General features: G+C 49.1%; 31 protein-coding genes, 2 long non-coding RNA genes and 2 other non-coding genes across 82 annotated transcripts; 7 read left to right on the top strand and 28 right to left on the bottom strand.

The window, feature by feature from the left end:
• Window positions 1-2,273: 2,273 nt before the first annotated feature.
• Window positions 2,274-5,997, bottom strand: LOC146758191 (uncharacterized). Its single transcript, XM_085517272.1, has 3 exons — window positions 3,236-5,997; window positions 2,709-2,862; window positions 2,274-2,515 (listed from the first exon to the last, which is right to left on the bottom strand). The coding sequence occupies exons 1-3, from the start codon at window positions 3,257-3,259 to the stop codon at window positions 2,274-2,276; spliced, it is 420 nt and encodes a 139-aa protein (XP_085373398.1). The 5' UTR covers window positions 3,260-5,997.
• A 107-nt stretch (window positions 5,998-6,104) lies between these two features.
• LOC146758190 (uncharacterized) lies at window positions 6,105-11,649 on the bottom strand. Its single transcript, XM_085517271.1, has 4 exons — window positions 11,451-11,649; window positions 10,534-10,571; window positions 9,636-10,080; window positions 6,105-8,621 (listed from the first exon to the last, which is right to left on the bottom strand). Exons 1-3 carry the CDS (start codon window positions 11,647-11,649, stop codon window positions 9,637-9,639), a joined length of 681 nt encoding a protein of 226 aa, XP_085373397.1. The 3' UTR covers window positions 6,105-8,621; window position 9,636.
• A 154-nt stretch (window positions 11,650-11,803) lies between these two features.
• Window positions 11,804-15,917, bottom strand: LOC146758189 (uncharacterized). The gene is made up of 8 exons (XM_085517386.1): window positions 15,770-15,917; window positions 15,552-15,613; window positions 15,096-15,249; window positions 14,646-14,902; window positions 14,360-14,445; window positions 13,741-13,865; window positions 13,167-13,278; window positions 11,804-12,966 (listed from the first exon to the last, which is right to left on the bottom strand). Exons 1-8 carry the CDS (start codon window positions 15,870-15,872, stop codon window positions 12,231-12,233), a joined length of 1,635 nt encoding a protein of 544 aa, XP_085373512.1. The 5' UTR covers window positions 15,873-15,917; the 3' UTR covers window positions 11,804-12,230.
• Window positions 15,918-19,354: 3,437 nt separating this feature from the next.
• On the bottom strand, window positions 19,355-24,756 carry LOC146758188 (uncharacterized). Of its 2 annotated transcripts, XM_085517385.1 has the most exons (8): window positions 24,498-24,756; window positions 23,971-24,124; window positions 23,743-23,777; window positions 22,197-22,418; window positions 21,911-21,996; window positions 21,292-21,416; window positions 20,718-20,829; window positions 19,355-20,517 (listed from the first exon to the last, which is right to left on the bottom strand). In XM_085517385.1, exons 1-8 carry the CDS (start codon window positions 24,519-24,521, stop codon window positions 19,782-19,784), a joined length of 1,494 nt encoding a protein of 497 aa, XP_085373511.1. In that variant the 5' UTR covers window positions 24,522-24,756; the 3' UTR covers window positions 19,355-19,781. The 2 variants fall into 2 exon arrangements, with proteins under 2 accessions (XP_085373511.1, XP_085373510.1); XM_085517384.1 differs by lacking the exons at window positions 23,743-23,777; window positions 23,971-24,124; window positions 24,498-24,756 and adding an exon at window positions 23,103-23,153 and having other exon boundaries at window positions 22,197-22,800.
• A 3,458-nt stretch (window positions 24,757-28,214) lies between these two features.
• LOC146758187 (uncharacterized) lies at window positions 28,215-32,392 on the bottom strand. The gene is made up of 2 exons (XM_085517383.1): window positions 30,898-32,392; window positions 28,215-29,883 (listed from the first exon to the last, which is right to left on the bottom strand). The coding sequence occupies exon 1, from the start codon at window positions 31,397-31,399 to the stop codon at window positions 30,983-30,985; it is 417 nt and encodes a 138-aa protein (XP_085373509.1). The 5' UTR covers window positions 31,400-32,392; the 3' UTR covers window positions 28,215-29,883; window positions 30,898-30,982.
• A 205-nt stretch (window positions 32,393-32,597) lies between these two features.
• On the bottom strand, window positions 32,598-36,711 carry LOC146758186 (uncharacterized). The gene is made up of 8 exons (XM_085517382.1): window positions 36,564-36,711; window positions 36,346-36,407; window positions 35,890-36,043; window positions 35,440-35,696; window positions 35,154-35,239; window positions 34,535-34,659; window positions 33,961-34,072; window positions 32,598-33,760 (listed from the first exon to the last, which is right to left on the bottom strand). Exons 1-8 carry the CDS (start codon window positions 36,664-36,666, stop codon window positions 33,025-33,027), a joined length of 1,635 nt encoding a protein of 544 aa, XP_085373508.1. The 5' UTR covers window positions 36,667-36,711; the 3' UTR covers window positions 32,598-33,024.
• A 4,944-nt stretch (window positions 36,712-41,655) lies between these two features.
• LOC146758185 (uncharacterized) lies at window positions 41,656-50,439 on the bottom strand. 4 transcript variants are annotated; one of them, XM_085517381.1, is made up of 4 exons: window positions 48,838-50,439; window positions 47,686-47,823; window positions 41,923-44,306; window positions 41,656-41,729 (listed from the first exon to the last, which is right to left on the bottom strand). In XM_085517381.1, the coding sequence occupies exon 1, from the start codon at window positions 49,336-49,338 to the stop codon at window positions 48,922-48,924; it is 417 nt and encodes a 138-aa protein (XP_085373507.1). In that variant the 5' UTR covers window positions 49,339-50,439; the 3' UTR covers window positions 41,656-41,729; window positions 41,923-44,306; window positions 47,686-47,823; window positions 48,838-48,921. The 4 variants fall into 4 exon arrangements, 2 of the variants coding, with proteins under 2 accessions (XP_085373507.1, XP_085373506.1); XR_014934936.1 differs by lacking the exon at window positions 48,838-50,439 and having other exon boundaries at window positions 41,923-42,568; window positions 44,123-48,051; XR_014934937.1 differs by lacking the exon at window positions 48,838-50,439 and having other exon boundaries at window positions 41,923-42,076; window positions 44,123-48,047.
• Window positions 50,440-51,005: 566 nt separating this feature from the next.
• Window positions 51,006-55,119, bottom strand: LOC146758184 (uncharacterized). Its single transcript, XM_085517379.1, has 8 exons — window positions 54,972-55,119; window positions 54,754-54,815; window positions 54,298-54,451; window positions 53,848-54,104; window positions 53,562-53,647; window positions 52,943-53,067; window positions 52,369-52,480; window positions 51,006-52,168 (listed from the first exon to the last, which is right to left on the bottom strand). The coding sequence occupies exons 1-8, from the start codon at window positions 55,072-55,074 to the stop codon at window positions 51,433-51,435; spliced, it is 1,635 nt and encodes a 544-aa protein (XP_085373505.1). The 5' UTR covers window positions 55,075-55,119; the 3' UTR covers window positions 51,006-51,432.
• Window positions 55,120-59,592: 4,473 nt separating this feature from the next.
• On the bottom strand, window positions 59,593-67,631 carry LOC146758183 (uncharacterized). Its single transcript, XM_085517378.1, has 6 exons — window positions 67,258-67,631; window positions 62,531-66,243; window positions 60,858-60,976; window positions 60,331-60,484; window positions 59,920-60,137; window positions 59,593-59,719 (listed from the first exon to the last, which is right to left on the bottom strand). The coding sequence occupies exons 3-6, from the start codon at window positions 60,879-60,881 to the stop codon at window positions 59,690-59,692; spliced, it is 426 nt and encodes a 141-aa protein (XP_085373504.1). The 5' UTR covers window positions 60,882-60,976; window positions 62,531-66,243; window positions 67,258-67,631; the 3' UTR covers window positions 59,593-59,689.
• Window positions 67,632-69,430: 1,799 nt separating this feature from the next.
• Window positions 69,431-78,464, bottom strand: LOC146758182 (coiled-coil domain-containing protein 81-like). Of its 3 annotated transcripts, XM_085517376.1 has the most exons (6): window positions 76,995-78,464; window positions 73,420-73,603; window positions 71,747-71,865; window positions 71,220-71,373; window positions 70,809-71,026; window positions 69,431-70,608 (listed from the first exon to the last, which is right to left on the bottom strand). In XM_085517376.1, exons 3-6 carry the CDS (start codon window positions 71,768-71,770, stop codon window positions 70,579-70,581), a joined length of 426 nt encoding a protein of 141 aa, XP_085373502.1. In that variant the 5' UTR covers window positions 71,771-71,865; window positions 73,420-73,603; window positions 76,995-78,464; the 3' UTR covers window positions 69,431-70,578. The 3 variants fall into 3 exon arrangements, 2 of the variants coding, with proteins under 2 accessions (XP_085373502.1, XP_085373501.1); XM_085517375.1 differs by lacking the exon at window positions 76,995-78,464 and having other exon boundaries at window positions 73,420-74,766; XR_014934935.1 differs by lacking the exons at window positions 69,431-70,608; window positions 70,809-71,026; window positions 71,747-71,865; window positions 76,995-78,464 and having other exon boundaries at window positions 71,288-71,373; window positions 73,420-74,766.
• A 1,797-nt stretch (window positions 78,465-80,261) lies between these two features.
• On the bottom strand, window positions 80,262-84,375 carry LOC146758181 (uncharacterized). The gene is made up of 8 exons (XM_085517377.1): window positions 84,228-84,375; window positions 84,010-84,071; window positions 83,554-83,707; window positions 83,104-83,360; window positions 82,818-82,903; window positions 82,199-82,323; window positions 81,625-81,736; window positions 80,262-81,424 (listed from the first exon to the last, which is right to left on the bottom strand). Exons 1-8 carry the CDS (start codon window positions 84,328-84,330, stop codon window positions 80,689-80,691), a joined length of 1,635 nt encoding a protein of 544 aa, XP_085373503.1. The 5' UTR covers window positions 84,331-84,375; the 3' UTR covers window positions 80,262-80,688.
• Window positions 84,376-84,749: 374 nt separating this feature from the next.
• LOC146758180 (uncharacterized) lies at window positions 84,750-91,704 on the bottom strand. The gene is made up of 9 exons (XM_085517270.1): window positions 91,560-91,704; window positions 90,654-91,257; window positions 90,368-90,453; window positions 89,749-89,873; window positions 89,175-89,286; window positions 88,425-88,974; window positions 86,497-86,570; window positions 85,890-86,172; window positions 84,750-84,974 (listed from the first exon to the last, which is right to left on the bottom strand). The coding sequence occupies exons 2-9, from the start codon at window positions 90,981-90,983 to the stop codon at window positions 84,750-84,752; spliced, it is 1,785 nt and encodes a 594-aa protein (XP_085373396.1). The 5' UTR covers window positions 90,984-91,257; window positions 91,560-91,704.
• A 3,779-nt stretch (window positions 91,705-95,483) lies between these two features.
• LOC146758179 (uncharacterized) lies at window positions 95,484-103,488 on the bottom strand. The gene is made up of 5 exons (XM_085517374.1): window positions 103,115-103,488; window positions 96,718-102,100; window positions 96,191-96,344; window positions 95,780-95,997; window positions 95,484-95,579 (listed from the first exon to the last, which is right to left on the bottom strand). Exons 2-5 carry the CDS (start codon window positions 96,739-96,741, stop codon window positions 95,550-95,552), a joined length of 426 nt encoding a protein of 141 aa, XP_085373500.1. The 5' UTR covers window positions 96,742-102,100; window positions 103,115-103,488; the 3' UTR covers window positions 95,484-95,549.
• Window positions 103,489-109,314: 5,826 nt separating this feature from the next.
• LOC146758178 (uncharacterized) lies at window positions 109,315-113,289 on the bottom strand. Its single transcript, XM_085517373.1, has 8 exons — window positions 113,142-113,289; window positions 112,924-112,985; window positions 112,468-112,621; window positions 112,018-112,274; window positions 111,732-111,817; window positions 111,113-111,237; window positions 110,539-110,650; window positions 109,315-110,338 (listed from the first exon to the last, which is right to left on the bottom strand). The coding sequence occupies exons 1-8, from the start codon at window positions 113,242-113,244 to the stop codon at window positions 109,603-109,605; spliced, it is 1,635 nt and encodes a 544-aa protein (XP_085373499.1). The 5' UTR covers window positions 113,245-113,289; the 3' UTR covers window positions 109,315-109,602.
• A 3,558-nt stretch (window positions 113,290-116,847) lies between these two features.
• Window positions 116,848-124,467, bottom strand: LOC146758177 (uncharacterized). 3 transcript variants are annotated; one of them, XM_085517371.1, is made up of 5 exons: window positions 123,329-124,443; window positions 118,082-119,938; window positions 117,555-117,708; window positions 117,144-117,361; window positions 116,848-116,943 (listed from the first exon to the last, which is right to left on the bottom strand). In XM_085517371.1, the coding sequence occupies exons 2-5, from the start codon at window positions 118,103-118,105 to the stop codon at window positions 116,914-116,916; spliced, it is 426 nt and encodes a 141-aa protein (XP_085373497.1). In that variant the 5' UTR covers window positions 118,106-119,938; window positions 123,329-124,443; the 3' UTR covers window positions 116,848-116,913. The 3 variants fall into 3 exon arrangements, 1 of the variants encoding a protein (XP_085373497.1); XR_014934933.1 differs by lacking the exons at window positions 116,848-116,943; window positions 117,144-117,361 and having other exon boundaries at window positions 117,602-118,200; window positions 119,755-124,467; XR_014934934.1 differs by lacking the exons at window positions 116,848-116,943; window positions 117,144-117,361 and having other exon boundaries at window positions 117,623-117,708; window positions 119,755-124,467.
• A 2,186-nt stretch (window positions 124,468-126,653) lies between these two features.
• On the bottom strand, window positions 126,654-130,634 carry LOC146758176 (coiled-coil domain-containing protein 81-like). Its single transcript, XM_085517372.1, has 4 exons — window positions 128,982-130,634; window positions 128,455-128,608; window positions 128,044-128,261; window positions 126,654-127,843 (listed from the first exon to the last, which is right to left on the bottom strand). The coding sequence occupies exons 1-4, from the start codon at window positions 129,003-129,005 to the stop codon at window positions 127,814-127,816; spliced, it is 426 nt and encodes a 141-aa protein (XP_085373498.1). The 5' UTR covers window positions 129,006-130,634; the 3' UTR covers window positions 126,654-127,813.
• A 4,786-nt stretch (window positions 130,635-135,420) lies between these two features.
• LOC146758175 (uncharacterized) lies at window positions 135,421-141,606 on the bottom strand. Its single transcript, XM_085517268.1, has 10 exons — window positions 141,459-141,606; window positions 141,241-141,302; window positions 140,785-140,938; window positions 140,335-140,591; window positions 140,049-140,134; window positions 139,430-139,554; window positions 138,856-138,967; window positions 138,106-138,655; window positions 136,178-136,251; window positions 135,421-135,853 (listed from the first exon to the last, which is right to left on the bottom strand). Exons 1-10 carry the CDS (start codon window positions 141,559-141,561, stop codon window positions 135,421-135,423), a joined length of 1,956 nt encoding a protein of 651 aa, XP_085373394.1. The 5' UTR covers window positions 141,562-141,606.
• Window positions 141,607-158,859: 17,253 nt separating this feature from the next.
• Window positions 158,860-162,973, bottom strand: LOC146758174 (uncharacterized). The gene is made up of 8 exons (XM_085517370.1): window positions 162,826-162,973; window positions 162,608-162,669; window positions 162,152-162,305; window positions 161,702-161,958; window positions 161,416-161,501; window positions 160,797-160,921; window positions 160,223-160,334; window positions 158,860-160,022 (listed from the first exon to the last, which is right to left on the bottom strand). Exons 1-8 carry the CDS (start codon window positions 162,926-162,928, stop codon window positions 159,287-159,289), a joined length of 1,635 nt encoding a protein of 544 aa, XP_085373496.1. The 5' UTR covers window positions 162,929-162,973; the 3' UTR covers window positions 158,860-159,286.
• Window positions 162,974-165,464: 2,491 nt separating this feature from the next.
• On the bottom strand, window positions 165,465-170,799 carry LOC146758173 (coiled-coil domain-containing protein 81-like). Its single transcript, XM_085517369.1, has 5 exons — window positions 169,439-170,799; window positions 167,766-167,884; window positions 167,239-167,392; window positions 166,828-167,045; window positions 165,465-166,627 (listed from the first exon to the last, which is right to left on the bottom strand). Exons 2-5 carry the CDS (start codon window positions 167,787-167,789, stop codon window positions 166,598-166,600), a joined length of 426 nt encoding a protein of 141 aa, XP_085373495.1. The 5' UTR covers window positions 167,790-167,884; window positions 169,439-170,799; the 3' UTR covers window positions 165,465-166,597.
• Window positions 170,800-177,335: 6,536 nt separating this feature from the next.
• On the bottom strand, window positions 177,336-186,442 carry LOC146758172 (uncharacterized). Its single transcript, XM_085517942.1, has 5 exons — window positions 186,302-186,442; window positions 185,397-185,473; window positions 178,051-178,204; window positions 177,641-177,857; window positions 177,336-177,440 (listed from the first exon to the last, which is right to left on the bottom strand). Exons 2-4 carry the CDS (start codon window positions 185,436-185,438, stop codon window positions 177,712-177,714), a joined length of 342 nt encoding a protein of 113 aa, XP_085374068.1. The 5' UTR covers window positions 185,439-185,473; window positions 186,302-186,442; the 3' UTR covers window positions 177,336-177,440; window positions 177,641-177,711.
• A 7,100-nt stretch (window positions 186,443-193,542) lies between these two features.
• TIPE1 (TNF alpha induced protein 8 like 1) lies at window positions 193,543-199,824 on the top strand. Its single transcript, XM_015886763.3, has 2 exons — window positions 193,543-193,680; window positions 198,430-199,824. The coding sequence occupies exon 2, from the start codon at window positions 198,432-198,434 to the stop codon at window positions 198,990-198,992; it is 561 nt and encodes a 186-aa protein (XP_015742249.1). The 5' UTR covers window positions 193,543-193,680; window positions 198,430-198,431; the 3' UTR covers window positions 198,993-199,824.
• Window positions 199,825-201,588: 1,764 nt separating this feature from the next.
• Window positions 201,589-205,652, bottom strand: MYDGF (myeloid derived growth factor). Of its 3 annotated transcripts, none has more exons than XM_015886555.3 (6): window positions 205,471-205,652; window positions 204,745-204,795; window positions 203,926-203,987; window positions 203,400-203,481; window positions 202,792-202,864; window positions 201,589-202,450 (listed from the first exon to the last, which is right to left on the bottom strand). In XM_015886555.3, the coding sequence occupies exons 1-6, from the start codon at window positions 205,624-205,626 to the stop codon at window positions 202,371-202,373; spliced, it is 504 nt and encodes a 167-aa protein (XP_015742041.1). In that variant the 5' UTR covers window positions 205,627-205,652; the 3' UTR covers window positions 201,589-202,370. The 3 variants fall into 3 exon arrangements, with proteins under 3 accessions (XP_015742041.1, XP_085374065.1, XP_085374067.1); XM_085517939.1 differs by lacking the exon at window positions 205,471-205,652 and adding an exon at window positions 204,878-205,381; XM_085517941.1 differs by lacking the exon at window positions 205,471-205,652 and adding an exon at window positions 204,882-205,113.
• A 622-nt stretch (window positions 205,653-206,274) lies between these two features.
• On the bottom strand, window positions 206,275-211,448 carry LOC107325555 (procathepsin L-like). Of its 9 annotated transcripts, none has more exons than XM_015886553.3 (8): window positions 211,311-211,448; window positions 208,708-208,833; window positions 208,427-208,549; window positions 208,141-208,290; window positions 207,664-207,888; window positions 207,409-207,577; window positions 207,104-207,218; window positions 206,275-206,519 (listed from the first exon to the last, which is right to left on the bottom strand). In XM_015886553.3, the coding sequence occupies exons 1-8, from the start codon at window positions 211,311-211,313 to the stop codon at window positions 206,420-206,422; spliced, it is 1,011 nt and encodes a 336-aa protein (XP_015742039.1). In that variant the 5' UTR covers window positions 211,314-211,448; the 3' UTR covers window positions 206,275-206,419. The 9 variants fall into 9 exon arrangements, with proteins under 9 accessions (XP_015742039.1, XP_015742038.1, XP_085374059.1 ...); XM_015886552.3 differs by having other exon boundaries at window positions 208,708-209,127; window positions 211,311-211,435; XM_085517933.1 differs by having other exon boundaries at window positions 207,104-207,189; window positions 208,708-209,127; window positions 211,311-211,435.
• A 743-nt stretch (window positions 211,449-212,191) lies between these two features.
• On the bottom strand, window positions 212,192-233,608 carry DPP9 (dipeptidyl peptidase 9). Of its 3 annotated transcripts, XM_015886548.3 has the most exons (21): window positions 233,398-233,608; window positions 231,720-231,807; window positions 228,812-229,062; window positions 225,615-225,727; window positions 224,432-224,605; window positions 224,065-224,233; window positions 223,788-223,901; window positions 223,356-223,484; window positions 222,802-222,863; window positions 222,187-222,287; window positions 220,745-220,922; window positions 219,809-219,974; window positions 219,631-219,710; window positions 216,829-216,981; window positions 216,492-216,627; window positions 215,984-216,129; window positions 215,553-215,699; window positions 215,247-215,399; window positions 214,520-214,662; window positions 214,063-214,174; window positions 212,192-213,577 (listed from the first exon to the last, which is right to left on the bottom strand). In XM_015886548.3, exons 2-21 carry the CDS (start codon window positions 231,773-231,775, stop codon window positions 213,485-213,487), a joined length of 2,676 nt encoding a protein of 891 aa, XP_015742034.1. In that variant the 5' UTR covers window positions 231,776-231,807; window positions 233,398-233,608; the 3' UTR covers window positions 212,192-213,484. The 3 variants fall into 3 exon arrangements, with proteins under 3 accessions (XP_015742034.1, XP_032296840.1, XP_085374051.1); XM_032440949.2 differs by lacking the exons at window positions 231,720-231,807; window positions 233,398-233,608 and adding an exon at window positions 229,452-229,557; XM_085517925.1 differs by lacking the exons at window positions 222,187-222,287; window positions 222,802-222,863; window positions 223,356-223,484; ... (5 more) ...; window positions 231,720-231,807; window positions 233,398-233,608 and adding an exon at window positions 221,338-221,477.
• Window positions 233,609-233,918: 310 nt separating this feature from the next.
• On the top strand, window positions 233,919-233,990 carry TRNAG-UCC (transfer RNA glycine (anticodon UCC)). Its single transcript has one exon. It is a non-coding gene; the product is annotated as a tRNA-Gly (tRNA).
• A 309-nt stretch (window positions 233,991-234,299) lies between these two features.
• Window positions 234,300-234,372, bottom strand: TRNAV-CAC (transfer RNA valine (anticodon CAC)). Its single transcript has one exon. It is a non-coding gene; the product is annotated as a tRNA-Val (tRNA).
• Window positions 234,373-239,227: 4,855 nt separating this feature from the next.
• LOC146758171 (uncharacterized) lies at window positions 239,228-269,711 on the bottom strand. 2 transcript variants are annotated; one of them, XR_014935105.1, is made up of 3 exons: window positions 269,576-269,711; window positions 265,699-265,767; window positions 239,228-239,997 (listed from the first exon to the last, which is right to left on the bottom strand). It is a non-coding gene; the product is annotated as an uncharacterized LOC146758171 (long non-coding RNA). The 2 variants fall into 2 exon arrangements; XR_014935106.1 differs by lacking the exon at window positions 239,228-239,997 and adding an exon at window positions 261,422-261,554.
• Window positions 269,581-291,769, top strand: LOC107325403 (uncharacterized). Of its 2 annotated transcripts, none has more exons than XM_085517938.1 (3): window positions 269,581-270,108; window positions 273,007-273,060; window positions 291,523-291,769. In XM_085517938.1, exons 1-3 carry the CDS (start codon window positions 269,713-269,715, stop codon window positions 291,652-291,654), a joined length of 582 nt encoding a protein of 193 aa, XP_085374064.1. In that variant the 5' UTR covers window positions 269,581-269,712; the 3' UTR covers window positions 291,655-291,769. The 2 variants fall into 2 exon arrangements, with proteins under 2 accessions (XP_085374064.1, XP_085374063.1); XM_085517937.1 differs by lacking the exon at window positions 291,523-291,769 and adding an exon at window positions 273,618-274,156 and having other exon boundaries at window positions 269,698-270,108.
• FEM1A (fem-1 homolog A) lies at window positions 270,108-272,793 on the top strand. The gene has a single exon (XM_015886220.3). The coding sequence runs from the start codon at window positions 270,269-270,271 to the stop codon at window positions 272,315-272,317; it is 2,049 nt and encodes a 682-aa protein (XP_015741706.1). The 5' UTR covers window positions 270,108-270,268; the 3' UTR covers window positions 272,318-272,793.
• On the bottom strand, window positions 276,844-280,577 carry TICAM1 (TIR domain containing adaptor molecule 1). 2 transcript variants are annotated; one of them, XM_015886216.3, is made up of 2 exons: window positions 280,440-280,577; window positions 276,844-279,498 (listed from the first exon to the last, which is right to left on the bottom strand). In XM_015886216.3, exon 2 carries the CDS (start codon window positions 279,289-279,291, stop codon window positions 277,117-277,119), a length of 2,175 nt encoding a protein of 724 aa, XP_015741702.2. In that variant the 5' UTR covers window positions 279,292-279,498; window positions 280,440-280,577; the 3' UTR covers window positions 276,844-277,116. The 2 variants fall into 2 exon arrangements, with proteins under 2 accessions (XP_015741702.2, XP_015741701.2); XM_015886215.3 differs by lacking the exon at window positions 280,440-280,577 and adding an exon at window positions 280,302-280,439.
• Window positions 280,753-311,023, top strand: UHRF1 (ubiquitin like with PHD and ring finger domains 1). Of its 5 annotated transcripts, XM_085517926.1 has the most exons (18): window positions 280,759-280,884; window positions 291,862-291,889; window positions 298,873-299,035; window positions 300,816-301,079; window positions 301,814-301,977; window positions 302,373-302,588; window positions 303,400-303,506; window positions 303,669-303,855; window positions 304,821-304,944; window positions 305,021-305,128; window positions 305,898-306,002; window positions 306,813-306,919; window positions 307,390-307,552; window positions 307,654-307,791; window positions 308,159-308,264; window positions 308,383-308,540; window positions 308,870-308,968; window positions 309,537-311,023. In XM_085517926.1, the coding sequence occupies exons 3-18, from the start codon at window positions 298,883-298,885 to the stop codon at window positions 309,681-309,683; spliced, it is 2,346 nt and encodes a 781-aa protein (XP_085374052.1). In that variant the 5' UTR covers window positions 280,759-280,884; window positions 291,862-291,889; window positions 298,873-298,882; the 3' UTR covers window positions 309,684-311,023. The 5 variants fall into 5 exon arrangements, 4 of the variants coding, with proteins under 4 accessions (XP_085374053.1, XP_085374052.1, XP_015741697.2 ...); XM_085517927.1 differs by lacking the exon at window positions 298,873-299,035 and having other exon boundaries at window positions 280,753-280,884; XM_015886211.2 differs by lacking the exons at window positions 280,759-280,884; window positions 291,862-291,889 and adding an exon at window positions 297,988-298,068.
• LOC107325400 (perilipin-3-like) lies at window positions 281,063-286,375 on the bottom strand. The gene is made up of 7 exons (XM_015886219.3): window positions 286,178-286,375; window positions 285,515-285,710; window positions 284,730-284,812; window positions 283,503-284,433; window positions 282,876-283,075; window positions 282,574-282,702; window positions 281,063-282,485 (listed from the first exon to the last, which is right to left on the bottom strand). Exons 1-7 carry the CDS (start codon window positions 286,316-286,318, stop codon window positions 281,934-281,936), a joined length of 2,232 nt encoding a protein of 743 aa, XP_015741705.2. The 5' UTR covers window positions 286,319-286,375; the 3' UTR covers window positions 281,063-281,933.
• A 2,199-nt stretch (window positions 311,024-313,222) lies between the features above and the next one.
• On the top strand, window positions 313,223-398,286 carry KDM4B (lysine demethylase 4B). Of its 8 annotated transcripts, none has more exons than XM_032441009.2 (23): window positions 313,223-313,353; window positions 324,313-324,475; window positions 326,162-326,337; window positions 327,562-327,676; window positions 329,069-329,262; window positions 345,276-345,325; window positions 348,058-348,161; window positions 352,123-352,260; window positions 366,217-366,413; window positions 366,911-366,943; window positions 370,936-371,099; window positions 375,190-375,686; window positions 376,856-376,973; window positions 379,864-380,042; window positions 381,184-381,406; window positions 383,947-384,023; window positions 384,193-384,248; window positions 384,736-384,844; window positions 389,943-390,128; window positions 390,226-390,390; window positions 391,031-391,150; window positions 394,230-394,322; window positions 396,029-398,286. In XM_032441009.2, exons 2-23 carry the CDS (start codon window positions 324,335-324,337, stop codon window positions 396,212-396,214), a joined length of 3,321 nt encoding a protein of 1,106 aa, XP_032296900.1. In that variant the 5' UTR covers window positions 313,223-313,353; window positions 324,313-324,334; the 3' UTR covers window positions 396,215-398,286. The 8 variants fall into 8 exon arrangements, with proteins under 8 accessions (XP_032296900.1, XP_032296899.1, XP_085374049.1 ...); XM_032441008.2 differs by having other exon boundaries at window positions 375,190-375,701; XM_085517920.1 differs by lacking the exon at window positions 313,223-313,353 and adding an exon at window positions 319,829-319,954.
• A 7,431-nt stretch (window positions 398,287-405,717) lies between these two features.
• On the top strand, window positions 405,718-416,101 carry LOC107325509 (uncharacterized). The gene is made up of 5 exons (XR_001559697.3): window positions 405,718-405,864; window positions 406,394-406,517; window positions 412,993-413,070; window positions 414,029-414,099; window positions 415,258-416,101. It is a non-coding gene; the product is annotated as an uncharacterized LOC107325509 (long non-coding RNA).
• PTPRS (protein tyrosine phosphatase receptor type S) lies at window positions 415,782-522,081 on the bottom strand. Of its 14 annotated transcripts, XM_085517354.1 has the most exons (35): window positions 522,019-522,081; window positions 502,984-503,147; window positions 488,877-489,022; window positions 487,790-487,931; window positions 481,362-481,550; window positions 472,425-472,535; window positions 459,994-460,263; window positions 457,351-457,932; window positions 456,649-456,782; window positions 456,335-456,479; window positions 450,365-450,670; window positions 448,991-449,184; window positions 448,527-448,553; window positions 446,641-446,758; window positions 442,647-443,237; window positions 441,858-441,955; window positions 441,131-441,384; window positions 440,644-440,737; window positions 440,203-440,418; window positions 438,672-438,829; window positions 438,001-438,012; window positions 436,153-436,265; window positions 433,804-433,851; window positions 429,902-429,999; window positions 427,411-427,534; window positions 424,706-424,881; window positions 424,029-424,148; window positions 423,748-423,902; window positions 421,940-422,225; window positions 421,327-421,505; window positions 421,004-421,130; window positions 420,796-420,921; window positions 419,522-419,676; window positions 418,641-418,776; window positions 415,782-418,128 (listed from the first exon to the last, which is right to left on the bottom strand). In XM_085517354.1, exons 2-35 carry the CDS (start codon window positions 503,069-503,071, stop codon window positions 418,060-418,062), a joined length of 5,787 nt encoding a protein of 1,928 aa, XP_085373480.1. In that variant the 5' UTR covers window positions 503,072-503,147; window positions 522,019-522,081; the 3' UTR covers window positions 415,782-418,059. The 14 variants fall into 14 exon arrangements, with proteins under 14 accessions (XP_085373480.1, XP_085373484.1, XP_085373481.1 ...); XM_085517358.1 differs by lacking the exons at window positions 433,804-433,851; window positions 522,019-522,081 and having other exon boundaries at window positions 502,984-503,134; XM_085517355.1 differs by lacking the exons at window positions 438,001-438,012; window positions 522,019-522,081 and having other exon boundaries at window positions 502,984-503,134.
• Between the last annotated feature and the right edge of the window lie 29,161 nt (window positions 522,082-551,242).

Raw genomic sequence — 551,242 nt, 5'->3', positions numbered from 1 at the left:
GCTGTTTCTGATACAAGCCAGGATGCTGTTGGCCTTCTTGGCCTGCTGGGCACACCAATGGCTCAAGTTCAGCCAAGCATCGATCACTGCCCCCCGGTCCAGGTCCTCTACGCAGCCTTCCAGCCACTCTGCCCCACACCTGAAGATTTGCCTGGGGATGATGTGGTCAAAGCGCAGGATCCGGCTCTTGGTCTTGTTGAACCTCATCCCAATGGGTTCAGCCCAGCCATCCAGCCTGTCCAGATCATTATGTGCTTACCATGGTGGAGGCAACCGCTGGGCGGCTTGAAACATATGCAGTATCCCATCATGCAGTACTGTCCTCTAAACACCATATTAGGTCTCAAGAAAAAATTCTTGTGGCTACGTGGCACCCCAGAAAGAACTGAGTCAGATAATGGGGCTCTGATGACCAGTGCTGCCCTCTGGTGCCCAGTGAAGAAATATCTAGATCACTTATCAGGATGGCAATTGATTGGCAATTGCAACGGCAACGGCAGGTCCCCTTCAAGCAGGAGAGCATGCAGAAAGCAGCGTTGCAACTTTTAGGCCCAGTTACTCCAAGCTGATCACTTTCTCCCCCAGTTCCTCATTGGCTGAGTACTTCAGGTTCACAATCTCCCCGACTCTGCACTAAACATACTGGATCCCCTTCCCTTCCCTTCCCCATAGCACATTGCAAAGGAAGACCTCCAAGGCCAAAATCCAGCCTGCCAGGTGCCCTGCCAGGCCAAAAAGCAGTGTGCCAATCCAGGGGCTTGGAAAGCAGAACAAGGGAGAAGTTAGGAATAGCGTAGGCGTAGGCTTGGGGTTGGGCTTGGGCTTAGGCGGGATGTTCGATGTGTACCGTAAGGGAATTTGATTCTAGGGCAGTGCAGTCAGTAACTCTGGCTATATATATGTATACAGACACACGTGCATATTGTGTTTTGATTATTGTTTATTTGTATTTAGATGTTTATATTAGCTATGATGTAGTGCTGTAGAATAGAAAGAGAATACAACATTATATAGTTAATATAGATATATAATAGATATAGATATAGATAGATATAATAGATACAGATATATAGATTTATAATAATATAGGTATAGCAATAATGTTGCTATAGAATAGCAATATTACTAAGCCATGCCATTCTTTACCCCTTGCCTCGAACACTTCCAGCTATAGGGTTTTGCTCCTAAAGAGGCAAGAGGTCTTGGAAGAGTCCACACTCAGTCTCCTTGTTCCTTTGATTTTCTTCAAGGAGGTGGCATGCAGGAATGACACAAATGGGTCTCAATGGAATAAGTGGGACTCAGCAGCTGTTTTGCAGCCTCTAGTGGAGCTCTGACTGTCCTGGGCACAACACACCCACATCAGCGTGGGAATGTGTGCCCTTCCTGCGGAGTGGGGCTGTGGTATTTGGAGTCTGACTCCTGGGAGACCCTGTTTCTTTCCTTATGGGTGGCAGAAATGTGCATGTGATGGCAGGGGACTCATGGCTGGTCTCGCCATGAGAAGCCGCTCCTGCCATCTCTTCAGCGGGAGACCCCGCTCCTTCCTTAATGGGTGGCAGCAACCCAGATCTGACAACAGAGGGCTCCTTGGGCAGGCTGGGATCTACGTGAGATGTTTCTGCTGCCACCTTTTCAGTGGGAGACCCTGTTTTTTCCGTTATGGGTGGCAGCAATCTAGATCTGCTGTGGGAGGACTGCTCGGGCAGGCAGGTCTCACCACAAGATGTTGCTGCTGCCATTTACTTTGGTTGCTCCTGCGCTTCGCTGATCTTCTTAGCCCTCTGCCTGAGAAGTTTCACTGACTCGAATGCACAAAGCGCCAGCATGGATGGTTTGCCTGGGATCTCCGTGGATAGGCTGGACGTGGACCCAGAGGACGATGCTGGCTCTTGGCTGCATGAGGCCTTGGCTTCCTGCAGCTCGGGCAGCGCACCCTCACGCTGGGCTTCCTCTGCTCCTCCTTCTTCATCGAGGAACTTGATGCATCTTGTTCGGCCCAGCTCTTCTCGGCTCTCTGTTCCCTCCAGGCCCTGCAGCTGGCAGCTCATTGGCTGCTCTGGGGCTTCAGGCACTGCCCGGATGGGTGGCAGAACACTGAAAGGACAGAGCAGGAGAGGTCCACCTGAGTGGCTGAGATGTGGAGAGGGGCCAGCCCTGTGAACTGGGGGGATCCTGCCGTCCCCATCCCAGCACTCTCAGATGCCCACAAACAAGCAGCGACACTTTAGCATTAGGGAATGGGCTCTCGTTCGGTCACCCCCACGCACATCTCAGCCCACAGCCTCCAGCCTCACCTGTTGGCAATGCTGTGAATAGAACTTCATTTGGAACGTCAGCCCGTCAATGAGGAGCACTCTGACGTCCTTCAGGACCATGGCCACGTTCTCCCCATTTTGCAGGCGGCCGGAGAGCAGCAACACCGTGCTTTGGATGCACAACTGCGCTGTCTGCCAGCTCACAAAAGCAGCTGTAGCTACCTGGCTGTACTTCAGGTGCTCCACCTTCCTGGGGGCTGAGAAAATACCAGATACAGGGTTGATGATACGGTTGCTGTTCCACCTAGAACTGCTTCTAAGGGACATCATCCAGAACGGCCCCGCGTTTGGACAGGCTCCCCAGAAGGGGAGGTCTGCTTCTGAGAAGGGAGGCGGTGGCCCTGTTTGCCCTGTCCACGAAGCCAGCAGAGATTTAATCCCCCCTCCTACCTGGCAGGGACCCCCTGCGGGCCTTGAGGTGGTGCATAGCTATGAGGTTGCTGGCCAGGTGAAACACGGGCCAGCACAGAGTCACTGTCCTGTCCTCAGTACCGATGTCCTTGGAGATGGTGTCAAAGGAGCCAAAGGTGGGAATCCAGACCCCCTGCGAGTGGAAGAGAAAGGAAAGGCGGAAGCATTACGGGCTGGGATGAAGGCTCATCATCTTCCTCACTAAGCCTTGTCATCTTCCTTGCTGTAAACTTTCAACCCTGCAGGAGGGGCACCCTCCAAAATGGTTCCAGCTGCCCTGTGGACATCTAATCACTCCACTGTTCTCGGGCTGTTCCACCCTTATCTTTATGGCCTTCATCCCCCTTGTTTTTCCACACTCACTGTCTGCACTCCCCATTCTTCTAACAACTTTGACAGAAACCATCTTTCCACTCCCCTGTCCCAGTTTCTGTGACACTTTCTTTCTCTCCCTCACTGTGGGGCCCTTCTATCACCCTTCAGTTCCCCCCTTTTCTTTCACCTACCAGGACTTCCACCTGCTGGATCATTTGATTCTTTCTTGATGTGTTCTGAAATAAGCCCCGCTCTCCACCTTTTCTCTTAGCTCACGCCTCTCCCATACCTCGTATTCCCTTATGGCATCCTGGCACAGACACAAAGAGCACCACCTTCCCACACAAGTCGAACACAAGAGTAGCAAGGTGATGCAAACTAAGAAAAGCTGTTTGAACCATCCTAAAATTGGCAACTAGTAATTTATCCCATAGTCCAGAGAAAGCCATTCCCCAATCAGTGTTATGCCTGCCTACTTCACGTTGCAATACAACTTTGGATAAAGGGGATACCTCCTCTTGGACTGCCCACAGGGCACCTGCATTCTCAGGCATTTCTCAAGCTGCAGAGACGCTCACTATAGCCCTTCACAGCGGTGCTACTTTTAAGACCAGGATAAGAGCTCTCACAAAGCTATGGCATCCCGTATTACACCTTACCAATGGCTTATTCACCCTTCTTAGCCCACCTTGCATTTTTATACTGGCTCCACATAGTCCTCACTATGCCAGGTGGGAGTTTGAGCTCTCCCATCTCCCCACAGCCACCCAAAGCCTTTACCCGAACAACACTTGCTCATTCTATTACTTCCGTTTTGATACTCATGCCCATTAATCAGAGTCTTATTACTTCCCTTCATAGCGGCCACTGTTTAATATGGCACCTGCCCCTCAGTAAATGGACTCCCTTTGACCGCTTTTATATCTGTACTGAGCAGATGAATTTAGTCACAGGGTCCCAGATCACGGTGCTTCCGTCCCTGCCTTTGGTAATCGTGTACAGACCCAGCAATCAAGGAAGTATTATGTTTTTGGAAAGCTACTAATTACACTGCAAAGCAAATTAGTGACCGACTCGTCATTTCTTTATGTTTAACTTTCCATGGAGCACTTTCCTTGACAGACCAAGTAGTTCCTCAGCATCTTGGAATCATCTCCTGTCAAAATACTTTAATGACTGCACGTGCCTGAACAGTTCTACAAGGGAAGCCTCCGGCCACTAAAAAAGGTACCAACATACAGCGATACCCCCCTTTTCTTGGTAGCTCTGAGAACTCAATTTGCCACTGTTGCCCTGGAAGGTACCCTTTCCCATTAGGCCCACTTGTGCCCTGTTCCTGGCACTGGGATCGTACTTTGTAGAGTCCATTTGCCCAGTGTATCCCCTTACCTTCCCTTATAACCAGTGTCCATAAAATACTAAGGGGCAGAAGAATGCGACCATCTGGGCATGCACCCACCTTTCAGCTTGCTCTCTTCCCTTTTAAATCATTAATTGCACTCCTGTCCTCTTTAGAATATTTTACAGGTTTTGACTCAGGTTCAGAGATTTTAAGTTTACCGTCTGGAACTGAAACCTTCTTCAACTGCCTGTTCTGCCACCTGACCCATCATCTTATTCCCTATTTCCTGTACAGTGTTGCCTTTCTGATGTCCTTTACAGCGTATAATAACCATTGGTAGATTTACATCATACTGTTTTCCTTGTGTGTGAGCAATCCTTGCCATTTTCAGATGGCACTATGAGCGTGTGGCACCCCAAAGACATAATTAGCATCGGTCGATATAATTAAGGCTCTTGTCAAGGCAGTTATTCCAGCCTTCTGAGGGGAAGTCCCCACAGCTGATGGTAGTGCTTCCATTACCTGCTCAGTAACAGTTACTGCATATCCTGCCTTGCAGCCTCCTTGTCTCACAAAACTGCAGCTGTCGGGAAACCAGGAACTTCTGCATCTTCTAAGGGTTCATCCTTCAGGTCCGACGGACCGGCAGCAACGTGCAGCTTCAGTTGTTTCAAAGCAGTCACGTAATACTGATTCTCCATGAGGTCTGCTAAGGAAAGATACTGGGTTGACAATATTAGGAACAATTATTTCTTTGGGGTGAGAGCCAATGTCCCGCTTTGCCTCCAATACAGTCAACAATGTAGGAGATATTAAAACCGGGATCCTTTGGCCCAGTGTAGATTTATGGGCTTTTTGAATATCGAGCATCAGAGCAGCCACCGCCCTCAGGCACCATGGCCATCCCGTACTCATTTCATCAGGCTGTCTGGAGTCCGTAGCCGTGTATCCATAGTCAGCACCCTCCTGCCATTCCTGGGAACGTATGGAGTTCCTTGGCAGTCTGTGGCGCAGAGGTTTGGCAAATGGTTTCTTTCCTGGCAGTCCTTACTGTGGGAACACAAGAAGGACTGCACGGAGCAGCAGCTGCGGAGCAAGATAAACAGCACAAGAACCAAGGACACCTCGAGGAGAAGAAAGAATGGATGGCGGCTCTGGTTGGATAAGAGCCCACATGAATGGTTGCAGAATGTTGGTGCAATGTTCCGTTGGCGTGTAGGGGTGAATGAGAAAGCCAGAAAAAGAAAACTTGTGAAGGTACAGAAGTGATGTGAGGGGGATCTGCTGGGATGGGGGGAAGCCACACGGGGTGGTGGGGCAGTGAAAGGATGCCTACGGGAAGGCTAAGGGGCACTCTGGGGAAGCTGTGGGGCAGAGCCACACCTAGGAGCTGCCTTTACCCAACACAGTGCTGGTGCTGGAACTGCTGCTGGCCACGGGCCGTGGGCAGTGATGGGGCTGTTCCAGGGCTGCACTAGGATGGCTCTGGGGGCTGCTGTGGGGCAGCAGGTGATGAATCTGTCCTGCACACGGGACTCCCCCATAGCCCCTTAGACTTCCATCTTGCCCCCAGGATGTGGGCGAGATGAGGGTCTAGGGCATATAGAGAGTGCTGTTCTACAGCAACCCCAGAGCCACTCTACAGTACCCCCTGAATGACCCAGGAACAGACCCAGCACTGTCCACAGCCTCATCTGGGCTTATGGGGTTATGGGTCATGTGGAGCCTTGGGGTCACGTGGAGTTATATGGGGTTATGGGGTCATGTGTGGTGATAGATCAGGGCTCCACCTTTGGGCCACAGGGAACCCCAATTTCCTCTCAGGAAGAACTCAATACATGCACTCCAACACTGACCCACATCCCCCATTCTCACCCCAAACCACTCTCTACATGCCCCCGGGCCCCCTACGCCACATCTGTGCCCTACACCTTTTCCAGCACTGCATTCCCCTCCTGCAGCAGCCCCTCCTGTCCCAGCACCGTGCTGCTGGATGGGATCTGGAAGGATACGGGGGTGAAGAGGGGCCCCAGCAGGGCTCTGGGAGTCCTTGAATGGTGATGGGGGTCCTGTCAGGCTAGCAATGGGGAAGGCGTACTGGGTCTGAGGAAGTCCTGGAAGGGTTCTGGGGCTCTGTGGGGGTTGCGGGGTGGCTACAGGTTCTTGGATGGGAAATACTGACGGGTATTGGGGCATTCAGGGAATTATGGGCGGGCTGTCGTGGGAAAGAAAGGGCAACCTTCTGGAAAGCAAGGGGCAGCCACGGGGATGGAAGGAACACCTACTGCAATGCAATGGTAATCTGGGCCGAGGCCAGGGGATAGCCAGGGGAAGAACAGGAAACATAGCTGAGTTCTTCTTCTTTCAAATCACAGAGTCAGAGAACCACAGAATGACCCAGGTTGGAAGGGGCGTCAAAGATCATGAAGCTCCAACCCCCCTGCCTGGCAGGGCCACCAAACTTCCATGTTTACTAGATCAGGTTACCCAGGGCCCCATCCAGTCTGGCCTTGGACACCTCCAGGGATGGGGCATCCACAATGTCCCTGGGCAGCCTGTTCCAAGACCTCACCACTCTCCTAGTAAAGAAATCCCTATCTTCTACTTAACAGCTTTGCTGCAAAACTGCCAGAGGAGCTGTAGTCCCACCACCCGTCTCCTGCCTGTGTCAGAAAGAGCTGCACATCAGCCGGGTGCAATTGCCATTCAAAAGCCAGCTCCATCATTGCACTCACATCACCATCCCCTTCAGCATCTGGAACAGACACAGACAGCCAGGCCCTTGTACAGGAACCATTCCTACACAGCCAGGGAAGTCCTTCGCTGTCTTAAGATGCGAGCATCAGAGGAAGAGCTTAAAAGCCTTCAAAACAGGCTACCATGGCACCAACTGTGGAAGCTCAACACACCTTCTTAAGAAGCAGCAAGAGGAACAAATGCACCTGGCTGCTGGAGAGGGCTGTGCTGCATCTCCTGCTGCCACCCTTGGCTTGTCATCGTGCTGCCCAAACTCAGCACGCTCTGAAGGGCCGCAGACTTGCAGGAAAGAACAGAGAGCAAAGAGCTCTGCCTGCATTCCCTGTCAGCACCCAGAGATGAGCCGTACAGCCCTTGCTCTCAGCACACACACCTCCTCTCTCTTACCAGCTGCTTGCATTCCTGCACAGCGCTGCTCAAAGCCCTCCTCCAGTTCTCCCTTCACAACACAATACGCAGCCTCTCCCCAGCCACGAGCTCTGGGCTGTTTGATGCCTGTGCCATCAGCGGGACCTGCAGAACAAACCTTGGGCTTCAGAGCTTGGAGGAGACAAGCGCTCTGTCTAGGAACATCCACCATCCAAAGCACTTTAAAGAAGCAGCTTCTTGAAAGCCCTGGATCTCTGTGACACATCAGGAGATGCTGAACTCAACCCGCAGCCCTCTCCACAACGGAAGGGCTCTTCACAACCAGCTGGAGGGGGAGCAAAGACCGTCTCAAGATCTCCAGTCCAACTTCAAGGCCATCAGCCTTCTTGGGCTGTAGCTGTCCAGACCCTGAGGTTGGAGGGCACTTGACCTCCAGTTCCTCTTGGCCTCTGCTCATCTAGACTCCCTCTTTCTTGGCCTCCATGCCTCAGTTTGGCCTCAGGACTACTAAGCTGCAAGGCCTCTTGGCCAGGCTCTTAGCCTCTCTCCAGGCTATTTTACCTGAAGGCCTCTAAGCCTCCTGGGCAACCTCTAGGCCTTCAGGCCTCCCTCTATGCTTCCAGAGCAGCTTGCAGGCATCTGTGCCTCCAGACGTGTTCTCCATCACCCCTCTAAGCCTTCCTTTGTGCCTTAAATACTCATGGACTCGTGGTCTCTTTATTGGCCTCCCTCTGTGCATCAGGCCCCCAAAACCTCAGTGCTTCCAGTCCAGCCCATTGGTACCTCGGCTCAGCTGGTGCTGCTGCAGGCAGTGCTTCCCGTGCCTGCCCAGCCTGCAGCCAGCACACAACCTTAGCGGCCGCCTGCTGCTCACATACAAGCACAAGTGCTGCTGGAGAATCAGAGCAAAGCACAGCCTGAATCACTGCTACCTTGCACTATGGAATGGCTGAGATGCACCACGGCCTCACCTGCTGCCTTCTTGGAAGGGGAGGTTCAGCAGCAGCTCCACTCGTCAGCAAGTCCTCCAGAAACCTCCTTCTTTCTTCCTGAGCAGGAGACTGGACGCTGAAACCTTCTCCAAAGCCATTATTAAACAGTACCTGGACCTGAAGCCCCAGAAGAAAACACAGTTCAGATCCAAGACCACAAAACTGTCATATTCTAGTCCAATACAATTCCAATTCTGATTCAAACTTCAGAGCTAGCATTTCACCCACTCTGCTATGGAAGGGGGAAGGGAGGGGCAAAGGGAATGGGGAAGCGAGGGAGAGCCTTCTTGACCCCACATGCCCCTACAACCCACCCTATAGCCCCATACATCCCCTATAGCCCTGTATCCCACTAGAATCTTCTTACTGCCCACCCACAGCCCCCTAGAGACACGTATCCTCCATAATCCTCCTATAGCCTACCCAGAGCACCCTACAGGACCCACTTAGAACCTTAGAGCTCCCCCACAGCCCTACAGAGCACCCCAGCCCCCCAGCTCCCTACAGCCCCATGATCCCCTGTAGCCCCCCAAAGCACAGAATCAGCCCTGGACCCCCTCCACAGTCCCCTATATCCTCCCCAGAGCCCCCGCTGTCCCATAGCCTCCTATACCACTTCATTAGTTCCACACAACTTTCTAGAACCCCATAGCCCCCCTGTGGCCACTAGGAAGCTCCCCATAGTCCCATATACACCTACATCTACCCCTGAAGCCCCCCTAGCACCCTACAGCCCCAGATCCTCCTCTATAAGCCCCGCACAGCCCTATATCCCTCTTCAGCATCCTCAGTGCTCCCTATAGCCCCAGATCTCTCCTGACAGCCCCCTCACACCTTTCTATATTCCCACAACAGCTACCTACATCCCCATATCCCCCTACAGCCACCGGCAGACCACACATTCCCCTCACACCTACCCATTTCCTCATATCCCTTGGTATCCCCACACAGCCCACTACAACCCCATATCCCCCACTATTCACCTATATATCCATCCCACTGCCCCCCACAGCCCCACATTACCCTACACTCTCCCTACAGCCCCATATTACCCCATAGTCCTCCCACAGCCTCCTAAACTCCCCCAGTGCCCCCACTCCTCCCTCACTGCCCCCTACACCCACAGCCCACCTCAGCCCCGGGGGGCACCGGGAGCAGCGCTGGACGCCTCGGGGGGGGGGCACCGCCCGGATGCGGGCAGCAGCGCTGCGGCCGTTAAGGCCCCGAGTCCTTCAACCGCTCCAAATCCCCGCATCCCACGCCGGAGGGGAGGGCAGGGCAGGGCGGGCCGCTTCGGGCCGCGCACGGTTCCTCGCCCTGGCCCGGACCCGACCTCCCGCACACCTCCGGCGCCGCCGTCCTCAGCACCGCTCCCGTCGTGCCGCGGTTCCGTCTCGGTGCTGCCCGGACAGCTCCGGCGCGCAGCGGCTGCAGCGGCGCTGCCGTGAAGGGCGGCCCTGGCTGCGGCAGCGGCTTCAGCCGAATGAAGTAACAGCCAGGCGGCCCCGAGCCACAAGATGACGGCTGCTCCCGCGCGCGGAGCCTCAGCCACTCTGCCCCACACCTGAAGATTTGCCTGGGGATGATGTGGTCAAAGCACAGGATCCGGCTCTTGGTCTTGTTGAACCTCATCCCAATGGGTTCAGCCCAGCCATCCAGCCTGTCCAGATCATTATGTGCTTACCACGGTGGAGGCAACCGCTGGGCGGCTTGAAACATATGCAGTATCCCATCATGCAGTACTGTCCTCTAAACACCATATTAGGTCTCAAGAAAAAATTCTTGTGGCTACATGGCACCCCAGAAAGAACTGAGTCAGATAATGGGGCTCTGATGACCAGTGCTGCCCTCTGGTGCCCAGTGAAGAAATATCTAGATCACTTATCAGGATGGCAATTGATTGGCAATTGCAACGGCAACGGCAGGTCCCCTTCAAGCAGGAGAGCATGCAGAAAGCAGCGTTGCAACTTTTAGGCCCAGTTACTCCAAGCTGATCACTTTCTCCCCCAGTTCCTCATTGGCTGAGTACTTCAGGATCACAATCTCCCCGAAAAAGACCTAGGGGTCCTGATAGATGAGAAACTTAACATGAGCCAGCAGTGCACTCTGGCAGCCCGAAAAGCAAATGGGATCCTGGGCTCCATCAGGAGAGGGGTGGTCAGCAGGGATAGGGAGGTGATCGTCCCTCTCTACTCTGCTCTTGTGAGGCCCCATCTGGAGTACTGTGTCCAGGTGTGGAGCCCTCAGTACAAAAAAGATATGGAGATTTTGGAAAGGGTCCAGAGGAGGGCCACAAAGATGATCAGGGGGCTGGAGCACCTCCCCTATGAGGACAGGCTGAGGGAGTTGGGTTTGTTCAGCCTGGAGAAGAGAAGGTTGCGGGGTGACCTCATTGCAGCCTTTCAGTACCTGAAGGGAACTTACTCCCAGGAGGGGAGTAAACTCTTCGAAAGGGCTGATGATAGCAGGACTAGGGGAAATGGTTTTAAGTTGAAGGAGGGAAGATTTAGGTTGGATGTTAGGGGAAAGTTCTTTACTAGAAGGGTGGTTAGGTCCTGGAACAGGCTGCCCAGTGAGGTTGTGGATGCCCCGTCCTTGGAGGTGTTCAAGACCAGGTTGGACAGGGCCCTGGGCAACCTGATCTAGTAAATGTGTATGTTTGGTGGCCCTGCTAGGCAGGGGGGTTGGAACTACATGATCCTTGAGGTCCCTTCCAACCCGGGTGATTCTGTGATTCTGTGATCATGGAATGCATTTGGATCAGTGATGCGTTTGGAATCATGGAATCCTAAAATTGCTCAGGTTGGGGAAGAGCTTCGAGGTCCTGCAGTCCAACTGCAGCCCAACCACGGAACCAATGCAGTCTCTCCAGCTGCATCTGCAGCACCTTTCTCCTCTCCAGCAGATCAGCACTCCCTCCCAGCTCGGTGCTGTCTGTGAACTTACTGAGGGCGCACTCAATGCCCTGGCCGAGATCCCTGATCAAGGCGTTCATTAGGAGCGTCCCCAGTGCCGAGCCCTGGGGACACCACTTGTGACCGGCTGCCAGATGTAAAGGCTGCTCTGGGTGTAGAGGCTTGGCTGAGTGCCTGTCTGAAAACAAACCTGCCAGGAACCAAACAAGGCAGAGGAGCCACGATGCCATGTGAGGTATCTGTATGCCTGCCTATGTATCTGCACAGCAGGCCCGGCTGCCCCTGCTTCCCCGCTTTGTGGGAGCTGGGGGGCTGTGACACGGCACAAATGGCAGTGCAGTCGGTAACTCGGGCTATATATATGTATACAGACACATGTGCATATTGTGTTTTGATTGTTTATTTGTATTTAGATGTTTATATTAAGTATGATGTGATGTAGAATAACAAGAGAATACAATATTATAAAGATATATAATTGATATAGATAGATAGATATAATAGATATAGATATATAGAGAGATTTATAATAATATAGGTATAGCAACAATGTTGCTATAGAATAGCAATATTACTAAGCCATGCCATTCTTTACCCCTTGCCTCGAACACTTCCAGCTATAGGGTTTTGCTCCTAAAGAGGCAAGGGGTCTTGGAAGAGTCCACACTCAGTCTCCTTGTTCCTTTGATTTTCTTCAAGGAGGTGGCATGCAGGAATGACACAAATGGGTCTCAATGGCACAAGTGGGACTCAGCAGCTGTTTTGCAGCCTCTAGTGGAGCTCTGACTGTCCTGGGCACAACACACCCACATCAGCGTGGGTAGGGTGTGCCCTTCCTGCGGAGTGGGGCTTTGGTATTTGGAGACTGACTCCTGGGAGACCCTGTTTCTTTCCTTATGGGTGGCAGAAATGCGGATGTGATGGCGGGGGACTCATGGCTGGTCTCGCCATGAGAAGCCGCTCCTGCCATCTCTTCAGCGGGAGACCCCGCTCCTTCCTTAATGGGTGGCAGCAACCCAGATCTGACAACAGAGGGCTCCTTGGGCAGGCTGGGATCTACGTGAGATGTTTCCGCTGCCACCTTTTCAGTGGGAGACCCTGTTTTTTCCGTTATGGGTGGCAGCAATCTAGATCTGCTGTGGGAGGACTGCTCGGGCAGGCAGGTCTCACCACAAGATGTTGCTGCTGCCATTTCCTTTGGTTGCTCCTGCGCTTTGCTGATCTTCTTAGCCCTTTTCCTGAGAAGTTTCACCGAGTCGCATGCCCGAAGCGCCAGCGTGGATGGTTTGCCTGGGGTCTCTGAGGATAGGCTGGACGCGGACCCAGAGGACGATGCTGGCTCTTGGCTGCACGAGGCCTTGGCTTCCTGCAGCTTGGGCAGCGCACCCTCACGCTGGGCTTCCTCTGCTCCTCCTTCTTCATCGAGGAACTTGATGCGTCTTGTTCGGCCCAGCCCTTCTCGGCTCTCTGTTCCCTCCAGGCCCTGCAGCTGGCAGCTCATTGGCTGCTCTGGGGCTTCAGGCACTGCCCGGATGGGTGGCAGAACACTGAAAGGACAGAGCGGGAGAGGTCCGCCTGAGTGGCTGAGATGTGGAGAGGGGCCAGCCCTGTGAACTGGGGGGATCCTGGCGTCCCCATCCCAGCACTCTCGGGCGCCCACAAACAAGCAGCGACCCTTTGGCGTTAGGGAATGGGCTCTCGTTGGGTCACCCCCACGCACATCCCAGCCCACAGCCTCCAGCCTCACCTGTTGGCAATGCTCTCCCTCCGCAGTCTGTTCTTTATCCTTCGCAACTGCTCTCCATCAACAGTTGCAGTGCTCAGGCGTCTAATATATGTTGGAGTGTTGTCAAATCTCACTGCAGTTGGGAAGGAAGAGGAGATTCACCGTCAAGCCTTTGGCTCGCTCACAAGCAGCACTCAGGCCTGTTCCCAGAACCCGCCCTGAAACCATCTCTGTCTCTACTCCCCCTCTCTGCAGTTCAGCTCTGTTTTGGGCTGCAGGAGGGACGCTGGCTTTGGGAAAGAGGAGCTGGCTGGTGACAAGAAGGTGGCAGGGTGACTTTTGAGGTCCCTGTCCTTCCACTGCGGGAGGGCAGGGCCTGAGATCCCCACATCCTCCTGCCATAGCCAGGGATGGGGGTACGTCACACACAGCACCTTCCTTTTGGACAGGCCAACCACAACCTAAGGGGAAAAGGCCGTGCTGAGCCAGCAGGAAGGTTTGATGCAAGTGAGAGCCCTGGGATGAAGGTCAGCAAGGGTCTGCCCACCACCAGTTGATTGCCCGTGCTGTGGAAAAGAGCTGGAAGCCACTTCACCTTTCTTGGCCCCAGTAAGAGGTGGCAAAGTCTCTTCTTTTGTTGACTTCTGTGACCCAGACAAGCTCCCAGAGGACTTGCGCTGTATCAGGGGCGGCAGTTTGGGGACCAACTCCATTTGGAACCTGTAAGCGAGGAGAAGGCAGTGAGCGGTGTGACGCAGTGCAACAGCAATCCTTGCTGCTCTCTCTGCTTGTCTGCTCACAGGCACATTTTCATGCCGCATGAAGGCTTTCTAAAGCCGCTAGCACGGTCACTTGGGATAGGAGGAGGGGAAACAGTTTCAGGCAGAAAGAGGGAAGACTGGCTGGGATGGGAGGAAGAAGGTTTTAGCTGGAGGGTGGCGAGGCACTGGGATGTCTTGCCCAGAGAGGTGCTGGGTGCCTGGATAGGCATTCAAGGCCTGGCTGGACCAGCCTCAGAGCAACCTCATTTGGAGGCAGGTGTCCCTGTTGTCCGCAGGGCAGTGGGACCGGGTGCCCTTTTCGGGTTCCTTCCTGCTCCAATCGTTCTGTGATTCTCTGGCACATCCTCCTGGGCAGGACACTGACGGACACGAGGCACAAGCGCTACAGAATGAGAGCTGAGCAGCTGCATCAAGCAGCAGAAAAATACTCACTTGGGTAAGACGACAAGGCATTTTGAGAACACCAGGGAAGCCACTGGTTTCACACGGGACACCCCCATGTCCATCAGCGAGGGGGCCTGCAAGGGAGGAACAGGGAGGTTGTGGGATGTCCTGGTCATGGCTGAGGCACTGGGGACACGAGGAGCCCGAGGCAGGGAGAGCTGACAGCACCGCCACACCTGCACAGCTCGAGCAGCTGCCCAGGTCCTGGTGAGCCGTGTGCGGGCTGAGTGAGGCTGATGGTACTGCCCAGGCTATGGAGAAACCTACGGCTCACCTTGCGAACGGCTCCCCTGAAGTTCTCTTTCCCCAACAGCTTCTCCAGGAAGTCATAATAGAACTTCATTTGGAAAGTCAGCCCGTCAATAAGGAGCACTCCGACATCCTTCAGGACCATGGCCACGTTCTCCCCATTCTGCAGGCAACTGGAGAGCAGCGACACCGTGCTTTGGATGCACGACTTCACTGTCTGCCAGCTCACAGAGGCGGCTGCAGCCACCTGGCTGCAGTGCAGGGGCTCCACCTTCCTTTCGACTGAGAAAATACCAGATACAGGGTTGATGATACGGTTGCTGTTCCACCTAGAACTGCTTCTAAGGGACATCATCCAGATTGGCCCCGCGTTTGGACAGGCTCCCCAGAAGGGGAGGTCTGCTTCTGAGAAGGGAGGCGGTGGCCCTGTTTGCCCTGTCCACGAAGCCAGCAAGGGTTTAATCCCCCCTCCTACCTGGCAGGGACCCCCTGCGGGCCTTGAGGTGGTGCATAGCTATGAGGTTGCTGGCCAGGTGAAACACGGGCCAGCACAGGGTCACAGTCCCGTCCTCCATCCTGATCTCCCTGGAGATGATGTCAAAGGTGCCGAAGGTGGGAATCCAGACCCCCTGCGAGTGGAGGAGGAAGAGAGGGAGGACGCGTTACGGGCTGGCTGGAGGAAGAGCTGGAGGTGGTCCTTTGCGGGGACAGATCTCAGGAGCCCCCTCCTGCTGTTCAGAGGCACAAGCCAGGGCAGCGGGGACGGCTTTGGGGCTGCACAGCCCTCTCCTTCCCCTCGCCCTCCCTCCCAAATGCAGCTCAGCAGGGAAACACGGGGTAAGCTTCCTGCTGTGTGTGCAGGGGAAGACTCAGAGGAAGTCCAGGCTGAGCCGGACAGGGCGAGGAGGAACCCGGCAGCCAACAAACGCACCTTGTGCACCAGGAGACTCTCGTGTACCAAGGCGGCCACCGCATCCCAGACGGCAACTCGCTCTGCAGATCAAAGGAAAAGCAGGTCACACTCTGCACCTGCCGCTTCCCGGCACCCCTCCCACTGCTGGGCAGGAGGGAGGTGGCACATGTAAAGTGCCATCTCCATCCCAAGACTGGCTGCAGCACCGCTCCCGTGGTGGCTGCGGGCCCGTGTACCTTTGGTATTAGCGCATGTTTGTCCAGAGGCAAGGCCCGCCCTGGGGCCGTTCTCACTCATCCCGGGTTGCTCCTTCTCGGCACCGGCCATGCTGGAGCTCATCCTTCAGATGCGTCTGCTCTGTACCAGATGCTCCTTCAGGATGCAGGACCCTCCTCCGTGCTCTGCCTTCACCCCCCTCCAGGGTGGCCGTGTCACAAACGTCACCACGGCAACGTGGTGACATCATGGCCAGCTGCCCATTATGATGCTGGCACTGCTGCCTGCCCCGCCTGACAGTGCTGACCCATCTCTGCTTTCTCCCTCTCCTGGAGCTGTGAGTTGAGGGGTGACCCTGGGGCGAGGACGGGGCTGGGATGTGTGGCTGTTCTCTCAGTTCCATGGGCCTTGGGGACACCGCGGGGGCTGCTGTTGGGCTCCCTCCTGATATTGGTGGGCAATGGGCAGGGGAAGGAGGCAATGGGGGGCAGTTGGGGCTGAGCAGGCTACAGGACCGTGACTTGGCCACGTTGTTCTAGCGCTCACAATGGGCCCCTGCACCACAGGGCACTTGGGGGACGCTGGGTGTCTCCGCAGCCCTGAGGACCGGGCATCAGGGGCTGGGAATTAATTGATGGCATAGTCATGATGGCATTAATTGATGACTGTCTGTGGCCTGTTCCAGGGGACCTGGGCACTGTCACCTCCAGCCCTTCCCTTGCACTCCATGAAGCTGTGCAGAGGAACGGATCTGGAGGGGGCAGGCCCTATGGATGGCCCAGATTCATCATTAAGGTGGGACAGGGGCTGTGGCTTCTGTCCCCAGGGGACTCAACGTCCTGCCCTGGGTCTCTTGGCTGCTGCCAGACCTTCTCCTGCCCTGAGTCCCTGGGGACAAACCCTGCAGGGACAAGGCTCCTCCTTGCCAGTGCTGCCCTCTGACATCCTCTGGTGCCCAGTGAAGACCCTGATAATCAGTGACATCCCATGATGATCAATAAATCCCTCAGCAAAGCTACACGCTGCGTGTCTGTGTCCTTGTTCTCATGCTCAGCAGGGACAGCTGGGATCTCTCCTTGCCTGGCTGTGGCCACCTCAAAGTGCCGGGAGCCTTCCCCAGCTCCATGCCATGCACACCATGTCCTGCACCCCTGTGGCCTTCCCCACCCTGTCGCATCACCTGCTCCAAAGTCCTAAAGGATGGAGCTCCTCATGCTGCCAAGCAGCCCCAATAACCTCCCTCTGCTCTCTCTCAGCGCCTCCATACAGTTCCTCCCAAACCTGTTACACTTTGATCCACCTCTGCATGGACACAGTGTGACCACGTCACCCTCCTTTTAGCCGCTCTCTTATTGCAGACACTTGGCCCTCCTTTGGGTCTGCTTTATGCCTCTTGTGTCAGAGCCCCAACCCCATTACCCAAAGTCCGCATATCCCCTCCCACAGACACCTCCAATCTCCCGATGACCAACGAAGCACTCTGATGACCAGTGACACCCCTTCTCGATCACTGAAGCCTTCTGATGGTCAATGAACATCTCTGACAACCAGTGGAGCCCTCCGACAACCAACAAAGCCTTCAGATGACCACAGTCATTTCCTCTGGACACGCTCCAAGGTTGTGATGTCTTCCTTGCAGTGAGGGGCCCAAAAGTGGACACAGCACGGGAGGTGCGGCCTCACCAGAGATGAGTATAAGGGGACAATCACTGCCCCGCTCCTGCTGCCAATGCTGTTTCTGATACAAGCCAGGATGCTGTTGGCCTTCTTGGCCTGCTGGGCACACCAATGGCTCAAGTTCAGCCAAGCATCGATCACTGCCCCCAGGTCCAGGTCCTCTACGCAGCCTTCCAGCCACTCTGCCCCACACCTGAAGATTTGCCTGGGGATGATGTGGTCAAAGCGCAGGATCCGGCTCTTGGTCTTGTTGAACCTCATCCCAATGGGTTCAGCCCAGCCATCCAGCCTGTCCAGATCATTATGTGCTTACCACGGTGGAGGCAACCGCTGGGCGGCTTGAAACATATGCAGTATCCCATCATGCAGTACTGTCCTCTAAACACCATATTAGGTCTCAAGAAAAAATTCTTGTGGCTACGTGGCACCCCAGAAAGAACTGAGTCAGATAATGGGGCTCTGATGACCAGTGCTGCCCTCTGGTGCCCAGTGAAGAAATATCTAGATCACTTATCAGGATGGCAATTGATTGGCAATTGCAACGGCAACGGCAGGTCCCCTTCAAGCAGGAGAGCATGCAGAAAGCAGCGTTGCAACTTTTAGGCCCAGTTACTCCAAGCTGATCACTTTCTCCCCCAGTTCCTCATTGGCTGAGTACTTCAGGATCACAATCTCCCCGAAAAAGACCAAGGGGTCCTGATAGATGAGAAACTTAACATGAGCCAGCAGTGCGCTCTGGCAGCCCGAAAAGCAAATGGGATCCTGGGCTCCATCAGGAGAGGGGTGGTCAGCAGGGATAGGGAGGTGATCGTCCCTCTCTACTCTGCTCTTGTGAGGCCCCATCTGGAGTACTGTGTCCAGGTGTGGAGCCCTCAGTACAAAAAAGATATGGAGATTTTGGAAAGGGTCCAGAGGAGGGCCACAAAGATGATCAGGGGGCTGGAGCACCTCCCCTATGAGGACAGGCTGAGGGAGTTGGGTTTGTTCAGCCTGGAGAAGAGAAGGTTGCGGGGTGACCTCATTGCAGCCTTTCAGTACCTGAAGGGAACTTACTCCCAGGAGGGGAGTAAACTCTTCGAAAGGGCTGATGATAGCAGGACTAGGGGAAATGGTTTTAAGTTGAAGGAGGGAAGATTTAGGTTGGATGTTAGGGGAAAGTTCTTTACTAGAAGGGTGGTTAGGTCCTGGAACAGGCTGCCCAGTGAGGTTGTGGATGCCCCGTCCTTGGAGGTGTTCAAGACCAGGTTGGACAGGGCCCTGGGCAACCTGATCTAGTAAATGTGTATGTTTGGTGGCCCTGCTAGGCAGGGGGGTTGGAACTACATGATCCTTGAGGTCCCTTCCAACCCGGGTGATTCTGTGATTCTGTGATCATGGAATGCATTTGGATCAGTGATGCGTTTGGAATCATGGAATCCTAAAATTGCTCAGGTTGGGGAAGAGCTTCGAGGTCCTGCAGTCCAACTGCAGCCCAACCACGGAACCAATGCAGTCTCTCCAGCTGCATCTGCAGCACCTTTCTCCTCTCCAGCAGATCAGCACTCCCTCCCAGCTCGGTGCTGTCTGTGAACTTACTGAGGGCGCACTCAATGCCCTGGCCGAGATCCCTGATCAAGGCGTTCATTAGGAGCGTCCCCAGTGCCGAGCCCTGGGGACACCACTTGTGACCGGCTGCCAGATGTAAAGGCTGCTCTGGGTGTAGAGGCTTGGCTGAGTGCCTGTCTGAAAACAAACCTGCCAGGAACCAAACAAGGCAGAGGAGCCACGATGCCATGTGAGGTATCTGTATGCCTGCCTATGTATCTGCACAGCAGGCCCGGCTGCCCCTGCTTCCCCGCTTTGTGGGAGCTGGGGGGCTGTGACACGGCACAAATGGCAGTGCAGTCGGTAACTCGGGCTATATATATGTATACAGACACATGTGCATATTGTGTTTTGATTGTTTATTTGTATTTAGATGTTTATATTAAGTATGATGTGATGTAGAATAACAAGAGAATACAATATTATAAAGATATATAATTGATATAGATAGATAGATATAATAGATATAGATATATAGAGAGATTTATAATAATATAGGTATAGCAACAATGTTGCTATAGAATAGCAATATTACTAAGCCATGCCATTCTTTACCCCTTGCCTCGAACACTTCCAGCTATAGGGTTTTGCTCCTAAAGAGGCAAGGGGTCTTGGAAGAGTCCACACTCAGTCTCCTTGTTCCTTTGATTTTCTTCAAGGAGGTGGCATGCAGGAATGACACAAATGGGTCTCAATGGCACAAGTGGGACTCAGCAGCTGTTTTGCAGCCTCTAGTGGAGCTCTGACTGTCCTGGGCACAACACACCCACATCAGCGTGGGTAGGGTGTGCCCTTCCTGCGGAGTGGGGCTTTGGTATTTGGAGACTGACTCCTGGGAGACCCTGTTTCTTTCCTTATGGGTGGCAGAAATGCGGATGTGATGGCGGGGGACTCATGGCTGGTCTCGCCATGAGAAGCCGCTCCTGCCATCTCTTCAGCGGGAGACCCCGCTCCTTCCTTAATGGGTGGCAGCAACCCAGATCTGACAACAGAGGGCTCCTTGGGCAGGCTGGGATCTACGTGAGATGTTTCCGCTGCCACCTTTTCAGTGGGAGACCCTGTTTTTTCCGTTATGGGTGGCAGCAATCTAGATCTGCTGTGGGAGGACTGCTCGGGCAGGCAGGTCTCACCACAAGATGTTGCTGCTGCCATTTCCTTTGGTTGCTCCTGCGCTTCGCTGATCTTCTTAGCCCTTTTCCTGAGAAGTTTCACCGAGTCGCATGCCCGAAGCGCCAGCGTGGATGGTTTGCCTGGGGTCTCTGAGGATAGGCTGGACGCGGACCCAGAGGACGATGCTGGCTCTTGGCTGCACGAGGCCTTGGCTTCCTGCAGCTTGGGCAGCGCACCCTCACGCTGGGCTTCCTCTGCTCCTCCTTCTTCATCGAGGAACTTGATGCGTCTTGTTCGGCCCAGCCCTTCTCGGCTCTCTGTTCCCTCCAGGCCCTGCAGCTGGCAGCTCATTGGCTGCTCTGGGGCTTCAGGCACTGCCCGGATGGGTGGCAGAACACTGAAAGGACAGAGCGGGAGAGGTCCGCCTGAGTGGCTGAGATGTGGAGAGGGGCCAGCCCTGTGAACTGGGGGGATCCTGGCGTCCCCATCCCAGCACTCTCGGGCGCCCACAAACAAGCAGCGACCCTTTGGCGTTAGGGAATGGGCTCTCGTTGGGTCACCCCCACGCACATCCCAGCCCACAGCCTCCAGCCTCACCTGTTGGCAATGCTCTCCCTCCGCAGTCTGTTCTTTATCCTTCGCAACTGCTCTCCATCAACAGTTGCAGTGCTCAGGCGTCTAATATATGTTGGAGTGTTGTCAAATCTCACTGCAGTTGGGAAGGAAGAGGAGATTCACCGTCAAGCCTTTGGCTCGCTCACAAGCAGCACTCAGGCCTGTTCCCAGAACCCGCCCTGAAACCATCTCTGTCTCTACTCCCCCTCTCTGCAGTTCAGCTCTGTTTTGGGCTGCAGGAGGGACGCTGGCTTTGGGAAAGAGGAGCTGGCTGGTGACAAGAAGGTGGCAGGGTGACTTTTGAGGTCCCTGTCCTTCCACTGCGGGAGGGCAGGGCCTGAGATCCCCACATCCTCCTGCCATAGCCAGGGATGGGGGTACGTCACACACAGCACCTTCCTTTTGGACAGGCCAACCACAACCTAAGGGGAAAAGGCCGTGCTGAGCCAGCAGGAAGGTTTGATGCAAGTGAGAGCCCTGGGATGAAGGTCAGCAAGGGTCTGCCCACCACCAGTTGATTGCCCGTGCTGTGGAAAAGAGCTGGAAGCCACTTCACCTTTCTTGGCCCCAGTAAGAGGTGGCAAAGTCTCTTCTTTTGTTGACTTCTGTGACCCAGACAAGCTCCCAGAGGACTTGCGCTGTATCAGGGGCGGCAGTTTGGGGACCAACTCCATTTGGAACCTGTAAGCGAGGAGAAGGCAGTGAGCGGTGTGACGCAGTGCAACAGCAATCCTTGCTGCTCTCTCTGCTTGTCTGCTCACAGGCACATTTTCATGCCGCATGAAGGCTTTCTAAAGCCGCTAGCACGGTCACTTGGGATAGGAGGAGGGGAAACAGTTTCAGGCAGAAAGAGGGAAGACTGGCTGGGATGGGAGGAAGAAGGTTTTAGCTGGAGGGTGGCGAGGCACTGGGATGTCTTGCCCAGAGAGGTGCTGGGTGCCTGGATAGGCATTCAAGGCCTGGCTGGACCAGCCTCAGAGCAACCTCATTTGGAGGCAGGTGTCCCTGTTGTCCGCAGGGCAGTGGGACCGGGTGCCCTTTTCGGGTTCCTTCCTGCTCCAATCGTTCTGTGATTCTCTGGCACATCCTCCTGGGCAGGACACTGACGGACACGAGGCACAAGCGCTACAGAATGAGAGCTGAGCAGCTGCATCAAGCAGCAGAAAAATACTCACTTGGGTAAGACGACAAGGCATTTTGAGAACACCAGGGAAGCCACTGGTTTCACACGGGACACCCCCATGTCCATCAGCGAGGGGGCCTGCAAGGGAGGAACAGGGAGGTTGTGGGATGTCCTGGTCATGGCTGAGGCACTGGGGACACGAGGAGCCCGAGGCAGGGAGAGCTGACAGCACCGCCACACCTGCACAGCTCGAGCAGCTGCCCAGGTCCTGGTGAGCCGTGTGCGGGCTGAGTGAGGCTGATGGTACTGCCCAGGCTATGGAGAAACCTACGGCTCACCTTGCGAACGGCTCCCCTGAAGTTCTCTTTCCCCAACAGCTTCTCCAGGAAGTCATAATAGAACTTCATTTGGAAAGTCAGCCCGTCAATAAGGAGCACTCCGACATCCTTCAGGACCATGGCCACGTTCTCCCCATTCTGCAGGCAACTGGAGAGCAGCGACACCGTGCTTTGGATGCACGACTTCACTGTCTGCCAGCTCACAGAGGCGGCTGCAGCCACCTGGCTGCAGTGCAGGGGCTCCACCTTCCTTTCGACTGAGAAAATACCAGATACAGGGTTGATGATACGGTTGCTGTTCCACCTAGAACTGCTTCTAAGGGACATCATCCAGATTGGCCCCGCGTTTGGACAGGCTCCCCAGAAGGGGAGGTCTGCTTCTGAGAAGGGAGGCGGTGGCCCTGTTTGCCCTGTCCACGAAGCCAGCAAGGGTTTAATCCCCCCTCCTACCTGGCAGGGACCCCCTGCGGGCCTTGAGGTGGTGCATAGCTATGAGGTTGCTGGCCAGGTGAAACACGGGCCAGCACAGGGTCACAGTCCCGTCCTCCATCCTGATCTCCCTGGAGATGATGTCAAAGGTGCCGAAGGTGGGAATCCAGACCCCCTGCGAGTGGAGGAGGAAGAGAGGGAGGACGCGTTACGGGCTGGCTGGAGGAAGAGCTGGAGGTGGTCCTTTGCGGGGACAGATCTCAGGAGCCCCCTCCTGCTGTTCAGAGGCACAAGCCAGGGCAGCGGGGACGGCTTTGGGGCTGCACAGCCCTCTCCTTCCCCTCGCCCTCCCTCCCAAATGCAGCTCAGCAGGGAAACACGGGGTAAGCTTCCTGCTGTGTGTGCAGGGGAAGACTCAGAGGAAGTCCAGGCTGAGCCGGACAGGGCGAGGAGGAACCCGGCAGCCAACAAACGCACCTTGTGCACCAGGAGACTCTCGTGTACCAAGGCGGCCACCGCATCCCAGACCGCAACTCGCTCTGCAGATCAAAGGAAAAGCAGGTCACACTCTGCACCTGCCGCTTCCCGGCACCCCTCCCACTGCTGGGCAGGAGGGAGGTGGCACATGTAAAGTGCCATCTCCATCCCAAGACTGGCTGCAGCACCGCTCCCGTGGTGGCTGCGGGCCCGTGTACCTTTGGTATTAGCGCATGTTTGTCCAGAGGCAAGGCCCGCCCTGGGGCCGTTCTCACTCATCCCGGGTTGCTCCTTCTCGGCACCGGCCATGCTGGAGCTCATCCTTCAGATGCGTCTGCTCTGTACCAGATGCTCCTTCAGGATGCAGGACCCTCCTCCGTGCTCTGCCTTCACCCCCCTCCAGGGTGGCCGTGTCACAAACGTCACCACGGCAACGTGGTGACATCATGGCCAGCTGCCCATTATGATGCTGTGAATAGAACTTCATTTGGAACGTCAGCCCGTCAATGAGGAGCACTCCGACGTCCTTCAGGACCATGGCCACGTTCTCCCCATTTTGCAGGCGGCCGGAGAGCAGCAACACCATGCTTTGGATGCACGACTGCGCTGTCTGCCAGCTCACAAAAGCAGCTGTAGCTACCTGGCTGTACTTCAGGTGCTCCACCTTCCTGGGGGCTGAGAAAATACCAGATACAGGGTTGATGATACGGTTGCTGTTCCACCTAGAACTGCTTCTAAGGGACATCATCCAGAACGGCCCCGCGTTTGGACAGGCTCCCCAGAAGGGGAGGTCTGCTTCTGAGAAGGGAGGCGGTGGCCCTGTTTGCCCTGTCCACGAAGCCAGCAGAGATTTAATCCCCCCTCCTACCTGGCAGGGACCCCCTGCGGGCCTTGAGGTGGTGCATAGCTATGAGGTTGCTGGCCAGGTGAAACACGGGCCAGCACAGAGTCACTGTCCTGTCCTCAGTACCAATGTCCTTGGAGATGGTGTCAAAGGAGCCAAAGGTGGGAATCCAGACCCCCTGCGAGTGGAAGAGAAAGGAAAGGCGGAAGCATTACGGGCTGGGATGAAGGCTCATCATCTTCCTCACTAAGCCTTGTCATCTTCCTTGCTGTAAACTTTCAACCCTGCAGGAGGGGCACCCTCCAAACTGGTTCCAGCTGCCCTGTGGACATCTAATCACTCCACTGTTCTCGGGCTGTTCCACCCTTATCTTTATGGCCTTCATCCCCCTTGGTTTTCCACACTCACTGTCTGCACTCCCCATTCTTCTAACAACTTTGACAGAAACCATCTTTCCACTCCCCTGTCCCAGTTTCTGTGACACTTTCTTTCTCTCCCTCACTGTGGGGCCCTTCTATCACCCTTCAGTTCCCCCCTTTTCTTTCACCTACCAGGACTTCCACCTGCTGGATCATTTGATTCTTTCTTGATGTGTTCTGAAATAAGCCCCGCTCTCCACCTTTTCTCTTAGCTCACGCCTCTCCCATACCTCGTATTCCCTTATGGCATCCTGGCACAGACACAAAGAGCACCACCTTCCCACACAAGTCGAACACAAGAGTAGCAAGGTGATGCAAACTAAGAAAAGCTGTTTGAACCATCCTAAAATTGGCAACTAGTAATTTATCCCATAGTCCAGAGAAAGCCATTCCCCAATCAGTCTTATGCCTGCCTACTTCACGTTGCAATACAACTTTGGATAAAGGGGATATCTCCTCTTGGACTGCCCACAGGGCACCTGCATTCTCAGGCATTTCTCAAGCTGCAGAGACGCTCACTATAGCCCTTCACAGCGGTGCTACTTTTAAGACCAGGATAAGAGCTCTCACAAAGCTATGGCATCCCGTATTACACCTTACCAATGGCTTATTCACCCTTCTTAGCCCACCTTGCATTTTTATACTGGCTCCACATAGTCCTCACTATGCCAGGTGGGAGTTTGAGCTCTCCCATCTCCCCACAGCCACCCAAAGCCTTTACCCGAACAACACTTGCTCATTCTATTACTTCCGTTTTGATACTCATGCCCATTAATCAGAGTCTTATTACTTCCCTTCATAGCGGCCACTGTTTAATATGGCACCTGCCCCTCAGTAAATGGACTCCCTTTGACCGCTTTTATATCTGTACTGAGCAGATGAATTTAGTCACAGGATCCCAGATCACGGTGCTTCCGTCCCTGCCTTTGGTAATCGTGTACAGACCCAGCAATCAAGGAAGTATTATGTTTTTGGAAAGCTACTAATTACACTGCAAAGCAAATTAGTGACCGACTCGTCATTTCTTTATGTTTAACTTTCCATGGAGCACTTTCCTTGACAGACCAAGTAGTTCCTCAGCATCTTGGAATCATCTCCTGTCAAAATACTTTAATGACTGCACGTGCCTGAACAGTTCTACAAGGGAAGCCTCCGGCCACTAAAAAAGGTACCAACATACAGCGATACCCCCCTTTTCTTGGTAGCTCTGAGAACTCAATTTGCCACTGTTGCCCTGGAAGGTACCCTTTCCCATTAGGCCCACTTGTGCCCTGTTCCTGGCACTGGGATCGTACTTTGTAGAGTCCATTTGCCCAGTGTATCCCCTTACCTTCCCTTATAACCAGTGTCCATAAAATACTAAGGGGCAGAAGAATGCGACCATCTGGGCATGCACCCACCTTTCAGCTTGCTCTCTTCCCTTTTAAATCATTAATTGCACTCCTGTCCTCTTTAGAATATTTTACAGGTTTTGACTCAGGTTCAGAGATTTTAAGTTTACCGTCTGGAACTGAAACCTTCTTCAACTGCCTGTTCTGCCACCTGACCCATCATCTTATTCCCTATTTCCTGTACAGTGTTGCCTTTCTGATGTCCTTTACAGCGTATAATAACCATTGGTAGATTTACATCATACTGTTTTCCTTGTGTGTGAGCAATCCTTGCCATTTTCAGATGGCACTATGAGCGTGTGGCACCCCAAAGACATAATTAGCATCGGTCGATATAATTAAGGCTCTTGTCAAGGCAGTTATTCCAGCCTTCTGAGGGGAAGTCCCCACAGCTGATGGTAGTGCTTCCATTACCTGCTCAGTAACAGTTACTGCATATCCTGCCTTGCAGCCTCCTTGTCTCACAAAACTGCAGCTGTCGGGAAACCAGGAACTTCTGCATCTTCTAAGGGTTCATCCTTCAGGTCCGACGGATCGGCAGCAACGTGCAGCTTCAGTTGTTTCAAAGCAGTCACGTAATACTGATTCTCCATGAGGTCTGCTAAGGAAAGATACTGGGTTGACAATATTAGGAACAATTATTTCTTTGGGGTGAGAGCCAATGTCCCGCTTTGCCTCCAATACAGTCAACAATGTAGGAGATATTAAAACCGGGATCCTTTGGCCCAGTGTAGATTTATGGGCTTTTTGAATATCGAGCATCAGAGCAGCCACCGCCCTCAGGCACCATGGCCATCCCGTACTCATTTCATCAGGCTGTCTGGAGTCCGTAGCCGTGTATCCATAGTCAGCACCCTCCTGCCATTCCTGGGAACGTATGGAGTTCCTTGGCAGTCTGTGGCGCAGAGGTTTGGCAAATGGTTTCTTTCCTGGCAGTCCTTACTGTGGGAACACAAGAAGGACTGCACGGAGCAGCAGCTGCGGAGCAAGATAAACAGCACAAGAACCAAGGACACCTCGAGGAGAAGAAAGAATGGATGGCGGCTCTGGTTGGATAAGAGCCCACATGAATGGTTGCAGAATGTTGGTGCAATGTTCCGTTGGCGTGTAGGGGTGAATGAGAAAGCCAGAAAAAGAAAACTTGTGAAGGTACAGAAGTGATGTGAGGGGGATCTGCTGGGATGGGGGGAAGCCACACGGGGTGGTGGGGCAGTGAAAGGATGCCTACGGGAAGGCTAAGGGGCACTCTGGGGAAGCTGTGGGGCAGAGCCACACCTAGGAGCTGCCTTTACCCAACACAGTGCTGGTGCTGGAACTGCTGCTGGCCACGGGCCGTGGGCAGTGATGGGGCTGTTCCAGGGCTGCACTAGGATGGCTCTGGGGGCTGCTGTGGGGCAGCAGGTGATGAATCTGTCCTGCACACGGGACTCCCCCATAGCCCCTTAGACTTCCATCTTGCCCCCAGGATGTGGGCGAGATGAGGGTCTAGGGCATATAGAGAGTGCTGTTCTACAGCAACCCCAGAGCCACTCTACAGTACCCCCTGAATGACCCAGGAACAGACCCAGCACTGTCCACAGCCTCATCTGGGCTTATGGGGTTATGGGTCATGTGGAGCCTTGGGGTCACGTGGAGTTATATGGGGTTATGGGGTCATGTGTGGTGATAGATCAGGGCTCCACCTTTGGGCCACAGGGAACCCCAATTTCCTCTCAGGAAGAACTCAATACATGCACTCCAACACTGACCCACATCCCCCATTCTCACCCCAAACCACTCTCTACATGCCCCCGGGCCCCCTACGCCACATCTGTGCCCTACACCTTTTCCAGCACTGCATTCCCCTCCTGCAGCAGCCCCTCCTGTCCCAGCACCGTGCTGCTGGATGGGATCTGGAAGGATACGGGGGTGAAGAGGGGCCCCAGCAGGGCTCTGGGAGTCCTTGAATGGTGATGGGGGTCCTGTCAGGCTAGCAATGGGGAAGGCGTACTGGGTCTGAGGAAGTCCTGGAAGGGTTCTGGGGCTCTGTGGGGGTTGCGGGGTGGCTACAGGTTCTTGGATGGGAAATACTGACGGGTATTGGGGCATTCAGGGAATTATGGGCGGGCTGTCGTGGGAAAGAAAGGGCAACCTTCTGGAAAGCAAGGGGCAGCCACGGGGATGGAAGGAACACCTACTGCAATGCAATGGTAATCTGGGCCGAGGCCAGGGGATAGCCAGGGGAAGAACAGGAAACATAGCTGAGTTCTTCTTCTTTCAAATCACAGAGTCAGAGAACCACAGAATGACCCAGGTTGGAAGGGGCATCAAAGATCATGAAGCTCCAACCCCCCTGCCTGGCAGGGCCACCAAACTTCCATGTTTACTAGATCAGGTTACCCAGGGCCCCATCCAGTCTGGCCTTGGACACCTCCAGGGATGGGGCATCCACAATGTCCCTGGGCAGCTTGTTCCAAGACCTCACCACTCTCCTAGTAAAGAAATCCCTATCTTCTACTTAACAGCTTTGCTGCAAAACTGCCAGAGGAGCTGTAGTCCCACCACCCGTCTCCTGCCTGTGTCAGAAAGAGCTGCACATCAGCCGGGTGCAATTGCCATTCAAAAGCCAGCTCCATCATTGCACTCACATCACCATCCCCTTCAGCATCTGGAACAGACACAGACAGCCAGGCCCTTGTACAGGAACCATTCCTACACAGCCAGGGAAGTCCTTCGCTGTCTTAAGATGCGAGCATCAGAGGAAGAGCTTAAAAGCCTTCAAAACAGGCTACCATGGCACCAACTGTGGAAGCTCAACACACCTTCTTAAGAAGCAGCAAGAGGAACAAATGCACCTGGCTGCTGGAGAGGGCTGTGCTGCATCTCCTGCTGCCACCCTTGGCTTGTCATCGTGCTGCCCAAACTCAGCACGCTCTGAAGGGCCGCAGACTTGCAGGAAAGAACAGAGAGCAAAGAGCTCTGCCTGCATTCCCTGTCAGCACCCAGAGATGAGCCGTACAGCCCTTGCTCTCAGCACACACACCTCCTCTCTCTTACCAGCTGCTTGCATTCCTGCACAGCGCTGCTCAAAGCCCTCCTCCAGTTCTCCCTTCACAACACAATACGCAGCCTCTCCCCAGCCACGAGCTCTGGGCTGTTTGATGCCTGTGCCATCAGCGGGACCTGCAGAACAAACCTTGGGCTTCAGAGCTTGGAGGAGACAAGCGCTCTGTCTAGGAACATCCACCATCCAAAGCACTTTAAAGAAGCAGCTTCTTGAAAGCCCTGGATCTCTGTGACACATCAGGAGATGCTGAACTCAACCCGCAGCCCTCTCCACAACGGAAGGGCTCTTCACAACCAGCTGGAGGGGGAGCAAAGACCGTCTCAAGATCTCCAGTCCAACTTCAAGGCCATCAGCCTTCTTGGGCTGTAGCTGTCCAGACCCTGAGGTTGGAGGGCACTTGACCTCCAGTTCCTCTTGGCCTCTGCTCATCTAGACTCCCTCTTTCTTGGCCTCCATGCCTCAGTTTGGCCTCAGGACTACTAAGCTGCAAGGCCTCTTGGCCAGGCTCTTAGCCTCTCTCCAGGCTATTTTACCTGAAGGCCTCTAAGCCTCCTGGGCAACCTCTAGGCCTTCAGGCCTCCCTCTATGCTTCCAGAGCAGCTTGCAGGCATCTGTGCCTCCAGACGTGTTCTCCATCACCCCTCTAAGCCTTCCTTTGTGCCTTAAATACTCATGGACTCGTGGTCTCTTTATTGGCCTCCCTCTGTGCATCAGGCCCCCAAAACCTCAGTGCTTCCAGTCCAGCCCATTGGTACCTCGGCTCAGCTGGTGCTGCTGCAGGCAGTGCTTCCCGTGCCTGCCCAGCCTGCAGCCAGCACACAACCTTAGCGGCCGCCTGCTGCTCACATACAAGCACAAGTGCTGCTGGAGAATCAGAGCAAAGCACAGCCTGAATCACTGCTACCTTGCACTATGGAATGGCTGAGATGCACCACGGCCTCACCTGCTGCCTTCTTGGAAGGGGAGGTTCAGCAGCAGCTCCACTCGTCAGCAAGTCCTCCAGAAACCTCCTTCTTTCTTCCTGAGCAGGAGACTGGACGCTGAAACCTTCTCCAAAGCCATTATTAAACAGTACCTGGACCTGAAGCCCCAGAAGAAAACACAGTTCAGATCCAAGACCACAAAACTGTCATATTCTAGTCCAATACAATTCCAATTCTGATTCAAACTTCAGAGCTAGCATTTCACCCACTCTGCTATGGAAGGGGGAAGGGAGGGGCAAAGGGAATGGGGAAGCGAGGGAGAGCCTTCTTGACCCCACATGCCCCTACAACCCACCCTATAGCCCCATACATCCCCTATAGCCCTGTATCCCACTAGAATCTTCTTACTGCCCACCCACAGCCCCCTAGAGACACGTATCCCCCATAATCCTCCTATAGCCTACCCAGAGCACCCTACAGGACCCACTTAGAACCTTAGAGCTCCCCCACAGCCCTACAGAGCACCCCAGCCCCCCAGCTCCCTACAGCCCCATGATCCCCTGTAGCCCCCCAAAGCACAGAATCAGCCCTGGACCCCCTCCACAGTCCCCTATATCCTCCCCAGAGCCCCCGCTGTCCCATAGCCTCCTATACCACTTCATTAGTTCCACACAACTTTCTAGAACCCCATAGCCCCCCTGTGGCCACTAGGAAGCTCCCCATAGTCCCATATACACCTACATCTACCCCTGAAGCCCCCCTAGCACCCTACAGCCCCAGATCCTCCTCTATAAGCCCCGCACAGCCCTATATCCCTCTTCAGCATCCTCAGTGCTCCCTATAGCCCCAGATCTCTCCTGACAGCCCCCTCACACCTTTCTATATTCCCACAACAGCTACCTACATCCCCATATCCCCCTACAGCCACCGGCAGACCACACATTCCCCTCACACCTACCCATTTCCTCATATCCCTTTGTATCCCCACACAGCCCACTACAACCCCATATCCCCCACTATTCACCTATATATCCATCCCACTGCCCCCCACAGCCCCACATTACCCTACACTCTCCCTACAGCCCCATATTACCCCATAGTCCTCCCACAGCCTCCTAAACTCCCCCAGTGCCCCCACTCCTCCCTCACTGCCCCCTACACCCACAGCCCACCTCAGCCCCGGGGGGCACCGGGAGCAGCGCTGGACGCCTCGGGGGGGGGGGCACCGCCCGGATGCGGGCAGCAGCGCTGCGGCCGTTAAGGCCCCGAGTCCTTCAACCGCTCCAAATCCCCGCATCCCACGCCGGAGGGGAGGGCAGGGCAGGGCGGGCCGCTTCGGGCCGCGCACGGTTCCTCGCCCTGGCCCGGACCCGACCTCCCGCACACCTCCGGCGCCGCCGTCCTCAGCACCGCTCCCGTCGTGCCGCGGTTCCGTCTCGGTGCTGCCCGGACAGCTCCGGCGCGCAGCGGCTGCAGCGGCGCTGCCGTGAAGGGCGGCCCTGGCTGCGGCAGCGGCTTCAGCCGAATGAAGTAACAGCCAGGCGGCCCCGAGCCACAAGATGACGGCTGCTCCCGCGCGCGGAGCCTCAGCCACTCTGCCCCACACCTGAAGATTTGCCTGGGGATGATGTGGTCAAAGCGCAGGATCCGGCTCTTGGTCTTGTTGAACCTCATCCCAATGGGTTCAGCCCAGCCATCCAGCCTGTCCCGATCATTATGTGCTTACCACGGTGGAGGCAACCGCTGGGCGGCTTGAAACATATGCAGTATCCCATCATGCAGTACTGTCCTCTAAACACCATATTAGGTCTCAAGAAAAAATTCTTGTGGCTACATGGCACCCCAGAAAGAACTGAGTCAGATAATGGGGCTCTGATGACCAGTGCTGCCCTCTGGTGCCCAGTGAAGAAATATCTAGATCACTTATCAGGATGGCAATTGATTGGCAATTGCAACGGCAACGGCAGGTCCCCTTCAAGCAGGAGAGCATGCAGAAAGCAGCGTTGCAACTTTTAGGCCCAGTTACTCCAAGCTGATCACTTTCTCCCCCAGTTCCTCATTGGCTGAGTACTTCAGGATCACAATCTCCCCGAAAAAGACCTAGGGGTCCTGATAGATGAGAAACTTAACATGAGCCAGCAGTGCACTCTGGCAGCCCGAAAAGCAAATGGGATCCTGGGCTCCATCAGGAGAGGGGTGGTCAGCAGGGATAGGGAGGTGATCGTCCCTCTCTACTCTGCTCTTGTGAGGCCCCATCTGGAGTACTGTGTCCAGGTGTGGAGCCCTCAGTACAAAAAAGATATGGAGATTTTGGAAAGGGTCCAGAGGAGGGCCACAAAGATGATCAGGGGGCTGGAGCACCTCCCCTATGAGGACAGGCTGAGGGAGTTGGGTTTGTTCAGCCTGGAGAAGAGAAGGTTGCGGGGTGACCTCATTGCAGCCTTTCAGTACCTGAAGGGAACTTACTCCCAGGAGGGGAGTAAACTCTTCGAAAGGGCTGATAATAGCAGGACTAGGGGAAATGGTTTTAAGTTGAAGGAGGGAAGATTTAGGTTGGATGTTAGGGGAAAGTTCTTTACTAGAAGGGTGGTTAGGTCCTGGAACAGGCTGCCCAGTGAGGTTGTGGATGCCCCGTCCTTGGAGGTGTTCAAGACCAGGTTGGACAGGGCCCTGGGCCCTGTAAATGTGTATGTTTTATGTGTATGTGTACGATGCCATGTGAGGTATCTGTATGCCTGCCTATGTATCTGCACAGCAGGCCCGGCTGCCCCTGCTTCCCCGCTTTGTGGGAGCTGGGGGGCTGTGACACGGCACAAATGGCAGTGCAGTCGGTAACTCGGGCTATATATATGTATACAGACACATGTGCATATTGTGTTTTGATTGTTTATTTGTATTTAGATGTTTATATTAAGTATGATGTGATGTAGAATAACAAGAGAATACAATATTATAAAGATATATAATTGATATAGATAGATAGATATAATAGATATAGATATATAGAGAGATTTATAATAATATAGGTATAGCAACAATGTTGCTATAGAATAGCAATATTACTAAGCCATGCCATTCTTTACCCCTTGCCTCGAACACTTCCAGCTATAGGGTTTTGCTCCTAAAGAGGCAAGGGGTCTTGGAAGAGTCCACACTCAGTCTCCTTGTTCCTTTGATTTTCTTCAAGGAGGTGGCATGCAGGAATGACACAAATGGGTCTCAATGGCACAAGTGGGACTCAGCAGCTGTTTTGCAGCCTCTAGTGGAGCTCTGACTGTCCTGGGCACAACACACCCACATCAGCGTGGGTAGGGTGTGCCCTTCCTGCGGAGTGGGGCTTTGGTATTTGGAGACTGACTCCTGGGAGACCCTGTTTCTTTCCTTATGGGTGGCAGAAATGCGGATGTGATGGCGGGGGACTCATGGCTGGTCTCGCCATGAGAAGCCGCTCCTGCCATCTCTTCAGCGGGAGACCCCGCTCCTTCCTTAATGGGTGGCAGCAACCCAGATCTGACAACAGAGGGCTCCTTGGGCAGGCTGGGATCTACGTGAGATGTTTCCGCTGCCACCTTTTCAGTGGGAGACCCTGTTTTTTCCGTTATGGGTGGCAGCAATCTAGATCTGCTGTGGGAGGACTGCTCGGGCAGGCAGGTCTCACCACAAGATGTTGCTGCTGCCATTTCCTTTGGTTGCTCCTGCGCTTTGCTGATCTTCTTAGCCCTTTTCCTGAGAAGTTTCACCGAGTCGCATGCCCGAAGCGCCAGCGTGGATGGTTTGCCTGGGGTCTCTGAGGATAGGCTGGACGCGGACCCAGAGGACGATGCTGGCTCTTGGCTGCACGAGGCCTTGGCTTCCTGCAGCTTGGGCAGCGCACCCTCACGCTGGGCTTCCTCTGCTCCTCCTTCTTCATCGAGGAACTTGATGCGTCTTGTTCGGCCCAGCCCTTCTCGGCTCTCTGTTCCCTCCAGGCCCTGCAGCTGGCAGCTCATTGGCTGCTCTGGGGCTTCAGGCACTGCCCGGATGGGTGGCAGAACACTGAAAGGACAGAGCGGGAGAGGTCCGCCTGAGTGGCTGAGATGTGGAGAGGGGCCAGCCCTGTGAACTGGGGGGATCCTGGCGTCCCCATCCCAGCACTCTCGGGCGCCCACAAACAAGCAGCGACCCTTTGGCGTTAGGGAATGGGCTCTCGTTGGGTCACCCCCACGCACATCCCAGCCCACAGCCTCCAGCCTCACCTGTTGGCAATGCTCTCCCTCCGCAGTCTGTTCTTTATCCTTCGCAACTGCTCTCCATCAACAGTTGCAGTGCTCAGGCGTCTAATATATGTTGGAGTGTTGTCAAATCTCACTGCAGTTGGGAAGGAAGAGGAGATTCACCGTCAAGCCTTTGGCTCGCTCACAAGCAGCACTCAGGCCTGTTCCCAGAACCCGCCCTGAAACCATCTCTGTCTCTACTCCCCCTCTCTGCAGTTCAGCTCTGTTTTGGGCTGCAGGAGGGACGCTGGCTTTGGGAAAGAGGAGCTGGCTGGTGACAAGAAGGTGGCAGGGTGACTTTTGAGGTCCCTGTCCTTCCACTGCGGGAGGGCAGGGCCTGAGATCCCCACATCCTCCTGCCATAGCCAGGGATGGGGGTACGTCACACACAGCACCTTCCTTTTGGACAGGCCAACCACAACCTAAGGGGAAAAGGCCGTGCTGAGCCAGCAGGAAGGTTTGATGCAAGTGAGAGCCCTGGGATGAAGGTCAGCAAGGGTCTGCCCACCACCAGTTGATTGCCCGTGCTGTGGAAAAGAGCTGGAAGCCACTTCACCTTTCTTGGCCCCAGTAAGAGGTGGCAAAGTCTCTTCTTTTGTTGACTTCTGTGACCCAGACAAGCTCCCAGAGGACTTGCGCTGTATCAGGGGCGGCAGTTTGGGGACCAACTCCATTTGGAACCTGTAAGCGAGGAGAAGGCAGTGAGTGGTGTGACGCAGTGCAACAGCAATCCTTGCTGCTCTCTCTGCTTGTCTGCTCACAGGCACATTTTCATGCCGCATGAAGGCTTTCTAAAGCCGCTAGCACGGTCACTTGGGATAGGAGGAGGGGAAACAGTTTCAGGCAGAAAGAGGGAAGACTGGCTGGGATGGGAGGAAGAAGGTTTTAGCTGGAGGGTGGCGAGGCACTGGGATGTCTTGCCCAGAGAGGTGCTGGGTGCCTGGATAGGCATTCAAGGCCTGGCTGGACCAGCCTCAGAGCAACCTCATTTGGAGGCAGGTGTCCCTGTTGTCCGCAGGGCAGTGGGACCGGGTGCCCTTTTCGGGTTCCTTCCTGCTCCAATCGTTCTGTGATTCTCTGGCACATCCTCCTGGGCAGGACACTGACGGACACGAGGCACAAGCGCTACAGAATGAGAGCTGAGCAGCTGCATCAAGCAGCAGAAAAATACTCACTTGGGTAAGACGACAAGGCATTTTGAGAACACCAGGGAAGCCACTGGTTTCACACGGGACACCCCCATGTCCATCAGCGAGGGGGCCTGCAAGGGAGGAACAGGGAGGTTGTGGGATGTCCTGGTCATGGCTGAGGCACTGGGGACACGAGGAGCCCGAGGCAGGGAGAGCTGACAGCACCGCCGCACCTGCACAGCTCGAGCAGCTGCCCAGGTCCTGGTGAGCCGTGTGCGGGCTGAGTGAGGCTGATGGTACTGCCCAGGCTATGGAGAAACCTACGGCTCACCTTGCGAACGGCTCCCCTGAAGTTCTCTTTCCCCAACAGCTTCTCCAGGAAGTCATAATAGAACTTCATTTGGAAAGTCAGCCCGTCAATAAGGAGCACTCCGACATCCTTCAGGACCATGGCCACGTTCTCCCCATTCTGCAGGCAACTGGAGAGCAGCGACACCGTGCTTTGGATGCACGACTTCACTGTCTGCCAGCTCACAGAGGCGGCTGCAGCCACCTGGCTGCAGTGCAGGGGCTCCACCTTCCTTTCGACTGAGAAAATACCAGATACAGGGTTGATGATACGGTTGCTGTTCCACCTAGAACTGCTTCTAAGGGACATCATCCAGATTGGCCCCGCGTTTGGACAGGCTCCCCAGAAGGGGAGGTCTGCTTCTGAGAAGGGAGGCGGTGGCCCTGTTTGCCCTGTCCACGAAGCCAGCAAGGGTTTAATCCCCCCTCCTACCTGGCAGGGACCCCCTGCGGGCCTTGAGGTGGTGCATAGCTATGAGGTTGCTGGCCAGGTGAAACACGGGCCAGCACAGGGTCACAGTCCCGTCCTCCATCCTGATCTCCCTGGAGATGATGTCAAAGGTGCCGAAGGTGGGAATCCAGACCCCCTGCGAGTGGAGGAGGAAGAGAGGGAGGACGCGTTACGGGCTGGCTGGAGGAAGAGCTGGAGGTGGTCCTTTGCGGGGACAGATCTCAGGAGCCCCCTCCTGCTGTTCAGAGGCACAAGCCAGGGCAGCGGGGACGGCTTTGGGGCTGCACAGCCCTCTCCTTCCCCTCGCCCTCCCTCCCAAATGCAGCTCAGCAGGGAAACACGGGGTAAGCTTCCTGCTGTGTGTGCAGGGGAAGACTCAGAGGAAGTCCAGGCTGAGCCGGACAGGGCGAGGAGGAACCCGGCAGCCAACAAACGCACCTTGTGCACCAGGAGACTCTCGTGTACCAAGGCGGCCACCGCATCCCAGACGGCAACTCGCTCTGCAGATCAAAGGAAAAGCAGGTCACACTCTGCACCTGCCGCTTCCCGGCACCCCTCCCACTGCTGGGCAGGAGGGAGGTGGCAGATGTAAAGTGCCATCTCCATCCCAAGACTGGCTGCAGCACCGCTCCCGTGGTGGCTGCGGGCCCGTGTACCTTTGGTATTAGCGCATGTTTGTCCAGAGGCAAGGCCCGCCCTGGGGCCGTTCTCACTCATCCCGGGTTGCTCCTTCTCGGCACCGGCCATGCTGGAGCTCATCCTTCAGATGCGTCTGCTCTGTACCAGATGCTCCTTCAGGATGCAGGACCCTCCTCCGTGCTCTGCCTTCACCCCCCTCCAGGGTGGCCGTGTCACAAACGTCACCACGGCAACGTGGTGACATCATGGCCAGCTGCCCATTATGATGCTGGCACTGCTGCCTGCCCCGCCTGACAGTGCTGACCCATCTCTGCTTTCTCCCTCTCCTGGAGCTGTGAGTTGAGGGGTGACCCTGGGGCGAGGACGGGGCTGGGATGTGTGGCTGTTCTCTCAGTTCCATGGGCCTTGGGGACACCGCGGGGGCTGCTGTTGGGCTCCCTCCTGATATTGGTGGGCAATGGGCAGGGGAAGGAGGCAATGGGGGGCAGTTGGGGCTGAGCAGGCTACAGGACCGTGACTTGGCCACGTTGTTCTAGCGCTCACAATGGGCCCCTGCACCACAGGGCACTTGGGGGACGCTGGGTGTCTCCGCAGCCCTGAGGACCGGGCATCAGGGGCTGGGAATTAATTGATGGCATAGTCATGATGGCATTAATTGATGACTGTCTGTGGCCTGTTCCAGGGGACCTGGGCACTGTCACCTCCAGCCCTTCCCTTGCACTCCATGAAGCTGTGCAGAGGAACGGATCTGGAGGGGGCAGGCCCTATGGATGGCCCAGATTCATCATTAAGGTGGGACAGGGGCTGTGGCTTCTGTCCCCAGGGGACTCAACGTCCTGCCCTGGGTCTCTTGGCTGCTGCCAGACCTTCTCCTGCCCTGAGTCCCTGGGGACAAACCCTGCAGGGACAAGGCTCCTCCTTGCCAGTGCTGCCCTCTGACATCCTCTGGTGCCCAGTGAAGACCCTGATAATCAGTGACATCCCATGATGATCAATAAATCCCTCAGCAAAGCTACACGCTGCGTGTCTGTGTCCTTGTTCTCATGCTCAGCAGGGACAGCTGGGATCTCTCCTTGCCTGGCTGTGGCCACCTCAAAGTGCCGGGAGCCTTCCCCAGCTCCATGCCATGCACACCATGTCCTGCACCCCTGTGGCCTTCCCCACCCTGTCGCATCACCTGCTCCAAAGTCCTAAAGGATGGAGCTCCTCATGCTGCCAAGCAGCCCCAATAACCTCCCTCTGCTCTCTCTCAGCGCCTCCATACAGTTCCTCCCAAACCTGTTACACTTTGATCCACCTCTGCATGGACACAGTGTGACCACGTCACCCTCCTTTTAGCCGCTCTCTTATTGCAGACACTTGGCCCTCCTTTGGGTCTGCTTTATGCCTCTTGTGTCAGAGCCCCAACCCCATTACCCAAAGTCCGCATATCCCCTCCCACAGACACCTCCAATCTCCCGATGACCAACGAAGCCCTCTGATGACCAGTGACACCCCTTCTCGATCACTGAAGCCTTCTGATGGTCAATGAACATCTCTGACAACCAGTGGAGCCCTCCGACAACCAACAAAGCCTTCAGATGACCACAGTCATTTCCTCTGGACACGCTCCAAGGTTGTGATGTCTTCCTTGCAGTGAGGGGCCCAAAAGTGGACACAGCACGGGAGGTGCGGCCTCACCAGAGATGAGTATAAGGGGACAATCACTGCCCCGCTCCTGCTGCCAATGCTGTTTCTGATACAAGCCAGGATGCTGTTGGCCTTCTTGGCCTGCTGGGCACACCAATGGCTCAAGTTCAGCCAAGCATCGATCACTGCCCCCAGGTCCAGGTCCTCTACGCAGCCTTCCAGCCACTCTGCCCCACACCTGAAGATTTGCCTGGGGATGATGTGGTCAAAGCGCAGGATCCGGCTCTTGGTCTTGTTGAACCTCATCCCAATGGGTTCAGCCCAGCCATCCAGCCTGTCCAGATCATTATGTGCTTACCACGGTGGAGGCAACCGCTGGGCGGCTTGAAACATATGCAGTATCCCATCATGCAGTACTGTCCTCTAAACACCATATTAGGTCTCAAGAAAAAATTCTTGTGGCTACGTGGCACCCCAGAAAGAACTGAGTCAGATAATGGGGCTCTGATGACCAGTGCTGCCCTCTGGTGCCCAGTGAAGAAATATCTAGATCACTTATCAGGATGGCAATTGATTGGCAATTGCAACGGCAACGGCAGGTCCCCTTCAAGCAGGAGAGCATGCAGAAAGCAGCGTTGCAACTTTTAGGCCCAGTTACTCCAAGCTGATCACTTTCTCCCCCAGTTCCTCATTGGCTGAGTACTTCAGGATCACAATCTCCCCGAAAAAGACCTAGGGGTCCTGATAGATGAGAAACTTAACATGAGCCAGCAGTGCGCTCTGGCAGCCCGAAAAGCAAATGGGATCCTGGGCTCCATCAGGAGAGGGGTGGTCAGCAGGGATAGGGAGGTGATCGTCCCTCTCTACTCTGCTCTTGTGAGGCCCCATCTGGAGTACTGTGTCCAGGTGTGGAGCCCTCAGTACAAAAAAGATATGGAGATTTTGGAAAGGGTCCAGAGGAGGGCCACAAAGATGATCAGGGGGCTGGAGCACCTCCCCTATGAGGACAGGCTGAGGGAGTTGGGTTTGTTCAGCCTGGAGAAGAGAAGGTTGCGGGGTGACCTCATTGCAGCCTTTCAGTACCTGAAGGGAACTTACTCCCAGGAGGGGAGTAAACTCTTCGAAAGGGCTGATGATAGCAGGACTAGGGGAAATGGTTTTAAGTTGAAGGAGGGAAGATTTAGGTTGGATGTTAGGGGAAAGTTCTTTACTAGAAGGGTGGTTAGGTCCTGGAACAGGCTGCCCAGTGAGGTTGTGGATGCCCCGTCCTTGGAGGTGTTCAAGACCAGGTTGGACAGGGCCCTGGGCAACCTGATCTAGTAAATGTGTATGTTTGGTGGCCCTGCTAGGCAGGGGGGTTGGAACTACATGATCCTTGAGGTCCCTTCCAACCCGGGTGATTCTGTGATTCTGTGATCATGGAATGCATTTGGATCAGTGATGCGTTTGGAATCATGGAATCCTAAAATTGCTCAGGTTGGGGAAGAGCTTCGAGGTCCTGCAGTCCAACTGCAGCCCAACCACGGAACCAATGCAGTCTCTCCAGCTGCATCTGCAGCACCTTTCTCCTCTCCAGCAGATCAGCACTCCCTCCCAGCTCGGTGCTGTCTGTGAACTTACTGAGGGCGCACTCAATGCCCTGGCCGAGATCCCTGATCAAGGCGTTCATTAGGAGCGTCCCCAGTGCCGAGCCCTGGGGACACCACTTGTGACCGGCTGCCAGATGTAAAGGCTGCTCTGGGTGTAGAGGCTTGGCTGAGTGCCTGTCTGAAAACAAACCTGCCAGGAACCAAACAAGGCAGAGGAGCCACGATGCCATGTGAGGTATCTGTATGCCTGCCTATGTATCTGCACAGCAGGCCCGGCTGCCCCTGCTTCCCCGCTTTGTGGGAGCTGGGGGGCTGTGACACGGCACAAATGGCAGTGCAGTCGGTAACTCGGGCTATATATATGTATACAGACACATGTGCATATTGTGTTTTGATTGTTTATTTGTATTTAGATGTTTATATTAAGTATGATGTGATGTAGAATAACAAGAGAATACAATATTATAAAGATATATAATTGATATAGATAGATAGATATAATAGATATAGATATATAGAGAGATTTATAATAATATAGGTATAGCAACAATGTTGCTATAGAATAGCAATATTACTAAGCCATGCCATTCTTTACCCCTTGCCTCGAACACTTCCAGCTATAGGGTTTTGCTCCTAAAGAGGCAAGGGGTCTTGGAAGAGTCCACACTCAGTCTCCTTGTTCCTTTGATTTTCTTCAAGGAGGTGGCATGCAGGAATGACACAAATGGGTCTCAATGGCACAAGTGGGACTCAGCAGCTGTTTTGCAGCCTCTAGTGGAGCTCTGACTGTCCTGGGCACAACACACCCACATCAGCGTGGGTAGGGTGTGCCCTTCCTGCGGAGTGGGGCTTTGGTATTTGGAGACTGACTCCTGGGAGACCCTGTTTCTTTCCTTATGGGTGGCAGAAATGCGGATGTGATGGCGGGGGACTCATGGCTGGTCTCGCCATGAGAAGCCGCTCCTGCCATCTCTTCAGCGGGAGACCCCGCTCCTTCCTTAATGGGTGGCAGCAACCCAGATCTGACAACAGAGGGCTCCTTGGGCAGGCTGGGATCTACGTGAGATGTTTCCGCTGCCACCTTTTCAGTGGGAGACCCTGTTTTTTCCGTTATGGGTGGCAGCAATCTAGATCGGCTGTGGGAGGACTGCTCGGGCAGGCAGGTCTCACCACAAGATGTTGCTGCTGCCATTTCCTTTGGTTGCTCCTGCGCTTCGCTGATCTTCTTAGCCCTTTTCCTGAGAAGTTTCACCGAGTCGCATGCCCGAAGCGCCAGCATGGATGGTTTGCCTGGGGTCTCTGAGGATAGGCTGGACGCGGACCCAGAGGACGATGCTGGCTCTTGGCTGCACGAGGCCTTGGCTTCCTGCAGCTCGGGCAGCGCACCCTCACGCTGGGCTTCCTCTGGTCCTCCTTCTTCATCGAGGAACTTGATGCATCTTGTTCGGCCCAGCTCTTCTCGGCTCTCTGTTCCCTCCAGGCCCTGCAGCTGGCAGCTCATTGGCTGCTCTGGGGCTTCAGGCACTGCCCGGATGGGTGGCAGAACACTGAAAGGACAGAGCAGGAGAGGTCCACCTGAGTGGCTGAGATGTGGAGAGGGGCCAGCCCTGTGAACTGGGGGGATCCTGCCGTCCCCATCCCAGCACTCTCAGATGCCCACAAACAAGCAGCGACACTTTAGCGTTAGGGAATGGGCTCTCGTTCGGTCACCCCCACGCACATCTCAGCCCACAGCCTCCAGCCTCACCTGTTGGCAATGCTGTGAATAGAACTTCATTTGGAACGTCAGCCCGTCAATGAGGAGCACTCTGACGTCCTTCAGGACCATGGCCACGTTCTCCCCATTTTGCAGGCGGCCGGAGAGCAGCAACACCGTGCTTTGGATGCACAACTGCGCTGTCTGCCAGCTCACAAAAGCAGCTGTAGCTACCTGGCTGTACTTCAGGTGCTCCACCTTCCTGGGGGCTGAGAAAATACCAGATACAGGGTTGATGATACGGTTGCTGTTCCACCTAGAACTGCTTCTAAGGGACATCATCCAGAACGGCCCCGCGTTTGGACAGGCTCCCCAGAAGGGGAGGTCTGCTTCTGAGAAGGGAGGCGGTGGCCCTGTTTGCCCTGTCCACGAAGCCAGCAGAGATTTAATCCCCCCTCCTACCTGGCAGGGACCCCCTGCGGGCCTTGAGGTGGTGCATAGCTATGAGGTTGCTGGCCAGGTGAAACACGGGCCAGCACAGAGTCACTGTCCTGTCCTCAGTACCGATGTCCTTGGAGATGGTGTCAAAGGAGCCAAAGGTGGGAATCCAGACCCCCTGCGAGTGGAAGAGAAAGGAAAGGCGGAAGCATTACGGGCTGGGATGAAGGCTCATCATCTTCCTCACTAAGCCTTGTCATCTTCCTTGCTGTAAACTTTCAACCCTGCAGGAGGGGCACCCTCCAAAATGGTTCCAGCTGCCCTGTGGACATCTAATCACTCCACTGTTCTCGGGCTGTTCCACCCTTATCTTTATGGCCTTCATCCCCCTTGTTTTTCCACACTCACTGTCTGCACTCCCCATTCTTCTAACAACTTTGACAGAAACCATCTTTCCACTCCCCTGTCCCAGTTTCTGTGACACTTTCTTTCTCTCCCTCACTGTGGGGCCCTTCTATCACCCTTCAGTTCCCCCCTTTTCTTTCACCTACCAGGACTTCCACCTGCTGGATCATTTGATTCTTTCTTGATGTGTTCTGAAATAAGCCCCGCTCTCCACCTTTTCTCTTAGCTCACGCCTCTCCCATACCTCGTATTCCCTTATGGCATCCTGGCACAGACACAAAGAGCACCACCTTCCCACACAAGTCGAACACAAGAGTAGCAAGGTGATGCAAACTAAGAAAAGCTGTTTGAACCATCCTAAAATTGGCAACTAGTAATTTATCCCATAGTCCAGAGAAAGCCATTCCCCAATCAGTGTTATGCCTGCCTACTTCACGTTGCAATACAACTTTGGATAAAGGGGATACCTCCTCTTGGACTGCCCACAGGGCACCTGCATTCTCAGGCATTTCTCAAGCTGCAGAGACGCTCACTATAGCCCTTCACAGCGGTGCTACTTTTAAGACCAGGATAAGAGCTCTCACAAAGCTATGGCATCCCGTATTACACCTTACCAATGGCTTATTCACCCTTCTTAGCCCACCTTGCATTTTTATACTGGCTCCACATAGTCCTCACTATGCCAGGTGGGAGTTTGAGCTCTCCCATCTCCCCACAGCCACCCAAAGCCTTTACCCGAACAACACTTGCTCATTCTATTACTTCCGTTTTGATACTCATGCCCATTAATCAGAGTCTTATTACTTCCCTTCATAGCGGCCACTGTTTAATATGGCACCTGCCCCTCAGTAAATGGACTCCCTTTGACCGCTTTTATATCTGTACTGAGCAGATGAATTTAGTCACAGGGTCCCAGATCACGGTGCTTCCGTCCCTGCCTTTGGTAATCGTGTACAGACCCAGCAATCAAGGAAGTATTATGTTTTTGGAAAGCTACTAATTACACTGCAAAGCAAATTAGTGACCGACTCGTCATTTCTTTATGTTTAACTTTCCATGGAGCACTTTCCTTGACAGACCAAGTAGTTCCTCAGCATCTTGGAATCATCTCCTGTCAAAATACTTTAATGACTGCACGTGCCTGAACAGTTCTACAAGGGAAGCCTCCGGCCACTAAAAAAGGTACCAACATACAGCGATACCCCCCTTTTCTTGGTAGCTCTGAGAACTCAATTTGCCACTGTTGCCCTGGAAGGTACCCTTTCCCATTAGGCCCACTTGTGCCCTGTTCCTGGCACTGGGATCGTACTTTGTAGAGTCCATTTGCCCAGTGTATCCCCTTACCTTCCCTTATAACCAGTGTCCATAAAATACTAAGGGGCAGAAGAATGCGACCATCTGGGCATGCACCCACCTTTCAGCTTGCTCTCTTCCCTTTTAAATCATTAATTGCACTCCTGTCCTCTTTAGAATATTTTACAGGTTTTGACTCAGGTTCAGAGATTTTAAGTTTACCGTCTGGAACTGAAACCTTCTTCAACTGCCTGTTCTGCCACCTGACCCATCATCTTATTCCCTATTTCCTGTACAGTGTTGCCTTTCTGATGTCCTTTACAGCGTATAATAACCATTGGTAGATTTACATCATACTGTTTTCCTTGTGTGTGAGCAATCCTTGCCATTTTCAGATGGCACTATGAGCGTGTGGCACCCCAAAGACATAATTAGCATCGGTCGATATAATTAAGGCTCTTGTCAAGGCAGTTATTCCAGCCTTCTGAGGGGAAGTCCCCACAGCTGATGGTAGTGCTTCCATTACCTGCTCAGTAACAGTTACTGCATATCCTGCCTTGCAGCCTCCTTGTCTCACAAAACTGCAGCTGTCGGGAAACCAGGAACTTCTGCATCTTCTAAGGGTTCATCCTTCAGGTCCGACGGACCGGCAGCAACGTGCAGCTTCAGTTGTTTCAAAGCAGTCACGTAATACTGATTCTCCATGAGGTCTGCTAAGGAAAGATACTGGGTTGACAATATTAGGAACAATTATTTCTTTGGGGTGAGAGCCAATGTCCCGCTTTGCCTCCAATACAGTCAACAATGTAGGAGATATTAAAACCGGGATCCTTTGGCCCAGTGTAGATTTATGGGCTTTTTGAATATCGAGCATCAGAGCAGCCACCGCCCTCAGGCACCATGGCCATCCCGTACTCATTTCATCAGGCTGTCTGGAGTCCGTAGCCGTGTATCCATAGTCAGCACCCTCCTGCCATTCCTGGGAACGTATGGAGTTCCTTGGCAGTCTGTGGCGCAGAGGTTTGGCAAATGGTTTCTTTCCTGGCAGTCCTTACTGTGGGAACACAAGAAGGACTGCACGGAGCAGCAGCTGCGGAGCAAGATAAACAGCACAAGAACCAAGGACACCTCGAGGAGAAGAAAGAATGGATGGCGGCTCTGGTTGGATAAGAGCCCACATGAATGGTTGCAGAATGTTGGTGCAATGTTCCGTTGGCGTGTAGGGGTGAATGAGAAAGCCAGAAAAAGAAAACTTGTGAAGGTACAGAAGTGATGTGAGGGGGATCTGCTGGGATGGGGGGAAGCCACACGGGGTGGTGGGGCAGTGAAAGGATGCCTACGGGAAGGCTAAGGGGCACTCTGGGGAAGCTGTGGGGCAGAGCCACACCTAGGAGCTGCCTTTACCCAACACAGTGCTGGTGCTGGAACTGCTGCTGGCCACGGGCCGTGGGCAGTGATGGGGCTGTTCCAGGGCTGCACTAGGATGGCTCTGGGGGCTGCTGTGGGGCAGCAGGTGATGAATCTGTCCTGCACACGGGACTCCCCCATAGCCCCTTAGACTTCCATCTTGCCCCCAGGATGTGGGCGAGATGAGGGTCTAGGGCATATAGAGAGTGCTGTTCTACAGCAACCCCAGAGCCACTCTACAGTACCCCCTGAATGACCCAGGAACAGACCCAGCACTGTCCACAGCCTCATCTGGGCTTATGGGGTTATGGGTCATGTGGAGCCTTGGGGTCACGTGGAGTTATATGGGGTTATGGGGTCATGTGTGGTGATAGATCAGGGCTCCACCTTTGGGCCACAGGGAACCCCAATTTCCTCTCAGGAAGAACTCAATACATGCACTCCAACACTGACCCACATCCCCCATTCTCACCCCAAACCACTCTCTACATGCCCCCGGGCCCCCTACGCCACATCTGTGCCCTACACCTTTTCCAGCACTGCATTCCCCTCCTGCAGCAGCCCCTCCTGTCCCAGCACCGTGCTGCTGGATGGGATCTGGAAGGATACGGGGGTGAAGAGGGGCCCCAGCAGGGCTCTGGGAGTCCTTGAATGGTGATGGGGGTCCTGTCAGGCTAGCAATGGGGAAGGCGTACTGGGTCTGAGGAAGTCCTGGAAGGGTTCTGGGGCTCTGTGGGGGTTGCGGGGTGGCTACAGGTTCTTGGATGGGAAATACTGACGGGTATTGGGGCATTCAGGGAATTATGGGCGGGCTGTCGTGGGAAAGAAAGGGCAACCTTCTGGAAAGCAAGGGGCAGCCACGGGGATGGAAGGAACACCTACTGCAATGCAATGGTAATCTGGGCCGAGGCCAGGGGATAGCCAGGGGAAGAACAGGAAACATAGCTGAGTTCTTCTTCTTTCAAATCACAGAGTCAGAGAACCACAGAATGACCCAGGTTGGAAGGGGCATCAAAGATCATGAAGCTCCAACCCCCCTGCCTGGCAGGGCCACCAAACTTCCATGTTTACTAGATCAGGTTACCCAGGGCCCCATCCAGTCTGGCCTTGGACACCTCCAGGGATGGGGCATCCACAATGTCCCTGGGCAGCCTGTTCCAAGACCTCACCACTCTCCTAGTAAAGAAATCCCTATCTTCTACTTAACAGCTTTGCTGCAAAACTGCCAGAGGAGCTGTAGTCCCACCACCCGTCTCCTGCCTGTGTCAGAAAGAGCTGCACATCAGCCGGGTGCAATTGCCATTCAAAAGCCAGCTCCATCATTGCACTCACATCACCATCCCCTTCAGCATCTGGAACAGACACAGACAGCCAGGCCCTTGTACAGGAACCATTCCTACACAGCCAGGGAAGTCCTTCGCTGTCTTAAGATGCGAGCATCAGAGGAAGAGCTTAAAAGCCTTCAAAACAGGCTACCATGGCACCAACTGTGGAAGCTCAACACACCTTCTTAAGAAGCAGCAAGAGGAACAAATGCACCTGGCTGCTGGAGAGGGCTGTGCTGCATCTCCTGCTGCCACCCTTGGCTTGTCATCGTGCTGCCCAAACTCAGCACGCTCTGAAGGGCCGCAGACTTGCAGGAAAGAACAGAGAGCAAAGAGCTCTGCCTGCATTCCCTGTCAGCACCCAGAGATGAGCCGTACAGCCCTTGCTCTCAGCACACACACCTCCTCTCTCTTACCAGCTGCTTGCATTCCTGCACAGCGCTGCTCAAAGCCCTCCTCCAGTTCTCCCTTCACAACACAATACGCAGCCTCTCCCCAGCCACGAGCTCTGGGCTGTTTGATGCCTGTGCCATCAGCGGGACCTGCAGAACAAACCTTGGGCTTCAGAGCTTGGAGGAGACAAGCGCTCTGTCTAGGAACATCCACCATCCAAAGCACTTTAAAGAAGCAGCTTCTTGAAAGCCCTGGATCTCTGTGACACATCAGGAGATGCTGAACTCAACCCGCAGCCCTCTCCACAACGGAAGGGCTCTTCACAACCAGCTGGAGGGGGAGCAAAGACCGTCTCAAGATCTCCAGTCCAACTTCAAGGCCATCAGCCTTCTTGGGCTGTAGCTGTCCAGACCCTGAGGTTGGAGGGCACTTGACCTCCAGTTCCTCTTGGCCTCTGCTCATCTAGACTCCCTCTTTCTTGGCCTCCATGCCTCAGTTTGGCCTCAGGACTACTAAGCTGCAAGGACTCTTAGCCTCTCTCCAGGCTATTTTACCTGAAGGCCTCTAAGCCTCCTGGGCAACCTCTAGGCCTTCAGGCCTCCCTCTATGCTTCCAGAGCAGCTTGCAGGCATCTGTGCCTCCAGACGTGTTCTCCATCACCCCTCTAAGCCTTCCTTTGTGCCTTAAATACTCATGGACTCGTGGTCTCTTTATTGGCCTCCCTCTGTGCATCAGGCCCCCAAAACCTCAGTGCTTCCAGTCCAGCCCATTGGTACCTCGGCTCAGCTGGTGCTGCTGCAGGCAGTGCTTCCCGTGCCTGCCCAGCCTGCAGCCAGCACACAACCTTAGCGGCCGCCTGCTGCTCACATACAAGCACAAGTGCTGCTGGAGAATCAGAGCAAAGCACAGCCTGAATCACTGCTACCTTGCACTATGGAATGGCTGAGATGCACCACGGCCTCACCTGCTGCCTTCTTGGAAGGGGAGGTTCAGCAGCAGCTCCACTCGTCAGCAAGTCCTCCAGAAACCTCCTTCTTTCTTCCTGAGCAGGAGACTGGACGCTGAAACCTTCTCCAAAGCCATTATTAAACAGTACCTGGACCTGAAGCCCCAGAAGAAAACACAGTTCAGATCCAAGACCACAAAACTGTCATATTCTAGTCCAATACAATTCCAATTCTGATTCAAACTTCAGAGCTAGCATTTCACCCACTCTGCTATGGAAGGGGGAAGGGAGGGGCAAAGGGAATGGGGAAGCGAGGGAGAGCCTTCTTGACCCCACATGCCCCTACAACCCACCCTATAGCCCCATACATCCCCTATAGCCCTGTATCCCACTAGAATCTTCTTACTGCCCACCCACAGCCCCCTAGAGACACGTATCCTCCATAATCCTCCTATAGCCTACCCAGAGCACCCTACAGGACCCACTTAGAACCTTAGAGCTCCCCCACAGCCCTACAGAGCACCCCAGCCCCCCAGCTCCCTACAGCCCCATGATCCCCTGTAGCCCCCCAAAGCACAGAATCAGCCCTGGACCCCCTCCACAGTCCCCTATATCCTCCCCAGAGCCCCCGCTGTCCCATAGCCTCCTATACCACTTCATTAGTTCCACACAACTTTCTAGAACCCCATAGCCCCCCTGTGGCCACTAGGAAGCTCCCCATAGTCCCATATACACCTACATCTACCCCTGAAGCCCCCCTAGCACCCTACAGCCCCAGATCCTCCTCTATAAGCCCCGCACAGCCCTATATCCCTCTTCAGCATCCTCAGTGCTCCCTATAGCCCCAGATCTCTCCTGACAGCCCCCTCACACCTTTCTATATTCCCACAACAGCTACCTACATCCCCATATCCCCCTACAGCCACCGGCAGACCACACATTCCCCTCACACCTACCCATTTCCTCATATCCCTTGGTATCCCCACACAGCCCACTACAACCCCATATCCCCCACTATTCACCTATATATCCATCCCACTGCCCCCCACAGCCCCACATTACCCTACACTCTCCCTACAGCCCCATATTACCCCATAGTCCTCCCACAGCCTCCTAAACTCCCCCAGTGCCCCCACTCCTCCCTCACTGCCCCCTACACCCACAGCCCACCTCAGCCCCGGGGGGCACCGGGAGCAGCGCTGGACGCCTCGGGGGGGGGGCACCGCCCGGATGCGGGCAGCAGCGCTGCGGCCGTTAAGGCCCCGAGTCCTTCAACCGCTCCAAATCCCCGCATCCCACGCCGGAGGGGAGGGCAGGGCAGGGCGGGCCGCTTCGGGCCGCGCACGGTTCCTCGCCCTGGCCCGGACCCGACCTCCCGCACACCTCCGGCGCCGCCGTCCTCAGCACCGCTCCCGTCGTGCCGCGGTTCCGTCTCGGTGCTGCCCGGACAGCTCCGGCGCGCAGCGGCTGCAGCGGCGCTGCCGTGAAGGGCGGCCCTGGCTGCGGCAGCGGCTTCAGCCGAATGAAGTAACAGCCAGGCGGCCCCGAGCCACAAGATGACGGCTGCTCCCGCGCGCGGAGCCTCAGCCACTCTGCCCCACACCTGAAGATTTGCCTGGGGATGATGTGGTCAAAGCGCAGGATCCGGCTCTTGGTCTTGTTGAACCTCATCCCAATGGGTTCAGCCCAGCCATCCAGCCTGTCCCGATCATTATGTGCTTACCACGGTGGAGGCAACCGCTGGGCGGCTTGAAACATATGCAGTATCCCATCATGCAGTACTGTCCTCTAAACACCATATTAGGTCTCAAGAAAAAATTCTTGTGGCTACATGGCACCCCAGAAAGAACTGAGTCAGATAATGGGGCTCTGATGACCAGTGCTGCCCTCTGGTGCCCAGTGAAGAAATATCTAGATCACTTATCAGGATGGCAATTGATTGGCAATTGCAACGGCAACGGCAGGTCCCCTTCAAGCAGGAGAGCATGCAGAAAGCAGCGTTGCAACTTTTAGGCCCAGTTACTCCAAGCTGATCACTTTCTCCCCCAGTTCCTCATTGGCTGAGTACTTCAGGATCACAATCTCCCCGAAAAAGACCTAGGGGTCCTGATAGATGAGAAACTTAACATGAGCCAGCAGTGCGCTCTGGCAGCCCGAAAAGCAAATGGGATCCTGGGCTCCATCAGGAGAGGGGTGGTCAGCAGGGATAGGGAGGTGATCGTCCCTCTCTACTCTGCTCTTGTGAGGCCCCATCTGGAGTACTGTGTCCAGGTGTGGAGCCCTCAGTACAAAAAAGATATGGAGATTTTGGAAAGGGTCCAGAGGAGGGCCACAAAGATGATCAGGGGGCTGGAGCACCTCCCCTATGAGGACAGGCTGAGGGAGTTGGGTTTGTTCAGCCTGGAGAAGAGAAGGTTGCGGGGTGACCTCATTGCAGCCTTTCAGTACCTGAAGGGAACTTACTCCCAGGAGGGGAGTAAACTCTTCGAAAGGGCTGATAATAGCAGGACTAGGGGAAATGGTTTTAAGTTGAAGGAGGGAAGATTTAGGTTGGATGTTAGGGGAAAGTTCTTTACTAGAAGGGTGGTTAGGTCCTGGAACAGGCTGCCCAGTGAGGTTGTGGATGCCCCGTCCTTGGAGGTGTTCAAGACCAGGTTGGACAGGGCCCTGGGCAACCTGATCTAGTAAATGTGTATGTTTGGTGGCCCTGCTAGGCAGGGGGGTTGGAACTACATGATCCTTGAGGTCCCTTCCAACCCGGGTGATTCTGTGATTCTGTGATCATGGAATGCATTTGGATCAGTGATGCGTTTGGAATCATGGAATCCTAAAATTGCTCAGGTTGGGGAAGAGCTTCGAGGTCCTGCAGTCCAACTGCAGCCCAACCACGGAACCAATGCAGTCTCTCCAGCTGCATCTGCAGCACCTTTCTCCTCTCCAGCAGATCAGCACTCCCTCCCAGCTCGGTGCTGTCTGTGAACTTATTGAGGGCGCACTCAATGCCCTGGCCGAGATCCCTGATCAAGGCGTTCATTAGGAGCGTCCCCAGTGCCGAGCCCTGGGGACACCACTTGTGACCGGCTGCCAGATGTAAAGGCTGCTCTGGGTGTAGAGGCTTGGCTGAGTGCCTGTCTGAAAACAAACCTGCCAGGAACCAAACAAGGCAGAGGAGCCACGATGCCATGTGAGGTATCTGTATGCCTGCCTATGTATCTGCACAGCAGGCCCGGCTGCCCCTGCTTCCCCGCTTTGTGGGAGCTGGGGGGCTGTGACACGGCACAAATGGCAGTGCAGTCGGTAACTCGGGCTATATATATGTATACAGACACATGTGCATATTGTGTTTTGATTGTTTATTTGTATTTAGATGTTTATATTAAGTATGATGTGATGTAGAATAACAAGAGAATACAATATTATAAAGATATATAATTGATATAGATAGATAGATATAATAGATATAGATATATAGAGAGATTTATAATAATATAGGTATAGCAACAATGTTGCTATAGAATAGCAATATTACTAAGCCATGCCATTCTTTACCCCTTGCCTCGAACACTTCCAGCTATAGGGTTTTGCTCCTAAAGAGGCAAGGGGTCTTGGAAGAGTCCACACTCAGTCTCCTTGTTCCTTTGATTTTCTTCAAGGAGGTGGCATGCAGGAATGACACAAATGGGTCTCAATGGCACAAGTGGGACTCAGCAGCTGTTTTGCAGCCTCTAGTGGAGCTCTGACTGTCCTGGGCACAACACACCCACATCAGCGTGGGTAGGGTGTGCCCTTCCTGCGGAGTGGGGCTTTGGTATTTGGAGACTGACTCCTGGGAGACCCTGTTTCTTTCCTTATGGGTGGCAGAAATGCGGATGTGATGGCGGGGGACTCATGGCTGGTCTCGCCATGAGAAGCCGCTCCTGCCATCTCTTCAGCGGGAGACCCCGCTCCTTCCTTAATGGGTGGCAGCAACCCAGATCTGACAACAGAGGGCTCCTTGGGCAGGCTGGGATCTACGTGAGATGTTTCCGCTGCCACCTTTTCAGTGGGAGACCCTGTTTTTTCCGTTATGGGTGGCAGCAATCTAGATCTGCTGTGGGAGGACTGCTCGGGCAGGCAGGTCTCACCACAAGATGTTGCTGCTGCCATTTCCTTTGGTTGCTCCTGCGCTTTGCTGATCTTCTTAGCCCTTTTCCTGAGAAGTTTCACCGAGTCGCATGCCCGAAGCGCCAGCGTGGATGGTTTGCCTGGGGTCTCTGAGGATAGGCTGGACGCGGACCCAGAGGACGATGCTGGCTCTTGGCTGCACGAGGCCTTGGCTTCCTGCAGCTTGGGCAGCGCACCCTCACGCTGGGCTTCCTCTGCTCCTCCTTCTTCATCGAGGAACTTGATGCGTCTTGTTCGGCCCAGCCCTTCTCGGCTCTCTGTTCCCTCCAGGCCCTGCAGCTGGCAGCTCATTGGCTGCTCTGGGGCTTCAGGCACTGCCCGGATGGGTGGCAGAACACTGAAAGGACAGAGCGGGAGAGGTCCGCCTGAGTGGCTGAGATGTGGAGAGGGGCCAGCCCTGTGAACTGGGGGGATCCTGGCGTCCCCATCCCAGCACTCTCGGGCGCCCACAAACAAGCAGCGACCCTTTGGCGTTAGGGAATGGGCTCTCGTTGGGTCACCCCCACGCACATCCCAGCCCACAGCCTCCAGCCTCACCTGTTGGCAATGCTCTCCCTCCGCAGTCTGTTCTTTATCCTTCGCAACTGCTCTCCATCAACAGTTGCAGTGCTCAGGCGTCTAATATATGTTGGAGTGTTGTCAAATCTCACTGCAGTTGGGAAGGAAGAGGAGATTCACCGTCAAGCCTTTGGCTCGCTCACAAGCAGCACTCAGGCCTGTTCCCAGAACCCGCCCTGAAACCATCTCTGTCTCTACTCCCCCTCTCTGCAGTTCAGCTCTGTTTTGGGCTGCAGGAGGGACGCTGGCTTTGGGAAAGAGGAGCTGGCTGGTGACAAGAAGGTGGCAGGGTGACTTTTGAGGTCCCTGTCCTTCCACTGCGGGAGGGCAGGGCCTGAGATCCCCACATCCTCCTGCCATAGCCAGGGATGGGGGTACGTCACACACAGCACCTTCCTTTTGGACAGGCCAACCACAACCTAAGGGGAAAAGGCCGTGCTGAGCCAGCAGGAAGGTTTGATGCAAGTGAGAGCCCTGGGATGAAGGTCAGCAAGGGTCTGCCCACCACCAGTTGATTGCCCGTGCTGTGGAAAAGAGCTGGAAGCCACTTCACCTTTCTTGGCCCCAGTAAGAGGTGGCAAAGTCTCTTCTTTTGTTGACTTCTGTGACCCAGACAAGCTCCCAGAGGACTTGCGCTGTATCAGGGGCGGCAGTTTGGGGACCAACTCCATTTGGAACCTGTAAGCGAGGAGAAGGCAGTGAGCGGTGTGACGCAGTGCAACAGCAATCCTTGCTGCTCTCTCTGCTTGTCTGCTCACAGGCACATTTTCATGCCGCATGAAGGCTTTCTAAAGCCGCTAGCACGGTCACTTGGGATAGGAGGAGGGGAAACAGTTTCAGGCAGAAAGAGGGAAGACTGGCTGGGATGGGAGGAAGAAGGTTTTAGCTGGAGGGTGGCGAGGCACTGGGATGTCTTGCCCAGAGAGGTGCTGGGTGCCTGGATAGGCATTCAAGGCCTGGCTGGACCAGCCTCAGAGCAACCTCATTTGGAGGCAGGTGTCCCTGTTGTCCGCAGGGCAGTGGGACCGGGTGCCCTTTTCGGGTTCCTTCCTGCTCCAATCGTTCTGTGATTCTCTGGCACATCCTCCTGGGCAGGACACTGACGGACACGAGGCACAAGCGCTACAGAATGAGAGCTGAGCAGCTGCATCAAGCAGCAGAAAAATACTCACTTGGGTAAGACGACAAGGCATTTTGAGAACACCAGGGAAGCCACTGGTTTCACACGGGACACCCCCATGTCCATCAGCGAGGGGGCCTGCAAGGGAGGAACAGGGAGGTTGTGGGATGTCCTGGTCATGGCTGAGGCACTGGGGACACGAGGAGCCCGAGGCAGGGAGAGCTGACAGCACCGCCGCACCTGCACAGCTCGAGCAGCTGCCCAGGTCCTGGTGAGCCGTGTGCGGGCTGAGTGAGGCTGATGGTACTGCCCAGGCTATGGAGAAACCTACGGCTCACCTTGCGAACGGCTCCCCTGAAGTTCTCTTTCCCCAACAGCTTCTCCAGGAAGTCATAATAGAACTTCATTTGGAAAGTCAGCCCGTCAATAAGGAGCACTCCGACATCCTTCAGGACCATGGCCACGTTCTCCCCATTCTGCAGGCAACTGGAGAGCAGCGACACCGTGCTTTGGATGCACGACTTCACTGTCTGCCAGCTCACAGAGGCGGCTGCAGCCACCTGGCTGCAGTGCAGGGGCTCCACCTTCCTTTCGACTGAGAAAATACCAGATACAGGGTTGATGATACGGTTGCTGTTCCACCTAGAACTGCTTCTAAGGGACATCATCCAGATTGGCCCCGCGTTTGGACAGGCTCCCCAGAAGGGGAGGTCTGCTTCTGAGAAGGGAGGCGGTGGCCCTGTTTGCCCTGTCCACGAAGCCAGCAAGGGTTTAATCCCCCCTCCTACCTGGCAGGGACCCCCTGCGGGCCTTGAGGTGGTGCATAGCTATGAGGTTGCTGGCCAGGTGAAACACGGGCCAGCACAGGGTCACAGTCCCGTCCTCCATCCTGATCTCCCTGGAGATGATGTCAAAGGTGCCGAAGGTGGGAATCCAGACCCCCTGCGAGTGGAGGAGGAAGAGAGGGAGGACGCGTTACGGGCTGGCTGGAGGAAGAGCTGGAGGTGGTCCTTTGCGGGGACAGATCTCAGGAGCCCCCTCCTGCTGTTCAGAGGCACAAGCCAGGGCAGCGGGGACGGCTTTGGGGCTGCACAGCCCTCTCCTTCCCCTCGCCCTCCCTCCCAAATGCAGCTCAGCAGGGAAACACGGGGTAAGCTTCCTGCTGTGTGTGCAGGGGAAGACTCAGAGGAAGTCCAGGCTGAGCCGGACAGGGCGAGGAGGAACCCGGCAGCCAACAAACGCACCTTGTGCACCAGGAGACTCTCGTGTACCAAGGCGGCCACCGCATCCCAGACGGCAACTCGCTCTGCAGATCAAAGGAAAAGCAGGTCACACTCTGCACCTGCCGCTTCCCGGCACCCCTCCCACTGCTGGGCAGGAGGGAGGTGGCAGATGTAAAGTGCCATCTCCATCCCAAGACTGGCTGCAGCACCGCTCCCGTGGTGGCTGCGGGCCCGTGTACCTTTGGTATTAGCGCATGTTTGTCCAGAGGCAAGGCCCGCCCTGGGGCCGTTCTCACTCATCCCGGGTTGCTCCTTCTCGGCACCGGCCATGCTGGAGCTCATCCTTCAGATGCGTCTGCTCTGTACCAGATGCTCCTTCAGGATGCAGGACCCTCCTCCGTGCTCTGCCTTCACCCCCCTCCAGGGTGGCCGTGTCACAAACGTCACCACGGCAACGTGGTGACATCATGGCCAGCTGCCCATTATGATGCTGGCACTGCTGCCTGCCCCGCCTGACAGTGCTGACCCATCTCTGCTTTCTCCCTCTCCTGGAGCTGTGAGTTGAGGGGTGACCCTGGGGCGAGGACGGGGCTGGGATGTGTGGCTGTTCTCTCAGTTCCATGGGCCTTGGGGACACCGCGGGGGCTGTTGTTGGGCTCCCTCCTGATATTGGTGGGCAATGGGCAGGGGAAGGAGGCAATGGGGGGCAGTTGGGGCTGAGCAGGCTACAGGACCGTGACTTGGCCACGTTGTTCTAGCGCTCACAATGGGCCCCTGCACCACAGGGCACTTGGGGGACGCTGGGTGTCTCCGCAGCCCTGAGGACCGGGCATCAGGGGCTGGGAATTAATTGATGGCATAGTCATGATGGCATTAATTGATGACTGTCTGTGGCCTGTTCCAGGGGACCTGGGCACTGTCACCTCCAGCCCTTCCCTTGCACTCCATGAAGCTGTGCAGAGGAACGGATCTGGAGGGGGCAGGCCCTATGGATGGCCCAGATTCATCATTAAGGTGGGACAGGGGCTGTGGCTTCTGTCCCCAGGGGACTCAACGTCCTGCCCTGGGTCTCTTGGCTGCTGCCAGACCTTCTCCTGCCCTGAGTCCCTGGGGACAAACCCTGCAGGGACAAGGCTCCTCCTTGCCAGTGCTGCCCTCTGACATCCTCTGGTGCCCAGTGAAGACCCTGATAATCAGTGACATCCCATGATGATCAATAAATCCCTCAGCAAAGCTACACGCTGCGTGTCTGTGTCCTTGTTCTCATGCTCAGCAGGGACAGCTGGGATCTCTCCTTGCCTGGCTGTGGCCACCTCAAAGTGCCGGGAGCCTTCCCCAGCTCCATGCCATGCACACCATGTCCTGCACCCCTGTGGCCTTCCCCACCCTGTCGCATCACCTGCTCCAAAGTCCTAAAGGATGGAGCTCCTCATGCTGCCAAGCAGCCCCAATAACCTCCCTCTGCTCTCTCTCAGCGCCTCCATACAGTTCCTCCCAAACCTGTTACACTTTGATCCACCTCTGCATGGACACAGTGTGACCACGTCACCCTCCTTTTAGCCGCTCTCTTATTGCAGACACTTGGCCCTCCTTTGGGTCTGCTTTATGCCTCTTGTGTCAGAGCCCCAACCCCATTACCCAAAGTCCGCATATCCCCTCCCACAGACACCTCCAATCTCCCGATGACCAACGAAGCACTCTGATGACCAGTGACACCCCTTCTCGATCACTGAAGCCTTCTGATGGTCAATGAACATCTCTGACAACCAGTGGAGCCCTCCGACAACCAACAAAGCCTTCAGATGACCACAGTCATTTCCTCTGGACACGCTCCAAGGTTGTGATGTCTTCCTTGCAGTGAGGGGCCCAAAAGTGGACACAGCACGGGAGGTGCGGCCTCACCAGAGATGAGTATAAGGGGACAATCACTGCCCCGCTCCTGCTGCCAATGCTGTTTCTGATACAAGCCAGGATGCTGTTGGCCTTCTTGGCCTGCTGGGCACACCAATGGCTCAAGTTCAGCCAAGCATCGATCACTGCCCCCAGGTCCAGGTCCTCTACGCAGCCTTCCAGCCACTCTGCCCCACACCTGAAGATTTGCCTGGGGATGATGTGGTCAAAGCGCAGGATCCGGCTCTTGGTCTTGTTGAACCTCATCCCAATGGGTTCAGCCCAGCCATCCAGCCTGTCCAGATCATTATGTGCTTACCACGGTGGAGGCAACCGCTGGGCGGCTTGAAACATATGCAGTATCCCATCATGCAGTACTGTCCTCTAAACACCATATTAGGTCTCAAGAAAAAATTCTTGTGGCTACGTGGCACCCCAGAAAGAACTGAGTCAGATAATGGGGCTCTGATGACCAGTGCTGCCCTCTGGTGCCCAGTGAAGAAATATCTAGATCACTTATCAGGATGGCAATTGATTGGCAATTGCAACGGCAACGGCAGGTCCCCTTCAAGCAGGAGAGCATGCAGAAAGCAGCGTTGCAACTTTTAGGCCCAGTTACTCCAAGCTGATCACTTTCTCCCCCAGTTCCTCATTGGCTGAGTACTTCAGGATCACAATCTCCCCGAAAAAGACCAAGGGGTCCTGATAGATGAGAAACTTAACATGAGCCAGCAGTGCGCTCTGGCAGCCCGAAAAGCAAATGGGATCCTGGGCTCCATCAGGAGAGGGGTGGTCAGCAGGGATAGGGAGGTGATCGTCCCTCTCTACTCTGCTCTTGTGAGGCCCCATCTGGAGTACTGTGTCCAGGTGTGGAGCCCTCAGTACAAAAAAGATATGGAGATTTTGGAAAGGGTCCAGAGGAGGGCCACAAAGATGATCAGGGGGCTGGAGCACCTCCCCTATGAGGACAGGCTGAGGGAGTTGGGTTTGTTCAGCCTGGAGAAGAGAAGGTTGCGGGGTGACCTCATTGCAGCCTTTCAGTACCTGAAGGGAACTTACTCCCAGGAGGGGAGTAAACTCTTCGAAAGGGCTGATGATAGCAGGACTAGGGGAAATGGTTTTAAGTTGAAGGAGGGAAGATTTAGGTTGGATGTTAGGGGAAAGTTCTTTACTAGAAGGGTGGTTAGGTCCTGGAACAGGCTGCCCAGTGAGGTTGTGGATGCCCCGTCCTTGGAGGTGTTCAAGACCAGGTTGGACAGGGCCCTGGGCAACCTGATCTAGTAAATGTGTATGTTTGGTGGCCCTGCTAGGCAGGGGGGTTGGAACTACATGATCCTTGAGGTCCCTTCCAACCCGGGTGATTCTGTGATTCTGTGATCATGGAATGCATTTGGATCAGTGATGCGTTTGGAATCATGGAATCCTAAAATTGCTCAGGTTGGGGAAGAGCTTCGAGGTCCTGCAGTCCAACTGCAGCCCAACCACGGAACCAATGCAGTCTCTCCAGCTGCATCTGCAGCACCTTTCTCCTCTCCAGCAGATCAGCACTCCCTCCCAGCTCGGTGCTGTCTGTGAACTTACTGAGGGCGCACTCAATGCCCTGGCCGAGATCCCTGATCAAGGCGTTCATTAGGAGCGTCCCCAGTGCCGAGCCCTGGGGACACCACTTGTGACCGGCTGCCAGATGTAAAGGCTGCTCTGGGTGTAGAGGCTTGGCTGAGTGCCTGTCTGAAAACAAACCTGCCAGGAACCAAACAAGGCAGAGGAGCCACGATGCCATGTGAGGTATCTGTATGCCTGCCTATGTATCTGCACAGCAGGCCCGGCTGCCCCTGCTTCCCCGCTTTGTGGGAGCTGGGGGGCTGTGACACGGCACAAATGGCAGTGCAGTCGGTAACTCGGGCTATATATATGTATACAGACACATGTGCATATTGTGTTTTGATTGTTTATTTGTATTTAGATGTTTATATTAAGTATGATGTGATGTAGAATAACAAGAGAATACAATATTATAAAGATATATAATTGATATAGATAGATAGATATAATAGATATAGATATATAGAGAGATTTATAATAATATAGGTATAGCAACAATGTTGCTATAGAATAGCAATATTACTAAGCCATGCCATTCTTTACCCCTTGCCTCGAACACTTCCAGCTATAGGGTTTTGCTCCTAAAGAGGCAAGGGGTCTTGGAAGAGTCCACACTCAGTCTCCTTGTTCCTTTGATTTTCTTCAAGGAGGTGGCATGCAGGAATGACACAAATGGGTCTCAATGGCACAAGTGGGACTCAGCAGCTGTTTTGCAGCCTCTAGTGGAGCTCTGACTGTCCTGGGCACAACACACCCACATCAGCGTGGGTAGGGTGTGCCCTTCCTGCGGAGTGGGGCTTTGGTATTTGGAGACTGACTCCTGGGAGACCCTGTTTCTTTCCTTATGGGTGGCAGAAATGCGGATGTGATGGCGGGGGACTCATGGCTGGTCTCGCCATGAGAAGCCGCTCTTGCCATCTCTTCAGCGGGAGACCCCGCTCCTTCCTTAATGGGTGGCAGCAACCCAGATCTGACAACAGAGGGCTCCTTGGGCAGGCTGGGATCTACGTGAGATGTTTCCGCTGCCACCTTTTCAGTGGGAGACCCTGTTTTTTCCGTTATGGGTGGCAGCAATCTAGATCTGCTGTGGGAGGACTGCTCGGGCAGGCAGGTCTCACCACAAGATGTTGCTGCTGCCATTTCCTTTGGTTGCTCCTGCGCTTCGCTGATCTTCTTAGCCCTTTTCCTGAGAAGTTTCACCGAGTCGCATGCCCGAAGCGCCAGCATGGCTGGTTTGCCTGGGGTCTCTGAGGATAGGCTGGACGCGGACCCAGAGGAAGATGCTGGCTCTTGGCTGCATGAGGCCTTGGCTTCCTGCAGCTCGGGCAGCGCACCCTCACGCTGGGCTTCCTCTGGACCAACTTCTTCATCGAGGAACTTGATGCATCTTGTTCGGCCCAGCTCTTCTCGGCTCTCTGTTCCCTCCAGGCCCTGCAGCTGGCAGCTCATTGGCTGCTCTGGGGCTTCAGGCACTGCCCGGATGGGTGGCAGAACACTGAAAGGACAGAGCAGGAGAGGTCCACCTGAGTGGCTGAGATGTGGAGAGGGGCCAGCCCTGTGAACTGGGGGGATCCTGCCGTCCCCATCCCAGCACTCTCAGATGCCCACAAACAAGCAGCGACACTTTAGCGTTAGGGAATGGGCTCTCGTTTGGTCACCCCCACGCACATCTCAGCCCACAGCCTCCAGCCTCACCTGTTGGCAATGCTGTGAATAGAACTTCATTTGGAACGTCAGCCCGTCAATGAGGAGCACTCCGACGTCCTTCAGGACCATGGCCACGTTCTCCCCATTTTGCAGGCGGCCGGAGAGCAGCAACACCGTGCTTTGGATGCACGACTGCGCTGTCTGCCAGCTCACAAAAGCAGCTGTAGCTACCTGGCTGTACTTCAGGTGCTCCACCTTCCTGGGGGCTGAGAAAATACCAGATACAGGGTTGATGATACGGTTGCTGTTCCACCTAGAACTGCTTCTAAGGGACATCATCCAGAACGGCCCCGCGTTTGGACAGGCTCCCCAGAAGGGGAGGTCTGCTTCTGAGAAGGGAGGCGGTGGCCCTGTTTGCCCTGTCCACGAAGCCAGCAGAGATTTAATCCCCCCTCCTACCTGGCAGGGACCCCCTGCGGGCCTTGAGGTGGTGCATAGCTATGAGGTTGCTGGCCAGGTGAAACACGGGCCAGCACAGAGTCACTGTCCTGTCCTCAGTACCGATGTCCTTGGAGATGGTGTCAAAGGAGCCAAAGGTGGGAATCCAGACCCCCTGCGAGTGGAAGAGAAAGGAAAGGCGGAAGCATTACGGGCTGGGATGAAGGCTCATCATCTTCCTCACTAAGCCTTGTCATCTTCCTTGCTGTAAACTTTCAACCCTGCAGGAGGGGCACCCTCCAAACTGGTTCCAGCTGCCCTGTGGACATCTAATCACTCCACTGTTCTCGGGCTGTTCCACCCTTATCTTTATGGCCTTCATCCCCCTTGTTTTTCCACACTCACTGTCTGCACTCCCCATTCTTCTAACAACTTTGACAGAAACCATCTTTCCACTCCCCTGTCCCAGTTTCTGTGACACTTTCTTTCTCTCCCTCACTGTGGGGCCCTTCTATCACCCTTCAGTTCCCCCCTTTTCTTTCACCTACCAGGACTTCCACCTGCTGGATCATTTGATTCTTTCTTGATGTGTTCTGAAATAAGCCCCGCTCTCCACCTTTTCTCTTAGCTCACGCCTCTCCCATACCTCGTATTCCCTTATGGCATCCTGGCACAGACACAAAGAGCACCACCTTCCCACACAAGTCGAACACAAGAGTAGCAAGGTGATGCAAACTAAGAAAAGCTGTTTGAACCATCCTAAAATTGGCAACTAGTAATTTATCCCATAGTCCAGAGAAAGCCATTCCCCAATCAGTGTTATGCCTGCCTACTTCACGTTGCAATACAACTTTGGATAAAGGGGATATCTCCTCTTGGACTGCCCACAGGGCACCTGCATTCTCAGGCATTTCTCAAGCTGCAGAGACGCTCACTATAGCCCTTCACAGCGGTGCTACTTTTAAGACCAGGATAAGAGCTCTCACAAAGCTATGGCATCCCGTATTACACCTTACCAATGGCTTATTCACCCTTCTTAGCCCACCTTGCATTTTTATACTGGCTCCACATAGTCCTCACTATGCCAGGTGGGAGTTTGAGCTCTCCCATCTCCCCACAGCCACCCAAAGCCTTTACCCGAACAACACTTGCTCATTCTATTACTTCCGTTTTGATACTCATGCCCATTAATCAGAGTCTTATTACTTCCCTTCATAGCGGCCACTGTTTAATATGGCACCTGCCCCTCAGTAAATGGACTCCCTTTGACCGCTTTTATATCTGTACTGAGCAGATGAATTTAGTCACAGGATTCCAGATCACGGTGCTTCCGTCCCTGCCTTTGGTAATCGTGTACAGACCCAGCAATCAAGGAAGTATTATGTTTTTGGAAAGCTACTAATTACACTGCAAAGCAAATTAGTGACCGACTCGTCATTTCTTTATGTTTAACTTTCCATGGAGCACTTTCCTTGACAGACCAAGTAGTTCCTCAGCATCTTGGAATCATCTCCTGTCAAAATACTTTAATGACTGCACGTGCCTGAACAGTTCTACAAGGGAAGCCTCCGGCCACTAAAAAAGGTACCAACATACAGCGATACCCCCCTTTTCTTGGTAGCTCTGAGAACTCAATTTGCCACTGTTGCCCTGGAAGGTACCCTTTCCCATTAGGCCCACTTGTGCCCTGTTCCTGGCACTGGGATCGTACTTTGTAGAGTCCATTTGCCCAGTGTATCCCCTTACCTTCCCTTATAACCAGTGTCCATAAAATACTAAGGGGCAGAAGAATGCGACCATCTGGGCATGCACCCACCTTTCAGCTTGCTCTCTTCCCTTTTAAATCATTAATTGCACTCCTGTCCTCTTTAGAATATTTTACAGGTTTTGACTCAGGTTCAGAGATTTTAAGTTTACCGTCTGGAACTGAAACCTTCTTCAACTGCCTGTTCTGCCACCTGACCCATCATCTTATTCCCTATTTCCTGTACAGTGTTGCCTTTCTGATGTCCTTTACAGCGTATAATAACCATTGGTAGATTTACATCATACTGTTTTCCTTGTGTGTGAGCAATCCTTGCCATTTTCAGATGGCACTATGAGCGTGTGGCACCCCAAAGACATAATTAGCATCGGTCGATATAATTAAGGCTCTTGTCAAGGCAGTTATTCCAGCCTTCTGAGGGGAAGTCCCCACAGCTGATGGTAGTGCTTCCATTACCTGCTCAGTAACAGTTACTGCATATCCTGCCTTGCAGCCTCCTTGTCTCACAAAACTGCAGCTGTCGGGAAACCAGGAACTTCTGCATCTTCTAAGGGTTCATCCTTCAGGTCCGACGGATCGGCAGCAACGTGCAGCTTCAGTTGTTTCAAAGCAGTCACGTAATACTGATTCTCCATGAGGTCTGCTAAGGAAAGATACTGGGTTGACAATATTAGGAACAATTATTTCTTTGGGGTGAGAGCCAATGTCCCGCTTTGCCTCCAATACAGTCAACAATGTAGGAGATATTAAAACCGGGATCCTTTGGCCCAGTGTAGATTTATGGGCTTTTTGAATATCGAGCATCAGAGCAGCCACCGCCCTCAGGCACCATGGCCATCCCGTACTCATTTCATCAGGCTGTCTGGAGTCCGTAGCCGTGTATCCATAGTCAGCACCCTCCTGCCATTCCTGGGAACGTATGGAGTTCCTTGGCAGTCTGTGGTGCAGAGGTTTGGCAAATGGTTTCTTTCCTGGCAGTCCTTACTGTGGGAACACAAGAAGGACTGCACGGAGCAGCAGCTGCGGAGCAAGATAAACAGCACAAGAACCAAGGACACCTCGAGGAGAAGAAAGAATGGATGGCGGCTCTGGTTGGATAAGAGCCCACATGAATGGTTGCAGAATGTTGGTGCAATGTTCCGTTGGCGTGTAGGGGTGAATGAGAAAGCCAGAAAAAGAAAACTTGTGAAGGTACAGAAGTGATGTGAGGGGGATCTGCTGGGATGGGGGGAAGCCACACGGGGTGGTGGGGCAGTGAAAGGATGCCTACGGGAAGGCTAAGGGGCACTCTGGGGAAGCTGTGGGGCAGAGCCACACCTAGGAGCTGCCTTTACCCAACACAGTGCTGGTGCTGGAACTGCTGCTGGCCACGGGCCGTGGGCAGTGATGGGGCTGTTCCAGGGCTGCACTAGGATGGCTCTGGGGGCTGCTGTGGGGCAGCAGGTGATGAATCTGTCCTGCACACGGGACTCCCCCATAGCCCCTTAGACTTCCATCTTGCCCCCAGGATGTGGGCGAGATGAGGGTCTAGGGCATATAGAGAGTGCTGTTCTACAGCAACCCCAGAGCCACTCTACAGTACCCCCTGAATGACCCAGGAACAGACCCAGCACTGTCCACAGCCTCATCTGGGCTTATGGGGTTATGGGTCATGTGGAGCCTTGGGGTCACGTGGAGTTATATGGGGTTATGGGGTCATGTGTGGTGATAGATCAGGGCTCCACCTTTGGGCCACAGGGAACCCCAATTTCCTCTCAGGAAGAACTCAATACATGCACTCCAACACTGACCCACATCCCCCATTCTCACCCCAAACCACTCTCTACATGCCCCCGGGCCCCCTACGCCACATCTGTGCCCTACACCTTTTCCAGCACTGCATTCCCCTCCTGCAGCAGCCCCTCCTGTCCCAGCACCGTGCTGCTGGATGGGATCTGGAAGGATACGGGGGTGAAGAGGGGCCCCAGCAGGGCTCTAGGAGTCCTTGAATGGTGATGGGGGTCCTGTCAGGCTAGCAATGGGGAAGGCGTACTGGGTCTGAGGAAGTCCTGGAAGGGTTCTGGGGCTCTGTGGGGGTTGCGGGGTGGCTACAGGTTCTTGGATGGGAAATACTGACGGGTATTGGGGCATTCAGGGAATTATGGGCGGGCTGTCGTGGGAAAGAAAGGGCAACCTTCTGGAAAGCAAGGGGCAGCCACGGGGATGGAAGGAACACCTACTGCAATGCAATGGTAATCTGGGCCGAGGCCAGGGGATAGCCAGGGGAAGAACAGGAAACATAGCTGAGTTCTTCTTCTTTCAAATCACAGAGTCAGAGAACCACAGAATGACCCAGGTTGGAAGGGGCATCAAAGATCATGAAGCTCCAACCCCCCTGCCTGGCAGGGCCACCAAACTTCCATGTTTACTAGATCAGGTTACCCAGGGCCCCATCCAGTCTGGCCTTGGACACCTCCAGGGATGGGGCATCCACAATGTCCCTGGGCAGCCTGTTCCAAGACCTCACCACTCTCCTAGTAAAGAAATCCCTATCTTCTACTTAACAGCTTTGCTGCAAAACTGCCAGAGGAGCTGTAGTCCCACCACCCGTCTCCTGCCTGTGTCAGAAAGAGCTGCACATCAGCCGGGTGCAATTGCCATTCAAAAGCCAGCTCCATCATTGCACTCACATCACCATCCCCTTCAGCATCTGGAACAGACACAGACAGCCAGGCCCTTGTACAGGAACCATTCCTACACAGCCAGGGAAGTCCTTCGCTGTCTTAAGATGCGAGCATCAGAGGAAGAGCTTAAAAGCCTTCAAAACAGGCTACCATGGCACCAACTGTGGAAGCTCAACACACCTTCTTAAGAAGCAGCAAGAGGAACAAATGCACCTGGCTGCTGGAGAGGGCTGTGCTGCATCTCCTGCTGCCACCCTTGGCTTGTCATCGTGCTGCCCAAACTCAGCACGCTCTGAAGGGCCGCAGACTTGCAGGAAAGAACAGAGAGCAAAGAGCTCTGCCTGCATTCCCTGTCAGCACCCAGAGATGAGCCGTACAGCCCTTGCTCTCAGCACACACACCTCCTCTCTCTTACCAGCTGCTTGCATTCCTGCACAGCGCTGCTCAAAGCCCTCCTCCAGTTCTCCCTTCACAACACAATACGCAGCCTCTCCCCAGCCACGAGCTCTGGGCTGTTTGATGCCTGTGCCATCAGCGGGACCTGCAGAACAAACCTTGGGCTTCAGAGCTTGGAGGAGACAAGCGCTCTGTCTAGGAACATCCACCATCCAAAGCACTTTAAAGAAGCAGCTTCTTGAAAGCCCTGGATCTCTGTGACACATCAGGAGATGCTGAACTCAACCCGCAGCCCTCTCCACAACGGAAGGGCTCTTCACAACCAGCTGGAGGGGGAGCAAAGACCGTCTCAAGATCTCCAGTCCAACTTCAAGGCCATCAGCCTTCTTGGGCTGTAGCTGTCCAGACCCTGAGGTTGGAGGGCACTTGACCTCCAGTTCCTCTTGGCCTCTGCTCATCTAGACTCCCTCTTTCTTGGCCTCCATGCCTCAGTTTGGCCTCAGGACTACTAAGCTGCAAGGCCTCTTGGCCAGGCTCTTAGCCTCTCTCCAGGCTATTTTACCTGAAGGCCTCTAAGCCTCCTGGGCAACCTCTAGGCCTTCAGGCCTCCCTCTATGCTTCCAGAGCAGCTTGCAGGCATCTGTGCCTCCAGACGTGTTCTCCATCACCCCTCTAAGCCTTCCTTTGTGCCTTAAATACTCATGGACTCGTGGTCTCTTTATTGGCCTCCCTCTGTGCATCAGGCCCCCAAAACCTCAGTGCTTCCAGTCCAGCCCATTGGTACCTCGGCTCAGCTGGTGCTGCTGCAGGCAGTGCTTCCCGTGCCTGCCCAGCCTGCAGCCAGCACACAACCTTAGCGGCCGCCTGCTGCTCACATACAAGCACAAGTGCTGCTGGAGAATCAGAGCAAAGCACAGCCTGAATCACTGCTACCTTGCACTATGGAATGGCTGAGATGCACCACGGCCTCACCTGCTGCCTTCTTGGAAGGGGAGGTTCAGCAGCAGCTCCACTCGTCAGCAAGTCCTCCAGAAACCTCCTTCTTTCTTCCTGAGCAGGAGACTGGACGCTGAAACCTTCTCCAAAGCCATTATTAAACAGTACCTGGACCTGAAGCCCCAGAAGAAAACACAGTTCAGATCCAAGACCACAAAACTGTCATATTCTAGTCCAATACAATTCCAATTCTGATTCAAACTTCAGAGCTAGCATTTCACCCACTCTGCTATGGAAGGGGGAAGGGAGGGGCAAAGGGAATGGGGAAGCGAGGGAGAGCCTTCTTGACCCCACATGCCCCTACAACCCACCCTATAGCCCCATACATCCCCTATAGCCCTGTATCCCACTAGAATCTTCTTACTGCCCACCCACAGCCCCCTAGAGACACGTATCCCCCATAATCCTCCTATAGCCTACCCAGAGCACCCTACAGGACCCACTTAGAACCTTAGAGCTCCCCCACAGCCCTACAGAGCACCCCAGCCCCCCAGCTCCCTACAGCCCCATGATCCCCTGTAGCCCCCCAAAGCACAGAATCAGCCCTGGACCCCCTCCACAGTCCCCTATATCCTCCCCAGAGCCCCCGCTGTCCCATAGCCTCCTATACCACTTCATTAGTTCCACACAACTTTCTAGAACCCCATAGCCCCCCTGTGGCCACTAGGAAGCTCCCCATAGTCCCATATACACCTACATCTACCCCTGAAGCCCCCCTAGCACCCTACAGCCCCAGATCCTCCTCTATAAGCCCCGCACAGCCCTATATCCCTCTTCAGCATCCTCAGTGCTCCCTATAGCCCCAGATCTCTCCTGACAGCCCCCTCACACCTTTCTATATTCCCACAACAGCTACCTACATCCCCATATCCCCCTACAGCCACCGGCAGACCACACATTCCCCTCACACCTACCCATTTCCTCATATCCCTTGGTATCCCCACACAGCCCACTACAACCCCATATCCCCCACTATTCACCTATATATCCATCCCACTGCCCCCCACAGCCCCACATTACCCTACACTCTCCCTACAGCCCCATATTACCCCATAGTCCTCCCACAGCCTCCTAAACTCCCCCAGTGCCCCCACTCCTCCCTCACTGCCCCCTACACCCACAGCCCACCTCAGCCCCGGGGGGCACCGGGAGCAGCGCTGGACGCCTCGGGGGGGGGGCACCGCCCGGATGCGGGCAGCAGCGCTGCGGCCGTTAAGGCCCCGAGTCCTTCAACCGCTCCAAATCCCCGCATCCCACGCCGGAGGGGAGGGCAGGGCAGGGCAGGGCGGGCCGCTTCGGGCCGCGCACGGTTCCTCGCCCTGGCCCGGACCCGACCTCCCGCACACCTCCGGCGCCGCCGTCCTCAGCACCGCTCCCGTCGTGCCGCGGTTCCGTCTCGGTGCTGCCCGGACAGCTCCGGCGCGCAGCGGCTGCAGCGGCGCTGCCGTGAAGGGCGGCCCTGGCTGCGGCAGCGGCTTCAGCCGAATGAAGTAACAGCCAGGCGGCCCCGAGCCACAAGATGACGGCTGCTCCCGCGCGCGGAGCCTCAGCCAATCTGCCCCACACCTGAAGATTTCCCTGGGGATGATGTGGTCAAAGCGCAGGATCCGGCTCTTGGTCTTGTTGAACCTCATCCCAATGGGTTCAGCCCAGCCATCCAGCCTGTCCAGATCATTATGTGCTTACCACGGTGGAGGCAACCGCTGGGCGGCTTGAAACATATGCAGTATCCCATCATGCAGTACTGTCCTCTAAACACCATATTAGGTCTCAAGAAAAAATTCTTGTGGCTACGTGGCACCCCAGAAAGAACTGAGTCAGATAATGGGGCTCTGATGACCAGTGCTGCCCTCTGGTGCCCAGTGAAGAAATATCTAGATCACTTATCAGGATGGCAATTGATTGGCAATTGCAACGGCAACGGCAGGTCCCCTTCAAGCAGGAGAGCATGCAGAAAGCAGCGTTGCAACTTTTAGGCCCAGTTACTCCAAGCTGATCACTTTCTCCCCCAGTTCCTCATTGGCTGAGTACTTCAGGATCACAATCTCCCCGAAAAAGACCTAGGGGTCCTGATAGATGAGAAACTTAACATGAGCCAGCAGTGCGCTCTGGCAGCCCGAAAAGCAAATGGGATCCTGGGCTCCATCAGGAGAGGGGTGGTCAGCAGGGATAGGGAGGTGATCGTCCCTCTCTACTCTGCTCTTGTGAGGCCCCATCTGGAGTACTGTGTCCAGGTGTGGAGCCCTCAGTACAAAAAAGATATGGAGATTTTGGAAAGGGTCCAGAGGAGGGCCACAAAGATGATCAGGGGGCTGGAGCACCTCCCCTATGAGGACAGGCTGAGGGAGTTGGGTTTGTTCAGCCTGGAGAAGAGAAGGTTGCGGGGTGACCTCATTGCAGCCTTTCAGTACCTGAAGGGAACTTACTCCCAGGAGGGGAGTAAACTCTTCGAAAGGGCTGATAATAGCAGGACTAGGGGAAATGGTTTTAAGTTGAAGGAGGGAAGATTTAGGTTGGATGTTAGGGGAAAGTTCTTTACTAGAAGGGTGGTTAGGTCCTGGAACAGGCTGCCCAGTGAGGTTGTGGATGCCCCGTCCTTGGAGGTGTTCAAGACCAGGTTGGACAGGGCCCTGGGCAACCTGATCTAGTAAATGTGTATGTTTGGTGGCCCTGCTAGGCAGGGGGGTTGGAACTACATGATCCTTGAGGTCCCTTCCAACCCGGGTGATTCTGTGATTCTGTGATCATGGAATGCATTTGGATCAGTGATGCGTTTGGAATCATGGAATCCTAAAATTGCTCAGGTTGGGGAAGAGCTTCGAGGTCCTGCAGTCCAACTGCAGCCCAACCACGGAACCAATGCAGTCTCTCCAGCTGCATCTGCAGCACCTTTCTCCTCTCCAGCAGATCAGCACTCCCTCCCAGCTCGGTGCTGTCTGTGAACTTACTGAGGGCGCACTCAATGCCCTGGCCGAGATCCCTGATCAAGGCGTTCATTAGGAGCGTCCCCAGTGCCGAGCCCTGGGGACACCACTTGTGACCGGCTGCCAGATGTAAAGGCTGCTCTGGGTGTAGAGGCTTGGCTGAGTGCCTGTCTGAAAACAAACCTGCCAGGAACCAAACAAGGCAGAGGAGCCACGATGCCATGTGAGGTATCTGTATGCCTGCCTATGTATCTGCACAGCAGGCCCGGCTGCCCCTGCTTCCCCGCTTTGTGGGAGCTGGGGGGCTGTGACACGGCACAAATGGCAGTGCAGTCGGTAACTCGGGCTATATATATGTATACAGACACATGTGCATATTGTGTTTTGATTGTTTATTTGTATTTAGATGTTTATATTAAGTATGATGTGATGTAGAATAACAAGAGAATACAATATTATAAAGATATATAATTGATATAGATAGATAGATATAATAGATATAGATATATAGAGAGATTTATAATAATATAGGTATAGCAACAATGTTGCTATAGAATAGCAATATTACTAAGCCATGCCATTCTTTACCCCTTGCCTCGAACACTTCCAGCTATAGGGTTTTGCTCCTAAAGAGGCAAGGGGTCTTGGAAGAGTCCACACTCAGTCTCCTTGTTCCTTTGATTTTCTTCAAGGAGGTGGCATGCAGGAATGACACAAATGGGTCTCAATGGCACAAGTGGGACTCAGCAGCTGTTTTGCAGCCTCTAGTGGAGCTCTGACTGTCCTGGGCACAACACACCCACATCAGCGTGGGTAGGGTGTGCCCTTCCTGCGGAGTGGGGCTTTGGTATTTGGAGACTGACTCCTGGGAGACCGACTCCTGGGAGACCCTGTTTCTTTCCTTATGGGTGGCAGAAATGCGGATGTGATGGCGGGGGACTCATGGCTGGTCTCGCCATGAGAAGCCGCTCCTGCCATCTCTTCAGCGGGAGACCCCGCTCCTTCCTTAATGGGTGGCAGCAACCCAGATCTGTCAACAGAGGGCTCCTTGGGCAGGCTGGGATCTACGTGAGATGTTTCCGCTGCCACCTTTTCAGTGGGAGACCCTGTTTTTTCCGTTATGGGTGGCAGCAATCTAGATCTGCTGTGGGAGGACTGCTCGGGCAGGCAGGTCTCACCACAAGATGTTGCTGCTGCCATTTCCTTTGGTTGCTCCTGCGCTTCGCTGATCTTCTTAGCCCTCTGCCTGAGAAGTTTCACTGACTCGAATGCCCAAAGCGCCAGCATGGATGGTTTGCCTGGGATCTCCGTGGATAGGCTAGACGTGGACCCAGAGGACGATGCTGGCTCTTGGCTGCATGAGGCCTTGGCTTCCTGCAGCTCGGGCAGCGCACCCTCACGCTGGGCTTCCTCTGCTCCTCCTTCTTCATCGAGGAACTTGATGCATCTTGTTCGGCCCAGCTCTTCTCGGCTCTCTGTTCCCTCCAGGCCCTGCAGCTGGCAGCTCATTGGCTGCTCTGGGGCTTCAGGCACTGCCCGGATGGGTGGCAGAACACTGAAAGGACAGAGCAGGAGAGGTCCACCTGAGTGGCTGAGATGTGGAGAGGGGCCAGCCCTGTGAACTGGGGGGATCCTGCCGTCCCCATCCCAGCACTCTCAGATGCCCACAAACAAGCAGCGACACTTTAGCGTTAGGGAATGGGCTCTCGTTTGGTCACCCCCACGCACATCTCAGCCCACAGCCTCCAGCCTCACCTGTTGGCAATGCTGTGAATAGAACTTCATTTGGAACGTCAGCCCGTCAATGAGGAGCACTCCGACGTCCTTCAGGACCATGGCCACGTTCTCCCCATTTTGCAGGCGGCCGGAGAGCAGCAACACCGTGCTTTGGATGCACGACTGCGCTGTCTGCCTGTTCTCAAAAGCAGCTGTAGCTACCTGGCTGTACTTCAGGTGCTCCACCTTCCTGGGGGCTGAGAAAATACCAGATACAGGGTTGATGATACGGTTGCTGTTCCACCTAGAACTGCTTCTAAGGGACATCATCCAGAACGGCCCCACGTTTGGACAGGCTCCCCAGAAGGGGAGGTCTGCTTCTGAGAAGGGAGGCGGTGGCCCTGTTTGCCCTGTCCACGAAGCCAGCAGAGATTTAATCCCCCCTCCTACCTGGCAGCGACTCCCTGCGGGCCTTGAGGTGGTGCATAGCTATGAGGTTGCTGGCCAGGTGAAACACGGGCCAGCACAGAGTCACTGTCCTGTCCTCAGTACCGATGTCCTTGGAGATGGTGTCAAAGGAGCCAAAGGTGGGAATCCAGACCCCCTGCGAGTGGAAGAGAAAGGAAAGGCGGAAGCATTACGGGCTGGGATGAAGGCTCATCATCTTCCTCACTAAGCCTTGTCATCTTCCTTGCTGTAAACTTTCAACCCTGCAGGAGGGGCACCCTCCAAACTGGTTCCAGCTGCCCTGTGGACATCTAATCACCCCACTGTTCTCGGGCTGTTCCACCCTTATCTTTATGGCCTTCATCCCCCTTGTTTTTCCACACTCACTGTCTGCACTCCCCATTCTTCTAACAACTTTGACAGAAACCATCTTTCCACTCCCCTGTCCCAGTTTCTGTGACACTTTCTTTCTCTCCCTCACTGTGGGGCCCTTCTATCACCCTTCAGTTCCCCCCTTTTCTTTCACCTACCAGGACTTCCACCTGCTGGATCATTTGATTCTTTCTTGATGTGTTCTGAAATAAGCCCCGCTCTCCACCTTTTCTCTTAGCTCACGCCTCTCCCATACCTCGTATTCCCTTATGGCATCCTGGCACAGACACAAAGAGCACCACCTTCCCACACAAGTCGAACACAAGAGTAGCAAGGTGATGCAAACTAAGAAAAGCTGTTTGAACCATCCTAAAATTGGCAACTAGTAATTTATCCCATAGTCCAGAGAAAGCCATTCCCCAATCAGTGTTATGCCTGCCTACTTCACGTTGCAATACAACTTTGGATAAAGGGGATACCTCCTCTTGGACTGCCCACAGGGCACCTGCATTCTCAGGCATTTCTCAAGCTGCAGAGACGCTCACTATAGCCCTTCACAGCGGTGCTACTTTTAAGACCACGATAAGAGCTCTCACAAAGCTATGGCATCCCATATTACACCTTACCAATGGCTTATTCACCCTTCTTAGCCCACCTTGCATTTTTATACTGGCTCCACATAGTCCTCACTATGCCAGGTGGGAGTTTGAGCTCTCCCATCTCCCCACAGCCACCCAAAGCCTTTACCCGAACAACACTTGCTCATTCTATTACTTCCGTTTTGATACTCATGCCCATTAATCAGAGTCTTATTATTTCCCTTCATAGCGGCCACTGTTTAATATGGCACCTGCCCCTCAGTAAATGGACTCCCTTTGACCGCTTTTATATCTGTACTGAGCAGATGAATTTAGTCACAGGATCCCAGATCACGGTGCTTCCGTCCCTGCCTTTGGTAATCGTGTACAGACCCAGCAATCAAGGAAGTATTATGTTTTTGGAAAGCTACTAATTACACTGCAAAGCAAATTAGTGACCGACTCGTCATTTCTTTATGTTTAACTTTCCATGGAGCACTTTCCTTGACAGACCAAGTAGTTCCTCAGCATCTTGGAATCATCTCCTGTCAAAATACTTTAATGACTGCACGTGCCTGAACAGTTCTACAAGGGAAGCCTCCGGCCACTAAAAAAGGTACCAACATACAGCGATACCCCCCTTTTCTTGGTAGCTCTGAGAACTCAATTTGCCACTGTTGCCCTGGAAGGTACCCTTTCCCATTAGGCCCACTTGTGCCCTGTTCCTGGCACTGGGATCGTACTTTGTAGAGTCCATTTGCCCAGTGTATCCCCTTACCTTCCCTTATAACCAGTGTCCATAAAATACTAAGGGGCAGAAGAATGCGACCATCTGGGCATGCACCCACCTTTCAGCTTGCTCTCTTCCCTTTTAAATCATTAATTGCACTCCTGTCCTCTTTAGAATATTTTACAGGTTTTGACTCAGGTTCAGAGATTTTAAGTTTACCGTCTGGAACTGAAACCTTCTTCAACTGCCTGTTCTGCCACCTGACCCATCATCTTATTCCCTATTTCCTGTACAGTGTTGCCTTTCTGATGTCCTTTACAGCGTATAATAACCATTGGTAGATTTACATCATACTGTTTTCCTTGTGTGTGAGCAATCCTTGCCATTTTCAGATGGCACTATGAGCGTGTGGCACCCCAAAGACATAATTAGCATCGGTCGATATAATTAAGGCTCTTGTCAAGGCAGTTATTCCAGCCTTCTGAGGGGAAGTCCCCACAGCTAATGGTAGTGCTTCCATTACCTGCTCAGTAACAGTTACTGCATATCCTGCCTTGCAGCCTCCTTGTCTCACAAAACTGCAGCTGTCGGGAAACCAGGAACTTCTGCATCTTCTAAGGGTTCATCCTTCAGGTCCGACGGACCGGCAGCAACGTGCAGCTTCAGTTGTTTCAAAGCAGTCACGTAATACTGATTCTCCATGAGGTCTGCTAAGGAAAGATACTGGGTTGACAATATTAGGAACAATTATTTCTTTGGGGTGAGAGCCAATGTCCCGCTTTGCCTCCAATACAGTCAACAATGTAGGAGATATTAAAACCGGGATCCTTTGGCCCAGTGTAGATTTATGGGCTTTTTGAATATCGAGCATCAGAGCAGCCACCGCCCTCAGGCACCATGGCCATCCCGTACTCATTTCATCAGGCTGTCTGGAGTCCGTAGCCGTGTATCCATAGTCAGCACCCTCCTGCCATTACTGGGAACGTATGGAGTTCCTTGGCAGTCTGTGGCGCAGAGGTTTGGCAAATGGTTTCTTTCCTGGCAGTCCTTACTGTGGGAACACAAGAAGGACTGCACGGAGCAGCAGCTGCGGAGCAAGATAAACAGCACAAGAACCAAGGACACCTCGAGGAGAAGAAAGAATGGATGGCGGCTCTGGTTGGATAAGAGCCCACATGAATGGTTGCAGAATGTTGGTGCAATGTTCCGTTGGCGTGTAGGGGTGAACGAGAAAGCCAGAAAAAGAAAACTTGTGAAGGTACAGAAGTGATGTGAGGGGGATCTGCTGGGATGGGGGGAAGCCACACGGGGTGGTGGGGCAGTGAAAGGATGCCTACGGGAAGGCTAAGGGGCACTCTGGGGAAGCTGTGGGGCAGAGCCACACCTAGGAGCTGCCTTTACCCAACACAGTGCTGGTGCTGGAACTGCTGCTGGCCACGGGCCGTGGGCAGTGATGGGGCTGTTCCAGGGCTGCACTAGGATGGCTCTGGGGGCTGCTGTGGGGCAGCAGGTGATGAATCTGTCCTGCACACGGGACTCCCCCATAGCCCCTTAGACTTCCATCTTGCCCCCAGGATGTGGGCGAGATGAGGGTCTAGGGCATATAGAGAGTGCTGTTCTACAGCAACCCCAGAGCCACTCTACAGTACCCCCTGAATGACCCAGGAACAGACCCAGCACTGTCCACAGCCTCATCTGGGCTTATGGGGTTATGGGTCATGTGGAGCCTTGGGGTCACGTGGAGTTATATGGGGTTATGGGGTCATGTGTGGTGATAGATCAGGGCTCCACCTTTGGGCCACAGGGAACCCCAATTTCCTCTCAGGAAGAACTCAATACATGCACTCCAACACTGACCCACATCCCCCATTCTCACCCACAACCACTCTCTACATGCCCCCGGGCCCCCTACGCCACATCTGTGCCCTACACCTTTTCCAGCACTGCATTCCCCTCCTGCAGCAGCCCCTCCTGTCCCAGCACCGTGCTGCTGGATGGGATCTGGAAGGATACGGGGGTGAAGAGGGGCCCCAGCAGGGCTCTGGGAGTCCTTGAATGGTGATGGGGGTCCTGTCAGGCTAGCAATGGGGAAGGCGTACTGGGTCTGAGGAAGTCCTGGAAGGGTTCTGGGGCTCTGTGGGGGTTGCGGGGTGGCTACAGGTTCTTGGATGGGAAATACTGACGGGTATTGGGGCATTCAGGGAATTATGGGCGGGCTGTCGTGGGAAAGAAAGGGTAACCTTCTGGAAAGCAAGGGGCAGCCACGGGGATGGAAGGAACACCTACTGCAATGCAATGGTAATCTGGGCCGAGGCCAGGGGATAGCCAGGGGAAGAACAGGAAACATAGCTGAGTTCTTCTTCTTTCAAATCACAGAGTCAGAGAACCACAGAATGACCCAGGTTGGAAGGGGCATCAAAGATCATGAAGCTCCAACCCCCCTGCCTGGCAGGGCCACCAAACTTCCATGTTTACTAGATCAGGTTACCCAGGGCCCCATCCAGTCTGGCCTTGGACACCTCCAGGGATGGAGCATCCACAATGTCCCTGGGCAGCCTGTTCCAAGACCTCACCACTCTCCTAGTAAAGAAATCCCTATCTTCTACTTAACAGCTTTGCTGCAAAACTGCCAGAGGAGCTGTAGTCCCACCACCCGTCTCCTGCCTGTGTCAGAAAGAGCTGCACATCAGCCGGGTGCAATTGCCATTCAAAAGCCAGCTCCATCATTGCACTCACATCACCATCCCCTTCAGCATCTGGAACAGACACAGACAGCCAGGCCCTTGTACAGGAACCATTCCTACACAGCCAGGGAAGTCCTTCGCTGTCTTAAGATGCGAGCATCAGAGGAAGAGCTTAAAAGCCTTCAAAACAGGCTACCATGGCACCAACTGTGGAAGCTCAACACACCTTCTTAAGAAGCAGCAAGAGGAACAAATGCACCTGGCTGCTGGAGAGGGCTGTGCTGCATCTCCTGCTGCCACCCTTGGCTTGTCATCGTGCTGCCCAAACTCAGCACGCTCTGAAGGGCCGCAGACTTGCAGGAAAGAACAGAGAGCAAAGAGCTCTGCCTGCATTCCCTGTCAGCACCCAGAGATGAGCCGTACAGCCCTTGCTCTCAGCACACACACCTCCTCTCTCTTACCAGCTGCTTGCATTCCTGCACAGCGCTGCTCAAAGCCCTCCTCCAGTTCTCCCTTCACAACACAATACGCAGCCTCTCCCCAGCCACGAGCTCTGGGCTGTTTGATGCCTGTGCCATCAGCGGGACCTGCAGAACAAACCTTGGGCTTCAGAGCTTGGAGGAGACAAGCGCTCTGTCTAGGAACATCCACCATCCAAAGCACTTTAAAGAAGCAGCTTCTTGAAAGCCCTGGATCTCTGTGACACATCAGGAGATGCTGAACTCAACCCGCAGCCCTCTCCACAACGGAAGGGCTCTTCACAACCAGCTGGAGGGGGAGCAAAGACCGTCTCAAGATCTCCAGTCCAACTTCAAGGCCATCAGCCTTCTTGGGCTGTAGCTGTCCAGACCCTGAGGTTGGAGGGCACTTGACCTCCAGTTCCTCTTGGCCTCTGCTCATCTAGACTCCCTCTTTCTTGGCCTCCATGCCTCAGTTTGGCCTCAGGACTACTAAGCTGCAAGGCCTCTTGGCCAGGCTCTTAGCCTCTCTCCAGGCTATTTTACCTGAAGGCCTCTAAGCCTCCTGGGCAACCTCTAGGCCTTCAGGCCTCCCTCTATGCTTCCAGAGCAGCTTGCAGGCATCTGTGCCTCCAGACGTGTTCTCCATCACCCCTCTAAGCCTTCCTTTGTGCCTTAAATACTCATGGACTCGTGGTCTCTTTATTGGCCTCCCTCTGTGCATCAGGCCCCCAAAACCTCAGTGCTTCCAGTCCAGCCCATTGGTACCTCGGCTCAGCTGGTGCTGCTGCAGGCAGTGCTTCCCGTGCCTGCCCAGCCTGCAGCCAGCACACAACCTTAGCGGCCGCCTGCTGCTCACATACAAGCACAAGTGCTGCTGGAGAATCAGAGCAAAGCACAGCCTGAATCACTGCTACCTTGCACTATGGAATGGCTGAGATGCACCACGGCCTCACCTGCTGCCTTCTTGGAAGGGGAGGTTCAGCAGCAGCTCCACTCGTCAGCAAGTCCTCCAGAAACCTCCTTCTTTCTTCCTGAGCAGGAGACTGGATGCTGAAACCTTCTCCAAAGCCATTATTAAACAGTACCTGGACCTGAAGCCCCAGAAGAAAACACAGTTCAGATCCAAGACCACAAAACTGTCATATTCTAGTCCAATACAATTCCAATTCTGATTCAAACTTCAGAGCTAGCATTTCACCCACTCTGCTATGGAAGGGGGAAGGGAGGGGCAAAGGGAATGGGGAAGCGAGGGAGAGCCTTCTTGACCCCACATGCCCCTACAACCCACCCTATAGCCCCATACATCCCCTATAGCCCTGTATCCCACTAGAATCTTCTTACTGCCCACCCACAGCCCCCTAGAAACACGTATCCCCCATAATCCTCCTATAACCTACCCAGAGCACCCTACAGGCCCCACTTAGAACCTTAGAGCTCCCCCACAGCCCTACAGAGCACCCCAGCCCCCCAGCTCCCTACAGTCCCCTATATCCTCCCCAGAGCCCCCGCTGTCCCATAGCCTCCTATACCACTTCATTAGTTCCACACAACTTTCTAGAACCCCATAGCCCCCCTGTGGCCACTAGGAAGCTCCCCATAGTCCCATATACACCTACATCTACCCCTGAAGCCCCCCTAGCACCCTACAGCCCCAGATCCTCCTCTATAAGCCCCGCACAGCCCTATATCCCTCTTCAGCATCCTCAGTGCTCCCTATAGCCCCAGATCTCTCCTGACAGCCCCCTCACACCTTTCTATATTCCCACAACAGCTACCTACATCCCCATATCCCCCTACAGCCACCGGCAGACCACACATTCCCCTCACACCTACCCATTTCCTCATATCCCTTGGTATCCCCACACAGCCCACTACAACCCCATATCCCCCACTATTCACCTATATATCCATCCCACTGCCCCCCACAGCCCCACATTACCCTACACTCTCCCTACAGCCCCATATTACCCCATAGTCCTCCCACAGCCTCCTAAACTCCCCCAGTGCCCCCACTCCTCCCTCACTGCCCCCTACACCCACAGCCCACCTCAGCCCCGGGGGGCACCGGGAGCAGCGCTGGACGCCTCGGGGGGGGGGCACCGCCCGGATGCGGGCAGCAGCGCTGCGGCCGTTAAGGCCCCGAGTCCTTCAACCGCTCCAAATCCCCGCATCCCACGCCGGAGGGGAGGGCAGGGCAGGGCAGGGCGGGCCGCTTCGGGCCGCGCACGGTTCCTCGCCCTGGCCCGGACCCGACCTCCCGCACACCTCCGGCGCCGCCGTCCTCAGCACCGCTCCCGTCGTGCCGCGGTTCCGTCTCGGTGCTGCCCGGACAGCTCCGGCGCGCAGCGGCTGCAGCGGCGCTGCCGTGAAGGGCGGCCCTGGCTGCGGCAGCGGCTTCAGCCGAATGAAGTAACAGCCAGGCGGCCCCGAGCCACAAGATGACGGCTGCTCCCGCGCGCGGAGCCTCAGCCAATCTGCCCCACACCTGAAGATTTGCCTGGGGATGATGTGGTCAAAGCGCAGGATCCGGCTCTTGGTCTTGTTGAACCTCATCCCAATGGGTTCAGCCCAGCCATCCAGCCTGTCCAGATCATTATGTGCTTACCACGGTGGAGGCAACCGCTGGGCGGCTTGAAACATATGCAGTATCCCATCATGCAGTACTGTCCTCTAAACACCATATTAGGTCTCAAGAAAAAATTCTTGTGGCTACATGGCACCCCAGAAAGAACTGAGTCAGATAATGGGGCTCTGATGACCAGTGCTGCCCTCTGGTGCCCAGTGAAGAAATATCTAGATCACTTATCAGGATGGCAATTGATTGGCAATTGCAACGGCAACGGCAGGTCCCCTTCAAGCAGGAGAGCATGCAGAAAGCAGCGTTGCAACTTTTAGGCCCAGTTACTCCAAGCTGATCACTTTCTCCCCCAGTTCCTCATTGGCTGAGTACTTCAGGATCACAATCTCCCCGAAAAAGACCTAGGGGTCCTGATAGATGAGAAACTTAACATGAGCCAGCAGTGCGCTCTGGCAGCCCGAAAAGCAAATGGGATCCTGGGCTCCATCAGGAGAGGGGTGGTCAGCAGGGATAGGGAGGTGATCGTCCCTCTCTACTCTGCTCTTGTGAGGCCCCATCTGGAGTACTGTGTCCAGGTGTGGAGCCCTCAGTACAAAAAAGATATGGAGATTTTGGAAAGGGTCCAGAGGAGGGCCACAAAGATGATCAGGGGGCTGGAGCACCTCCCCTATGAGGACAGGCTGAGGGAGTTGGGTTTGTTCAGCCTGGAGAAGAGAAGGTTGCGGGGTGACCTCATTGCAGCCTTTCAGTACCTGAAGGGAACTTACTCCCAGGAGGGGAGTAAACTCTTCGAAAGGGCTGATAATAGCAGGACTAGGGGAAATGGTTTTAAGTTGAAGGAGGGAAGATTTAGGTTGGATGTTAGGGGAAAGTTCTTTACTAGAAGGGTGGTTAGGTCCTGGAACAGGCTGCCCAGTGAGGTTGTGGATGCCCCGTCCTTGGAGGTGTTCAAGACCAGGTTGGACAGGGCCCTGGGCAACCTGATCTAGTAAATGTGTATGTTTGGTGGCCCTGCTAGGCAGGGGGGTTGGAACTACATGATCCTTGAGGTCCCTTCCAACCCGGGTGATTCTGTGATTCTGTGATCATGGAATGCATTTGGATCAGTGATGCGTTTGGAATCATGGAATCCTAAAATTGCTCAGGTTGGGGAAGAGCTTCGAGGTCCTGCAGTCCAACTGCAGCCCAACCACGGAACCAATGCAGTCTCTCCAGCTGCATCTGCAGCACCTTTCTCCTCTCCAGCAGATCAGCACTCCCTCCCAGCTCGGTGCTGTCTGTGAACTTACTGAGGGCGCACTCAATGCCCTGGCCGAGATCCCTGATCAAGGCGTTCATTAGGAGCGTCCCCAGTGCCGAGCCCTGGGGACACCACTTGTGACCGGCTGCCAGATGTAAAGGCTGCTCTGGGTGTAGAGGCTTGGCTGAGTGCCTGTCTGAAAACAAACCTGCCAGGAACCAAACAAGGCAGAGGAGCCACGATGCCATGTGAGGTATCTGTATGCCTGCCTATGTATCTGCACAGCAGGCCCGGCTGCCCCTGCTTCCCCGCTTTGTGGGAGCTGGGGGGCTGTGACACGGCACAAATGGCAGTGCAGTCGGTAACTCGGGCTATATATATGTATACAGACACATGTGCATATTGTGTTTTGATTGTTTATTTGTATTTAGATGTTTATATTAAGTATGATGTGATGTAGAATAACAAGAGAATACAATATTATAAAGATATATAATTGATATAGATAGATAGATATAATAGATATAGATATATAGAGAGATTTATAATAATATAGGTATAGCAACAATGTTGCTATAGAATAGCAATATTACTAAGCCATGCCATTCTTTACCCCTTGCCTCGAACACTTCCAGCTATAGGGTTTTGCTCCTAAAGAGGCAAGGGGTCTTGGAAGAGTCCACACTCAGTCTCCTTGTTCCTTTGATTTTCTTCAAGGAGGTGGCATGCAGGAATGACACAAATGGGTCTCAATGGCACAAGTGGGACTCAGCAGCTGTTTTGCAGCCTCTAGTGGAGCTCTGACTGTCCTGGGCACAACACACCCACATCAGCGTGGGTAGGGTGTGCCCTTCCTGCGGAGTGGGGCTTTGGTATTTGGAGACTGACTCCTGGGAGACCCTGTTTCTTTCCTTATGGGTGGCAGAAATGCGGATGTGATGGCGGGGGACTCATGGCTGGTCTCGCCATGAGAAGCCGCTCCTGCCATCTCTTCAGCGGGAGACCCCGCTCCTTCCTTAATGGGTGGCAGCAACCCAGATCTGACAACAGAGGGCTCCTTGGGCAGGCTGGGATCTACGTGAGATGTTTCCGCTGCCACCTTTTCAGTGGGAGACCCTGTTTTTTCCGTTATGGGTGGCAGCAATCTAGATCTGCTGTGGGAGGACTGCTCGGGCAGGCAGGTCTCACCACAAGATGTTGCTGCTGCCATTTCCTTTGGTTGCTCCTGCGCTTTGCTGATCTTCTTAGCCCTTTTCCTGAGAAGTTTCACCGAGTCGCATGCCCGAAGCGCCAGCGTGGATGGTTTGCCTGGGGTCTCTGAGGATAGGCTGGACGCGGACCCAGAGGACGATGCTGGCTCTTGGCTGCACGAGGCCTTGGCTTCCTGCAGCTTGGGCAGCGCACCCTCACGCTGGGCTTCCTCTGCTCCTCCTTCTTCATCGAGGAACTTGATGCGTCTTGTTCGGCCCAGCCCTTCTCGGCTCTCTGTTCCCTCCAGGCCCTGCAGCTGGCAGCTCATTGGCTGCTCTGGGGCTTCAGGCACTGCCCGGATGGGTGGCAGAACACTGAAAGGACAGAGCGGGAGAGGTCCGCCTGAGTGGCTGAGATGTGGAGAGGGGCCAGCCCTGTGAACTGGGGGGATCCTGGCGTCCCCATCCCAGCACTCTCGGGCGCCCACAAACAAGCAGCGACCCTTTGGCGTTAGGGAATGGGCTCTCGTTGGGTCACCCCCACGCACATCCCAGCCCACAGCCTCCAGCCTCACCTGTTGGCAATGCTCTCCCTCCGCAGTCTGTTCTTTATCCTTCGCAACTGCTCTCCATCAACAGTTGCAGTGCTCAGGCGTCTAATATATGTTGGAGTGTTGTCAAATCTCACTGCAGTTGGGAAGGAAGAGGAGATTCACCGTCAAGCCTTTGGCTCGCTCACAAGCAGCACTCAGGCCTGTTCCCAGAACCCGCCCTGAAACCATCTCTGTCTCTACTCCCCCTCTCTGCAGTTCAGCTCTGTTTTGGGCTGCAGGAGGGACGCTGGCTTTGGGAAAGAGGAGCTGGCTGGTGACAAGAAGGTGGCAGGGTGACTTTTGAGGTCCCTGTCCTTCCACTGCGGGAGGGCAGGGCCTGAGATCCCCACATCCTCCTGCCATAGCCAGGGATGGGGGTACGTCACACACAGCACCTTCCTTTTGGACAGGCCAACCACAACCTAAGGGGAAAAGGCCGTGCTGAGCCAGCAGGAAGGTTTGATGCAAGTGAGAGCCCTGGGATGAAGGTCAGCAAGGGTCTGCCCACCACCAGTTGATTGCCCGTGCTGTGGAAAAGAGCTGGAAGCCACTTCACCTTTCTTGGCCCCAGTAAGAGGTGGCAAAGTCTCTTCTTTTGTTGACTTCTGTGACCCAGACAAGCTCCCGGAGGACTTGCGCTGTATCAGGGGCGGCAGTTTGGGGACCAACTCCATTTGGAACCTGTAAGCGAGGAGAAGGCAGTGAGCGGTGTGACGCAGTGCAACAGCAATCCTTGCTGCTCTCTCTGCTTGTCTGCTCACAGGCACGTTTTCATGCCGCATGAAGGCTTTCTAAAGCCGCTAGCACGGTCACTTGGGATAGGAGGAGGGGAAACAGTTTCAGGCAGAAAGAGGGAAGACTGGCTGGGATGGGAGGAAGAAGGTTTTAGCTGGAGGGTGGCGAGGCACTGGGATGTCTTGCCCAGAGAGGTGCTGGGTGCCTGGATAGGCATTCAAGGCCTGGCTGGACCAGCCTCAGAGCAACCTCATTTGGAGGCAGGTGTCCCTGTTGTCCGCAGGGCAGTGGGACCGGGTGCCCTTTTCGGGTTCCTTCCTGCTCCAATCGTTCTGTGATTCTCTGGCACATCCTCCTGGGCAGGACACTGACGGACACGAGGCACAAGCGCTACAGAATGAGAGCTGAGCAGCTGCATCAAGCAGCAGAAAAATACTCACTTGGGTAAGACGACAAGGCATTTTGAGAACACCAGGGAAGCCACTGGTTTCACACGGGACACCCCCATGTCCATCAGCGAGGGGGCCTGCAAGGGAGGAACAGGGAGGTTGTGGGATGTCCTGGTCATGGCTGAGGCACTGGGGACACGAGGAGCCCGAGGCAGGGAGAGCTGACAGCACCGCCGCACCTGCACAGCTCGAGCAGCTGCCCAGGTCCTGGTGAGCCGTGTGCGGGCTGAGTGAGGCTGATGGTACTGCCCAGGCTATGGAGAAACCTACGGCTCACCTTGCGAACGGCTCCCCTGAAGTTCTCTTTCCCCAACAGCTTCTCCAGGAAGTCATAATAGAACTTCATTTGGAAAGTCAGCCCGTCAATAAGGAGCACTCCGACATCCTTCAGGACCATGGCCACGTTCTCCCCATTCTGCAGGCAACTGGAGAGCAGCGACACCGTGCTTTGGATGCACGACTTCACTGTCTGCCAGCTCACAGAGGCGGCTGCAGCCACCTGGCTGCAGTGCAGGGGCTCCACCTTCCTTTCGACTGAGAAAATACCAGATACAGGGTTGATGATACGGTTGCTGTTCCACCTAGAACTGCTTCTAAGGGACATCATCCAGATTGGCCCCGCGTTTGGACAGGCTCCCCAGAAGGGGAGGTCTGCTTCTGAGAAGGGAGGCGGTGGCCCTGTTTGCCCTGTCCACGAAGCCAGCAAGGGTTTAATCCCCCCTCCTACCTGGCAGGGACCCCCTGCGGGCCTTGAGGTGGTGCATAGCTATGAGGTTGCTGGCCAGGTGAAACACGGGCCAGCACAGGGTCACAGTCCCGTCCTCCATCCTGATCTCCCTGGAGATGATGTCAAAGGTGCCGAAGGTGGGAATCCAGACCCCCTGCGAGTGGAGGAGGAAGAGAGGGAGGACGCGTTACGGGCTGGCTGGAGGAAGAGCTGGAGGTGGTCCTTTGCGGGGACAGATCTCAGGAGCCCCCTCCTGCTGTTCAGAGGCACAAGCCAGGGCAGCGGGGACGGCTTTGGGGCTGCACAGCCCTCTCCTTCCCCTCGCCCTCCCTCCCAAATGCAGCTCAGCAGGGAAACACGGGGTAAGCTTCCTGCTGTGTGTGCAGGGGAAGACTCAGAGGAAGTCCAGGCTGAGCCGGACAGGGTGAGGAGGAACCCGGCAGCCAACAAACGCACCTTGTGCACCAGGAGACTCTCGTGTACCAAGGCGGCCACCGCATCCCAGACGGCAACTCGCTCTGCAGATCAAAGGAAAAGCAGGTCACACTCTGCACCTGCCGCTTCCCGGCACCCCTCCCACTGCTGGGCAGGAGGGAGGTGGCAGATGTAAAGTGCCATCTCCATCCCAAGACTGGCTGCAGCACCGCTCCCGTGGTGGCTGCGGGCCCGTGTACCTTTGGTATTAGCGCATGTTTGTCCAGAGGCAAGGCCCGCCCTGGGGCCGTTCTCACTCATCCCGGGTTGCTCCTTCTCGGCACCGGCCATGCTGGAGCTCATCCTTCAGATGCGTCTGCTCTGTACCAGATGCTCCTTCAGGATGCAGGACCCTCCTCCGTGCTCTGCCTTCACCCCCCTCCAGGGTGGCCGTGTCACAAACGTCACCACGGCAACGTGGTGACATCATGGCCAGCTGCCCATTATGATGCTGGCACTGCTGCCTGCCCCGCCTGACAGTGCTGACCCATCTCTGCTTTCTCCCTCTCCTGGAGCTGTGAGTTGAGGGGTGACCCTGGGGCGAGGACGGGGCTGGGATGTGTGGCTGTTCTCTCAGTTCCATGGGCCTTGGGGACACCGCGGGGGCTGCTGTTGGGCTCCCTCCTGATATTGGTGGGCAATGGGCAGGGGAAGGAGGCAATGGGGGGCAGTTGGGGCTGAGCAGGCTACAGGACCGTGACTTGGCCACGTTGTTCTAGCGCTCACAATGGGCCCCTGCACCACAGGGCACTTGGGGGACGCTGGGTGTCTCCGCAGCCCTGAGGACCGGGCATCAGGGGCTGGGAATTAATTGATGGCATAGTCATGATGGCATTAATTGATGACTGTCTGTGGCCTGTTCCAGGGGACCTGGGCACTGTCACCTCCAGCCCTTCCCTTGCACTCCATGAAGCTGTGCAGAGGAACGGATCTGGAGGGGGCAGGCCCTATGGATGGCCCAGATTCATCATTAAGGTGGGACAGGGGCTGTGGCTTCTGTCCCCAGGGGACTCAACGTCCTGCCCTGGGTCTCTTGGCTGCTGCCAGACCTTCTCCTGCCCTGAGTCCCTGGGGACAAACCCTGCAGGGACAAGGCTCCTCCTTGCCAGTGCTGCCCTCTGACATCCTCTGGTGCCCAGTGAAGACCCTGATAATCAGTGACATCCCATGATGATCAATAAATCCCTCAGCAAAGCTACACGCTGCGTGTCTGTGTCCTTGTTCTCATGCTCAGCAGGGACAGCTGGGATCTGTCCTTGCCTGGCTGTGGCCACCTCAAAGTGCCGGGAGCCTTCCCCAGCTCCATGCCATGCACACCATGTCCTGCACCCCTGTGGCCTTCCCCACCCTGTCGCATCACCTGCTCCAAAGTCCTAAAGGATGGAGCTCCTCATGCTGCCAAGCAGCCCCAATAACCTCCCTCTGCTCTCTCTCAGCGCCTCCATACAGTTCCCCCAAACCTGTTACACTTTGATCCACCTCTGCATGGACACAGTGTGACCACGTCACCCTCCTTTTAGCCGCTCTCTTATTGCAGACACTTGGCCCTCCTTTGGGTCTGCTTTATGCCTCTTGTGTCAGAGCCCCAACCCCATTACCCAAAGTCCGCATATCCCCTCCCACAGACACCTCCAATCTCCCGATGACCAACGAAGCCCTCTGATGACCAGTGACACCCCTTCTCGATCACTGAAGCCTTCTGATGGTCAATGAACATCTCTGACAACCAGTGGAGCCCTCCGACAACCAACAAAGCCTTCAGATGACCACAGTCATTTCCTCTGGACACGCTCCAAGGTTGTGATGTCTTCCTTGCAGTGAGGGGCCCAAAAGTGGACACAGCACGGGAGGTGCGGCCTCACCAGAGATGAGTATAAGGGGACAATCACTGCCCCGCTCCTGCTGCCAATGCTGTTTCTGATACAAGCCAGGATGCTGTTGGCCTTCTTGGCCTGCTGGGCACACCAATGGCTCAAGTTCAGCCAAGCATCGATCACTGCCCCCAGGTCCAGGTCCTCTACGCAGCCTTCCAGCCACTCTGCCCCACACCTGAAGATTTGCCTGGGGATGATGTGGTCAAAGCGCAGGATCCGGCTCTTGGTCTTGTTGAACCTCATCCCAATGGGTTCAGCCCAGCCATCCAGCCTGTCCAGATCATTATGTGCTTACCACGGTGGAGGCAACCGCTGGGCGGCTTGAAACATATGCAGTATCCCATCATGCAGTACTGTCCTCTAAACACCATATTAGGTCTCAAGAAAAAATTCTTGTGGCTACGTGGCACCCCAGAAAGAACTGAGTCAGATAATGGGGCTCTGATGACCAGTGCTGCCCTCTGGTGCCCAGTGAAGAAATATCTAGATCACTTATCAGGATGGCAATTGATTGGCAATTGCAACGGCAACGGCAGGTCCCCTTCAAGCAGGAGAGCATGCAGAAAGCAGCGTTGCAACTTTTAGGCCCAGTTACTCCAAGCTGATCACTTTCTCCCCCAGTTCCTCATTGGCTGAGTACTTCAGGATCACAATCTCCCCGAAAAAGACCTAGGGGTCCTGATAGATGAGAAACTTAACATGAGCCAGCAGTGCGCTCTGGCAGCCCGAAAAGCAAATGGGATCCTGGGCTCCATCAGGAGAGGGGTGGTCAGCAGGGATAGGGAGGTGATCGTCCCTCTCTACTCTGCTCTTGTGAGGCCCCATCTGGAGTACTGTGTCCAGGTGTGGAGCCCTCAGTACAAAAAAGATATGGAGATTTTGGAAAGGGTCCAGAGGAGGGCCACAAAGATGATCAGGGGGCTGGAGCACCTCCCCTATGAGGACAGGCTGAGGGAGTTGGGTTTGTTCAGCCTGGAGAAGAGAAGGTTGCGGGGTGACCTCATTGCAGCCTTTCAGTACCTGAAGGGAACTTACTCCCAGGAGGGGAGTAAACTCTTCGAAAGGGCTGATAATAGCAGGACTAGGGGAAATGGTTTTAAGTTGAAGGAGGGAAGATTTAGGTTGGATGTTAGGGGAAAGTTCTTTACTAGAAGGGTGGTTAGGTCCTGGAACAGGCTGCCCAGTGAGGTTGTGGATGCCCCGTCCTTGGAGGTGTTCAAGACCAGGTTGGACAGGGCCCTGGGCAACCTGATCTAGTAAATGTGTATGTTTGGTGGCCCTGCTAGGCAGGGGGGTTGGAACTACATGATCCTTGAGGTCCCTTCCAACCCGGGTGATTCTGTGATTCTGTGATCATGGAATGCATTTGGATCAGTGATGCGTTTGGAATCATGGAATCCTAAAATTGCTCAGGTTGGGGAAGAGCTTCGAGGTCCTGCAGTCCAACTGCAGCCCAACCACGGAACCAATGCAGTCTCTCCAGCTGCATCTGCAGCACCTTTCTCCTCTCCAGCAGATCAGCACTCCCTCCCAGCTCGGTGCTGTCTGTGAACTTACTGAGGGCGCACTCAATGCCCTGGCCGAGATCCCTGATCAAGGCGTTCATTAGGAGCGTCCCCAGTGCCGAGCCCTGGGGACACCACTTGTGACCGGCTGCCAGATGTAAAGGCTGCTCTGGGTGTAGAGGCTTGGCTGAGTGCCTGTCTGAAAACAAACCTGCCAGGAACCAAACAAGGCAGAGGAGCCACGATGCCATGTGAGGTATCTGTATGCCTGCCTATGTATCTGCACAGCAGGCCCGGCTGCCCCTGCTTCCCCGCTTTGTGGGAGCTGGGGGGCTGTGACACGGCACAAATGGCAGTGCAGTCGGTAACTCGGGCTATATATATGTATACAGACACATGTGCATATTGTGTTTTGATTGTTTATTTGTATTTAGATGTTTATATTAAGTATGATGTGATGTAGAATAACAAGAGAATACAATATTATAAAGATATATAATTGATATAGATAGATAGATATAATAGATATAGATATATAGAGAGATTTATAATAATATAGGTATAGCAACAATGTTGCTATAGAATAGCAATATTACTAAGCCATGCCATTCTTTACCCCTTGCCTCGAACACTTCCAGCTATAGGGTTTTGCTCCTAAAGAGGCAAGGGGTCTTGGAAGAGTCCACACTCAGTCTCCTTGTTCCTTTGATTTTCTTCAAGGAGGTGGCATGCAGGAATGACACAAATGGGTCTCAATGGCACAAGTGGGACTCAGCAGCTGTTTTGCAGCCTCTAGTGGAGCTCTGACTGTCCTGGGCACAACACACCCACATCAGCGTGGGTAGGGTGTGCCCTTCCTGCGGAGTGGGGCTTTGGTATTTGGAGACTGACTCCTGGGAGACCCTGTTTCTTTCCTTATGGGTGGCAGAAATGCGGATGTGATGGCGGGGGACTCATGGCTGGTCTCGCCATGAGAAGCCGCTCCTGCCATCTCTTCAGCGGGAGACCCCGCTCCTGCCTTAATGGGTGGCAGCAACCCAGATCTGACAACAGAGGGCTCCTTGGGCAGGCTGGGATCTACGTGAGATGTTTCCGCTGCCACCTTTTCAGTGGGAGACCCTGTTTTTTCCGTTATGGGTGGCAGCAATCTAGGTCTGCTGTGGGAGGACTGCTCGGGCAGGCAGGTCTCACCACAAGATGTTGCTGCTGCCATTTCCTTTGGTTGCTCCTGCGCTTTGCTGATCTTCTTAGCCCTTTTCCTGAGAAGTTTCACCGAGTCGCATGCCCGAAGCGCCAGCGTGGATGGTTTGCCTGGGGTCTCTGAGGATAGGCTGGACGCGGACCCAGAGGACGATGCTGGCTCTTGGCTGCACGAGGCCTTGGCTTCCTGCAGCTTGGGCAGCGCACCCTCACGCTGGGCTTCCTCTGCTCCTCCTTCTTCATCGAGGAACTTGATGCGTCTTGTTCGGCCCAGCCCTTCTCGGCTCTCTGTTCCCTCCAGGCCCTGCAGCTGGCAGCTCATTGGCTGCTCTGGGGCTTCAGGCACTGCCCGGATGGGTGGCAGAACACTGAAAGGACAGAGCGGGAGAGGTCCGCCTGAGTGGCTGAGATGTGGAGAGGGGCCAGCCCTGTGAACTGGGGGGATCCTGGCGTCCCCATCCCAGCACTCTCGGGCGCCCACAAACAAGCAGCGACCCTTTGGCGTTAGGGAATGGGCTCTCGTTGGGTCACCCCCACGCACATCCCAGCCCACAGCCTCCAGCCTCACCTGTTGGCAATGCTCTCCCTCCGCAGTCTGTTCTTTATCCTTCGCAACTGCTCTCCATCAACAGTTGCAGTGCTCAGGCGTCTAATATATGTTGGAGTGTTGTCAAATCTCACTGCAGTTGGGAAGGAAGAGGAGATTCACCGTCAAGCCTTTGGCTCGCTCACATGCAGCACTCAGGCCTGTTCCCAGAACCCGCCCTGAAACCATCTCTGTCTCTACTCCCCCTCTCTGCAGTTCAGCTCTGTTTTGGGCTGCAGGAGGGACGCTGGCTTTGGGAAAGAGGAGCTGGCTGGTGACAAGAAGGTGGCAGGGTGACTTTTGAGGTCCCTGTCCTTCCACTGCGGGAGGGCAGGGCCTGAGATCCCCACATCCTCCTGCCATAGCCAGGGATGGGGGTACGTCACACCCAGCACCTTCCTTTTGGACAGGCCAACCACAACCTAAGGGGAAAAGGCCGTGCTGAGCCAGCAGGAAGGTTTGATGCAAGTGAGAGCCCTGGGATGAAGGTCAGCAAGGGTCTGCCCACCACCAGTTGATTGCCCGTGCTGTGGAAAGGAGCTGGAAGCCACTTCACCTTTCTTGGCCCCAGTAAGAGGTGGCAAAGTCTCTTCTTTTGTTGACTTCTGTGACCCAGACAAGCTCCCGGAGGACTTGCGCTGTATCAGGGGCGGCAGTTTGGGGACCAACTCCATTTGGAACCTGTAAGCGAGGAGAAGGCAGTGAGCGGTGTGACGCAGTGCAACAGCAATCCTTGCTGCTCTCTCTGCTTGTCTGCTCACAGGCACGTTTTCATGCCGCATGAAGGCTTTCTAAAGCCGCTAGCACGGTCACTTGGGATAGGAGGAGGGGAAACAGTTTCAGGCAGAAAGAGGGAAGACTGGCTGGGATGGGAGGAAGAAGGTTTTAGCTGGAGGGTGGCGAGGCACTGGGATGTCTTGCCCAGAGAGGTGCTGGGTGCCTGGATAGGCATTCAAGGCCTGGCTGGACCAGCCTCAGAGCAACCTCATTTGGAGGCAGGTGTCCCTGTTGTCCGCAGGGCAGTGGGACCGGGTGCCCTTTTCGGGTTCCTTCCTGCTCCAATCGTTCTGTGATTCTCTGGCACATCCTCCTGGGCAGGACACTGACGGACACGAGGCACAAGCGCTACAGAATGAGAGCTGAGCAGCTGCATCAAGCAGCAGAAAAATACTCACTTGGGTAAGACGACAAGGCATTTTGAGAACACCAGGGAAGCCACTGGTTTCACACGGGACACCCCCATGTCCATCAGCGAGGGGGCCTGCAAGGGAGGAACAGGGAGGTTGTGGGATGTCCTGGTCATGGCTGAGGCACTGGGGACACGAGGAGCCCGAGGCAGGGAGAGCTGACAGCACCGCCACACCTGCACAGCTCGAGCAGCTGCCCAGGTCCTGGTGAGCCGTGTGCGGGCTGAGTGAGGCTGATGGTACTGCCCAGGCTATGGAGAAACCTACGGCTCACCTTGCGAACGGCTCCCCTGAAGTTCTCTTTCCCCAACAGCTTCTCCAGGAAGTCATAATAGAACTTCATTTGGAAAGTCAGCCCGTCAATAAGGAGCACTCCGACATCCTTCAGGACCATGGCCACGTTCTCCCCATTCTGCAGGCAACTGGAGAGCAGCGACACCGTGCTTTGGATGCACGACTTCACTGTCTGCCAGCTCACAGAGGCGGCTGCAGCCACCTGGCTGCAGTGCAGGGGCTCCACCTTCCTTTCGACTGAGAAAATACCAGATACAGGGTTGATGATACGGTTGCTGTTCCACCTAGAACTGCTTCTAAGGGACATCATCCAGATTGGCCCCGCGTTTGGACAGGCTCCCCAGAAGGGGAGGTCTGCTTCTGAGAAGGGAGGCGGTGGCCCTGTTTGCCCTGTCCACGAAGCCAGCAAGGGTTTAATCCCCCCTCCTACCTGGCAGGGACCCCCTGCGGGCCTTGAGGTGGTGCATAGCTATGAGGTTGCTGGCCAGGTGAAACACGGGCCAGCACAGGGTCACAGTCCCGTCCTCCATCCTGATCTCCCTGGAGATGATGTCAAAGGTGCCGAAGGTGGGAATCCAGACCCCCTGCGAGTGGAGGAGGAAGAGAGGGAGGACACGTTACGGGCTGGCTGGAGGAAGAGCTGGAGGTGGTCCTTTGCGGGGACAGATCTCAGGAGCCCCCTCCTGCTGTTCAGAGGCACAAGCCAGGGCAGCGGGGACGGCTTTGGGGCTGCACAGCCCTCTCCTTCCCCTCGCCCTCCCTCCCAAATGCAGCTCAGCAGGGAAACACGGGGTAAGCTTCCTGCTGTGTGTGCAGGGGAAGACTCAGAGGAAGTCCAGGCTGAGCCGGACAGGGCGAGGAGGAACCCGGCAGCCAACAAACGCACCTTGTGCACCAGGAGACTCTCGTGTACCAAGGCGGCCACCGCATCCCAGACGGCAACTCGCTCTGCAGATCAAAGGAAAAGCAGGTCACACTCTGCACCTGCCGCTTCCCGGCACCCCTCCCACTGCTGGGCAGGAGGGAGGTGGCAGATGTAAAGTGCCATCTCCATCCCAAGACTGGCTGCAGCACCGCTCCCGTGGTGGCTGCGGGCCCGTGTACCTTTGGTATTAGCGCATGTTTGTCCAGAGGCAAGGCCCACCCTGGGGCCGTTCTCACTCATCCCGGGTTGCTCCTTCTCGGCACCGGCCATGCTGGAGCTCATCCTTCAGATGCGTCTGCTCTGTACCAGATGCTCCTTCAGGATGCAGGACCCTCCTCCGTGCTCTGCCTTCACCCCCCTCCAGGGTGGCCGTGTCACAAACGTCACCACGGCAACGTGGTGACATCATGGCCAGCTGCCCATTATGATGCTGGCACTGCTGCCTGCCCCGCCTGACAGTGCTGACCCATCTCTGCTTTCTCCCTCTCCTGGAGCTGTGAGTTGAGGGGTGACCCTGGGGCGAGGACGGGGCTGGGATGTGTGGCTGTTCTCTCAGTTCCATGGGCCTTGGGGACACCGCGGGGGCTGCTGTTGGGCTCCCTCCTGATATTGGTGGGCAATGGGCAGGGGAAGGAGGCAATGGGGGGCAGTTGGGGCTGAGCAGGCTACAGGACCGTGACTTGGCCACGTTGTTCTAGCGCTCACAATGGGCCCCTGCACCACAGGGCACTTGGGGGACGCTGGGTGTCTCCGCAGCCCTGAGGACCGGGCATCAGGGGCTGGGAATTAATTGATGGCATAGTCATGATGGCATTAATTGATGACTGTCTGTGGCCTGTTCCAGGGGACCTGGGCACTGTCACCTCCAGCCCTTCCCTTGCACTCCATGAAGCTGTGCAGAGGAACGGATCTGGAGGGGGCAGGCCCTATGGATGGCCCAGATTCATCATTAAGGTGGGACAGGGGCTGTGGCTTCTGTCCCCAGGGGACTCAACGTCCTGCCCTGGGTCTCTTGGCTGCTGCCAGTCCTTCTCCTGCCCTGAGTCCCTGGGGACAAACCCTGCAGGGACAAGGCTCCTCCTTGCCAGTGCTGCCCTCTGACATCCTCTGGTGCCCAGTGAAGACCCTGATAATCAGTGACATCCCATGATGATCAATAAATCCCTCAGCAAAGCTACACGCTGCGTGTCTGTGTCCTTGTTCTCATGCTCAGCAGGGACAGCTGGGATCTGTCCTTGCCTGGCTGTGGCCACCTCAAAGTGCCGGGAGCCTTCCCCAGCTCCATGCCATGCACACCATGTCCTGCACCCCTGTGGCCTTCCCCACCCTGTCGCATCACCTGCTCCAAAGTCCTAAAGGATGGAGCTCCTCATGCTGCCAAGCAGCCCCAATAACCTCCCTCTGCTCTCTCTCAGCGCCTCCATACAGTTCCTCCCAAACCTGTTACACTTTGATCCACTTCTGCATGGACACAGTGTGACCACGTCACCCTCCTTTTAGCCGCTCTCTTATTGCAGACACTTGGCCCTCCTTTGGGTCTGCTTTATGCCTCTTGTGTCAGAGCCCCAACCCCATTACCCAAAGTCCGCATATCCCCTCCCACAGACACCTCCAATCTCCCGATGACCAACGAAGCCCTCTGATGACCAGTGACACCCCTTCTCGATTACTGAAGCCTTCTGATGGTCAATGAACATCTCTGACAACCAGTGGAGCCCTCTGACAACCAACAAAGCCTTCAGATGACCACAGTCATTTCCTCTGGACACGCTCCAAGGTTGTGATGTCTTCCTTGCAGTGAGGGGCCCAAAAGTGGACACAGCACGGGAGGTGCGGCCTCATCAGAGATGAGTATAAGGGGACAATCACTGCCCCGCTCCTGCTGCCAATGCTGTTTCTGATACAAGCCAGGATGCTGTTGGCCTTCTTGGCCTGCTGGGCACACCAATGGCTCAAGTTCAGCCAAGCATCGATCACTGCCCCCAGGTCCAGGTCCTCTACGCAGCCTTCCAGCCACTCTGCCCCACACCTGAAGATTTGCCTGGGGATGATGTGGTCAAAGCGCAGGATCCGGCTCTTGGTCTTGTTGAACCTCATCCCAATGGGTTCAGCCCAGCCATCCAGCCTGTCCCGATCATTATGTGCTTACCACGGTGGAGGCAACCGCTGGGCGGCTTGAAACATATGCAGTATCCCATCATGCAGTACTGTCCTCTAAACACCATATTAGGTCTCAAGAAAAAATTCTTGTGGCTACGTGGCACCCCAGAAAGAACTGAGTCAGATAATGGGGCTCTGATGACCAGTGCTGCCCTCTGGTGCCCAGTGAAGAAATATCTAGATCACTTATCAGGATGGCAATTGATTGGCAATTGCAACGGCAGGTCCCCTTCAAGCAGGAGAGCATGCAGAAAGCAGCGTTGCAACTTTTAGGCCCAGTTACTCCAAGCTGATCACTTTCTCCCCCAGTTCCTCATTGGCTGAGTACTTCAGGTTCACAATCTCCCCGACTCTGCACTAAACATACTGGATCCCCTTCCCTTCCCTTCCCCATAGCACATTGCAAAGGAAGACCTCCAAGGCCAAAATCCAGCCTGCCAGGTGCCCTGCCAGGCCAAAAAGCAGTGTGCCAATCCAGGGGCTTGGAAAGCAGAACAAGGGAGAAGTTAGGAATAGCGTAGGCGTAGGCTTGGGGTTGGGCTTGGGCTTAGGCGGGATGTTCGATGTGTACCGTAAGGGAATTTGATTCTAGGGCAGTGCAGTCAGTAACTCTGGCTATATATATGTATACAGACACACGTGCATATTGTGTTTTGATTATTGTTTATTTGTATTTAGATGTTTATATTAGCTATGATGTAGTGCTGTAGAATAGAAAGAGAATACAACATTATATAGTTAATATAGATATATAATAGATATAGATATAGATAGATATAATAGATACAGATATATAGATTTATAATAATATAGGTATAGCAATAATGTTGCTATAGAATAGCAATATTACTAAGCCATGCCATTCTTTACCCCTTGCCTCGAACACTTCCAGCTATAGGGTTTTGCTCCTAAAGAGGCAAGAGGTCTTGGAAGAGTCCACACTCAGTCTCCTTGTTCCTTTGATTTTCTTCAAGGAGGTGGCATGCAGGAATGACACAAATGGGTCTCAATGGAATAAGTGGGACTCAGCAGCTGTTTTGCAGCCTCTAGTGGAGCTCTGACTGTCCTGGGCACAACACACCCACATCAGCGTGGGAATGTGTGCCCTTCCTGCGGAGTGGGGCTGTGGTATTTGGAGTCTGACTCCTGGGAGACCCTGTTTCTTTCCTTATGGGTGGCAGAAATGCGGATGTGATGGCGGGGGACTCATGGCTGGTCTCGCCATGAGAAGCCGCTCCTGCCATCTCTTCAGCGGGAGACCCCGCTCCTTCCTTAATGGGTGGCAGCAACCCAGATCTGACAACAGAGGGCTCCTTGGGCAGGCTGGGATCTACGTGAGATGTTTCTGCTGCCGCCTTTTCAGTGGGAGACCCTGTTTTTTCCGTTATGGGTGGCAGCAATCTAGATCTGCTGTGGGAGGACTGCTCGGGCAGGCAGGTCTCACCACAAGATGTTGCTGCTGCCATTTCCTTTGGTTGCTCCTGCGCTTCGCTGATCTTCTTAGCCCTCTGCCTGAGAAGTTTCACTGACTCGAATGCCCAAAGCGCCAGCATGGATGGTTTGCCTGGGATCTCCGTGGATAGGCTGGACGTGGACCCAGAGGACGATGCTGGCTCTTGGCTGCATGAGGCCTTGGCTTCCTGCAGCTCGGGCAGCGCACCCTCACGCTGGGCTTCCTCTGGTCCTCCTTCTTCATCGAGGAACTTGATGCATCTTGTTCGGCCCAGCTCTTCTCGGCTCTCTGTTCCCTCCAGGCCCTGCAGCTGGCAGCTCATTGGCTGCTCTGGGGCTTCAGGCACTGCCCGGATGGGTGGCAGAACACTGAAAGGACAGAGCAGGAGAGGTCCACCTGAGTGGCTGAGATGTGGAGAGGGGCCAGCCCTGTGAACTGGGGGGATCCTGCCGTCCCCATCCCAGCACTCTCAGATGCCCACAAACAAGCAGCGACACTTTAGCGTTAGGGAATGGGCTCTCGTTCGGTCACCCCCACGCACATCTCAGCCCACAGCCTCCAGCCTCACCTGTTGGCAATGCTGTGAATAGAACTTCATTTGGAACGTCAGCCCGTCAATGAGGAGCACTCCGACGTCCTTCAGGACCATGGCCACGTTCTCCCCATTTTGCAGGCGGCCGGAGAGCAGCAACACCGTGCTTTGGATGCACGACTGCGCTGTCTGCCAGCTCACAAAAGCAGCTGTAGCTACCTGGCTGTACTTCAGGTGCTCCACCTTCCTGGGGGCTGAGAAAATACCAGATACAGGGTTGATGATACGGTTGCTGTTCCACCTAGAACTGCTTCTAAGGGACATCATCCAGAACGGCCCCGCGTTTGGACAGGCTCCCCAGAAGGGGAGGTCTGCTTCTGAGAAGGGAGGCGGTGGCCCTGTTTGCCCTGTCCACGAAGCCAGCAGAGATTTAATCCCCCCTCCTACCTGGCAGGGACCCCCTGCGGGCCTTGAGGTGGTGCATAGCTATGAGGTTGCTGGCCAGGTGAAACACGGGCCAGCACAGAGTCACTGTCCTGTCCTCAGTACCGATGTCCTTGGAGATGGTGTCAAAGGAGCCAAAGGTGGGAATCCAGACCCCCTGCGAGTGGAAGAGAAAGGAAAGGCGGAAGCATTACGGGCTGGGATGAAGGCTCATCATCTTCCTCACTAAGCCTTGTCATCTTCCTTGCTGTAAACTTTCAACCCTGCAGGAGGGGCACCCTCCAAAATGGTTCCAGCTGCCCTGTGGACATCTAATCACTCCACTGTTCTCGGGCTTTTCCACCCTTATCTTTATGGCCTTCATCCCCCTTGTTTTTCCACACTCACTGTCTGCACTCCCCATTCTTCTAACAACTTTGACAGAAACCATCTTTCCACTCCCCTGTCCCAGTTTCTGTGACACTTTCTTTCTCTCCCTCACTGTGGGGCCCTTCTATCACCCTTCAGTTCCCCCCTTTTCTTTCACCTACCAGGACTTCCACCTGCTGGATCATTTGATTCTTTCTTGATGTGTTCTGAAATAAGCCCCGCTCTCCACCTTTTCTCTTAGCTCACGCCTCTCCCATACCTCGTATTCCCTTATGGCATCCTGGCACAGACACAAAGAGCACCACCTTCCCACACAAGTCGAACACAAGAGTAGCAAGGTGATGCAAACTAAGAAAAGCTGTTTGAACCATCCTAAAATTGGCAACTAGTAATTTATCCCATAGTCCAGAGAAAGCCATTCCCCAATCAGTGTTATGCCTGCCTACTTCACGTTGCAATACAACTTTGGATAAAGGGGATACCTCCTCTTGGACTGCCCACAGGGCACCTGCATTCTCAGGCATTTCTCAAGCTGCAGAGACGCTCACTATAGCCCTTCACAGCGGTGCTACTTTTAAGACCACGATAAGAGCTCTCACAAAGCTATGGCATCCCATATTACACCTTACCAATGGCTTATTCACCCTTCTTAGCCCACCTTGCATTTTTATACTGGCTCCACATAGTCCTCACTATGCCAGGTGGGAGTTTGAGCTCTCCCATCTCCCCACAGCCACCCAAAGCCTTTACCCGAACAACACTTGCTCATTCTATTACTTCCGTTTTGATACTCATGCCCATTAATCAGAGTCTTATTACTTCCCTTCATAGCGGCCACTGTTTAATATGGCACCTGCCCCTCAGTAAATGGACTCCCTTTGACCGCTTTTATATCTGTACTGAGCAGATGAATTTAGTCACAGGATCCCAGATCACGGTGCTTCCGTCCCTGCCTTTGGTAATCGTGTACAGACCCAGCAATCAAGGAAGTATTATGTTTTTGGAAAGCTACTAATTACACTGCAAAGCAAATTAGTGACCGACTCGTCATTTCTTTATGTTTAACTTTCCATGGAGCACTTTCCTTGACAGACCAAGTAGTTCCTCAGCATCTTGGAATCATCTCCTGTCAAAATACTTTAATGACTGCACGTGCCTGAACAGTTCTACAAGGGAAGCCTCCGGCCACTAAAAAAGGTACCAACATACAGCGATACCCCCCTTTTCTTGGTAGCTCTGAGAACTCAATTTGCCACTGTTGCCCTGGAAGGTACCCTTTCCCATTAGGCCCACTTGTGCCCTGTTCCTGGCACTGGGATCGTACTTTGTAGAGTCCATTTGCCCAGTGTATCCCCTTACCTTCCCTTATAACCAGTGTCCATAAAATACTAAGGGGCAGAAGAATGCGACCATCTGGGCATGCACCCACCTTTCAGCTTGCTCTCTTCCCTTTTAAATCATTAATTGCACTCCTGTCCTCTTTAGAATATTTTACAGGTTTTGACTCAGGTTCAGAGATTTTAAGTTTACCGTCTGGAACTGAAACCTTCTTCAACTGCCTGTTCTGCCACCTGACCCATCATCTTATTCCCTATTTCCTGTACAGTGTTGCCTTTCTGATGTCCTTTACAGCGTATAATAACCATTGGTAGATTTACATCATACTGTTTTCCTTGTGTGTGAGCAATCCTTGCCATTTTCAGATGGCACTATGAGCGTGTGGCACCCCAAAGACATAATTAGCATCGGTCGATATAATTAAGGCTCTTGTCAAGGCAGTTATTCCAGCCTTCTGAGGGGAAGTCCCCACAGCTGATGGTAGTGCTTCCATTACCTGCTCAGTAACAGTTACTGCATATCCTGCCTTGCAGCCTCCTTGTCTCACAAAACTGCAGCTGTCGGGAAACCAGGAACTTCTGCATCTTCTAAGGGTTCATCCTTCAGGTCCGACGGACCGGCAGCAACGTGCAGCTTCAGTTGTTTCAAAGCAGTCACGTAATACTGATTCTCCATGAGGTCTGCTAAGGAAAGATACTGGGTTGACAATATTAGGAACAATTATTTCTTTGGGGTGAGAGCCAATGTCCCGCTTTGCCTCCAATACAGTCAACAATGTAGGAGATATTAAAACCGGGATCCTTTGGCCCAGTGTAGATTTATGGGCTTTTTGAATATCGAGCATCAGAGCAGCCACCGCCCTCAGGCACCATGGCCATCCCGTACTCATTTCATCAGGCTGTCTGGAGTCCGTAGCCGTGTATCCATAGTCAGCACCCTCCTGCCATTCCTGGGAACGTATGGAGTTCCTTGGCAGTCTGTGGCGCAGAGGTTTGGCAAATGGTTTCTTTCCTGGCAGTCCTTACTGTGGGAACACAAGAAGGACTGCACGGAGCAGCAGCTGCGGAGCAAGATAAACAGCACAAGAACCAAGGACACCTCGAGGAGAAGAAAGAATGGATGGCGGCTCTGGTTGGATAAGAGCCCACATGAATGGTTGCAGAATGTTGGTGCAATGTTCCGTTGGCGTGTAGGGGTGAATGAGAAAGCCAGAAAAAGAAAACTTGTGAAGGTACAGAAGTGATGTGAGGGGGATCTGCTGGGATGGGGGGAAGCCACACGGGGTGGTGGGGCAGTGAAAGGATGCCTACGGGAAGGCTAAGGGGCACTCTGGGGAAGCTGTGGGGCAGAGCCACACCTAGGAGCTGCCTTTACCCAACACAGTGCTGGTGCTGGAACTGCTGCTGGCCACGGGCCGTGGGCAGTGATGGGGCTGTTCCAGGGCTGCACTAGGATGGCTCTGGGGGCTGCTGTGGGGCAGCAGGTGATGAATCTGTCCTGCACACGGGACTCCCCCATAGCCCCTTAGACTTCCATCTTGCCCCCAGGATGTGGGCGAGATGAGGGTCTAGGGCATATAGAGAGTGCTGTTCTACAGCAACCCCAGAGCCACTCTACAGTACCCCCTGAATGACCCAGGAACAGACCCAGCACTGTCCACAGCCTCATCTGGGCTTATGGGGTTATGGGTCATGTGGAGCCTTGGGGTCACGTGGAGTTATATGGGGTTATGGGGTCATGTGTGGTGATAGATCAGGGCTCCACCTTTGGGCCACAGGGAACCCCAATTTCCTCTCAGGAAGAACTCAATACATGCACTCCAACACTGACCCACATCCCCCATTCTCACCCCAAACCACTCTCTACATGCCCCCGGGCCCCCTACGCCACATCTGTGCCCTACACCTTTTCCAGCACTGCATTCCCCTCCTGCAGCAGCCCCTCCTGTCCCAGCACCGTGCTGCTGGATGGGATCTGGAAGGATACGGGGGTGAAGAGGGGCCCCAGCAGGGCTCTGGGAGTCCTTGAATGGTGATGGGGGTCCTGTCAGGCTAGCAATGGGGAAGGCGTACTGGGTCTGAGGAAGTCCTGGAAGGGTTCTGGGGCTCTGTGGGGGTTGCGGGGTGGCTACAGGTTCTTGGATGGGAAATACTGACGGGTATTGGGGCATTCAGGGAATTATGGGCGGGCTGTCGTGGGAAAGAAAGGGCAACCTTCTGGAAAGCAAGGGGCAGCCACGGGGATGGAAGGAACACCTACTGCAATGCAATGGTAATCTGGGCCGAGGCCAGGGGATAGCCAGCGGAAGAACAGGAAACATAGCTGAGTTCTTCTTCTTTCAAATCACAGAGTCAGAGAACCACAGAATGACCCAGGTTGGAAGGGGCATCAAAGATCATGAAGCTCCAACCCCCCTGCCTGGCAGGGCCACCAAACTTCCATGTTTACTAGACCAGGTTACCCAGGGCCCCATCCAGTCTGGCCTTGGACACCTCCAGGGATGGGGCATCCACAATGTCCCTGGGCAGCCTGTTCCAAGACCTCACCACTCTCCTAGTAAAGAAATCCCTATCTTCTACTTAACAGCTTTGCTGCAAAACTGCCAGAGGAGCTGTAGTCCCACCACCCGTCTCCTGCCTGTGTCAGAAAGAGCTGCACATCAGCCGGGTGCAATTGCCATTCAAAAGCCAGCTCCATCATTGCACTCACATCACCATCCCCTTCAGCATCTGGAACAGACACAGACAGCCAGGCCCTTGTACAGGAACCATTCCTACACAGCCAGGGAAGTCCTTCGCTGTCTTAAGATGCGAGCATCAGAGGAAGAGCTTAAAAGCCTTCAAAACAGGCTACCATGGCACCAACTGTGGAAGCTCAACACACCTTCTTAAGAAGCAGCAAGAGGAACAAATGCACCTGGCTGCTGGAGAGGGCTGTGCTGCATCTCCTGCTGCCACCCTTGGCTTGTCATCGTGCTGCCCAAACTCAGCACGCTCTGAAGGGCCGCAGACTTGCAGGAAAGAACAGAGAGCAAAGAGCTCTGCCTGCATTCCCTGTCAGCACCCAGAGATGAGCCGTACAGCCCTTGCTCTCAGCACACACACCTCCTCTCTCTTACCAGCTGCTTGCATTCCTGCACAGCGCTGCTCAAAGCCCTCCTCCAGTTCTCCCTTCACAACACAATACGCAGCCTCTCCCCAGCCACGAGCTCTGGGCTGTTTGATGCCTGTGCCATCAGCGGGACCTGCAGAACAAACCTTGGGCTTCAGAGCTTGGAGGAGACAAGCGCTCTGTCTAGGAACATCCACCATCCAAAGCACTTTAAAGAAGCAGCTTCTTGAAAGCCCTGGATCTCTGTGACACATCAGGAGATGCTGAACTCAACCCGCAGCCCTCTCCACAACGGAAGGGCTCTTCACAACCAGCTGGAGGGGGAGCAAAGACCGTCTCAAGATCTCCAGTCCAACTTCAAGGCCATCAGCCTTCTTGGGCTGTAGCTGTCCAGACCCTGAGGTTGGAGGGCACTTGACCTCCAGTTCCTCTTGGCCTCTGCTCATCTAGACTCCCTCTTTCTTGGCCTCCATGCCTCAGTTTGGCCTCAGGACTACTAAGCTGCAAGGCCTCTTGGCCAGGCTCTTAGCCTCTCTCCAGGCTATTTTACCTGAAGGCCTCTAAGCCTCCTGGGCAACCTCTAGGCCTTCAGGCCTCCCTCTATGCTTCCAGAGCAGCTTGCAGGCATCTGTGCCTCCAGACGTGTTCTCCATCACCCCTCTAAGCCTTCCTTTGTGCCTTAAATACTCATGGACTCGTGGTCTCTTTATTGGCCTCCCTCTGTGCATCAGGCCCCCAAAACCTCAGTGCTTCCAGTCCAGCCCATTGGTACCTCGGCTCAGCTGGTGCTGCTGCAGGCAGTGCTTCCCGTGCCTGCCCAGCCTGCAGCCAGCACACAACCTTAGCGGCCGCCTGCTGCTCACATACAAGCACAAGTGCTGCTGGAGAATCAGAGCAAAGCACAGCCTGAATCACTGCTACCTTGCACTATGGAATGGCTGAGATGCACCACGGCCTCACCTGCTGCCTTCTTGGAAGGGGAGGTTCAGCAGCTCCACTCGTCAGCAAGTCCTCCAGAAACCTCCTTCTTTCTTCCTGAGCAGGAGACTGGACGCTGAAACCTTCTCCAAAGCCATTATTAAACAGTACCTGGACCTGAAGCCCCAGAAGAAAACACAGTTCAGATCCAAGACCACAAAACTGTCATATTCTAATCCAATACAATTCCAATTCTGATTCAAACTTCAGAGCTAGCATTTCACCCACTCTGCTATGGAAGGGGGAAGGGAGGGGCAAAGGGAATGGGGAAGCGAGGGAGAGCCTTCTTGACCCCACATGCCCCTACAACCCACCCTATAGCCCCATACATCCCCTATAGCCCTGTATCCCACTAGAATCTTCTTACTGCCCACCCACAGCCCCCTAGAGACACGTATCCCCCATAATCCTCCTATAGCCTACCCAGAGCACCCTACAGGCCCCACTTAGAACCTTAGAGCTCCCCCACAGCCCTACAGAGCACCCCAGCCCCCCAGCTCCCTACAGCCCCATGATCCCCTGTAGCCCCCCAAAGCACAGAATCAGCCCTGGACCCCCTCCACAGTCCCCTATATCCTCCCCAGAGCCCCCGCTGTCCCATAGCCTCCTATACCACTTCATTAGTTCCACACAACTTTCTAGAACCCCATAGCCCCCCTGTGGCCACTAGGAAGCTCCCCATAGTCCCATATACACCTACATCTACCCCTGAAGCCCCCCTAGCACCCTACAGCCCCAGATCCTCCTCTATAAGCCCCGCACAGCCCTATATCCCTCTTCAGCATCCTCAGTGCTCCCTATAGCCCCAGATCTCTCCTGACAGCCCCCTCACACCTTTCTATATTCCCACAACAGCTACCTACATCCCCATATCCCCCTACAGCCACCGGCAGACCACACATTCCCCTCACACCTACCCATTTCCTCATATCCCTTGGTATCCCCACACAGCCCACTACAACCCCATATCCCCCACTATTCACCTATATATCCATCCCACTGCCCCCCACAGCCCCACATTACCCTACACTCTCCCTACAGCCCCATATTACCCCATAGTCCTCCCACAGCCTCCTAAACTCCCCCAGTGCCCCCACTCCTCCCTCACTGCCCCCTACACCCACAGCCCACCTCAGCCCCGGGGGGCACCGGGAGCAGCGCTGGACGCCTCGGGGGGGGGGCACCGCCCGGATGCGGGCAGCAGCGCTGCGGCCGTTAAGGCCCCGAGTCCTTCAACCGCTCCAAATCCCCGCATCCCACGCCGGAGGGGAGGGCAGGGCAGGGCAGGGCGGGCCGCTTCGGGCCGCGCACGGTTCCTCGCCCTGGCCCGGACCCGACCTCCCGCACACCTCCGGCGCCGCCGTCCTCAGCACCGCTCCCGTCGTGCCGCGGTTCCGTCTCGGTGCTGCCCGGACAGCTCCGGCGCGCAGCGGCTGCAGCGGCGCTGCCGTGAAGGGCGGCCCTGGCTGCGGCAGCGGCTTCAGCCGAATGAAGTAACAGCCAGGCGGCCCCGAGCCACAAGATGACGGCTGCTCCCGCGCGCGGAGCCTCAGCCAATCGGAGCCGGCGGCACTGCCGCTGACCAATGAGACAGCGATACTCGTCGGCGCTGCCGCTGACCAATGAGAAGGTGGGGGCGGAACGGAGCTGACGCTGGCCAATGGGAGGCCGGGGGCGGGTCGGAGTTGCCGCTGACCAATGAGAGGCCGGGGGCAGGTCGAAACTGCCGCTGGCCAATCAGAGACCGGCGGCGGGGTGGGGCGGGGGCGGGGCTTGGGATGCGTTCTGTTTTTACCGTGGACGGGATGTGGGATTGGGATCGGGATAAGGAATGAGGGATTGGGATGGACAGGTGGGAGATGGATTAGAGATGAGGGACTTGGAATTGGGATTGGGGCATTGGAAGTGGGATTTGGCTGTGAGGTTTGGGATTGGGATGTGGGCTGTGGGGATATGGATGTGCGATGGATACGGGATGGGATATCGGAAATGGAATATATATGGGCTGGGCTGTAGATATGGGATGGACTTGGGCTGCTCTTCAAGGATGCCCTCCTGGAAGCACAAGAGGTCTCCATTCCCCTGAATAAGAAAGTGGGCAGGCAAGGTGGGAAACCGCCATGGCTCAGCAAGAATCTGCTGAGAGAACTGAGGGCGAAGAAAGGGGTGTACAAGCTCTGGAAACAAGGCTGTGTCACCTGGGAAGAATACAGGGATGCCGTCCGAACTTGCAGACGTGGGATCAGGAAAGCCAAGGCGCAGGCAGAACTGAACTTGGCAAGGGACGTGAAAAACAATAAGAAAACCTCCTTCAGGTACATTGGCCATAAGAGACAGGCCAAAACGGGCGTACCTACTTTGGTAAGTTTAAAAGGAGAACTGGCTTCAACAGATGAAGAGAAGGCTGAGGTGCTGAATGAGTTCTTCACCTCGGTCTTCACTGGTGGCCAGGATTCTAGTCTTTTTCACGTCCCTAAGCCCTGCATCCCCAAACCTCTATGTGGGGACCAAGGAGGTAAATCCCTCCCCACTGTAAGGGTAGAGCAAGTCCGAGAGTGCCTCCTTAGACTGAATGAGTACAAGTCTATGGGGCCAGATGGCGTGCATCCCAGGGTCCTGAAGGAGCTGGCTGAGGTTGTTGCCGAGCCGCTCTCCATCATATTTGAGAAGTCGTGGCTGTCAGGTGAGGTCCCAGACGATTGGAGGAAGGGTCACATCACTCCCATATACAAGAAGGGGAGCAGGGAGGACCCGGGGAACTACAGGCCAGTGAGTCTCACCTCCATGCCTGGGAAGATGATGAAACAGATCCTCCTGAACAACATGCTCGATCACATAAAGAATGAGCATGTGATCTGAGACAGCCAGCATGGCTTCACCAGGGGAAGGTCATGCTTAACTAATCTTGTGGCCTTCTATGATGGAGTGACAGCGTTGGTGGACCAAGGGAAGGCGACCGATGTCATTTACCTGGACCTGAGCAAGGCCTTTGACATGGTCCCCCACCACATCCTCATCTCCAAATTGGAGGGAAGTGGGTTTGATGGGTGGACAACTCGATGGATAAGCAATTGGTTGAAAGGCCGCAGACAGAGAGTGGTGGTCAATGGCTCTATGTCCAGGTGGAGGCCGGTAACAAGCGGTGTCCCTCAAGGGTTTGTCTTGGGACCGGTGCTCTTTAACATCTTTATTAATGACATCGATGAGGGAATGGAGTGCACCCTCAGCAAGTTTGCTGACGACACCAAGCTGAGTGGTGCGGTCGATACGGTGGAAGGAAGGGATGCCATTCAGAGGGACCTCAACAGGCTGGAAAGCTGGGCTCAGGTCAACCTAATGAGGTTCAACACAGCAAAGTGCAAGGTTTTGCACTTGGGCTGGAAGAACCCCAGGCACCTGTACAGGCTGGGAGGAGTGGTCCTTGAGAGCAGCTCGGCAGAGAAGGACCTGGGGGTCCTGATGGACGAAAGACTCAACATGAGCCAACAGTGCACTCTGGCAGCTCGAAAATCAAATGGGATCCTGGGCTCTGTCAGGAGAGGGGTGGTCAGCAGGGATAGGGAGGTGATTGTCCCTCTCTACTCTGCTCTTGTGAGGCCCCATCTGGAGTACTGTGTCCAGGTGTGGAGCCCTCAGTACAAGAAAGACATGGAGATTTTGGAAAGGGTCCAGAGGAAGGCCAGGAAGATGATCAGGGGGCTGGAGCACCTCCCCTATGAGGACAGGCTGAGGGAGTTGGGCTTGTTCAGCCTGGAGGAGAGAAGGCTGCGGGGTGACCTCATTGCAGCCTTTCAATACCTGATGGGAACTTACTCGCAGGAGGGGACTAAACTCTTCAAAAGGGCTGACAACAGCAGGACTAGGGGAAATGGTTTTAAGTTAAAAGAGGGAAGATTTACGTTGGATGTTAGGGGGAAGTTCTTCACTAGGAGAGTGGTTAGGCCCTGGAACAGGCTGCCCAGGGAGGCTGTTGATGCCCCGTCCTTGGAGGTGTTCAAGACCAGGTTGGACAGGGCCCTGGGCAACCTGATCTAGTAAATGTGTATGTTTGGTGGCCCTGCTAGGCAATGGGGGGCAGTTGGGGCTGAGCAGGCTACAGGACCGTGACTTGGCCACGTTGTTCTAGCGCTCACAATGGGCCCCTGCACCACAGGGCACTTGGGGGACGCTGGGTGTCTCCGCAGCCCTGAGGACCGGGCATCAGGGGCTGGGAATTAATTGATGGCATAGTCATGATGGCATTAATTGATGACTGTCTGTGGCCTGTTCCAGGGGACCTGGGCACTGTCACCTCCAGCCCTTCCCTTGCACTCCATGAAGCTGTGCAGAGGAACGGATCTGGAGGGGGCAGGCCCTATGGATGGCCCAGATTCATCATTAAGGTGGGACAGGGGCTGTGGCTTCTGTCCCCAGGGGACTCAACGTCCTGCCCTGGGTCTCTTGGCTGCTGCCAGTCCTTCTCCTGCCCTGAGTCCCTGGGGACAAACCCTGCAGGGACAAGGCTCCTCCTTGCCAGTGCTGCCCTCTGACATCCTCTGGTGCCCAGTGAAGACCCTGATAATCAGTGACATCCCATGATGATCAATAAATCCCTCAGCAAAGCTACACGCTGCGTGTCTGTGTCCTTGTTCTCATGCTCAGCAGGGACAGCTGGGATCTGTCCTTGCCTGGCTGTGGCCACCTCAAAGTGCCGGGAGCCTTCCCCAGCTCCATGCCATGCACACCATGTCCTGCACCCCTGTGGCCTTCCCCACCCTGTCGCATCACCTGCTCCAAAGTCCTAAAGGATGGAGCTCCTCATGCTGCCAAGCAGCCCCAATAACCTCCCTCTGCTCTCTCTCAGCGCCTCCATACAGTTCCTCCCAAACCTGTTACACTTTGATCCACTTCTGCATGGACACAGTGTGACCACGTCACCCTCCTTTTAGCCGCTCTCTTATTGCAGACACTTGGCCCTCCTTTGGGTCTGCTTTATGCCTCTTGTGTCAGAGCCCCAACCCCATTACCCAAAGTCCGCATATCCCCTCCCACAGACACCTCCAATCTCCCGATGACCAACGAAGCCCTCTGATGACCAGTGACACCCCTTCTCGATCACTGAAGCCTTCTGATGGTCAATGAACATCTCTGACAACCAGTGGAGCCCTCTGACAACCAACAAAGCCTTCAGATGACCACAGTCATTTCCTCTGGACACGCTCCAAGGTTGTGATGTCTTCCTTGCAGTGAGGGGCCCAAAAGTGGACACAGCACGGGAGGTGCGGCCTCATCAGAGATGAGTATAAGGGGACAATCACTGCCCTGCTCCTGCTGCCAATGCTGTTTCTGATACAAGCCAGGATGCTGTTGGCCTTCTTGGCCTGCTGGGCACACCAATGGCTCAAGTTCAGCCAAGCATCGATCACTGCCCCCAGGTCCAGGTCCTCTACGCAGCCTTCCAGCCACTCTGCCCCACACCTGAAGATTTGCCTGGGGATGATGTGGTCAAAGCGCAGGATCCGGCTCTTGGTCTTGTTGAACCTCATCCCAATGGGTTCAGCCCAGCCATCCAGCCTGTCCCGATCATTATGTGCTTACCACGGTGGAGGCAACCGCTGGGCGGCTTGAAACATATGCAGTATCCCATCATGCAGTACTGTCCTCTAAACACCATATTAGGTCTCAAGAAAAAATTCTTGTGGCTACATGGCACCCCAGAAAGAACTGAGTCAGATAATGGGGCTCTGATGACCAGTGCTGCCCTCTGGTGCCCAGTGAAGAAATATCTAGATCACTTATCAGGATGGCAATTGATTGGCAATTGCAACGGCAACGGCAGGTCCCCTTCAAGCAGGAGAGCATGCAGAAAGCAGCGTTGCAACTTTTAGGCCCAGTTACTCCAAGCTGATCACTTTCTCCCCCAGTTCCTCATTGGCTGAGTACTTCAGGATCACAATCTCCCCGAAAAAGACCTAGGGGTCCTGATAGATGAGAAACTTAACATGAGCCAGCAGTGCGCTCTGGCAGCCCGAAAAGCAAATGGGATCCTGGGCTCCATCAGGAGAGGGGTGGTCAGCAGGAATAGGGAGGTGATCGTCCCTCTCTACTCTGCTCTTGTGAGGCCCCATCTGGAGTACTGTGTCCAGGTGTGGAGCCCTCAGTACAAAAAAGATATGGAGATTTTGGAAAGGGTCCAGAGGAGGGCCACAAAGATGATCAGGGGGCTGGAGCACCTCCCCTATGAGGACAGGCTGAGGGAGTTGGGTTTGTTCAGCCTGGAGAAGAGAAGGTTGCGGGGTGACCTCATTGCAGCCTTTCAGTACCTGAAGGGAACTTACTCCCAGGAGGGGAGTAAACTCTTCGAAAGGGCTGATGATAGCAGGACTAGGGGAAATGGTTTTAAGTTGAAGGAGGGAAGATTTAGGTTGGATGTTAGGGGAAAGTTCTTTACTAGAAGGGTGGTTAGGTCCTGGAACAGGCTGCCCAGTGAGGTTGTGGATGCCCCGTCCTTGGAGGTGTTCAAGACCAGGTTGGACAGGGCCCTGGGCAACCTGATCTAGTAAATGTGTATGTTTGGTGGCCCTGCTAGGCAGGGGGGTTGGAACTACATGATCCTTGAGGTCCCTTCCAACCCGGGTGATTCTGTGATTCTGTGATCATGGAATGCATTTGGATCAGTGATGCGTTTGGAATCATGGAATCCTAAAATTGCTCAGGTTGGGGAAGAGCTTCGAGGTCCTGCAGTCCAACTGCAGCCCAACCACGGAACCAATGCAGTCTCTCCAGCTGCATCTGCAGCACCTTTCTCCTCTCCAGCAGATCAGCACTCCCTCCCAGCTCGGTGCTGTCTGTGAACTTACTGAGGGCGCACTCAATGCCCTGGCCGAGATCCCTGATCAAGGCGTTCATTAGGAGCGTCCCCAGTGCCGAGCCCTGGGGACACCACTTGTGACCGGCTGCCAGATGTAAAGGCTGCTCTGGGTGTAGAGGCTTGGCTGAGTGCCTGTCTGAAAACAAACCTGCCAGGAACCAAACAAGGCAGAGGAGCCACGATGCCATGTGAGGTATCTGTATGCCTGCCTATGTATCTGCACAGCAGGCCCGGCTGCCCCTGCTTCCCCGCTTTGTGGGAGCTGGGGGGCTGTGACACGGCACAAATGGCAGTGCAGTCGGTAACTCGGGCTATATATATGTATACAGACACATGTGCATATTGTGTTTTGATTGTTTATTTGTATTTAGATGTTTATATTAAGTATGATGTGATGTAGAATAACAGGAGAATACAATATTATAAAGATATATAATTGATATAGATAGATAGATATAATAGATATAGATATAGAGAGAGATTTATAATAATATAGGTATAGCAACAATGTTGCTATAGAATAGCAATATTACTAAGCCATGCCATTCTTTACCCCTTGCCTCGAACACTTCCAGCTATAGGGTTTTGCTCCTAAAGAGGCAAGGGGTCTTGGAAGAGTCCACACTCAGTCTCCTTGTTCCTTTGATTTTCTTCAAGGAGGTGGCATGCAGGAATGACACAAATGGGTCTCAATGGCACAAGTGGGACTCAGCAGCTGTTTTGCAGCCTCTAGTGGAGCTCTGACTGTCCTGGGCACAACACACCCACATCAGCGTGGGTAGGGTGTGCCCTTCCTGCGGAGTGGGGCTTTGGTATTTGGAGACTGACTCCTGGGAGACCCTGTTTCTTTCCTTATGGGTGGCAGAAATGCGGATGTGATGGCGGGGGACTCATGGCTGGTCTCGCCATGAGAAGCCGCTCCTGCCATCTCTTCAGCGGGAGACCCCGCTCCTTCCTTAATGGGTGGCAGCAACCCAGATCTGACAACAGAGGGCTCCTTGGGCAGGCTGGGATCTACGTGAGATGTTTCCGCTGCCACCTTTTCAGTGGGAGACCCTGTTTTTTCCGTTATGGGTGGCAGCAATCTAGATCTGCTGTGGGAGGACTGCTCGGGCAGGCAGGTCTCACCACAAGATGTTGCTGCTGCCATTTCCTTTGGTTGCTCCTGCGCTTTGCTGATCTTCTTAGCCCTTTTCCTGAGAAGTTTCACCGAGTCGCATGCCCGAAGCGCCAGCGTGGATGGTTTGCCTGGGGTCTCTGAGGATAGGCTGGACGCGGACCCAGAGGACGATGCTGGCTCTTGGCTGCACGAGGCCTTGGCTTCCTGCAGCTTGGGCAGCGCACCCTCACGCTGGGCTTCCTCTGCTCCTCCTTCTTCATCGAGGAACTTGATGCGTCTTGTTCGGCCCAGCCCTTCTCGGCTCTCTGTTCCCTCCAGGCCCTGCAGCTGGCAGCTCATTGGCTGCTCTGGGGCTTCAGGCACTGCCCGGATGGGTGGCAGAACACTGAAAGGACAGAGCGGGAGAGGTCCGCCTGAGTGGCTGAGATGTGGAGAGGGGCCAGCCCTGTGAACTGGGGGGATCCTGGCGTCCCCATCCCAGCACTCTCGGGCGCCCACAAACAAGCAGCGACCCTTTGGCGTTAGGGAATGGGCTCTCGTTGGGTCACCCCCACGCACATCCCAGCCCACAGCCTCCAGCCTCACCTGTTGGCAATGCTCTCCCTCCGCAGTCTGTTCTTTATCCTTCGCAACTGCTCTCCATCAACAGTTGCAGTGCTCAGGCGTCTAATATATGTTGGAGTGTTGTCAAATCTCACTGCAGTTGGGAAGGAAGAGGAGATTCACCGTCAAGCCTTTGGCTCGCTCACATGCAGCACTCAGGCCTGTTCCCAGAACCCGCCCTGAAACCATCTCTGTCTCTACTCCCCCTCTCTGCAGTTCAGCTCTGTTTTGGGCTGCAGGAGGGACGCTGGCTTTGGGAAAGAGGAGCTGGCTGGTGACAAGAAGGTGGCAGGGTGACTTTTGAGGTCCCTGTCCTTCCACTGCGGGAGGGCAGGGCCTGAGATCCCCACATCCTCCTGCCATAGCCAGGGATGGGGGTACGTCACACCCAGCACCTTCCTTTTGGACAGGCCAACCACAACCTAAGGGGAAAAGGCCGTGCTGAGCCAGCAGGAAGGTTTGATGCAAGTGAGAGCCCTGGGATGAAGGTCAGCAAGGGTCTGCCCACCACCAGTTGATTGCCCGTGCTGTGGAAAGGAGCTGGAAGCCACTTCACCTTTCTTGGCCCCAGTAAGAGGTGGCAAAGTCTCTTCTTTTGTTGACTTCTGTGACCCAGACAAGCTCCCGGAGGACTTGCGCTGTATCAGGGGCGGCAGTTTGGGGACCAACTCCATTTGGAACCTGTAAGCGAGGAGAAGGCAGTGAGCGGTGTGACGCAGTGCAACAGCAATCCTTGCTGCTCTCTCTGCTTGTCTGCTCACAGGCACGTTTTCATGCCGCATGAAGGCTTTCTAAAGCCGCTAGCACGGTCACTTGGGATAGGAGGAGGGGAAACAGTTTCAGGCAGAAAGAGGGAAGACTGGCTGGGATGGGAGGAAGAAGGTTTTAGCTGGAGGGTGGCGAGGCACTGGGATGTCTTGCCCAGAGAGGTGCTGGGTGCCTGGATAGGCATTCAAGGCCTGGCTGGACCAGCCTCAGAGCAACCTCATTTGGAGGCAGGTGTCCCTGTTGTCCGCAGGGCAGTGGGACCGGGTGCCCTTTTCGGGTTCCTTCCTGCTCCAATCGTTCTGTGATTCTCTGGCACATCCTCCTGGGCAGGACACTGACGGACACGAGGCACAAGCGCTACAGAATGAGAGCTGAGCAGCTGCATCAAGCAGCAGAAAAATACTCACTTGGGTAAGACGACAAGGCATTTTGAGAACACCAGGGAAGCCACTGGTTTCACACGGGACACCCCCATGTCCATCAGCGAGGGGGCCTGCAAGGGAGGAACAGGGAGGTTGTGGGATGTCCTGGTCATGGCTGAGGCACTGGGGACACGAGGAGCCCGAGGCAGGGAGAGCTGACAGCACCGCCGCACCTGCACAGCTCGAGCAGCTGCCCAGGTCCTGGTGAGCCGTGTGCGGGCTGAGTGAGGCTGATGGTACTGCCCAGGCTATGGAGAAACCTACGGCTCACCTTGCGAACGGCTCCCCTGAAGTTCTCTTTCCCCAACAGCTTCTCCAGGAAGTCATAATAGAACTTCATTTGGAAAGTCAGCCCGTCAATAAGGAGCACTCCGACATCCTTCAGGACCATGGCCACGTTCTCCCCATTCTGCAGGCAACTGGAGAGCAGCGACACCGTGCTTTGGATGCACGACTTCACTGTCTGCCAGCTCACAGAGGCGGCTGCAGCCACCTGGCTGCAGTGCAGGGGCTCCACCTTCCTTTCGACTGAGAAAATACCAGATACAGGGTTGATGATACGGTTGCTGTTCCACCTAGAACTGCTTCTAAGGGACATCATCCAGATTGGCCCCGCGTTTGGACAGGCTCCCCAGAAGGGGAGGTCTGCTTCTGAGAAGGGAGGCGGTGGCCCTGTTTGCCCTGTCCACGAAGCCAGCAAGGGTTTAATCCCCCCTCCTACCTGGCAGGGACCCCCTGCGGGCCTTGAGGTGGTGCATAGCTATGAGGTTGCTGGCCAGGTGAAACACGGGCCAGCACAGGGTCACAGTCCCGTCCTCCATCCTGATCTCCCTGGAGATGATGTCAAAGGTGCCGAAGGTGGGAATCCAGACCCCCTGCGAGTGGAGGAGGAAGAGAGGGAGGACGCGTTACGGGCTGGCTGGAGGAAGAGCTGGAGGTGGTCCTTTGCGGGGACAGATCTCAGGAGCCCCCTCCTGCTGTTCAGAGGCACAAGCCAGGGCAGCGGGGACGGCTTTGGGGCTGCACAGCCCTCTCCTTCCCCTCGCCCTCCCTCCCAAATGCAGCTCAGCAGGGAAACACGGGGTAAGCTTCCTGCTGTGTGTGCAGGGGAAGACTCAGAGGAAGTCCAGGCTGAGCCGGACAGGGCGAGGAGGAACCCGGCAGCCAACAAACGCACCTTGTGCACCAGGAGACTCTCGTGTACCAAGGCGGCCACCGCATCCCAGACGGCAACTCGCTCTGCAGATCAAAGGAAAAGCAGGTCACACTCTGCACCTGCCGCTTCCCGGCACCCCTCCCACTGCTGGGCAGGAGGGAGGTGGCAGATGTAAAGTGCCATCTCCATCCCAAGACTGGCTGCAGCACCGCTCCCGTGGTGGCTGCGGGCCCGTGTACCTTTGGTATTAGCGCATGTTTGTCCAGAGGCAAGGCCCGCCCTGGGGCCGTTCTCACTCATCCCGGGTTGCTCCTTCTCGGCACCGGCCATGCTGGAGCTCATCCTTCAGATGCGTCTGCTCTGTACCAGATGCTCCTTCAGGATGCAGGACCCTCCTCCGTGCTCTGCCTTCACCCCCCTCCAGGGTGGCCGTGTCACAAACGTCACCACGGCAACGTGGTGACATCATGGCCAGCTGCCCATTATGATGCTGGCACTGCTGCCTGCCCCGCCTGACAGTGCTGACCCATCTCTGCTTTCTCCCTCTCCTGGAGCTGTGAGTTGAGGGGTGACCCTGGGGCGAGGACGGGGCTGGGATGTGTGGCTGTTCTCTCAGTTCCATGGGCCTTGGGGACACCGCGGGGGCTGCTGTTGGGCTCCCTCCTGATATTGGTGGGCAATGGGCAGGGGAAGGAGGCAATGGGGGGCAGTTGGGGCTGAGCAGGCTACAGGACCGTGACTTGGCCACGTTGTTCTAGTGCTCACAATGGGCCCCTGCACCACAGGGCACTTGGGGGACGCTGGGTGTCTCCGCAGCCCTGAGGACCGGGCATCAGGGGCTGGGAATTAATTGATGGCATAGTCATGATGGCATTAATTGATGACTGTCTGTGGCCTGTTCCAGGGGACCTGGGCACTGTCACCTCCAGCCCTTCCCTTGCACTCCATGAAGCTGTGCAGAGGAACGGATCTGGAGGGGGCAGGCCCTATGGATGGCCCAGATTCATCATTAAGGTGGGACAGGGGCTGTGGCTTCTGTCCCCAGGGGACTCAACGTCCTGCCCTGGGTCTCTTGGCTGCTGCCAGTCCTTCTCCTGCCCTGAGTCCCTGGGGACAAACCCTGCAGGGACAAGGCTCCTCCTTGCCAGTGCTGCCCTCTGACATCCTCTGGTGCCCAGTGAAGACCCTGATAATCAGTGACATCCCATGATGATCAATAAATCCCTCAGCAAAGCTACACGCTGCGTGTCTGTGTCCTTGTTCTCATGCTCAGCAGGGACAGCTGGGATCTGTCCTTGCCTGGCTGTGGCCACCTCAAAGTGCCGGGAGCCTTCCCCAGCTCCATGCCATGCACACCATGTCCTGCACCCCTGTGGCCTTCCCCACCCTGTCGCATCACCTGCTCCAAAGTCCTAAAGGATGGAGCTCCTCATGCTGCCAAGCAGCCCCAATAACCTCCCTCTGCTCTCTCTCAGCGCCTCCATACAGTTCCTCCCAAACCTGTTACACTTTGATCCACTTCTGCATGGACACAGTGTGACCACGTCACCCTCCTTTTAGCCGCTCTCTTATTGCAGACACTTGGCCCTCCTTTGGGTCTGCTTTATGCCTCTTGTGTCAGAGCCCCAACCCCATTACCCAAAGTCCGCATATCCCCTCCCACAGACACCTCCAATCTCCCGATGACCAACGAAGCCCTCTGATGACCAGTGACACCCCTTCTCGATCACTGAAGCCTTCTGATGGTCAATGAACATCTCTGACAACCAGTGGAGCCCTCTGACAACCAACAAAGCCTTCAGATGACCACAGTCATTTCCTCTGGACACGCTCCAAGGTTGTGATGTCTTCCTTGCAGTGAGGGGCCCAAAAGTGGACACAGCATGGGAGGTGCGGCCTCATCAGAGATGAGTATAAGGGGACAATCACTGCCCCGCTCCTGCTGCCAATGCTGTTTCTGATACAAGCCAGGATGCTGTTGGCCTTCTTGGCCTGCTGGGCACACCAATGGCTCAAGTTCAGCCAAGCATCGATCACTGCCCCCAGGTCCAGGTCCTCTACGCAGCCTTCCAGCCACTCTGCCCCACACCTGAAGATTTGCCTGGGGATGATGTGGTCAAAGCGCAGGATCCGGCTCTTGGTCTTGTTGAACCTCATCCCAATGGGTTCAGCCCAGCCATCCAGCCTGTCCCGATCATTATGTGCTTACCACGGTGGAGGCAACCGCTGGGCGGCTTGAAACATATGCAGTATCCCATCATGCAGTACTGTCCTCTAAACACCATATTAGGTCTCAAGAAAAAATTCTTGTGGCTACGTGGCACCCCAGAAAGAACTGAGTCAGATAATGGGGCTCTGATGACCAGTGCTGCCCTCTGGTGCCCAGTGAAGAAATATCTAGATCACTTATCAGGATGGCAATTGATTGGCAATTGCAACGGCAGGTCCCCTTCAAGCAGGAGAGCATGCAGAAAGCAGCGTTGCAACTTTTAGGCCCAGTTACTCCAAGCTGATCACTTTCTCCCCCAGTTCCTCATTGGCTGAGTACTTCAGGTTCACAATCTCCCCGACTCTGCACTAAACATACTGGATCCCCTTCCCTTCCCTTCCCCATAGCACATTGCAAAGGAAGACCTCCAAGGCCAAAATCCAGCCTGCCAGGTGCCCTGCCAGGCCAAAAAGCAGTGTGCCAATCCAGGGGCTTGGAAAGCAGAACAAGGGAGAAGTTAGGAATAGCGTAGGCGTAGGCTTGGGGTTGGGCTTGGGCTTAGGCGGGATGTTCGATGTGTACCGTAAGGGAATTTGATTCTAGGGCAGTGCAGTCAGTAACTCTGGCTATATATATGTATACAGACACACGTGCATATTGTGTTTTGATTATTGTTTATTTGTATTTAGATGTTTATATTAGCTATGATGTAGTGCTGTAGAATAGAAAGAGAATACAACATTATATAGTTAATATAGATATATAATAGATATAGATATAGATAGATATAATAGATACAGATATATAGATTTATAATAATATAGGTATAGCAATAATGTTGCTATAGAATAGCAATATTACTAAGCCATGCCATTCTTTACCCCTTGCCTCGAACACTTCCAGCTATAGGGTTTTGCTCCTAAAGAGGCAAGAGGTCTTGGAAGAGTCCACACTCAGTCTCCTTGTTCCTTTGATTTTCTTCAAGGAGGTGGCATGCAGGAATGACACAAATGGGTCTCAATGGAATAAGTGGGACTCAGCAGCTGTTTTGCAGCCTCTAGTGGAGCTCTGACTGTCCTGGGCACAACACACCCACATCAGCGTGGGAATGTGTGCCCTTCCTGCGGAGTGGGGCTGTGGTATTTGGAGTCTGACTCCTGGGAGACCCTGTTTCTTTCCTTATGGGTGGCAGAAATGCGGATGTGATGGCGGGGGACTCATGGCTGGTCTCGCCATGAGAAGCCGCTCCTGCCATCTCTTCAGCGGGAGACCCCGCTCCTTCCTTAATGGGTGGCAGCAACCCAGATCTGACAACAGAGGGCTCCTTGGGCAGGCTGGGATCTACGTGAGATGTTTCTGCTGCCGCCTTTTCAGTGGGAGACCCTGTTTTTTCCGTTATGGGTGGCAGCAATCTAGATCTGCTGTGGGAGGACTGCTCGGGCAGGCAGGTCTCACCACAAGATGTTGCTGCTGCCATTTCCTTTGGTTGCTCCTGCGCTTCGCTGATCTTCTTAGCCCTCTGCCTGAGAAGTTTCACTGACTCGAATGCCCAAAGCGCCAGCATGGATGGTTTGCCTGGGATCTCCGTGGATAGGCTGGACGTGGACCCAGAGGACGATGCTGGCTCTTGGCTGCATGAGGCCTTGGCTTCCTGCAGCTCGGGCAGCGCACCCTCACGCTGGGCTTCCTCTGGTCCTCCTTCTTCATCGAGGAACTTGATGCATCTTGTTCGGCCCAGCTCTTCTCGGCTCTCTGTTCCCTCCAGGCCCTGCAGCTGGCAGCTCATTGGCTGCTCTGGGGCTTCAGGCACTGCCCGGATGGGTGGCAGAACACTGAAAGGACAGAGCAGGAGAGGTCCACCTGAGTGGCTGAGATGTGGAGAGGGGCCAGCCCTGTGAACTGGGGGGATCCTGCCGTCCCCATCCCAGCACTCTCAGATGCCCACAAACAAGCAGCGACACTTTAGCGTTAGGGAATGGGCTCTCGTTCGGTCACCCCCACGCACATCTCAGCCCACAGCCTCCAGCCTCACCTGTTGGCAATGCTGTGAATAGAACTTCATTTGGAACGTCAGCCCGTCAATGAGGAGCACTCCGACGTCCTTCAGGACCATGGCCACGTTCTCCCCATTTTGCAGGCGGCCGGAGAGCAGCAACACCGTGCTTTGGATGCACGACTGCGCTGTCTGCCAGCTCACAAAAGCAGCTGTAGCTACCTGGCTGTACTTCAGGTGCTCCACCTTCCTGGGGGCTGAGAAAATACCAGATACAGGGTTGATGATACGGTTGCTGTTCCACCTAGAACTGCTTCTAAGGGACATCATCCAGAACGGCCCCGCGTTTGGACAGGCTCCCCAGAAGGGGAGGTCTGCTTCTGAGAAGGGAGGCGGTGGCCCTGTTTGCCCTGTCCACGAAGCCAGCAGAGATTTAATCCCCCCTCCTACCTGGCAGGGACCCCCTGCGGGCCTTGAGGTGGTGCATAGCTATGAGGTTGCTGGCCAGGTGAAACACGGGCCAGCACAGAGTCACTGTCCTGTCCTCAGTACCGATGTCCTTGGAGATGGTGTCAAAGGAGCCAAAGGTGGGAATCCAGACCCCCTGCGAGTGGAAGAGAAAGGAAAGGCGGAAGCATTACGGGCTGGGATGAAGGCTCATCATCTTCCTCACTAAGCCTTGTCATCTTCCTTGCTGTAAACTTTCAACCCTGCAGGAGGGGCACCCTCCAAAATGGTTCCAGCTGCCCTGTGGACATCTAATCACTCCACTGTTCTCGGGCTGTTCCACCCTTATCTTTATGGCCTTCATCCCCCTTGTTTTTCCACACTCACTGTCTGCACTCCCCATTCTTCTAACAACTTTGACAGAAACCATCTTTCCACTCCCCTGTCCCAGTTTCTGTGACACTTTCTTTCTCTCCCTCACTGTGGGGCCCTTCTATCACCCTTCAGTTCCCCCCTTTTCTTTCACCTACCAGGACTTCCACCTGCTGGATCATTTGATTCTTTCTTGATGTGTTCTGAAATAAGCCCCGCTCTCCACCTTTTCTCTTAGCTCACGCCTCTCCCATACCTCGTATTCCCTTATGGCATCCTGGCACAGACACAAAGAGCACCACCTTCCCACACAAGTCGAACACAAGAGTAGCAAGGTGATGCAAACTAAGAAAAGCTGTTTGAACCATCCTAAAATTGGCAACTAGTAATTTATCCCATAGTCCAGAGAAAGCCATTCCCCAATCAGTGTTATGCCTGCCTACTTCACGTTGCAATACAACTTTGGATAAAGGGGATACCTCCTCTTGGACTGCCCACAGGGCACCTGCATTCTCAGGCATTTCTCAAGCTGCAGAGACGCTCACTATAGCCCTTCACAGCGGTGCTACTTTTAAGACCACGATAAGAGCTCTCACAAAGCTATGGCATCCCATATTACACCTTACCAATGGCTTATTCACCCTTCTTAGCCCACCTTGCATTTTTATACTGGCTCCACATAGTCCTCACTATGCCAGGTGGGAGTTTGAGCTCTCCCATCTCCCCACAGCCACCCAAAGCCTTTACCCGAACAACACTTGCTCATTCTATTACTTCCGTTTTGATACTCATGCCCATTAATCAGAGTCTTATTACTTCCCTTCATAGCGGCCACTGTTTAATATGGCACCTGCCCCTCAGTAAATGGACTCCCTTTGACCGCTTTTATATCTGTACTGAGCAGATGAATTTAGTCACAGGGTCCCAGATCACGGTGCTTCCGTCCCTGCCTTTGGTAATCGTGTACAGACCCAGCAATCAAGGAAGTATTATGTTTTTGGAAAGCTACTAATTACACTGCAAAGCAAATTAGTGACCGACTCGTCATTTCTTTATGTTTAACTTTCCATGGAGCACTTTCCTTGACAGACCAAGTAGTTCCTCAGCATCTTGGAATCATCTCCTGTCAAAATACTTTAATGACTGCACGTGCCTGAACAGTTCTACAAGGGAAGCCTCCGGCCACTAAAAAAGGTACCAACATACAGCGATACCCCCCTTTTCTTGGTAGCTCTGAGAACTCAATTTGCCACTGTTGCCCTGGAAGGTACCCTTTCCCATTAGGCCCACTTGTGCCCTGTTCCTGGCACTGGGATCGTACTTTGTAGAGTCCATTTGCCCAGTGTATCCCCTTACCTTCCCTTATAACCAGTGTCCATAAAATACTAAGGGGCAGAAGAATGCGACCATCTGGGCATGCACCCACCTTTCAGCTTGCTCTCTTCCCTTTTAAATCATTAATTGCACTCCTGTCCTCTTTAGAATATTTTACAGGTTTTGACTCAGGTTCAGAGATTTTAAGTTTACCGTCTGGAACTGAAACCTTCTTCAACTGCCTGTTCTGCCACCTGACCCATCATCTTATTCCCTATTTCCTGTACAGTGTTGCCTTTCTGATGTCCTTTACAGCGTATAATAACCATTGGTAGATTTACATCATACTGTTTTCCTTGTGTGTGAGCAATCCTTGCCATTTTCAGATGGCACTATGAGCGTGTGGCACCCCAAAGACATAATTAGCATCGGTCGATATAATTAAGGCTCTTGTCAAGGCAGTTATTCCAGCCTTCTGAGGGGAAGTCCCCACAGCTGATGGTAGTGCTTCCATTACCTGCTCAGTAACAGTTACTGCATATCCTGCCTTGCAGCCTCCTTGTCTCACAAAACTGCAGCTGTCGGGAAACCAGGAACTTCTGCATCTTCTAAGGGTTCATCCTTCAGGTCCGACGGACCGGCAGCAACGTGCAGCTTCAGTTGTTTCAAAGCAGTCACGTAATACTGATTCTCCATGAGGTCTGCTAAGGAAAGATACTGGGTTGACAATATTAGGAACAATTATTTCTTTGGGGTGAGAGCCAATGTCCCGCTTTGCCTCCAATACAGTCAACAATGTAGGAGATATTAAAACCGGGATCCTTTGGCCCAGTGTAGATTTATGGGCTTTTTGAATATCGAGCATCAGAGCAGCCACCGCCCTCAGGCACCATGGCCATCACGTACTCATTTCATCAGGCTGTCTGGAGTCCGTAGCCGTGTATCCATAGTCAGCACCCTCCTGCCATTACTGGGAACGTATGGAGTTCCTTGGCAGTCTGTGACGCAGAGGTTTGGCAAATGGTTTCTTTCCTGGCAGTCCTTACTGTGGGAACACAAGAAGGACTGCACGGAGCAGCAGCTGCGGAGCAAGATAAACAGCACAAGAACCAAGAACACCTCGAGGAGAAGAAAGAATGGATGGCGGCTCTGGTTGGATAAGAGCCCACATGAATGGTTGCAGAATGTTGGTGCAATGTTCCGTTGGCGTGTAGGGTGAACGAGAAAGCCAGAAAAAGAAAACTTGTGAAGGTACAGAAGTGATGTGAGGGGGATCTGCTGGGATGGGGGGAAGCCACACGGGGTGGTGGGGCAGTGAAAGGATGCCTACGGGAAGGCTAAGGGGCACTCTGGGGAAGCTGTGGGGCAGAGCCACACCTAGGAGCTGCCTTTACCCAACACAGTGCTGGTGCTGGAACTGCTGCTGGCCACGGGCCGTGGGCAGTGATGGGGCTGTTCCAGGGCTGCACTAGGATGGCTCTGGGGGCTGCTGTGGGGCAGCAGGTGATGAATCTGTCCTGCACACGGGACTCCCCCATAGCCCCTTAGACTTCCATCTTGCCCCCAGGATGTGGGCGAGATGAGGGTCTAGGGCATATAGAGAGTGCTGTTCTACAGCAACCCCAGAGCCACTCTACAGTACCCCCTGAATGACCCAGGAACAGACCCAGCACTGTCCACAGCCTCATCTGGGCTTATGGGGTTATGGGTCATGTGGAGCCTTGGGGTCACGTGGAGTTATATGGGGTTATGGGGTCATGTGTGGTGATAGATCAGGGCTCCACCTTTGGGCCACAGGGAACCCCAATTTCCTCTCAGGAAGAACTCAATACATGCACTCCAACACTGACCCACATCCCCCATTCTCACCCCAAACCACTCTCTACATGCCCCCGGGCCCCCTACGCCACATCTGTGCCCTACACCTTTTCCAGCACTGCATTCCCCTCCTGCAGCAGCCCCTCCTGTCCCAGCACCGTGCTGCTGGATGGGATCTGGAAGGATACGGGGGTGAAGAGGGGCCCCAGCAGGGCTCTGGGAGTCCTTGAATGGTGATGGGGGTCCTGTCAGGCTAGCAATGGGGAAGGCGTACTGGGTCTGAGGAAGTCCTGGAAGGGTTCTGGGGCTCTGTGGGGGTTGCGGGGTGGCTACAGGTTCTTGGATGGGAAATACTGACGGGTATTGGGGCATTCAGGGAATTATGGGCGGGCTGTCGTGGGAAAGAAAGGGCAACCTTCTGGAAAGCAAGGGGCAGCCACGGGGATGGAAGGAACACCTACTGCAATGCAATGGTAATCTGGGCCGAGGCCAGGGGATAGCCAGGGGAAGAACAGGAAACATAGCTGAGTTCTTCTTCTTTCAAATCACAGAGTCAGAGAACCACAGAATGACCCAGGTTGGAAGGGGCATCAAAGATCATGAAGCTCCAACCCCCCTGCCTGGCAGGGCCACCAAACTTCCATGTTTACTAGATCAGGTTACCCAGGGCCCCATCCAGTCTGGCCTTGGACACCTCCAGGGATGGGGCATCCACAATGTCCCTGGGCAGCCTGTTCCAAGACCTCACCACTCTCCTAGTAAAGAAATCCCTATCTTCTACTTAACAGCTTTGCTGCAAAACTGCCAGAGGAGCTGTAGTCCCACCACCCGTCTCCTGCCTGTGTCAGAAAGAGCTGCACATCAGCCGGGTGCAATTGCCATTCAAAAGCCAGCTCCATCATTGCACTCACATCACCATCCCCTTCAGCATCTGGAACAGACACAGACAGCCAGGCCCTTGTACAGGAACCATTCCTACACAGCCAGGGAAGTCCTTCGCTGTCTTAAGATGCGAGCATCAGAGGAAGAGCTTAAAAGCCTTCAAAACAGGCTACCATGGCACCAACTGTGGAAGCTCAACACACCTTCTTAAGAAGCAGCAAGAGGAACAAATGCACCTGGCTGCTGGAGAGGGCTGTGCTGCATCTCCTGCTGCCACCCTTGGCTTGTCATCGTGCTGCCCAAACTCAGCACGCTCTGAAGGGCCGCAGACTTGCAGGAAAGAACAGAGAGCAAAGAGCTCTGCCTGCATTCCCTGTCAGCACCCAGAGATGAGCCGTACAGCCCTTGCTCTCAGCACACACACCTCCTCTCTCTTACCAGCTGCTTGCATTCCTGCACAGCGCTGCTCAAAGCCCTCCTCCAGTTCTCCCTTCACAACACAATACGCAGCCTCTCCCCAGCCACGAGCTCTGGGCTGTTTGATGCCTGTGCCATCAGCGGGACCTGCAGAACAAACCTTGGGCTTCAGAGCTTGGAGGAGACAAGCGCTCTGTCTAGGAACATCCACCATCCAAAGCACTTTAAAGAAGCAGCTTCTTGAAAGCCCTGGATCTCTGTGACACATCAGGAGATGCTGAACTCAACCCGCAGCCCTCTCCACAACGGAAGGGCTCTTCACAACCAGCTGGAGGGGGAGCAAAGACCGTCTCAAGATCTCCAGTCCAACTTCAAGGCCATCAGCCTTCTTGGGCTGTAGCTGTCCAGACCCTGAGGTTGGAGGGCACTTGACCTCCAGTTCCTCTTGGCCTCTGCTCATCTAGACTCCCTCTTTCTTGGCCTCCATGCCTCAGTTTGGCCTCAGGACTACTAAGCTGCAAGGCCTCTTGGCCAGGCTCTTAGCCTCTCTCCAGGCTATTTTACCTGAAGGCCTCTAAGCCTCCTGGGCAACCTCTAGGCCTTCAGGCCTCCCTCTATGCTTCCAGAGCAGCTTGCAGGCATCTGTGCCTCCAGACGTGTTCTCCATCACCCCTCTAAGCCTTCCTTTGTGCCTTAAATACTCATGGACTCGTGGTCTCTTTATTGGCCTCCCTCTGTGCATCAGGCCCCCAAAACCTCAGTGCTTCCAGTCCAGCCCATTGGTACCTCGGCTCAGCTGGTGCTGCTGCAGGCAGTGCTTCCCGTGCCTGCCCAGCCTGCAGCCAGCACACAACCTTAGCGGCCGCCTGCTGCTCACATACAAGCACAAGTGCTGCTGGAGAATCAGAGCAAAGCACAGCCTGAATCACTGCTACCTTGCACTATGGAATGGCTGAGATGCACCACGGCCTCACCTGCTGCCTTCTTGGAAGGGGAGGTTCAGCAGCAGCTCCACTCGTCAGCAAGTCCTCCAGAAACCTCCTTCTTTCTTCCTGAGCAGGAGACTGGACGCTGAAACCTTCTCCAAAGCCATTATTAAACAGTACCTGGACCTGAAGCCCCAGAAGAAAACACAGTTCAGATCCAAGACCACAAAACTGTCATATTCTAGTCCAATACAATTCCAATTCTGATTCAAACTTCAGAGCTAGCATTTCACCCACTCTGCTATGGAAGGGGGAAGGGAGGGGCAAAGGGAATGGGGAAGCGAGGGAGAGCCTTCTTGACCCCACATGCCCCTACAACCCACCCTATAGCCCCATACATCCCCTATAGCCCTGTATCCCACTAGAATCTTCTTACTGCCCACCCACAGCCCCCTAGAGACACGTATCCCCCATAATCCTCCTATAGCCTACCCAGAGCACCCTACAGGCCCCACTTAGAACCTTAGAGCTCCCCCACAGCCCTACAGAGCACCCCAGCCCCCCAGCTCCCTACAGCCCCATGATCCCCTGTAGCCCCCCAAAGCACAGAATCAGCCCTGGACCCCCTCCACAGTCCCCTATATCCTCCCCAGAGCCCCCGCTGTCCCATAGCCTCCTATACCACTTCATTAGTTCCACACAACTTTCTAGAACCCCATAGCCCCCCTGTGGCCACTAGGAAGCTCCCCATAGTCCCATATACACCTACATCTACCCCTGAAGCCCCCCTAGCACCCTACAGCCCCAGATCCTCCTCTATAAGCCCCGCACAGCCCTATATCCCTCTTCAGCATCCTCAGTGCTCCCTATAGCCCCAGATCTCTCCTGACAGCCCCCTCACACCTTTCTATATTCCCACAACAGCTACCTACATCCCCATATCCCCCTACAGCCACCGGCAGACCACACATTCCCCTCACACCTACCCATTTCCTCATATCCCTTGGTATCCCCACACAGCCCACTACAACCCCATATCCCCCACTATTCACCTATATATCCATCCCACTGCCCCCCACAGCCCCACATTACCCTACACTCTCCCTACAGCCCCATATTACCCCATAGTCCTCCCACAGCCTCCTAAACTCCCCCAGTGCCCCCACTCCTCCCTCACTGCCCCCTACACCCACAGCCCACCTCAGCCCCGGGGGGCACCGGGAGCAGCGCTGGACGCCTCGGGGGGGGGGCACCGCCCGGATGCGGGCAGCAGCGCTGCGGCCGTTAAGGCCCCGAGTCCTTCAACCGCTCCAAATCCCCGCATCCCACGCCGGAGGGGAGGGCAGGGCAGGGCAGGGCGGGCCGCTTCGGGCCGCGCACGGTTCCTCGCCCTGGCCCGGACCCGACCTCCCGCACACCTCCGGCGCCGCCGTCCTCAGCACCGCTCCCGTCGTGCCGCGGTTCCGTCTCGGTGCTGCCCGGACAGCTCCGGCGCGCAGCGGCTGCAGCGGCGCTGCCGTGAAGGGCGGCCCTGGCTGCGGCAGCGGCTTCAGCCGAATGAAGTAACAGCCAGGCGGCCCCGAGCCACAAGATGACGGCTGCTCCCGCGCGCGGAGCCTCAGCCAATCTGCCCCACACCTGAAGATTTGCCTGGGGATGATGTGGTCAAAGCGCAGGATCCGGCTCTTGGTCTTGTTGAACCTCATCCCAATGGGTTCAGCCCAGCCATCCAGCCTGTCCAGATCATTATGTGCTTACCACGGTGGAGGCAACCGCTGGGCGGCTTGAAACATATGCAGTATCCCATCATGCAGTACTGTCCTCTAAACACCATATTAGGTCTCAAGAAAAAATTCTTGTGGCTACATGGCACCCCAGAAAGAACTGAGTCAGATAATGGGGCTCTGATGACCAGTGCTGCCCTCTGGTGCCCAGTGAAGAAATATCTAGATCACTTATCAGGATGGCAATTGATTGGCAATTGCAACGGCAACGGCAGGTCCCCTTCAAGCAGGAGAGCATGCAGAAAGCAGCGTTGCAACTTTTAGGCCCAGTTACTCCAAGCTGATCACTTTCTCCCCCAGTTCCTCATTGGCTGAGTACTTCAGGATCACAATCTCCCCGAAAAAGACCTAGGGGTCCTGATAGATGAGAAACTTAACATGAGCCAGCAGTGCGCTCTGGCAGCCCGAAAAGCAAATGGGATCCTGGGCTCCATCAGGAGAGGGGTGGTCAGCAGGAATAGGGAGGTGATCGTCCCTCTCTACTCTGCTCTTGTGAGGCCCCATCTGGAGTACTGTGTCCAGGTGTGGAGCCCTCAGTACAAAAAAGATATGGAGATTTTGGAAAGGGTCCAGAGGAGGGCCACAAAGATGATCAGGGGGCTGGAGCACCTCCCCTATGAGGACAGGCTGAGGGAGTTGGGTTTGTTCAGCCTGGAGAAGAGAAGGTTGCGGGGTGACCTCATTGCAGCCTTTCAGTACCTGAAGGGAACTTACTCCCAGGAGGGGAGTAAACTCTTCGAAAGGGCTGATAATAGCAGGACTAGGGGAAATGGTTTTAAGTTGAAGGAGGGAAGATTTAGGTTGGATGTTAGGGGGAAGTTCTTTACTAGAAGGGTGGTTAGGTCCTGGAACAGGCTGCCCAGTGAGGTTGTGGATGCCCCGTCCTTGGAGGTGTTCAAGACCAGGTTGGACAGGGCCCTGGGCAACCTGATCTAGTAAATGTGTATGTTTGGTGGCCCTGCTAGGCAGGGGGGTTGGAACTACATGATCATTGAGGTCCCTTCCAACCCGGGTGATTCTGTGATTCTGTGATCATGGAATGCATTTGGATCAGTGATGCGTTTGGAATCATGGAATCCTAAAATTGCTCAGGTTGGGGAAGAGCTTCGAGGTCCTGCAGTCCAACTGCAGCCCAACCACGGAACCAATGCAGTCTCTCCAGCTGCATCTGCAGCACCTTTCTCCTCTCCAGCAGATCAGCACTCCCTCCCAGCTCGGTGCTGTCTGTGAACTTACTGAGGGCGCACTCAATGCCCTGGCCGAGATCCCTGATCAAGGCGTTCATTAGGAGCGTCCCCAGTGCCGAGCCCTGGGGACACCACTTGTGACCGGCTGCCAGATGTAAAGGCTGCTCTGGGTGTAGAGGCTTGGCTGAGTGCCTGTCTGAAAACAAACCTGCCAGGAACCAAACAAGGCAGAGGAGCCACGATGCCATGTGAGGTATCTGTATGCCTGCCTATGTATCTGCACAGCAGGCCCGGCTGCCCCTGCTTCCCCGCTTTGTGGGAGCTGGGGGGCTGTGACACGGCACAAATGGCAGTGCAGTCGGTAACTCGGGCTATATATATGTATACAGACACATGTGCATATTGTGTTTTGATTGTTTATTTGTATTTAGATGTTTATATTAAGTATGATGTGATGTAGAATAACAAGAGAATACAATATTATAAAGATATATAATTGATATAGATAGATAGATAGATAGATAGATATAATAGATATAGATATATAGAGAGATTTATAATAATATAGGTATAGCAATAATGTTGCTATAGAATAGCAATATTACTAAGCCATGCCATTCTTTACCCCTTGCCTCGAACACTTCCAGCTATAGGGTTTTGCTCCTAAAGAGGCAAGGGGTCTTGGAAGAGTCCACACTCAGTCTCCTTGTTCCTTTGATTTTCTTCAAGGAGGTGGCATGCAGGAATGACACAAATGGGTCTCAATGGCACAAGTGGGACTCAGCAGCTGTTTTGCAGCCTCTAGTGGAGCTCTGACTGTCCTGGGCACAACACACCCACATCAGCGTGGGTAGGGTGTGCCCTTCCTGCGGAGTGGGGCTTTGGTATTTGGAGACTGACTCCTGGGAGACCGACTCCTGGGAGACCCTGTTTCTTTCCTTATGGGTGGCAGAAATGCGGATGTGATGGCGGGGGACTCATGGCTGGTCTCGCCATGAGAAGCCGCTCCTGCCATCTCTTCAGCGGGAGACCCCGCTCCTTCCTTAATGGGTGGCAGCAACCCAGATCTGTCAACAGAGGGCTCCTTGGGCAGGCTGGGATCTACGTGAGATGTTTCCGCTGCCACCTTTTCAGTGGGAGACCCTGTTTTTTCCGTTATGGGTGGCAGCAATCTAGATCTGCTGTGGGAGGACTGCTCGGGCAGGCAGGTCTCACCACAAGATGTTGCTGCTGCCATTTCCTTTGGTTGCTCCTGCGCTTCGCTGATCTTCTTAGCCCTCTGCCTGAGAAGTTTCACTGACTCGAATGCCCAAAGCGCCAGCATGGATGGTTTGCCTGGGATCTCCGTGGATAGGCTAGACGTGGACCCAGAGGACGATGCTGGCTCTTGGCTGCATGAGGCCTTGGCTTCCTGCAGCTCGGGCAGCGCACCCTCACGCTGGGCTTCCTCTGCTCCTCCTTCTTCATCGAGGAACTTGATGCATCTTGTTCGGCCCAGCTCTTCTCGGCTCTCTGTTCCCTCCAGGCCCTGCAGCTGGCAGCTCATTGGCTGCTCTGGGGCTTCAGGCACTGCCCGGATGGGTGGCAGAACACTGAAAGGACAGAGCAGGAGAGGTCCACCTGAGTGGCTGAGATGTGGAGAGGGGCCAGCCCTGTGAACTGGGGGGATCCTGCCGTCCCCATCCCAGCACTCTCAGATGCCCACAAACAAGCAGCGACACTTTAGCGTTAGGGAATGGGCTCTCGTTTGGTCACCCCCACGCACATCTCAGCCCACAGCCTCCAGCCTCACCTGTTGGCAATGCTGTGAATAGAACTTCATTTGGAACGTCAGCCCGTCAATGAGGAGCACTCCGACGTCCTTCAGGACCATGGCCACGTTCTCCCCATTTTGCAGGCGGCCGGAGAGCAGCAACACCGTGCTTTGGATGCACGACTGCGCTGTCTGCCTGTTCTCAAAAGCAGCTGTAGCTACCTGGCTGTACTTCAGGTGCTCCACCTTCCTGGGGGCTGAGAAAATACCAGATACAGGGTTGATGATACGGTTGCTGTTCCACCTAGAACTGCTTCTAAGGGACATCATCCAGAACGGCCCCACGTTTGGACAGGCTCCCCAGAAGGGGAGGTCTGCTTCTGAGAAGGGAGGCGGTGGCCCTGTTTGCCCTGTCCACGAAGCCAGCAGAGATTTAATCCCCCCTCCTACCTGGCAGCGACTCCCTGCGGGCCTTGAGGTGGTGCATAGCTATGAGGTTGCTGGCCAGGTGAAACACGGGCCAGCACAGAGTCACTGTCCTGTCCTCAGTACCGATGTCCTTGGAGATGGTGTCAAAGGAGCCAAAGGTGGGAATCCAGACCCCCTGCGAGTGGAAGAGAAAGGAAAGGCGGAAGCATTACGGGCTGGGATGAAGGCTCATCATCTTCCTCACTAAGCCTTGTCATCTTCCTTGCTGTAAACTTTCAACCCTGCAGGAGGGGCACCCTCCAAACTGGTTCCAGCTGCCCTGTGGACATCTAATCACCCCACTGTTCTCGGGCTGTTCCACCCTTATCTTTATGGCCTTCATCCCCCTTGTTTTTCCACACTCACTGTCTGCACTCCCCATTCTTCTAACAACTTTGACAGAAACCATCTTTCCACTCCCCTGTCCCAGTTTCTGTGACACTTTCTTTCTCTCCCTCACTGTGGGGCCCTTCTATCACCCTTCAGTTCCCCCCTTTTCTTTCACCTACCAGGACTTCCACCTGCTGGATCATTTGATTCTTTCTTGATGTGTTCTGAAATAAGCCCCGCTCTCCACCTTTTCTCTTAGCTCACGCCTCTCCCATACCTCGTATTCCCTTATGGCATCCTGGCACAGACACAAAGAGCACCACCTTCCCACACAAGTCGAACACAAGAGTAGCAAGGTGATGCAAACTAAGAAAAGCTGTTTGAACCATCCTAAAATTGGCAACTAGTAATTTATCCCATAGTCCAGAGAAAGCCATTCCCCAATCAGTGTTATGCCTGCCTACTTCACGTTGCAATACAACTTTGGATAAAGGGGATACCTCCTCTTGGACTGCCCACAGGGCACCTGCATTCTCAGGCATTTCTCAAGCTGCAGAGACGCTCACTATAGCCCTTCACAGCGGTGCTACTTTTAAGACCACGATAAGAGCTCTCACAAAGCTATGGCATCCCATATTACACCTTACCAATGGCTTATTCACCCTTCTTAGCCCACCTTGCATTTTTATACTGGCTCCACATAGTCCTCACTATGCCAGGTGGGAGTTTGAGCTCTCCCATCTCCCCACAGCCACCCAAAGCCTTTACCCGAACAACACTTGCTCATTCTATTACTTCCGTTTTGATACTCATGCCCATTAATCAGAGTCTTATTATTTCCCTTCATAGCGGCCACTGTTTAATATGGCACCTGCCCCTCAGTAAATGGACTCCCTTTGACCGCTTTTATATCTGTACTGAGCAGATGAATTTAGTCACAGGATCCCAGATCACGGTGCTTCCGTCCCTGCCTTTGGTAATCGTGTACAGACCCAGCAATCAAGGAAGTATTATGTTTTTGGAAAGCTACTAATTACACTGCAAAGCAAATTAGTGACCGACTCGTCATTTCTTTATGTTTAACTTTCCATGGAGCACTTTCCTTGACAGACCAAGTAGTTCCTCAGCATCTTGGAATCATCTCCCGTCAAAATACTTTAATGACTGCACGTGCCTGAACAGTTCTACAAGGGAAGCCTCCGGCCACTAAAAAAGGTACCAACATACAGCGATACCCCCCTTTTCTTGGTAGCTCTGAGAACTCAATTTGCCACTGTTGCCCTGGAAGGTACCCTTTCCCATTAGGCCCACTTGTGCCCTGTTCCTGGCACTGGGATCGTACTTTGTAGAGTCCATTTGCCCAGTGTATCCCCTTACCTTCCCTTATAACCAGTGTCCATAAAATACTAAGGGGCAGAAGAATGCGACCATCTGGGCATGCACCCACCTTTCAGCTTGCTCTCTTCCCTTTTAAATCATTAATTGCACTCCTGTCCTCTTTAGAATATTTTACAGGTTTTGACTCAGGTTCAGAGATTTTAAGTTTACCGTCTGGAACTGAAACCTTCTTCAACTGCCTGTTCTGCCACCTGACCCATCATCTTATTCCCTATTTCCTGTACAGTGTTGCCTTTCTGATGTCCTTTACAGCGTATAATAACCATTGGTAGATTTACATCATACTGTTTTCCTTGTGTGTGAGCAATCCTTGCCATTTTCAGATGGCACTATGAGCGTGTGGCACCCCAAAGACATAATTAGCATCGGTCGATATAATTAAGGCTCTTGTCAAGGCAGTTATTCCAGCCTTCTGAGGGGAAGTCCCCACAGCTAATGGTAGTGCTTCCATTACCTGCTCAGTAACAGTTACTGCATATCCTGCCTTGCAGCCTCCTTGTCTCACAAAACTGCAGCTGTCAGGAAACCAGGAACTTCTGCATCTTCTAAGGGTTCATCCTTCAGGTCCGACGGACCGGCAGCAACGTGCAGCTTCAGTTGTTTCAAAGCAGTCACGTAATACTGATTCTCCATGAGGTCTGCTAAGGAAAGATACTGGGTTGACAATATTAGGAACAATTATTTCTTTGGGGTGAGAGCCAATGTCCCGCTTTGCCTCCAATACAGTCAACAATGTAGGAGATATTAAAACCGGGATCCTTTGGCCCAGTGTAGATTTATGGGCTTTTTGAATATCGAGCATCAGAGCAGCCACCGCCCTCAGGCACCATGGCCATCCCGTACTCATTTCATCAGGCTGTCTGGAGTCCGTAGCCGTGTATCCATAGTCAGCACCCTCCTGCCATTACTGGGAACGTATGGAGTTCCTTGGCAGTCTGTGGTGCAGAGGTTTGGCAAATGGTTTCTTTCCTGGCAGTCCTTACTGTGGGAACACAAGAAGGACTGCACGGAGCAGCAGCTGCGGAGCAAGATAAACAGCACAAGAACCAAGGACACCTCGAGGAGAAGAAAGAATGGATGGCGGCTCTGGTTGGATAAGAGCCCACATGAATGGTTGCAGAATGTTGGTGCAATGTTCCGTTGGCGTGTAGGGTGAACGAGAAAGCCAGAAAAAGAAAACTTGTGAAGGTACAGAAGTGATGTGAGGGGGATCTGCTGGGATGGGGGGAAGCCACACGGGGTGGTGGGGCAGTGAAAGGATGCCTACGGGAAGGCTAAGGGGCACTCTGGGGAAGCTGTGGGGCAGAGCCACACCTAGGAGCTGCCTTTACCCAACACAGTGCTGGTGCTGGAACTGCTGCTGGCCACGGGCCGTGGGCAGTGATGGGGCTGTTCCAGGGCTGCACTAGGATGGCTCTGGGGGCTGCTGTGGGGCAGCAGGTGATGAATCTGTCCTGCACACGGGACTCCCCCATAGCCCCTTAGACTTCCATCTTGCCCCCAGGATGTGGGCGAGATGAGGGTCTAGGGCATATAGAGAGTGCTGTTCTACAGCAACCCCAGAGCCACTCTACAGTACCCCCTGAATGACCCAGGAACAGACCCAGCACTGTCCACAGCCTCATCTGGGCTTATGGGGTTATGGGTCATGTGGAGCCTTGGGGTCACGTGGAGTTATATGGGGTTATGGGGTCATGTGTGGTGATAGATCAGGGCTCCACCTTTGGGCCACAGGGAACCCCAATTTCCTCTCAGGAAGAACTCAATACATGCACTCCAACACTGACCCACATCCCCCATTCTCACCCCAAACCACTCTCTACATGCCCCCGGGCCCCCTACGCCACATCTGTGCCCTACACCTTTTCCAGCACTGCATTCCCCTCCTGCAGCAGCCCCTCCTGTCCCAGCACCGTGCTGCTGGATGGGATCTGGAAGGATACGGGGGTGAAGAGGGGCCCCAGCAGGGCTCTGGGAGTCCTTGAATGGTGATGGGGGTCCTGTCAGGCTAGCAATGGGGAAGGCGTACTGGGTCTGAGGAAGTCCTGGAAGGGTTCTGGGGCTCTGTGGGGGTTGCGGGGTGGCTACAGGTTCTTGGATGGGAAATACTGACGGGTATTGGGGCATTCAGGGAATTATGGGCGGGCTGTCGTGGGAAAGAAAGGGTAACCTTCTGGAAAGCAAGGGGCAGCCACGGGGATGGAAGGAACACCTACTGCAATGCAATGGTAATCTGGGCCGAGGCCAGGGGATAGCCAGGGGAAGAACAGGAAACATAGCTGAGTTCTTCTTCTTTCAAATCACAGAGTCAGAGAACCACAGAATGACCCAGGTTGGAAGGGGCATCAAAGATCATGAAGCTCCAACCCCCCTGCCTGGCAGGGCCACCAAACTTCCATGTTTACTAGATCAGGTTACCCAGGGCCCCATCCAGTCTGGCCTTGGACACCTCCAGGGATGGAGCATCCACAATGTCCCTGGGCAGCCTGTTCCAAGACCTCACCACTCTCCTAGTAAAGAAATCCCTATCTTCTACTTAACAGCTTTGCTGCAAAACTGCCAGAGGAGCTGTAGTCCCACCACCCGTCTCCTGCCTGTGTCAGAAAGAGCTGCACATCAGCCGGGTGCAATTGCCATTCAAAAGCCAGCTCCATCATTGCACTCACATCACCATCCCCTTCAGCATCTGGAACAGACACAGACAGCCAGGCCCTTGTACAGGAACCATTCCTACACAGCCAGGGAAGTCCTTCGCTGTCTTAAGATGCGAGCATCAGAGGAAGAGCTTAAAAGCCTTCAAAACAGGCTACCATGGCACCAACTGTGGAAGCTCAACACACCTTCTTAAGAAGCAGCAAGAGGAACAAATGCACCTGGCTGCTGGAGAGGGCTGTGCTGCATCTCCTGCTGCCACCCTTGGCTTGTCATCGTGCTGCCCAAACTCAGCACGCTCTGAAGGGCCGCAGACTTGCAGGAAAGAACAGAGAGCAAAGAGCTCTGCCTGCATTCCCTGTCAGCACCCAGAGATGAGCCGTACAGCCCTTGCTCTCAGCACACACACCTCCTCTCTCTTACCAGCTGCTTGCATTCCTGCACAGCGCTGCTCAAAGCCCTCCTCCAGTTCTCCCTTCACAACACAATACGCAGCCTCTCCCCAGCCACGAGCTCTGGGCTGTTTGATGCCTGTGCCATCAGCGGGACCTGCAGAACAAACCTTGGGCTTCAGAGCTTGGAGGAGACAAGCGCTCTGTCTAGGAACATCCACCATCCAAAGCACTTTAAAGAAGCAGCTTCTTGAAAGCCCTGGATCTCTGTGACACATCAGGAGATGCTGAACTCAACCCGCAGCCCTCTCCACAACGGAAGGGCTCTTCACAACCAGCTGGAGGGGGAGCAAAGACCGTCTCAAGATCTCCAGTCCAACTTCAAGGCCATCAGCCTTCTTGGGCTGTAGCTGTCCAGACCCTGAGGTTGGAGGGCACTTGACCTCCAGTTCCTCTTGGCCTCTGCTCATCTAGACTCCCTCTTTCTTGGCCTCCATGCCTCAGTTTGGCCTCAGGACTACTAAGCTGCAAGGCCTCTTGGCCAGGCTCTTAGCCTCTCTCCAGGCTATTTTACCTGAAGGCCTCTAAGCCTCCTGGGCAACCTCTAGGCCTTCAGGCCTCCCTCTATGCTTCCAGAGCAGCTTGCAGGCATCTGTGCCTCCAGACGTGTTCTCCATCACCCCTCTAAGCCTTCCTTTGTGCCTTAAATACTCATGGACTCGTGGTCTCTTTATTGGCCTCCCTCTGTGCATCAGGCCCCCAAAACCTCAGTGCTTCCAGTCCAGCCCATTGGTACCTCGGCTCAGCTGGTGCTGCTGCAGGCAGTGCTTCCCGTGCCTGCCCAGCCTGCAGCCAGCACACAACCTTAGCGGCCGCCTGCTGCTCACATACAAGCACAAGTGCTGCTGGAGAATCAGAGCAAAGCACAGCCTGAATCACTGCTACCTTGCACTATGGAATGGCTGAGATGCACCACGGCCTCACCTGCTGCCTTCTTGGAAGGGGAGGTTCAGCAGCTCCACTCGTCAGCAAGTCCTCCAGAAACCTCCTTCTTTCTTCCTGAGCAGGAGACTGGACGCTGAAACCTTCTCCAAAGCCATTATTAAACAGTACCTGGACCTGAAGCCCCAGAAGAAAACACAGTTCAGATCCAAGACCACAAAACTGTCATATTCTAATCCAATACAATTCCAATTCTGATTCAAACTTCAGAGCTAGCATTTCACCCACTCTGCTATGGAAGGGGGAAGGGAGGGGCAAAGGGAATGGGGAAGCGAGGGAGAGCCTTCTTGACCCCACATGCCCCTACAACCCACCCTATAGCCCCATACATCCCCTATAGCCCTGTATCCCACTAGAATCTTCTTACTGCCCACCCACAGCCCCCTAGAAACACGTATCCCCCATAATCCTCCTATAACCTACCCAGAGCACCCTACAGGCCCCACTTAGAACCTTAGAGCTCCCCCACAGCCCTACAGAGCACCCCAGCCCCCCAGCTCCCTACAGTCCCCTATATCCTCCCCAGAGCCCCCGCTGTCCCATAGCCTCCTATACCACTTCATTAGTTCCACACAACTTTCTAGAACCCCATAGCCCCCCTGTGGCCACTAGGAAGCTCCCCATAGTCCCATATACACCTACATCTACCCCTGAAGCCCCCCTAGCACCCTACAGCCCCAGATCCTCCTCTATAAGCCCCGCACAGCCCTATATCCCTCTTCAGCATCCTCAGTGCTCCCTATAGCCCCAGATCTCTCCTGACAGCCCCCTCACACCTTTCTATATTCCCACAACAGCTACCTACATCCCCATATCCCCCTACAGCCACCGGCAGACCACACATTCCCCTCACACCTACCCATTTCCTCATATCCCTTGGTATCCCCACACAGCCCACTACAACCCCATATCCCCCACTATTCACCTATATATCCATCCCACTGCCCCCCACAGCCCCACATTACCCTACACTCTCCCTACAGCCCCATATTACCCCATAGTCCTCCCACAGCCTCCTAAACTCCCCCAGTGCCCCCACTCCTCCCTCACTGCCCCCTACACCCACAGCCCACCTCAGCCCCGGGGGGCACCGGGAGCAGCGCTGGACGCCTCGGGGGGGGGGCACCGCCCGGATGCGGGCAGCAGCGCTGCGGCCGTTAAGGCCCCGAGTCCTTCAACCGCTCCAAATCCCCGCATCCCACGCCGGAGGGGAGGGCAGGGCAGGGCAGGGCGGGCCGCTTCGGGCCGCGCACGGTTCCTCGCCCTGGCCCGGACCCGACCTCCCGCACACCTCCGGCGCCGCCGTCCTCAGCACCGCTCCCGTCGTGCCGCGGTTCCGTCTCGGTGCTGCCCGGACAGCTCCGGCGCGCAGCGGCTGCAGCGGCGCTGCCGTGAAGGGCGGCCCTGGCTGCGGCAGCGGCTTCAGCCGAATGAAGTAACAGCCAGGCGGCCCCGAGCCACAAGATGACGGCTGCTCCCGCGCGCGGAGCCTCAGCCAATCTGCCCCACACCTGAAGATTTGCCTGGGGATGATGTGGTCAAAGCGCAGGATCCGGCTCTTGGTCTTGTTGAACCTCATCCCAATGGGTTCAGCCCAGCCATCCAGCCTGTCCAGATCATTATGTGCTTACCACGGTGGAGGCAACCGCTGGGCGGCTTGAAACATATGCAGTATCCCATCATGCAGTACTGTCCTCTAAACACCATATTAGGTCTCAAGAAAAAATTCTTGTGGCTACATGGCACCCCAGAAAGAACTGAGTCAGATAATGGGGCTCTGATGACCAGTGCTGCCCTCTGGTGCCCAGTGAAGAAATATCTAGATCACTTATCAGGATGGCAATTGATTGGCAATTGCAACGGCAACGGCAGGTCCCCTTCAAGCAGGAGAGCATGCAGAAAGCAGCGTTGCAACTTTTAGGCCCAGTTACTCCAAGCTGATCACTTTCTCCCCCAGTTCCTCATTGGCTGAGTACTTCAGGATCACAATCTCCCCGAAAAAGACCTAGGGGTCCTGATAGATGAGAAACTTAACATGAGCCAGCAGTGCGCTCTGGCAGCCCGAAAAGCAAATGGGATCCTGGGCTCCATCAGGAGAGGGGTGGTCAGCAGGGATAGGGAGGTGATCGTCCCTCTCTACTCTGCTCTTGTGAGGCCCCATCTGGAGTACTGTGTCCAGGTGTGGAGCCCTCAGTACAAAAAAGATATGGAGATTTTGGAAAGGGTCCAGAGGAGGGCCACAAAGATGATCAGGGGGCTGGAGCACCTCCCCTATGAGGACAGGCTGAGGGAGTTGGGTTTGTTCAGCCTGGAGAAGAGAAGGTTGCGGGGTGACCTCATTGCAGCCTTTCAGTACCTGAAGGGAACTTACTCCCAGGAGGGGAGTAAACTCTTCGAAAGGGCTGATGATAGCAGGACTAGGGGAAATGGTTTTAAGTTGAAGGAGGGAAGATTTAGGTTGGATGTTAGGGGAAAGTTCTTTACTAGAAGGGTGGTTAGGTCCTGGAACAGGCTGCCCAGTGAGGTTGTGGATGCCCCGTCCTTGGAGGTGTTCAAGACCAGGTTGGACAGGGCCCTGGGCAACCTGATCTAGTAAATGTGTATGTTTGGTGGCCCTGCTAGGCAGGGGGGTTGGAACTACATGATCCTTGAGGTCCCTTCCAACCCGGGTGATTCTGTGATTCTGTGATCATGGAATGCATTTGGATCAGTGATGCGTTTGGAATCATGGAATCCTAAAATTGCTCAGGTTGGGGAAGAGCTTCGAGGTCCTGCAGTCCAACTGCAGCCCAACCACGGAACCAATGCAGTCTCTCCAGCTGCATCTGCAGCACCTTTCTCCTCTCCAGCAGATCAGCACTCCCTCCCAGCTCGGTGCTGTCTGTGAACTTACTGAGGGCGCACTCAATGCCCTGGCCGAGATCCCTGATCAAGGCGTTCATTAGGAGCGTCCCCAGTGCCGAGCCCTGGGGACACCACTTGTGACCGGCTGCCAGATGTAAAGGCTGCTCTGGGTGTAGAGGCTTGGCTGAGTGCCTGTCTGAAAACAAACCTGCCAGGAACCAAACAAGGCAGAGGAGCCACGATGCCATGTGAGGTATCTGTATGCCTGCCTATGTATCTGCACAGCAGGCCCGGCTGCCCCTGCTTCCCCGCTTTGTGGGAGCTGGGGGGCTGTGACACGGCACAAATGGCAGTGCAGTCGGTAACTCGGGCTATATATATGTATACAGACACATGTGCATATTGAGTTTTGATTGTTTATTTGTATTTAGATGTTTATATTAAGTATGATGTGATGTAGAATAACAAGAGAATACAATATTATAAAGATATATAATTGATATAGATAGATAGATATAATAGATATAGATATATAGAGAGATTTATAATAATATAGGTATAGCAACAATGTTGCTATAGAATAGCAATATTACTAAGCCATGCCATTCTTTACCCCTTGCCTCGAACACTTCCAGCTATAGGGTTTTGCTCCTAAAGAGGCAAGGGGTCTTGGAAGAGTCCACACTCAGTCTCCTTGTTCCTTTGATTTTCTTCAAGGAGGTGGCATGCAGGAATGACACAAATGGGTCTCAATGGCACAAGTGGGACTCAGCAGCTGTTTTGCAGCCTCTAGTGGAGCTCTGACTGTCCTGGGCACAACACACCCACATCAGCGTGGGTAGGGTGTGCCCTTCCTGCGGAGTGGGGCTTTGGTATTTGGAGACTGACTCCTGGGAGACCCTGTTTCTTTCCTTATGGGTGGCAGAAATGCGGATGTGATGGCGGGGGACTCATGGCTGGTCTCGCCATGAGAAGCCGCTCCTGCCATCTCTTCAGCGGGAGACCCCGCTCCTGCCTTAATGGGTGGCAGCAACCCAGATCTGACAACAGAGGGCTCCTTGGGCAGGCTGGGATCTACGTGAGATGTTTCCGCTGCCACCTTTTCAGTGGGAGACCCTGTTTTTTCCGTTATGGGTGGCAGCAATCTAGATCTGCTGTGGGAGGACTGCTCGGGCAGGCAGGTCTCACCACAAGATGTTGCTGCTGCCATTTCCTTTGGTTGCTCCTGCGCTTTGCTGATCTTCTTAGCCCTTTTCCTGAGAAGTTTCACCGAGTCGCATGCCCGAAGCGCCAGCGTGGATGGTTTGCCTGGGGTCTCTGAGGATAGGCTGGACGCGGACCCAGAGGACGATGCTGGCTCTTGGCTGCACGAGGCCTTGGCTTCCTGCAGCTTGGGCAGCGCACCCTCACGCTGGGCTTCCTCTGCTCCTCCTTCTTCATCGAGGAACTTGATGCGTCTTGTTCGGCCCAGCCCTTCTCGGCTCTCTGTTCCCTCCAGGCCCTGCAGCTGGCAGCTCATTGGCTGCTCTGGGGCTTCAGGCACTGCCCGGATGGGTGGCAGAACACTGAAAGGACAGAGTGGGAGAGGTCCGCCTGAGTGGCTGAGATGTGGAGAGGGGCCAGCCCTGTGAACTGGGGGGATCCTGGCGTCCCCATCCCAGCACTCTCGGGCGCCCACAAACAAGCAGCGACCCTTTGGCGTTAGGGAATGGGCTCTCGTTGGGTCACCCCCACGCACATCCCAGCCCACAGCCTCCAGCCTCACCTGTTGGCAATGCTCTCCCTCCGCAGTCTGTTCTTTATCCTTCGCAACTGCTCTCCATCAACAGTTGCAGTGCTCAGGCGTCTAATATATGTTGGAGTGTTGTCAAATCTCACTGCAGTTGGGAAGGAAGAGGAGATTCACCGTCAAGCCTTTGGCTCGCTCACATGCAGCACTCAGGCCTGTTCCCAGAACCCGCCCTGAAACCATCTCTGTCTCTACTCCCCCTCTCTGCAGTTCAGCTCTGTTTTGGGCTGCAGGAGGGACGCTGGCTTTGGGAAAGAGGAGCTGGCTGGTGACAAGAAGGTGGCAGGGTGACTTTTGAGGTCCCTGTCCTTCCACTGTGGGAGGGCAGGGCCTGAGATCCCCACATCCTCCTGCCATAGCCAGGGATGGGGGTACGTCACACCCAGCACCTTCCTTTTGGACAGGCCAACCACAACCTAAGGGGAAAAGGCCGTGCTGAGCCAGCAGGAAGGTTTGATGCAAGTGAGAGCCCTGGGATGAAGGTCAGCAAGGGTCTGCCCACCACCAGTTGATTGCCCGTGCTGTGGAAAGGAGCTGGAAGCCACTTCACCTTTCTTGGCCCCAGTAAGAGGTGGCAAAGTCTCTTCTTTTGTTGACTTCTGTGACCCAGACAAGCTCCCGGAGGACTTGCGCTGTATCAGGGGCGGCAGTTTGGGGACCAACTCCATTTGGAACCTGTAAGCGAGGAGAAGGCAGTGAGCGGTGTGACGCAGTGCAACAGCAATCCTTGCTGCTCTCTCTGCTTGTCTGCTCACAGGCACGTTTTCATGCCGCATGAAGGCTTTCTAAAGCCACTAGCACGGTCACTTGGGATAGGAGGAGGGGAAACAGTTTCAGGCAGAAAGAGGGAAGACTGGCTGGGATGGGAGGAAGAAGGTTTTAGCTGGAGGGTGGCGAGGCACTGGGATGTCTTGCCCAGAGAGGTGCTGGGTGCCTGGATAGGCATTCAAGGCCTGGCTGGACCAGCCTCAGAGCAACCTCATTTGGAGGCAGGTGTCCCTGTTGTCCGCAGGGCAGTGGGACCGGGTGCCCTTTTCGGGTTCCTTCCTGCTCCAATCGTTCTGTGATTCTCTGGCACATCCTCCTGGGCAGGACACTGACGGACACGAGGCACAAGCGCTACAGAATGAGAGCTGAGCAGCTGCATCAAGCAGCAGAAAAATACTCACTTGGGTAAGACGACAAGGCATTTTGAGAACACCAGGGAAGCCACTGGTTTCACACGGGACACCCCCATGTCCATCAGCGAGGGGGCCTGCAAGGGAGGAACAGGGAGGTTGTGGGATGTCCTGGTCATGGCTGAGGCACTGGGGACACGAGGAGCCCGAGGCAGGGAGAGCTGACAGCACCGCCACACCTGCACAGCTCGAGCAGCTGCCCAGGTCCTGGTGAGCCGTGTGCGGGCTGAGTGAGGCTGATGGTACTGCCCAGGCTATGGAGAAACCTACGGCTCACCTTGCGAACGGCTCCCCTGAAGTTCTCTTTCCCCAACAGCTTCTCCAGGAAGTCATAATAGAACTTCATTTGGAAAGTCAGCCCGTCAATAAGGAGCACTCCGACATCCTTCAGGACCATGGCCACGTTCTCCCCATTCTGCAGGCAACTGGAGAGCAGCGACACCGTGCTTTGGATGCACGACTTCACTGTCTGCCAGCTCACAGAGGCGGCTGCAGCCACCTGGCTGCAGTGCAGGGGCTCCACCTTCCTTTCGACTGAGAAAATACCAGATACAGGGTTGATGATACGGTTGCTGTTCCACCTAGAACTGCTTCTAAGGGACATCATCCAGATTGGCCCCGCGTTTGGACAGGCTCCCCAGAAGGGGAGGTCTGCTTCTGAGAAGGGAGGCGGTGGCCCTGTTTGCCCTGTCCACGAAGCCAGCAAGGGTTTAATCCCCCCTCCTACCTGGCAGGGACCCCCTGCGGGCCTTGAGGTGGTGCATAGCTATGAGGTTGCTGGCCAGGTGAAACACGGGCCAGCACAGGGTCACAGTCCCGTCCTCCATCCTGATCTCCCTGGAGATGATGTCAAAGGTGCCGAAGGTGGGAATCCAGACCCCCTGCGAGTGGAGGAGGAAGAGAGGGAGGACACGTTACGGGCTGGCTGGAGGAAGAGCTGGAGGTGGTCCTTTGCGGGGACAGATCTCAGGAGCCCCCTCCTGCTGTTCAGAGGCACAAGCCAGGGCAGCGGGGACGGCTTTGGGGCTGCACAGCCCTCTCCTTCCCCTCGCCCTCCCTCCCAAATGCAGCTCAGCAGGGAAACACGGGGTAAGCTTCCTGCTGTGTGTGCAGGGGAAGACTCAGAGGAAGTCCAGGCTGAGCCGGACAGGGCGAGGAGGAACCCGGCAGCCAACAAACGCACCTTGTGCACCAGGAGACTCTCGTGTACCAAGGCGGCCACCGCATCCCAGACGGCAACTCGCTCTGCAGATCAAAGGAAAAGCAGGTCACACTCTGCACCTGCCGCTTCCCGGCACCCCTCCCACTGCTGGGCAGGAGGGAGGTGGCAGATGTAAAGTGCCATCTCCATCCCAAGACTGGCTGCAGCACCGCTCCCGTGGTGGCTGCGGGCCCGTGTACCTTTGGTATTAGCGCATGTTTGTCCAGAGGCAAGGCCCGCCCTGGGGCCGTTCTCACTCATCCCGGGTTGCTCCTTCTCGGCACCGGCCATGCTGGAGCTCATCCTTCAGATGCGTCTGCTCTGTACCAGATGCTCCTTCAGGATGCAGGACCCTCCTCCGTGCTCTGCCTTCACCCCCCTCCAGGGTGGCCGTGTCACAAACGTCACCACGGCAACGTGGTGACATCATGGCCAGCTGCCCATTATGATGCTGGCACTGCTGCCTGCCCCGCCTGACAGTGCTGACCCATCTCTGCTTTCTCCCTCTCCTGGAGCTGTGAGTTGAGGGGTGACCCTGGGGCGAGGACGGGGCTGGGATGTGTGGCTGTTCTCTCAGTTCCATGGGCCTTGGGGACACCGCGGGGGCTGCTGTTGGGCTCCCTCCTGATATTGGTGGGCAATGGGCAGGGGAAGGAGGCAATGGGGGGCAGTTGGGGCTGAGCAGGCTACAGGACCGTGACTTGGCCACGTTGTTCTAGCGCTCACAATGGGCCCCTGCACCACAGGGCACTTGGGGGACGCTGGGTGTCTCCGCAGCCCTGAGGACCGGGCATCAGGGGCTGGGAATTAATTGATGGCATAGTCATGATGGCATTAATTGATGACTGTCTGTGGCCTGTTCCAGGGGACCTGGGCACTGTCACCTCCAGCCCTTCCCTTGCACTCCATGAAGCTGTGCAGAGGAACGGATCTGGAGGGGGCAGGCCCTATGGATGGCCCAGATTCATCATTAAGGTGGGACAGGGGCTGTGGCTTCTGTCCCCAGGGGACTCAACGTCCTGCCCTGGGTCTCTTGGCTGCTGCCAGTCCTTCTCCTGCCCTGAGTCCCTGGGGACAAACCCTGCAGGGACAAGGCTCCTCCTTGCCAGTGCTGCCCTCTGACATCCTCTGGTGCCCAGTGAAGACCCTGATAATCAGTGACATCCCATGATGATCAATAAATCCCTCAGCAAAGCTACACGCTGCGTGTCTGTGTCCTTGTTCTCATGCTCAGCAGGGACAGCTGGGATCTGTCCTTGCCTGGCTGTGGCCACCTCAAAGTGCCGGGAGCCTTCCCCAGCTCCATGCCATGCACACCATGTCCTGCACCCCTGTGGCCTTCCCCACCCTGTCGCATCACCTGCTCCAAAGTCCTAAAGGATGGAGCTCCTCATGCTGCCAAGCAGCCCCAATAACCTCCCTCTGCTCTCTCTCAGCGCCTCCATACAGTTCCTCCCAAACCTGTTACACTTTGATCCACTTCTGCATGGACACAGTGTGACCACGTCACCCTCCTTTTAGCCGCTCTCTTATTGCAGACACTTGGCCCTCCTTTGGGTCTGCTTTATGCCTCTTGTGTCAGAGCCCCAACCCCATTACCCAAAGTCCGCATATCCCCTCCCACAGACACCTCCAATCTCCCGATGACCAACGAAGCCCTCTGATGACCAGTGACACCCCTTCTCGATCACTGAAGCCTTCTGATGGTCAATGAACATCTCTGACAACCAGTGGAGCCCTCTGACAACCAACAAAGCCTTCAGATGACCACATTCATTTCCTCTGGACACGCTCCAAGGTTGTGATGTCTTCCTTGCAGTGAGGGGCCCAAAAGTGGACACAGCACGGGAGGTGCGGCCTCATCAGAGATGAGTATAAGGGGACAATCACTGCCCCGCTCCTGCTGCCAATGCTGTTTCTGATACAAGCCAGGATGCTGTTGGCCTTCTTGGCCTGCTGGGCACACCAATGGCTCAAGTTCAGCCAAGCATCGATCACTGCCCCCAGGTCCAGGTCCTCTACGCAGCCTTCCAGCCACTCTGCCCCACACCTGAAGATTTGCCTGGGGATGATGTGGTCAAAGCGCAGGATCCGGCTCTTGGTCTTGTTGAACCTCATCCCAATGGGTTCAGCCCAGCCATCCAGCCTGTCCCGATCATTATGTGCTTACCACGGTGGAGGCAACCGCTGGGCGGCTTGAAACATATGCAGTATCCCATCATGCAGTACTGTCCTCTAAACACCATATTAGGTCTCAAGAAAAAATTCTTGTGGCTACGTGGCACCCCAGAAAGAACTGAGTCAGATAATGGGGCTCTGATGACCAGTGCTGCCCTCTGGTGCCCAGTGAAGAAATATCTAGATCACTTATCAGGATGGCAATTGATTGGCAATTGCAACGGCAGGTCCCCTTCAAGCAGGAGAGCATGCAGAAAGCAGCGTTGCAACTTTTAGGCCCAGTTACTCCAAGCTGATCACTTTCTCCCCCAGTTCCTCATTGGCTGAGTACTTCAGGTTCACAATCTCCCCGACTCTGCACTAAACATACTGGATCCCCTTCCCTTCCCTTCCCCATAGCACATTGCAAAGGAAGACCTCCAAGGCCAAAATCCAGCCTGCCAGGTGCCCTGCCAGGCCAAAAAGCAGTGTGCCAATCCAGGGGCTTGGAAAGCAGAACAAGGGAGAAGTTAGGAATAGCGTAGGCGTAGGCTTGGGGTTGGGCTTGGGCTTAGGCGGGATGTTCGATGTGTACCGTAAGGGAATTTGATTCTAGGGCAGTGCAGTCAGTAACTCTGGCTATATATATGTATACAGACACACGTGCATATTGTGTTTTGATTATTGTTTATTTGTATTTAGATGTTTATATTAGCTATGATGTAGTGCTGTAGAATAGAAAGAGAATACAACATTATATAGTTAATATAGATATATAATAGATATAGATATAGATAGATATAATAGATACAGATATATAGATTTATAATAATATAGGTATAGCAATAATGTTGCTATAGAATAGCAATAATACTAAGCCATGCCATTCTTTACCCCTTGCCTCGAACACTTCCAGCTATAGGGTTTTGCTCCTAAAGAGGCAAGAGGTCTTGGAAGAGTCCACACTCAGTCTCCTTGTTCCTTTGATTTTCTTCAAGGAGGTGGCATGCAGGAATGACACAAATGGGTCTCAATGGAATAAGTGGGACTCAGCAGCTGTTTTGCAGCCTCTAGTGGAGCTCTGACTGTCCTGGGCACAACACACCCACATCAGCGTGGGAATGTGTGCCCTTCCTGCGGAGTGGGGCTGTGGTATTTGGAGTCTGACTCCTGGGAGACCCTGTTTCTTTCCTTATGGGTGGCAGAAATGTGCATGTGATGGCGGGGGACTCATGGCTGGTCTCGCCATGAGAAGCCGCTCCTGCCATCTCTTCAGCGGGAGACCCCGCTCCTTCCTTAATGGGTGGCAGCAACCCAGATCTGACAACAGAGGGCTCCTTGGGCAGGCTGGGATCTACGTGAGATGTTTCTGCTGCCGCCTTTTCAGTGGGAGACCCTGTTTTTTCCGTTATGGGTGGCAGCAATCTAGATCTGCTGTGGGAGGACTGCTCGGGCAGGCAGGTCTCACCACAAGATGTTGCTGCTGCCATTTACTTTGGTTGCTCCTGCGCTTCGCTGATCTTCTTAGCCCTCTGCCTGAGAAGTTTCACTGACTCGAATGCCCAAAGCGCCAGCATGGATGGTTTGCCTGGGATCTCCGTGGATAGGCTGGACGTGGACCCAGAGGACGATGCTGGCTCTTGGCTGCATGAGGCCTTGGCTTCCTGCAGCTCGGGCAGCGCACCCTCACGCTGGGCTTCCTCTGGTCCTCCTTCTTCATCGAGGAACTTGATGCATCTTGTTCGGCCCAGCTCTTCTCGGCTCTCTGTTCCCTCCAGGCCCTGCAGCTGGCAGCTCATTGGCTGCTCTGGGGCTTCAGGCACTGCCCGGATGGGTGGCAGAACACTGAAAGGACAGAGCAGGAGAGGTCCACCTGAGTGGCTGAGATGTGGAGAGGGGCCAGCCCTGTGAACTGGGGGGATCCTGCCGTCCCCATCCCAGCACTCTCAGATGCCCACAAACAAGCAGCGACACTTTAGCGTTAGGGAATGGGCTCTCGTTCGGTCACCCCCACGCACATCTCAGCCCACAGCCTCCAGCCTCACCTGTTGGCAATGCTGTGAATAGAACTTCATTTGGAACGTCAGCCCGTCAATGAGGAGCACTCCGACGTCCTTCAGGACCATGGCCACGTTCTCCCCATTTTGCAGGCGGCCGGAGAGCAGCAACACCGTGCTTTGGATGCACGACTGCGCTGTCTGCCAGCTCACAAAAGCAGCTGTAGCTACCTGGCTGTACTTCAGGTGCTCCACCTTCCTGGGGGCTGAGAAAATACCAGATACAGGGTTGATGATACGGTTGCTGTTCCACCTAGAACTGCTTCTAAGGGACATCATCCAGAACGGCCCCGCGTTTGGACAGGCTCCCCAGAAGGGGAGGTCTGCTTCTGAGAAGGGAGGCGGTGGCCCTGTTTGCCCTGTCCACGAAGCCAGCAGAGATTTAATCCCCCCTCCTACCTGGCAGGGACCCCCTGCGGGCCTTGAGGTGGTGCATAGCTATGAGGTTGCTGGCCAGGTGAAACACGGGCCAGCACAGAGTCACTGTCCTGTCCTCAGTACCGATGTCCTTGGAGATGGTGTCAAAGGAGCCAAAGGTGGGAATCCAGACCCCCTGCGAGTGGAAGAGAAAGGAAAGGCGGAAGCATTACGGGCTGGGATGAAGGCTCATCATCTTCCTCACTAAGCCTTGTCATCTTCCTTGCTGTAAACTTTCAACCCTGCAGGAGGGGCACCCTCCAAAATGGTTCCAGCTGCCCTGTGGACATCTAATCACTCCACTGTTCTCGGGCTGTTCCACCCTTATCTTTATGGCCTTCATCCCCCTTGTTTTTCCACACTCACTGTCTGCACTCCCCATTCTTCTAACAACTTTGACAGAAACCATCTTTCCACTCCCCTGTCCCAGTTTCTGTGACACTTTCTTTCTCTCCCTCACTGTGGGGCCCTTCTATCACCCTTCAGTTCCCCCCTTTTCTTTCACCTACCAGGACTTCCACCTGCTGGATCATTTGATTCTTTCTTGATGTGTTCTGAAATAAGCCCCGCTCTCCACCTTTTCTCTTAGCTCACGCCTCTCCCATACCTCGTATTCCCTTATGGCATCCTGGCACAGACACAAAGAGCACCACCTTCCCACACAAGTCGAACACAAGAGTAGCAAGGTGATGCAAACTAAGAAAAGCTGTTTGAACCATCCTAAAATTGGCAACTAGTAATTTATCCCATAGTCCAGAGAAAGCCATTCCCCAATCAGTGTTATGCCTGCCTACTTCACGTTGCAATACAACTTTGGATAAAGGGGATACCTCCTCTTGGACTGCCCACAGGGCACCTGCATTCTCAGGCATTTCTCAAGCTGCAGAGACGCTCACTATAGCCCTTCACAGCGGTGCTACTTTTAAGACCACGATAAGAGCTCTCACAAAGCTATGGCATCCCATATTACACCTTACCAATGGCTTATTCACCCTTCTTAGCCCACCTTGCATTTTTATACTGGCTCCACATAGTCCTCACTATGCCAGGTGGGAGTTTGAGCTCTCCCATCTCCCCACAGCCACCCAAAGCCTTTACCCGAACAACACTTGCTCATTCTATTACTTCCGTTTTGATACTCATGCCCATTAATCAGAGTCTTATTACTTCCCTTCATAGCGGCCACTGTTTAATATGGCACCTGCCCCTCAGTAAATGGACTCCCTTTGACCGCTTTTATATCTGTACTGAGCAGATGAATTTAGTCACAGGATCCCAGATCACGGTGCTTCCGTCCCTGCCTTTGGTAATCGTGTACAGACCCAGCAATCAAGGAAGTATTATGTTTTTGGAAAGCTACTAATTACACTGCAAAGCAAATTAGTGACCGACTCGTCATTTCTTTATGTTTAACTTTCCATGGAGCACTTTCCTTGACAGACCAAGTCGTTCCTCAGCATCTTGGAATCATCTCCTGTCAAAATACTTTAATGACTGCACGTGCCTGAACAGTTCTACAAGGGAAGCCTCCGGCCACTAAAAAAGGTACCAACATACAGCGATACCCCCCTTTTCTTGGTAGCTCTGAGAACTCAATTTGCCACTGTTGCCCTGGAAGGTACCCTTTCCCATTAGGCCCACTTGTGCCCTGTTCCTGGCACTGGGATCGTACTTTGTAGAGTCCATTTGCCCAGTGTATCCCCTTACCTTCCCTTATAACCAGTGTCCATAAAATACTAAGGGGCAGAAGAATGCGACCATCTGGGCATGCACCCACCTTTCAGCTTGCTCTCTTCCCTTTTAAATCATTAATTGCACTCCTGTCCTCTTTAGAATATTTTACAGGTTTTGACTCAGGTTCAGAGATTTTAAGTTTACCGTCTGGAACTGAAACCTTCTTCAACTGCCTGTTCTGCCACCTGACCCATCATCTTATTCCCTATTTCCTGTACAGTGTTGCCTTTCTGATGTCCTTTACAGCGTATAATAACCATTGGTAGATTTACATCATACTGTTTTCCTTGTGTGTGAGCAATCCTTGCCATTTTCAGATGGCACTATGAGCGTGTGGCACCCCAAAGACATAATTAGCATCGGTCGATATAATTAAGGCTCTTGTCAAGGCAGTTATTCCAGCCTTCTGAGGGGAAGTCCCCACAGCTGATGGTAGTGCTTCCATTACCTGCTCAGTAACAGTTACTGCATATCCTGCCTTGCAGCCTCCTTGTCTCACAAAACTGCAGCTGTCGGGAAACCAGGAACTTCTGCATCTTCTAAGGGTTCATCCTTCAGGTCCGACGGACCGGCAGCAACGTGCAGCTTCAGTTGTTTCAAAGCAGTCACGTAATACTGATTCTCCATGAGGTCTGCTAAGGAAAGATACTGGGTTGACAATATTAGGAACAATTATTTCTTTGGGGTGAGAGCCAATGTCCCGCTTTGCCTCCAATACAGTCAACAATGTAGGAGATATTAAAACCGGGATCCTTTGGCCCAGTGTAGATTTATGGGCTTTTTGAATATCGAGCATCAGAGCAGCCACCGCCCTCAGGCACCATGGCCATCACGTACTCATTTCATCAGGCTGTCTGGAGTCCGTAGCCGTGTATCCATAGTCAGCACCCTCCTGCCATTCCTGGGAACGTATGGAGTTCCTTGGCAGTCTGTGGCGCAGAGGTTTGGCAAATGGTTTCTTTCCTGGCAGTCCTTACTGTGGGAACACAAGAAGGACTGCACGGAGCAGCAGCTGCGGAGCAAGATAAACAGCACAAGAACCAAGGACACCTCGAGGAGAAGAAAGAATGGATGGCGGCTCTGGTTGGATAAGAGCCCACATGAATGGTTGCAGAATGTTGGTGCAATGTTCCGTTGGCGTGTAGGGGTGAATGAGAAAGCCAGAAAAAGAAAACTTGTGAAGGTACAGAAGTGATGTGAGGGGGATCTGCTGGGATGGGGGGAAGCCACACGGGGTGGTGGGGCAGTGAAAGGATGCCTACGGGAAGGCTAAGGGGCACTCTGGGGAAGCTGTGGGGCAGAGCCACACCTAGGAGCTGCCTTTACCCAACACAGTGCTGGTGCTGGAACTGCTGCTGGCCACGGGCCGTGGGCAGTGATGGGGCTGTTCCAGGGCTGCACTAGGATGGCTCTGGGGGCTGCTGTGGGGCAGCAGGTGATGAATCTGTCCTGCACACGGGACTCCCCCATAGCCCCTTAGACTTCCATCTTGCCCCCAGGATGTGGGCGAGATGAGGGTCTAGGGCATATAGAGAGTGCTGTTCTACAGCAACCCCAGAGCCACTCTACAGTACCCCCTGAATGACCCAGGAACAGACCCAGCACTGTCCACAGCCTCATCTGGGCTTATGGGGTTATGGGTCATGTGGAGCCTTGGGGTCACGTGGAGTTATATGGGGTTATGGGGTCATGTGTGGTGATAGATCAGGGCTCCACCTTTGGGCCACAGGGAACCCCAATTTCCTCTCAGGAAGAACTCAATACATGCACTCCAACACTGACCCACATCCCCCATTCTCACCCCAAACCACTCTCTACATGCCCCCGGGCCCCCTACGCCACATCTGTGCCCTACACCTTTTCCAGCACTGCATTCCCCTCCTGCAGCAGCCCCTCCTGTCCCAGCACCGTGCTGCTGGATGGGATCTGGAAGGATACGGGGGTGAAGAGGGGCCCCAGCAGGGCTCTGGGAGTCCTTGAATGGTGATGGGGGTCCTGTCAGGCTAGCAATGGGGAAGGCGTACTGGGTCTGAGGAAGTCCTGGAAGGGTTCTGGGGCTCTGTGGGGGTTGCGGGGTGGCTACAGGTTCTTGGATGGGAAATACTGACGGGTATTGGGGCATTCAGGGAATTATGGGCGGGCTGTCGTGGGAAAGAAAGGGCAACCTTCTGGAAAGCAAGGGGCAGCCACGGGGATGGAAGGAACACCTACTGCAATGCAATGGTAATCTGGGCCGAGGCCAGGGGATAGCCAGGGGAAGAACAGGAAACATAGCTGAGTTCTTCTTCTTTCAAATCACAGAGTCAGAGAACCACAGAATGACCCAGGTTGGAAGGGGCATCAAAGATCATGAAGCTCCAACCCCCCTGCCTGGCAGGGCCACCAAACTTCCATGTTTACTAGATCAGGTTACCCAGGGCCCCATCCAGTCTGGCCTTGGACACCTCCAGGGATGGGGCATCCACAATGTCCCTGGGCAGCCTGTTCCAAGACCTCACCACTCTCCTAGTAAAGAAATCCCTATCTTCTACTTAACAGCTTTGCTGCAAAACTGCCAGAGGAGCTGTAGTCCCACCACCCGTCTCCTGCCTGTGTCAGAAAGAGCTGCACATCAGCCGGGTGCAATTGCCATTCAAAAGCCAGCTCCATCATTGCACTCACATCACCATCCCCTTCAGCATCTGGAACAGACACAGACAGCCAGGCCCTTGTACAGGAACCATTCCTACACAGCCAGGGAAGTCCTTCGCTGTCTTAAGATGCGAGCATCAGAGGAAGAGCTTAAAAGCCTTCAAAACAGGCTACCATGGCACCAACTGTGGAAGCTCAACACACCTTCTTAAGAAGCAGCAAGAGGAACAAATGCACCTGGCTGCTGGAGAGGGCTGTGCTGCATCTCCTGCTGCCACCCTTGGCTTGTCATCGTGCTGCCCAAACTCAGCACGCTCTGAAGGGCCGCAGACTTGCAGGAAAGAACAGAGAGCAAAGAGCTCTGCCTGCATTCCCTGTCAGCACCCAGAGATGAGCCGTACAGCCCTTGCTCTCAGCACACACACCTCCTCTCTCTTACCAGCTGCTTGCATTCCTGCACAGCGCTGCTCAAAGCCCTCCTCCAGTTCTCCCTTCACAACACAATACGCAGCCTCTCCCCAGCCACGAGCTCTGGGCTGTTTGATGCCTGTGCCATCAGCGGGACCTGCAGAACAAACCTTGGGCTTCAGAGCTTGGAGGAGACAAGCGCTCTGTCTAGGAACATCCACCATCCAAAGCACTTTAAAGAAGCAGCTTCTTGAAAGCCCTGGATCTCTGTGACACATCAGGAGATGCTGAACTCAACCCGCAGCCCTCTCCACAACGGAAGGGCTCTTCACAACCAGCTGGAGGGGGAGCAAAGACCGTCTCAAGATCTCCAGTCCAACTTCAAGGCCATCAGCCTTCTTGGGCTGTAGCTGTCCAGACCCTGAGGTTGGAGGGCACTTGACCTCCAGTTCCTCTTGGCCTCTGCTCATCTAGACTCCCTCTTTCTTGGCCTCCATGCCTCAGTTTGGCCTCAGGACTACTAAGCTGCAAGGCCTCTTGGCCAGGCTCTTAGCCTCTCTCCAGGCTATTTTACCTGAAGGCCTCTAAGCCTCCTGGGCAACCTCTAGGCCTTCAGGCCTCCCTCTATGCTTCCAGAGCAGCTTGCAGGCATCTGTGCCTCCAGACGTGTTCTCCATCACCCCTCTAAGCCTTCCTTTGTGCCTTAAATACTCATGGACTCGTGGTCTCTTTATTGGCCTCCCTCTGTGCATCAGGCCCCCAAAACCTCAGTGCTTCCAGTCCAGCCCATTGGTACCTCGGCTCAGCTGGTGCTGCTGCAGGCAGTGCTTCCCGTGCCTGCCCAGCCTGCAGCCAGCACACAACCTTAGCGGCCGCCTGCTGCTCACATACAAGCACAAGTGCTGCTGGAGAATCAGAGCAAAGCACAGCCTGAATCACTGCTACCTTGCACTATGGAATGGCTGAGATGCACCACGGCCTCACCTGCTGCCTTCTTGGAAGGGGAGGTTCAGCAGCAGCTCCACTCGTCAGCAAGTCCTCCAGAAACCTCCTTCTTTCTTCCTGAGCAGGAGACTGGACGCTGAAACCTTCTCCAAAGCCATTATTAAACAGTACCTGGACCTGAAGCCCCAGAAGAAAACACAGTTCAGATCCAAGACCACAAAACTGTCATATTCTAATCCAATACAATTCCAATTCTGATTCAAACTTCAGAGCTAGCATTTCACCCACTCTGCTATGGAAGGGGGAAGGGAGGGGCAAAGGGAATGGGGAAGCGAGGGAGAGCCTTCTTGACCCCACATGCCCCTACAACCCACCCTATAGCCCCATACATCCCCTATAGCCCTGTATCCCACTAGAATCTTCTTACTGCCCACCCACAGCCCCCTAGAGACACGTATCCCCCATAATCCTCCTATAGCCTACCCAGAGCACCCTACAGGCCCCACTTAGAACCTTAGAGCTCCCCCACAGCCCTACAGAGCACCCCAGCCCCCCAGCTCCCTACAGCCCCATGATCCCCTGTAGCCCCCCAAAGCACAGAATCAGCCCTGGACCCCCTCCACAGTCCCCTATATCCTCCCCAGAGCCCCCGCTGTCCCATAGCCTCCTATACCACTTCATTAGTTCCACACAACTTTCTAGAACCCCATAGCCCCCCTGTGGCCACTAGGAAGCTCCCCATAGTCCCATATACACCTACATCTACCCCTGAAGCCCCCCTAGCACCCTACAGCCCCAGATCCTCCTCTATAAGCCCCGCACAGCCCTATATCCCTCTTCAGCATCCTCAGTGCTCCCTATAGCCCCAGATCTCTCCTGACAGCCCCCTCACACCTTTCTATATTCCCACAACAGCTACCTACATCCCCATATCCCCCTACAGCCACCGGCAGACCACACATTCCCCTCACACCTACCCATTTCCTCATATCCCTTGGTATCCCCACACAGCCCACTACAACCCCATATCCCCCACTATTCACCTATATATCCATCCCACTGCCCCCCACAGCCCCACATTACCCTACACTCTCCCTACAGCCCCATATTACCCCATAGTCCTCCCACAGCCTCCTAAACTCCCCCAGTGCCCCCACTCCTCCCTCACTGCCCCCTACACCCACAGCCCACCTCAGCCCCGGGGGGCACCGGGAGCAGCGCTGGACGCCTCGGGGGGGGGGCACCGCCCGGATGCGGGCAGCAGCGCTGCGGCCGTTAAGGCCCCGAGTCCTTCAACCGCTCCAAATCCCCGCATCCCACGCCGGAGGGGAGGGCAGGGCAGGGCAGGGCGGGCCGCTTCGGGCCGCGCACGGTTCCTCGCCCTGGCCCGGACCCGACCTCCCGCACACCTCCGGCGCCGCCGTCCTCAGCACCGCTCCCGTCGTGCCGCGGTTCCGTCTCGGTGCTGCCCGGACAGCTCCGGCGCGCAGCGGCTGCAGCGGCGCTGCCGTGAAGGGCGGCCCTGGCTGCGGCAGCGGCTTCAGCCGAATGAAGTAACAGCCAGGCGGCCCCGAGCCACAAGATGACGGCTGCTCCCGCGCGCGGAGCCTCAGCCAATCGGAGCCGGCGGCACTGCCGCTGACCAATGAGACAGCGATACTCGTCGGCGCTGCCGCTGACCAATGAGAAGGTGGGGGCGGAACGGAGCTGACGCTGGCCAATGGGAGGCCGGGGGCGGGTCGGAGCTGCCGCTGACCAATGAGAGGCCGGGGGCAGGTCGAAACTGCCGCTGGCCAATCAGAGACCGGCGGCGGGGTGGGGCGGGGGCGGGGCTTGGGATGCGTTCTGTTTTTACCGTGGACGGGATGTGGGATTGGGATCGGGATAAGGAATGAGGGATTGGGATGGACAGGTGGGAGATGGATTAGAGATGAGGGACTTGGAATTGGGATTGGGGCATTGGAAGTGGGATTTGGCTGTGAGGTTTGGGATTGGGATGTGGGCTGTGGGGATATGGATGTGCGATGGATACGGGATGGGATATCGGAAATGGAATATATATGGGCTGGGCTGTAGATATGGGATGGACTTGGGCTGCTCTTCAAGGATGCCCTCCTGGAAGCACAAGAGGTCTCCATTCCCCTGAATAAGAAAGTGGGCAGGCAAGGTGGGAAACCGCCATGGCTCAGCAAGGATCTGCTGAGAGAACTGAGGGCGAAGAAAGGGGTGTACAAGCTCTGGAAACAAGGCTGTGTCACCTGGGAAGAATACAGGGATGCCGTCCGAACTTGCAGACGTGGGATCAGGAAAGCCAAGGCGCAGGCAGAACTGAACTTGGCAAGGGACGTGAAAAACAATAAGAAAACCTCCTTCAGGTACATTGGCCATAAGAGACAGGCCAAAACGGGCGTACCTACTTTGGTAAGTTTAAAAGGAGAACTGGCTTCAACAGATGAAGAGAAGGCTGAGGTGCTGAATGAGTTCTTCACCTCGGTCTTCACTGGTGGCCAGGATTCTAGTCTTTTTCACGTCCCTAAGCCCTGCATCCCCAAACCTCTATGTGGGGACCAAGGAGGTAAATCCCTCCCCACTGTAAGGGTAGAGCAAGTCCGAGAGTGCCTCCTTAGACTGAATGAGTACAAGTCTATGGGGCCAGATGGCGTGCATCCCAGGGTCCTGAAGGAGCTGGCTGAGGTTGTTGCCGAGCCGCTCTCCATCATATTTGAGAAGTCGTGGCTGTCAGGTGAGGTCCCAGACGATTGGAGGAAGGGTCACATCACTCCCATATACAAGAAGGGGAGCAGGGAGGACCCGGGGAACTACAGGCCAGTGAGTCTCACCTCCATGCCTGGGAAGATGATGAAACAGATCCTCCTGAACAACATGCTCGATCACATAAAGAATGAGCATGTGATCTGAGACAGCCAGCATGGCTTCACCAGGGGAAGGTCATGCTTAACTAATCTTGTGGCCTTCTATGATGGAGTGACAGCGTTGGTGGACCAAGGGAAGGCGACCGATGTCATTTACCTGGACCTGAGCAAGGCCTTTGACATGGTCCCCCACCACATCCTCATCTCCAAATTGGAGGGAAGTGGGTTTGATGGGTGGACAACTCGATGGATAAGCAATTGGTTGAAAGGCCGCAGACAGAGAGTGGTGGTCAATGGCTCTATGTCCAGGTGGAGGCCGGTAACAAGCGGTGTCCCTCAAGGGTTTGTCTTGGGACCGGTGCTCTTTAACATCTTTATTAATGACATCGATGAGGGAATGGAGTGCACCCTCAGCAAGTTTGCTGACGACACCAAGCTGAGTGGTGCGGTCGATACGGTGGAAGGAAGGGATGCCATTCAGAGGGACCTCAACAGGCTGGAAAGCTGGGCTCAGGTCAACCTAATGAGGTTCAACACAGCAAAGTGCAAGGTTTTGCACTTGGGCTGGAAGAACCCCAGGCACCTGTACAGGCTGGGAGGAGTGGTCCTTGAGAGCAGCTCGGCAGAGAAGGACCTGGGGGTCCTGATGGACGAAAGACTCAACATGAGCCAACAGTGCACTCTGGCAGCTCGAAAAGCAAATGGGATCCTGGGCTCTGTCAGGAGAGGGGTGGTCAGCAGGGATAGGGAGGTGATTGTCCCTCTCTACTCTGCTCTTGTGAGGCCCCATCTGGAGTACTGTGTCCAGGTGTGGAGCCCTCAGTACAAGAAAGACATGGAGATTTTGGAAAGGGTCCAGAGGAAGGCCAGGAAGATGATCAGGGGGCTGGAGCACCTCCCCTATGAGGACAGGCTGAGGGAGTTGGGCTTGTTCAGCCTGGAGGAGAGAAGGCTGCGGGGTGACCTCATTGCAGCCTTTCAATACCTGATGGGAACTTACTCGCAGGAGGGGACTAAACTCTTCAAAAGGGCTGACAACAGCAGGACTAGGGGAAATGGTTTTAAGTTAAAAGAGGGAAGATTTACGTTGGATGTTAGGGGGAAGTTCTTCACTAGGAGAGTGGTTAGGCCCTGGAACAGGCTGCCCAGGGAGGCTGTTGATGCCCCGTCCTTGGAGGTGTTCAAGACCAGGTTGGACAGGGCCCTGGGCAACCTGATCTAGTAAATGTGTATGTTTGGTGGCCCTGCTAGGCAATGGGGGGCAGTTGGGGCTGAGCAGGCTACAGGACCGTGACTTGGCCACGTTGTTCTAGCGCTCACAATGGGCCCCTGCACCACAGGGCACTTGGGGGACGCTGGGTGTCTCCGCAGCCCTGAGGACCGGGCATCAGGGGCTGGGAATTAATTGATGGCATAGTCATGATGGCATTAATTGATGACTGTCTGTGGCCTGTTCCAGGGGACCTGGGCACTGTCACCTCCAGCCCTTCCCTTGCACTCCATGAAGCTGTGCAGAGGAACGGATCTGGAGGGGGCAGGCCCTATGGATGGCCCAGATTCATCATTAAGGTGGGACAGGGGCTGTGGCTTCTGTCCCCAGGGGACTCAACGTCCTGCCCTGGGTCTCTTGGCTGCTGCCAGTCCTTCTCCTGCCCTGAGTCCCTGGGGACAAACCCTGCAGGGACAAGGCTCCTCCTTGCCAGTGCTGACCTCTGACATCCTCTGGTGCCCAGTGAAGACCCTGATAATCAGTGACATCCCATGATGATCAATAAATCCCTCAGCAAAGCTACACGCTGCGTGTCTGTGTCCTTGTTCTCATGCTCAGCAGGGACAGCTGGGATCTGTCCTTGCCTGGCTGTGGCCACCTCAAAGTGCCGGGAGCCTTCCCCAGCTCCATGCCATGCACACCATGTCCTGCACCCCTGTGGCCTTCCCCACCCTGTCGCATCACCTGCTCCAAAGTCCTAAAGGATGGAGCTCCTCATGCTGCCAAGCAGCCCCAATAACCTCCCTCTGCTCTCTCTCAGCGCCTCCATACAGTTCCTCCCAAACCTGTTACACTTTGATCCACTTCTGCATGGACACAGTGTGACCACGTCACCCTCCTTTTAGCCGCTCTCTTATTGCAGACACTTGGCCCTCCTTTGGGTCTGCTTTATGCCTCTTGTGTCAGAGCCCCAACCCCATTACCCAAAGTCCGCATATCCCCTCCCACAGACACCTCCAATCTCCCGATGACCAACGAAGCCCTCTGATGACCAGTGACACCCCTTCTCAATCACTGAAGCCTTCTGATGGTCAATGAACATCTCTGACAACCAGTGGAGCCCTCTGACAACCAACAAAGCCTTCAGATGACCACATTCATTTCCTCTGGACACGCTCCAAGGTTGTGATGTCTTCCTTGCAGTGAGGGGCCCAAAAGTGGACACAGCACGGGAGGTGCGGCCTCATCAGAGATGAGTATAAGGGGACAATCACTGCCCTGCTCCTGCTGCCAATGCTGTTTCTGATACAAGCCAGGATGCTGTTGGCCTTCTTGGCCTGCTGGGCACACCAATGGCTCAAGTTCAGCCAAGCATCGATCACTGCCCCCAGGTCCAGGTCCTCTACGCAGCCTTCCAGCCACTCTGCCCCACACCTGAAGATTTGCCTGGGGATGATGTGGTCAAAGCGCAGGATCCGGCTCTTGGTCTTGTTGAACCTCATCCCAATGGGTTCAGCCCAGCCATCCAGCCTGTCCCGATCATTATGTGCTTACCACGGTGGAGGCAACCGCTGGGCGGCTTGAAACATATGCAGTATCCCATCATGCAGTACTGTCCTCTAAACACCATATTAGGTCTCAAGAAAAAATTCTTGTGGCTACATGGCACCCCAGAAAGAACTGAGTCAGATAATGGGGCTCTGATGACCAGTGCTGCCCTCTGGTGCCCAGTGAAGAAATATCTAGATCACTTATCAGGATGGCAATTGATTGGCAATTGCAACGGCAACGGCAGGTCCCCTTCAAGCAGGAGAGCATGCAGAAAGCAGCGTTGCAACTTTTAGGCCCAGTTACTCCAAGCTGATCACTTTCTCCCCCAGTTCCTCATTGGCTGAGTACTTCAGGATCACAATCTCCCCGAAAAAGACCTAGGGGTCCTGATAGATGAGAAACTTAACATGAGCCAGCAGTACGCTCTGGCAGCCCGAAAAGCAAATGGGATCCTGGGCTCCATCAGGAGAGGGGTGGTCAGCAGGGATAGGGAGGTGATCGTCCCTCTCTACTCTGCTCTTGTGAGGCCCCATCTGGAGTACTGTGTCCAGGTGTGGAGCCCTCAGTACAAAAAAGATATGGAGATTTTGGAAAGGGTCCAGAGGAGGGCCACAAAGATGATCAGGGGGCTGGAGCACCTCCCCTATGAGGACAGGCTGAGGGAGTTGGGTTTGTTCAGCCTGGAGAAGAGAAGGTTGCGGGGTGACCTCATTGCAGCCTTTCAGTACCTGAAGGGAACTTACTCCCAGGAGGGGAGTAAACTCTTCGAAAGGGCTGATAATAGCAGGACTAGGGGAAATGGTTTTAAGTTGAAGGAGGGAAGATTTAGGTTGGATGTTAGGGGAAAGTTCTTTACTAGAAGGGTGGTTAGGTCCTGGAACAGGCTGCCCAGTGAGGTTGTGGATGCCCCGTCCTTGGAGGTGTTCAAGACCAGGTTGGACAGGGCCCTGGGCAACCTGATCTAGTAAATGTGTATGTTTGGTGGCCCTGCTAGGCAGGGGGGTTGGAACTACATGATCCTTGAGGTCCCTTCCAACCCGGGTGATTCTGTGATTCTGTGATCATGGAATGCATTTGGATCAGTGATGCGTTTGGAATCATGGAATCCTAAAATTGCTCAGGTTGGGGAAGAGCTTCGAGGTCCTGCAGTCCAACTGCAGCCCAACCACGGAACCAATGCAGTCTCTCCAGCTGCATCTGCAGCACCTTTCTCCTCTCCAGCAGATCAGCACTCCCTCCCAGCTCGGTGCTGTCTGTGAACTTACTGAGGGCGCACTCAATGCCCTGGCCGAGATCCCTGATCAAGGCGTTCATTAGGAGCGTCCCCAGTGCCGAGCCCTGGGGACACCACTTGTGACCGGCTGCCAGATGTAAAGGCTGCTCTGGGTGTAGAGGCTTGGCTGAGTGCCTGTCTGAAAACAAACCTGCCAGGAACCAAACAAGGCAGAGGAGCCACGATGCCATGTGAGGTATCTGTATGCCTGCCTATGTATCTGCACAGCAGGCCCGGCTGCCCCTGCTTCCCCGCTTTGTGGGAGCTGGGGGGCTGTGACACGGCACAAATGGCAGTGCAGTCGGTAACTCGGGCTATATATATGTATACAGACACATGTGCATATTGTGTTTTGATTGTTTATTTGTATTTAGATGTTTATATTAAGTATGATGTGATGTAGAATAACAAGAGAATACAATATTATAAAGATATATAATTGATATAGATAGATAGATATAATAGATATAGATATATAGAGAGATTTATAATAATATAGGTATAGCAACAATGTTGCTATAGAATAGCAATATTACTAAGCCATGCCATTCTTTACCCCTTGCCTCGAACACTTCCAGCTATAGGGTTTTGCTCCTAAAGAGGCAAGGGGTCTTGGAAGAGTCCACACTCAGTCTCCTTGTTCCTTTGATTTTCTTCAAGGAGGTGGCATGCAGGAATGACACAAATGGGTCTCAATGGCACAAGTGGGACTCAGCAGCTGTTTTGCAGCCTCTAGTGGAGCTCTGACTGTCCTGGGCACAACACACCCACATCAGCGTGGGTAGGGTGTGCCCTTCCTGCGGAGTGGGGCTTTGGTATTTGGAGACTGACTCCTGGGAGACCCTGTTTCTTTCCTTATGGGTGGCAGAAATGCGGATGTGATGGCGGGGGACTCATGGCTGGTCTCGCCATGAGAAGCCGCTCCTGCCATCTCTTCAGCGGGAGACCCCGCTCCTTCCTTAATGGGTGGCAGCAACCCAGATCTGACAACAGAGGGCTCCTTGGGCAGGCTGGGATCTACGTGAGATGTTTCCGCTGCCACCTTTTCAGTGGGAGACCCTGTTTTTTCCGTTATGGGTGGCAGCAATCTAGATCTGCTGTGGGAGGACTGCTCGGGCAGGCAGGTCTCACCACAAGATGTTGCTGCTGCCATTTCCTTTGGTTGCTCCTGCGCTTTGCTGATCTTCTTAGCCCTTTTCCTGAGAAGTTTCACCGAGTCGCATGCCCGAAGCGCCAGCGTGGATGGTTTGCCTGGGGTCTCTGAGGATAGGCTGGACGCGGACCCAGAGGACGATGCTGGCTCTTGGCTGCACGAGGCCTTGGCTTCCTGCAGCTTGGGCAGCGCACCCTCACGCTGGGCTTCCTCTGCTCCTCCTTCTTCATCGAGGAACTTGATGCGTCTTGTTCGGCCCAGCCCTTCTCGGCTCTCTGTTCCCTCCAGGCCCTGCAGCTGGCAGCTCATTGGCTGCTCTGGGGCTTCAGGCACTGCCCGGATGGGTGGCAGAACACTGAAAGGACAGAGTGGGAGAGGTCCGCCTGAGTGGCTGAGATGTGGAGAGGGGCCAGCCCTGTGAACTGGGGGGATCCTGGCGTCCCCATCCCAGCACTCTCGGGCGCCCACAAACAAGCAGCGACCCTTTGGCGTTAGGGAATGGGCTCTCGTTGGGTCACCCCCACGCACATCCCAGCCCACAGCCTCCAGCCTCACCTGTTGGCAATGCTCTCCCTCCGCAGTCTGTTCTTTATCCTTCGCAACTGCTCTCCATCAACAGTTGCAGTGCTCAGGCGTCTAATATATGTTGGAGTGTTGTCAAATCTCACTGCAGTTGGGAAGGAAGAGGAGATTCACCGTCAAGCCTTTGGCTCGCTCACATGCAGCACTCAGGCCTGTTCCCAGAACCCGCCCTGAAACCATCTCTGTCTCTACTCCCCCTCTCTGCAGTTCAGCTCTGTTTTGGGCTGCAGGAGGGACGCTGGCTTTGGGAAAGAGGAGCTGGCTGGTGACAAGAAGGTGGCAGGGTGACTTTTGAGGTCCCTGTCCTTCCACTGCGGGAGGGCAGGGCCTGAGATCCCCACATCCTCCTGCCATAGCCAGGGATGGGGGTACGTCACACCCAGCACCTTCCTTTTGGACAGGCCAACCACAACCTAAGGGGAAAAGGCCGTGCTGAGCCAGCAGGAAGGTTTGATGCAAGTGAGAGCCCTGGGATGAAGGTCAGCAAGGGTCTGCCCACCACCAGTTGATTGCCCGTGCTGTGGAAAGGAGCTGGAAGCCACTTCACCTTTCTTGGCCCCAGTAAGAGGTGGCAAAGTCTCTTCTTTTGTTGACTTCTGTGACCCAGACAAGCTCCCGGAGGACTTGCGCTGTATCAGGGGCGGCAGTTTGGGGACCAACTCCATTTGGAACCTGTAAGCGAGGAGAAGGCAGTGAGCGGTGTGACGCAGTGCAACAGCAATCCTTGCTGCTCTCTCTGCTTGTCTGCTCACAGGCACGTTTTCATGCCGCATGAAGGCTTTCTAAAGCCGCTAGCACGGTCACTTGGGATAGGAGGAGGGGAAACAGTTTCAGGCAGAAAGAGGGAAGACTGGCTGGGATGGGAGGAAGAAGGTTTTAGCTGGAGGGTGGCGAGGCACTGGGATGTCTTGCCCAGAGAGGTGCTGGGTGCCTGGATAGGCATTCAAGGCCTGGCTGGACCAGCCTCAGAGCAACCTCATTTGGAGGCAGGTGTCCCTGTTGTCCGCAGGGCAGTGGGACCGGGTGCCCTTTTCGGGTTCCTTCCTGCTCCAATCGTTCTGTGATTCTCTGGCACATCCTCCTGGGCAGGACACTGACGGACACGAGGCACAAGCGCTACAGAATGAGAGCTGAGCAGCTGCATCAAGCAGCAGAAAAATACTCACTTGGGTAAGACGACAAGGCATTTTGAGAACACCAGGGAAGCCACTGGTTTCACACGGGACACCCCCATGTCCATCAGCGAGGGGGCCTGCAAGGGAGGAACAGGGAGGTTGTGGGATGTCCTGGTCATGGCTGAGGCACTGGGGACACGAGGAGCCCGAGGCAGGGAGAGCTGACAGCACCGCCACACCTGCACAGCTCGAGCAGCTGCCCAGGTCCTGGTGAGCCGTGTGCGGGCTGAGTGAGGCTGATGGTACTGCCCAGGCTATGGAGAAACCTACGGCTCACCTTGCGAACGGCTCCCCTGAAGTTCTCTTTCCCCAACAGCTTCTCCAGGAAGTCATAATAGAACTTCATTTGGAAAGTCAGCCCGTCAATAAGGAGCACTCCGACATCCTTCAGGACCATGGCCACGTTCTCCCCATTCTGCAGGCAACTGGAGAGCAGCGACACCGTGCTTTGGATGCACGACTTCACTGTCTGCCAGCTCACAGAGGCGGCTGCAGCCACCTGGCTGCAGTGCAGGGGCTCCACCTTCCTTTCGACTGAGAAAATACCAGATACAGGGTTGATGATACGGTTGCTGTTCCACCTAGAACTGCTTCTAAGGGACATCATCCAGATTGGCCCCGCGTTTGGACAGGCTCCCCAGAAGGGGAGGTCTGCTTCTGAGAAGGGAGGCGGTGGCCCTGTTTGCCCTGTCCACGAAGCCAGCAAGGGTTTAATCCCCCCTCCTACCTGGCAGGGACCCCCTGCGGGCCTTGAGGTGGTGCATAGCTATGAGGTTGCTGGCCAGGTGAAACACGGGCCAGCACAGGGTCACAGTCCCGTCCTCCATCCTGATCTCCCTGGAGATGATGTCAAAGGTGCCGAAGGTGGGAATCCAGACCCCCTGCGAGTGGAGGAGGAAGAGAGGGAGGACGCGTTACGGGCTGGCTGGAGGAAGAGCTGGAGGTGGTCCTTTGCGGGGACAGATCTCAGGAGCCCCCTCCTGCTGTTCAGAGGCACAAGCCAGGGCAGCGGGGACGGCTTTGGGGCTGCACAGCCCTCTCCTTCCCCTCGCCCTCCCTCCCAAATGCAGCTCAGCAGGGAAACACGGGGTAAGCTTCCTGCTGTGTGTGCAGGGGAAGACTCAGAGGAAGTCCAGGCTGAGCCGGACAGGGCGAGGAGGAACCCAGCAGCCAACAAACGCACCTTGTGCACCAGGAGACTCTCGTGTACCAAGGCGGCCACCGCATCCCAGACGGCAACTCGCTCTGCAGATCAAAGGAAAAGCAGGTCACACTCTGCACCTGCCGCTTCCCGGCACCCCTCCCACTGCTGGGCAGGAGGGAGGTGGCAGATGTAAAGTGCCATCTCCATCCCAAGACTGGCTGCAGCACCGCTCCCGTGGTGGCTGCGGGCCCGTGTACCTTTGGTATTAGCGCATGTTTGTCCAGAGGCAAGGCCCGCCCTGGGGCCGTTCTCACTCATCCCGGGTTGCTCCTTCTCGGCACCGGCCATGCTGGAGCTCATCCTTCAGATGCGTCTGCTCTGTACCAGATGCTCCTTCAGGATGCAGGACCCTCCTCCGTGCTCTGCCTTCACCCCCCTCCAGGGTGGCCGTGTCACAAACGTCACCACGGCAACGTGGTGACATCATGGCCAGCTGCCCATTATGATGCTGGCACTGCTGCCTGCCCCGCCTGACAGTGCTGACCCATCTCTGCTTTCTCCCTCTCCTGGAGCTGTGAGTTGAGGGGTGACCCTGGGGCGAGGACGGGGCTGGGATGTGTGGCTGTTCTCTCAGTTCCATGGGCCTTGGGGACACCGCGGGGGCTGCTGTTGGGCTCCCTCCTGATATTGGTGGGCAATGGGCAGGGGAAGGAGGCAATGGGGGGCAGTTGGGGCTGAGCAGGCTACAGGACCGTGACTTGGCCACGTTGTTCTAGCGCTCACAATGGGCCCCTGCACCACAGGGCACTTGGGGGACGCTGGGTGTCTCCGCAGCCCTGAGGACCGGGCATCAGGGGCTGGGAATTAATTGATGGCATAGTCATGATGGCATTAATTGATGACTGTCTGTGGCCTGTTCCAGGGGACCTGGGCACTGTCACCTCCAGCCCTTCCCTTGCACTCCATGAAGCTGTGCAGAGGAACGGATCTGGAGGGGGCAGGCCCTATGGATGGCCCAGATTCATCATTAAGGTGGGACAGGGGCTGTGGCTTCTGTCCCCAGGGGACTCAACGTCCTGCCCTGGGTCTCTTGGCTGCTGCCAGTCCTTCTCCTGCCCTGAGTCCCTGGGGACAAACCCTGCAGGGACAAGGCTCCTCCTTGCCAGTGCTGCCCTCTGACATCCTCTGGTGCCCAGTGAAGACCCTGATAATCAGTGACATCCCATGATGATCAATAAATCCCTCAGCAAAGCTACACGCTGCGTGTCTGTGTCCTTGTTCTCATGCTCAGCAGGGACAGCTGGGATCTGTCCTTGCCTGGCTGTGGCCACCTCAAAGTGCCGGGAGCCTTCCCCAGCTCCATGCCATGCACACCATGTCCTGCACCCCTGTGGCCTTCCCCACCCTGTCGCATCACCTGCTCCAAAGTCCTAAAGGATGGAGCTCCTCATGCTGCCAAGCAGCCCCAATAACCTCCCTCTGCTCTCTCTCAGCGCCTCCATACAGTTCCTCCCAAACCTGTTACACTTTGATCCACTTCTGCATGGACACAGTGTGACCACGTCACCCTCCTTTTAGCCGCTCTCTTATTGCAGACACTTGGCCCTCCTTTGGGTCTGCTTTATGCCTCTTGTGTCAGAGCCCCAACCCCATTACCCAAAGTCCGCATATCCCCTCCCACAGACACCTCCAATCTCCCGATGACCAACGAAGCCCTCTGATGACCAGTGACACCCCTTCTCGATCACTGAAGCCTTCTGATGGTCAATGAACATCTCTGACAACCAGTGGAGCCCTCTGACAACCAACAAAGCCTTCAGATGACCACAGTCATTTCCTCTGGACACGCTCCAAGGTTGTGATGTCTTCCTTGCAGTGAGGGGCCCAAAAGTGGACACAGCACGGGAGGTGCGGCCTCATCAGAGATGAGTATAAGGGGACAATCACTGCCCCGCTCCTGCTGCCAATGCTGTTTCTGATACAAGCCAGGATGCTGTTGGCCTTCTTGGCCTGCTGGGCACACCAATGGCTCAAGTTCAGCCAAGCATCGATCACTGCCCCCAGGTCCAGGTCCTCTACGCAGCCTTCCAGCCACTCTGCCCCACACCTGAAGATTTGCCTGGGGATGATGTGGTCAAAGCGCAGGATCCGGCTCTTGGTCTTGTTGAACCTCATCCCAATGGGTTCAGCCCAGCCATCCAGCCTGTCCCGATCATTATGTGCTTACCACGGTGGAGGCAACCGCTGGGCGGCTTGAAACATATGCAGTATCCCATCATGCAGTACTGTCCTCTAAACACCATATTAGGTCTCAAGAAAAAATTCTTGTGGCTACGTGGCACCCCAGAAAGAACTGAGTCAGATAATGGGGCTCTGATGACCAGTGCTGCCCTCTGGTGCCCAGTGAAGAAATATCTAGATCACTTATCAGGATGGCAATTGATTGGCAATTGCAACGGCAGGTCCCCTTCAAGCAGGAGAGCATGCAGAAAGCAGCGTTGCAACTTTTAGGCCCAGTTACTCCAAGCTGATCACTTTCTCCCCCAGTTCCTCATTGGCTGAGTACTTCAGGTTCACAATCTCCCCGACTCTGCACTAAACATACTGGATCCCCTTCCCTTCCCTTCCCCATAGCACATTGCAAAGGAAGACCTCCAAGGCCAAAATCCAGCCTGCCAGGTGCCCTGCCAGGCCAAAAAGCAGTGTGCCAATCCAGGGGCTTGGAAAGCAGAACAAGGGAGAAGTTAGGAATAGCGTAGGCGTAGGCTTGGGGTTGGGCTTGGGCTTAGGCGGGATGTTCGATGTGTACCGTAAGGGAATTTGATTCTAGGGCAGTGCAGTCAGTAACTCTGGCTATATATATGTATACAGACACACGTGCATATTGTGTTTTGATTATTGTTTATTTGTATTTAGATGTTTATATTAGCTATGATGTAGTGCTGTAGAATAGAAAGAGAATACAACATTATATAGTTAATATAGATATATAATAGATATAGATATAGATAGATATAATAGATACAGATATATAGATTTATAATAATATAGGTATAGCAATAATGTTGCTATAGAATAGCAATATTACTAAGCCATGCCATTCTTTACCCCTTGCCTCGAACACTTCCAGCTATAGGGTTTTGCTCCTAAAGAGGCAAGAGGTCTTGGAAGAGTCCACACTCAGTCTCCTTGTTCCTTTGATTTTCTTCAAGGAGGTGGCATGCAGGAATGACACAAATGGGTCTCAATGGAATAAGTGGGACTCAGCAGCTGTTTTGCAGCCTCTAGTGGAGCTCTGACTGTCCTGGGCACAACACACCCACATCAGCGTGGGAATGTGTGCCCTTCCTGCGGAGTGGGGCTGTGGTATTTGGAGTCTGACTCCTGGGAGACCCTGTTTCTTTCCTTATGGGTGGCAGAAATGCGGATGTGATGGCGGGGGACTCATGGCTGGTCTCGCCATGAGAAGCCGCTCCTGCCATCTCTTCAGCGGGAGACCCCGCTCCTTCCTTAATGGGTGGCAGCAACCCAGATCTGACAACAGAGGGCTCCTTGGGCAGGCTGGGATCTACGTGAGATGTTTCCGCTGCCACCTTTTCAGTGGGAGACCCTGTTTTTTCCGTTATGGGTGGCAGCAATCTAGATCTGCTGTGGGAGGACTGCTCGGGCAGGCAGGTCTCACCACAAGATGTTGCTGCTGCCATTTCCTTTGGTTGCTCCTGCGCTTCGCTGATCTTCTTAGCCCTCTGCCTGAGAAGTTTCACTGACTCGAATGCCCAAAGCGCCAGCATGGATGGTTTGCCTGGGATCTCCGTGGATAGGCTAGACGTGGACCCAGAAGACGATGCTGGCTCTTGGCTGCATGAGGCCTTGGCTTCCTGCAGCTTGGGCAGCGCACCCTCACGCTGGGCTTCCTCTGCTCCTCCTTCTTCATCGAGGAACTTGATGCATCTTGTTCGGCCCAGCTCTTCTCGGCTCTCTGTTCCCTCCAGGCCCTGCAGCTGGCAGCTCATTGGCTGCTCTGGGGCTTCAGGCACTGCCCGGATGGGTGGCAGAACACTGAAAGGACAGAGCAGGAGAGGTCCACCTGAGTGGCTGAGATGTGGAGAGGGGCCAGCCCTGTGAACTGGGGGGATCCTGCCGTCCCCATCCCAGCACTCTCAGATGCCCACAAACAAGCAGCGACACTTTAGCGTTAGGGAATGGGCTCTCGTTTGGTCACCCCCACGCACATCTCAGCCCACAGCCTCCAGCCTCACCTGTTGGCAATGCTGTGAATAGAACTTCATTTGGAACGTCAGCCCGTCAATGAGGAGCACTCCGACGTCCTTCAGGACCATGGCCACGTTCTCCCCATTTTGCAGGCGGCCGGAGAGCAGGAACACCGTGCTTTGGATGCACGACTGCGCTGTCTGCCTGTTCTCAAAAGCAGCTGTAGCTACCTGGCTGTACTTCAGGTGCTCCACCTTCCTGGGGGCTGAGAAAATACCAGATACAGGGTTGATGATACGGTTGCTGTTCCACCTAGAACTGCTTCTAAGGGACATCATCCAGAACGGCCCCACGTTTGGACAGGCTCCCCTGAAGGGGAGGTCTGCTTCTGAGAAGGGAGGCGGTGGCCCTGTTTGCCCTGTCCACGAAGCCAGCAGAGATTTAATCCCCCCTCCTACCTGGCAGCGACTCCCTGCGGGCCTTGAGGTGGTGCATAGCTATGAGGTTGCTGGCCAGGTGAAACACGGGCCAACACAGAGTCACTGTCCTGTCCTCAGTACCGATGTCCTTGGAGATGGTGTCAAAGGAGCCAAAGGTGGGAATCCAGACCCCCTGCGAGTGGAAGAGAAAGGAAAGGCGGAAGCATTACGGGCTGGGATGAAGGCTCATCATCTTCCTCACTAAGCCTTGTCATCTTCCTTGCTGTAAACTTTCAACCCTGCAGGAGGGGCACCCTCCAAAATGGTTCCAGCTGCCCTGTGGACATCTAATCACCCCACTGTTCTCGGGCTGTTCCACCCTTATCTTTATGGCCTTCATCCCCCTTGTTTTTCCACACTCACTGTCTGCACTCCCCATTCTTCTAACAACTTTGACAGAAACCATCTTTCCACTCCCCTGTCCCAGTTTCTGTGACACTTTCTTTCTCTCCCTCACTGTGGGGCCCTTCTATCACCCTTCAGTTCCCCCCTTTTCTTTCACCTACCAGGACTTCCACCTGCTGGATCATTTGATTCTTTCTTGATGTGTTCTGAAATAAGCCCCGCTCTCCACCTTTTCTCTTAGCTCACGCCTCTCCCATACCTCGTATTCCCTTATGGCATCCTGGCACAGACACAAAGAGCACCACCTTCCCACACAAGTCGAACACAAGAGTAGCAAGGTGATGCAAACTAAGAAAAGCTGTTTGAACCATCCTAAAATTGGCAACTAGTAATTTATCCCATAGTCCAGAGAAAGCCATTCCCCAATCAGTGTTATGCCTGCCTACTTCACGTTGCAATACAACTTTGGATAAAGGGGATACCTCCTCTTGGACTGCCCACAGGGCACCTGCATTCTCAGGCATTTCTCAAGCTGCAGAGACGCTCACTATAGCCCTTCACAGCGGTGCTACTTTTAAGACCACGATAAGAGCTCTCACAAAGCTATGGCATCCCATATTACACCTTACCAATGGCTTATTCACCCTTCTTAGCCCACCTTGCATTTTTATACTGGCTCCACATAGTCCTCACTATGCCAGGTGGGAGTTTGAGCTCTCCCATCTCCCCACAGCCACCCAAAGCCTTTACCCGAACAACACTTGCTCATTCTATTACTTCCGTTTTGATACTCATGCCCATTAATCAGAGTCTTATTATTTCCCTTCATAGCGGCCACTGTTTAATATGGCACCTGCCCCTCAGTAAATGGACTCCCTTTGACCGCTTTTATATCTGTACTGAGCAGATGAATTTAGTCACAGGATCCCAGATCACGGTGCTTCCGTCCCTGCCTTTGGTAATCGTGTACAGACCCAGCAATCAAGGAAGTATTATGTTTTTGGAAAGCTACTAATTACACTGCAAAGCAAATTAGTGACCGACTCGTCATTTCTTTATGTTTAACTTTCCATGGAGCACTTTCCTTGACAGACCAAGTAGTTCCTCAGCATCTTGGAATCATCTCCTGTCAAAATACTTTAATGACTGCACGTGCCTGAACAGTTCTACAAGGGAAGCCTCCGGCCACTAAAAAAGGTACCAACATACAGCGATACCCCCCTTTTCTTGGTAGCTCTGAGAACTCAATTTGCCACTGTTGCCCTGGAAGGTACCCTTTCCCATTAGGCCCACTTGTGCCCTGTTCCTGGCACTGGGATCGTACTTTGTAGAGTCCATTTGCCCAGTGTATCCCCTTACCTTCCCTTATAACCAGTGTCCATAAAATACTAAGGGGCAGAAGAATGCGACCATCTGGGCATGCACCCACCTTTCAGCTTGCTCTCTTCCCTTTTAAATCATTAATTGCACTCCTGTCCTCTTTAGAATATTTTACAGGTTTTGACTCAGGTTCAGAGATTTTAAGTTTACCGTCTGGAACTGAAACCTTCTTCAACTGCCTGTTCTGCCACCTGACCCATCATCTTATTCCCTATTTCCTGTACAGTGTTGCCTTTCTGATGTCCTTTACAGCGTATAATAACCATTGGTAGATTTACATCATACTGTTTTCCTTGTGTGTGAGCAATCCTTGCCATTTTCAGATGGCACTATGAGCGTGTGGCACCCCAAAGACATAATTAGCATCGGTCGATATAATTAAGGCTCTTGTCAAGGCAGTTATTCCAGCCTTCTGAGGGGAAGTCCCCACAGCTAATGGTAGTGCTTCCATTACCTGCTCAGTAACAGTTACTGCATATCCTGCCTTGCAGCCTCCTTGTCTCACAAAACTGCAGCTGTCAGGAAACCAGGAACTTCTGCATCTTCTAAGGGTTCATCCTTCAGGTCCGACGGACCGGCAGCAACGTGCAGCTTCAGTTGTTTCAAAGCAGTCACGTAATACTGATTCTCCATGAGGTCTGCTAAGGAAAGATACTGGGTTGACAATATTAGGAACAATTATTTCTTTGGGGTGAGAGCCAATGTCCCGCTTTGCCTCCAATACAGTCAACAATGTAGGAGATATTAAAACCGGGATCCTTTGGCCCAGTGTAGATTTATGGGCTTTTTGAATATCGAGCATCAGAGCAGCCACCGCCCTCAGGCACCATGGCCATCCCGTACTCATTTCATCAGGCTGTCTGGAGTCCGTAGCCGTGTATCCATAGTCAGCACCCTCCTGCCATTACTGGGAACGTATGGAGTTCCTTGGCAGTCTGTGGCGCAGAGGTTTGGCAAATGGTTTCTTTCCTGGCAGTCCTTACTGTGGGAACACAAGAAGGACTGCACGGAGCAGCAGCTGCGGAGCAAGATAAACAGCACAAGAACCAAGGACACCTCGAGGAGAAGAAAGAATGGATGGCGGCTCTGGTTGGATAAGAGCCCACATGAATGGTTGCAGAATGTTGGTGCAATGTTCCGTTGGCGTGTAGGGGTGAACGAGAAAGCCAGAAAAAGAAAACTTGTGAAGGTACAGAAGTGATGTGAGGGGGATCTGCTGGGATGGGGGGAAGCCACACGGGGTGGTGGGGCAGTGAAAGGATGCCTACGGGAAGGCTAAGGGGCACTCTGGGGAAGCTGTGGGGCAGAGCCACACCTAGGAGCTGCCTTTACCCAACACAGTGCTGGTGCTGGAACTGCTGCTGGCCACGGGCCGTGGGCAGTGATGGGGCTGTTCCAGGGCTGCACTAGGATGGCTCTGGGGGCTGCTGTGGGGCAGCAGGTGATGAATCTGTCCTGCACACGGGACTCCCCCATAGCCCCTTAGACTTCCATCTTGCCCCCAGGATGTGGGCGAGATGAGGGTCTAGGGCATATAGAGAGTGCTGTTCTACAGCAACCCCAGAGCCACTCTACAGTACCCCCTGAATGACCCAGGAACAGACCCAGCACTGTCCACAGCCTCATCTGGGCTTATGGGGTTATGGGTCATGTGGAGCCTTGGGGTCACGTGGAGTTATATGGGGTTATGGGGTCATGTGTGGTGATAGATCAGGGCTCCACCTTTGGGCCACAGGGAACCCCAATTTCCTCTCAGGAAGAACTCAATACATGCACTCCAACACTGACCCACATCCCCCATTCTCACCCCAAACCACTCTCTACCTGCCCCCGGGCCCCCTACGCCACATCTGTGCCCTACACCTTTTCCAGCACTGCATTCCCCTCCTGCAGCAGCCCCTCCTGTCCCAGCACCGTGCTGCTGGATGGGATCTGGAAGGATACGGGGGTGAAGAGGGGCCCCAGCAGGGCTCTGGGAGTCCTTGAATGGTGATGGGGGTCCTGTCAGGCTAGCAATGGGGAAGGCGTACTGGGTCTGAGGAAGTCCTGGAAGGGTTCTGGGGCTCTGTGGGGGTTGCGGGGTGGCTACAGGTTCTTGGATGGGAAATACTGACGGGTATTGGGGCATTCAGGGAATTATGGGCGGGCTGTCGTGGGAAAGAAAGGGTAACCTTCTGGAAAGCAAGGGGCAGCCACGGGGATGGAAGGAACACCTACTGCAATGCAATGGTAATCTGGGCCGAGGCCAGGGGATAGCCAGGGGAAGAACAGGAAACATAGCTGAGTTCTTCTTCTTTCAAATCACAGAGTCAGAGAACCACAGAATGACCCAGGTTGGAAGGGGCATCAAAGATCATGAAGCTCCAACCCCCCTGCCTGGCAGGGCCACCAAACTTCCATGTTTACTAGATCAGGTTACCCAGGGCCCCATCCAGTCTGGCCTTGGACACCTCCAGGGATGGAGCATCCACAATGTCCCTGGGCAGCCTGTTCCAAGACCTCACCACTCTCCTAGTAAAGAAATCCCTATCTTCTACTTAACAGCTTTGCTGCAAAACTGCCAGAGGAGCTGTAGTCCCACCACCCGTCTCCTGCCTGTGTCAGAAAGAGCTGCACATCAGCCGGGTGCAATTGCCATTCAAAAGCCAGCTCCATCATTGCACTCACATCACCATCCCCTTCAGCATCTGGAACAGACACAGACAGCCAGGCCCTTGTACAGGAACCATTCCTACACAGCCAGGGAAGTCCTTCGCTGTCTTAAGATGCGAGCATCAGAGGAAGAGCTTAAAAGCCTTCAAAACAGGCTACCATGGCACCAACTGTGGAAGCTCAACACACCTTCTTAAGAAGCAGCAAGAGGAACAAATGCACCTGGCTGCTGGAGAGGGCTGTGCTGCATCTCCTGCTGCCACCCTTGGCTTGTCATCGTGCTGCCCAAACTCAGCACGCTCTGAAGGGCCGCAGACTTGCAGGAAAGAACAGAGAGCAAAGAGCTCTGCCTGCATTCCCTGTCAGCACCCAGAGATGAGCCGTACAGCCCTTGCTCTCAGCACACACACCTCCTCTCTCTTACCAGCTGCTTGCATTCCTGCACAGCGCTGCTCAAAGCCCTCCTCCAGTTCTCCCTTCACAACACAATACGCAGCCTCTCCCCAGCCACGAGCTCTGGGCTGTTTGATGCCTGTGCCATCAGCGGGACCTGCAGAACAAACCTTGGGCTTCAGAGCTTGGAGGAGACAAGCGCTCTGTCTAGGAACATCCACCATCCAAAGCACTTTAAAGAAGCAGCTTCTTGAAAGCCCTGGATCTCTGTGACACATCAGGAGATGCTGAACTCAACCCGCAGCCCTCTCCACAACGGAAGGGCTCTTCACAACCAGCTGGAGGGGGAGCAAAGACCGTCTCAAGATCTCCAGTCCAACTTCAAGGCCATCAGCCTTCTTGGGCTGTAGCTGTCCAGACCCTGAGGTTGGAGGGCACTTGACCTCCAGTTCCTCTTGGCCTCTGCTCATCTAGACTCCCTCTTTCTTGGCCTCCATGCCTCAGTTTGGCCTCAGGACTACTAAGCTGCAAGGCCTCTTGGCCAGGCTCTTAGCCTCTCTCCAGGCTATTTTACCTGAAGGCCTCTAAGCCTCCTGGGCAACCTCTAGGCCTTCAGGCCTCCCTCTATGCTTCCAGAGCAGCTTGCAGGCATCTGTGCCTCCAGACGTGTTCTCCATCACCCCTCTAAGCCTTCCTTTGTGCCTTAAATACTCATGGACTCGTGGTCTCTTTATTGGCCTCCCTCTGTGCATCAGGCCCCCAAAACCTCAGTGCTTCCAGTCCAGCCCATTGGTACCTCGGCTCAGCTGGTGCTGCTGCAGGCAGTGCTTCCCGTGCCTGCCCAGCCTGCAGCCAGCACACAACCTTAGCGGCCGCCTGCTGCTCACATACAAGCACAAGTGCTGCTGGAGAATCAGAGCAAAGCACAGCCTGAATCACTGCTACCTTGCACTATGGAATGGCTGAGATGCACCACGGCCTCACCTGCTGCCTTCTTGGAAGGGGAGGTTCAGCAGCTCCACTCGTCAGCAAGTCCTCCAGAAACCTCCTTCTTTCTTCCTGAGCAGGAGACTGGACGCTGAAACCTTCTCCAAAGCCATTATTAAACAGTACCTGGACCTGAAGCCCCAGAAGAAAACACAGTTCAGATCCAAGACCACAAAACTGTCATATTCTAATCCAATACAATTCCAATTCTGATTCAAACTTCAGAGCTAGCATTTCACCCACTCTGCTATGGAAGGGGGAAGGGAGGGGCAAAGGGAATGGGGAAGCGAGGGAGAGCCTTCTTGACCCCACATGCCCCTACAACCCACCCTATAGCCCCATACATCCCCTATAGCCCTGTATCCCACTAGAATCTTCTTACTGCCCACCCACAGCCCCCTAGAAACACGTATCCCCCATAATCCTCCTATAACCTACCCAGAGCACCCTACAGGCCCCACTTAGAACCTTAGAGCTCCCCCACAGCCCTACAGAGCACCCCAGCCCCCCAGCTCCCTACAGTCCCCTATATCCTCCCCAGAGCCCCCGCTGTCCCATAGCCTCCTATACCACTTCATTAGTTCCACACAACTTTCTAGAACCCCATAGCCCCCCTGTGGCCACTAGGAAGCTCCCCATAGTCCCATATACACCTACATCTACCCCTGAAGCCCCCCTAGCACCCTACAGCCCCAGATCCTCCTCTATAAGCCCCGCACAGCCCTATATCCCTCTTCAGCATCCTCAGTGCTCCCTATAGCCCCAGATCTCTCCTGACAGCCCCCTCACACCTTTCTATATTCCCACAACAGCTACCTACATCCCCATATCCCCCTACAGCCACCGGCAGACCACACATTCCCCTCACACCTACCCATTTCCTCATATCCCTTGGTATCCCCACACAGCCCACTACAACCCCATATCCCCCACTATTCACCTATATATCCATCCCACTGCCCCCCACAGCCCCACATTACCCTACACTCTCCCTACAGCCCCATATTACCCCATAGTCCTCCCACAGCCTCCTAAACTCCCCCAGTGCCCCCACTCCTCCCTCACTGCCCCCTACACCCACAGCCCACCTCAGCCCCGGGGGGCACCGGGAGCAGCGCTGGACGCCTCGGGGGGGGGGCACCGCCCGGATGCGGGCAGCAGCGCTGCGGCCGTTAAGGCCCCGAGTCCTTCAACCGCTCCAAATCCCCGCATCCCACGCCGGAGGGGAGGGCAGGGCAGGGCAGGGCGGGCCGCTTCGGGCCGCGCACGGTTCCTCGCCCTGGCCCGGACCCGACCTCCCGCACACCTCCGGCGCCGCCGTCCTCAGCACCGCTCCCGTCGTGCCGCGGTTCCGTCTCGGTGCTGCCCGGACAGCTCCGGCGCGCAGCGGCTGCAGCGGCGCTGCCGTGAAGGGCGGCCCTGGCTGCGGCAGCGGCTTCAGCCGAATGAAGTAACAGCCAGGCGGCCCCGAGCCACAAGATGACGGCTGCTCCCGCGCGCGGAGCCTCAGCCAATCTGCCCCACACCTGAAGATTTGCCTGGGGATGATGTGGTCAAAGCGCAGGATCCGGCTCTTGGTCTTGTTGAACCTCATCCCAATGGGTTCAGCCCAGCCATCCAGCCTGTCCAGATCATTATGTGCTTACCACGGTGGAGGCAACCGCTGGGCGGCTTGAAACATATGCAGTATCCCATCATGCAGTACTGTCCTCTAAACACCATATTAGGTCTCAAGAAAAAATTCTTGTGGCTACATGGCACCCCAGAAAGAACTGAGTCAGATAATGGGGCTCTGATGACCAGTGCTGCCCTCTGGTGCCCAGTGAAGAAATATCTAGATCACTTATCAGGATGGCAATTGATTGGCAATTGCAACGGCAACGGCAGGTCCCCTTCAAGCAGGAGAGCATGCAGAAAGCAGCGTTGCAACTTTTAGGCCCAGTTACTCCAAGCTGATCACTTTCTCCCCCAGTTCCTCATTGGCTGAGTACTTCAGGATCACAATCTCCCCGAAAAAGACCTAGGGGTCCTGATAGATGAGAAACTTAACATGAGCCAGCAGTGCGCTCTGGCAGCCCGAAAAGCAAATGGGATCCTGGGCTCCATCAGGAGAGGGGTGGTCAGCAGGGATAGGGAGGTGATCGTCCCTCTCTACTCTGCTCTTGTGAGGCCCCATCTGGAGTACTGTGTCCAGGTGTGGAGCCCTCAGTACAAAAAAGATATGGAGATTTTGGAAAGGGTCCAGAGGAGGGCCACAAAGATGATCAGGGGGCTGGAGCACCTCCCCTATGAGGACAGGCTGAGGGAGTTGGGTTTGTTCAGCCTGGAGAAGAGAAGGTTGCGGGGTGACCTCATTGCAGCCTTTCAGTACCTGAAGGGAACTTACTCCCAGGAGGGGAGTAAACTCTTCGAAAGGGCTGATAATAGCAGGACTAGGGGAAATGGTTTTAAGTTGAAGGAGGGAAGATTTAGGTTGGATGTTAGGGGAAAGTTCTTTACTAGAAGGGTGGTTAGGTCCTGGAACAGGCTGCCCAGTGAGGTTGTGGATGCCCCGTCCTTGGAGGTGTTCAAGACCAGGTTGGACAGGGCCCTGGGCAACCTGATCTAGTAAATGTGTATGTTTGGTGGCCCTGCTAGGCAGGGGGGTTGGAACTACATGATCCTTGAGGTCCCTTCCAACCCGGGTGATTCTGTGATTCTGTGATCATGGAATGCATTTGGATCAGTGATGCGTTTGGAATCATGGAATCCTAAAATTGCTCAGGTTGGGGAAGAGCTTCGAGGTCCTGCAGTCCAACTGCAGCCCAACCACGGAACCAATGCAGTCTCTCCAGCTGCATCTGCAGCACCTTTCTCCTCTCCAGCAGATCAGCACTCCCTCCCAGCTCGGTGCTGTCTGTGAACTTACTGAGGGCGCACTCAATGCCCTGGCCGAGATCCCTGATCAAGGCATTCATTAGGAGCGTCCCCAGTGCCGAGCCCTGGGGACACCACTTGTGACCGGCTGCCAGATGTAAAGGCTGCTCTGGGTGTAGAGGCTTGGCTGAGTGCCTGTCTGAAAACAAACCTGCCAGGAACCAAACAAGGCAGAGGAGCCACGATGCCATGTGAGGTATCTGTATGCCTGCCTATGTATCTGCACAGCAGGCCCGGCTGCCCCTGCTTCCCCGCTTTGTGGGAGCTGGGGGGCTGTGACACGGCACAAATGGCAGTGCAGTCGGTAACTCGGGCTATATATATGTATACAGACACATGTGCATATTGTGTTTTGATTGTTTATTTGTATTTAGATGTTTATATTAAGTATGATGTGATGTAGAATAACAAGAGAATACAATATTATAAAGATATATAATTGATATAGATAGATAGATATAATAGATATAGATATATAGAGAGATTTATAATAATATAGGTATAGCAATAATGTTGCTATAGAATAGCAATATTACTAAGCCATGCCATTCTTTACCCCTTGCCTCGAACACTTCCAGCTATAGGGTTTTGCTCCTAAAGAGGCAAGGGGTCTTGGAAGAGTCCACACTCAGTCTCCTTGTTCCTTTGATTTTCTTCAAGGAGGTGGCATGCAGGAATGACACAAATGGGTCTCAATGGCACAAGTGGGACTCAGCAGCTGTTTTGCAGCCTCTAGTGGAGCTCTGACTGTCCTGGGCACAACACACCCACATCAGCGTGGGTAGGGTGTGCCCTTCCTGCGGAGTGGGGCTTTGGTATTTGGAGACTGACTCCTGGGAGACCCTGTTTCTTTCCTTATGGGTGGCAGAAATGCGGATGTGATGGCGGGGGACTCATGGCTGGTCTCGCCATGAGAAGCCGCTCCTGCCATCTCTTCAGCGGGAGACCCCGCTCCTTCCTTAATGGGTGGCAGCAACCCAGATCTGACAACAGAGGGCTCCTTGGGCAGGCTGGGATCTACGTGAGATGTTTCCGCTGCCACCTTTTCAGTGGGAGACCCTGTTTTTTCCGTTATGGGTGGCAGCAATCTAGATCTGCTGTGGGAGGACTGCTCGGGCAGGCAGGTCTCACCACAAGATGTTGCTGCTGCCATTTCCTTTGGTTGCTCCTGCGCTTCGCTGATCTTCTTAGCCCTTTTCCTGAGAAGTTTCACTGAGTCGCATGCCCGAAGCGCCAGCATGGATGGTTTGCCTGGGGTCTCTGAGGATAGGCTGGACGCGGACCCAGAGGACGATGCTGGCTCTTGGCTGCACGAGGCCTTGGCTTCCTGCAGCTTGGGCAGCGCACCCTCACGCTGGGCTTCCTCTGCTCCTCCTTCTTCATCGAGGAACTTGATGCGTCTTGTTCGGCCCAGCCCTTCTCGGCTCTCTGTTCCCTCCAGGCCCTGCAGCTGGCAGCTCATTGGCTGCTCTGGGGCTTCAGGCACTGCCCGGATGGGTGGCAGAACACTGAAAGGACAGAGCAGGAGAGGTCCACCTGAGTGGCTGAGATGTGGAGAGGGGCCAGCCCTGTGAACTGGGGGGATCCTGGCGTCCCCATCCCAGCACTCTCGGGCGCCCACAAACAAGCAGCGACCCTTTGGCGTTAGGGAATGGGCTCTCGTTGGGTCACCCCCACGCACATCCCAGCCCACAGCCTCCAGCCTCACCTGTTGGCAATGCTGTGAATAGAACTTCATTTGGAACGTCAGCCCATCAATGAGGAGCACTCCGACGTCCTTCAGGACCACGGCCACATTTTCCCCTTCTGCAGGCAGCCGGAGAGCAGCAACACCGTGCTTTGGATGCACGACTGCGCTGTCTGCCTGTTCTCAAAAGCAGCTGTAGCTACCTGGCTGTACTTCAGGTGCTCCACCTTCCTGGGGGCTGAGAAAATACCAGATACAGGGTTGATGATACGGTTGCTGTTCCACCTAGAACTGCTTCTAAGGGACATCATCCAGAACGGCCCCACGTTTGGACAGGCTCCCCAGAAGGGGAGGTCTGCTTCTGAGAAGGGAGGCGGTGGCCCTGTTTGCCCTGTCCACGAAGCCAGCAGAGATTTAATCCCCCCTCCTACCTGGCAGCGACTCCCTGCGGGCCTTGAGGTGGTGCATAGCTATGAGGTTGCTGGCCAGGTGAAACACGGGCCAGCACAGAGTCACTGTCCTGTCCTCAGTACCGATGTCCTTGGAGATGGTGTCAAAGGAGCTGAAGGTGGGAATCCAGACCCCCTGCGAGTGGAAGAGAAAGGAAAGGCGGAAGCATTACGGGCTGGGATGAAGGCTCATCATCTTCCTCACTAAGCCTTGTCATCTTCCTTGCTGTAAACTTTCAACCCTGCAGGAGGGGCACCCTCCAAACTGGTTCCAGCTGCCCTGTGGACATCTAATCACCCCACTGTTCTCGGGCTGTTCCACCCTTATCTTTATGGCCTTCATCCCCCTTGTTTTTCCACACTCACTGTCTGCACTCCCCATTCTTCTAACAACTTTGACAGAAACCATCTTTCCACTCCCCTGTCCCAGTTTCTGTGACACTTTCTTTCTCTCCCTCACTGTGGGGCCCTTCTATCACCCTTCGGTTCCCCCCTTTTCTTTCACCTACCAGGACTTCCACCTGCTGGATCATTTGATTCTTTCTTGATGTGTTCTGAAATAAGCCCCGCTCTCCACCTTTTCTCTTAGCTCACGCCTCTCCCATACCTCGTATTCCCTTATGGCATCCTGGCACAGACACAAAGAGCACCACCTTCCCACACAAGTCGAACACAAGAGTAGCAAGGTGATGCAAACTAAGAAAAGCTGTTTGAAGCATCCTAAAATTGGCAACTAGTAATTTATCCCATAGTCCAGAGAAAGCCATTCCCCAATCAGTGTTATGCCTGCCTACTTCACGTTGCAATACAACTTTGGATAAAGGGGATACCTCCTCTTGGACTGCCCACAGGGCACCTGCATTCTCAGGCATTTCTCAAGCTGCAGAGACGCTCACTATAGCCCTTCACAGCGGTGCTACTTTTAAGACCACGATAAGAGCTCTCACAAAGCTATGGCATCCCGTATTACACCTTACCAATGGCTTATTCACCCTTCTTAGCCCACCTTGCATTTTTATACTGGCTCCACATAGTCCTCACTATGCCAGGTGGGAGTTTGAGCTCTCCCATCTCCCCACAGCCACCCAAAGCCTTTACCCGAACAACACTTGCTCATTCTATTACTTCCGTTTTGATACTCATGCCCATTAATCAGAGTCTTATTACTTCCCTTCATAGCGGCCACTGTTTAATATGGCACCTGCCCCTCAGTAAATGGACTCCCTTTGACCGCTTTTATATCTGTACTGAGCAGATGAATTTAGTCACAGGATCCCAGATCACGGTGCTTCCGTCCCTGCCTTTGGTAATCGTGTACAGACCCAGCAATCAAGGAACGACAAGTTGCAGAGGCCACAGAAGGAAGAGGAGAATCGAGTCAATTTGCGGAGGTAAAGGCTGTCCAGCTGGCCCTAGACATTGTTGAGCGGGAGAAATGGCCGGTGCTTTACCTCTATACTGACTCATGGATGGTGGCCAATGCCTTATGGGGGTGGTTGCAGCAATGGGAGCAAAACAACTGGCAGCGGAAAGGTAAACCTGTTTGGGCCGCTGAACTATGGAAGAACATTGCTGCCCGAATAAAGAACATGGTCCTAAAGGTGCGTCATGTAGATGCCCACGTGCCCAAGAGTCGAGCGACAGAGGAGCAACAAAATAACCACCAGGTAGATTGAGCTGTCAGAATTGAGGTGGCCCAGATAGATCTAGACTGGCAGAATAAGGGAGAGTTATTCCTAGCTCGGTGGGCCCATGAGACCTCAGGCCATCAAGGCAGAGATGGAACACGTAAGTGGGCTAGAGACCAAGGGGTGGACATAACTATGGACGCTATTGCGCAGATCATCCATGATTGTGACACCTGTGCCATGATCAAACAGGCCAAGAGGATGAGACCTCTCTGGGGGGAAGGGCGATGGGAAAAGTATAAATATGGGGAGGCATGGCAGATCGATTACATCACCCTGCCAAGGACTTGTAATGGTATGCATTATGTACTCACCATGGTGGAGGTAACCACCGGGTGGCTTGAGACATATGCAGTGCCCCATGCCACTGCCAGAAACACCATATTAGGCCTAGAGACACAAATCCTGTGGCAACATGGCACCCCAGAGAGGATCGAATCAGACAATGGGACTCATTTCAAAAATTCACTGGTGAGCACTTGGGCCAAAGAACATGGCATCGAGTGGATCTATCACATCCCCTATCACGCACCAGCCGCTGGTAAGATCGAGCACCACAACGGTTTGCTAAAAACCACGCTGAAAGCGATGGGTGGTGGAACATTTAAGAACTGGGAGAAACATCTAGCAGAAGCCACCTGGCTGGTAAACACCCGAGGATCAGCCAACCGAGACGGAGCTACACAGTCCAACTCCCTGCGTACCGTGGAGGGAGACAAGGTTCCTGTGGTGCATTTGAAGAATATGCTGGGAAAAGCAGTTTGGGTCCTCCCAGCCTCTGGAAAGGGGAGGCCCCTCCGCGAAACTGTTTTTGCACAGGGACCTGGGTGCACCTGGTGGGTGATGCAGAAGGATGGGGATGTTCAGTGTGTGCCACAGGGAAATTTGATGCTGGGAGAGTGCAGCCTGTGATTCCATGTGTGTATATATATACATATATATATTTCTGTATGTACATATGTAATGCATGTTAACTACTGTTCTGTTTATATGTTGATAAAAGTTAGGCATGATGTGGTGATGTGTAATAAGGGGTGGAATGTTATGGTTTTTCAATTTGGTTGGTGTTGGTATTCCACATCAGAACACCATGCCTAATAATGGGAGTATAGGGGACAAGTTTTTTTTTTTTCTGTGGACTGCCTTAAATGGGCATGTGGGGATGGGCACCGGAAGGGAAGTGGGGAAGGGGACGGGGTTGCTGGCCCGGCTCCCTGCGAGGAGACAACGTGGTTGGAGCTTCCCGCCTTCCACAGCTCCATCAGTGAGATTGGGGACTTGGTATTCTCTTTGTTGAAACTCTCTTGTTGTTGTTTAGCGTTATTAGGTTATTAAACTGCCATTAATTCTCAGATCACCTTTTTTTTTTTCTCCTTCATTTTTTGTTAGACCTAATCGCAATCTCCCTTCCCTTCCCCTCTCCCTAAACGCACGTGGCCAGGCTGGGCCGTGCCGTACAGTGCCGCTAGAGAAAAGGGGGGGGACTTTTGTTCCTGCTCTCCCAGGTTTGTTCCCACTGTCCTGGAGTGAGCTCTAGAGAGAACTCCGTGACACACAGCCACCCAGAGCCTTTACCCAAACAACACTTGCTCATTCTATTACTTCCATTTTGATACTCATGCCCATTAATGCTGGGGAGCCTTCCCCAGCTCCATGCCATGCACACCATGTCCTGCACCCCTGATGATGATGCCTGTTGATCAAGAGATGACAACTCCTTTAATCAGGGGGCTTCCAGAATCTCTGAAACCCGTAGGCATACAAATCCAAGGGAAGATACAGGCTGTGTCCCAGGGAGAAAGAACCTGGGCAGTGTTAGAAGGAACTGTAACATCCAACCATCTGCAGTCAGGATACAAAGTATGGACATGGGGGGAGGTTGCCCAAGAGTTAATTAACTGTGGATGAAAATATGGGCTGGTGATTTCTTCCACCAGTAAATGTGAGCCAGGGGGAGTGAGGCTTGCAGCAGTCAAGCAGTGGCCCTTGCTCCTGGACCACTAAGCCCAAAGCTCAATGGGGCTGGAAGGGTCTCATCGGCAGTAAGAACAGGTAGGTGAAATATTGATCACAAACGTAATTGTCTCTGGACACTGGGCTGGCAAAAGGGTGTTTCATGAGATCTGATGGATGGATTACCCACAGTCAGATTAGAGAAATCAGTCAACTGGTGTCCAGAACAAAAGCTCAAAAAGCTCAAGGAAAGCTGATGCCTTCGTCGCCATCCAGCCCAAGTTGGGCAGGAGGTGGGGGAGGGCAGTGAAGGGTGGATGTATCAGAAAGCTTACAACAAAAAGAGGAGATCCTTGATTTAATGCCTTCTGTCCCAAGGCCTCACCCACCACCCTTGCCATTTGCCCCTGTGAGTCACCATCCAGTTACTGATAAGCCAGGGAAACACTTCTCTCCCTGGCCAGCCTGCGTGGATTGATCCAGCCAACCTGAGGCCAGCTTCCCTAACCTTAATGAAATCCCTTAACAAATACCCTTGGAAGGCTAAGGACAACCCCATAAAGGAATTTAAAATTAACACTTGCTTGATTATTCCCTCATTTTAACCATATTAACTAAGCCCCCAAAGGGAAAGTTGCGGTCTTGTTTTATTTCACAGAAGATCCCCGTGGGACCTTGACTGAACACAGAATGGCTAAGAGCTGCCTTTACCCATTCGTGTTTTGTGACAGAAAAACCGAAGATGTCACCACGCCGGAATACTGAATATACCTCTGTGTTACATGCCCTGGTTGTAATAGTATTTTGTCTTGGTTTGTTGTGGTTGTGATTGATATCAGTCCTTGGATCTGCTCAACTCCACAATTGGGCTCAGGGTGTTTTCAGCTCATCCTGGCTTTCTGGTGCTCCCTGCAGAGTGGCACCATCCCTTCTGAGCCCTTCTGTCATCCCTTTTGGTCAAACTGGTGATGATTTGCATGGAACTCCTCCACGGTGCTTCCAAATTCCTAACACACTGGGAAATGAGCCAAGGGACCCATCTGGTATCTGTTAGATGAGCTCACAAAAGAAATCCTTTGTAGAGCCCTTTGCACTGACGCTGTTCTGTGTCACATCTGTCCAGGAGCTGCATCCAAAAGGTGGCTGTTGGAAATGGTCTGAGTGTTGCTAAGAGATGTGTGTGTTTGTGGGATTACCCCACTGATGGTTCTTACTGTGGGGTATTCTACACACTGCCCTGTGAGTAGTTCAGCAGACCATCACAGTTCTTCAGCTTCCAAACCAGCATTTCTATCTCTCAGCATTAGAACTGCTTTGGAAATGCTCTAATGGAAAGTTCTCGAGATACTGAATCACCTTTGAGAACACCGCAGGGCAAGTCCACATAGTGCCCAATGGGACCAGATGTGCTTCTGCTGCATGAACTGCGTTGTAACGTTGTGTGGCTGTTCATAAACACCACAACCTGCACTGGAGAATTCTCACCTGGATCCTGGCTTACATTGGGAGTTTCTGGGTGCAGAAAGCAGCTGACACAAATACCCATATTGGTTGGACTGGGTTATTTATTGCTATTACTTGTTGTCAGATGTACAGTGATTACTTCTCACTTTCCTCCTCTTATTGGTTGTACCCTCCATGTACTTCAGAACCACTGCAAATGGTGACGGACCAGGCCAACAGATCAGGGCAACATTTGTAACCAAGCCCAAAACTCCTTTGTACAGTTGTGTTCCACTGGACTCCCTCTTCCCATCCCAAGTGAGAATGAGCTGCACAATCAGCCAGGATTGGCCCTGCTGTGTCTGCAGCCTATCATGTGAGGACCTGCAGTGCCCAGGCGAGATGATGTGCCCAGCAGTGCGAAGCTGGCCCACATATGTGCAGATGGCAAGGAGCATGCCTGCAGCATCATGCAGGCCTCTGCCTGAGAAGTTCCACAGAGCTGCAGGCCAGAAGTGGTGGCCTGGATGTTCTGCCTGGGGTCTCCATGGACAGGCTGAACGCAGGCCTCAAGGACGATAATGGCTCATCAGTGAAAGATGTTGGCTGCTCCGAGACCACCTGGTGGCGTGAGGCCTTGGCTTCCTGCGGCTTTGGCACGACACCCTCACACTGGGCTTCCTCTGCTCCTCCTTCTTAATTGAGGAACTTGACGTGTCTCATTCGGCCCAGCTCTTCTTGGTTATCTGTTCCCTCCTCCACCATTTCAGTGGGAGACCCTGTTTTTTCCATTATGGGTGGCAGCAATACAGATCTGTTCACGGAGGACTCCTCGGGCAGGCTGGTCTCACCACAAGATGTTGCTGCTGCCATTTCCTTTGGTTGCTCCTGCACTTCCCTGATTTTCTTCCAACTCCCTCTGTATATCACTCAGTTATTTTTGAAGACAAACACAATCCTGCTGGTGAACTTGGCTCATTACATTCTCATTAGAAAACCAAGAACAACTCCATCCCAAAAGTTATCCACTTCCTTGGTGCTACCACCACACATGTAGCACATACTCTGCAGTTTTCAGCCTAGGCTTTAAAAACCAAAGGTAGAAAACTCCATGCCACTCAGTACAATGGTATGCAATGATGAGAGTCACTCAAGCTTTGCCTGAAGGGTGGAAAGTAATCTAAAAGCAGCTGGAGACAGCAGGGAAGATGAGGGAAGGTACCACTGCAGGGAAGTCAGGAGAACACCTCTGCTTTCTGGGATCAGGCAGCCAGTGGAGCCTCTCTTCCCCCAACCTGCAGGGTGATAGGCACATGTTCACTTATGCTCAGTGCAGCCCCAAGAAACTCAGGCAGCTCTATAGAGCTATTCTCCAACTCAGAACACCTGTGCTCAGGCCATGCTTCTTGCAGCTTTTTGCACATGCTTTGCAGACTGTGCCTTTACGGTCAGTGCAAAAGACTGGTGCATCTGCTGCTGAAAGGTGAAAATAATTCAAAGATGGTAATAATACAAGAAGGATGGTGATAAATATCCAAAAGCTTATCTATAGGAAAAACTCACCAATATGGATGCCTTCAGTCTGGCTGGAAAATGCTGAGGCTGGAAAATGCTGAGCCTAGCTATCCAATCTCCACAGAAGAGCAATCTCCAAGAGATACTGTCTTAGTGGTGGTCAGCCCTTAAATGAAGTCTAGGAGAGGCGGAGTCAAGCTTCACCCCTTCCAGGAGCACAGCTGAATTACCCTCACCTGTGCTCCCACAGCTGACCCCACACTTGCCTCAGCTGATTAATCAGAGGTTCAGGCTGTGATTACCAGTTTCCCATACAGCTGCTATGATAAACTGGATCATTCCCTGATGGAGTGGTGGGAGTTCTGATGGAACGCCATGAGCAGAATAACGGGAGAGTCGTGCAGCAGATCACTGAGTGCCGCCGGACAAATCAGACTGTGCGCTCAGGGTGAATACAAAACTCGTTTCTTGATGGGCTGCAACCAGACTTGGAGCACCAAGTGGGCTGCTGCCACAAAGCTGCCGCCTTCTGATACTCCTCCTCTCAGTCCTTCAGTTGCAGCTTCTCCATCATCTCCACAAGGCTGTTCATTGCAGAGGAGTGGAAAGAAACAAAGCAAGTGGAACAAGAGGACAAAGCTTCCCTCAGCATTCTACAGTCCTCTTCATGTCTGGCAGACGGAGGCCCTGAGAACAACAAGAGCACGTCTGTGCTCACCGAGGACTCACCTCTGCACGGGCAGTGGCAGCTCTCAGAGCAGCCTTCTTCATTTCTGCTCTCCTCTCTTTCTGTTGTTGTTGTCTGGCTGTAGAGCAAGGAAAGAGAAATTCATTTTGTCAACAGCAAAACCACAGAAACATGGGCACCATGAAAACAGGCCAGGAAACCTCTCAGGGAAGGGTATTTCCAGTGGGACATGCAAAAGACCATTATGGAGTTAATGGAAAAAGAGGTGGTTATGCAGTCTGGCATGTCCTTGCCTTTGGACTTGGACGCCTTCAACTCTTTCCCCTCCTCTGTCCAGAGAAGGAAAAAGCAAAGCAAACCCTAAGCAAACTTCTTGCACTTGTGTTATGGTTTTGCAATTTGGTTGGTGTTGGTATTCCACATCAGAACACCATGCCTAATAATGGGAGTAAAGGGGACAAGTTTTTTTTTCTGTGGACTGCCTTAATGGGCATGCGGGGAGTGGCACCAGAGGGGAAGTGGGGAAGGGGACGGGGTTGCTGGCCCGGCTCCCTGTGAGGAGACAACGTGGTCGGAGCTTCCCGCCTTCCACAGCTCCATCGGTGAGATTGGGGACTTGGTATTCTCTTTGTTGAAACTCTCTTGTTGTTGTTTAGCGTTATTAGGTTATTAAACTGCCGTTCGTTCTCAGATCACCTTTTTTTTTTTCTCCTTCATTTTTTGCTAGGCCCAATCGCAATCTCCCTTCCCTTCCCCTCTCCCAAAACGCACGTGGCCGGGCCGCGCCGCGCCATGCCATACAGTGCCACTAGAGAGAAGGGGGGAACTGTTGTTCCTGCTCCCCCGGGTTTGTTCCCACTGTCCCGGAATGAGCTCTAGAGAGAACTCCGTGACAACTTGATAAGGGAAGCACCTCACCAAGGCAACTACAACAGCATCTTCTTACCTTTTCACTTTGAGGCTCAGTCAGTGCTGGGGCAGGCCCAGGGTGTGCTGCTGGAGCTGGCACACCGTCTCTGCACTGGGCCTTTGCCACACTGCACTCCACCTTCACCTGTTTCTTGGCAGGCCACGGGTCTGTTTTTGCTCCTCTTCATCCACTCCCTTGCGCTTTCTCACAGCCACAGTCTTGGAGAAGGAGCGGTTGTCAACTGCAGGGGAAGGTCTTCCCCCTGTTCTGGGACCTGCTGTTCCAGGATGCCCTCCAGCCTGGAGAGCAGCTTTCACATAGATCTTGCCATTTGGCTCAGCACCTCTCCCTGTTAGAACCAAGAAAGGGGAAGGAGCAAGATTGAATGAGTCCAGCACTACCTTCAGGCTGCAATCTGGCACAGAATCACAGGGGTTGGAAGGGACCTCCAGAGATATTGAGACCAACCCCAATCATTGAGACCAAACCCCCCACTGGGCCACGATACTAGGAAATCTCATCTCAAGTGTTCACTGCAATGGATCATAGGATCTCAGGTGAACTGTGGGCTCACATTTCCAATTCGGGACAGGAAAGGTAACTGTAAACCCCTCCAACTGCAAGACCTCAAGCAACATGCAATGAAACCAGTCCCAGGAAAGGACAGACAGAAAGCCTAACTATAAAGACAGGGCACACAACCCAGATGCCTGCTGCATGTCTGTACCTCTCCTCGGTGCTGGGCCACTCTCCACGCCAGTCCCCTGCCTTCCTGCAAGGTCACGCTTCACTGCAAGCCAGCTTGCATCAGCTTCTGACAGAAAGGAAACAAGAAAGACATGAAGAGCATCTCTTTGGAGGAAGATCTGAGCACAGCCAACCACAAACTTCTGCTCCTCAAGCATACTTTCTTCCATTTGCCTTTCTACTGTGACAGCGGTGTGCCATTTCTGCAATCAGCACACATCTGCAGCGTCCTTCCTTCTCTCCTCCAGCACACACACCGCTTCATGCAGACCTATATAGAGGCAGCTACCCAGACCAAAGCTCACAACAGCTTCTTACCTGGGGAGGCTTTCCGTTTCCCCCCTTGCTTAGCACCATCCTATGGACGCACACGCTCCATCCCTAAAACAACAAATCGTGTGTTGATTTCACAGACACCAGGAGCCATATTGTCCTGTTAGCCCATGTCCACCCCCAAAAAAACAAAAGACACTGTTCTATGGCCAAAACAGAAACCCATGTTTCAACTGCCATGCTCTTAGACAAAGCATTACTGCTCTCATTCCTGTTCAGATGGCAGCAAAGGAGCCCTGCTCTCCCTGACAGCTCTGCCTTCTGCAGAGCAAAGGTGCATCAGCAAGGAAAACGCTACCAGGTGCAAAAGTTGAGAAACATCTCTCTGTTGGTTGTTCATGCTCTCAATGGAACGCACTCAGCTCTGAGCACCAGCACTGATACACACACTTCTGTCTCACTGCTGCCATCAGCTGTCTCTTTCAGCCTCTCTAATGCTTCCCCTACAACACTGCACCCGCTCAGAAGTAATACTTCAACTGCATTCTTCCACCCTTCGTGAAAGAGGACTGAAGAGACTCACTTTGGCCTAGTGCTAAGGATGGTCCATTCCCATCATGTCCTGCTGTGCGCTGCAAGGCCCAGCTGGCATTCTGGCAGCCTGCTGGCTGCTGCTCCCTGGCGCAGGGAACCGCACTGTTCTTCTGAGGAGAGAAAGAAAGGAACGTCCATGGAAATGGTTACCCCAAGTTTGCAAAGAGATGCAGCGTGCCAGATCGTGCCAGGGATCGGATAGCAGAGTGCTGAGACATTACTTATCACTCAAGGAAACATTTGGGAGCATATTTACAACATGGGCACAAGCTGCAGTTTCTGTGCACATTCAGCTTTCTTATTGTTCCAGTGGAGAAGACAGGCGCTCTCAGACATCAGTTCAGGGGGTTAAACCAACACAGCTGCAAGATGCCATAATTATTCCAAGGGAAACAGTGACTTCAGATGTCACAGCTCAGTCCATGCAAAACCACTAAGCAGAGCCTTAGCTCTTGACCACCGTTTATTCCCCACCTTTTACTACTGCAAGCAGCTGGAACAAACTTCTCAGGAGAAACTCAGGGCAGCAGGGCCCTAGCAAACCATAACCAGGCGCAGCTGGCAGGAGGGCAGTGCCCACTCTTTGCTCCCAGCCTGCCCCAGCAGCTCAAGGAGCCTGGCAATGCTGTCCTGTTGCAGCACACGCACAACCCAACTGCTTACTGAGGTAATAAAGGACCAGGAGGGCTTCCCCTGCTCCACCCCTTCCCCTTCAAACCAGAGAGAGGAAGAAAAGCCAAGCTAGGGAACCCCAGCCATACCTTCCCACGCACAAAGCAGGAACGGAAACTGCGTCTGTCTCCCTGCTGAGACATGGTGGAGAATGTCTCAGAAGAAGCTGGATTGCTCTCCACAGGGACGTCCTCTGTTGGAAAGAGCTGGCTTCACTCCTCCTTCAGCTGCCTCGATCCCTAAAATCTCCTCTGGGAAAGGAACCCTAAGGAAAGAAGCTGCAAGTGAAAAATAGTGAGGAAGAAGCATTTCCCCAGCTTTCTTCTATTAAGCACTTCAGACTCTCCAGCAGGGCAATGTCTCCAAACCAGCCAGTTACAAGAACCATCCCAAAAATACATCTCCAAAAGACAGCTGCCACCATTTCTGACAGCGAGTGTTCTTCTGCATCCCCTCAACAGCCATACACCTTGAAGCTCATGGCTGCTGTTGCTGTCATGAAGCAAACTCCCTTTGTCTCACTGCCAGTTTGTACGAGGGCAGATGCAGCATGCCATCCCAGCCCAGATTTTCTGCTGAGACATCTCCCAGCAACCACCCAGCACCAAACCTGGCTCACCTCTTCGGCCTGCTTAGCCCAAGCTGTGCCCAGCTCACACACACGCCGCAGCGTTGCTTCTGATGGGCTCTCACAGAGTGATCTTTCTCAAGGATGGCTCACAGCTCAGCCTCTGCATGCAGCACACTCACCAGAGCACCAGCTCTGCTTGCCAGCTGTGGGACAAATGCACCCACCCCAGTGATGATTGTGATCTCAGCCTGTGCCCGCATCACTATGGGGCTTTCATCATAGGTAAAAAGAGCAGTCACCTCCTAGAACCAAATTCTAAGAAACCAACAGCAGGGTCACTGTATGGGAAATCACAGCTTGAACCACTGATTAATTAGCTGAGGCAAGTGTTGGGTCAGCTGTGGGAGCACAAGTGAGAGTAATGGAGCTGTGCTCCTGGGAGGGATGGATTTCAACTCCACCCTCTCTGAGACCTCATTTAAGGGCTGACCACCACTGAGGCAGCATCTCTTGGAGACTGCTCCCCAGTGGAGACTGCCCCAGCTATCTGGTCCAGGAATTGACATTGTTGAGTTTTCTTTACTCATAACCTTTGACTATTTACCACCATCCTCTGTTGTCACCTTTACAATCACCTAATGGGCTTACTTGAAGTAAAATAAGATAGAAATTAAGATGACTCTTGTGCAGCCAGCACTTGCTTGGCTACTGCACCATTGGACCAAGGAGGCATTGCTCTCAGGCTGCCTCCAGCTTGGAGGCCAGAAAGATTTGAGCTCCCAAGCAACCAGCAAGCAAGGTCCTGCCAGCTCCCTATGTACTGTCAAGAGAGAGAAAGTCCCTGTAGTACATGTAAAGAACATGTTGGGAAAAGCAGTTTGGGTCTTTCCAGCTTTTGGAAAGGGTAAGCCTCTTCATTGAACTGTTTTTGTTCAGGTGCCCAAGTGCACTTGGTGAGTGATGCAGAAAAATGGGGATGTTCAGTGTGTACCACAAGGGAATTTGATGTTGGGGGAGTGAAGTCAGTAATTGCGTGTGTGTGTGTATATATATATATATATATATATATATATATGACTCTCAGTGTGTGTTTAATCCTTGTTAATTATGGTTTGTTTGTATACATTAAGCATGATGTAGTGATGTAGAATAAGGGGTGGAATGTCATGGTTTTATGATTTTTGGTTTACTGGTATTCCACATCATAACATCATGCAATGCACTGGGAGTTAAAGTGTCAGTGCTTCAGTTCTGAGTACCTGAAGAATTGCATTCTGCAGGAGGCTTTGCAGTCAGAGAGGAGATATAACTCCTGGCAAGTTCACTTGATTGGGCTTTTGCTTTTTTGTCTTGGCGCTCTTCTCCTTCACCTCTCCTGGCTGCTGCCCGTCCCAATTGCGTGCATCACTTCAGCATTATTGTAAGGCCTACAGCTTTCAGATACTCTCTCATTATATTTGATTTATTAGCTTCAGTTCTAATTATATTGTAGTATAGTGTGTTGTCTTGCATTCCAATACCATATTTAGTAAATTAGTTTGTATCTCTTCAGATCGTTGCCACTGTTTTTAATTATTTTGGGGTGCCCCATTTCCCTTTTCTGGAGGCACAGACTTTGCAAAATCCCTCTACTGAACTGGGCATGGAACCAGGCTGAACCAGACCATAAATTGTTGACACAGGGCCACAAGGACACAGGAAAAGATCTAAGATGCAAACAGGCTGCAGTGTGCACACTGAGTCTTTCTTTCTCATCATGTGGTTATGGAATGTTGTCTCTTCATTAGATATTGAGAAGGGCAGTTAGTTAGAAATACAGTTGCTGAATTATGTAGTTAATTCTTCCCTGCAGATCTGCAATAGTTTTTAAATGTTTTGAGCAGTATGGGCATAGTATTATGGACTAGAAAAAAAAAATTGTAAGGCTGTTCTGTTAGGATAGGAGACTCCCAGCAAAACAAAAACAGATTTAACAGACAGCAAAGAAGCCAGGGCCTCCACAAAAGGCCAGACTATCTCACTCTGTGAGAAGATTGAGATGCAACAGGCAGGCATCAAGATGCACCCCTGTCATCCTTCTGAGGTTATCCCTATGCAAGGACAAGCAGGAGTCCAGAAAGAATGACTAAGTGTTGAGTGAGCAAGTGTTAGAATAACTTATCAGCTAGCAAAAATGTATGCTTATCCAGTATCTGTATGTGTAGTGCAGCCTCAAGGAGATTGTGAACCTAAAGTACTCACCCAATGAAGAACGGGGGGAGAAAGAGATCAGTGTTGGCTAACAGGGCATAAAAGATGTAATGCTGTTTTCTGTATGCTCTCCTGCTTGTAGGAGACCTGCCTTTGCAATTGCAAATGAAATCTGCTTAATCAGAGATACCATCCTGATCAATTATTTGGGTATTTCCAACAATCAGAAGTACAGCGGCAACAAGAAGAGCAGCCCTGCAGTTTGTCCTTTCCTGGACATGAATAACTCCCAGCAAAGTGTAAAGAAAAAACATTGCTCTAAGCAGTGTTCTCAGTATGAAGAACCACCATGCAACTGAATGCAGCATCGCACATGGCTGTCAGTATAGAAATCACTGTGTTTGCCATTATCCCTTATGGCTGAGGGAACACAAAGTAGTCTTTGGAGTCTGTGTAGTTTTTTTGGCAGTGTATTGTATAAAATGAATACAAGTTAGAGAAACAGGAAGAGGTCGAAAGTGATGTCCCAGAATATCCAGCATGCCACAGATACATGCAGCAAAGGCTTTTCAGTTTTAGGTGTCCAGGAGCATAACCTTGGAAGACTGGCTGTGCAGGCCTGGACACAGGGAAGCCTCTCAGGTGGCTTGGGGCAAACAGGCAATCCTGGAACACAGGCTTAGGTGCAAGGCACTAGGGCCTGGGCTGGCACACCAAGCACCCAGGGAAGCCTCTTAAGTGCCCTGTGCCACTGGGAATGGCTCAGCACACTGCCATACTGTGAGCATGTCAGCATGGGGTGAGCCAACACTGGGGATCCAGTATGGGGCAGCAATGGGGACAAAAGAGCTGTCCCTGCACCCTTATCTTTCATGTGCTGCTCCCAGTGAACAGTTTGTGCCTGCTCCCTGTGAGTGGACAAGAGGATCAGATGAGCTCAGGAGATAGGTTGACGCCAGGCAGCTTGGGGCTGCAACTGCTCAGGAGAGCAGCAACAGATGGTGGGGCTGAGAGCAGCTCCTGGGGTGCATGGGCAGAGGGAGGGCATCATGGGGTGGGGTGCGCTGTACCCTTGGCTCGGTTTGTTCAGCTCCAGCCTGGGTTGGAGGGTGGAGGAGTTCCACAGTCATGGGCAGTGGGTGAAGGAGGGGATGTTCCCCTTCTGCACTGCGAAACCTTATCTGGAGCACTGCCTCCTGATGTGGAGTCCTCAGCTCAGGAGGGACTCAGACTTGTTGGAGTATTACCAGAGGAGGGTCACGAAAAGGTTCCCAGGGGAACACCTCCTTATGAGGACAGGCTGAGAGCTGGGGCTGTGCAGCATGGAGAAGAGAAAGCTCTGGGAATGAGCAGATTATCAGGACCTGAAGGAGCTGTAAGAGAGGAGACAGACTCTAGCAGAGGACAAGGGGAAATGGTTTCAGACTAAATGAGGGGAGATTTAGAGTGGATATAACTTCCCTGGAGGGCCCCCCGTAGAAGACAAAGTCTGTTGGAGCACTCCCATGGAGCAGGAGCTGCAGAGGAAGGAAGGAACTGTTTAACTTCCCAGCTGCTGCATGAAACTATCGGCAAATTCAAGTCTGTTTAATCCAGACTTTAATTTGCTCTAAATCCTGCCTTTAGTGCTTTTAATGCCACCTTTCAGAATTAGGATCCTGCGCAGCGGCTGCTTCGAGGGGTCGGAAGGGATGAAGGGGCCGGGATGGGATAGAAGGCAGCGGTGGAATGATGGGGGGCAGGATGGAGGGGAACAGCAGGATGGAGGGGAACAGCGGGATGGAGGAGAGGGGACGGGACGGGAGCGGAGCGCAGACTGACCCCTTCTGGCGGGCGGCACCACCGAGCGGCGGCAGAGGCACTCCACCCCCAAACCCGCTCAGTCGGAGCGCGGCCACAGAGTGCGGGATTTCCCGGGGGCGGTTTCGCTCGGCGCTATCGGGCGGGAGCTCAGCGGCACCGGAACGACAGCAGCGGACGGCGCCGCCCTCGGGTACCCGCCTGCCGGGCTCCAGCCGGGGCGGGGCAGCCCTGCAGCGCACCGGGGAGGGGTCGCCCGTCCCGTGCTCGGCGCCGGTGACCCCGGGGCGAGAGGAAAGCGCCCGGCGCCCGCCCCCTCGGTACTCCCCCGCCCCTCTCCTATTGGCAGCTTCGTAGCAAGCCCCGCATCACCATTGGCCAGCACCGCCGGTGGGCACCGCCTCCACCGCAGCCGCGCTCGGCCCCGCTCGGTCCGGAGCAGCCCGGAGCACCGGGCACGGCGGCTTTACCGAGCACCGGTACAGCGCCGCTGTGTCCGGGCACGAAGAAGCCCCGGGGAAAATCAACACCCCGTCCCACCGGAGGAGCCCTTGTGGCCCCGGTGCAGGTAAGGGCTGCAGGCGCGGGGCTCGCTGTCCCTGTTTTCGGCCCCGCGGGAGAGGTTCTACCCTGACCGCGGCTCTGTGCTCTCCGGCCGGGAGCGGCGGGACCGGCAGCAGCTCCAGCAGCTCCCCCTGCGCCTCTGAGCGCGGTGGGGGTGGAAGGAGGATGGAGCTCTGCGCCTGAGAGCGGAACGGCTCCGAGCTGCCCCGGAGCTGCGTGCTGGCAAAGTGCGGGAAGCGGGGGGTCCGGGAGGGGTCCTGGGGAACGAGTGTGGGTCTGGGGGCCGCGGTTTGGTGGGACGTGTTGATGGGGCGGCTGGGTCTTGTGTGGGGCTGTGCCTCAGCTTCCCCTCTGGGTAAAATGTGGGAGAACGGCAATGGAGAGGGCTTCCCTGTCGCTGCTGAAGGAGTGTGCTTTGGAGCCCATCCTCCTGCAGGGCGTTAGGGTTTGTGAACCAGGGGCTGCAAAGGGGAGAAGCGGCTCCAGGAAGGATGTGATATGCTGTTCTGTGCTGCGCAAGTGGGGCCGTGCTGCCCTATATGGCATCCACTCTGCAGCAGCCCCAATCTGCACGTGTGGGGTGCCTGTGGGGCACCACAGCTCCCAGGGGCTTAGAGCCCCCACAGCACCATAGGTGGATCTCTGAGGCTGGGAGGATCCCACCCTAGTGTGAGGTGCAATCTCCCTGACTGCTGCAGAACACACCAAGAGGTTTTTAGGGTTCTGCAAACATTGTGTTGTGACCCGAAGCACAGTGTCGCTAGAGGAAGGCTGCAGCAATGGCCCCGTTACAGGACTGCCTCCATCAGGATAAAGTCTATCTGCAAAACTTCACTTCGCTTTGCCCCTGCTGCAGCCTCCCAAGGGCAGGAAGTGTGTGCTGTGCTGTGCAGCCTCGGCACTGCTGCTTCCCCCTCTGCTTTGCACTTCCCCATCTCTCTCCTGAGCCTCTGTCTGCTACGGGTGAGGAAGAAAGGAAGTTGCCACAGGAGAGAGCAGTCGTTGGCTGCCTGATAAGGGAAGGAGGAAATAGAAGGTGAGATGGATGAACCAAAATAACCCCTTCCTCCTCCTCCTGCTGCTGCAGCTGCTAGGCCCCTGGGCGTGATGGCACCACTCAGTCCCCAAGCATGGCATAGGGGTGCTTTCCCCAAGGGCCCCTTCCAGGTGCCAGCAGCTGTTCCCATGCGGCACCTGTGGCCATGTCCCCAGGGAAGGGAGCACTATGGGAGCCCTTTCCCCACCTATGTGTGAGGCTGGGGCTGGTAGTGGGAGTCCTTCACCCAGTTCCGTGCATGGGCACATTTGGGCTGCTGGACACACGAGGGTTCCCAGGTGCCCATTCATATTTGGGACCAAGTCAGGTGTTTCCCAGCCCTGCAGGCTGCTTGGGGATGCTGGGCTTGTTGCAGAGGAGCCAACTCCTCCAGGTAGTTCCTGGCTTCTATCCTATTGGGTGTCAGGGGGCACCAGGATGAGCAGTGCTGGGTGCAGGCAGGGTGCTGCAATGACTCTGTCTGCAGTCTAGCTCGCTCCATCCCTCAGGCCTTCTGTGCTGCCTTTGGCCCCTTGGTACCAAGGTGACTGCGTCCTGTGTGTACCACTATGCTGTGCTGCAGGGATGGACAAGACACTTTCTCCTGGGCAGACTTCAGGTTATAAAAGTTTGAAAACCCCCAAAGGCATTTTGTCATCTTGGGTCGTCTCTTCCCTTTTTTTTTTTTTTTTTTTTTTTTGCTGCTGAGGAACTGGGCTTGTGCTCCTGACCCCAGCACAGCCACCAGCAGGATGGCATGGGGCCGTGAGCAGTGCTGGAGCAGCCCTGTGCACTGCTGTGTTGCTGCTGCATTGCTCAGGGAAAGGGGGTCATGGCCCAGAACTCAACAGTGGGTCCCAAAACAGCAGAGCAGGGCCATGCAGCAACCAAGTGAGGCACTGCATAAGGCTCAGGGTTTACCCCCACAGTGTTCTTTGTTCCCTGCCCTCACAGTGCTCCTGCTCACCCTGTTGGGTCATAAGGTTTTCCCCGTGCTGTGAGGTAATTCCCCTCTGGCCTCACCCTGCACTGCACCTGCAGGGCTACATGCTCCTATGGCAACACACACACACACACCAGTGACAGCCAAAGGTGCCAGCTCCCTTCTGTGCCACCCAGCATGTGGCTGGGGGGGCTGAGCACTGTGGGGTCAGGCTCCAGTTACACCCCAGTGGCTCTGGCCCTTCTCCCGCGATCTGGTGCAGCAGCGAAGTTTAATTAATTAATGTTGGTTGGGCACTTGATGGTTGGCAAGGGAAAGTGATAGGGCAGAGCAGAGCAGCAGTGCGGCGCAGTGTGTGCATCTCCCTGAGTGGCAGTGGGAGGGTATGGGACACACAATGCGGGGACCAGGGAGATGGTGACCCTGAAACATTGACTTTTAGCATTGGCCCTAATAGGAGATGGTGGTGCTGCCCTTAGGACAGTGTTGGAGGGAATGGAAGTTGGCTGTGAGGTGGAGGAGCTCTTAGCTCAAGCCCTCCTTTCTGCATGCTTGCTCCACACTGCCTCATGCATTATTGAAGTGTGTTTTGCATTCCCGCATCAAATATTCATCCTGCTGCCATGGGAGCTGCTGTGGGGCTGCCAGGAGTGCAGCAGGGCCACGTTGTGAAGTGCTGTAGACACCTGGTGATTGGCACCCAGATGGACACCAGCATAGGGTGGTGAGTGTCAGGTGTGAGACTGGGACCCCCCTGGCCCCCTTAATGGGGTTTTTATTCCCTCTGTGGATGAGATTTTCATCCCTACTCACAGACAGTTTTCTCCTTCCTCCACCCCATTCCTGCACCTCCTGCTCCTGTATCTCCAGGTCTTTTTCTGCTACTGCAGTTGAGCAGTTTTCAGTGCTCAACTGAAGCCCTGAGATGAAACAGGAACCTGCCTAGCCTTGCAGTGCTTTGGGGATCATTGGAGAATCACGTTGGCAGCTCCCACAGGATGTCCAGGCATAGAACACTGTGTAGATGTTGCAGCCTTCAGCTGAGCCCCATGGTGTGGCCATGCCTTCAAGTCCCACTGGGATCTGCAGAGCTCCCAGGGAGCTCTGCTTTTCTCAGTTGGGTTCAGATTCCTGCAAAATGGGTGGAAAAAAGCCCAAAGAAATTACAGTGTCTGTGTGCAAAGTCATCATTCATTGCCAGGGCCACACTGCACCATGCCCTTACAGAGCAAGGCTCAGTATGCAGCAGTGCTGCTCTTTCAGTGGAAGACCCTGTTTCAAGGGCGTTTTCACTAAAAAGTAGAAGGAAAAAAACAAGCCCAGCGTAGGGCTGCAGACTTGAGCGACAGGAAGGAAATCTGGTGGTTTATTTCAGTCTGCAGACTGCTCCGTGGGGCAAAGCAGACTCTTCCGTGCACTGATAGTGGCAACAGCCCCTCTGCCAACAATGGAACCAGAGGTCAGCAGGACTCTTCCAGCAGGAAAAAGCCCCATTCCATAACATCTCCCACTGGGAGCTGATTGCATCCTTATTTCCCCCCAAGACCAATGCTGAAGCAAAGCCTGTGACTGTAGTTGAGTATTTTGGAGGAGTGTGTGCTTCCTCTTTTTTTTTTTTTTCCATGGCTCTATAGGTGGAGTTTGCTTTTGCTCATTGCCTGTGGCTGCCCAACAAAGAGCTCAGGCGTGGGAATTTCTATTTATACAGGCAGTGCTCCTGCTCCGCATACATCAGCACTGGGTGCATTCAGGGCACAAAGCCCAGTGCCAGCAGAGGGGCTCACAGCCTGGGACAGTGGCTGGGGCTGTGTGTTGAGCCCAGGACATGGGCTCAGCTCTGGCAGTACTGTGTGCGGGACCATTGGCACTCAGTGAGTTCTGTGAAAGCAGCATCTGTTCTTTGTCACTTCTGTCTCAGTCTGAAGCTCATGCTGGCAAAAATCAATGGTTTTGCATTGAAAGAAATACCTACAAAGCACCACATTTTTCCTTAGGGCTGTACATAGACCACATGTGGCATCTGACTCCAGTACTGCTTGCTCATTTCATGTGCTTCCAGTCCCAGTTGTGTGCAGGGGAAGAGAGGTGACAGGAGCTCAGCTCAGCCCAGGGGGTGATCACCACAAGCTTTGAGCAGAAACCATTCTCTCCTCTCCATATCTGATTTATTCTCATTCTGGCAGTGTCCTTTAGCTTCAGTATTTCTTTTCCCTCCACGATGAAGAGGACCAGCGGTGAGGTATTTATGGAGCGATCCCTTCCCTGCTCTCCTTTTACCATTCTGACTGTGCTGCGTGCAGATAATTGCATAAGAAACGTGCATCCCCCACCCATCCTCACACTGGAGCAGCTGTCACCACACAGTGCTGCACGTGGCTACAATGGGTGACTCAGCCACACCTGTCTCAACCTACAGGAAGTGAGTCAGGTTGTAAGGAAGCAGTTAAGTGATGGGGCAGGAGCCCTTCCTGCGGAGTGAGCAGTGCAGTGGCAACCTTGGGAGGTAGAAGAAGGCTGAAGGTTTCATGGGCGGTACTCAAGTGGGGATTGTGCTGCAGTTTTATCCTGGCAACTAGGGGAAGAGAGCCAGAAACACCCCATAAGTCATCCCCAAACCAAAGCTGGGGTGTGAGCTCCTCTCCTCTGGCACCCAGATCCTCCTGAGGAGGAGCTGCACCTAGTTTCACCTTTAGTGTGAGGTGTGCTGGGAGGAGAGGATGTAGAGGCCGTTCCCAGACATGGGCTGAACCATATGTACCTCTTTTTCCCTGCAGAGATGGACACCTTCAGCACCAAGAGCTTGGCCCTGCAGGCCCAGAAGAAGCTCTTGAGCAAAATGGCTTCCAAGACTGTGGCCAATGTCTTCATTGATGACACAAGCAGCGAGATCTTGGACGAGCTTTACCGAGCCACAAAGGAGTACACCCACAATCGCAAAGAGGCCCAGAAGATCATCAAAAACCTCATCAAGATTGTGATGAAGCTGGGTGTGCTGTACCGCAATGGGCAGTTCAGCCCTGAGGAGCTGCTGGTGATGGAGCGCTTCCGCAAGAAGGTGCATACCTTGGCCATGACAGCAGTCAGCTTCCACCAGATAGACTTTACCTTTGACCGCAGGGTCATGTCAAGTGTGCTGACAGAGTGCCGGGACCTCCTGCACCAGGCTGTCAGCAGCCACCTGACGGCTAAGTCACACTCCCGCATCAACCACGTCTTCAACCACTTTGCAGATTATGAGTTCCTCTCGGCCCTCTATGGGCCAGCTGAGCCCTACCGCACCCACCTGAAGAGGATCTGCGAAGGTGTCAACAAGATGCTGGAGGAGGACAACATATGAAGCCATTGGTGGCAACGTAACTCTGCATCCTGTTACCTGTGAGCCTGAGGACAGGACATGCGGCCATTCTGGTGATGGCAGGGCTTTGTCCTCTGTGATGCTAACTCTCTCATTTTCTCCTCTTTATATAAAAGACTGAACCTCCTGAGTTTGTCTGTCCCTTGCCCAGGATCTGCAAACTTTGCTCCTGGCTGAATCCTTTGCAGGTCCTCCAGGGCTTCTGGCTCACAGGGCTCCTGCTGTACATTCTTTTTCCTTTGTCCATAAAGTGCTCTTTACTCCAAGGAACTGGCCGCAACTGGATTCCCCACTTAGAACTTGATTGTAATCCTCCTATAAAAGACAAACGAAAGACTGGCAGTGTGCAGCACCAATCCAAGCAGATGGGCAGCCGCTTGGTGAGAGGTGTGATACCATTATCATGGCTCTATTTTGGCAAGGTTCCAGAAGCCCCATGACACAGTGGGAGCCAGCCATGCTCCAGGCTTACACTGCCCAGCTTAGGAGGGTACTTCTGTGCCCTGCTGGCTCGAAGGGGTTTTGGCCTCCCAAAGACAAGTGCCGGCAACCAGAAAGATCCCCAAATGCATGGGTGAGCAGCAGTCCCTCAGGGCTGGAAGCACCCTTGTGGCCTCATGTTCTTCTTCATCCTGGGCTCAGCTGGGATTCCCCAACAGCCTCCTGTGGACTTTATCACTGTGATCACTCAGATGCCTTCCTTTGTCCCGAGTATTTCACACATTTGACGTGTCCCGGAGTGAGTTCTAATTGTTATTTTTTACAAAACTCTGTAGCCCCGATGAGTTATTTAATTAAACTCAACTGGTTTGGCTTTGTGCTCCCTGTGGTTCATACAAAGCTGGTGATGGTCACCAAACAAGTGTAATGGGCTCTAGCTTGCTAGGTTTATCCTTTGCATGAGGATTTCTCACTGTGCCTGAGGCTTCTGCTCTCACTTTCTCTGGCATGACAACAAAGATCCTCCCCCTCAAACCGCTGCTCCCTGGCACAACAGTGTTTCACAGCCAACACTGAGGTGGTGGGAAAAAATATGGTGCAAAACCTGCACCAAAGGTGTGGGGTCCTGTACATGCATCAGTCCCTGTGCTGCACAGCAGGAGCTAAAAAAGCACAACCCCAATAGCAAAAGGGAAAGGGCAGCCTTACAGTGCGTTGTGCTCTCAGTGCAGGTGCACCAGCCTTGGTCTATTTCAAACACTGATCTTTGCTTTGAACATAGAAAATCTCCCTGTTAGCAGACAAGTCACTGCACAATATCAGCTGGCCTTATCTTGGTGACTTTCCTATTCCTTGTGCTATGTGGAACGTCTCCAGTGTTCACAGGTACAGCACAGCCACTCACACCCACTGCTCTCTTCCTTCAGCCAGCTCAAGGCAGTGTTGTTTCAGCCTTTAATATTAAAAAAAGATGTAAAGCCTATACCTGTCATTTCATAGGCGTGGCTCTAAATATCACAGCTAATTTAATTGTGCAAAGCATGCTCGGGATGCGGAGTAAGGCACATATTCAAGCATGCACGTAATAGAATGCAGCCAAGAGTCAAAGAGTTGTTGGTCCCTTGGAGAAGGCAAGAGAGGTTGGCTTTGGTGTGCAACGTTTGAGAACAGACGTTCCTGTCTCCATTGGGCAGAAAGCAACTGTCAGGTATGTGTCGAAGAGTAGCCGAGGCTGCTAACAGCTCAGCAGTGCTTGGTGGTTGGCAGATGCAGAGAACACAAAGCAGAATGGAGCTGGTGGATTTTGCTGTGCTGGCAGCCAAAAATGCTTCACTGTTCCATTCTTGAGGTGCACATCAGCATCAGCTGCATCATGTTCCTTAACTGTATGAAGCATTCCTGCTCAGAGTACTCCCTACTGAATCACAGCTGTCTTCTTTGTCCCCCAGGGGTTCTTTCTCATGTGAGAGATAGGACCAAACTGAATTCACAAAGTGTATGGTACCAGCTTTCTCTCACTTACAGATCTCTAATCTGAATGTTCTTCCATGCTTTCCACAGCAAACACCCACCTCAAACCCAGTTTCCCATCCTGGTGAAGCCCTCTGCAGAGCTCACCCTCTGCTAGCAGAGCTATCTCACAACCTAGATTTCTAGTCCCAAAACTGGCAATCTGAATCCAGGAAATGAGTGCCTTTGACTCTGTTTTGCTCTGACTCCCTCCAAGCAGCTGGTTTAACAGGGGAAGAGATCACTCCTGGGACCTGCAGGTCAGCTGCAGTTCCTGGAGCCACTCAATGAAGAAAGAAGCATCCAGGAACAGTCTGGAAAACAAAGCCTGTAAAATTCCCAGTGCAAAGCACTCTCAAAGACAAGGAAACTCCCCCAGAACAGAAAAGGTAGCTAACAATGACCACAGCTGACTCCAGGCATCACCTCTGGGCAAAGCACCTGTCATGACAGCACTGGGTCACAGGTTCTTGTGAGCTGCTGTGATATTTCTTGGATGAGCAGAACCCCCATAAACCTCCTGCAGCCTCCTGTAGGACAAACTCCTGGCTAAGCAAGTGCTGAAGATTGTACCCATTGCTAGACATCCAGTAAGAGGACAGGAATCACAGACCAAAGCAAAACCAGGTGAGAGCATGATGCTTTATTTGTGCATTTACACAGGATAGGAATTCCACATTCCCTCACTGTTAATATTTTAGATAAGAAAAAAAAAAAATCATTCTGTCCATAGAAAATAGTCCTGCACTGGTACTGAGACTTGGAAGTGTCGCTTGGATTGATTCCTGCATTGTGTCAGAATAAGCAGCTCTGTATTCCCCATGCCAATTTATCCCAATCTGCACTAGAGCACAAACAGAACATCCTCTCCAATTAAGCCAGTGATGGTTTTCCACAGTGGCACTCAAGAAGTCAGGTGGCTTTGGCCAACCCTATCCTTCCCTTCCCCTTCCTACCCAATTTAAATTTGTTTCCTCTGTAATACTTCCAGAGAAAGAAACCCTGCTGCCACCTTCCAGAGACTCCAGGGTTAACAACTTTCATTTAGGAGATCTTACTTAAATGCAGCTGCTGCACTGCTCCTCCTAGCAAGGAAGATACAGTACCCCTTTAGAGGGGAGCTTTACCATACTCAGCAGATCACTGAAGCAGAAAGCAGGCAGCAGAATGGCTGGCTGCAGATCAGGGCTTTCAGAGGATGTTTCCAGCTGCAGAGCACACCGTTACTTTGACACAAGACAGAATGGATTTTTCTCAACACCCTGACATCCCACTTGTCTTGGACCCTAGCACATCTCAATATAGAAAACATGAAAGGTTTGGCCAACTGAAATAACTGCTGATAACAAGTAATCTCCATTGTCTGCCATGGTCTCCTGGCCAAACAAGTGCCCAGCAGCATCTTCAGAGTCACAGCTCATCATGGGAAGTTTTTGCTACAATCACAAGTTTTGACAGTTCAAAACGGAACTTGCCTTCCCTGTGAGATACTAGAAAGAGAGAGAACAAGTATGAGATAAACAGATGGTGAGGTATAAATAAAAAAGCCCTGCTGGTTCCCTTCCAGGATGATAAAAAGCCACAATACAAGCACATTGCAATAAACCTATTCTTCCCCTACACCAATTAACACTTACACTGGAAGAGGACCTTCAAAATCTTTCTGCCAGCTATGGATCATGAACACTACATGGCTGACTCCATAATCTGCAGTGTCTGCCTCTACGCTGTCACCCATTGGCTTTAAGCTTAACTGCTCATCTCCTGGTAAACAACCAGGCTCATCTCCCACACCAGGCCCTTTTTCCACATAGTTTTCTCAGCCACAGACCTGTTGTTTCAGTGATTTCAAATTCTTCCTGTTTTAAGGGGACGTCACTCTGTGCACCCGCTGCAGCTTGAGACTGAAACAGGAAGGGAAAAAAAGCTTAAGCAATTGAGGTAATCCAAGTAGCTAGTGCACTTAAAACAAATGAACAGCACATTTTGAAAAAGAACAAACTTGTCTTTTAATAACGTGGACTGAAAGAATTACATTTGCAAAGGAAATCTGATGGAAAATTCCTGGCTATGTTTCCATTTCCTTTTAAACCACAAACTTGCAACCTTCAAGTGACTGAAATGCAGGGGAATGGAAAAATCAATTTGCTGAGACAAATCAAGGTGTTCCTTATCCTGTGCACCCTGGCAGGATGGTGTCTTTTTGAGCCACTGACATCAGCAAAGCCAGCAGCCAACTCACAGCATACACAGAGCAGAAATAAAACAGTGCAGGAGGATCTTACTGCAGACACTCAGTCCTGACTGCCACCACTCTCTAATTAAGGGCATGGTGAAGTACATTTTACTGGACAAACATCTCATGAATGTTTTCAATGTCCCACCCATGTTTTACAGCATCCTCCCATGTCTATATCCTAGACATCAGCTTAGACTTACATAAGCCGTGGCGTATTCTATCTTGGCTCCTTTCACTTCTGCTTTAAACTGGGTGAAGAAGAGGTAAGACTTCCCTTGGGGCCTAAAATGAGAACACAACCTTTGGCATCTAAAGCAGAGAATGGTTACAAGGGAGGTGAGACCACAGGGAAGGGTCAGGCACAGGGGCTAACTCTGGTTCTTGGCTCTCTAGGCCACAAGCATTAGAGACCATCCTGCTCTGACTTTCCAGCGAAGGAGCAAGTCACACAGCTTCTTCTGATCCCTGCTGTTGGTAGAGAGGATGGAGGTGTAGAGGAGTGGCAGGATACATGACTCCCTCCCTCCACAACCACCTCTAGCTCTCTTGTAGCTCCAACTAGTACAGTGAGGAGATCAGGGAAGAACCACCACCTGGCTTGAAATACCTCCCAAACTCACAGCATCTCCTGGAAGAGGAAAGTCAGGAAGCACCTGCTGCCACAGGGAGTATCCCTGGCCAAGCCCCCACCTGGCTTGTTATTGCTTTTCAGGTTAAACCACACACCTCCAAACAGAGCAGGAGAAGAGCAGGTTGTCTTCACTCACTCCAATGTTCATCTGCCATTGCTGCAGAGGGGAAAGACCCCAACAGTTAATCTTGGGAAACATCTCCCATTTTCCAACTCATCCCCACCTCAGAGCTGCAGGAACACTACTGTGAAATTTCAAAACATAATTACAGAACAGCTGTTGATTGCCCCTTCTACTTTGTTAGCATAAAGCAGGAGGCCTGGTCACCCTTTCTCTTTTCCTCCACAACTTCATCAATGCAGTTACAGAAAAGTTAAAGTCTCATTTCCTCTAACAATAAAATAAAAGGACCTGGTTCTTTGCAGAGTTTCCCACAAACAAGGAGTTTCTCCTCCAAGGCCCTTCCTATCAACAGGGGCATTAAATGGTAGTTCCATTCTCCGCTGAAAACATTCAGCCCCAAGATTCATTAAAACTTACAAATGTTATGGCCCTGTGTGCTGCAGCACACAGAGGATGCTTCCATTAAAGAAGAAAATCCAACAAAGTTATTTTTGCAAACAAATGGTGCTGGAAATGGTGCCACCACCCTCCCTCAGCTCCCTGGCCCTGGAATCAGCTGATCACAAAGGAAACCACTTCCTCCTTGTAGAAAAAGGAGTTTCTTGTCCTGGCCACAACTAAGCCTAAGGGTAGAAATAATGACTGAGAAACCAAGGCAGAACAGCAGTCATTTATCTCTGAGGCACATCACTCCTTCCCAGTTACTACTACTGTCAGCACTGACATCCACAACAGAATCCTGTTCTGTGCCGCCAGAGAGCAAAGGAAGTATCCAAATTGCCCAACTCACCTCGTTTGTTCCTCCCTGAGCAGAGTATGTGAAAGTGCAGGTGTAATCTCCCTGGAAAAAGAGAAGAATAGCAGCCTGGCCACGGTGTGACAATCTATGCGAATCTACTTGCCAAGAATCGGAAACTTCTCACCAACTGTCTCCTAGGCCGTGGAGACTGTGGGCACAGAGCATCCGCCAGTGCTCTGACCCTAAGGAGAGCCCCAGTAACGGCGAGGGCTCCAAGGCCTCATCCTGGGGGTGCCCTGGAGGCCTCAAAAGAACCCTGAGGATCTGGACCAGGCAGTGCGCAGGAACCCGCAGCTCCCGCCGCGCCGGGTCCCGTCCCCTGGCACAGCTCCCTGCCCACAGGCTCCTCCTGCCCTTGGCGCATCTCCTTCCGCCGGACTCCCCCTCTGACCCGGCCTAGGGCAGCTCTCGGCCATGGGGATCGTCCCACCTCGGTGCTGACACGTTTCCTTCAGCTGGTAACCCCTCTTTGGCGCCCCCCACCCCGCCTCCTTTGCACCCCACCCCGGCAGGAGGTTCCCCGTCTCCCGGAGCTGCCATTTCTTCGCAGACCCCCCATCCCCTCCCGCAGCAAACGGCCGACATCCCCGCCCGCCCCGGCCCTCTACCACTCGTCCCGCCTTCCCTCGCTGTCAGCCAATCCCCGTGCCATGAGCGAAGAACGGCGTGCGTCCCCACCAATCAGCGAGAGGCGCGTACACTCTCCTCGTCCCTTACCAGGCTCCGGGAGAAGGAGTGAACCTCCCCGCCGGGCCTCACGTCGAACTCAGCCGTGCTCGCCTCCTCCGCGGCTCGGGCCGCTAAGCACAGCACGGCGGCCGGCACCACCGCGGCCCACAGCCACCGACCGCTCCGACTGCAGGGCGCCGCCATCTTGGAAAGGAAGCCCGCGCTACGGCGAGCGGGAGGGATCAACGCGAGCGGCGGGCGGTCAGCGGGCGCCAGGACGGCGCCAGGACGGCCATCTTGAGTGCGGGCAGGGAACCTGGGCAGGGACTGCGGGGCCTGTTCCCCGCCGGGACAAACGGACCAGGAGCCGTTGGGACGTGGAATGAAGGGACAGCGTCTGACCGGACAGTGCTCCTGGGGCAGCGTCCTGGCCCTAAGGTGGCCATTTCAGGGCTGTGTTCCCCCTTAGTATGGCCTTGTGTTTGCCCTCATAGGGAACGAATCCCCACAGCATCTGATGGACGCAGAAATAAGCAGCAGGCGGTGAAGGAAGCTCAGGGTTGTTTGTTGTTTGTTTGTTTGTTTTTGCCTTGTCCTGCTGGTTTGCTTTGGTAAGGAGCTGCTTTGTAAAGAGCTGGCCTAGGAGGGATAATGCTCTGGTTAGAGCTGATCGGGCTGTAGGGATCCGTGTTCATTGCAGAAAGCAGGACAAGATGGCCGCCAGAGGTCCCCTTCAACACAAACAGTTCTGTAATTTTATGGAAGGGACAAAGAAAGCTCCTCTCACCAACCGCTGTGCAGAGGGACCTTTGCCCGGCAAGGAAAGAAAAGAACCTGCTACATCAGCCGCCCTTTGCAGGCACAGAGTAATTAGCTATACCATCTTTTATTGTTTCTCACCACACGCAGACAAAAGCCCCTTCCAGAAGGAAGCATCCCTGTCCTCACAGCAAAGCAGGGGAGCAATCCCAGTGAGTTTTCCTCCCAGTGCAGGAGCTCACAGCAGAGGGAAGCTGGCCTGGCTGGCCACCCCGCAGTGGTTGTTGGCCCCCTTCAGCAGGCGGATGTAGCCCTGCTCACCCCACACCTCTGACCAGCTGCAGGAAGAGATGGAGAATGAGCACATCTGCATTCCCATTGTGATAAAATGTTTGCTCATTAAGACCGGGATGTGGTAGCATTGTGGTGGAGTGCTTGTTCATTAGGACCGGGATGTGATGGTGGAATATGGAGGCCACAAGGGTTGCAGAGCACTCTAATTTTATGGGTAGATTGTGTACTCTGCATAGTTACAGGCAAAGCGCGCCCCGATGGATACAAAGTTTCACAGAAGGACCAACCAAGGAATGACACACCAAGTGGCACGATCACGACCGACCAATTAAAGGACAATACACTCGGGATGGACCTTACAAAAGAAGTTGCAAGGGACGGGAAGGTGCGGCAGTTGGAGGAACGAGGATTCCCCTGTCGCCCAGCGCTGAATTGCCTTTTTGTTTTACCCGCTACAATTAATAAAAGTTTCTAATTGGAACATTATCGGCTCATTGCTTGTAAATTGATGACACCATGGCACAGGGAGACACAGCCCATGGGATAGGGATACCCCTGCTGCATCTTTGATCTCACAGAGGAGCAGTGGACAGGCTGAAAGTGGTGGCAGATCTGAAGCCATGTCTACCTATTCTTTAAGATCCAGTAGCTCGTGTTCTTCCCGCCCTCCTGGCTGGTGCCATAGCCCACAGCCAACATCCCATGGTTCACCTTCTGGCTACAAAACATACTACTGAAGATGCCTGGAAAGAACAGAACTGGGCTTGCTCAGGCTCCGACCCTAATTAAATTAATCTCCTAGCAAAAGGAGGGTGGCTGGTCCTATTCTCCTGGGCTGGGTGCCCTGTGGGCTCTGCAAGGGCTTGGCTGCACAGCAAGGCACCCCTGCCTCAATTTACTTAATTGCACCTCTCCAGGTGCAGGAGTTGATACCTGATTTGTAGAAGTGGAAGAAGAAACTGCTGGCATCCACTGCCACAGACACAGGGCCCACAGCTGCCACTGCCTGCTCCAGTGCTGCCTCACTGCCCGGGGCCACCAGCCAGACTGTGGAGCAGTTGGCTGCCCTGTCCCCAGGGTTGTATCGGCAGCTGGAGGTGTCCTGAGAGCAGAGAGAAAGCAGCACCAGGGCTGGGACTCAGGAGCATGGTTATATCCCTGCTTGTCCACCTTCCCGCTGCCCCTTACTTTGGCCTGGTAGGGGTAGACACGCTCTGAGTTCATGCCACCATTGTCATGCACGTACTGGAAGGCACGGGTCATGTAGCCGCCTTGGCAACCGTTGTTGCCCAGCTTCCAGGAGCAGTCAATGAGGTTCTGCTCACTCAGCACTGCCAGCTTCCCCGTCCGATTGAAGACAAGTCCCTCCAAGGCCCCTGTGGCACTGAATGCCCAGCATGACCCACAGTGCCCCTGGGTGAGAGAGAAGTGATGGAGGGGATCACAACATTCCTCCAGTACTTGATGGAAATGGGGATGCTGTGCCCCCACTGTGTTGGCTTTCCAGCTCCTCATCTGCAAAACTACAAGAAACTGCAACAGCCAAAACTATAGGAGCTGCTTCTCTGGGTTTCACAGAATTCTGGCACTTAGGAGGATGCAGCCTCCTGCTTCTGCTACTGGCACCCATCCTGCTGCCCTGCACAGAGCCCCCCATGTACCCACCTGGTTCTTCACAGGTGTCACATAGCCTTTCACCCTCCAGTCTACTTCTGCTGGGGTCTTCTGAGCTGCCAGTGCCTGGAAGGTCAGCGCTGGTTCCTCATGCTGCACTGGGGTGAAGCCATTCAGCAGCTGGTTGAACTCCTCATCCATCTGTAGGTACATGTGTGTGTGTGTGCAGGGCCACTTGCCCTGCTGCTCCCCATGGGATGGTTGCACTCCAAGCAGAGTAGGCTGGGTGCATCCATCCCTCAGATCAAGTGCTCAAAGGAGGTGCACCAGCAAGTACCAGGTCCCCATAATGGTTCATGCTCAAGCGGAACGTATGCTGCCCCTGCGACTCCTCCCAGTTGTGCTGCTCAATGCGCCGCAGGTTCTTCTCCCAGACCTCCCTGCGGATGATCTCAGCCTCCTGTCAAGAGGCAGAGCAGCCTTGGGGTCAGGAAGAGCTCCCCAGGAGCACCAGGGGGGGACTTGCCAGGTATGGACCCTTTTGAAACTGATCCCAGGCTGTCAGGCCCGAGGGGAGCTGAGCATGGCCAGCTTCTTGTGCAGCTGGTGCAGACCTACCCCAGGGTACTCCTTAGCATAAAGGCTCTTCCATCCTTCCCAGGCCTCCTCCAATACAGGGTCCAGTGCCATGGTGCAGCCCAACAGGGCCAGCAGCAGCCCCTGAGGCACAGCCATGGCTCTGATCTGAGGGGAAAAGCAAAAGGAGGGATGAGGTAGGCCTGGGTAAAGCCCCATGGTTACTCCATGGCCACTGGATTGGGCAGGATAAGTCCTTCCAAGCCTAGATTAAAGATGAGGGGAAGGCAGAGAAAGGCAAGAGGCACATTTATTCCTTCAACTGGATCATGTATAGACATGCTGCTGTTTTGACAGGAGCTTTAGAAGGTCTTAGCTGTCTGTCCTTTTGGTGGTATTTAACTGTCCTTTTTAGGAGAGGAATGAGTGGCTTCACAAGAAACTGGAGTCCCATCCTGTTCCCTGAATTGCAGAACAAAGCAAACACAGACAAAAGGGCAGTGAGAGAAGGAAGTACAGTAGTACCCAGTGCTGCTCTGGGGCCAGGCTGGACACATCCTGTCTGCCACCATGCAGCAAAACCCCCTTCACCCATCTGCAAACCTGCTCCCTGACCACACTACACTACAGTGTTTGTCCCCTACTTGTGCCTGGTTAGCAGCTCAACTGTCATGTCGCTCAGCATGAGGCACCCAGGAGGTTTGCAGGTCGCAGATGGTGGAAGCTGCTGGCTGCAGACACACCATCCCCACTCCTGTCTGTCAGCTTACGTGGCTCTGGGACACCCTGGTTTGTCTGCCCTTCCTGCTTTTCTACGCTCCCTACATTCTCTCCACAATTTTTATTTGCAAAATCCCTCTTACTCAAGGCTGCTGCATTTCTCTGCTATCACACTGCACTATGCTTTCCACCCCCTTCCTACCACAGTGGCCACTTCACACATGCCTGTTGACTGCACCACTGACACAGGGACTGCATGTTGGCATCTCCAGAGCAAGGTTTGCCTTGGTGGCCTGAGAGCTACAGCCAGCCCTGAGTGCAACACCAGAAGGGATAAAGATATCTACAATGCTTATTGTGGAGGGGAAAAAAAAAAAAAAAAAAAAAAAAAAAAGTGGGGGGGGGAGAGGGGGGAGCACAGAGACCTTTCCCCAGGTTGTGGCTTTTGTTGGCTCTACACAACCCTGTCTGAAGCACAGATGCACAAGGTAAGGTCAGAGGGGAAGAAAAAGGACTGGCATGAGGCTGAGGGGGAATGTCTATGGCTCAGCCTCTGTGCCCCTGCCCAGAGCAGCTTTGGGACTTGAGGCAAGCAAAATGCAGAACCCAGCACAAAAGAGCCACAGCTGCTGTACAACTCCCCTGTACAGGGACCATCCTAGGGTCTCTGCCTCCACTCACTGGGCTAGGACAACACTGTTCTCACTTGAAAGCCACGGGAAAGCTGCACGAGCCTCTGAACAAGGAGCTCAAGCTAAAATCAGAGATAAGTTTGTCTCTACACAGCAGGAGGACAGCGCTGCAATGAGGATTCCATGGGCTTTGGAGCACAGCACTGCATCAACCCTGGCTCAGAGGCAGTGTGCTGGAGGTGGGTGTGTGCATGTTTCTCCAGAAGGCCCCAGTAAGAAAGTTCCAAGATCAGTTTAAACTTTGCATTTCGCAGCCAGACACATGTAACCCTCCCCAGCCCCACACCGTTGCATCCATTTCTCTTCCTCACATTGCTGCTGCACAGCCCACGCCTCCTTTGATGGAATTTGATTAAAAGTATTTTGCAGCAACCTCAGCCATCCCACAGGCATTGTTCTGCAAAACAGCAACAGAGAGAGATCAGCACCCAGGACTCTGCCCTGAGCATGGCTCCCACTGCTGCAGCTTTGAGAGAGTGAGACCTATCACCATACCTTTATTCCCCATGCTTTAAGAATGGAAATGCTGGGAAGTTTTCTACTTGACCATCTTTCAGAGCAACAGCAGATTTCTGAGCTAATTCTGTAGCTCAAGGAGTGGTTCAAAATGACTTATTTTTGAAACAAAACATCTGTTCTCCTCCACATCCTATACCTAAAAATAAAGCTTCACATATTGGAGTATCATGGGAGAAGTGCCTCCCAATAAACTCTCAGGCTTAGTGCTGAGGAAGAGCACCTTCTACCCGGCCTCCCCAGCATCTATCACAATGCCCTCCACTTCCTGTGGCCGTTACCACTCAGCCTCACAGGAAATTAATTCAACATTATACCGCAGCTGCAAATTCTCTATCCGAAAGAGCTACTTTGCTGCTCCATACTCCAATTCCCTGTCTCTCAGGACAGTTAGGTGGAAGCCTCCTATGCCATTTGTATTTCAATCTTGTTACATATGGAAAAGTTTGGGTTTGTGGTAGGTGATTTTCCAAGTTAATGCCTCTCAAGATCTCAATATCCAGGAGAAGAAAACTTTTTTTTTCATGGCACCAAATAATCCTACAGCTTCAGAAGCAAGCTTGAAGGATCAAAGAAACTGGCAGATAAACTTCTTATCTAGGAGAGTTTAAGAGTGCATTGCAGACATTTTAAGAATGCCTGCTCTTTTGGTACAGGAAGAAAACACTTGAGATTAAGACTTAAAATAAGCAAATCCTGAAAAATAAAGCTTCTTACCATATACTGGCAACCACCCAGCTCTGAAGGGAGCGACTTTTCTCTCTGTGAGGGAAAGCACACTCTTCTCTCAAGGAAGCTTCAGAGATGTGCAACTTCCTCCATTACCTCCCCTTCCGCTGCCCCTCAAACCTCAAAGCTACTCAGCAGGGTGCATGACAGAGGCTAAAGCCAGACCAAAAGAACCAGGCAAATTCCTGGGCAAGAAGTACGTTCACAGCTATATTGAGAAAACAAAATCCTCCAGCTGCAAGATGCTTTGCACTTAAAATGAAAGTCTCTAGCTTACATCCTCAGGGCATTTAATAGCAGTTTCATTAATGCTCAACTCTCATACAGAAAGAAAAGCAGCAAAGCCAGGTTTTGTAGGCTTTAAGTGCAACAGAAAGCAAGCTTGGGCGAGCCCCAGTACTTGCAAAAAGCAGGTCTGTGCCCAGCCCCCACGTGTCCTCCCAGCGTGGGATCAGAGCCACCAGAGCTTGAAGTCAAATCAGGCTGCTGCCTGTGCTGCAGAGCAGCTGCATCCCCAAGAAGTCAGAGGGAACTGGGATGCTGGGTGAGCTTCTTACTTCCACAGCCGATGCTATTTGCAAGCACAGGGAGCCTCGCTCAAGGTCATGCTGTGCCTGAAAGGCAGAGCCAAGAACAGTCCAGGATTCCCAGCTCTCCACCCTGCAGCATCTTCAGTTGCTTCCTTTGAGGAACATCAGGGCTTTAACATTCTCTCCACTGGCTGACACAGAAATCAAATGAGGCACTTTGCTTTTACCACAGATGCAGCTTTGGCCATTGGGAGCCAGATGGTGCTTCCTCCCAAGCCTTCTCCCATACTCCAAAAAAAAAAACAAAAAAACAACACCAAAACCATGCCAACCAGTGCATCTCTTTCCAATATTTTAATGAGTTGCTACATTTTACACTCATAATTATAAAAGAATAAGAATCCATAAAAATATTTTCTTTTCATAATACGCACTTAAAATACTCCAGGGCAAGTCAATGTGGTTCATTTGGGTGTTGGATTTTTCTTCTCTTTTAGTCCCTGGCAGAACCCTTGGCTTGAGGGGGGGTACGTGCTCCCCTGAGGTGCAATTACTCAATCCCCCCTCCCCAGAACTGCAGTTCCTGTTGACCAGGAAAATAAGAACCAAAAGAAAGCATACGCTGAGTAGATGGGCAAGGGAAACAGTCACTGACCTGCAGAGAACTGAAGCACAGCCAATTTCAGTGCACATCTGAAAGCTCAAGGTTTCAGGGAAGGAGTAGTGGGATCAGGAAGCAGCATAAAGAATGAAGGGAGGAAGGATTTGCATAAATAGTATCCATCTCGTGTTGCCAAAAAAAAAAAAAAAAACCAAAAAAAAACAACAAAAAAAAAGCTGCTGTTATCTCCAGAGATGATCAGATGATCTCTGAGTGTAGCCAGCCGCCTCAGCTGCCGTGCTACCTTTTGGCACAACTCTGGCTGTGAGCGGCCATTAGAGAAAGGCATGAGAGGGCACTGTTACCAACCCCAGCCACTTCCTCCATCTGCTCTGCAAAATAAAACTGAGAAATAGAAACGACTAGTGTTGCATGCTTCTGTAGAGCTCTTCACATCCCAGGGCTCCACACTGCTGCAGCGGGGCCAGGACACAGCACCAGCAATGAGTTTCCCTGGGGCTTTAAACAATACGTTTTTCCCTCTTCCCTTCCACTCCTGGCTTAAGGCAGCTTGCTTATTCAGCTCTTTTATTTCCAACATAAGCACCGAGTTCTTGCAGGTAAGAATACAGGAACTGCAGAGGTGCAGCAGAAGGGAAAAGGATGGGTGACAGAGAGAGATGGATGCAAACCTCAGCCTTTGGAGATAGACCACTGTCTGTCAATCCCCAGGATAGAGGGAGTAGCAGCAAAAAAAAAAAAAAAAAAAAAAAAAATTATCAGGCTGGAAGAAAGAATTAGGATGAGCAGCTAAGCAGAGGCAGACCTCCAGCTTGGAAAGTGAAAGAAGGTGGCACTGTCCAAAGGGAAAGTACCTTCCACCCTCCTCCCTTACTCAGGGCAAGATACCCTGACATGGGCACCCAGCCATTTGTGCTCTGGGTTAGATGGCTGTCAAGGGAGGTGGTAGCGGCTGGGCACAGGAGGGGCGAAGTGAGCTGTCAGCGTCCAGTTTGCAGAGGCATGTGCTCTCAGAGGTATTCTTGTAGAAAGTGCAGCAGCGTGATTTCATAGTGCTCTCCTGACTCAGGGCACCGAATACTGTGTCTCTCGTTGGGGTAGATCTGTGCAGAATCAGAAATGAGACAATCAGGAGGAGCTGCTCGTTCAACGTGGACACGTCTCCCTCACCTTATGCCCAGTCTCCATCAGGACAAAGGAGTGCCAGGAGGGTGTAGAGCACCCAGCACTTTCACTTCACAGCAGTGATTTGCACTGCCGCTCTGCTCAGCAAGGCAGCCACCTCTGCTGCCATCAGCCATGTGAGACAGCAGTGGTGCCAGGGGAGAAGGAAAGTTCCAGACTTGAGGGCAAGAGCCGTATTTACAAACACTTTTAGACACAGGGCACATCAGCTAGCAATGAAGCAGTCACAGTGCCACCTCCCGGCCACCCCTTGGAATCAACTGAGGCATTTACTGTCAACTGTGTTACAAGAGCAGCAACCCGTGGAAGTATTTGCATCTACTGTTTCCCACACTCAAGGCAGGGAGCAGAAAACTATCTTTCTAGATTTAATTAACCTTCCAACTTCACCTGTTCCCCCTACCTGAAGCTGGTAAGGTTTTCCAGCCCGGATTAACTGTGATACCAGGAAGTTTGTGTGAAAAAAGTGCACATTTTCATCCAAAAAGCCATGGAGAATCAGCAATCGATTCGGCCTGAAGATGAGATGAGAGAGAATATGAGAATCCAAACAAAAAGCTCTCAAGCGAGTCTGAGCCAAGAGCTGCCATCTGGCAAACTAAAAAACTGATCAATGAGCAGGCAGCAGTCAAAGTAAGTTAATGCCACAGACATGATCTTCAACCTCTCCACCACTAGCAAAGGAGGCTGGAGATACGATGCCCCAGCCTGCCACAGAAAGCAGCAACCAGGCTCATGAGTTAAAGTAAAACCACCTCAGAATTCATCCGTTCTTTTGATATTCAGCAGAGGTGCAGCTGATGGCACAACTCAGCATCTGGGAGCAGATTTTTAGCAGACAACAGCCCCTCAGTACTCACTCATTGGGAAGCTTTTCTACATGTAATGCCACAGAGCCAGCCTCATAACCTTGCTGGTTGTTTTCTGGGATATCCATGTACCGCTCAGTATACCCGGTGTCATATGCCATCCAGACTGTGACAGGAGCACCTGCTATAGCAATCTGTCAAACAAATAGGTGGCAGGAGACAACTTCAGTTATCAAGTGCTAAAGAGCTCAAGTATTCTTTGTTTCCCTGAAGAGGGAGAGGAAAAAGAAAAAAGCTTTGGACAATTCTGTCACTCAGACCAGGATTCTTCCACAACAAACCCACATAAAACCCAGATTCCAACTCATGCTGTTTCTCTTGTAACCAAAATCAGGCAGATTCCACCCTAACAGCACTAAAGGCTTCCATCTTTCAAGGAAGACGAGTGGAACAGATGCAGAAACCTGCTGTAGACTTGGGAAAGGCATTAGGAATAGTGTATCAATCATCTCATTGGACAGTACGCCAAGTCCTCCACCAGTAGGCTCTGCGGTGTGACTCCATCCCAGAAACCCCATCCTCTTTTATGTCTCAGAAAGTACAATCTGCAAGCAGGATGCAGGGCTGTATGCAAGAGCTACAGGCAGGCAGGACTGAGAGACACTTTCACCTGGCTTTTTTGCTTGATGCTTCTGATGGACAACTCCAGATACTGAGAGCTACAAAAGCTGAGAAAGCTAATAGTCCCGAGATAATGCTCCACCACATCTGGACTTACCTTGAAGACATTGGGTTTACAGATGAGACCCATGAGGGAGAGAAAACCCCCATACGACCAGCCATGTATGGCTACTCGACTTAAGTCGATAAACCCGTATTTTTCTGCTACATAATGTAAACCTTCCACCTGGTCCTCTATCTCCACCTGACCCTAAAGAGCAACAACAACAAAAAATGAAGTTAGTGGCTTTATAAGCCTAAAAACTTAAGGAACCAATATGGCACAAGTAACACTCATGCAGGCATACGCTCAGTCACGTAGCCTTTGAAAAAGGAACAGAGATTAATCAAAAAAGTACATTACCATTTGGTTTTTCAGGGCCCCTTCAAATCTGAGTCCTCGCTGGCATGAACCCCTTCCATCTATCACTACCACAGCATAACCTAGAGATGCTAGTGTGTTTAGACGTAAGTATTTGATCCCTTTAAAGGAATTATTCACCAGCTGCACCTGCAGAAGGTAGAGAAGTTTCAGAACCAAGAAGCTGCCTTCTACTATCTTCCTCTGTCTGTCTCACTACACAGGATGGTGAGCAGGACAGCAGCCACTAAACAAGCTACCAGAGACAGATAAATCAGTCTAAATGCTTAAAAAAAAAAAGTCATCTGAGGTTTGAGGTTAAGGTCAGAACAGAGGTCCGGTTTAAGTCCTGACACATGACTGAGCTACACAGAACTCCGCTCTGGACAGCAATCCCATGGTCATCACCAGCAGTCAACTGTCTGGACTGTTACCTGAGGGCCTCCATACACAAATAGCACGGTGGGATGCTTCTTCCCAGGCTGGACATCATGTGGTTTGTAGACCATTCCGTAGAGTTCAACATCTGACTGAGTACGGAAGTGAAAGATCTCAGGTGGGATGTAATCTGGGGGACAACCTGCAGAAGAAAGTTCACATAATAGTAATGCAATAACTAACAGCATGCCATGCCCTGTCTCCTACCCAGCCTGAAAAATCTCATCCTGCTCAAACCTGACTCTTAGCCAGGGCTATTTCAATACCCAAACCATAACAAGACTAATCATTGCCTTTCAGAGAAACCTCCCACTCAGAAACAACCAACCTCTACCTGCCTACATAGGGCAGAAGGACATATGTACAGAGAATGGATCACCCATGAACACATATTCAACTGAGAATCTTCTAATAAGGCATTCTGTGCTGTAACTGTAAGACATGACAGGTTAAGAACAGATATGGGTCAAATAACCCAGCAGTGACAAACTGTGCAGGACTTACTGGCTGCCTCCATCATGCTAGCCCAAAACTTGGGTTGCTTATGTAGTGGATCATCATCGGAGCCACTGAGCTTGTAGACATGCACACAAGGTGGAGTGCTCACGCTGCTGTAGTGGCTGATGAACATGTCAAAATTCTACAGGCGGAAGAGGAAGAGTTAAGGGATCAAGGTCTTTCACTTCTCACAACCAGCCTCCTCTATGCTGCTCTTAGATGAGAGCTCCCACATCTCAACCAAGACAAAAGCCTCAGTAATCATTACATGACTCACTACCATTCCCTGTCAGACAGCAGACAAGTGCATCTTACGTCCAAACAAGATACAAAAACAACAAACCTGGCTCATAGAACAGCTGTGGGAGAAGCCTGGTATGGTAAGTCGCACAATTTCTCCAGGAGACTCATAGCTGACTACATAGAGATGGTGCTCCAATGGGGTGTCCTTCGTGCCTTGGAAATATACCAGCTTCGTAGCCTCATTGACCCAGATCTACATGAAGAAGAGCGGGCTTGTTGACAGAAGGATAACATCTACTGCTCCTTTTTTCATTCAGGCTGTCCCAAGGCTTAACACCAACAGACTGTGACAGACTACTTACATCACTGGTAACATACACAACATCCATTTATATGATAGGCTAGAGTACACACACGTAGCACTTATGGATAACTGTTTGTAATCCAATCACAGAATCACAGAATTATCAAGGTTGGAAAAGACCTAGAAGATCATCTAGTCTAACCATTGCCAATACTTCCTAGCTAAATCATATTCATCAATACCACATCCAAACGTTTCTTGAACACTCCCATGGTCGGTGACTCCACCACCTCCCTGGGCAGTGCATTCCAATGCCTGACTACTCTTTCCGAAAAGTAATACTTCCTAATGTCCAGCCTGAATCTCCCCTGATGCAGCTTAAAACCATTCCCTCTAGTTCTATCACTGATTACACGAGAGAAAAGGCCAATCCCCAGTTCACTAGAACCCCCCTTCAGAAAGTTATAGAGAGCTATAACGTCTCCTCTGAGCCTTCTCTTCTCCAGGCTGAACAATCCCAGCTCCCTCAGCCGCTCCTTGTAAGGCCTGTGCTCCAGACCCCTCACCAGCTTTGTAGCCCTCCTCTGAACGCGTTCCAGGGCCTCAATGTCTTTCTTGCAGTGAGGGGCCCAAAACTGAACACAGTACTCGAGGTGCGGCTGCACCAATGCCGAGTACAGGGGGACAATTACCATCCTGTTGCTGCTAGTAACACTGTTTCTGATGCAGGCCAGGATGCCGTTGGCCTTCTTGGCCACCCGGGCACACTGTCGGCTCATGTTCAGCCGAGCATCAATCAGTACCCCCAGATCCATTTCCTCAACACAGTCCTCTAGCTACTCCACCCCAAGCCTATAGCACCGCCTGGGGTTGTTGTGGCCAAAGTGCAGGACCCGGTATTTGGTCTTGTTGAACCTCATCCCGTTGGCTTCGGCCCAGCTTTCCAGCCTGTCCAGATCCCTCTGCAGGGCCTCTCTACCCTCAGGCAGATTGACACTCCCTGCCAATTTGGTGTCATCCGCGAACTTACTGAGGGTGCACTCAATGCCCTCATCCAAGTCATCAAGAAAGATGTTGAAGCAGACAGGCCCCAGCACTGACCTCTGGGGAACACCACTCATGACTGGTCTCCAACTGGATTTAACTCCATTTACCACCACTCTCTGGGCCCGGCCAGACACCTCAGTCGAGAGTGTATCCATCCAAGCTACAGGCTGCCAGCTTTTGTAGGAGAACAGCATGGGAGACAGTGTCAAAGGCTTTGCTGAAGTGGTGATAGGTTTTTTTTGTTTGGTTTGGTTTTGGTTTTTTTTTTTTCTTTTTGGGGGGTTAGTTTTGTTGGTTTTTTTTTTTTGTTTTTTGAGCATTTGCTTATTAAGTAGCTTAATAAAACTGAACTCTTTTTGCTATTTAAACTAAAAGATTCTGTGCTTAACTATGGTGTCCTCCCACAGCATGTCTGGCATTTTAGGGGTATACATGTATCGTTCCCATCAATTGTGATAATGAACTCCCATCTGTGGAAGGAACAGTTTAATAGCCTTAGCAATACCAAACTTCATGTCACATTAAAATAACTTCTCAATGTCCACACACATCAGTTTCTAAAATCCACCTGAGTCAGCCAGGAATAGAGGTGACAGCTTTTAAATACCGCACTGATCCAGCAACAGAAACTGAACTATCTGTACCTTACAGTTTCCAAATGCTGAAGCTCAAGTGCTCTTTCTAGCTAACATAGTTTGAAGAGAACTGCAGACAGTACAACAGGGAAGCAATATCCAACCCAACTAACCAGGAAAACAGGTAGGACCCTGTGGAGCAACAAATGCATCAAAATAATAGCTACTAACACAATTTTAGACATAGCACATGCAGGAAAAAGCTGTGGACAAAATCAACAGCATGTACAGTGAGAATCCACATGGGGAGGGACAGCAGGTTAATTGCAGATTGAAAAAAAAAGCTGCAGAAACCAATTGCACAAAGCTGTAGGCTTTTTTGAAAGTGTGAAGTGAAAATCTAGATTAATTGGGAATGAACAGACATGGCCTTCATTTTGACAGAAATCACCTGGGAGCATTAAAGATCAGATTCAGAGTTAATTCCTAAAGCAAAATAGAACAAGGCTATACAACATAAAACAGATACACAATTCCTTCATATTCTAAATTGCTTTATATTCCCCAGCTGCGTTCTTCCTGAAGGGATTAGCTGGAGACCATTTTAAGCACTAGAACATACTCCCAGTTCACAAGTACTCACTGAGGTTAAAGGCTTCAGCAAAGACAGTAAAGCCCAAGCTTCTCCACAAAAAGTTCTTTGTTAATGCCAAACATCACAATTGTGTCCATTTTTATGGCTTGCCTCACTCATGGGATTGACTTAAAGAGCAATCTGAAGTCTGATTAAAAACATAATCAATTCAATGTGCACTGTACTACAACACTTCTGGGGAAAGCACAGGCAGCAATGAAATTTAAAAAGAAAAATAAAAACACAGAATTAAGTAGTTCCAGTTGATTCCAGGTGTAACAGCCTAGACTGTGGACACATAAGGCAGAACTGGGTCACACTACAACAGAAACTAACCATTACCTTTGATCCATGCCTTGCCAGCACCTCCCATTCTCCAGCAGTCAGGGCAACCTCCTCTTTGATAGGACATTTGAAATCGTCTAGAAGAAAAGATGTGAAAGTAAATAATCTTCCCCAAAGGACAAAACAAGCAAAGTGAGCCCATAAAGCTGATTCACTGTCAATGTACAGATCTTACCCTCACTGTGGACGTATGGTTGTACCCAGTCATAGCTGCCTTGCTTTAGGACCACTGTGACTCTGTACAGGTGACAAAAACCTGTTTTGCATTCGTTGGCTCGGATAAAGCAGAGTTCTTCTTCCTCTCCTTCAGGTTGGATGAAAGGATAGAAGATATCATGAACCTGTCACATGAGACAAGAGATTCCTGAGTGATTTCTTTTGACAGAACAATGCACAGCCAGCCAATGGATAGGGTAATAAATTACTGTGCTATCAAACAGAAGGAGCTGGGCAGGGTCAAATACCTCAGACGAGCTGCCAGTAATAAAAAGCAATTCTATACTTTCCTATTATCACAAAATGTTGTGCCTGTGCAAAATAATGTGTACTCTGAGCTCTTTGTGACTATCAGCAAAGCAGCATCCACCAGTCATGCCTCTGAGTAATACAACTCAGCTAAGTGTGTCCCATTCTGACACCTTGCGAATGCCAGTTTGAACTTCAGGTCCCTTTGCCACTTCAGCACCAATGTTAAAAGCTCAAATTTATTTCATCACCTACCTAAATATGTTTAAATTCCACAGATTAGGGTTGCTTTTATCCCAAGAAGCTATTTATCTTCTAATCACCCCTAAGAGAACTGCAGGGTTACACACAGAAAGGCTGGTGTCCTAAATGCCTGCCTTCACTGAGAATGCCAGCAAGGATTAGATGAATAGCTTCATCTGCAAGATGGTGGTAGGATTCTCTTATGTTTCAACGTTGAGTGCATGGCAGTCCTTCTCAGAGCTTTATCAGACCTCCTGAACTAACACCAAATCTGACAACACTGACTAGCAAAGCAGTCTGCTGGAGCATGGGCTAAGCTGGACGCACAGCCAACACATAAACAGTTAACTGTAGGGAAGAAAGGGACAAGCCTGTACTCTCCTCCCAGCCCCAAGCTGCTTACATTTATCCACACATCAGTGATTTCTTCATAGATAACAAAAGGTTGAACATTTTCTGGCACAGTTTTGGCAAATTCAGCACGCTGCTCCTCATTTTCTGGGACTGGAATAAAGAGTGCTGGAGGCAAAAGGACAAGTTGCAGCCGCTGCTGAGGTCTGTCTAGGAACATAGCCCAAGCACTGGGGAAAGAAGTTGGAAGTAAAGGTCAGTATCACAAAATAGATGTCACTTTCTAACACTCCGAACATGCTTTCCTTTTTCTCCCACTGGCAGAAGGGAGTGAGACATCTGAATGCAAAGCTTTTCTTATCACAGCTTCTTTCTAATCACCTGGAAGCTTTGCCAACAAGTATGTTTTGCCAGACATCTCTGGTGTTTCACAGGGGTATCATTCAGATGACATGTCTGACACATTGGGCAGAGTGTCTGTCCCAAGAGACCTGGTAGGGTCTCCAGAATGCAACATTTCCTTGGTCAGCCCTTCCACCAAGAAGCACTGTTTATTTTCTAGTGAGCTTCCGAGATCAAGAGAAGCTAAAGTTATTCATTTGTAGGTCTCTGTTGTACACTGCACTAGCAGGGAAAGGCACAGACCTAAGACAACTGCCAAGTGAAGGAGTCGCTTCAGTCTCAGCCTTGTTCCTCTCCAAGGAGAGTCATTTGAAGTGGTGCTGCACTGCAGGCCTCTCAACATGGCAGATGGCAAGCCACTGCTGCACAGTGCGGCTACCCCAAGGTCTGGAAGTGCATCAAGGGAAGTTTCATCATCATCACAGACTTTCAGAAGAGCCAGTTACCCCCTGCACAGTGACTGCAGATTTCATGAACTGATATATTCAGCACATTTTTCTAAACTCTGGTGCAGAACACAGGAGTCACTGATGAAATTACCTTCTGTAAAACTGTATGAATTCAGTTTCCAAAGCAGATAGTTATTAATTACAAATTACAGTGGTCACAGAGCAACTCTTCGCACGTATGTGCTGCACAACATGGAAACTGCCCACGTTCCTGTGACATATTTGCATTGATCACAAACAGGACCAATGGACAACAATAAAACTGCTTACTGTACATCCTCATTTTCAACAAGAACTATGTAGTATGGGTGCTGTACATCTTCTACCCAAAATAATTCACTAGGACTGCATACTTGGGCTGTCATTTAACTTTGTGGTTGTAGCTCTGCCTTAAAACCCACAGTCTGTCATCTGGGTCTACATCTGATTATCTTCTATCAGTTGGGTGTTAAAACACTGAAGAAACTCAATAGCCTTACACCATCTGTGACACAGCTTTAAGAGCTGGTGAAGATAACATTATAAACCTGGCTTCAACATAACACTATCTATTGTATGGCTACAACACCACACAGTCCTGAAGGCCTGTGAGAGTTTACTATGGAAGCCCTTGCCAGCATTATTTGGAAAAAAACTTATGTACTATTTGCCATCTCGAGTCCATCCAGCACGGGCAATGTACTCCACAGTCGGGAATAATGCAGCAAATGGTTGCACCAGCTCCTTGTCTTGAGCACACACGATCTGCAGCAAAAGAAAGGTCCAATATCAAATCACACCGTTACCAGGCCTTCTACTATGGAAGCTCAGAAACAGGAGAATAAGGAAGTTGTAACTATGGCAGGCTTCAGCAAGGGGAAGCAAACCTTAGCAAGGGGAAGCAAACCTTTCTACAAACTGGCAAGAACAGAAGAAGAAACAAGTTTCAAAGCACCATGATTTTGGCACCCAGCCACAGAAAAGGATACAACTGTGGAACTAAGCCCACCATTAGATCCAATTTTAACCCTGCAAGTTCCACCACTGATGCTATGGTAAGTCAGGTTTCTCACCTCCCTCCCCTCTGCCAGCTGCCTCTTAAGCAGCCTAATACTTTTTAGCCTATCAAAAGTTTCTTTTTCTAGTTACCCACATTCAAGAATTGGATGCTACAAGAGGAAGAAAAGCTAATGCTCACTGATTCTTAAGTGGCCTCTTAATTCTAAACAACTCCAGAAGCAGTCAACCTTCCAGAGCAATAATAAACTCTGTGACTTACCTTACCCTTGCTATCTGTTTTAAATTCTGCCAGTTTTAACGTAATCTTGGGGTTTTTGCTGCCTGCAAAAGAGTGACAGAACATCAAGATGACAAGCCTGAACACTCCAAGATTACACTTGCTACAGCTTCTAGACAGGTACCAACTATGGTCCTGCTAAAATGGCTGGAAGTCAACATAAAAATATGAAATTATGAATGCAAACACTACTGTGTTCAAAAGAGGCATTTTGGGTGTTTGAGAAATTTGTTTTGGCTCTTCCTGGGTAGATGCACACATTCTCAAGAAGTGATTAAAAATATATTCCAGAACATGCCATCAGAAATATTTCATTTTCTCAGCAATACTTTCATTTAAGATGAACTTCAAATCCCACTCCCTTCTGTAGAAAGGGAGTGGGCTCGGAGACTCAATTAGGCCTCAACATTTACAACCAGCTTCTACATCCCAGTAAGAACCTAGATTAATCATGTGATGTTTATAGCACAAATTCCACTGCTTTAGCCATCAGGAGCCAAAAACTGCATTAGCAGCCCCCACGGTACTTCACTTACCTGTCCTGGGGTACCGGTAGGAATCTGTTTTTCTCTCCTCCAGAGCAGGTGAAGGAACATGAATTATCTCCACTTCTGACTCATCTACTTCCTCATACAAGATTCGCAGTGTTTTTAAATTTTCTGAACCTAGGAACAGATAGTAGGCATGCATGCTACAGTGCTTTCCAATTGTTTCCAGCTTGCCCATAGCACTACAGAAGTCCACTCTGATGCAAAAGTTTTCTTTATCTCCCATATAATTACAGCTTCAAGTAACCATGAGCAAATACTCCTCTGAGCATAATTATACCCCCTCAGTGTTATGTTCCTTCCGGCAGCCTCCCCAGAAAAAGATCAAACCCAGCCAAAGGAAAACCATGCTCAAAACTTAATTTACAGCAGCGGCCAGCAGTAGTAATAGTGTCAGAATTTGATATGCAGAACACTGACCTTCTATGGAAGATGTGGGACACCACCAATAGCCTGTGAACCGATCAAATTCCTCCTGAATGACAAAAGTGGCTACACCAGCAGACTTAGGGTCATCAAGAACATTGGATAAGCCTGGAAAGGAGTAAAGAAGGAGGGCACTTACACTTCCTTGAAAACAAACAACTGATCCAGAAGAAAAGTGCATTTATGAGAAGTAAGCCATAAAGATATTAGCCCTTTCATCCACAGTTTTTATCAAAACTTCTTTTTGAATACAGTAAAAAGCACCAGTTACCTTTATGACAATATGTCATTCGCTTCTCCTCTCCTGTCTCTATATTTGCTACCCACAGATCATTGTTGTTAATGAATGAAAAGAAGGCAGGGTCTGCAGGGCAAATCTTGGGATCCATTCGTGGCCCTGTACACTGAGTCTTGATCTCCAGAGGCTTCATTGGAGACACCTACAGCAACAGAAACACAAACAGTTGTGTACCAAATCAACAACCAGTTTCACACTTAAAGACCTACTGCCCACAAAACGAGGGCACAGTCCTAACAGGACACAAGAGAAATGACCATAACCAAACAAATAAACATGTGCAGCTGCTACCAACCAAAACCACTTCAGATGTCATTCACAGCTTTATTAGCAAACTCACCATGAAACCATTCTTGCCCCCATCTCGGCAATGAAAGAGGCTGTTGCTGGCCTGGAAGAGGAACAGGCCACTTTCACTGTGGAAATCATAAGATGTTATACCAAAGACACCAAGTCTCTTGCGCTCTCTTAAGAGTTCTTCTTCTCTAGAATACATCCCATGATGAGGGGTTGCCTAGTATTGAAATAAAAGAAAATTTTTAAAAAATTGAAAGGAGAGAAACTTCCACAGAGCAGAAAGGCTTTTGAACTGCCATCAGGTAGTCTCTAAATGCTCCAAAATACAATTCACCAGCCCCAGTCAGTAGTCTTACCATAAGGGTCCTTCCACAAAACTGTATTCTAGACTACAAGTGTGCCCCAGTAGGACTAAACTAACTGCAAGCCCCAAAGTTCTCTTTACATAAGAGACAAATTGCCAGCCTACCATTTCTGCGGTTGGCACTTCAGTATTAACTGAGGATAGCTGCACTTGCTCTGCTTATGCAAATCAGATGTAACCACTTAACTTAACAACACTATCTACAGCCCTTCACAAACAGTTTCCATGTCAGATACTGCACACAAAACCTCCTCCCGGGATCTTGAATTACCCTGAAGGGGACTAGCAATCCAAATAGGGTCAAGACTGCTGAATTCTTTTCCAACAGGAAGCTTTCCAGAAAGGAAGACAGACCAATGCCCTGCACCCCCTTGCTCCTTAATGCTTATCAACAAAAGACACAATGATAGAAGAAAAGGGGGATTTCACCCCCTTACCAGTTCTCTTGCAACAGAGCATAGGACAGAAGCAGCTGTTTAATAGTTTTCCCAGCCTCCTTAAAAGCAGAAAAGGCGGGAGGAATTACAACAAGCCTGTTAACAAGCATCTGAAGAGACCAGACAAGGCACAGAGGAAAGGTGCGCTGTAGTAATAGCTTGTGGTTTGCAGTGGATCACCTGCTAGTTTACAGGGGCTTCTTTACTAAGTTACCCCTTTGCTTGCCACATCACCTGCTGTTTCATACTCACTAGCAGGAGCACACACAGGTGCCTATCTCATATTATGAAATAAAGCAATCATCAATACAACATCCCTACCACTACCATTCCACGCTGCATAGCATGGTAGCACCATGCCAACCCCATATAATCAACCAATTTTCCCAGAACTATCAACTCAGGGTCTTCACACTTCTGCTTACCTGAAAGTGATCCAGCATCTGTTTCCATGACAAGAGCAATAAGGCCTCCTTCCGTACCTTTTTGGGAATCTCTGAGTAAAGAAGGGAATTTTCCCTGCTACCATATGGCATTCCTATTAAGAGGACAAAAACATCATCCCGTTTAAGATTAGTTACTGGACAAAGATGACTCAGATCAGACTGAAACAAAGCCTTTATTAAGATAACTTTATTGCAGCCTCCCAGTACCTAAGGGGGACCTACAGGAAAGACCAGTTGGGACTCTATCAGAGACTGTGGTGACAGGACAAGGGGTAATAGTTTAGAACTAGAAGATGGCATGTTTAGATTACATATTAGGAAGAAATTCTTCACTTTGAGGGTGGAGAGGTACAGAAATATTTTCCAGAGAAACTGTGGATGCCTCATCCCTGGAAGTATTCAAGGTCAGGCTGGATGCTTTGGGCAGTCTGGTCCAGAAAAGGTATCCCTGTTCATGGCTGGGAGGCTGGGCTAAATCTTCCGTTGAATAGTTTCAACTGGAAGGGACCATTACTCTGTAACAGAGAGGTTAGGTGCGTCCAGTGGCTTGCACCAGCTGTAGTTCCCAAACAGTTCTCAACCCAAATACAAAATACTCTCTAACTTCATTAGCTTTAAAATGATATTTCCCTAGTCAAGATTTAACACTAACCAACCAACTTCAGAGTTGGTTACTTCAAACTTTCCTCTCTCTAGATTATTCAAGCCACACCCTAAGTCCGCTCTAAAAGAGCCACAGCCTGAGTGAGAGACAACATTATTCTCCACATTTCTCAGCCAAAAATTCACTGTGGGACCTAGTTCAGATCAATGCATTAGCCAACAAGAGGGACAGAAAAAAACTGAAAGCTCTAGAGAGCCCATTACAATGTGAAACTGCATATTACATAGTCAAGACATCTTGCAATCTTACATAAGCTTTTGATTATGGCCAAATCATATAAAGCTATTGGCCTTCGTCCAATTTCCAAATCAACGAAGAAAACGTAGAATATTCTGACACAGAGTTTGGCAGTTTCAGCAGAATCAAAGGCCATAAACTTGCCCTCTACATTGGCTTAAGTGATGCCCTGGGTAAGAATTTAGTACAGCAAATGTGCCCCAATACTGCTTACTCTGTAGGTATTCAGGGAGAACAAAAATGTCTGAGCCTGTTAACCTAGCTGTATAGTTACTTAAAACTGAGACAGTAGTAAGTGCTCAGGAAGCAAAGCAATATGTGAGCATATAATCCTCAGAAATACAGAGACACCAAAGATCTGAGTATGTGGTGTTTAATGTAAGCAGCATCTGCCATGATTCAACACAGAAGTGTACGGGGACAGCTCAGGAATAATTTAAGATGCCCAAACAGAACGAAGTGCAGATCGGAACTAATTACTATATACAGATATTTCACTCTTACATGACTGTGACCTGGACTTCATTTCTCCTTATTACATTAGTACTTCCTACAACAACCTCAAGTCTACAATCAATAAGCACTTACAAGAAAGATATTGCCTTCAACCTCAAGGACATTATACTGTGCTCCCAAGTGAAGAACAGCATTCAACCCCTACATTAAAACTCTTCAAATCCTACTCCTTGGCATATGATCACTAACAGTATTCACATAAAATTTTGGAAGTGCTACTCAGCACTGAGACAGTAATAGAAGGACAATGTTAAACATGAACTACTGAAATGGGTTCCAAGTATTTAACACACTGTACACAGCATGCAACTTAAAGGTGCTTATTATGGCAATAAAAAGAATAATCATTTCCACTTCATAAGAAATGGCTGAGAAGAGATAACTCATCATTACCCACCAGGTAACAATCTTAAGTTATGAGTCAATCTGCTCTATGCACAGTACTTTTGCAGGAAACACTGAAAGGACATTGGTACATCTTCATTTCTAGTTCTGGCTCGTGTTGAGTTACACCTGTGCAGAAAACCTACCACCACTAGCTGCTCTGGCTGCCATAACATACAACAGAAAATAAACAAAAAATACTGCAAATTAGCCACACAGAATTTTAATTCTTTAGTCATCCAAACTGTACCAAAGTCAACTTGGCTTTGAAAAACATTCTGTTTTAAATTAAGTCTCACTATTCAAACTCAACAAGAAAAGCATGCTAACTCAAGAAACTGCCCGCTATAGTAGCACTTATATAATAAGAATGTATAAGGGGCTGTAACAAATCCTCACTGACATACAGAAGCTGCTCAATCAAATCCTCAAATCCAGCATCCTACATTGACCCAGACTCAATTCAAGAAAAAAAAAGGAACAAAAAAAAAAAGTCAGAGTAACTTTCGGAAAGCAGCCAGCTATACAGAGTTGCACACTGGGAAATTTCTTTACTGGTCCAGTAAAGACCCGCTTATGCCCCAGAGCATAACAAACCCTTTACAGTCTATAAAGCTTCCCATGTTACTAACCACAAAATTATCCAAAATAGTTATATCCAAATATACGTGGTATCCAAAATACCACAAAAGTTACTAAAATCCAGCTCTCTGCCACTAATTACATGATAGTTCCAACTACAAGCATCCTGTTCAACACACTATTCTGCTGTCCTTCAATCTGACTGTATGGAAGGAGATTTCCCCATAAATATCAACAACAGTTAATTCCTCTTGACTCTTTTTCCATTCCCGACTCTCCAAAGCATCCTACCTATGTGCTGCTTAATAAAGCAGGGAGAAAATAAGCTGCTCTTGTGTGCACCTCCAAAACAGAACTTTTAACATATAGTTAGTAATTACTGACAGTGACTCGGAAAGCCTGGTTAATCCCACTCCTAACTCCAGAAACACAGGACAGTCCTGAGTTCAAAAAGCATCTCTTCTCTTACCCCATCCCCTGTACTGACCTGAGCTACCAAGTGAAAACTGCAGTCATACCTCTGTCACTAAACAGATCTCACTAGATAGCACTTTTTTCTTTTTTTTTGGCTAAGTATCCTGACTCTATGAAAGCCTGCGCTTACCTGAGACTGGAGAGGTCCCTGCTCAGTTCCAATTGCTACAAATTTGAGTGTGCATTCTTCTTGAGCACTGTTACCCAACCTCAGTTCCCTTATCTCAAACAGAAATATTTTCCATCCTTTTCCTCGTCTGTTTAAATTGGAAGCTCTCCCATAACATTTTCACACCCATTGTTTGGCATGTTAGCTTACCCAGGTAATAAAGACGATGAGAGTGAGGGCTGGACTCTTCGGTTTTCCGGACAAACTGGAAATCATGGGGAGCTTTGTTCACTATCATTCCTGAATACTTCCTGCTGCTGTGAATAATGTCACGCAGCCCATCCCAAGAATGCTTTTGCACCTGGAATTCAGAAGGCACATCCTCCATCTCGACCACTTCAGAATTGTCTGATAGCGTGTCCACTGCAGTCATTGTCTCTTCTCCAGAACTAGACAAAAAACTGAAGGAAGAGTTGAGGGGAAGAATTAAGCCTTAAAATCAAGCAGCCCATCTCCCATTCCATATCGAGTCCTATAAGCAAAGATACTAAGCCCAGAAGATTTATTACCAGGACTAGCTCTTGAAGTAGGCTGTTAAACACAATCCAAGTGGTAGATTCTCACACACACACACAAACAAAAAAAAATAATAAAATTAAAAAATCAGCATGACTCAAAGGAAAACAACCCAAGGAATTTGGACAGAAACTCATCAAGGCTATGACCTATGGTAAAGGCATATAAACTTCAGCCCTGGAACACCACATGAGTGAAGTCCCCTGCCTGCCCTGAAGGAAAGCTGGCACAACACTTTACGACCATTTAGGTTTAAATGCAGCAGCTCACTTACCTGAATAGCTACTCCAGCCAGGAACGATGACAAAACAGGAAGAAACAGTGCAATTGACTTTGTTGACCAGAAAGAAGACAGCAGTAAGAGACCCTTGTCATATCCTGCAAAATGTGGTACACACATTTCCAATCTAGCAGTTATTCAATGAGAGTCTACAAAAAGTACCTCCATGAGCAACTACAGTAAAACTGATTTGAGGAGATGTGGACTGACTTGCCCACAGCCAATGATGTAACATACTACAAAGCAGGAATGAGCCTAGGACTAGGAAAACCAGTTTACATCACCTCAGTAGAGGAGCTAGATTCCCCTGCACAAGGATATTTTAGTAGTTTTGGCCTGACCAGCCTATATCAGGGTGCATTTGGAAGAACATTACAGATAATTTCAGAATAACTTTGATTTACCAAAAAAAAAAATAAATAAATAAAAATAAAGAGCTAGGGCTAGAGAAGCTTGCTCCATGGAGACAGAATTGCTACCTTTGACTCAGCATCAAGATGGCAAACCAGCGACTAAGGATTAAACCAGAAAAGGCCTTGCTCTCTGCAACCCCAAGATGTACATTTTCAAATCAGGTATTTCTCAAATGCCACTTGTCACTGGGGATGGTCACTTGCATTCTGAGCAGAGAACTGCTTTTGAGATGCAGCTGTCATACCTATGTACTAAGCAGGAATTAAACAAAATCTTGAAGACTTCAGCCTCAAGAAGATGCACAGAGAGCTCTTTCCCAGTGAACAGAACCAAGGGAAAGGAAAATGGTTATAAATATCGGCACAAGAAAAATTTCACTCCTGTCCATTTTCTACCTTATTTTTGAGGAGACCCTTAAGCGTTCCTAGAGAATTCTCCATCATTCTCATCTCCAAACAACCAGCACCTAAATCCACAGCCTGCACATGAATAAGGAATATTTTCTAATATAAGCCAGGCTTAAAGTCCAAGGCCACAAGAGAAAACATGACAGGATATTCTAAGACAACAAGAGTGCCTTATGGCCTCAAGTCTATCTATCAACTATATTCAGGGTCTCCACTACAGCAACTAAAAATCACATCTTAAGGGGAAGGCATTGCCTATCAAAAACACATAATAGAAACACCATTCCGAACTGTTAGCTGAGTTCAATTCTCTCAACTCAGTCATACTGCAGGTCAAGGCAGTCGACCAAAACAATCTGGCTTTGGCTCAAGATACGTGACCCCTAGGCCACTTTCTCCTGGCCAGTGACACCTTCTCAGTCACTTTACTCACAAGGGAAAGTTACACTTTTAAGGACTCAAAATGGTCCACTCACCCTCACTACACAAATATAGTACTGATAACTGCCCCAAACTGAACAGGGCTCCCTTCCAAACTACATTTTCATGAATTTAAGATTCACCAGGTAAGCGAAAGGCACAACTTTTAGCTTGGTATTATTATAACCTTGGTGACTTTGACACTAGAACAGAGTAGTGGGAAAAGATAAATATCCATCCTCACCCTTAATCTGTAGCCAAAATTACATTAGTGTTGGAAAACGATAGCTAAAATGTTACGGAGTCTCATATAACTTAGGTTCTGACAATACCCAGGAGAAGGAAGATCCATTCATTTTGTCTATCACTACAGTCAGAACAAAACAGAACAAGAACTTGGCAGTACCACAAATGCAATAGAACTGGTTAGTATAAGGAGTAACTTGACTAATTGAAGTCAGAGTGAATTTTGGGATGAAATTGTTCAAAGAGGATTTCTGACCAAGATATCAATTTTAACAACCTTATTCTTAAACACTCCCAAAGCTTCCACATCAATAAATCTTGTATATGCTATAAAACTTACTAGAGACAGACTCTCCTTCGCAGACGTCACACTGAGGCACTGATTTAGATCACTTCCCAAAGCACTCAGCTATCCCTTGAGTGTCTCCAAAATCACTCAGGGTGCTTATTCCACCCAGCCAGGTTAGATACATCAGATATATATCTATCAAGATCTTTTTCAGAAGGAACAGATCAGTCTGAAGGCAACAAGCAAGTATAGGAAGACAGCAAGGGACAGTATGGGAAAAAATTGTAAAGCTTGGAATTGGAAACCAGTGAAATAAATCAACCTCCTGAGTCACTTCCTGGCCCACAGATCCTGACACAGAGCTCCCCAGGCAGAAAGACAAGCTTGGGATTTTTCAGAAACCTCATTCACTTGAAGAGGTGTTTATTGCTGTGTCCCACAGCACGTGGGGTGAATAAAGGCCCTGGAAGTACTTGGGAAACGTACCTTCTCCAACTTCCTGCAGTCTCGTTTTCCAGACGAACCCTCTTTATCTTCTGCATTAACTACTCAACAAGCTGGGCAGGACAGGAAACTAGGAAGGAAGAGGAAAAAAGCAAATTTCAAATAGCTGCAGCTTCCCCTGGCACCTTCCATAGGTCACATAAGCAGCTGAGTGCAGAGGCACAACTAAAACCCTTGTTTTGTGCTCTGCAATCCAAATCTGTTCTACCAACACGTTTCGGATACTAACAACCCAATCAAAACATGGAATTTTTTTCCCCGAACAGTGGAAATCCATGGCCTCTCTTCTTACAAAAGTTCTTAAAATCTGAGCTCTTTCTTTCATTCCCAAATCCCAAAATTTAGCATTTAGAAAAGAGAAAACACAAGTCTGATCAACACACTCACAAGAGTCAAACAAAGGACACTATAAGGTTCCAGACAGAGGATCAGCAGCCCCGCTACTGACAATATCATGGGCCCACACAGGACATCAAAAACAGATTTGTCTTCCAAGCCAGTGTGTTTCCCTCTGTCTGCATCAGCCTGATGCCACGGAACAAGCCTGACTCGCTACACAAACCTATGTTCTAAGAGCATTTGAAGGCACAATGTTCACTACCTCTCACAAAGATCTTTGTTTCCCCTTCTGGCTCTTAACAACAGACGCACCCCAGTCACTATCTGCTGCTGAGGCTGCTGGTCTACCCAGACACCCATTCGTCTATCTCAACCACACTCACAGAAGATTCAGAGAAACAAAGTGTCACGGAGAAGCCCCGAGCAGGGAAGTTACTGAATTGCAGAGGAGAACAAAGAGAGACTAGGAAGCAGCATCCAGTAATTTAAGGGCAATCTTCAATGCAAGCACAAAGGGCAACAAGAGCAGCGCTCAGGAATGCTGAGTAACCTGGTCTGATCTCATAGCTGGCCTGGCTGCAAGCAGAGCTTTGACTAGGGACTTCCTAAGGTCCCTTTTAATCTCAATTATTCTGTAATTTTTATGATTCAGAAACACAAGTCAACCCCACCCCCTCCCCCAAGAACGACGATGTCCTCCAATGCAAAACCCACAGAAAAGAGATGGAACCAAACAGACACAAGGGTTCAAAAAACTGAGGGGCCCGCAGGTGCCTTTGGGAAGAGCCATAGCACCACAGCCACCCCTCAGACACTATAAACGTGTCCGTGTCACAGACAAAAGGAAGCTTGAGTAGCTTCTTCAAAAAATAAAAGCAAGTGAGAGTGGAATAAAGCAGTGGGGACTTCCATGAAGAAAACTGAGCTTTGCTAAAGGCTGCAAGCGGTCACAGCCAGGCCCGGGGCAGGCGGCCCATTACACGGCTGCCCTTGCTGGAGGGAAGGCTGCACAGTAAACCCTAAAGCCCGGCAGATCCTCGTTCTCCCACCCCCAACCCTCCCGGGTTCAGCACACGCCCGACGGGGGAAGTGCTACCCACCGTTTTATGCAGCTCCCCAGCCCTGAGGGCTGCACTCCCCACCCTCCCCTCAGAGGGACCTTCCCCACTTCGCTTCTGGGGGACGAGGGAAGGGGCGGCGGCCTCCGGAATCTGTGGGGGTGAACGAGTTACGGGGGACCGGCAAAGGCCGCCCCGCCTCCCAGCCCCCCCCCGCCCTGGGGTCGCCCCTCACCCAGACCCCGGCCGCTCTCCTCACTCACCCCGGGACTCGGCGACCTCCCCCCCTCAGCGGGCGGACGGGGGGACGGCGGCGGCTCTTCTGCGGGGCGGGGAGGGGGGGAAAGGCGGCACGTCCGTCACTCCCACTCCATGCCGCGGGCAGCCCCGGAAGCGGGGTATGGAGCAGGGAGGGGGCGAGACGGGAGGGGGCCGCGGCCTGCCCTGCGCGCCCTTTCACCCGGCGCCGGAAGTGGAGCGCGCGCGCGTGCGGAGTGGGCTGCCAGGAGCGCGCGAGGGGCCGTACCAAGATGGCAGCGGGTGTGGGGCGGAGCCGCAGAGTGGGAGGGGAAGTTACTAGAGAGGGATACAGGGGGAACTAAGGGTGAAAACACAGAGCGAGCGTTTTTCTCTTCCCGAGATAAACCCTGAATGCATCTTCTTGCCCTCGTGGGGCAGCATTGCTGGGTACTGCAGCTCGATTCTCAGCCCCGTCGTGGGAATGGAGTGGTTGGGTTCACGTGGTGATGCTTAGTAGAGAAAGTGGGAGGACATTGAGCGTGGGGCGTTGGTGGTATAGTGGTTAGCATAGCTGCCTTCCAAGCAGTTGACCCGGGTTCGATTCCCGGCCAACGCAGCAGAATTTTTTTTTGTGTCTCTTTTTTCTTCCTTTCTGCTTCGCTCGTTATTTCGAAACTCACCCAAATCGTGTCTCGTCGCGCAGTTTTCCCCAACCGGGCGCTGGTGGTCACCAGCACTGCCAGTGGGATCTGTGCGCTGCCCTGCTGTGAGAGCGCGGTGCGGTATTTTCGACCCCAACTCTTACCAAGAGGAGCTGCGGGGCGTCGAAGAGCTGGGAGGAGATAAATAAAGCCGTATGAGGGATAAGGAAAAGAATGAAGAGAAGTAATGTGTTGAAAATATGACAATGAGAAAGGAAAACGAGTGTTTCCGCCCGGGATCGAACCGGGGACCTTTCGCGTGTGAGGCGAACGTGATAACCGCTACACTACGGAAACCTCAGGTACCCAAAACGTCCCGTCAGTGGGTGCTGTTCACACCACGCGGGTCGGTGGTGCTGGCGGTGCAGCCTCAACTCGGCAGCGGCACGTCGCTAAGAAACCAACACCAGCGAACCGCGTGTGAGGTTCTGAACGACTGGCCTTAATGAGTATCTTCATTATTGCCTCTTGAGGCCCTGCTGCCTGAGGAAGAGGCGGGTGCTCCCCACAGCTGTGTTTGAGGGCACTCTGGTGTGTGCGTTTCAGAAAGGTGAACAGCTCAGCGAGGAGCAGCAGGTGTGTTCCTCACACACGGCACGATGCCCGCAGCACAGCGAGGCCTCGTGTCCGGCTCCTCGTGGCTCTGCTGGAGGCTCCAGGCCTTCCCGGCAGCCTGCACCCCTCAGCGATGCGGCTCAGGCTGAAGCCACGTGTGCAGGCTGAATGCGGGCTGAATGAATGCAGGCTGAGTGCAGGCCATGAGGACAAGATGCTGCGCTTTGGGTGAAGAAGCAGCAGCTCCTCTTCCAGAGGCAGCTGCCACCAGATGTCGGTAGAACAGTGACAGCGGGGAGCGGGGCTCCCTGCAGAGCTGCTCGCAGTGAATCTGGCCTCAGGACAGGAGCTGGTGGATGACTGGTGATATCGAGCATTTGGCGCTGCTTCTCCATTCCTTTTCTGCACGTAAACCTTCCCTCATGCAAAATATGCTCACTGCCTGTGTCTCTGCAAGGCAGCGTGATAAGTATGACACCAGCAATTGCCATGTAGTGAGTCTCCATCACTGAAACTGTGGGTAAAGTCCCTGGTCCCATCTCTGTGTGGTGCTAGTAATACGCCGTACTCTTATCATTATCTTAGTACAGTGTTAGCAACTCATATGTTCCTATAGCACTACTTCTTTTTTTTTTTTTTTTTTTTTTTTTTTTCCATAAATCTTCAGCCCTTGGAATAAGGTAGTAATACGAAAATTCATTTTCCTGATTTTATTTTGATATTTGAAGTGTGTTTTATGCTCTGCTGGCTGCAGAGAAAAATTTAGATGAGATACATGAACCATAAACCCATAAGAAAGAAAAGAAAAACCTGGTGGTTACAATTAATTTTATGTTCTTGTGGCAATCTCTTGATTTGGAGCCAAAAAGAGTAGAGAGAAGGTTGTCACGTGCCTTTAAACTCTGACTTGCTGGTGCTTTTCTCTAATTTGACTGGCAGTAAGGATTATAATATTACATTAAAATCTATAACAAATCTGGACCCTTGGGACTTGTTTGCTTCACACCACTGTTTAACATCCTGGTGTTACCCTCTTTGTGCCTGCAGCTGGTGGTGCCTGCAGGAGGTGACTCAGGGGCAACCTTTGCACTGTGTTGTTACCTGAGTGTGGTGGGGGAAAACCTTATCAGTATGTGAGGGCGAAGTCCTCTCTCTAGTGCGGAAGAAACTGACCACATAGTGAACCAAGACCATCAATGAAAAGACTCAAATGCTTCATGTTTTTTCTTCAGCAGGTCTATCTTCCAGTCAAGCAATCAGTGGCAGAAGCAGAAGAACAGACCAAACAGCCCCAGAGAGAAAGTTCTTGGAAGGTACTTATGGGAGGCAGAAATCAGGGGAAAAAAAGAAAAAAAGAACAAAAAAAAAAAAAGAAGAAGAAAAAAAGAGAGAGATTGTGTGTCTGGTATTAACTCCCAAACCTACTCAAAGAATACTGCAGTCATCCCTCCTTCAGTCAGTGGTGGACTCTGGGACGCAGTGTAAATAGGTCCTTGGACCTGTCACTTGCTGGAATAGCTCCTAGGGACGTTGATCGCTTTGCTTACAAAGGTCGGCTGGTGATGGCTGCCCAAAGTTTGCTCAGGAGGATGAAGAGCCTGCAACATTTCAGTCTGCCCTCTAGCTCCTGACCCATTCTCTGCTCCAAATATTTACAAACCCTGTGGCACAGCTCACATATGAAAGCCGCCAATGCCTCACTTCCCCAAGGGCAGTCTCCAGAGTCTGAGTAAAGACTGCCACATAAATACACAAGAAAAAGAAAGCAGGGGGGTTGTTTGGAGGTGAAGGATGGATATTCTTTACTATTATCACCAGCACCTGCCCTTTCTGAAGAAGGGAACCCTCCCCCAGCTTGCCTTTTCACCAGAGTGCTGAACGTGGCTGTGCTGCGCTTTGTTTGTCTGACATGCTGCAGTGACTGCAGAGTTCCTTTCTCCCCTTTTTCTCTCTCTGCTCTCAAAACAGCCTGCATGGCTGCTAAAAGAGAGGAGAGCTTGGAGCACCATCGAACAGGAGAGCTGACAATCAGGGCTTGGAGACAACACCACCTGCACAATACCCCCCCCCAATTAGCCATTCATTTGTGCTACCTCTGAAATGGGGAGCACAACCCTTGTGCTGGGAGATAAAACAAGAACAGCTTGAATAGCACTGATTTAAATTAGGTCAGGCTAGCTTTTGTGTGGCAGGGACCACACAATAGTAGTCACACGACTGTGGAGGGGAGCAGCATAAAGGAAAAGAGGCCAAGTAAGTGGCACAGATGCTGGGAGTTGGTGGATACTGGGAGATGAGAGGTGGATGTATGTGCGTGATAGCAAAGGGGGAGACACTACAACCAGCGCATGATGTTAATATATAAAAGGACTACGTGGTCAGCAGGGAAGAGAGAGGTCAAATACTGGCTCTGCAAAAAGAAAATATTAGCTATGTCTGCCAGAGTTTGTGAGTACAATCATACATGTCCTTTGAAAATCAGTCTTTCATTGTAACTGGTTATAGGGCATAGCAGTGACAATGATGTTCAAACTCAGCATCCTCTCTGAGCACCAGTGCAAGCCCTGTCCATCAAACAGGATGTAAGGGGGACACAGGTCTTCTCCAGTGCCTTTTTTTCTGAGACACATACTTCTTATACCTCAGGCCCAGAGATACTGCTCTTCCTCTTGTCAAAAATACAGTGAGATGGTAATTTTTCTGAAGCATGCAGCAAGTCAGAGGTATAGGTACAATGAAGCTTCAGAGTCCTGGGCTGCCATCCACAGCAATTTATTTCTCTTAGAAGTTCATTAGAAGTCCACACCCAACTGGAAACCTTGTATGCTATGAAAACCTACACTCAGTTTTTTAACAGTTGGTGGGGTTGGGGAAAAATCAGCAGCTGCTTTGAGATTATTTTTAACCCAGGTTCTCAAAAACATCTGAGAGTGATTCTGAAGATGGTTAATCAGGAGAATTTAAGCACTGGAGACTAGACCTAGATCTCACCCCCGCCCCAGTATCATGAATATTAGCATTGCTTTTATTACAGTAGTTACACAGATATTCGTGTTTATTTGGCAGTGGGAAAAGATGAAAGCAGCATGCTTTCTGCAGCGATAACAGTGTCCTCAGAGCTATCAGTAAGAGCCTGATCTTTTCAGGCCAGTCTGAGCAAACTGTTGTCATGATCTAAATGAGTTTAACCATGTAGGTCCATATCAAAAGAAGTTCAGGTAAGTTTTAGAGCAAGAGTGAGCTCTCAAGCCCTGTGAGTATCCCAAGACAGAAACCTCACTTGCTGATTTGTCTGCTGTGACCCAGGTTAGACTTGCACACTTCGCTATGCTTGGCCAAGGAAATGCTGATAGAAGAAAATATTTGAGTGGAAAAATTGAAAAACATAATCAGCCATTTAATATGGCATTCTTTGGCCTTTTTGAAACAAAAGACAGTATTTCTTAGAAGAAAATGTTGTAAACAAAGGCAAAATTTATGTAAGCAAAACATATATTTTATTACAAAGTCATAATTTTCTTGATGGAATTATAAGCATTTTAATTTCAGCTACTAATAATAAAAAAGAGCCAGAGGACAGGCTATGTCTGCCTCTCAGCGAAAAATAGGGTTACATTTTGAATTAGCAGTTATTCCTATTGTTTATTCACATATTAATGACTTATTTTTAAAAAACAGGAAAATAGATTTGTTATGTGAGCCAACCTCTGGCCCTTAATATCTCATGCAGTTAACAGGTTGATTTAAGTGTACAGCTCCCTGCATACACAGACAGAAGCTAACACTGGAAAGACAGGCTGAAAATAAGCTGTCCTTTTTCAGCTTTAAGTGTAATTAAGCTTTGAAATAGTGCCTGTTGCAGGGAGGTGGCCCTGGAGGCATCAAGCCAAAATGAGACATGTTGCTGAAAGGTACATTCACATTCAGCCAAATGGTCAGAGCTTGATGCGTGAAGCACCAAGTGAAATTATCTATCCAGTGCATGTAGGAAGCCAGTCTGGAGCAACTGTAATAGCCCTAATTTCTCTCGGTACATAAATATATGGGTGTTAGTTTTCAGTGCTTTACTGCTATGCTATTTGGCATATTTTTAGCCTTTTGGTCATGAGAACTTATCAAAGTCCCACTTTGTTTTTCATTTTGTGTTACTTTAGAAATCCTGTCTACACTGAGTGAAGGTGCCCAGATACAAAAGCACCAAAATCTCTATTAGCTGACTAATTCTGCTATCTTACTCTGCCACTTTGCTTGCTACCTTTCCATGTGCATAATGAAATACAGATACAGAAGAATCTCTTATGGAAAATTTAAAGATCCCTGCAGATTTCAAACAAGAGTCCATAAAAATGTAAAAAATAGTGTGCTATATACTCATTGTAGCAGTATGCACATCCATACATGTAAATAACTCAGATCTATGCTTTCAGGTATGCATAGCTAGAGACCATTATTCTCAAGCAATTGGCATGATCTATCATGTTTGTGAGTTGTGATTTTATAACTCCTGGCATTACTGAGATGGATTCTGTAACATGAAATCTTCATTTGAGTCATTCAACTCACCAACAACCCAAAAGCCACTGCAGAAACAAATAAATATATTTTATGAAAGATTCATTTATTCCCTGAGTATTTATTTGCTGTTTTGGGTTGGGGCATTAAAAAAAATAAAAAAATAAAAAAACAAAAAATGTTCTGTTTATTTCTTCTCCTTTTATCAGTTCCAGCTGAGACAGAAGAGGGTGGGAGGAGGGTTTTGTTCTTCTGTAGATAACAGGACGCAGTGTCTGTGCAGCCACGGTGATGAGATCCAGGGTGCTTTCTGGTTTCCAGGCAATTTGCTCCCCACCCCTGGCTCCCAAGTAGAAGTGGGGCACAGAGAGAGAGGGGAGCTTTTGTTTCTCAAGTACTTCAGCTATTGCTACTAATTAAGCAAATAGCTCTAGCATCTTTCACCTCCCAAGCTTAAGGAGCTGGGGTGAGAGGAGAGTCAAGAGTTGCTGCTGCTGCTGCTCACCCTGCTCTTGCTATATGGCTTTTTTATCCTTGCTCTGCCTTATTGGATGACCTACCTCCAACCCTATGACTAAGATTCCCTGGCTGTAGCAGGGAAGAGGTGAGAGAGACCAAGCTCAGCACTAGGCCAGATGGAAACTATCATCCTGCTGTTCAAGGTGTTATCAATTTAATGTTTCCAGCTTCTCAGACATACTGACTAGCAGCAGATTGTTCTTTCCTTCTTCAGACTTCCTGGATGTTATTCTCCTCTCTGTCTGAGATGCCAACAGCTTCTCCAAGTTCTAACAGCATTACCAAAACCTTCCCAGTGTTCCTTTCCACGATGGTCTCCAGTGTTGGCAGGATGTGCTGCAGGAACCAAATGAACAATCAAAAATGAAGTATCAAGCAAATGGTCTTTGTATGGGGTAGTTGCACTTTTTTGGATAAGGTGAACAGGATGCGTAAGGGCAGTTGGTGGCAGATATGAGAGCTGCAAGAAAGTTACACAGCCTCTGTCCAGTTCCATGACAGGGAGCACATGCAGGGAACACACTGCATACATGCAAGATGGATTGCCAATATGAAAAGATGTGGAGAGAGAAAGAAAAAATCAGTTTGGAGAATAGGAGATATCCAGTGGCTCATAGAATTGAGGACCTAGCCATGACTTGTTTCTGCAAGATGCCCAGTCATCAAGGACTGAAGTAGCAGTCGAGGTCATGGCTGCACCCTGGTGCACCCTTATTCCATTGAACATACTTGGGTATCTTCAGCCCAGGATCTCTCAGGGAGGAATTTAAGCCCTCACTCAGGAACAGATGGTTTCCCTCCTGGGCCCCATCTGCCAGGCAACATTTGAGCAGTTGTTCTCTGCAGTGCTGTGCAGAATCTTGTTTACTTTCCCCTTGTGTCAGCAAAGTGAGATGTAGAAAAACTGAGCCCATCTGCTGCAGGCCCAGAAGCAGCCAGGATCTCCAAGGTACAAGAACGTAACCCAAGAGACATCTTGGTGTGGGCCAGGAAATGCGGTGTCAACCAGACCTGATCTAAGGTGGAGTTCAGGTAAGAATGGGGCTGTAGTTGCAAGAGGCCTCAGTATTTCTGGCCAGGCAGAAGGCTAGTAGTTGCTCCAGGAAAGTTCAGTCTTGATGCTCAGGTAACTCTTGTAGATACTCTTGTTGGAAGGAAAGTCAGCACCTGAACTGGAGCTTGCGCTGGACTCTTCTCTCAACTACTTTCAAAGACAAGGTTGGGTAAGCAGAAGAGTTCAGAATAATGGACCATTTGTCCTAGGGCAAAAACAGGATCCATCCACCAGGGCTGTGGAGATGTGTCTCTAGACAGTATTAAGCATAACAAATATAGCAAGAATGACCAGCAGTACCAGCCAAGACTGTTACCGATGAAGGGATTTTGCTCATTCTGATATTGAAGCCCAGAATCAAGGACTGCTGAGAATGTCATGCTTCTATGCACTAGCATGTGTTTCCCAGAGACCCTGGCCCCTGAAGTCAGGCTGGTCAAGTCCTGCTCTCTTAGATAGTCAGGTTAAGCAGTCAGTACTCTAACAGTGCTTGATGAGCAGAGGGTAGGAGCACCGCTTTATCCTTGCCCCTGAGGGTTCCCATCCAAAGAGGCTCCAGCACAGGATGCTGCCTTTGTCAGCTCTGCAGCAATCAACCCGAAGGTAGGAAGTGGAAATTTTTTGGTTGCAGCCACTTAGTTTCATTAGAAGCATCAAAAAAGAAAACAGGCCTCAAGTGAGGCTGTAAGAGGCAGAGATATGCAAGAGGTGAGGGAGAGGAGATTTGCCACTCTGCTTTACTTGTTAGTAAGCAGGTAAGCCTCAGCTAAGGTTTGGAGAAAAGAGGCAGGAAAGAGGGGCAGAGGCAGCCTGAATCTAAGAGTTGTTCACCAGCAACGTTCCAAGTGCCGGCAGGAGATCATACAGCTCTGTAAAACCTGATCTAAATGTTTGTTGTTGTTATTTTTTTTAAGAAGAACAGAAAACAGGCTGAGCAGACATCCCATCCTGCTGCCCAAAGGCTCTTCTTCCTGGCCCTACATCTACATCTACTCTTGAAGAGTTTTGTTTTAATTTCCTTTCATAAACCTTGTGCATTGGAAATGCACAAGTGCTCTGTCCCAGTACTTGAGTATCTGTATCACAGAAAGGAATTTCCTTCAGTCTGAGTCTCCCTTGTTCAACACAGACATGATGCTGTTCAGTAGTAGAATATTAAGGGTTGGAGTCACTACCATAATAATGTATTGATTTCAGAGCAGTGAAGCTCAGTGTAGAGTAGTTAATCCAGCCTTGCTCCATCTCCCTTGTGCCCTAAGAGAATGTGCTGTGTCAGGATAAATGCCTCTGTAGGTACTTCTCACTACTTCTCAAACAAAACAGGAGGCTTTGTTTGCTGGAGTTGGAGATTTGGCAGAAATAGTCATGTTTGGACCACACCTTCGTTCTCCAATGAGCTCTGCTCAAAGCAGAGAAGTTGGACAGGGAGCTCAGTCAGCCAGGAGGTGGAGCAGCTTCCCTCCTCAGCACGGAGCTGAGAAGGGAGAGGAAGCCTGGGCTGCTGGCAGGGCTCTTCTGTTTTATAAAGCAGTTGTAGATTGATTGATTGATTGATTTTTAATGCTATGACCACCGTGGGTTTGAGAGGAAGTGAACAGATCCATAGATCTGTGTTTCAGGAGTGGGGCTGGGAAACTTTGAGAGCTCTCCAGAAACATCTCATTGTAGCTGGTCGGAGTAAATTCTGCCAGTTCCCAGCGATTGCAGGCTGGAGTTCAGAGATGCCTTCCATTTCCTTTCTTCTGCATGGGAAAACTGATGTTCTGGGGTGGAACTCCAGCCAGGCCTGAGCTCACATCACCAGCTGGAAACTGATTCCGATGCAGGTTACACTGGCTTTACTTGGATCCTCCAGGAAACAGACACTCCAAGTATCCCTGCAGCAGCTGCTGACTGGCAGATTTGCTTCTTCCCCAGCATACAGCCCTGTCCCCCGGCCCCCTCTTTTCTCCATCAGCAGAAAGTACTGTTCTGTGCAGAGTTACATTGGAGCTGCGGGCACAAAAAATCTGTTTTGTTTTTGGCTGAACTCTCAGCATCTGTGCCCTGGTGTGGTTGAAGCCTTTTATTTTATTTTATTTTATTTTATTTTATTTTATTTTATTTTATTTTATTTTATTTTATTTTATTTTATTTATTTTATTTTATTTATTTTATTTTATTTTGTTTCAAGAATGGAAACAGTGGATTAATGGACTGCTTGTGGGTAATGTGCAGGGTTTCTCAGAACCAGTGCTATTAGAGCCCGATATCATGTAGGACGTAAATGACAGCACGTGGTGAATAAAGCAGTGGTATAATAGGTTTAAGTAGTCCATTTCCCTTTGGAGTGTTACGGATAACATGCCCAAATGCATACAAGATCATTACCTTAATGAATAAGACTGCTCTCCAGCAGAGCACATACTGCAGCTCAACACAAGGGGTTTATTTTCCATCATTTTCCTCTAAAAAAAGCTTTGGGTGTTTGGGTTGGAATGACGTGCAGGGACAGTAGGATAGAGACAGAGAAGAAGGAAAAAGCAGAAGAGAAGAGATGTGGATGAGAGTAAAGAGAAAGAGAAGTGAAGAAGGGACATGAATAATAAATGCACAGAAAGCATGTTATGATTTGGACCAGTGTGAAGGAAGCACCATAAGAGAAACTCATACATGCACACACGAACAATGCTGAGACTTTGCTTGATTTTGTTTATTGGAAGGGACACATCTTTCTCCGGAAGCATTATTGTCCTCTGCAAGAAGTGAAATACTACAAAACAAACAGAGTTGATGGACCGGTACTCACTGTTCTGTCTCAGATATGCAATGGCCAACGATTGCCGTTTGCCTCTGGCATGTGCAGTCAGTTCAAAATTAGTATCAATTTGTGATAATTCCACCCATGTCTGTGGACTTCTTAGGATTTAGCCTCTGTGGTCAGCACATCCTACTTCTCACTAATTGCCAGCAAATTGTTTTCTGAATTTGCTTCCAGTCAATATAGTGGGATCTGAATTAGACTGCCTTGCTACATGGTAATGTGCACTTTTGACCGAGTTGAAGCCTAATTTTCTCTTCCTTCTGGAATTTCTCTGCAAAAGAGACACTGTGTTCAAATTTGGTATCAAATGATGCTAAATTGACTGCTTGGAATTCACCATATGAGGTGAGTTTCACAGAGGTGTAATTCTGTGAGAGCCTATGTGACAACAGCATGTAATATGAAGCAGAATAAATGAGGAGAATCCTGAAGGACCAGGCTTCCAAAATAATTTACTATTAAGAAAAGCCTAAAATAACATCTGGCAGTAAGTACCGGGAGATGTGTAGGGCAGTGCACAAAGAAAGAACAAGGCTTCTCCAAGCTGTAGTTTTATAGCTTCCAGCAATCTGTGAGAACTGCATGGACATTGCATCCAGACGATTAAGTTTAATTGCCATTGTTAGACCGAACCTCTGTAAACTTGTCTAATACCTTTTGGACATATTTATACTTTCAGTCTACATAATATCTTGTGGCAAATTAGCTTTAAAATTTAATTACATCCTGTGTGAAAAAGCACTTCTTTTTGTCCATTTTAAGGATCCCAGATTTTATCCAAAGATCATGTGATTTTGACTTCTAACTTCTAAAACCACTTCTGGAAAGAGAACATAGGTTCTACTTTTAATGCTTATGAATATATTGCCTTCAGTGTTCTTGTTTGCTATTCAGGTTGTTTTTACTTACTTTATTTTTTCTCTTAACCTAGGCTTACAAGCTGTTCTGGCTCCTGATAGATCCAGTTCTCAAGCTTCTTGTTTACTCAGCTAGCACAAACTTTATTTTTACAATATAATCCTTGCTTCAGCAGCCCAGAGTCTGTTGCTTGAGACATGAACACAAACTCTAGCAAGGACAGGCAAGTTTGTCTGAATGACCTCTTTCTCTTCATTATCTTTGCCGTGGTCTCAGTGTCACAAGTTCAAGTACATGTGCTTGGGGTTTAATACAACATAAAGGCAGAGAGACAGAGACTTCTACATTCTCCCCTGCAGCATGAACGTACTCTGCTGCTGCTGCTTGATTGTGCCTTTTGCAGATACCTCATTAAGGGTACCTTCATTACACATAATCATACCTTTCACATGGTCACACATCTGATTTGAACACAGTGGAGAGATGTCTTATTCCTTGAATAATGAATGCATGCACCAACAATCACAAAATCATAGAATCACCAATGTTGGAAAAGACCTAAAAGATCATCCAGTCCAACCGTTCACCTATTACCAATAGCTCCCACTAAACCATGCCTCTCAACACAACATCCAGTCATTCCTTGAACACCCCCAGGGTCGGTGACTCCACCACCCCCCTGTGCGGTCCATTCCAGTGCTTGACCACCCTTTCTGAGAAGTGATACTTCCCAATGACCAGCTTGAATCTCCCCTGCCACAACTTGAAACCATTCCCTCTGATCCTATCACTAATTACACAAGAGAAGAGGCCGACCCCCAGTTCACTACAACCTCCCTTCAGGAAGTTATAGAGAGCAATGACGTCTCCCCTGAGCCTCCTCTTCTCCAGGCTGAACATTCCCAGCTCCTTCAGCCTCTTTTCATACGGCCTGTGCTCCAGACCCCTCACCAGCTTTGTTGCCCTCCTTAGAACACACTCCAGGGCCTCAATGTCTTTCTTGCTGTGAGGGGCCCAAAACCGGACACAGTGCTCGAGTTGCAGCCTCACCAGCGCCCAGCACAGGGGAACAATCACTTCTCTGCTCTTGCTGGCAACACTGTTTCTGATGCAAGCCAGGATGCCTTTGGCCTTAGCCACCTGCGCACACTGTTGGCTCTTCCAGGCAATTTTCATTCATAGCCTTTTCTACCCTAAGTGGAATTGTATCTTCCAGCTTCTGTTATCTTACACTGTCTCATGTGCAGTTCTGAAAATGCCCCCTCTTGCTTAAGACTTTGAGTTCAGTCTAAATAACATTTCTTCTCTGTCTGATACTCCTGATACCATCAAATGATGGTATCAACCATTACAATGTGGTGTGAAGCTGAGTTCAGAAACAGAAGAACCAGGTCCCTTGAATCTTTCTCTTCCCATCATGTAAATACAGTTTGCTACAGAAAGCCATTTGCAGCTTGTGTTCCTGCAGGTACACGTTCAAGTCTGGAAGATTAAAGATACTGTTTAAGAGTCTCCTGAAAGCAGTTTGGTTTGGAGAGTTAGCAAGGATGCACTCATTATCTTCCTGGGAAAGAAGAGAAAAGCTTTGCATGTTTAAGACATGTTTCTCTCAGTGCTCATGTCCTTCAGCAATGCAAACCATTGTAGAGTGGGGATAAATCAGTGTAGTTCTACAAAAATCAACTGAAAGAAGCTTTCTGCTGCTAAGGATCAGATGTTGAAAGGAAGGTCTCCTGGCACAGTGTTAACAGTTTCTGGAGTCTTGTTGCTGCTAATGCTTACCCCATGGCTACCAAAACTGAAGCAGCATTAACAGCTTTGGGAAGTTACTGTTAGAGCACACAGTGCAGATGTGCACACCCTTCTGATCTTCCTTCGCCATGGTGAAAGGGAGAAGGGAGAAAAAGACTGCTGTAAGATTTCCTGATGTATCTGAAAGACCAGTGTGTAAAACAAGTGTGAGTGTGCATGCATATGCATGGGGCATATCTTCATCTGTTCAGACAAGCAGGAACACTGATAAATAAGCACGTGAAGGTAAGGCTGCAGAAGAGTGTGTGGAGATGCCTGCAAGCAGGCAGTGCAGTGTGTTTATACATGTGCAAGGATGTGCTGAGGGAACTGTGTATGTGGAAGCTGCCAGGCTTGTGTGTAGGCAGCACTCCAGCAGTGTGTAGGGAGAGGGCCTGGGGAGGGAGGGGAGATGGGGCTGCAAAGGAGCTCTGTAGGGCAGGCAGGTCAGCTCCACGCACAGCTTGCTAGGGGATGGGATCTCTGTCCAGAAAGGTCTTTATCATACAATCCACCTTGGGAAAGGGGTGTTAATTGTGTTGCTGAATATGCTTCCATTCGGGGCAGGTGCTCCTTGCACCTTGGGGTGCTCCTTACACCTGGCTGCTCCCCAGTGCTGCTGGCTGGGTGTTGGGCACTCAGGGCTGCAGATCTCCCAGAGCAGCTCTGGCAGGAGCAAGAGTGGTTCCCTTGGAAACCTCTGGATGCCCAGCAACAAGTCTCTGTGGCCGCCATGTGACCAGGTGCATTAATCAGATGAGTTGTACCAAGCAGGTCAGCTGGGGCCAAAGTCCAGATCGCTCCCCCTTCACTTCATTGCTAATTACTGAGCCCTGAGGGCTGCTGTGAGTAGGGGGTGGAAAACAACTCCAAATAATTAAATAAAATGGTGGCCTTTCCCACTGTGTCTTCTAAGTTCATCCCAGACTTTCTCTAAGAGAAAAATCCTTCCAACCCTTTCTCCTACTGAAACAAACCTGACATGCAAATGTCAGGTTGCAGAGTTGAAGAGTCTCACAAGATGGAAAAGACCAGAGAGAATGAATCTCTCAGACACAGTGAGCTTCCAGGTCTCTTTTTGAAATAAAGCCTACATTTCAAGTATATTGTTTGGAAGAGGAACATCTCAGGCTGAAGATAGCTTTAGCCTGATTCAGTAACACCTCATGTTCACATCTCAGATCTCTTTGAAAATCAAGTTTCTGAAGTCACAGCTGGGCTGAAATTGCTGCTGAAATTACTGGTGGGGCAGCACAGCAAGGACTTCAGTCCTGTCCTATAAGGGAAGAGGCTGCTGCTCTCAGGAAAACAGGCAGTGTCTGGACACTTTTTGGCCCCTGTGAGCTCACCACAGCAGCGCAACAGTTGCTGTTCACAGATGAGCACCTGGGAGGTTTGTTCTTCATCATTCCTAGTGGCCCATTTCTTTACCACCCATACTCCGTTTTACACAGACTCAAAGGCAAAAGCTGGAGGAAAATGAAAGATGTTTTTATAGCTGCAGGTTGGGGCCAGGGGATGGCAGCAGTTGGCACACTAAGACTGAACAGAAGTACTTCGATGAGTCCAGATGAGCAAAGGAGGAAATGGAACAAAAAATAAGGGTAGACTGAGGATATACAGCAAGGGTAGTAACAGCTATAAGCACCGCTCTCAGTCCCTTATAATGGTTTTCCTGACCAGTAGAACCTTGAAGGGGAATTAAAGTAGCTATGTTTCAGTATCCTTTTGATATATCTTTTGGAATGATTTAGGCAGGCCTCAGAATTGTTCATAAAATGCCATTCCCAATTTCTGCTCCCATCCTTTTCATTTTCACCAGAATTCTGTTTTCTTTGCCTGGGTAAAGCCAGACCAGAGACTTCCAGGTCTGGTCTTTGAATGTCAGTCTTTCACAGATCCATATTCAAGGCTGTAATGTCTTCTTTTACCCGTATGCCAGTCTACATTCTTCATTTTGTGACTAATGCATAGCAAGGTCATTGGGTACTGCTCAGTCTCCATCTCTTGCTTCAAGGGATCTGCATTTCAGTCTGCCAGTGTATTTACTGATTCACTCAGTATATTCTGCTCAAAGCCATCTTTTACCTTAGGCAACAACAAAAATGTCACAGTGGCTGGTCAGATCCTCGGCTGTAGGCCAGCCAAAGGAGTTGGCCCACAATTCACTAAAGGCTAGGAAAAAAAAAAAAAAACAAAGAAAAAGAAAGAAAGAAAAAAAATTGGAAACAGTGAAGTTGGCTGCATTCTAGCCATACTGTAATTTGAATAGTAATAAATACTATTTAAAAATGGCTCCCTTTCTGTCATCTGCTTTTCCATCTAGAACTTAAGACCCCAGTATTTGCCCACAGAAGACTTTTTCCATCACTTCATAGCAGGCAGCAATTTCTCAACTTCAGATATGAATGTGCCTCTTAAGCGTAACATAGACCAAGCCTTTATACTTGGACTATTTTGATTTCTAGCTAATAAATGTTTTAATCAATGATTTTTTTTTTCTTTTGTCATAATGTGATAATGTATCATGTGTACAGGATATACCAGGAGGCAAAGCTTTACCTCAGTGAACTGACTATTTAGGACAATCTAGGGCAACCAATTAATGCCTGCAACCTGTGTGGTTGCAATCTAAGAAGCACAACACAAATCCATGTCAGATGACACCCTCCAGTCAGCGTCAGACATGTCTGCTCTTGGTATAAGGGCTAGGGAATACATTTCTTGTCACTGCTGAGTCATTTGTCCTTTGGTCCACTCAAGGAAATGACTGTCAGACTGCCTTGCAATAGGAACATGGTTGAATCAAATGGATTCTAGATACTCAGATCTGAGTTTGCAATTGAGCTCTGTGTCTCAGGGAAGAAATGGAGGACTGGTTATTAGTGTAAGCTCAGAAAACAGGATGGTAAAGGCAGACAGGCTAAGGGTGAAACCTGGCTAGTCCATCGGGCTGGAAAATCAGAGGGTACTTGCAACACAAGCTGAGGGACACTATGGTGAGTTGGAAAGATCAGAGCTATGTTGAGATTGGTCCTGGACAATACTGAGCAATTTATGTTCACAGCACAAACTGTATAGGTCAGATTGAAGCATAAGAGAACACTCATTGGCTCTCCTGGCAGGTTCTGCCTGTGCATATGCAAAGCACATCTTGCACGGGGATAGCTTGTTAACACACCTTCCTGCCACTGCCCTGTTTCCAAGGAGTCCAGGCATCTCTGCCCTACTGGGCAGACCTGTTGCTGTCTGCCATCACTTCTCTGGCCGTCCTTTACACGAGGAAGAGACTTTTACACTGAAGTGCAGGCAGCTCTCCATGATGTAATCTGTGCAATCTGTGCATTTGCAAGGAAAAGCAGCCTCCCGTTGGCCAAAGCGAAGAGTCCCCGCCTGGGCGCTCCTCCCGCCGCCCAGCCCTCCCCCTCCGGTGGCTCATAAAATCCCCGAGGTAGAGGCAGGTCAGCTTTCCCAGCCCCCGAGCTCGCAAAGGCGACCCAGGGACAGGTGAACTCCGGCAGGGGCACGGAGAAAGGCTCGGCCGAGGGCGGAGGAGGCTGAGCTAAACCGGGGGTGCTACAGATGCTGGGAGAAGGTGAGGGGCACTCCGGCCACCTGTGGAGCCGGACCAAACTCTGCCAGCGAGCCGGACAGCTCCGCCAGAGGCCGGTTTGGCACCGGGATCTCGGCTAGCGCTTTGGGGACTACAGAGGGATGAATACTCAGGAGAAGGGCAGTCGTGGGGTTGGGCTCCCCCGGTCCTTGCCCTGGGGGCAGCTGGGGAACACTAGCGGGTGGAGCAGGGCTGGGCTGCTTGGCGGGGCCGCGCATCAGCACCACGGACAGGGCCTGCGCTGCGGGCACCGCCTGGCCCGGCTGCTCAGGGCCGAACGGCGCGTGGGGAAGTGCACCGCGCGGTACGGAGCGCCGCCGGGACGGGGTGAGTGCGGTCCAGCAGGGGACAACAGCAAAGGGGGTCGTACGGGACAAGCGAGGCGAGCTGAGAGCGACCCCGTCAGCACTTGTCCCAGGCAGGGGGGGTGTGCCCGTTCCCGGACTAGGTGCCATCTGGGCGGCACACAAATGCTCGACGCCCGCCCAAGTGCACAGAGAAAGGGTCATGTGGGATGCAGGCTACGATCTGCAAAGTTGGGATCTATCTGAGAACCGAGGGCTGTATGCGGAGGAAAGGAGATTGGAATGGGTCAGGATGCGATTTACTGAGTAGCCCTTCCAGGTAAGACACATAAACAGCTTCAGGTTTGGGGCTGGGCAGGGGCTGAAATAATTCAGGAAGCTGAGAATAGCCCTAAGGATATAAATGTAACCTCCACTTTACATTACAGCTGATGTTTTTCATAAAGTATTTAACTTACTCACCTCCCCCTCAAAACAAAATGAAACAAAAGTGGGATCGAATTAAGGAAAGTTTTTCTTTTTAAATTTTGACAGAATTTAGATTAGCTTTTAAATTGTTAATATATGGAACTCTGACTTGGCGCAGAAATTGGAACAAAGCTGAAAGGAAGTATTTTTTCTTGATTAGTTTTACAAAACCACAGGTATCATTTAGAAGGTAAAGATAAAAATGTTAGAAATAAAGTGCTTGAGCAATTTGGAAACAAAGCATTGCATAACATGATGGTCAAATGAAGCGCTTCTTTTATCTCTGTTTTTGGAAACAGAGACTATTCACTAAATGAGTTCCCTCTCAAAATACACTGTTCTCATAAAGAAATTTAAATATTTTGCTAAACAGTCTCAGTAACACAAAATAATCCAGACTCAGACTGTTCCCACTCCTATTTTATACCTGTATTTTTCATAAGTTTCTGAGAGGAAAAGTAAACCAGCTGTCCTCCATTTTAAGGAAATTTCTATTTACTGCTTCTGAAATAGTTTGGGGGGGGGGGGGGGGGGGGAAAGCAAGGAAAAACATCTGAAAAGAGTTGATAATTCATTTAAGGCCTTGAGTATGCACACAGCCTTCAGACATACGCATCGTATGTTTTGAGCAAACCAGTGGAGTAAATGCCTATGAAATGAGAATGGAGAAATATTTTTCTGTTATCTCTCTCTCTCAATTTTTTAGCATCTCCTATCATCTTTGTGTCTGCAAAGTGACTCAATTTGTGATGTTTCTTTGATGCAACATAATGCCAAGGTTGGGTTTTTGTCATGTCCTATCTCTGTTACGGTGTCCATAGAACATCTTTTTCCTTTAAAGTCCAGCTGTAAAATAATGGCAAGAAATAATTTCCTTTATCTCGTACATCAACAGAAGCATGCAAAAAAAACTTGAGTGTAAACCAGAAAATTATATTGCACCAAATACAATTATTGCTTTTTGTGTTTATCTCTGAAACTCTAGAAAAATGCCTGATCAGTTCCAATATTAAGAAAATGCTAGGATAGATGGTATCATATAGATAGAAACCTGTCTCTTCTTGGAGAGATCCAATCACACAGCAGTCACTGAAGAACAAGGAATTCAGGGTGAAATCTGAACTTCGTTTTAATTTGTTAAAATATTTAGCAAAATTTGGAATGAGGAAATCAATCTGCTATGAGATTCTGCCACTGCCTGCTAGAAAGGAAATATTTCACTATAAACTAACACTGTGCAGTTGCTTTCAGATTATTATATTTTTTAATTTAGTTTTGCTACAGGCAATGTCCTCCTTCCTCTTTCCTCCTGCCATCAAAAAAGACCGTATGTCCCAGTCTGTATGCATTCCACAAATATTTGTCTGTGTGTCGCCTGCCACTCCAGTAATGAGCTGCTTTTTCACTGCAGTCATAGCATCTGGTAGGGTTTCAAGCTGTGTGGAGCTGGGAGACTGGGAGGTGCTTGGGAATCTCAGTAGGAAAAAGATCTGCAACAGCTTTTGTGCTTGGATAAACATTTCTAGGAGCTTCTCTCTTTGGCAGAGATGGCAGGCAGACCTGGGCACTCTGCCTGCTCCAGACACCTGCATTTACATGCAATTTTACATTCACTCTTTTTCAACCACTCACAGTCATGCGTAGTAGGTGTGTGTGTGCTAGTGTGCACCAGGGTCCACCACTGCACTGCAACACAAGCATGATTCTAACTAAGCTCATGCTCTCCAGTGAGCAATGTGAGACAGAGCTTGGCTCAACCAAGCATTCAAGCACACACTTCTCTTAAGCACCCACATCCACTCCAGTTCAGCAAACTCTTCAGCAGGACTGACGTATTCCACTGAGCCAAGACTGAATGAGAGCTTAAGGCACAACCCTAAGCACAGAATTTGGCTTTTCCACACACTGAAATCAACTGTGAGATTTGTCTGTTAAGACATTAAATTCAGAACCCCCCCAAGAGCAATCCATTACTAGGGAAGCAGATTAAATACACCACGTAAAGCACTCTAAGATCATAATAAGAACCCAAAGTGCAAAAGGGATGAGAAGCAGGTGACAGAATTGATGTCTGTGTTTTTACAGGCAGGTCTTCCCTCAAAGAGTGCTGTGATCGTTGTGTGTCTTCTAAGTGTTTGTTCAGCTCCTCTTTAAAAGTGAATTCATTTAGAGCCAACTAAGTCCTGTTGGGATTTGTAAAATAAGTTTGGCAAAATCCTTGCTTGAAAATAAGCAGGAGCGGGATTCCAAATTCATTGGGAAATTCTAAGAAGCTCGTCTGTCTTTAGATACTAAAGTATTTTACTATATCTTGTCCTTAGTAAAACAGATGCTGGGATTTTTGTTTATAAAATTACTTAAATTTAAGCATGGCGACAATATAAAGATGGGGAAAAATGCTAGGCAATAGTTAATATGATGTTCAATACTGATATTTGCGTTTGAATACCCTAAGGCTGCTATGGATAACTGGAGCCTTCAGCATTCACTGAGATTAAAAGCAGCTGCCCTCTGAGCAGCTTTGAACCTCCTGGCCACAACTCAGTACTGACAAATCAGGACTGGGCACATGTTATCCTGGCCGCTGTATGATCAGAGAGAATCCAGGCCATGGACTAAAAAAAGCCCAGTTATAGGTTTAAACTTGCAAAAGGAAAAACAAAAAACAAACAAACAAAAAACCCTTGCTACCACACCTTCTTTCAGCAGAGCCTGAAGCGCTCTGATAGTTTGTTACACTACCATGCCATTCACATTTTACAATCATCACACACTCACACCCTGACTCCAGTAGCCCTTGTCTGCAGAGGCCACATGGTTCCTGAGTTTTGACTGTGAGATGTGGCCCCTTCCTGGTGTATGATGAATACAGAGATTTTATGTTTACCCTGTTTATAAACAGCTGTCTGCAGCAGCAGTGAAACAAAGGGTCAGTAACAGGATTTCAGCTCCAGACACCTCTGAGCTTGTAGTGGAGGTCCTAACAAGTGTAGCCATGCAAGGTTTGTTAAATCTGTTGCTGATTAACAAGGGGAGAGGCTGGGTGGGGTTTATTTGCATGGTGGCAGCCGTGTGGACTTTTTAATTCAAGCCTTACAGGTACATTGCCATAGTGAACTGAATGGCTCCATGAGACTATCATCTTTTTGAGGTATGAACGCTTTGTACCATGCTTTTTCAGCACATGTCATGGTCTTTGTGCTCTGGGTTGCTTACAAGTGCAAAGAATGGGTATTTTGTGGTACAGTCTGTGGCTCTGCATATGAACATACAAACAAGCAATGCTTTGCATGTTCCATGTAGCGTCATGCTTCAGGACACGGGAGAATTTTGCCTTTTATTTTAATTTGGAGACTGATTCAGGAATTCTCATAACATAAACCTACAGTAACTTTCACAGTATTGGGCCCCACTTCAGGAAAATACAAACACACTTGCAGAAACTTCAGGACATAACTCCTATGGGAACCAAATAAATGCCTAAAGTTATGTGCCTGACTGACCGAAGTATTCAAAGATATTCCAGTTATATATGCAGAGATCTTTTTATTCTGTGCAGCCTTCCCAAGCCATGTTCAAAACAGAACACCACCTTATGATTTTCAAAAGCATTTAATATTTTCAGGTGCCCAGCATGACATATCCTAATCAGTGTTGCTAAGCACCTGCCTCTCAGACAATTGGTCCCCTTTCAAGGTGTCTCAAGTACAAATAAAAGGAATCCAGAATTGAGAACTTCTTTTGAAAATCTACAGCCATGATGAGCAGCCCAACCACAATAATCCAGGACAGATGGAAACTGCATGGATTTGAGACCCCCGGATGAGAAGCAACAGTCAGTAGCTGACAAGCTGTAAGATGACAATATGCTCCGCCATTAAAGCAGAAAGTAGAGCTTCTCATAAGAAGAAGAAAATTGAAGTTTCTAGGGAGAGCAGTGGCAAATATTTTCAGTAAAACTCATGAAATTATTAATATTGTAGTCTACAGTTCAGTCTAAACAAATCTGCTGTAGCTCTGCATTGCTGGTACAATGTAATGGAGAAAGCAATGGCACAGAGTGATAGAAAACTTCACATAGGTCCTCCCCACTCAGTTAAAACATTGCCATCTGGAAAACAAAGGAGGAGAAAACAAGAAAACAAAGGGTTCCAAAAAAGGCTTTGCATGTTGCATTCAGATCTTGCATGGAATCTAACATAGGCAGTGGGATTTTCTCCTGAGCAAAAAGAGAAAAGGACAGTTCTGACAAAGCTCTGAATTCAGGGTATGCTGTCAGCACACTGAATGTCTAAAGAACTTATCAGTTGTTCATACAAGTTGTTCAGATTTGCTTGGAAATAAGAACTAACTCAATAAAAGGAGTTTGGCTGGTTTTTTGCAAAGCTAATTTTAAACTGATTCATAAAGTAAAATACACTTCCTCCTTCATCTGTAAAAATGAACATTGTGACACTCATTTCACAGGTGTACCCAAAGGCCAAATTAAGTGACATCCATAGAGCTCTGGAGATTCAGGAGCAAATGGAACTAGAAAAAAAGGGAAAGGTTATTATCTTGTCAGGTTCTGAGAGGAACATTATCCATATGTCTTTCCAGACTTAGTTATTGTCTTATTTTCTCCTAGTTTATCTTTTATCATCTTTCTAATCTGCTCTGTCTAATCCAGCCAACATTTTATTTTAGCACAGCTCTTATTACTGCTGATGAGGCTGTGTTGGGTGAGAGGGGTATCTGTATCTTTTACATAACCTGATAAAGCAGAGCACAGGTAGGTAGAACAGTGGATAACAATTAATGAATGCTTAAAATATATATATATTTTTTTTTTAGGAAGTAGATGGTATATTCTTCTGTTGGTCTGGGAATGGGTTTGACAGAGCTGCCTTCCCTGAATTTTGAGAGAACAGACTGAATAGACTCCATTCTGCATAAAATGCACTGATCTAAATAGTCCATGTATGTTCTATTTACTGTGATGTGGATTTGAGAAATATATATATATATATTTAAGTGGATGTAGTATGTGAAATAAGTTTCTATAATGGGAAGTACTTCATCGTTTCAGTCATGAAGGATTCAATGATAAATTCTAGGTGGACTATGGTTTTCAATTGTTGCTTATGATTTGGCTGCACTGACTCAGAGAAAACAATAGAGTTCAGGGGCTTCCAGTCCCTTACAGGGTTCAAAAAGCAAATCACAGCATGCTGAAATGCTTCTGAATACCAAAGCCCTTGCATTTTCCCTTTTCATCTATAATCAAGCAGCACTTCTCCTCCCTTGATGCTAGTGAATACATTAGGGTATAAACTTTATAATCTCTAGAGCTGTTCCCTAGAATAGATGCAAGCAGAGTGCTTGGTTAGGGACAACCAGAGGCTGGGAGAGATGATTACCTTCAGGCAGTCTCAGTAGAACTTCCCAGGGCTTCTACAGATGCAGCCTAATTCAGGACTTACAATGCTGAACAGACTTCCATTATGGGGGCTGGCAATGTTGATGCACATCTACACTCAGACAGCTCCTAGTTAAAATGCACACCAGTGGCTCCAGCAGCAGCTCAGTTGGAGTTCATTAACAGCAAAATCATTCCAAAGGACATTGTCTCCAAGTGGAAATAATTCCATTTTTTTTCAGGGTTGATTTATAGTTGCATATAGCCTGGAGATTTTGCTAAGGATTGTGTTGAAAGTGGAGTTAGAGATTGGGCCTTGGTTGTACAGCCATGTTGTAGGCATCAGTAAGATTAACTCCAGGTATGCGTGTGGCCATCTACCACGGTGAGACTCCAGTTGAAACAGGGTGTGTTAAAATGAATTTATTTTAAAGAGGTGTCTTCAAAGCATGTGTGTGCTTTGGGAATCCAGTGCTGACCATACGTCATAGACTCTGCACTGCTAATGGAGGATCTCTACCCACAACAGTAATGGGGGAGCAAATGCTCCAGACCAGTATGGCTTTTAATACAGTGAGGGGTTGCTGTGGTGGGAAATCTTAGTCCATTTTAATCAGCAGGTATTAAATAAACAAAGGAATGACCGCTAATAGATACAAATGGATTGCCACACAGCTTGAGTTTCAACTTTCTCTTACTTGTTTGCCAGAGACTGTGTATTGGAATATACAAGACAACAACTAATGATTTAGTAATATGCTGCAAATAAGCACCTAATTGCCAGGTCTAAGAAGGGAAGGAATAAAAAGCAACTAGGGAGGCTATTGGTCATCTTAGCTTTGATTCATTATCAAATCATTTCTTATCTTGCAAGAAACATGCTGGTAATGCTCATCTTACATGTATGTCACTGTTACTCAAGAATAAGTCTGGTGCCTGTTCAATGAAAGCTCAGCTCTATTTTTAAAATCTACTCACTCTGAAAGGACAATCTTTATAAACAACAAAAAGACAACAAAAAATTGTATGGCAAAAGGGACAAAATTGCTCCTCAACAAAGGCTCCTATCAGCAGCCTGTAAATAATGTGCCAAAGGCCAGAACCTGCCTTTCAAAGAGGCTCTGCAGCCTCAGTGTGTACTTTGAGAGCAATTAAGGGACATGAGCAACATGATAATTATCTCATGGGTGACATTTTCATTGGCTCTTTGGGAAAAAGGAGAGATGAGTTTGAGATGGTGGTGATCAATGTTCATTCTAACATCACATAAGTGGCATGGTAACATGTGGGAAATAGTCCTGGAAAGCAAAATGAACAAGGAAAGAAGGTGGGGAGGGGAGAGATGGTGAAGACTGAAGGATTTTAAATCCTTAAAGCTGAAAGGCTGAGCTACAGTAGGAAGCAGAAGGACATAACTTGATATAATCAGAGCAAACTGGGAATTGGAACAGGCATCAGAAGGTCTGGCAGAGCCAAGTAGTGCAGGAACAGGAGTCAGAAGGACTGCAGGATTACTGATGGAGAAGAAGGCAATGGATCCCCCATGAGGTGAGAAGGAAGTCTCTAAGAGATGGTATTCACATGTACTTGCACAGGGAAACTTCCCCTGTAAGTACATCAACATTAATTCCTCTTCCTTTTACCGTTACCAACCATCTACAATGGGCAGCATTGTCCCAGAATTAGTCCATTGTGTCACGGCTTTCTTAGGTCACAGTGGTACTCAGAGCATAAGGAAGGAGGAACAAGAGCTCTACCAGACAGAGAATAAGCTGTTCACATGATGTGCAAACAATTTCAAGCAGACCTGATAGACAAAAGTGTCTGCTCTGCATTCTCCTGCATTGTCTGGTAAAAGAGATCTCAATGGCAGAAATAATGTGTTTGGGTTTTTTTGTTTGTTTGTTTGTTTTGGTTTGTTTTTGGTTTGTTTTTTTTTCTAGATAAACATTCGTAATAATTCTCCAACTGTGCTGAAGTCAGAAATCAACAGGCATATTCAGTCTGGAGGAATCTCCCAGGGTACCAGTAGAATGCATTAACAGTGTATTTCTCCAGCAAGAAGTGATGGGAAGAGCACAGAGCAAAAACAAGGTAAGGCAGTTAAAAACAACCTATACTTTTAGACCCAAGGCTTCCACAGAAACCTCTGGAGATAATGTTTTAGAAGTCCAACTTGGACTCCTGTTACTTAAAACTGTCCACAATATTTTTCTCTGGACCAATTTGCTGTCCTGATTATTAATGTAGCTAATGACTGCTGCCTTTTCCTTTATCAGCAGGTTTGTTGTGTTTTTGTTGGTGTTTTTTTGTTTGTTTGTTTTGTTTTCTTTGTTAATACAAGCAGAGAGAAGCAGAGAGAAGATGAAGAAATAATCTCTCGAAGGATGCAGTAATACTACTAAACCTAACTAAAAAGAACTCAGCCATACACATAATCCTCAGGAAAATTCATCTCCACCCTCCCAGCAGACTCTGGTGAGAGCCCTTGAAGCGGTAATTAAAGTCTATTGAGTGGCAACTGCACCTGTTTAGAAAGGCGAGTGTGGGTAAGAGGTACACAAAGGGAGATGAGCAGCAGAGAGGGAGTGTGAGAGGAGCAGCTGGAGGTGGAGAAGAAGGGAAGTGGAAAGAGGAGAAAATGTATTTGTTGGAGAAGTCAATCCAATGAGATGTGCATTTTCCATTCTTCCCTTTATTAGCTTTCTGTCTGCCCTTCTGTACCCCTTCACACATGCAGCTGGCTTCTACCCACTCTCACACCCACTGATGAAAACTGCAGGGGAGATTTCCCCAGTTAGCTGGAGCACTGGACCAGCTGCTCCTCTAGTGTAAATCAACAGAGTCCCACTGAAGTCCTTGTGGATTTACAATCAGCTCATGCTCATTTACACCAGCTGAAGATCTGTGCCAGTGACACTCATTAACAGTCACTGGGCTACTCAGGCTAGCAGCTGGGACATGCTAGTTCTTGTCTGCTGGGCTCTCTTTCTCTCTAGAATAGAGCTTGTCCTTTTGTGTTAGCTTTGTTACCCAAGTGTAAATCCTGTAGCATCTGGGATGAATAAATCAGTGATGTATCTAGATTTCAGCAGATATGGCTGAGAGCAAGAGTCTAGGCAGAAAATGACTGAAATGGAGGAAACCAGTGCAGTGCTTATGGGCAAGACAATGTGCATATAACATTGCTATTTTTGCACATGTAGCTCCCAGATGTTCTGTATCACATTCAGATGGTCCTAGATTGTATCTGTGAAGCCATGCAAAATGAACTTACTCTTAAATACAGCTGGTAATAGTAGAGTTTTTCATGACCTTGCAGACTACTACTGATCCAAGGACCACTGGTGTGGAACCTCTGTTTTGCCCAGAGAATTTACACTTCATACCATGCTTGCAGGCCAAAATCTGTGATGTGTAGTGATGTAATGTGGAAGTTCTGGCAGTTTATTGAAAGTGGTGCACAGAGCAGTGCTGACTTGTCTCACCAGATAACTTAATACTGGCTTGCTAATGGCAGAAATCAGCAGGTTATGTAATAAAACAATGGAGAAAAGATGAACACAAAAAGTGGCAGAGAAGTCATCCAATGTTTGAGAAGAACAGTAAGAAAAAGAGGTCATTCTTTAGTACAGAAATCTGGACTGCCCTAGCAATCAAGGAGACAAAGACTAGAGTTGTATAGTGACATACATGCATGGTCCAAGAGATTTGCTATCCTGAAACCCGTGGATTGATAACAAATCCTAGTTCCTTTGCCATAATCTCAACTTCATCTTTGATGTCATTAAACAGGGTTTCATCTTGTTTGCCCTAGAGGGCATTTCAGATGAAGCTAGAAAGACATAGCACATCGCCTCTGTATAATTAATCAAAGGCTCTGACAACAGAATTATTTCTTACACTCAACCTATGCACACACACTATTGAAGCCTACTCATTTAATTCCCTTTATCCAACCTAAAGAAGGCTTTCTGTGTTACTATGCATTTGCAATGGGCTACATTAATAAGAACTATCCCTTTTCACCGTAATTCTGTATGTGCCCCAGCAATAAACTGCACTAAACTAGAATTTCCAGGATGAGAGCAACCTGTTGTTGAGCCGAGAAAAATGATTCAGGCAGAATAATTTGACTGGTGTTTGCAAAATTTTCTCTCTTGCTGGACTTGGTGGTAGACAGTCCCTTGTGAATCCCTTCATTCTGTTCAGGCTGGCTCGGATGATTGAAATAAGCCACAGGACTTTCTTCCTGATCCCCAGTTTTCAGAGCACATACACATCAATGCTGGTGCAAAGTTGTTGCACCCACTTTCTGCAAGTGTTAGCGATGTCTCTTTAGCATGTAGTCCTGGAGGCTGTACCAAGAACTGCGTCCTTGTGAATGAAATGAGCATTCAGCAAAAGCCAATTCCTCTGTCTGTTAAGGGTGAGATTTACAATTAATTGGAAGTATGGTCCATCCAACTCGCTGAAGCTCAGCTACAGCTGAGACAGACAGATATGTCTGAACAAGAAAGCAGCCTACCAAGCATTGTCTTAGGGTGAGATTGATTTTTGCACTGGCTGCAAAGGAAACCTATGTAACTCACTCAACACCAAATGCCTAACTAATAAGTTACAGTCACGTGAGAAGAATCATACCCCATATACCTCTCCTAAATTCTAGTCTTCTACAAAATCATCAGATAGGTAAACATCATGTGATATACTGCCTTATTTCTATATTTTTGCTCTTGAATACTCTTCTCTCTCTCTTTTTTCCTTCTAGCCCTCCTGTTCCTCAGCCTTTTTCCTTTTCTGCCTTCCCTCTCGTTACTGAGTAACCTTTTGACTTTTCCATCAATAAGTCTAAAGAGCATTTGAACCATTCTGTTCCCCCCCATCTCTCCTCCCTCCAGTTCCAAGTCAGGCAAACACATCGATCAGAAGAGGTCAGGAAATATCTGGTGTTTTGTTGTCAGGATGATAATAACATTGCAGTTGTGAATGGGCTGCTGCAGGTCTGATCATGGACACCTGCAGGGTTTGTTTAATTGCATTTAATGACAAATCCTATACAGAGGAGCATTGCCAGAGAGATTTATTATCCACCAAAGAGGCAAAGCACAACAGCTCAAAATATAATTTGCACTCAGCATTTTTCCCCCTGCCTCTCTTTAAACCATTGTAATAAAAAACAAATCGGGTAAAGCGGGAAACACTAGTCTGAGAAGGCGGCAAGGGGCAGAGGACAGAGACTGAAACCAAAGGAAATAACAGTAATAACGGCACACTGTTCTTTCTACCATCCCTGTGGTCTGGTATATAGAAAACACTGTTTGTTTAATTTACGGCCTGGAAGTGCAGCTGGGGATCTCTCTGTGATAAACCAGCCTCTTCTCAGATAGCTGGAGGCTAAGCTCTTGAGTCCCTGTTCTTTCTAATCAGGCTTTTTTTCACCATGTTTGGTAGCTAAGTTTAGACCTTCTCTATGTAAACAATTACAAAGAAACTACAGAAGCTTCTCAGCACTATGGCTTTCACCTACCGCAATTACAAGAAGGCATAAGTTTCCATATTGTTGAAATCTCTGGAAGAAACTACACGTGGCAGATCCCATCCTGAAAAAATATCACATTGAGAAATATAGCCCTACAGAGGCAGCTTCTCTATCAGAAGTCTAGACAAAAGTCTTACACACCTCTGAGTCTGGACAGAATTTATGTGTTCTACTAAATACCAAGCTCCTAAGAAGGAATATGTACCTGTAAAACCAACAGAGGACCTCATTCCTTGAGAGGACCTCAAGCCGATTACTTCTCTTGCTTATTATGTGACTACCTAGTAAAAACTTGTGGCTAATCCCTTTGACAACCTGGTATATCGCTGCTAGGCAGAGCTTAGTTCCAGAACAATCGTACAGAGTTGTTACTTGAAATGGTGCAGTTGCACTAGATGACCTTTGAAGGTTCCTTCCAACCAAGCTATTATAGCCTAGCCCAGTCTACTCTACTCTAATTACAATCCAAGTTGGCACTTTCCAAAACCATTTTCTCTCTCATGAGTTCATAAGTGATCTTTATGATTCTTACTCTCTCTTCCAATTACTCTTGGCAGAATACTGAATTCTCCTGGCCAGCTTATTTCTAAAAATTGCCTTGCCCCACTGAAGTGTTTTTTCTTTTCTTTTCTTTTCTTTTCTTTTCTTTTCTTTTCTTTTCTTTTCTTTTCTTTTCTTTTCTTTTCTTTTCTTTTCTTTTCTTTTCTTTTCTTTTCTTTTCTTTTCTTTTCTTTTCTTTCCTTTTCTTTTCCTTTTCTTTTCCTTTTCTTTTCCTTTTCTTTTCCTTTTCTTTTCCTTTCTTTTCTTTTCTTTTCTTTTCTTTTCTTTTCTTTTCTTTTCTTTTCTTTTCTTTTCTTTTCTTTTCTTTTCTTTTCTTTTCTTTTCTTTTCTTTTCTTTTCTTTTCTTTTCTTTTCCCTTCCCTTCCCTTCCCTTCCCTTCCCTTCCCTTCCCTTCCCTTCCCTTCCCTTCCCTTTTCGGCGGGTATGGGGGGGGTGCAGGGGTACGCTCTGTAGCATGGCAGAGGAGAAGATATGCTGCCCTTTAGAGAAAATGCCTTAATTGCTGCCCTTTAGAGAAAATGCCTTAATTTAGGAAATTCAAGTACAGGCCAAAAGAGGCATGTAAAGTTGATTCAGAATAAGCAAAGGGTGCATGTTCACTTACATTCTACTTCATATTCAGATTAAATTTTGCACTTTAAATGATGTGCACCAGGAAGTTTGAGGATAATGGCAATCTTGTTTCAAAAAAATATCAGCCGGGAGTGTCCCTTCTGCAGTGTTTAGTGTCTATTTTAATAGAGGTAGAAATTGGCAGTTTGTAGTCATTACACAAACATGGTGTAGGGTAACACCTGGACTTCAGTTTTATCTGATTTCCTGGACAATGGCAGTATCGCTAATACCCCCTGTTAAATAAGACCACCTGGACATCTCCTGGTATCAGCTCAAGCTATTACAAACATGCTTACTACCTAGGCTAGCACAATGGATTGTTATCTCCTGAGCAGCACAAATCCCCAGATTGAAACAAGCCATCTGGAATCTGATTAAAGTGTCCATAGAAAGTACATATGTTTAAAATGGAGAGAAAGGGAGAGTGGAAAGGCTGGACCGTGCTCAGTGGGGTACAATCTCTGCCAGAGCCAGCAAACTTCGTTCACTGAAAATTCCTTCTCCTTCTGTGAAAGAAGCCTTTCACCAAAGCAGCTCTACAGAGGTGAGTGAGGCTGCTGGAGGATATTTTAATTCGTTTTAATTTTTTAAAGCTGTTGACAAAAGTATGTTTAAGAGTCTTAGTTTGACAACAGGAAGGATACCATCCCTTGTCCAATTCCGCTGCCTGAGAGAAGTATGCCCCAATCAGACAATGGCGGTCAAAAGGAATAAAGCAAAATCATTTCCTTGGGTGTGAGCCAGCATTGTCCTTTCATGCATTATTCATGAAAGATGCAAGGTATCAACGGCAAAAGCTGGGGAGTGGGAGCAAAGCTAAACCCGGGGTGAAATGAATTTCTCTTCAACAAATTCAGAGAAAAGGAAACAGAAAAAGATTTTGTTTTTCTTGCTTAAATCAGTCTCTCAGTAGGATTCCAGGAAACTTGGTGCTATCGTTTTCTTATCTTTTTCTTTGCTGCTTGATTCATTTTCTCTAGCATTCCCAAGTAGGTATTGAATTTACTTATTTTAGTCAGACTAAACTACAACAGAAGGATAGGCAAGCTGACAGAGCACTCCAGGAGAAGTTTATCACAGGGTATGGAAAAAAGAGATCCTGCTGAGTTCTGATATCCCTGGAAAACAAAAACATGACCCAAACTTTTATAGATATACACAGTCTTCTGAGTGAGAAAATGGAGCAAAAAGTCATAGATCCAGTCACCAAATTGGATAGAAGATTATAGTGACATTTGACATGGTCTTACAGAGAACTCTGTGATTTTTTGTTTGTTTTTGCACTGCCTAACATGTCTGGCAGCCATCTCTGAAATGAAATGCAAGTATTGAATGAATGAGAACAAGTGAGGAAGGGTAACAGAAGAAGAAATGAAGAAGGATATCCCTGACAAGGAGGTGCTACTTTCTGTGGTCTGGCTCTGTGTGGAAGACTAGTGATTTTGTTGTTCTGATTTATAAAGGTGACAACAAATCATAGCCTGCCATACAGCACAGATCTTCACTCTTGCTGGTAGGAAGAGATTGCTGACAGGACAGGGTTGGGCTCTGAGTGAAGCTACTGAGGAGTGTCAATGAAGAAGCAGGCTGTGGAGCTCATCCTGAAGCCTTGAGTATCTCTAAGCACAGCAATCTACTACTTTAACTTCAAAGCAATTTCACATCAAGATCAACTATCATCTTCATACTGCAGATTGAGGAATCTTAAGTGTCTAACTTAATAGAACATGTAATATTTCTGTGGCAGAGTTGGGGTTTGAACCTCAGCTGCTGAGGTCTGCTGGTCACTCAGAGCTCCTGCTTGTTTTGAAGTTCCAACTTCTTGCTTCCAACAGGGTTTTAAAAACCGAAAAAAGTAAGCTTTCATTACCAGCCAGAGGCTCTATTCTCAGAGATATTTAGGTGTGAAAATGAAATTCCTGAATCCTGCTGAGGCCAGAGGGGAAGGTAAGTACTGAAATGTCTCTAATAATTTGGGTTGGTGGAGCTGTATTTTCTTTGTCTGCTCAGCATTGCACACTTGTCATTGTTATTACCTGAAGGGAGGGTGAGAGAGAACTGAGCCATGCTCTTTTCAGTGGTCTCAAGATAAGAGGCAGAGGGGGAAAAATGAAATGCAGAAGGTTCTGTCTGAAGGCATCAGGAAACATTTCTGTGCTGTGAGAGTGACCAAGCCCTAGAACAGGTTGCTCAGAGAAGTCGTAGAGCCCTCCTCCATTCTTGAAAGTACTCAAAAGCCACTGCAAGATGAAGATAGCCACTGACATTCAAATCAATCTGTTTTAAAGTTTACGAACTTATTTTACAGCCCTCATCGTCAGATTCCTTGCGGGCCCTCATCTTTTGTTTCCTGATGATACTGAACAGCTCCTAGGCTCTGTTTCCTAAATGTTTGTTTATCTGCTGCAATTTCTTATGCCAGTGTCTGCCTTATTTGGTACCTTGTTAAAGGAAATAGCTATTCTCACTTCTTAGGAAGATGGCTAAGAGTTCTTTGTCTGTCTGGAAGACTGCATGCTCGTCGTGGCTTTTGTCCTCCCAGGGAGCCATGTGTTGCAAAGGAGAATGAAGAGATAACTTGCTGAACTACTCTCAAGGAAACTGATGGTACAATAAAAGCAAATTGAACCTAATTCTTAAGTGCAAATCTGATGCTCTTGCTACCTTGCGATTTGCCTCAAAGCTAGTTTTTTCTCCTTTAAATTTGGAAGAGAAATGGTTCAAATTCCAAGATGCTGTTATTATCATGCCAGATAATCTGTGAAGTAGGAGCAGAGCAATTTTTTTCCCAGGAAATTTACTGCTAAAGGAATTTAACAACTGTACAAATTGCTGCCTATTGATGATGCATGAAAGAAAAGATCATGTTTCATAAGATGAACTACATACTCTCCCTTTCTTCCATCCTTCCACTGATATATTAAAATTACAAAAAATCAGAGGGCAGTAGTGCAACCACTAATGCTGAAATTGCCAGGCTGGTGTCTCATGTAAACGGAACTTTGATGATTTACTGTTACCCAACATACCTCTCCGCTTTGTTCATTTTATGCAGACTGATAAAAATCCTTCCTTCCAGGTAGCAATGGCCTCATGCCCTGTATAAGCACAGAAAATAATGTCATCGCAAGCCTTAATGATGAAGGTAGTTATAGGACAAAGGCCCCTGCAGCAAGTTGGGTATTGGGTCATTGTTCCAGCTAATGTCATGGTGCCATTTCTCACTATTTCTAGAATTGTTCTCTTTGTACAGCAAATTTCTCATGTAGTTACTTACAAATACAGAAGATCTTGTCTTCTATGGACTTAGTAGCAAAAGATTGTCTTCCTCTGACGTCTGCAAATTAGACAATCCCCTAAAAGCTGCAGAGATTGATAAAAACTTAAATTTAAAACCTAAATTTGAGCTTAGAAAAAATAAGGATCTCAACCCAGTCTGCTGTTAGCCCTCAGTATAATGACAGACTAAGCACAAAGACGTTAACAGAAAATTTTGCAGGAATCCAAGTTATCCATTCACAGTTCCGGAAGTAATTAGGGATTCAGTAAATCAGCACAAACCTAACTCCTGAAGTGCTTATGAGTGCAGATCCAAATTTATCCACATTTTGAGGAAAGAGATGTGAAATAGTAGATGAGGAACATTCCATCCTTTCATGCTAAAACTGTGTTCCATGTCATGTAGCCAAGCTCTTTTATTATTATCTACTTAGTATATTATGGTTGCTGCAAATACCTTATAAAGAATTGAAACTCTGATTTTGGTTGCTCTATAAGCAGAGAAGATGCAACCTGTAAACTCAGAGTTTAAGGATTTAGAAAGCAAGATAGATAGATTCCCTTGTTACAGGCAGGGAAATAAGACATTGGAAGATTAAATGACCAGCCTGTGATCAGAAAAAGAGTTTCTAGCGAAGGTGGGGTCTCAGCCTATATTTCCAAAGTTTCTGCCCAACACTTTAGTGATCCATTCATTTGCTTTTTTTTAAAGACAAGTACCATGTCATTATTTCTCTGGGGAAAAAAAAAATATGCTACTCCTTCAGCAGCCAGTACTATATAATTCAGCTTGTCTGAAAGGGAATATGAAATGGCAGTTTCAAAATAAATAAATAAATAAAAATAAATAACCTCCTGCCACACAGTCTGGCAGCCCCATCAAAATGTCTCATGTCATCTTCTTTTCCTCTGATGGGTATTTAAGTTCCCTCTATACTCTTAGATCAGTGGCTGGGGCTTTATCTGCACTACCCTACAAAGCCAAAATCATGGAGTCTCCAGTGCCACGTGGAGGACATACTCTGTAGATGAGGAATGCGATACCTTCCAGTCCTTCAGTTCAATGCTAGGTGGTCAGTCCCAAATGGCTTTAGGAGCCTGTGAAGGTTTCCTGGCAGATTCTGTGATAAGGAGTAGTGACTGTTCCTCATGAGGATTCAGGAACCACCCCATGTGACAGACCTGCTCACCCATATGCACAACTAGCTCACAGTGCTAGATGGGATGTTACATGCTGGCAGATCTCTTCTATTCCTGTGTTGTATCAGTGGGAGCTGCTCATCTGACGGCAGTCTAATGCAGGAGACAGTATCCATCTATGGGTGATGTCTTCAGGCATCCTGGGAGTGACCTGGTTTGACATTGTTTTGGTGGTGACTTCTATAAAAGAAGTCAAACAAAACAGGAGAACCAATGTGACAAGGGAAATTGATCAGAATGCCTCAGTTTCTGCCTCTCATCCAGCCCAAATCCTGCCCCACTACAGCACATCAGTGCAAGACAAGTTGATGTAACACGGCCACCAACATGTTCTGTGACCTCTCAGACCAGATAATCCACTCACAGCTAGATCAAGGGTGTACATGGCTCATCTATTTCATACCCGTGCTTCCAATCTTTACTAAGCATTTTCTTTATTGATGGGAAAAAAAATCCAAAACATTTTAATCAGCTGTACTTCTGTCTTGTGATGCTTCTGACAGCTACCCGGGAACTGAAGGAAGGCTCCAGTAAGCTTTTTAGCTTACGTAGTGTTACAGTGAATTCCACATGCATTGTAAGGAGGGAAAATGAATAGGAAGCTTTATTTAATAGATACCTCAGATAAGTGTGAGTGCATCTGATCACCATAGCAACACAAAGAGATTGCAGGGAGAGGAAGTGTCACACCGCCTGTGTCTGTGCCTTGACCTGCTGCACAAACAGCAGCTTTCACACACAGATGCTCAGCAGCAGGGATACAGACCTGTGTACACATCGCAGCCAAGCACGTACATGTTCTGTTCACATTTTCAGCTGTGCAATTGAAGGGGAGGGAGCGTAGGTCTGCCAGAGGGGAGAAAGGCACTACAGAGGGACCCAGACTGAATCAATGGGCCACATTAAACTGTATGAGTTTCAGCAGGGCAGTGTTGGGTTCTGCTTTTTGGTCACAACTGCAGGCAACCCTACTGGCTTGGGGAGAAGTGGCTGGAAAGCTGCCTGATGGAAATGGACCTTGGTGTACTGGCTAACAGTTGGCTGAATGTGAGCCAGGAGAGTGCCCAGGTGTACAAGAAGGCCAACGGCATCCTGGCTTAGATCAGGAATGATGTGCTGAGCAGGACTAGGGAAGTCATCCTGTCCCGGTACTCAGCACTGGTGAGGCTTCACCTTGAGTACTGTGTTCAGTTTTAGGCACCTCAGTGCAGAAAGGACAGCAGGTCCAAAGAAGAGTACAAGGCTTGTGAAGGGCTTGAAGAATATGGCCAATGAAGAGAGACTGAAGGAACTGGGTTTGCGTAGTTTGGGGAAAAAGAGGCTGAGGGGAGACCTTATTGCTCTCTTCCAGTATCTGAAAGGTGATTGCAGTGAGAGTGAGGCTGGTTTCTTCTCACTGGTGACAGGTGACAGGACAAGGGGAAATGGCCTCAAGTTGCACCAGGGGAGGTTTAGGTTGAATATCAGGAAAAACTTTTTTACAGAAGGGGTTGTTAAGCACTGGAACAGACTCCCCAAGGAGGTGGTTGAGTCACCATCCCTGGATGTGTATAAAAACTGTTTGGATGTGGTGCTCAGGGACACGATTTAGTAGAGGGTTGTTAGAGTTAGGGTAGTATGGTTAGGTTGTGGGTGGACTTTACGATTTTTAAGGTCTTTTCCTACCTGAGCAGTTCTGTGGTTCTCTAGTCAGCTGGTGCATGCAGCCACACACATGAAGCCTCTCATGAATATTAAAATGCACCACTTGTGTCCAAATTCATTGCTGACTACTATTTACACAGGTGAACACAATTTTTAGCTTGTGAACACAAGTGTGGATTTGCAGAGGCAACATGAGAATAGTCAAACAGCAAATATTCCAGTGCACATAGCCACTTCTCCTGTCCTCGTGCAGCACTTGCACACCCAACAACCTTTGCTTGTTTTCTTTTCACTTTGAAGCTGCTCTGTCCCCAAGCACATTGCTTGCACAGAGGACGCACACGCATGCAGCCCAACTTTGTGAGGGAATTCTGTCATAGACACTTTGGCTCCGGCTGTCAGGAGCACTGAGCACCTGCTGCTCCCATTGACTTTAACAGCTGCTGAAGTGAAAATTAGGCCCACGCTGTCTGTTATGCAAAAGCAGTTTCTAAGCAACAAAAAACGATGTTCTGTGTGAAGGCAACATGCATTAGCAGGATAATCCTAGGTAATTCCAGACAAGAGCTAAATGGGTGGAAGGATGGATGGACTGAATAACAACGATAGACCAAGTAACAGTAATAGAAATAACGAGGCTAATCTTATTTCCCTGGAAAGGAAAACGCTATAAATAAAACACAACAGGAGAAACCTGGTGCCAATTCCCCATATAAAGACTTGAGCAACTTAAATTTGGCTTATGCCCTAAAAATAGGCCCCGGTAACCCAAGCTTTACTAACCTAAACCAGGGTGTTTATGGCCTTAAATATTTGTGCCTCACTCTGCGTCGCCGTTTGGGCACAGATCAAGCTGTACACCGTGTCCTGTGCTGGGGGCAGAGCGGAGCAGCTCGGCGATTCTGACAGACACCACAACGATGACCTCAGCCGCCTCCCAGCAGCCCCCGCAGCCCCGCACCACCAACCTCTCCCTCCCCCCAGAATCCCCTGCGCTGATGTGGCGCGGGGTTCTCTGGGTAACGCGGCCTCGGCGCTGCCGGAATCCTCAGGAGGGGCCGCGCTCCGTCCGCAGCTGGAATCATTTCACACAGCGCCCGCACGGAGTCTCGGCGCAGGCGGTGGCGGCTCCGTTCCCCCTGGACGCCGGGAAACAGTCCCTACGGAGCAGCTCTCGCGTTGCCGGCCGGGCGCGGGACTACGTTTCCCATCAGCCCTCTCCAGCCCCGTCCCCGGAGCCGTTCGGCCGCCATTTTGTTTCGCGTTCCAACCTAAGATGGCAACTGTGCGAAGAGAGTGAAGGTTGCCGCCGCCGGGTAAGGGTTGTCTCGCCGAATGTCTCCGCTCCCGTAGGGTTCCTCCCCACCGGGGGCCGCCCTCACCCGTCCCCCGCCCCGGGGCCGATCTAGGTCCGTGGGGGCGGAACCGGTCCATGGCCAGGAGGCTGCCGACGCGTTCACCTCGGCCTCCGTCGCCATGGACCTGCGCACGGCTGTGTATAACGCGGCCCGCGATGGGAAGCTAAAGCTGCTACAGAAACTGCTGGGCAGCCGCAGCAGGGAGGAGCTGGAGGCGCTGACAGCAGGGCCTGGTGGAGGTGACGGCCCCGGGGGTGGGAGCACTCCGCTGCTGATCGCTGCCCGCCACGGACACCTGGAAGTGGTGGAGTACCTCCTGGATCACTGTGGGGCCCGTGTGGAAGAGGGTGGATCTGTCAACTTCGATGGAGAAACCATCGAGGGGGCCCCGCCGCTGTGGGCTGCATCTGCTGCTGGGCACCTGGGGGTGGTGCGCAGCCTCTTGGATCACGGTGCCTCAGTGAACCAGACCACGCTGACCAACTCCACGCCGCTGAGGGCTGCCTGCTTTGATGGGCACCTGGAGATCGTGCGCTACTTGGTTGGAGAGCGAGGGGCTGACTTGGAGGTAGCAAACCGGCATGGACACACTTGTTTGATGATTTCTTGCTACAAAGGGCACCGGGAGATTGCACGTTACTTGCTGGAGAAAGGGGCTGATGTCAACCGCCGGAGTGTGAAGGGGAACACAGCCCTGCATGACTGTGCAGAGTCAGGCAGCCTGGAGATCCTGCAGCTTCTGCTCCGCTCCAAAGCCCGCATGGAGAAAGATGGCTATGGCATGACTCCTCTGCTGGCTGCCAGCGTCACCGGGCACACCAATATTGTAGAGTATCTCATCCAGGGAGGACTGCAGCAGGAGGAAGAGGATGTTGCAGGGAACCAAAATGATACCTTTGCTTTGGGTGGAAGCCATCAGAGGTGCTGCAGTGCTGGTCAGAAAACTTGTGAGGGCTGTAACAAAGAGCAGCATGAGAGATGTTCTGCCTCAGCTTCCACTCAGGATGACCAGCAGGTTCCTAATGTGTTCTGCACTCGAGAAGCTGCTGTGGAAGCACTGGAGTTGCTAGGTGCCACATTTGTGGATAAGAAACGTGACCTTTTGGGGGCCCACAAGTATTGGCGAAGGGCAATGGAGCTTCGATATGAGGGTGGGCAGTACCTGCCTAAACCCGAACCACGGCAGCTGGTGCTGGCATACGACTATTCACGAGAAGTAAGTTCACTGGAAGAGCTAGAAGCCTTGATCACTGATCCAGATGAGATGCGCATGCAGGCACTGCTCATTAGGGAGCGCATCTTGGGTCCTTCACACCCAGACACCTCCTATTACATCCGCTATCGAGGAGCCGTCTATGCTGACTCAGGCAATTTTGAACGCTGTATTAACCTCTGGAAGTATGCTCTTGACATGCAGCAAGGCAACCTGGAGCCTCTCAGCCCTATGACTGCCAGTAGTTTCCTTTCCTTTGCTGAGCTTTTCTCTTATGTGCTTCAGGACCGCTCCAAAGGCACTTTAGCTACTCATCTGGGCTTCTCTGATCTTATGGGAGTACTGAGCAAAGGTGTCCGGGAGGTAGAGAGAGCACTTATGCATGGCAAGGATCCTGTAGTTGACTCAGCACAGTTCACCAAGACACTGGCCATTATTCTCCACCTGGTCTTCCTGCTGGAGAAGGTGGAGTGCACCCCAGAGCAGGAGCACCAGAAGCGCCAAACTATCTACCGCCTGCTGAAGTGCAACCCTCGAGCCAAGAATGGCTTTACTCCTTTGCATATGGCTGTGGACAAAGATACCACAACAGTGGGACGCTACCCAGTGGGCAAGTTCCCATCACTCCATGTTGTTAACTTGCTTCTGGAGTGTGGGGCTGACCCAGACAGCCGTGACTATGACAACAATACCCCGCTGCATGTTGCTGCTCGCAATAACTGCCCACTGATCATGAGTGCCCTGATGGAGGCTGGAGCCCATATGGATGCCACCAATGCCTTCAAGCAGACCGCTTATGAGCTATTGGATGAGAAGCTGCTCACCAAGAGCATGATGCAGCCTTTCAATTACATCACCCTCCAGTGCCTTGCTGCTCGTGCTCTGGACAAGCACAAGATTCCCTACAAGGGCTTCATCCCTGAGGAGCTGGAAGCCTTCATTGAACTACACTAGAGTGGGAGAGCTGAACTCCCAAGCCTTTCCTGGCACTTATTTTGCCCCCAGGAGGTAGCGCAGCCTGAAATCTCAGGCCATCTTTGTCTAGGTGTCAAAGGCTGTTGTGCTGAGATGGGCTGCAAGCTTTATCCTTACCTGTCATGGTCAAGCTGGCGTGTGTGGGGGTATGGGAAGAGAAGGCTCAAAAGCTCATGGCTGTCTTTCATTGCCACCTTCAGGTAGTAGTTATCTCTGTAGAGCACTGTATCCAGAGAAGGCTGCAACCCCTGCCCTTTCACATACAAACCATCTTTTCCTGAGGAGGAAGGAAAATGGAGATCCCTGGGAACTGCTGCCTTTCCCATTAGTGCTGAATTAACACAGCATTAAGCTTTGGAGCAGCTACATGTCACATATGCACTCTAGCTTTTTCCATCCCAAATACTGAACAGTTAGGAATGCAAGAGGGGAATAAATTATTTTCCAGCCAGTTATTTCCCTGCCCCCCTCCTCAGACTTGATACAGTACTGGTCTAATGGCAAAGTGGCTTATTCTCTGCTGAGGTAGTTGCTTTGCATGACAGTAGGGCTGGGTATGCTGATTTTTTTTGTTGTTGTTTTTCTTTAGTTGGCCGTGTAGGAAGTGATGTTAAAGGCCTGAGATTTCAATGATTGTGCATAAACATGGGTTATTTTTTCTCTTTTAGAGCCAGGCCCTATCTATGCTGCAAGACTACTTCAATCCAGTAAGATATAGTAAGGTCAGTTCTGGTTACAGTTTCATTAGTAGATATTGATATGAATGGAGAAGAAAACCTCTAACCTCAGAAACAGAATGCTAATGTGAAGTTCAAGCTTTTGCCTTGCCCATTCTGCACATATTAACTCCCTTCCCCAAATGGGGTCCTTCAGCTCCAGAGCTCAGCAGGTGTTCACATTGAGCTGTCTCTGAAGATGCATTCTGGCAAACCCTTTTAGGATGGGAAGTACTTACAGTGTGGGTGGTGCACAGGGTTTTTAAATTTAGCCAGTGAGTGTGGCATGTTTGTATGAAAGAAGAAGGAAGAAGAAAGAGATGTAAGTTAAAGGTGCCTTCTGAGATTATTGGTATCAACCCAAGGGGATCTGTAAGTGTCCCATTTTGAAGACATACATGAAATAGATTTGGCTTCTGATTCTTTCTGTTTATTCATTGAGGATGGTGCTACATCGATAATAGAATTTGAAATCTCATCTGGCTACTGTTAGGCAAGCTGATTTCTCTAATTAGAATCTGCATGCAACTTTTTTTTTTTTTTTTTCCTCTCTGAATTTGTAGACTTGGGGTATGTGTTTGCCTCCATTCGCAGAACCTTTCTTGGTAAACATGATGCTGTTCCAGCAGATGATCTTCTTGCAGGAGGAGGGCCTGGACTTTGGCACCCTCTGGCTCTTTTTTCGGCCTGGGCAGAATGGAAAGCACAGTTGAGGGTGAAGCGGCTGCCTCAGCTTTGAGAAATGTCAAGACTGGGAGTACAGAACCCTGGTAGACAGTCATGCACTATATGCTTCTGAAGCTTCTCTATGTGTATTTATCAGCCAGCATATCCATAAACCTCAATAATCCAATGCTCTCTGCCCCTTAAAGATACTAGAGATCTGCCGTTACATTGTTGCAGTGTTAACTATAACTTCTATTTATAGAGAAAGGAGTTCTAACTTTTACTGAGATGTAAAGTTCAGATGTAGTTTTGCTGCATTTTTTTTCCCTCATTTTGGCTGAAAATTGATCTAGACTGCAGGAATGGAATTTGTTAATTTGTGAGCTGACGAGTGCTCTTAACTTTAAATAATAAAACAAAAAAATGGCTGCTAGAATGTAAGTGCCTTGGACTTTTTGCTGGTAAGCCTCTGTTTTCAACTCTTGCTTGTTTCCTAGCAATGATACACTTGTGAATATGGTTATTCTGTTTCATTTCATCTGAATTTACTTGTGGGAAGAGTTAATCTGCACTACAGATGCAAACATTTCCCCTGAGAAAGAGCAATGCTGATACTTGAATGACATACCTTTATATACTTTGCTTTGTCTTTTGATTTAAATGAAGTGGGAAAGGATGCTACTCTCTTGATTCAGATATTACCTGCCTTATACGCAGTCAGGACAAGGAAGAGGGGTGCAGTGCAGCTCTTTTACGCCCCAGAGCTTATCAGTGGGAGGTGAAAAGCAAGACAGAAGAATTAAAGTTACTGGAGTTAGTTTCACAAGAAGGATTTGGATTTCAAAAATGCCTAGCTTTCCCTGGGCAGGACAGGAAAAGATGGATAAAATATTTGAAAGTTTTTCCCTTCGCTGATGGTTCCTCAAAAATAATTCTCAGTAGCTTGAGCATTTCTCAGCTTCACTGAGAAACTGGGGAAAAATCAGAGTCACAAGCACATGTACATTCTCTTGGTGAAAGAGAAAGCTTTGGTGACAAACTTCCTTTCCATGGTGAGCAAGGCAAAGACAGCCCTAAAGATGTGGGCTGAGTGAACCTGGTGCTGCAGTTGGAATAGGGCTTTGCCTGTTACATGGCAGTCACACTTTTTGAGTCGCTTGGTAGTTAGTGCACAGTAAGCTTAAAAACACCCGGCAGAGTATTGTACTGCCTGCTGCTGTGACTTTCTGTTCCTCTACTGCAAGCAAACTTGTGACTGTTAAGGTTGTTTACAAACTAGAGCAGCTTCCAACTGACCAGTTTTGCAGAGTGTTTTTTTACAGAAAGCGTAATAAATGGAGTAAAAGTGATGCATATGCTTTCTCCAGAGAGGAGGGGCTGCCCTGGTGGCTGCACAACTGCAGTGTGACAGTAATGCAGTAATGCAACACCTATTCTAACAAAGGTGATGTAGAGAAGAGGACCTTCTTTAGGAAGAATGCAATCACCAAGAGATTTCCAACAGGCTCTGTAAAGCATAAATGACTTAATCCATTATTATTGGGTCAGTGTGAGAAATAAAAGCCAAAGTGTTTCAAAGCTGGAAGCCAGCTGATGGCAGCTCTTAAGCAGGACACAGAGGGCTTTTATTTGTCCAAGTCCCTTTGTCTTGCACTAGGTCTTAGCCAGGGAAGCCCAGGAGGAGCTAAGCCTCCCTTGAGGTCAAGGGAGGGAGGCAGAGAGGCATTCTATGAATGGACTCATGAGGAAAGGACCTATGACCCTTTGGGCACAATGCTTGAATAGTACATGGTCAGGATGGCCTGTAGTAGTCCTGCTTGTTGGCTTCCAGACAGTGCTGGCTTCTCTTGATTTGAAATATACCAGGGCAAGTATTCAGAGTGACATGAGCACAGAAATATCAGCAGAAATACCAGGAATGGGAGTCACCTCCCCTGTATCACTGGCCCTGATAGCTGTCTTTAATGAGTACTTGGGAGCTCTCTGGTTCTTCCAAGGGTGAGGAGTAGGGTGAGCTGCCCTACAGCTTGCAAACCCTGGAGCAGTGCCAGTAGGTTTTAGAGTTTGCTGCTGTTGCTTTGGCTCCGCTTGGCAGAGGGAGCAGTTTCTAGATGCCTGGTGGCTTTGGTCTGACCCCTGCTGACGGAACAGGCATATGGCCATGACAACACTCATCAGGCTGAGCAAGCATGTTGGCATTTTGCTTCAGGTGCCATCCTTGTGCTAAAAGCCTAGTAAAGGTCTGCCTCATAGAGCCACTGTAGAACATATCCCACATCACTGGCCTTTCTCCATACTCTTGTAATGCTCTGCTCCACACTTCTGGTTTTGAGTCAAACTTTTCCCTCAAAGGTGGTAACACACATAGAATAATCTCAGTAAAGCATATTTCTCTGTATAACAGCCAGTATAGCAGGGCCTAATCCTATCTTTTAAAATACTTTTAAAAACATATAAGAGAGAACCCACAGCTTCTGCTTTCTTAAGACTTTCTCAAAGATTTCCCCCTTTGCATCCTTCCTTTGTTTTTTTGTTTTTGTTTTCCCCAAAGCTCAGCTTTACCATAAAGTTCTTGTTTAGCCTCATACCAGATGTATAATCTTGGTCCTTTAACAGTTTTCTTAAAAACAAAAGTGTTTTCCTTAAACCATGACTCTATGGGCACACAGGAATTCTGTTTCACAAACACAAGGCTTGTCTCTGCATTTTCAGTGGAGAACTGAGAGGCTGCAGGCCTCTAGGAAGTTTTTGAAGCAAGTTTCATGAATTTTCACAGGTGTGATGTGAGGCTGAGGGAAATGGTGCTGCACAGCAGCAAGGGGAGCGTGCCATACATACAAATAGGCACTAGTATGAACACGCCACATTACAAACATAAGCAAAGAGGGCAGCCAGAAGAAGAATGTGTGACCTTGTAGTGCAGAGCACCTTCACAGCAGGCCACAGTGATTCCTCAAAGAGTCCTCTGAAGATTTTCCCTCAAATGACTGGGCAGCATACTATGAAACATAATCCAGATGTGCCATCTCCCAGCCCCGTCCACTTAAGAGGCGCAGACATACAGAGATATCCCCAGCTGTCCCTTTTCTGATTTTACAGGAAACAACTGGAGAAATGCAAATATAAATTAATTAACATTTATTTATAAAACCTTTCAGTTAATCCTCAGAAAATCAAGAAAACTCTTTTCTCAGTTGAAGGAAAAATAGAAAATGGATAGCAGTCTTGGGAAATGACAGCCTCTTTGTAAAAGAAGGCAGTTTTCTCATGTGCTCCAAGAAACAGAGGCTATTAGGCCCCGGTGAAATCAGAATAGACCCATTTCCAGCAGAATCTCTATAATCTAGGGTTTGAAATGAAGAGTGAGTTTCTCTGTCTGACTTTCTGCATCTCTGATTAAACATTCTCCCTGGATTCTTCCTTACTGTCCTGTGAACCTGATGCAGCAGTTTCCACATGCATTGTGTTATAGTTCCCAATCTGAACCATTTGAGCATGTTGAATGATGATGGAACGAGCACCTCCTGGATCTGTAGTTGTGTAGTTCTGCCCTGATGGGAGATTAAGTGGTTGGGAAGGAGAGGGACCCAGTGGAGCAGATGTGGGATGACCAGCCTGGGGAAGTGGGTGTGTGGCAGCAGAGACAGACACTGGGGGATGGCACTGTTGGGATGACTGGAGAGGCTGCCACTGTTTTAGCAGTTGCTCTAGGCTTAACTGACTCAGCTGCATTGCTGATGGAGATGTGTGGGGGAAAGAGCCAAGGGCCCCTAAATTCTGCAGTGTTTGGTAGTGATCCTGAAATAGTTCTAGTTTCCTTTTCTGCTCTTGGACTTGCTGAATTTGGCACCACATGGCCTTCCTTTCATTGATCTTCTCAGGGGTAAAGGTGTTCTGCACTGTCCTGGCAAAAACAGGAGAGTTCTCATCCAAGGCCACCAGCACACTGAGCATGCTGGGAATCTGACTCCGCTTCAGTGGATTCTCCTTAGGTACAAAAGGAATGACAGAGTTGTGCTTGGAAGGTCGCTGGATGGACTCCATCAGAGCTGAGTTTGTTTGGAACATACACTGGTTACACAGGAAGTTCTTGGTCAGCAGAAGGATGAGGAAAGCAGAGTTTTCCATAGCATCCTGAAAGCAAGTCAGCTGGTTGTGTCCTGCAACGAGGAAGTCCTCGCAGAATGTGGCACCGTTGGGAACCCCCATGTTCTCCAGCAGGTCCTTGATGCGACAGGCAATACGCTCATCTTCCGAAGCATGTAGAATAACAAAAGTGAAGAACTTTTTCCCTTCACCATTGGGCTTTGGTGCCAATGCTGCTTCCACAGTTTTTAAAGAATGAGGGCCAGTTGAAGAGGGAGGGGAGGGGAATGGTATGTTGTAAGGAACACTCGGAGGAGCAGGGGTAATGGTTGAAGTGAAATAGGTTTGAGGAGGAAAGGGAAAAACTGAAGTGGAAGCAGGTACAGAGTTGGAAATGCCTGCTGGAATGTAGGAGTCTTCTATGGGTATGCAGGCAGGACCAATATTTATTGTCGTTCTTGAATAGGGAAGATCTGTAGATAATTTTTCCTTTTGTTCTCTGCTTGCTTTTGGTACCTGAGGTTCTGCTATCACTGTGCTGGAAATATCATTACTCTCAACAGGTTGACCCACAGCACCCAGTGTGGGCAGCTGTGTTTCAACAATAGGGAGAGATGGACAACAGGAGTTGACCTGCAGTGCCTTCCCCAGATGGGGGACTTGGGGATTTGTATCCTGCCTGGAACGGCTGCTGGCTCTGCCTGCTTCCTGCAGGCTGTGGCTCTGTTTCTCTCCATCAGGGTGTCCAGCATCGCTGGTGCTCTCTTCACACAGCCGACTGGACTCACAGGAAGGAGCTGGCATGTGAAAAATAGCTGTTGGTGATTGACTGATCAGGAGACTAGTGAAAGAATCTGAGATCCTTGAGGAGCGCAAGGTCTGTGGGCCTGAAGGGTCTGAGGTGTTTCTAATCTTCATTGGGGAACTTTTCACCATGGTATTTGGGCTGGTCTTACCGAGAAATCCTGTGCTCACATCAGATCTCAGTGTCCGAAACTCACTATCTGAATCCACAGTGCTGATACATCTTTCCTGATCTCCAACTGCAATGCTATTGAGAGTGTCCCTCTGAGCATCCCTGCTGGCACTGTTAGCAGCCTGTTTAGCTTTGCCCACAGCTTTGTGGCTGCACAGCTTTTCACCTGCCAGCAGCAAGTAGATCTCTGCCAGAAGTTCCATGGCACCTGCATCTAGCTGGGGGTGCTGAGAATTACCACTGCCTTTCTGCACTCCTGCGGTGCCTAGTTTGGTCTGATGGATGATGTACAGGGCTGCCCGGTTATCTCCCAGAGCATTCAGACAAATTTGTGCATCTGCTTCTTGTCCCAGAGTAAGCAGGACCATGGCCTGCAGTAATTTACTGCTGGGCCCAGACATCAAATACTTCAGTTTCTGTTCGAGACTAAGGAGTTTTTCTGCTGGGACCTGGGACAGAATATTAAAAATATCCTCAAAGCTTGGCTGGACCTCAGCATTCTGTGCCATCTCATCAGCTGGTGGCCAAGATGATGGATTGGAGCAGCATGAAGGGAAAGAGCATATTACAGCATTTGGGTTCAAGGTTTATTTCCCTGCAGTGCTCTGTGGTGTCCCAGTTGTAATTCCTTTACCATGCAAGCAGAAGCTTTTTGCAGCTCAGGGTCTCGTCTCAGAAGCAAGATATCTCTGTCTTGAAGAACGGAGCAAATGAACCTATGAGAAAAACATGGGACAACACACTGAGACACAATGAGGCAGAGCTCCCTGGCTCTCAGTACTCTGATTTTTTTTCTTCCCCACATTTACTGCTTACAGATATGCCAGTGCATGTGACACGCTACACACATAATTACAGCTCTGTTACTAAGCAAAGAGTAAGTTCTTCACATTTATTTCACATTATAGACAACTGTTTTGAAGTCACTGCTAAATTAATCATGTATTTGGGTAAAGCCAGGCACTCATCTCCTCCAAGGCCCCTCCAGCCGCTCTTCTGCTCTTTGCAGCGGGCAGCTGGGAAATAAAGCCCTTTCAAATCTCCAGGGAGGCCAGGAACACCCACACATCTTCTCTTGGGCTGTCTCATGTCACTGCGAACATTGGTGTGATCTCCTTCCATATTTAATCCCTGGTCTCTCCTAAGCCGCAGCACTCAATGCTGGCTGAGCTGGGTTAGCCTGAATAGCAGACCTGCAGCTCCACACACAGCCTGGTGGAACAGCGTTCTGCATATAAAGGAAACTGGGGTGTGTACAAATAGCTCTCAACTTGGTAAAGTATTGTTTCTTGCACTCAGAAAAAAATCTCTAATTGCATAATGAATGAGCTCAAGATGAACCCGAGAAAGTTAGTGGCTCTTTCAAAGAAAAACCGATTCAGCGAAACAGTCGGGAAGGCAGGAAAGTAAGGCCGGACATCGAAAGAGCAGAGGGAGACCTTTGAAACTCGTTGATACCCTTCCGCCTTGTGACTCAGCGAAACGCCCCAGATATCCCCAAGCCCCTCGCGGCTCTCACCGTGCCCCTCCGGCTGCCGCTCTCTGCCCCGATGTGGGGCCGCGATGCGCAGCGCTCACGCAGTCACACCACGAGCACCGCTGCCCCGTCACAGCCCCGGCTTCTCACCGCCGCGGTACCCCGGGTGTGCGGTCCTACCTGCGCTGCTCCCGCGCCAGCCGCCCCGCGGAGCCGCTCGGGGTCAGGCCCGAGGCCGCGGACGGGGTCTGCAGTGGAACGCTCCGGGCTTTCCCGGGCCCGGGGTCGTTGCTGACCGGCGGGGCCGCCTGTCACACGAGGAAGCGGAGGAACTCGACACTACGGGGCGGAGCGGAGCGGGGATCGGCCGCAGGGCTGGGGCGGAGCGGGCTCAGCGGAGCCCGGACGGGAGCGGAGCCGGGGCAGGAAGCAGCGCCCCTCCCGCTCCCCGTCGGGCTGCCCCCGGCAGAGGATGAGCCACAGATCGCACCGTGTGCCGTCACCCTCTGTAACAGCTCCTGGAGGTATTTAACGCAAGCTGGCAAGAGCACACCCACCAGAAGAACTACATTTTCTTATTGCGAGAGGGTTTTGGCATCACTCCTCCGAGCGTCAGGAGCCAGAGGTACGATGGGTGTGTGATGTGTACGTAGCGTGGGGCTGGAGCACTGTCAGGGCAGCCAACGGCACGCAGCAGTATCCTGTGGCGCGATACAGCCACGTTCCTCCTGCTGCAGCTATCCACTGAAAGCATTTATTAGGAGAAGCGATTTGACCAACACAAGCTTACAACCTGCTCTGGCTAAAGGAAAGAACACCAATTTTATTCTGAAGTTTTTGCCATTACCCCAGTCCTTATCAGTGGTGCCATACCAGTACAAAATAAACAACATCAAGAATAGCTACAAAGCCTTGTTTGCTTGGGAAAAGTGAACAGTACCTATCTCCCTATTTTGTTTACAGCATACTCCTATAAACACAGCAGAGTAACTCCTGGCAAAAGCCACAAAATATTTCACTCGTGGTGTTAATTTAGACACAATCAGATAATCCCTGAAGTCCTTTTCACTATCAGGAAAGACAGTCCCACTGCAGATTGACATGCTTACAAGAAAATCCCTCTACAAAACAGCAGGTGTTTGGCTGATAAAAAAAGAGGCACTTCTCAGAAGGAGCCCCCAGCTGTTCCTGGTCTGCTGCAGGGTTCAGCCTCTCAGGGAAGCTGAAGTCAGAAGGGAAGTAGTATCTGTAACATGTAGTTCTAAAACTTCTGGAGGAAAACACGATCAAAGGCTGAGTGCATAACTTTTAGGATCTCTGCAGCTTGGATGAAGTCATAAACATAATTCAACATTAAAAATAACTTGAGACTTCTCACTCACAGCTTGTCTCAGCATCAACTGCCAATCACATACAGCCGTGCTGACTTAATTAAAAGAGATGAAGTATAGGCCCTCTACCTTCCTTTTTCGGACTAACATGCTTTAAGAAAAAAATACATCAAGATCTGGAATCACCCCACCTTGGTCATCGAGCCTCCTTGCAAACTATGTCTTACTGTAAAATCCTCGGATAGTGAAAGCAGGAGGAACACCCAGCGTGACTGACAGTTGGGCGCATGATTAGAAGACTAAGGGACGTTCTACTCAAGGGGCCTCAGCTCAGCTGTACTTCTCAGGGATCTTCCTTCAGTGCATTCGTTATTATCTCCTTCCCAGCCAATGCCTCTTCCACACCTATCTTCTCTTCTAGCTTCTCTAGCATTCTACATGCTTCCCCCGGAATCATTTTTGCTCCTTTTGGTTCTTCAGGCATCTTAGTCACCTTTGATGAAGCAGCCTCTTCTAAGGCAAATGATTTTATATTACTCTTATCTTTCTTCCCCTTTCTGCTATCCTGTGACACTTTTGCCTTTGCTATTGCCTTGAAGGGACCCACAAGCCAGTTTAGAGGGGTGTTCTGAGTTACATACTCAAAAAGCACATCCAGAGACCTTTGGGCTTCAGCCACACGGTTCTGGCTCTTGGTCAGAGTTTTGCTGGAGAGATCCTGAAAAGAATTAGCACTGGCAAAAGAAGTATGGAGCTTCTTGATATTTCGAGTTGCCTGATGCACAGCTTCTTGGATGTTCCTGGGGAGGCCATGGATGCTGACTTTCAGATTCTCATAAATAGGTTGTAGCTGCTGAGTGATGATATGTAGCATAGCTAGAGTCCGTGATTCTATCTGCTGGGAAAGAAATATAGCTCAGCTACTGTAGCAGATGAGATGCATGCCATTCACAAGAGGTCTGATTACATACACCCACATATACCTCCACTTTGGAAGCTGTTTTAACTTGGTGTCCCTTGGGTTGAGTCAGACACCAGCTCACCCACAGCTGATGGAGTTTCTCTTGCCCATCCAGAAGCTTCTGGCCAACCTCCTTTTTCACAGATTCAATCTGATAGGAAAAATGAGAGGCATAGTTGCATTGCACACACATACGATTAGCTAAGCAAAAGTGATTCTGTCAGCACTTCAGACAGGCAGGGGCACAGATGGAAAACCACCTACAACTGATCCCTAGGGCTAAAATTTTACAGATGGAAGGGGGGGGGGGGTGAAAGGTTGTACCAGATTTATTGCCAGCTGTAGTTGTGAGAGTGTTTTCTGAGTGCTTTGTTTAATATGCTGCAGCTTGTTCAGGGAGAGCTGGTAGGCTCGGTGGCGGACTTTTTTAGAGAGGGAACCCAGTCGAACGAAGTAACTCTGCTGCTGTTTCTGCTCCTCCACAGAAGCCATACCAGATCCCTCAATAGCAGTGGCAAGTTCACCTGGAGGAAACAAGAACAGAGATGTTGCTGTGCTCTATTCTGCTAGCTGTAAGGAATGGCAGGGAGTAGTAATATCCCACACTGGAAAAGTGGAAGACTGAAGTTGCTGTATAAGCAGTAGATGTTTGCAGATGCTCAGGTATTAAAGGTGGGCTAGTCCCCAAAGTGTTCCGTGCAGATAAGCAGGCTTGACAGACAGGTTGAAGCAGGCACCCATGTGTTTGTCTTGAGGCTGTAGGACAAGGAGTAGCTAGCAAATTCTTGAACTCTGTCCCATAGCAAGCAGCAAAGCAGTGTTGATACAAAGCCACCCTGGTGCTAAATTCAGAGCTACCTGTCTATATAGATGACTCTTTCAGCATCAGGTGCTCTCTAGCCATGTGAGAAAGGCTTTGCATTTACAACCGCCAGCTCAGCATTTTCTCACCTAGTTCCTCTTCAGTCATGGGAAGGTAGTGATCCACCAGATCTTCTGATATACCCAGGACAGATTCGACACCACCTGCCACTGCTTGTCCCACTGCCTTGGCTTTGCTCACACTGCTGGTCACCACTGAATTAGTTATCTCCACACTCTCCTGGATGGCCTCTCTGCTCTGCTCAAGGGCTGTATTTATTTTGCTAGCTATGGTGCTGTATGCAGAATCCAGAGCTGTACTGACTGTCGAAGTAACCACTGATTTGGTCTTCTCAACACTATCCTGAACAGCTACTTTTGTTAGATCTACTGCCTCTATCACCTTGTTAGTCACAAGGTCCTTGGCACCCTGGGCAACCTCCACAGCATTGACAATAGTATTCGCAACTGCAGACTTGGTCAGTCCCACGCTGTCCTCCACAACGTGTTTACTGAGGCCCACAGCCTCTGTCACCTTGTTACTCACAAGGTCTTTAGTACTCTGGGCAGCCTCCACAGCACTGGCAATAGTGGAAGTAACCGCAGACTTGGTCAGTCCCACGCTGTCCTCCACAATGTGTTTAGTGAGGTCTACTGCTTCAGTCACTTTGTTAGTGACAAGGTCCCTGGCACCCTGAGCAGCCTCCACAGCATTGACAATAGTATTGGCAACTGCAGACTTGGTCATTCCAATGCTGTCCTCCACAATGTGCTTAGTGAGGTCTACTGCTTCTGTCACTTTATTAGTTACAAGGTCCTTTGCACCCTGAGCAGCCTCCACAGCGTTGTTAACACTGGAAGTGACCATTGACCTGGTCATCTTGACACCATCCCCAACAGCATTTTTAGTAAGATCCATAGCTTCAGTCACTTTATCAGCCATTGCTTCTTTTGCCTCACAGGCAGCATCCATAGCAGATGTCACTTTGGTGGAAACCAGCTGTTTGGTGTCTGAGAATACCTACAACAGGAAGGGGACAAAGATTTTTTTTTTTCCTGAAATAGGTTTTCCTTCCCCAAAGTAGCTTTTCCACTTAGATAATTGTTTGCACCCCGGTGGTAGACCAGGGAAAGATGTTTGTTTCCACATGCTAAAGGCATATCCCCAGCTTCATCAGTTAGCTATGAGTTCTCTAGCCCAGGGACTAACCTGACAAAGTACTGTCGCCAAATTTTATTTCTCCAAGTTCCTCTGCACCCATAACAACTCCACCAACCAAGAGATCAAGCCGTGACTCCACCAGAAAAAGCTTTTACCTTATCTGCTGGCTGTTGAAGAAAAGGCAAGTTCTCCTCCAGCTGATCCAGTCCTTTACAGGCATATTCATTTACAAGTGCAACTAGACAGAAAAAAAAAAAAGACACTACCAGTTTAGTCTTCAGTTTGCAGACGGGTTTTGACTCTTCAACGGCCAATGCAGAGTTCTCACAAAAGCAAACAAACTAAAAAATGTTGTTCTGGGATGAGATGCATGTGGGGGATGTAGCAGAAATGCTGTCATGGCTTGAAGCAGTGATTGAGCACCTGGTGGGAAGGTGGGTCAACCCAGAGGAGCTCAGGTGCATGAGTGTCCCTGAGTGACTGGAAGGGGTGGAGCCAGGATCCACCCTTGCCTAGACCTCATTTAAGGGTTAACAATGGAGACAAGGGGCTCTTGCTGGAGATTCACTGTGTTCCTGAGGCCTTCCAAAGGTAAGCTAATTTTCTTCCTTCATCTCTGTGCCCACAGCTACTACATTTGGGCTTATCCTCATTTACTACAGCTAAAGAGTTTAACACCCTACTATTATTGCTGTGCTTTCCACCCCATTATAACATTATGGGGGAGTCTAGAGGCCAGACTTCACATACTGTAGTCATAGTATCATACCTAGCAAATTCAGTGAAATTACTGAGCTGCTGAAAACAAAGGAGCAGGGGACTAAGCATAGTTATTAACTAGAACATACTATAGAAAATGGATGTCACTGAGCAGGTCCATGAAACTTCCCTCCCTCTCTACTCCGTCCATATAGGAAAGGTCTCTGGCCCCCTTGCTTACTTTGTGAGTCCAGCTGGTTCAATATGGGCTGTGCCCCACCAACCACACTGCCCACTGCAACTGCAGCTACAGTCTCAGCCACATTGCAGACACCACTGAGGCAAGGATGCATTTCCTTGGTAGAACTGTAGGCAGATGAGACCAGGTTGAACGCAGAGTTAAGCAAGGGCAGGTTGGTAATCCGGTTGACAGCACTCTAAAACCAGAGAGAAATGAGTGAAGTCAGAGACCCAGCCTCAACCTGATGTGTGTATACAAGCCATTAAAGATTCTAAAGCATTCAGTCTATCTCATCGTCCTTTTAGGCTCAGAGTTGAAGAGACTTGTCCAAAGACAAGTCTTTGTCAGTAGCAAGCCATGAGCTGGAGCTCCAGGCTTGTCACTGCTGACTCGGACTTGGTTTTAGCACCATCAAGATCAAATGTAGAAGTAGGAACTAGAACAGCTAATGTTTCAGAATTATTTGCATTACCTGAGCCAGCCATGGAATATTTCCTTGAGCAAGCTGATTTCTGTATGAGTTAAGTGTACATTTAGGCACAGCTTCATTTGGTCATTCTGCTAGCCCCAGCCTGTTTTTGAGATGCTGGCAGAAGTTGCTAACCACTATGAACAGGTAGTTTAACTGCCATGTGATTAAGTACCAGCCTTCATGGTACCTACCTCTTGTGGCTGTTCCTCAGCCTCCTGATCTTTCTTTGGAATCTGCTTTGATGCCATAGTGAAGTCAACTGCAGCTGAAAGGTTAAAAAAAAAGGGTGCACAGATGTACAGTTTAAGATTCCACCAGTGAACCATAATCATTGTAATACTTGTGAGAAGCAGAAGGCAACAAAGTTGGGATCCAGAGCAGCCCAGGAACTTTACAGAATCACTAATCCTTCTTGCAGGAATATGAAGGTATTTGAGAAGCTGTGTGATTTATGGTGTACGAGTATATGTATAGAACAAGAGACTGTACTCCATCTCCCTCAATCCCCAAACAGACAAATACTTTACACAAAGCAACCCTTATTTTATTGCTAGTAGCATTTGACTGACTTCAAAGAAGAAAGTTAGAAGTGGGTGAGAACTACTCTTTAATCTCAGTTGTGCATTTTCTCTGTGAGATATGCACTCCTGGTTCAGCTTCCCACTACCTGAAGACTTGCATGAAAGGAAGCTGTGCCCTGCAGAAGCAGGGCTAGTGGTGTGAATCACAGGCAGGTGTTACTGCTGTACTAAGAAGCCCAGCTGAAATGTAACTACCCTAAGTTACATAATTGCTCATTAACCCTCAATTTAATATTATCGTTCTACTATACCTCTTTATCATGTGGAAACCTTTAGCATTGCTACCAACTTCAGTAATACTGTAAGTCTCGCAGCTCTGGGAAGAATATCAAGATGTTCCAGAGCTTACTGACAACAGCAGGCTGTTTTGCTTCTGTAGCTTCTGATTATCTACTTAAAAACTTGTTCCCATCCTACTGGACAGCAAAATTCACCTCATCATACTAAGTCTCAGAAGTGTTCTTACTTTGTAATGGGATTTAAGAAGTTCAAGTATAAAAGTGATACAATAGCTTGAATGTGTATTGGTCTCTCTAACCTAGATCTAGGTTTGCATCTGGATGCACCAGAGTGATGACAGATCTAAGACTGCATCTTGCCTCAGTCAGGCATAGCAAAGATTTCAACATACTTGTTCTTCCTTGCAGTATCTATCTGCTTCCCTGCCTTGCCAGCTAGTCCCTCTCTTTAAAATTCCCACAGCATTTTTCCAGTGGGAAACCCTCAAACCAGAATTCCTCACAAACAGGATTCCCAAGGCAAGAACCTGGCAGACTATCCAAAATGCTGCTGTTTGATAAGCAACAGAGACTGCTGTCTCTTTTCTTGTCAACACTGACTCATTTAATGCTTATATTTTGCTGTGGAAACAGGAACAGAAAGTTAGGACATAAAGAGTGAAACAGGCATTTGTTTGCTCAGAACTGATGATGGTCAGAGCTTGGGGAGACTTCTCAGTAATCAGTGCCACAGTGTTTGACAGCCTGGCAAGTTATGTGTGCAATTAATTAGCATTGTGGTGAGAGAAAGACAGTCAGGGATGCCTATAGCAGGAGTTGTCACAAATTGGGATGCTCTCCCCTCCCCTCCTTCTGGAAGGCCAGCTGACGTAACACCACATCAAAGATATAGCAGCCTGGGAAAGCTTCTAGAAAATTGCTCCAAGTAAAAGCAAGGCTTGAATGCAAGTCTCAGGCCCATATGGTTTGTGCAGTCAGTAGTTACTCCTCTCATACTACTTAGGAACAAGTTTGTTTGTTGAAGCTGAGAAGCACAGCTATTTAAACACCATTCCAAACAACTCCTTTGCTGAGTTGCTTCACTTCTCAACAGGTGAGAAACACTCATCCTATCATGTCTCACTGGCTGGCGTCAGGGTCAGCACACAGCACAAAGTGCAGACAGAAGAAGTGCTCTAGCTGCAAGTCTAAGTCAGGAGTAATTCCTTGGCTGATTTAAAACAAAAAACAAAACAAACAAACAAAAAAAACAACAAAAAACACACAACAAACCAAAAAAAAGAAAAAAAAACACAAAAAAACAAATAGAAGGTTAGAAACAACCTCTGAAGTACTAAGAGCTCTCCTGAATTATGGAGGCGTTAGTGACAATCCTTGCAGCATGGTCATGTTAGAACATAGTTTGCTGTCCTCCAGAGGAGAAGTCAGGGTGTGTTGCAATTCCAGTCCTTGTAGCATGGATGTGTCTTTGTGAGTCACACAGACAGTGTAGTTTTGTTTTCTCTTTCTATACTCTCCCCTACAGGGGTGGGGGAAGCAGATCTTCTGTGGTTCCAGATCACAGGGAAGCACTGTACTGAGCACCTCTGCATCAGTTGTTCTGTGCTCTGGAGAGAGACATGACTCCAAACAGGGAAGCAAGCAGAAATCCCAAAGTCCCATCTACCAGCAGGCATCCTCTCAGGGAGGAAAGCAAAAGCAGCATCACTGCTTGCTCTAATTGCAGGAAGCAAACCAATTCTCCCTTAGCAGGGCAGCTTTGCCTTGCAGATAACTTCATATTTCTACAGCAGAGATATTATATAGGTCACTGCTGGAGAACATTCTCAGAATAGTTTCAAAAAAATGAAACTCCTCGTAGACTCTCTCTAGCATGGCATCATCACATGCTGTTGGTCACTGCCAAATGCAGCACCACTTGGAATTTAGCAAAACAAAGGGCAAAGGCCCCAGAGTTCCAGAGCTGCTGCCTGCTTATTTTCTCCACCTCAGCCTATCACACCCGTTGCAACAGGGCAGCCTGGCACAGAAGTGCTTTTCTGCTGGGGTAAGCAGCTTCCCTTATTTCTGTCTCTGACAACAAACACTTTAAGCAAACAAAAACCAGAAAAATAGTTTTAAGCTTGCACAGGGCTTTCCTTCTTCTCTGAAAACAAGCTCAGCCCTGGAAAGCTGTTACATCATCTTGTGGATGGAGAGGTAGGATCTCATTCAGAAATCCTTTCTCCCCTCTGTGTTTTATCTATGAAAGACTGATTGAGTCACATCTAATATGCCTAGTGCAGTAGCTTACCTGGCAGTTCTTTAATTAATGTTAACAAATGAAGATATATTTCTCAGTTTAGATATGAGCAGGGATATGAGCAGGGAGGACTGTCCAGGTATTAATTTGTTTGAAGCATTTATTTGCATTCTTTTCCAGATTTGCTATTGATAACCTAGTTGCAATAAATGTGATCAAAAGAATTTCTGCTGCAGGGGGGAATGGCAGCGCTCACAACCAATAGCAGCGTTTGCAGACACTCAGGGTAGAGCAGGAAGGGGGATTAGATGATTTGGACCTTGGAACAGCAACTCTGTATGTGCTGGCAGAAGTACACATCTGCCGCTTCTCTAGAAAGGCTACCAGTTTTAGGGAGCCTCAAAGGCTAAACCAACTTCTGCAGTGGGAGTCAAGGATCGCTCCCTCCCAAAATCACAAGGGAAAAACAAACACCGCAGCTGGTGGCCATTATTAAGTACTTCCTTGGGACAGGAAGTGTACGAGCTACCTGAGCTCCTAGAATTTGGAGATAATTAAAACTGCTCCTTCTACTCTGAAGTATGACAGCTTCTGGGCTTTCCAGTATTTTCTGTTCACTGATTAAAACACAAGCACAGAACTCCCAGGGCTCTGGACTGCACCTGGAACTTGCAAAGCAAGGAACATGCTTTGCTGACTACTAAACAGGCATTTCAATCTGTTAGGTTTCAGATGAACCAGCTTTGGTAATGAAGTTTCAGGTAGTCACAATCACATGCAGAATCCCATCAGTCTTGAGAAACACTGCACTGGTTTGCCAAGTGCTCTTTCAAGCAGGCAGGCAAGGCTGTAACACATAGCTGCTGCCTCCATCTGCCCACGAGCAAGAAGTTACCTTGTCACCAACCCCTTTGTTAACACTATTATCGTGCCTCCACCAAGTGATCATCACAGGGAAATAGCTATAGGCAGGAGTGTCAACAGGAAGGGCATGCCCACCTGATCACAGGTCAGCAGACACATCATGCACAGCCATGTCCTGCAGGCCCCTGCCACGGTACCTTGAGCCAGGAAAGAGCTTTGAGACCTGCAGCTGCCCAAGCACAGCTCAGATTTACAGGGCTGTGAAGAACTTATTGGAGGCTTCTTCCTAGCCCTGTGATCTTTTTTTCCTGTGACATACCAGGTACAGCACTGCCACCAATATGTTTCTCTAGTAGCCCACCCCAAGACATCTTTTGTGCCCAGAGACAGAGGAAAGCAGCAAGCAACAGAGGGACTGCAGCTGCTCCTGGGGAAGTCGATAGGGAGGAACACAACCCAAGTAAGGGGACTGTAGCCTTGGTGCTCCCCAGGAGCAAGAGCCAGCTTGAAGCCCAACCTCTGTCCTCCATCCCTGGAAGAGCTGCAAAGCAAGAGCCAGCCTCGGGAGCCCCACAGTACGGGAACAAGCCAGATGCCCAAGCCACGATGTCCATCCCACCAGCCTTGACTCACCTATCTCACCTGTGCCTTCCGCTCCAACAGCAGTAATAGGGAGCCAGCCTCGCCTCGCTTAAATACCCCGCGGGCCTGATGAGCAGCCGAGATAGCCAATGGAGGCACGGCAAGCGCTGTCCTGGCCAATGGGAAGAGAGAGGCGGGAGGTGTGTGGGGGCTCCTCCGAGGGGTCCGGGCTGAGCTACTGGGTGCCCCCCGGAATAGAGACATAACAGCTGGAGCCTCCTACGGGAGTACGTCGGAGGGAATCCGTTCCTGCTGTGCCCCCTGGCCCGGCCGGGAGCAGTGCAATAGGACCAGGGGCTGGAGGTGCTGCCATGGGGCCCACCCAGGGCTTTGGTACCTGTAGGTGCCACTCCATGGCAGAGATCACAGAATGTTAGGGATTGGAAGGGACCTCGAAACACCATCTAGTCCAGTCTCCCTCCCAGAGCTCTCACAGAGATCACAGGATCACAGAGCTGTAGAGGCTGGAAGGGATCTTTAGAGATGATCGAGTCCAATGCCCCTACATAGCTGCTCCCCTACAGCAGGCTACGCAGGTAGAGATGGGTGATGGACTTGTGCCAAACAGGCTGCCTTGTGTCTGGCAGCTCAGGGGTGTCCAGCCAGAGACTGAGAGCTATTTCTGTAAAGCTTTCAGCAGAGAATTGCTGCAGTTGTCTGTGCTTTTGGGGAGTCATGTCTGGACCTTGCACACCACCCACAGTGTAGATGTGAACGTAATTGCAGCTCACACTCAGCTGCAGTTTGGGAGCAGGAGCTCAGCCCATTTCCCAGGTCAGGGCTCAGCCTTTGCCAGCAGGCAGCTTGTGCTTGGCTTTTGCCAAAGCGGTGTTAGCAGCCAACAAACGTGGTTGGCAAGTGCTTGGGTTGAGCAGCTCAGCACGCTTTGCCTGGCACCAGGCATTGCCCAGAAATCCCTGAAGAGCAGGCAGAGGGTCTGTGGTTCAGCCATGGTGTTTCCTTTGCAGATCTCCCCTGCAGTGCGAGTGCTGGAAGTGCCAAAGACAGCGTGCGCTCTTGCCCCAACCTGTGCCTGGGCACAGCAAACACATGATGAGGAAAGTGCTGCTTCCTTGGTTTGCTGCGATTTTCAAGGTTGAAGTTGTCTGTCATTTTTATACTTGCAGAGTGCCCAGCAATACAGGACTCTGAACCTGGCTGGAAGAGATATGGGCTCTTTAATAGATACAATAAATAACAAACATTTTAAAGTTAGTGTTTTGTTTTTCTGTTTGTGTTGTTTCATGTTCAGATCTCAAAAGCTAGTTTGAAACTATTAATTAAGCTTCCTGTTGTCTGTTTTCCAGATCTGAGGGGGAGGAAACTGGGGCACAGGTAAGAATTATCTGAAGTCTTCTAAAGCTATTCAGCTGATTGAGTCACTTTGTTTTTGGCCCACGCATGCAGGGAACCTCCGGTCTCATTTCTGTACTGCCTATGGTAAGCCATGGAGGAGATGGGGAGCATCAGTGTGTTTTGAAAACATGTTGTTAAGCTAACAAAAATGTTGACAATTATCACTTTGCAGCTTTGAGGCTAAAAAGACTTACCTGAGTCAGACTTATCACCAACTTGTTGCCTGAAGAATTCTGGAGATCTGATAGTCCACCTTGCGTGGTGGTTTTATATGTTTTATACGATGTGCACAGGGTAGAAGATGGATGTTCTTGTCTGTCCTTGAAGATCTGAAGAAACATTTTTTCTTTCAAGAACCCAGGAATCAAGAAATTAGTTCTGTGTCTTTGTAAATGTTTGGGCTGTACATGGAGAATGGGCTTTGTGCTCGAGTAAGCTGGCCCGGGGGTGTGAAGGGCCTGAGAAGACTAGGTCTGGTGATGACGGTGAAAGTCACAGAATCACAGAATGAATCATAGAATCACAGAATGACCTGGGTTGGAAGGGACCTCAAGGATCATGAAGCTCCAACCCTCCTGCCTAGCAGGGCCACCAACTTTCCACATTTACTAGATCAGGTTGCCCAGGGCCCTGTCCAACCTGGCCTTGAACACCTCCAAGGACGGGGCATCCACAACCTCACTGGGCAGCCTGTTCCAGGACCTCACCACTCTCCTAGTAAAGAACTTGCCCCTAACATCCAACCTAAATCTTCCCTCTTTCAACTTAAAACCATTTCCCCTTGTCCTACTATTATTGGCCCTTTCAAAGAGTTTACACCCCTCCTGATTATAGGTACCCTTCAGGTACTGAAAGGCTGCAATGAGGTCACCCTGCAGCCTTCTTTTCTCCAGGCTGAAAGTCCCATAAAGCAGCCGAAGTTTCATTGTTTAAATGGGTAAAACAGCGCTTGCAATCTGCACGACACATCTTCATGTGACTTGTAGCGCAGAGGAATGTGTGTAGAAGTGAGAATTCCCACGTTCCTTTGTAAGTGGCAGGTGATTTGTATGAGTTAACACCAGAAATTATAATTAATGAGAAAATGTTTGATATCTAAAGTGTAAATTTGGTGACCCAGGATAAAAATACTAATGCTTGGAGCTCTTACTCAGCGATAGAGCTGCCAGTACTGTAAAAACCTGGAAATTTTGGAGATTGTATGAGCAAAGGTTTGTGTGCTCATTTCTGTGATTCTTGTTACTGTATATACAGCATATAACTCAAACAAAGATAAAATCAGTTCAGAAGTTTGGAGGGTGTGGGAAAGATGTAGGAGGAAGCAGAGAAACATGCTTGGAGAAGAGAAAGATAGTCGTGCTGGTTGGAGCAAACAAACCCAGTGGCACCAGACAGAGTTATTCTGCAGCCTTTGTACACGTGCTGCAACATTAAGACAAAGAAGTGTGGAGGATTTGAAGGATCAGGCTATTATGATGCTTTTCTTGTGTTAGTCCCCGTTCCTCTCCCTTCTCCATAGTGTGTCACAGCTTAGCATCATCTCTTTGGGGACCAGAGGCTATGCATGACACCCCATCTGCCAGTGCACATCTGCTGCAGTTGGAACAGCCTTGTTCATCTTCATTAATGGCCTTTATTTCATTAGTAATCTGACAAGATGCTGTGGTCACCTTCCCATGATAGACTCTGGTATGAGGAGATGATTCATGGGTGAGGCATGTGTTGCTTTGATTTCTGTTCCTTGTTTAAGTCAAGCAAAGCCCTCAGGCTTCCACCAAACTCTACAGGCTCTGCTTAGCTCAGGTGTCCCTCTTTTTGGAGCTGCAGCATGGAGTTGTCTGGAGGGCACCGAAGGGGCAAGTCAGCCTCTGATCTTTACCATTTGTTTCTCTGCAAGGTCCACAAGATGGTGTGCTGATAGCCCCATGTACCTCCACTGCCTGGAACCTCTGCTCTCATGTTCCTGTCTTCATATCCTCCACCACTTCCTTTTGATGGGAGTGAGTGGTCCTTTGGGTAGCAGTTCAGAAATAGTTTCAGCTGGTAATGTCAACACAAAGCACTTAACCCTTTGTGCTGCAACTTCCTGTCTGCTGCAGCAGCAGTTGTTGCTCCTAACAGCAGGCTTGTCCGAGACCGCAGTGTGCACAAACATTGTTCTTGTGCTAGTCCTCCAGTTCTGGCTGTTTGTATCTAGAGCCGAGTGACGGAAGCAGGGCTGTGCCAAGAGACTCCTTGCTGGACCTTGTCTTGTTCCACCCCACTGTTAGTATTACTCATTGGTCTTGATGATCTCTAAAGGCAATGGCTTTCAAAGTGCTATGGCCTGAAAATAATTTGCTAGTGAAGTATAAAAAGCTTCAGCCTAACTTTTACCTTCCCAACCTGTTCTCCCTGAACCTTTGAAGTGTTGTCCTTGACCAAGGCATGCTGCAGCTCTCTACTGCCCTCGCCCTGTATCAGCTGAAACAGTACTTCCATGTCTCCTGCAGCCTGGCTGCCCGTGACCCTTTGAAAGTTTCCCACTCTCGTCTTCCCTTCCAGCAGCTCACCCCAGCACAGGGGCAGGCAGCAGCAGCTCAGGCAGGTCCCTGCCCAGAACCGTCTTTGCTTTTACTGTAGGGAACATCCTGGATGCTTCTTGGCTGCTCTTCCCGTCTTCCAGTTCACCTTTGTGCTGGTTTTCAGACTCAGGCTGGTTTTTCACGTGCCTGGTCTGCTCCTCCCTCTACTCCTGCACTCTTGCTTCAAATATTGAGGTACAAGTGGGATGGGGATTAACATAATACTCGTTGCTTTTTGATCAAATGAGAATCTGGCCCTGCTCAGTGTGTCTTTTCCATCTCAAGCTGTTGCTGAGACCTCTACTCTTGCTTCCCCAGTAATCAGAGATACAGATTCCCTTTCTGTTATTCCCCAGGTCTCGGGGTTTGGCTACCTCTGCCCCAGTTATTTTGGAACTCAGCAAATCTCTGGTGAAAGCAGACATGATTGATTTTGCACCACTCAGTTTGCCAGGTCTTGGCACAAGCACGGAAAGGATTCTCTGGCAGTGAGGCTCTTCCATGTTGTTGTCACGTGTCATGCAGACTCATGGTGCTCTTCTTCTCAGAAGCACCCTCAGGTGTGGCCGTTAAGACAGTGGGAATCCTGCCCACCATGATGCGTGTCAGCAGTTCAAACCAGCTCTGTGTTCTGCAAGCTATGAAACACGCTGTTACCATGAGGCTCTTAAGCTCTTAGAGTGTTTAGATCTCTTGTGAGTGTCTTGTAGTTTTCTAGGATGAGATGACCTGCTATTTCTCCCCAAATTTCTCATGTCTTCAGATACAAAACAGGAAGTGCTGTAAAGGCACTGTACGGCATAGACTATAGATGATAATAGCTGTGATGGGTGCATTGTCCTGCCTACATGAGGGTGAATCTCGGAGCTGGTATAACCAGCTATCAATTCTTCTTTATCTAACACTTTAAAAATCACGTTGATCAGCTGGTATTCCTTATGTGCATGCCTGGACTTTCATTTCTCTTAAAACATTCAGCCATAACTTCATGTGGAATGATATCATCAAGGCATACGAGACTCTCAGAAAGTTTTGTCTTGCCAGCTGCCTCTTCTTACAAGTGAATTCAGCAGTGCTTTAAATTTTCATGAGCTGGGCTGGATATCCCTGCTGGCAGAGGAGTCAAGATATTGTTTCCTTGCGGTATGGAGGATTTAACAGTGAAGAAAAGTGTTTTCAACGAGGATTCTAAAAGGAATGTCTAAAATAATCTGAAAGGGAGGAAACTAAAATTCATCAGTTTCTTCAGTACTCATGCATGAAGAGTTTGTGTTTCTTCATGCTCCTGTTATGATTATTATCATTATTATTTCTTTATTTTTCCTGACAGTCTATAGAAACCTGATGCTTCCAGGGCTTTATCTCACATCAGATTCTCTATGAGTTACTCTAGCAGCGTACTTATTTTAACAGAGGACAGGACCTTCAAATGAGAGCAGACATAATTTAACATCTAATGAAATCAGTGTTCTACTACCAGAATAATTCAGAATTGAGCCTTACTGTGAGTGATTTGTTGACCCAACTGAACAGTGTGTAGAACGCAGCACAGATTTTGCAGCATGAGGATTCACTGAATGAGTAGAAGTGCTTTTAGAGATGGGGCTTCTCGTTTCCCGACTGATTCAATCTCTAGGGGTGCTATTGCTAATACACAGCAACTGTCCTGAGCTTCGAACAGCTGTGTCTTAAAGTAAGACAGTGCTCCCTGTAGTGTGATGGCAGCTGTCAAGGGGAAAGGACAGATGTCTGTGGCCCACCTGGATGTGGGTAAGAGAGTCCTTACATGGATATGACATGGGCAAGGTGCTATCAGAAACATAGCATCTGAGCATCAAAAACTTAGCACCAATAGCTAAGTGCTCAAATATGTATTCCTTGTTCATTGGGTTAATGTGACACGGTATTCAAGGAAAGGGTCATCTCTGGATCTTAAAGTCTTTTCTGAACTTCTTATCGTGCTTTTATAGAGGTGCAAGGAATGCTGGAAAAACTCTGAAAGAGGGTAGTAAGTGTCTGTTGTTAAAACTGTCTGGACGTTGTGCGTGTTCGCCACTCTTCTAAAAATGGGACATGGCTGACAACACATGGATCCAGGTACACTATTAAGCAACACAAGTTACTTGAGACTTCAGCTCTGAAGGCCCAAACAGGAGATGCTTTAGATGTGCGAACTGTCCTTATAAGTGTGAAAAATGTTATCCCAATGCATAGCCTTTCTTCCTGCTCCCTGCCAGCTCTGAAATATCTGATAACCCCTGCAGAAAGAAGCTGCTGCTGCAGTGGGTCAAGGTTAAGACTCCAGTTCATCTCCAGGGGGAAAAACAGCTTTCTTGTGAGGCACAGCCTTCAGATCTGGGAGGAAATGAAGCCTGACTGCTGCAGGTCGCAGGTCACATCCACGGCTCTTATGCACTGACACATGCCCAACCTTTGGTACTAACCTAATCTAGGCCAGTTCCTTTCAACCTGTGATCTGCGGCTTAGCTGTGGGATCCCCAGCAGATCCTAAGGATGAGAGCAGGGGGGTAAAGGAGGGACGCACACTGCTCTGGCTGTATGCATTCACTACAGCAGTCTGCACACTGGGGGTGTGTGGTGGGTGCTCCATCCCACAGAGTTTGTGTTTCTTAACACACACGTGAGAGGTCAGCTCTGCGTCGGTGGATGTGGGGGGCACAGCAAGGCAAGTTCTGCTCTGCGTTGAGCTCTGGAGCCTCGTGCTCTTTGTCTGGAGGGGCCGGATAGTGGCTCTGCCAGGCCTGGGCAGGTTGCAGAGCTGCTGAAGCTGCTTCTGTCAGAGTCACCCCCTGCAGTGCCCACGCTCCCAGCCGAGCACCTCTTCCCCACCTTTGCCCGTTTTCATCCTTTTCTACCTCTTTCCAAGCCGCCTTGCTTTCTCAGAAACCTCTCGGTAATCCCCAGCTTACGGCTTGCTCCACCCGATAACCAGACTCAGCAAAGTTTATCCTTTTTTAATTTCCTTCCTTGTTGGAGGAACTCTCCAGAGCAGCCCCGCTCTCGGCACACAGGGCCGTGTTCCTGAAGTGCCCCACGTGCAGCGCTGTTGCCCACCCCAGGGTGCTCCGCAGCTCAGAGCTGAGGGGTTTGGTGCCGGGGGTCCCCAGAGGCCTCTCCCCACCACGGTGGTCCCTCAAGCTGCCCGGAAGCGCGCGCTGCATAGCGGACACCGGATGGTGTTGGCGGGCTTGGAGTTATGGCGGCCAGAGGGGAACGAAGGGACGAGACTTTGGCTTTGTGGACCCGTCAGTAGGACGGTCGCGCTCCCGGTTTTACTTTACGGGACGATTAGCGCTGCCCGCCGTGCGCTTCTCCCGACTCGGCCCCGCCGCCCCTTCGCCCCCCAGCAGCGCCACTTTCCCGCCGGAGCCCCCCGCGGCTCCGGGCTCCCGGGCGGCGATGGCGGCCCCACCCCTCTCGCTCCTTCCCGCCAGCGGCGACCAATGGGCGGCCGCCCGCCGCGCACGGGGCTTTTCCGCGCCAAACTCCAAAGCCCGGGGAGGGACGGAGAGCGCGGGCGGCGGCCGCGGGGCGCAGCGCAGCAGCGGCCTTCAGCACCGCGGAGCTACGGCGGTGAGTCCCGCTGCCCCAGACCCGCCGATGGGGCTGCGGCCGCACTGGGAAGGGGGTGGCGGCGGCGGCGAGGATTCGCTCTCGCGCTGTGTCCGCTGCGAGCGGCGGCTCGCGCGTTGGTGACAGCTCCGAGAGCTCGTGGGGACTGGGGCTGGGGCACGGCTCTGCTCGCGGGCGCCGTGCGTAGCGCGGAGCTGTGGGGCTGCGCTCCGTGCCCTCGGAACGGGGCTGTGCGGCGGGGCGTTGTCGGCTGTCGGGGCTGACGGCTGCCGTGTGTCGGGGCGGTGGGGGCCGCTCAGCGCTCCCTTTTTTTGTGTTTAATTTATTTTTTCCTGGGGCAGCGCTGCCCGCGGCGCCTTCCGGGCTCGGCCGTGGGATGGACGCGGCCGCGGTACCGCGCGGTTGGGCCGCGGCGGCCGCTTTAAGAACTTACGGCTCCGCTCTGCCCCGGGCCCTGATTCGCTCTTATTTGCATAGTCTCGCGAGGTTTGCGGGGGAGGCTCTCGCGAGAACTGAGAGAGCGTTTCAATTGTGGCGCGAGATACAGTTGGCGCGCGGCGGCCGCCCGCAAAAGGCGCGGTGGGGCCCGGCCGGGAGCTGGGCCGTTAGGCGCGGCGGGGGAGGGGGCGGGACGAAGGCACCGGCAGCCAATCCGCGCCGGGACCGGCCGGGCCGGCGGCCAATGGCGCGGGGGCAGCAGGAGGGCGGGCCGGCCGGGGCCGGGCTGGCGGCGGGTTGAGCGCGGCCTCAGCGGTCGGGGGGGGGCTGCCGGGCCGAGCTGTGACCCCGCGCTGCTCCCGTAAGGGCCGGCAACATGTGGATCCAGGTGCGAACCATGGACGGGAGGGAGACCCACCGTGTGGACTCGCTCTCCAAGCTCACCAAGGTGGAGGGGCTGCGCCTGCGGATCCATGAGGTGTTCGGCATCGAGCCCCACCGGCAGCGCCTCTTCTACCGCGGCAAACAGGTACGGGCCGGGGGGTGGAGCGCGGCCGCGGGCGGTGACACCGTGCGGAGCCGACCGGCACAGGACGGGCGGGATGCCCGGGAGCGGTACGAGGTGGGGGTGGGGGTGGAGCCGGGGCAGCATTGGGCGGCAATGGGCAGCATTGGGCAGCGTTGGGCTTTGCCGGCCATTCCCCCCTCCTCCCCTGTTCCCTCCGTCCAGTTCGGGCTGTGAGGAGCCCGTGCTGACCGCAGTCGCGGTGCTGGCAGCCCCTGGGCGCGCCGGGCGCGCAGCGGTCGCTCCCCGTGAGGCTGCGGGACGCTGACAGCGCGGTGCTGCTCCGCGGTGCCGGATCGACGCCGATCGCTCGGAGTCCACCCTGTGCTGCTCCACGAAGTTCCGCTGTGCGCCATCCTGCAGCCTTCGTTCTGCGCACGTTGTTGTTTGCGGACAGAACCATTGACAGTGCGTGGTCCCACCGCCTTCAGTCTTCCTTCTCCGCTTCGCCCATCAGTGCTTTGTCTGATTTTGGGATCGTTAGAAATGGTCGTGTTTCAGGAAGTCAGGAAAACACGCGTTAGTTTAAAAAGGTGCCCCCGATGCTGAGGTGTGCGCCGCCTCCACCAGAAGCACTTCGACCCGCTGTGGTTCGGCACGGCGGTGCTGCTCGGTGCTGCTCCGTGTTCTGCACCTGCTGCCTCGTGGCTGTGAGCAGCGCCACGCTGTTGGTTTTTAGAAGAAACGGCGCGCTTTTGGTTCATTCGTATGCCTGGCAGTGAGGCTTTGTCTCTACCAGATCCTGCCCAGAGCTCTCACTTCCTGCGCGCTCCGATTTCCAGGGATTGTCTTGTAACCATCCAGTGCCATAAATCAGAATTGAGTTATCATAGCGATTCCTGTAAAGTGTGAATATTTGTGGCTTTGCTCTGTTTCCCGCTGATAGAGAACAAAGCTCTTGAATCGCAGCTTCTGGTGGTTTGGGTTGGAGGGGATGATCATTTCCTGTATAATTTCTTAGTCAGACCTTAACTATGCGGCGAAGCTTTTGTTTCAGCTTCTGACTGTGCCGTAGCCCCAAGTGCAGTGTTTAAATGGCAGAGAGAGCCCCACCTGCCCTCTGTGCCTCTCTTTTTCTAAGAGCGGAATATTTATTTGACTCCATACAATGCCACGCTTGCAAAATATACCCTTAAAATTATAGAGGGTGTGAAACCAAGACGTGCCCTGCTATGCTTAGAAGTGGATGGACAGTTCCAAGTTGAAGCGAATCCTCTGGAAGAAAGCACGTTCCTTGGTCTGTACTTAAAGCTGCACTTCAGAGAGAGGTTCTAGCAATAATCTGGAGTGTACACAATCAGAATGTAAAGACTACTTTGTATTAATATTTGTACTATGGGATGTGGCTGAATTAAGGAATTCATGTCGGAGTTCCCAGATAATGTAGAATAATCTTTACGTTTTGATAGGAAACAGTGAATCTGTGCTTCTATTGAGTTCTTTTCTGTTATGTTTCTAAGGAATGTAGTAGTCACTTTTCCAGGTTCTATAGAACACAGAGGTTTAATCTGGGCAGAAGCCTATCGCAGTGTGGAAGCCTTGCCTTTGGTTCTGTTGGAGAATGGAGAAAACAGAGTAACAATCTGTTACCATTGTGCTGCTGAAGAACTGCCAGGTCCCCAGTTGTTAAATGGTCTTTGAGAAACTTTGACTCATGGAGACAGTTGCAACTCCATGGATAGTTTTGAATTGGAAAATCTCCATTGAATTCAATAACCAGATGATATTGATGCTTTCCCTGCAGATGGAGGATGGTCACTCCCTTTTTGATTATAACGTTGGACTGAATGATATTGTTCAGCTCTTGGTCAGACAAAGCCCAGCAGTGCTTCCTGCTGTGAGTAAGGAGAAGGATTCGGAGCTTTCTGACACCGACTCTGGCTGTGGCTCGGGTCAAAGTGAATCCGACAAAAGCTCTCACAATGGAGAAGGTGCCATGGACCTGGAGGGGCAGCCCAGCACAGCGGCACAGTCTGACTGGGCTGACCCAGGATTTGGCCTCTATAAGGTGAGTCAGTGAAGAACGAGCGTTGTTAGAGCTGTGCTTTGGGAGGGGAAGAGTTTTGCTGTACTTGAGAGCTTTGGGAAATCTTTCATGATACAATTGTTTTTAACTTTGCAACAAAAAATACCAATCAACCCACCAACTAATTAAAAGCAACGTGTTTTGGGTTAAAATAATTATTTTTCATTATCCTTTTAATTAAAATTACAATATGTGTTTAAGAAAAAAAAAGCAACTCATTGCAAGTGCTTGTTCTAATTTTTTTTTCCCAGTAGTTTTTTTTTTGTTTTGTTTTGTTTTTTTTTGCTTGCAGTTGTTGCATTTGTCAAAGCTGAAACTACCCCGAATGAACAAAAGGAAATCTTGACCAGCTGTTCAGAATCATTTTACTTCTGTTTCACTGGCTTTTATTGCAGATCTAGTTTTCTCTTTGTCAGATTTTAAGCTAGGCAATTCTGAAAGCCTGTTGTAGGTTAATTAGTAATGGTTTGTATTGGATCACGAGGCTATTTATACACGTGCTGGTGTACAATGGATTTTTAGCCTTACAGGTTCAATCTGAGGAGACTGTAGGGGGATGCATGTTGGGAACAGGAAGGTAAAGAAGATCTTTAGTTTTATTGGTTAAATATTGTGACTGTAGTTAGCTACAGATGGTTAAATCTTCAAGTAGAGTGGAAAATCAATGCTTACTTTGGAAATGCATTTTGGTGAGCTGTATACTTTGCTTTATGTAGATCAATGACTTGGTTGATGCTCGTGATATGAATATGGGAGCATGGTTTGAAGCCCAGGTTGTAAATGTAACCAGAAGAAAAGCTGCAAATGGGAGTTGTGCAGTTGCTGATCAGCAGGCAACCATTCCTGAAGAAGATGTAATATATCATGTGAAATATGAAGAGTGAGTTTTGTTGATTTCTTGGCTAGTAAATTCATTTGGATTGTGATGTCAGTGTGGAATTTGATTGTAGAGATCCCCAATGTAGAACAGAACTGGGCTAACATAGTAATCATATGATTTATCCACATTAACCGTAAGACAAAATGTATGGACTGGAATCATGTTTTTAGAGATAGGGAATGCTATTACCCAAGTTTTGAATAGGTTGCAATACTAATTAAGTTAGGCTGCTGTTTCTAGCTATGACTGTGTGGGAGGAGATTTTGTTCTTCCCAGTTTGTTATGTAGCATCAATTCTTAAATCAGCTCATCTAGATAAAATATATTGCAAATAAATTGTGATGGTGAATCTCACTTTCCTTTGATGTCCTTCCATGTCTGCCTTCTGCCTCAAGTTATCCAGAGAATGGAGTTGTGGAACTGAGTTCAAATGATGTGCGGTCTCGTGCGCGGACTATCTTGAAGTGGCATCAGCTGGAAGTAGGACAGGTGGTGATGGTCAACTACAATCCTGATGAGCCGACAGAGAGAGGTTTTTGGTATGATGCGGAGATCCTGCAGAAAAGGGAAACAAAACTGATCAGGGAGATAAATGCAAAGATACTACTTGGGTAAGTGATTCAGAATAGAAATGTGGGATAAATGGAACTCTCCAGTTCTACTTAAGCTTCCATGAGGTCTGAGTGACTGCAAAAAAAAAAAAAAAAAAAAGCAAACAAATCCTGGAGAAAACAAACAAACAAACAAAAAATTAGCAACAGAAGTGCTGAGGAGAGATGGGAAGCTGAACTGTCTTTTGGGATGATTGAGTTAAGCTGGAGGAATTGAGCTCTGCAGGGAATTGCAGGACATACTGATCTGTGGATTCACATACTGTTGGGAGAAAAAGCCCCACATTTGCTAGGAGTTAACAGTTAACATTAACGGTTATGGTTTAACAGAAACTTCAGGGTAATGTTTTGTGCTACATATGAAAATGTAGCATAAGCCTTCACTTTATAAGGAGAATAACCTTCAATTCCTTTCCAACACGTACATATAAAGGACTCTCAACTTATGTGTCATATGGTAAAAGCAGATTTTCACAGGGTTGCCTGAACATTCCTTCTTCCTCTCAGCATAGTTATTTTGACTTTATAAACGAGTAGAGGAATTACTCTGGTTGTTCTCAATGAAAAATATTTCAATGATAGTTTGAACTCTATGGGTACCTAAATTTTCAATGAAGTAAAAAGGAGCACACTTCAGTTACGTGGAAGGTGTTCAGTGGTGATGCTATCATACTGCTGTCCATGATGCTACAGCAGGTATCTCGAGATGCAGGACTAATATCAGATCAGTTTACATTACCAATGCATGTGCAGCTGTGAATTCATGCTGTAGGATACTTTCTGATCTTTGACTTTTATCAACTTCTTGCAGGGAGGCTGGTGATTCTTTGAATGACTGCAGAATTATATTTGTGGATGACATTTATAAAATTGAAGAACCAGGCAGTGTTTGTCCAATTAGTGCCAGACCAATAAAACGTGAGTGTTGCATTTTTCTTGCATGTACTGTTGTCTTAACTTGTGATGTTCTCTTAATAATCTTTGAGCATCAGAATCTTAAAACACTTGAAGCTGTGACTCCTCTGACCATTCATAACGTATCTTTACACTTCCTGGAGTGTTGTTTCTTTTTGCTAACAGGACAAAGTGGACCCGTGTGTAAAGCTTGTAAGGACAACCCAGACAAAACCTGCAGGATCTGCGCTTGCCATATCTGCGGGGGTAAACAAGATCCTGATAAACAGCTCATGTGTGATGAGTGTGATATGGCTTTCCACATCTACTGCCTCAACCCTCCCCTTAGTGCAATACCAGATGATGAGGACTGGTAAGTTTTAATGATGCTGTGTGGTATCGTGGTTGCCATCCAGACTGAGTAGTGAGGACTTGGGCTTCATGTTAGGTGGCCATACTGTGACTGTGAGAGCTGAAGAGGTGTGCTGCTGTTATGGGTGTTCTGTGTGTGCTGGGCTCTTTATTTTTATTTTGTTAGGAAATTTCATGGCTTCTCTTGAAAATCAGTTCGGTGAGTGTTTTTTTTTTTAGGACAGTAAGCCAGTGGCTTTCAGACTTCTTTTTGCTAGCTTTGGGACATACATTTCCTCAAAGAAAAATAGAAATACCTCATAAAGTAATTCCTCCTATTTATTTCCATGGAAGCTACGACAACTACTAAAAGCACAGTAACACTATTTGGTAGAGCAAGTTCTAGGCCACAAAAAACTGTTCCTAAACCCAGTCACCTCCATTAGCTGTGCATTTTTGTACATTTAGCAAGCACTGATGATTATCAATGGATGCAGTTCTCTGTACACAGTGAAACTGAGTTCCACCCCTTTTCTTTGCACTTCCATGTCAGACACCATTTTGTCATGCTGCTCCTCTGCTGCCATCTGTCGCATGGCAACAAAATGTAAGGGGATATTGGTGGGAAGAAGGTTCCACCTCTCTTGCCATCCCACCGCCACCCGCCCAGTTGTGGGCCAACATCATAAGACAGGAGGCATTACTTTGGAGCAGCCCTCATATGGGAAAGTATATGGTTTTATTTCATGTCTAATACGCTGAAACAAGATGCAATGATTTCTATGGTACTGATGATTTCTTGACAGGTGCAATGTTTTAGAAGATGGTACAAGTCCAGTAGTTAATGCAGATCTAATTTGTGTCTGGGGAGTTACTTCAGTGTCCTATCTGTGTTCATATGGGGAAACTGTAACATTAGAACTATTTTTGAGAACATTCTCTTTTAAGCTCTGCTGCCTGTTAATTTTCTTTGGTTTGTGACTTCAGGTATTGCCCTGAATGTCGAAATGATGCAAGTGAAGTGGTTCTGGCAGGAGAGAAATTAAAAGAAAGTAAAAAGAAGCAAAAGATGGCATCTGCTAACTCATCATCACAGAGAGACTGGGGCAAGGTCAGCTTTTATTTTTGAAGAATAATGTTGGTGTGTTTCTTGTAATCCTTGGCTAACTGGTCTCCCTTCTGAATAGGGTATGGCATGTGTTGGTCGCACAAAGGAATGTACCATTGTACCCTCTAACCACTATGGACCAATTCCTGGTATCCCAGTTGGCACCATGTGGAAGTTCAGAGTTCAGGTATGAAGCTGAATCCTGGTCTCTTCCACTGTAGAGAAAACTGGGGATGATCCATCTCTTACATGTGAAACCTGAAATGGTTAATATTAAAAGTGTATGTCACTGGATATGCAAGTGCACAACGGATTTGTGGATTTGTATCAAGTGTTCTACAGCTAATGTTGCATTGTCCAGGCTGTGGGTCTTTTTTTGATGACTTAAAATCCGAACCAAATGTGTTTATTTCCAGATTTTTGCCTTGGAGGTGTGTATTATCTCCCCCTTCTTCTGCTGTTAAGTCTCTCTTAAGAATCTGGATATATTCAGCAGCTTTATTGTCCTGTTAAAAAGGGTAGAAAGAAAGCTGTGAGCTATTCAGACTTTGTTTTTCAAATGGAATGTGAATGCTGCCATTGCAAATCTTTAAAGACCATTACCCTTATCTGTTTTAGTACCTACCTCACTATAAGATTCCTGGACTTTTCAGTAATCAATCTAGGTTGAAAAAAACATTTCTAAATTCAGATTGTGAAAAATATCTTCATGCTCAATTACTGGAATACACCATTGCTCTGTTTCTAAAAACATTTTTCTTGGTTTTATCTGGACATTTTTGGGAGGGTGGTGGTGAAGACGTTGTCTGGAATATAAGCAAAACAAATGTGAAGTAATACTACATTTTAGTTCCAAGACCAATGTGTGATCGTGTTGCTTGTGGTTTGTTGATAGCAGTTGCCTATCACACTTATGGATTGTGGGTTTTTTTGTTTTATTTAATTTCGTTTTCCAGGTGAGCGAATCTGGTGTTCACAGGCCCCATGTGGCTGGGATACACGGCAGAAGTAATGATGGTGCTTATTCCTTAGTTCTGGCAGGAGGCTATGAAGATGATGTAGTAAGTGAATCTTCATTACTTATGTCTGAGAATCAAACTAACTGGCAACTGTGGCCATAATTACATCATACATTCTCTCTCAGATGTTTCTCCATCCTGATGATATTTAAGTTATTTAGAGTAAAACAGGTGAAGGAATGCTCCAATCCAGGAAGATCACCTGAATTAAGTTTAACATCCATATGTCAGCTTTTAATTCAAGAGTCCTTAGCTGCATTTTCTGGGTCTCATCAGATTCTGTATGTATCGCAAGATCTAGAACAAAATCAGGGACAGAAATGCTACTGCTGAATGTATCTGCTTGTTCAGCTAGCCAAATGTAATCCTTATCAGGCTTCGCCAGCCTGTACTGCATATCAACATATCTTACAGTTCATCAGTATAGTACTACCCCCTGAATCCTTCCCCTGAATGCCCATCTAAACCTCGTGCAAAACACCTTTGAATGCAGAATGCTTCTCATTTGTTGTTTTGAGTCTTAATTCATGTAGCAGTGTGAGTACCAATACACAAATTAAACAAGCTTTTATCTAGAACATGCCATGCACTTCCACTCAGGTTCTGTGCAAGTGCTGTGCTGCTCTCTTGGCAGAGGCCTCTTTGGACTTTTAAGGTGTGTGATGAGACAGCAGTTCCAACCCTGATTTTTCTTCCGCTTTTCTCAAGAGGGAACCACACTTAAATGCAGGAATTATCTTTCCTTTTTTTTCTTTCCAGAATGCACTGTTATAGCTACCTGTTTAAAAGACTTTTTCTTCTTATATTGAATTACTCTTGTGAATATGTTGAAACAATCCATATGCATTTCAGGATCACGGGAATTCCTTCACATATACAGGGAGCGGAGGTCGTGATCTTTCTGGAAACAAACGTACAGCAGAACAGTCTTGTGATCAAAAACTCACCAATATGAACAGGTTGGCAACATTTGCATTTAATTTCTAATCTAGAAGCTAGCAAACTGTCAACTTGAGTGTTTGTTTATAATATTTGTAATCAAATGAAACTGGCTAAGTGCAAAAACCACTTCTGTAGGCTGCAGATCAGCTGTACAAGGGAAATGTTTTTTAGAGTATACTGTAAATGAAATACAGTTATAAATGATAGTTGTCTCACGTTCAATATTGGCTCAAATGTAACGAACAGAATAGTAAAATAGCATAAATGTCTTTTTGGTAAGCCAAGCTAAGGTTCAGCACAGTGACATACTGCTCCTCTTTGGAGTAATGGCACCTGACTATATCAATGCAGTACTGAGTAAATCTCTTGAACTCTTCTTAGTAGTAGTTCAATTACATGAAAGTTCTGCTTTGCTTTATCCTTCCTCTTTGACTCTGAAGAGTTCTTTCTGGTAAATACCCTAACTTGAATGGACTTTCTCTTACAGAGCTTTGGCCCTAAACTGCAGTGCTCCCATCAATGACAAGAATGGAGCTGAAGCTAAGGACTGGAGAGCCGGAAAGCCAGTCCGAGTGGTGAGGAATGTAAAAGGAGGCAAACACAGCAAATATGCTCCTGAAGAAGGGAACAGATATGATGGCATATATAAGGTAAGTAGGATTTCAATCTACTGATTTAAGAAAAGAGAATTTGCTTGTGGCAAATAAGTTTTTATAATGTCAGGTAGATTTGAATGTGGCTTTTTTTTAAGGTTGTGAAATACTGGCCTGAGACAGGGAAATCTGGATTCCTAGTATGGCGTTACTTGCTTAGGAGAGATGATGAAGAACCTGCTCCTTGGACCAAAGAAGGAAAGGACAGGATGAAGAAGCTTGGCCTAACAATGCAGGTATGCTTCTGGAACTTCACTGTGGTTCCCTTGGACAATGAACTTGAAGAATAGCAGGTCTTTTCCTATTACATGTTGAGGATAATCTAAGAAGAATGTAAAAATCTTAAGAATCAAGAGAGCCCATTTTAGACTGAGGGGAATAGAGGTGCTTTCAGTCCTGTGGGTTGTTTTCCTTCTTAACTTCAGGAGGTTAAATGGACAAAACTAAATTTCTTTTACTGAATTTTTACAGCCTAGCACTTTGGGAGAACAATGATCCGTTATTGTGAGAGCTGCTCCAGGGCTTACCTTTCCAACCTGTGATAGTCTGTAAGTCTATGAATTGGCATATTTACATTGGATGCTTTTTGGTTTTGTTTTACAGTATCCTGAAGGGTATTTGGAATCCGTTGCAAACAAAGATAAAGAAAATAATGGAGATGATGAGTTTGATACTCCAGGGAAAGGAAAGAGGAAAAGGAAATCAGCAGGTTTGTGAAGTAGGCAAGTGAATGTAGAAAGCCCTGTAGGTCTTTGTGCATTTTACTTAATCTTTTTTGTTTAATTTCTTTGGGCTTTTTTGTTTTAAGTCATTCTGTTTTCTTTCAGGTGCAGAGGAAAAAGTCATTAACTCTCCTGCAGGGACTCCGAAAAAAACAAAAGTTGAGCCATACAAATTAACATCTCAGCAAAAATCTCTTATAAGAAGTGATGAAGCCAATGAAAAACTGTGGAATGAAGTACTGGATGCTCTCAAAGATGGACCGGTAAATCATGCTTGTCATTCCTGAAATAAAGTGACAATTAACTTATCCCTAGATATAAATTTCTTGGCTTTGCACAGAAATAGCCTCAGATTGTTAGTATTTGTTTTTTATTGTGGGCATCCACAGCATACCTGTGAAGCACTGCTTCTTACTGGTATTTGAGACCAGTAGGAGGGATAGGAACTTGCTAATCTGATTTCTTTTCTGTATTGAGCTTTATAGAAAAATTATCTATGTTTAAAGTAATGTTCTGCATTTCATTTTTTTTTTTTTTCCTTTTGGTTTTATCTTTTATAATACAATAAATTGATCAGATGTTTTCTTTACAGAAATTTCTAAATAAAGTTGAAGAGGCTTTCTTGTGTATTTGCTGCCAAGAGGTTGTGTTTCGGCCAGTCACAACTGTATGCCAACATAATGTGTGCAAGGTGAGCAGTTGATGAAACTCTCTTGTTAAGTAGCCAACAAACCTTGAACTGACTAGTTTTGTGGTCAGGTTTTGTTATGACTCAATATTTTAGCGGGATTCAGGTATATGTGTGAAAACTTGATTTGATAATAGTTCTTTGGCACAGAAGAGTTTATGCTTTAAGGAAAGCTCCACTGCTGCATTGCTACCATACTGTGGATTCAGTAATGCTGCTAGGTGGCACTGGACAAAACGGTGTTACAAGGCATATGGGTTTTTAGTCTGTTTTTCCTTTGAGGGGTGACGTGAGCTGTTCTTATGGAAGCTACAGTGGTCTTTAATGCCTCTACCATGCACTTAACCAATGCATCCACGACAAATGCGCTCTGAAGAACATGTACTATTGGTTGTAATGAAGGAAGTTTTCTTTCCTATAACCAGCCTGGCAGCACTTTGGGCCTTTCTCAGCTCTTGTCAAATACCTAAGTGGACTAGGATGTAGAAGGAACCTCAGCTTCCAAGGGGGGCTGTGTAGAATAAGCTGATCTTTCTATTCTTAACCAATTTATTTATTCATCCTTCACCAGGATTGTTTGGATAGATCCTTCAAAGCTGATGTGTACAGCTGTCCAGCCTGCCGCTACGATCTTGGCAAAAACTATAGCATGCGAGTGAATGAAACACTGCAGACCATTCTAACTCAGCTCTTCCCTGGATATGGCAATGGACGGTGATTTTGTAAAGCACTTCTAATTTTCTTTTGTTCAAACTTATTAATGGATTTTACCTGGGCTTAACTTAAGAAAAGGAAAAAAGAAAAGTAGTTGGTGTTCTCCAAGACCCTTAAAAAACAACAAAAAACACAACCTATTTCTTAAAAAAAAAACCACAAAAAAACCCAACAGAAAAAGCGATCTTCCCGTATGCTGATGGCTTTTGTTCTAAATATTGAACATTGTACAATTTTTCCCCTCTCAAAACTGCCATCCACCAGCACAGTTTACTATACATTTTTTGAATGGGGATTTACAAAGTGCTTCCGGTAAGGCTGCTGACAATTGTGAAAGTTTCTCTGCTTTCTCTGTCCCTTCTCCCCACCTTTTTGTTTTTGTTTTATTCCAAACAATGGCTTGGTTGCTAGAACAATCTTCAACATTTGGAATTTGGCCATAAAAGTAGATTTGTGTATCACTTCAGCAGCATCTTGGTGCTCAGTTTGTATAAGATGGTTCCTGGCTTACAACTTCTGTTTTTCTAACACAAGTGGGTGTTTGTTATTTCTTCAATAACTGCTTTTATACCTTTGACAAACTTATCAAAACCATTTCCTGCTAACTTTGTATGTCCAAACAAACAAACAAACTGCTGGCTTTATAGTCAAGTAGTTAGAGCAATATGAAGTACTACCTCAGCTGGACTTCTTATTAGGGAGCTATTTGTTCAGCCAGGTGCTGTCTTCTGTCCTGAAATGCCATTATGGAATATAGTAAAGCCATTCTTAAGTGCCTTTTTTTCTTTTTTTGGAAAGACTGGGCCCTGAATCTTGTTTTCATAAGCACTGAATTGTTTAAACCTGCCGACCGGATTTTGTTCTTTGAGTAAAATATAACGCTGTTACTGTATATGATTAGCATGGATTTGCAAACTGTCAGGTTTCCTCCTAATGCTAGGTGTGTGATGGTAACGTGAATTTATATACATATATATATATATATATTATTTTTTCCCCACTGCATTTTTACCTAGAAATGGAGAATAATTAATTTTGACTTTTGGAAACATTTTGGTTATTGTATATGACACCAAGAAGGCTTTTGTGAATGGATTGTCTTTTTCTAACATAACCGAAGTTTGCAGTTTAATACCTCAACAGGACAGAGATGTTTTTAATCACATTTGACTGCAGACAGACTGGAACAAACGTGCCTGGTTTTGTTTTTCTTAACTCTTACTCTTTTAAAATTATAATGTTATTATGGTAGAGAAAAATGTTTTATAGGTTTTTTGCTGAATTTGTTAATTTTTGTACAATGTGCAAATTTAAGTCCTCAAAATAAATATCTTTTCAGATGAAGGTATTGGCTTTTCTCCTTTAACACCCTGAAGCAGGTTTCCAGGCCTAATTGCTTGCGCAGGACTTATGTATTCTTCTTTCATCACTCCTAAGCCTATTTTAATTATTACATTTTTAATGCCTACTGTTTTTCACTATAAAAAAATTATGGAAAACTCCTTTGATATTTTTATACTCAAAGTATTTTATAGTCGGCACTGGAGAAAGGCAGTATGGCCTATTCAACTAAAACAGCATCTCTTCAGCTTTTAGGGGGTTCAGTTTTGTTAGACTAAAACCCAAATGGGAAAAATAACACAAGCTGTCTTTTACTACTTAAATGCAGCTAAAATAAATGGGAAAAAAAGAGGCATTTAAGATGTTGCATAACTTCACAGCTTTGGCTTTCAAATGTTTTTTAGTTGCCCTATTTAAGTTTATTTTAAGGTTAGTGTTAAGATTTCAATTGCAGGTCTTTAGTTTCTAATGAAAATGTTCTACTTTTTAGTCTATATCATGTTGAAGAATTGGGTGGGAAAATTCAGGAAGTGGAATCTATTTGAGTCCCTTTACATATTGTTTCTTGTGATTATTTGGATTTTAGAAAACAGATTGTTCTTCTGCATAGGTTTCAGTTGTACTTGAGTTTTTGTTTATTTAGCATCAATTAGGATAATTCTGCAAATTAGATGCTTTGTAATTTAGGCTTGCAGATCTCAAAACAGAGCTCCAGTAGGAAGATGGCTCGGCTATAAGATAAGATGGTGTGTGGCTCTGGATGAGACTTGCTTTGTGTTCTTTTGGAGTGTTTGTTAGCAGGATGATGCTTCATTTCCTGTACAAACTTGTGTATATTGGTGTTCTGAAATCCTAGAGTAAAAATCTAGTGTGTGATTTGGTAAAGTAACTGTTTTACAGATAAAGAAATAGGATGCAAGAAAAGCCGTGCTGAAAGAACAGCATCAGGACCTTTGGTTTAGTGGATTCCCACCCCTTCCCAGTAGTGGTACAGAGTCTGTGGTCTGCATGGTTTAATTGACCATGAATTAAAATCTGCCCAATGCTTCATCCTGCTGCCGGTTGGAGAAGAGCTCTGTGTGCAGGTGGTTGCAGGAGGTGCTCGGTGTTGTGCAGGTGCACACTGCAGGGACTCACCCCAGCCTGTAGCACCTGCAGCAGATGGACAGAAGAGCAGTTTAGCTGCTGGTTGGAGCCCGTCTGAACTGCACTGGTGGATGCCTGGGAAATTGGAAGTGTTGTTAATGCCCAAGGAAAGGAACTAACTAACTGGGAAGAGGTACAGCGTGAGTAGTAATGGTTAAATGCTTGCTACAGGTCTAGCTTATGTGGGATGGGGAACCTAAAACCTGTCAGGGGCTCCAGCTGAGGAGCTGATCTCACTGTGTCCTTTCCCTTCCCCATGTTTGAGCCCTCGGGTTCTGCTGTTCAGCTTCAGTGAGCACGTGGAGCACAGCCACGGCTCTTCCCAAGCACCTCCTTTGTGGCCCAACAGGTGCGTGCAGGTGAGTGCCCAGAGCCTCCACCTCTGCTGCCATCTGTGCAGCTGGGACTACCTCGAAACGCAACGTTTGCTGTTTCTAACACCTCAGCACTACAGAGGCGTTACTCCTGACTATTGCCTGACAGCAGCTCCAGGGAGGAGCTTGAACGGAGACTGCAGCAGGTCCTGAGCTCACGGCGAACCCACCTCGCCGGCAGAGCGCTGGGGGCAGCACCTCCTGGGGCAGCACAGGCCGCGGGGGGGGGGGGCGGTCCCTCCCCGTCCTCCGCCCCATTGGCGCAGGGCGACCGCAGCGCCCCCCCACCCCGCGCTGCTGTGCGGCTCCTCACGTACTCGCCGCCCCTCGCCCCCGCCGGAGCGCAGGCCCGCGGCGTGCTGACCGGCAGCCCCTTCCGCCTATTGGCGGCCGCCTTTGCCCTCTTTCACCCAATGGCAGCTGGGGGTGGGACACCGTCTTCCCGTTGCCGCTTTTTATTGGCGGGAAGCCTCTGAGCGACGGGAAAGCCGCGGGCCGATCATCCCGTTGGTGGGCGGGCCGTCCGTCGGAGCTCTCCGCCAATCGCCGCTCGCGCTGCCCTTGTTGTTCGCTGCCCGGCAACTCCACGGGCCGTCGGAGCCGTCGCTCAGCGACGCCTCGCCCAGTCGGTGCGAAGGTGGCGCCGGCTTCGCCCAATGCGCGTGGCGAGGAGGCGGGCGGCAGGTGCTGGCCCGGAGCGAGGCGCTCTCTTGCCGCCCCCCTTCCGCTCTGCCCGTCGCCGGGCCGCTCGGGCGCTGTGCTGACGGCAGCTGGGGGCCGCCGCCGCCTCCGAGGGGACAGCCCGCGGCTCAGGTACCGCCGCCCGCCGCGCGGGGCCTTCCTCTGCCGCCTCCGGCTCCGCCCCCGGGCCCGCGGCGCTCGGAGCCCCCCGCGCCTCAGCGCTGCCACTCGGGGCGCCGCACTCCGGCCCTCGGCCCTTCCCCTCCGTTCCCGGCCCTTTCGCCGCTCCCGGCCCCTCCCCTGCTCGTCGCGGGCCCGGCTCTGCCTTTCGCTTCCGGACGGCGCCGCGCCTCCTCCTTCTCCTCCTCCTCCTCCTCCTCCTCCTTTCGGCCCGGCCCCGCGGGATGCGGCCTTGTGCCCGGCCCGGCCCGCGCCTCCCGGCCCCGCTGCTTTGTCCCCGCGGGGCTCAGGCCGCAGCCCGGCGCTGCCGATGGCTGCGTGCTGTGATGGCGGGGCGGTGTGCGGAGCCCGGCGGAGAGCTGCGGCGTTACGCCGCTTGTTTTATCTTTATAATAATTAATTGAACTTCTAGAGACTGTCCGATTCTGTGGCCAAAAAGCCGCCTTTCTCCCCTCTCGATATAAATACACCCGTGTTCGTGTGCGGCCATCCCTCCCAGCATCAGTGCGCTCGGGTCCCTCCTCCCTCTCGCGATGGGCCGCTCTGCTGCTGTCACACGCTGGTGACCTCCACCGGCCCTTTGCTGCATGGCTGCCGTATATTTAATTTTCCCTTTAAGAAATGGGTTGAACGTGTGCGAGGTTCTGTTCTTTTGCGATGTACGCAGTGAAAGGTGAAACTATTGAAATCATCTGAAGGTGGCACTGAGTCTTTCCTTTGGCTCTGGTCCCTTAAGATTGGCAGCTGTGTTGGAACTGGATATATTGTAGCAAAACTCCTTTACACCAATTTGTTTTGCAGGGTTAAAACCCCTGATCAGATCCAATTTTATGTATGCTCTTTATACTTCTTAAGGGAAGCTGCGAAGAGGTGGGTGCTGCTCAGGGACACCAAATGCTGAGGCCAGGAGTGGTGGGTTTTGGTGTGTGACCAGGTGATCTTTTTGACTGGGCAACATAAATAACTCTTTGTGTTACAGCAAGTTAGACATTCCCAGCATTACTTTCCTCTAACCAAAAGAAGCAAATTGTCAGAAACTCTGTCCATTGGAAACCTGACAGTGTTTTCTTTTTTTTTCTCTCTCTCTTCATATACAGTAAATCACTTCTTTCTTAGGGGTGTCTCTGTTTTTGAGGTTTATGCTTGTTTCCTCTACTGTTCTGTTAGCAGCACTGTAATCATTGGGGCTCTTAGGATTACAGTTTAAAACATACAGTTATCTTTTAGCAATTACATCAAATGACAGCTGGAGTGTAAGTGGGGAATTGGTCCTGTGACAGTGAGATCCTGGTTCTCCACTTCCCCTGTAATAAATAGAGAAAATTGAGACAGGAATGCTGATTTTTGCAGAGCCCGAAGGAATCTGCTCATTCCATCTTAGAAGCGGTGGGAGTTGCTCCTGTGCGCAGTGTCTGTAGGTGGTACACTTGGCTTTTTGCTGCAGAGCAACTGTTTGTGGATGATACACTGAAACTTCCATCGGCAGGAATGTCTCGTCCAATTCTCAGTAATGTGTTGTTAATTCTCATTTTTAGTTCCCTGAAAGGAGATAATTCCCCCGACCGACCTAGTGAGAGCAGCATGGCCATGGTCCTGTATGCCAGGAGTTAGTTGTAGCAGGAGATTAGAACATGTGGGTGAAGGAGCAGAGTTTTTGTGCAGATCTGCTGTTCTGAGTTTGGCATGCATTGAAGTGTTGAGTATATTAAGTATTTAAGTCGTATATTTTTATACTTGAGACTTCACACGGGTAAGAAGTTTCATCAGCTTTTGGTGAGAAGTTGATAAAAAAAGGCTCTTTCAGGGAGAATCGCATCTATTTGCTTGCTGTAGATGGTGCTGACTGTTGGTGTCAGACCGTCACCCCAGACTGCTCCTGGGTGTTTGGAACTTGGCTGCTGTTAGAGCAAAATGTGCTGGAAACTGTTTCCAGTGATCCAATGGGCTGTGCCATTTAACAGATAAAGCAGAAGGGTTTGTTTTAGAGATCTGCAGACAGCGAGCTTTGTAAATTCTCAAGCATGTGGGCAATTTCAGAGAACTTGCAGTTTTTATGGAACAGGAATCAAGACATTTCCTATGGGTTGGGAAAACCAGTTAGTCCGGCCCCACTGGGTGAGCCCGTTGGCCATATATTTCTTTGTATGCTTATCAAGTGATGCATTTTTGTTTCGATGAATAGGAAAGTTCACACTTAAAAGTAACAGCACCAACTTGCTGCAGGTTTACTTGGGCATCGCACTACGTGGTGTGAAGACCTCTCTGCAGTTAGACAAATTAAAAACTTCTATTATCTTTTAATTTATTCCTGGCAACATAGAGAGCTACATACTGAGATTTTTCATTTCTTTTGACACTTTATGGTGTTCTGTGCTGTTCAAATGGATGTGTAGGACCCGTCACTGTCCATTCATTGTGCCATACGCAGTGTTACTTGTAATATAGCATCTGTTAACTTCAAAGATGGATGACAGCGGAATATATCACTGCCAGCAAAGGATTTGCGTTGTGGATTTGGATGCCATCAGCTGCTCTGTGGCTGTGCAAGGCGCTGCCTGAAATGATTGTTTGTCATCTGTGTAGGAATCAAAGGTTGGTCTGTGGCTGACGGCACACTGAAACCTCTGGCTGTTGCAGAATATCGGTAGCAGTGCTGTCATTGTGTGGAGGCCTGGTGATGTTAACGTTGTGGTGGTGTTTTCTGTATGAAGTCATTGTGGAATGAAGGTTTTTTTTTCCTTTTTCCATGTTTTTCACTAAATTGATCACTACTTAGCAAGATTTTTAGCTTTCTTTGGACCGAGTACATCCTTGTCACACTTTGTGGGTATAGTCCTTTATTACCATGGCTTAGTTGTTAAGGTAGTTCTGTTTTCATTGAGCAAACTGCTTTGTTTTATACCCTAAAACCTACATTAGACTCTCACTGAGTGGCTGCTGATGCAGGAAGATGCACTTGTGTCTCCTTGTGCTACTTGTGTGCTACTTTCTGCTATTTTGTGTAAGATCTTCAGTCTTTGTATGCCTCAGCCGGGGCAGAGATGGCTTGCAGTCTTCATTTTTTATTTTTTTTTTTATCTTTAGCTTCCTTTCTGTTTCAGAAGAATTTCTTGAAACACAGAGGGTTGTTCTGTTGTTTCCTCAGCTATTTGGCAAAAACACTGTATTTGAAATAGAGCCTGAGGAGATGACGTTGGAGGTTGGTGGGATGTTCAAGTATTTTCCTGAGGAGTTCCGATGTTCCTTTACAGTTTCTGATGCGGGTTCAGAGCAGTGGGGAAGGTTTTGGTGGATCTCTGTGGTTTGCTGTTGTGGATGAGCAGTTTATGTGAATGAAGTTTGCCACATTTGTTCCCAGTTCTGTGTTGGCAAAACAAGCAATGCTGCTTTGGTTACAGTGCGAGTTAAGGTTTGGGCCTGCAGCTTCCAGAGGGGAGAACTGCACTAGGGCCAATTAAAGTTGTCGAACAGTGCCTTAAAGTACCTTTCTTTTTTCCCAGCTCTGCTCAAATTTAGGTTCTAAACTTTCACTCCTTTGAGTCACAGTTTTAAAATGGATCTGAAGTGTGTGCTTGGAGTCTGTTTCTTGCTTTCCTTTCTCTGTGTGAAAATGACCATGTAAAGTTACTTACAGTGCAGCTGAGGATGGGTGTTCTTGACGAGGTGCTGCTGTGCAGTGCTGCTTTCTCTTGCTGCCTTCTGCTCCATCTCCTCCTGGAGATCAGTCCCCGGTGGTGCAGCTGCTCCTAAGCTCAGAATCTGGGTCAGTGTGTCACAGCCGCTCTATGCTGAACCTATGAGCACCTTGTGCCAAAAAAAAAAACAACACAAAGGCAACCAAGGTTTTGATTTTATGTTGGTGAAATAGAAACATTAATCAGAGTGGTATTCTAAACAGCTCATTGGTTGAAATTTAGCTTTACCCAAAGAAGACATTGAGCAAGCTGCTGAGACATTGCTGTGGGCCCAGAGTAACGTCAGGTGTGTGGAAGGAGGGGAATTAGTCCTTATTAAGGTATTAGTCTGAGACAGCAATTACCTTGTACAGAGTGGTGCAGCAGTCACATTCTGATGCTCTTAGGCTTTCTGATAGGAATTACTGGCTACAAGTAACTTTACAATATTTTAAGGTTTACAGCACTTCTGTCTTGGACTTGTGTTTTGGGTTGAGACTGAAAACAGGAATATATGCAGAAAAGAGGTTACCCTCAGTTATTCAGCTGGAAAGGGGTTTGTGCTTGCGGTATGCTCTCGAGGTTTGGAAGGCTGAGGCTCTGCCTGTAGTTTGGGATGTTCAGACACAGAGAGCTGCAGGCAGTGAGCAGAGCTCCGGAGTTAGTGCTCCCGCATGGGAGCGTCCCTGGCTGGCAGCAGTCCCTAAGCGTGGCTGTCTCAGAACACGGCCCTCAGCAACCTGCATCTCCATGTGCTGTGTTCTTGGGTCTGATTTTGGAAGGAGTTCAGTCTATTTCAACTCAGAGGACATTCCTCTTGTATCCCTGGAATTGCAACAAATCTGAATCTCAAAAGGACCGATCCAGATGAAGTATTGGCTTTTTGGTTTTTTTTTGTTTGTTTGTTTTTCCATATAGCCTTGTACTAAAGATTACAACGATAGTAAAAGTCAGTAAGGATAACTGTTAAGCTGTGATCTGAACTGGAATTTGTAAGACCACTGGTACCAGATCAGCCATGTGCCAGCACTGAAGCTGACGGCTTGTTGGTGTTAGTGTTGTTTATCTGCCCTGCCAGTGTGACAGTGAATTTGGGGAGCAGTGGTTGTGTAATGACTGTGAATTTAGTCATGGGGAGGCACTGCAGTAAGCTGTTGACTGTGCTGACTGAGGCAATTTAATTTGCCTGTTTTAATTTCTTATGGATTTATTGATCTTAAATCGAAACATGTTTTCTGATTTTTAATGCTGTTTGTGACGGGGAAATTTAATGTTACTTAGTGAGTTCTATATGCTTGACTTTGGGAGAGCCTGGGATTCTGGGAAGCGTAGAATATAGTAGAATATATTGGAAGAAGCTCTGGTTTGCTGTATCCCAAGGAGCTGGTGCTTGGCACTGGGTGCTCACTGTGCTGAGGCCTTACAGAGCCATCTAAAGCTCAGAGCAATTCAGAGTCTAAAACTGAGATTTATTTTTTAACTATTATTTTTAATGTGGTATGGAAGAGGTGTTGGCTTTGAATTCTTGTTCCGATCTCACAGAATGGTCCCTCCAAATCAGGCATTGTAAATCACTACAGCTGTAATGGAAAATGGGAGATGACAAAGGTCCTACAATTTTGTTTTATGGATTTAAAGTGCTTGAGGTATGGTATTCCTTTATAATGGTATGGTATGGCATCCCTTTATATATCCTAAGGTATTTAAAGTGAATTGCTTGCTTGATAGCAGCTTTCTCCACTCACATGTAGAAGGTACTTAAAATTTCTTCCCTGAAGTATAAAATTCTTTGTTTTCAGCATTGGAATTATTTATTTGCTTTATATGAATGGCTTTTTTTTAATGCTGAAAAAGACACATCATTCATATCCTTCAGTTGTCTAAGTAATTTAGACATACTTCAGGTAGATATATGCATATATTTTATATATATCTAACTACAATAATAGCCATATAATAATATCTAATCTATAATATATACCTATCTATAATATATATCTATAAATTATTATCTACCTATATTTTTATTCCCCCCCACCCCCAATATCCGGGACTTTTTCTGCCTTATTTTGGAGTGCTTATCCTTAGATGGTTTCCTACAAGGCTGTATAATTCCCTGCTCTTGCATAGTGTAATGAGCTGAAGAACTTGATTTCTCAGCTGGTAACAGCAGTTTTACTTGTACTACAAGTGTAGCAGTGTTTGTTGTCTGCACTGTTTAGGTTAAGAGTCAGTATGTTAGCATAAATGGGCAATTTGGCTGCAGAGCACCAGTAACCCTGGGTTCATTCTAGGGCATGCACAAACTCCAGCCTATACAGGTGATAACAGCTCTCCTGTTTGGGAACAGGGGCTGTGTTCTAGGAGGGGAACTTGTTGTAATGGTGCCTTCTGGACCAGTTGTATCACTTAGGGGTTTTTTTTGTTTGTTTGTTTTTTCTGTAACTGGTTCAGAGGATTGAAATGCTCTTTTTGTCTTGTGTGGTTCATTGAGATGGTGGCTGTGCATTGCTGCTCTAGGAGTCCTACCCTTGTAACTGTGCTGTGTAACCAGCCTCAGCTCCCCTCTCATTGCCTTCTGTGACACCGCAGTATTGGCACAGGAGAGGAACAAATGGCCATCGATGGGGGCTTGGTTGCTATCCAGGTTGGTACTGCTGCAAAACTTCCTTTCTCTTCAAACTGTGGCCAGCCACCTTGTTTGTTCAGTGTAATTCTGATGGTTGTGGTTCTTTTTTCCTTCAGCAGGATGTGATGCTGCTGCAATAGCACTGCCCGCTGCAGAGCATGTTTTGTGCTCTCTGTTGGTACTGGGTTACAGAGTGCTCTTGGGAGGGTATTTCCTGTATTCAGAAGACACCTTTTCAGCCCCATTTTAGGTAAAATCTTATGGAGTTTCTGTGGATGTTGTGATGTTGTTGTTTTTTTCTCCACAAAGTTATTTTTGTATCCATTATTTTCCTGTGTTCGTTTTCCTTAGCAGATTTGAATGCCTGCTTTCTGCTCTTTTCTTTTTTTCCTACAGGTATATATTTCAAAGGATCTTTTCTGTTATCTCTTCAGATGTGGGTTGTGGGCCTTCATAGCCTGCAACAAAAAGCCAATAGGAGACTGTTGGTTGGTGAATGGGGAACTGCACCTCTGGAGAGGCAGCAAAAATGGGCTTGCCCATTGTGTGCATTAATGCATGTGGCAGCAGTGCATAATGTGTGTAGTCAAGTTCTGCTGTTAAACAGAGATCCTGTGCCTTCATTAAAAGGCTCAGAGAAGTATATTGAGTTTGTATAGCAAAATTAAAGATGGCCTCCTAGTGCTGCTGTTTAAACAATATGTGTCCTATGTCACAAATTAAAAACTCATCTCTCTCTGTCCACTGAGATCATTTCTGGGCAGAAGTGCTTCCTTACTGCTGCTGCAAATTAGAAGGTAATATATTTCAGGTTGTTCCTCACTCTTGTAAAGAAATGGAATGCACCCAGCTGAGAAAAGTACTCTAGTACTTCTTGTGAACTAATAGGTGGCTTAGGCTCTCTGCCAAATCATCCCTTTCAGCATTACCAGCAAAGAGGGAAGAGGTTGTTCATGTTGTTCCCACCCATGCTGCTGTGTGGCAGAGCCTTGAATGCAACATGACTGTGGCCTTCTTAGAGCAGTTGCCTTCTGCTGTGCCGCCTCTATCAGCTCATTAAGTGAGCTCATTACTGTGCTGTTGGATTGAGGTGGTCCCAGTTCCTTTAGGCAGCCCAGGTTTCGCCCTCCTGCTGTGGCCCCATAGCATCTGGAGGAGTGGGAGCTGAGGGGTTAGCAGGGAATGCTGCTGCTTTGCAAATGAAGTGAGAAAGAAAACATTTCTCCCAAAGATTTCTCTGTGTTTTGGGTGTCTGAGGTTGAGGGGGATGTGGCTGGACGTGGCCTCCTACACAGAGCTGCTTCTGCTCCAGGAGAGCCCCACTGTAGTGACCAACATACATTGCAGCATATGTTATCCAGGGCTGGTTAAAACCTTCCTTAGCATGAAGAAATGGGATTAAATGTGAAAAAACCTAGTGTGCTTTACTGGAGATGTTCTTTGCAGCTGCAGAGCACTGAGCGGTGCTGTTTGTGTGCAGGCAAGCAAACCAGAGCAGTAAATGCTAAAACTGTGCAGGGAGTTCCTGATTTTCTTCCCCTGCCTCTTGTTTAATTTTGTTTTTTAACTGCTCCCAGTTTTCAGAAGAAGATGGGATCAACAGGCTTGGAACACTACTCCTTCCTTCCTCTCCTTCCTCTCCTTCCTCTCCTTCCTCTCCTTCCTCTCCTTCCTCTCCTTCCTCTCCTTCCTCTCCTTCCTCTCCTTCCTCTCCCTCCTCTCCCTCCTCTCCCTCCTCTCCCTCCTCTCCCTCCTCTCCCTCCTCTCCCTCCTCTCCCTCCTCTCCCTCCTCTCCCTCCTCTCCCTCCTCTCCCTCCTCTCCCTCCTCTCCCTCCTCTCCCTCCTCTCCCTCCTCTCCCTCCTCTCCCTCCTCTCCCTCCTCTCCCTCCTCTCCCTCCTCTCCCTCCTCTCCCTCCTCTCCCTCCTCTCCCTCCTCTCCCTCCTCTCCCTCCTCTCCCTCCTCTCCCTCCTCTCCCTCCTCTCCCTCCTCTCCCTCCTCTCCCTCCTCTCCCTCCTCTCCCTCCTCTCCCTCCTCTCCCTCCTCTCCCTCCTCTCCCTCCTCTCCCTCCTCTCCCTCCTCTCCCTCCTTTTTTTTCTTCTTTCCGTTCCTGACTGCATGTAAAACTGAGAGGCATCCATGAAGCAGATGGCATTGGTGTGGGTTCTGCTTAGGAAGGAGCTTGGGTTTCTGTGCCTGGGCCAGACACACCGGCCTGGCTGCATCAGTGCTTGTGGCATTTCTGCTGTAAAAACAGCAGAAGCATTCTCAGTGCAACTGCATTTGAACACAGATTTGGGATGGCATCTCTACATGTCGCACTTCTCCAGTGCTCACTTTTCTTCTGTTTCCTTCTGGATGGCGCTTTCTTCAATAGCCTACAATTAATTATGGCCACCCTGAGCTGGGTGCCAGTCAGCCCAGAAGCCGTCAGGGGTAGGAGGGGCTGGTTCCTACTTTTGTGTTTCTGTGAAACGTTTGTGTGGTAAATTGCTTGTGCACACTTGCATCAGATGTTTCTTAAAATACGGACCACAAAGTGTATCAAATCCTTTCTGTGTATCAGGATTGTGAATCTCTTCAAGCCCCTCCAGCTCTAAGGATTCTATGATTCAGGGGAACAGAGGGCTGTGGTTTCTGGTAGAAACATGGTTGTTCCAGGCACCTGAGGTGAGGAGTGAAGGGTTTAGCCTAGGAAGATTTTGGTTCCAACCCCTACAGAACTGTGGTGGTCAGGAAGGGGACTCTGGACCTCACCCCTCCTCCCCCAAAGCCATTCCCTGCAGCAGCTGCACAGGAAGACACCCAGGGGGATCAGAATATCTCCAGGGAAGGAGACCCCACCTCTCTGGGCAGCCTGTGCCAGGGCTCTGCCAACCTCACAGCACAGAAGTTCTTCCTCATTTCCATATGGAACTCCCTGCCCTCATCCTGACACTGAGCACCATTGAACAGAGCCGGGCCCCATCCTCCTGATCCCCGCCCTTCAGGTATTGATCAGCACTGATCAGATCCCTCCCAGCCTTCCCTTCCCCAGGTGAACACCTGCAGGGCTTTCAGCCTGGCCCCATCAGGAGGTGCTCCAGGCTCCCACCATCTCTGCAGCCCTCTGCAGGGCTCTCTCCAGCCGTTCCCTGTCTGCCTGGAACTGGGCAGCCCAGCACTGGGTGCAGTGCTCCAGCTGTGCCTCCCCAGAGCAGAGGGGAGGAGAACCTGCTGGCTCTGCTTTGTGCAGTGTGCTCCCGGGAACCATTGGCCTTCTTGGCCATAGGGCACACTACTGGCTCATGGTCACCCTATTGCCCACCAAGCCAAATGGGTTCATTTGGCTCTGAAAGGAAAATTGTTTTACTCTGTTATAATAGTAAAGGAAACCTCAGTGTCTCTGGAGTGTCTCTGGGTGCCCAGGCTGTGCTGTTTTTGGCAATTGCAGTATATGCTCTGGAGAAATAGAAGATGTGTGCCGTGCTCACTGATTAGAGCCATGCTATGGCAGCCTGACTCTCTTTATGCTAACACAGAGTACTTTTAGTAGGGTCTGCAATACTTTTTCATTACGTCGAAATCAATTTGAATTCAACCCCACTTGTGACGTTTGCAGTTGATTTTGAATGTGGCTGCTCTTGGAGGAAGCCCTGCGGTGCCCTCTGCTGACAGCACCGTCGCGGAGCTGCTTCAACTGAACTGCCATTAAAATTTGTTTGCGTTCCAAGTTTCTAGGATAGCCTTATGAAAGTCTGTTTTCAAAATGGTGATTTCATCCTGGTTTACTTTGGATTCTTTTTCCCTGCCAATTTTGAAGTAATTGAACAATTTGGCTTTTCATATTGAAAGGCACTTTGAAGTTACGCTCTTTTTTTAATGAATTGCCTGGCACTTAATTATCTTTGCGTAAATGCAAACAATGCGTAATGACACTACATTAAAAAAAATGCTGTTGTAATGTTTTATGTAGCCTAGCATGGGAAAAAAAAAAAACCAAAAACAGAGGAAATAGTGGCCAATACATTTCTCAGGGCTGCTGAGATATTATTTTTATTTTCATTGAAGCTAAATATAAAAGCATTCAAATGGGAAGCTTTGAGGGACAGCTGGTTCCATGTGTGCATGAGTTTTTGTTCTTGACTGCCATTCTGGTGAGGCACAATTTCTGATGATGAATGGAAGGGGCCATTGTTAAGTCTATGAGATATATTTAGGCAGTAGTTGAACTCTCAAGTGATACTGATATTCCTGTTGTATTCCTAATGCATTTATTTCCTCTGGTCTGCTCAAGTGTAGGTTTGGTTACACAGTTATTATATATACTCGCATTAGTGTGGCATTCTCCCATATGGAAGTGAGAAGTCAGCAGTGTGATGGCAGCTGTGGAGTTTGCCGATACTTCGCTCTTCTTAGAGCCTTACTAACAAATAGACTAATTGAATTTTTGATCAGAAATCCTTCATATTCATGTTAGAGTTTTCTGCTTATAAATACTTCCTTGGAGAGTGGGAGGGGAGAGAAATCCCAAATATTTCTACCTTTCTATGCAATTCATTAAAGTGTGTAGAAAGAAAATAATGATTAATTACTGTTTTCTTTTCTCCTGTTTTGTTTTTACTGTTTAGGTGCTGCCACCCTCCTGGAAATATGGGGTCTGAAAACCCGAGCCCGCAGAACCCTGGCTGTAAGATTATGACCTTTCGTCCCACTCTCGAGGAGTTTCGGGACTTTGGGAAATATGTTGCTTACATTGAATCACAAGGAGCTCACCGAGCAGGGCTTGCCAAGGTGAGTTCACCCAGTTCTGGGAGTTGAAAGCTTTCTGAAGAACGCCTTCCTGAGGCTCTTTTGCCAAGGTACCCGTGCATTGGTACCACTCAGATGTTGTGTTCTTTTGTGTAGTCAAGTTTTTTTAAATTGTGTTTGCAATCTCTGCATTTTGGTTTAGCTGTAAAATAGAGGCAAAGATGCTACGGGCCTTTCACAAGAGTAAAATGGTGTTTAGTTAGAGTGTATATTTTTGTGGTCCCTGGTGGGGAAACAAAATCATTCTCAGCCCTTACAGAGATGGGTGAAGGGTACTGCCATGTTCCGAGTTTAGTGCTGAAAATACAGATGATGGTAGCCAAGGGTCCTCAAGGAGCTGTGAAGTTTTCAGTTTCCTCAGATTGTCAGGTAAAGGATCAAGTTTTTCAGGTCTGCTTAAGGTTGTATAGGGAAGGGGGTCTGAAGTTACATCTCTGTGAAAGGGTGCAGACTTCTTACTCTTAGCTTTTGTGTGCCCTGAGTGACTTCCTTGTGCTGACTTGAATCTGGACCTTTAAATGTGTTGTGTAGGTGTGTGCTCCCCAAAAGCTCCCAGAAGCCCTGGAGCAAGCTCTGAAACCTCTTCCCAGCTTTCCTTCCCATTTATGTCTTTACATGGAAACCAATGAAACATTATGAGAACTCTTCACGTGACACAATTCCAGTACTTGACATGTGAAGCATATGACATGCTGCTTGGGAAAGAAAAACATTTAACTGTCTAGAAGGATTGTTTCTGTGGCAGTGTCATGTTGTTCTTCAGCTGAGAGAACATTTGTTCTGACAAAGTAGTTGTTAAATGTGGTATTTAGCAGAAAGTAATATAGCACAGCAGAGAAGCAAAGCTTTTAGGCATGAAATAATAGTGATTTCTTTTAAAATAGGTCAATTACTGTTCTTTTTTCAGTTGTAAGTAGGGCAAGATATTGATAAATGGCTGTCTGTGAAACGTTTCCTTGTCCACTCAAATGTACTGGCAATTATGTTTCGTGTGTCCACTGAGGTAGGTTATTTTAATGAAGGTTGTTGGTGAATTGCAGATGTTATAGAGAAATGACTTCCTGTAGGACTAAATCTCAGCATTTCAAGTTAATTTCTCTGTTTAATTTATTGCAGCTACTATTAAGAGCTGTGTGATAGCAGTATAGCTCACCATATCCTAAGGGAACCATGGCTACAAAAATCATTAACTTGTCTTCATATTCCCATAACTTTTATTTTTGGTAAATTCTTCTATCAAATTAGATTCTCTCTCTATATATATATTTCATTCTGCTTGTTCACTGGATGTTCACAGATGTGTCCCTGTAATGCAGAAACACCCACAGGAATAATGGAAGAGGATCTAGTGTAAGGTATCCCTGCACATGACAGGCTTTGGGGGTAGTTGGTCTTTAAGGTCCCTTCCAATCCAAAGCTTGCCGCGGTTCTGTGACATCATTTGTGATTGTGAGCCTTCCTAGTTTAAAAAAACAAACAAAGCAAAAACAACATCCTCCCCCTTTAGTGTTCCTGATCTTCTAGATGGAATAGTAATGTAGACTGCTTTGAAAGGATTTGATGGTTATTTGAGATGCTGATGTCATCAGATAACTTATAGTAGTGGGATGAAATACCTTCTGTTTAAACTTGTTTAACTCAGTAGAAATTGTTTGGGTTTATTTCCAGGTGATTCCTCCCAAGGAGTGGAAGCCCCGAAAAACCTACAATGACATAGATGATATGGTTATCCCAGCTCCCATTCAGCAGGTGGTTACTGGCCAGTCGGGATTATTCACCCAGTACAATATACAGAAGAAACCCATGACTGTGGGAGAGTACCGGCGTTTGGCTAATAGTGAGAAGTACGTCAGTGTTAAGTACACTTACACTGTGAATGGGAGAGCAGTGCAGTATGTCTTTCTTTCTGACAACAAGCTGGAAAGAAAATACAGCTAGCCATGTTAAATAGGAAACATTTTGGAGGAAACAACTTTTTCTTGATAACTGACCTCCAGAATCTTAAACCAGTAGATAACTTCATGGCTTTTGTTGCATCTTTGATCTTTTTCTCGGAGTTGGTATAGAAAGACTCTTTCTATACCATCTGACTAAGACCATGCCTAAAAACAATGGCTTGAGGCTCCAAGGAGAGCTCTCAGTCTGTTAATTGTTATTCTGGAAAATATGTTTAATTGCTCAGGTACAGCCGTGAGTACATTTGAGTGTCTGAGTGTCTTCTGAAGAGCCTGGAATTTTGTAAAACACTTCAGTTAGCTGGGACAAGCTAACCAATATGAGCTGCAGTTGTATCATTCTTCTACAGTCATTTTCCCAGAGCTCTGGAATACTTCAAGTTTTAACTCAAGCGTTACTGACAGCATGCATTCAACTTTGAAATATTGCTAGCAGCCTATAAGAGTGCTTTACTTGCGTTCAGCAACCTGTAATAACTTCATCTCATGCATTGCTAGGATGAGGATTTGATGCTTCGCGTAAGTGCTCATCCTGTTTGTCAATATGCACTAAGAGGTTTTGTAGAAAGATTTAAAAGGCAGTAAATATTATGAATCTGAATAGCATTAAAAATGGGATACATCTTCAGCAGCCTCTTGAGAGTGTCTGCTTTGAATGTTAACTTATTTTTATAGGCACTAGGAAGAAGAGGTTTAAAAGCATAGGTTGCAGGACTAGAAACAAAAACACTTGTTTTGTGCTTTGCTGTATCCATGCATTGTAACGTAATTTTAATCCAATTTATTTTTTCTTTGCCTACTTTCTCTTTATTATTGAATTTCTTATGCTTTCATATAATATAGTTTGTTATATAATAACAAATTTAGATAATTTTCTTATTATTTATACATTGCGTTGAGATAATGAAATGGAAGATACAATAAATGTATGTCCAATTTTACTGTGTGTATATAATCTGCTGCCTAAACTATAGTCTTTCTCTGATGCTGACTAGTAGAAGTGTTAGCAGGTGTTCACAGTGCTGAGAAATGCACTCTTCTTGTCAGTCATTTGTCTTCAATGAGAGTGCCGTAGGGCTTCTTGCATCCTTACCTCTTCTGTGTTCTCCTCAGGTATTGTACGCCACGCCATCAAGATTTTGAAGACTTGGAGCGCAAGTACTGGAAGAATCTCACTTTTGTCTCGCCAATTTATGGGGCTGATATCAGTGGCTCTCTATATGATGCAGTAAGTGAGACTCCTCATTAATGTGCTCTTACTGTTCCTATTAGGGAACAGTGATTTAGAATTTGCTTGATTTAGTTTTGGCAATTAACTTAAAGCTGCACTTCTCTTCTGTAGTTATCTTTTGAGTAGAATGTGGCCTGTTGTCTGGAGCGTTGTCTGACTGCCCACAGTATGAACTCTTGGTATAAAAGTGTCTTTCTATTATTAGTTTGGTTTAGTATGAGTTTAATCGGAAGCAACTTAGATTTTGAAGTCTTCACAACCATAGACTTCAAAGCTACCCAGTATTCGGTGCTGTGATAAGAGTATCTTGTACAAGTTTTTGGATAAGCAGTTTCTTTATGTACTGAATGTATAGCTTCCTTCAGTTAACTTCAGGTTCCTCTGAACAGAAATTAAATAATTGAAGAACATTTTCTGTTGTCCGATTACTGATACCGCTGCAAACATTAAGTTGTTGGAATAATGAAAGTCTGCACTTCTTTTCATCTCCACTTACAGCTGCTTCCTTTCTTCAGTCCTTTCTCTCCTGCCTGTTTGGTTGGTTTTTTGTTTATTTTTTTAGTTTGATATTGAAAATTTAAAGATCAAGCACTTAGAGTTTCACTGTCTAGCAGCTACTCCTGGAAGCAGCGTGGAGCTGGGATTGCTTGCATATGTATTAGCTACTTACCTGGAGGTTAAGTGCACCAGAGAAGGGATATGAAAGGAGATGGTTTCCCTTTGGAGATAGTAATACTCTCTTGACAATTGTAAGGTTAAATATTTTTATCAGCTTTTTTCTATTCTTTAATGAAGTAGAGAAAACCAATAGCCAAGTTTAGAACACTTTCTTTTTTTTAAAAAAAAAAACAACTGTTTTTTTAAATACTGTTTAAATACTGATAATAACTAAACCATCTTCCCTATTCTTTATCTGAAGCACTGAGCTCATGTAGAGGCCTCTGCCCCATAGGTCACATTTCAGTCCAGTGGTTCTGATCTGCTTATACATACTCATTGGGTGAAGAACATCAGGATGGAATGTCACTGAGAGAAGCATATTTTACCCTTAGTTTATCTCGCCTTTATTAGTGGATCAGTTAATGAATGGAAGAGTATCACAGAGTGAAAGTTCCTCTTCAGAGAACACAGTTAGTGAGAAGCAAGTATTTGGGTAATTTTAAACCCTTTGACAAAAGTAATGGTAATGCATCCTTTTCATGATTATTGATGAAAGTTAGAAGTAACCCTTCTGGAAAATGGTAGAATTAAATTAATGCAAAGAAACGAACTTTCAGAATAACACAAGGATATCCACATGTTAAGTCACCAAAAGGAACCTGTAGGCTGTTGCTGTGCTGTACCAAGTCCTGATGTGCTCTAGTACAAAATATTTATTCTGAATTATAGGATGTGGAAGAATGGAATATTGGCAATCTGAACACCCTGTTAGACATGGTGGAACATGAGTGTGGTATTATTATAGAAGGTGTAAACACTCCCTACCTCTACTTTGGGATGTGGAAGACAACGTTTGCTTGGCATACAGAGGACATGGATCTCTACAGTATCAACTACTTGCATTTTGGGGAGCCAAAATCCTGGTAAGTGGTATCCTGATAGGTAGTAGCTATGTACTGTTGCGTTGTTGTACTTAGAGACTTACTGTAAAGTCCTTTTTATTTCACACCTAATTCTACCAGGCCTACCTAATCTCTCACTTCCTACCTTTCCCTCCCACACCCTTTCTCTATATTTGAAATTATTTTTTCTTTGTTTCTGGCTAACTTGCTTGGCTACCTAACAGCGGAATTAGGAAAGCTTGTTGACATTATAATTAAAAACAGATTTTAACACTTTATGTGTTCTTGAAAACTAATGCGCAGTAGAGCAAATGATGATAGGAATGTATGGATGCTTGTGAAGTAATTCAGAGGCGTTGTTCTTGAATTGGTTTGTAGGTAGGGGATTTCTGTTACTTTAAAAGTTCCATTTTTTAAAGTCTATAAAAATACTTTCAACTCCAGGGGCAGGGTAGGTCAAAATATTTCATGGTCAATTCTTAGAATGATGTTAAGCATTTTTCAACACTGTTGATGCATAAACTGGTTGGAAATAACTCTCCACAGAAGTAATTAATAGGCAAGGATGAAATTAAGAAGCTGGGTGATCTGGAGTGAGGTAGCAAGAACCAGTGTTTTTTTTGTTTTGTTTTGTTTTTTGTTTTTTTCAAGCCTACTATTTAAAAATTTAACCAAAGAGACTTAGCTAACCCAGCAGAGCTTTGCTGAAGATCTTGATGTGACTAATAAATATTGACATTTGTCTGCAAATTGGAGTTTAAATGTCACTGTGAAACTGCTGTCATTATGCCCTGGCACTGGCAGACAAGATCCTCCCAGCTCTCTGCAATATGAGTCCCCAGTGTCACCGCATACCTCCAGGCTGTTAGTGCCTGCAGGCATATAAAAGCTACCAACAGTGAAGATCTGGTGATAAATGGATAAAGTGTTCTACAGTCTTGAAAAAGGGTGGAAAGAGAGGCTGGACTTGAAACATTCAGCTATAAATGTCCTTTAAAAATCTTTTCCAACATGTCAGAAAATTTGTTTTGCCAGCATTTGCAATTCACATTCTCCTTTGTTCAGGCAGATAGATGTACAGGGATTTTGCAGAATCACTTATGCTACCTCTGTTAAACAAGGTGAATGTCAAGAAACTTGGGTTTTGAATGAAATGGAGCATGCTTTCATTTTAGATTTTGTTTTTTTTAATACATCTTCAGAAGCAGTTAGATCAAAATTTGAAAATCATCTCCATTAGGTGGTGCTGTGAGCGCACAAGAACCACTTTTCTTTGCCTAGACAGCGCAGTGACCATCAGCAAGGCCTACTACTTTGAAGTGTCTGTTTCAGCACACGAGTCAACTGCTCTAAGAGTTGTACAAGCAGCTAGCCTGAGGTTTGCATTAGTATTCTGTGGTCACATCTGCCTCTGACTACTCCTTCCATGCCTGCTTGTTATGAGATTCGTGTGGCCTGTGTTCTCACTTTTTGTTCTGATCCTGTTGCCAAAGGTTGTCTTTTTCAAGAAGCAGAAATGAGAACAGGTTACTTTGAAAAGAAAAGCTCGCTCCAAAATGAAACTAATGCCTTTCCAGCTGAGGCACAAACAAACTCTCACACTGTGAGCAAAATTTAAAGAGCAGGTGCTAAATGAAATATACACTGAGTATTTGTGGCCTGAACCAAACCTGTATATAACTTAGAAACTTCTTGTCATATAATTGAGTTGCTCAGATTGGAAGAGATCTTAAAGATCATCAAGTCCAACCACAACCTAACCATACTACCCCAACTCTTAACAGCCCTCGGCTAAATCATGTTCCCGAGCACCACTTCCAAGTGGTTTTTAAACACATTTGGGGATGGTGACTCAACCACCTCCCTGGGGAGTCTGTTCCGGTGCTTAACAGCCCTTTCTGTGTTCTATGTCATTATCATTGGTGTTGTTTGTTTTGAGTAATGTAGATAACAGTATTTTGGTGCCAACATATTGTGTCTATCATAAGGATGATAAACTCATTGCATGAAGCTGTTCTAAACAGTGGCTTTTCCTTATGTTCTTATATATGTTTATTTTCTTTCTTGTGGAAAATACAGATTGCATGATAGAAAAACAAAGAAACCCTTCAAAAAGGAAATCCCCAAACACCTGTGTGTAGCATGTATATATTGAGAGGGTAAGAATAAGAAAGATCTAAAAATTGTAGGTGGAAAATCGTATCTGACAAATTCCAGGTCTTAGAAGGTCTCAGTAGCTTTTATTTCTGTCTAATCTGTTAAGGATGCTAGTGGAACACCTGATTGTTCCCCTAAAAAGAGTTTCAGATGTTGAAGAATTCAGCTACTAGTACTTAGAAATGGAGAAGACAGATCATACAGTCTACTTGAAAGGAGCTCAGGTCTTTCTGGTTAGAAGTCAAAGCACAAATATGCTCTGGACCTGGTTTAGGAGAAGGAAAAAAAAAAAAAAAGAAAAAAGGTATTTCTACCATGCTTAAAAGGGAACGAAGGGGACCTATTCAGCTGTTCTGTAGTTGTATAGGTCTTTTTCTGGTAACTAGCTATGTAAACCTTACACAGTAGGAGAAAAATGAGGATTTTGAGGTTAGACTGTAAAGCAAAAATAGGTGTATTTTGACAGGATGCCATTGCTGGTTTGGAAGGCCTTTGTCTTGTTCCCTTAAGAATATGCTGCTTGCCCAAGTAATTTCTTTCTTTTTCTTCATCCTGACTACTTCTGCTAACAAGTTCTTAAGCTCTTCTTTGAAGAAGTGTTGGTTTCTGAGGGGTAAATCTGAATACCTCTTTGGGCAGACCCATAACTGCATCCATGTGAGCAATTGCTAATCTTCTGGATATGATTGCAGTGATCCCAAAGGTCAGGTGGGGGAGCTCTTGGACTTCAGTGATTAAATACCAGTGGTGCAGCCTGGCTTATCTCAAGGATGGCTGAAATGTCCGTTGTTCTTTTTTTCTTCTGGCACTACCTCTGTAGAAATTTCCTAGCTTCTCTCATCCTTTTTATAGACTCTTTGATTCTGACAGTGATCATCTTAGAAACACCTCAGGGAATAGTAGAAGTGTAGAGAATTATGGAGTCTACCATTTTGGGATTTAGTTCTACAATAAGAGACAGAGTTATTGTTTGGCTGTCAAAGATTTTTGCATATTGGTAGTATTTTGCCCCCACATTGTCTGTTAAAAGCATAACTTTTCCTTCATGTCTCTCATACATTATCTTAGGGTATTTTAATTCGGAACATGTAACCAAAACCCTACTTTGCAGGATAGTAGGAATGGTGAGAGGCCACCAGTGCTATTTTGTCATAAAGGCAAGGTGTGAAAGGATTTGGGCTATTTTAAGTTCCTTCCCAGACCTCATTTGAGCAAGTTTGGCAAGAAATGGTCATGTTTATTTTCTGTGGAAGAGGTGAAGTGACTTTTCAGGGAGGTCTGGGTGTGGTCAAATCACGAGAAGCCATCCTGGTGGACAAAGATAAGCTGAAAGAGGAATCTCTCTTCTGTAGATCTGGGAAGATAGGTATTGAAGTGTTATTTTGCATAGATATCTTATTTCTACCTTTTGAATTCTAGATTTTACCTCTTGCAAAACAGGAGCTTTTGAGACTGGAATTAGAATTAAGATAAATGTTGGTGTTTCAGCAACAGAAGATGGCTTCTTTGCACAAACCAAGAAGCAGCTGCATAGCCGTACAGTTCCTTGATTAATATGTTTTTTTCACTGCAGAGAAATCCTGCTGCCAGCACTTTCTTGCACTGTTCCTTTGCCATAAATGGAGTGGAACAGACAGTAGCAAAATAAGATCTCTACCCAGTGTTGTGTCACTGGGGATGCAGGTTAAAATGCTGTTCAGTACTAAGTGAAGTGCTTGAGTAATGAAGGGTCATTTAGTGATGGGGAAAAGCTGAGGGGGTAATGGGAGAAAGCTTTTTTTCTTCTTCCAGTCCCGTGAAATGATTCTGTGTCTGTAGTCTGCATTGCATTTATTTCTTAAATTTTGTCTCCTGATAAGAGGAACGAGCACTGTTGTTATTAACCAGTGTAACTGCTGCTGCAATGATACCTATCCTGCCTCATTAGGGTTATGCTTGCCTCTTCTTGAAGTTAATCGTCTTCTTTGTTTCAGTGTTTCAAGGGTATGCACATCTGGTCTGCAGCGTGGTCAGGCTTCTTTTGATTTAACTAGAAAATAAGTCAGATTAGATTAAAGAGGTAATCTGAAAGTTGTCAGCACTGTCCATCAAATGTACCACAAATTTGTAGTGTAACTTCATTTTGAGCTTCTCATGCAGGGAGCTGCCAGACCAAGTCTGTTGCTTGCTTGTTCCTCACATTATAAAGAAAAGTTCCTCTCATATTAGTAACTCAATTACAACCTTTTCATAGTCTGTTTTCTTCTGGTTTTGTTTGTTTTTTTTTTTTCCCCAAAAGTTTGAATGTATCTCATTTTGCAGCCCTATATTAAACCTCTTGTGGAAGGAGTTTTTACTGTATCAATTATACATATTATATATAATTACGTTATACGTTCATATGCTGAGATCTGAAATTGAGCATATTGTCAGGCAATGCTAACAGAAGACTGATTTTTTTTATAGTGACAAAAGCAACAAAACTGAATGCCAAGTCTTAATACTTCATGTTTATTACAGCATTTTACTGAGGATTGTATGCATCTCAGTCCTTGCAATTTCCAAAGCATATTTTTAAACACTGAAGTACTCTGCCATCATTTCATTTCATCTCAGTAAAATAATGAATGCACATACATGCTGTCTCCTGGTATAAATTATGGTCTTGCATATCATTTATGTGGGTTCTCTTCCTGTGTTATATACAGGTTATTGTTTTACACTCCTGAATTGCTGTAGCAGTAATAATGGTGTTTGAGAGAACAAAATGGGCCCTGTGATCTGGTGTCCCTGCTAATTTTACAGGGTGGTGAACATTGCATTTCTCAGATAATTTGTGACTAATCTTGCCATATAACGGCAGTGTTAGATATATTTTTGTAAGTATTAATGGGATGTTCCTCTGTATTATTTCTTAGGAACTGCAGATGTTAAATCAGAGTGACACTGAGAATAGTAACTGATTTTTATAAAATGTCTCTCTTTCCTTACTGTGATGGATGCTTAATTCCCCTTTAATTGAAAGAGGGAGCTGGGCTCAGCTTTGAAGTTGTATGGTCTTCTCTCCAAACACTCCCGTGTTGAAAACAGGTCTTGCCTAATCTGTTTGCTATCAGATGTCAGACTTTTGCCAGATCAACAGTTTATGAAGAATTAAGGACAAATTACCAGAGGAATGTAAAATAATGTAACTAGTTGAAAGAAATGATCATGTTCAATTATGTTTTAAGGACTACTTTTAGAGTTCTGTCTTATAGAAGGCTCAACACCATTTGCTTGACAATCTGTAGAGTTACCTAAAAACTTTATTGATTAAATAATTGGTACTTTCTTTCCTCTGTTTCTGAGGAGGGCTGCCTGTGCTGGGTAGGTTTTTTTGTATGAGCTGAGGAAAACAAGTTCATAGGAGGACTTGCTTATAACATCTACGCTTTTGTAAATTTGGATTATGTTACTGATGCCACTGTCAGGAGGGAAATATCACATTTTCTGAGAGTGATATAATGGGGAGATTTAAAGCAAAACATGTTTGTTCCCTTGAGAGTGGATTTTGAGAGGGACCTTGTTTTTTCTTGGCTAACAGCATATCCTAAAGCAGCTGCAAATACACAAGTGCTGAGGATCTTACTGCTGATTTTATTTTTCATTATTGTCTTAGGAAGCACTGCAGCTGTCTTAGTCAGAAATCTTGTCCTATCCTCCCCCAGGATAGAAAATGTTGATCCCTGGAAAAGTGTCTTGGGGAAATAAAATGACCCAATACAGTCACAGAGCTTAACTCTTCAGGTTCTATCATTCCTCATTTTCAGTGCAGGATACTGGGTCCTTGTCCCCGTTTCCCCTGTGTGGTATTCTGCACGATCTCTCTGCTTTAACAGACTCTCACATATGTTGCAGTTTGTCATGAACTCGATGTAATCTCATTTAGAGCAGCTGGATTGATACTGAGTTGTATAGCAGCAGGGGGGAAGGGCATTTGTCCCTTGCATCATTTATTGCCTTCTAACTGTTACATTCCCTCAGGGAGCCATTGCACAAGGCAGCTGAATCACTGAATTGATAAGATGTGATTAGAAGTCTTGATTATTAGGATCTCAGTAACCCTTGCACCCTGGAGATCCTTGAGTTTCTTAAAGGTTGATTAGCTGGAATCACATGGGGACTTTGCCCTTGAGGGAACTCTGCATTTGTTATGCTATGACTTTTTAGTTTGCTCCATACAGAGGATAGATGTAGCTCGCTCTCTCTATATATAGATATCTGATTTTTATTTTTTTAAATTTTACATACCCTTCTCCCCCATCCCCTTGGTCCTCAAGTTCTGCATTAGCCTGCCATGGGAAGTGTGTGAGGCTGCCTTTTTCTGAAGTGCGTGTACTTTTGCTGTTTGTGTGTTTCACTCTTGACAGTGGAGATTAATAGGCTTGTTGGGGTGGAGTAGAGGAGAAAGGAAAAGCAGGGGAAGGCCATTTGGCAGTGATGGGTTCCTTGCAGCTCACAAATTTTCTTCCAGCCTATGCTATCCCATGTAATCTGTTTTACAGCTTTGCAGTTTTGGAGTGAAAAAGAGCAGAATTTATGGTGATGGTTGATTTATAGATTAACAACACCACCATTTACTCTCAGGCAGATTTGGCAATGCAAGACCCTTTTCTACTGGAAAAAAAGAAGAAGAAGAAAAAAAGGGGGAATAAAGAACAGGGATATTCATTAAAAGAAATGAAAGCGAGATAAAGTATGACCAGGCAGAGCAGCTTTTCACTCTGCTACCTGTTCTACAACCGTGAGGTGGAAGCTGCTTTGGAACTGGATTTCTAGAATGTGAATCTGTGTGCACGTTGATTTGCTCTGAGATTTGTGAAAAGAGTGATGTATTGAGATGCAGAGTTACATCCCCCTGTAATTCACTGATAAATGAGAGCAATGCCATGGCAAGTTATTAATACAGCCTTTCAAGTTTTGTATACCGCAGTCATTAGTTAATCAATACAAGCCACACTCTGCTGATGATTCTCAAACGAGGCTTCCTCCGGGCTTGAGAGTACTGTCTGTCCTGAAGGTGGTGCTGTGGCTGAAGGATGATGTAAATATCAGTAAAGCGGGAATGGTGCACATTGATAATCTGCTATAAAATTCCAGGAGATTGGTGTATTGTAGGGATTGGATTGGTTTTAATGTAGTTAAGTCATCAAAACAAACTATATGAAGAATCATGAGCTCTGGCTTGTATTAAGGTGATTATCCTCCAAATCAGATGCTTGCAGTTGGAGTAGTGGAAATTTTTCTTTTTAATAGACTTGGATTTTTGTTGTCTTGCAGATTATTAAAAGGTAATTTTTCCTGATACAGAGGCGGCACGCTATTCTGGGGAGGTTGGACTTGCATGTTGCCTTTCTTCACTCGCTCTTACCTAACTTTGAGAGAAAATGCCATGAAGGTCAAGCCAGACTATTGTGGAAACTGTCTGAAGAGAGACTGTTGCCCTGTAAGAATGAGTGCATTGACTTCAGCCTCCGGCTGTGTGTATGCATCTGGTATTCCTCCTTCCACTCAGCTCTGCTATATTTGTGCTTTTTTTTTTTCCCTTCTCCCTCCATCTGAAGCCCTTTGCTCTTTCCATTTGTCATCCTTACCCCTGCCTAAATCTACAGCAGAAGACACGTGTTAGTATGTAACACTGCCATTTTGTTTTTCAGTCTGTGCATTTTGTATCTATTTCCTTTGAGTGTGTTCAGTTTGTTTCTTGAAATTAAAAACTCTTAGAGATCAGGGCAGTCCATCTGACAGTGGTTGTAGTGAACGAGTGAACGTAGCAAAGTGGAGATCCTTCTGATCTGTGGTTCATCTTTATAACCTTCCATAATTATCTTGAAAGGTGATAATGCAGATTTGTGATCTCATTCCTATCTTTGTAGCCGTGTCTTCAAGTGGGCTCCTGCTCCTCTGATGCAGCATTCAATGTGTGTGGCTGGTTTTGCCATCACTACTAATTCACCGCAGCTCAGTAGACCCAGTCTGGGTTGAAAGAAGTGTGCCTTTGATCCAAGAAGGCTTTCACCGAAAGTCATTCTTGTGTTTTGAAAGAGTCTGCTCAAAGCTCGGGCCTGATTTCAAATGAAGATCTGTGGAAGTCTGACAGGATCACAGATTGGTTTTAATAACAGAGCTGTTTGAACAGTGCACTCTGCTGCTGAGACTAGATGGGAGGAAGATGTGTTTCCATGCTTCATGTAACTCTTTCAGCCTGATCTGACTTGGGCCCTGCGGGAGAGTGAACTTGCAAATTCTGGCTTGGCACAGCCCTGAAAATGGGTTGGTTGGGTGAGAAGGAACCAACCGTGTTGCAGAGCTTTGTCTTTATTCACGTTTTGTTAACACGCTGACAGACATCACCAGGGTTGTTTTTTTTTTTTTTTTCCCTTTGCACAGCAGAGAAAATTGATGATGGCTGATGCCAAATACAGTATAAGTATAGTCTAAAAGAACAGAAGCCTATCGAAGTGACAGCACTTAAATAGCACTCTGCATTGTTGAGGTGCTGTGTGGCTGGTAACTAGTTAATACTCTAATATCTCTGCTGAGGTTCTGGCCACTTCTTTTGAAAGAGGGCAGTCAACGTACCATGGGGGATCTGGGAGAATGTTTTTCCCAAAACACTTCTAAGAAAAAGCACCTGCTTCCCACTACCCATTCACCACACATAGCAGCAAACTATGGGTTTATTTTGTATGTGTGGGAGGAGATTCACTCCACTGTGGTTTGTAAACTTGTGCTCGGTGCCTGCATTTGTTGCTGTGAAGCTCACTGGCCTGTTACATCAGCAGTCTTCCCAAGACCAGATGGCTGTTAATATGTTATCTCCTCATTTAAAGTAAAGCTTAAGAATTGCATTTTAGTTGTGGAAAAAAAAATCATGCATTTATTGACTTCTAAGTGAAAAAAGTGAAATTAGTTAAAATTCTGTAATTTTAGGAAAAAGTAGGAAAAAAATCTGTAGGTGAAGCGCGGCTCCTAAAAATTTGCTTGGTTTTAAAATCAGAATTTTAAAAAGCTGCTGCCCTGTGTGTTTCTTGAAAATCTGTCTCTAGCTCATGGTAGCCTTATGTGAAGGGAGCTGGCTGTTCCAGCAGTTGATCCATAAGGGTTCAGTCCGAAGCCCAGAAAGACTAGCAGTATTCTGCCTAATGTTACCAGGCATCACATTTGAGAGCAGTTACACAAATTTCAGTTTGTTAAGGGAAGGAGGAGGTTTCCCATTTGATCTGTTAGGAGCAAACCTACTTGTCATTTTTCTGTATTGTGCTTGGCAGCAGAGTTGCTAATTAGACTGTGATGTGATGGAAAAGGGATCTTATCATGGGAAATACACTACACAGACCCTTTCTGAGCAGGTTTTGTCCTGATTTTCTTCCTGTGTTGGTTCCCAAAGGGTTGCTCTTGAGCAGCTGTCTGCAGAGCTCATTCCTCTCTGAGCTTTAGAAGATGGGCTGATTTGGTGTGCTTGTGTGGTTGTAATCTTGTTCTGTCATTACTTGTTTACTCCTTATTACGGCTGTTCGAGCAGTTACTTGGAAGCCTCTGTGTTTATCTTTCTTCCTATGTGTATTTCAATAAAAATGTCATTATTTGGAATCATTGACACTGCTGGTTAAAGATACTGGATTCTAGCATCTATTCTCCTGTAAAATGATCCATTAAAGATAAAACTGCAGACACTCAATAAAGGCTTTTTCCTAGGAACAAGAAGCTCTCTGATCAGTACGAGATCTTATCTCCAGAGCATGTGTTTACATTCTTGATGCGAAGGAACCACAAGAAAAGGGGATGGATGAGGGAGGCCAGAGATTTTTTTTTTCTTTCTGAATGGCGATTTCAAGAAGTCAAACTGCATGCTTAAAGCAAATTCACTGCTGGATAACCTCACATACTGATGAGAAGAAAGGGAGTTGATTGCTATGTTTCAGCAAACTGGGAGGGAGAAAGGATAACTGCAGAGGGTTGGGAGCTGACACTGCTGTCCTCTAAGAAACAGTCCGTTCTTGTTTTAAATGCCTTATTTTTAGACAGGTTTCAAAACCCACTTAAAGAATAGGGCAGAACAACTTCTGGAACTTTAGTTTGATACTGCTTGGAGATGTCACACTGTAATTGTTGAAACATTAAGTCTTAGAACCAGTATATGGACTGCAGATGAGGGACTCCCCAGCGTGTAGTACTGGCTCTTAATGGCTTCTATTGGGTGGTAAGCATACTTGACAGACTGAGGGATTTTTAATTTATTACTTGGCTTTGGTAGCACAGTTGCAGTCACGGGAGCTAAAGATTTTGAGGGTTAGAGTTCAGATTATGCATTTATTGCCAATGTTGTCTTACAGAGATTGCAGTAATAGCTCTTTATTCTGCTCATCACCACTGGGAGTGGGTTGGCATTTGTGTCTTCAAAGGGTCAGTATTTTTGGCACAACTAAATCTGCTTTGAAGACAGATAACTAACCCCCTGTATGACACATGTTCTTAGATATTTAAGATGTGCTGCTCAGTTTTTCTTTCTTTCTTTCCCTTATTCCAGTAATTATAGCATGTTAAACTGTGTGGGCCCTGTTTGCCCAGACCTTGTGCAGGCACTGTGAAATTAACTTTCATAACTTCTAATGTGAATCAGAGTGAAATGACATTTCTGAAGCCTTGCAGCTGAACCTCCTGCTCATGGTGCCCAAGTTCTGCTAGAAATTAGATGCATGAGGCTTAGTAATCTAGTAGTTGCTTAATTGTTCTGTTTTGGTGGAGGAGATGCTGGGTATGACGCGCAAGGTGGGAAAGCAAGGCATTGTAACTAACAAAATCCATGTGTGTGTCACAACTGTAGCAGTTAAAGGTCTCAGAAGCTTTGAGAGACTCTTGACCTAAGGGCTGGGATGCTCTGGTGCTCTGCCAAAGCTAATGACAGCTCCAGGTAGGAACAGTGCCTCCTAAAGGGGGGGTGGAGGTGGGGGGAAATGTTGGGGAGTGTGTGAGTGGGTTGAGGACTGCCTGAGGCAGGAGTATGTTATAGATGAAATTTTTAATAGCTTTGAAGACAAAATTGAACATACTCACCCTCCTGCTTTGATGAAGCAGCCCTGAGGTCAGGATCTGAGCTAGTCAGAAGGTCCCTGAAGAAGATCTGATGCTGTAAATGGTGTTATTGCAGTAGTGAATTTCTCATTGTGTCATCTTTTAATGGCTTCTAAACTAATCCTTGCATCCTGGGATGGTCAGTGTGCTCTCTTTATTTACTGACACGTTCATTTGATTTTTAACTCACAAGACATTTGCTTATTTATTTTCATTGTTCCTAATAATAATTCTAAGCCATTAGAGGGGAAAATTGTATTCAAAAATGCTGTTTCACAGTTTATTTGTTTGATGATTTAGAGCGATAGAAAATGGCACGTTTGCTGGCTTTTATAGTCTGATAATTATCCGCATCCATCAAACCATTCCAGGGGAATAAACAAAACACCATGAAAATTACACTATTAATGACATCCTTTATGGTAAATAGGAAAGATCCTTTGTATTAAGGGTGAAAAGGGCACTGTCCAGTTAAACTTGCTGCTTGTTAACAAAAGCAAACTACCACTGTTTGGAAATCATAGAAACAGAATAGTTTAGGTTGGAAGGAACCTTTAATAACGTCTATGATTATGGTTGTTGGACTCGATGATTTCTAGAGGTCCCTTCCAACCCCTACAATTCTGTGCTTCTGTGATTCTGATTGTCTTACATGTTTGTAGCTTTGGGAAATGCATCTTCTAGACCTGTGATCTCAACGTGTGGTAACTACAAGCAGAATGAGGTTTGAGGGATCCTCAAGAACTCAGAATATTATATGGAAGTAGAGATCAGTTATGCTAGAATTTAAGTTTTGTGAAACAAGTTTGGAAGCTGAGAATTCTTCATTTAGAGCAGCAAAGTTCCATTTTTGTAGAAGCGATATTTATCTATTTCAGGGACATGCTCTTGTTTTAGTAGAAAGTGTAGGAAAAGGTAATTTAGAAGAATCAGTATATTACTTTCAGATTGTTGACTTCAGGGTAAGGTGATATTTGAGTCATACAGCTATAACCATTTTTTGAGACTTTTCTGTTCTGTAAATCTTGTGTTCCCTGGCAAAGCAGCAAGACGTTATTCATCTTGTAATCCCACAGACTGCAGCATGGCAGTTTTCAGGTTTGGCTCTTTCTTGGTTTGTTTGCAAGCTCAGTTTCTTGCAAGTTTGGTATGCCTTAGGACAGTGGCTGCTTTAGCACTGTTTACATAGACATAGCTTTATGGGGGACCTTGCTGAACCAGAAGGGACAAACACTACGCTTGAAGCATTGGCTCAAGGTCAGCGTTTTTGGCGCTTGTATATTTTGGAGGCAGTTTAGGCAGTTGCAGATGTTTTCTCTGAAGCAGAAGTAATCTACAAAAAGAGAGTTATTAATAAAAGCTGTTAAAATATTTATGCTGCCACTATCAATTCCCTTTAATTTTATGAGTGGGACAACAGAAAATCCTTGCTTCATCTTTGCTGTGGTTATAAAGAAGTGTCTACTGGAGGCTGAAGCAAAGGTAGGTCTGTAGTACTCTTAGTTCAGTTATACCTGGGCAGTTGGATGTCAGAAAATGCTTCTGTCAACTGTGATGAAGAATCAGGTTCTTGTTAGTCTGATATGTTCAAGTTGAGATTTTTTACAAGGTATTACAGTCTTATTTTTGACCAACTGATGCAGAAGTGAAATTTTTCTTGTATTTCTGTGCTTTTCCTACTCTTTCCATAACTTTGTGGAGCACCCTTATTGTACGATCTTAATGGGATAGAGAAGGGAAGCAATTTTACATGTGTTTCTTCTTTTTCCTTCAAGTTTTTGATGGAGTGGCTTTTGGTTTTGGTGTTTATCCAGAGGAAACTTCTCTTAGTATGGGTATGGAGTACTAAAGGAAAAAGAATGCTCCTATTTGCTGAAAAAATCTTGCAGTTTCCTGAGTGATGCCTATAGAAAAGGAAGTCATTGGATGTAGTGAAGCATAGTCTTCTCAGCTTTCTCTGGAATTGAAGTGCTTTACTGATATAAGCCCCAGCCTGTAGGTGCGAGAGGGTCAGTAACAAAGGGTACTGAATGTCATTGCTTTGTCAGTTCCTTCTGTGTCCCTGATAAGTGTCTGGGCACATTTTGCAGTGAGAGCACAGGGTGCTACCATAAGATCGTACACAAAAGCCACCCCTTCATGAGTGCTTGCATGCTCAATTACAGTGCTCCTTTGATTGCAGCAATTTCCGATCCTTCCATGTCACCTCCATTGTTATTTTACCTTGTAATCAATCACTTTGTCTGATCCCATAAAGCTGGCTCGCTCGATCTGTTCAGTGCTTGCAGAAGGCTTCTGTTTCTATTCCTGGTTTTAAGTAGCAGCCCGAATTCTCTCTTTATTGCTTATCTTTGTGTAAATCAGTCAGATCTGTGAGTGTACCTTAAAATAGAATTTGACTTACTCCTAATTCTCTTCTGCAGTTAACTTTGTGAATTCCTAAGAATAAATTTACAAGAAAGCGTAGACTCTGCTTCCTAAAAGACTTGGTCCAAACAAAAAAAAGTTAATTTATAAATGTGGAGTCAGCTGTTCCCAAGAGGCTGTTCTGTGGTAGGGTGTTCTGATCTGCATACTATTACATAGACTTCATTTTTAAAAGCTGGAAATTCCTCCTCTCTCACTGGTTCCTATCCAAGCAAGTCCTTTTTCTCTGTCTCTCCATGGACTATTCTCCAAAGCTCAGCTTGGCTTTTTGCAGTCTGCAGTTGGAGATAACACAGTAACCATGTTCCAATATATTAGACTTTTAACATCCTCAAGATTCAATTAATCTTATCTTTACAACTCCCAATTACAGACACTAATTAAGTGAAGGTTGCATTGTAGACTGGGGATATTACATTAATCATCAGCAGCCTTGTAGCCATAAATTAGTTCTTTCCCAATCCTTCAGCGTTTTTCCCACAAGGACTGGAATGTCTCATTTCCCTGTTTTAAGGGACATTAATCCCACAAAGGAGCTTTGGATCAGGATTAGTTTTATCACGTTTATGTAAGTGATAAATTGTCTTTGTAAAATGAAAGCTCCTAGCTTTGTCCTAGACAAATGAAATTGAATTGTTTGATAATTATACAATTTAAGGCACTGTCAGGATGGTCAGAGTATGCTGGGAGCCTGTTGCTGTGTTTATTATTTTATAAGATTAGGTGCTACATCGTATTTTCCCTTAGATTTTTTTAAGCCATCAGTTTAAATCGGCTTAATGTCTAAATCTTAGGGCATCCTATGTAGGATTTCTTTCCTTTGTTATCCTTTCTAACCTGCAAGGATCAGATAAGGTAAATTTTTGTAACGAAAAGCCATCTGGGATATGACTTCTATTTGTTTTTCCTCACGTTGTAGATAAACTTTTGACTTGAAAAATGAGAAGCTGAACAAGAAGACTGGCAGACAGTCCTCTAAACTTGTTTTTTGAAGAACAACAGTACTCTTCAAGTGTTGTTGAGATCATGTGGTTGCTTGCTTACAATGTCCCATTTTCAGCTTGTCATAATGAGACGTGATAGTTCTGACAATTTTATTGAAGATAACAAAAATAACTCATTTTTATATTATTATTCACATTGTGCAAAAGTTACAGACGGTAATAAATATATATTTTCAAAACTCTCTCTTCTTTTTATGAAAAAAGGTAGGACAGCCATATTTAATTTGATGCAGCATGTAAACAACGATTTACAAAATTCCACTGGCATTATTATTTGTGCCATCCCAGATGTTTATATGTTTATATGATGTTTATATGTTTATACCCAGATGTTTTGCTATATTGTGGTGGTCAGTCACATCATGACCTGAGTGTGTAAAGTCTTAAGCACTTGATTTTTCCTTCTGTGAATACTGAGGCAGTGTAACTTGAAACGAGTGAGCTTACTAAGATCTTCTGGGGGGAGATCACAGGGGAATATCTCAGTTAGTATTGTGTGACTTTAGGCAGTTGATGGTTTTTCCTCAGTTACATTCAGTACTTTGCACCAGCACAAAACAAACGAAGAAACCTCCTCTCTTCTCACTGATGTTCTTTTGTACACTTTTTACTCCTGATCACAGAAAACTGTATTTAAAAAAAATGTAGAAACAGGTCCCTGTGTTCTTTAATGTGTTTTTTCTCTGAAGACCCCACTTTTCCCATTCACCTCTTCAAGAAAATTACCTAACAGTTTAATTCTGTTTCAAGTCAGTCAACACAATCCCACTCCAATTGGCTGCTTTGGCTGTTATGAAAAGTGTTTACTTTTTGAAGAAACCCAAAGAAGATTTGCACACTTGTCTTCAAAAAATGTTTATCCTCACTCCCTGTAGATGTCAGTGCACCGAGATCCTCCTTCACACCTTCTCAGCCCATCTGAGATTTCTTATGTCTTTGTCTTTAGCACAGCCTCGTGAGTTTCTTTTGCACATATCCTTCCTGCAGAAAACAAGAGTGCTGTTCCCCAAGCTGAGTGATTTCTGTTGCACTGTCATTTTGTCACCTCAGCTCTCCTTATGCCTTATGCAGCTTAAGATGGTGTTTCTTAAAAAGTGTCAGGAAAACCTCACATGTTGTGTAACATGTTTAAGGGCTTTACTGAGATACTGGCTTTCCTCCTCCTTTTGTACCAACATGTTACTGATACCTTCCAGACTTCTAAATTTTTGCTTCCTTTTCAAGACGTTAATCTAAGAGTGCTGTGCTAGAAGTTATTACTATCATCATTTTTAGTGTTTTTTTTTTTTTTCCCCACTGTTTTTAAGTTGTGGCGTGATTATTTTTTTTTGTTCTCTGTTAACTTTGTCCTAGGTATGCCATACCTCCAGAACATGGCAAGAGATTGGAACGTTTGGCAAAAGGTAAGCTTGGCTTCTTCCTGCGTTAGTGCTGTAGATGGATGTGTTCTGTGGTTCCAGAAGAGGAACCAACCCTTAATTTTAAAATGGATTTGTAAAGAATTTTAAGATTTATAAAGTATTGATTTTGAACTGACTGCTATAATTTACTCTTGAATGAGCTGCTTGATGAACCTACATTGGTATAATAGCATCAGAGTCAGAAACCTTGTCATGTCAGAAGTGCTGTGCACAATTCTTCATAGTGGAGCTGTTTTCTTAAAACCTGTCTCTTGACACACCATGGCCCTATCTGAAATTGGAGGAAAAAGCTTGATTTTTCAAAGCATTGAGACCATGCATGGGAAATGGAGTTCATCATGTATCTCTGTAGGAGGTTTGTGGAAGTGTGGTAAGAACTCTGTTGCTCCAGTTCTGTGGTGTGCAGTCTGAAGTACTGGTGATGATTCCATCCCATACACACACTCTGCTGGGAAAAGGTGTGCTAAAAAACATTTCTTTCTGTGCTATGTGTTATGTACATAGTATTGGCAGATCACTTTAAATCTCGTTTAAGCAAAATCCACAGCAGCACTCATGCAGAACAGCTAGTGGAGTTCTTGCCTTCCTCTATGACAACATACAGTGGTGTTTGTGGCATTCCTTTCCAGCCTAATCCTCTACCATCTTTTCAATACAATACAGTCCATCTCAAAGAGCAGAGCTAGCTTGGGCTGTACTAAGTTTTGACCTCAGCTGTTCAAAGCTGTGTGTGCAGTTCTTGCTTAAATGCCTGCCAAGGTCATCCTGTGAGCAGCAAGCATGGACATCAGCATTCTGCTTTTGACACTTCTGGTTTCCAATTGGTAATGGTGGCAGTATCAGGAACGATGATGGACTGCAGAAATATATATGTCTTTATTTGTTGATGTTTTATTTGTGCTTTTTTGCTGTTTCTGTATATTTGCAAATGCTCTAAGCACCGCCCAGCCAAAAAAAAGCCATTGTCTTGGCACAATTAACTCAAAATCTACATATTCCATCCCCATTGAGGTGTACTCTAATGATTTAAATCTGTTGAAATTAATGCAGCAAAAGCACTGCCGTGGTAAGAGAGGCAGGAAGAATTGGAAGGCTGTATTCTGATGCAGAGGAGTAATAATAATAATAATTAAGTAGGTTTTCATAGTAACGGCATTTCTTGCTGGCAGTCTGACATTCTGGTGACTGTTTCATGCTTGCAGAAAAAAGAATAAAATATTGAAGCACAGCAGTGGCTGACAGTGTGTAAACCAGACACATTATCTGTGATCTCATCTTTATTTTGAGCTGGTTGTTTTATTTTGCTTAGTACCTTTTGGAAGTTGGGATGAATAATGTCTAAAAACTACAATGAAACAGTGTTACTGCTTGGGCATCCTCCCCATCCTATACATCAGTGGACTATACTATGAAGATGTCCTCTCTGGAAAGATGAGTGTGCAGTTAATACAGAAAATGAATAGCTGAGCTCTAAATGGGCTTGCAGAGAGAGTTGTGGAGTCCATGGAGAGAATGCTAATGTGTTGCCATGTTATTCGTGCTAATCACTTAAAATGTGCTTCTTTATTAGTAGCTTTAATGAGAGCCACATAAACTGTGCATTAAAAAGAGGAACTGCAGAGAAGAATGACAAACTAGGCAGGAGACAGTCATCATTTTAATGTAAATGCTTTTAGTACAAAAATATAGGAAAATCTGGAATCTGGCAATTCTTTTCAGTTTCCGAAACCCCTTCCATTATGTCCCATCAATTAGTTTTGTATTCTGAGCTTGGTTGCTTTTTAAATTTTTTTTCTTTCTGTAAATAATGTTGATTTTTAATACCATAAACACCATTTGTTAATTGAATCACCTGCCTGGAGTGAAGCGCATGGTCTTGAACGCCACGTTTTTACAGTCTAGTTTATGCTTTTGGGAAGGAAGTGTTGACATAAAGAGGTTTGGTTTGACACCAATGTTAATATTTTTAATTCTTGGTGGTTTGTTTTGACACAGTGTGAATCTTGCAGCTATGGTCAAACTTGTACTTTGTACTGCTGAGATGCTGAATTAAATCATAGTGTCTCTGCCTCTGACCTCTGTGACCAATAAATGAGTGTCCCTCCTTCCACTACACAGTAGTGGTTATGTTTTGTTTTGTTTCTTTCTTTTTGACTGAATATTAACATCTGCATGCTTATTTCTTTCTTTTCTTTAGGCTGGTATGTAGGGCAGATCATTCTGGAATCGTACGATAACAGTTGTGTTACTTTCCCAGGAATAATATAGCTGTCCATCAGAGAATGCATAAAAAGGACATCTCAGTATGGAGTAGATGGTGCATGCTTGTCAATTTTTCCTTGTCCATACTAAGAAAATGGTTTGTTCAGACTTTAGCCAAAACTGGAGACAGCCAGGTTCAGTTTCTTAATTTGTTAGGGATTTACTGAGATTTTGGCCAAGTTGTGTATGCTCAGATACGTAAGATTAGATGTTGACTCTCATTGTGAGTGGAATTAACACGTATGTGCCTCAACATTCAGATCTTTTTCACAAAATTTATGTGGTATTTGAAACAATGAGGAATGTGCTAATTTTTGACATCTTTAGTAGTATGCCCATTGCTTTGATCTACGTAAAATATTTACGCAGGTTTTCATTTTGTCACCTTGTCACTGATTAAATAATGACTTAATATTCCTAAAGTGATAGTCCTCTCTGCAATGTCTCTACAGGATTTTTTCCTGGAAGTTCTCAGGGATGTGATGCTTTCCTCCGTCACAAGATGACCCTCATTTCACCTTCAATCTTGAAGAAGTACGGCATTCCTTTTGACCGGGTATGTACAGAAGGGGCTTTGAGGATGCTGGCAAGTTGCTGAGATGCACAAACTGTGACAACCCTCTTTTAAGGCAGCAGTTCTCTGCAGCTGGTCTGGAGCAGTTTGATCCATGTCCTATGGCTTTTCAATAGGCAGCATAACTCTCAGGTAGCTCTTCAACGCAATCTTAAGTTGTTTTTTTCTGGATCCCTTGTGAACCAAAATCAGGAGTTATATATGCAGATTCTCATTTGTAAAAGCATTCTATCTACACAGAGCCAGAAAGGATCTGTCTGTTTCTTAAGTCCTTTTATTTGAAATGAGGGGCCATGTTTATTTGGTATGATCATCTTAATGTGCTTATTCTCAAAGGCTTTGGGCAAGAAGTAAATCTCCTCAGTCAAGCATGGATTTTGTGCAGATTCAATCAAGCGGTTACTGCTTCTGTGTGTTGCCAGCATACAAAGCTCTTGTCCTGCCAGAATGTTTAAGGACAGTGTTTGTGGGCATGATACTGCCTGGGTGCAGAAAAGGGAACTGAGTTGGAAGCACTGCAGCTCTAACTCCAGTGGAAGTGTCAAAGAGTGCCCGATTTAAAATGATTTCATCCTTCCTCACTTCTCTTGCATCATCAGCTCTAGATACTGTGGCCTTTTTTCGAAGGAAGAACTCTTGAGTTCTGATCATTTTTTAAGCATGGTTTTGCTAGAGTTAGTCCACCGGAGATGAAGTATAGCACCTATTTGATGATCCCAGTGATTCTTTGAGATAGAAGTAAAAGTTCTGTGCTCTTTTATAGCATAAAAACTATGAATTCATTCAATTTACTGCTCCAGAGACTATTTCATTTTTCCTAGTGGAAGGCTGTGATGAATGAAATTTGCACTGTGATTGTCTGGTTTTGTCAGATGAGCTTACTGTGCAGCAGAGACTTGCAGAAAGCAATGTTCAATATCGGTGGCTGTATTTGGCCTAGTTTGCACATGGTGGTCGATATTAAATTGTTCTTAGGGATCAACAAACCATTTTTTCTTGTAATTCTATCTGTTAAACCTAAAGCTCAAATGTGAAAACACACTTATCTGCTACACATGGTTGAAAATAATAATGAAAATATCTGACTTTGGGATCTGATGGTTCTTGGATTTTTTTTGTTAAAAATTTTATCTTTACAAATTTCAGGAAATTGATTTCAGGAATATGGGTAGCATCTCAGTGTAATGCACAGATGCCCCTGTGAGAAAGGAGTTGATAGAGAGGGCCAAGCAGATCCTAAGAAGGGATCACTGCTTGCTTACGTATAGATCACTGCTTATCTAAAGATACTGAAAATAATAATAAAAAATTCCTGTTGATGCTCACTAGACATTTTAAGTTAAGTTTGTTGTGCAGTTCCCTGTTGGTATCCCATCCTCCTATAGAATGGAAGAGAATAGGAAATGGGGATTAGTTTCTGCCACTTACTGCCCAAATGTGCTGATTGAATGTTTGTGGGAAGTCAGAATGTGAAGGAAATTCATGCGAGTCTTCAAATATTTGAATGCTGTAGGCGGGCATATTTTTCTCTGGAGCAACACTTTGTGTTTGCATTTCCATTGTACCTGGAAAGTGGCATTGATTAGTAATTATATATACCAAGTAATTTCTGATCAACAGCCAAGCAAGAGGAGCAAAAGAGTTTGTAAGAGGGGAAAGCTTTTCTATCAAGCTTATCCCAAATCATCTTTACTGAGCTGTTTGGTGGTGGGCATGGGATATGAAGTACTTTGATACAGAGGGAATTTCTAATTTGTTGCCTGGTAAAAAGTCTTCTCATAGTTAGTGAGGCTTCTCATTGTGAATCTTGTGATTTGGGGAGGGAAAGAGTTTTGTAGGTTCACCTCTGCTGCCTCCTTCATACTCAGTATTAAAATGTGTGCTACCTTACTGATAAGAACCTTATTTTTGTGTACAGATTTTTGTTTGTTTCCTTTGTATGTGTTTGGCTTCTGTGTGTGTGTGGTGCTGTTTTTGGTTTCTTTTCCCCAAAAATAGAGGCCAATGAACAGAAAGAGAAACTATTACTGTCAAAACCAAACCTTCTATTTATTTATTTATTTATTATTATTTTTTTTTTAAAGAAGGGGTATTGTTAGCATCTCACTTAAAGACATATAATTCCTAATCCTGTTTTACAGAATGTAGGGCACAAATGTGTTTTTTTGTGTGTGTCTGTGTGTTTATATATTCTCTATTTTCCATGGCAGTCACTAGGAAGGTCTTTCTAAATGTGAAGAGGAGGAGGAGATCTCTTTAGTCAGAGCAGTCCATATCTCAATAACCCCTATCCTGAAATAGTAGGTTTTGAAGGAGGATTGCTATTATTCAGGAACAGGGAACGTGTCCACTTTTCTGTAGAGATAGAGATAGGATCTCTTCATCTACATTTCTGGCAGATTTCAATGAAGTGAAAAAGCACGCATTTATAAATCTCTATAATGGTATTTACTTCTGGAAAGAAAGAAAGAAGCAGATCAATAGTAGGGCTCTTTAATAATTAAAAATGTGTATTTCTATAATCTCCTATTGATTTCTCCATTTATTCTGTAAAAGCTTGCAGAAGTCAGTAAATTTAGGCCTTTCTCCGTGAGTGGCAGTTTGTGCGGGCTTTTCTTCAATAGTTATTACTTTTCTGCATGGCCTATCCATCATCTCGAGTGCTTTCTAATTTATTGTAGGGATAATGTTGACAGCAGTGACATGGAGGACAAACGCTGTGGGCTTGAAATGAAGACACCACTAGGATGTAGATGTTGTGACAGAAACATAATCTTTCCCTTTTCTGAAGTTAGCAATCTGCTGCTGTGCATTGATGTGTGGAGGGGTGGGAGGGGACGCACTGTATGGCTGCAGGCGGTGCTTCAGCACCCCTCATCTGGAAGCTTTTGTTCTATCAAATCTTGAATTTTTTTTCCCTTTTATTTTCTTGCTGATGTCCATAGTGTGACCAAGTTTGGGCTCAGTCTAGTGGGCCAGTGGTTTGGTTTCTGATAACATTTTCTGTTTGGTCATGTCCCTGAGTTTATATGTGGAAGTTCTTTGAATGCTCTATAGGCTCTGGACTGCTGTGTTGTGGTTTAGTGCCAGTGGGAAATAACCCAGATGTGGTATGAAAGCTTTGTCAGCACTTCTGGTTTAGAAAGATGGGAAGGTCAAATTTTGCCTTATTTCTGATCTGTCAAAGGCAGGAGATGCTACCCCATGCTTTGGGAAGCTAGCAGGATGACCTGGTTATGCTGCTGCCAGTTGTTCCTGCATTGCTTAACAAGTACGTTCCTTCCCCAACATTTTCTCTTTGTAGGTGTTTAAAAGGTGATTTTCTAGAAGTACTGGGAATCGTTCAGCCTCTGATTATAGCTGTAAGCTGCAGTTTTCAATCCTTTTTGTTTATTTTCATCTTTATTTTGATCAGGTAAACAAATGGCAGGCTCAGATTTTTTTAGTTTGTTTGACTTAGGAGTGAACAAATGATAATGAGAGTGACAAACATAAATGGGCAAATAAATGCAGGGAAAGGTATGATGTATTTCAGTAAGACACTGTAGCAGAGACTGTGTGTGTAGGGGATGAACGCAGCCTGTTTGGCCGCACTGGTATGGTGTGGGAGTGTAGGTACAAACTTAACAAGGGATGAAGCGACAGCAAACGAAAGATTTGTGGATCTTTTGGAATGTTGCAGCTTGGGACCCTTTTAGTAACTGGGGCCTTTGTCTCAAGAGTTAAGATCTTGCTGCAGCTTCTGTCCTTTGTACTGTTTTCACCAGTAGAACTACTTCAGTATTTTTGCAGTTAAGGAGAAATTACTATAGGTACAGCCAAGAGCTGGCAGTGATTGTTCTGCCTTCTTGCTGAGAGATTTAACAAAGAGGATTTAACTCTGTATTTAAAGTGCTGTTTCTGCTCATCTGATATAGGTTGTCCTTTTATTTCTGTTTTTCAGATCACCCAGGAAGCTGGAGAGTTTATGATTACATTTCCTTATGGTTACCATGCTGGCTTCAATCATGGTTTCAACTGTGCTGAGTCAACCAACTTTGCCACATTGCGTTGGATTGACTATGGAAAAATGGCAACCCAAGTAGGTATCTGTTTGGATGAGGGGTTACTTAAAACCACGAGCTCATAAACTAATGATTGGGCAGGGGACTTGTCCTTTTGAACAAACTGAAAATGTCCTTGTTTTGAGAATATACTCTTTCATTGATCCATGTTATTGTTTTATTCCTGTTGATAATTCATGTCATTTTGAGGGCACACTAATGTCTTTCTTGAATGCTGAATGTGCATACACCTTGTGGAGAGGTGGTTTTGAAACTAGAAGGTTTGGATTAGTTCTTCATCCAAACTGCATTTCAGAGTGGGTGAGGTGACGGATGTAACTGAATACAGTTCCTTGGGTATACACGTTGAAGGAAAAAGGATAAATTAGAGACATCATAAACTTTCATAGGAGTATACTAATAATCTGTATGTTTTTTAATTTCTCTAACAAATGCATAGTACAGAAGGTCTCAGTCATGTCTGAAGAGGAGAATCATGGTGGAATGACTCTGTGGCTATTTCATCAGGGCAAATTTCTTGTATGCTTGTGTTACTGAATCTGAAGTGGTAGCAGCTATGGGCCTATATTTCAAACGGATTAATGTGGGGTATTATTATTATTATTAAGTATGCTTTAATGGGTTTGTTTTAATGTATTGATGTTTTTGATTCATTGGATGTGGTGCAGTGAGGTATAACTGCTTCATGTTTTTTTAAACTGGGGATCAGTTTTGCATAATCTTTGGGAAATGATAACCATGGGGTAGGAGCTTAAAATCACCACAGATGCTCCTTTCCAGAAAGGCAGACTTAGTTTTCATTCTACAATAACATTTATATCATCTTCTGCACTTAGTTTTCTTCCAACTCAGTTTGACTCTACAACTTTTATAATGCATCCTTATGCTTTGTTCTGGGCAAAGACAACTTTGCTGAAGATGCACTGCAGGTGCTTCTGTGCCTCAGTCTGTGAAACAATATAATGCTGCCCTGATTGCCCTTACCAGGCTTTATATTCTAAAAAAGGTAGATGATTACTAGATGTAGTGGTCTTTGCTTTGGGATCCTAGGGTTGTTGACTCTGCTTTCTTGAAACCTCCATCTTTCTGTAATGTCTTCAGGCATGTTTGACCTGAGCTGAAACTATCTGTGCAGAATTATATTTAGAAGTGATGAATGGTGTGTGTTAATCAGTGTGAGTGGTTGCTTTGTGACTAATGCCAGTCACCGCTTTCAGCTTCTAGAGGCTAATGCTGTTTCTGGCACTGCAGACAGTGAGGAGTCTTCTAGAATCACAGGGGGGAAAACCAGTGCTGCTTCTTCCTCGTTTTCCTTTTTTGTAAGCAAGCATAATTAACCCAGCTAGGAAAGGAAGATGGTTGTTACCCCAGTAGGAGCCTTTTTTGAAGCTTTTCCCCTTCTTGTATTTATGTCCTGCCTCAGCAACTGCAGTCCTTGAGTATAAAATGTCACAGCACTCAGTATCTGAGAAGCTCATCACACAGAAAGTAACTTCAGCCGTTTTGGTTACTGAAAGGTGAACTGGCTGTCTTGTTTCTTTTTAGTAATGTTCACCCCATGGTTTCATGGAGTTAACAAAGAAATGCAGTGTCTGAATTCCCTCCTTTTCTAAAATAAACACGTAGATTTTATTTCGTTTCTGAAACTACGGTGGTGTAAAAGCATATTCTATTCTGCATGCTATTGTTTGTACTGTGAAGTATAAAATACACATACTGTGCCAGACCGATAAAACCTCTAAATTGCTAGCAATGGCTGCTGAGACGATTCTCATAACAGAAAAATCCTCGTTCTGAGAAGTCATACATTTGTCCTCTCTGTCCCTTGCATGTGTTCAAAAATGTGACTCCAGAGCTGGTGTTTGTTATCTTTCTGTATTCCATCAATTCCTGGTAGACCAGGTCCTGGGCAGTAGCTGTAGACTGTAAGGCCATGTCGAGTGTGAAGAGGGAGTCATACATTTGAATTTGTTGTGGAGCTACACAGTTAGTAAGAAAAACCTAGACCTGTAAGAGGCCTCAAATCGTTGTCAAGTGTCTTACACTCAGAAATGACTAAGCAAACCTGGTCTGGGGAGGAAGTTTGCTGTGGCCTTGTATAGCAGGTTTGTCTGTAGCAAATTGTCATGGTTATACACCCCTGAAAATGGGGTTTATCATGGAAATTCTGACAGACCTTTAACTACAGTATTGCCAGCAGGCACCACTCTAATATCGAAAGCAATTTTGGGTTCAGCCATGTGTTTGCAAACAAGTGACATTTGGGAAGTGCGGTTTTAGATTGAGCCTCCATGCTTACATTGTTAAGCAACGTAGCGTGAAATTACTGAACAAGCAGCATAGAGAGCTCTGAGCAAATCTGGAGAGAGAAAGTTGAAGTGTGAAAGGAGATGCCCAATTTATTTCCATTGCACTTGCTGACACTTGTCTTTTCAAAGATTTCCATTTCATATTACCTAAACCACACATTGCATATGTGTTAATTAACCCTTTGATACCTTACTGTTGGGCTGCAGATGAGGTATGAATACTTTTACACTGAAAGGGCTAAAGGTTTGTTTAAATCCCATTTTAAGTTAAACAGGGACTTTAATGAAACATCAGCTGATTCTGTGCACCTGATCTGCCTGCACATTTACAGGGAGGGAATTAGTGGAGAGAGACATCCTGGAGTGTGTGATTTTTTTTGTTTAACTATTGCAGGTTTCCTACATTTTGAAAATGACTGTATTGATGTCTGTGCTGTCAGGCTCAAATAGGTTACATTTGCATACATCCAAACAGGTGTTTCTCATCTCATCTGCTTATTTTTTAAGTTCTTGGAAACTCTTGACTTGGCAGTACTCTATGTAGAGTTACTGCACTGAAACCAGTTGGATGTAAAATGATTCTTCTTTTTTCCTTGTCCTGACAGAACTCATGAGATTGGTGACAAGGTAAGGTTCAAAATTATCCAGTTGTAATGTTCTCCTGGACTTTATCCTCGGGTTTAAATTTGAATTCTGTTGTTCTCAGAGTTGTGAGTTGAATGATATATATGTCATAGTGCAATGGCATAGAGCAAAAGAAAACTCATGTAGGAAAGTAAGAGCTGACGTTTGAGAAACATAGGCAGAACCATGCTAATTGCCTGCCAGGTAGTTGAAATGTTCTGCTAACTGCAGTGGAACCTGGACTGGCTGAAAAAATATATGATAATTAGCCAAGTTTAAAGATCAGCTGCTTTGGCACTGGTTCTGCTCACAGGCATCAACATTAGCCAAAAAAAAAAAAAGCAAGGGCTGTGAAGTTGTGTAGAAAATTGAGAGTGGATAAGTGTACTTGTATTTGTGTAAATTGGAACCAAGATGAACGGATGCTTAAAAGTTGAATTGGTAATGGACTTGTTGGACCCCCAGGTATCTGGTTCAGAGTGTTCTGAGAACCTAGCGGAGGGGTTTTGGAGACCCTTTCTGAACTGCATAGCAGAAGCTGATAAAAAGGAACTCATAGGCTATGAGTCTGTGTGTAATGGGAACTGGGATGTACTATTGACTGTACAGCACGTACTTGACTCTGAAGCCTGCTTTACTGATCTGGGTTTGGTAAGAGCTTCTCTAGACTAAATGCTGGTGTGCGATGGACAAAATTTGTGTTCTTCACAAATGTCAATCTCTTTAGGTTCAGAGAAAGGTTGTAGCATTCTCCTTCACCTCATGTCTGATTATATGGTAGCGTACCACTTGGAAATAGATGTCTTGCCTACAGCTGGACGTTGTGCTCAGAAGAATTAATAACTCTAACCACTGTCCCTTTTATTGCCAATGTAAATGTCTCCCATTAGTTCTTTAGGAACCATGTGTTGCAGCTTTCTAGTCGAGGTGACCTTAAGACCTGTCAGTTTACCTATTTCATTTAATCTGTGTGGCTGAATAGCACATCATCAGCTTCTTGTCTATGGGTGGGAGAGAGATCTTCAGTTAATCTTGTGGCTCCCATAGGTCATTCTGGAGTGTAGTCAGTGGATCTTTCCAGGTGTTTAATGGTAATTCATTTCAGCATTCTTTGCTATGTTAAATGAGGAGATTAAACTCTGGCAGGAAATGATCTTTAGCAGCTAAATATCAGGAGTTAACTCTAATTTGCACACACTGCATTAGACCTTAACATTACTAATTAAATAATACTGTTGAGTAGGGATGGTTTTGTGTGCTGTTAATGCTTACCTGCGTAAGCAGAGACTAAAAAGTTACTGAGAAATGCTTTCCTTCGTACTCCATAGTTGGAGCTCTTCTCTCATTTGTCTTCTGTTAATTTTTGTGATTTTTCCTGTTTAATTGTTGAGAAAAGCCTGATGATGAAAGCATGTGACTAATAGTTTCTGTTTCCTAATGTCAGGTTATTTTATTTTTGTTTTGCTCTTTAAGCTGGCAGTTGCTTTCTGCGTTACTGTTTTGGTTCTTTTTGTTTCTCTTGGAGGGTGGTCTTAGCTGCGTATTGAGTAAATGAGCCTTTCAATGCTGAGTTGTTTAGTAAAGTGTCTTTCTTGAAGTTGAGGTGGCCTGTAAGTCATTGGTCTTTATATTCAAGAAGATGCTTTCAGGATGTAGAATTTTAGAAGAAATTCAAGTATATTTTGCAGGTCAACTTTTCTGTTTCCGTTGCAAACTGGACTAAAAGTAAGTGGATGGGAAGGGAACCATTTATTGCACTTCCCTTGATATTGACAGCAGACACTCCTGGATGATAGTGTTTGTGTTGGTATAAGTTGACATTTTCATACCTTCATTTTATCTCTTGTTTACTACAGAGATAGTGCCAGAATTATCTCTCTCAATATAAAAGGGGATCAAGTTGCCCTTCCTTCCCAAATCCTACATTTTGAGCCCTGAAGTAAGTAGCCTTCATCTCATCTTTGCACAGTATTCCAATAAAGGCTTCAGCTGAAGAGCAGCTCCATATTGTTCTGCTGCTTAGTTACTTCTCTGAGGAGGTGTAAATAAGTAAGACTCTTCTGTTTGGACTTCACTGATATAAAAATGCATCTTTAAGAGAAGTTCCTTTTGGATTTCAGACTATGATGTTTTGCACAGATTATTGTTTCTATCTGCTGCAATGTTTTTTTTTTGGTTTTTTTTTTTTTTTTTTTTTGGTTGTTGTTCATTTGTTTGGGGATTTTTCTTTTTACATCATATTGGAATATCAGATGCAAATTTTCTTTCATAGCGTTTATAATTTGAAGTCGTCTGGCATATAATTTCTGTTGTAAAACTGCAGCTCACGTTTCCTTAATGTTCATATTCTCCTAGGTTTTCTGTTCGAAGATGTCCTTATTTCTCAAGAAAGAAAATTTTTGAGATTTTTGCACAAGCTGCTTGGCCTATAAAGTAGGAGAAATAAGGACTGTTTTTTTGCATAACTGTGTAGTGATGCGTGGAAATCAAACTCTGTAAGCACAAAGTAGTTATAAAGCAGGTATGTTTAGTGAGCACTGTGCACCTGTGGGATGCAGGGAGGATATTCCCACCTAGCCTGCATTCCGGAGGGCAAGAAAGGCACATACTTCAAGAGCAAGCTGCTTACATGTGCATTAGATGTCCAAGAAAAGGCTGGGTTCTTACAATGAGCCCCCAAAGTTAGGATGTTTGGCTGGCTCTGGTCATCTCATCAGCCACAACTCCTTCCATCAATTCGTTGCTTCTTCGCTAATTTGTGGTTTTACAGTCCGAGGCTTCTACCTTGCATTCCAGAGATGGTGGAGCTAATGATGTTATTTGACAAAAAGAAACAAACAGAAGACCCACTGTCTGCACTGATCGTCTCAGTCTGTAGAAGAGATATATTACCGGCAGTGAGAACCTGGCTTAGCAAGGTCAAATCTGCACTGTTGATTCAACACCTCATGGAGGCACATAACTTTTAACCTAATTTGCTTTCCTTAATTCAGCATGTATACCTCCAGTGAGTCCAAGTGAACCTTTTAAAAGACTGAAAAAAACCAAACATTTTATTATGGAATGGGATTTCCATTGTTTATTCTTGTAAAACAGATTCAGAAGATGCTCTTGTATTGAATATTTCTTGGGTATTTTTGTGCTTTTTTTTCTCATATTGTTTGTAAATATTTGTAAAGCTCCACTGATTCTTTGTCACGAAGAGCAACTTTTGCAATTCATTTTGTGCTAAGGTGGAAAGATGACAATTACTTTCCTGCTGTTCTTGGAGCTTCATTTTATCAGCTCTTTTCTGAGATCTTCTGCAGTACTGACTGGGAGGCTGATTGTCATCACTTTTTTTAATGAAGCAAGAATGCCATCAGAAAATGCACACTTTGGCGGTGGTCAGTATCCCAGTCCTCAGGGATGTCTGTTCCAGTTCCTGCCCCATCTGGGTGCACTGCCAATGGAAATGGTGCACGTGAGCCACTGTGGTACTCATTCTGTGAGGTAATGATGAACTCTTCAGGACCTGATTCACAACATGGAGAATATTTTATACCTTGGGCCAGTAGGTGGGAACAGAAAGGACTACAGGCAGCTCTCTGCTTGATGTTTGTTCTCACCCTTGTAGAGGTACTGGCAAGGATTTGCTGTAAGAGACTAAGCCTATTTGTGCTACTCAGCCTGATTTACACTTAGCTTAATTACTGTACAGTATAAAGCATGCTGCTCTTGACTTTCTGAATGCTGCTTGGTAATGACTTCTCTGGCTCAGGGTGACTCTTCAGGACTCTTATAGAAGCTGCCCTGAGCCCGTGGGTACTGATGCCACTGGACTGACACAGGCTCCCATCCTCTCTGCCTCACTAACACTGTGATTTATAGTGCAGAGGTGATTGTGTGCTTTGTGGCTGTGAGTAAACAACTCTGTGAAGAATGGGCTTCCTGCAGCTCATTTGCTCAGCTTCCCTGCTACATGGGAGGCCCTGGTAAAGTCTACAAGCCCCAGTCATTCATGTGTCAGAGCTGAGCTTTTGGGATCATCTGGCTTTGGGGATAGTAGTATTGCAATGTCATCAAAAATCCCTTTTAAAAGCTGCCTTAGCATAGTGCTTTCCTGCGTAGCTCCACTGGAATTGCTTCATGAGGGCCACAGAAGGCCTTAGATAGGAGCAGTATTATGTTCCACCTAAGAATAAATGACTCGATAGCATGTTCTGTTCAAGAGTTGCAGAAATTATGATACTAAAGCTCTGAAAGGTCGTGTGAAAGTGTAAAGTAGCCGTGAGTTCATATCGCATATACTCATCAGGTACCTCTTCATTGTCCTCCTCAGTAATTCCTTCACTGTACTGAAAGGCAGATGTGGTTAATGTTCTTGTCTCTTTGTTTTGTACAGGAAAAACATTTTAAACATGAAACCCCACTTCTTATTATCATGTGCTTAGAGCTCTGAACAGTTTCTCTCCTTTATTTTTTTTAAAACTTCTTTTTGCTCAATTATTTGTCTTTCTTGATAGCTGTGCTTCTCCTAATTTTCTTGCAGCTTGGTTTCCTGCTGGTAGTCAGCAGGTTCTGCTGCTGGGTTGGCTCATAGCTGGGTGTGTTCTAATTTCAGTCATCAGGATTCAGATCTTGCATCTGCTCTGTAACTCACCACTCCCCAACTGCTTCGGAAACACTTACAGGTGGATCTGGATTATTACTGAAAAGAGATAAAAGTGTTTCATTTGGTGTGGTTTTAAGAGAGGTCTTGATTGCTGTTTCTTTTAGAACAGATAGACAGCCTCTCTGCTCCTTTATTTGTCAACCTTCCCTTGATTCTAATTTGTGTCATTTGAAGATGCAACAAATAAATTCCAGCCTCTTATCCTTTTGAAAAATCTTACAGAGGAATACTTGTCGTTACAAGGGAAAATGATTTCAGTGTGCTGGAAGCAGATCGTGTGTTGTCACATGAAATAACACTTCATATTCCACCAAACAAAATTATTCATGTTTTTGTAAACTGCCTGGAGATTTCCCTCGTCATGGTGTACAAAATGGTGGATTTTACTGCTTCATCTGTTGGTTTACAGGCATGTGCTGTATCACAGCACTGGACTTTCTTTATAAAGGAAGTGACTGGAAAACCAGTGATCATGCGGGAAGATAACAGGATAACAGTACTCACTTAGCAATAGTTATCTTGTTCATCTGTCACTTCAGAGCTGTAGAGCTGTACTCAGCCGTGCCAGTTCATGGTAGCTGCTTCCTTAATGCATGAACAGAGTGCTGACCTGCTGGGGTGATATGCTTTCTGCCAGTGAAAGCAGTCAGTTGTAGACTTTCACCATCTGTAAGACTTACGGTGTGGAAGAAATAATAGCTTGAGATAACCTCAAAATGATATTCACTGGAGACTTTCACCCAGTGGTTATGATTTAGCCTTAATTTGTTCATCCCTTGTACTGGAATGAGTGTCAAAACGGGGGAGCTGGTATTTCACTGAGTGCTTCTTTTTTAGCGTTACTGAGAGCACTGAACTTTTCAGCCTTATCCAAGGTGTGACATATCTATTTCTTGAACTAGAATCCTCTTTATTTTGAGTATATTAGTGGAGTGGGGTAAATCTAACTCCCTGGCTAATGTCACTTGCCATTCACTCAACTCTTCCTCCCACAACATCTGCATGGAACATTCTAGCAGCGAATTAAGGAGGCAAACAAGGAAAAAGCATGCCTTGCAGCCAGGGACCAAGGGGAGTCCTTGGAAATCTTTGCCTAATTGTTTTGTTTATGAAACTCTGTGGAAGATTTCCAGTGGGTTTCCTAATGAACTGGTTTGTTGTTGAGACTTAAAGCTATGCTTGTAATTACAGTAGAAGCGGGGGGTCAGGGCTTGTCTTCCTTCCCACAAGCTCTCAAATTCCAACTATTAAGCACACAAACTGTGAATTTTAAGTTTTTTCTGCTTCTTTGCAGTTTAACTCCTTACTGACTTGTGGAATATCCGTCACCCATCGTCCAGGTACTAACCTGCAATTCTGTGTTCCTTTGTCACTTCTGAAAACATGGGTATCTATGAGAGCATTGCTGTACAAGGTCTGAGTGGAAAAGTGAGTTTGGGTTGAAAGATAGGAAAGTAAACTGCAGCCCAGACTAGTTTCTGCATTGCACTGGTTGAGCATGAGCTAGACATCGAGAAATGGCTGTAATTGGATAGTGAACCAGATAGCTGTTTTAGAGTATTATACTGGGAGGACTTTGTGTTTCTCCCAAAAGCTTTCTATCTTCTTGTGGCAACTTATAGAGACAAGTTAAGAAGTGTTCTCTATATGAGCAATATGTATTCCTGTAGTACACCATAAGAATTTTCCTAACTACCTTTTGGACATAAACTACTTCTTTCCCCTACTCCCCCATTCCCAAGTAACTTGCTTTTAAACTACATTGTTATGGAGTAACAGATATTGAAACTTGAACGCAGGACCAAAATATGTAACGATGGCTGAAGAACTTTGGATATATTGGGTTTTCTTCTGTTTAAATTTCATTAAGGCAAAGTGGGAGCCTAGCTGTATCTTAAACAACTGCACTTGCAACTAAATTAATTTAAGTGTGAGATGTTTTTTGTTTCTTTTCCCCATGTGAACCACGTGTGCTTATTTAAGTAGATGGTTTTTGTGACTTTCAGCGTAAGGAGAAAAGGGTTATTTTACGTTAACTTTTTGTATGTTATGGAGCAGGTAGGGTTCAATTTAGTGTTAATAACTGGGAAGTGAGGGAAGGAATCCTTACAAAAATGCAGCTAAAGACTGAGGTTGAATGAAGTTACATTTTTTCCATAGATCATTTCATTTTATTACTTGAAGGAGACAGTCTTTTTATTTGAGTGTTACCTTATATGGATTTGTTAGTGTTTTCATTAATTAAAAAAAAAAAGGGGGGGGGGGGGGAAAGGGAAAAAAAAAATCCTAAAACCAGATCATGGTTACACATTACATAGTCACAAATTTCCTACCATCACTGTGAATTATGTTTGATGAAACAAAGTTCTTGGAGAGGTCAGATATATCTCCACAGTCTCCAACTTTGAGTCATGGCTAATAAAATAATAGATACGGGAAGAATGTTGTTTTTCCTGTGTTTGAATAGAGTTTTGCATTCCTATTTCCTGACCATATTTTTGTATGTTCTTTTTAGTTGCAAGCTGCTTTTGTACGTTCTTATCCCATATGAGCAGCAAAGTCAGTAGCTTAGAGGAAAAGAGAGCTGGGGCTAGCAAAAGTCTTCAGCAGATGGAACAAATGGGTTCCTGTAAGTGTGGGGAATGTGGCAGCTCCTCAGTTCTTGTTGCTCTCTTGGGTCTTGGATACCCTGTAACTGAAGACAAAGGACCAAAGTAAACCTGTATTGGTGTGTAAGTGTGCTCTGTTGTTTAGTCTATCCCTCTGACAGCCCTGGCAATCTGGCTGCCAGGTGGAGAAAGGCAGAGCAGAAATGCTCTCAGCTGTCAACTGGGCAGAACAAACATATCCTTCATGTTGCCATTTAGTCATGGTCTGTGCTTTGGGTGACCATATCACTCCTAAATCTTTCACAGGTCTAAAACTAGTTGTATTCTACTGACAAAGGAAGGAAGGTAAGCTTTGGTGGGAATTTCTGGAGTACACAAATCAGGGCTTCGTGGTTCAGTCTTTGCTCACAATAAGAAAATGAGATTTCTTTTCCCTCCTTAGCAGTTGTGTAAGTGTAGTTATGTTCATTTTATATTGTTGCTTCTACAAACATTAATAATACTGGATATTAAGGTGTTAGAATTTGAGGGTAGAAAATGGAATAGGGAAGATATATTCTGCAGAAAGCCAGATAGAGGGGGAGAGAGTGTGGAGAGGAGTGAAGGTATTGTACATCATAGGAAACATGAATGGTTATGGCCACAACTGCATAATCAGAATATTTGGAAGAAATATGGCTACATATATGAAGAAAGAAGGACAATATGTGGAAATGGTTATCACTGAAAGGGAAATACCAGCTTGCTCTTTTTGCCCTATTCTGTTAGAACAGAGCAGGTAATTAATAGCAAAGCAATCTTCTTGCTCCTCTCTCCCCACAGTCTCCTTCTCTATCTTCTCCCTGTCCCACCTCTAACATGTGTGCACATTCCCTTTGGCAGTTTTATTGCAAGTGTCTGCTGTATTAGCAGGATCGTGTTGTATCTGATGACAGGGTCTGAAAAAACATGCTGTCCGTTGTGGGAGCATGAATGTGACAGAAGTGCAGCAGCTGACGAAATATAACTGCACAGCCCAAAAGAAGCCCCAGAAGAAAGAGGCTTTCTAAATTATGCATGTTTGCTACTGTGAAAGCAATAAAATTAAATTAAAATAGAAATATAAACATACATCATCTTAGACTTGTGTATGAAGAAAGGAATTTGGCTACAGCAGGCTTCTGGTGTTGCAGTGCACTGGAGATTGCACCCACAGTGTCTCTTCTCTGGACATCTCTGTGAGTAGCATGCAGACCATTCACTATGTGGAGCCTGGATAATCTGCCTATACTTTACATTGTTCTGAGACTATTAACTAGTGGTACTGGGTTGTTGGCAGCTGTACTTGAGACCTTTAGACCTGTCGGACTCAGCATTTGCTTCACTTGATTTGAAGGAGTTGACATATGTGTATTACAGCATCTTGCTTCCAGGTTAGGATCAGAAGGTGGTCTGTTCCTCTTTTGAGCCATTTTTCATACTTAGCAAAGGCAGAAGAGGTCAATCACCATACCTCACTGATGCTGTGTGCTGTGGGGTGATTTTCTGAATGCCTCTTCTTGGCAGTATAGAGGTGCTTTTAAAACATCTTAAGGAAAAGTGATTGAGAATGTGCTCAATACAAACCTTATACCCGCACTGATGGAGGTGCTGGTGAAAAGCTTCTGCTGGGGCAGGAATTTGGAACGTGTGTTCCATCTGTGTGCCTGCCATTCTTTGGCCAAATTGCATTTCCAGCTTTTTTCTCGTGTGCTGTTTTTCATTAAATGAATTGATTTTTCCTGAAAGTGCCTGCCCATAAATACTCCTTCCCACACAACGCACTCGGGTTATTACTGTTCTCCAATTCGTAGCAGAGCAGAAGGGAACCAAAATGAAAAATAGGAGCTGGGATGGAGCTGAGACTGTACAGAAGGAATCTTTCTTCTCTCTTAGTGGCTTTTCAGCTACAGCCATAAGTTTCTTAATAATGGAAGTGTAAAGTGAAAGAAGAGAGAGGAGCTTAATTTCATGCATTTTTGCTAAGAAAAAAGGACAGAATAGTTCTGAAAAGATGTGGAGGAAAAATGAAAGAGCTTTAAGGAAAAAAAAAGAAAGTCCTATGGAGTTCCTATAATTACCTCATCCTCACCTCAAAGTTGAAAGGCAGTTTAGTGCAAGTGCCTACCAAGCAATGCTTTGAACCTTAGTGCAGAACTAGAAAGGGATCTGACTCTCTTCCCATACAACAGCAAAGCAGTAGTTGCGGCACCCAAGCAGCTACTGATGTATTGCCGCGTCCTTGTTGACCATGTGCCTTCTTTGCAGTTAGAAGTTGGTAAAGAGCAGGTGCTCAGTCTGGTACTGTGTCCTGGGTGAGAATCTCCTTGTATGAAGGACTCTGTTTATTCTGCGCTTCTCCATGGCAATCAGATATCCAGGTAAAAATGCTTGTATCTAGTCTCTGTGTGGACACGCAGTGGCAAGAGCGTAATTCCAGAGGCTGAATTCAATGACTGTATGTATGCTAGTTGAACTGGAACTTCCATGTTTTCTTTAGCTTAGGTGTATTCAGACTAGATGCAAAATGTTGTTATTTTAGCCGGTTTTATTTCTCTGCCTATGCTTTGGCCTTCATCCTGGAGTGCAAGAGTAGGGGAAATCCCCTGAGGCTGGGGGCTTTCTCTGTTAATTGTTGGAGGTATTCTACAAGCAGTGCTAGAATGTTGCCTTGATATTCCTTTGCTCTTAACTTTTTCATGGCACAGGGGAATCAGATTGTGCAATTTTTTACTTATAAATCAACACAGTTTCTCATACCATTTGTAAAAGTCTGCTCAGTGTGCAAATAGCTTTCCTTAGTCGCAGGGTTAGCAAGGCAGTGATGGAGAGCAGCCAAAGTTCCACTGCAGTGTGGCCACCTGCTTGCTTTCCATGCTGCACATCTGCATTTTTATTCTTCATTTTGTGTGGGTTCAGCTTCCCAACTAACAATATTGCCAAGCAATTCTTGGCTGTTTCCTGCATCCAGTGATATCAATATGTTTTGCTTCTGATTCCTTTCCCAGTGTCCACCAACTCCCGCACCCCCAACCCCCATCTCCCTTCTCCTTCTAAAGAAACTGTAGTTTGCTAAGTAGCCAGGTAACTTTTGGTAGCTGGACACACACAGCTGGGCAGACCTTGTCCTTATGATCAGTTTTGCATTGTAGGCAGCAAAAATTTCTTAATTTTTGGCTTTGTAATTTACAGTCATGTGAAGGATTTATGTGCCACATCTTGAAGTACAGTTATGAAGTTTAACTGCCTTAGACATTAGGTTATGCTTTTGCTCCTTAAAGGCTTTTTCAGTGATTAAGTTGTACTACTAATATCTTTTCAGCCTGAGAAAGACTCCAGGTGAGACTGGCAAAGAAGGGAATGATCAAACAGACCTCTAGTCTGTATCAACCATAGTTATTACTTCCTAAGGACTGGAACACAGTAGATGAATAATACACTGTGTATCTGCTACCAGAAAGTTCTAACTTGGTTGGTGGTCTTAGAGAAGAAAATTTTGGAGAACTGAATCTTCAGCTGCCCTTGGGAGAGTTCAATTTCTTGTACTGTCTGTTTTTGCCAAGGGCAGATGGAGGCAGTTGGTGTCACTGAGTCAAAATACCCACTTATACCTTGATGCAGTTCCCAGTTAACCTACTGTAGGCCTTACAGACAAAATCTGCAGCTGGTTGGCTTCTGGAGAAAGGCAAACTCAGCTGATTAGGAAAGAAAATGTTCCTCTGGTCTCACATGGTGTTGATGTCTGGAAATCTCTTGCAGTGTACGTGCCGCAAAGACATGGTGAAGATTTCCATGGACGTCTTTGTGAGGGTTCTGCAGCCAGAACGTTACGATTTATGGAAACAAGGAAAAGACATTGCTGTCCTGGACCATATGAAACCCACAGCTCTGACTAGCCCCGAACTAGATGCCTGGAATGAGACGAAGGCAGACTTGAAGGCCAAATTGCTTCGCAGGTAAAAGCAAATAAAAAAAACCAACACACCCACACAACAAAAACAGCGACAAAAAGTTGTCTGGATACTGTATTTTAATTGCTAAGCCTTTAAACTCTGTAATTCTCAGTTTGGAGTAGTTCAAACTCATCTTTTTACACTTGCTCTTGTGACTTGTCTTGGATGATGCAGTCCCTCATTGTTCTGTTTCTTCTGCATATTACAGAACCCCTTTATTTTATTTTATTTTTTGAAAGTAGGACACTGTGCCCTGTCACATCCCATCTTTTATCCTGGAAGACAAAAAAAATCTATAGTAAGCATTTATAGCTTCACTTATCAGAAAGCAAGAGGAAAAAATTGTCAATCGCAAAAGGGATTTTATGCATGCCTTTTTCTGGTTCCTTTGATCTTTGTATTAATTTTCTGCAAGTTCATCATGTTTTTCATGTATTACAGCATGCTTGAATTGAAAATTTGGCATGCTAACCTTTTACTGTTGGAATCTTGCTTTATAGGATAGGAGATGAGGAAGAGGACAACAAACACCGGTATGTGACTTCCCTCATCAACTTCAGTGATTATAGTTTTTCTTCCTGTCATGTTTCTTAAAACAGTAACTCCTAAAGTATTTTTCTGGTTTAATTACTTGTTTCATGTCTGCTTCCTTGAAACTGCACAGAAAATCTTCAGGTATTAAGGTTTGTCAGACTTCATCTTGTGCTTGTGTAGATTTCGGAGATCTTTATCTCTTTTGCCCCATTGGAGAACCTCAGCTGCCTGTTCTTGTGTTCCATTCTTGTGTACTCAGCTGATGTCCCGAGTAAACCAAAGCTAGTGATGTGATATATTTACTGTGATTAATGGTTTATAGATAAAGCTACTAGTCGCCAAAGTAAGTGGTTATTAAAAAGTTGCTGCTGCCTTGGAAAGTGGAATTGAACTTGAGTGTGTTAGGAATGAGTTTCCAGAGGGAGAACTTCCTTGTTGTGCTTCCCTGAAGAGCGCTATTTTACAGGGAACTGAATTATCAGAGGGCTTTAATGTACTCAGGTGTAAAGTGGGTGCTCCTCCATATGTTCCTTTACACTTCTTTTTTTTCTTTTTTAAACACTGTTCTGTCTGCTACCCAAAATACTTCCTCTGTATTTCTGCTCTCATGTACTGTTTGTTGAATTTCTGATGCGAGAGTTGAAAATTTCTGGAAATTAACTGCTTCATCTCAAGGTAATATTCTGCTCAAAATTTTCATTCAGATATAATTTCCTAGAAATCCAGAAATGAAAGCTTTAATTAGTCTTTAGATTTCTGGGGCCGTGTCTGACAGGGACTTTGAGTGTCACTGAGTTTTAAAATTACAGGCCTAATAAATTTGATTATACTGAATGCATTTGAATTGCATGTTAAAGATGGCAATAAGAGTGTCCCTCTTTCTCCAGTGTTGGTCTTTGTTGTCCTCTGGTTATGCTTTGCACTGGTGATCTGTGCCTTGCCTTTTCTACATGGAATGATTGGTCCCTTATTTCGTGAATGCTGAAAAGGAAAAACACATTGTCCATTAAAGACGTGCTCATGAAAATATAGTCAGTGGATATTTTGGCAGATAACTGACCTCAGCAGCAGTACTTCACTTCAAAGGTTATTTTCCTGAAATGTTTTCATTTCTTTTTTCTGTAGTGAGTTTCAGGAAGAGCAGGGTGATCTGAGACTCGGCAGGTGTGATTTGTGCTCTTTTGGCTATGTCTCTCTGAACTCCAATGTGCCCCTTAATCCTTTTCTTGACCGTCTGGAAACGTGGAGCCTGTGGGAATACTTGCAATGGATTTTCAGGGTATTTTAGATTTATTTCCAGTTTGCACAAGTAACACCAACATTTATTTTCCCTGTTGAAAACTACTGCTTAGCAGTGAAGCCCCTCTGTTTCAGCCTGAGCTACTGTAAAACATCCAGCCACTTTTTAAAATCTATTAATTGTCCCTAGATTATTTTTTTTAGTATTATACTGGAGCAGGTTTCAAGCTGATGAATCCTTCTTAGTAGAAGTTTCTCTCCTGTGCTTATGTCTTGGAAAGACATCATTTGACTTGAAGACTGACTTTTCTCTGCAGGATGGACTTTGCTGGCAGAATGGGATTCACGTTATCCCCAGCATCTTCACAGTTGTACCTACTTAATTTAAGTCACTCTGTGGTCAGTACTTCAAAGAGTACATAGCCTGCTTTTTTTCTCTCTCTCCTGGAAACTAAAGCTTTTAAACTCTACAAAGACTTAAGCTATTTTTTCTCTGAGGTCATTCATATTTAGTTACCTTGAAAATCTCTACTGTGTTTACTTTATGGCTTCAGCAAGAGAGTGTTTTATTCTGGTCCACAAAGAGCCTCTTTCTGGTATGCAAATTATTTCAGTTACAGAATATTTTCACTGGAAATGCACAGCCTTCAGCTTGTAGTCCTGGATGCAGTTTCTTTAAATGGATGAGTTCTTTTCTTTGTTCTTTTTTCCACAACTTCAGAGCCAGAAGAGCACTTTAAAAACATCCTTTTTATCTACTGTGAATATAAAGCTTTGTAACTCAAATTTTGCCTTGTGTTCCAACACAATGGCAATAAACCCATACACATTTACTTAAAAGAGCATTTGACGCTGGATTCTACTCCAGTGCTTTTCTTATCAACTATGGAAAGTTCCAGCTGTTAAGGTAAAGTCGTAGGGGTCTGTCTTCTCCTCTTACTTTGACTTCCTTCCTCTGTAGAAGGTGGTGTGTACTTTGAATGCTGGTGAGAAGTTGATCCTTCTGGGTTCAGTTGTGTGTTCCTGCTGATGAATGTCTTGCAGGTGCAAAGTTAACATCTACACTTGGAGTGCTACCATATGGTTAGAGCCTAGCAATTATAAATTACTGTGCATATGGATCAACTTTCTTTTCTATTAATCATTCATCTTCGGTTGCATTTTTTCTTCTTTCTTTGTTGGTTGCTTGATTAAGGACTCTTAACTTTGCAGCACTCCAAATCTAATTAGCCACTGACTTTCTGGGGATGTGAAACAATTTCATCTTTTCTATATACTTAAGCTGGTGGATAAGAATGAAGCATGAGTGTGTTTTAGTTTGTTACATGGTAATAGATGCAAAGGCCTAGGAATGGGGAAACCATATGGAAGATCCAGTTTTAAGGAAAAATGCTAAAAATGCTGTAAAATTGTAGGTTTCTGAATTAGTCTTCTGAAAAAGAAAGCTTGGTAGGTTTACACCCAACTCTGAAGGAGCTATTTGGTACATACTTTGCTCACTCTTCACTGGCTGATATGGAGTTAACTCTCATGTGAGACTGTGATTTTGGAACTGCAGCTTAAACAGTGCTGATAGCAATGATGTTTTGTTTGCTGCTGAGCAATATTAGCACAGTGTCTGGGCCTTTTCCTCTGTATCTTTGGTCAGCGAACAGACTGGAGAGGGCAAGAGGCTGAGACTGGGACAATGGCCTATGCAGGCCAGATATTCCATGCCACCCTATCTCACGCCCAGCAGTAAAAGCTGGGGAGGGGGAACAACACGTGGGTTGGGTTTCTGTAGTGGTGCTGTTCAAGAGGCTGTCTGGGCACCAGTCTGTCAGTGGGAGGCAGTAACTGATTTCCTTTGCTTTGCTTTCCTCTTCATGTTTTTTATTTTTTCATCTTTCTTTCACCTATTAAACTGACTTTGTGTGGACCTGCAAGGCTTCTTGCTTTTGTTCTTCTTATTTTGTCCCCCTGTCCTGCTGGGGAAAAAGAAAGTGGCCATGTGGGTGCTTGGCTTCTGGCATGGCTCCTAACCAAAAGATATTATCCTGCCTTCTGACTTTGCATTTGCCTTTGCAGTGTGACTATTGCAGGCTTTTTGTTCTAGTGACATTGATTGTCACTGATTGGGCACTGTTACAATTAGCTTGTTAGTATTAATCTGATCTCATTACTATGCATTTTTTTTTTTTTAGACTTCTTTGTAGACCTTGAACCTTGACTTGTACTGTTGAAAAGTCTCAGTCTGTTGGTTATGTGATAAGACCTCATTAAATGATGTTTTGAGAAAGTGTCAGTGGTGCCGTAGTGTTTGAGAGCTGGAAGATGCTCGTGGACTTCCAGCAGTTTTCCAAAGAAAAGCATTTCAGAATGAAAAAATAAATAAAAAATGATGGAATGGAGATAGAACATTAAAGACAGTTTTCTAACAAGTTCTCATCTCTGTTTCAAAGTACAAGCAAAATAGATTTGAAGTGAAAACCATTCTAACTACAGCTCACGAGTTCATATTAGCAGTGGTGGAAAAAGGTCTTTAAGAAACCAGAACCATTATTGGCTTCTGTGAATGGATCTTAAATGTGTTCTGCAAGGTTTGTCTGTTTCCTTTCAGATACCTGTTTTGCCCTGCAGCTATTGTTAGCTACCTTGTGTTTTCTCTCCAAAGAAGATCCTTTGGTTTTGTATTCAGTTTTTTTAGTTGGTGATCATTTTTTTCATATTGAAGGCTGTTCTTTTATGTCGGATTGCTCTTCTCTACTCCTAGGTCTCACAGAAAGAGAAGTCAACCCAGAAGACATAAAACAGAGGATCAGAAGTCACTGGGGGATGTCATGGCTATTGAAACTGCCTTGGAAGATGTGAAAGAGGAACTGAAAAGAGGGCCAGACGTAGAGGAGGAAGAGAGAAGCAAAGTGAATGAGGGAGAAGGTAAGGGCCCTGCTCACTGATGGCAGATCACCTCAGCAAAGAACTGCTGGGGGCATGCTATCTCTCTACAACATGTCTGTAAATAACTTGTCTACTGTTGTTTATTTCTGTTGAAATTTCAGTGAAGGCTTACCCAGAATTAAATCTATGCTTGCTGAAACACGCTCTCATTTACAGCAGCAATTGATTTTTCCCTCTCTTTAAGGATTCAGACCAAATAGATTTCTTGGCAGGGCTTAGAAGTTCTGCCAAAACTACTACAGTGTTGTAAAAATATATTGTAGGGTGGAATATTTTAAAGTATTCCATGAAGTGGCAAATAAATGCATTTTGTGTCCTCCTTTGAAAAGTAAAAATTGGTTTGTTTTCTTCTGCATTTAATCTTTTTGCCATTTACACCCTTCTTCCCACTTCTTACAGACTGTGTGTAAGGTCAACCTTAGGTTGTATAGGATCCACAGCCGCTGTGTGCTACACCTTAGAGCCATCCATGACATCTCCCAGTCCTTTTGGACTTCTTGCGTGTAAAATCACAGGTTTCACGTTGCTGGGGAGAAGGCAAAGAGAAATAGAAGCTGATGCAATGACAGGGCTGTTTTCCATGAATCCATGGCCATGTTTTTGTGCAACATTTGGTAAGGCTGCATTGGTCTTTCCCTGCACATTCAATTATCTGTTGATTGATTGCACATATTTCTTAATATTACAGTCCTCCTTTAGGAAGCAATGTCTCTAAGATTCTTGGAGTCTATTTGCTAGAATACACCATGACTTCTGTCACTTGGGGAAAGAATGACTGAAGGTCTGTTGCAAAAGCAGAACTATCTTGTCTTGTTTGTAACATGTTCCTTGTGTATGTTTAGTCCAAAAGCCTGACCTTAAAGGATCTGTGGAAGCTGTGGGTAGAGAACTGAGATGGTCTTTCAGTTCTGTGGTCTCTTATCTAGACGGTGTATTTTCTCAGCAGATGAGGAGTCTGAAAATTATTCTCATGTGCAGCAGAAGTAGCACAGTGTGAATTGTTAATTTGTGGTGCTCTAGCTTAGAAGTGGCAGCAGGGTGTTAAATTGTGTGCCCTTAGCTCTTATGCAGGTTTAATAGTTAATGCTTATAATAAATGGCCTGAAAATGCTGATATCCCTCGAGAGACAAGATTAGTGACAAGGACAGATCTGAGATCCTTAGAGTAACAGAGAAACAATAAAAGCTCTGTTCTAGTTGAATGGGTTCTAAATCATTCACTTAGGCTACATGTTAAGATCTCCTTAACTGTTAGCAAAGGAGGGACAAATTTATTTTCAGGACCATTGCAGAAAGTGCTGCTGTAAGTAGACTTTGCAGTGCAGTTTCTGAGAGGTGGAGTGTTTGATGTGGCTGTTAGCAAATATACACATTTCTTAATGCAAGATAGCAATTAAATACCACTCAGTTCTCTAATTTCCTACATCCTGCAGTCTCCATGATGTCTTACAATTTCATATTGAGAAGAGATTTTTTTTTTGATGGCTCTACTCCTGGCAGTTTAGCTTTTTCCTCTCCATCACTTCCTTTTTCTTATGGTTTGCCTTGAAATTGGTTCGATTTCCCACTTATATCAGAAGAGATGACCTTGAGAAGGAAGAAAGATGAGATTTAGAAGTAGGTCTTAACACTTTATGTTGGTTATTTGGACTTGCTGAGTATTAATAAACTTCAAGATTTCTCACCCTGATACCTTAAAGTGTTTTCTTTTTGTCTTTATGACTCAGCTTTATATTCATAATTAATTACAGAGCTATTATTGCATTTAGAATTCTTGGCAGGTTGTGTTGGGACTTGAAATTAAAAAGGAGAGTTTTTGAGCTCTGCTTATCTCTGGGTGTGCTAAGCAGTATGAATACAGTCTGTGAGTCAGCAGGTGTTATCAGCTGTGCTGTATGAATTTATAGTCCTGCAGATTTGAGTTACAAACACATATATCTTAAGAGGACATCTTTTTTTCCAAATTTGTTTGAAAAGAAACAAAGAGATGCTACCTGTAACATAGCTGCGCGTTATTTTCTGGTATGTTTCATTAAATGACATTCCCATTTTAATGTTTTATATTCTCGTTGCACCAAGGTACGGTGTAACCTCTGGTGTAAGTGGTTTGATTTCCCCATCAACTACCCTTTCTCTCAGAGGTATTGGATATCTGCAGCTTCAGTGAACTCAGTGTAGTTATTTCAGGCATTCTGCAGACAAGCAGGATTTTCCACCATGAGAAAACTTCATCCTGCTCTTTTTTCCCCACATGTATTAGCTCTGCTATTTGCATCTTCCTCCTTCAGCGGAAGGCCAGCTGATGGGGACTCCTCTCCTACTGCTTCTCCATATTGATTTGTCCGTAGAGATCACTTTACTTTCTAGAAGTATTAATGATAGCCAGAAACGGCCTTGGAATTTTGCTTCACTTTGTTGGTCTGCTGATTTTATAGATTCACTTGCAAATTAGTTTGTTCATCTTAGTGCAAAAACTCTTAAACAAAGTTCTGCATGACAGCTGCTGTGCAATTACTCATTTAGAAGTCAATAAAGCTGGTGAATGGCATTAGTTTTGTTGTTGAGTAGAGAGTTTGCTGAGTGTATAGGGAGTAAATATGATCTGGTTTTGTACAACTGGGGAAAAATCCAATTTGACTTTCATTGAATATGTTTGTTTCTCTAAGGAAATTCAATATTCCTTTTTTCTGTGATGGAACAAAGCAGTTTATCTGAGAGGCTGCCTGCACAAGTACAACAATAACTATTTGGGCTGGACTTGTTTATCTTTTTTTTTTTTTCCCAGTAGTAAAAAATAGTATAAATAAAGTTGTCAGATCAGATTCTGGGAAATATCCAAATTCTGGCATCCACTGGCAGATTTCAGCAGGAATTTGGTGCTTCATCTTACTGTGGAATTATTCACCTTCCACTTTCAAACCCTTCCTCTTGCAAATAGTACATTGTTGCATGATGGCTCATCTGTCTACCAGGTTTGGTTGGTTGGCTTTGCGTTATTCCATAATGGAGGAGTCTGAGTAGATTTGGATCGGTAAAGCTTTGTTATCAGGATGAATAGGCTTTCTCTGTCTTTTCTTGTCATCAGCCTTCATCCTATTAGTGGGAAAATGACCTTTTGCAGTAGAGTTGTCTAGTCATAACATCTGCAAACTCTTATGAAACAAACTGAGCACTTGCATCTGCCTGTGGAGCATCTATTCACTCTCCTTTCAGTGAACTGATAACATTTATTTGTGAAGTGGGGAAGGAGTTGGGTAAGGGGAACATAGGTCATTGTAAAAGGATGAAGGTAAGCTCTGAAGGCATCTCCTGTCCTAACCTAGAGGTACTCACTCAGGAGCCACTAGGAATTTTAATTACTGCTGTAAAATTAGGCTGTGTGGATCAAAATTAAACTGTAAAGTAAAACTGTTGAGACTTCCGTATGTTGAAAAAGGGGGGTTGTTGTCACAGCCATGTGGGTTGTCATCCCTGGAGACTTTCATGAGTCTCTTGGTCATGGGCCTGGGTACCCTGCTCTGTGCAGTCTTACTTGAATGCCCAGTCTTACACATTTGTTGCTGCACAAATATGTACATAATAAACCATACATTAAAGTAGAAATTTAAAAAAGGGAAAAAAAAAAAAAAAAGAATAACAAGTACTATCTTAAACATAGGTTTTATTTTATTTATGGTACCAAATTAATTTCTTCCTATGCCCCAGTGGTAGGTTTTGCATACCTTCATACCTCATTTTGGGATCACTGATACTGAAATGCTGAAATAAAAAGGGCTAATGTAATATATTGTATGTTTTTTAGCACTCTGTCCAGTTTCTAGGGACCTCTGGACAACCTTTCTGGTCAAGTCAAAATTATTTATTTATATTTATTTATATTTATTTTATTTCCAAAGTGGGCTTCTCCAAATCAGTGATGTGGTAACGCTGACTGGACCTTCAGACTGCTTCCTTGAAGGGAAGAATAATGCTGTAATGTAATATATTAGCCCAGCATGAAAGGGAAAAAAAACTAAATGCCCAGACATCTTGACATATGAAGCTAAATGTTGCCTATTTCTTAAAACAGGTGACAGTAAAGTGAAGGCTCGTCCTCCAAAAGTAAAAGGTGAGAGGAAGAGGAAGCATCTTTTCCATCAGCACCAGCACCACCTGCAAACATCTCAGCCCCTGCAGCAGCAGCAGCAACAGCCACCACTGCCACCAGCAGCGCAGCAGCAGCAGGCAGAGGAGGCAGCAGCAGCGCGGCCGCCAGTGCCCACAGCAGCACCTGCAGCATCCGCAGCAGACAAGAGCTTGCTGACCACCCCCCTCAATGTTGTCCAGCCCTCGGAGACACCAGTTGAGGAAGATGACTTTAAGCCTCGGCCTATCATTCCCATGCTTTATGTTGTTCCACGGACCAAAAAAGTGGTGTTTGACAAAGAGCACATGTCCTGCCAGCAGGCATTTGAGCAGTTTGCAACTCAGAAGAGTCCTGGTTGGCGGGAACAGACAGTCCCTTTGGAAATCCCTGTTAAAGATGAGGAGAGTGCAGAAGCAGAAAATAGAGAGATTACTACCGAGGTCAGTGATTTACAGGTATATGTGAACAAGGAGGTGGATTTGCTGGTTTTAAGCAACAAGTTGAGAGTCAGACTTGGAGTGACAAGAATCCTGAATTGTGCCTGAGTAGAATAGTGTCGCAAAGTATACAATTCATGGCCTATGATCTATTACAGGCATCTCTTTCCCCTGATTTCTTAGCTGGAAACAATTTTCAAAAGAGGAGGGAGGAAAATATTTGGGAATTAGCAGCAGGCCAGAGAAATACTGCATAGCTTTCCTTTTCTGCGTGATGGTGCTGAGAGAGCCAAGGGAATGGCAAAGCACTATTAGAAACTGGGAGAGGGAGGAGGGGGGACAAGGGCAAGAAATAAGCCTTTCTGATGTGACAATTCACAATGAGAATTTTTACATATAAGCGTTTCTAAGACATAATGGATGCAGACTAGAGAGGAAAAGCATTGTTTTAAGATGCTGTAGCTGTGATGGGCTGCCATACCTTCATCTCCATTCTCTCCCATGTAGCATAAAATTTACTTGGATTTCATTTTTAATCCTTCAGCACTGCTGCTCGTCTTCATGTCTGTGATTAAAAACAAAAACAAAACAAAACAGAAAAAAAACAACAACAAAAAACCATGTGGCGCTGTCTGTTTGTGGTACAAAGTAGCTTACATGTGATGTGTTTAGTACCTTTCACCAAAGAGGGCTGTGAGCTGCTATGATCAGCATACATGCAGTATTTGCAATGCTGGGTGGTGCATAGGACATTAGATACGGTACAATATAAACATATTTGTCATAAAATGCACTGTAATGTTTTAGTAAAGTATTTAGTAAAGTATTTCTGGTCCTATGTGCCCTGTGCATGATTTTAGTAATAGATTTTCCAACTGCTTTTGGGAATGACCAGACTTCTTGTGAGCCAATGGATCTGGCAGATTTGAAGCTTTTCTGAGCTGTTCTTAAGAAAATGCTGCCTGACATCTTAAGAAGATAGCATTGGCTTTACCTACTGCAATAATTGGCGTGGAAAGCTCTGTTGATTCCATCCAAAAGACAATGAAAAGCCAGAAAGACTGTAAATTCAATAACCCTTTATGACAATAATTCTGCCTGTTGTCCCAATCTCTCCTTTGCTTTCCAAGACATTTTGGGGTTCCCATCTAACTTGTTCTGATTTGTTATAGACTGCTGCTTTTTCAAAAATGAAGATGGAGATAAAGAAAAGTCGTCGTCACCCATTAGGCAAACCACCAACCCGCTCCCCGTTGTCAGTGGTTAAACAGGAGACCTCGAGTGATGAGGGTGAGTGCAGTGGCACAAAGAATGCTTGTATGTCCTGTCTAATGTGAAAAATTGCTGCAGCCTGTAAACAAAGCTGGATGGCCTGAAAATTTTTGTGTTATGCTGAACTGGTAGGAAATATAGCATGTTCCCATTTATTCCCATAACCCCCCATTATTGCCATAATCCAGCCAGAGACAAAATATATCTGTGGGAGATGTCCCTTCTCACCTCCCATCCTTTATTCTATCAAGAAAAATATTTTCCTGGATAGGTAATGAGGTAACGTTTGGAGAAAAGGAAGTAAGTGTTCACAGAAAATAACCACATGAAAGCTGCCTCTTTGCTGCATTGCAGTGAGTTCTCTGCACCTCAGATGGAGGTGGAGATTGAGGTTAGACCCACTGTGATGTATATAGGAAAGGTTAATTCTAACTTTTTGCTGGGCTTTTTGAGTCATACAAATGTTGTGGTCCAACTTTTTGTACTCTTGCTTCTGTTGTAGCTTCAGTAATTTGTCGCTTCTGGGTCCTATAAAGTACTCAAGATATAGAAGACTCCATAATAAACTGTTTCACACTTGCAGGTACATGAAGGTGTAGCTGCCAGACCCAGCTTTCAAGAAAATAAAAACTTTACATTCAAAAGGAAATAACAGAATATATTTCCTGTTCACTCCCCTTTTTTGGAAAGGATACTTGTTGATTTTAGAGGAGTTTTCTGTTTGGCAATGGAAGGTGTTGCACAAGCATCTGTCTACATCCTTTCTAGGGATGATGCATTTGATAGCCTGCATATGTGTAATGTCAAGTGAAATGAAAAAACGTTTGAGACTAATTATCTTGTTTTGGTGTGAAGACCTTGCAACAAACTTTTATGCTGGAGGATCCTCATTAGATGGATTCTTTTCACTGTTTTCACTTGTTGGATAGTGTATGGGGACTTTCCTGGCTGACTCAGGAGCAGCTTTCTTTGAAGGCTGGCGTTTCTTGGGGACTGATTTACAGCACTACTGGGCAAAAGATGATCAAACGGATTCTTCCCTGCCAGGGAGTAGCAGCTCTCTGTGCGCCTTGCTTTTTCAGGGCTAATATATAAGGGTGATCTGGAGGCTGCAGCAAGGAAAAGTGAACATATAAATTAAAGGAACACAGTATTCTGCTCTAGGATTCATTTGAGACAAATTGCTAGTCTTTTCTCTGTGTGTGTAACTTCTTTTTGAGGCATAGGAGGCATCATGAATTTTGAGTCTCACCTAGACTCAATACTAGGATGAGCAAAGGCAATGATCACATACAACAGTAATGACTGTTCTTTTTTCTCTGGCTCTGTCAGTATGGGTTTTGTTGCTGGTTTCCAGTCAGCTTTCATTGATTTAACTGGTAACATAAATCCTTTCTTGTCTCCTTATGTGCTTTGATTAAAATTTGGAGAACATATGCTTTGGTTTTGGCTTGTGTCTCAAAAATTCCTTGAAGGTACTTGATTTTTTTTAAGTGGTGAGTGTTGAGCTGTGCTTTGAAAGTAAGACACTGAGAATATCAATCTGCATACCCAAGGTCACCGATCGTTTTAATTCCTGCTGCATCCTACACAAGATGTGGACTAAGTGTGTTTAGCTGAAGTTACCACTGCATGACACATCCTTGTATATCTGTAAGGTCCAAAACAGAAATAAAATGTTTCAAGAAAGCAAGGATGTTTTAGAAAATTATTTTTGTTGAAGTGTGACAAAGCTAAAACTGTTCATAATCTCAGAAGAAGATTGATTGAGCACAATCCCACATTGTCTGACAAATAACTTTCAGGTTTGTTCGAGGGAACATTCAGAACCTTGACTGTGAACATGTCTGTGTTTTCCTGACAGTTCCTCTTATCTTTTCCAATTGGGTAAAAGTTTGAAAGTGTTAAAAGGGATGTAGAAGTGGAGAGGAAAGCATTAAATACCTCTTTCCAGTAATTAATGGTGAAGCAGTGAACAATGTGGTTTCAGTCACTGAGTTCTGAAGATAAAGCTCCACTGAGATGTTTTTGAGTCCTTCTGATCAAAGGTGTTCTTTGGGTGCTTTGCAGATTGATGCTGTGAGCAGTTTACATTTAGTCTTGCACTGAACATTTCTTAAATGCTTATCGTGACTCAGAACTCCTTAGTAATGAGTGGTAAGAAACTTGGATCCTCAGACTGGCACGAATGGATTCTGTGGTGGTTTAATTGTAAAATGCCAAGGGTTTTTTAAAAACAAAGAATTAGCAAACTAATTAGCATGAGTGGTGCCTATTGGAGCTCTGGCAGAAGAAAGTGTGGTGATGAATGTAAATTGAAGGCTCAGTGATGCGCACTTGATGGAAGTAGCTGTCAAGTAGTTGCAGAAAGGTAAAATGAAAATTTGAACTGTGTGCATCTCATGGTCAGCACTTGTGTTTGTAGAAACAGGTACAGGATGCACTTTGTGAAGGTTGAAATGGACTTGCTGCTGACAGCTGGGAATTGGGAGTTAGCCTAACCAAGCCAGCATGCACTGTATGCACAGCTATCTGAACACAGCTCCCAGTTGGAGAAAGTAAAGGGAGATTTCCCTGCACTTGCATTATGTATTTTGAATTGGGCTTCATTAAAGGATGCTGTTGGTTTCCAGGGTTAGAACAGTGGAGAGAGCAATAGATATTGATTGCTGCTGCTTCTTCCTCATGGATGATATTATCAGGTCATCATTCTCTGCTCTATCTGTCCAACCCATACAGTGGAAATTATATCAATTTAAGGAAGAATTTAAGACATACATGAAGAAGCATGAATGAGTTAAATGTTCCCATTTATTCAACTTGTGTTTTTTGAAATATTAACTTTTTACTGTGCTATGGTTTGCCTCTACTAAAGACTGTTCATTATTTTGGAACTTTTTCTTTCTAGAAACATTTCCATTTTCTGGGGAGGAAGATATGAGTGACCCAGAGGCTTTGAAATCTTTACTTTCCCTCCAATGGAAGAATAAAGCACCTAATTTCCCAGCTGAAAGAAAATTCAATGCAGCTGCTGCCCTGAGTGAGCCATACTGTGCTGTCTGTACCCTCTTTTACCCATATAACCAGGTAATTCCTGAAACTGCTCCAATGGATGTGCTGGTGCTGAGTGCTGAATGGTGACTGTGCAAGTAGAGTGCAGATCTTCATAAGCAAGTGGCAAGTCTCATACAAGTGCGTGCCTCAGAGAAGTGTCTGGATTTGGCTGAGGCATTGGATCAGGCCTTGCCCATTATATCTGCTGGATTCTCTAGTTATCTTAGCTTTCATTATTTAAATGGCACATACAGAGCTTTGCACTGCAAACACAATTTCATGCAGAGAACCAGTGCCATGTTGGGCCTGTGTATTGCTCTTGTGTAGATGTGTGCCTGGATTTTTGAATATATGCAAATAAGCAGCAAAATAAAGATTTACTCAGTATGTGTATGGATCATTTTTTGGAAACTACCAATATGCTTTGAGATGTATTATAGCAGAAAGGCAGAATTTGTCAGGTGAATTTGTTTTTTGCCTAGTTGTGTATTGATTTATTCTTGTATGCTTATAGACTAAATCTGGCTATATATATCCAATAGGAATGGGTGCATCAGGGGGAAGAGGGGGGCGTGAAGGAAAGGGGAAGCTTTTTCTGAGAAAAGCAGAACCCTCCTCAGCCTGCAATCGAATACTGAGTATAAAGTATCATTCAGAATTGCCAAATGTTATTGTATGAAGGTTGTAAGGAAAGCAGGTACAGCTAGAATATTTTAATCCATTGTTTTTTAACTCTGGTCTGCTACCAGAAAGCTTGAAATGTTCTTCTGGAGAAAATCTTGCAGGAAAAAAGGGAAAGAAGAGTGCCAAAAGGACAGAGGGCATCATGGGGAGTCGCGGGAGGTCTTGTTTTCAGTAATTTTTATTTTCTCCTTGTTGTGCCCACCTGCAGTTTACAAACTTAGATTTTTACTGAAGGAGAAGGGGAAGGCTTCCCATTATTCTAATGTTTCTTTGAGTTTTTAAATAAATTGCAAATCCCAGTAGAGGTCTAAGGATGAGAGAAGAGCAGAAGATGGAAGTGTGCATGAGAAGATACAGCTTCAGGTTCCTTATCTGTGCTGTGTGATGTCAGGTGCCAGATGATGGGAGATGACCTTTTTATGAGGGTATTGCTTTGACTTTTAGGTTAAAACTGTGACTAGAGAAGAGTGATGTGATTTTTCTCTTCAAGTCCTTACAGGTGGATAAAGAAACTGTTCCAGTCTCTGCTGGGGAGACCACCTCTTTTGTCCACCTTTCTAAGTGCGGACAGAAGACGAAGCCTCTGATCCCAGAGATGTGCTTTACCTCAAGTGGAGAAAACACAGAGCCCCTTCCTTCAAATTCATATATTGGAGAAGATGGAACCAGTTCCTTGATATCCTGTGCCAAATGCTGCTTGCAGGTTCATGCTAGTGAGTGTTTCCTTTGTTACCAAAGTATATTCAGAAACTCTCAAATTTCTTTTTATGTTGACTGTATTTGAAATCCTTGTAGACATGCTTGCTGTTCCTGTCACTCCCACTTCTTCATTTTCTCATACTAGTATCTGTGTGTATTTGAGTCCTTCTTGACAATAACTATTCATAAAATATAAACAAATAGCTGAGTCTTTTATGGTTCGCATAAAAGAGCCTTCATTTTGTTATCTTTGTTTTGTTATTATTTTTTATTTTTTTACAATAATGCCAAAATCACACAGCTTATTGTACTGTTTTTGTTTGTTCAAAAAGCAGTCTAAGGTAAGGAAAGGTTGGTTTGGTTCTGCTGTTTTGAATGCACTGTATGGAGGAGCTTCTGAGGTATATTTTTATTAGTGTCTGAGTTACTATTTGTAGGAATGGCACTTGATTACGAAAAAGAACATATGTCTGTTTGTTTTGCTGGTAGTTCTGTCTAAAAGAAGAACTGATTAATCCTCGTTGAGTGTACCTTCGCTGTAGATTGTATGATATCCAGTTAACATTTGCACTTGTACTAGATGTGACAAATTACTGTTCAGCTGTTTGATCTTGACAGATGGGAAATCCTATTTGACTTGCATAGTTGGAATTGCTTCTGTTGTTCCAGTTTTATCTTCTGCAGGTCACTGTGCAGCTTAGTATGGCTGTCTCTTCTGGAGATCTAAAGCACAACTACTTCCACATGGCAGCTGTGATTATGGTCACTCACTTGTGGTTCATAAGAGCAAACGATAGAGTGTGACTATTTTGGTTTTTTTCCTCACAAACTGTGGTCTCTGTAGTGATCAGACCAGAGATGCTGGAACTTGTGCATCCATATGTCTTCAATAGACTAGTCAAAGTGTTTTCAGTGTCCAAACTGATTTAGTTAGAGTTATGTGGGCAAAGTGTTGTTAATCTGCAGTCTCAGACACTATGTAGAGAAATTGAGCTTTCTGTTTTATCTGTGCCTTGCCCTTGGGAATAGGGCTCAACTTCTGTGCTCTAGTCTGATGTGTTTTCAAGTGTCTGCTTTGTTTCCTTGTCACTGTTTGTACTGCAGAACTGTGATATGCCTTTGACTTTGCTGCAGAGAATCCATTTGCTTTTATTACAGGATTGCAGCATTCAGTTGCAGTTCGGTTTATCTGACAGCATGCTGTAAAACTAGTTGGCAGTCTGCTTGCCTATTGAGAAGTGCCCTTACCCAACTGCGATAGGTTATGACAACGGCAAGGACACAGTGAAGAAAGCTTTTGCAGAGGTTTCTGGGCTTTTGTTGTTGACAAATCCATGAAAAGGGCATATGTTCTTGTTCCATCGTTGTTAAGGGAGGATCTGGGATTTAGTAAGCCTTGACTATTCTCCCCTCAGATCTGTAGCCTTGACTTGAAGCAAGAAATCAGTGCTATTCTACACCCTGTTGAGCTCCAACAATGTTTCAGTTAAGGGTGTCAGTTTCTCCTGTAGCTCAGTTTCCAGGTTAGCTTATTAAGATTCATCCCCCATGCCTGTTTTCCAGGATTGAGTTTAATGTGCTTTCTTGGTTTGCCATGTGATAAAGGGACACTTAATGTATGGGAGACAGCTGTGGATCTATATTATTGACTTTTTTGACAAACTGTCTGGTTAAATGGATAATTTTTATAAATCCAGTTATTGGGGCAATCTCAGTGCTTTCTGAATAACTTCTCTTAGGCTTTATTTAGTAATTTGAGACTGTCCAGCTGATATTTTATGTTCATTTCTGTTAGGAGAGGGCCACTGGTTGAGCTTTGTGTTAGCTAGGATGCTGGCCAGCAATTCATAAATATGTTGAATTTTCTGCTACAGAATAGCCTTTCTTTACAAGCATGGTAGGATCACATAGATGCACTTTTTAAAAAAGCATTTGTGTCTTTTGCCATTGTTCAGTAGCAAACCTCAGCACCTTTGTGGAGTGTAAGGGCTTTAGTATCTTTAGTGTATTCATTATAGGCCTAATGTCACTTTCCACTTTTGGTGCTGCTGAGAAGTACATTGTTGCTTATATAGTACGGTAATAAGTGCCCTGTAAAATCAGTTGTTTCTAGTATTCCGCATAACCAGAAATTAGAAGTAGTTTCAATGCTGTTAAATGTGAAATGCACATGTTTAATTTTGTTGCAATATTACCGTTTCTTCTTGCTTAGAATACTTAAGTAAAAATGTTGTTGCTGAATTCAGTGGTTTGTTTTGATGTGCAAGTGAAGTCCAGCAGTAGTAGTATTACTTTAACTCCAGTCCTTGCTTAAAGGATCAAAGTATTCAGGGTTTTCTCCATGTGTTTTTTTGTTTTTTTTTTTTTTTTTGGTTCAGTGTTTTGTTCTCAGAACTCTTGCTCCAAATTCTGTCCACTCCCTGAGAATGACTTCCCTTGGAGTTATTCAAATACTGCACCTAATTTCCAAAATGCTTGTGAACTGAATGGCCTACAAGTTAGTACTACAAAAATAGTAGCAGAACTCTGATGTGTGTAACTTCATTTCTTTCAGGCTGTTATGGGATACGTCCAGATTTGGTGAATGAAAGCTGGTCTTGCGCACGATGCTCAGCCAATGCATGGGCAGCGGTAAGCGTCCAGTCTTCTGGAGACAGAGTTGATGAGATACTTCCACAGTGATGGGTGGTGGGGAGGGGATTTATTGCCTTTGCATTCCAGGCATAGTTGTTTGTTCTTCTTTTCTGAATGGTCTGGCAGACCTTTCCAGTCCTGCTCTGAAGTAGTTTTGTTACTACAGGAATGTTGCCTGTGTAATCTCAGGGGAGGAGCTCTTCAGATGACCACTGATGGGCGGTAAGTCATGTTGTTAAATGGTTTTGTTCTCCCCTTTTGCATCTTATGTTCTAGTATTGTGTATTTGGGTTTGATGCCCAGTGTATCAGCAATTTCTAGCATTGTGGAGGTAAATGCTACTCACTTAATTGTCAGGGTGAACTCTGGTAAATGCTATCTAACAGGTGGGACCAGTTTTTTCAATAGCAGGGTAATGTGGCCCTGAACACTCTAAATTTGGTTCCTTCTCAGTTAAAAGTTATTTTTCAGAAAACATTAAGTATCATCCAAGATCAAATGCCTAAGAAGATTGAGCCCAGTTGTTCCAGAGACCTTTACCTTGGCAACAGTGATTAACAAATTAGCTGGTAATACTGCCAAGGCTGCCAAGCACCACCATAAACATGCCTTAATACTGTAGGTGAAGGAGTCAGAGAAATGTTAACTGCCCTCTGGGGTGTTTAATTCAAATAGTGTTATACTCTGTTTCCTCTACCTTTTTTTCCAGGTGGGTCCATATAATTTGTGCTATTGCTGTCCCTGAGGCCCGTTTTCTCAATGTAATAGAGCGTCATCCTGTGGATATCACTGCTATTCCAGAGCAGAGGTGGAAATTGGTAGGTGTCTTTTGATGTCAGTGTTCTCACTCTTTTCCCCACAGATTGTAGAATCATAGAGTGGTTTGGGTTGGAAGAGACCTTTAAGGTCATCTAGTTCCAACCCCTCTGCTATGGGCAGGGACACCTTTCTCTAGACCAGGTTGCTCGAAGTGCCACCCAGCATGGATTTGAATGATTCCAGGGAGGGGGCGTTCACAGCCTCACTGGGCAGGCTGTTCCAGTGTCTCACCACCCTCAGTAGAGAATTTCTTCCTGATATCTGGTCTAAATTTACCCTTTTTCAGTTCAAAGCCTTTTCTCTTCGTCTTGTCACTACATGCCCTTATACAAATGCACTAGGGAGCTGTATTATTTGGATGTTCTCTTGAGGTGCTGTCTAAGCATTTGACATCTAAACACTGATGTGCCTTTAGTCTCTAGGAGTGTGCTCTTACCCTAGATGGAGCACAGGATACTTATCCACCTCACACTGGGGGTTAAACTAAGCACTTCATGGCAGGAGTGGGTTGGGAGATAGTAACTGTAAAGAAGTTCATGTACGCTGACTAGTTCATCTGTAATCCGTTTGAACTTTCTTTAAAGTATTTCTACTTGTTCATCAAGAAATGTATTGTAGAAATCAATAAACATATATTTGTGACCATGGCTGTGAGACACCACAAAGATCTTAATAAAGTCCAGCTACAGTTTGTTATTTAGCTGCACGTAGTCTCATATGAGGGATTAGTAATGAATGATTCATTAGCTCAGAGCAATTAATCTTCATGTTAGTTAATGCTCCATCTCTATACCGCATTATTGCAAAATAAATCATACTTTTGTTGCTTATTTCGTACAGAATTCAGTTGGATAATAGTTGAGTGTGGTATGGGGGAAGGTGATGTTAGCAGTGATACATTGGTTAGCACTGATGTATTTGTTCACTGTGCAGCTATTTAGTGCAGGCAGCCCAGACAGGCCTGGGTGAGAGATTAGGAGGAATCTGTCTGCTTCCAGAGTTATTTCTGTTGTGCAAATGGGTTTTGTACACAAATGTGAATGTAAAAAGCATTCATTATTAAAGTGGAGTGATGGAGCAGCATGGTGTGAGAGTGAGTGATAAATCTTACAGCACTGGGTCTTTATGGATCATCTGACATTTCCAGCATGCATCCTCTTCATTACCAGCACTTGTAATGATGAACTAAAAATCCTTTTACACAAGACTTACTTGTACTGCTTAATGGAGCCTCACAAAAAAAATATTGTCTTAATTCTTTAACTCTTCTGTGGCTACCTTACAGTCCTATAAAGCCTGGCCCCTATTAGTGGATGTAAAACTTTGCTTCATTCTGTTCTGATGGCGGTTCCATCCAAAGCCTTGCTGACCTACTATGTCTTTATTCCTGAATTAAAGCTTTATAGTTTTGTTAATTTCTTCGGTGTTGTAGTCCATCTATACTGTAGCTGCCAGGATGTAAGAAGTAGAATTTTAACCTAATTACTGATTACAGAAATAATTCTGCTCTGTTGGTCGTACTTATGAATGCTGTTACAGAAAGGATGCATGTTCCTCAGTGTCTGTTGACAGCAGGTTATTGGTGTTGCCGTCACATTTAATGTGACTTTCATAGAATCAAAGAGTGGCTTGGATTGGAAAGGACCTCAAGAATCATCAAGTTCCTTTGAGTGTCATTTGCTTCAGAAAAGAAAGCAAATTGTATTGAGCTAAAACTTGAAATCAGTTTAGTGTTATGAACCTAGATAACAATAATAACTGAGATGTAAAGGTGGTGGTGCTTCTGCCAGCAGCTTATCTAGGAAGCCATACCAAAGCTCACTGGAAGGCACCAGTGTTAGATCTGGTATTGTCATTAAGGTTGATGTAGTGCTAGATAAAATTAGAGCTGACATTTCTTGCTGAAAAAGATAGAAGAATATAGAAGAAATAATATGGAGATTAGTTGAAGTGAGTAGAGAAGACTATCTGTGATTATTATTTATTGTTGCTGTTGTTTTAAGTGCTTTAAGTTACTGTGAGAGGGCTGATGTGTCAAGGAGTTACAGTGACCAGTTTGAGGAGTATCTCCTGTTGCAAAACTTACACCAGTTTTGCAGCACAGGCTTACCTGTTCATTTGTGGGTACTGAATCATTTGAAGAATGTAGTTTGCTCGCTTCCTGATTAATGGTGTATTACAAGCCTGTGTGCATAAATTATTTCTGATGTGGAAATTTGGAATAATTAGCTGTCATTCCTCAGTGGAGTAAATGAATTGAAGTGTTCATCAAGCAGGAAACAGCCCATTCCTTACTTCCAGCTATGACCTGACTCTCCAATGTGCATTCATTCTGAGGATTTTTCTTCTGGGCTTTCAGACCTTTTCACATATTCCCTCCCTCAGAAAACATCTTTAATCTTGCACGTGCTGCTTCCCTGTAGTACTTGGCACTTGTGATTCTATACGTCCCATCTCCCACGCTTCCAGATGTTCAGTGTTCTTACTCCCTCCACATCTCCTGCATTTCAGTCTCACTGTGGCTTTCTTTTTTTTTTTATCCTTTAATCATATTTGCTCTTGATATTCCACTTGTGTATCTCTCTTCTCTGTCGTGAGGAATTTGTTTGCTGCTTGGCTGTCATTAAATGCATGCTAATCCTCTTGTCCTGGAAGAGTCCTGTTTGCATCAATAAAGGGAGGTTCCTGATGCTTGAGGGTTAATGCTCCCTGGAGAAGCAGTATTGAGCACACTGTATATCAGCAGTTGTCCCTGCTGGCGAGAGAATTAGGTATTGACAGTTTAATAATGAGATCTCATTGCTATTGACTTGCTTTCAGTGCTGTGTTCCTGCTGTGCACTTTGCTGTAGTGCTTATCTGGCTTTTGAACATGGTTTACAGAATGATAAAGGCATTGCTTATTAAATACAAAAAAAAACCAACCCACATTCTGGCAACAGTAAGGCCCTGACTTTGAATTTCCTGGCTTTTGTTAATGTAAGTAAAGAAGTCCAAATTAATCTTTGGTGTAAACATACTGACTTAATTTAGCTCACAGGAAGTGAATTTGACTTACTTCAGATCCCTGTGGGATGGGAGCGGCTGGCTGGCATGAAATAAGGAAGAAGGCATCTCCCCTTCTTTTGTGTGTTTTGCTTTGAAGGAAGAAAGAAATACTCTTTGGAGAAGGAATGGTTTTTATTTGCCTTGGCAATGCTTTATAGCTCTTACCTGGGTCCCATGTACTATGAGAACAAAAATATAACTCTGAAATTTGGCAATTCTTTGTTTGCGTTTATTACATAGTTGATAATGCTTTACAACTCTGCATATTTTTGAGGATGCACTCTTCAGTTGGCTCAGATCTCGCAGCAGAGTGAATTTGTACTTCTGGGAGCTATAGAGACTGACTGTGTGAGATCGGGCAGTTTATATTGCATTGGTAATCCTATGGGATGCAGTCATTCACACAGATCTTGCAGCTCAGGTCATGAGTTCTGTGATGTTGTGTACGTTAAACAGTGCTTTAACAGGAGTGAAGCAAATGAGAGACCATGAAGACGTAACGAGGCAAAGAAAGACCATGTTTAACATCAGGCACTGTGGCGAGAGAAAGACTGTCATGCATTGCATCATGTTTGATTATGGGACATTTATATCCCAGTGGATGGATGGTTTAAGATGGAGACAGTCAATCAGACAGTGGGACAGTAGCTGAGACAAGCTCATGTTGTGTGCTTTGGAGACAGTCATCTAGAAATGGGCACTAAAAATTATTGCATTCCTCTGTTCTGTAGGGAATAGTTTCCCTAATAAACAAATTACTGGGATGTTTAGTCAGATTCATGGGTATATGATGTTGCTCAGGATTTTATTTATTTGGATTGTTTTAAGTAGCACAATTAATTCTAACAAGTAAAATGCGTGTTCATCTCAGGCATGATAATTTCCCTGATTTGCCTCATCTGAGAAGCCTCAGCCAATGTAAAGAAGCTGTCACTAATCAGTGACAGACTCCCCAGGCTTAAGAATAGCAATTCCAAATAGCTGTATGGAAACATTACCAAGCATCCAATGTAAAATCCTTTGGACTGGGACTACCAAAATCTCATCTATATTTCTGAGGGAAACAATTTGGTGCAGGGCGGTAATGAATGAGGAGGGAATGAATGAGGAGGTTCATCTTGTTTCCTGCTGACACCTAATACTTGCTTCCAGCCTCCAAAAAACTTTTAAAGCAGTCATGTCTTAAAGTGCTTACCTGTCCCCCTTCAGTTTTGTCTCGTTAGATGAGTCTAATGAATAGATCTCCTTTGCAGAAGATATTTTAAAAATACCAGAAGATTTCATGCCCTGAAGTTCTGATGTTTGGTACTTGGTTTTTATTTTTTCTGTGTTGTCTGCCACATCCAATCTGACATGAATTCCAATAAAATGTTTTCAGTTGATATGTTTTTGTACAAAAAACAAAACAAAAAAAAACATAAGATTTTGTTCCATTACAAGAAATGATATTCTGTTAGATCTAATAGATATAACATTCCATTGAATAGAACAGAACAGAGTATTACATAGTTATCCCATGTTCCATTCTTTCTGAAAATGAAAGCATTATTTTATTGCAGTGTAGCTCTGAAGATTTATCTGCTGCTTGAAATCACAGCTATTTTGTATATGAGAGGGAATCGTGTATATATAAGAGTATTACACTGCAGCCATTCTTTGATAATACTGATATGTGTTTGTCTGCCCTATCCTCCCTTTCAGTCCTTCAGTGAACACAATCTCAAATTGGATTTAAGCCTGTTTCACTGTTAGTATGGTGCTGGAGGACTCAATCAGTGGTAGATGCCATCACATTTGTGGGAATGACATCAGTTCCTGCTGTAGTTCCTCGGCTTATCAGTGATTCTGGGCAAGCAGTTGTAGTTGGACGGGCAGTTCTGGTAGTGTCAGTCTTGACCCCCTAGCATGAAACATCCCAAGTTTTGGTTGTGGCTTCTTTGCTGTGTACACTAACAGTACAGAATTCTGACCCTGTCAGTCATCAGGGTGCCAGTATGTTGCCTTAAAGCTACTGCTGACTGCGTGATGCTGACCTTGTTCTTCTTTTCAGAAATGCGTGTACTGTCGAAAGCGGATGAAGAAAGTGTCTGGTGCCTGCATCCAGTGCTCCTACGAGCACTGCTCCACTTCCTTCCACGTGACCTGCGCACACGCTGCTGGCGTGCCCATGGAGCCCGACGACTGGCCCTACGTTGTGTCCATCACCTGCTTCAAACACAAAGCAGCCAACCAGAATGTGAGTTTGTTGGTTGGTTCTGTTTTTGTTTCCCTGCACCTGCATTTTTAACACGGATTTTCCAATTATATGTTTCTTCCTTTCCTCTGCCGCACAGATTCAGTTTCGAAGGGAGGTGACCCTTGGACAGACTGTGATCACAAAGAACAGGAATGGTCTCTACTACAGATGTAAAGTGATTGGCATGACGACACAGACCTTCTATGAAGTGAACTTTGATGATGGTTCATACAGTGACAACGTTTACCCAGAAAGCATTATTGTAAGCAGCTGGCTATGGAGGCTATTACAGTTACAAATGAGTGTAACCTCATACTGTTCTTCATCTCTGTCCTTCCTCTTTATGACTTTATCTCATTTCATTATTTTTTTTCTTTACAAAGATGGAGTTTTTCTGTGTGTGTAGGACTTAACAGAAAGCAGTGTTCGTTTTATGTTGCATCTCGTTTTGTGGTTGAATAATCTCTAGTTTTTCAACTGACAACTGTGATTCATGGGGGAAGCAGATTGTCTGTAAGCACTTAGGGTTGAAATAGAAGGAATGTATAAAAAAGGCTGACTTGTCATCTCATGCTTTTTCTTCTTGATTGAGCCATTGATTCACCATGTGAAACACAGCAAGACAACCCGCATGTTTTTGTTGACATTGGCAATTTGGTGGTTTGGGATCTGTAATAAGAAATTTTCTAGAACTGAGTACTGTCACCAGAAGGTGCAAGTGTTTTATTTCCCCTTTTTCACTGTTTATTGGTTTGTTTGGGACTAGTTAATCACGAATCTAGTAATTTTCTCATGCTTAATCATAGTGTTACTTGGCAGCTTCCCTGACTAGTGACCTCCTCTACTAGTTGTTGAGTTTTGTCTGTTCTGGCTCTCAGACCTCTTTGCCTCTACATCCTCAGAGCAGAGACTGCATTCAACTGGGACCCCCTCCAGAGGGTGAGATGGTTCAACTGCAGTGGACAGATGGGATCATCTATAAGGCCAAGTTTATCGCAGCCCAGATCAGTCAGATTTATCAGGTGGGTATGGAGAAGTATCTACATGCTTCATGTCAGTATGTCTGACTGTTGCCCTAATTGCTCCCTGGGTACTTGGATGTTTACTCTGAAGAGAGATGCTTTACTCATGAAGAGGGAGTTTGCTTTCTGGAGTTGATACTACTGGTAGTCTGAAGAGAAATGTGTTATAGTAAGATCAGGATGAAGGTTTTCTGTGACAATATGGGTGTATGAATAGAAGTATGTCTAGACTGTGCTTTTAAAACATAATTTTTTCTTACAGTGAGAAAAACACGCAGCTTTTTGTTCAGAGTTGTGCAGATCTTTCACTTGGATCGAAGGATAAAAGAGTAAAACAAAAGGATACAGGATTGTTTGGCATGAAGTAGCTTTCCTCTTGAAAGTAAATGTCTTTGCTCTTTACATGGACAAAGAAGCAATGGGATGGTCCCTAGAAGGTGCTCCTTTCCTGTGACCCATAGCAATTGTTTCCTGTCTGAGCTTTCACCATTAACAATTCTACATGGGAGTGCCCATAACAGAGAGCCTGTGAAGGAGAGGCCATTCACCTCCATTGTGGGGGAAAAGAGTTTTACAGCTGGTGGCTCAGCTTTGTTAGTGATAAAACAGCTCAGGCCAAAGTGACCTGCTCCAGTATTCTCTGATGGCTGTCCAACGGTTGTGCTAATGTAGCTCATGACCTACAGTTTCCCATGAGTCATTATTTACATAATTAAAACTTTCCTTGACAATTCAAGGGACAGTAAGAGATGGATCAGATTACTTCTAGTCATGGGAAGGGACTTTGTAAAAGAGTAGCAGTGTGTAGGAATAACAGCCTTATACCCTCTGAACACCTCCATTTTTAAGATGAGAAGAGTAGCAGGCAGTTTTTGGTCTTTGAGCCTGTTACACAGACAAGATCTTTGTTTCTAGAACATTGTGGTAGTGAATAAGGGAAGATTTAACCTGGTACACAGCGTTGATATTTCAGCACAGAAGGTTTTATAAGACGCAGTACGTTCATATGACTAAATCTATTTTAAATGGTACCAAGAAGTTGAAAATAACAGTGATTTGTAAAGGAAGGTGTACTTTGTGCACATTCTTTTGAAAAATGCATGCAGGAATTTGCAAAAAAATGGTTATTTTAAAGAGGTTGGTGCCCCTAGACAATTGTAAAAGGCAAAGGAAGTCCCAAATCTTGCATTTGTTTGAAATTGGGTTCTGATTTCTACCCTTTCTGCACACAGAGTGTTTCATATCTGTGTGCCAATAGCACAATAGCCCACCTTGTTAGTTAACAGTCTTTTTTGTGTGTGTAATGGAAGGCAACTGCTTCAGAGAAGATGTGATCCAGGTGACCCAGGTTATGAATAGGTACAATACGTTGTTCCGTGAAGATTTATTTTATGCATGCTTTCCAGTTTAATCACACTATAGGAAATTGTCATTGATTTCTTGAAGGTAAAATAATTTGAAATAGGCTATTCCACTTCAAGTGCCAGATGACAGAAAAATATGCATGTTTTTCAATTCACATAGTTACCTATAAGTAAAGCTCTTCTCCACAGGGAAAAAAGCCGGAATAGCTTTCCACATTGGTTTCCTATGTGCATATTTTTTTCAGCAATCGCCGTGAATCTCTATTGTCTGTTTTGGAATAGGATTGTATTTAATAACACAGAGACAGTTCTGTTATGAAATTAGTGTGTTCAGAGGAAGACAGCATGGATTAGCTTTTGCATTTTAAACTTGTCCTGTCTTATGTTACAGTAGCTTTCCAATTCACATCTCTAAGTTTGTATTTTGTGTGCTAAGATTAAATTGGTATATTTAAATATATGTATATGTCTGTTAGTCCAAACAACTTTTAATGTACTGTAATGTGTATTCATAGGAGGATCATGAACCATATCAGTAGTTTGGAACTTTAATTGTGATAGCTGAAGATGTCATTGCCTGTGCTGCCAGTCCTCCCTTGCTGCTGAAGCTGAGCACATTCTGTGGAAATGGCAGACAGGAATCTGCTTGTAGCTGGGCTGTTAATTCTGTTCCCCAGTGATCTGTAAAACCAGAGAGTAAATGGGAGTGGGAGCATCTTAAACCAGCTCAGCAGAGCTCATCTTTCAAAGGTTTTCCTCCTACCTGCTTAGTTATTACTGTTGGTGTGCATTGGTCAGCCAAGGCACCTCAGCAGGCATCACAGATCAGGAGTAGCTGATAAGTTATAAGACCTGGACAGCAAAGGAGGAGCTCAGAGTGCAGGTGTTTGCTTCTTCCTGAACGTGTCCAGTTTGAACCTTCTGTACCACATTAACTGTGTTGTTTGTCTTTCTGCATTATGCAGAAAAGTACAAGCCCTAAGCAAAGGAAGTGAGCATCTCTTAAAAACTTCTAATAATTTTAACAATTTTATATGCATGTTTCCATGAATAAATGTTGCTATAACAACTGATGCATAATTCATGACACAATCAGTGCTTAGTGCAAAAGATTTAACATGAGGACTAACCACCATTTATTGTACCTGACTGATTATTTCTGCTTAATGGAAATGTATTTTAGTAGCTGCAGTTGTTTCCTTATGACGTGTAAAAATTCTTTGTTTAAGATGAAAGAAATTCTTATTACCATATTGGCCTGAATACAGGGCTGCCTTTTATTATAAGTGAAAAGCTTTTTTTGTTGTTTTTTTTTTTTTGTTTTGTTTTTTTTCAGGATTTGAATTAAGAAAAAAGAAAAAATTTGTGGAAATTTTTAGTGCTCTGACGTCTGACTTGGAGGGTAGCAGACGTGCTGCAGCACAGCCTTTCTAATCTGCAGGAACACTGAAAGAAATTGCTTGGGCCAGATAAAACAGGGATGCCTGAACAGTGCTGAAATAGAGTTCTTTTTGGGTTCAGCCTTCTTAACAAAGCTCATTCAACAGCAAAGTTAGAGAGATGCAGTGCCAAGACTAGTGTATCATCCATGGAACTGGCTGCTGATGCTTCCTTGGTATTCCCATGAATGCGTGGCATTATCTGTGACTGAACTGATCAAGTACTGCGAATCTAGAAGCCAAACGTTCTTATTTCGTTTTCTTTCTACTGTGCAGGTTGAGTTTGAAGATGGCTCCCAACTAATGGTAAAGCGTGGTGATATTTATACCTTGGAGGAGGAGCTTCCAAAGAGAGTGAAGTCTCGCTTGGTGGGTATTGAACTAAAAGAAACAATGAAATAGCTGAGGCTTGAAGTACTTTTTCACATTTTCTTAACATACTGTTTAGACATGAGATGAAGGCAGCTTTCATTTTCTGCGGCTGTAAATTCCAGGTCACCCACAAAATATGTGGAGTTGTTGAAATCCTTGATGTGTAAATGCTTGTGAAGCTTGTGTTTTTTCTCTAGCTAAAAGATTACATTTCTAAAATTTTACGTCATGAATTTAGTTATATGGACTACCGTTGTTTCTCAGTACTGCCTTTCATCTTCAATCAGATGGATTGGCCCATAGCTAAGTGCTTTCTGGAGAACTGAATTAGTGACATTGGACCAAAGCTGTTTTTTACCAAACAGGATCCTTACCTACAAAGCTCTTATCTAAAAGGTCACCCTGCCTTTAATTGTACGCAACTGAAATATCCAGCCCAGAAAATGAGGGATTTATTGTGTGGTTTGTTTGCTGGATGTTTTCTAACATCATCCTGACTATTATTCAACCAAACGCTTAGACAGCATTCTATGCCAGTGAAGAATAGTTTTTCTCTTCATTTTAAATGTCTGTTGTGTTAGATCCTGAATGACAGGGACAGGTTTACAGAGTTATCTGTGATTTGTTTGTGGCCTTCAGTCTCTTAACAGACAAAATGATGGTCCAACCATTGCTTAAGCACACGTGAACTGCTATTCCAAGTTGAACCAGTGATATTCTGAACCACTAGCAGAAGCATGAGAGGCTCATTGTCAAAAAATACATAGTAACAGTTATTTATGTGGAAAAAAAAATCACATTTTATCATGTTTTCCTCAAGTTTGGAGGAAAACTTCACTTGCTTACACTTTGAAAGGGTTTTATCCAAGTAACATTTGTAAAACACTGTCTGCAATGCACCTCTGTACGGCTTCTCGATCTTCTTAGAGGCACTTTATTTCCATAAGGCCTCAAAGCATAAATTTTACAGTTAAGCAATAATATACCATGTTATCCTCCAAAGATTTTTGGTGACAAAGAAGCGTCTGCAGTAGAGACCATTGGGCTTTATATCAGTCCCAGGAAAGGAATGTAGGCTCTGAAGTGAACAAAATGTTTCAAGCCAGGCTGAAAGATAGGATTCTTCTCCTATACATTCTGCTCCCAAAGTCTTCATATGATACTCCTCAGAAGTAATGCTCATGGTGTTTTTTTATAGAACAGTGGAATGGAGAAACAAAGCAGTAGGAGAAGTGCATCTCTTTTGAGAGTGTAAGAGGAGGATGAACAGAAGCAATCTTCTGTAAAGTCACCTTAGCCCTCAGGTGCTTCCTTTGGGTCTTTCCTTTCTTTATCAGACATCAGGGAAGCCCCTGTTTCCTGTGGGCATTCTAAGAGTGGACAATGTGAAGAGACAGAGGAGGGCAAGTGCAAACAGCAAACTGTCAAGGCAGGAATCAAAGTAAAAGATATTCTGATATAGAAGGAAAGCAACTCAAGAGCTTCTCCTTCCAGTTTGGCTTCAGAAGCCCAGAAGTTTTTCTTTAAGCTGTGTGCTTTGCATGCTTTGGAATTCAGATTTTCTTCAGAAAGTCACTGTACCAAACCGTTTGCTGCCATGTTAAGCCTGCTGCCTGGTTAAGCGGGTGCACTCAACAGTTTGTGCACAGCTACCTCTGTTTTCCTCCTATGCCTCTAATACTGTACTTTCATGTCTCCTGCAGTCCCTCAGCACTGGGGCCCCTCAGGAAGATGTATTTTCGGGAGATGAAATGAGAGCAGCCAAGCGTCCCCGGCTGGGGAATGCAAGGAATCCTGAAGAGTATGGACAAAACCCAGATTACTTGGCCTTTATGGGGAGCCTGTTGCAGACACAGTACCAACCTGGAACTCAGAGCAACATGTTTTAACCAGGATTAATTAAATATGAAGTTAACCCTTTTCAAGCCTGTAGAAAAATAACCAGAAAACTCTGGAATATAAGACCAGTGTTGTGCTGTGAACTCTTCATCATCTTCTGGTTTTGGACTGCAAGAAAATCCCGTCTGGCTGCACGCTACCTCTACTTCGCCAGACCAATAGAACTGGGAGCCTGGGAAACCTTCAGACAGCGTTCCACCTGGAGACCTTCCAGCGTTTGTACTGATGGAGCTTTGTGATTGGCTCCTTTTCATAAGGCTTGGAAAGGGTTAAAATTTGACTAAGTGACTTTTTAAAATACGTCAAACTCTTTTTGTCTTTAAAGGTGCTATTACATTGACTACTGAAGCAGCCTTTGGAATGGTGTTTCCTGTACATAGAAGTCACCTTTGTGAAGTTTTCTATAAATAAGCACTATTAAAAAAAAAAAAAAAAAAAAAGCAAACAAAAATTGGAAAACAAAAGTTTCCACAAAACATTTTTCTAGATTATGGCTTTAAACAGAAAAGAAAATCCTCCCCTCTCACCCCTCAATGAAATGTGACTAATATTACAGTGGGGAGAGAGAAAGCGAGAACAGATGTCCTGGAAAGTTCTGGGTTCCTTTTTGTAAAGAAACAAACACTATCTCCTTTGTAATCCAGGGAAAATGGGGAAAGAAATGTTTCATAGCTGGGATGTTTCTTACTGTTAATTCTCTAAAAGAAGTGATAGATGTGTGCATTTCTGCCATGTCACCAGGAAGGGACATAGTGAAGCAATGGCCAGGTTCTGGTCATTCTTGCTTTCCCATCTTTGCCATCCAAGTTTCTTTCTAGTTTAAAAACAAAAAGAAAACAAACAAACAAAAAAAACAACAATGAGCATGGCTTTCAGTTATAATATGCCACTCGGTTTTGGCAAGTGTTGCTGCTTCTTGTGTTAGTTCCTTTAAGAGCCATCCCCTTCCCCACTGCAGACTAGAGCATAAAGGGATTGTTCTGGCTCTCTGGTAGGCATGTCTCCCATAGGAACCTTTTTCTTTTCTTTGACTCCATTTTTATTTTTCTGAGTTGTGCTCCTTACAGTTGTGAGAATCATTCCATGGCAGAAACCCGGGAGGTGTTTGTATGTTTTTTGTTTTTTTTTTCTTTTATCCTATTAAAGAAGAAATTCCCCAAACATCTTTGATTGTTGTGACATCCTTTACTTAAGTAAAGACTGAGCCTTTGAGATACTTCTGGGAAGAGGATTGCAAGCCCTTCATTTGATTGGACTCAGTTCACCGAGAATTGAATGAGCATTAAAAGCAAAAACAAATCCTCAAGTATTGAGAGTAGGCAGCTCCCACTTGGACACTTGGAAATCACCTCCGGTCGAAGAGCTGTTATGGAACAGTGTTTTATAAGAGGCTGAACCAAAACCCTGCTGGAGTCACTGGAAACTCCTCTGCTTTCTTTGGAGGACCTTATCAGAAGGAAGGACAAAGGCAGCTCTAGTGCAGAGCTGGGAAGGGCATGTGGCTTCCAGAATGTCTGGGTGAGGGGAGGGGCAGGGATGTATCACTGCTCACCTGGATGTCCTGGCCTGGTAGAAACTACCCTGAATGCTGCATGGCAATCTTTTCCACTTAATTCCCTGAAATCACTGGACAGAAAGAGAGAATATTCCAATATTCTTAATTTTTTTGTTCTCTTAAGCCCCTTTGCAAGGTGATCGTTGTTCTGGGGAATGGTTTTTAAGCAGTGCTACAGTTGGATCTTTAAGGGAATAAGTGGGAAGGATTTGCGAGCTGGCAGATGGCAGCTGAGCATCTTACAAGACTCAATGGGTTTTAAACTGCCCCAGTGAAGAGTGGAGACAGTGATTTGTTTTTTTAATTTTCTTTTTTGTTTTTGTTCTCCCTTGAGGGAATTGCAGTTCCTTTATTTCTCACTGCCTCCACTGTGGGTTACTTTCTTGGTGAGCACACGTGCATGATTGTAGGAAGCTTGAAATGGGTTTTTCTTTATTTCTGACGTTTTCAATAGAAGTCTCTGAGAATCAAAAAACTGAGTCTAATAAAAGTTTTAAACATTGGCAATGTTCTTAAAAGCCTCAGTTGTTCCTCCTACGTGGCTGTCTCCTGTCGGTTAAAGCATCATTTAGTCGAAAGTTTGCTTGTATAAAAAAAGAAAAATGTTGCCAGGCCTTGGAGAAATATTTAAAGCAGCTGAAAGAGAATTTGAACAGCAGAGGAGTTTTTTTGGGAGGGGGAGGGGAAGGGTGAGATGCGTGGTTGTGAGTGACAGGGAATTTCCTCTGCATGTAAAGTCCTGACTGAAATAGCACCATTACTGTGTTCATATGTAGTACTCTTTTAAATACTATTTATATTGTACAAAACAAATTGTGTTTCCTCGCCCCATACTCAGATGATGAGTTATGTTTAAACGTGAATCTGGATCTGTGGAATGCCCTTCCTCGTTGCAGGGGTTCTCCCTTTTTGTTCATTTTTAAATCTCTTTTTGGTTTAGGAATGACTTGTGCAGATTATTATGATGACTGTGTTGATGGCCTCTGTGCATCAGACTATTGAAAAGGAAATAGGAAACGCACAGTCCTACCCTCTCCTTCCCTCAGTGAAATATATTTGTAAGTGTCTGATGATGTGCTATAAAAATGCTGACTTTTTTCCTAGATTAAGGATGTGATGTATTTTTTTTTTTTAAATCTCTGCCTCTAGGTTCATAATGAATTAAAGGCTGTTGAGCACTTCAGAATTACAATTGCTGGGGGGCTGAAGTCTCTTCATTTCTAAGTTTAAAGTGGCTTCTACTACAGGACAAGAAAGCTCTGCATCTGGTTGGGTACCTGAGCCCAGATATGCCAAGACTGTGAAGTAGGAACATGGTTGTTTCCTCCCCCCGAACCCCATCCCCTTCTGCTCTGCTAATCATGCAGGAAAACAGGATTGCAACTCTTCCCAAAATTAGGAACCAAGCTGGCAATGTATTTTTGGTTCAAAGTGCAGGGTTTGATCTAGATTGATGTCTCATAAGGACAGTGGTTGCTAAATAGCCAAAAGTGATCCTAAAATCACTTATATTCTCTGTCACCGGTTTGTTACTTCCCTTTGGAAGTGTTCCTCACAGCCTTCCAATAGCCTTCCTTTTAGCCCTTAGAAGTCATGCTGACATTGAACCACTTAAAATACCATCTTCCTCTGAACAACTTACTTCCCTTTCTGAGCCCTAATGCATTTCTCCCAATTCCTCTCAAACTGTTTCAGATGCTGCAGACTATGTGAGAGAAAAGGTATCTCCCAATCTTTCATGGGTTAATAGTTGAGAAAATCAGAGCAATCAAATCAGAGTGGGCAGAGGCTGCTGATACAAGTCCATTAGAATTGACACCTGCAGAAAACTTACCTTTTGAGTTTAAGGCCTTCTGTAGTGCTGTAGTAAGAACAAACATAATTTTAAAGATGTTTTCAGTATTTCCAAGTGACTACCTGGGTCAGACATCAGAAGATAAGGTTCAGAACTTCTGTCTCAGCCTCACAGAGTAGAATAGACACTTCTGTGCAAACATCCCTAAAGTCACTATAAGTTTCTGTTACTAGCTCATACTGCTGCACTAAACTACGGATGGTGTGGAGCTCTAAGCAGCTGTGCTATGCTCAGGGAGACTTCAGGGAGATGGTGTGAACGTTACAACTGCAATAGTACAGAGCATTGCTTTCTATACTTTCCTCTGTCTGCTATTAAGTACTGTTTGGAGGTGGGTGAAAGACTGTAAATGACCACAACTTTTCTTCTAACCTCTGTGTCTTTTCCTATCCCTGGAGAAAAGGTGTTTGCACGTATCTTAAACATCTGAGCTACCTCTCTTACTAAGGCAAGTTTCAGTCCTCCTTTTGCTTTTCTAGTTGCTCCATCTGTGCCAACTGCAACCTTGGGAGGTGCTGCTGTCTCCTTGTCTTGCCCTGCACAGGATATTCTACATTACTGGGTGCTGCTTGCCTCTGGCCTTGCAGGGCAGGGCCATTTCTGAGGACTCAGCTGTTAGCAGACCTGGGTTGTCAAGGTGGGACAAGATGCCATTGTGTGATGCTTTGTCTCACACAAAAGACTGCAATTTTTTTCTTACTGCTCTGAGCAAGTCCAGCTTCTTTTGGGCTGCTTAACAGCAGCATTTCCTCACAATAAACATGTTTTGAGATATGTAACATAGGAGCTGATAAAACTCCCAGTCAGTGTCACCAACTGTCACATGCACAATAAAGTAATTTTATGATAATTGCTGGCAGCAGTAAAAAGGCTGGGATCAACACACTACTGCTTCCTGCTCTGAGGTCAGGAGAGACTTTTGTTAAATAGCTGGAGACTGGAAAAGTGGATGGAGGAGCCATTCATTTACTTTTTAGTCTGGAGAAAGAAAGATCATTAGCTTGTTAAGAAAAGATGGAGAGTAATTTTTTTTTTTTTCTTGGTAACAGAGAAGATTAGAAGACTGTAGAAACAGCAATGTTGATTGGGCTGAGACTGTTATCTTCTGGCTGCTGCTGAGACTGAGGGGACAGCCCTGACTTCTAAAACGGATGGATTCCATCTGTAACATGATGTAAAGCACAACAGCAGCAAAGCAGTAATATCCCAGCAGTAATATCCCAGGCTACAGCAAATGAGGATTCACTCAAATGCAACAGCAGTGGGTACAGAAATAAGGGAAAGAAGCTGCTTACCTTTAGAAGGGCCAAGAACCCCCAGAGAACCCCCAGAGAGATCGCTCGTACCACCAGCCCTTAAATGAGGTCTTGGAAGTGGAGGGGATCCTGGCTCCACCCCTTCCAGTCACTCAGATGCATTGCACACTCCTGAGATCTGGGTTGGTCCTACCTTCCTACCAGTTGTTCCATCACTGCTTTAAGCCATGACTTAGCATTTTCACTACACCATCTTTACCACTCTGTCCTTTGCTGTCTCGTTGTACTGTCAGTCTAGAATATTTCTTTTGTTTCTGTTGAAGCAATTCTTGCAGACATGCTGCTCCCAATCTCCACTACGGCTTTCCCATTCCGAGCTTCACTGCTAGTCCATGTGTGGATACTGGGGCTTGCAGGCACACCCTGGTTGGTGTACTGGCTCCTTTCTTTTCTGCTTGGCTTTTGTGACCATTTATTTTAGGAAAAGAGCAGATGATGGGCAAACATTGTCGCATGCTGCCGACATCTGTGCTTTGGCCAGTTCTGTGGAGCTTCTATTTCTTAAGGTTAGTCTGCAGGGATTTTTCTCTGTTTCTCTTCCCTCACTGTTCACATTAGTTCTTCATCAGTAGTTTTCCTTCAGCTTAAACAAACTGCACCAGTTTAATAAAACTGCTCATTAAACAGGTGCATTTTTCTTCTGGAAGAATGCCCTGATTTCCCTTGTTTTGGTCGGAGTGCTTTATTTGGGTAGTTTTTGCTTAAGGTCATCAGGAGCTTTGAATCTGGGAATGCTATTTTAGTTTAAAAGTGAGTTGAGTCAAACTAAAAGAACTTATGTGGTAGCAGGCGTCTTTCAGCTGAGGGCTGGAAGGAAGGAGATGGTAGATCAGCGCGTTTCATGCTTAACTAATCTTGTGGCCTTCTGTGATGGAGTGACGGCGTTGGTGGACGAAGGGAAGGCAACCAATGTCATTTACCTGGACCTGAGCAAGGCCTTTGACATGGTCCCCCACCACATCCTTATCTCCAAATTGGAGGGAAGTGAATTTGATGGGTGGACAACTCGATGGATAAGCAATTGGTTGAAAGGCCGCAGACAGAGGGTGGTGGTCAATGGCTCTATGTCCAGGCGGAGGCCGGTAACGAGCGGTGTCCCCCAAGGATCTGTCTATGGACTGGTGCTCTTTAACATCTTTATTAATGACACTGATGAGGGAATTGAGTGCACCCTCAGCAAGTTTGCTGACGACACCAAGCGGTCGATACGTTGGAAGGAAGGGATGCCATTCAGAGGGACCTCGACAGGCTGGAAAGCTGGGCTCAGGTGAACCTAATAATAAGGTTCAACACAGCAAAGTGCAAGGTTTTGCACTTGGGCTGGAAGAACCCCAGGCACCTGTACAGGCTGGGAGGAGTGGTCCTTGAGAGCAGCTTGGCAGAGAAGGACCTGGGGGTCCTGATGGACGAAAGACTCAACATGAGCCAACAGTGCGCTCTGGCAGCTCGGAAAGCAAATGGGATCCTGGGCTCCATCAGGAGAGGGGTGGTCAGCAGGGATAGGGAGGTGATCGTCCCTCTCTACTCTGCTCTTGTGAGGCCCCATCTGGAGTACTGTGTCCAGGTGTGGAGCCCTCAGTACAAGAAAGACATGGAGATTTTGGAAAGGGTCCAGAGGAGGGCCATGAAGATGAACAGGGGGCTGGAGCACCTCCCCTATGAGGACAGGCTGAGGGAGTTGGGCTTGTTCAGCCTGGAGGAGAGAAGGCTGCAGGGTGACCTCATTGCAGCCTTTCAATACCTGAAGGGAACTTACTCCCAGGAGGGGACTAAACTCTTCAAAAGGGCTGACAATAGCAGGACACGGGGAAATGGCTTTAAGTTAAAAGAGGGAAGAGTTAGGTTGGATGTTAGGGGGAAGTTCTTCACTAGGAGAGTGGTTAGGCCCTGGAACAGGCTGCCCAGGGAGGTTGTGGATGCCCCGTCCTTGGAGGTGTTCAAGACCAGGTTGGATGGGGCCCTGGGCAACCTGATCTAGTAAATATGTATGTTTGGTGGCCCTGCTAGGCAGGGGGGTTGGAACTACATGATCCTTGAGGTCCCTTCCAACCTGGGTCATTCTGTGATTCTGTTGCTTACGTCATTTTTCTGGCTCGAGGTTCTTTCAGAGCAAAAACGAAGACTTTCTTGCAGATCCTTTTGTTGTACTGCAGGAGGAAAGTCATTGTTACTTGTCTCATTTGGGCTTCTTTTCCCTATGCCTGATCTAGCTACGGTGCTTTAATTAGCTTCTAGCACTGGTTTTGAAATAATTTGAACAATTGTATTGTCAGAAGATCTCTTTCAGACCAAACTGCAATCAGAGTGAGTTGGAAAGTGCAGGTTTGTAGCATACAAGGCTTTTTTGGCTTGTATGGTTATGGTTATGCTTTGGTGGATTAAAGTGAGGAGAAACTGCATGGAACCTGGCAACTGCCAGAGCAGTCCCTCTCATACTGTGGCAGGTGTGATAACATTGTGTGCAGCCCTTCCTACGTGTGCCTGCAGTTTGACTTATCTCTGTCACTTCCCGGGCAGTTTGCCTTTGTTTCTGTCTGTGGGACATGTGCAGGAGCTGTGGGACCAGTACTGTAATGTCCTATTCCATTGGCTTCATGTTTCCTGGGGTAGGAGGATAGTGTGTCCCTTTATCGCATTACAAGTTAATGAAAAAAGCCCCATACCTGAGTTTAACTCTGGGAAGTTTAAACCACCTCTGCTTCATAGCAGCAGGTGATACCTGCTGGTGCTCCTTTGGGCATTAATGCCTATTAGTGCCAGCAAGAATTTAATGTGAGAAAAGGTTGAAAAAGCTTCTTGAGACCCTACCAGAAGGGTTCAAAATGTGCTCTTGTGGATACCCGATTTGCAGCCCCATGTTCAGGTCGTCTCCCTGGATTCTCTTCCCATTGAAAACAGAGCTGGCATACACAAAAAAAAAAACACAACCAACCAAACAACAACAACAAAAACAACCCAAGAAAACAAAACAAATGGGTTTTGACAAAGGGCCAAGACTGAAACGAGTTGGAGATGTTGAGCTGGAATTATTTGGCAGCTTTGATGGCAGAAAAAGATAACAACTTGGTTTATATGCACACCAATAGAAAATGACTGGGAGTTATTTATTCTGCAATAGAGGAGCAAAACAATTAAATGCTTTGTTTCCAAGAGGAGAAATGTAAAGGTCACTCCACAGATATTGTTTGGAATTATTGAATGACCACAGCTTAGCCACTTTTCCCGGGGTATAAATAAGAATTTGGCTGCTGTTTCAGCACAGTTGACTTTGGCTTACCTCTATTTCCTAGTCTTGCCATTTCAGATGCCAGCTGCTAATATCCTCCAGCAAATGAGCTCGTAGCCAAACTGTCTCTGAAAGAGGAGTGATACCCTTCCCTGTGCCTCAGATCATGGTTTAAAAATAAATAAATGGACAGATCCGCTGCTCATCTGCTTCATTTAATGGAGACATCTCTTGAAAACACAGCACATTTTCTTTGATTAGGATTGAATGGTCAGTAACCCATGATGCAAGCCAAGATGCTGCTGCCATTTAGAATAGCAGAGATTCATCCGCCTGACTAGAGAGATCAAATCTAACTTGATTGTAGGTACAGGAGGGTCACTGGACAATTTTCTACATGGAGAAGCAACAGAGTGGAGGAAAAGGGCTGTTGTGCCAGTCTGATTTCCTTGTGTCTCCACTTGGAGCTGAGAGGTTTTTTTCTCTTTGTTATCTTAATAGCTTGGAGCCACAGGAAGATATCTGGGGAAGTGGTGCCTCTGATTAATCCGGGATGCTGCTATCTCATGGAGTTAGTGCTGCAATCCGATAGCTGCGTGCCCTGCGTTGGTGATCCGTGTGAGGTTTCTGTCAGTGCGTAGTGAGGAACAGATCAGATCCTCTGCACAGGGATGGTTCTGTTTTACAGAAATGATTCATCACAAGATTATATTTTTTTTACTCCTGAGTGTAGAAAATTGGCTGCTTATGAAATGCTGTTATTAATCTCATTTCTTGTAACATTCTGAAAAATCAAGGCCACAATCCTTTTTGTCCAAATTGATTCCTCTGCTGCTTTCCAAAGTTATGAGGATGTCCTCATTTTGGTATTTTTTTCTGCCTGGGATTGAGATGTCCATACCCCCAGTGCCTCACAGCACAAATGTACCCTCCAGCCCTTCCTATGATAACTACTTCCAGGTGAGTCTAAATTTAAGGTTCTTTCTTCTTTAAATTGCCATATGTGTTCCCAATACTTGCATGATGCTGGGAAGGCATCCCAGATGCCCTTGCACTTAGAGGAGCCTGTCTTGATTTTGGATGCCCTTTTAACACTTTTAAAAGATCTACTCTCTGAGCAGAAAGGCCAAACATCACATCTGGTTTTATAGCACTGACAGAACCATGGCAATATTTCACTCTCAGCAGGCAGTTGACTGGAAAAATGGGGGAACCCCTCCGCCCCCCACCTCTGACATACTGCTTTTATTCTTATGCTGTTTCCATGTGTTCTATCTGCTGTCTCTGGCCCTGGTCTGGGGAGCATTTTCAACCCCTCTGCTCCTTGCCAAGAGCCCAGTGAGGAGGAACGTCCCCTTGGGTTCCTTTCGTTGAGGCCACAGCATGCCTGGGCTCCTGCAGCCGCAGAGCAGCATGACTGCAGCCTGTCAGCGTCCCCTCACCCCCCTCATGTGCTTCTATTTACTGCCATAATCAGCGGCCTTGAAAGGCAAAGCTGAACCACTGCTGCTAAATATAATTGTCGCTGTGACAGGTCCATTGTGGTGAGAAAATCTGTGCCTTTCAGAGCTGACTCTCTGTTAAAGAACCGTGGTAAAGCCAGAGCTGAGTGCCCAGCCTCCTGGCCAGCATGGCAGTGGCTCTGAGGAGTGAAGGCCACTCCATTAACCCTTCTCTCCATTGCACAGGTGCAGTCATGGGGGCTGATGGCTCCGCACTGCACAGAGCAAGGCCAGCACGCAAGGGAGGGGCTCCTTCCCTTTCTCTGCCCAGTGCTGGGCTGCCCAGTTCCAGGCAGACAGGGAACGGCTGGAGAGAGCCCTGCAGAGGGCTGCAGAGATGGTGGGAGCCTGGAGCACCTCCTGATGGGGCCAGGCAGAGAGCCCTGGAGCTGTTCACCTGGGGAAGGGAAGGCTGGGAGGGGCCTGATCAGTGCTGATCAGTACCTGAAGGGCGGGGGTCAGGAGGATGGGGCTGGGCTCTGTTCAATGATACTCAGTGTCAGGATGAGGGCAGGGAGTTCCATACAGAAATGAGGAAGAACTTCTGTGCTGTGAGGTTGGCAGAGCCCTGGCACAGGCTGCCCAGAGAGGTGGGGTCTCCTTCCCTGGAGATATTCTGATCCCCATGGGTGCCTTCCTGTGCAGCTGCTGCAGGGAATGGCTTTGGGGTCCAATCCTGACCCGTGTGGATCTGTGATTCCGTGAACTTCCACAGAGCCCTGATCCTGCCTCACAAGGATGTCTTTGGCTGTGGCTGGTTTGTTTGCATTGAGCTATTCACTGAGAAACAGTGGGATGTGTCTTCTGTGCACTTTGGCTGAGACTTCCCTCCAGCACAGGTATGTGTTCCCAAACAGCAGTGCCAAAGCTAAAGGCAAATTGTCAGTAGCACCGATGCTGCCAGAGCACTAAGTATAGCTGAGAATACACTTTCCTTATAAACATCTCCTTTGAGTTCCTTATTCTACTTCAGAAAAGTAGCATGAATTGTCTCATGTGATCGTGGGTATCAGGTTTATGTAGGAGGCAAACCTGGATGACATTCAGTTTGTCTGCTGTTCTCCTTCTCCCAGTTTCTGCCTGGATACAGTTGAGCAGAAAAATCCCCTCAGCTGAGAAGGTTTTGTAGTTGCACCAAGTTCTCCTAAATTATTCAGGCTTAGTCACCAGTGAGAGCACAAAGCAGAGCTCTGAGCTCTAAGGTTTGTACAGCTACAAATGCACACAACGCCCACAGCGCAGCTCCTGGCACCTGGGGGCTGTCAGTGCAGGGGGCAGCAAGCATGGAATGGGCTCCTCGGAGGCACGGATTGCTCTGTGGCAGCAGGGCTGCCTGCTGGGAGATGCTGGGTCCTGCTGGAGTTTCCCAGCAGTGGTGGTGCTCCTGCTGCTGCCTCGTGGCTCGTCACTTGTCTGAGCCTCTATTTCTAAATCTGTATGGTAGTGGTTATCATCCTTCCCTCCTACCGCCCATTTTTTAATGTCAACTCTCAGTAGGGAAAGTTTCTTCATTTTAACAGCCTTACTTTCAATTTAACAACTCTTTGCTTTCCTGTAGGAAATTGCAAATAGGTTCTCCCAGCTGCTTTCTTCCTACACCAGGTTAATTTCTTTCCTTGGGACTTGGCTGCAGTGTGTTGAGTGGGGAGAAGGATGCTGCCATGAGCAGCTTTTGGTGCTGGGGGGCACTTTGTTGGGTCTCCAAGCTCCTGGTGATTTCCCTTTGGGCTTCCTCTGATCCAGAGCAAGGAAAAAAAAAAAATAAATGCAAAGCAAGGTGTTGGAATCCAACACAGTATTTTAGCCAATAGTGTTGTTGTGATTTATTAACTCCAGAGTAAATCAGGGAAATGTATGGCATCACATTTTTGTGTTACAGCAGCATCCTGCATGCAAGATGGGGCTAGAGGCTGTCTGACATGGGAGCTGTAAAACGCAGACCTGTGCCCTGGGAGTAGTTTGCAGCCTCTGCCAGGGAGATGTTAGGACACCGTGGAAAAGGATGACAGTGAAAATAATGTGAACATGTGCTTTCCTGTGAGTAAGGCAGAGTGCATAATTAGGAGCCTTCTGTATATTTTATTTTAGCAGTGCAGTAGACAAAGAAATAATAAAGCATCCATGAAAACCTGAGGCAGTTTGCTAGTGATGATGCAGTAGAGTTCTTAGAGAAGGACTTGAAGTTTCAGGATAAATTTGGAGCAGGAAAGAAAGGTATTACGTGGTATTTGCAGCTGCCTTCTTGCACAGATGCATACTTGGCAGTGGGGTGGAATGAGATTAAGAATGGGTAAACTTATTTGGAATGCTTGCTTTATTTAACGTGATTATTTGCTTCCAAATTGTATCTACTGTGTTCTAAATGCACGTGGTGCTTCCAGAGAGATGGTTAAGCTCAGACGAAGACAAAACAAGACAGTGAATTTTTTTGGCATCTTAAATATTCTATGAGTTGGATGCTGTCTCAGATGTTAGGAGCTGAGGTGTGAAACCAGCTTTGTTCCAGGTCCTGCATCTCCCCCAAAGACACACAGAGTTACGTGAGTTACCATCATGGCTGTGTCCTGCTGCCACTGGGATTCATTGAGTGAGAAGTCATTTTAGAGGGGTTAAAAAGCCCACACTAATAATGAAAGCTGTGAGCACCTGCAGGACTCTCCTGGGGCTGTGGGGGACGTGGGGAGCTGCTGCTGCCTCTGTAAGGGAGGGAGTGGAGCAGACAAAAGCCGCCAAGATCTGATAATAAAATCTGTTTGGAACAGCTGTCTGCTGACAAGTATAATAAACTGTATTAATGGTGTCATTATTATTCCCTAATTAAAAGCTAATAACTAAGAGTTAATTGCCTTTAAAAGATGAAGCAGTGCTAAGGCAGGGATTTATCTCTGTTTTTCTTTGCTCGCCTGGCTGTGCTGATATTTTCAAGCTAATTAATTGAATGAAATCTTACTGAAAACTAATAATCTCTCTGTGTCGACTCAACCAATTGAATTAAAAGGTGTTTGCTGTGTGCTGGGCTTAAAAAAAAACACACGTGTGTGCTCTTTCCAGCTCCTCACTGTGGGTGATGGCAGCCAGCAGTGCTGAGCACAGCATGCAGTCCTGCTTGATGGGAAATCCTTTCCCGGCCATGAGGAAGGAAGAGGAGCATTGCAGGGCTGCTCCATCGTCTCCAGGACTCTGGATTTTAGAGCCATTTGCAGCTCCAACAGCACCCTGTCCTCTCCCCATCCCAAAAGGTGCCACTTCAGCATCCGCTTCCCAGCTCTTGGCAGTTACATGATGCTAATTGAAAGGAACCAAATGTTCTCTTTGGAAGTTCACTACATCAGTGTTAATCTTCTATGTGGAGTAATTTTATTAAAGTCCCCCAAAGAGCAAATTGTAAATTCATTTGAGCCTCGTTTGGTCTGCACTCTCCTTTATTTTGGGTGGGGAAAAGAAAAAAAAAGAAAAGAAAAAAAGATTAGAAGTCATCTGGTCTCCATGATAATTAAAAAGAAGATGCTCAAACATAGTTCTTAATTAAACTGTAATGAGATAAGAACTCCACAGACTGCTTTTAGTCTGTTGGAAAGATGCAGAGGTTCCCATTGTAATTATGTGATTTATGATCTTCCACGCAGAGACGTAATTAGGTTTTTTCACCTTTTTTTAAAATTTAAACAATATTTAGATAAAAAATGACGCAGCATTTTGAATCTGCTTTTCCTGGAGGGACTGAAAATCATTTTGAAATCATTTTAGGTTTCAGCCTCAAAAAAAGTCCTCTGTAACTGTCAGGCAGCCAAGAGGTGAGATGTAAAACACAACCCTGGAGGTTGTGGGATGCAGTGGGGTGGCAGCAGGAGGTGGGTCAGACACCTGAAGTCAACACAAAAACATTTCCCTCTGCATCCTGGGAGTGTTTGTGTTTGCAGGCAATGCTGTGGACTAACACTGATCCGTGATACTGATGAGACCCATAGCTGGTTTGTTTCTGCCTGATCTTCTCTGAGGAAACAAGGAAAGTGCTCGGCATGCTTCTACATGAGAGGTCTCACCTGTGGAATAAACATCCCGGCTAGATGAATGAGACCTGTCGATCTTGCTGCTCCTTAAGAGTAATGCTAAACTATCGTTATTAGCTTGCAAAAAAAGGGTCAGAGTGTCAGACTTTGGGGGGTGTAAGATGAAAGGGAATGGACTCTTCAGCAAGATCTGCTGGGATAGGGCAAGGGGAAATGGTTTAAAATCAAAAGAGAGAAGTTCTAGGTTGGATATAAGGACTGAGGGTGATGAAACACACGTACAGGTTGACCAGAGATGTGGGTGCCACATCCCTGGGTCAGGCTAGGCAAGACCCTGAGGGCTTGATGGAGCTGTGGGTGTCCCTGTTCACTGCAGGAGAGTTGGATCAGATGGCCTCTATGGGTCCCTTCCAACCAAAACAATTCTATAGTCAGATCCTGCTTTGCATGGCTGTTACCAGATACTTTGCTTGAGTGGCGGTGCAGGGATTGGGGGCAGATGTTTTGCTTTCTGTGTGAAAACATGGAGAGTGCAATTTTGCTGAAGGGCTTTCTCTGGTACAAGGAATTTCTCATTGATTGCCTAACCCCATGAATCACACCCCAAGCAGAGCCATGGGCCTGGCATGGAGGGGAAGTTTTCTGGGAATCGGAGCCCTAAATCTGGGAGCACACTGGGGCTCTGCTCGTTGGTCGGATGTTTGTGTGACAGCTGTAGCAGATTTTCTTTCTGCTTGTCTTTCAGTTACAGAATCAAAGAAGATTGGTTCACCTGGCTGCAGCCGTGAGCAGGAGCAGGTGCTGCTGGAGCTGCTCTGCTGGGCTCCAGGCTCACTCTCACTGTTGTTCAGGCACCGGGAACATCTCCTTCCATGCAGATGGATGGGTGGATAGAAGTTGGTTGTGTTGGCGTTATGGGATGGTTGTGGTAGGTCGGTAGCTGTTGGTGCTGCTGTTGATGGGCAATAACCACCCATCTTGTTTGGCTTTGGTGCTGTCCCCTTGTGCCTCCCTAGAATGCCACTGTCTTTGTGCTATGGTGGTGGTGAATCCCTGTTCTGTCACTTGCTGTATTCCTGGCTCTATGGTTTGGTGAGGTGCTGTGTGTCCTGTGCTTTTCTGCACTGTTTGGGGGGATTTTTTACAAGTGAAGAGAAGGTGGCTGTGTTTTACACCCATATTTCTCTATTTTGTAAGTAAGAATCTGCCTAAATCCATGCTGCATCTTCTATCTGCTAAATGTGATGCTATGGAAAATGTTATTTCAGTTCTCTGTATTTTAAATGGTTGTGTGGATTCACAAGCCAGGCAGAAGGTCTCTGCTGCTGTGTCACGTGCTGTTCCTGTGTCCTGGAAGCCTGGTGGCTGCTGGTCATAGGGATCCTTTGTGTCTCTGCATCCCCAGTGCCTCCCCAGCCCCCCCGCCTGGAGGTTCTGCTTGGTGGCTTTTGGAACACAGTGTAGATGCCTTCAGTAAAGGTGATGTTCTTTCTGGAAGTGTGGAGGTGTGGTGTTAAGGATGTGGGTGATGGTTGTAGAACTCTTTTCCAACTTTGATGACTCTCTGATGCAGAAGAAGAGGGCTTTGTTGAGGCATGTTGCTATAACTGTACCATTGTAAATGGAGTTTGAAAGCCAAAGTAAAGTTTAATTCAGAAAGCTCCATTTGGAGTTTTGCAGAAGCGAATTAGGTTGCTGTAATGGTCTGAATTAAAAACAAAATCCCCAGTTACACATTTCTACTGGGTTGTTTTGTCTGTCCCTCATCACTGTCACATGGGTTTGGTAAAGGAAAATGAAGGATGTGGTTCAAGGCTGGGTCTGGTGCTGCTGTGAGGAAGAAGCAGCTGAACCCAAACCAGGAGCTCAGCGACAGCAACCTGAGTCTGGTTGAGGAAATTCTCAGCGGACTTCTCACAACTCCCCTCTGCCCACCCCCCACTTTGGAAGAGGTGAACCCTGGAAATGTAGAACCTCCGCACAGAGCCAATGGTTCCGCTGGGGCATCCTTGGCTTTCCTGGTCAGAAAGAGGTGAGAGGAGGGTCTGGCAGAGATGGAACCTCAGTTAGTAACGTCCAGCAGTTTCCCAAACAACACCTTATGAGCAGCTCTGACAGAATGTTATGTGTTTAAAGACAAAAAGATTTTTCTAATCATTTTTGTCCATTTATTTATTTATTTATTTATTTTAGAGGGGTTTATTATCCTCAGTAAGCCTGGGATAAAGTCCTTGTGTAACCTATTAATCTAGGATTGCCATCTGCAAGTACGTGTGTGCTTGTGTGTATGCATCACTGTGTGCACACAGATGGATGGAGTGCCCAACTCTGTTAATCAGGAATCCGTCTCTTTAATGACTGGAAGGAAATCATACGTGTCTGACTTTCAAGAGATAAAGGCGTGATGAGATAGCAACACTGGGGTTTGATCTGTGTGCAAATTGCAAAGGGATCCAGAGTTACTGCTCTACTGTATGGGTGGACGGACAGATTAGTAGGCAGAACAGAAAAATAGGCAGATTAAAGATGGACTGAGATGAATATATTAAATGGTAAATGGCTGCAGAAGGAGTGCTGGTGTTAAATGGAAATGCTTCACTATTGTTCAGACTTCAGCTATCTTCCTGGTTTTGAAACAATCTGATAATCTGCTTTTGCTGCAAACAGTGAATGAGTGCAAATGTCAAACACAGCTGTGTGTGGGGGGAGGTTCAAAGCAATCACCTTCTTGTTTATGTGTGGCCAGCCTGGTGTACCTGGGTGTGCTATCAGTCTGTTGGAGAAGGACCTATTGCTACTGAGCACAGCCTGGTGCCATCCAATCTTCCCACACTGGGGAACATTGAGGGCCCCTCCTGCTTGGTGGGATCACAGAACACCCTGAGTTGGGAAGGACTCATAAGGGTCATCGAACCCAACCTCTGGCTCCACACAGCCACTCAAACCCCATGTCTGACAGCAGCATCCCAGTGCTGTGCCCACTGCCCTGGGGAGCACGTTCTGTGCTCAGTGTCCTCTGCTGCAGAACCTTCACCTCTCAGTGATGGTCCTTGGGAGTCCCCAGAGGTCAAGGCGCCAGGTGTGTGCTGCTGTTAGGATGGCCACAGGGCCCACAGGTGGTGGATTTGCACCGAGCTGCCTCTTCACTGGTGAGCAATGGTCTCTGCTGGCTGAGGGGCTGCTCTGCCTTGTGGGAGAGGCTCTGTGCAGCTGTGGATGCTGGGAGAGGAAGCATGTGTCTGTTTGGATGCCGGTTGCACCACTGTAATAAAAGTGATTAAATTTGTTCTGGTTTCTTTATCAGGAGATGTGGGAACAGTCTCCTCATGTCCTTTTCCCAGTGGGTGAACTTGTTGAGATGATTTTCACAGTGCCTGCTCAGGTATTTACTTTTTCCATTTCAATTCTACATCTGCTCAGTTACAAACTTGGAATTTGCAGCCATCTTATTTAGGAGAAGGAATTGATTTCTCATTCTGTTACTGCTTCTCTTGGTATAATTAAAGCGTATTGCAAAATGAAGAATTTCTCCTGGCCTGGGAACTGGTTTGCCTCTTGGGTAATTCTGTTAACCAAGAAAGGCTTTTCGTTTTCCTCTGGAATGTAAATTATTGTTACATTTACTTTAAAGTCTTTGTTGTGCTGCAGAGGACTGAGGGGCTCTTGGTTTAGGGTTGTGCAGAGACAGAGGGGCTGTTGCAAATCAATCCCAAGGTGATTTGGCAGCCAGGCCCATGCAGATGAAGCTTGATGTGATGCATGAGGTGGTATTGCCCAGTGTGGTGCGAATGAGAACTGTGTGTGTTGGGGGGGGAAGGGGGGGGGGTTTGCCCTTTGCAGTAGTAACAGTGCAGACCTGGAGCCTCGCTGACAGTCCTTTTCTGTAAAAATACAACCTGCAGTGATTTATTTCTTCCAACGTGTCCCAGCACAGCTAATAAACATGCTGTCAAAGCTACCTGTCAGCACTTACATTAAAGAAAAAGAAGAGGGAGACTTTTAAAAAAGGATCTGTGAATCAATAAGAAACAAGGAACTGCCTGGCTGAAAATGGGCATTCCTGGGCTGTCACGTGGGCTTTAATTAAGCCAACTGTCTGCTTGCCAGGTCTCAGACTTGCACTGCCTGCATGGAGAGCCCTGTGAGGACAGGAGCCCCCACTCCATGTGCTCCTCACTGCATGGCTGGGCACCGTGGAGCTGCACTGTGGCATCCTGCAACCTGTGATGATTTCTGCTGAATCGCACCATGAGTTTCTTCTGCTGCATTTCAAGTTTTGCATGGACTGATGCAGTGGAAAGTAGAAGGTGAAAACCTTCATGGATTTTTCTTCTTCCTAGCAAAATAATGCTTGTGTGCCTTCGTCTGCTAGAAGAGGAGCTGCTGAAGGGCTGTGGGCTGTCATCACAGGGTCAGTCAGCATTACTGGACTGCTGCAGCTTCTGTAAGCCTGACTCTTCTAAGTCTTGCTCTGGGATTTCACTTTAGATTTGCTTCTCTATCTGCCCTCCTACTGTATTTATTTGTTTTCTTCATTTCAGGATAGGGAGGACATTTACTTACTTAGATCTCAGCTGCTGTTCCACTTCTTTTTGCCACTCATTCCCTCTGCTCCATGTGGCATTTATTTGTGTTCACTGAGGGGTTTGCAGCCCAAATGGGGGATGGTGGCACAGCTCAAAGAAAGGGCAGAACGAAACTGAAGAGACTGGAGAGTAGTGATGAGAACGTTCAGCATCACAGGGACCAGGATGGCATTGCTGAGAGCACAGGAGACAAGGTGGGCGTACGACAGAGGCACAGAGGCTGAGCACTGTAAAGGAAAATCAGTTTTTCCTTTCTATTTTTCAATGATAAAGAGATATTCAAAGCCAACACAGTGACAGAGGCAAGGCTTATGAAAGGTAACTGTGCTGTGTAGGGTTCAGTGCTTTAGATGATCCTGGAGTCCAAGAGATTGAGTAAAAAACATCTTTGCTGTTCATGTAGCTGCCTGCAGGTAGCCACGTACACAAGATGTGATTATAAACTGGGAGATATTTATTTTCCTTCTTCTTCCTGTGCTACCACTTTGAATCTCCACCTGCTCCATCATGTGGAGTAACAGCATTCTGAGCGACGTCATTCCGAGTTCACAGCTTCCACAGTTCTGCTAATCCTTCTCTTATAATTATTTTTCTTTTCCCTTTAACTGGGTGCCAAAGCGCTCATGGTGCTGCTCTGGTAAGGAGGGAGGGCTGGTGCTGGCTCAGCGCATCTGCAAAGGCAAGAGGGGGAAACCTGATGCAGAAACACTCACTGTCCCACTGCTTTCCCACTGCTTCCAGCTCTGTGGTGCTTTCCTGCTCAGCATTTCTCTGTCTGCCATAACATGGAAGAAGTGCAGTGCTCACACTGGACTGAGCACACTGTGATGTCAGGGAGACCTGGAACAGGACCATGGTTTGGTTCATGGCTGCACATCTGGCTCAGATGGACTAACTTGACTTAGTGCTTTGAGTGGCTCATGTTAAAACTGAGAATGTGTCTAAACTTCATGCTTCAGCTTTGCTGTCCTGTTGTGTTGCAGGTAATGGGAGTGTGGTCACTGACCACAACGGTGGAAGAGCTGAGTCCTGCTGCCTCTTCCTTGATATGGGAACCTCCAGCAGTAATGGGGGAAATCTCCATCTGCCCCATCCACCTGCTTCCAACTACGACCTTCAGCTCTGAGAAAGTGTGATTCTTCTTCAAATACCAGCATGGTCTGCTGGGAGGTGTCCCTGCCCATAGCAGGGTCTGGAAGGTCATCTTACAGGTCCCTTCCACTCCATACCATTCTGAGTCTGATGATACCCAAACTAACAGTATGCATATGCTGCGTCACTGCAGCTATTTAGTTAAATGCTCTCCAAGTGAGGTTGTTTCTTTGCAATTGCATGTTCCGCTCATAAGAGTGGTCTGTTTTCCGAAAGAATTTAAGCATGGCAGAGGAAGGGCAACCTGGTACCTGGATGCATATGCCAGCAAAAAAGGGTTCTGCAGCTGCTGCATTACACAGAGCAACTGCTTCATTCACTGCCCACTCCTAATAACAAATGGGCGCAGTCAGCCTTTCAGACAATCTTCCTTTAATACAAAGTCAATATATCTACATACACTGTGGTATGAAAACCACTTAATGTTTCAGTTTGAAATAACAGTGTGAAAGCAACAGCACTTTGCTCTCATACAAAGGAAAAAAAAACAAAACCTTCCCCCACCCCACCCCGACTCTTCCAGTAAGATTTTGCTGCAACATACTTAGAAATTTGGGCAACTTTCACACAAATAAGAAGTAAAATCTCGAAGAAGCCTTTTGTTCTTTTTTTTTCAGTTAAAGATGGGAAATGGATTGTTGTGGGGTTTTCTGGGTAGCACTCAATGACAATATTTACCCCTTCTAGAAAAATAAAAAAGCCACAAGCAAGCAGTGCTCTGGGCAGTGCATCTTTTCCAACACATGCTGTCCTCTGTGCACTTCTGCAAGGAGACTCCTTGTCCTGTACTCCTGTTAAACATCTCCAATCTTCACCCTAGTGCACAGACAAGGTTAGGCTCTTACCTCCATTACACTGCTGATGTTTCAAAGCTGCATGCTTGCCCACGTGTGCTGTGGCTCTGAAGCTGCTGCCCTTTTGTTTTCAGTCCTAAGACACTGGAATTTTTTTAATCTCCCAGTTCACCCCTGGCCCTGGTAGGATGGAGCAGCACGGCCACAGCTGAAGGGGAGGAGGTTGGCACTGCCACCAGGTCTGGGCCTGCCTGCTGATCTCACACCCTTCCAAAGACACGTGATATGTCTGAGATTTTAAACAAAACAAACAGAAAGGAATAATCCAGAAAGGACATTTTGTTCTTACATGAGCAAGTTAAACCTTTTAAATGGTAGAAAAGCAATATGTAGAAGTAGCAATTTGCACTGCATTTTTATATATCACAGCCATTACACGTAACATTTCTACAGTGAAAAAATAGACTGTCTTTGAACATAATATGAACAAATAAGCATTTTTTTTTTCTTTTAAATTCATTGACTGATATTCTTTGTCTTTAAAAAAAAAAAAAAAAAAGGAAAAAATACACTATTTAAAAAAAAGGTAATGTCACTTGTTACAGTTACATCGACACTTTAAAGAAAGCCACTCACAGTATATGCCATTGAATGCATCTTACTTGATCTTTCCCAGTTATTTATACAGCTAGGGCTTGTTCGTAGCTGTGCCCATGGGCTTGGTGTGAAGTGGTACTGGGACTGTCCTGAGGCAATCTCTGCATCTCTGCACTGCTCCCAAAGAGCCACTGCATCCAGAGGTGAAGGTTTGGCAGCAAGAAGCAGTGGGCTATAGAAGTGTCCTAAGGGTGCTTCTCTGGCTCCTTTCAGAGAGATGCTTCTGGCCTTCTGTGGCAGGAACTGGTGGGGTAGCACAGCTGCTTGCAGCAGAAGTGGGGTTATGTGAATGTGCAAAGAGAGTGGGAAAGGGGCTTCCTTTCTGTCCTGGGTTGTCCCACCACTGCCTGCTCAGTGCCTCCCTGGAGCTGGATGTGCTGAAAAGGGAAGCGAAAGCAGCCCAGCAGAGCTGCCACCTCCGCCTGTGTTCCCGTGTCAAGGGGAGGGGGCTGTGCCATGGCCAGGGCTGAGTTTTCCCCTCTCTCTCTTTCTCTCTCTAATTTTAAATATCCTAAAAAATAAATTTTGGAATTAGAAGAAATGAGGAATGTTCTAAGTATTCAAAGCGTGAGCTATAAAACCTCTCGCATGGCAGGGGCACACAGTGAATGCTGTTTGCAAGGTGCCTGTAAGCCCAGAATTATCCCACCGTTGATACTGAGGTTATTAAGACTCCAGCTAAAAGAACTCCTGACCCTACATTTGCCTAACTGTTGAAATTTAATTCCTTAACTTTTACAGAACACTTTCAATTCTGCAAGTGACTTCCTTTAAAGACTGCCAACTATATTAGTAAATAAACTGAACTCTAATGATGTAACCAAAGTCGGTTTCCTTCCCTTCTCCAGCGGTAACGTTTTGCAGGGTGTATTTTAGCTTCTGGATCTCTTTGATGATGTCCATCAATCCTCCACAGCGAACACCACTTGAGGTAACAAGAGCAGTTCACCACTTAAAGCAGTCCTTCAGCAATCTCCTGAGCTGCCTCTTCACGGTCCAGGTTACAACATGGAGTTCCTGAAGGGGTGTTCCTTTCAATCCTTCCCCCTGCTCCCCAACGCATTGTCTGGATGAAAAGGTACTTCTTCTGATTCAGTTTTGTAAGTTCAAGCACTCCTCCTGGGTCAAAAGAGGCCTTCCAGGACTTAAGTGGTTGGTAGAGTCTGCACAACAGATGGCTTTTTATGTTGCATAGTGATCAAAACTTCCCAGATATTCCAAAGCTGCCTGGTAACAGAACTGGTATTCATCCTGCAAATGAAAAAGAGAAGCAGTGCTTCAGCTTTGGAGATTAAAAGAATTCAGGATACCTGCCCTGCTTAGCAGCTGGCATATACCACGGTAGTAACTACGTGCAGACGCATTTATTCTCTAAGAGAAATGAACCACAGGGAAGAGAAACCCCTTTATTGCTTGTGCATCTCATACACAGCAGCCATCCTGTCACCACCCTCCTGTCCCTGTAGCCACAGCAGGCTGTGGTTAGAGGCAGGTGAGTGCCCCTTACTTCAGAGGCAAGATGAGATGAGAATCAAAGCTGGCAGGCTGGGACTAAATTTTCAGGAAACTTTATAAAATAAACTCTGTTGTTGGCTTTTTTTAATATGTGAAACCAGAAGTACAGCCTGGGCTTGCTTTACTCTTCAGGTAAGTGTTTGCATGTAGTTAAAAAGACAAAAAGCCTCCTCCCTTCAGCTAAGGGATTTTGCTTTGCAAAGGTCCCCTAAGCCGGGACAGAGGAAGGGTTTGCCATTCCACCTTACCTCTGTTTGCACCATAGCAGGTCGTTGTGTTCGCAGCATCTTCACTGTCTGGAAAATATCTACAACACCCTCATAACGCATTCTTTCCAGGACGATACTCAGTGTGATAAACACTCCAGTCCTGCCCACCCCAGCACTGAAGAAAGGAGAGGAGAAAAAAACAAACAAACAAACAAAACGTTACTACATTGAAATGCATTCCTGTGTCATAGAACGGCTTTGCTGGAAGGAACCTTAAAGATTGTCTGCTTCCAAGGCCCTGTTGGGGGCAGGTTGCAATGAGGTTATGATAGGGTACATACATAAGGGTGACAAGGCCATGCCTTATGAACATAAACATACTAGAAGTGGAAAGCCTCAGTCAGTCCTCTAAGAGGACAGCGTCCAAGTGTGTGACCCAAACAACTGTTTGAGAGACTAACAAATAAAACAACAACAATAGCTTTGGGTAGCAGTAAACAGCATTCAGCATGAAAATTGTTATTAATATGTAACATCAGGCTTTTTGTATTAAATAATTTTCTTTTGCCCAGGGAGAAGAAAATGCAATTCTTGCTATCAGCAAACCCAGGCTAGCAGTGTTAGATATGGACTTATACTGGAAATAAAATACCTAATTGATATTTAATTGCATAATTTTAACACTGATGCCCCTGTCCTGCAGAACATCAGCATTTCATACCCCTCATCTGATTAGAAAACTCTTGCAAGCACTGCCCAGCTCTGAAGGCTTGGCAAAAGTAAAATCTTGGCAGGCAGATTTTTGGGGTAGCCAAAGACGGAATAGAAAAGGAAAAATAGAAACTAAAATTAGCATTTTAGTTCCTTCAGTTCTTCTGCATCCTCGGATGAATTACATGTTTCTGTTCATACATGCCTACCTGCAGTGCACAGAGATGGGGCCATCCTGGCCAAACTGTTCCTTGGTCTTATGTACCTGTCCAATGAAATCGATAAAACCTTCTCCTGATTTTGGCACTCCTTGTTCTGGCCAGTCAGTGAACTGGAACTGACGAACAGTTCGTGACTGACCGTCCTGGGGAAGAAAACAACAATAGACAAAACATTCTATATCTGTGTGAGGAAATACAAAAGGCAACCCTCCCCTCCATGCGCCTTACACATTTTGCTGGTAGTTCATTAGGGGACACAAAAAGTCAAACCAGCTTTGTGTTGAAATTAATATATAATGATGAAGCTGCTCATCTTGCACTTGACATTTCTGGAGTTGGCTTGTCAGTGCAGATCTATACTCCTGGCAGGTGTCCTAAAAGCTCCGACCACTGCAAAGACTGCACAGATGGAGTCTTCAGCAAAGGAACATTCAAGGTGAGGTTATGGCCCCTCTATCAATCTTCAGGAAGAGTTGCCATAGTGTCAGAATTACAGCTGACAGGAAGATAAATCTTGTTCTACCACGACTGACAAAGCATCCTCCTTCTCAACCTTCCAAATAGAATTATCGGGTTCTACAATTCTGACAACCTCAATAGCAGGGGAAGCTGCTTTGAGAGCGAGGGTTACATCTGCTAAACAAGTCTCAGAAGGCACTGAAATGCTCCCTCAGAAGAGAAATATGACATTGAATATAAAATTGAGTGAATGTGCCCCTCTGAATGTTGTAACAGTAGCTCCTCTTGAAAAGCAGAGAGAAGCATGTGTTTTCTTTAGGGCAAAGAACATCCTCTGCAAGCCTGTGTTATTATTAGCTGTTTGAGGAGACAGTATTTTCTGCTTTTGTTTCAAATAAGCTGAAAGTGAAAATACAAACCTGGGGTATTTCTGACAGGGACTCTCTGCTGTGATTAGTGAGCAGAGGTTAGAAAACTACATTCAATTTTTTAAGTACAATTTATCTGTGGTTGGGTGTTGTGTTCCCCATCACAACTAATCTCTCCTGCACTGACAATAAGCCCAGAAGCATTTACACCTCAGTCTTAGAGGGGCCAAGTGAAACTGCTTTGCTTTCTGTAAGCCAGACAGAATCACAGAATTGCTCTGGTTAGAAAAGACCTTCAAGATCATCAACTCCAACCTCAACCTAACCATACTATCTTAACTCTGATGTCCTACCACACACATTTGAACCACTCCAACCTACCCCTTCCTTGCTCTTCCCCTTGCAAGCACAGAGTACACACTCTACAGCACTTACCCTGGCATCAGTGACCTTGAATTCTCGTAGGATGTACTGAGGCATGTTGTATTCAGCCATGGGATCTACTACAAAGTACTGGTATCGAGCAGAACGCTCTGCTGGCCAGTACTGATGGCACTTTTCCTGTCAAGAGGAGAGAAATACCTCTGTTAGCCCCAGTGCTGCATGCTTTTCCCTCTTACTCTCTTTTGTAGAGCACACTCACCCGCCCCATCTCGCGAAGCTTAGTCAACATCACAACAATGGTGGAGTTGTTCTCCCATAGCATCCGCCAGAAATCTTCAGTGGTCTCTGCCAGGGGCCCTTGAGTAGCAATGTATGCCTTCTGTTGTCTGAAACAGAACACAAACCTGAGCCATGGGTCAAGACTTGGACAAAAGCTTCACAACACACACGCAAAGGCTGAAAAACAGGAAAACAGAAGTGCTAGGGCGCCTAGTTCACCCCTTAGTCCTTCTGCATCCTCAGAACCACAGTCTACTAAGTTCACACCCTGACCGTGATGGGGGGCAACAAGGTGCTGTTTACCTGTAGCCATCAATAAAGCTGGCATTGATGTAGTCTGACCCCTCCACTCCTCGGATGGGCTGAAGGCAGACCCGCGTCGTCTCATAGGGCATGATGTTGACAAGACGATTCTTGAATTTGTTGCATGGGAGATTGGCACTGATGAACCTGGAGGTGTGGGCTTTGGAGTTGGCGAGGCGCTGAAGGCAAAAGCAGAGTCACAACCATTTATTCAACTCCTGATTGCCCCACATTTGCCTGGGCTGCACGGCAGCCTGCTTACCTTGTCCTCCACATTCCATCATTTTGTTCCACCTTGTCTGCCCTCCATTTCTGGAGGATGGAATGTGACACCATTCCCCCAACAAAACATTTAAAAACCCAGTCTAAGGAGGGAGTAAATTCAGTGTGGGTTCCAAATGACAAGACAAACCTCCCACAGCAACAACTCATTCTCCCTGGGAATTGCAGTGGCAGGAGTCAGAAGAGTAATTACTTCTCTAACATGGAACCAATGAGTTCCTGTCAACCTTTTAAAGTTCCCTGTCTGCTGCGTGAGTGCCAAGGGGAAAAAAGCTCCCATGAGGAATGCAGAATTTTCCCCAGTCACTACTGCCCTCATTCAAGCCTTTACCTTAAACTCCAGCTCCATGCCTGTCACGTGCTCTCCAACTTCAATCTGTGCCAGCTTCTGGATGTATGTGTAGAGATTCCTAGCTGGGACTTCTGTGTTGCCGCACGCAACGGCCTCAAGCAAGGCATCGTGTATAAAGCTGTACTGGTCTTCTGTCTGTACCATGTAGTTCCGCTGTGACCGCATGAGGGTGACATGCCCATAAATGTCCACTGTCTTCTCATGTTTTATCCTCTCCAGCATGGCATCAATCACAATGAAGCAGCCGGTCCGTCCAACCCCCGCGCTGAAAATAAAAGGGATGAAACTGAGTGATGGAGAATTCTCCCACTGAAGAGAGATGCCAAAGAGAGACCCATAAGTAAGGAGTCTTCTTCTGATACAAACCACAGTAATCATGGGGTAGAAATGGACACAAGGCAGGCAGTGCACAGTACACAGTAAATGGGAAGGAAGTGAAGCCTTGTGAACACAGCTAATTGAAGAACTGAGGCAAAGGAACTCTCATGGAACCAGAACATAGCTAAATGTTTCAGTCCATTTGTTCCATGGACTTTTGTGTTAAGGGAACCTGCCTAATCAAATTGGCTGTGCTGGTTCCAACTCATCCCAATTTACTGCATTCATTAAACAAACAAACAAAAAAACAAACACTAAAAAACAACAAACTGTTGCAATGATTTGGGGCAGTGCAGGACAGTAATGACAATGAAGTCACTGCTCCTCCAAGTCTGCACAAATACAGTGCTGAACTGGGGCTGTAAAGCTACACCTTATTACCTTTCCATGCCAACCTGCCCCACTTCTATCACCTTTTTATCTGTAACATCCTCATGACAAGACTCTCCTGGCAGACACAACTATGACAGTGCTAGGAAGGGGGCCTGAACAAAGGGCTAGCACAATCAAAGGGCTTAAAAAGCACATTTAAGCACTCAAATCTTTCGGCAGCTGAGAAACAACTGATGTTGTAATGAGTAACATGCGTCACCTTGTTTCCCAAATGTTTCTGCGCATTGAGGTAACATCAAACTTCCATGTAATGGCATCTGTGAATCAGCAGGGCTCTGTGGGTCTACGCACTTCCACTGCTAACAAAGGGTTTTACTGTTTGGTGCACTCCTTTTTTCCACAAAGCCCCCTTGATCTCCATTAATTAGACTGCCTACACCTGAACCAAGCAGGTGACAGGAGGTTTGGCAAGAATTTAGAAGCTGATGTGGGAGCTGGTTCCTGCACACTGGGAGCTGACAGCTCTCCATTCATTTTCGGAGAGGTGCGCTATAATTGCCATCTGCAAGGTTAGTGATAAGTTGCCCACTTACAAGGACTGTTTAAATAGCATTCTCTAGGAGAGGTAGGATTAGCTTCCCCAGCAGCCTGTACAATTCAGATGTCTTTCCTCGGTGCTGAGTAACCTGCAGGCTCCTCTGCAACCTCCCAAGGAATGCAGGGCTTTATCTAAGTTGAGACTGCAAGTGTTCTTCTTTGGCTTGTAAATTGAATTAGGGAATGCTACCTGCCCAGAGGGGCTGTCACTTTGTCATTATCAGAACGGCTGCAGCACTCAAGAAAAAAAAGAAAAGGTCTTTCAATCACTGTCAGCCATCCCTCTGACAGCTCAGGCACCTCTGCTTCCCAACTGCCAGTTCAGCAATGCAGAGCAGCTTCCAAGGTTGCACTTGAACCTCCTCATTCCCTGCTGTAACAAGAAACAACCCCTACACGCAAAAGCAGATGCCAGAACAGCACAGGGTGTGCCTGTTGCTAACAAGAGTTAACGAGAGCTAGGTGTGGGAAATCAGTACCTGCAGTGCACCACAATTGGACCAGCATCAGGGGGGTTGCAGGTTTTCACTCGTCTCAGAAAAGCCAGGAATGGGGTGGGGTACTCAGGTACACCGTGGTCTGGCCATGCTGTGAACTGGAACTGGCGGACCTCCCGCTTCTCACTGGAGCCATTCTGCAAAGATAAAAGTCCTCCAAGAGTCATGTGCAGTAGGAGCACAGTGTTGTATCTTGCCCACGCTGGGTAAGGAGGAGAATGTGCCCATCTCTTGGAAAGAAACAGGAGCAGGAGAAAGCTCACCTTATGAAGGGAGAATGTTCGAACGCAGAATGTGGCCAATTCAATGGTATCGAGTAATGTCACTTGAATCATCCCATAGGTGTCTGTACCTCGACCTGGCCAGTACTGGTCACATTTTATCTGGAAGACAGAAGTCACTGCTGAATGCTGGAACAGAACAGCTCACTCCAAAGGTGCCTAAAGTCACAGGTGAAGCTGGCAAGCTCGCAGACAGGAGGGAAGGTCCAAGAAAAGTCTCCTTCTGGAGTACCACAACAGGGAGACACTTGGCACGAAAAGCTCCTACTGACTAAGCAGAGGCTTTTGACACACCACATCAATCAGGCAGACAATGGACTAGAATGATCCTGAAGATCGGAGTGAACTTACTGGGGCTCATTAAACAAGAGAAGTGAATGCGAAATGTGCCACAAGATTAACTCCAAGGCAGACCTATGAAACGATGGGACTGAGTTTCCCCTTCTCTTGAAGCTGCAAAGGCTGCTTTCCAGGGTGAGTCATTTTATTTTTAAGGAGAAAACCACTGAACTTTCAGTGTGCTGACTAAGAAGGTAGAGATCCCCCACCAACATCAGTGTGGGCTGCAGATCAAAGAGACTTACCCTTCCTACAGCCCAACTATCCAGCCCCCCAGGATTAGGACTAACCAATCCTATCATCCCTCTCAAGCATCTTACCCGTGATTTCTCCTCCAGCTTAGTCATCATAACAATAGTAGCTGAACGCTGCTCCCACACCATCCTCCAAAAGTCCCCAAATGTCTCTGGCAGAGGTCCCTGGGTGGCAATGTAGGCATTCTGCTTCCGGTAACCATCAATATAGTTGGCGTTGATGTAATCACTGCCCACAATTCCTGTATTAAATCATCAAAAGCAAGTCAGTGGATTGTGCAGGACAGGACTGAAAGCACAAGGTGGTCTTCGCAGTTATAATGTCTGAGAGAATTCCCTTGCAAAAATACCAGAGCCTTCACAGCTGCTGGGATGCTCTTTGCAAGTTCTTCCCAGCTGGAGGTAGAGATCTGTATTACTTGAAGACAAAACTCCTAGCAGAAGTTGTTAAGGAAACCAAAGATCAAACCGCAAAACTATATTCTTCTATTAATGTTGCTAACAGGAGCAAAAGCACTGGCTTAAGGCTCTTGTTGCACTGGGCTCAAGCAGGACAAAAGAAGCCCATGTTCTAGAATACCCAGTGGTAGCGAACGCAGCTGGCTGATGCACTGTACAGTCCATAGCCTATTTCCAGTTGCAGCTGGACAAAGTAAGGAATAAATCCAGGCTGGATTCAGCCAGTAAAGGCTTTGAAATTACAGGCTTTGACTTGCTTTAAATTGCCTGCTGTCATTTTTATTTTTTCTATTTGCATGAGTTACAGGCTATTGAGTTACAGCTGCCTGCTTGCATCCTTGTTTGAGGGCTTTGCTATGAGTGGCAGAAGGTAGTGCCAGAGTGAAGAGGGTGATTGGGATGTGGCAGGAGAAAGCTGCTCTGAAGTTAAAATGGACACTGGCACACACTCAGGATCAGCTATAGAGAGCCTCCAAGACTGGCAGGGACAATTTGGACTGTTTGGAAAACTGGCCCATTCCTAATTTCAGCTGAGCAGTTGGCCAGCCTGGCAGGTTTCTGCCAACCTAAGATTAATTCAGCACAGAATGCTTAACCTGTGTCCCGAGGGGGAGCTCAGGGTGGGGAGCTGTACCAATATGCAATTGGGTTGCTAGTCCTCATCTGGCTGTAGCAATAGGCGCTGCTTCTTCTATTGGCTAGGTATGATCCACACTGAATTGCCTGCCAGTCCTCAAGGGTACTCAGTAATTTCAGCTGCTGGTGAAAATGGCTTTTGATTAAATTTCTGGAGGGTTCCCCTCCCCCATTACTTCCCAATCTGAAATTTCAGAGGGGAAGGTGGCTGTGCAGCGGCAGCAGGAACACGATCAAGGCTGAGCTTCTGGAATTAATCTCCTCTCCAGCCCCCTTGGGTCCACTCTGTAATTTAAAATGGTGGCCATGAGCTCCTGCACTGTTTTGCTGCATGACAGGGCCCAGTTACAGAGAAGTCACTGACTTAAAGCCACTACTTCTTCCTGACCAAGCAGACAATCTGCAGCCCTGACAATGCCAGATTTAAAACAAAGAGAAAGCAGCAACTAATTCCTCCAACCCCTATCATCTTCCAGTGCTCAGTTTAAGACACAGCCAAGACAAGTCAGAACCTCTCAGGTATTCAGACATTAACCCTCTGGACACAGGCTGCCATCGATCCCAGCTATGCCTGCAGCCATCCCTGCTCTCTGTTTTCCTGAGGGCAGAGCTCATCCCAGTGTCCTTCAGTTCTACACTTGTACTCTTCAGTGACAAGGCAACTTTTTAAGGACTTGGCTTGCCTTGGCTCATGCAATATTAATCTCAGAAGAAAAATAAGCTAGCAAAACACAGCCAGCTCCACAATGAGAAATGTTTAACATCCTGTAATGGCAAACAAGAACAATCCAGACTGGTTCATTTTATGGCAAATCATGATTTTTTGTGACCTCAGAACCAAATGAGTCCCCCAGAGATACTCCGGCAGGAGGAGATTATTCTAGCAATTCCCTTGCTAGGAGGGCATCCACCACAGGGCTGTTTGCACATCCTCTCTGCTCAGATGCTCAGCTCTTGGCAATGCAGAGCGGCCGCACACAGCACACCCATCTGCACAGCCACACAAGCCGTGAGATGATGAAAGGTGAATATTAGCTCAGCAGCAGCAACCAAAGCAGATCCCCCACAAAACTACATCTCCTCTCCACCAAAATCTGCTCTTACCATAGTGTGCATTTCATCAAGAGCAAAATGTAATGTAAATTTTCTCACTATACCATCACTTACGTAAGATACAGGAAACAATTGATGGTCGACCAGGCTAACACCACATCTCCCTTACTTTCAGCCCTGAGGGACAGCACTGCAGCAGGAGCTATGTATCATGTAAGCTCTACATTTGTACAACTCAGCGGCCGCATCTCTGCCATGCTGCTGACACACACATCTGTGCAATTAGCGTTGTGCCTACTTCTCATTCATCTGCTGTACAGATGCATTTCACATCCACCGCCACCCACTGCCCTGTTCCTGCTCTCTGTAAAGCACTATGTGGTCTGAATTCTTCCTGTTAGTCAGAAGTGTATCACAAGGATCTCTAAGTAAAGTGAAGGCAGTTTCTTGATAAAGCAGCCTTTGAAATGAGAGACTGCAGCTACAGGGAATATGTCAGTATCAGAACGTAACAAACATGGTTGACACATGCACTTCTTGCTTTCTAAACTCCAGGGGATATGCTCTGAGAGCAGAACCATCAGCCCAGCGATATCATGGAGTAGCAGATGTTGCTCCCGTACCTTCGATGGGCAGCAGGATGACACGTGAGTGGTCGTAGGCAATCACATTGGCATAGCGGTTTTTGGGCTTGTTCACTTCCAGGTTGGAGTGCTCCCAGGTGAACTGCTGGCCGGGGTCAATGGACTGCAGGAGTCAGGAAGGAAAACACAGGAGTGAAAGGGGAGAAAAGGAACAAATCAAGCTCTGAGTACCTTGCTCCACGTAGGACAGGTCGTGGCTCTGTAGATCTAGCTGAGGAATGCAGCATTCACCATTTTCTTCCCTCCAGAGCAGAGTTTTGCTGTGGAACAGCCCCAGCACAGCGCACTCCACCCCATGACCCTCTGCCCCAAGCACACAGAGCAGCACCAGAGGAAATTCCTTCCCTGGCACAACGCATCAGTACAATTTCAGGCTGCAAAACAGATGCCCCGAATCCTATTTGTGTTCACAGAGTGGTGGCTGCGCTGCATTAGTTACAGCCCTGAGCTACTGCTGCTGATAAACAGTGGGCAATTGGGAGAGAACAACAGGGACAATCACAGCAGGAGGTATTTATGAAATGATGAAGAAGCTAAATCTGTGTGTGGTTAAACTAAACAGCCATTATGGGGGCATAAATATACCGTCTTAATACCTGGGGAGGAAGATATGCAAGCACGGGTGAGGTTTATAACCAAGTATGCGAGTAGGATGTGAAACACTGGGGAAAAAGGCAGTAGGGAACAGAGGCTGCTCCATGAGGGGGCTCAGTGTGACATCCCTCAGGTGCAAAGGGGCAGACAGCACCACGAGAGCAGCCACAATAGGGGTAGGAGCTGGGCCTACAGGCCTGAACTAACATAACGTTTCCTAGAAGCGATAAAGGAGTAAACAATGAAATGTGCTGGAGAGAAAAATCCTCTGCCTGTCCGGGTGATTTATGCCAGGTTTTAAGGTTGTTTTTTTTTTTTTTTTTTAAGGTCCAGCTGTCCCAGATATGGAAATTAGGTTAATTACGTTTACCTCTAAATCCTCAGCCAGAGAATTAAATAAAACAAGGGCTTAATTCCTTCATCATTTTGCAGAGCCCCAGGGGTTTGCCTGAACTGGAGGCTTGGCAGGAGGGGGCTGAGCTCTGCTCCCAGCTCTTCACTCCCTCTTCCTGCCTGTGCAGGCCCTGCACACACCACCTGCACCATCCTGCTCCCCTCCTACTCCTGACCCTTTGAGCTCAACCAGCTCAGCCTTCACTGTGCCAGCCCCGCAGCTCAGCTCCAGCAGCCACAGCAACCCCATGACAGCATCCCTTCTCACACTGAGCATTTCCAACTAATGGGTATTTATACTGTTGTAATGTGTCTGTTTGCCTTCTATCCCTCTAATCTCGCCTCACATTCATTTCATTAGCGATGTTTGTTTAGCTCTGGCTCTACCACTAGAGGAGGTTGTGCTGGAACAAAGCCAGGGCACTTGGGATATTGCAGGATGCAAATTAGTCTTTGAAATCTGGATGGAGTTCATTAACAGGCTGCTCCCTCTGCATGGGGTGAGAGACCCCAGCAGAGCTCCTGCACTGCACAGCCCCTCCTGGGTGCAGAGCTATGACTGCAGGGCTGCTTCAGCCCTACTGCTGTTTGCAAGGCAGACAGGACAGAAACCTCCTGGAGAAACATCCCAGGACCTTTGTTCAGAACATATATCCCCTTACTTGCTGCCTGCAAACAGAACCAGGCAGTCTAGACTTATTATTAGCCTAAAAATAGCAGGGTATTTTGTCTCTTAACAACAGGAACCAGTCACACATCCAATCTACAATGAAAGCAGCTTGCACAGCGCTCACCCAGCAGCACTGGACACTCGCAAGGGGATTAAGCAGTGCTGATGCAGCCATGGCACTGCCAGGAGATGGGAGCACGGAGCTCAGCCCATCCCCCTGGTGACCAGGGAGCCACGCTCTGTAGGGGGGCTGCATGGGGGCTGCAATCCTCTTCCTCCCCCCTTAGTCTGCCACAGGATAATCACTTGAGCTGCACGTCTGGCAGCCATTGCAGTGTTCAGCTGCAGGAGCCCATCTGAGTACCCAAATATTAGCAGCAAAGAGGAAAAAGAGAACATTGGCTTCACTGGCCGCCACCGATGTCAGCTGTGGAGGAGCCACTGCCTGTCTCCCTGGCTTCTAGAGCCAGGTATCTCATCCCTTGGCTTCATCCTCTGCACATCCAGCAACACAACAAAGCCATTCTCCAGGACAGTGTCCCATCCCACCTTCGAGAAGTCCATCCCCCTGCACAATGGGACAAGACATCCTCTCTGTGCAAAGGGAAGTCTCGTGAATCAGAAGTCTTCTACTATCTGGAACTGAACCTAGGAAGTGCTTAATACTGAATATATAAATAGCCTCTTTTTTTTTTTTATTTCAAGTGACCAGATCCTTAAAGTGAAGCTAGGTTTGTTTGGATGAGGGCCTCCCTGAATTGCCTGATTTCCTGGCTCTGCAAACCCATGCACAGCACTCACTCTTGCTCATACCTCATACTCTTGGGATAATTTCAGGTTATCATTAGCTTTGAGATGCTCTGTGTGTTCAGCCAGCTCGGAAACAGGGATTGGTGGGTGGCTGAGCATACCTAAAAGACAAGACAGCAGGAAAAGAATCTCATTTAATAATAACTAAGATTTACAACTGTCACACATTTTATAAGAAAGAAGAAACAAGAAAAGAAAATAAATTACAATGTAAGATCTGCAATGAAAGTAGGGAGGTTAGAAGAGAAGAATTCAGGGCTCGAAATTGTGTCCTTGGAAGTAACAAAAATAAAAATAACGGAAATAATTAAAAAAACAACAGTAAAATGAGTGTTTCCACAATGGCCCCATTTTCAATGTGCAAATCAGAGCATAACAAAAAGTAAAATCTGAAGAGCAGATGTGTGTTAGCGATTCCAATAGTGGACTTAAAATGAGTAAATGCTGCCAGAGGAACCTATGCAGCAAATGGTGCAGCACCCGCCATGACCGTAACCAAACTCCAACACAAAAGAAGGGAAGGGGCACGGATCCAGCCGACTGTGGCCACGTGGGGCGGGGAAGGGGATGCAGATGGGGGAAGCAAAGGAGGCTTTTCAGAAATTGTCTGTAGCACAACAATGGCTCTGTGGGCTTCTCAGTGAGCTCATGGATGTGGTGGTGTTAACCTTCACTGCTGCAAGAATGCAGCTGGCTATGGAAATGCTGAGTACTGACTCCTCTTCCTGCTCATGCACTGCAGAGGACCTCGCAGAGGTCCATCTGAAGGGCCAGCTGTACAAACCCCACCAGCAAATTGCTGCAAGTTTGTTACCTTCTGTGGTGGACAGGCAGATCTCTGTGACCCTCCTTAGGCTGGGGAATGGGTAACAATTCACTGGGGAGACCAACACTTCAGAACCCCAATTCACCAGCTTCCCTGGCAGCAGCAGCTGTGCTCATACCGAGACAGAGCCAGAGAACAGAGCTCGTGTCCCTCAAGACCTCCTGGCAGTAAAGACAACACTGCAGTGGGCTGAAGGCACCCAGCACTCCAGCAGAGCTGTGCTTATGGTGCTCCCTGAAGGGCAGCTGGAGCTCTGCATAGGGCAGGGACCCTTCTCATCTCAGGATGCTGAACTAACTACGCTACAAATCAGGTTGGAAAAGCTCTCCATGCTTTGCTCATCTGCATTGGATCATGTTTTTCCAAAGCCTTCCTGTGCTGCCTGCCAGCTGATCCTGCTACAAATGCAGACAGCAAGGGCATAGTGCACGGAAAGGCCTTGGGCAGTGCCCCTGTGGGAAGGAGTGGAGAAGAGATGGAAGCCAGGGAGAATTTCGAGCCCCGTGGGTGTTGGGTGTGTGACAAAGCAGCGGCAGTGGCAGCAGCATGGTCAGATACTCCAAAATCTCAGCACAGAGATGGCAAAGCAAGCATGACATCCTCAGTTTTACAGTGAGCCCTATAGGGACGCTGCCTCCCCCAGGCCTGGGGACAGGACACGTCTGCCAGAGTGAGGATCACAGCCGCCACTCCAGTGTTCTTTTCTAATCTATCTAGATGTCTCTTTTCAGCAAAAGGAAGTTTACCCAAAAATGGAAGGGCTGTGTGGGGAGAACAGACCAAAAAACCCACTAAAATAAATCCTAAGGCTGCATTGGCTCCATGCCGTTACACTGGCTAGCAGGCAGAACACACCTCCAGCTCACAGAGGATGGGTTCCCAGCTCCCTCCTGCCCCTTTCACCCTTTGCTTCCTGCCAGAGCTGCCACCTGCTCCACACCAAGTGTAGACTGGGGGCATTCAGAGGAATCCTAGAATGGCTGGGTTTGAAGGGACCTGGAAGATCATCCAGTTCCAACCCCTATACATTTTGCCCAGTTCCTGTCCTTCTGCCTCCAAACGGAATGGCTGAAGAGAACAGCAAACACACCTGGAGCTGCAGCATCACAGCAAAGCCAAGCCTTGCTCAGAAAAACTCCTGGCAACTCAACTGCTGTCTCAGATCTCTGGCCCTGCCGCCAGCACCCAGTGCTGACAAACCCAGGGGTTGTTTGCTGAGGTGTGGTTAGAAACACAGCAGTGTGGATGAAATTCCAAACAATGAACACTTAACATTAAAAGGAAAAAAAAAGAAGAAAAAAAAAAAAGCCTGGTAAAAATTCATCAGATGCTCTTTGGCTCTGAAATTGCAGAGCTGTAAGCATCATTCCCTCTGAGCACAGGGCTGCCCGGGGAAAGGCCCACTGCACCCATCTGCCAAGAGAAGTCACGTCCCCTCCAAAGGCACTGCACAAGTTTCCCTAAAAAACCTTCATGAGATATGGTCAGTGTGCCCAGTGCCAGAAAATCAGCTCTGTCTCTTTGCCAGGGACCGCCCTGTGCCCACCTCCCACCACTGCAACAGTTCTGGCTAAGAACATGTGGGAGCTTATCTGGTTTTGCTGCTGTTAAAGACAGGAATCTCCAGGTAGAATTGATTTCTGGGGCTCTTAATAATAAAACAAAACTGGAAACCTTTGCACTGATAAGCACGTCCCTGGCCAAAACACCAAGCATGCTGGAGTTCCCATAAAGGCAGAGGTGAAGTTTGATATTAAAATGAGCCAGGAGCAACACTTTCTAGCAGAACCAGCTGGTCTCTGCTGAAACTCCTTTGCCTGCTTTAATTAACGACTCTCCTTAGCCAGGATGGATGTGGCTCCCAGGTTCCCTTGCTCGCTGCCCCCTGGCTATGGGGGGTGGCAGACTGAGCCCTGGTGTGGGCTGAAAGAACACACAAAGCCTTCATGTGTTCCAATGAAAGGTCTGAGCAGAGGTGGCAGGTGCACTGAGACAGTACTGGCAGGAGGATTCAAAAGCACTGACAGTGGTGTTTGGATTAAGTTATTCTGAGGACTGGTCCCAGCTCTCACCTCCCAGACTACCAAGCAGCATCCGCAATTCTTCACATTTGTGTGATAAAACCTCCCATCTATCCATCCATTTCCCTGCCCAGCACAAAAAAAACCCCCACAACCCTACCACTCAGGAAAGCCAGGATCTTTGCTTCTAATGGGGATGAAGTCTTTCAGAGCCGCTCTCATCTAACATTTCAATCACTTGAATCTCTCTAATCTTATCACAAAAGACTTGATTCTCTGTGCACCAGCCAACTCACCAGAAACGTCACCCTAACATCTGTTCCATGGGCCAGAGCCCGTCTCTCCTCACACAGCAATCGAGGCTGGATGGCACTGCATGAGCCAACGGGCTGTGGAGAGCCATGGAGAAGCCTCTGGTCTTTGTGCTGCTGGAACAAGTCGCTGCCAAGGAACAGGCACCTGCCACAGATGGGCAAAGGCCCCTTCCCCATCAGCACAGAATGGTGCCCGCATGGCTCTTCCCAAAGAGAGAGGGGACTGTCAGCTACAGCTCATTTCCTCCTTCCCCATGTTATGAAGCAATGAACACAAAACCACAGGCACACACACACAGAGGGCTCACAAGCTGGTGCACAAAAGATCACTTTCTGTCCAGGAATATGTATGAGGGACATGTAGCCAAGCTTCAGAAATGGAACATCATTGACAACGTGGAGAAAAGGGAGCCCTGAAACACACATTCTTATCCTCAGAGAGACACAGAAGGATGGACGGTGTCCCACACTGCTGCTGGGGGCTCTATCCTTACGCTGCTGCTACTGCCCACGTTGTACAAAAGGCCTGATATTTGGTACTGTAAAACTGGAAGTGCTGTTCAGACAAACAGATGGCACAGAAAAGGGATGAGATGGGCAGACACTGCAGGAATACAGAGAATTCAGCGAAAATAAAAAGTAACAGGAACGAAACAGAACTGGAAAGGAAAGCGACGGAAGAGGAAAAAATAATTATGGGGGAAAAAATGAAACCAACAGGAACAAAAACACACAGGAACTAACTTTCAAAGTCAAACTCAGGGTCACTGAGAGGGCTGCTCAGACCAGAATCTGCAGAAAACAGTAAAAAAAAAATAAAAATAAATGAAATATACACTTTTTGAAAAATTTCATGCTAAAGCAAAAAAATAAAAACCAAAACAACATAAATCTAAAGAGGAAAAGAAAGTTATTTTTTTTTTTGTGCTGATAAGGCAAGGACAGGCTTTTTAAGATTTCTGCTGTGCTGCCCTTTCCTCCCTCTGTGCTTTTTGTACCCACTCCCATCCCCACGTCCCCCCTCTGCCGCACTGCTAGGGACAGAACAGAGACCCCCTCAACCTGGAAACCCACCGCAGAAGACCCCACAGCCCTATAAATCACAACAGACTTCATTCAGACGGCTCTAATTCCAACAGCCCTTACAGAGCCTTCCATCTGAAAACTGCACCACAATCTGCCCATCAACAGAATTTCTGTTCGTTCCCTTTTTGCCCAGCAGTGATCAGTGTGGGAGGCAGGTGGTCAGCTATCCCAGAGCCTTTCAAACATTCCAGGGCCGTACAAATAGCAGCAGAGAACAGCCAGCTCACTCAGGCTGGATAACATTACAGAGAAGAGTTGGCAATATCCTTTCAAAGCTAGATAGGAGAAAACCTGGCAGCCTTTTTGAGATCTATGGACTTCTGCCCAGCTGAGTCCTAACAGCAGCCTTGCACGTCTCTGCTGCCTTTTACAAGCCTCTCAGATCAAGAATTCAGAGGTAAGCATGATCTAACTAGCAACAGATCCATTAATCTGTTGAGCACATTAACTGCAGCTAGGAAGTGCCTCTTCCTCAGCTGACTCTGCAGTGCTGCAAGTGCAGGGAGAAATACTCGGTCAGGCAAACAAATGAAGCAGTGCTCCCACCTGCCTCTTAGCATCCAGGCTAAGCTGGATCTTTTATCTTTGCATTTATCCCAGCATCAGTTTCAAACAGGGCAGTTCTCTCCTGAGTCTCCAACCACCAGCTGGAGCACCCACAGGCCAACCTCTCGTCTGCCCCAAGCATAAACCACAGAGCCCAGACAAATGCAAACTGCTGCCAAGCTGCAGCTAGAGACTCTAAATGAAGCGGTTTATACAAACTTACTGATGTTTACACAAAGGGCAGCTGGGACAGCAGGATTCTGAAGTTTTCCAAGTTCTCCTGCTGCAGATCCCAAATACCTTCCGACTCTCCTGCAAGGGTACCACTGAGTAAGAGCTGATCTGAGGGTCCAGCTGCAGTTGAACTGCTCTTCATTCAGTTCCTGCATGCTGGATTAAACCTGCTTCCATCCTTTCGCTGAGACTCAATCTTTCCTAAACTTGGATAGATACCAACATGCTGCTTCTAACTTTTTAATACAAACCCCTCAGTTCAGTATGGTCTTTGTGGCTCCCTGAGGACCCCTGCTCTCCAAATACCTACTGGCTTGTCAGCCTTGCCCTAAGAAAACTTAGACAACGCTAAGGACAGGACTGGGATGGGGAAACAAGAGCTGCAGAAACATTACTAACAAGCACAAAACAGCAAAACAATACAAACAAACTGAAAACAACAGCCAGCCCCCCCACCCCCCAAAAGCACAACTTCCTTTCCAAAACCTCAAGCAGAGGTGCATATCAGTGCACAGGCACTGCTAAGCATTGCCATGTGTCTGTGTACAAGGATGTGCCCATGCCGGGCTGTGTCAGTGGTGGACTGCAGAAGTGCCATGCAGGCAGCTTAGACATGCATGTACATGGGGACATGGGTGACTGGCCTCTCTGCTGGGACACAGCATAGTTACATGCCAGCTTAGCAGCTGTATGCTAAAGGAGGAGATGCTGCCTCTCCTTCACAAAGCAACCAGCTGCCTTTCTCTGTCCTTACAACCCACAGGGCAGGCCTGGCTCCTAATGGGACCTTTTTGGTGTGTATAGAAGAAGCACCAGTTACAGATGCAGCTGAAGCACATGGCCCTGCCATGCTTTACCTCTCCCACCCCAGGGTTTCCCAGTACAAGGCTGTATGGCAGTGCTGGTGGGCAGGCAAGCTTGGCATGGCTACACCTGTGGTTATGTACTTTGCCCAGAATGCACCGATTTCTTTAGCTAGGTAGCCAGGAAAGCTCTTCTTTCTGCCTTGCAATTGCTTGGTACAGTCTGCAAGGCCCTCATGGTTTCCCAGGAAAGGTTTATTTCATCAGTCTTGCTTAGCAAAGGCAAGTCTTGAGGCTCCCTGGCTGCATGCTAGGTTAGCACTAGGTCTCAAAAGCAACACCACAGCAGTGTGGCAGGAAGGAGTTGGGGAAGGGGCTCTGCTTCTGCATTCCTAGTGAGAGAAGCCAGTTTGCAGCCGTTTACCTGGAGTCTGGAAGTTGATGCGCCTCATTTCCACAGGGTCCTTGGGGTGGTGAGGGGTAATTTCAGCATTGTTCAGGAGGCACTTTGTGCGTGGCTCTGAATCTTTCCGTTTGCTTAAAAAAAAAAAAAAAAAAAAAAAAAAAAAAGATTAAAAGTACAATCAGCTTAGCTTAGAGGCCTTTCGGTCTTTTCAGCTCCCCCAGAAATCAGGGCCAGCTACAGCTGTGCCCTGAACAAGGATGCAAGTTACACAAAACACAACAGAAAAGGGTTGAGGTCTGGAATGTTTTATCATTGCAGCACTTGATGGGTTTTATAACAGCTCAGCAGCTTACATGCAAGTCTGGAAGTTCCCCCTTCACACAGCAGAAGTACAGAGAGGTAACAAGGAGCAGATGAGGTACTGTGAACCCACACCACAGCCCCCCTGCACAGACAAAACTCCACTTAACTTTGCAGAGCTCTGCAAGTGGAAATGTTCCAGTTCTGGCCAAGCCACTCTAAGGCTGAGAGAACTAGAGCCAACATAATCATCTGGAAAAGTACAGAATCTCCCAGCCATGACCTTGGACATGAAGTACTGCTATTTCTCTGTTGGCTTGTTTAGGATTTCTTATTGCCTTGGTGCAGACAGAAAAGTCAGGGCAGTGGTTTTCAACCTTTTTTGATCTATCGAACCCTAAAAATGTGGGTTCAGAACCAGCACAGACACATCCTCTCCCATCACAGCTGTGCCTGCTGAGATCTGTCTCATCTCCTTGCCAGAAGCTGAAGCCCGCTATGACATGCCAGCTGAGCTGCACATGAAAGTGCTTCAAAATCTATTCTGCTTAAAACATGCTAGGTTAGCCGAGGCAGTTTAAAAGTCCTTGCTGACCTGGCTCATTCTCCTTGAAAAGAATTTGGAAGCAAAGCCCAGCACTGATCTGAAGAGGTGATAACCCCTGGCAAGGGAACAGTGACAAGCAGCTGGAAGGAGAACTTTTTGAATGAGCAGAGAACAAGTACCCACACCCCAGGGCTTGCAAATATTGTCCAAGCCTTTCTCACAAGATGGCTGTAAAGCTCCTCACCTCTCCTGCTCGGGTTGTACAGATGCCTCCCATAATATGCCCACAGCAATAATGGTAATTGCGTAGGCAGACAGAAGCTTGCTCAGTGGACTGCTAGCTGTCTCTTAACGTCATTAAGAACTAGAAGAAGCGGCAAGAGCTCTGGCAGCACTGCATGGGGCAGTATTTTGGAATTACACCACTCTGGAGTTTAGGAGTAGTTTATTTTTTCAGCAGTTCTGAAGCTGCTGTTAAGTAGTTCATTGGCTAAACTCATCCGTTACCTCTCATAGCCTTGAAAACGTTTGAACAATTTCTCATTCTGCAGTTACAAGCATACTGTCAGAAGTCCCTTGCTGATGGGGCAAGAATTGCTTTTGCAATAGGGTGAGGACAGCTCAGCTGGTGAGATTCTGTTTCTGGTATGGCAGTGGCTCGGAGAAGCCTGCATGGGACACTGCTGCCATAAAGAAAACCCACTTTCATCTCTGACTACAACACAAATACATGTTTCCCTGCTCTATTAACCCATGGTTTTATTGGTTGCTTACTGTTGCTGCTGCCTAGCTTGAGAAAGGCCATTATATTTAGGGACAGACAAGCAGGAGAAAGCTGGCACTTCTTTCCTTTTTCTGCCCCAATTCAAACACGATCTTGGGTGGGTGTCCTTTACAAAGGACCTAGCAGTAGAAACAATGCCAATACAGCCCCATCACCAGAGACAGTAAATACAGCCTAACATACAGCCAGCCCACACAGAAAGAACCTTAGTAAATGGCAAATCTGGTGTTCTTACCTGTCTGGTTTGCTGTCCAGGAAAGCAGTGAGTGGAGAAAACAAGACAAATGTCCAGATTAGAAAGGAACTGTAGAATAATTGGGAAACATTTGCTCAGCTCTACCCCTGGTAACACAGGTGGAAGGTGAGACCGGCACTCCCCAGTGCTAATGAACACCAACAAGGAACACCTGAGACCCTGCTTCCTACAGCACTTCTGTGTTTAGCAGCTTCACACATTCTGGGACATAAAGGATATACATGTGCATAAGCAAATGCACCTCTGCAGATGAAAGGTGGAGCAGGGTTAATTGAGCTCTCTCCATAATGGCTAATGTCCCCAAGGACACAGCTGTACTGGCCAGAGCTGCCATCTTGCCTCTTTTCTTATTTTGCTCAACTTCTCATGCCCTTCCTGCTCTTTTTTTGCTGCACAGTGTTGACCTGTCTGTTCTCAAGGGGCTTCTACTCTTATCTATGTACCATGAGCTACTCAGAAATCCAAGGAAAAGAGACTTCCAGAGACTATTCACTGTTTCAGCACTTTTGCCTTAAGACTCCTCTCTGGTGCTGGTGGGACGATTTGCTCCTCCAAGTAACAACTTTAGGACCAAGGAGGAAACTGCCTTTTGGGGTTATTACTGGAGAGATTCAGAGTTGTCACAGATTTGGGCAAGAAGCATAACTTACTTTTTGTATAGCAGAATGGCAATGACAATGCAGATGATGAACACCACGGCCAGGACGGGCCCAATGACCCAGATCAGCCCTTCCTCTCCATCAATGATTGGCTGTGGGTCAGGGTTGTCCAGCTGGATAGGGTCAGAGAATGGACTAGCAGCAAAAGTCTGGAAAACATGAAAAATTGTGGAACAGAGTTCAGAGAGGGAACGGGGACTGAAAATGATAGACAAACATGTTGTATTATAGAAGAGATAACAGAGAAAAAGGGAAGGAATTAAAACAAAAACTAATGCTTATGAACAGTCTGGTCTGATGACTTAAAATAATTCATTGTAACATGTCACCTCTGCTTCCTTTGCATGGAGCTGTGCTCTTCAGAAAGAGTCCCAGCTAAGCAGCACTGCCTGCCACAACCTTCCCACCCCAGGAAACATGTGGTCCCATCTTACACAGAAACTACAAAAACTGAAGCACACAGAGTTGAACTGGCAGGCCTTGGTTTGAATGAAAAGTCCGGGATAGGACAAGAACAGGAGATTTGGGCTCTGGGTTTTCAGAAACTCTATCAGCTCTCAGCAAGACTACAACTTTGCTTCATGTGAGGCAGCTGGTGTGATGGCAGGCTGTTGTGAGTGAGCATGCAGTACCTCGTTCTAAAGCAAAAACTACCACAAGCTGCAGTAATCCGATTGAGAAACGCATTCAGAAGCGTGTCAGCCTAATCCTTTAATATCAAATACACAACTAAATATTTATTTTGAAAAATCCCTCTGAAAACCCTTAATTTCAAATAGCTCCCTGCTACAATTCCATAGGGGGATTTAGAAACAACAAAGTATTCAACTGCTTCCTATTGTGCATGAGGAGGAGGGCAGGTAAATATTAAAGCAGTTATTTTCATACAGCCAAACACAACATCGCTGAAATGAGCTGTGGTGCTGAAGTGGTGAAGAGAGCAGAGAGCAGGTCTAGTTTTCCATTAAAAAAATGCTCCCTTCTCTGTTCGGTGGGGAGCTTAGCGATAACCAGGACATGTGGCATGCTGGTCTCAAAGCAGGACATCTGGGGTCACTGCTCTAAGGAATACAGGGGCAGCCTATAAAAGAAATTATGTTTTGTAAAGGCTTTGACCCAGAGATCCCTGAACTGAAGTGTACTGCTGATAGTTCAGTACCCTCCTCTCTGACCTCAAATCTGGAGCCACAAGTGTAGCAAGTCCTGCCTAAGGAGACTGACAAAACGCAGATGCAGCAAACAAGATGCTCATGTCGTCAGCCTGTCTGCAAGGAACAGCACATTTGCTGGGTGTAGACACAAGCACAAACAGCTCCAATAGTCCACAGCTGGACTGGAAGGCTTTTGCTAAGAAAAAAACCCTAAAGCTCTAACATCTGGTGGAAGCGAGTTACAGAGAATGCCAAGGGGGCAGGAGACCTGCAGGCAGATTACAAGAGAGCTGCCCCTGCAGCTGCTGTCTCTGGTTGATAATGGGGACAGCAGGGCTACAAGCATCTAAGGAGGGTAAGGCAGCACTTACTGCCTCAGGTTCCTGGAGCACTGCCAGGATGAAGATGACGTATCTCTGCCCTGGCTCTAGTGCTCTGTTCTCAAAGTTGTCGTAGTGTTTCATGTCGCCCAGGATGAAGTGGTTGGGGAGAGAACGAAAACGGGCAGCAATGTAGGGCTTGGGGAAGTCCAGCTGACGGGAGTGACGCAAACTTCGGCGTCGGAGCCTGGCAATGTCCTGAACAAGCTGGAGGAAGGAAAGAATACTGTGAGTACTGATGCCTTCAGCACCTTCAGGGAACAGGAAGAGGGAAAAGCAAAACCATGGCACTCCAATTAGTCTCATTTTAGCTCCTGGGAACACAGGTCACATGCCCCAAACCCACCCTTCCCAGGATCTCCGGTCACCATAACATCCATTATGCTCTTTGCTCTCTCCCTTACAGCTGGCTGCAGTCTCAGCCACACTCACCTCCTCCAGGTCCATCTCTTCAGGGCTACCCAACGGGTTAAGGAACTGTCCTCCACGGGACTTCCTCAGAGGCACCACCACAATGTAGTAAGCTCTAAGAGTTGAGAATAATCAGAACAAATAGGCCTTAATCTCATTCTGGGGTTGACAGGAGAGTGCACACACTGACAGAGGAAAGCTAGGTTTGCCCACTCACTCCCCATGGCTCAGCCCAGTAAACCCCTTATCTTTAATTTTTCACACTTGTTATTGCTGTTTCTGGATTCAGTGACAGCCCCATGTAACATGCCTCCCATTGCATTCCTGTGGCACATGTTAGCCCCAGGAAGGGGCTCCACAAGACGAGACTCAAACAATGTTTGAACACACAGGGAACAAACTCTCTGTTGCAGTCCTTGTGAGTATGTGCTATGGGCTCCAGCCATCAGTGCTGATGCCCTGCATCATGAACTGAGTACACCAGGTCTGCAGTTTACCAGAAACCTACTGGACAGCCACAGAGCTCTTCACATCAGGGAGAATCACCACCACGTTGCCATCAGCATCAGGCTTGTGCGTCACCTCTGGCTTCCTAGACAACATGTTAGCAGCGGTCCAGGCAGCGACATTCTGCTGCAGGCCACCCATGCTATTGCCCCGGTTCATGAGAACAAAGTTGTAGAATGTGTGGGGCTTCAGGTTGGTGATGAGTTTCTTGGTGGTGCGGCCATCCACATCAACATTCAGTCCATTGTACTGGATCTGTGCAGGGAGAAGAGGCAGCAAAGATGTACCATGAGCAAGGCTGATATTGCCTAGACAACTGGACTCCTTTGCCTTGGTTTGCAGAGAACATGGGCCACTTGACTGTGCCCTGCTCCAGCCAGAGCGGGTGCAAACACAGGCACAGGAGCCACTGAGTGGGGAGCTGTCTGGCCCAAGGCATAAGGCAGACAGGGCCTTAAAACTTCTCTCCAAAGAGAACTTTTTATCTGAAAATGGGAAGAGTGTGGTAGCTTGCCTAGAGAGACAAAGGTTTTGTAGCAGAGCTCAGAGTGCAACCCTACAGGCTGATTATCAGCACATCTGCTTGATCTAGAGATTAACCATTATTTGCCCATATCTAAGAACCAGATCCAGAATCCCTGGCTCTTATAATCTGTTCTTTAAGTAAATTGACAAGACTCCCAGGAAACCGAGAAGGAACACAGTTCTGATTCTTGCTTTTTACTTGCCTTGTATGGAGTGGGAGAGTTGTAATTCTCAGGAAACTCCCAGCTCAAAAGGACAGATGTCTTTGTCACCATCTTCACCTTGAAGTTTTTGGGTAAAACTGCTGAGAGAAAAGTGAGGAAGAAGGGGAGAAAGGAGAAGAAAAGGCAACAGAGGAAAGGAAGAGCAAGAAACAGAAGGAAGACAATGTCAGACACTGGCAAAAGGGTCTGCCAGTCAGGGTCTGGCTGCTGCTGCAAGAATGGAAGGGCTTGCTCCTTCCTTCACACTTTGCTTGAGTTTTGCCAAGGTCCACTTCCTAATGCTCCCTGTCCCCATGCCTAACACTGGAGAGGGTGAGGGAGGGTGCGTGGCTCTGCCCCTCACCCTGTCCGTGCTCAGTGCACACTATGGGTCTAGGTGGCTGCTGCAGGAAACGAGGTGCTGGCTTTCTGAGCATGCTCAGGTGAGGAAACCCATCCCAGGTAACAACTGAGGCTTTCTGATTTTTCTGTTTTCTTTTGGCTGTTTGCAAAAGCTGAAGAAAATGCTCTTCCCACCTGTATAGTGACTGGCTCCATACTTCAGGGGCCAGTGAAAGAAGGGTGTCCGGACTTAACTTAGAAGAAAGTGGTAAAAGAGACTTACCTGGCACAAGGCAGAGAGGAGCTGAGGGACTGAGTGTGAAACCAGAGTGCTCTGCATTTACTCACGAGCCTGGCTGAGCCTGGCTTTACCTCTCCAGCTCTCTGCCTCCTGGCACCAGCCCCGGTTACAAGGAGAGAGAGGGAGGAGAAACCGGTAAGTCCTACCTTGATCCAGCTGGAACGTTCGATACTGGACGGTCGGGCTGTACGGCCCGGGGCCTTTACTGGTGTGAGCACGGATTTTAACATCATAGGCAGTGTTAGGTTTGAGGCCGTTGAGGGTGTACGAGTTCTCTGGGGAGGGGGGCAGGTCTTTTTCCAGTGGGTTGCCGGGAGAACCGGCTTCCCGGTAGGCCACGGTGTATTTGACGATGGCTCCATTCCTCTCGGCCAGCACGGGGGGGAGCCAGCCAAACTGGACCGACATGGAAGTGACGTTGCTCGCCTCGAGGATTTGGGGGTAACCCTTGGGGATATCTTCAGGGGTGGTGAGTTCCTGCACAGCTTCCTCCCCAAAGCCAGCCCGGCTTTTCACGGCCAGCTTGAAAACATATGTGGCGCCTTTGTGGATGCTGGGAGCGGTGTACTTATCCTCCAGGGCAGAGAACTCCAAAGTAGCCAGGGGGTCAACATCCTTGCGGCCAAACTGAAGCCGGTAGCCCATCACCTGGCCTTCTGCATCCAATGGAGGCTCCCATTTCACCAGAAGAGTATTCTCCTCTGTCTGGTGCACAGACAGGATGGGCTTCCCTGGGACTGGGAGAGAAGAGAAACAGCTTCAGCCATGTGTTAGGGTGGCTAGTGAGGAGATGCAGAGACTCTTGGGCTGCAGCATAGGTTCCTCAAATTGGCGGCAAGTTTTCACCTTGACCTTGTGTACCTCACTAACCCAGGCTGCTGCTACCCACCCACTCTACAGGTGGGTGGTCTTTATCAAGTTTAGGAGAGGAGATGCACTGTCACTGAGATGTTCTTACGTGTTTTGGGATTTTTCTTCCTTGTCCTCAGAAAGTAAACGTGAGCCTTGCTGCCCTCTCATCACTGGACCACTTTACCATAGCTGGGAAGAACAAACTCAGCAGTCCTCCCCACCTGAGCAGACTGCATCACAGCACAGGGACAAACAAGTGCAGGAGTCCCCTAAACTCCTGCACTCTCTCCATTAAACAACACAGCTCATGCAGAAGGAGACTAGAACAGATTGGCTCAGGCTGGGAAGGCCAGAGCAGCTGTGGGTGAAGTAATAAAGGATGGGGAAGGAAAGTCTGGGCAGCCTGAGGTCCTGAGCAGCCGGCATGAGGCCAGCTGAAGTAAGTCTGGCAGGCATCTGATCACCCAGTTGGATATAGAGAAGCACACAGGAAGTCGAAACAAGAGCCCAAAATTTGTGCAAGGTGCAGGACAGGAAGAGATGCTGAAATTTCTCCCCTCTGGGTGAAGGGAAAAGACATCTGAGTGTTGGTGTTTTCCAAGCTAGCTCCCTCCTCACTCTGCCAGTTAGTCCCTCCATATTTGGGGAATACTGCAGGTCCTCAGCAGTGCCTCTGCCTAATGAGCCCTGGCTAAGCCTGACAGCAGAGCAAGCCTATCGCCACAGTTAAATGACATGTGTAGGCCCAGAGGTTTCTGAAGCTGGAGAAATCAGAGCATTAATTCCAGCAGCTCACACATCATTTACATTCACTCCACTATTAAAGATCTAATTTCCTTCTCTATGCCTTAGTGTTTCTTCTGATTGAGCAGGAAAGGGAGAGAGAATGGAGTATAAGAACAACCCCGGCCCACTCTGGCAGCACGTGCCTGACTGAGAGTTGGCAGGGTGGAAAGCTCAGTGCAGCTAACAAAGCAAGCAGGAGGGAGCTGGCGGGGAAGGATGCTGCATGTGGCAGGGATCCTGGCAGTCATTCCATGGAAAACCACTCTGCTGAGTGTAACGACTGACAAGTGAACAGAGGGATGAGGTGCTGTCTCTGAAACAAATGCTTCGCTCCCTTTGAACTGCCAGCAGGTGCCTAGGGGGCAGTGTCAGGAGATCCTCTCTTGGAAATACCGAAGAAACACATTACAGAGAAAAACAATGCCATTACCTTTATGTTTCTGTTTATCACAGATGTTACTACAGTCAGCTGAGCTTGAAAATATTACATTTGAACAACAAATATTGTTTTGGAGAAAGGTGAGAAGAAAGCAGGGGGAAGTGTTTTAGTTTGCAATTGGTTTGGACAGTAAAAGAGAAAATGGGATGTATTACTGTATTTAAATTCAGCCCCTAGCCCTGAATGATAAAGAAAAAGATCTCTCTTCTCAGAAGGTATATTGAGTCAACATTGCAAAGAAGATAAGAATGTTACAGAACCATTTGAAAGATTTTTTTTTTTTTAATAGCTATTTCAAGTTGGGGAAAATTGAGTTTTGGGCAATAGCTGCTGTGCTGGAGAAAACATCCCTCTGCAACTGATCACCTGCACTACAAATCCTAATGGGGAGACATGGGAGAGGCGGACAAGAGAGTGACAAGAGAGGAAGGAAGGGAGGGAGAAAAAAGGCTCCGGAGAGAAAAAGTGAAGAAAGCAGAGAGCTCAGGAAGAAGGACATGAGAGGAGAGCACCAGAGAGTGGCAAGACACATGGGCAAAGCTGGAGGGGGAAGGAGAAGAAAGTGAAGGAAAAAGCTTCTGGCAGCAAACTGATACTACAGAGCGTGAGGACTGGATGTTAGCATCCAAATGTACCCTGCTATTTCCTCCTACGTCCTGGAAATAAACCTTGTTCTCCTATGTAACATCTCTTAGCTATGAAGGAGACATAAGAAGGGAAAGAATGGCTGAATTCTCATTTTGTCTGAAGACAGAAACATAGCATGGGATCAGCTTGGGACTGAGAAAAAGACAACAGCACAGAGGGCAGCTGCTGCTCCAGCTTTGCACATTTCAAGCCCCCGAGCCCTCTCTGTTCTGTGCACTCTGCTGAGGGTCTGTGCTGCCTCCAGAGACTGAGCAGAGGTCTCTGGGTTAATTATGCCGCACTGACCCAAAGGCCTTTGACCACTGTAGAGGCAGAGAACAACATTCTTCTAGAAACAAGAGATGATGTCAGTTATGAAGCTGCTAGAAGCAGGGTGAAGATAACTGCCCCACAACTGAGAAGAAAACGAACAGGCAGCCAGGGATGACATTAGACAATGAAAAGAAATGACAAGGGCAGAAGCCATTACCTGACAGCCTGAGCAAGGGCAAGATGGGGTGACAGAAGGTAACCACAGTCCAACAACCAGGTGCAGGCACAACAGCCTCACTCCATTACACAAAACCTTTCCCATACTGCACAGCAGAGCTCAGTCTGGGACAGCACCGATCACAGGAAGGCAGATGCTGAGAGGACAGGTGGAACACATCTCTCTCCTTTCTGCCTGCAGCACAACTGTGTGGAAGAACGAGGAGTACCCTGGTGACCTTTGTCGCTCCTTTCAGGCCCTGCTGTCCTAGTTTGACACTGCATCCCCTGCACTGAGGCTGTCAGACTTTGCCACGAAGTATAGGGCAAAGGGAGGAATGAATCTGGGTGGTATGTGCAGAGCAAGCCCAGGCTGCAGAAATGTTTGCAAGAAAAGGTCAATACTGTCACTGTTTTCCTCCCTACTCATCACAAGTCCCGGGCAAAGAGGGAAGGTATGTTCAGGAACAATACAAAAAGAACAGAAGGCCTTCTGTTCCAATATAAGCCTTCACTGTGTCTCTACTGCTTTTCAGCTCTTTGCAAGTAAGCACCATGACAACAGGCCTCTGGGTCTCCTGTTCCCCACGGTACATGCATGTGCCCACCATCAAAGCTGCAGAATCTATCCAGTGTCACCACACAGGTCAGTTCAGGCAAAGATTCTCTTAATTCTGGTGCACTGGAATTTACAGTGCACAAGATTACAAGCAAAGAATTTGTCTACTATTGTATTTCTGAATGTGTGGGACTTCCTGCAGTACTTAAGAGAAAATTATTTCATTTACTGAAAACTACCTCTGCGGAATAAAGGATCTTCTGCCTTACTAATTTTTTCTCCAGAGGCAGCATGGCATTTGTTCTGAGGAGAGTGAGATGAAAGAAGCTTCTTTGCTCCAGGATGTTATGAAACTGGGGCACTGCAATGGATCAAAAAGAAGTCTTACCTGCACCCTTAGTGGTGACCACTTTTGGTTTGCTGCGAGCACCATCTCCTTTCATGGTGTAGGCGGCTACAGTAATGGAATATGCAGTCTCAGGCTGGAGCCCAGCAATGACCATCTCCTGTTTGCAAGATTCCAAAAAAAATGGTGTAAATATTTATGAACATTCACACAGGTAGATCTCTCCTTGCGGGAATCTCGGGTCTTTTCATGCAGGAACATTCACTGAATCTGAAACCACAAGGCACTCAGGGGTAACTAGGCAGATGTGGCAACTGCAGGAGGACAAGGGCCACGTTACTCTGGCGAGCAGCACGCACACCCCAGCCACAAACAGCCCCTCTGTAAACACAGCGTGTTTCTGCAGGCCCTGATTCAATGTGCTCCCTTCCAGATCTACCTCTCACACAACCCGTATCTCAATACAAACTGCTTCAGCCATCAAAACAGAGTTACATTCTTCAAAGCGTTCCTCTTCACTGCGCCGTCTCAGAGGAGGTTTCAGTGGTTTCAAGGAGATTACGTGTTTTTATCCTTCATCCCCTCCCTTCTCTCTTCAGAGATATTTTTATAATGCCTTCATAATATTAAAAGGATTGCTTTAACACAAAGTGCAAGACGACAGTTTTTGCTTGCAGGTTAAGTACTCTCTGCCAAATCCCCAGCACCCTCCTTCCTCCCTCCTCTATCAGCCTCACCACACCTGGCTCCCAAAAGCTTTTGTTGGAAGATGGACCTCAAAAACAGCCCTTCCCCATAAAGCACTCAGCTCTTCCAAGGGCTGTGCTGTAACAGAATACCCATGCTAAACCAAAAAGGATGGGGGCACTGCAGCAGGGTTTTCTCCAAGGCTCTGAGAAGGAGGGAGATGTGAATTTTGTGTGTTGTTTCATGGCCGCCTTCTCCCCTCACCCTTTCTGTTCTCAGTTCTTTAAAAATGAAATTACAGGGCAGCACTTGGAAAATTTCTGGTGCTGAAAATATTTGTGTTGCCCTCAGAGCTGAGCGCGAGGTGGAAAGGCAGCGCTTCAAAACAGCAGGACTTCAATCAAGTTTGGAAGCCATTAGCTAGGGAGACAGGTCTGCCTTCTGGGAGTCAAAAAACCTGTCCTGCTTTCGCACACACCACTGAGTTCTATTAACATTTCAGGCAAGCAATGCAGCCTCTCCATGTGTAACGAGCCCCTTGCTTTTGTAGGGCTCTCAGCAATCTCTGGGAGACATACATATATTCATTGTAGCAGTGTATTATCTTGGGACTCTGCTCCTGCAAGGAAATGCTTTCTCCTACCGCTTTGCAGCCGTAAGATCACTGAATCCATTAGCAGAAGCAGCAAATGCCAAACAGCCAAGATGACTTTATGGTCTACTTGAAAGGCAGAAGGGCCAGCAGCAGTTCAGGGTTTGTGTGAACAAGTATCCTAAGAATTTTGGCCGTTCCAGGGCACACAGCGTTTGCTGATACCTTGGAAGTTACAGGGCTTTGAAAACCCAACACTTTTCAATCCAACTTTGTTTTTCAGACACAAGGCAGGGTGGCGGCAGAGCAGCCCATCTTTAGGATGTGTTCAAGGTCCTCCCAGCCTCAGTGTCCCACCTGCTTCCTTGTGGAGGAGCAGCAGACTCGTCTTTCCTTCAGAGCCAAAAGGAAAACCCTGCAGTACCACCACGTGCTGACAAACTACACAATGACACAGGGTTGCAGAGCAGAGCAAACAGGGCAGGGACAATGCATGGGAACACCAACAACAGGCTTTAAAACAGGCACACTGGCACTGCAAAACCAAACAAACAAAAAAAAAAAGGAAAACACACCACACCACAACAGGAAGTGGGAGAAGGGAAGGGACAGAACCAGGGTGGGAGGATTTTTCTTTGCTTTTACTTACATATTCAGCAGTGTCATCTGTTTCCCACTGAGCAGAGAACAAGAGAGGTTTTGCATATGAGAATACAAGAGGGGAAAGAAGGGAAAGACAGAGACACAGCATGAGGAAGGATTCCCTGAGCAAGCAACCACACATGGTCGGAAGTTACCAGGCCAGCGTGAAGGAAGAAGTAGAGTGGGAGAAATTAGTAAGATTCCACTGTGGCCTTTGTTTATTTTAAGAGACTTCCCAGACACAGGGGAATGGATGGTATTTAGTTCAGTGCTGGGAGAGCAGCTCATGCTCCTCCACAACAGTTGTTTTCTGGGACCACAAATGAACTGCAGGAAGATAACATCTACCTTTGTCACAGAGGCTTTTCTCCAGTAATACATTGCTTGGAATGAGATAAGGTGGCTGAAGCACCCACCCTCTCAAAGCTTCCACAAGAGAAAAAGAAGTTGGAGCAGGATGTGAGCCTTTACCTGGGCATCAGCCAGCATGATGTCCTTGATCTGGGGCAGCCCCCGGGCCTCTCCATTCTCCATGCGCACATAGTGGACCTGGTAGCCGCGAATCTGGCCATGCTGGCGGTTCTGGACTGGAGAGCGCCAGAACACCTGGATTGCAGTTGAGTTCAGGACCTCCACCTCCACTTTCCGAGGCGGCGCGCTGGGCACTGCAAGGAAGGGATGGAAGGGACAAGAGTCACTTGGGGATTTCTGTCTGGTGCCCATAACTTCCATTATTGGGCACATGCATGCTCAATCTACAGTCCTGAAAGAAGGGAGAGATCTAATGACGATCTGGTTACCCCGCTACCTGCATTTGGCCTTTACTCAGTGAGATGGGGAAGCAGTTCTGGGGGATCTAATCTGCACCACTCAGAGATCTGCATCGGGTCCATTTCAGCCCAGGTGTTCCTCTTTTTCCTCACTTTGCTCAGCCATAGAGCTCCAGATCAAATTCTGAGGGCAAAGCTAATAATCTAAGGAGCCAGAAAAGCTCTGGCCATGTGACAAGGGATGTTATGGTGCAGAGGATGTGGAGGGAGACTTGCCCTTGGTGTTCCCAGTCCTTCTGGGCAGGTCAGGCAGGTTGGCGGTGACAGCAGCTGTGCTGTCTCAGGTCAAAAGATGTCTTGGATGGAATGTGGGGAAACAATAAAACTAAAACAGAACAGTGCCTGAGAACTTGATCTGCAAGAAAACCGTAATTCCAACGTAATGCATCCATCCATTTGGATGTAAGCAGACGGTAAAGAAACAGGACCAACACTGGGGACAAACCTACTTGATCTTATCCAGTGCTTTTTCTTTTTTTGGAAGAAAGCTTGAGGATCTGACTTATTGATTTATTGGATTTTATTATTTTAGTGTTTACCTCACTGTCAGAGTTTTCTGCTCTCCCTTCATGCACACATTCAAATTTTTCGTGTTTTTATTTCACTGTTTAAATAACAAGGAAGTTCAAGTCTCGTCATCATATGTGTTTGTGCCAAAAGTCTCCAAAGTGGACCACTGAACTGGAATGTAAACTGTCTGTCATTAACAGTTTTCTGGAGCTTTAATGAAGAGACTCATCCTGTTTACCACTACCAGAAAGCCTGAGGAGCAAATAACAAGGAATTTGTGGGAAGAACTCTCAACATTTTAAAGTAATTTCTGGCAGCGGCCTCCTCCTTTCTCTGGATTCAGTTTCTTACTGCTCAATTGGAGCATCTGTCAGGGACAGTGTGTGAGGGGCCCAGGGCCCACAGCTCCACTTTGCAGAGGGGCAAATGGAGACAGCACTCCACACCTGGAGAAGGGATTTGACACGTGGAAAAGCCGGGATAAAACCAGAAAAAGCGCAATTACCATCTTCATCTGTCCGGACGATAACTGGCGAGCTCTCCGGGCCCGGCCCCACCTCCGTATGAGCCACGACAGTGATGCGATACTCTGTCCACTTCTCCAGGGACTCCAGCAGGATCTGACTGGTGGTTGGGGGGATATCATTCACCTCCTTAAGCTCCGTGTCCTCAGAGTCCAGCGCTCGATAGTAGACGCTGTAGCCGGCCAGGACGCCATTTTGGCTTTCGGCCGGAGGCGGCCGCCAACTTACCAGAATGGCGGTGGATCTGGTGCTGACGCACTTTATGTCTTGAGGGGGGGCAGACGGTTCTACGAGGGGGGAAAATTCAGGAGGGAAAGGGAAGAAGGGGGAAAAAAACAAAAGATGGGAAAGATAAAAAAGAAACAAAAAAAAGAAAATGACAACAAAAAAATCTAAAATAAAACGTACAAAAATTTGGTTCAGGAAGATAAAATTAAAAAAGAAGAGAGCTTTTTGTTGTTGTCTTTTTTTTTTTTTTAATGAAAAGGAGAAAAAAAAAAGCCAACAGAAATTAAATGAGGCATCAAAACTGAAATGTGATTAAGCAAAGGACTGAAATAGGAGTGGGCTAGCCATGAGGGTCCCGCTGCTTTGGGGTCTGTCAGCAAGCCTGCAGGGTCTCACCCTATACAAGAGCCTTCCTTTTAGCTCCTGCCATACAGCAGTCTGGCAAATCCTGCCCTGGCTGGTGAAGCACTTGTTGCCAAAGTGCAGCCTCTGAGATCTCTAATTTCTTTGAAGGGATCAGTGTAAAGTAACTACGAAAAGCAAATCTTTGGCTAGAAGGTGTACGTTTAAGAGACTGTACATCCAGATGTAAGTTATTAGTTGTGCACAGACTGAAGAGGGAGAAAAAACAGAGCGGTGACGGTCAGGTGCCAAGCAAAGAGCCTGCAGTGCTGGGTGAGGGCAAGTGCTCAGACAGGAGAGCTTAAAAAACAAGTCCTGCAAAGGAGTCTGTACAGGTACTCAGGTACCAGCGGGTTTTTCAGAAACAGCAGCACACTTGGCTCTCATTTCACCTACTGTCCAAATTACTGCAGGATATTTTGGAAGGTCCCAGGAGGACACCTTTGGAAATCTGTTCACTGAGCTGCCCTCACTGACAGCAGCAAGAGCTGCTCAGTGGGCTGTGGGACACTGCACACCCAGGCTGGCACAGCCATGCCCTTACAGGACAGACTGTAGGGAGGATGGGTTTGTCTCATGCTGAACAGAGAAAACCTGGTACTTCTGTACCCTGGCGATAACCTGGTCACTCTGGGCAATTGCAGACCAGACTTCTTTCAACCACTAATTGCAATCAATCAGCCCAGGTAAGCAGAATGATCAGTTCTGATGGTAAATCTGCAACTCTCACTTAACTCAGTCAATCTGCAATAAATAAGTTTTAACACTCTGCAGATCCAGCTGCAAAGTAGGGTGTCCTTATGAGCCCCAATGCACCACATGAGAGCAGCAGGGGGGTGCACAAACGCTGTGTTCTTTTTCGTTTTCAATCAACAGAAAGCTCTTTCACTGAGAAATTATTTTGTTCAAACATCTCACTGCTGTCCCTGAGTCACCAGCAGATGTTTAAGCCCAGCTTTCTTAAAGTACTCAGCTAAACCAAGTCCCACTTTTCCCACTTTGTGCTGTGAAATCTCCGTGCTTTTGCCTCCACTAAAGAGAAATAAGAGCTCTGTAAAATGGTAGAGATATTTCCTTACACTGCAGCACTGAGCACCTTGTTCAGCAGGACGTTTTGAGTGCTCTTCTCCTACTTTCATGCTTTATTACTGCACTTTGGCAGTGTTTACATGGAGTGAATGAAACCCTTATCGTCAGAAATTGCAGCAGATTTTGGGTGGCAGTCCCTGGTGATGGCTAGCCACACAAAGTAACACACAACATGTGAAATAAACAAAAACCCAATGAAACAAACTTGAAAATAAAATATAAATCAAGCCAATAATTTAAAACATACAAACAAACAAAAAAAAAACATCAGAAAGGAAATCATAATAATAAAATAATACTGGTACAAAAGTGACTCTTTCCAGAACATTCCCAGTCTGTTTACCTACCTTCCATGCTTCAACTGCTAACTTATAAGACTTTCTTACGAGAGAACAAGAGGTCAGACCAAACTCCTGGTGGGTTTCTGCACATGACTGGCTTTTAGACGCTGCCCTGCCCCACAGCTGGCTGCCTGGCTGAGTTACAGTCCCCCTGCCAGCAGAAACCTAGCAATTTGGGCCTCCAATCTATTCTCTTTTTGTAAGTTACCTGTACAGGGGGCAGAGAGCTGGGTGGCAGATTCCCACCAATGGCTCTTCTTCCCTCTTTTGCTCTCTCTGCTCTGATGGATGCAGCACCAACATCTCCAGAATGGAGGTGAGCTTCTCTTTCCTGCAACTCAGGTCCTTTTAAGGGTATGGAGGATAAAGACTCAACCTTCTTCCAGTGCTGTTTGCTCCTTTTTATTCCCCACTGAGGCTGGTGCTTTAAAAGCCACCTTTCCTACTTAGCAGTCGAGACAAAGCCACCACAGCTGAGAAACCCACTGCAGAGAGGGTCTGACCTGACCTACCCTTTCCATCCTGAAACTCATTATGAAAGTCCCAGTAAGCAGAGCTGGAGCTCCAGCTGGTACTTGGGTTCACTGTTTGCACTGCAGCTGCTGCGCGTGGCCATGCTTGCTCACTCACCCTCTAATGTTCCAGCATGGAAACCTACTGGGAGGCCCAGAAGGGAGGCCTCCTTTTGGGGTCGTCTGCTCTTTTTCTGGTCAAGAAGGCAGAGTGGTAGGTGGGTGATGGGGGAGAAGGCCCAGATATCACCTGGACCTTCTCCCAATCACTCTCATTGACTACAGCACCTGGATGAAAACAGCCACCAAGTGCTGGCTGCCCATACTGGAGATGCATCAGGGGAGTTCATGGCACTGAGTTTCCTTCACAATCCAGACCAACCTGTGTGACCCTGGACATGTGCATGCATGTGTGGGGACAGAATTGGTCAAGTGGGAGCAGTCTGCAGGAGGCAAAGTACTGCAGCTCAGACTGGAGGCTGTGAGTCCCCCTCTGCAACAAATCCCTTCACTGGAAGGGAGCCGCAGCCCAGGCAGATATCAGCTCAGTCTGTTGGTTCATTTGTACCATGCAGACAGCTCTTTGGGAACCCTTCCCCACCCTCCCCCAGGCTCCAGGATAAAGGGCAGCGTGCACAGATCCACACACGTGTGTGAGCCTGCGGCGACAGGGTGGACTGTATTTGTGAATCCGCTTGAGACCAGCCAGTACTCACCTGCACTGCATCTTTTACATGCTTTAAAGTTGACTGTCCAAGCCACAAGAATGACCCTTACTGACCTTGTACAATACAATGTTTTTTAACCCTTTAGGTACCATAGACTTCACATACTTTTTTTCACTTCATATACTGTGAGGAAGGGGGGAAGGGAAGGAGAGCAGAGCTAATGGGTAAGGGAAAAATCCTTTCTTAGGAAGGAACAGAGGGTAAGAAATCCTCCTTGTTCCTCTGTGCCTACACATGCAGCATCACAGCACCCACCCTGCCACCCATCTGATGCCATGTGCTCTGCACGCTGAAATTTATGAGTATGAGCCCTGGATGGTCATGACTAGATAGAAAAGGCAAAACTGCTCCCTCCAATCATGAGAGTGTCATTTTTTTTACAATCTATGTCTCTGGTACTTGAAGAGTTAAAACCCAGCTACTTCAAGAAGAAAAATATACTTTACCTTTAGTTTAATGGATTTTACTTTGGTTATGATGCTCAGGAGGAGCCAGCCTGACAGGGAGGGGGGAGGGTGTTGTGCAGAAAGGTGTGCAATGCAGGGAGGGCTGCGGCATGCAGGCACATGCTTGCCAGCTGAGCTAGGAGGGGGAGAGCACTGAAAGCATCAGCAGGCTGCAGGAGGATGAGAGAGGCTTTGCTGCTGCAGAGACAAGATGCCATTGTGGTATGAAACCACCCAGAAAGAGACAGATAGACAGAGAGCAGGGAGCTGGTTTCATTGGGCTGAGAGAACATGCAGGCAGGCAGGCAGACAGCAGAAGAGAGGAGAAAGAAAAGCCATGGAGCAGGCCAAGGAGGAGCTGAACGGAAAAGGAGCTGCAGAGGGAAGACACAAAAGCCTGTCTCGAGCCAGACGGTCTGTGAGCCGAAGGATGTCGCCTGGACCAGGGAGAATTGACTCGTTCCTCCAACAGCCAGCCAGGAAAAAATGTTTCATCGTGTTACAGGACACTGACAGCTCCCAACTGATGTTCTTAAGAGTGTTAAATTAATGAAACTATCCCTCTGAAAGCTGAGCTAGAGAGAAATAAACCAGGCCTCACTCTGGGCAGGTGCCAGGTTAGAAAAAGACCCAAAGCCTTCCCCTTTCCCGGACTCCCTTCTCTTCACCCATCAGGGAAAAATATTCAGTGTCACAAAACCCTGCTGACATTGGCACCCCCAGCCCTCCTTCCAGCCAGAAAGCACAAATCCAAGACTCTTTTCTTCCCATCCCCATGGATCTCAAGGAGGGAAACCCCTTGCAAAACAGAAGCAGAGTGTGGGTAAGGTTGACAATTATTTTTCAGGTTCTTTCAGTTCGTTTTCCCCCACCCTGTAGCAATGGCCCATTTGGCAGCATGATTCTGGGATCAGAACCAGTGAATCTGCAGCCAGGTCAGGAAAGGATTTTCTTTGGATATGTACAGAGAATATGGAAAAAAAAAAAATAATGAAAAAAAAGAAAGATAAAAAAAAAGGGAAAAAAGGGAAAAAACATTTGAAGGAAACAAGAAAACAAAATATGTTTTAATGGACTGAGAGCCCCGTAAGGAATTCTGTCTATACAGAAAGAGACTCCTCTTTCATCCCACTCCTGGGGGGAGAGAAGGAGAAAGATGGGAAAAAGAAAGAGGGACAGCAGGGAGTGACAACTGCAACAGGGAGACAGGGCGGGCACCCGCCAGCAGCCCACTGCTCCCCTCGTTAAGGATTGAGGGATGGGAGCAGACACACTCTCCTCACACTGGTGACCGGAGTCATTTCTGAGTTAGTTCTGCTCCCGGCTACTCCAAACTGCAGCAGAGTGATTTAGTAGAGATGAGAGGAGACAGAAAACACAAAGAACAGCTGCCACAGCCACTCATGCAGTGAAAAAACACCTCATTTAAAAGCAAAGATCTGTGAAAAGCCCAGGTTGAAATATTGCCATCCAGGGTTATTGTCCCCAGGGCAACAGCGAAGGGAGACAATCCATTAAACTAAAACCAGCACATTTTGGTTGCATACGCTCTATCCTGATGTCATTAATATCCCTCCCAGCCTCCTTATGACTCTTCTCTCCCCTCTGCTGGAGCCCGGCTGGGCCCATTCCCTGCTCACTGGGACAAGCAGGCCTTCCTCCCAGCAGCTACAAGGCTGCTCACAACAGCATGAAGACTCCTTGCCCAAAGGAAAAAAATCAGACTTTTGATTCATCACCTTCCTTCCTCCTCTTCCTCCTCAGTCCCCACCATCTCCCTGTTCCATTGCTTCTGCCCGCCTTCCAGAAGGCGGCTGCTGGGTTGTTGATGGTGGGCAGCCAAGCTGCTGCCCAAAGGTGGGCTGCCATCCTCCCTGAGCATGCTCAGCACCAGGGCCAGCTGAGCCCACCCACAAGATCATAGCAGCCCTCCACCCATTGCATGGACACCGCTAAGTCACTTCACATTGCCCGCCACGCAGAGCATGCCCCAGCCCCGTGTTTTAATCACATCTCAGCCCTCTCCGTCTACAGAGAGAAGGTATCAGGTCCCAGAGATGCACCGCCCGCTACAGGAACCCCGGGTTGGTGGAAAGCCACTGCACCGCAAACATCCTCCCCACAGCTCCATACCCCTGGGCCCACATCTCTGGCTCCCTGACTGTCTTCCCCTCAGAGAAGGGTGCGAAAAGGAGAGACACCTACTAGACTGCAAGGTGCGCTCTCTGACCTCCGGGGTGAAGGCCCCCAGGCCCAGAGCCGAGCGGGCGGCCAGTCGGAAGACATACTCAGTGTTGGGCTTCAGGCCTTCCACGGTGAAGGAGGTCATTGGCTCGAAGTTCCTCGGCACCTGAGATGGGCGAGGGGGGAAGAAAAAAATAAAAACAAACAAAAAAGAGCAGAGGCGAGCCCTGCCCAGACACCTGCCCTGCTCCCCTTTCTCAGCCACCTCAAGGAACGGAGGGCCAGGATGCTCCTCAGGGCCCCAAACCCTTAGTACTGCTCCTCTCCAGACTCACCTCTCTGCCGTGGTCTCCTTCCTTAAAGAGGAGCTCATACTTCACTATGATCTCCTGTCGAGGAGGGCTCCATGACAACACGATGCTTGTCTCTGTCTTGGCTTCTGCTCGGAAGTTCATCGGCTGCCCAGGAACTGGCACGGAGAAGGGCAGCCCATGGGGCACGAAGGGGCAGAGGAGGCGAGATGAGAGACAGGAGGAACAACGTTAACTTGCTAACTGGAAGAATCCTACCCTGTTTTCTTCAAAGCCTGGTTGCGAAGAGCATGTCAACAGCAAAATGCCACCCCCATTCAGCTCTGAGGGGGCAGTTTCTGGGTGCTTTAAAGAATTAAGCTTCACTATTCCCTGAGCAGCAAAGAGTTTTCACATGTATTAAAGACATAAAGTGGAAACCTTAAGATATCTTGGTCTGGAGAATAGATCAGCAAAAATGGATTCTCCCCTGCATAACTGCTTGCCCTTCCCAGTTAAACAACAGTCTTTCCAAGTAAAGACAGAACAAAAATCACGTTCCAGTCCCTTGGGCTACAGTTGCTGGACCAAACCTCCTCCTAGAAAGTTACTTCTATTCTAACCAAATTGGATTAGTAAAGAAGAAGATGCTCTGGTGACACAGCAGTCACAGCTGGATAATGCTATAGGCCAACACCTCTCCCTCCTGCAGCCCAGTGCATCCAAGGTGAGTGACGCAGTACTCACCTCCCTGCTGCGTCTTAACCTGGATGGGGTCAGAAAGAGGCCCGTCTCCCACGGAAGTGAAGGCCAAGACCCGAACTGTGTAGGTTTCATCCTCAAGGAGGCTGCCCACCGTGGTGAGGAGGCTGTCATCCACGTTGTGCTTCTGCCAGTTGCTGACAGGTTGGTCAGGCTCCATAGTGTAATACACACGATAGCCACGGATCTGCCCATTGGGCTCCACTGGTTCCTCCCACTGGATAATCATAGTGGTGCTGCTCAGCATTCGTCCCTGCACGTTACGGGGGGCACTGGCAGGAGCTTGTTCCCCAGTGCGAGTGACTACTGACTCACTGGGAGGCCCCTGCCCAATGCTGTTGACAGCAGAGACCCAGATCTCATACTCAGAGTTGGGGCTGAGCCCCCCAATGCTGTAGCGGGTGGTGGTGATGTCCTCTTTGATCTGATATGGTCCATCCTGGCTTTTAGACTTGTATTCAATGACATAGTAGGACACAGGGTCTGGATTTCCAGAGTCCCAGGTGATGGTGATACTCGTTGCTGTCGTCTCTGTCACCACTGGTGTCCCAGGAGCCTTGGGCAGTGCTGAGAATCAGGAAGAAGAGACATTAAAAAAAAAACCACAAAAAAAGTATGCTGAAATGGTGCTTAATTGGGCTAGTTAGGGCTGTAGGAGCCAGAGGCACAGCACCAATCACAGTGCGTCCGTTCAGCAAAGTGCTGCTGAAATATTATGAACCTAGTTATACACTCTATTATCCTTCTTAAACTGATCCATCAAGAGGGAAGTGCTCAGCTAAACATCTGGAATCATTAGTGCAGACTTCAGCAGAACATCCTTCACAGGGCAGTGAGGAAAAGCAGTTTTGCAAGAGCTCCTTCAGAGCATGCAGTCAGATCTTCTGAAGCAGCACTGGCTGCCCAGCTCTCACACTGCTGAATTTCTCCACGTCTCGCATGCAGGTAGCGGGACAGGGAGGGCTGCAATATCTGGAACTAGAAAGCTATCAACATGTGCAGTACCGAATGTCTGTGTATGTACCCTGTCTCTCAAACAAAAGACTAATGTGCTGGAGACTGTATTCTAAATGTGGGAAAGCTTTACCAGCAAGTTTGATGTGTTTTCCTCACTGCACGCTTTAGACCCCTTCCAAACACATCTTCTCTAAACTTGAAGTTCTAAAGCTTCAATTTCTCAGTTCATCTTCTGACTGGCAAGTACTGCAAATGCTTACAGAAAGGAACATAAGGGGAATGGTACCAAAATAAAACAGCGAAGGGCAGAATGTACAAGCACGGCAAGAGGACAGCTACAAGCAGAAGCAAGGTATTGGTCTTTTAGATTAATAGAGTAAAAGGGAAGAAAGAGAAGGTGGAAAATACTTGGGAGGATAAGGAGCACTTCAGTCCAGCCACAAGCATCCTTTATGTGAGCTCACAGGATGAGTGTCATGGCTCACTGGTCCCTACTCACTTCTATGGTGAGCCCTTCCTTAGCCAGATGCACTGACACAATCAGGATGGTTTCTTGTTAGCCTTCCCATTCTCCAAGTTACTTCTCTTCCTCTCCCCCTCTGTTCCAATTCCTTTCCCACCCCACCACCCCCAGATCCCTCTCAGGCGTTGCCATCACTCAGAGCAGTCACCAACTCATACAAGAGCTCTACACTCACCCAACCACGGGGGCATCCCGCTTGGGTTTAAATACTCCCCTGCTGAGGACAGAATAGATTGAAGATTGCACCTCCTCCTGGGAATTGCTAGCTGGAAGCTGGGGTTATGTCCCCTCTTGCTGAGGCAACAACAGCCACTAAGATGCTGGATCTAGGCTCCAGTCCAAGGGCATACATGTCAGAGAGCCTCAGAGCCTTGGCTGCATCTCTAACCTTGGAAAGGGATGGCATGCAGGCTTCAAGCCATCCAAGGCTCCTTGCAAACTGCCCAGCCAGCCCCATATCCATGAAAGAAACAAGCATGCAGGGGTTTAAACCATTTATCTTCGTAACAAACAGCCCAGGGTTCCCAAAGCAATGAAAGATTTCAAGCCACCAGCATCCCTTTCCCACAGTGTGTGGGATCCCCAAAGACGCATGCACAGATCCCAGCACATGGCACTCATGATGCACAAGTTTATCTTCCTGCTCATGCTCACATACACATGTACATACAGGCTTGTACCAAAATGGACGTACATACATGCAGTCAGGCACCTGCATGCCCATACAGCCACTTTGCTCTGACTCACATGCACACACATTCATGCACAACCAGCTTTTTTTCATGCATGACCACATCCCACATCCACCACGAGCAGATCAGTCATGGGCTCACCTCATGCAGGCACACAAAGACAGGAGCAGGCTCAGCTCCTTATGCATCCTAATGCAGTGCCAGGGTGACACACACACTCATGCACTGGTGAAGGCTCACAGGCACAACCAGAGATCTCACATGCACAGACACGATGCGTGCCCACAGTGGCTTTGCACACATGCTCAGACACACAGGTACAACCATGCATCCAACACGTGCCTTGCACATGGACACACCAATGCAGCAGCTCACTCATTGTGTTTGCGCTCCTGCAGACATGCACGGTTGGGGGACCCACGCACTCACTCAGCAGGCGTGCTCACACTCCCTTACATTTCACCGTGATCTGAGCAACGGCTTCTATGACTCCCAGACTGGACATGGCCACACACGTGTAGTTGGCGGAGTCCTTGACATCCGTGAGCTCCAGGACATTGCGGCCCACGGGCATGTCATCTTCAGGCGTCAGGTCCTCTGCTCCCTGCATCCACTTGACGTAGGGCATAGGTGAGCCCACAGCCACGCAGGTGATGTTGACGTTCCCCCCAGGCATGATTTCGTGGCTGACGGGAAGGATGGAGAAGCGAGGGGCCACACGCCGAACTGCGGACGAGACGCACAGAGGTAACAAAAAAACAAAACGGAACGAAACCAAAACCAAAACAAAGGAAAAAAAGAAAAAGAAAAAAAAGAAAAAAGAAAAAAGAAGAAAAGGGAGAAAAAGAAAAAAGAGCAAAAGATAATTTAAATATAGATGGTGTTTGTCATTATTTATTTTCTTCCTTCATTAAAAAAAAAAACAAACGAAAATCAAATAAACTAAAAATCAAAAACCAAAAACCAATAAAATTAAACTCCAAATAAATGTTTACTTCACAAACAATATATAGAATATAGACATAAAAGCGGTATTTCATAGCAACAGGGTTCCATTGATCAAGATTAGACCCATCACAGCACAGATAAATACACAAAAATTTATTAGCAATTTCTCATCTTTACAGGCACAGAGCTGGCATGGTGAGCCTCGGAAATCTCCTCCGCTGGGGGCCCCCAGCTCCCCGCTCCCCCCAGCCGCGGGGTCGGCTCAGCCCCATTGCAGGAACCCAACTCCTCCGCCACCACGACCCGAGGATGTCCCCAACCATTCGGGTGGTGGCGGAGAGGACGGGCGCGGAGGTGGAAACTTCTCAAGATTTCGCCTCATTCAAAAGGCCAAGTCTTGCAGAGAGCCATGGGATGTAACCAGGAGAGACGTGGCACAGCCCCTAACAGGTAAAAAGTTTAGCTTGCGGTTGAGTGTGAGAGCCGCCCCCCTGGGGAGAGAACGAGCGTGGAAAAGATGAGAAACTCTAATGAAATTTTTGTGGTTTTCGGGTATAGAAACCCTAACAAAGCCTCTTTAAGATCTGACACGGTTCCATTGATAGATGCAGCTCTCAGAGTCACAAACATCATGCAAAATAGGTAAAAAAGAGACAGAGAGAAAGAGAGAGAAAGAGATAGAGAGAAAAAGAGGAAAATGCAGAGAAATCGAATTTATGGGCGCTAGCAAATGCCCAGGTGGATACAGGATAGGAAGAGAGTGACAGAGGAAGAAGAAGACAAGGAAGAGAACAGGAGGGGAGGGAGAGAAGAGAGAAAGAGGGAGGGGAGGGGGAAACCCACTTTAATGCTGCATACTTTTCTAGCTGATGTGACCCAATGTGGTGGCTCACATTGTCACATCTCAGCCCTGGCGGAATAATAAATAGAATAGAATTAATAAGAAAAACAAGGTAATGAAAATTTAACGTTGAGAAAACAGTGACATGTTCTGTGCATCTCCTTAGCAGAGAAGTGGATGCAGCTTCCAGACCTGACACGGTAAGAACATGGACGCAGGGGACGGTATGGTTTCCTTGGCTCCATTTTCTGAACTAAGGGTGGCCGAGGTGGGTGCTGCCCCTTTGAGGGAAGCAGGAAAAGGGACAAAGGGGAGAAGGAGGTGGGTCAGAAGGGCCCTTAGGAGGGAGCTGAGCACACAGTCCCATCCCACAAGCAGAGGGAGAAGGACCCAAACCCTGAGAAGCAGCAGCAGCCTAGGGAGAAAAGGAGCAGGAATGCTTCCAGCTCGAGAGTGAGCCATGCAATGAACAGCCCTTGGGAAGGGGCAGTGAGGGGCAGAAAGAGTGCTGAGGCCTGCAAGATTCCTGTTCTGATGTTCTCCTCTGAGCAATCTCTCTAAAGTTAGCAACAGCTGCATCCATGCAATAGCAATGCAGAGGACTCAAAGCTAAGCCTGCAATCTCTCTTCCCGAGTCCCAGTGCCTTCAGGTGTCCCTAGCTTTTCAAGTGTCTACTTCTCAGCCCACTCTCCCGTCTGCCGCTCAGCACTGGGACCCTTTCAAATAGGAAGGCTGCTGCCAGGAGAGACAGCAGCTGTTTTCCATTTAGTGAGGTTTTGATAAATGAAAGCCAAATACAGCTCCACATCCTCCCACAAAAAGACAAGGAGATGTCTTCATAGGAAGGTGTGCTCTCACCATCATGCTACCAGATCCTTTTCTGCAGATACTGGTACAAAAGCACCAGAGAGGGGAGGAAGAGAAGACTTCCAGCTTTAAGGCATTAGGAGCCTGGATATGTCAGACGGGAATTCCTGCATGCAGGGATTTGCAAAGGAGATGGACAGCATGTCTCCACCTGCAATGTGGCTGGGGAAGGGACCTGAGTGCAGAGAGGGGGACTGCGAACTCACCTGGCACTACCACTAGAAGATGGCTTTCTGCTTGCAGAAAGGAGTAAGGAGAGCACCATGGCATTGCTCAGGCACCTCATGCACCAAAATGGGCTCACAAGAGCAGGCAACATGCCTCCTGCTCCCTCCTGTCGTACCTACGTGGAGGATTTTTAGCCCTTGACACGAAGGTACATCCCTGCTGCCTACTCCATCCTTCCTTCCACTGTCTGTTACAGGAGGTACCACGTTTCAGAAAATGGAGCCATGTGAAGACCACACTGGTCACAGTCTGAGACAAGATGGAGAGAACTCAAAGAGAAACAAGTGGGGTCAACATGCAGACAGATCTAGGTGGGGATGGCTCTTCTGAGGAAGGGCTGACATGTAACCTTCTGGAGAGGGGAGGCAGGTGGGGAGAGGTGAGGAGAAATGGGGAGACGTCCGCCAGACAAGATCCAGCCAGCAAACAGCATCAACAGCAACAAACAACGGCAGGTGGGATGCAAACACTGAGTTGTCATGGAAACAGAACAAGACAATTAATTCAAACTGAGGCTAATCACAAAGAAATAAAACCAAACTCAAAGAGGAAAGGGGAAAAAAAAGAAAAAAGAAAAAAAAGGAAAAAAAAAAAGAAAAAAAAAAAGGAAGAACAAACCAGAATTTATTAACTGGAAATCATCATTTGATGTATGGCGGAGTGCTGAGAATCGGAGTCTGAAAGGGGGCACGCTGCTGTCTGTGTGTTTTTTGGCAGGGAAAGGAAGAGCCACTCACAAAACACAAGCTCAGGAGCCCAGCCATGAGACCACCTCCTATGCACCTCCACGTGGGAAGTGACTCTCACCACCCTCGCAGCACCCAGGGCTTCAGGTCAGCTCTGCGGGCTTTGGGGCAGCCTCACTGCTCGGCTGCTTTAATAGCACTTGTCACACTTAACTAATGGGAAGCAGCCAGGACATCTGGTGCCAGCTGAAGACACCGCGTGTTCTGTGAAAAGGGAGAATTTGGATTAGGGTTATAGGCAGAGGAATGCAAGAACAAAAGTGGCAGCAGCATTCCTGTTGTGCATCCTGGTTCCAAAGAAGCTGCACTCCTGCATGTGCACAAACGTACAAACATCCACACATCAGCCTGGGATGTGAAAACAATTCCAATGCTAGCTGAGGCTGGAGATGTCAGTGAGTCCCTCGGTACACCCCTGCCAGGGCTCAGGGCTGTGACAACAGCATTTACTGTAACAGGAAATACTTGTAGGGCTCGTCTCTGGACACTGGGAGCCATGTTACTGTTTGATTTAATTGCCATACCACTCTGATGTGACTGCTGACATGAGACTTCTCAAGCTGAGAACCTCTGGGTCAGCATTTGGGTCAGAGCTTAGGAGGAGAGTTGTGATGGGAAGAAAGCTTGAAATGCAGTGAGAGATTGAATTGAGAGCAATTTCAGCTCTGGCTCCAGCTGGGTTTCATGCATAGTAGCTGAAAAAGTGATTTCTTTTCCATCTAAAAATGCAGAGAAATGAATCTTTCTATTTTGTCATCCAAAAAACTCAAAGGACTGGAAAGCTAAGAGGAAGAACTGACCTCTCTGGAATGGAAAAGTAGTGATGGGGCACTCAAGGCTCCACTTTATAGACCACTTCTCTCACACTCCAGCAATTTATTGCACATCTCATCTCCCTTCCTTCCGAGGGCTGAGCTCCCTCTGTATGTCTCAGACAGGAACATCCCACTTCTGGAGCAGGGCAGCTCCTTGCTCTTACAGAACTTCAGCCTGTTTTTCCACTAGCTCTCATTTACTGCTTTACAGGGGCACAGAGCAGACTTCTAACCTGGAGACAGCAGCACTTCTGAAGGCAATATCTGCTGTTGTGCAAAATTCACATTAAAAATAGCCCAAGTGCCACCACAATGGCAGAAGTCACCAACACCATCATGTGCTTCTCTTCTCTCCCATCAGACTCTGAGGATGCAGCCAGACCAATGCCCCTAACTCCTGTGACCCCCAAGATGCACCTCAGCCCTGAGTTTCAGGGACATTTGGTTCCCATGACAGCTTTGTCAAACCTATTTTACAAAGCCAACCTCACATGCAGACACCCGTGCATGCTCCATGTGCATGTGCAACATCTCCTGATAGACACACACAAGCAGGCACTTACAAACAGCCAAAAAACTCTCAGGTGCTTTTTTTCAACAAGGATACAGCTCACTGCTGATAGAACCAAACATCAGAACTGGAGCTGGACGCTTGTGATGCAACTCCAACAGTGCAGAGAAGCGATTTATGAGGCACGGAAAATTTCCTAAGTCCAGTTCATTCTGTTTTATGCCACTGGGTATTTCACACAGGCAAACATGCCCCCTTCCCCGAAGATCCTGGTGCTTTTCACAGCCTTTTAAAGCCAATTGGTTTTGTTGCTGATCATCGATACAGAGAGGTTAACCTGGTTTGTGTTCTGTGAGTGGCATTTTCGGTGCATTACTCTTTCCCACAAAAAGGTACCAATCAACATCACTCAGGTTACCCCCCACCATTTTGTTTAGAAGAGCTGGGGTCCCCAGGTGAAAAAGGTTTTGGAAAGGACAGGTTTACAGACCTGGTCAGAAGAGACACTGGGAGATCCAGGGTTGACTTTTGCAACACCAGAATCCATCCTTACAATGCGTTCCCAGGACACTGCTAGTGAGAGAAACCTGAGGACCACCAACCAGCCCATGCTGGGGACACCCACCGGTTCCACTTGTTAAGCCCTTTCCAGATCAGCTCAAGGAGAAAAATGTTGGAGGAGGAGTGAAGTGGGGAAAAGAGAATGTACTACACCAGATCCCACCGCTTCAAACCCCGATTCACGTTAAAAACCAACCAAAAGATAAACATACTTTATATATTAAAGAAGAAATTAATTGAAAAAAAGGAAAGAAAAGAAAGTGAAGTGAGTGGTTGAAAGCACCAAACAAAACCAAATGGTATTAAACATTTTGACACTCAGCAAGCTGCTGCTCCAAATGAGGTGAGAAGGCGGACATTATTGGCCATTTTGGTGAGACAGGAGTCATTCCGTCTTGCTCCAAAATGAGGAGGGGTAGGGGAAAGGGTGCCAAAATAATGTGCAGCCTCTACATTATTAGTGAAGCTTAGATTACACCTGTCCTCCCCTCCCAAAAGGTGGTGTGTCCCTGCCCTGGGCTGTGCTGCAGCCGCCCTTCCTCTCCCACTCCCATTCCAATTCCAAAATCACCACACAGTGAGATGCTGCATGGGTTTGGATTTCCGACCTCAGTCCCTCCAGAGGAAGAGATACTTCCGTCCATGCGCCCACCTCCCTCCTGATTTCCTTCATGGTAAATAAAAATAAATAAGTCAATAGGTAGATAAATAAAGAATGAGACCAAGGCTTGGAATTGGTCTGGAGGAAATCCATTACCTTCCCAATCGGTGTTATTTTCCCTTAAAAACACGCATGATTTGAGTGACAGGCTGGCTGAGTATCTCTGGTCTTTTGCAATTCTTTTTTCTTTTTCTCTCTCTTTTTTTTTTTTCCTTTTAATATAAAACAATCAGAACCGAATTGTTTTTCAAGGAGATCCATAAAACTAAACAGAGGCTTTGCTGCGTTATTTTTGTTACTTTAATTTGACAAGGTGTAATCTAATTTTTTTCCCCTAAAACAAAGAGAACAGCGATGCAAAAGGTGTAAGAGACACAGGCAGGCAGAGATTTCGAGATCAGTACAGCACAGTGTTCCTGCAAAGTGCCCTCTATAGAGATATACATAGATATATACATATATAGTTTTGATTTGCTTTTTTGGGTGGTGGCTTTTTGTATCTGTTTCCTGATACCCTTGAGAAATCCTTCTGCAGAAACACAGCAGATTTGTTGGTTTGGTTTGGAACCGCAGTTTCAGAGCTGAGGACACCCCAAACACAGACAGGGCGCTCCCCCACCTGTGGAAGTGCCAACGTGACCCAAACTGTCACCAAATGAACCCCTCTCTGAACTCCAGAACCTGGAAACCGGCCCTGCAGGGGCAGCTGTACGAATGGGGGTTCTGCCTCCCTCCTTTCCCATCAAGGAACTGACTAATGCAAAGCTAAAAAGGAATTCCAATTCCTCTGTTTTAAGATATCATTGACTGTATGGACTTTGTGCACATTTGTGAAATCTATAGAGCAACTGAAATTATTTCCTTCTCATCTCTAAAAGGTACCGAGAGTTAAACAGCTTAGCAGCTGTCCCACTTGTTTATGGAAGGAGCTCCATAAACAGCAGCTCTGCTTTAATGGTCAAATTATATGAGCTGAACTTAACCCAGGAGCGGGCTAAGGGCTACATTACTCCTTAAATTAGTCACATTTTAATACATTTTGAAGCCGTATTTCCTGAGGTCCTATGAAAGCTATTTCTTCGTTTTCTGTGGGTTTTATTTTAATTGAATTGAACTAGTTTTGCTCTGATGTGTTTACCCCTGGCCTGGTTTCATCTTCAGCCTCCAAATGAGTTGAGGTTTTCCAGAGGGCCCTGAAAAATACTGGAAATGCTCTCAGCAGGAACCCGGCTGCAGAACTGCTTCTGGGTGCACGAGCACCATGCTTGACTCCAGCAGCAGCAGCAGTGGAAGCGCAGCCCAAGCACTGTGCTGCTTTAAATGCCTGCTGAACCATTACAAAACCTCTGTGCTTGAAAAGAACACGGCAACCAGAATCTTGAGCAGAGGGGAAAAGGGATTATCCTTCCAGCACCACAACTGCTGCCTTTTATAACTCCCGACAGGTCACTGCTGTGTGAAATTGGGCAGCGTTTTGAGTTCTGGTAAATTCAACCACGGCCATTTGCCCGGTACCAGCAGCAGCTCTGCAGAGGTTGCTGAAGCACAGACCACAGCGCGGTGCTCTGTTCCTTCCTCCTCCCATCTGTAGTAAGGGAGAGCACGCAGGGATGGTCCTTACATGCAGCTGGGTATTGGGGGATCAAAGCAACACAGATGTGAGAGCTTAAAGCTCTCAGTTAGATGGGAGCTACAAACTGCTCCATTTCAAGGGAGCAAAACAGCTGTGGCCACAGACCTTGGACAAGCACTATGGGACCTCTCTGGGACATGGCCTGGGTGATTCACTGGAGCCTGCAGAAAAACACTGCTGGGTTCCGAGTCTGGTTTCACCCATCGGAGAGCAGTGAGCATCTCAGCTCTTCTGGACAAGACTCAAAGTGCCAAAAAGGCTTCCCTTGTGCCCCAAGTGAAAGAAGGCCACTGAGCTCCGCCAGCCCTATCACTGTGCAAGGAGAGACAGCAGGCTCCAAACCCCACCAGCAAGAAAGACGCTCCTTGTTACACAGGACTTCCCATCAATCCTTCCCTGCAATCACCAGGGGCCAAAGTCTGATGGTATCCCTGTCCCTGGGCATACAGAGCAACACGTCCGTCTGAAGGCCAGATGAGCTGTACAGCTCCCATACAAACCAGCGTCCCACCTTTAGAAGTGCTGATTTCCCACCACAGCTGAGCCCTCCTTTACGCTGCCTGCAGGTGAAATCTGGGCATCTGGCTTACACAGAACCTTCCCAATGGCCTGAGCTGCTGGCACAACTCCTCCATCCCACTTCTGATCTGCTTCTGTGGCTCTCCATGAAGATGCTTCTGCATTTTGAGCTTGGAAATTCCCTGCTAGCAGACTGTTATTTTGGACTGTGACACGATCTGATCCATAACAACAAACAGTGGAAACCGTTGGCCAACACTTTCAAGACCACGGCTGCTGTTATTATTGCTTTTATTGGCCCTTAAGGAAGAGTTTAATCTTAAGACCTTTCTCAGACCAAAGGTGATTCTAGCAGCAGCAGTGCAATTAGGGCACGTTGGAGATATTTCATAAAAGATAAAATAAACAAATACAAAAATCAACGGCGTATAAATCCCTTTTTAAAATCCTAATCCTGAAACTCAAACTCCTATTCATGAAGGAAAATCCCGTGATTAGTGGTGATTAACACCTTTTAGTCCCAGGCAGGAGGGAGGTGGGAAGGGAACACCTTATTTCAAATACTGTCCCTTCCCTCTTACTCTTTTCAAACAGAGCATATCTTTTTTTCTTTAACGCTGGGGCTGGGAGATGTCTTTTGGTTGTTGTTGGCATTAGGCAAAGTTAGAAGAGCCACAGCTGGCTGCTCTAAAAGACATGATCAACAGTGCAGCATTTCAGAGAGGTACCGTGGTACCTATGGGGGAAGGGGAGAGACTTGAAGGAGGGGGGGAAAATACCAGTACTGAGGGTCCGAGCACTGAAATCTCAGTATTTTAAGAAAAAGAGAAAGAAAGACAGAGAGAAAGAGAAAGACAGAAGAAGAGAGAGACAGATACTGTGTCAGTACTGCACTGGATTTCTCAAAAATCACACAGCTTTAATACCTGTTCACTAGGAAAGCCACTCCTTTGGTAGATTATTGAGTAGTGAGGACTGATGGGTGGAGGGAAACGCATAAACAGGGACGGAAGGGCATTCAATTCTGCACAGGGCAAAAGCACCAAGCACCAGAGGTACAACTAACACACTGCGGAAACCCACCTGTTTACTATCCCATGTGGCTCGCCCACTCAGGTTGCACACATGGGAGGCAACAGAAGCTTAATGGGGATAAACAGGGAGATGAGAAGAGGGAAAAGAGGCATTTTCAGCTTGAATATAACTTGTCAGATTTCTTACTGCTGTTTACAATAGGAATGCAGCTGCCAGATGTGCCCCTGCAGCATCGTTCGTGTCTACTGCTGCTGCATTTCTCTTTCCATGCTCCTCTCCAAAGGAGGGCTCTGTTTATCTGGAAGTGGTGTTTTGGAGCTCGCCGTGCTGGCTGCTTTTTGAGGTGCCCAAAACGGCCCAGTGTCAGGGAATGAGAAGGGCCAGCAGGGAGAGGCAAAGCCGTCAGAGATAGGTGGGCTGTGCTGGGAGGGCAGACACCTGCATGCGGCCGGGCAGGGAGGGAGCTCCATCCTCCAGCCCTCAGTGAGCTCTGCAAAGTGGGGCTGGGCTGTCCAGGCACTGGGGGGCAGCCACCCTCCCCCAGGGCGCAGCTGGCACATGTTCTGCCCTCCGACCATCTTTTCCACTTCCCAGGTCCCTCCCTCCCCTCACAACAAAGGTTGTCCCCAACAGCAGTGCTTCCACGGACAGGCGTTAGAGCTGTGTGACCCCTTCCTGCTGAGGACTGGGGGTTCGGTTACCACTGGGGGTGGGGGGCAGGAACACTGGCTTCTCACAATGCGTTTGGAATCAACTAGAGCACAGCATAACCAACCAGAACTGAAACGGGAAACCAAGAGAAAGCAAAAGAAAAACCAACCCAACAGAACGAACGACTCAGAAAGTAACTGTAAATCCACTTTAAATCAATCAGAATCATAGAAAAGGAAAAACAGAAACAAACAAAAAAGACAAACCAAACAAAAAAAACCCAACAAAACAAAACCAACCGATACATACTTATATACAGAAAAAAATAATCCATAATTAATTTAAAAAGTGGCATGCAAAGAAGATTGTTACATTCTCCTATCATGCATCAGGCCCAATGTCCACACGGCAAGGTAACCATGACGACAGAAAGTGCAAGAACTCAGCAACATTACCAAAGGATGCATAGAGGCCCACAATGCAACTCAACTCATCTCCGCAAGACCCGGGAACAGCGGGTCTCGCTCATCTTAAAGATTTCTTGCTTTTTCTCTTTTTAATTTTTTTTAATTTTTTTTTTTAAATATATATATGTTTTTTAATTTTCTTCTTTTTTTTTTTTTTTTTATTTTCTCTTAAGAATGTAAAAATGTGGGTAAAGAAAGTAAAAAAGAAAAAAACCACACCAACCTTCTCGTAGCTCTGAGGGATGTTAAGGGGGTTTGATGCGGAACACAATGACATGAGGAGAAGAGAAAAATAGGGGAAACACAGAGAGAGTAAAAAAAGGCCTTCTCAAGGCTGTCAGCTGCAAACTGATCGCTGTTTTTCTTTTTTTTTTCTTTTTTTTTTTTTTTTCTCTTAACCAAAACAAAAAGAAAGGAGAAAAAAAAATGAAGATAGTAACGACCCTCCTTCCTCGCCTTCCTGCCTTCCCCCTCCCATCCAGCCAGGCCACAGCAGGCGAGCTCTGCAAGTCCTGGCCCAGAACCATCCAGGCCGATGGACGCCGACCCACGGAGCTGCTGGGGGGCAGCGGGGGCTGCCATGGGGCCTGCAGAGCACTCAGCCCACACACAGCCCCGCTGCCCCGCGCTCCCCCCGCCCCAACCCGGCTCTGAGTGAGGAAAAGGAAATCATTAGAAGGAGAAAAGGAAACCCAAAGCGAAACATTTCCTCGCAGTATTCAAACTTACAACTCCTATCCCGGGTGTTCTAGAGAGACAAGCGTGCTACGGGAGAAACAAGGCAATTGGGAACGCGGGAGTGTTGGAGACTCTTTCAAAACAAAAAAAAACGGGAAGAAAAAAGGCGCGTGAACGTTCCCTCCCACCAATGCAGAACCCGCTGCAGAGATCTGTTACCTTTCCACAATAATAACAGACAAGGAACAAGGAATTAAACAGCATGAGAAGCACCTGCTGAGCTGCCTGCACCCCGCAGGGACAGCCCTGGCCGCAGCCATGTCTGCGGGAGGGCTCCGAGCGGCCAGAAAGGTGGAGGAGATTTGGGAAGAAAAGAATAAGGAAAAATCCCCACCTTTCTGTTTTGATCTTTCTTTGCTTTGTTTGTTATTGTTTGTTTGTTTGAGAAAAAGAACCCCAAACATTCCAGCTTTCTGCCCTGTGTGAGCATCAGATCCATACTGCTCAGGTTACTATCAGGAATTGCCCTGAATGTCAATCTGGATTTGCATCTCAAAAAAAGCAGCATTTCAGGGCCCAAGCGACAGGGCAGATTTCAAAATGCAGTTTCCCAGATGGCCATAAAAGTCTGTTTAAAAATGTAGCTGGGAAACGTGGAATTATTAAAAGCCTTCTCTCCATGTGCATGTGATTTCTTGAGTGTCAGACGTGAGAGAGAGAGAGAGACAGAGAACGGGAGTGCAGCTCTGCACGGGGCTGCAGGGAACGGGGGTGGGGGTGGGCAGCGCTTCCTCTGCCGATGGGATGGAAATGGGAACAGTTTGCTGGGATGGAATTTTGCTTTTTTTTTCTCCTCCCAATGGTATTTTTCTTTTTCTTTTTAAGTGGGAAGGACTGGTCCTGCTCTCTCATTATCAAAAGAGTTTTGCTCTGGAAAGATTTTAAACCAAATCCACACACAAAATGTTACAGGTGAGACAGACTAAAATAGGATAACAAAGAAAGCAGAAAGGCAACTGCCCCCTGGGTGGGAGTACATTGAGGGGGCAGGCAGCAGGGCCTGTTGTCTGTTCCCAGTGATTGGGGCAAAGGGATCTGCCACTGATGGCAGAGATGTCTGCTGGCCACCTCCACCCTCTGTGTGGCTGTGCCTGTGGCAGCACTCACACCCAAGGAATCAGTGACAAAGTATTGCCGGCAAAAGGAAAACAGGCTGGATCATAAGCAGGGAGTGGGGAAGACCCCTCCTGCTGCAACCTGGGAAGGTCCTGGGGAGAAAGGGTCTGGCAGGGGGACTGAGGACTCCCCCCTCCTCTCACACCCACATCAGCAGAACCGAGACCTTCCCACTTCCAGCCAGTGGGGATTCTTAGTGAGGAAAGGGGATTATGGTCTCTGCAGCCAAAGCTGGGTGCTCCCCTTTGGGCGGATGCTGGCAGATTCTTGGGTCCACTGGTCTATATTGCACTCGGCTTCAAGTGGGTGACACAGCCTTGTACCGCTGCTCTGCAGCTCTGAGTTGCTGACCAGATCCCCCAGCAGCAGGGAGGAACTCAAGGTACACCAGGACTGCCCCACGAGCTCAGCAGTGCACTGCAGGGGTCCGAGCAGCAGCGCCAGCGCCTTCCCTGTGCTCAGTACAGGAGCAAATCAGAGCGCTGGGGACAAAGGACGGCCACGGGGAGGGCGGTATCTGCCAGCACTGCGGGCCGACGCGCTCCCTACCTCTCACGTAAAGGTTTGCAGGTGAGGAGTAGCGCACTCCTGCGCTGTTGCTGGCGACGCATTCGTACTTCCCCTGGTCCGTCTCCTCACTGCTTTCGATCTGCAGGCCACCTGGCAGGAGAGAGGGAGACCGCAGCACACACAGTCATCACCACCTTGTTTTTAGAGGCAGAAGGAGTGTCAGTGTTGCTTTCTCCTCCCCTTGGGCAAACGCGCACTGGAACGCTGTGGGGGTCTTGGGATGGGAAAGGAATAGCCCTGCCAGGATCAGCTCCTGCCTGTGCTCCATGTTACAGCTGGACATGGCCAGCAGGAAGGGGAAACCTCACACCCGCCTCTGGATGAGTGTCACTCTGTACTGAACTAATCAGCAGAAATACCAACTGTTGTAACTTCTGCAATGCAGACATTCTGCACCAGAGCTCATGAAATCAGCTTCAGTAATCCGTATTACTGCAATCCCCAGGAATCTGTCAGAAGACATTCAGCTTCCACTGCTCCAGCTGAAGAAGCGACCGCAGGGATGGTGGGACTGTCACCCACCGTCCAGCACCATGGAGCACTCTTACCAATGTTCTGTGCCTCAATTTGTGACTCTGAGGAATCTCACAGGAGATAAAGTGTGAAAATCACATTACTGCTAATGAATATTTTTCAAACTGCATGTTAGGCCTACGCTGACTGGGCCAGAAAGGATTACAATGTTTTCTTACACCCATGAATTATTGGAGTTGACAGGAATATACCGGGAGCCCAAACTGAACACCCCCGTAAGCAGACATGCACGTATATACAACATGAAACTACATGGAAGAAAACGGCCTCATTTACCTCAAAGGGCTTCACTCCTGCAAAACTTCAGTTAGAATACATACAACATAAATAATTCATCAAGCTATCAAATGTTTTATGTATTAGGAGTACATGATTATACTACAGAAATGGGCAGAGCTCACATGAGCTGAGAATCTTAACTCCCATCCTTGGAAAAAGCAATAACAGGAAAAAAAACAATTCCAGATCTAATATTAATGATAACATCTCAAGCCGGGTATAGATGCAGCCCCTTCAGAGCGATGTGTTGTAGAAGCTCATGTTGTGTGTGTGCAGGGTACAGCAGGATGCTGCGTGGGGAGCCACATGGCTGCAAGTGCTTCTGATAGCAATGGGGTGTGAAAGTGCAGCTCCCACCCGGACCCACTGAGTCTGGGAGCTCCCAAAGGCAGGACAGAGAGAATTAACAAAAAAACAACCCAACAGCACAAAGAAACCCAAAGAGCTAAATCGTGCTGAAGTAATTTCAAAAGAACCTGAGGGTATTTCGGTATGAGAGGAGTGAGAAACCAAACGCTGAAGCTTCACACTGAAACATCACCTGAGCATTTTTCACACTGAACTGATGCTCGAGCATCATCTGCCATAAGAAACTTCCAGAGCTGCTCAGGGAACCTTCCCAGGAACTTCTGTTTGTTTGGACAAAGCTGTGATAACTTCAGCTGGTTCCAGGCAAAACTTCTGTGTGCCCACGACTGCTGCTCGCGCAGAGTACAATGGGGCGAAAGCACAGCGCAGAGAAGGAGCAGCACTGAACTGCAGCATGGCTGTACTGCAGGGATGAGGACCTAATCCCTCATCCTGACCACCACAGCATTGCTGGTGAATGGATGTTACACTGCAATCAACTGCCAGGAGCCAACAGAGAAGACGTGCTCACTTACAGCACCTGGTACTGCTTTTACCAACATAGAATCACAGACTTTTAAACTTGCCGGTGCTAAAGCAAGGTTCCAAAGTGTGTGCATGCTCCTCCTGCTGGCTTTCTTTGACAACTTGAGCTCTTTTGGGCTCTGCTAATGATACAGTGCAAAAGCTACTTACCATGGGTATCTCTCCCAGAAAAACCTAAGGGTGAGAGTGTGGAGAGGAGGGGGAAGATGGCCCTGAAGCCAAGGTGATGGGAAGTGCTAAAATCTTCCTGAGCAAAGGACTGTAGAACTTGCACTGCAGTCAATGGCTCAGGAGCACTGTGCACCAATTAAGAGAGGCGCTGTTTACCAATCTTTGATAGCATTTACTGCCCAAGACGATCTTCAGCCCTTTGCAGTCCTGGAGAGATTAGTTCTTAAAACTCTGCCATAAATCTGAGGCAGTAGAGCCTGAGATGTCATTAAAATAACAGTACCAGTATTACCGAGTGCACCCAGCAAACAGAAACAGACATCAGAACCATATATAAAATAAAGACAGGTATAAAAAAAGAAATAAATATTCAAAGGTGAAGCGGGACAAGAGAACATAACACAACAACAAGAATCTGGATCGAGTACAGGTCAATGAAACAGGAACTGAGTGGAGAGAAGTGTTTGGAGAGTGGGTGAGTGAGTGGTGGGGGGGTGTCTTACCTCGGATCGGTGTACCTTCTGCAAAGGAAACAAAGAAAAGAAGTGAAAAGACTGCAAAAGCCCCAACACCTGGATTGCCTGTGGGAAAAGGACCTGAGTCAAGGAAGACAGTTCCCAGTAGGAAACTTCCTGTACTATCTCATCTCAAATTAGAGGGACAGACTGAAGAGGGTTCAGGTACTCAAGGCGGGGATGCCCTTTATAAAGCAGTCCAATTCAGCTGGCTGTTTGCAGAGCCTCCATGGCACTTATCTTGGAAGCTCTTTGAGGCTGGCTCCATTTTGCTGGTAAGAATGGAAAGAAAGTCTTCAAGCTCTCAGCTAACATTACTGTTTGTTATTTGCAGAATGTGTGATGAACCTGCACACCTTCATCACCCTAGGGGAAAGGGGACAGCATTAAGTTGGTGTCAGCCAAGTCAGGAAAAGGACATCCAGGTACCCTGCATCATATTTAGAGTTGCAGGTCTGATCCCAGCTCTGCCAGAGAATTCCCAGTTCCAAACTTAAGCTTTTGGCACAGATGTGCGAAGAATTCAATGCATGTCCTTATCAGGACCTTCAGTTATCTTTCAGTGGCTCAGCACAGACATTGAAGCCAGATGCTCCACATTAAATAAAGTTGTGCTACTACTGCACTACTACCCGCAAGGGGTACTCATGCCACTGTTCTAGAAGCATCCCTAACACCAGTGCGGGAGAGGGTATTTTTGGAGAGAAGAGCCCTGCTCTGCTTGCCTGCTGACTGCATCCCTCGGGTTATTTTTGTTCAAACCCCCTCCAGTTGTCTCCAGTGCCTGACATGAGCATTCTGCCTGGGCAGGTCCCACAGATGAGAGGTGGTGACTTTGTGGCCGTGAACCACAGCACAGCCCACATGGCAGCAAAATCACTGTGACCCCGTTTGACCTCTGGAGGTTGAAACCATCTTCCTTTGAAAACACGGCAGGTCCTTTTACTCACAGTGGCATTCAAACTCGTCACAAAGCTTATTAAAAAAGGGAGGTTGACTGCTTTGCTTTTTTTACCCCAATCCTGAGAACAGAGCAGATTCCGCAGTTCCGAATATTGCCTCTTACTTGGGGAAAGCACAACAGTTTCTCCGTGACAGTAACACTGCTGTCGTTCTGCAGCCAGGGCACGTACTGTGCATTACTGGACAAACTGCAGCCTGCACACTGTCCTCTCCCCCAGCGAGAATTATGTTCCCCTCTCTACAGATGGGGAAACCGAGGTTGAGGCGAAGCAATGTGCCCGCGGTGACAGGGAGGTCAATGGCAGAGGCAGGCAGAGCCCAGGCGTCCCACATGTCAGCCTGCCTGAGCCACAGCCCTCCCCGCAGCGCTCAGCCCTGCTCATCCTTCTTGTGCTGCGGCTCAGTCCTCCATTTTCAGGATAGAAGGTAAAAAATATACAGACACTGATTACAGTTTGTCTTTATTTTTCAAAGGAGATGAGGGAAGAGAGGTATTATAGTGTTAGGATATTAGATTCTAGGTATACTCAGCTTCTAGTTAAGAGGTTAGGTTACTTGCTAGAGAAAAGTTAGCATCTAGTTAGGGTTAGGAACTAGCTAAGGTTAATAAAGCAGGCCAGTTAGCTATCAGGACAAAGGTTGGAGAGACAGTGCTTGAAAGAGAAAGAGGTGGGGGAGCGTGAATTTGGGCAGATCTCCACACAGGAGACGGCAGGAAGGTTTGAAAAAGCGAGAGACAAAGCAGCAAAGGGTTATAGATCAACTCAGTGGAAATAAAAACAGCCTCCAATCCTTCTGTCTCAAAAGTGGAGTGAAAATCTGCCATCTGTGGCACAAATCTGGAACAAGGCTAATGGGAAGCGGGTTGAGAGGGGAAGAAACCCCGGCAGCACCCACTGTTATAATGCTCTGTTGGCCTCGCCAGGCTTGGCAACTTCCTGCAAAGGCACACTACAAAGGGCAGGAGGAACGTGCTGGGAGTTTGGGCTGTGCAATATAGAAGAGATAGTGGCAGAACTGCCTCGTGTTACCGTAGGCTGGTTATTCCCTGTTCCATCTAAACATCAGTGCTGTCCCTGGAAACAGGCTGCTGGCAGCTCTTGGAGAGCCAAGCAATGCTGCTGCGATGCTTCCAATTCTGACTGTGGCATTTGGGGAACAGAGGTGAGGAGCAAAACACGGTTCATGAGATGGCCCACGTCTGGGACAGAGGTGACAGAATTTCAACCAAAGCGAGATCAAGTAACTCTTAAGAGAAGTAGTTTGCGTTGGTGGCTGGGACACAGATGGTAGATTTTCACTACTGGAGTTTCACATCTAACCACCTTCGTATTCAATTTAGGGGAGCAGGATGAGGCTAGAAAGGGATTGGGGCAGAATAAGAGCACCAGCTTTGCAGGAAAACAGAAGAAGAGTTCCCATGGATGCCGACCTCCCAGGTGGAAAGTTGGCTATGCAAAATATTCATTTTGCCTTCTGCAGGCCCCTGGGAACAGGAAATCTGTTTGTTTGGGAGAAACGTTAAGGCTGCACAAGCCCAGACAGCCAGCACAGCATCAAGCAGCAGAGGCAAAAGGCACCCGGCCCTGGGACCGAGATGGTGCCAGGCAGAACTCCACGCGCAGGCGTCTCCCTGGGCCAGAGAGGATGGGATCTGCTCTTCCACCATCCCTTTCTCTGACTCTTCCCACACAGCAAGCTGCCCACGATTCTGTAAGCCTTCAAAACAGGGAGAGGAGGAAAGTCACCATTGCCATGGCAATGACAGAAAACACATCCCCACCTTCTGTCAGACCACGTGTGAGAACATGTGTGTACCGTGCTCCTCTCCTGAGGGCTGGAGAGAGCTTTTCTATTCTAAACAAGCAAGCAACCATCAAGGGTCTTCTGCAGTTTTAAAATTCTGGATCCTGGGTGACAGCTGCAATTGCTCCATCTCTAATAACAAAAGGGGACGTGGCACAAGAGCAGAAGGCTGTGGGCTTCTCAGGGGACAGAGCTGACGTGGACAGGGTGCTTTTCCAACCTCCAGTGACAAACAGCTTCCATTTGGAAATGCTGCACCCTCACCTCTCCCTTCCGAAAAAGCCAATAACGCTGTTAGATGTGAAACTCCAGGACCTCCTGCAGGTGTGAACACAATTATCACAGGGCCAGGGTACAAGCTATTGTGTGTTTGGGGAATTCCAGGACAACTGTTGCTAAGTTACAAAAAAAAATCTATCCAATGTTAGGAGGTTCGTATTTAGCTGTTACCTCTTTATACAGATTTATTAATTAGGATTGTTATTATTCTTTTTGTAGCCTGCAATACCCCTGCAGAAATTATTAAGAGGGCAGAAGATCCCTACTGAAAGAGTTAGTAGAAGAAATGCATGGCATGCCTCTCAGAAAGCTGTTACAGAGGAATTAGTTTAAAGGTGAGGGTTACAGATCTGGACATCAGCAGGTTTGGGGATTTCGTTTAGCTTTGGATTTTTGTTTTGTTTTGTTGTTGTTTTTTTTTTTAATTGAACAAACTTACCAAAGGTCTCTGAATGTAAAAAATAGTGAAAAAAAGACAAAAAAAGAAAAAAAATTAAGTTTGTTAGAGGCACTTATTTAGAAAGCAGAAGACAACACAAAAGACACAAAAGGTTTTAGGGCTCCTACGATGTAAAAAGCCAACTGCTGAGCGCCTCCCGCTGTCCCCCATAGGTGGCACGGCTGAGCAGAGGACATTGCCTTCTGCTCACAAAACGCTCCTGTCGTCAGGCAGAAGCATCCATTTGTCGTCCACCACTGAGAACACTTAAACTCACAGACAGGCTGGGTCGGTAAGGTTGAGATGCCGGTGTAAGACTGAGGGGAACAGGTGGCCAGACAGAGCTTTTTCCCATTTTTCTTTGACTGACAATTCAGCTTTTGATTCTGTCTGAGTGATCAAATGTTAACAGACTCCCAGTTGCTTGGAAGGAGTGTCTGGAGATGGAGGGAGGACCAACGGCTGGAGGAAAGCTGCATGGCTAACAACATCATTACCTGTTTCTTAGTTCTACTGCAGACTCTGAACGCAGACGGGACCACGGGATGACATGAACATAACAGCTGTAACCTCAGAGGGCCATCTGCACTCGGCTGTTTTAATATAGACAAGAACTAAATCTGGACATGGCTGCCCAACTTTGAGAGCTCTGCGTGTGACATTTCATTCCTACTCTTTAATGAGCTAATTTGCATGTTTGCCACTAACTCCTGTACCAGGCCTTAACACCCTGCCTAGTTCTGAACACCCTCTGTAATAATGTGCCATGGTTGCCGTCCTCTGCAAGGCAGAACCTGCGTGGCTGTCCTGTCCTGCCTTGTCCTGACGTATGTCCCTCTGCCCATCTCCATCAGGGAGCACCCCACAGCCAAGTCTTCAGAGACAGCACAGCTGCTGGCTTCTGTGCTAAGTCTGTTAGCACCCAGTGCAGAGACAAAGCTCCCATTTAGTGCAGGGGTTGCTCCTCCTCTCTGTGCTCCCTTTCACAAAGGGCTTGTCCAACACCCGTTGAGTCAGCTGTAATTGTAATTTCCCAGAGGCTGGGTTGGAATGACGCTGCTGACCTGTGTGTGGAAGACACTGAAGCTCATTAGCAGTGTCCTGAAGCATCCAGTGCCCTAACGTGTGCTAGTGCTACGCTCTGGGCAGCAAAGCTTGTTTTCTGCAAAGGTAAACGTATTAAATTAAGTCTTGACATCAGCAACAATCGCATCATCAGCGCTCCGACAGGCAGCACCGTGCACATCGCACGCAGGTTACAAACACACTTGAAATCTCCTTTGCCTTGGTGAGGATGACCCTGATGTTAATGTTTTCCACTTCCACAGGCCGTTGCATCACAGAACATGCAAGTTTTGGAAAGCCCTACAAGTAGATGAAGTAGGACAATGACTCAGAACCTTGACTTTCAGTCCTCCAGCATGAACAGGCACCTGCACTCCTTTCACGGAAGCAATAGGTTTCTGTCCCAGAGGACAGTGGGGATGCTTCATCAGATTACTAATTCAAAGAAGCTGTAAATGGGATTAATTTTCAGCAGGCATCTTCAGATTTATCAGAAAGGTCAAGGGTTCCCTCAGAGGCAAACCAATTCACTGAAGTAAAAATGCAGCGTTCAGGTGGCTTTAAGGAAAACATCAGATCAAAACCAGTTGAGGAGTATAAAGGCATTCTAGCAAGATGATAAATGTATTAAAAATAATCTGCCTGTGCATTACTCACACTTCAGCTCATGGTCACAGAGCATGATATAATTCCAGTTTACGTCTCATTATTTATGCTGAGTGATTTTTTTTATTTGCATTTGACTCAGCTGTTACAATAAAACAGAGAGGTCAACCTCATCTGTGTTTGTGGGACTCATCAATCCATTCTAATTCTAACAAAGCGGCTTAAATATCTGCTTGTTAGTTTGCTTCACTGAATAAGGAAGCATTTATGCAGGTGTATAAAAGCTATGCTGAACTGGAACTATACTGAGCCAAACTGGTGGCTGCAGAATTACAGATCTTTGTGTAGATTCCTGCTGGGTCCAACGACAAAGGCTTGTTTTCTCCAGGCGGGGTCAGAGCAGTTGGTCCAAACCTCCTTGGGGTAGTTTTTGTCCAAAAGCAGAACCTCCACAGCTTGTTTCATCATCGCATTTATCAGCAAGAAAGCAGGGTGGGTTTTGTGTGGATTTTCTTTTAAGTTGAGAAATTACTTTATCAGAAGCATTCAAAAAGAAATCCACCTGTGCCCTCCTTGTATGTCAGCATATACACACTCACACTGTGAACCAGGACACTTAACAACTACACAAACAGCTCCTGAAACATGGATATTATTAGGAGATGTCACGTTGACACACAAAAACAACAAACATAAACAAAAGAAGCAGATGGACAAGCAGATGGGGAAAGATGGAGAACTGACAAGAGCCACGGAGCTGGGGTACATCTGTTCATGGAAATCCACTCCACTGCACTGCCACTGAGCACCGAGGGGTCACTCAATGCTCGTAACTGCTCTCCAGCAGTGACTGCAGGGATGTGATGCCAGAGAGATCCTGCAAGAGCTGCTCTTCATACCAGCTCTGACAGGCACCATTTACACCAGCAGGATTCTGCTTCCACAGCTGCAGGCCTTATACCAGGTGTGTGTGGTCTAACATGTCGTAGTGCTTTTTTCCCCAGCTCTCGGACTGAGGAGGAAACCCACAGCCCTTCTCCAATTTCCAGTTTCCCCTCACTGCAATAACATCGTAACTGAGGTGAAAAGACTAGTTGCAGCATCTCCTGCATGAGAACCAGCTTCCCTTTGTGCTTTCCTTTATAACAGGGAAGGGCAGGAAGATGGGGTGCAGGGGAAAAGGCCCCAGTCATTTTCTTAGTAAGAATATGAATCCCAAAAGTGAAGAAAAGCAAACGACCCAATCCACACCAGTGAGGCTGATGCTTATAGGCCCCCCTCCTCTGATTCAGAAAACTCTGAGCATTCCCTTCACAGCTATATCTATCTATACCCTGATTCTCTGATCTCACACAGAGACCTCACCTGATCTCAGCTGCTTTATTCTCCCATTGCTCGTGCTCGGGTCGACAGGCAGGAAATCTTTAAACCAGGTGATCTCTGGGTCTGGGTTCCCACTGGCTGCACAGAGCATCGTGGCTGTTCGTGTCCGCTCCACCACTTTCAGCTGGGGCCCCATGTCAATGTTTGGGAAGCCGGGAGGTAACTGGTCCTCTGTTGGGAGAGAAGAAAACACAGCAGTTACACACAGCAGGGCAGCTGGAAGGGCTGATCAATGGAACACGCCACAAATAGCAGTCAGGCAGAACTGCTGCCCAGTTCTCTGTGCAGTAAGATTCAAGAAAGGGCTACTGCAAATGATCCATAGACGGCCCGTGAAGACATGTCACGCAGTCAAGCTTACCCTCCTAATGACCAACAAAAAAAGTTTTAGTTAAATACAATATCTGAGTCTAAAAAGCTTTGGGGCATGGGTACAATCACCTCAAGGTCTCTCCAGGTCTTGCAGTGCATCCCTCCCCTAGGTAAGCGACTTGCACATACTTGCTCGTACAACAGAAGCTGTGCATACATATGGCACAGAGCCCTGTGCTGCAGAGTACAGCACATACAGTCACATCTGAAAGGAATAATTCTTCCTTCCCCTCCAAACCCCACAGTGCAAAACAAACTGCGCAAGAGCAATAATAAAAGTGACTACATGAAAAGGAATGTCAAAAACACAGTGGAAACGAGGAGGGAAAGGAGAGGAAAATATCATCCAGCTGTAGTTACCAGAGGGGACACACAGAGCAACAGAGAGCCAAGTGCTGTCAGACAGGGTGTGATGTTCAGCTTTATTGGATGCTGCTGCCATAGAAGAGGATGCAGCACCAGAACCACGCAGCCAGGCTCAGCAGAGCTCCCTGCTGCCTCTCAGCCCTGCCTTCACCTTCACTAATGAGGGTGAGGAGTGCAATCCTAACCAGCGTTGACTAATCTGTGATAACTAATGTAAAACACCAGAGCTTCCCCCATAATCTTTGTCACGACCTCCTTGCATGTTTAAAAATGGGCAGTTTCTTTCTCTGACAACTGATGATTTGATGGAGAGTGAAATATCTTCTCTTCATACATCACAGGAACCTGACCACAAACAAAAACACGTACCACCACATTGCTGCAAAAGTAATAAGGGTTTCACAGCACGGACAAATTTTGCTCCTTTATACAGCTGAATTATTTTGGTGCATCTGAAATGCCTCAAAACCAGGTATTAACTCCCAAATAGAGACTCAAACACCTCTAACCAAGGACTGATCCAAACCTTTGAGGTCTCACTTTCACCAGGCTGTGCTCAGGCTTTGCAGCAGCCTCCAAACAGCATCTGCTTTTGCAGATCATGCGTGCTGCAAAGGCCCAGCCCCTCCCCAGAGGGAGCTCAAGGCTGGAGGGCTTGGGGAGTTGCTTTGCCTTTGCACAGCTTTCAGCCAGGCTTTTAACGTCTTGTCTTCCCTTCTCCCATTTAACCAGGCGGTGGTGTGTTGTTAAGGAGCTGCAGAGCTGCTGCCGCATTGGCTGCAGATGACATCATTATTGATTACTGCTTTTATCCTGCTCCCTGGCGATGCTACTCCACCTGGCTCAGACCCGCGCCCGTTAATTTCATGAACCAATTAATCCGCAGTGTGTGCGTCTATGTGCGTGTGCATGTGTGCTGGGGGAGGCCTGGTACAACCACTACTGCCGAGTGTTTCTAATTAAACAAAATGTTAATCTTGCAGCACATTGTGCAGAATTCCTCTGAGTTTAATTAAAACAACTGCGACGAGAGGCGTGATCAGATTTGAGGATCAGATCGACAGAGGAAGCACCACCGAACATCACACGCTGCACTGATCCAAGAGCTCAGATTTCCTTCCTGCCAGGAAAGTGAAACTGGCTTCATCCCCTAACAATTGGATTCCCTTTAATAATGCAATTACAGCCTCAACTCAATCCCCACAAGACATGCACACGCACGCCCTGCCACCTCCTCCTCAATCCCCAAACACCAGCCCAGACCTGTTACCAAGTAAATAAATAAGGAATGGTTCAGATTCTGAATTCTCTTTCTAAAAGCAGCCCAGACAACTGCAAGAACAAAAGAGGGAAGATTCAGGCTTGGAGGGCACACCTGGCTTGCTGCTGAATCCCAGGCTAGCTCATGCCAGCAAGTGTTGTCACACGCTGCACTTGCTGTCTTAACAGAGCTCATACCTGCTCTTAGGCTGAGAAGTGTAAAGATTTCCCTTGAGAAAAAGCTGATGAATTATCTCAAGGCCGCTGAACAAAGTAGGGTGAGAAGCAGCAAGGGAGGGAAGACTGAGGGAGGCACGGAGACGACAGCACTTCAGCATTCATTTGTATTAAATCCTATTGGAGGCCGTGCTCTGTGCTGGGAGCTGCACGCGTGCACTGATGCACACACGGTCCTACAGACGGAGCAAAGGGCACCAACTGCAGCAAAAGGAGACGATGGCACTTGCTGTCTCGTCGCTCTAGAAGGTGTCAGCTTTGTGTTTAGACAGTCAGTAGTGCTAGAAATGAAGATGATGAAGGAAGATAAAGCAGGTGTTGCTGTGCTCTTTTTCCTGCAGGGTGTGCAGTTATTTAATAATTTAGAAGAGGAGGAGGGTGTGAGTGTGTACGGATGAGCTGTGTATTGAATGCAGAACGCTACAGTGAGGATGTTGCTGAAGAAAGGAGGCACTTTCTTGCTTTTCTCTGGAGATACACAGCCCAGCTCACGGATACCAGCTGGTCTCTTATCAGTCCACAACCCTCACTTCAAGGGTGAAGAGCCAAGAGCACAGAGATGAAGCAGCTCAAATGACACTAATTTTAAGCAGAACCAGGATCAGAATCCACTACCTGTGAAGCTTAGTCCTGTTTTCTTCATCAACTTTATGAATGTTACAAATATCCCCATCCCCAACACGCATCCCTGCATTATGCACCTTGTAAACTTACACCCAGTTCCTTCCAGCAGGATGCACACATATCTAACCGGTATCATACAGCCAAAGAGAGTTTTAATACACGCCAGGAGTCTCAACAAGATGCTCTGCTTGTTGATTCCATGCATTCTGATCTGACAGTTTTGCTATGAAGATAACTAAACAGGCTTACAGACACCCAGATACGTGAGCTGGCCCCACAACAGTGCAGGTAATACTCGGCCTTCCCTACCACTATTGCGCTCCTATGCACACTCCACTGAATTAAAATTGGCCTGACGTTGTTCATAAACCACAAAACTAATCTGCTTTCTGCTTGGCAAGATCTTCAGGTCGTTACAGGAACAGCCAAGCGAGACCAGTTTGAAGTGCATCTGCCAAGACCTTCTCAAGTGGGCAGGTAACACCTCCGAGGCAGCTCCTCCTCAGCACACACACCCATAGGGCTCAGTGCTTTCTGCAGAGCATCCAGAGCTCATCTGTATTTGTTGACCTAAAGCCAACCATTACAAAATGCAACCAAACAGCACAAGTTTTGCTAGAACATTCTACGTGCCCACACCAGATGTCCTCTTTGAGTAGGAAATGTGTGATGGAAATTTCAGGCCAGGACTGCTGGAGAAACAAACGCTGCATTAAAAAAACAACAGGGAATCACTAAAAAAAGTCTGAATGTCCGTACCCAGCAGCCCGACCCACACACTGGTAATAACTGGCACAGACCTTGCGTGCCTAACAGCCACCCTCCTCAATTTTCTGGAGTGCAGCAATCCTCGGGAAAAGATGGCATCAGCCAGCATGCAGCGAGCTGTCAGCACAGCAGACCTTGCTCCATTACACTTAACTGGACCGAGCACTGTTTTTTATGGGATCAATGTACAATTCATGTTGCATTTACTAACAACTCACAAAGGGGAGCCTCCATGGAACTCTATCGGCTTCAATAAAGCAAAGAAGCAATCTCTGCCTGCCCCTGCTCCAAATGCAGTTCGCTGCCTACGTGCAGCACAGGCAATGCAGGCAGAAGGCTGCAGCCCGGTCACATGCAGGCAGGGGGAGGACAGGCCTTCATGGCAGGAGAATCGCTGCCATGGGCTGCTACAGAAGTGAAGATAAAACCTGTGGATAGGAAGCAGTAACAGTAATAATAAAAATTAAATTATCTACATCTTTCCTGGAGTGTGGAGCTTAGAGAAACATTACCAACCGAGAACCGGGGTGCCTGTGTCAACTAGCTTCCCTTCTGCCTAAGTTGTTATGAAAAATGACAGCAGCTGGAGTCAACAATAACCAGAAGACGGTTCCTTAAACCACTTTCTTTCTTTTTCATTGGGCTCTGCAGGAATCAAGTTTGCAGGCACTACTTCCAGCCTGTGGAAAGAATAGCAAACCTCCCCAGACCTATCGGAACTCAGATCCAAGAGACAGAACAGTAAGAACAAATGAGGCAATGGATCCGGAGTGAAGATATTCTGTGAGCTGAGTGGTGTCCATCACAAGATTTGCTTCTCAGCACTCCCGGAGGTTTCCTCTCCTGCAGCTTCCTGCTATTATGTGAATGCATATGGATTTCTATGATGGTCTGATCCAAGAATAGTCACACGGACAACCAAAGAAGGGTTTGCTCCCCATCCCTTCGGTAGCCGCATCTAGGAGGGAAGAATGTATTTTTTCTCTTCTGTTTGTGTGACTGACTGCTCCGGCACTAAGAAAATCCCATAACTGTTTGAACACGTGTATTCCATGAAGCTACACAAATGTATTTCAAACTGATTACAACAGCACAGCCAACAGGCTGCAGAATGAGTCCAAACCCCATCCTGCAGAGTTTGTAACAGCTGGGGCCCAGGTTTCCATACTCTGCAGCATGCCAAGATAACAGCTTCTGCAAATGACAGCTCACATTCATCTCCAAGCTGTGGAGCTGCCCCCATCTTTATGCCAAGCGTTCATTCTGAGAGTGAGAGAGGAGAGACAGAAAGGAGGAGGAGGCACTGCAAGGAAAGACAGAGAAAAGACAAGCAGGAGAGTGGGTGAACGTAGAAGGAGATTGAGAAAAGAGAGGAATAGATGCCAGCATGCTGACTTTGTCATTGCAGAGATTAGTGGATTTGTGCTTGGTCCTTTTAACCTTCCCATCACTTATAAATGAAGACAAAGAGGAGACAATCTGTGCTACGTGAAAGGTAGGGAAAGATGAAGGATGGAGTAACTCCAGCAGTGCAGGGAAGGGCAGAGTGTGCTGCAAAAACTGCCTCCCTGCTGCTCTTCAGCAACCTCTTAGACAAGACCCTACCCGCTTCTGTAGTCAGTTAGCAAAGCTAACAAAGTCCTGTTAGGCAAACAGAACAGCAGTTCTTGTGAAAGCACCGCAGCACAAGAGCAAAGAACACAGTAATAATGTTCTGGTGGGATCAGCAAAGTGCATAATTAGTCAGGCAGGAGATACAGCTCCTGTTCTGTCATCTGCCTCTCTAGCTGACATGTGTATGATGCTGATACCGGAAGGAAGAGCTGCAAAAAGACATGTACAAAGCAGTGCTGTCCCTAAGGGCCATCACTGAGCTCAAGGCATCATTTCCCATACACTGCAGCTTTCTTATAAGTGCCTGAAAAACGCAGTGAGAATTCAGAGGATTTGCGAGAGCAGGAGTTGGAGGACAACATTCCCTCTTGCTACTGATCACATTACATTCAAGGGGTAGAAACTTTGGTTATGATCACAGGGGCACCTCTCCCAAACCATCACAACTCCTTAGGAATAAATGAAAGGAAGGGTGAAGAGTCAGGCTGCCAGCTCCCAGACAGACCGCAGCTAAACATGCTCTGCTGTAAAGCACTGCTGCAGCCTCCCAGCAGAGACATCCCACCACGTACTGCCAGCAGAAGGTTAAATGCCACGCCAGGCAGAGGAGCAACACAAAGATTTCGGTGCTCCTACACAAATCTGTCAGGCATGCCTGGACCACGGGCTCACATCCTCAAAGGAAACCAGCAGCTTGCAAATGCAGAGCCTGCCAGGTGAACAGCAGAAGGGATATTCCCGCTACAAAGGGCTTTGCCATGTGCCCTTTATGTCTGATCTTTGTTTATTGCTCTGTGCTGGGAATCTGCACACAAATTTAGCACCACAGTGCCAGGGATATGCTCACTCTGTTCAAACAAAAGGACATCAGATGCTGTTGAAAACACCCAAGTTGCTGAAGAAAAGGCAGTATCTGGTGCTACTCATAAACCTGTGGAGGGAATATATATTGGAGGGAGGATCATGGGAATGTAGGATAATTCCTGACAGAACTCCTCCGTGGTCTGGCCTTTGTTTCTTACACAGCCATTTTATGACACTCAGGTAATAAAAGGAAACAGATCTGACAGGTCAAAACAAACCAAAAAAGGACTTTGTGCTCTGGCCATGCATTCTGTGACAGTCTTCTCCCTTGACACTGACACACAGCAGGTAGAAATGTTCTTTACCTCGGAGGACAGTCAGCTTGGCATGGACGGTGACTTCCCCATGAGGGTTTTGAGCAACACACTCATAAATGTTCTCGTCCCGGGGAGTCCGGAGCGGCTGGATCCTCAAAACAGCACCTGCACTTTCATCAAATTCAATTGTCTGGGGAATAAAAGGAAAGAAACACATTCACATAGGAAGCATCCTTGTCTTGCAACTAGAAGGTTAATTTCTGCTTCTAAAGGAGGCACCAACACATATACAAACAAACACACTTGGAAATACACATCAGCTGTCCTACAGTGCCTGGCATACAGCCAGCATGGCCAGCTTCTCTCTGCTGACCTGAAGGAGCCAGGGAACTGTCACACCAACACCATCCCTGACTTCTGGCACACCAGAACTGCTATGTGTATCTCAGATGCTCTCACATGATGAGTCACGGAGATGGGAGTGTGTGGGGTGGGTTCAGAATACAACTGTGATGAAGCAGGGGGAAATGGGCTGAGAGAAACAGAACAAGAAAAAAGAATCTTTGCCTCATTCTTCCATCTGCGTAGGCAAATAACCTCACAAAGCTCTTCTGAGCACACAGCTGCCTGGCAGGACAGAGTCCCACAGCAAATTCCACAGGATGACCTCCAAGTTCTCATTACTCCGGTCATTTCTATCCAAATTATTTCTATCTAAGCAGTGCCAGCAACTGTATTGTTTACTTCAGGCTGCTCCAGAGTTAAAATAATGAGCCACGGATGAGTATGAAGGATGCAATTGTGGAGCCCAAGAAGTACCAGCTTATAGCAGGAGTTTCTTAGGGCAGGGAGATGGCAGCTTCATGTCATATCTGAGGGCAACACTAAACAACCAACCCACAAAACAAAAGAAAAAACATCAGTAACATTAAAAAAAACCATGAACAGTGCTGCTTTGGAACAATCTCAGTTGTTAACATGGCCAAGAGCTTGTACTTCACTCTTCCTGCTGTTAAAACTCCTCCTCTTCCAAATCTCCCTTCATTATCAGGCCTTAGAATGGCCACAGAGGAGCACTAGCTGCTTTCTGTCAGTCCCTTTCTACATACACAATGACTGGAAGGAGGCCTCTTACCTCAAACCTCTGAGAGTTCACTTTCTTCCCTTTCTTGTTCCAGGTGACTCGTGGCTTCGGGTCTCCAGTTGCTTGGCATACAAAAGATGCCACCCCTCCTGACACACCAATTTGGTCCACAGGTTTTTTAATGAACACAGGGGGACCTTTTAAAATAAATAAAAACAAGAAAAAAAAAATAAAATCATAATTGGCACAAGTACAGACAAACTCCAGTAAACAATGTCTGTAATTAATAGTAGCATTATCGCTGCTGTTCTCTTATGATCCCAGTTGAAATCCATCCTCTGGGCCTTCTGGGAATGAGCAGTCTTTCCTTCCATTTTGCATATGAAGAACGTACATCACAAGCTGATTAATGGCCTGATCCCACAATGAGATTTCAGTGGGATGAGTTGCAAAGCCTCTCTTACTTCTCAAAAGTGGACTTTTAAGCCACGCTGTGCAGTAAAGTTGCCCTGTGAAGCCCATCTAAGGGTCATCAGAAGAAGCCGAGCTGAAAAGAGCTCCTAAAAACACCAAATTGTGCTCCCTAAGCTGAAAGCTCCTCAATGTCCTCTCATAACCACTGCCCAAAGGTGCAGCAAGGCCTGAGCCAACACACTCCAAACAGCCTGCAACAGCACTTCTGCAAGGAGCAGGGAGGATACTGGGACCGGGCTTCTGATCCAGGGAGGTGTCAGGGACCTTCAGGGAGCCCAGAAGTGTCAGTGCAGAGCCCATATTGCCTCTGTCTACGGGAAATCTCCCTTCCATATTCTAAGCTATTTCCCGGCACAGCTTTCTCTCATCTAGTTAGTTTACAATTTATTGGAATATTTCAATCACGAGGCCACAGCTGTGTTCAAATAAAATCACTCAGATCATAAAGTTGCCGTCTGTTATTCTTGAGAAAAGCAGGCCACGTGACTGTGAAAGCTGTGTATTTATATGTACATACTCACAAGAGTCTATAAAACAAGACATAAACAGCCTACCAAAGAGCTTACAAAGAGGGCAGGGAGAGCGGTCTGCATGGTCTTCCAGGGGCCGAAAGACAAAAGCAAGCATCCCCCCTTCCCTGCCTTGTGTGGCCAGGGGTATATAAATAAAAGCCACTGAGCGAGCTCATGTGATGCAATCAAGCATTTGTTTCCACGCTGGAGATAAATACAGTTTGCCGGAGCTGTTTATGTCCCATCGAATGCTGTGTACAAAGCATGGGATGTATAAATATCCAAATCTATATTTAGAGGTCAAAATATTCTTTGCAATGTTACTGCTAAAGGTTATCGAGTCCCACCGGAGGCATCGGCACTTGGGAATTTGTCTTCCACCCGAGGATGGCAAAACCAAACTCTGCTTCAGGCTGAATCTGCCTGAACCCAACTTCCTCCCTCCGTTCTGTGTTCAGAATCTGACGGGTCTGCAGAGGTCGGATCTGAAGGTACAGCCAAAGTCATCTAGGGCTTAAGAGCACTTTATTGACGTAAGCTCACTTCCTAAAATGAAAGCCCCTAACAATCTTTAATGTTATGTATACACTGATATGGGAGCAAGCAGCACAATCAGAGCACAAATAAGGACAAATAAAGGTCTATTTTTGTCCTGAAGAAAGTGGAAGTGCTCCAAATGGAGAACGAAGTGGAGTCAAAGCTCAGCATTCCTTGTGAGGAGCTCTGCTGACAGGTAACCAACCTGCCCTTCTGAGACCGCTGCGATGCTGCGCTGCCTACAACAAGCTTGTTCAGAGAGAGTGAGAAACAAAGGGAAAGAAACCAAACACAAATCCCTACCAAACCATCCGTTCGGTTTTGCTGCTCAGTTGGAAAATGACTGAAAATCAAAGCTGAGTTATTGTTTTTAAAGCTGCCCAAGTCTCTTAGCTCCAGACTTTGATTCTCGCCTCTCCCCCTGACAGATCACCCACTGTGCTCTCTCCACCTATGCCTCCTCGTCACTGCACCACTTGTCACTCCAGCCCACGCCAACAGAACAGCCCTCTCCACTCTGGAAAAGAGAAAGCCAGTGCTACCACAGGCAAGGTGGTGGTGATATAAAGCTGAAACAGATTCCTGCGTGCTGCGTAGGACTGCTACAGCTCTGCCATTCTGGGTCTGGCCTGCAGTAAAACATGCAGTCAGAATTCCTGCTTCTGCTCTGCAAGCAGCTCTGAAAGCCTCCTAAAGCAGGAGCAGGGTGTCTCTGCATCCCTGAGCGCTGCCAAAGGCAATGCCATGTAGGCAGCTGATGAGACCATCAGCCCAAGAAACTTTACAGCAAGGAGGGGACATCTCACCCTTTAAAGCTAAATGTCCCTCAGGAACTGCTGCCATGGTGAACCTCAGGTGGTGGATGAGGAGTGAGGGAGGGGGACAGTCCAGCTGCCATATGCCCACCTCAAACACCAGGATGGCAAAGGCAGAGAAAGGGATGGGAAAATGGAGATGCTCTGAGCACTGGGAGAGAGGCAGAAGCACAGAGAGGCAGAACATAACTGAGCCAACTGCTGGAGGGGGAGAAAAAAGGCACAGTCTGAACCTGCTGACCCTTCTCCCTGCTGCTCCTGCTGCCACTGGACTATGGAGGGACAAGGAGGCTGGGATGCCTTTAGCCCCAAGGACTACACCGTGGAGTAGAAGCAGCTTTCTCCACAGTCCTCCTCCAGTGCACTCCAACTGGAAGACACTGCCTGGAAGGCTGAAGTGAGAACTCACATCAGCTTGGCTGATACAGCAAAGCAGTGGCAATGGAGAGGGATGTGTAAAACCAGCACCAGCCCTGCAGGAAGGCCAGCCCTCAGTCAGCCCCCAGGACGGCAGGAGGGCACAGCAGGGAAATATTGACTTCCCTGGGTTTTTCTGTGACTAAATTGATTCTCAAAGCACTTCATGTCAGCTTGTCAGATCAATACTCAAACATCCTCCCAACCAGCCTGAGCTCAAATGCCCCTGGTGCTGGTTTGAGGAGTCGGGGGCTGATATGAGACAGCAAAACTCACCTCAGTGCTCATCACCCCCCTGCCACAGCCCCATACACTGCTGCTGGGAAACCACCCCAACAGCGGATGGCAAAGAAAGACAAAACACTCATTCTTTTGTCTGGCCCCAGCACACTGAGCAGCAAGAGCCGGGCTGAAAGGGTCCCTCACCCACAGCAGCACCAATCCATGGAGACAAAAGGAAGCCAGCTTCAGAACACGTATTTTAAAAGGTTTTGCTTCCATTTTCAGTGCCCCCAGTCCTGCACTGGTGGACACCCACACACCGGTCCCACTGACCCACGGCTGTACCCAACAATGCCAAGGAAAGAAGGCAAAAGCAAAAGCAAAGCCAGTCGGCCGTTTTCTTTTTGCTAGCTGGCTTATCACAGCCCTCTCCAGTGCACAAGGCCGTGCCGTTCTGCCCACCATTCTCAGTCAACCTGCAACAGCGTGATGCTGAGCTGCCCACCACGAAAGCACAGCTGCATCACCAAAGGATCTGGGGCACACTGGGCAGTGTCATCCTTTACCCTAGCTCAAAAATACTCAACAGATGAGAAAACATTATTTCTTTGTGCATATACATATTCAACATTATATACACACAAACATCTGTGCTTCTGCCTTTTACAAGGGTAAAAGATGAGGCCGTTGGGCCCCTCACAGTCAATGTCATTTATCTGTTAGCAAACCCCGATCTGCTCTCCCAGGCTCCAGATGATTCCTACAATCAGGATTCAGATCTCCTGCTCTGACGCACATTGGGCTGACCTTGGGCTCTCACCCCTCCAGCACCTCCGTCTGCCACCCGCCGTGCAGTGACAGCCCTCATTCCTCACACCTGCCTGCCTGCATCCAGACACTGTGAGCAATGTGGGGCAAAAGGAGGGTCTTGGCTCAGCACTCAGCACCATAGAAGGGCTTGCACACAGCTACAGCCTCCATATATCACAACACAAACAAAACAGCCAGGAAAATCCACTTGCAACAGAACCTGAAGACCTTCTCCCACACGTATTTCTTGGTGGGATAAGATAAAAAGCAAAAGCCAGACAAAAGCTTTGCAGTCTCCAAACAACCAGGTCATGTCAGCTGGCAGGAAGACATCTCACCCTTCTGACTTCTAGAGCAGCCAAACCAGCCCATGGTTCTTGGGATGAACTTCACGGTGCTCTCTCTGGCATGCACAGAGTTAAGCCCTCTTCTACCCCCACCTCTCCTTTGGTTTTGGGGCTGAAACTTTCTGCTGATGTAGTGAAACTCCATCTCCACTCTCCAGAACTGCTGACAGGTTCTCAACCCAAGGAGAAGAAGCACAAGGCGCTCCCCCAACCACAGCACCAGGACGGCACCGCTTTCATCTCCCCCCTTTTACAACCCACGTGTGATGTGGGCACGGCTCAGCACCGAGTGGCTGTTTGCTGGTTTAGGAAATGTTGACACACGTGTGCTGCTGAGCTCTGCCTGCATGCAGCAAATGCATGCCCTGCGCTCCAGGGATCAAGTGGGGAGCGCCGAGCAGCTGCGGACAGCCTGGGGGGGATGGCTGGAGAGCAGAGGAACAGCTTTGTCACACTGATGGAGCAAACAAGGGGAGCAGGAGGGAGAAAGAACAGCAAAGCCACAGACATGTTTGTGGGGGAAAGGAGAGAAGAGATAACAGGGAGAATGCAAGAGGAATGGAGCAAGATGGAGAGAAGGGAGGTGCTGAGAGCAAGGAAGTGAGGATTAGGCAGAGGAGACAAACCACCGAGCAGATGAAAACAGGAGAGAGCAGCCAAATTTCAGACAGATGGAGAGTGGGGAGCAAGAATGCGATGTTTGGAATGGGAACATCTAACAGCGACGGCACCAAAGAGCGGGGGAGCTGCTGAGGGGCAGGGAAGAGAAAGATGGCGACAGGATTTACATTTGTTATCGTGAGAAGAGCAAATGCTGCAAATGGGAGCAGGACAGACAGACACAGGCCGTGGTGAGGGTCTCTATGGGGAGACTGAAAACAGCTCGTGGGGAGGTCCTGCAGAGACTCCAGTCCCCTTGAAGCCTGAGCTTTTACTGACAGGTTCTGCTGCTTTTCTCTTTCTTCCCTCAGGGCCGTTTCTCGGTGCCTCACAAATAAAATTAAAATTAGGGTTTTCTGACAGAACAAACAAACAGGGAGTGAATTATATTCCATTTCCCTGTCAATAACTTCTCCCCAACCCAGTCGCCTTATCATCATAAAAAGTCCATTAAGCAGTAATTGGGAAGGCAGCAGAATGCGGGGCTGGTCTGTGACACAGAAGCACGCTCGCTCCCCAACTGGCCTTTTCTGGGAAGGCAGACAGGATAATTATAGGCTTCAGACAGAGACTTCCTCTTACTGTCAGCAGCTCCTGGCTCCCTTCAGGGAGATGGGACTGGCAAGGTTGGGGAATGGAGGGTAAAAAAAGATTGAGGATGTTTTTTTAGAAGTGAAATACTTCCACCTTGCTGCTCCCCTGGTGCTGATCCATCAAAGTCCTTCCTTAACTCAGAAAGTCTGGGCTGCACACAAGGCTTTCCCCCTGCCAGAAATGTGGCAATGTCACTTGAAAAGTTTCCCCTTCCCCTACCCTGTATACCCCACAGAGGACAGAGGACCCTGGATGGGATTTAAGATAAGCAGAAAAGAGGTGAAAAAGAGCAAGAACTCATTGCACACACAACTACACGAGCTGGCCAACACCCAATGCCCTCCCCTGCACTCCTGCCCATGTTTCCAGCTCCCTCCTCTCCCTGCAGCCGGGATGAGGCTGCAGACCCCTCACAGCTCACACCATGCCAAGCTGCTCTTGCCAGAAGCTTTACCATTTGGGGGGCTTGGCACATCCATACAGCCTTCAGGCTCCCATTTGCAATGCATTCAGATACAGACCTTTCAGAAGAGGAGGTACAAGCCTGCAGCAGAGGAGGCAGGATGAGTCGGAGGCTACAAAAATCTATTCCTAGTTCTGACACCCAAGGTGAGAAAAAACACATTATCTTGCTGGCTTGAGGGAAGGCAGAATCCTTCCTTCTGGTCTGTTTAAAATGCTGGTTTTAAGAAACGGGGCTGTGCCTTATCGCCTGGGAACAGCAGCTGGTACCAGGTCATCCCATGTCAGCAGGACTGCTTCACACTGCATCCACGTGCACGGAAAGGATTCTCTACCTGCTTCCTGCCCGCACTCAGCACAGGGCTGTTTCATTCTCCCTCCCCGGGAGGGCCAAAGGAGCAAGTGGGTGGCAGTGCAGATGGATCTTTGTAGCATCTCCATCCAAGACTCTTACTCACCCACTGGTACTGCAATGCAATGCCAGGAAGAAAGGAGCTCCTTGCAATCAGCAAGAGCTGGAGCAGACATGCAGCGCTGTCACAGACGATGGCAGCCCTGGGATCACTGCTGAGGGGCCAGGAAGCACCGGGGCACATGCAGCCTCAGCAATGTGGCAGGCCAGGGCCTTGGAGGTATGCAAGTGCTTTCAATCAGTTGTAACAACATCACATCCCACATTTGTCCACAAGTCCTATAACAAGGCATAATAACCCAGAGCTGAGCAAGAAACCCAAGAAGCTTTTTTGGCAACTTAATGAGAGCCCCTTGTCCATCAACATCATGACAGCAATCCCAGATTGTTTGCAATCAGAAGCTTAAGGTGGAGAGCTCTCCCTTGCCCTGCAATGCTGCTAGGACAGCTTCTCCAGCTCTGTCATTGGCATCAGCATCTCGGAGAAGCTCAACTCGCCCTCACCTCCAGCAGGCAGCCAGGAAGGCCTTGGCTGTCACGCAACTTCTGCTGTTCTGCTTGAATTACCAGAAAAGCCGGAGTCTATGGGGGATACCAGAACACGACAAACCACCTCCCATGGCACATGCCTGAAAGAAGAGAAAGCTAAATACACAAGGATCCCAAGTCCCTGGGGATCGTGCCAGCTTAATATAGCCCAGCAGAGGTCCTGATCTGCTGAAAAGTGACAGCAGCAATGGGAAAAGCACACTGCTGCAAGCTGCTGCATCTCATGGCCTTTCAGAAAGGAAGCGCAGTGCCAGAAGCCCCAAGGATATGAGCAGGGAGGTCAATTCTGATCCCTGATTTAGTGATACAACAAAGACCTTTGCAAAATGTAAACACAAGGAGAGGCCCCCAGCCTTGCACAGCCAGCCCAGAAGGGCTGACAAATGGTGCCCATCACGATCTGCTGCCTAATACAAGCTCTGGGGGATGAAGGCACACCAGATAAATACAGCATTGTCTGATAAAACTCTTTTCCTTGTGTAAATAAAAGCCATCTTACTTCCATTTCCTTTCCATAAACAGTTTATAGTTTCAACGTATTAGCTGCTGCTTTGGTAATATTTTGAAGCATGCACTTCACAGAGATTTAAGCCGTGTTTCTTTCTTTCAGGCAAGAAGGGAAGTCTCCTCACCTGCAGGAAAAGGGCAAGGCGCAATTCCTAGAGCACAGGATTAGGGAGATTTTCAAAAGCTTCTTGTATCATTCCCATCCAGCCTCTGGGAACTGACTTCAGCCCTATTTTCTATGAAACAAAGGGAAATTACGGGCACACAAGCTTGAAACACCTTATTCTATGCCTTAACAGCACATCGTGAGCTTGGATTGCTCCTGAGTATTGAGACTGGGATGTGAAGGGAGCTCAAGAATGGGAGATTCTGGAAACAAAACCCAATAAAGCCATGACTAGTGGGAGAAACACTTAAGAATCACAAACTTTGGCTCTTACCACGAGTTATTACAATTTCTGTCTCCCAACCACAAAACTCATCCTTCAGATTTGTACACATCAACACATGGGAAGAGAAAAGGGAGACTCCAACAACAGTGCTGAGAACCAACAACAGCTTATGGGTGCAGGGCTGGGACAAGTGAGCCAGAGAAACATGAGAGATGGACACGTGGAAAAGCTGCAACAAGGAAGCCTTAAAGCCTTCTTTCAATGGCAGTGATTGAGGAAGGGGAGCTTGCTTTCAGGACACCTTTCTGTTCACATTTGATTCCTGCCGCTCTTCTCAGGATACCCCACCTAATTTATGAATAAATCCACAAATCCTGTCGGAGGTGAGGGAGGAAGAGGACACAGTCAAACGAATTTGACTTTATTAATTAAAAAAAAACCACCAAGTTTCATCACCCCAACACTCTTCAGAGGTTGTGTGAGCGTGGAGGGGAGTTATGCTCATTAATTATGCAGAAAATGCAAAACTATCGTCCTCTGAATGAGTTTAAAATAAGGAGAAACCCTTTCAGGATGGGGAGAAATTACTCCCCAAGGCAGCTGAAATTTCTCTTGCAACTTCAAAGGCCAATAAATTATTCAAATAGCTCGCGCCACTCCATGCTCTCTCTCTTTCTCTCTCTCTTTCCCCTTCTCAATTTTATGCTCCTGACTCAATTAAGGGTTTGGAGGACTTGGGAGAAACTTTGTGGAATGCTGAACCAGTTGCAGCTCCTATTTCTTTCTTCCTTTTTTAAAGCTTTACTTTTCCTCTCGGCCTCAAAAGGATGCAGAAATTATTTTATGTATTCCAGATGAAACAAGCGTGGCGTTGGTTTAAACCCAGCTTGTAAGACAGCGCGGTGCTTTGTGCCTGCAGTCAGCGCGACAGGACACGCTGAAAATCCTCTGCACAATGGCACTATGGAAACAAGGTCAGTCCGTATTCCTTCACATCAGCTGCTTAAATCACTCACTGCGATATCCCCTTTCCAAGCTGTAGCAGTAGAAGTTCCAGCATTTATGTATAATGCTTTTTTTCTGGCAACCTACAGGTCTGGTTAAGCAGAGATCTGCTCCCCAGCCACTCCACTCTGCTGTGCCCTTGGATGGGGCAGGTGGTGGTTCTGCAACCATCCAGCACTGCTGAACCCCAAACCAACACTGAAACTGAGGACACAATAAAACCAATGGAAGCCCCTGCTTAAAAAAGAACACCCAGTCATGCAAAAGGAGGCAAGGAGGGTTGAGGAGGTGCAGCCACAGACTGAGGACGCTCCTTACTCCTTCAGCTCCTCCACATGCAGCAGACAGCATAAAATCTGACTGCTTTCATGAACTTTAACATCCTCCAGAATTAAAGGAACTGCAGGAGCACCACAGCTTTGCAAGGTGGGCACTGGGACCAATTATGCTGCAAGAGAACATCTCTGACTGGAGGGGGGGGAGTGGCACGAAGTAAATAAAACTGTTCTTTGGAGACTGTCTTGCAGGCCAATTTGAGCCCAGATTCCATCCCACGCACACCAAAGAACGACATTCCTCTCGTTGGGTGTCCTTGAAAAGCACTCTGCTTTGCCTTCTAAGAATAATACTGGGCTTGCCAGGCCACAAAAAGCTGGGAATACCCTCACAGATCCCCTTCAGGGACACAGAAGACTCGCATCTAGTTGGCCTGGAACAGACATGAGCACACAGACCTCTCCAAACAGCCGACGTGACCCAGGAACCCAGTAAGACAGCAAAGTTGCCATCCTTCCTGGCAGCACATGTGGGAAGAGCCTGGGTGAAATGCACACCCAGGGAGGAAAGCCACAGAGAAACAGGGACTGCCTTCCTGGTGAGGTCTGGTGCAGATGAAAAGCCCTGGCTCTGGCACATATGGTGAAGACAGATGCTTTCTCCATCACCAACACCATGCAGATGACTTGTTTACAACAAACGGATGCTTTTTTGGCCTGCCTGAGCCATTCAATGAAGCTGAGTAGCAAGAACCCTTAGCTGGGAAAGATCCTTCACCAAGAGACACCCATGGCTGCGTCCCAAACACCCGTGGCTGCTCTGTCCCCAGGTGCACCTTGGCCGAGATTAATGTAATCAGTGTCTGCAGCATGGGGCACAGCTGGGACCCGGGAGGTGACATCCCCCTGCCTCCATGGAAGCTCTTTCAAAAGATGATTTATTTCCTGTCCTGGTCCCATAGGAACAAAAACTTCCCAATTTAAGTTACCTAAAAAAAAAAAAAAAGAAGAAGAAGAAAAAAATTACATCACTCGATCCAGGCAGGCAAGGTTTGATTTAATCAGGCACTTAAACAAGGTGACACAGAAGCTTAATTCAGTGTCCTTGAATGGGATGACAACTAGTCCAGAACCCTGAGCAACCGCAGGCTGGATCGCAGCTGGCAGGCGGAGAAGGCAGCAAAGGGAAGGACACAAGGAGTCCCCTCACCTACAAAGGAACACAAGCAGTGAGTGGGTCCAGGACAGGGAAGTGGGGTCACTGCATCCCAGGAGGGCAAAACTCAGACCCCACTTCTGCAGGAACGATGCTCATTGTCCCACATGCACCAATGTTAGAGGGCCATTATGCAGCAACTGCCCAGCTCCATCGTGGGGTTACACCATCTCGAATGCAAACGCTGCCACAAGTGCTTGTGGGGCCAGCTCAGTTTCACCACATTGTGACACCTCCCACCTCCATGGGCAGCACTGCTGCTTCATCATCAGGCAGGCATACGCTTAGAGGTGGAGCAGCTCTCACACAAAGCAGAGGAACATTATCTTCCTGCTGTTGTCATCTCAGCATGTCCATCAAGCCCTAAGACAGAACCTCCTCGATTTTTACAGCCATCTGACATTGACAGCTGCTATCCTGGACAACAACAGACAAAGCCAGGCCTTCCAGAACCCAGGAGAGACAACACAGAGGAATCACCCCTGTGAGGAAGGAGAGCCGAACACTAAACACAGCTCTGCACCTCTCCTTGTTGCTCCCAATACACGGCGCAGCTCAAACTGGGTTGTGTGGGCTCCTCTCCATCCCTCCGCACGTGTTCTCTGTCCTCGTGTTCTCTGTCCCCACTACAGCCCCACGTGCAGAGCAGCCCCTGCTGCCATCTGCTGCCAGCTGCACACTGCAGCCCCCACGCACGCGCCCGGCGTGAATTACTGCACTCTCCAAATTAACGATGGAACAAGGGCAATTAAAAGGGAAGAAAGTCAGGGGAATGCACCATAAAAGAGGCTTTATTCTTTTATTTTGTCAATTGCAATCTAGCTTTAATTATTTATGGTAATACTAGCATGCTAGTAAGTGTTCTATAACATGATTTATAAAAGGAAGGAAACCTAAGTAATAAGTAACATTCGCTACTGCATCTGCTATTAAATCTTTGCTGGGGCGGAGAGCACACACACCAGCCCTGTGTATGCAAAGTACCAATTAGCAAAGCACTACTGTAAAACGCAAAGCTTTAATCAATGGGAAAAATCCACTTGAAAACAGCGAGCATGCTGATTTCAGTTATAAAAATTACCACGTTTCTATACAGTAAGTGGCTTTTTATCTGCCATGGAGGAGCACTTACAGGGAGCGTTTGTTCCTGCGGGTGGCACGGGGGTACCTGACTGCTGCCTGGCCGAAGCAGGGGAGCAGCCTGTCCTGCTGCAGCCAGCAAGGCTGGGCTGGTTCTGCCTGCACACCAAGTGAGATGCTGCACAGTGCCCACTGCTCACTGCAGGGACCTGAGAGTCGGGCAGGGTGCACGGCCAGGACATGGAGACACTCTGATTCTGTGTGTCTGTGTGTGTGAGCCAGAACTTCTCTGCTGCCTGGACCCACAGCCTGACCTCAGCTCTTTGGTTTTCTCTGAGCCCTCCAATGCACAGCCACATGAATCTGTAACAAAATGGTGACGTGCCCCATCCACAGAAGGCCCCTGGGGACAGCAATTCCCAGCTCTATGGCTGCCCTTGGCAGAATGGGAGAGACAATGAGAGCTTCTCAAGAACAGCATGCAAAAAGCAGTGTGCTGCTTTGGAGTTTTAATTTAAATAGCAGTTTCCTTTAAATAGAACATTCCAGCCACAGAAAGGTTTAAATCACTGACCGAGATCAATTAGCCCAGGAAGCAAGGGAAATATTTTAATGGCCCTTTGATTGCAGAGGCCACAGCTTCTCCAATGCTGTGCTGAAGAGCAGGCAAGTTCAAGTTCTCAGCTTTGCAGCGGGGTGCTGTGGGGTGCTGTAAGGAGCTGTGGGATGCTGTAAGGAGCTGTGGGGTGTTGCAGGACGCTGCAGTGTTACAGGCTGCTGTGAGATGCAGCGAGCTAGTGGGTGCAATGGGAACTCAACTGCAATGGGGACACAGCCTGGCACCTCCCAGCACTGCCCCACGGGCTGTGTGACCCCAGCAGCCCCTCAGCATGAACTGGAGCAGGAAATGGGGTCAGCATCGTGGCAAGTGCGATGAATGGATGCTGGCCAAGGGATTAAGCAAGAGGCAGCGTGACAGAGCCCAGGGCCATCTGATGGGAGAGGCCATTGTCAGAACAGTGACAGCTCCTCACGCAGCCTCCACGGTTGTGACAGACAAAGCTGTTTGCTGTTTATATGCCTCAGCAGGGAGCAGGGCAGACGAACTGGGATGCTGCTGCCCGGCTTGGCACAGAACCCAACAGCCCCTCTAAACCTCATTGCTCAGAATCCAACGACACTGCAGAACTACAGAGAGAAGCCTGGCTGCTACCAGCAAGGTGACAGAAAGCAGCAGGGCCACAAACTGGTGCTGGATCAGCATCAGTCCTTCCTGAGGGTGCATTTCCACCAAAGATGCCCAGAGCAGCCAGGCAGCACGAGGCATCAGCAAAACTCACCCTGCAGAGGATGGGGGCAGAAGATCTTCATTCTTTCCTGGGAAAACTCGGACTCTGAGGGCACACAGCAATGGTCTGGAGAAGCCCTGACTCTGCAGAGTGCCCACTTCCAGCAGTGAGAACACAGGGCTTGGAGCACATTTAGGAAGGAAATGACCCCGGTTCTCACAGGAGTTCAGACAGCACAACAGATGAATTGGGGCTGTGCTCATATTAAGAGGCACTTGCACACACATGAACTTTCCATCTGCGCCCGCATAGCTGCATTGCTTGCTTTGAAAGCAGAGGACAAAGCCATTTGTCCAGGAATGTCACAGCAAACAGCAGCAGGACTGAGACCTGCAGCCCTGACACAGAGTGTTCACCTGAACACCCAGCTGGGACCCCAGACAAATGCTGTCACTCTCAGCAGGATCCCTGCTGCCCCACAGCGCACTGTGCCCGGTGCTGAGCACAGGCAGCCCCAGATAAAGTCTTGTGGTCAGATGTAAGAACGGCAGCAGTGCTGTCTCAGGTGCAGAATGACGCAAAGCTACACACCAGCAAAGTGGCCTTATGTCAAACTTACCTGAGTCTGGCTCACCTCCCAGCCATATAAAACAGAACAAAAGGAAATACTACCTTTTTGCACATGTACCTTTCTCTCCAAACAAAATCCCTGACTAAATTAATGATGAGCACATCCCCACTCGCCTACTGTAAGGAAGAGAGAAAGCACTGCTCACAAAAATTTCCCAGCAACAAAAGGTCGAGGATCCCACTCAATCCCCAGTGACCGTGTCGTCTTAATAACCCCTGATAACCAAGTGATTACGTTAAAAGCTGTCAAGGGCTCTGCTGACCAGAGCAGCCCTCTCACCAGCTTCAAGCAGCTTTGCTGGGGAGGAAAAAAAAGCCATAATTCAATCAGCTTGGAAGAGTCTATTCCCCACTGATCCCGAGCGATCAGCCTTCATGTCGACATTACATTCCAGCTGCTGAAGATTTTCTTTTTTTTCCTTCCCCTTTTCATTTTATCAAGCAAGAACTGAAAAGCAGCAAAGCTAAAAACTGTGTTAGAAGGGAACTGGTTCACCCAGGAGAAGGAGAAACGTAATGCTCTTTCTATGGATGCATTTTTGAATCCAGCCCTGGTGAGTAATTTGACAGTGGTCACTGGTGTCTGAAGGATGCCTGGAGGACCATGGGCTGCACTGGGTGGCAATGGTTGGAGGAAGGGTCCAGGCAGAGCTGCAGGCCATTCCCTCCCCTTCTCCCTGGCTGTTGGGCAGTCTCAGGATCAGCCCCATACCCAAAGCAGCTGCCAGGGCCTGGCTGCCCCGTGAGGTCCCAGGAACAACAAGGAATAACCAGTGCAAAGACAAAGATGCTGGAAAATTTTCAGACGTTGTCAAGTCCAAAGCACTTCCATAGTGCTAAAACGCCGGGGCAATGTCTGCTGGCTCCAAGCCCCACAGTCAGCTCTGCTGCCATCAACCACAGGAGGTGAACTACGGGTGAAGGAAAGGAGTGAGATCATGGCAGCCACTTACTTTCAGCTACGCAACCGATCAGCAGCACGGAGAGGAGGCTCACGAGGGAGAGCAGCGCAGGCATCCCAGGGCTGGGAAGGATCCTCATCCTCTGCGTTGGCCTTCAGCCCCCACCCACAGCTCCGCTCACAGCACTCACAGCGCACGCCCAGCGGCGTCAGCACCTGCAGGGGAGGAAGAGGAGAGAGCTCAGGGAGAGGAGCAGGGAGGAGAGCAGGGATGATGAGGGGCATGTGAGGAGGCCAGGCCTCGAGGGAAGCAGGGTGAGGAAATGCTGCCTCACTCCCCCAGTAGCACACATTGCTCCGGAGCTGGGGGTCCCACTGATTCTGGTGGAGCAAAAGGCTCAGAAGCAAAAGGCCTCTGAAGACACAAGGGGAGATTCTGTGCTGCCCAATTCTGCTCTGGACGGGGCACAGCTCGGCTGCATGGCGCTGGCACAGCGTCCCCACTGCGACAGAAGGCTCATTGCCATGGAGACAGCTCCCACTCCTAGCGAAGCCACCCGCTTACAGCCTTGTCCGGATCCCTTTCCAAAGCTGGAATGGCATCAAGGAGGCAGCTCTTAGTGGTGCTCCCTGTCCCGTGTGCCAACCCTTCGTGCTTTGCCCCAGAAGGGCTGAAAACATGAGGTGAGGGCCAATGAAAGCCGCAGCCGCTCCGCAGTTAGCACAGAGCTCAGCAATGGGCTGCGCTCCCACATCTGTGCCAAACCCTTCTGGCTCTCCATTACCCCAATTAAACATCAAACCCGGGGTTTGTCACCTTTTGGAGGAAAGCCAGGTAGGAGAGATTGTACAGTGATCAAATGCTTTGAAAGGACTAAGGGGACAGCAAGGCTGCTGTAGCTTTCTGATGCACTTCAGGGCATGAAACCATCAGGACAGGCAGCGCGAAGGGGCATTTTAATCTTTTTCGGTCCCATTAACTCTTCAAGGCTGAACTGTAAAGTACTAAAAGAAAAACGAGGATAAACAAGAAGACCCCATATGTACCCAGTCCTAAAGAGCGACTTTGCAGACAGCAGCTTTGGGTTTGCCCTTTGAGGATTACAAAGACTCTGCTGTGCACTCTGTGCTGGTTTGGAGCCATCGTGCCTCAGTGCTGCCTTGTGAAAACACAGCAGAAATATTCATACTCTACAGAAAGAGAAAAAATCTGGATTATACCACTGGGAACCTCTTCACATGTTTGTTCCAGAGATGATCTGAGAAACAAGCAGAGGCTGCAGCCAGAACTAAGGAGGGTTCACAGGGTCCCAGGGTGCAGAATGACATGCTGGGGTTCCTTTAGTGGCTGTCAGAGGCAAGCACAGACCAGGAACATTGCAAACAGGTGCGACAGCAACTGTTAATTAAACTGGGGATGCAGTATGAATGCCAGCACAACCAGAGCAAACTGCTGTCTGCCTGTTGGCTCTCTCCCTGTTCCCTGCTCAGTCACAGCTCCCAGCTCCCATCGGCAAGGCTGCAGTGGGCAGCAATAGGAGCACACACCTCATCGCAGCCCTCAGAGTTCTCTCTGTTTCAAAAACATGAGGCCAGCCCAGTCAGCTCTGCAGAAATTGTGTCCTTTATCAAACCAAAGCCCAGCCCATCCCTCCCTGCCCATCACATCCCAGCACATGCCACCAAACATCTCCCTGATCCCCATCCATTCTCTGCATGTAACATCGGTGACGTTCACAGCTCAGAGCAGATGCAGTGCTGCGCTGCCTCCAGCACAGTGCCCCAAACCCCCAATGATGGAGCTGAACATCAGCACATCATGGAGACTTTCCCTGAGCCCACAGCTCCCATTCCTGCATTCTGCATGGCTTTTCATGCCACATAATGGTCTCCGATAGAAAAGGTCTGGTTAAAGGGATATGGCAACAGCTCCAAGATTAGAGAAGGAGATGCCAGAGGGTGACACTTCCACTCCGGTGCTAATGTGCTTCCTGAGCCCTTGATGGAGACAGAAAGAGCTGGCAGAGATATTAGGACACGTCAACCTCAATCCAGCAACTCATCCTTCAGAGCAGGTACAGCACCGGCTGTCCCCTCAGCCGCGGGATTTTCGGGACAGAGGATGAGTGCCCACCCCGCTGCCCTGCAGGGACCGAGGGGCTGGAATGGGAATTTGCTCTTGCTTTCTTCACAGCACCCTGACAATAGGAAGGATGGAAACAGACTCATTTACTGCACGACTCTCCTACAACGCAGAACACAGAACGTTTGGAATCCCAGCTGCCATGCAAACAGGCCTCTTCTGCCCTCCAGGCGGTGCTGAATTTGAACAGGAATTACTCTGATGAATGCTCACATCACCGCGGGTTCATGAACCATTCTCTCCCCTCCTTGGCCGGCGCTCAGCTCACCTCATCTGCGCTCTCTGAAGGTCGGACTGCTGCCCCGGCCATTCAGTGCTCCATAGAACAAAGCACAGCTGCACTCTCCTGCCCATTCCTGCCCAGGGACTGCAGCCTCGCACGGAATTCTCTGGCACAGAATCTCCCATAATAGGAGCAAGTCACCTAACAGACTTCAATCCTTGCTAAAGAATGCAATTAAAGGAAGCCATGGCCCCCACCAGGGTCAGATTCATGTTAGATACGGTCACATTTCAGGAATAAGATTAATTCTTACAGCAAAGAGCTCCTGTAAGACATCCATTCTCGTGCGCTGCCTGAGCTCCAGCCTTAAGCATGCTGATTTGTGCATGCTGCGAGCGCTGCACACAGGGCCTTGAAAAGTACTGCTAAAATAACCCAATAGAGACCTGTTTGCAGGAAGCATCTTCCTGAGGCTCCTCCAGCCGGTCCAGAGCAGGAGGTTCGCAGGGACCCAAGGGTGCTAGGCACAAAGAGGAGAACGCTCAGAAGCACCTGTGGCTCTTAAGAGCTTAAGTTCCATTGAGAGTCAAAGGGGCTTAACCTAAGCTGCTAAGATGCTTTTGAAGATCTTCCTCCCAGCAACTCCCATTTCAGGGGTGCTGGACAGGCCTTAAGCTACCTGAGGGATCCAAGGGGATGGAGGAAGCTTTACTTCGGGAGCAGCACTGCCTGGGACTGAGCCTGGGAACACTGCTTCAGCTGGGGGCACGGCTTGCAGCTCCGCAGCACTTCCCCACATTACTGCCCCTCAGCCCTCAAAGCAGGGACTGAAACATTTGCTGTGCACTTGAACCCCGTCCAGCAGGGAGGGAGGGCTGTGCCCTCATTGTGGGCTCATAGAATAAAGCAACTCGAAAACACAAGAATGCATTTGGGATTCTTTTGCTTCTGTTTGGCCTGCATGCAAAAAGGAGAAGGGCCATTTTAAATACATGCTCTGTGAAAAGCTCCACGCGGATGCAGCAGATGATGAAACATCTTCATTCGCAGTGGCTGCTGTGGGAGAATTACTGCCATTAACCACAGCCATCCAGAAAACACCTCGCAGCCCTGCTCAGGTCTCTGCCTTCCAGCAGCACCGCTTCATTTGCGCTGAGCATTAACACAGGTCAGTGGGTCACTCCATTTCCTCCTAGCAACCTTTTGAAAAAGAGAAGGAAAGAAAGACAGAGGAACACTGAGCCCAGCTGATGGCTCATTGTCACCTCCCCTGAGGACAGCAGAGGAACCCCTGCTTTTCTCTTGCTCCCCAGGCAATTCCAGCCCTGCAGGGACAGGGATGGTGGAGGCTGGAGCAGCTGGGACCGGCCTGGGACACGCTGTGCTCTGGGTGCTGGCAGCAAGGAGCTGCCACTGGGCACCATGTCCCCACGTCCACATAGTTCTGTCCAGCCAGCCTCGCCTCCTGGGGAAATAGAGCGTGAGGGATCTCCCCTGCAGCCAGCAGTGCTGGCCAGCACAATCCTAACAAACAGAGGGAGACTGTGGCCCTCGCAGCTCCCCACCAGCCATGCAGAAGAGAGGTGCTGCAGCTCTGCACCTTGCTCAGCCCCATGAGACACAGGGAAGCTGACCACCTCAATAGGGAAATCCTAATGCTCCGTAGCCCCAGCAGCCTGTTGAACCAGGCTCCGAAGCCCCAAAAGCAGCTCTGCTTCCAGGGCTCCTTCTCTGTGCTCAGAACAAATCCCCAGCCCGCTTCAAAACACAGGCCACAGCCTTGGCACACGCAATTAGAGCATCCAGAGCAGACCCTTCATGGCTAAGCATGACTGCTTATCATCGTGGAGCTGCTTAGATCTTAAAAACAATATTTACAAGAAAGAAGCAGAGTATTATCTTCCATGGGGAAACAAACACAGATGGAGAAAAAAGAGCTTTGATCAGGACTGTCTCAGTCCTCCGCACTGCTTTTCATCCACAGATCTCCCAGTGCTTTAATATGACAGCATTATCCCTTTTTACGATGTGGGAAACCAGAAGAAACTGCACACTAAGACAGCGCTGGGAGCGCGAAGCTACGGTGCCACTCAGTGCTTGGTGTGCACACACATAAAGACACAGCAGATACACACACACACACACACACACACACACACACACACACACACACACACACACATATTTCCTGGTCCATCTGTGCATGCACATGCCTGGTGCCATCCCAAGCAATGGGCACGGGGGGTGGTGTACAGGGGAGAGCTGCTGCTCCCTGCCTGCAGACACAGTGAGAGCGGAGCTGTGGGCACTGCAGGAGGAACAGGAAAACAGGCAAGAACTCGACAAAGAGTCCAAGAGCAGCCTGTCAACAGCAGAAATGCAACAGCTGTTCTGGTGTCTGAGACCAAGTGGGCAAGAGGAACTTTTCCACCCCAGGTCAGGTGGGCTGAGGCTCCACCTCCCTGGGAAAGAGAGAGAAAAGGGCTGAAAACATGAAAGGAAAGAAAAAATGAAAGCAGATTAATTAGGGACGTGGGGTATTTCCGTGGTACTCAGTGCCAGCTCAGGGCTCTGGAGCAGTGGAGGCTGTCAGCTGTGCTCTCACAAGAGCTCAATCTCCTCATCAGAGCCGGTGCTGATCCATCGCCTAGGTCTGTGCTCCCCGCAGGCCCTGGGGACACACGGGAAGTGTGAGGACACACAGTGCTGCTCCCAGGGCTGTCCTCGCCAGCCCATCTCTCCTGCATTGCTCCTGCACCGCTGCCGCGCCGAGTGCTCCAGTCCTGCACCAAACTACGCAGAGGGCTCAACTCCACAAGGATTTGCTTTTGAGTTTGCAAGACAGCGGATAAGTAAAACCCTTCCCCTGCTCAAACAGGTAACCTGCATCTCAGATCCACCAGCCAGGGGAGATTAAGGAAGGAGGAGAGAAAGAAAAAAGCCATCCACTGCTCACTGCTGTGATCTCACCTGAATTCAGGAGCTCAGCCCCGCAGCCCGGCCACAGTCTCAAGGTCAGCAGCGCAGCTTCCACACCCGTGCCTGATTTCCCCCTGATGTAAGTCTGCCTCTTGTACGGAGGGGAGCCTTTGGCTCTCGTCACATCCCTGCAGAAGGCTGAGCTCCAGTGGGTGCCTGCGGGAGTCCCCTCAATGCACCGCAGAGCACAAAGAGCTCCACTGCAATCCTCATCCTGCACGAGATGCAAAATTAAGAGGCTGCTAAACAAGCAGCAGCAGCAGCATCCTCAGCATTCCCAAGCTCCCACCTACCAGCACAGTCTCACCCCACTGGGTTGCCCCTATTAAATGGGATTTTCTTCCCTTTCTGCTCCGAGCAGTGCGGTGCTTTCCTCCCGCAGCCATCCCACCCGCGGCCGCTGCGTGTCACTGGCCAGGATAAAGCATCCCATCCACAGCCCATCTGCACCACGGATGCATCAGAGACTGCTTAAAACATTTATAAGCATTCACAGCCCTCCTGCAGCAAGCAGTGGGAGCAGAGCTCGCGAGAGGATGCTGGGAATCCCACTGCCACAGCTCAGAGCCTCCACCTGGCAGCACAGAGCTCTGTGCTCCCCTCGCAGCAGCCGCAGGGTTTTGGAGGAGCTGTGAGATCACCTCGGGCTCTTTGTTATCAGTCCATCACCACAGAGATAGCACAAAGGGGGTCTGGGAGCCGCACATCCACACAGACAGCTCTGTAATGCTGAGCCCAGGAGAAGTGGGCATGACTTAAACATGCAATAACATTTACAGATGGACGGATGGCCGGCCGAGCAGGCTTTATAGCAGGCTGGGCACCATTCTGCCCCCAACAGTTTCCAAATGCACAGCTCCAACCCCCCCCCACCTTCACTTGCTGTGAAGTGTGTGATCTCACACATCAGTGATGCTGAGCAAATCTCTGTGTCCAGCGGGCAGTGTGGCAGCACTGTGCCATGAGCATGGGGAGGAACACGTGGGGCAGAGGGGCAGCAAGGAGCAGTGCAGCATTCCCTGCTGCTGTGAGCACTGCAGTGAGGTGACCCCGGGGTGCCTGCAGGGTTTGGTGTCCCCAGCAATGCGGGCACCAATTAAAGCCTTTAACCATGCAGCCCTCAGACCCTGCTAAGCCCCATGTGCCTCTCCCTGCGCTCTGCCTGCCAACACTGCCCGGCTACAGCCGGCTGCTCAGCCTCCCCACCCCTTCCCACTGCAGCCTCAGTTCGGGCTCTCTCGTTAATCTAATTGTTCTCCTAATGAAGATCTGCAATTCCTCAAACATTAATTACCAACGGCAGCGGCAGCAGCGGCAGCAGCTGTGGAACAAGAGCTCCCTGTTCCTAATAATACACCTCACACTTTTGCCTGCCACAGCTCAATTTAGCTGTGCGTGATTTGGCCGAGGGCAGACAAAGAAGGGCCCGGCGATGGGCTGAGTGCTGCCCGGTGAGCACAGGGCTGAACACTGCCCCACCGTGCTGCAAGTGGGTGAAGGAACCATGGGGAGCCCAGCACGGAGCTCTGCCCCCCTGCAGAAGAGGTTTGGGGCTGCAGAAAGCAGCTGGAGCCAACGGCAGCACTGCACAGCCAAAAATACACACAGGGAACAAAACGGGGAGGAAAAAAAGCAAACCACCACCATCAGAGTTTTCAATGACAAAAGCAAACAAATAGATTTTGTGAATAAATATTGATTTGACAGGAAGGCAGACAATTGCTCCCAAAGCTCGTGCTGGCACTGGGCTCCCTCTGCCCGCAGCCGTCTGTCTGAGCCGTGCTGTGTGGGGCTGGGGGGCTGCAGCCCAACCATCCCATCCAAACTGCTGCACATGGGGGACAGAGAGATGAGCACAGCAGCTCTGAGGCTTCATGCACCCCCACGGAGCTGCAGGCATCCCCATGCACTGCTGGGGCAGCTCCAACAGCCATGGAATGATGGAATGGCTTGGGTCGGAGGGGAGCTCTAAAGACCACATGCTCCAACCCCCCTACAACAAACAAGGCCATGCTCAGAGCTCACAGCCTAACCAGGGACGGGGCACCCACCAACCTGTGCCACTGCTTCACCTTCTCTGAAGTCAAAAACTTCTTCCCTTTTTCCTTATACCCAACCCAAGGCTGCACTGGGCCCCATGCTCCCCCGGCGGCTCTCTGTGCGGTTCCCTCCCAGCCCACGCGCACTGGGAGGGCTGCTGACGCCGATCGCAGCTTTCCTGCTCATTTCTTTTTCAATGAGTGAATTAGCAGGCAGCCAGCCGACTTGAACATCCCCTTATCTCTGCACCAAGCTCGCTGCCGAGGATTTGCATAATTTTAATCTTTCCCACCAATGAGCATGAAAAAATTAGTTTTCCACTATTTTATCTTCTATTTGTGTTCAATAAACAGAGCGGCTTTGCTCCATGTATTTATACTGGGAGCTGGGAGGCAGAAGGGGAAAAAGAAATCCCACACGTCCAGCCCTTGGCCAGGCAGAGAGGGTTAAAGCCAGGGCACGGGCTGGGATGGCTCCAGGACTGCACACAGGTTGGAGGCTGAAGCCTGAATTTCCTCCTCCACTGGCAGCTGCACTCCCACGAGTCCCTTCCCACCACCCAGCACAATTAACCAGCCTCCTTCCCCTGATCCACACCTTTCATTTTCTTCTCCCAGCAGAATTTGCTGGACTCCCTACCCTCTGTGTCCCAAGAGCACTGGGAATGCAATGGGGCTGACAGTGCCCAGATGGTGAGGTCCCACCTAGAGGAAGGTTGTCCTGCTCAGAACCATGGCACCCAGTGAAGGCTTCGGGTCTGGGCTGCTGTGGGGCTCCCAGCACACGGCCCTCAGCCCCACTGCCGGGCTGCACCAAAGGCAATAAGAGGAAAAATCACCACCATCAGTGCGGAGCTTTGGGCGCTTTTTAATGGGATGCATCAAAATCTGACTTGTCTATATTTAAAAAATAGCACTTAGAAGAGAGAGCTGCCGCTCCTGCCCTCTCTCCTGTAGAACCAGAGCAGCTCCTGCAGCAGAGTGTGGTGATGGATGGCAGCACACAGAGCCCTGCTGTGTTACCCACCTGAAACTGGGGTTGCTCTGGAGATGCAATGCAGAGGAAATATGAGGGTCTCATGCCCCACGTACCCCCCTGAGCAGGACAGGGGCATGGCCACAAAGCCACGTTTTGCATTTCCCTATGGAGCCAAACATGGCTTGGTCTCCAGGGGTGCACAAGGAAACCCAGCAAGGCAATTACCTTCCTTCCTGTCCTCTACTTATGCTCTAGGAGCCATATAATTTTCCAGACCAGAAACATAATTAAAGAGCTGGAGCTGCCTGCAATGAGGCCCTCTCTCCTGCCACCTCTCTTATCTTCTCTAAAAATACCCTGGAGCAGCAGCCCTGTGCCAAGGGCCGGGCCCTGCGGGGATGGAGCGCACCCGACGTGTCGGCAATCCCACTCAGTGCAGCTGGGGCTGATGGTGCACGGGAAGGTTAACTCAGATCTAACTTTTAATGCAGTTTATCTAAGCAATTTTAAAAGCCTTGGGCAAGCTGACTGATTGAGAATTAGAGGGACTTTGATGATCACTGCTCTTCCAGCAGAACCATTGTGAGCAGGATCCAGCTTATTCCAGAGTAAATCCAGCTTTCCAGGGGATACAAAGATGTCTATGCAGAGGAGCATCGCAGCCCCAAGCTGCTGCCTTTCCCCCAGACAAAAAGAAAGGGACACCAGGGGCAAAGCTCAGCTCTCAGGGCAAAGGAAACCAGGGAGCAGCAAAGGGACTGACGGCTCTTGCCCAAACCTCTGCTGTCCATCAAAGGAAAGGTTTCTTCCCCACCCCACAAAAGCAAGCAGCATCACAGAGGGAACTCAGACATGGGCACTTCCTGACCCACAGCTCCTGCCCCATGGTACTGTGCTGGGAGCCGTGTAGGATGGGCAAAAAGGAGAGGGAGCAGCAGCCCCAAAGGCAGCCACCGGCCCCAACTGGCTGCAGCTACACCTCCCAGTACAAAGCTCCTGGCACGGCCCTATTGCAGAACTGGGAGAAGGAAGGTGAAAAACACTTTTTTTTTTAATATCCTGAAGGTTCAAAACAGCCTTTTAACTCATGGATGAACAAGTTCCAACAGGACGGCACGCACTGCTTTCCACAGCTCCCAGCGACAGACGTTCAGAACAATCATCCCAACAGCCCAACAGCCAAACAGAGGTAAAGGTGTTGGCTCTGCGCCCCAAACCACTGCCTGGCAGCAGCACAGCCCGGGCACCGCGCTCCGACACAGCCCACACTGCAGGGCCTGGGTGGGATCTCATAGAACCACAGCAGGGCTCAGTTGAAGGCACCTCACAGCCCACAGCCCCATCCCTGCCATGGGCTCCGTGCCCCACAGCTCTGGCTGCCCAGGACCCCTCCATGGGCACCTCCAAGGATGGAGCACACGCAGTTCTGGGCAGCAGTGCCAGAACAAATGTGAGCGTTGTCAGAGCATCGCCCGGAGCCAGAGCATACACAGCACTCCAAGGAGCTGCCTGAGGAACGAGAAGCCAAGGGACCCCACAGGTTTTGCCTTCACTTGTTTATGGTATGAAAATTTGTCCGCTTGGATAGAGACTTCCCTGGCTGGGAGTCGGACTATACACAGCCAGATAGAGGAAGGAGAACAGGGAATGGCTTTGAACTCAAAGGGGAGAATCAGACCAGATGTGAGGCAGAAATTTTTCACTCAGAGGGCACTGAGGCCCCAGCACTGCCCAGAGCTGTGGGTGCCCCATCCCTGGAGGGGCCCATGGAGGGGCCCTGGACAGCCTGAGCTGTGGGGCATGCAGCCCATGGCAGCTGTGGGGCCAGGGGGCCGTAAGGTCCCTTCCAGCCCAACCATTCCACATTTCCATGACTTTATTATCACTCAGCCCAAGCACATTGCTGCTCCCTGTTGCTGCGTGATGTGCAGGAGCAATGTTCACTGCAGAGATGCCCTGATGGTGGGAAGCTCCGGTGCAGGCTGGAAGATGCTCCTCTTCCTTCTTTCTTCCTTTAAAGGTCCCTTCCAATTCAAACGATTCTATGATTCAGCTTCAGGACCACTTCAGATGGCCTTCAACACTCCTGGTCAGGATGGATGAGTCCCCTCGAGGGCTCACACTTCATTCCCGCAGCACAGAGCTGCGTAGGAGTCACCAGAGGGGCTTCATAGCGGGTCTGGGTGATGGATGGCAGCTACGGGGCTGGCCCAGCGCACGGCATGGTGAGGGGACACAGCAGGGCACATCCACAGCAATCCAACTTCTGGGGTCTGAAGAGAAGAGAGGAGGGCTCCGATTTCCGTGTTGGTATTTCAAACAAGTCCAACGAAGGAAAAAAGGTGTCTGAAGCAGCAGCTTGAAAACGTGTGCGTTTTTGTAAATCCTCCCACTTCCAAGATTGTATCAACAAACCAAAGAGGGAGGAGGAATGAAAAACATGAATAGGAGTTTCACATCGACAAGGTCTCTTTGAACAGCTTTCAAAGAGCTCCACTACCACTTCTCCTATTTGATTGTGCTGGGCTTTTTTAGAACATCTACAGTGTGTTGCTCCACGTGCCATGCGGCTCTGCCAGCTCAGCTCCCTCCTGTGCTCTGTAAGGAAGAGCCCTGGGCCAGCACGCAGGGCTGGGATCTGAGCCGGGTTTGTTCCAAGGGGCTGCGGGATGGCATGTGGATACCAAAACCCAGAGCAGCTCCTGGCTGCTCCCCGTCAAGGCACAAGTTGTCTGCCAGCAAGGAGACCCAGCATGGAGAGGAGCTGAGCCTTTACTTTGGGAGGGACTGCTATAAAGCACAAAGAAAGAGAAATCCTGAGCGTGCACCAAATGTTGGCAATTCACATTTGTAGGTACTGATCTACTCCACTCAGTGCTGCTATATGTGGGTGAACTGAGAGCCCCAAACCTCCGTGCACACACAGCACTACTCCATGCAATTAGCTGCGCTCCTGAACCAAACGACGTGTGCACCAATGTTAGGGAATTCCTCATTTATTGACCCAAAACTAAAGCCAAGAATTTAATACAACCCCTGCAGCACTGAGGAACCCTCCTGAGTGAGGAAGACCTGAGCTGAGTGCAATGACACACATCTTCCTCTCCATGCTCAGAACTAAAGCCAGCATCCACAGGAGGCAGCTGGGAACCCACAGCCCACAGCCAGCAATGGTGACAGCAGTGCCCAAAGGACAGCCGAGTTTCAGATTATGACGGGGAAGAAGAACCGCCTGTACATGTACATAAACTGTAAATAAAGGGGAAATAAATCCCATGGAAATGGTGACAGCAGCCCCCAGACAGATCTTTACAAATTGCCTTTTACAAGTAAATAACATTATATCAGGGTTTATGGGCTTCCCTGCTACGGGTACGGGCAGAGCTGTAAACAATGCAGCAGCAGCGGCTTGGTGGAAGGAAGGCAGAGCATCAAGGACGGCAGGGCAGCAGCACGGGGGGAGGAGGGCAGCACGCCCCCCCCAGGGGCTGCAGGGCTGCGGTGGGCTCACATCAATCCCTGCACCCAATGGTCAGCCTGCCCCAGTGCCATGTAACAGCAAGGCATGCAGGAACTACCGAACACCAGCAATGTGATTCACTGGGGATGGTGAAGTGCCTTGAGATTTCTGAAGGAGCTGCTTATAGGAGTATTAATTTAAATATCTCGTGGCAGAGAACATAATGGCAGGCAGATTTTCTTCCATTCTTTTATAATAGCTTAATAATCCTCAAAACAGTTCCATTATTAACGCACTTGTGTATTTTTATTAGGGCTTCCTAGAATGCAAAGGGAGGTAAACACTCCACACTTCCCTTCAGTCCATCAAAGCACTTCCCAGGAGCCATAACTGCTCCATCAGACCCCCCCCAAGCCTCCCAGCAACACACAACCTGCTGGGACAGCACGGAGACAGCAGCCCAGGTCTCATTAATTCCACTGTGAAACTTCAGGTCTCCTGAAGGCTGTGCAGCCCAACGCTGCTCCCTGCCAGTCCCACTGCTCTGCAGCTTGCCCATGCCCACGGAGCATCCCTGCAGCACTGGACGAGGTGGAGGCAGCTCAGGTGAAGGCTCTTTGACACACTATGATCCCACCCTCCTTCTGGGAGGAGCTTCAGCTGTGTGTGCAGTGCGGCGGTGGGATCTCCCAGCACAGATCAGCAGCAGGAATGCAGAGCATCCAGAGCACAGCAGTACCAACGCTACACTGGGGATGCTGCACTTACAGGTAAATCCCTGCCTGGGATGAGAGGAAGTAAAGAGAAAGGGGGGAAAAATAAAACAAAAGCCAAATCTTGTTTGGGTTACGCTGCAAAGCAGCCTTACCCCAAGAAAACATCAAGAAAAGCGTACAACCAACCCAAGTTACTGATGGAGAGGCTCCAAGGCACAGCCAGTCACTGAGGTTTCGCAACATAAATCTTCAATTAGTCTTCCAGAGAAGGAGAGGAACGACGCATCTCCTTCCCCACCGGCTCACAACGGCTCACAACCACACGACATCCCTGGTTATCTCCTGCTTCATCACTGGGCAGATCCCACCCCGGGGCACACATGGAACAGAGGGCCGCGTTTCTAATTATACTGTCTATTCTCAGGGAAATGGGTTATTTATTAGCTCCCTGAGCTTCCCTTTCATTCACTCTCCGCTCTGGTCCCAGCAGTGGGGAGTTCTCGACAAAAGGAAATTTACTGGGCTCTCTGTGTGCTCCCCCTCCCCATCTCTGCGCTCCCACCGCCTCTCCCTCCTCCCCCGTCAGCATTGCAGGCAATCTCATCACTTTTAATTCAATAACTCACGGTATAATTACTCCGTAATAACACTATTATCTTAACATTTGCTCAGCAGCTGTGATCCCCTTCCAGCGAGGCGAGGAGGGAGAGGGGGATTCTCCAGGGAGTGCGATGGGAGCAGTCACAGTGCGGGAGGGGGATCCCCACCACCCACCCCAAACTGAGCCCTTCTGGAGCTGTGCGCTGCCCTTCCACTTCCCTGCCTTCCTCAGGGCTCTGTCCTGCAAGAGAGCAGGGGATGCTGCGTTGACAGCTCGGGGAACCACTGAATAGAGCCTTCTCCATTGGGGACACAAAGAGAACGGAGGGCAGTGGTGCAAGATCCACTGAAATACGTTCTGATACAGCAAGCGGGAGTGCCGGCTGCAGGAGCCATCCATCACAACAAGAGTACGAACCAGATGATGTAATGCTCATGCACTGCCCCAGCTGCTGCTCACTGTGAATTTTTAATCCAGAAACACACAAGAAAGAGGGCATCCACCATTCCCAACAGCACACTCAGTGATCGGGGAGGCACCATTGAGCCCGGATCTCCCACCACCACCTCCAGTCTGTGCGCCCACCGCCACCAAGGGGAAAATGCTGTTTATTGTGATTGATACCCCATCGTGTAACATGGAGCTGTAATTCACAGAATCACAGAATTGATTGTTGATGAAACTGTAATTCCATCACAGCCGCTCAGTAATTCCATAAATCACAGGAGGAACGTGAGCAAGGTCTGTCGTTATAGGAGCACAAAATGGAATTCCCCCCTATTGTTTTGCTGCACATCAGTTTGGTTTTTAGCATCACACGCAGAGATCATTTCAGTTCCAATTTTTTACAATGAAGGCACCAGCACAGGTTGCCCAGAGATGTGGTGGGTGCCCCATCCCTGGAGATGCTCAGGGTCAGCAGATGGGGCTCTGAGCACTGATGGAGCTGTAGATCCAACCTCTTAGCTTCAATTGGGCACCCTAAATCTGCAATCACCACCTGTCCTTCAGAGTCCTTCAAAGTCAGCCACGATGAGCTGAGAGCCACCAGGCACCGCACAGAGCTGTGCCCACCGCTGTGCCACCCAGCAGGCAGCAGCCATGGCCAGGATGTGGCACTGACTGCTGGCTGCTGCCGGACACCACCACACACAAAGGAAGTTTGTTCAATGCTTCATAAACTTTAATGCATTACAGAAACACTCTGAACCAGGAATTTTATTTGGCAATCCACAAAACTTACTTCTTGACAGGTAAGGAGCAGCAATGGACATCTCTCTCTAGAAATAACAGGCATGCTCTAATTTCTATAGCCCAAAATGGTGACGTGATTAAAAGTGGAGTAAATAATTCCTCAAAGCGAGAGCACCTGTGTCATGATCCACCCTGGGCAAAGCTGAGACCCAGCAGGGATGGGGCTTTGGGCTTCACCCCCCTCTGCATCCTGGAGTGGATGAGCCTGGATATCACATTGCCCCCACTCCCTGTTTTTGCTGATTTCCCCCCAAAAATCACCTCCCCAGGGGGCTGATATGAGATCTGAGCCACCCACAGCCCCCACTGCCCCCATCCGCCCTCTGCCAGATCTGTGACTCTTTCCAAAGGAACCTTTTGTCCAACTTAACTTGCTGAGAAACCTAAAATCTACCAGCTGGCTTAAGCATCATTGGCTTTGCATAAAACCTAAAGCCACTTTCAGCATGTCACTCATCTTCCCTATTAAGCGTGCTGGAAGCTGTGTTCTCCATGCTCAGGGCCAGGCAGGAGCTGGTCAGCAAGCCCTGATCCTGCACCAGCGACAGGGAATGGGACAGGGGATGAATAGGGGACAGGATCAGCCCCACGCACTGCTGCAATTTTCCTCCTGTTTTATAGCACACAGTTACTCCAGTGCCAGCGCAAGGGAGAAGCAGGGATAGAAATTCATTTTGAATCACAGCTCTACCTGGGGCTAAATCATTTGGATGGCGCGATTTACACATTCCCACCTCTCAGGGCAGTGCATAAAGCACAGCGCGGGCCCATCACTCATGGCAGGATATTGCTCTGGAACGTGCTGCCGAGCACTTTGATGGCACACAAGCGAGGAACCGGCTGCACTCAGCAAGCAGCTCTCACGCCTGTGTGACGCCCACCTCCAGTAAGAGAAATGGGCTCCTGGTAATGGACTGCAATCCCGTTCCTTCCAGGAAGGCAGCACTGCAACCATCCAACGCAGCAGCCATCCATCTCAGCAGCACCCCAACACTCTGAGCCCCCAGCACTGCTCACAGCGATGGCAGCGGGGCTGTCCTGCAGCACCCACAGCACCAAACTCACCCATGCTGGAGAAACACAATAGATGATTTGGTTTCAGAACCCACAGCTTGGCACTACAGGAACACATGGCAGGCCAGCAGATCTCCCTAGGCAAACCTTTCCCCTTTCCAGCCCAAAATAAGGGATTTTCCCCTTTTATGCTTAAATAACTGCCCAGAATCTGGGATTTTTCCTCCTGCTCGGGGAACACACGGGCAGAGCTCTGCATCTCCATCTCCTGCAGCCCATCTGGTGATGGGGGAAGGACAGAAGGATGGGGACACACAGCTTCTGCCACCAAGCGCAGGGACAGGCCACAGCTTCCTTAAGTAAAGGATAATGTTTGAATTTAAGCGGATCTCTGGGGAGAGGAGGTCACTGAATCCATAGGAAGCAGCAGGGAGCAAACCCACTGACCCCATCCAAGCAGAGATGATTCCCAAGGGTCACGGCGTCGGCTGCAGAAGATCAGAGCAGATTTGCTGTGGATTTTTCTCATCCCCTGCCCTAAACTCCCATCCCCGTGCTCCCCCACACAGCAAACCAGGGACACTTCCGAGGGGAAAAGGGAAAAGCTGCTTTCTCCCAACCCCTCCCCCTCTCCCAACCTTCTCCTCTCTGCAGCTTCCAGAAAAACACCCCCTAATCCCCCCAGCTCTCCCTCTACCTGCAGCAAGCGCTGAAATCCTACCCGTGCCCTCCCCCAGCCCTAATCCCGCCCCCAGCCCCGCAGCCATCCCGGCACCAGATGGCCACCACAAAGGCAGCACCGGCCATCAAAAAGCCATCAAACAGCCGACGGGCCCAGCAGCGTCCCTCTGGGCAAAGAGTGCATTCTGTTCCCGCAACCTCCGGAGAGGGGCACGGGGATAAACCCTCCGAGCTGCACTGCGCCCCATCCCGCTGCTCGAGGGCTGCAGACCCCGCCTAGGAGCAGGGATTTAAACCACGGGTCGCCGAGAGGGAAACAAATAAAATACAAGGGATTTTATTTTAAGCAATTAATTAATAAATAAATCAGAGCCCGATTCAGACAGCTGCGCCCCGTCCGCACCTCGGCTGAAACGGCATTAGCGGCGACTCTGTTTAAACACGACGGCCACAAAGCGCTTCCAGACATCCCCTGTAGATCCGTGGGTCTCTGATCCCCCTCGCCGCCCGCCTGCAGGGCTCTGCTCGCCCCGACAGATCGGCCAGGCTGAGCCCTGAGCTCTGCCCCAGTCTGCTGCCCCCCCCCCGGGAAGCTGGGGCTTGGAGAGGGGCTTGGGGGGGGTCCCACCCATCGCTGTCAGTGTAACACACAGGGCTGAGCGCTGCTCTCGCTGCATCGCTTTATTTACGATTTGACTTCTGTCATCGTAAAGCTCCCACATCAATTCCACACACCGATCCTGCGACAATACCGGCTGCTATTACTGTAATGATCCCATCTGAATGGCACAGGTACCATTACCAGAAAATCTGTTTGTGATGGAGAATCAACCGCAAAAAGAGGCGTTACGCCCAAATGAACTATTTAAGAATTAGTGTAAGTTGGGGTGGGGGGGAGGGGCGGCCTCCATTCGCAGCGCTGTGATGGGCTGATTGCTGCTCCCTGCGAACAGAAATGGGAGGGACGAAAGAGCTGCGCGGTCCATGCAGGCATCTGTCTGTCCATCCCTGCAGACCCACAGCCATGACACCCCCAGGTGCCTCGAGCACAGCCAACAACTGATTGCTCGTAGGGTACAGGGCTGGAAGGGCCCTCCTCCTTCCAAGGGAGCTTCCAACAGATGTTCTCCCACCATCAGCATTTGAACAAACGATGCCCCGCACTTTCCACAGTCCCTGCTTTTATCAGTTCACTGCCCAGCATTAACGCAGCACAAAATACACTCCAACATAACAAGCTGCCACTTCCCAGTGCCACGGGACGCTCTGTGGGCTCTGCTGGCTCTGAATTTAAGCCTCGTTTAGAACATAGCACAGCCGGAGTGTCCAATCCCTGTACGAGGGCAGAGCACAGTGCTAAGGGATGCAGCACCGCCCACCCCACAGGTGGCTGCTTAAATCCAACCCAGGTGAGCAGCACCACAAAGTCTCCTCTGCTGCACAGAAATCGGCACCAAACGAGTCGTAGCTTCAATGCAACTGCTGGCACACAGCTCCTCACTGCAGGACACACAGGAGGCTCTGCCTGGACTCCACTGCTGCCAACTCAGCCCTGCTCTGCTGAGCTCCCAACCAGCGCCCGCTCCAATGCCTTTGGCTGCCCCGAGACACTTCACAGGAAGGAGCCACGCATCGCTATCCCCATTTTACAGACAAGGAAGCTCTCAGATTGCCGTTTCCCCAAGGCTGTTTTTCTGGCATGCTCCTTAGAGATTAAATCTAGTGAAATAGCTGTGCCGGAGAAGAATCTGTACCCACAGGCCAGACTCAGCAGTGAGGATGAGGGGGGTGTTTGAAGGCTCTGTGATCAAGGCGACGAAACATAATAAAAGGCCAGGCCCTACTTTTGTAGCTCTCGGGGCAATGAGGAAACTCCTCAGACCCTCTGCAGTGCTCCTGAGCCATCCCAGCCCCACATCCCAACGTGAGGGACTGCACTGCACCGCCACTGCTCTGCACCAGAGAGTGCAAACAAAACATTGGAACAGCACACATTTCTCACCTCCTCCTTTTTTTGGGTGGAAAAAAATCAACCAACCACCCAACTCAACAGCATCCGGCTGTCATAAATATCAGCATCATTCAGCACTGGAGCACTGCGGCCTGAAATGCAGGGGGAACCAAACACAGAGGGACCAAAACAGGGACCCAAATGCACACAGAGGGACCCAAATTCACACCTTCTGAGTTGGGCCCAGGAGCCCCCTCTGCAGCCGGATGGCTGCTGCCTCCTCCCAGCACAGCAGCCCTGAGCTGGGACTGCTTTTGGGGGCAGGGAGGGAAGGAGCAGAGATGAGGAATCATAACATTAATGTTTGAAGCTGCTCTCCATACTGAGCAGCCATCAGCTTCATCTTTACATATTCTTTTCCCCTTAACTGCGGGAGGGTTTTCTGCCAAAGAACAATACACGTTTCAACTTCATTTCCAGCTTTCCTTTAACGGCTCTGAGTCAGCGCAGCTGCTGCGAACTCCGAGTCGAAGCCCCGACGTCAGTGTTACCTGCGACACGAAACCGCTCTGCCTTCCCCAGGGCGCGGGGTGAAACACGGCCATTTCTCACCGCTCCGCCACAAAATGGAGCAGTTCTCCCCCATCTCACGTTTCTGTGATCGCAACTACGAGTCCGAAGCCGTACAAAAGGGGCACCCGGAGCCGGGGTAAAGCCGCTGCTGCGTCACGAAATAACGGCGATTGCGGCGTGGGAAACAAATGCACACAAACACACATATACACACACATATACACACACATATACACACACACGCACGCAAAGATGGAGAGGGGAGGAAGGGGTCCCTGTGTGCAGCGGGCCGGCCGCACACTGCGCGCACCGCCGCGCTTCGCCTCTCGTTGTGCAGAGCAGCGGAGCCGAGAGCGGGGCAGCCCCGCGCTGAGCCCCGCCAACCCCGCGTGCAGCCCGGAGGGACGGAGCGCCCCGATCCAAAAAGGAGCCGTAAACCAATGAGTCCCGACGGGCCCGAACGGCCGCACTTACCGGCAGCGGCCGCCGTCCCCCGGAGCCTTCGGGGCCATCGGGCGCCGCGACCCCGCGAGGAGCGCGGGCGGAGGGACGGGGAGGAGCCGGGGCGGGGCCGGGGGAGCGGAGCGGGGCTGGAGGCCCCGGGCGGGGGGGACCGCGGGACGGGAGGCCTGAAGGGACGGCGGTGCCGGGCGGGCCTCGCGGTGCCCCAACCCGCACAGCGGTTCCGCCCTGTCGGCCGTTCTGCACGGCCCGAAGTGCGGCTGTCACCTCCCGGCGCTTTGAAAAGAACAAAAACTAAAACAGACCCGCCGCCCCGAGCCGTCAGCGCCCGCCTTTGCTCCGCGTTGGGCTCGGCCGACGCGCGAAGCACTCGCGGCCCGTCTACAAACAGATGTTTGGCTTCCCGGCCCGGGACGCTCCGCGGTTCGGATCGCAGATCGCGCAGCAGCGCTCGGTCCGACCCGTCCGCCCCCATCGCACGGCGCCGCTGTGAGCACGAACAAAACGCTCAATCTGTCCCTTTTCCCGATGAACCCAACGAGTCGGACCCGAACAAACCCCCAAACGCGAAACTCACAACAACAACGTTCCTTCCCTCCCCTCCCTCCCCCTTTTTTGTTTCTGTTTTTCCTCCCCAATTCCCAAATGTTTTTGTTTTTTTCTTTCTGTAACGTTCTTTGGCTGTTTTTCGATCCCGGAGTTGGAAAGCAGCGGCCGATAGGGAGTTCACGCTGCGGGTTGGAGCAGCGCATGAAGGACGGCTCGGGGAGCGAGGAGGAACGCGTGCATTTGTACAAGAGGGGGAAAGAAAAGGGAAAAAAGCGTCAGCGGGGCCTCTGCTGGGCGCACAGAGCGGGGAGGAGGAACGCGCAGTGCATGGAAGCGAGGATCCAGATTGAAAACAGATGGGATTTCTCTCGCCAACCCGACATCCGAGGCCGCGGGAGGAGGGGTGAAACTTCCCCTTCGGGGCCGGCAGCCAAACGATACGGCCGGGAGGGGCCGAAAAATCCCTGCTCGGTTCAGAATCCCTCCTCGCTGCGTCCGCTGGGGCTCCCTGCACGGCAGCGGGCAGCTCAGCACGGCCGGGTTGTTTTTAATGCTCTGCGAGGTTTGATTTTACCATTCTGTGTCTGATTCATCTGTTCCCACTCGCTGGAGCCCAGCCCAGCCTGGCGCTTTTTCCCTTGCCCTAGGAGAGGTTTTAGGGCCGTTCTGCGCCCCCGCAGCTCCCTCCATCTATACACGTGAGGGAAATCTATCTACGTGCACATGCCCAGGACCAGCCCCACGTGCCGCCCCGGCGCAACACGCGACGTGCCCGCACCGAGGGCCAAAACTGCGAGGAACAGAAAAGAGGCAACAAAACGCTGCGCGCAGCTGCTCGGCAGCCCGAGCTTTGAAAGGAGCCGCAAACAAATGATGCAACGGCCCCGCAGCGGCTCGGCGGTGATTCACCCTGCCTTCATTTGCGGTCGGTTCGGGCAGCGCTCTCAGCCGCAGCCCCTCCGAGAGCAGCGGAGCTGACAGAGGTGACCCTGCTGAGCTGGGGGCCGCGGAGCGCCCGCATCCATGAGACATCGTGGGACAAAGAGGGACAGCAGCAGCCTCAGAGCGAGCGGGCGCTGAGCGCAGCCCACAGGGACGTGGGGTACATTTCCCCCACCCCTCCCGCCCCCCCGGCAGATTTCACAGCTACTTTACAAACCAAAAACAAAAGTTAATGGCACGGGCTTGACCACATATTTTCCAGCGGCTCTGGGAGACCAGCTCTCCGCAAGCCGGCTAACACACACTCTTTTCATTCAGGGCTTTAAATACCCAATTGTGTCTGTTTTCAGCACGCTCATTTTTAGCATTTTAATGATACGGTCTCCAGCTCTCGCGCTCCTTGGATTGGCCACAGACAGAGGGTTTTTTTTTTCCTTTTTCATTTTTTCACCCATTCCCCCCCACCCCTCCCCCTATTTTTTAACATCTTGCAGAGCGAGAGGAGAAGTGGAAGGGGGTTAGCAAGAGGTCACATGTTTCTCCTAACCAGAGTGCTTCTGCAGCAGGCAGGGGGTCCTGCTGGGGATGAAGCCCGAGCAGCCCCCAGCTGCCCTCCCTGCAGGCACTGGGTGAGCTGCACAGCACCCACAGCATCCACCAACAGCAGTGCCTGCAGCCCTGGGATGGAAGGTTTTGGGTTTGGGGTTTCCCGTTGCTTTCTCCCTTTCCCTGTAATCAGAGCTCCCCCCCGGACACCCGGCTGCCTGCCCACACAGGCATTCTGTAGCCCCCCCCCCCCAACCATGCCCTTGGCTTGCTGCAGCAGTTCAGCTTTTTCCACTGGAAAGCTGCTAACAGGCTGCATCAGAAGTGCAGACTCCATTGGGAACTGAAGGGAGCCCCGAGACACAATGGTACCATGGGACCCCAAACCCCCACACCCCACCCATCACCATGAACCTCCATTGGATGCTCCAACCGCGGCAGCTCAGCAGATTTTTTTTTGGTCTCCCTTTCCACCGAGTAATATCAAAATGATATTTATTAAATTTGCTCTCTAAGTCCCTCAATCTGCTCCGTAATACAGTGAATCTGCGAGGTGGTTTCACTGATCCCCGCTTCAATGAGACCAGATTAACGCAGATGATCCCGGCTTTGCGGCTCCTCGTCCCGGGGAGGGTCAGAGGTGGTGCAGAAAGGCAGAACCCGACGGCAGCTGAGCCAGAGGAAAACACGTGAGCTCCGACAGCGATTTCCGAGGTGAATCCCAGGTGGGAAGGAGGCGGCACTCAGCGCAGCTTCCCAACCTCCAAAATACCCTCCTGGCCGCTCGGGTCCGCTCCTCTCGCTCGGCTCCCCCTCCTTTAATGCTCTGATCGCACCTTCCCCCACCCCGCTCCCCAGCAAGGAGCCCATTAAATCTAAAGTTAGCTCCATAAAGGTTCATCAGATCCATTATCTCTGCATTCAGCCAGATTATGAAAATCATTAAGATAAGGAGGCACGGAGCCTATTAGCTTCCTGGAGAGGATGCTTTGCCATTTTTTATTTTTTTTTCCTTCTGCTTTCACATTTAATTACCTTAAGTTTCACAGTATTTAATTCTATTTGTGAAACCTTTAATATGGAAAAACAAAACAACAACACAACGGGCATGGCTGGCTGTTATGCTGGGCACAAAGCAGGGGGATGGAGCAGCCCCACCTCCCCCTGCATAGTGCTCATGGGATGCTCCATTGGTACCACCCCGGGCTCAAGAAAGGTCAATGTGAAACACTGGTGTCTATCCAGCTGCATTTGGCCTTCCCAGAGCTGCTATTTAGCAATCCTGGCTCCTAACAGAGCAGCACCTGAACCCCCTTATCCTGCAGTGCCACAGAAACGGAGCGCTCACACTGCCTGAATCCAGCCATCTACAAAAGAGGAGAGTAAAGAGCAGAGGCACAGAGCAGAAGGGCTCAGTGTGGGTGTGCACTGTGTGCCACCCATGGAAGGGATGGTGATCCCAAACCTACAACGTGAGGGCTGCAGAGCTGCGTTCCCACACAGAGCAGCTCCAAAGCTTCCCATGGGAGGCTTTGAGGTTTTTCCACTTTGCAGATGTGGGTGAGCAATGTGAACCTTTCCTGCAGTGGCCACAGGGCACAGCATGCGGGTGCTGCTGCCTTCAAGGTGTCACTGAGCATCCACATGGAGCCCCACAGCTCAACATCCCTCTGCCATCTTCCAGAGGAACAAGCCTCAGACTTGGCCTGTGTTTGGCATTTGGTTTTTAAATCAGGAATCACACTGGAAAAGTAGCACCAGGAAGAAAAAAAACCAACAACTTGCTGAAGAGCTCCCCAGCAGCCGATCCGCATCCTTCAGTATAAAAAAGCTGCTAATTTAAAAAGCAAATGGTTAAGCATTTGAGCATGTTTATTTAATTTGTCCTTTCTGTGCCAGAAAAGGCCCCGATCCGCCCGCAAACCCCATCAGCACAGAACGAGCTCAGAGCTGCAGTGCGGCCATCAGTGGGGGGGGGCTGGGAGGGGAGAGGGCAGCATCTCCTGCTCCCCAACATGAGTTGAAGGCCCCTGGGGACAGCTCAGCACTGAAGCTGACACCCTTAAGATGGACATCAGGAGCCAGAGGACACGGCTTGGGATCCAACCTGCTGCTCATGTGCGGCACAAACCAGCTCTCCCTGCTCCTCCATGAGCAATGAGGTTTCAGCTCAGCTCACAAAGATGGTGCACAGTGCATGGGGGCAGGGGGAATCCCAGGTCCCCACAAACCCACCTGGAAGGGGCTGCTGCTGCCTCATCACAGCGAGACACCTGTGGCCACTCTTCCATCCCACACAATTTAACATCAATGGCTTAAAAATACAGCTGTCACTCAAACACTCAAAATGCCCATCAGTTCTTGGTTTAAGTATCTCAGTACTGGCCCCACAGCCTCTCCCAGCACTGCACAGCCACCTCCCGCCGGACCCCTCGCACCCCCCCCCATCCCCACTCACACCGCCTGCACTCCTCCACCAGCACTGAGCTCTGGAGGGACTTTCCCTGCGTTCCTCCCCAGTCCCTGCCAGCAGCGAGCTAAATGCAGATCTGCTTTCACACCCACCCACAAGCTGGGCACCCAGCAAAGGTTTGTCAGCAGGAGGAGCTGCATTCCCCACGTGGGCACCCAAGCGGCCCCATGCGCTGTATTTTGCTGGGGAGGAGAAAATTCACCACCACCAAAAAAAAACCCACAACTAACCCAAAACACAGCACAGCAGATACCACTTCTGTCCTCCCTGATGCTGAACAGCCACAAGGATGAAGCCAAACATCTCTTGGTTAAACTCTGGAGGGCAAACCCAGAGCAGCCAACAGCCCCACAGCTCCAGGTGGCTGCTCTCACCCAGGGACAGTGTGGTCTTCTCAAGTTCTCTGATGCCTTCTGAGTAGCTCTTGGACCCAACATGGGTTTAGTGCTGAGCTCCTAAGGAAGAACAGCTCTGTGTGTTCCCATTTTATAGATGCGAAAGACATGCTGGAAAACCATTACTGCTATGGCGGGCAGCCACGCAGGACCACATCCTGCTCCCAGTGGCCCTTTCTCCAACAGCCACCACCATGCAGGGCAGCTTCTGCAAAGCCCTGCGGAGCTGCCAAAGGAGCGATGCCATGGGGCAGCTGTCCTACAGACAGAGCGGATTTCTGGTGGATCCCCAAGCCCATACAGGGCCCCAACTCTTGGAGCACATAGAGGTGCCGTGGAGGCTGCAGACACAGCCCGGCTCGCTGCCTGCTTCCCCTGGGCCCAGCAGGAATGGCGCTGCCTTGCAGCAGAAGCACAGGAGCGTGAGCAAACCCGTCATGAGCAAGAACTCAATTTTGCCCATCGTTATCGTTGGCTTTAACAAATAGCTTCTGGGGATGGCAGGTACTTTATTAATTTTTCCCCTGTGCAGCGTGAAGGATGATTGAAGAAATCACCGGCCTGTTGATTTGTTTGCCTCCCCAGCCCAAAATAACTAGCTATTTATTTTTAAATAGCAGGATGCATCAAATCCTTAAATCAAGGCGATGGATCCAGGAGGACGTGCCGCACACTGTGGCACCAGCTCCTGGGCAGAAGGTTCAGCCCTTTCCTGTGAGCTGGCAAAGAGCCGTGCCCAAGGCTCCCACATGCATTCAGACATAGGAAGCACAAGTAAAGCCATTTTCCCCTTTGCCATTGGTTTCCTTCTGGCAGCTGTGCTCCTGGTGGCCCTGCTGGGCTCACTGTTGCTGTGCCCAAGTTTTGCTCTGCTTCCAGCCCAGGGAGGGACTGTACACTGGTCTCAGAGAAAACCCAGCTTTGGGCTGTGCAGCACATCCCCAATGCTGAGGGTGGTGAAGATCCACTCCTGTCCACATTGCCAGCCCAGTATGCAGGAAGATTTGGGATTCACATTTTGCCTTCCCAAAGGGTTGCTCCAGCAGTGAATAACAGCCCAGAGCGGCAGAAGCACAAGGACCTGGAGCTCATTGGTTGGAACACTGCTGGGGCTTTCTGCTGCTGTGAGGACTGTGCTGGCTGTGTCCCCTGGGGATGGTGGGGGACATCCAGCCCAGTGACACACAGAACAGCCCCAGTGCAGCTCTGCTGAGCGACGACATCCTGGGGATTCAGGGAAGAAGATTCTCAAGTCACACAACCCCAGAAGAAACTGCACAAAGAGCTCTGGTGTCTCCATCCTGCAGGCCCTGCAGATGACCTTTTTTCCCTCCCCCTCCTTTTTTATTTATATAAAATTAAACACCATCTCCATTTGTTGTGGTTACAGTGAGTGTGTCCCACATGAGCAGCACCACAGCCTTCCCGAGCCCGCAGTCACAGTGGCAGCCTGCACAGAACACACTGCCCTGCAGAGCCCTGGCTTCCATTGCATAGAATCAGAGCATGGCTGGGTAGGAAGGGACCTCAAAGCCCCCCACTCTGCCATGGGCTGGCTGTCACCACAGCTCAGGCTGCTCAGGGTCCATCCATGGCTGTGAGCATCTCCAGGGATGGGGCACCCACAGCTGTGGGCCTCACTGTACTCTGAGTGCAGAATTCGGACTGCAGTCTCCCCAGCAGCCCAGCATCACCCTCACAGAGACCCCAGGAAAGCAGGGAGCAGTCTCTCCCCACGCTTGCTCAGAAAGCCCCCTTGTTTGTTTTCTTCCTTTTCTCTTAATTTAGAAATAAAGGAAAAAGGCGGGGAAAGCAACTTTGCTATTCCCCAGGGACCCAGAGCTCTCCATGCCAATCCCCACAGCTGGGTTAAACAGCATTAAGTCAAACCAGAGCCCAGCAGCAGAAGCACGAAAGCGGAGGAAATAACCTCCTCCTGCACACACAGCTCTTCCCACTCCCCAGGGATGGGCAGGAAGGAGCCAGGGGTGCACATCTCCTACCTGTCACATGCAGTGTAGATATTTCTGGGTGATAGAGAAGCGGGCACACACCACAGGCAGTCCCACTCCCACCCACATCCCCTCACCTTCCAGCCCCATCCATCGGCTGCCTGCACAGAAGGGCCCCCTGAGCCGAAAGCTGAAGCTCCAGGTTAACAAATCCAGTTTGTCAGACACAAAATCCAACGTGTTTCATTTGTGTTGGCTTTATCTTTATGAAATTACTCAGACATTCAAGCTCTGAAATGTCACCGTGTCACTTGGTGGCAGCTGAGGGCATGGAGCTGGAAAGGTCAGGAGAAGCTCTCCAGGAGCCACCCCAGCTCTGCACAAAGGGACCAGCTGGGGACAAGGAGGTTGTCAGCCCGTGCCCCAGCAGCTTCAAGCCCAACTTCAAAGAAACCCTTCAGATCATCTCCACCTCCTTGCTTTTCCATGCAGCCCACTGCTCCATTCAGGCCAGCACACTGTCGAGCTGCCAGAGGGTACCACAGCCCACGGGACGTGACATGGTCACCCACCGGTGTCACTGCCTACAGGAGGAGCTGCAGAGGGACACTTGTGGTCCCACACCGCCTGGTCACACCATGGAGCTCAGTGCAGCCCTGCGTGGATGCAGGAGGGAGAATGGAGTGCAGTTATCATTGTGCTGCACCCAGCTCCGCACCATCCTGCTTGGGAGCACAGCAGCAGGATCGTCCTCAGCCTCTGCGGGTGCCAAGCTGTGCTTTAGGCTTCTGGAAGAAATCAGTCTTCTTGTCAGCATCGCACCACAAACCCTTCTGTCGCAGGGAGGAAGGAGGCAGCAGGAAACTCTTCCGCTGCTCAGCTGCCCTCAGCCCGGCTGCACACAGAGCTGCCAGGACCTGCAGCTGAGCAGTGCCCGAACGCAGATCCCAGCAGTTCCAAAGTCACGGAGCCATTCCTCCCACTGACACGTGTTGCAGCAAGACAGAAACACACTGCACGTATGAACATGGACAACAGAGAGCAACAGAGGTGACAGGAAATCCTGAAGCAGAGGAGGATTCAGCTTGTTCTGGGTCAAATGCAGACGAGGAAGCGGAGATGTAGAGAGAGGAAAAGCCGTTTTTTGCAGCAAAAGCAGCACAAGGAGTAAAGTTTGTAGCGAGGGCTGCTGGGGACACGCAGGATGCTGGTTCTGATGCTGCAGGTCAGGAAGGCAGAGCTGCCAGAACTGCTCCGGAGCCTCCAGGCTCCTTCTCAGAGGCCAGCCAGCCAACAGCTCTCACCATGGAAAAGGAGCAGTGCATGCAGGACCGTCGCTGTGCAGACGAAAGAAATGCATCTTCAGCACTGCAGGGTTTCCCCTGCTATGGGGAGCAGGTGGTGGGATGGCAGACATCGAGCTCCTCTGCTGAACAGCAACCCTTCCTCTGCATACAGCCAGTGGGAAGGAAGGAGGCGAGCAGCACTTTGAACAACGCTCCACGGTGGCTGGTGACGCAGTGGCCATCACGCTGTGAGGTGCTGGGAGGAGGAGAAGAGCCCCAGCCTGGATACCACATAGTGCTGTAAGGTCCGGCTCCTGCCTGCTCCCTCCTTTGCTCTGCACTCCACAGGAAGGACGGTCAAAGGCTCCATTTGAGCAGCACGAGCCTTGCTGCACATGTGGACACTGCATCACCTTTTGCTGCAGATGGGACCAGGAGCAACTCTGCATGAGGAAGCAGCCCAGCAGGGCACAGCCCCACCTGTGCTGTGCCCAAACGGCTGTGTTTGAGGGGCCCTCCAGAAACTGCCATGTACCAACAGGGACACCAGGTTACATCCCAGCCACCGCTGTGTCAGAGCCCTGCACAGAAGCAGCTCCGTGCAACCACCACTGACAGCCCTGGGAAAAGCACATTTGCTTCTTGCCTCATTTATCAGTCAGGCGAGCGATTCTCCATGCACAGATAGGGCGGGAGAGCAGGAACACAGCCCCGAGACACCTTCTCCTAGCTCTAAAAACGCATTCATTATCCCCAGGCAGCTCCTGGCAGGGCGGGGAGATCGCTCTCCGATTAGCGATGTTTATCAGTTAGCTATAATGAAGGTGGGACACTGACACCGTGATGAATATTATATTTCAGTCAAATTTAAATGAAAAGATCCATCACTCCGAGCAGAAGATCAGCACTGAGCGGAGCAGCTCCACGACCAAAGTATTGCAATTCTGCATCACCTTAATTTCTGCTCTGGAAGAAGAGCAGCGGATAAAGAGAAGCACTTTGTACGTCCGATGCACACAGCAAAGCGGCACTGAGGGCGCTGTGAGCAGCAGCACTGCTGTGCCATTAGCGGAGCAAGGCTGGATGCTGACAGCTGATGCTCAGCACTGAGTGCCCTCGGAAGCAGGATGCTGTTCAGGCTCTTGTGCACACCGCAGGATGTGGAGGGGAAGGGTTACGGAGCGGCTTTTCCCTGAAGTGAAATATCGCTGCTGGCTCAATGGAAGCAGGAGGTTCCTCTCTCCTGGGAGGAAGCTATCAGAAACCACTCTCCCTCCCAGAGCGCCGAGCCAGCCTCTTGCTACCTGTTGCACTTTGCAATCAGGCCAAAGAAGGCAAGAAGACACTGAAAAGTGAGGGAGGATGCAGCAGCGCGCAGAACAGCAGAAACACCACGAGCTGTTGCAATCCAGGCACGAAGGCATTACACATCCTCCTGAATTTTAAATACTGAGCATTATGACTGGCATCCTCACAACTGCCACAGCAGCCTCAGCACTACAGCTTTTATGGTAATTCACAGGGAGTTACCCACAAGGCACTGCAGAGATTTTCTTGGCAGCCATCCTAAACTAATTTTTATAGGTTAGTGTACGGTTATACATAAATGTTTAAGAAAAATAAAATGGCGACTCACAGGGAAGGAGGTGACCAGGGGGGCTGCGGCACCGGGACGGCAGAGCGGACACTGGGGGGACAGTGCTGGGCCACCCCAGGATGGGGACCAGGGGACACAAACCCGAACCGAACATGGCTGTGCCACTGGGATGCCCGGCCCTATGCATCACCCCGTGCCTTTGTCTCTGAGCGCTCTGCAGCTCAATGCAGGGCAGCACCAGCACTGCCCTGCACAAGGCTCTCAGTGCTGGGTTGAGGTGCCTGGTCCCCATCTACCCAGGCTGACATCCCACCGAGCTGCATGGAGGGAACAGGAGTGCTCCCAGGGGACGATGGTTTGTCGATAGAACCCACAGCCCACCCAGCAGGCTGCCAGCAAACACCTCTCTGTGCTTTGGCACCAAATCCTCCCCACTGCCGGCCCACAAACAGCCACCCTCTGCCCGGGCAGCCCCTGCGGGGGGGACAAAGGACAGCACGGCCCCACCTGTGTGCCCAGCGGGAATGACTGCCCCCCGGCACGGGGCTCACGGCCACGTGTGGCGGCTGCAAAGCTCCGCTCAGCCCCATAGAGCTCCGCTCAGCCCCCGCTGCTGTGCGGGTGGAGGCAGAGCCCAGCGGCCGGCAGTGCGGCAAACAAAGGAAAGCAGCGGGGAGGGACGCCGTGGTCAGGGCCAGGCAGAGGCAGCAGCCATCCGTGCCTCATGGAAACGGAGCAAACGCTGGACGACATCGGAGCTGGAGATGGGTTGGAAATAAAGCCGTTTCCTGCAGGCTTTGCGTGGATGCGCACACACGTGTCTGCAGGTAGCCCGGCTCTGCTCGCTTCACAAAAGCAAAATGGAGGGAAGCACAATCTCCAAGGAGAGATAAATGGGGGCTTGGGAGAAAAGAACCTTTTGAGCTCAGAACATCCGTGGAATTATTAACAATGCTGATTTCAATACAGAGATGCCACGAAGACTAAAACAATTGTCAGCTCAAAGGGAGAGATGCTGGTATGACCAGAGCAGCACAAAGAGACAACAAGCTGAATTTTACAATGTGCTGCTGTTCTTCCTGAGGAAGATCATTCTAACAGGCCGCACACATCAGCACCTCGTTCTCTTCCAGCTGTGTCCATGGCTCTTCCAGCAGTCCACTGGAATGGGTGCTTGCAGTGAGTACAGCAGTAGCACCAGCATTGCATGTCCCCGCTGATAGGAGCATTTTGCCTCCAGCTCTGCACCTTCTGCCCCCCAAGCACGTGGCTGCCCCACATCACTGTGCACTCACTGCCTGCAAACACCAGGGCAGCATCTCCGGAGTTGGTACCCAGCGCATCTCAACCCATCCCTCAGTCAGGATGGGAAAAGCATCTCCCTGCAGGAACAAGGCAGCAAGCACCTCATGGAGTCAGCTATTCACAGAGTCCAGTTTGCCTGCTGTACTCTTAAATTGGCACACTGGATAAGACCTGCAACCCATGTTCCTGCACCAGAGCCTGGCAGGCTGCACCACGGCTGCCCCAACTGCAAAGCAGACAGACAGCAGCACCCCAGGGCCACCACCAGGCTCTGCGCCCCATGCAAACATCGACATGTTCCGAGATCCACACAGAGACAGAGCAGCAGAGCCTCTGTGCCAGGCAGTGCCATTGGAGCCCGCTGCCCACATCCATGAGTTGCTCAGCCACCACATCCCTCCTGCGCTGCACATCCCCGCCTTTGGGCACCGCTATCCCAGCAGCTCACACTGCAGCCCACCGCTCTGATGTAAGCCAGCATAAAGCAACAGCCTAAAAAACAAGGCTGTAAACAAGTGATTCAGATGCTGCTTCACAGAACCAGCCCTGCTGGAGCCCCCAGGAGCTGGGCAGGAATGGCCACAGGCTTCCGAATCCAAACCATCCCACTTAACCACAGCCTGACCTCCTGTGATTTACACAGCTGTTAAACCAATTGAGGTGTTCACATCATATTGGTCGCCCGGCCCGCTTTAATTTGATCGGTTTTTAAACCTGTTTAGACAAACAATCATCTGCTTTCTAATCTAGAGCAGCTCTTAATAGTGCAAGTGTTGCCAGGGAACTGGAGTGGGGACATGGACGCTTATGAAGAGGTTCCAAGTGCCACATCCCGAGGGGTAATGATGTTAGGAAGAGGGCAATGCTAAAAACCACATCTCAGGGCAGGGGCTGCACACCTTCACAATGGCCACACAGCTCCAAAATCTCATAAGGCAGCACACAGCCCATCTCCAAAGCTGCCCCAACCCCAGTGCAGGAGCACAGCGTGTCCGAAACAGCCCAGGGCAGCAGCGGGGGGGTCCACATGGGGAGACTGGAGCCAAGAGGTCTCCTAGATTAAAAAAATGTTTAAAATAAAGCCGTTTTGTCAGGAGGGCAACGTTCCTTTTCCAGACGCTGGGGCTGCACTGGACGTGGCTGTGTGCAGAGAGCTCTGTGTGTAGGGCATGCGGCTCTACAAGGGTTTGTGCAGATGGACAGTGCAGGCTGCAAGTGCAAAGCACCGGGCTGGATTCATTACAAAGCCAGGCCAATGGCAGCCAAGCTGGAAAAGAAAAGTCCAAGAGAACTGTGCTGGAGCAGACACAAAAGTCACGCGTTTATGAGGTGAAGGACAGGAGAAAAGAAGGGGAAAAAAAGAGAAAAATACAGTTTTCAGTTTGCTGGGCTGTGGTGTCAAAAGAAAACAAACAAAATCAGTCCAAGTTACAAAGCAAACCATCAGAAAGAGAGGACAAGAGCAGAAAGGGTCTAACAGAGACAGCCCTGAAAGGCTCCCAGCGCAGTAAGCTCTGTGTGAAGGGAGCTGCACAGGGTGACACTGCTCCGGGGCTCCCAGTTTTAAACCAAGAGCTGTGAGCAGTGACACCGCTATGGCCAGGAGCAGCACCACGGCCCCATCCCACACCACTGCCAGGCTGTGCAGAGCCCTCAGCTGAGCATTACCTGCAACACAGAGTGAGGAACATCTGCTCTGTTTGGGCAGCGATAGCCATCTTCAGTCATTTACACACTGTCCTTTTTCCAGGCCTAGAGTCATGAATAATGTGCATGTTCTTAACAACTCGCATAAGAAGAATTTAAAGCTCAAAGTTCAGCAACTGTGGATTAAACTTCTTAGCAGCACTCCTTAATGCAGCCAAGCATCCCCTCTCATTACCATAAGCTCAGATCCGCCTGAAGTTCATCCCTGCATCCCACACTCAGAACTTTGGGCAGCAGGCAGAGCCTTCCTCCAGGCAGGGGGTGAGGGAGGGCACCCACTGGGGACGTCCACCCACAGCAGCCTGTATAACACAGTGGGTACCACAGGGAAAGCAAGCACAGGGCCCGGGCATGGCAGACCTGCACACACCTCCTGATGGCAATGCCAGATGATGGAGCAGGGAGGACTGGAGGCCACACAGCCCTCAGCCACAGCCCATCCCCTCCCAGAGTCTCCTGTCAATGTCCCCTTCCCCACCCCCAGGCACACAGAGCTCCCCGCTGCCCCCCACCACTCAGCACCACTTCAGCTGGAAGCTTCTCCTGCTGCATTACTCAAAGCATTTATGACTTTTCCCATTTGAAATATGGGCCCTCACCACCACGCACAGGAAGGAGGAGGAGAGTGCCAGCAAACTCATTAATGGAGAAGTCAGTCTGGCAGGGAGCAATTAACGGCTTCCAATCGCCAGCTCTGCAGGAGGAGGGTGTTTCACAGCTCAGCACACGGCTCCACGCACGCAGGGATGAGCGGTGAGGAGGGGAACAGCCCCCATCGCCCCAAAAAGCACCGGCCAATCCCACTGCCACGGGGAGGGGGGACACCATCGGGCAACGCAACAACGGGAGCGCGCTTCATCGGGTGCAAATCTCAATGGCTGCGCTACCAGGGCCATACAACGCCCAGAGCAGGAAACAAATGGCAGCGGTTGTGCTGCCGTGGACACACAACGCCCGGAGCACGGACAGACCCTGCACGTTGTCCCGAGCGGAGCCGGGCAGCGCTCACAGCACGCACCGAACGTGCACCGAAACCCTGCAAATAGAGCACAAGTTTTCGTCCCGGAGGCACCACGGAGGCTCCCGTCGTGCTCTCCATCCCCCCCCGCCCCTCAAGGGGTTCTCAGGCTGGAAAAACCCCAACCGAAAAATGCTTTTTCCTCCCACTCTCAGCAAACGCTTCAGCAAACGCTGCCCGGGGGGCGGCCGAGTCCCTGCACCTCCCACTCATCGCCCCTCGACCAGCACCGTGTCCCCGTTATCCCACAGCCGCTCCCTCGGCAGCACAGCGGATCGGATCGGATCCTGCGTGGATTTCGGCATAACGGTGGGGAACAGCCCCGGGCACCGCGCCCGGAACCCCCCGAGCCACGTCCGCGAGATCCGCCCGCAGGGATCGCGTTTCGTGGATGGGGAAAAACAGCGGAAAACGGCAAATAACCAAACGCGACGGCACAGCCGCCAATACCGCAGGGGAACGGACCCCCCCGAGCCGCGGCATCGGCAGCCCCGAGCGACGGGCGGTGGGACGCGGTACGGAGGGGAACGAGGACAATGGACACCATCAGGGGCGGCGGACAAACGGAGCTCCGTCGTCCTAAAGGGGCGGAGAAGCGGCGAACCGCGGGGAGCGGAGCATGGAGAGGAGCACGGAGCGGGGCACGGAGCGGGGCACCGCCGGGGAACGGACGCGCCCCAGGCTCCCCGCGGTGCCGCTGACCGCTCCCTACCTGCGCAGCTCCCACCCCCACCCGCGGTCCCGGCGCGCCCCCTCCCAGCCCCGTCCCCCTCCGCAGCCCCCCCCCCCATCCCCACACCGAGCCCCGGGGGAGCCGCCCGCCCTCCATCCCCGTTACGGCACCGCAACGCCCTCCCGCCCCGCACGGCGCTGCCCGTACCTGGCGGCGCTGCCGCCCGCTGCCATGCCGGCCGGCGGAGGGGCGCCCGGGGCCGCGGCCGCGCTCCTCCCGCTGCTTCTCCTCCGCCCTCCGCCCGGCGGCTGCGCTGGGGCCGCGGCGCGGGGACACTGCAGCGGCTCCCGCCCGCCCCGGCCGCTCGCACAGGTGATGTCATTCCCCGAGCCGCCGCCGCCTGACGTCACCGCGGGGCGGGGCTCCGCCGGGGGGGGCGCGACGTCACGTTGGGGGCGCGGCGCGCGCTGCCGGGGGCGGGGCCGCGCCTTTAAGGGGAACGCGCGCGCGCGCCGAGCACGTGGCGGGGCGGCCGCGAGGACCGCGCGCGGCGGGGGGCGGGGATTGGGCGGTCCCGGTCACGTGACGGCACCGCGGTGACGTCATGGGGCTCCGAGTGGGTCCTGGCCGGGTACAGGGGCTGATGGCGGCGGGCTGCAGGGCCTGCATGGGGCGGGGGAGCAGCTCCCAGCAGCACCGTGATTCTCATTGAACTATTTCCTTTATTCAATAAGGGATTGTCGTTCACTGTATTTTCCACACCCAACGCATTGTTATTACCATGCACTGCAGCCCCCTTATTCGATGCGTTTCTCCTATTCAATGCTTTCCCCACATCAAATACCTTTTATTCAATATATCTCTTCTATTTTATGCATTTGCCATATTTAATGTATTTCCAATATTCATTATTTCCTATTTCTGACATTTGCTGTTTTCAATATATTTTCCCTTAGAATCCAACCCTCCCGTCTCGGTCCTTCTGTTCAATGCTGCTCATGTTCTGTGTGTATGCAAAGAAAAAGGGGGGGAAGGCAATAATAGAGAGCAGCAGAGAGGGGAGCAAAAGGGAAGGGAAGGGAAGGGAAGGGAAGGGAAGGGAAGGGAAGGGAAGGGAAGGGAAGGGAAGGGAAGCAGCCCCACCTGCCCCATCAGTTCTAATGGATGTTCCATGTTTCACAATAATTCCCCATTTATCACACAATCGAATCCTTTGATCAGGTATGGGGAGAAATATGGCCGTCAATTATTAACCATCCCATGCTGGTCTTGTTTGGAGCGATGTTGTTAATTTTTATTTATTTATTTATTTATTAAGGAATTGATTCATTTGCAATTCAACTCTCTCAAACACAGTCTCAATTAGGATGTTCACATTTCTGGGTAGGCTGCCTGTTGGAAATGGGAGATATTTGATCACAATTGGTGCCTCCGTGTATATTTTCTGACTGGGGGTTAGTGGGGATGGGATCCAAAGATGAGAGCAGTGCCGTACCCTGAAGGCTGTGCTGCCATTCAGTGACACCTGGACAGGCTGAGAGCTGGGCAGAGAGGAACATGATGAGGTTCAACAAGTGCGAGCACAGAGCCCTACACTTAGGGAGGAATCACAGCACAGGTCAGTACAGGCTGAGGGCTGAGCTATGGGAAGGAGCTCTGCAGGAAGGACCTGGGGTTTCTGGTGGCCAACAGAGTCACTGTGAGCCAGTAGTGTGCCCTGCTGAGCAAGAAAGCCGACATTGTCTTGGTTGACCAACAGCTGTCCAATGTCTGACCAGCAGCTGAATGTGAGCCAGCAGTGTGCCCTATGGCCACAAGGGTCAGTGGTTCCTCAGAGTACACTGCACAGTGCAGCCAGCACTTGAGAAAGGTGCTCCTGCCTGGGGAGGCACAGCTGGAGCACTGCACCCAGTGCTGGGCTGCCCAGATCCAGGCAGACAGGGAATGGCTGGAGAGAGCCCTGCAGAGATGGTGGGAGCCTGGAGCACCTCCTGATGGGGCCAGGCAGAGAGCCCTGCAGCTGTTCACCTGGTGAAGGGAAGGCTGGGAGGGGTCTGATCAGTGCTGATCAACACCTGAAGGGCGGGGGTCAGGAGGATGGGGCCGGGCTCTGTTCAGTGGTGTTCAGCACCAGGACGAGGGGCTTTCCCCCTTGATGGTGTTTGAATTCAGTTCTTAAATTGACTCTGGTAAAACAAAACGTTAAAGAGCAATGTGATTGTGGCCAGAAGAGGCAGCTGCCACACATTGCTGCCAACAAATGCCAACACTGAGGGGGGGGGGGGGGGGAGGGGGGAGAGAATGAGTCTGCAGTCCTGTGGGGATGGGCAGAGATCAGCAGGGATAAACAGGCATGGGCAGGGATGTGGGATGGACAGGGATGTGCAAGGATGGAAGAGGTGGGCAGGGATGCACAAGGATGCACAGGGATGTGACAGCCCTCCAGCAAAACCTCTCCTGCTCACAGGTGTGTGGGGCTGCAGGCTGGGACCCCCCAGATCCACGTGTCCTACAGAAAGCTGCCAGGGCAGTGGGAGCCCCCTGGGGTCACAGTGGGGGTTGGTGCCCTGCAGGTCAGATCTATCAGCCCTGGAGCCATGAGGGACACACCGGTCATGGGCTGCTGATGGAGACTGATGGTGCGTGGGGACCTCGGTCGGGGCACACACTGAACGCACTGAGACACGCTTCGCACCGTCTGCTCCTGCAGAACAAGGCTTAAACTTCGTGTTAGTTCAGTTACAGATCAAATAATCTGAAAAATTCACAAGTGGCTGCGGATACAAATTAACTTAACAAAACATTCTGAAAACGTCGCGGTTCGGGGGAGAATACCAATGTGGTGCACGCTGGTGGGAGAGGAGAGCTCTGTGTCTGCACAGCGTCCTCGCATCAACATTTTGCCCGCGTCGGATAACACAGAAACAGCAAAAGCTGGATGAAATATAACAACAGTGCGGTCCAAGATGGAGCGATGCCATATGGAAGCCCAGGGAAGCTTTCGCTGCTCTTTGCTCCTCTGATGTTTTTCAGCTTTGTCATTGGTACTTTGTTATTGAGAACATTACGGGCTGAATTCTGTCTTTGCAATGAAAAATTACGGGCTGGAACTGGCTTTCGATTGTACCAAAGTCATTGGTGTTGAAGGAAGGTAAAGGACAGAAGTGTTTGGCTTGTGGTTGCCATTTCTGCAGAGCAGAAGCTATAAAATGTTGATGAATCCTTTTCACTTCCAGGCTTGAAAATGGCTCTGAGTGCTTCGGCCCGGCTCCAGCACACACTGTGTGTGAATGCACCCCTTTGGTTGGGCAGCGCATCCTCCTGCCCGGTGCAGGAGCAGCTGTGACACACAGCATGCCAGGGGAAGGCTGCAGTCCTCTTCCTCGCCTTGAGTCCAGGAGAGGTTTTTATTTGCTCAGCTGCTCGTTGGTGCTGCAGTTCACCCTCTGTTCTGAGGCCAAACCTGGTTGTTTTGGTGGTTGCTGCTGCTCCTGGTGCAGTGGAGCCCATCCCTGTGATCTCCCACCCACAACGGAGCTGGGGCCTCCTTATGGAAAAGTGCTTCCAAAGGAAACTGAAAGTGATGGCAATTCTGCAACCCAAGATATGGGAATGTTGCTGTGTGTCCCATAGGATCTGCCAAGGAAGGGAACCCTCCAGCATTTGGGTGTGTGACCAGGAGCCTCTGTGCCTGGGGCAGGGAGAGCAGCTTTTGTTTGGACTGCGTTAAATCATCCTGGCTATAAAGTGGGAAACAGTCTACTAAGAATGGATGAAATGTGCCCTATGGGACTCCAGTGCTCTCAGTGCTGAACAAATGAGGTTTTAATGCTCTGCCTGCCCACAAGGTGGGAGATCAAAATCCTTTCCTTTCCCTTCCCTTCCCTTCCCTTCCCTTCCCTTCCCTTCCCTTCCCTTCCCTTCCCTTCCCTTCCCTTCCCTTCCCTTCCCTTCCCTTCCCTTCCCTTCCCTTCCCTTCCCTTCCCTTCCCTTCCCTTCCCTTCCCTTCCCTTCCCTTCCCTTCCCTTCCCTTCTTTCCCTTCCCTGCAAGGAAGCAGGAGCTCAGCTCCCAGATCCCACATCCCTGCAGGCACAGAAGAGGTGAGAGCCCCTTTGCCCACATGTTCTTTCTCACTGAATTTCTCACTCGCAGTGCCATGGATCCCCCCTCAGCTTCACTCCTGCATGGAGGAGCGGTGTTTAAATGGGAATTTCTGTCTTTCCTTTGCCTGCCAGAGTGGGTGGGTGGGTGTGCAAGGTGATGGAAGGGTGTTTTCCTTTTGCTGTGCAGTCTCATTGGGCAGCTATATTTAGCCCACTTTCTAATTTTCTGAGCTTAATTAATGAGCTGAAATTTTCACACCAGTAGCACAGGAAGCTCAGCCTGGCTGCTGAGCAGGCAGAAGCAGGCGCTGACCTGGACACAACCTGCAGCAGAGGTGCACAGCACCCACATCCCCAGCGCCGCAGGGACTGCAGCCAGTCAGTGTGCGTCATCCCCGGCTGACGTTGGCCCCGAGCAGCGATGCGGTGCTGTTGGGGTGTGTGACATCAGAGCCCAAATACACCCGTTCAGATTTCACTCTGCTTTATCTCTCCCCAAACCCTCTCCTGTTGCATGTGCCCTATGCTGGGTACACGTAGTCCCAGTTCGTCCCAACATACAGCCCACAGTCCTCTCTCTAATCACATAAAAAGGTTTCAGAGACTGTAAATCCTTCAGGTTTTAAGCCCCTTTTCAGCCCTGGTTGCCACCTGGCCACTGGCCAAATGGCTTGGCTGGTTTTCCTTTGGATGTGCCAGACGTGCTTGGAGCAGCTCAGAATGCGCTCTGGCCACTCATCTGCAGTACATGGGTGACTCTTTAATGTCTAATGAGATGCTCTCCATTTCACTGCCCAATGCTTGGCATGCTCAGGGGTGTAAGTGTGGATCCCAGCTTGTCCCTGTGGTCATCAGGTTGCACAGGGACTAGGACTAGGGCTGAGGCTGGGGCTGGGGCTGGGACATGGAGCAGCTGTTGCAACTGAAGGCAGAGCCCCCCTCCCTCCACCCTGATTGTGCCCTGGGATTCATTGCTTCTCTTCCAGCTGCGCTTTCCCATGCCACCTCTGGTACCCACAGGGCTGGTGCTGTGCAGCCCAGACCTGCCTGATGAGCTCTGGCAGATGTGTGCCTGGCTGTTCAGATGTGTTAGTGCCAAGAGGGTGCACGTCTGCCAGATGTGTCCCCACACCCCCCAGCTCTGACACCGCATTTTGAGCTTGGTCTCCTTCAGGTCTCCAATCAGGAATTCATTCCTCCCCAGTGCTTACACGGTCATTTACACCAGTGTAAAATAAGCGCAGAGCGCTGCTGGGGGCTGGGGTGGTGGCACAGGACCTGGTGCAGCTGATGCTTTGGGCTGATGAGCAGCCCTATGGCCACTGGTGGGAGACTGGCACAGGATGGGGGAAGGGAGATTGGGATGGAGGTGGGAGAGGAACAGTGGGGCTGCACAGGGAGCGGCAGAGAGCAGCACAGACCTCCCCATGTCTCTGTGTGAGCACTCCATTTACAGACTGCCACCATCTGACAACAGACCCAGCTTCAGATAACACCTCGCTTAAAGCCAAGCAGATGTGTGGGTTTTTTGTTTCTGGTGAGGACCTGTTCAGCTTGAAATGAGGAGGGGAATGAGACGGCTTTGCAGGGATGCTTCCAGCTCCCACTGCCCCATTTCCAACCTGTCTGGGAAGTGATGCCTGCACTGTGCTGGGATGGATGGCAGTGGGGGACACCGCACCCCAAACCCCAGAGCTGAGCAGTCCCATTGCCCCACATGTGGGATTTGGGCAGCAGTTGTGGCTGCCCAGCTTTGCCATCACATGGGTTTGGTGGGCACAGAGGGCACTGCAGGCACCATAGCAACGGGCGATGGAGCTGGGAAGAGGGAGAATAAATAAAATAGCAGCATTGGTGCAAAGCAGAGTGATGGTGGAAAGCACTGCTGGAGCCCCAGGAGGATTTGTGTGTGTACATGTCACATTTTAAATCTAATTCCCAAAGAGCAGCAATGGGAGAAGCAGCAGTACTCAGCCCAGTGCTGTGCATCCCGGGGCCATCCCCTCCCCGGCCCCTCCGCAGCACTGGGACACGCAGGGCTTGGGTTTGGTGCCCTTCATCCCAGTGTTTGATTTGGAAACGAAGCTGAGGTCGCTTCTCGCTGCTGCTTTGGGATTTGCAGCACTGCGGGCACGAGAAGAGGGAATCCCTGCAACGTGCACAGAGGATGAGAATGGGATCCCAAAGCAGAACTGCGCCCCGAGCCGTGGGATGGACCTCTGCTGGAGGAACGACCTTTGTATTGGAGCTGCCCACACGCTGTGTCTGATTCTCTGCCTCCCTCCCGGCTCCACAGCCCTTTCCTCACTGCCACATTTTGGCAGGATTAGTTTGAGATAAAGCTACCCTGAGTGACGGCCTTTGCTTTTGTGTTCTCCTTGTCTATTTTCCGCCTCGCTAAACCTAGAAAAACTCCAGAGAAATTCTCAGCTCGCGGCCCTGCTGGAGGCCCAGCTCAGCAGACACTCATCTGCCGGCTCCGCGCTCAGCTGCAGGAGGAAAACCTTCTGACAAGGGTTATTTTTATTTCTAATGAAAAGTGAAGCCCGTTGCGTGCAGGTGGAGGGGGACGGATGGTGTCAGAATGACTGAGGGCTGCAGCTCCCAAAGGGAGGTTTGTTTTCTTTTTTTAAGGGGGGGTTGAGACCCCCAAGCCCTGGACAGGAGATGGTCACTATTCAGCAGCTTTGCAGGTGGTACAGAAGGCAGGAAACCATAGAACAGACTGGGATGGATTGGGTGGGAAGGAGTGTTAGTGATCACCTGGTTCCGGAACTCTGTGTATTGCTCCAATTCAGCCTTTAGGCTTTGTTGACCCCCCTGCAATGGGCATAAAAAAGGCAGAGGGGTGCAACACGGAACCAGGAAGTGTCCTTAGAATCCAAGAATCCTAAGGTGGTTGGATAGGAAGGGGTCTCAAAGATCATTGAGTTCATAGAATCTTGGAATCATTATAGTCATGGAATTATAGAATGGTTTGGGTTGGAAGGGACCTCCAAGATCCTCCAATTCCAGCCTCTATACAGGCTGCAACTCTGGCTGCCCAGGGCCCCATCCGTGGCCTTGAGCACCTCCAGGGATGGAGCACTCACAGCTCCCTGGTGGCGCTGAGCTCGGCACAGTGCTGGCAGTACAGTGTCACCTTGATGTCACCATGATCAGCTTTCTATGGATTTCCCTATTGCCTTCTCCACTCCTCCTCCAGCAAAGGGGAGGTCATTAGGATAAGTGCTCAGTTCATTCACTGAGATCAGCATGGGGTGGGAATGGCAGTCCATGGGGTGTTTCACAGTGTGCTCAGCCCCGTGCTGGTGGGTTTTGCAGCTCTGGGCTCACATCTGGCACTCCCAGCCCACACTGCACCGTGCAGCTCCAGCAGTGCCCTTTCCATCTTGCTCTGATCATTAGCTGAGAGCATTCCGCTCCAGAGCTCCGCTATAATGAAAGGCGCCAAACGTGGGGATCTCAATTAACTATAGCAAACGCTCTAGATCCTAGGAAAATACTTTGCTCAAATTATATTGCAATAATAATATGTACGTCCATTTACTCCTCCGGAGCGGAGCAGGCATGCACCATGTATCTCAATTTTGCTCCTCTCTCATGTCATTAGCTTGATACGTACATCTCTTTCCTGCCCAATGCACAGAGTCATTCCTAATTCCTGGGCTCCTCACAGAACAAAATTGAGCCCTAATGCTGCATGGCACTCCATTCTGTCTGATAAATAAATTCCAGTTCTTAATGAATGATACCGCATCATTATAATTAATAAACAGACATGGCACCCAGTCCTTTGGCTGCTAACTCCATATTACAAAACCATCACCCCCTAAACCCTCCCCAGCCCACAGACAGGGGCTCACAGGGGCACCCCAGGCTCAGTTTTGCCCATTCCCAGTGTATAGCATGGGAGTGTGCCCACGTGGGACGCACGCAGTTCCTTCCCCCAGCTGAGCACCGCTGCCTTCCCAATCTCTCTCAGCCTGCAGGAGCCTAATAAAACAAGTCCACACGTTACAAAATCAATTTCCTCTCTATTAATTTTGGTCTCTTAAGATTTATCATTGTCTTTCATCACCAGATCAAAAGCAATTGGCAAAGTCTCAAATAACCTTTTAATTCCGAGCTGGGAGCCAAGAGCCAGGATGGGGAGAGACATCCTATGGGGCAGCACTGGGGCAGGGTGAGGGAAACCCAAGACCCCCATCCCCTCCTGCCTGCCCCACAGGCCTGTGCTCCACTCTGGAGTTAATTACACTTCTTCCTCTGCCTTCAATCGGAGCCCACACTTTGATATTTATGCTCCCAGTTGTGGGCTGCGGCCTTGATTCATTAAGATTTGCATAGTAATTGTTTTCTTCTAATGATCTAGGAGGATGAAACCGTGGGGAGGAGGTGTCTGCATGGTGAGAGGGAGCCCAATGCTGAGCAACACCGCCACGCTGCAGCATCACACACAACAGGACCAAAGTGGACTGAAATGGGCCCAAATGGGCTGAGATGGGCAGCGATGGAGCTGATATGGACAGCAATGTGACTGAAATAGGGCTGAAATGAGGCCAAAATGGAGCAGTTTTCCCATCTCCCTGCCCCATGCCCCATCCAGGACTGCTCAGAGCAGTGTCTTCCTGCTGGTTTTCCATTTGTAGGTATTTTTCATGTTTAAACTGAGATTTTCCATTGGACACACCTGGTTGCAACATATTTCCTGAACTGCACACAAAACTAAGCCTGAAATAATCATAACTTCCTTTCTGGTGTTTAGGAAGCAAAGTTCCCTGGGTCTTGTGCCTCAGGTTGAGGAAAAAATGACTGTGCAAAGCAGCATAAAAGGCAGGAACACAGCAATGGCTGATAGACTGCAGCCCTCAGCCAGCACTGCCCCTTCCCACCTCCTCGGCCGCGCCGTGCTGCCTCTCTGCCCACAGCCTCCTGCTCTTGGTCCTGTCCCATTCCCACCATAGCACTAATTGATTTTCCCCCATTAGGAAATCACTGAGCACGTCCCCATCGCCGATGTGGGGCAGAGAACATCGTCTGCAAACCAAGCTGGAGTTGTGGAGACAAAAGGAAACTCAGCTTTATTATTACCATTGCCATCACCATCACTCTCTCTCCTCTACAGCCCCCAACCTGAAGCAGAGCTGTACCCCAACCCTTCCCACATCCCCTCTGACAGTCAGAGCACAAACCCTTCGAGCTGCCTCCATCCACACAATGACTCCCCTTCAATCATAGAAGTGTACAAATAAACATCTGTCATCCCCATGTAACCTTTTGGGCTGTCAGATGAAGCACTGCTGCATTCCCTGCTCTATTTTACGGCCCGGCCCAGCCTCGTCCCCACTATCTGCAGCTCTTGGGGCTGTCACTCAGCCTCAATTTCCCATTTCTCTGGATCTATGAGAAGGAGACTCTGCACACTGTCAGGATATCATTAACCTTTGCTTTGGATTTCAATGCTCTGTTCTTGTCAGCTCAGAGCTGTGCAGCCATTTGCTCCCAGGCTGCTCCAGGCTCTGTGCTCAAACACCCCACAGACCCCATTGCCAAGAGCTCCTGGTTCTCTGCAGCCATGGGAAGGTGGGTGCAGTCCCAGCTGGGGATGCTCCCCTTGCAGGCAGCACCAGGACCTCCCTTCAGTCACAGATGATGTGTGATCGAGGCTGGATTCAGCATCACAGGGATCCACATGCGCTCAGTGGGCACCAGCCCTTCCCATCCCCCTCCTGCTGTCCCCAGGCAGCCCCCACTCTGCTCCCACCCTCATTAGAGCCACACACTACACGCTTCACAGCATGTGAAGCAATTCCCAGCCAATGTCCTGTGGGACCAAGCAGGGCTGCCTCTGCTTTGAAGGACCCACACCAAAGCCTGACTTTAAGCTTTGAACCTACAGTGCGTCATCACCCAGAATAATTCACGTTAAGCCTTTTCTTGGGGCAGTGCAGCAGAGCCCTGGGGATCAGCACTGCCCATGGGATGGGGCTGGGTTTGGGATGGGGTGCTCAGTGGGGGCACATTGCAGCAGTTCAGAGCCTGCATGGGGCCAGGAGCCACTGCTGGAGCCAATGTGAGCTCTGTGGGTGCATGGATCGATGATCACAGAAATTGATGCTTAAACACCTCAGTGCAAATTCAGAGGGAAAACAACACTATGGCTTTAAGCAAACATCTCACCCATGCTTTGTGCTCATGGGGAGCAAAAGAGTGCATCATTTCTCCTCCTTCTGTGTCTTCAGAAAGAAAAGCAAGCAGGCAGCAGAGCAATGGGAGTTAGTGCGTGGTTTAGCGACACAGTGGTCCCACCCCACAGGGAAGTAGCAGAGAGGTGGAGGTGGGAAAGCAGAGGTGCAGGATGGACATTTATTGAGGCAGAAATCCCATCCCACATCAACATTTCCAAACTGCTCATCTGAGAGCCCAAAACGATGGGGGTGGGGAGAACTGCCTGAGCCCCATAGGGCCCCCCAGCACCCCCAACAGGGTCTGTGCCCAAAGGCTCGAGGTGAGGACACAGAAGAAGCTCAGAGCCCAACATAAGGGCCGAGTTGAGCTCACCATGTGGTCAAACCATCACTTTAGCAGATAAAAGTGCAGCCCCAAAGCAGCACTGATTGCCTTCTGCCTGCCATTGGGGCTGGGGGAAGAAATAAAAGAGCAACAGAAGCAGAGGAAGAAGAATTCAATATTTCTATTTGTTCTTATCCAAATAAATTGAGATGTATTTGTGGAAGTGTCAGAGAAGCCCGCAGGAATGAAACTATAAAATAACACAGCTGCTTCATGAGTCTATGACAGACAGCATAGATTAATGTACCGGCGGTTTTATGGTCTGTTAACAACTGATATGGGTTTTAAATATATTATCTCCCATTGTATTGTCTGTCATTTTAAAAACTGCTCATGTCTATTGTTTTTGCTTTTAAGAGGTGCTTATGGAACAATCAGACAGCCGCTTCCTGATCTCTCCTCTCTTTTCCTTCCGAGATATATCATTGCCTCTCTGTGTTTCTCTCTTTTCCCAAGATCAGTTTTCCCCAGCACTTTCATGGACAATTTATCCCAAATCCACCAAATCTCCAACCCCCCATGGAGATCCTACAGCTCTGCCCCTTCACACCTGTGGGGCTGGGATGGGGGCACAGCAGTGGGGGTCAGCGAGGGTCTGATGTGTGGTGGCAACCCCACATGTGATGGCTGAACAATGTCTGGGGCTTCTGGCTATGGGAAGGTAGCAGTATCCCAGCAAGGGGATGTGGAGCCGAACTGGAGGGGTGGGGGGTGGTAATGGCCGTGTGTTTGTGTACATAATTTTCTCGAAAGGCTCGAATTGCTGTATTCAAAATCACATCAGATTGCAAGAACAAAGATGCCCCTTTGATGCTCTGTAGCAGCACTGAAGATAATGAAAGGAGAGGAATCTCGATAAGGATGAAAGATCGCTTCCTCCAGCTCCCCCATGCTGGTGAGTGCTTAAAGATGAAGAGAACACGGAAAAAATAGCACCACAAAAGTAAAACAAAGTAAACACAGACCGGCAGTGCTTCAACAAGGTAAAATGACACTGCAGTAAGGAGACCAAGAGGACAACAGGAGGAAGCACTTGGGGTAACGGGGAGAGGGGCAGCGTAGCGATGAGGTGGGACCAGAGACATTGGGAGCACCATGATGGCAGAAAATGTGGGGAAGGGGCACAGCCTGCACCCCCAGCCCCCTTGATCCAAGGGAAACTCAGGGACAGAGTGGTGCTGGAATGAAGCCTTGGGGTGTACCCAGCCCAGGTGGAAAGGGCAAGGTGCTCATTATCATTGTGTTTAAATGTACTGCAACTGCAGGTGGGAATCAGGGGCAGCTGGGTTTTGTGGGAGTCTTGCCTGGGAGTTGCTGTGGGGGTGATGTGTGTCCTCTGCTGGCCTTGGAGTCCCGTGTTTGAGGGCTGTAGCACTGCACAGGGTCTGGGTGTGCTCAGTATCACCTCTTTCCCTTGAAGCGCGGGGCCAGTGGAGCCTTGTGCTCGCTGTGTGCTGAGCTCTGGGCCCCCTCTTTGGGCCCAGCTGTACTCGCCCCCCCCCAAACACTGAGCTCCCATAGCTCTGAAGGACGCAGCGTGCAGTCCGCTCTGCGGCTGCCATGGCAACGGTGGGATGCAAAACCTCTGCTTAAAACCCCAAACAAACAAACCCTCCCCTCCACCAGACCCAAAGCACCCTGCTTTCCCCATTTTCTTCTTCTGGAGACAGATGAAGATATATTAGGATTTATTTTCCACTAAGGGAGATAGATGATAGAACCCCAGAACGGCTTGGGTCGCAAGGAACCTCAAAGACCAGCCAGTTCTGACCCTGCAGAGCTGGGGCCTGGGGTAAAAGAGGCAAAATTTCCCCCCTCTTGGGAACCACCCGCAAGGGGTGACAGAAACCCCAGAGATTCATAGGGATGAGAAGCACGGAGTGTCCATAGAAATGACACAGTGGGGCACCTCAGCCCATTTCCTATAGGAAACACATTGGCAGAAATGCCGGAGGATCTGTAAGATTTAATTAAGTATATCTGAGTACCTTGAAACCTCAGTCAGTGAAGTGAATGCAGAGAGCTTGCATTTAATGGAGAGCAATTTGGAAGAGAAGGCAACGTGACACCAAAGACAGCACCGGGGCCACAGCACTGCGGTGAGGGGCAGCTTCAGCCATAAGAGACCGCTGTGAAGGACCATCCCAGGCATGAGATGGAATCACAGAATCATTGGAGCTAGAAAAGACCTCTGAGGTCATGAAGTCAACCCATCCCCACCATGGACATGGCCCAAACCCTCCTGCAGTAATGCTTGGGACTGCTCTGCTCCGAAGCCCCCTTGTGCTGAAGAGTACACAGAGCTTGGGAGGGAATCAAGAGCAGAAAGCGTCTAAACAAGCCCGAACAGATTGGGAACTCAAATCTCGAGAACTGTATGCAGCTTCACGCTTCAAATCACCTTAAGTATTTGCAGCGCGCGCTCGGATCGCCTTTCTATCATAATTAAATATGTCTGTCCCCGAGCAAAGGGAGGAGAGCTTCGGGGAGTTGTCACCATCCTTAATCTCGGCTGCCATTCCTCAGCAGCGCTGTCAGAGCAGCGGCGAAATGGCTTTTTAGGGAAAAAAAGCGCCCGGCGGTGCGGCGTTCTGCTCTGTGCTTAAAGCACGGGATGGGGGGGGGGGGGGGGGGGGGGAGAGGGAGGGGTGTTTTGTGATATGGGGGTCCAATGGGCTGAGTGAGCTCGTGGGGCGTGAAGGAGGAGGGGAGGGGGCAGGGATGGGGGAAGGAGCGGCTCTCACCCCCCAGGGCTCTGGGGCGCTCGGCCCAACGCCGCGGGGCCGCACGGCGCTGCCCGGAGCAGAATCCTGCGTTTCATTGATAAAATCGGGGTCGGCGTTGTACCGTGAGCTCCACAACGGGAAATCGATGGGAACGCGACGTTAACAAACAGCGCCTACAGCGGAGGCTCCGCAGCGCCGGGCCGGGGTCGATCTCCGCATCGGACGCCTCCTCCCATTCCTCCCCCCCCATCCCCTCCGCCCCTCTCCCTTCGCATCTCCCGTTCTCCCCCCCCACCCCGTCCCGCACTGCAGCTCCACCCCGCGCTGCTGAAGGTCAGAGCGGCTGCTGCCTTCCGACGGGGCGGCCTCCGGAGAGTAAACAATAATTAACCTTAAATTAAAACTGGTTGTAATCTTTGATTACCCGCCTGGCTGTGCGATGTGCCAAAGCCCATTTTGTTTCTGGTTTCCTTGGAGATACCTCCTGGGCTCCCCACCCCCTCCCAGCTCCGGCTTTTTTAAAGCAGGTTTAAAAACAGCTATTAGGAGAGTTTGTTAATCACCATACCAGGCTGCTAATAGCACTCCGGCCAGCGTTAATCACGGAGAGCTGCGGAGATGTTGCAAATGCTTTCAGTGGATGTCAATCCCCGCTCCATCCCCCTCTCCTTTTTAGAGGCAGCTCCTTCTCCACCTGAGGTGGGAGATCTGGGTGTGCGGTGCTGCTTTGCTGTTTGCTTTCCGGGTGCTCCTCTGGTGGTGACACCTCCACGGAGACAGTGATGCAGCAGCAGCGTCCCACGTTGGGTTGGGGGGCATTGGGGACCAGGGATGAGGCATCCCCGGGGCTCTTAGCAGCAGATGATGTCTGCAGCATCCCGCCTCAGTGCTTGCTATATCCAGGGGTGCTGCCAGCTGCACACATAGCAACCTTTTCCCCAAGAAGATAAGCAGATGGAGGTGAGGATGGGGATAATACACTCCAGGGCTGGCTTCATCCCGGGGGCATCCTCCTCCTCCCTGGAGCTCCTCCAGCTGCTGCAGGTGGGGTCAGGTTTGGCCTCCAAGGCTCCAGGCCGTAAATCAGCTCAGCATCTCCAAGTAAAGCTGCTGCTTGAGCGCTTTGCTGTGCAGGGCTGGAGGTCGAGGTGCTGCTGTAGTGCAGAGCTCTGTGGGTCAGGGGGTATGAGCCAGCAGTGGGGTGAGAGTTCAGCCCCAGAGCCTCTGCCCTGTGCTGACCCCATTGAGTGGCACTGGCACAGGGTGGCTGTGTGCTGCTCCTGCTGAAATGATGGATAGGGGACAATTCCACTTGTTGGCAGTAATTGTTGTCCTAATTACAGCAATGACATTTACTGGAAAGTCACTGCAATTCCATTACCTTCTT

Source organism: Coturnix japonica, chromosome 16 (assembly GCF_054131305.1).
Source record: "Coturnix japonica strain WE chromosome 16, WE-NBRP24, whole genome shotgun sequence".
NCBI lineage: Eukaryota > Metazoa > Chordata > Aves > Galliformes > Phasianidae > Coturnix > Coturnix japonica.
Note: the sequence above shows the minus strand (reverse complement) of the source record. Positions and strands in the feature narration are given on the sequence as shown.

Excerpts from the sequence above, each read along its gene's own strand:
- LOC146758191 (XM_085517272.1), bottom strand. The coding sequence starts at position 3,259 with ATGATCCAGCAGGTGGAAGTCCTG. Across the intron at positions 2,863-3,235 it reads TCCAGCAGGTGGAAGTCCTG|GGGGTCTGGATTCCCACCTT; the intron begins GTAGGTGAAAGA and ends TTCCACTCGCAG. Across the intron at positions 2,516-2,708 it reads CCGCAGGGGGTCCCTGCCAG|CCCCCAGGAAGGTGGAGCAC; the intron begins GTAGGAGGGGGG and ends GTATTTTCTCAG.
- LOC146758190 (XM_085517271.1), bottom strand. The coding sequence starts at position 11,649 with ATGGCATCGTGGCTCCTCTGCCTTGTTTGGTTCCTGGCAGGTTTGTTT. Across the intron at positions 10,572-11,450 it reads GGGCATTGAGTGCGCCCTCA|GACCCCTAGGTCTTTTTCGG; the intron begins GTAAGTTCACAG and ends CTCATCTATCAG. Across the intron at positions 10,081-10,533 it reads GGGGAGATTGTGATCCTGAA|GCAAATCTTCAGGTGTGGGG; the intron begins GTACTCAGCCAA and ends CATCATCCCCAG.
- LOC146758189 (XM_085517386.1), bottom strand. The coding sequence starts at position 15,872 with ATGAGCTCCAGCATGGCCGGTGCCGAGAAGGAGCAACCCGGGATGAGT. Across the intron at positions 14,446-14,645 it reads TCAGGGGAGCCGTTCGCAAG|GCCCCCTCGCTGATGGACAT; the intron begins GTGAGCCGTAGG and ends CCTCCCTTGCAG. Across the intron at positions 12,967-13,166 it reads AGGGAGAGCATTGCCAACAG|TGTTCTGCCACCCATCCGGG; the intron begins GTGAGGCTGGAG and ends CTGTCCTTTCAG.
- LOC146758188 (XM_085517385.1), bottom strand. The coding sequence starts at position 24,521 with ATGATCCAGCAGGTGGAAGTCCTG. Across the intron at positions 21,997-22,196 it reads TCAGGGGAGCCGTTCGCAAG|GCCCCCTCGCTGATGGACAT; the intron begins GTGAGCCGTAGG and ends CCTCCCTTGCAG. Across the intron at positions 20,518-20,717 it reads AGGGAGAGCATTGCCAACAG|TGTTCTGCCACCCATCCGGG; the intron begins GTGAGGCTGGAG and ends CTGTCCTTTCAG.
- LOC146758187 (XM_085517383.1), bottom strand. The coding sequence starts at position 31,399 with ATGAGGTTCAACAAGACCAAGAGCCGGATCCTGCGCTTTGACCACATC.
- LOC146758186 (XM_085517382.1), bottom strand. The coding sequence starts at position 36,666 with ATGAGCTCCAGCATGGCCGGTGCCGAGAAGGAGCAACCCGGGATGAGT. Across the intron at positions 36,408-36,563 it reads AACATGCGCTAATACCAAAG|AGCGAGTTGCCGTCTGGGAT; the intron begins GTACACGGGCCC and ends TTTGATCTGCAG. Across the intron at positions 35,697-35,889 it reads CCGCAGGGGGTCCCTGCCAG|TCGAAAGGAAGGTGGAGCCC; the intron begins GTAGGAGGGGGG and ends GTATTTTCTCAG.
- LOC146758185 (XM_085517381.1), bottom strand. The coding sequence starts at position 49,338 with ATGAGGTTCAACAAGACCAAGAGCCGGATCCTGCGCTTTGACCACATC.
- LOC146758184 (XM_085517379.1), bottom strand. The coding sequence starts at position 55,074 with ATGAGCTCCAGCATGGCCGGTGCCGAGAAGGAGCAACCCGGGATGAGT. Across the intron at positions 54,105-54,297 it reads CCGCAGGGGGTCCCTGCCAG|TCGAAAGGAAGGTGGAGCCC; the intron begins GTAGGAGGGGGG and ends GTATTTTCTCAG. Across the intron at positions 53,068-53,561 it reads TGCCTTGTCGTCTTACCCAA|GTTCCAAATGGAGTTGGTCC; the intron begins GTGAGTATTTTT and ends CCTCGCTTACAG.
- LOC146758183 (XM_085517378.1), bottom strand. The coding sequence starts at position 60,881 with ATGATCCAGCAGGTGGAAGTCCTG. Across the intron at positions 60,485-60,857 it reads TCCAGCAGGTGGAAGTCCTG|GGGGTCTGGATTCCCACCTT; the intron begins GTAGGTGAAAGA and ends TTCCACTCGCAG. Across the intron at positions 60,138-60,330 it reads CCGCAGGGGGTCCCTGCCAG|CCCCCAGGAAGGTGGAGCAC; the intron begins GTAGGAGGGGGG and ends GTATTTTCTCAG.
- LOC146758182 (XM_085517376.1), bottom strand. The coding sequence starts at position 71,770 with ATGATCCAGCAGGTGGAAGTCCTG. Across the intron at positions 71,027-71,219 it reads CCGCAGGGAGTCGCTGCCAG|CCCCCAGGAAGGTGGAGCAC; the intron begins GTAGGAGGGGGG and ends GTATTTTCTCAG. Across the intron at positions 70,609-70,808 it reads ATTCACAGCATTGCCAACAG|TGTTCTGCCACCCATCCGGG; the intron begins GTGAGGCTGGAG and ends CTGTCCTTTCAG.
- LOC146758181 (XM_085517377.1), bottom strand. The coding sequence starts at position 84,330 with ATGAGCTCCAGCATGGCCGGTGCCGAGAAGGAGCAACCCGGGATGAGT. Across the intron at positions 81,737-82,198 it reads TCTTACTGGGGCCAAGAAAG|TGAGATTTGACAACACTCCA; the intron begins GTGAAGTGGCTT and ends TCCCAACTGCAG. Across the intron at positions 81,425-81,624 it reads AGGGAGAGCATTGCCAACAG|TGTTCTGCCACCCATCCGGG; the intron begins GTGAGGCTGGAG and ends CTGTCCTTTCAG.
- LOC146758180 (XM_085517270.1), bottom strand. The coding sequence starts at position 90,983 with ATGATGTCCCTTAGAAGCAGTTCTAGGTGGAACAGCAACCGTATCATC. Across the intron at positions 88,975-89,174 it reads AGGGAGAGCATTGCCAACAG|TGTTCTGCCACCCATCCGGG; the intron begins GTGAGGCTGGAG and ends CTGTCCTTTCAG. Across the intron at positions 86,571-88,424 it reads GGTTGCTGCCACCCATTAAG|GTCTTTTTCGGGGAGATTGT; the intron begins GCAGGAGCGGGG and ends CAGGACCCCTAG.
- LOC146758179 (XM_085517374.1), bottom strand. The coding sequence starts at position 96,741 with ATGATCCAGCAGGTGGAAGTCCTG. Across the intron at positions 96,345-96,717 it reads TCCAGCAGGTGGAAGTCCTG|GGGGTCTGGATTCCCACCTT; the intron begins GTAGGTGAAAGA and ends TTCCACTCGCAG. Across the intron at positions 95,998-96,190 it reads CCGCAGGGGGTCCCTGCCAG|CCCCCAGGAAGGTGGAGCAC; the intron begins GTAGGAGGGGGG and ends GTATTTTCTCAG.
- LOC146758178 (XM_085517373.1), bottom strand. The coding sequence starts at position 113,244 with ATGAGCTCCAGCATGGCCGGTGCCGAGAAGGAGCAACCCGGGATGAGT. Across the intron at positions 112,986-113,141 it reads AACATGCGCTAATACCAAAG|AGCGAGTTGCCGTCTGGGAT; the intron begins GTACACGGGCCC and ends TTTGATCTGCAG. Across the intron at positions 110,651-111,112 it reads TCTTACTGGGGCCAAGAAAG|TGAGATTTGACAACACTCCA; the intron begins GTGAAGTGGCTT and ends TCCCAACTGCAG.
- LOC146758177 (XM_085517371.1), bottom strand. The coding sequence starts at position 118,105 with ATGATCCAGCAGGTGGAAGTCCTG. Across the intron at positions 117,709-118,081 it reads TCCAGCAGGTGGAAGTCCTG|GGGGTCTGGATTCCCACCTT; the intron begins GTAGGTGAAAGA and ends TTCCACTCGCAG. Across the intron at positions 117,362-117,554 it reads CCGCAGGGGGTCCCTGCCAG|CCCCCAGGAAGGTGGAGCAC; the intron begins GTAGGAGGGGGG and ends GTATTTTCTCAG.
- LOC146758176 (XM_085517372.1), bottom strand. The coding sequence starts at position 129,005 with ATGATCCAGCAGGTGGAAGTCCTG. Across the intron at positions 128,262-128,454 it reads CCGCAGGGAGTCGCTGCCAG|CCCCCAGGAAGGTGGAGCAC; the intron begins GTAGGAGGGGGG and ends GTATTTTCTCAG. Across the intron at positions 127,844-128,043 it reads ATTCACAGCATTGCCAACAG|TGTTCTGCCACCCATCCGGG; the intron begins GTGAGGCTGGAG and ends CTGTCCTTTCAG.
- LOC146758175 (XM_085517268.1), bottom strand. The coding sequence starts at position 141,561 with ATGAGCTCCAGCATGGCCGGTGCCGAGAAGGAGCAACCCGGGATGAGT. Across the intron at positions 140,592-140,784 it reads CCGCAGGGGGTCCCTGCCAG|TCGAAAGGAAGGTGGAGCCC; the intron begins GTAGGAGGGGGG and ends GTATTTTCTCAG. Across the intron at positions 135,854-136,177 it reads GAGAAAGTGATCAGCTTGGA|GCTGGATGGCTGGGCTGAAC; the intron begins GTAACTGGGCCT and ends TGATCTGGACAG.
- LOC146758174 (XM_085517370.1), bottom strand. The coding sequence starts at position 162,928 with ATGAGCTCCAGCATGGCCGGTGCCGAGAAGGAGCAACCCGGGATGAGT. Across the intron at positions 160,922-161,415 it reads TGCCTTGTCGTCTTACCCAA|GTTCCAAATGGAGTTGGTCC; the intron begins GTGAGTATTTTT and ends CCTCGCTTACAG. Across the intron at positions 160,335-160,796 it reads TCTTACTGGGGCCAAGAAAG|TGAGATTTGACAACACTCCA; the intron begins GTGAAGTGGCTT and ends TCCCAACTGCAG.
- LOC146758173 (XM_085517369.1), bottom strand. The coding sequence starts at position 167,789 with ATGATCCAGCAGGTGGAAGTCCTG. Across the intron at positions 167,393-167,765 it reads TCCAGCAGGTGGAAGTCCTG|GGGGTCTGGATTCCCACCTT; the intron begins GTAGGTGAAAGA and ends TTCCACTCGCAG. Across the intron at positions 166,628-166,827 it reads ATTCACAGCATTGCCAACAG|TGTTCTGCCACCCATCCGGG; the intron begins GTGAGGCTGGAG and ends CTGTCCTTTCAG.
- LOC146758172 (XM_085517942.1), bottom strand. The coding sequence starts at position 185,438 with ATGAAGAAGGCTGCTCTGAGAGCTGCCACTGCCCGTGCAGAG. Across the intron at positions 178,205-185,396 it reads CTGCCACTGCCCGTGCAGAG|GGGGTCTGGATTCCCACCTT; the intron begins GTGAGTCCTCGG and ends TTCCACTCGCAG. Across the intron at positions 177,858-178,050 it reads CCGCAGGGAGTCGCTGCCAG|CCCCCAGGAAGGTGGAGCAC; the intron begins GTAGGAGGGGGG and ends GTATTTTCTCAG.
- TIPE1 (XM_015886763.3), top strand. The coding sequence starts at position 198,432 with ATGGACACCTTCAGCACCAAGAGCTTGGCCCTGCAGGCCCAGAAGAAG.
- MYDGF (XM_015886555.3), bottom strand. The coding sequence starts at position 205,626 with ATGGCGGCGCCCTGCAGTCGGAGCGGTCGGTGGCTGTGGGCCGCGGTG. Across the intron at positions 203,482-203,925 it reads TTCTCCTGCTCTGTTTGGAG|GCCCCAAGGGAAGTCTTACC; the intron begins GTGTGTGGTTTA and ends TTCTCATTTTAG. Across the intron at positions 202,451-202,791 it reads TGAAATCACTGAAACAACAG|TATCTCACAGGGAAGGCAAG; the intron begins GTCTGTGGCTGA and ends CTCTCTTTCTAG.
- LOC107325555 (XM_085517929.1), bottom strand. The coding sequence starts at position 208,884 with ATGGGGCTTTACCCAGGCCTACCTCATCCCTCCTTTTGCTTTTCCCCT. Across the intron at positions 208,291-208,426 it reads TGAACCATTATGGGGACCTG|ATGGATGAGGAGTTCAACCA; the intron begins GTACTTGCTGGT and ends ATGTACCTACAG. Across the intron at positions 207,190-207,408 it reads CTTCCACTTCTACAAATCAG|AAGGTGAACCATGGGATGTT; the intron begins GTATCAACTCCT and ends TTTTGTAGCCAG.
- DPP9 (XM_015886548.3), bottom strand. The coding sequence starts at position 231,775 with ATGCAGAAGATAAAGAGGGTTCGTCTGGAAAACGAGACTGCAGGAAGT. Across the intron at positions 220,923-222,186 it reads TGGACTCGAGATGGCAAATA|TGCTTGGGCTATGTTCCTAG; the intron begins GTACATAAGTTT and ends TTCTTTCCCCAG. Across the intron at positions 216,982-219,630 it reads TGGCAAGGCATGGATCAAAG|ATCTGGGTCAATGAGGCTAC; the intron begins GTAATGGTTAGT and ends TTCTTCATGTAG.
- LOC107325403 (XM_085517937.1), top strand. The coding sequence starts at position 269,713 with ATGACCTCAGCCGCCTCCCAGCAGCCCCCGCAGCCCCGCACCACCAAC. Across the intron at positions 270,109-273,006 it reads GTGAAGGTTGCCGCCGCCGG|AGCCAGGCCCTATCTATGCT; the intron begins GTAAGGGTTGTC and ends TTTCTCTTTTAG. Across the intron at positions 273,061-273,617 it reads ATCCAGTAAGATATAGTAAG|ACTTGGGGTATGTGTTTGCC; the intron begins GTCAGTTCTGGT and ends CTGAATTTGTAG.
- FEM1A (XM_015886220.3), top strand. The coding sequence starts at position 270,269 with ATGGACCTGCGCACGGCTGTGTATAACGCGGCCCGCGATGGGAAGCTA.
- TICAM1 (XM_015886216.3), bottom strand. The coding sequence starts at position 279,291 with ATGGCACAGAATGCTGAGGTCCAGCCAAGCTTTGAGGATATTTTTAAT.
- LOC107325400 (XM_015886219.3), bottom strand. The coding sequence starts at position 286,318 with ATGATTATGGTTCACTGGTGGAATCTTAAACTGTACATCTGTGCACCC. Across the intron at positions 284,813-285,514 it reads GAACCAGCTGGACTCACAAA|TTGCACTTGTAAATGAATAT; the intron begins GTAAGCAAGGGG and ends TTTTCTGTCTAG. Across the intron at positions 283,076-283,502 it reads CATGACTGAAGAGGAACTAG|GTGAACTTGCCACTGCTATT; the intron begins GTGAGAAAATGC and ends TGTTTCCTCCAG.
- UHRF1 (XM_085517926.1), top strand. The coding sequence starts at position 298,883 with ATGTGGATCCAGGTGCGAACCATGGACGGGAGGGAGACCCACCGTGTG. Across the intron at positions 299,036-300,815 it reads TCTTCTACCGCGGCAAACAG|ATGGAGGATGGTCACTCCCT; the intron begins GTACGGGCCGGG and ends CTTTCCCTGCAG. Across the intron at positions 301,978-302,372 it reads TATCATGTGAAATATGAAGA|TTATCCAGAGAATGGAGTTG; the intron begins GTGAGTTTTGTT and ends TTCTGCCTCAAG.
- KDM4B (XM_085517919.1), top strand. The coding sequence starts at position 319,863 with ATGTTTTGTGCTCTCTGTTGGTACTGGGTTACAGAGTGCTCTTGGGAG. Across the intron at positions 327,677-329,068 it reads GTGGCTCTCTATATGATGCA|GATGTGGAAGAATGGAATAT; the intron begins GTAAGTGAGACT and ends TCTGAATTATAG. Across the intron at positions 329,263-345,275 it reads TTTGGGGAGCCAAAATCCTG|GTATGCCATACCTCCAGAAC; the intron begins GTAAGTGGTATC and ends ACTTTGTCCTAG.
- PTPRS (XM_085517354.1), bottom strand. The coding sequence starts at position 503,071 with ATGAGGATCCTTCCCAGCCCTGGGATGCCTGCGCTGCTCTCCCTCGTG. Across the intron at positions 460,264-472,424 it reads TGCAAACCTTTACGTGAGAG|TTCGGCGTGTGGCCCCTCGC; the intron begins GTAGGGAGCGCG and ends TCTCGTCCGCAG. Across the intron at positions 424,149-424,705 it reads AGCTGGAGGAGAAATCACGG|ATAAAATGTGACCAGTACTG; the intron begins GTAAGATGCTTG and ends TCTGTCTTCCAG.